The sequence below is a fragment of the Heterodontus francisci genome, chromosome 23 (genome assembly GCF_036365525.1).
Source record: "Heterodontus francisci isolate sHetFra1 chromosome 23, sHetFra1.hap1, whole genome shotgun sequence".
Taxonomy (NCBI): Eukaryota; Metazoa; Chordata; class Chondrichthyes; order Heterodontiformes; family Heterodontidae; genus Heterodontus; species Heterodontus francisci.
Window position 1 is genome coordinate 37,049,860 of NC_090393.1, and position 490,740 is coordinate 37,540,599.

The following is a 490,740-nucleotide window of genomic DNA, read 5'->3' on the forward strand; positions in this document are numbered from 1 at the left end:
AGAGCACCTTAATGCCACACTCAGTCAAATGCTGCATTGATGTCAAGTGCAGTCATTTTCATCTCTGGAATTCATCTCTTTTATCCAAGTTTGGACCAACGCTGTAAAGAAGTCTGGAGCTAAGTGGCCCTGACTGAACCTAAACTGAGCAATGGTAAGCTGGCTATTGCTGTGAGCAAATGCCACATGATAGCACTGTTGATAACACTTTCCATCGCTTGGTTGATAATCGAACGACAAAAGCAAAATCCAGTGTATTGTCTAACTTTACATATTTAAATTCAGTAAATATTGTAGCTAGAATTACAACTAAATGAATGGATCATTCATTGTTTGAAGAAATCTACTGTTATCATTTCACTGCAGTTGTATCAATAACTTATTGTCCTCTCTGCTATTCATCAGGCGAACAACCTGCACACATTTCCTAATTTTGCTCTCTTCAGGAAGTAGAATAGCTTTTTAACATATCAAGTGTGGCATTTACAATAAACTTCAAATTTGTGCAGGCCAGAAGGATGGAATGATTAAATGAGCCACGAAGAATTTCTTTGCCGTAAACTTCAGATGAAGTAACTGCGCTATCTTTATTTTAATGCTAGACAGGCTATATGGATAATCACCAACATCTGTTTTACACTTAAGGATTATCAGCTAAGGTTCAAGGCATTGGCATGTTCATTTTCCAGGTCAAAAGTTTTAGATCACAGGAATCATCATCACAGGTTCTTGAACTTACACCAGACTAGGTTTAAATTTAGGCTGCGTTTGCTGACAATGCAATCACTAGGTGGCGCAGTACTAACACATGCACAAACGCAGCCTGTTCCACTGAAACGTCACTGTCTGCCACATTCAGGCAGCTGCCAGGATTAAAGATGGCACTGCTCAACTTATCAGAAAAACAACTTCAACCCAAAAATCTCCTCAAAGGTTGCCATCGCCACCTCCATCCCACCCCCAACAGTCCCCCACTCCCTCCTGCCATTGTTTCATTTGTATCATTTCTTGGATGTCTCCTGCTCAACATTTTCGATATTGACAAAGACAGAACTATGGTATGATACTGCTCCTCACTTCCCCAACCAGCCCCACCACCAACCACCCCCCCCCCCCCCACCCCACCAATCCTGCTCTCCAGCCGCTCACTCCCCACTTCCTCCCCCCCTCCCTGCTGTCGGGACACTCACTCCCTGCGTCCCCTCTCCCCAATCCCTCCAAACGCTAGCTCTAGGCCGTGCCATTTCCCCATTTCCCTCCTCTCGGCCACTCACTCCCACGTTCCACACTGCACTACTGAAGAAGCATGGCTGGCCGTGAAGGGTGACGTAGAAGCGCATGGCCGAGAGGAGGGAAGCGGCGTAGCCAAGAGCTAGCATCTGGAGGGATGGGGGGGGGGGGGGGGAGGAGAGGGAGAAGCGAGGAGTGAGCGGCTGGAGAGCGGGATGGAGGGGGGGGGTGGAGAGGAGAGAGACTGGGGCAGGGGGAAGCAGGTAACGTTGAGACCTGGAGCAAGTGGCCAAGGGGCTAGAGCATTTTCTTGCGCAACCGCCAGTTAGTCCTGGCAAGACGTAGGCTGCCCTGCGCAGTATTTCACTGAGCGTAGGAGACCGTTTGCACATGTGCGCAGCTTGGAGCGCTCTGATGACTTCAGCAGGCCACTGCATTGTCAGGAGTCACGTCATTAAATTTATGCACATTGCTAAGCTTATGAGGCAGCTTGGACTTGTACACCTTTGCATAAATCACAAAATAAAGGTATACAGTTATCAAACCTCTTGCAGGCAAAAGAAAAAGATACTGCAAATTCTCCCTGTGTCTGCGTGGGTTTTCACCGGGTGCTCCGGTTTCCTCCCACATCCAAAGACTTGCAGGTGATAGGTAAATTGGCCGTTGTAAATTGCCCCTAGTGTAGGGAGGTGATAGGGAATATGGGATTACTGTAGGGTTAGTATAAATGGGTGGTTGTTGGTCGGCACAGACTCAGTGGGCCGAAGGGCCTGTTTCAGTGCTGTATCTCTAAACAAATAAATAAACTACTTACAACTGATTTTGTAACCAACCCTCAAGATACTCTATCTGCTTGTTTCTCCTTGACTTTGCACTTGCCAATAAATATTACTTGCATTGTGCAGCATGTTTCCAGAGTGTCAATAAGGTCTTAACTACTTGCGCAGACAGGCCCTGCGTAACTGACGTAGTTGCAAGTTGCAAATAGGGGAGGGAAGAAAAGGATGGGCGTGGGAAAAAAAGGAGGGCTGTAAGAGTACTGGTTAACAGCTCTTACCCAGCCAACACAGAATATCGGAAAATGTTGGAACTAACAGAGTTCTGGTCTCCATATTATAAAAAGATATAGAGAAGCTGGAGAAGGTGCACAAATTGACAATAATACCACCAGAACTAAGAGGTTATGCTTACGAAGAAAGATTGAACAGATTGGGGCTCTTTACTCTAGAGAAAGGACTGAGGGGTGACTTGATAGTTCCTAAAGAATATGAAGGGGGAGGGAGAGAGAGAGGGGGGCGGGGGAGAAGAGATAGACGGGGGGGGGAAGAGATAGACAGGGGGGGGGGGTTGGGGAAGAGATAGACGGGGGGGGGGTTGGGGAAGAGATAGACGGGGGGGGGGTTGGGGAAGAGATAGACGGGGGGGGGGGTTGGGGAAGAGATAGACGGGGGGGGGGGGGGGGGGGGAGAGATAGACGGGGGGGGGGGGGGGGGGGAAAGAGATAGACGGGGGGGGGGGGGAAAGAGATAGACGGGGGGGGGGGGGGGGGGGGGAAGAGATAGACGGGGGGGGGGGGAAGAGATAGACGGGGGGGGGGGGGGGGGGAAGAGATAGACGGGGGGGGGGGGGGGGGAAAGAGATAGACGGGGGGGGGGGGGGGGGGGGGGGGGAAAGAGATAGACGGGGGGGGGGGGGGGGGAAGAGATAGACCGGGGGGGGGGGGGGGGGGGGGGGGAAAGAGATAGACGGGGGGAGAGAGATAGACCGGGGGGGGGGGGGAAGAGATAGACGGGGGGGGGGGGAAGAGATAGACGGGGGGGGGGGGGGTTGGGGAAGAGATAGACGGGGGGGGGGGTTGGGGAAGAGATAGACGGGGGGGGTTGGGGAAGAGATAGACGGGGGGGGTTGGGGAAGAGATAGACGGGGGGGGGTTGGGGAAAGAGATAGACGGGGGGGGGTTGGGGAAAGAGATAGACGGGGGGGGGGGGGAAAGAGATAGACGGGGGGGGGGGGGAAAGAGATAGACGGGGGGGGGGGGGGGGAAAGAGATAGACAGGGGGGGGGGGGGGGAAGAGATAGACGGGGGGGGGGGAAGAGATAGACGGGGGGAGAGAGATAGACCGGGGGGGGGGGGGGGGGAAGAGATAGACGGGGGGGGGGGGAAGAGATAGACGGGGGGGGGGGGGGAAAGAGATAGACGGGGGGGGGGAAGAGATAGACGGGGGGGGGGAAGAGATAGACGGGGGGGGGGGAAGAGATAGACGGGGGGGGGGGAAGAGATAGACGGGGGGGGGGGGGAAGAGATAGACGGGGGGGGGGGGGGAAGAGATAGACGGGGGGGGGTTGGGGAAGAGATAGACGGGGGGGGGTTGGGGAAGAGATAGACGGGGGGGGTTGGGGAAGAGATAGACGGGGGGGGAAGAGATAGACGGGGGGGGGGAAGAGATAGACGGGGGGGGGGGGGGGAAGAGATAGACGGGGGGGGGGGAAGAGATAGACGGGGGGGGGGGAAGAGATAGACGGGGGGGGGGGGGAAGAGATAGACGGGGGGGGGGGGGGAAGAGATAGACGGGGGGGGGGGGAGATAGACGGGGGGGGGGGGGGGGGGAGATAGACGGGGGGGGGTTGGGGAAGAGATAGACGGGGGGGGGTTGGGGAAGAGATAGACGGGGGGGGTTGGGGAAGAGATAGACGGGGGGGGGGGGGGGAAGAGATAGACGGGGGGGGGGGGGGGGGGAGAGATAGACGGGGGGGGGGGGGGAAGAGATAGACAGGGGGGGGGGGGGAAGAGATAGACGGGGGGGGGGAAAGAGATAGACGGGGGGGGGGGAAAGAGATAGACGGGGGGGGGGGAAAGAGATAGACGGGGGGGGGGGAAAGAGATAGACGGGGGGGGGAAAGAGATAGACGGGGGGGGGGAAAGAGATAGACGGGGGGGGGAAAGAGATAGACGGGGGGGGGAAAGAGATAGACGGGGGGGGGGGGAAAAGAGATAGACGGGGGGGGGAAAGAGATAGACGGGGGGGGGGGAAAGAGATAGACGGGGGGGGGGGGAAAGAGATAGACGGGGGGGGGGGGAAAGAGATAGACGGGGGGGGAAAGAGATAGACGGGGGGGGAAAGAGATAGACGGGGGGGGAAAGAGATAGACGGGGGGGGAAAGAGATAGACGGGGGGGGAAAGAGATAGACGGGGGGGGAAAGAGATAGACGGGGGGGGAAAGAGATAGACGGGGGGGGAAAGAGATAGACGGGGGGGGGGAAAGAGATAGACGGGGGGGGGAAAGAGATAGACGGGGGGGGGGGAAAGAGATAGACGGGGGGGGGGGAAAGAGATAGACGGGGGGGGGGAAAAGAGATAGACGGGGGGGGGAAAAGAGATAGACGGGGGGGGGGGGAAAGAGATAGACGGGGGGGGGGAAAGAGATAGACGGGGGGGGGGAAAGAGATAGACGGGGGGGGGGGAAGGGAAGAGATAGACGGGGGGGGAAGGGAAGAGATAGACGGGGGGGGAAGGGAAGAGATAGACGGGGGGGGGGGGGGGGGGGGGGGGGGGGGAGGAGGAGAGAGAAAGAATTTGACAAGCTCCATATGGGAGGGGAAAAAAAAAGAACCAAAAACCTATCTCTCGATCTGTCTGTGCCTGGAGGACCAGCCAGCAAATATTTATCCCTATGCCTTTGAGTGGAACAGGTTTCTAAACACGAGCATATTGACTCCACAAACTGCTGTCTGAATTGGATATTGAGAAATGCTCTATACAAATACAATTCACAAATTAAATTTTTAAATAACTAAAGGAACACCTGGGAGCACAGGTTTATTAAAGATAGTACTTATTACCATTCCCCCCCCACCCCGCCCCCCACCACCACTATCTCCATCCACATCAAATTCATTCCCCGCTCCTCATAACAGGAGCGTTAATGCTAACCCAATTTGCCCACTACATGGTGGAATCCTATAGCCACACGAAAAGCTGGGAAATGGAAATGCTGAAAAAAATTCAGTTGGGAAGCTTAACAGAGAAGCTGATTCACAGTGAATTACTCCTAGGTTTTCTATCTGTAGTTTGAAATTCTTTTTTGATTTTTCAACCATTTCCATAAAACAATACTTAAAATTACAACTTTCATTACATTACATTTGTCACTTACAAATACCATGGCATCTGAATGATATTAAAAGTTTATTCAAACTATCAAATTCTTAACATGTCCAATACATTTATTCTAAAAATAGTTGGTCAAAATTCACTCACCAAAATATAGTCACAGACTGAATTTTTGCTGACAGAAAATCTTATTTCTTGGAACAGAACACATTGAAACCTAAAAAAAAAATCATTTTATCTTTAATATTTTAAAAAATATCAGGGAATTCTTATTGCACCAATGTCAAGAGTATAACCAAAATGGTTCTTGCACAACACATTCAAAATGGCAAACAGGTACATATGTTGCTGTGCAAAACTTGTCACTGAAGCATTTTAAGACATAAAATCTGCTGTCATCAAATTTTCATATCGCTCCCTCAACTGCCAAGTCAAGATCATTAAGAGAACAACATGGACCCAATGGAAAACCAAGCACCTGACCTTTCCATTTGGAGAAATTTCCTTCCACATTTTGCTTTGTTCTCCCAACCATCCTTTATACATCTGGTATACATTGCTCGTAATTTCATGTGTCTTATGTGATATCATATTAGATGCTTTTGAAATTCAACGTAAATCACATCCATTGAATTTTCTTTATTAATTTTCTCCATTATTTCTTCAAAAAAGTTCTATAAAGTTGGACAAGTCCTTGCTGACTGGCCCTGATTAGCTTATATTTCTCCATGTGCTTACTAATTTCAGGCCATTAAAATAAAAGTTTCTAGATTACCAACTGAAGATTCATTTGTTTATAATATCCTTGCTTAGCTCAATTTAACTTTTTCCAGAGGGAAAGTGACACTTGCCACTCCCTAGTCCTCAGGTAGAATTTTCATTCTTAACAGAAACTAGGAAAATTATAAGCAAAAGCTCTTTTTTTCTCCAACTTCCTTCAACACCCTCAGATTTAAGAACCATTTATAAAGTGTATTTTATGTGTAAGTGTTTTGAAATGCTTGACAGAGACAAAACAAAACTGGATACCAAGACAAACAAAATGGTTAGAAGGGGCGACCAAAGCTGGTTGAAGAGCGGGATTTTTTAATGAGATGGTGACACAGTTGTGGCGAGGCAGAGGGTTCTCTGAAGGGAATTCCAGAAACTGAGACCTAGGAAACGAGGCATAATGGTGAGGCAGATGCACCGATGGTGTAACAGATTTGAGCAATGATAGAACACACTGCCACCAGGAAAAAACATATCTGTTCCAGCGTAGTAACTCCCTCAGCTTGATAAGCAATTTACACACATACAGCCCCTCCCCCCAATTCAAGGACATATAGCAAATGTTTTAGGTAAGATAAATTGTTTCTGGGTCTAGGAGCCATTATGCTGTATCTTAAATAATGAAAGCAAAACACCTTAATGTTATTAGAGAAACTGTATACTTGTTCATAAGTCAAGACAAAAGTAAATTCTACATTGAGTTTTCACACCTGAACTTTTGATTTCTGACCTATTCAAATTAGTTAGATGAAATAGCTCCATTTCTGTTCGCCAGAAGTTGCAGTTAAGCGAAAACGTAGGTATTGCAATTCTTTGGCTACAGACACTGAAGTGTTAAGTTAGCTAATGTTCAAAACAATGCGCATTCTGTCGACAAAAACTACAGCAGTAGAATTGCAGTTCTGCATTAAATTAATGGGTTGCAGTACAGGTTTCAATGCTAAATTCCATTACAGGCAGGTTTGTACAAAAGTAATATGCAACATTTTGAAGTGGTGAACCATTTTTAACCAAAATAGAGAAAGTTGTAACCCCACTTCCATTTTGTCACACAAGAGTCACCGCAAGACTACTGGCAGCTATACTTGTCTAGTACCAATACATGAGACAATGGATTTGAGTTTTTTTTTAAAAAAACTTCAGTACACAATATTTGTTTCATTATTTAATACAATTGTTTAATTTACTCTTTAATCAATTTGATAATACTTTATTTGAAAATATCATACCAGCCAATACTGCTGGACATAAAACTCCTTAATTTTCTTTCCTGCAGCTATTATATTCAATATTTCAAATTCAATACTGCAATAAACCTTGTGGCATTTGGTCATCTGATTAGGTTCTTATAAATGTTCTCTATGTAACCTTGCCATTACAAGAGAAAGGGTAGGAAATCTAATGTTCAGTCCGGTTTAAAACAATTTGGATACAAGGCTGTTTCCAGAGTGGCCAGTAAAAATTCTAGACTCTGCACTCCAGACCTGGTGTCTAACCCAAGAATTCAATCGCTAATCACTGTTTTTAGAATTTTTGACCCAAAGTCATTGCTCAGGAATTCAGTTCAGATCAACAGAATTTAAATCATTCCATCTTTAACATACAAAGACAAATTTATTGAACTGCTTGACCTTTGTTCAAAGTTAATGGCTGGATTTCAATATAGAGGAGTGTGGGGGTTTGGGAATGGGTTTGAAAACCAGTGGAACTGACAGTTCGTCGGGAAGCCGGCTCCAACCTGCCAACTTCCGGGTTTCACTGCAGCGTGTTAGGCTACATGTGAGCAACTCCTCAGGAGAGGCAGGTTGCCACTTAATACATGTTAATCACTCAATTAGAGCAATATTGAGGGGTTTTTAAACTTAACTGTGGGTCCATGGATTCCCTGGAACATGTCAGTGAAAGCAGGGCAAGCACACAGTGGCAACAGCAAGGGCTGAAGCCATGTGAGGAAAATATGGCAATAAGTTCTCAGTACTGATCGCTGCTTTCTTACTTGCTTGTGAGAAAGGGTTTGTTCACAGTAATTGTGCAGAGAGGATACTTTACACGCTTTTTGGGGCTTCTTAAAGACTTTTGGAGGTCTGACCTAAAAGATCAGCACAACTGCCACTTATGCTGGCTTGGACTAGATGTCAGATGAGGACCAAAATGGCCAGTACCAGCATGCTCGTCACAGACATGTAGCTCCACAGGAGAGAGGGAGCAACAAAGATGCAGCTTGCAGGAGGTTATATCCAGAGACGTATTCAAGCTCGACCACAACAGCTATGGAATTTAAAATCAATTAATTAAATAAAAATCTGGAATAAAAAGCTAGCATCCGTACTAGTGACCACAAAACTACTGGATTGTTGTAAAAACCCATCTGGTTCACTAATGCCCTTTAGGGAAGGAAATCGGCTGTCCTTACCCAGTGTGGCCTATATGCAACTCCAAACTGTCAGCAATGAGATTAACTTTTTTCATTCATTCGTGGGACGTGGGCATTGCTGGCTAGATGAGCATTTATTGCCCATCCCTAATTGCCCTCAAGAAGGTGGTGGTCAACTGATTAAAATGTGGCTGATACTTTTCAGAAACACGAGGAATGAGGCCCAAGACCGCTGCAGTGTGCGCCATATAACTACCAATATCCCCTCGAGCAAGCCACTGACATGCTAAAGGAGCACCTCAGGTGCCTGGACACAAGTTGCGACATGGCTAGAAGATCACCTCCAGTTCTCTGCCTCTCCTTTGTGTTCTGTGCTCTCTTCTCCTGCAGGAAGGGAGAAAATAAAAAGACCTATAAATGAGAGTAATGTGTGCACCTGATGGATAGAGAGCTTTTGTTGAGGGAGAGGCATGACATTGCATGGCTTGAGGGAGACTGTCAGTGATGGATGGGTAGATGGGGATATGAGGAAGTGCAGAGACAGAGAGGGATAGGTGCACTTGCAAGCTAAGTTGGTGTGAGGAGTGATGTGCTTGAGGAGAGTGTGTGAAGGGATTGGGGTGATACGCACATCAGAACGTAGATGTATGTGCCTTTGCTCCCATCTTTCGTGCCACACTTCGATCACTGAATCATTTCCTGCACTGGATCTAGGTGCATGGCACTATGCTCCTGCTGCTGGCCTCTTGCATCACCTGCAACCTCACCTTCTTGGTTCCCCCTACCACCGGCATCTTTCGCCTGTCACTAGGGAACACTTATCTCTATCCCAGTCCTCATAGCCCCGAGAAGCACATTCAGGGAGGCCTTAGTGAAATGGGGCACAGCCATTGACCGTCTACCTTCCATGGCAACGCTTTGTTCTTTCTTCTTCCCAACTCCAACTGCTTCAACTTGCATATTTGGAGTGTCCCTTTAAATGCTGGAGCTGAGACTGCATTATGCACATCATCACCAAGCCCACCGACGCTAACTGGCTGCATCTAACAGAAGAGAATAGGTTGTTTCTTTATACCAAATTCATTTCAATACTGAATGAACTTTTGGTGCTCTATTCTGGAATTTCATCAAGTTGCAGATTCAATTCAGAGCAACAAAAAAGCCTGCTCCGTTAAAGGCTGACCCATTTCTGAACACCTTTTTAAAACTGTTTAGCCTACTGCATTAGTGAAAGAAATATCTATTGCTGGGTACATTGCCTAATGGGAACTCCAATAATCATATGACTGCTCAAAGCCTATAGGAAAATTATCAATATGAACTGACTCCAAAGAGGAATTTTAACTCCTGGGCAGGAAATTGGTCTTGAGTATTTGGCCTGTCCAGGAGCTGGAGCATGAGGCCCAGCCATTTGTAATGGCCAGGTTTCATCAAGGAAATGGCCAAGCAGGCAAGAAGTGACTGTCCAGCCATTAAAAGCAGGTGCGCTGGAGACCACTGAATGGAGCACGGACATCAATGGCATCAATATGCATTTACACAGTACCTATAAAGTAGCAAAATAGCCCAAGGCACTTACATTCACAGTTTGCTTTTTTTTTAAATAAAAAAAGAGCTGTTTACTTGGCATACTTTCACAGTTCAGTTTGAGGTGGTGTTCCAGACAATCTTTTCTATACTATTATGTTCTTATTTACTATCTCATATTCCTCTGCAAGGTTATCTCAGCTAGCTTATTTCAAGGCAGAAAAGTCAAAGTTTCTCCAGACAAACTCGTACTCGACCAGAGTTAGAACAGCAGTGCGCGTAGGGATTTAGGGCTGGAGGGGGTTTCAGAGGTGTGAAAGAGCAATATTTAAAGGTAAGGAGTTTGATACTCTAGCTGAGAGATATAGCTAATGAAATTCAGAAAGGACAATAAAGAAACTCAGCAGCCAATTTCTACACAGCACAGACCAACAAACAGTAGTGACCAGATAAGGCATAAATTTTGGTCATGACAACTGGGGAAGTCCTCTGCTCTTCTTCGAAGAGTGCCAGAGAAGAGACACAATAACAGCTTCCATTTATACAGCACATTTAAAAGTAGCAAAATGTACAAAGCACTTCAAAGCAACGTAATTAGACATAAACTGATTTCCAGCCAAAGGAGGAGGCATTAGGACAGATGACTAAAAGCTTGGTTAAAGAGATAGGGTTTAAACAGCAACTTAAAGGAGGAGAGATAGGTAGAGACGCAATAAGGCTTGCATGAAAGCAGGGATTGCTGAAGAGGCAAGAGTTGGAGGAATGCAAAATTATTGAAGGGCTGTAGGGCTAGGAGGTTAAGGGGCGAGCGGAGGGACTTGAGCACAAGGATGAGAACTGAGGTGTTGTTTGTTATTGTATAGTTTCCTGTACTTGCTTTGACTAAATGCTCCAAAATGTTTCATATTTCAAATCACTGTTGTAAATGCATTGGAAAAATGAACTGCATTATAGAATATTCAAAGAATGGAAGGTAAACAAGTTTTCTTTTCAACTTCGTCACTGTTTCATTCACCATCATACTGTGCCCAAACCTAACAGTAAATTTGCAAAACTGCAAAGAGGTCTGCAAGCTGTTGTGTCTATAATACTTCAAACAATGGGTTAAGCAACTTTGGAATACCATTATGAATGAACAGCAGCGTCACAAAATGCAGCTCAAGGACATTTCGTTTTGTGCAAGCACTGAAACTGATTATAGGTACGATAACGATATAGTTGTGCCAATCTTTGGTTACTTGTCAACTACATTTTTTCCACTTTAATGCACATAACTGTGTCCTTGGTACCTCTCAGTTGTTCCATTCTGCACCCACCCCCCCAACCCTTTGTCTAATTCTCCTTGTTGAATTAATACACATCATGCACCTTCACAGTACCTCCTTCATGTGCATACTTGCTTCCCAAATGTCAAATCGATTTTAAAAGCACCCAGTCTAAAAACAGATCAAGCTTACATCAACATCAGTGAACACACTCAAAGATCCCTTTTAATTAAATGTTTGATGGGCAGCTTTTGAACCTGCCTGTCAGGACATCAAAGTACTTATTATCCTACACACACGCTACACTTGTGCAGCACCTATAATTTAATAAAACTTCCTACAGCATTTCATGTAGGAAAGAGATGGACTGAGCACTTGAGGATTTAGAAGAATTGGCTAAAGCCTGTCAAAAAGGTTAGTTTTGAGGGGACTGTGGATATGCAATCAAGGGAGATGGGAGAAGACAACTGGGTGTTGGCAAACATAAGCAAGTTCATCTTCTTTGCAAATAATATTTCCAAGTCACAGCATGTAGCAGAAGAATGGGCCAAGGATGGAACCTTAAGACCAAACAGAAGTGCAACCAGTTGAAGATGATTCACCAAAGTGGGCCACAAAAGAAATACATGCAGGAGGACACAGTGGTGATCATCTAATACTGGGGAAGAACAGTACATCACAGCTGCGGTGACAGAGGATGCCATTAATGACCAAGACTGCTGTGGGCAGGTCAGTGGTGAGCAGTTATTCAAATACACAATTTTGGAATAGGTGGGCACAGAGGAGAGTGGCAGCAATATGCTTAGGGTCTTAGAGAGAAAAGGCAGGTTGGTACAAGATGGTATTTGGAAAGGAGAGGAGAGAGCTTTTTTGAGGTCCAGTGATGTTGGTTTTGAAGGGGGTGGGCAACTATGCCTGAGTAAAGGTAATTATTTAGGATGTCCACACAATGGGATGAGGAACAGTAACTGAGTAGAGGGGAGCTGGGTGCCCAGAGTGCAGGAAATGGGTCTCATGGAGAAAATAAGCCAGTAAAGTGGCTGGGGGTGGTGGAAAGTACAGAAATAGGGGGAAAAAATGTTGAGTGATTATAGGATCAGGACTAAATTAAGAAAGACACTGCAAGGGATCAGGTATGGAAAGATAGTGGCTACAGACAGTCTCAATCACAGGAGACAAAGAAATTCCCAAGCTCTTTGCATCTCGTGCTGGAGGAGGAGGTTGGTCACCGAGAAGAGGAGTCCTACATCGTCATGCTCCAGAATGAGCCTCGAATATATAGGAGGATTTGGTAGTTGGGGAGATGCAGTATTCTTTTAGTTATTAAGGCAAATCTGTGACCAGACTTGTTTTCTGTTATTTGGTAAATATTGATCCAGTTTAAAATCTACAACTGAAAATGAAAATTACAGCAGTTTATATTAATGACAGATTCTATATTCGAAGCCTCAATGTAATTCTCAAGTATGTGAGCAGACATATTTAAACTACAAAAGATGCTGAGTATATTTGGGTATGTGCGGTTTTTTTTAGATTCTTATCCCCTTTGCTTCATGGCTAAATGCCTTGATTGAAATGCACCTATTTCCAGGCCACCACTAATGGTCCAGTAACTGACCATCAGGAGGCACCAGAGACTGATCAGGGATGACTGTGCCCTCCAATTTTAAATCCTCCTGTCATGGCTAAAAATCCAGCTAAGTTGGACTTAAATCTATGTCTATTCCTACTTTGAACACAACATGCCAATTATATTTTTAAAAAATACAACCTTAACAAACAGAAATAGTGGGGCAGCGCAGTGGTTAGCACTGCAGCCTCACAGCTCCAGGGACCCGGGTTCGATTCTGGGTACTGCCTGTGCGGAGTTTGCAAGTTCTCCCTGTGACCCCGTGGGTTTTCGCGGGGTGCTCCGGTTTCCTCCCACAGCTAAAAACCTGCAGGTGATAGGTAAATTGGCCATTGTAAATTGGCCATTTTAAATTGCCCCTAGTGTAGGTAGGTGGTAGGGAATATGGGATTACTGTAGGGTTAGTATAAATGGGTGGTTGTTGTTCGGCACAGACTCGGTGGGCCTAAGGGCCTGTTTCAGTGCTGTATCTCTAAATAAATAAATAGATAGATAGATAAAATATATCGTACATCTCAGCTAAAGACAAAAAAAGCTCCAACTTCAGAAATGCAATCTTTCAATCCTTATGCCTGGTAATTAACCAGTGAATCCATATTGCACCTTTATCAAAGTGTTTATATTCTTTAAAATGATGCCCAAAACTGTACACAATACTACAAGTGTGTATTTTATATTCTTTTGTATCCTCCGCCTTTCAGCACCAAACCGAAGATTTTGCTCGCCTCTATATCCCTATGACCAAAGCATGCGAACATTAAAGTGCATTTCCTCTTCCCCATTTAAAATTTAATTTTACATGTAGTTTTTGAATTTAATTTCTTTCAATGTTCAAAATCCATTGGATCTCCTGGACATTTAACAAACCTATGCAGATTTTGACCCCAACTGGCACAAAGTTTAAGACTGGGATTCTTAAAATATTCAAAATTTGTTGGAATGCTCAAGAGTTTTCTCCTGACACGTTAGGGTGCAGTTTCATAACTATCAGCATGACTTAGCTGCATTCTGAATTCACCAGGTTGAAAATGTTAAATGTTTTCAACCCTGATCAAGTTTTTCTGCACCAGAATAACTTATCTATTAATAGCACATCTGCTTCTGAGAGATATTTTCCACACCCAAAAATATTTGCATAAAATTGTTCAAAGACTCCAGAACAGTTATTTATATTACTATTAGGACCACTTGTTTCTGGGAACTGAGTAAGTCAAATTCTGTTTTTGTTTCATGGGATAACAGGATTTATAGCAGCATTTTGAGGTATTCCACAATTCCATCTGTTTATACTGATGCCCCGATCGGGCGGCACAGTGGCGCAGTGGTTAGCACTGCAGCCTCACAGCTCCAGTGACCCGGGTTCAATTCTGGGTACTGCCTGTGTGAAGTTTGCAAGTTCTCCCTGTGTCTGCGTGGGTTTTCTCCGGGTGCTCCGGTTTCCTCCCACAAGCCAAAAGACTTGCAGGTTGGTAGGTAAATTGGCCATTATAAATTGCCCCTAGTATAGGTAGGTGGTAGGGAAATATAGGGACTGGTGGGGATGTGGTAGGAATATGGGATTAGTGTAGGATTAGTATAAATGGGTGATTGATGGTCGGCACAGACTCGGTGGGCCGAAGGGCCTGTTTCAGTGCTGTATCTCTAAACTAAACTAAACATTGGATTTTGGTGACCAAGACAAATACTTCTTTCATTACATGAAATTCCAGAATTTTCTCAATTTGACTGTCAGCTTGATTCAGTTGACGATGCCCTTACCGTAAAGGCAGAGGTTGTGGCTCGAGTCCCAAACCGATGTCAACATAGATTATATGCCACATAAGCGATGAATTGTTGGATGAGATGTTGAGCCCAGGTCATTTGCCTATTCAGATCGTGCCATGGTTCATCTCAACTAACTTAAGGAAAAGTGGATCTTCTAATTGACATTCCTTACTCAAGGAACATCACCATCAACTGTTTAACTGGTCACTCATTACTATGTGCAAAATGACTGCAGCATGCAAAAATGAGTTAATTCTGAAGCATGCAGACATTTTCTGTGATAAGATGCTTTGTAAATTAAATTCTTTGTTTTGTTCTTGCTCTTACTTTTCTCACAGTAAACCACTCCTAGTATATTTAAAGCAACTTGCAATACTTCAAAGATCTGATGCATCACATGCATCTTACCACATATAATGTAGTTATGAAGCTGTTTTACCAGATTACTGAAACCAGCATTTAAATCCATTATTACTCAGACAACAATGTGTTGTACCTTTCAAATATACAGTACACAGATCAAATTTTAAGTTTAGTAGTACAGGGAGGGGAGAAGAAATTTCAACTAATGGTTGGCAGCCAGGAATTTGGGAAGTTTATTACATAATACAGTTGATAGACCCAAATTTTAAGAAAGTATTAGATTCAGAGCTAGGAATGCTACTGTTATCATGCAGTAAGGTGCACGCTTTTGGAAGGCAGGACTGTCTATTTTTCTTCCTTTTCACTCCCTATCACTGCTGCTCCCCCCCCCCCCTCCCAAAAAGGGGAATTCTTTTGATTGCCATAAGGCCACAAAGCATTATTAAAGTATATTGAAGGAATGTGAAAAAAAAACATAATTTGCAATTAAATAATCAGTCTGTATGACTATAATTATTTATCCCTTGTAGTTAAATCATGACCTTAACAGTAACAATTACCTATCAGGATTTATTTTAAAAAACTAAAAGGTCAACATTGGCACATTAAAGAGGGAAACCCACCCCAATATTTTCTGGCTTAAAAACAGGCCTTAAGCACAAAGAAATGAAATGTATTCTGCACTTTAGGATTCCAGATTTATGCAAGCACTGCAAAATACATCAAGTAAAAATAGGCTCTATATCAGGATAGTCCAACCTTTTCGCGTGGCGGGGGGCACATTCCAATTTTTGTCTTACATAGGGGGCAGGTGAGACAATTTCAGAAAGATAAAGGCATTAAAAATGATCTTACTATTAACCAAAATAACAAATGCTAACTTTTGTGAAGAAGCTTTAAATGAGATTAATTTGTTTACTTAATCATCACGATGTCGGACACTGATTTAGTGAGATACCTGGCAATTTTTGCTTGCACAAGTAGTCAATGTTTGCCCACACACTTCTTGTCGCAATGCAGAGTATTTCAGGTAGATGTTCATCTGTCAGGAATGATCTTAATCACACTTGCTCCAGCATCGTCCCCCTTTCTTGCTCCCTTGCTCCCCTGCCGTCTCCCTCGCTGCCCCCTCTAAAACACTCCTTTAATCCTACCTCCTCAACCAGGTTTTGGTCACCGAAAATAATAACTCCCTCTTTGACTTGCTATCAATTTCTGTCTCATTATGCTCCTGTGAAACACCTTGGGGCACTTACTACAGTAAAGGTGTTACATAAATGCAAGCTATACTGTCTTTTTAACCTTGGAACCAGAGTTCAAATCCATATGATATTGACTAGATGAAAGTTGAACGTAAAAATGTGTCATGGTACCTTTAGTTAATTTCTACATTCTGCAGCTCAAATAAAAACAAATCAGGTGATCTAGTTACATCTTTTGCCAATGTCCATTCATAATATCAATTCCCTATCAAGTGCATCCAATTTTTTTTTAAGTTGGAAAAAAAGTCTTCTACTATCCCTTCAAGGGCTAGCAAACTTGCCTTACAATTTCCACTGGAACTCAGGAGTAGGAAAAAAAATTTAAATTTGAAAATATTCCCCCTAAACAACTGTCCTCCCAATGAGAGGTGTCAAATTTTTTTTATAACTTTTCCAAGGCTGAAGTGCTGCTTGTTGCTTCCACTGGATCAGGAAGAGATGGAAGGAGTCAACAATTTGTATTTATATAGCACCTTTAACATAATAAAACACCCCAAGGTGCTTCACAGAGGCATTGTAAAATAAAATGACAGTCACATAAGGAGATACTAGGGCAGATGACCAAAAGCTCAGTCAAAAAGGTAGGTTTTAAGGAGTGTCAAAGCTGAACAATAAGACACCATATTTCAACATTTAGCCTTGGAAACATGAACATCGTAGTTCTAACTGGGTCGCAGAGAAAGGGTTTATTCCAAACAAATTCTTGAAAATGAGGCCACAGTCCATAGAAGCCTACAGCACAGAAGGTAATTTAATCCACTGTATTGTCTCTTTGCTAGAGCAATCCAAAATTGATCCCACTGCTCCACACTCCTTGTAGTCTTCTTCGCTTCAAATGTTTATCCAATGTTTCTTTAGACATTGCAATGGTCTCTGCTTCATCTGATCACTGTGCCAAAAGATTTCAATTCTCTGCATAAAGAAATTTGTTCTAACCCTTTATATTTTTGACCCCTTGTTAATGACTCTCCAACCGGACGAAATAGCCTTTTCTATCCAACTAAATAAACCTCATCATTTTTTAAATCTCATAACAATTTCTCCTGGGCTTCCCTGCTCCAGTAAAACAGTTTCAAAAGTTTTTCATCGGTTTAATCTGGGTGAATCTTTCAATATACGCACCCTATGGTTTTAATGTGCTTTATAGAATGCTGTACACCAAAGTGCAGTGTTCAAACTGTGACTTAACCACTGCCTTGCACCAATCTTTCCTTTTCACTTATGCTCCAAGTCTCAGTTTATAAAATCAGAAAGCTACTAGCCATTTTCATGGCTTCAATTACATGCTTTTGCACTTACAAGAAATTATTTTTGAACTCCTACATCCCTCTGTTCATCCACACCTTCAACGTCTTTCCAGGTTTTCTTCGCAAAATGCTTCACTGCACACTTCTCCACATCAAGTGGCATCATAAGAAGTGATAGCTCTGCTTACTCCACAAAAAGGATAAATGTAACCCAGATAATTATTGCCCTATCAGTTTCCTTACATCATCAGTAAGTGATGAAAGGAGTCAATAGTGTCCTTAAGTGATATCCACACACCAATAATCTCAGTACTGATGCTTAGTTTGAGTCCAGACCCCCACAGTTCCCAATTTCATCACAGCCTTGATTGAGATATGGACGCAAGAGAAGGGAGAGTGGTCACCCTCAACATTAAGGCAACTTGGACTAAGGAAGACACCAAGGAGCCTGGCGAACCCGAAGTCAATGGGGACCTAAATTAAAAATCAGTGGCTAGTCATCCCAGACACTAAGATGGCTGTGATTGTCAGCAATCAATCATCGCAGCCCCAGGCTATCACTACAGGACTTCCTCAGGAAAGTGTCTTTGGCCCAACCACCTGAGCTCCTTTATCAATAACTTTCCCTCTGTCACAAGGTCACAAGCCAGACCTTTTGTTAATGATTCCACAGTGCTCAACTTGATTCACAAATCCTCTGATAATGAAACAGCCCATTCAAGGCTACAGGAGGACCTGAATAACATCCAGCTTGGGATGAATGACTGCAGATAACATTCACAACATGGATGCCAGATAATAAGAATTCCCAGCCATCTTCCCTGACCTTCAAGAACACCAAAATTATCCATAAGAATTCCCACCATCATCTTAGGAGCGACCAGAAGGTTAACTGCACCAGCCATACCAATATGGTGGCTGCAAAAGTATTACATAAGCTTGGTATTCTATGATAAATGGCTCACTTACTGATCCTGCAAAGCCTCTTCACCACTTACAAGGGTCAGGTCAAGCATGTGATAGAATTCACTGCTCACTTGGATGGGTACAACAAAACTCCAGAAGCTCAACTCCATCAAAGACAGAACTGCTTGCTTGATCAGTGTCCTGGTCATTGAATTTAATATCCAACATCTCCAATCACAGTCCATACTGCAACCATCGTAGACCTATTACAGGATGCACTGCAAAAACTCAAAGGTTACTTCTACAGCATCTCCCAACCTTGGAACTTCTACAATGAGAAGGGCAAGAACAACAACGCCATGGGAACACCACCACCTCCAAGTCATACATCATCCTGACATGGGCATATATCTCTGTTCCTTCATGGACACTATTGTGGGAGCACCTTCAGCATTAAGGACAATAGCAGTTCAAAATAAAAGGACTGTCATTGCCTTCCCAGGGTAATCAGAGATTTGCAATAAACATTGCCTTACTAGCCTATCACACATCCTAAGGAAAAATATAAGACTAGGTGGGCTGTTCAGGAATTTCCAGAACAAAAAATGACCTTTAGTGTCTAGTTTAAGAAACAGAAAACTATTTGTTTTCACTTCCTTCTGTTTTACAGTTCCAAAGGAGTGGGTATTAAGGAAACCAAATGCATTATTAGCAAAAGGAAAAAAAATCAGAGGTAAACCCCTAATCCCACCTCCTACCCTGTCACTTTGGTTTCGGCCATCACGGTAACCCTACAGCGGAGATAAACTGAAAGGCTTACACTGATAAAAGTAGGAAAACCTCAAGTACAGTTGGCACCAACGCTCATTGTCAGGACCAAGTACTCTGTCCTGTGATGTATCCAATCTGGAAATAAATACTGATCAATGAATACCTGCTTTGCATGAGCGCTCATGTATGAAAAGAATGCTGATTTGCTATTTGATTCAATGGAATCACTTACAGACATCCTCTGTGTGACTCTTTAGTGATTTCCCATTTCTTCACAAGGCCACAAGGGAAAGAATGAGTTTTTTCTGTATTACATGCACCATGTACTATGAATAAAATGTATATTAACATGGTATAACCAAAAGAACTATAAAATATAAATATATTTCTCCTACTACAAACCTTCTTAGCACCCCGACAAATGCCAGTGCTAGACCTTTTCAATTTTGGTACACAGTCAAAATTAAACTAACGCAATATGTAAAGCAAGTTTTCTAAACTTTGGTACCAAAATGCACTTGAAAGCCAACCGCAAAGGAACACCCTCTATTGATATAGTAAAAATTTTCCAGCTATCTCAAAAACACATTACTTGACCTGACAAAGGCTTCTCATTAGTGTAAAATGATGGGATGGTTTCGTGGACTTGCATCCAATAAAACTGGATTGAGTCTGCCAAATTCATTTCATATAATCCCTAACTGACAGAAGAAAATTTCATTGCACCAATTGAGGCTGAGTTCAAAACTAAAGGTGAATGGTAATCTGTTAATCCCTTATTAACTACACAATAGTCTCTATTCTAGTGCCTGTTGACATTACCCTGAACACCACTGTTGATGTGACTTCATCATTCTCCATTAATTGACAACTATTTTCTCACACAGCTCTTTAGCCATTCAGGATTACAATTCATTCCAAATATATAACCACACATAATACTCAATGACAACATTGTTCTTTTTCAGCTTGATAAAAGAGTTCTTTTTATTTTCACAACTGAACTGGAGTAGCCATATAAATACCGTGGCTACAAGAGCAGGTCAGAGGCTAGGAATCCTGAGGCGACTAACTCACCTCCTGACTCCCCAAAGCCTGTCCACCATCTACAAGGCAGAAGTCAGGAGTGTGATGGAATACTCTCCACTTGCCTGGATGGGTGCAGCTCCAACAACACTCAAGAAGCTCGACACCATCCAGGACAAAGCAGCCCGCTTGATTGGCACCCCATCTACAAACATTCACTCCCTCCACCACCGACGCACAGTGGCAGCAGTGTGTACCATCTACAAGATGTACTGCAGCAATGCACCAAGGCTCCTTAGACAGCACCTTCCAAACCCACAAACTCTACCAACTAGAAGGACAAGGGATTAGAAGCAAATACATGGGAACACCACCACCTGCATGATCCCCTCCAAGTCACACACCATCCTGACTTGGAACTATATCGCTGTTCCTTCACTGTCACTGGGTCAAAATCCTTGCACTCCCTTCCTAACAGCACTGTGGGTGCACCTACCCCAAATGGACTGCAGCGGTTCAAGAAGGCAGCTCACCACCACCTTCTCAAGGGCAATTACGGATGTGCAATAAATGCTGGCCTGGCCAGCGTCACCCACATCCCATGAATGAATAAAAAAAAACTTACTTCACCGCTTCTGAAGCTAAGGCTCCAGCCACTTTATGCTTTAGTGATGATTTTTTTAATGTGATCCCTAACAATGAGTCTCAGCAATCTAATTAACCAAGGGAACTACAGCCACGAAGCTTGATTATGCTCTCAGCCAAAGGCCACACAAAAGCATTTTGAGCAACCTTCAATAACTGGAAGCAGGAACTTTGGTTCATTTTTTCAGCCTCCCTAGCCCAAACTACTGAGGCTATATGCGGTGTTCTCACCACCACAGCAACTGTGATCAATTAGCTAACGCGGGTCAACAATTTGCATTTAATAGCACCTTGAGATAGAAAACATCCCGAGGTACTTCATACTGGGAAGAGGAAAAAATACATAAAAGTAGACAATTACACAGTTGACTAAAATCGCATCTAAAAGATAGATCTTGAGGTTTCAAAAAACTTAAAAAAGAAATGGAAAGGCAGAGGGATATAAAGGAGGGAATTTCAGAGAGTCAGGCCTAGCCAGTTGATGGTTTTGGATGGTGAGGTAAAAAGGGTGAACACAGAAAAGGCAGAGTTAGAGGACCAAAGGATGTAGGAGGGGGCTTATGATTGGAAGAAGTTGCAAAGAATAGACTGGGATGAGGCTATAAAGCGACATTGATGAGGATTTTAACTTAAATTCTGGTAACCAGGGGTCCAATTGGATCAGCAAGGATGGGAGTGATGGCCAAGTCGGACTTAATGTTGTGCAAGATATGGCAAAATGAGATTGAACAAGCTGGGAGTTCATACGTGGCAGAAGGCCAGCACGAGTCTTGAGGTGACAAAAGCATGGATAAGTATCTGTGGCAGTGGAATGAGGTAATGGTGCAAAGGTAAGAGCAAACATTTTGGGGTTGGAAGGCAAGTTGTGTTTGAATTTCAGTTGTGAGTGGAACACAAGACAAATGATTTGCATAGCCTAGCTAAGCATGACTGGGGAGAGAATGGAGTAAGCAGCAAGGCTGCAGAGTTTAAGGTGGGATCCAAAAAAAGCGGCTTTGGTCTTCCGGATATTCAGTTTCAGGAAACATTGAATCATCGTGAGTTCAGACAGTACACAAGTGATTTTAGGGTTGAAAGAAGTAACAGAGAATTTGAAATAGATGCAACAACATGCATATGAGAAACTGACCCCCATGCCTGTGAATGATGTCACCAAGGGCAGGATGCAGGCAGATAATTGAGAAATGGAGCCAAGAAGAAACTCTTGGAGGGGTCTCTGGAGATGATCATGGAGGGTGGGACGAGAAACCATTGCTCGGATGTGCTGACTATGTTCTGACAATGAGGAATCGAAACACGCATGAGAAATTACATGCATCTGGGCAACAGGCAATAGAAGATGACATCCGAGCAATGGTTTCTCGTCCCACCCTCTATGATCATCTCCAGAGACCCCTCCAAGAGTTTCTTCTTGGCTCCATTTCTCAATTATCTGCCTGCATCCTGCCCTTGGTGACATCATAGTAGTTGACCATATCAAACGCTGCTGAGAGTTTAAAGTAGGGATAACGACACACTGTAGTCAATCACATTTTGCGACATTTATGATTTTCACCAGGGTGGTCTTGGTTCAGTGAGCAGGGCAGAAGCTAGCCTGAAAGTATTCAAACCAGAAAATTGTGTTTGCATTAGTTTATCAGACATGTAAAAAGGAAAACATGTAAATATACAAGAGTTATTGCTGGCATTTTAGCTGTGATTACTACAACGTGTTTATATAGTGCACTTAATGTAGTAAAATGTCCAAAGGTGCTTCACAAGAATAGAATAAAACAAATAGTGAAACCGAAGCAAAGTAAGTATTAGGACAGGTGACTGAAAACTTGGTCAAAGAGGTAGGTTTTAAGGAGGGTTTTAAAGGAGGAAAGGTGGAGAGATGGAAAGGTTTAGGGAGGGAACTCCAGAGCTTAGGGCCTAGACGGCTGAAGGAGCAGTTGCCAATAGTGGGGTGAAGAGAGTGGGGTATGCACTAGAGACCTGAATTTTTACAGGGTTGTAGGCTGGGAGGTTACAGAGACAGGGAGATCCCATTGAGGGATCGGAAGTGAATTTAAAAAAAAATTAGTTTCTGGACCAGGAGCCAATGTAGGTAAAGAACATTTACAAGGTTTGCCCTGATGGTTCAGGTGATCAATATAGTCAGCAGCTTAGCCATACAGATCAGAATGTTCCAGATTTAATCTTTGATCTATGCCAAGTTTGCTGATTTCTGTAGTCAGCGACAGGGGCACAACAGTTGGTCTCAGCAGTCCTGGTCAGGAGTTTAGAAAGTCAGACACAATTCCTGCCTCCAGACACTCTCAAGTGACTCACGATGAAATTACACATCTATTAAGGATAGAATCGTGCTCACCACTAATATGCTGCTGACACTTACTGTCTCAGCTCACATGTGAAGAATGGCTACTTCTGAAAGGTACAAAAGACCAACCACTGTTCTTCAAACTGAAGCCAAGCAATGAGCTAATACTTTTGGGAAGAGGGTTGAGAACTGGCAAAAGAATAAAAAGGCCAATTTACAAATCCCCACAAAAGTACTCATTTTATCTTTATGTAATAAAGCAAATAAGGCGCTTTTTCAGGAAAAAATACTATTTATACAGCCATTTGCCAAGGCCCCCATATGCTCACTATCACTGTATTCAGATGCACACTAAATTTCACCCTACCTGTTAGGGAGTTTGGCACAGAACTATTATATCTTTTTACCAAATCAGAAAGCAGTCAAAATCTAGTTAAAAAAGCTTCTTGGATTTAAAATTTTAAAATAGAGACACATTATCTAATGTGTCTAAAATAACTTTGGGAGAAGAAGCTCACATGACAAACAATTTAGTTCCTGCCTCCAATGGACTATGGATGCAACAGACTATGGGCAGGTTCATAAGTTATGTTGGATATAATTCACTACATGCTGATCATGATACACATCCATATAAGATGCCAAAAATCTGAATAGAACTCAAAGAAACCAAAGATCTGCAATAAATGTCTCCGGAAGTAGCAGTTTAATTGTTATATCATTATATTCATTACTTTTGAGCATATTTTATTGTAAAACTTCTGTTTATGATTCAATTAGTCAGAATGTAACTGTACTAATTATCAGAACCCTGAAATTGCAATCCAGAGACTCTCAGCTACAATAGTAGTGATGCATTAGCTAAATGGGTGTTCTTGTGCATGAAACACAAAAGGTTAGCATGCAGGTGCAGCAAGTAATTAGGAAGGCAAATGGAATTTTGGCCTTTATTGCCAAGGGGTTAGAGTTAGAAATAGGGAAGTCTTGCTACAACTGTACAGGATGTTGGTGAGGCCATGAATACTGCGTACAGTTTTGGTCCCTGTATTTAAAGAAGGATATACTAGCATTGGAGGCAGTTCAGAAAAGGTTCACTAGGCTGATTCCTGGGACTAAGGGGATGTCTTATCAAGAAGGGCTAAACAGGTTAGGCCTTTAGTCATTGGAGTTTAGAAGAATGAGAGGTGAGCTTATAGAAACATATAAGATTTTAAGGGGGCTTGACAGGGTACATGTTGAGAAGATGTTTCCACTAGTGGGGGAATCTCAAACTAGGGGACATAGTTACAGAATAAAGGGGCACACATTTAAAACTGAGATGCAAAGGAATTTCTTCTCTCAGAGGGTGGTTAATCTCTGGAATTCTCTGCCTCAGAGAGTTGTGGAGGCTAGGTCACTAAATGTATTTGAGGAGATAGATAGATTTTTGAAATCTCGGGGAGTTGAGGGTTAGGCGGAGCAGGCCCGAAAGAGGAGTTGAGGCCTGGGACAGATCAGCCACGATCTTATTGAATGGTGGGTCAGACTGGAGGGGCTGAATGGCCTACTCCTGCTCCTATTTCTTATGTTCTTATAATTCCATCAAATGAGAAAGTCAAGGGACTATCATTGCAAGAAAGAAAGAATTGCCTAAATATTACTTTAGAGAGAGTAAGATGGTTGAGAGTAATTTACAGGGATGCAATACATTTTAGTTAGCATTTCAATCATAAACCAGAAAAGCAAAGCTCTCTTGTTTACATCTTCAATTGCCCTTTAGTGTGTCACTATGCCCTCTAGACATTTAATTTAATACGCAAAAATACACACAAGTTTATTGAGGTTTCTTTAAATATTGCTATTGTGTTCACATACACTGTACATGGCTACCAGCAATTCATTCACGGGATGGGAGTTTATTCCATAATTGCCCTTGAGAAGGTGGTGCTGAGCCACCTTCTTACATACAACTGAGTAGCATGCCAGGCCATTTCAGAGGGCAGCTAAGAGTCAACCAATTGCTGTGGGTATTGAGTCACATATAGGCTAGACCTGGTAAGCATGACAGACTTCCTTCCCTAAAGGACATTAGTGAACCAGACAGAACATGGTAGTTTCATGGTCATCATTAATGATATGAGCTTTTTTTTTCTAAATTCCAGGTTTAATTAACTGAATTTAAATTTCCCAGCTGCTGTACTGCAAACAACTCATGTCTCTGGATCATTAGTCTACACCTCTGGATTACTAAAATAAAAATAGAAAGTGCTAGAAATACTCAGCGGGTCTGTCAGCATGTGTGGAGAGAGAAGCAGAGTTAACACTTCAGATCTGTGAACTTTCATCAGAACTGGCAAAGGTTAGAAATGCAATAGGTTTTAAGCAAGTAAAGTGGGGGTGAGGGGGAGTGAAAGAACAAAAGTGTGTGTAATAGGACAGGGGGCCAGAGAGATTAACTGACAAGGGTCATGGGGAAAAGGCAAAGAAAGTGTGTTCATGGTGTGGTGAAAGACAAAGCATTTGTGCAGAGTAAGTGTTAATGGCAGAATAATGAACAGCCCTAGCACAAACATGAAAAACTCAGTTTAAAAGGTAGGCACATGGTAAAAAAAGATAAAACAAAATAATAAGGGGCTAGTCATAGTCTGAAATTATTGAACTCAATGTTCAGTCCGCAAGATTGCAGAGTGCCTAATCGAAAGATTGTGCGCTGCTCTTTAAGCTTGCGTTGATGTTCACTGGAACACTGCAGCAGGCCAAGGACAGACATTTGGGCATGAGACCAGGAAGGTGTGTAGAAATGGCAAGCAACTGGAAGCTCGGGATCATGCTTGCAGACTGAGCTGAGGTGTTCCGCAAAATGGTTACCCAATCTGCGTTTGGTCTTCCCAATGTAGAGGAGACCACATTATGAGCAGCAAATACAGCATACTAAATTGAAAGTACAAGAAGTAAATCGCTGCTTCAACTGAAAGGAGTTTTGGGGCCTTGTGATGAGGAGAGAGAAGGTAAATGGGCAGGTATTACACCTCCTGCAATTGCAGGGGAAGGTGCCGAGGTGTTGGGGATAATGGAGGAGCGGACCATGGTGTCTCAGAGGGAACAATCCCTTCGGAATGCTGACGGGAGGGGAGGGGTAGATGCGTTCGGTGGTGGCACCATGCTGGAGGTGGCGGAAATGGCGGAGGATCATCCTTTGGATGTGTGGGCTGGTGGGTGGAAAGTGAGGACATGGGGAACCCTATCGCGGTTCTGGCAAGGAGGGGAAGGGGTGAGGGAAGAAGTGCGGGTAATGGGTCGTACACGGTTGAGGGCCCTGATAACCACACTGGAGGGGAGCAAGGGGGGGAATCCTCAGATGAGGGAAAAGGGAGACATGTCAGATGCACTGTTGTGGAATGTTGCGTCATCAGAACAAATGAGACGGAGAAATTGGGAGAATGGAATGGAGTCCTTACAGGAAGCAGGGTGTGAGGAAATGTACTAGAGGTAGCTGTGGGAGTCAGTGGGCTTATAATGAATAATAGTGGACAGTCTATCCCCAAAGATGGAGACAGAGAAGTCGAGGAAGGAAAGGGAAGTGTCAGAGATAGACCCCGTAAAGGTGAGAGAAGGGTGGAAATTGGAAGCAAAGTTGATGAAGTTTCCCAGTTCTGAGCGAGATCAGGAAGTGGCACCGATACAGTCATTAATGTACCGGAAAAAGAGTTTAGGGGAGTGGATGGAGGGCTGAGTAGGACTGGAACAACGAATGTTCGACATACCCCACAAAAAGAGAGACATAACTAGGACCCATGCGGGTACCCATAGCAAGACCATTTATTTGAAGGAAGTGAGTGGAGTTGAAGGAGAAGTTGTTCAATGTGAGAACAAGTGCAGGCAGAGGAGGGTGGTGGTGGATGGGGACTGGTTGAGCCTCTGTTCAAAGAAGAAGCAGAGAGCCCTCAGACCGTCCTGGTGGGGGATGGAGGTGTCGAGAGATTGGACGTCCACAGTGAAGAGAAGGCCATTGGGGCCAGGAAACTGGAAATTGTCAAAATGACGTAGGGCGTCAGAAGAGTCACAGATGCAGGCGGGAAGAGATTAGACCAGGGCAGAAAAGATAGAGTGAAGATAGGAAGAAATAAGTTCAATGGGGCAGGAACAGGCTGAAATGATAGTTCTCCCAGGACAGTCCTGTTTGTGGATTTTGGGAAGGAGATAGAAGTGGGCTGTTTGGGGTTGCGGGTCTGAGGTTGGAAGCTGTAGAGGGAAGATCTCCGGAGACAAGGTCAGTGACAGACCTCTGGATTACTAGTCTGGTAATATAACCACTGTGCTATCATATCTCCTTAACAAATATAAAATAGTGGCTGTAGCTTCCTATGAGGAAAAGGAAGGTTTACAATATACAATGTAGACCCAGGGTTGTAATAGCATTTTCTATAAAATTTTGCTGAAAAACAATTTATTACGCTTTAACATTGTCTGTAACAGGAAATTTATATCTTCCCAGTTGATTCAAAACATTTGTTTTAACTCCTTCCTATTCTGTACTTGTTACCTAGCAAAATTGTTATTCAAAAATCCCTACTCTGCAATTTAAAGTATACAAATTATAAGGTTGACATTTAACTTACAGTGGCTGATCAAAATGCATTGGAGTCATTTATAACTGAATATTCGAACTTCTGGAAAATACTCGTTTCATTAAGTACTTTCCTTATTGAATTTCTGAAATTCCATTTTATAAAGTTGTATCTTAATTAAAATTCTTTACTTATAAAATGCTCAAACATGAACTGTCATTACTATTCTTTGGCCTCCTTGTCTCGAGACAATGGGTATGCGCCTGGAGGTGGTCAGTGATTTGTGAAGCAGTGCCTGGAGTGGCTATAAAGGCCAATTCTAGAGTGACAGACTCTTCCACAGGTGCTACAGATAAAAATTGGTTGTCGGGGCTGCTACACAGTTGGCTCTCCCCTTACGCTTCTGTCTTCTTTCCTGCCAACTGCTAAGTCTCTTCGACTCGCCACACTTTGGCCCCACCTAGATGGCTGCCTGCCAGCTCTGGCGAACGCTGGCAACTGACTCCCACGACTTGTGATCAATGTCACAGGACTTCATGTCGCGTTTGCAGACGTCTTTAAAGCAGAGACATGGACGGCTGGTGGGTCTGATACCAGTGACGAGCTCGCTGTACAATGCGTCCTTGGGGATCCTGCCCCATCTTCCATGCGGCTCACATGGCCAAGCCATCTCAAGCGCCGCTGGCTCAGTAGGGTGTATATGCTGGGGATGTTGGCTGCCTCGAGGACTTCTGCGTTGGAGATACGGTCCTGCCACCTGATGCCAAGGATTCTCAGGAGGTAGCAAAGATGGAATGAATTGAGACTTCGCTCTTGGCTGACATACGTTGTCCAGGCCTCGCTGCCGTAGAGCAAGGTACTGAGGACACAGGCTTGAAACACTCGGGCTTTTGTGTTCCGTGTCAGTGTGCCATTTTCCCACATTCCCTTGGCCAGTCTGGACATAGCAGCGGACGCCTTTCCCATGCGCTTGTTGATTTCTGCATTGAGAGACAGGTTACTGGTGATAGTTGAGCCTAGGTAGGTGAACTCTTGAACCACTTCCAGAGTGTAGTCGCCGATATTTATGGATGGGGCATTTCTGACGTCCTGTCCCATGATGTTGGTTTTCTTGAGGCTGATGGTTAGGCCAAATTCGTTGCAGGCAGCCGCAATCCTGTCGATGAGTCTCTGCAGACACTCTTCTGTGTGAGATATTAATGCAGCATCGTCAGCAAAGAGGAGTTCCCTGATAAGGACTTTCCGTACTTTGGTCTTCGCTCTTAGACGGGCAAGGTTGAACAACCTGCCCCATGATCTTGTCTGGAGGAAAATTCCTTCTTCTGAAGACTTGAACGTATGTGAGAGCAGCAGGGAGAAGAAAATCCCAAACAGTGTAGGTGCAAGAACACAGCCCTGTTTCACACCACTCAGGATAGGAAAGGGGTCTGATGAGGCGCCGCTATGCTGAATTGTGCCTTTCATATTGTCATGGAATGAGGCGATGATACTTAGTAGCTTTGGTGGACATCAGATCTTTTCTAGTAGTCTGAAGAGACCACGTCTGCTGACGAGGTCAGAGGCTTTGGTGAGATCAATGAAAGCAATGTAGAGGGGCATCTGTTGGTCACGGCATTTCTCCTGTAGCTGGCAAAGGGAGAAGAGCATGTCAATGGTCGATCTCTCTGCTCGAAAGCCACACTGTGCCTCAGGGTAGACACGCTCAGCCAGCTTCTGGAGCCTGTTTAAAGCGACTTGAGCGAAGACTTTCCCCACTATGCTGAGCAGGGAGATTCCACGGTAGTTGCTGTAGTCACCGCGGTCACCCTTGTTCTTATAGAGGGTGATGATATTGGCATTGCACATGTCCTGTGGTACTGCTCCCTCGTCCCAGCACAGGCAAAGCAGTTCGTACAGTGCTGAAAGTATAGCAGGCTTGGCACTCTTAATTATTTCAGGGGTAATGCCAGCTTTTCCGCTGGCTAGAGAATCAATGGCATCATTGAGTTCCGATTTTGATGGCTGTACGTCCAGCTCATCCATGACTGGCAGAGACTGGGCTGCATTGAGGGCGGTCTCAGTGATGCCAGGGTTGGGGCCGACCATGACTCATGGCCCTCCTGCCTTGGGTGCTATGGCACTGGTAGGATGGATGAGAATGGTCAGAGACTGCTTGAGTTATGTACCTATCATAACCTCTGCATCACCAACTCATTCTTTCACACTAAACCCTGTCACCAGGTTTCTTGGAGGCACCCAAGATCACGTCGTTGGCACCAGCTGGACCTCATCGTCACAAGGTGAGCCTCTTTAAACAGCGTTCAAATAACACGCAGCTTCCACAGTGCGGACTGCGACACTGACCATTCCCTGGTGTATAGCAAGGTTCGACTCAACCCAAAGAAGCTGCATCATTCCAAGCAGAAGGGCCGCCCGCGCATCAAAACTAACAGAATTTCTTATCCACAGCTGTTACATAAATTCCTAAATTCACTTGAAAAAGCCCTTCAAAACACTCCTACAGGGGATGCAGAGACCAAGTGGGCCCACATCAGAGACGCCATCTATGACTCAGCAATGACCACCTATGGCAAACGTGTGAAGCGGAATGCAGACTGGTTTCAATCTCAGTTTGAAGAGCTGGAACCTGTCATAGCCGCTAAGCGCATTGCACTGCTGAATGACAAGCCCCCAGCGAGTTAACATCCGTCGCACTTAAAGCAGCCAGAAGCGCTGCACAAAGAACAGCCAGGCACTGCGCAAATGACTACTGGCAACACCTATGCAGTCATATTCAGCTGGCCTCTGACACTGGAAACATCAGAGGAATGTATGATGGCATTAAGAGAGCTTTTGGGCCAACTATCAAGAAGATCGCCCCCCTCAAATCTAAATCAGGGGACACAACCACTGACCAACGCAAGCAAATGGACCGCTGGGTTGAGCACTACCTGGAACTGTACTCCAGGGAAAATGTTGTCATTACTATATAACAAATAAAAAGGCAATATGCACAATAAACAAAAGCCAATTTGTTGCGAGGCCACAGTACTCTCCAGGAAATTCACATGATTTTAACCACAAAAGCAACATTCAAGGACCTTCCAAAAGTCATGAGCATAATACCGCACGCAAAACCTTTTCAGCAATTTGTAAACTTTGCCATTTGAATTCATATTGCCCACTGGTTTACCAGTGGCGCCCAAATCCCAAGAAAGAATAAAAAATTCAAGGTCATCAGGCACAGTCAATGTGGTTTTGTGAAAGGGAAATCATGTTTAACCAATTTATTGGAGTTCTTTGAAGAAATACGTGCTATGGATAAAGGGGAACTGGTGGATGTATTGTACTTAGATTTCCAAAAAGCATTTGATAAGGTGCCACATCAAAGATTATTGTGGAAAATAAAAGCTCATGGTGTAGGCGGTAACATTTTGGCATGGACAGAAGATTGGCTAGCTAACAGAAAACAGAGCAGACATAAATGGGTCATTTTCTGGTTGGCGAGATGTAACGAGTGGTGTGCCACAGGGATCTGTGCTGGGGCCTCAACTTTTCACAATTTATATAAATGACTTAAGATGAAGAGACCAAATGTATGGTTGCTAAATTTGCTGATGACACAAAGATAGGTAGGAAAGTAACTTGTGAAGAGGGCATAAGGAAGCTACAAAGAAATATAGATAGGTTGAGTGGACAAAGATCTGGCAAATGGAGTATAATGTAGGAAAATGTGAAATTGTCCATTTTGGCAGAAAGAATAAAAAAAGCATATTATTTAAATGGTGGGAGATTGCAGAGGGTTCTGGGTGTCCGAGTGCATGAACCACAAAAGATTAGTATGCAGGTACAGAATGTAATTAGGAAAGCCAATAGAATATTATTTATTGCAAGGGGAATTTAATACCAAAGTAGGGAGGTTATGCTTTACAGGGCATTGGTGAGACCACATCTGGAGTACTGGGTACAGTATTGGTCTCCTTATTTAAGTAAGGATGTAAATGCATTGGATGCAGTTCAGAGAAGGTTTACTAGACTAATATCTGGAATGGGAGGGTTGTCTTATGAGGAAAGGTTGGACAGGTTAGGCTTGTATCCGCTGGAGTTTTGAAGAGCAAGAGGCAACTTGATTGAAACATATAAGATTCCGTGGGGTCTTGACAGGGTGGATGTGGAAAGGATGTTTCCTTGAGGGAGAATCTCGAACTAGAGGTCGCTGTTCAAAAATAAGGGGTTGTCCATTTAAAGACAGAGATGATGAGAAATCTTTTCCGAAGGCCGAGAGTCGTTGGAACTCTCTTCCTCAAAAAGCTGTGGAAGTAGAGTCCTAGAATATTTTAAAGCCAGAGGTAGACAAATTCTTGATGAGCAAGGGGGTGAAAGGTTATTGCGGGTAGGCAGGAATGTGGATTTGAGGTTACATGATCTTGTTGAATGGCAGAGCAGGCTCAAGGGGCAGAGTGGCTTACTCCTGCTCCTAATTCGTATGTTCGTACAAAAACTCTCAGCACGATTTTCTTACTACTGCCTTTATGGCCGTCAGGTTTTGTTAAGATATTAAATTAGTGACTTTCACATGTTATAAAACACAAGAGGACAGTTGGTGAGGTTCGTAAAATATCAGCTGACATAAAGTGTTTTGCTTGAAAATAATACACTGGCTTTTACTGGATTTGTAAATGCTATACATACTGCGTTATAAATCTCAGTAACGACAACAGCTAGCTGAGAAGCATGTGATTTCTTAATAATATAGTGCGAATTACACATGGCTTTCTTTCAGTAAATATTAAACGATAATTATAAATTGGACATCAAAATAAAATGCTATTTATCTAACAATCCCGTGTACAACTTTACAAAAATAAAAATCGACCCTTAAATATCTACTTAAAGCATCACGGTTTTATTCGCCTGTTTACAATGTTTACCCGGTTGAATTACATACAAAGTCAACTGCAGAATGAACCGGAATAAAATGTACCAATCCTCCCGCTTGCATAAAAAAGTGAATTGGATGTTTAAACATTCGAACACGGAAAATATTAAAGCGAAGCGCAGAGATATTTCATTATCAATATACCGATGAGTTTTAAAAAAAAAATCCAGCCACGTTGGACAGCAGCGAATAGGAACTACATCAGCTGAGCTGCACTAAACCCCCACTCAACTCATCATCATTTAAGTGAGTGCAAGACATCCCATTCAATAAGCAGCGGCTGTTCCACTGAATTGACAAGCGGTCTCCAATCTATCGTGCATTGCTAGATAATGTCGCGTGGGGATTTTCCACTAAGGCATGAACAAGTCACCACAGAAATAAATGGGCAGACATTTTTTTAAATAAAGAAAAGGGAGGGGGACGGAGGGAAAGGAGCCCCTGTAATCGGCGCATATCCCTGTACGCTGTCAAGATGGAGGGCGGACACCCTGAAAGCAAACAACTTGTAAACTAACCTGAGTGCGAGAGCAGCCAGCGGCCTCTTCCCCCTCTCCACCCCCAAAACAAACAAAACAAAAAGGGAGATTCTCCCTCCGGGAACGCAGACGTTCCGATGATCGAACCTGCCCCTCTTTTTTTTCACCGAAGAATGAGCATGATGGTTTGTTATTATTTTTCTTGCCACAAGAGATGAGCTGCCTCCTCAGAACATGGCGGCGGGAGGGGAGGGTAACGTCAACTCAACACACGACGTCAGGCGCCGGCCGTCAGCGAGCACGCGCGCCTTCTGGCGGGAGCTAGCGCCCCCTCTGGTGAGTCGCGGCAGCGAGAGCCTAAGCGCAGCCATTTGTTTTCAAACTCATCCACCGCCACGTCAACGCCCTCCGAACCGGAAGCACTTGCTGGGTAGCCGGTCAGAAGGAGTCGAGTGACGGCGTTTGGAGATTCTCATGTTTTACTTAAAGTGAGGTTATTCAGAAATTTTACTTTTAAAAGAATCATTTTGTGACGTAACTTATTACATAGGACCCACTTCTTTGTCAAAAGGAAGGGTTTATAAATTGATTTTTTTTCTGAACTCGCATATTATTGTTCATGCGTAATATAGGAAAGAAATGTGTCTTGGATTTTGTACCTTAAAGGAGCAATTCTAGCTGGGGTCTTGAAGCAAAGCAGGTCGCGTAAAACACTATTATAAATACGGTCTCTAGGTAAATGAAAGCAAAACACTGCGGATGTTGGAAATCTGAAATAAAAACAGAAAGTGCTGGAAATATTCAGCCGGTCTGGCCATATCCGTGGAGAGAGAAATAGAATTGACGTTTCGAGTCGGCTATGACTTCTTCAGTTCAACTCTGTTCTGGCTGTTCAAGAAAGACATTAATGACAATTGTGATAAATCTGTGTCCCAGACCATCTTTCCTTTCCAGTTCTAAGAGTGATGTAGGACCATGTGTATGAGATGAAAATAGGAGGGAAACTGTTAATTTAAAAGCAAAATACTGCAGATGCTGGAAATCTGAAATAAAAACAAAGTGCTGGAAATACTCAGCAGATCAGTCAGCATCTGTGGAGCGAGAAGCAGCGTTAACATTTCAGGTCTGTGACCTTTAATCAGAACTGGCAAAGGTTAGAAAATAATTAGATTTTATGCAGGTGGTGGTGGGGAAGAGAACAAAAGCTTGATGGGGCAGAGGACAGGAGAGGTTAAATAACAAAGCTGTCCTGGGACAAAGGCAAAGAGTGTTTTAATGCTTGTGGTGAAAGACAAAGCATTCGTCCAGAGAGAGTGTTAATAGTGGAATAATGAGTAGTTCTGTCTACATGAAAAACAGGCACATAGTTAGAAAATAAAATAAAGTTTAAAAAAATATATATTTAAGAAAAGGCTAGTCATGCTCTCAAGTTATTGAACTCAATGTTCAGTCCGCAAGACTGTAGAGTGCCTAATCGAAAGATCAGGTGCTGCTCCTTGAGCTTGCATTGATGTTCACTGGAGCAGGCCAAAGACAGAAATGTTGACATGAGAACAGGGGGCTGGGTGTTGAAATGGCAAGCAACTGGATACTTGCGGTCATGTTTTTGGACTGAGCGGAGATGTTCTGCAAAACGGTCACCTAATCTGCGTTTGGTATCCCCAATAAAATGTTGGAAAAGGTTATGAGACAGGATTTATAATCATCTTGAAAAGAATAAGTTCATTAGCGATAGTCAGCACGGTTTTGTGATGGGTAGGTCGTGCCTCACAAACCTTATTGAGTTTTTCGAGAAGGTGACCAAACAGGTGGATGAGGGTAAAGCAGTGGATGTGGTGTATATGGATTTCAGTAAGGCGTTTGATAAGGTTCCCCACGGTAGGCTATTGCAGAAAATACGGAAGTATGGGGTTGAAGGTGATTTAGAGCTTTGGATCAGAAATTGGCTAGCTGAAAGAAGACAGAGGGTGGTGGTTGATGGCAAATGTTCATCCTGGAGTTTAGTTACTAGTGGTGTACCGCAAGGATCTGTTTTGGAGCCACTGCTGTTTGTCATTTTTATAAATGACCTGGAAGAGGGTGTAGAAGGGTGGGTTAGTAAATTTGCGGATGACACGAAGGTCGGTGGAGTTGTGGATAGTGCCGAAGGATGTTGTAGGGTACAGAGGGACATAGATAGGCTGCAGAGCTGGGCTGAGAGATGGCAAATGGAGTTTAATGCGGAAAAGTGCGAGGTGATTCACTTTGGAAGGAGTAACAGGAATGCAGAGTACTGGGCTAATGGGAAGATTCTTGGTAGTGTAGATGAACAGAGAGATCTTGGTGTCCAGGTGCATAAATCCCTGAAGGTTGCTACCCAGGTCGATAGGGCTGTTAAGAAGGCATATGGTGTGTTAGCTTTTATTAGTAAGGGGATCGAGTTTCGGAGCCACGAGGTCATGCTGCAGCTGTACAAAACTCTGGTGAGACTGCACCTGGAGTATTGCGTGCAATTCTGGTCACCGCATTATAGGAAGGATGTGGAAGCTATGGAAAGGGTGCAGAGGAGATTTACTAGGATGTTGCCTGGTATGGAGGGAAGGTCTTACAAGGAAAAGCTGAGGGACTTGAGGTTGTTTTTGTTAGAGAGAAGGAGGAGGAGAGGTGACTTAATAGAGACATATAAGATAATCAGAGGGTTAGATAGGGTGGATAGTGAGAGTCTTTTTCCTCGGATGGTGATGGCAAACACGAGGGGACATAGCTTTAAGTTGAGGGGTGATAGATATAGGACACATGTCAGAGGTAGTTTCTTTACTCAGAGAGTAGTAGGGGCATGGAACGCCCTGCCTGCAGCAGTAGTAGACTCGCCAACTTTAAGGGCATTTAAGTGGTCATTGGGTAGACATATGGATGAAAATGGAATAGTGTAGGTCAGATGGTTTCACAGGTCGGTGCAACATCGAGGGCCGAAGGGCCTGTACTGCGCTGTAATGTTCTAATTCTAATATAGAGGCAACCCCATTGTGAGCAGCGAATACAGTATACTAGATTGAAGGAAGTACAACTTAATCGCTGCTTCACCTGGAAGGAGTGTTTGGTGTCTTGGATTGTGAGGAGAGAGGAAGTGAAAGGGCAGGTATTACACCTCCTGCGATTGCATGGGAAGGGGCCGAGGTATTGGGGATGATGGAGGAGTGGACCAGGGTGTCGCGGAGGGAACGATTGCTTTGGAATGCTGACTGTAGGGAAAGGGAAGATGTGTTTGGTGGTGGCATCACGCTGGAGGTGGAGGAAATGGAGGGCAACTGTTAAATTATGTATAATGAACACAAGATAGATTTTATGATTCACTTAAGCATGTGGAGATGTGCATAACCCTTTTAACGTTATTTTCTCTCGACCTTTACAATTGTAATTTTCATTGCTCGAAAGAGCCAGCAGATAATTTATAAAAAAAACAGCAGCTACTTTGTGTCTAAAATGTCAATTTTAAGTTTACAAATATGTAACGTATAACTATTATCAGTAAATTCTGAAGGCCACGTTATAATCATTCATGTGAAATTTCCACTTAATGTGTTAAAAACAATAAGCAAATGTGTTTTTATAAAAACACGATGGAAATCAGAACATCCAATGTAACTATTATGTGCTAAATTTAATATTCTCTCAGTAACATTTGACTGAATTTATTCTCTCAAAAAATGGTGAAATCATCACTGAAAGATGAGTCAATTGTTAGTTATTGTGTTATATTAGCTGTTATATTCTTGGGCACACTCCAAACCTATTGGTGAGATCTGCTAAAGCAAATTGAAAAGAACCTTGCATTGCACAATATTAATGATGCTGAGGAGCTTGTTAACAGCATCTAGAGACTTCTTGAGTGATGTTTTATGCTGCTTTTATGGTTAGTTGAGTTGGAGGTGTTGTATATTCGCCAGCTGGTTTTGTGTATTGGTACCAACAGACAATAGAAAAAAATACAGTAAAGTCACAATGTTGCTCTGATGCTTTTAGCTCATTGTCTTATTGCTCTGTCACTACACAAATGTATAAGAGTACTGTAACCACCATTATTTTCATCCAACTTGTATAGCTCGAAATACTCTGTCCAGATATGATCCAAGTTTGGGAGGAGCAAATCTATAATCATACTGCTGAGAGTTTATCATAGTTTTAGGGGACAGAGTACAAAAAAAATCAATGCTTGCCAATAAGCTTTTTCATAGTCCAATTGGGAAACAAATTGCTTTTAATGTGACAGTATCATGCCCAATATGCTTTACTGGAAATCTAATGATAATGCTATGTCAGTCTGTGCACAGTATATCTGAATTGTGTCTGAAATTTCCTGATGTCTTGTATAGGTGGTATTCATTGGTTGCTGCTATTGCACCATTTTTTAAATAAACAACTGATTTTTTTTTCACTATCCAAGAACTGTCACTTGAGCTAAGCCAGAGGAAATGAATCCTTGGGGTGAAATTCCTCCTTTCAATAGTTTTATCAAAAAGGCGCATGCAAGTTCTGAAGAGGATTCCACGAATATTAGCAATTGGAATAATTTCATCAATTTCTCTCATAGTTTTTTATTCAGTTAGAAAAAAAACTTGCATTTATATAGTGCCTTGTCAAATTTCCAGGATGTGAAGTGTTTCAAAACTAATGAATTATTGTTACGTGTACAAACATGCCAACCTTTTTGAGTACAACAAGAACCCACAAAAACATTTTGGATAAGTAAACAGTTAATCTGTTGTTTGGTGTCTGAGAAAAGATTGTTAACATTAGGCAAATGTCTTGCATTTTGAATTGTGCCATAGAATATTTTATGATCAATAGAGAGGGCAGATAGCACCTCGATTAAACACCTCATATATGAAACCGGGTACACTGGCGATGCATCCCTCCGTACTCCACTAAAACAACTGTCTAGATTTTGTGCTGAAGTCCTGGAGTGAGGCTTGAACTAAGTCCGATGAGAGCGCTACCAACTGAGCTAATTTTTATACAATTAGTTTATAAAGGGAAACACCCACTTTTTCTGACCAAACACACCCCATTGACCTGAGCCGCAGTGCTTGCTGCCAACATGAGAGAACAGACCTGGACCAATGTGAGGGCACACAGCAGATGTTAGTACCTGAATTCTGGTTTAACCTGGTGTGAAGTGTTTATTTATGAATATGCATTAGTGTATATGTGGTTGGCTATTTATTGATGCAATTGGAACTGCATTTTTTGCAACAGGTATTGCCAATTTATTTACATTCTGGAAAAAGTTGACCGTGCATTTGTAACGATCCAGCATTTGAACAAGTGGGCAGCACAGTGGTGCAGTGGTTAGCACCACAGCCTCACAGCTCCAGCGACCTGGGTTCAATTCTGGGTACTGCCTGTGTGGAGTTTGCAAGTTCTCCCTGTGTCTGCGTGGGTTTCCTCCCACATGCCAAAGACTTGCAGGTTGATAGGTAAATTGGCCATTAGAAATTGCCCCTAGTATAGGTAGGTGGTAGGGAAATATAGGGACAGGTGGGGATATGGTAAGAATATGGAATTAGTGTAGGATTAGTATAAATGGGTGGTTGATGATCGGCACAGACTCGGTGGGCCGAAGGGCCTGTTTCAGTGCTGTATCTATAAATAAAATTTAAAAAAAAATAAATTTAAAAAGTTTCAACTCGCAGGTATTGTAGGTTGGTTTTGTGTATTAATACCAATATGCAATAGTTGCTTTTCGTGGGTTTTAGCTTATTTTGCCAAAATTGCCATCCAGAATTCAAAAACAAATGCAGTAACGTAATTTAAATGATTTTATTTGATACACTTCAAATTGACGTAGTTTCTTTTTTTTAATGCTGACATTAGGAAAAATACATCATGCCACTGACTCTGCCTCTAGATCAAATACAACTGTCTGAACTGGACAAAAAGACTGGGAAAGCCCAACAGTTACCAGCATTGGTGAGTTGTGTGCTTAAGTCCTACCTCTAATAGTAAACTATTATTAGCTGTATGAGTTTTAAATTTTTCCTCCCGTAATCTATCCTTGGATGTCCTCCTCCTCTTCATCCAAATGCTGCACTTTGGTGACATCATCTGAAAACATGGGGTAAACCTCCAAATATACGCTGACATACAACAAGCTGAACCCTTCCACCACTCCTCCCTCTATCTCTGTGCCTGCACACACCATCCCCCACCCCACCTGCTTTTGTGCTGTTAGACAATTTATCTTAGATGAGTCACCATTTCCTCTAGTTACATGTTGGAAAGATCAAAGCTATCATCCATGGCTCCCGTCATGAAACCTTTTTCTGGGCCACCAGTCACCTTTTTCCACTGACTGTCTTGGGTTGCTCTCAGCATCTCATTCAGTCTCCAGCTGTGCTTCAAACTCCCATATCCTCTCCATCCCAAAGACAGCATACTTCCACTTCTATAACATTGTCAGCTCTACCATTGTCCACCTGCTGATGAAACACTCATCCGTGCCTTTCTCACCTCCAGATTAGACCGCTCAAATGATTTCTTGGTTGGCTTTGCGACCTCGCTGCTGTAAACTTTGGCTCATTCAAATTCTGTTGCTTGTATCCTATCCCACTTACCCATCATTCCTGTCCTTGCTGACCTACACTGGCTCCTTCTTGCAGCAGTACCCCAGCTCCAACTTTCAGTTACCTTTTCTCGAAGTGATTGAACACCTCTGCTGCACACTGTGGACAGGAATTCCTGATCTCGTGAGAATTCTGATCTATGGACTGCAACAGCATTCAGTTGAAGTAACAGTACTCAGGAGGCAGAAGAGAAAGATCCAGCACTGAAGTGATGGGAAATGATAGGAAGAGTTGGCAATGGTGTTGTGGAAGTGAGGGGAGTGCGTTTGTGAACTGGGCAGAAGGGAAAGGAGGATTGGAAATGAGAAATGACAGCATGGAATTGGAGTGTTGTGCAAGAGAAGAATGCCAGGAGAAAATTGGAGGGATGGGGAAAGGAAAATGCCGACTTGAACTTGAACTGGGAACTGAAAGAAGATGATTGCTAGCTTAAATTGGAGGTGGGGTCTGGGGTTAGGATAGTAAAGTGCCACCTTGAATTGGGTTGATAAGGGGGAGAATAGTGCCAACAAATTTGGAAAAAGAAAACAAACTGTTGGACATCCTAAGCACGTTTATGGTGATGGCAGCAACTTTTTATATGTGGTTCACGGACTCCGTGATAAGCAACTATGTGGCCCACCAAGATAAAGTATGGACAACCCTGCTATAGTTAATGATGCTGCACAGAAACCCAGATGATGTCACATTTTGCAACATTGGGAAGCAGATTTTTCATTATGTATAATATAATGGTAACATGATATTACAAAGCAACTTCAACCTTTTTTTGGCCTTTTACCAAAGTTTTTTTCCACATTTTCTTCATGTAGAATGTTACTGGGACATGTGTGTGAAATACTTGTAGAAATGTGAGTTGACAAAAGCAGTTGACAATTTTTCAACATTAGATATCCATCAAAAGTTCTAAATAAAATTTCTGTCTCAAAACCACCTTTCTCTTAAGTGCATAAGCTTTCAGTTTTCACTTGGGCCACTGATGGAAATCCACGTGAAAGAAAAACTCTTTGTAGTAGAAGGAAATAAAAAATACGTCATGATTGGCCACATAATTAAATTAATAGGCCAGATTTTGCTGTTGTAATGACAGCGAAACTGTTAGCCTTCACCATCATTCTGTGAAACTGAACACAACTTCTGGTTTCCACACATGCACAGTTAAAGGCAGAAATCCAGAAATTGCTGTCAATGATTTCCCACTCTTCTACAGGGTGTGCTGTTCTCGTCCTCACAAATGGAAATCAATTAGGAATCACTGAATTGACAGGAGCTTAAACTTTTTATGCTATTATCCTCACTGTTAAAACCTTTGAAAATTTACGCCTTGTTGATTGAAGTGTAACTGGGTTCTTAATGGCATACTAACTTCATAATTACTGCTAAATACCCTCAATGGCTCCAAAAAGCTAATTTTATATTTATGGAATGTCCAATTTTTCCATTCCATGATAATTCCATAGATTTTTTAAATATAAAAACTTGTTTATGATATTTCAGCTTCTACCTTAATCCCATGTCTGTGCCCCAATTGTTATTTTGCTCCCTGTAAAATTATAAAAGTGAACAATAGGTAAAATCTGTCTGTTTCTTCTGCTTTGCTGACAGTTCTTCGCTGTGATTGGCTGCTTAGTTTGCTTGATGACATCACTTGCTGGTTGCCAAAAATCCCCTCTAGATAGCGCTAGAATGAAATTAGTGTCAGGAAAGGTGAAATCCACACCATCAAGCTCGCATGATCTTTGTGGCAGCATTCTTTGAGTCAGTGGTGATAGGTGTTGCTTTGCTGCTGACTGCAAAATACGGTCATTTTTACCACTTTTGAGTCTAACTATAACCCACATGTGATTCAGTCACTTCTGTGAGTTATCCAGTCAGTGTCTTTTGTGATATGATAAATATCTTCACATGCTTGGCCATGGTATATATTCTATCTCCTTCCATTTAAATAGAAAGGGAATGCCTTTGAGAGTGTGCCAGTAGCCCAGCTGAGAACTGACAAAATGCATTTAACGGTAACAAGGTATTTTGTGAGATAGTTTGGCATGTAACGAGTTTGTAACAATTTGGTTGTTAATCTGTATTTACATATTAAAAGAGAACCTGTAGGTATTATAGATTTTGCATCCAAAATTGTGGTCAGTTTTGATGTCACCTATCAAAGAAACCCTTCATTTGCTATCCTAGGAGATTTAGCCAGACTGACCACAGATTGCTTCTCCAGTTTACATTGTGTTCTGGGCAAAAACGAATACTGTGAGATTATTTGAGAGTAACATTGTCTCAGACCCCCAGATTATCTCTCCCTTGACTTTTGCCTAGAATTTTTCTTTTGCCCACCAAAACAGACAGGCCTTTGTTTTTCAAATGAGGTATTAAACCAAAATCTCTAACGTTACAAAACAGCATCCTTACAATTTCATATTAGGTATGAAGAGGGCTTCTGAAAACTGTGGCTATGTTGTTATGCGATCCAGGAAATGCCACTGTCCACAAAATTAATTTGTCTTTTTTCTGATTTTTCCCTCATTGTTCTTGGTTTTCATCTGATGCTGCTGCTTTTCTGGGGTTTGAATTGTGCTGCATTTTGTGCACAGGATCAGGAAATCCTATCCAGAAGGTATAGCAGTATTTAATCCACTGAAGTAGCAGCATCAAATGGGTGTTGGGAGTGGTGGTTAGAGACAAATCAGAGAAGACTGGCTCTTGGAAATGGTGGGATGGTGGGGGTGAGGGTAGTGGCGAACAGTGACTGTCTAATTGGGGGGAGAGAGAAGCAAGATTTGTAGCTCCATAAAGTAGAATGGGAGGATGAAATTAACAGTTTAGCAACAGAATACCAATACATATCCATAGTAGTCCACAGTTTCTCCAAAACATGAGAAAATCCTGCAATTTTTGTACCATTTTCGCAATGGTCCAGAGTATGAGCTAAATTCCTTTAGAGAGGTATTGAGCTCATTCCCTATTGTCCCGAAGATGATCACTCTGGCCAATTGTCTTCAAATAACTTTTTATACATGGAAGCAAATAATAAGACTATGCATGAGGGCATTTCCAATTTAATCCAGCATAAATTGGCTGCTTGTTACTAATAGATCCGGACAGTTCACTTTCTGCATGAAGAGGCAAACATAAGGTCACATACTTGGAGTTTGTTTGTACTTGCTTCAAAATATAATTGCGTTCTTTGTAGTTTGTTCTAATCTGAATGTAGTACCCAGAATGTCTTGTCAGGTGATGCAGGAAAAAAATGTTTGTGACCAATATTTCGACTCATTCAAAGTAAAATATACTATATTGCAAAGGCAAGTTTTAAATGATTCTTCTAAAAATTGAGAGCACGTGAGCGGGACCAGCAGGCACTTCAAAAGAGTGGCAGCAAAGAGCGAGCGAGTGGGACCAGCAGGCACTTCAAAAGAACGGCGGCGGGAAGCAGAGTGAGAGAGAGCGGGATCAGTAGGCACTTCAAAAGAGCGTCAGTAGAGAGCGATGAAGTGGGACCAGCAGGCACTTCAAAAAAGTAGTGGCGGGAAGCAGAGAGAGAGTATGCGGGCGGGACCAGCAGGCACTTCAAAAGAGCAGCAGCGGGGAGCAGAGAGAGAGCGCAGGTAGGACCAGCAGGCAGTTCAAAAGAGCGGCGGCAGAGAGAGAGTGAGCGGGACCAGCAGGCATTTCAAAAGAGCGGCGGCAGAGAGCGAGAAAGAGTGGTACTAGCAAGCAGTGTAAAAGAGCTATCCTATCCAGTCTAGGCCACCAGAGCAGACTGACCTCATTCTGAGGGGAAAAAATTCAAAAGTGTGACATCACAGGATTGGTTCGTGAATTTTTATTGTTTATTTCTCAAAGCTCAGGTAATTTTACTAATTGTAAGGCTTTATTTACTAATACTAGCAAAGCTCAATTGATTGGTGAATATTTCCTTAGTTATTTAAAACACAATCAGGACGTCAGGGCAGGTGATGTGTTGCAACTGCAACACATGGGAGCTGGTGGACGCCAGTGCCAGATCCATGGCAACCACGTCTGCAGAAAGTGCCTACAGCTCGAGGACCTTCAGCTCAGAGTCAGTGAGCTAGAGTCCGAGCTACAAACACGGCGATGCATCAGGCAGGGGGAACGATACCTGGGCACTTTGTTCCAGGAGGCAGTCACATACCATTGGATAGGGTCCTCTGATTTGGTCAGGGACAGGAGGGTGTGACTGCTATTAAGGCAGGTAAAGGGATTGAGAAGGCAGAAATGAAGAAGTCTCAGACCTTGCAATTCTCCAGCAGGTTTGAGGTTCTTTCAGCTTGTATGGATGAGAGCGAGGGCTGCAGGGTGGATACACAAACTGACTATGGCATCGTGGTACAGGAAGCCATTCAAGCGGGGTGGGGGTATTAAATAGGAATGTACTGGTAGTAGGGGACAGTACAGTCAGGGGGATAGATACCGTTCCCTGCAGCCAGGAGACAGTCCAGAAGGCTGTGTTGCCTGCCCGGTTCCAGGGTTCGAGACATCTGCTAGAGGCTGGAGAGGAACTTGCAGTGGGAGGGGGGGGGGATCGAGTTGTTGTGGTCTACGTGGGTACCAATGACATAGATAGGAAAGAGGTTCTGCATAGGAAGTATGAACAGCCAGGGGCTAAATTAAAAAGAAAAACCTTAAAGATAATAATCCTCTGGGTTATTATCATGAGCAAATTGGCGTGGGGTAGATAAGATTAGAGAGTTAAATGTGTGGGGCAAAGATTGGTGTGGGAGAAATGGGTTTCGATTCATAGGGCATTGGTACCTGTATTGGGGAGAGTGGGAGCTGTACCACTGGAATGGTCAACACCTGAACCATGCTGGGACCAGTGTTCTGGCGAGTCATGTAACTAGGGCAGTAGAGAGTGCTTTAAACTAAATAGTGGGGGGGGTGGGTGACGTATCAAGTCAGGGAAGATGTGGTAATTTAAAGAGAGAGGAGAGGCAAGAGAGCAAGATAGCAATAAGGATGATAATCAGGGTGTGACAAGAAGGGATAGTGCATACAAACTCAAAAAGTGAGCCAGCAGATAAGATTAGAGGTTATGAACAAATAGAGTGAGGGGAGGGTTCAGGAGAGGTGAGATTTAGAAATCCAAAGAGAAAGGCCGAGGCATCGGAACAGTATAGCGTTGTGGGTAAAGCAGATTGGGACAGAGTGTTTAACAGAAATTGTATATCGGCAAATAAGGTGATTGATGGGAACAGAAGCAAAAACAGAAATTAAAGGTTCTATGTGTGAAGTATCTGCAATAAGATAGATGAACTAGTGGCACAAATAGAGGCACATGATTTAGATCCAATCGCCATTACAGAGACATGGTTGCATTGTGATCAAGGTTGGGAAATAAATATCCCAGGGTGCACAATATTTCAGAAAGACACAATAGCAAAGGGTAGCACTGATGGTAAAGGATGACATAAGGGCATTTGTGAGAACAGATCTGGCATCAGAAGATCATGAAATAGAATCAATATGGGTGGAAATAAGGAATATCAAGAATCAGAGAACTCTGGTGGGAGTAGTTTATAGGCTCCCTAACAGTAGTTATACAGTTGGACAGAGCATTACACAAGAATTTTTTTTTTTATTTGTTCCTGGGATGTGGGCATTGCTGGCTAGGCCAACATGTATTGCCCATCCCTAATTGCCCTTGAGAAGGCGTTGGTGAACTGCCTTCTTGAACCGCTGCAATCCATGTGGGGTAGGTACACCCACATTGCTGTTAGGAAGGGAGTTCCAGGATTTGACCCAGCGACAATGAAGGAATGGCGATATAGTTCCAAGTCAGGATGGTGTGTGGCTTGGAGGGGTACTTGCAGTTGGCGGTGTTCCCATGCATCTGCTGCCCTTGTCCTTCTAGGTGGTAGAGGTCGTGGGTTTGGAAGGTGCTGTTGAAGGAGCCTTGGTGCATTGGAGCTTGTAACAAAAGCAATGTAATAATTGTGGGGGACATTAATCTTCATATAGACTGGGACAATGAAATTGGCAGGAGTGGTCCAGAAGATGCATTTGTAGAATGTTTTTGGGACAGTTTCTTGGAGCAATACATTGTAGAGCTAACTAGGGATAAAGCTATCTTAGATCTAGTATTGTGTAATGAAGCAGGGTTAATAAGCAATGTCATAGTAAAAGATCCACTGGGAAACAGTGATCATAATACCACTGAATTCCATGTTAAGTTTGAAAGTGATATGCTCCAATCACAAACGTGAATCTTAAACTTAAAGCCAATTATGTAGGGATGAGGGGAGAATTGGATAAATGGACTAAAAGGTATGGCGGTAAATGAACAGTGGGAAACCTTTAAAGAAACAATTCAAAATGTTCAACAAAAATACATTCCTTTGAAAAACAAAAATTTGTCGAGGAAAGACCCATCCATGGCTCACTCAAGAAGTTAAGGATAGTATTCTTCTTCTTTGGCCTCCTTGTCTCGGGAGACAATGGGTAAGCGCCTGGAGGTGGTCAGTGGTTTGTGGAGCAGCGCCTGGAGTGGCTATAAAGGCCAATTCTAGAGTGACAGGCTCTTCCACAGGTGCTGCAGAAAAATACATTCCTTTGAAAAACAAAAATTTGTCGAGAAAGACCCATCCACGGTTCACTCAAGAAGTTAAGGATAGTATTAGATTAAAAGAAAAAGACTTGCAATGTTGCAAAAAAGAATAGCAAGTCTGAGGATTGGGAGTGTTTTAGAAACCAGCAAAGAGCCACCAAAAAGTTGATTAAAAAGGGAAAAAATAGAATATGAGAGTAAACTAGCCAGTAACACAAAAACAAATTGTAAGAGCTTATATAGTTATATGAAAAGGAAGAGAGTAGCTAAAGTAAATATTGGTCCCTTGGAAGCAGAGACAGGAGCAATTATCATGGGGAATGAGGAAATGGCAGAGGCATTGAACAAATATTTTGTGTCTCTCTTCACAGTAGAAAACACAAGTTTCATGCCAGAAATAAACCATAACCTCGGGGCTAAAAAGTGAGGAAATTAAGAAAATTCATATCTGCTGAGAAAAAGTATTGGAGAAACTCAAAGGACTTAAAGGGTGAGCCATACATCAGTGGTAGGGAAATTATTAGAGAGGATTCTTCGGGACAGGATTTACTCCCATTTGGAAGCAAACAAACTTATTCGCGAGAGGCAGCATGGTTTTGTGAAGGGGAGGTCGTGTCTCACTAATTTGATTGAGTTTTTTGAGGAAGTGACAAAGATGATTGATGAAGGAAGGGCAGTGGATGTTGTCTACATAGACTTCAGAAAAGCCTTTGACAAGGTCCCTCATGGCAGACTGGTACAAAAGGTGAAGTCACACGGGATCAGAGGTGAGCTGGCAAGATGGATACAGAACTGGCTCAGTCATAGAAGACAGGGTAGCAGTGGAAGGGTGCTTTTCTGAATGGAGGGATGTGACTAGTGGTGTTCCGCAGGGATCAGTGCTGGGACCTTTGCTCTTTGTAGTATATTATAAATGATTTGGAGGAAAATGTAGCTGGTCTGATTAGTAAGTTTGCGGACGACACAAAGGTTGGTGGAGTTGCGGATAGTGATGAGGATTGTCAGAGGATTAGGATATATCGGTTGGAGACTTGGGCGGAGAAATGGCAGATGGAGTTTAATCCGGACAAATGTGAGGTAATGCATTTTGGAAGGTCTAATGCAGGTGGGAAGTATACAGTAAATGGCAGAACCCTTAGGCATATTGACAGGCAGAGAGATCTTGGCGTATAGGTCCACAGGTCACTGAAAGTGGCAACGCAGGTGGATAAGGTAGTCAAGAAGGCATATGGCATGCTTGCCTTCATCGGTCGGGGCATAGAGTATAAAAATTGGCAAGTCATGCTGCAGCTGTACAGAACTTTAGTTAGGCCACACTTAGAATATTGCGTGCAATTCTGGTCGCCACACTACCAGAAGGACGTGGAGGCTTTGGAGAGGGTACAGAAGAGGTTTACCAGGATGTTGCCTGGTCTGGAGGGCATTAGCTATGAGGAGAGGTTGGATAAACTCGGATTGTTTTCACTGGAACGACGGAGGTGGAGGGGCGACATGATAGAGGTTTACAAAGTTATGAGCGGCATGGACAGAGTGGATAGTCTGAAGCTTTTTCCCAGGGTGGAAGAGTCAGTTACTAGGGGACATAGGTTTAAGGTGAGAGGGGCAAAGTTTAGAGGGAAAGTGCAAGGCAAGTTCTTTCCCCAAGGGTGGTGAGTGCCTGGAACTTGCTGCCGGGGGAGGTGGTGGAAGCAGGTATGATAGCGACTTTAAGAGGCATCTTGACAAATACATGAATAGGATGGGAATAGAGGGATATGGTCCCCGGAAGTGCAGAAGGTTTTAGTTTAGGCAGGCATCAAGATCGGCGCAGGCTTGGAGGGCTGAATGGCCCGTTCCTGTGCTGTACTGTTCTTTGTTCTTTGTTATTTACATATCTTGTATATTAACTTCTTGTAATGGGAAACATGCCACTTAAAATTCTATTCAGTGTCTGCATTGAGCACTCAAATCATTACAGGCACCGTTTACTCTTTCTTAATCATGTGCTTTGATCCTAACTTCAAACAAAGGCCAAACAACAATGTGGGATAGTATTCTTTATTCCCCCTCCCATTTCTATGATGTTGGCAGATCTATCTTAACTTCCATGTTAAGTTAAATGGCATGTTGGCCTTTATTGCAAGGGGTTGGAGTATAGGAATAAGGAAGTATTGCTACAATTATACAGGGTTTTAGTGAGACCACATCTGGAATACTGTGTGCAGTTTTGGTCTCCACATTTAAGAAAGGATATACTTGCACTGGAGGCAGTGCAGCAAAGGTTCACTAGATCGAGATACTATTTTGTGGCGTTGTTAATTTTGCATCCTATACAATTACAGTAATATGCAGAGTGCTCACTAGCTAGTTTTCTGTTTGCCAATTCACATTTCCAAAATACAACTGTTCAAAATTAAAAATAATTACATTTGATCTGGAGAATAGCATCAATATGTAGATTCTCATAAGCTGGCAGAAGTATGAATCTTTTGTGAAAAACTTTTTTTTTACAAAAAGCATTATTAAGTATTTGTATACACAATGTAATGAGACTTAACTGAAAATGTACTAGTTCTACTTTTACTCATTAATTCTTCATATAACTATTGTCCACACAGTAATTTAATGATGTCTTCAGTGATGCTTCAATTATATACACAAGAACATAAGAAATAGGAAGAGTAGACCATATGGCCCATCGAGCTTACTCCACCATTCAAAACAACCATGGCTGATTAGATTAGATTAGAGATACAGCACTGAAACAGGCCCTTCGGCCCACCGAGTCTGTGCCGAACATCAACCACCCATTTATACTAATCCTACACTAATCCCATAATCCTACCACATCCCCACCTGTCCCTATATTTCCCTACCACCTACCTATACTAGTGACAATTTATAATGGCCAATTTACCTATCAACCTGCAAGTCTTTTGGCTTGTGGGAGGAAACCGGAGCACCCGGAGAAAACCCACGCAGACACAGGGAGAACTTGCAAACTCCACACAGGCAGTACCCGGAATCGAACCCGGGTCGCTGGAGCTGTGAGGCTGCGGTGCTAACCATTGCGCCACTGTGCCGCCCTTGGGATTCAACTCCAATTGATCTTGGGATTCAACTCCACTTTCCCGTCCGCTCGCCAAATCCCTTGATTCCCTAAGACACCAAAATTCTGTCTATCCCAGCCTTAAATGTATTCAACAATGGAGCATCCACAACCCTCTGGGGTAGAGAATTCCAAAGATTCACAACCCTTCGAGTGAAGTAATTTCTCCTCATCTCAGTCCTAAATGATCGACCCCTAATCCAGAGAATGTGCCTCCATGTTTTAGATTCTCTGACCTGCGGAAATAATCTCTCAGCATCCCTATCCAGTCCCCTTAGAATCTTGTATGTTTCAATGAGATCACCTCTCATTCTTCTAAACTCCAGAGAATACAGGCCCAATTTACTTAGTTTTTTCCCAAAAATATACTTTAATCATAAAGATCTGTATAAAAAAAAAAATTACAAAACAGTTCCAGTTTAACATTCCAGAAAGTGCAAAAGAAATCAGTTTTCTTCAATACGAACTTGAGTTTCCTCACAACCCTTGCCATTACATTTTACTTAGTCTATCATAAGACAACCGCCTCATCCAAGGGAGCAATCCAGTGAACATTTGCTGCACTGCCTCCAATACAAGAACATCCTTCGTCAAATAAGGAGACCAAAACTGTACACACTACACCAAGACCCTGTATAATTGCAGCAAGACATCCCTGCTCCTGTACTTGAATCCTCTCGCTATGAAGGCCAGCATACCGTTTGCCTTTTTAACTGCCTGTTGGACCTGCACGCTTACTATCAGCAACTGGTGTATGAGAACACCCAGGTCTCGTTGCATATTCCCCTCTCTCAGTTTATAGCCATTCAGATAATAATCTGCCTTCCTGTTTTTGCTACCAAAGTGGATAGCCTCACATTTATCCACATTATACTGTATCTGTCATGCATTTGCCCACTCACTCAACTTGTCCAAATCACGCTGAAACCTCTCTGCCTCCTCCTCACAACTCACCCTCCCACCCAGTTTTGTGTCATCTGCAAATTTGGACATTTAGTTCCCTCATCCAAATCATATTGTGAATAACTGGGGTCCTAGAACCGATCCCTGCAGTACCCCACTATCACTGCCTGCCATTTGGAAAAAGACCCGTTTATCTCTACTATCTCTATCCATCGCAATACACTACCCCCAATCCCATGCGCTTTAATTTTACACGCTAATCTCTTATGTGAGACTTTGTCGAAAGCCTTCTGAAAGTCCAAATAAACCACATCCACTGGCTTCCCCATATCAACTCTACTAGTTACATCCTCGAAGAATTCTAGTAGATTTGTCAAGCATGATTTCCCTTTCGTAAATCCATGCTGACCCTGTCCGATTCTACCACTGTTCTCCAAGTGCTCTGCGATAAAATCTTTGATAATGGACTCTAGAATTTTCCCCACTACTGACGTCAGGCTGACTGGTCTGTAATTCCCTGCTTTCTCTCTACCTCCTTTTTTATTGCCCTCAGAACTAGGGATGCTGTCATTGTCAACCACATTCCAAAAAAAATGTAAAAATTATCCTTCAGAAAAGGAGTGAAATGTTTAGCATATGTTTCTCTTCTTTCTTTACAAACACAGTTATACTTCTAAACAACTGTTGCTTGTGTATAACGTCATTTATGAAATGGCACACTGCTTTCTGCCCAAAAGAGTTTGACAAAGATGCTATTTGTATCACCAGCTATTTCAGTAATCGGGAAACTTATTTCATTCTCAAATGGGTTAAAAGAAGCAGGATGCTACCATTTTGCAAAGTGCAGTGAAGGGCAAGCTGACTGAGGCAGCAATAAGAATATCTCAAAAAAAATTCTAGGTCCAAGCATCATAAGATCAGAGTGAGCCTGTCGCTGACTATTCTACACAGCTCCACTCGTCAGAACACCTCCAATGATGAAGCAACCCATGCCTGTCTATAGCAGGATTTGAACATTCAGGGGTGGACTGACAAAGGTCTGGTAATGTCCACGACATGTAAATGACTAATGACAACATAAAAAGTCAAGCCATTTCCTCTAGCCTTCAATGGTGCTATCATTGCTGAGTTCTCCAACATCAATAACCACATCCTATGGGTCATCATTAACCAGAAGCTTAACTGTACCAGCGATCTTTCTTCCGTTTTACACTGTGGCTGTAAGTACAGAGCAGGGGCTGGGTACTCTGCAAGAAGTAGTTTACTTCTTGACCCCTGAAAGACACTCCTCCATTTATATTGATCAAGTCAGGAGAGTAATGGAATGTGCACCAGAATGGGTGCAGTTATGTTAAACATGCAAGAAACTTATCACCGTCCAGGACAGCAATTTGTTTGGTGCCCTTACCACTAAACTTTGTATGCATTCCCTCCATTACCCATATTCTGTGGCTGCAATAAGTATTATCTATTGGCTGCTTTGTAGCAATTCGTCAAGCTTACTTTGACAGAAAACCCACCCCCACTGCCATCCCTACTACCAAAAAGAGCAAGAGTTGCAAGGTCATGGGAATGCCAACACCTCCTAATATTCCAAGTCATGTACCACCTTCACTTGGACAAATACTGCCATTCCTTCATTGTTGAAGAGTTAACATTCTGAAATTCCGCTCTTAACAGAGTAGTGGGAATGCCATCAGCACAAGGACAGCAGTTGCTCAAGGAGAAGGCCAACCACCACAACCTTAGGGCAACTAGGAATAGGCGACAAAGGAAACATTGTCTGTTGCCCAAATCCAGAGAATATATTTTAAAAAGGCAATTTACCCCAGCTTAGTTGCCATACCACTGCACAACATACTTAGCCACTGAGTTATTGGGGACTTGAACCCAGAACCTTGTGACTCAGAAGCAAAAGTACTACCATCTTCAGCTGCTTCATCAATGACCTTCCTTCAATCATAAGGTCAGAAGTGGGGATGTTCGCTGATTGCACAATGTTCAGCACCATTCATGACTCCTCAGATACTGAAGCAGTCTGTGTAGAAATGAGCAAGACATGGACAATATCCAGGCTTGGGCTGATAAGTGGCAAGTAATTCGCGCCACACAAGTACCAGGCAATGACCATCTCCAACAAGAGAGAATCTAACCTTCTCCCCTTAACATTCAACGGCTTTACCATCGCTGAATCCCCCACTATCAACATCCTAGGGGCTACCATTGACCAGAAACTGAACTGCAGTAACCATATAAATACCGTGGCTACAAGAGCAGGTCAGAGGCTAGGAATCCTGAGGTGGGTAACTCGCCTCCTGACTCCCCAAAGCCTGTCCAGCATCTACAAGGCACAAGTCAGGAGTGTGATGGAATACGCTCCACTTGCCTGGATGGGTGCAGCTCCAACAACACTCAAGACGCTCGACACCATCCAGGTCAAAGCAGCCTGCTTGATTGGCACCCCATCTACAAACATTCACTCCCTCCACCACCGACGCACAGTGGCAGCATTGTGTACCATCTACAAGATGCACTGCAGCAATGCACCAAGGCTCCTTAGACAGCACCTTCCAAACCCGCGACCTCTACCAACTAGAAGGACAAGGGCAGCAAATACATGGGAACACCACCACCTGCAAGTTCCCCTCCAAGTCACACACCATCCTGACTTGGAACTATATCACCGTTCCCTCACTGTCGCTGGGTCAAAATCCTGGAACTCCCTTCCTAACAGCACTGTGGGTATACCTACCACAAATGGACTGCATCGGTTCAAGAAGGCAGCTCACCACCTTCTCAAGGGCAATTAGGGATGGGCAATGAATGCTGGCCTGGCCAGTGAAGCCCACATGCCCATGAATGAATAAAAAAAAATTGAGCCACGTTTGGCACTCCAGTAACAAAAATATTCACATGTGAGTGTGTGACTGTACAATAAGTATTTTGTTTTTGCCATTTCTGTTCTATTAGAGTGGATTTTAAGTTTTTTCCCACAGCCGTGGTTTGGAGCGATAACGATCAAACAATTTTGTTAAAAATAATTTTTGTAAAGGTGTGTAACAAGACTTGCATGATCTAATTCAGTCCAAAAGTTGCATTTTGATGTTTGAACAAATTTAATTTATTGTTCATCAGTTACCAAAAGTTTTCATAAACATCAACACAATGTTTCAGTAATTTATCCCTATGTTTGTTCATGCAATAACAGCATTAACCCCCTTCAGTGGTGTTGTGTAACCGAATATTGCCGCTAATATGGTGCAACTTTACAAATTTTTAAAATTTTGTTTATTTGTTGTTATTCTTACTGTTTGGACTGCTTTTAATAAATGACACCCAATTTTTCATTAACCTTTTTCAGTGAATTTTGTTTTCTTCCCATCATAATCAGTTGGCTTGAACTTTTTGAATAATACACTTTTAAATTGGAGTACAATCAGGGTCCAGCAAAGTGATGGATTCTAAATGGGACTGTAGAAAAAAAAATTGAGCTGTCCAACTCTCACCTTTTAGGGCTTGTTAAAGAGCAGTAAGAGTGTGGCAGTTGTGGAGACTATTTAGAAAATGGTTTATTACTGGAGCATTATAAATTAAGCAAATCAGGTCTGCAGGGTAATACATTTAATAAAATCAGTGTTCATGATTTTGTATATCTATATGTGTATTCAATATAGAGACCTTACAAGGTTTATTTTATTTTCTTCAAAAAAAAGCATCCAAGCAGGAAAGAAGATTGTTGCTTTGTGTTGTACAAGCCTCCACCTCAAGATGGCACACCAGCTCTGGTGGAAGAATTTCTGGAGCGTGCAAATTTCATTGCTGGTGATCTGGATTGGTTGCTAGCCCTTTCACATGATAAATTTTGGTGTCAGGTATTAAAATCTGTATTCTATGTCAAGTCATGTAATTTTGCAAGTAAATGTTCTCATTTTTAAATGTTGCAGTAGGCTGTGAGTAGTTTGTTCTGTTGGGGGGCTAAGGCTAGTGATGATCAATATGTTGCCAAATAACCACTTTGATTTGTAGTTATGAGATGTAAATAGAATATATATTGAGCTCAACATGTGAGATTAATTAGATGATCTTGAATAACATGACCACTTTGAAAAGTCCAGTTTGGAAGAGAAGTTTGTGTTCAGAAATTGTCTTTTATGTTTGTGCATGTGTACAATAGTTAAGTCATTTGTACAATGACTTTATTTAGTTTAGTGTGGAAAGGTGGAATTGCTTCATTTACAGATTAAGGCGTTGTAAATGTGTACTTGTAGAAAGGTTCTATCGGAGTAGCATAACCTAAGATAGGTGTGATGAAATTGCACTTTATTAAGTTGAAGATTATGTGATCATTTTATTTTCACATGATTTCAATGAAAACATTATGGAGCATTCACTTTCTCCCCTTATTCCCTTTAAAAAGTTCAACACAAGTGTGCATAAAGTAACATTTTAAACTATGGAGTTTATTTATTTATTTAGAGATACAGCACTGAAACAGGCCCTTCGGCCCACCGGGTCTGTGCCGACCAACAACCACCCATTTATACTAACCCTACAGTAATCCCATATTCCCTACCACCTGCCTCAGGGTAGTATCCTAGGCCCAACCATCTTCAGCTGCTTCATCAATGACCTTCCTTCAATCATAAGATCAGAAGTGGGGATGTTCGCTGATGATTGTGCAATGTTCAGCACCATTCGCAACTCTTCAGATACTGAAGCAGTCCGTGTAGAAATGCAGCAAGACTTGGACAATATCTAGGCTTGGGCTGATAAGTGGCAAGTAACATACGTGCCACACAAGTGCCAGGCAATGACCATCTCCCCTTGACATTCAGTGGCATTACCATCGTTGAATCCGCCACTATCAACATCCTAGGGGCTACTATTGACCAGAAACTGAACTGGAGTAGCCATATAAATACCATGGCTACAAGAGCAGGTCAGAGGCTGGGAATCCTGCGACGATTAACTCACCTCCTGACGCCCCAAAGCCTGTCCACCACCTACAAGGCACAAGTCAGGAGTATGATGGAATATTCTCCACTTGCCTGGATGGGTGCAGCTCCAACAACACTCAAGAAGCTCGACACCATCCAGGACAAAGCAGCCAGCTTGATTGGCACCCCATCCACAAACATTCACTCCCTCCACCACCGACGCACAGTGGCAGCAGTGTGTACCATCTACAAGATGCACTGCAGCTACGCACTAAGGCTCCTTAGACAGCACCTTCCAAACCCGCGACCTCTACCAACTAGAAGGACAAGGGCAGCAAATGCATGGGAACACCACCACCTGCAAGTTCCCCTGCAAGCCACACACCATCCTGACTTGGAACTATATCGCCGTTCTTTCTCTGTCGCTGGGTCAAAATCCTGGAACTCCCTTCCTAACAGCACTGTGGGTGTACCTACCCCACATGGACTGCAGCGGTTCAAGAAGACAGCTCACCACCACCTTCTCTAGGGCAATTAGGGATGGGCAATAAATGCTGGCCTGGCCAGCGACGCCCACATCCCATGAATGAATAAAAAAAAATCATCCCTGTTTATAGTGTAGCTGTTTAGAAACCCCACATAGGCTTATTGTTTATTCCAAGCCTGCTACAATTGTAAACTCTTTGAATGAGACTTAATTATGTGTATTCAGAATGGCATTTTAAGAACTTTTCTGTAAAGCAGTAGGCTGTTAAAATCAATATTTATAAATAGAAACTGCTTATGTAAGCTTGTCACATTGACATTATGCCTCTATACTGGTGATGGTGCTTTTAACAGATCCACTCAGAAAGTGGTGTAATTATCATGGTGAGTTTATATAGCTAGTTTCCATTATAAATGTGGACATAGGAATTTGTAATGGAAAAGTTGACGGAAGTGTAAGGCATTTTATTACACCAAAATGCAAATTTTTCTTTCTTGTTCACTTTTAGGTTATTTTCGATGAAACTCTGCAAAAATGCTTGGACTCTTTCGTACGTTATACACCCCGTCAGTACGATGAATTAGTGAATCCAAATCCAGCAGTAGCAGAGATGCAAAAACGTCTCCATCGCAGTGTTTTTATGACCTTTCTCAGGATGTCCACCCACAAGGAGTCCAAAGTATTGCAGTTTAATTTCTCTCCAGGATTTTTTTTTATATAATTTTTTTTAATGGAATGTTATATTTGTCTCTATTACTGCTACTGAATGTAACTGAGATCATGGACTGTTTCACTGAAGTTTAGGGAAAGTCAGCTGAGTAGCATTCACTTTTGTTAAATGTAGCTTTTTTTTTTGCCAATTTTATTGATGCACAGTCTTGTACATCCTCCAGCTCTTCATTTGTGAACTTAAAAGTATTTGCAGGTCAGTAGATCATTGGCGGCATCACTGATGATTCTGTCATTGCCTGGTGTCCACATACCTGCACTTTCAAGTAAGGTTTCACTGAATAACAATACTAATCTGTGACTAATTGTAAAGCTTGTTCACCAGACTGATTCCTGGGATGAAGGGGTTGTCTTATGAGGAAAAGTTGAGTAGGTTGGGCCTGTACTCATTGGAGTTTAGAAGAATGAGAGGTGATCTTATTGAAACATATAAGATTCTGAGGGGGGTTGACTGTGTAGATGCTGAGGGGATGTTTCCCCTTGGGGAGTCTAGAACTAGGGAGTACAGTTTCAAAGGAAAGGGTCTCCCCTTTAAGACGGAGATTAGGAGGAATTTCTTCTCAGGGTCATTAATGTTTGGAATTTTCTTTCCCAGAGAGGAGTGGAGGCTGGATCATTGAATATATTCAAGGCTAAGTTAGATTTTTGATCTACAAGGGAGTCGAGGGTTATGGGGGACAGGCAGGAAAGTGGAGTTTAGGCCACAATCAGATCAGTCATAATTTTATTGAATGGTGGAGCAGGCTTGAGGGGCCGAATGGCCTACGCTTGATCCTTGTTCTTATGGTTCAATGAGGCTGCAATCTGAGCATTCACGGTATTGTCTTTTTACGCACCGTCTTTCCCAATTTTTCTGTCTGTTAAAATTACTGTTTTAAAGAAAAAGTTTCCAACTTGATTATCTTCCACAGCGGCCAGCAAATTTGTTATATATGCTGGCTTGGTGCTAAGCCCAACAAGGTTACCGTCTTTTAGTGGAATTGTGAACTTCTTTGTAGGCAGCAAAAGCAGGTTTTATGTTTAATTGAAGTTGAGTGAAATCATTCTAGGCAATTGTTATAGGGTCAGCATATTAGGCATACTCATCAATACCAATGATTCGTGCTCCACCACAACTAATGTAATTTCTTTGCTAACTGTTCTAGAGTTGGGAAATGAGTGGAAGGACTTAAAAATCTTGGAAGATTGCCCCTCTAATGAATTTATTTTGGTTCGTTACCTTCTCGTGTTCATGTAGCAAATATAGGTGTGCTGAACAGGATTATTGTTCCACCTGAAAGTGTGGAAAAATTGAGAAGAGTTGTCGTCGCTGCTTAAGGTGGAGCTGTGTTTACGACAGCCCATCACATTAAGGCGACAAAATTAACACAGCTTGAGGTAATCAGTTTAATTGCTGTTTGGCAAGGCAAGTTTGTAGACTGAAAGTTTGCAAGTTTCCGGCTCCAGATCAGGAAAAATACTATGAAATGATTGCTGATTTATAATTTTTTGACTTTGAGGTGTGGCATTTCAAATGATATTTGCTTTCAAAATTTTAATAAATGTAGAGCAAAATTAAATCTAAATAGCAAACAGCTATATTAGCACGTCAGGCAATTAAATAACAATGAGTTGTACAGGGCTTTCTTAAAATCAAATTGTCAAAGCAAGTAGAATCCTTAACAAATTCAATTCCCAACCTAAACATATTTTTTATCGCTTTAGCAGAATATTTGTGTCTGAAGCTCTTTATGTCCATTTCAGAATATAACAGCAGGTTGGAGATTAATAGACTTCTTTAGTAATAAATAAAAGGTTGTTTAAAACTAGTTTGCTAGAGCTCTTCGGGAGGGTTTAAACTAGTTTGGCAGGGGGATGGGAACCGGAGCCACGGATCAGTGGATGGGGTAGCTGTTGAACAGGCAGATACCGAGTGCAGAGAGTCTGTGAGGAAGGTTAGACAGTTGACAGGGCAAAATTGCAGCCAGTATGATGGGTTGAAGTGTGTCTATTTTAACGCAAGAACTGTCAGGAATAAGGGTGATGAACTTAGAGCATGGATCAGTACTTGGAGCTACGATGTTGTGGCCATTACGGAGACGTGGATATCACAGGGACAGGAATGGATGTTGGATGTTCCGTGGTTTAAATGTTTCAGAAGGAATAGGGAGGGAGGTAAAAGAGGTGGGGGAGTGGCATCATTAATCAGGGATAGTATCACAGCTGCAGAAAGGGAGGTCGCCGAGGAGGGTTTGTCTACTGAGTCATTATGGGTGGAAGTCAGAAACAGGAAAGGAGCAGTCACTTTGTTGGGAGTTTTCTATAGACCCCCCAATAGCAACAGAGACATGGAGGAACAGATTGGGAGGCAGATTTTGGAAAGGTGCAGAAGTAACAGGGTTGTTGTCATGGGTGACTTCAACTTCCCTAATATTGATTGGAACCTCCTTAGTGCAAATAGTTTGGATGGAGCAGTTTTTGTCAGGTGTGTCCAGGAAGGTTTCCTGACTCAATATGTAGATAGGCCGACTAGAGGGGAGACTATGTTGGACTTGGTGCTTGGCAACGAACCAGGCCAGGTGGGAGAGCATTTCAGTGATAGTGATCACAACTCCCTGGCCTTTACTATAATCATGGAGAGGGACAGGAGCAGACGGGATGGGAAAATATTTAATTGGGGGAGGGGGAATTACAATGCTATTAGGCAGGAACTGGGGAGCATAAATTGGGAACAGATGTTCTCGGGGAAATGCACGACAGAAATGTGGAGGTTGTTTAGGGAGCACTTGCTGCGACTGCTGGATAGGTTTGTCCCGATGAGCCTGGGAAGGGATGGTAGGGTGAAGGAACCTTGGATGACAAGAGATGTGGAACAGCTAGTCAAGAGGAAGAAGGAAGCTTACTTAAGGTTGAGGAAGCAAGGATCAGACAGGGCTCTAGAGGGTTACAAGGTAGCCAGGAAGGAACTGAAGAATGGACTTAGGAGAGCTAGAAGGGGACATGAAAAAGTCTTGGCGGGTAGGATTAAGGAAAATCCCAAGGCGTTCTACACTTATGTGAGGAACAAGAAGATGGCCAGAGTGAGGGTAGGGCCGATCAGGGATAGTGGAAGGAACTTGTGCCTGGAGTCGGGGGAGGTCCTAAATGAATACTTTGCTTCAGTATTCACTAGTGAGAGGGACCTGGTCGTTTGTGAGGACAGCCTGGAAGAGGCTGATATGCTCGAACAGGTTGAGGTTAAGAGGGAGGATGTGCTGGAAATTTTGAATGATATGAGGACAGATAAGTCCCCGGGGCCAGACGGGATATAACCAAGGATATTCCGGGAAGCGAGGGAAGAGATTGCTGCGCCTTTGGCGATGATCTTTGCGTCTTCACTGTCCACTGGAGTAGTACCGGATGATTGGAGGGTGGCAAATGTTGTTCCCTTGTTCAAGAAAGGGAATAGGGATAACCCTGGGAATTATAGACCAGTCAGTCTTACGTTGGTAGTGGGCAAATTATTGGAGAGGATTCTGAGAGACAGGATTTATGATTATTTGGAAAAGCATGGTTTGATTAGAGACAGTCAGCATGGCTTTGTGAGGGTCAGGTCATGCCTCACAAGCCTTATTGAATTCTTTGAAGATGTGACAAAACACATTGATGAAGGAAGAGCAGTGGATGTGGTGTATATGGATTTTAGCAAGGCATTTGATAAGGTTCCCCATGGTAGGCTCATTCAGAAAGTAAGGAGGCATGGGATTCAGGGAAAGTTGGCTGTCTGGATACAAAATTGGCTGGCCCATAGAAGTCAGAGGGTGGTAGTAGATGGAAAGTATTCAGCATGGAGCTTGGTGACCAGTGGTGTACCACAAGGATCTGTTCTGGGACCTCTGCTCTTTGTGATTTTTATAAATGACTTGGATGAGGAAGTGGAAGGCTGGGTTAGCAAGTTTGCCGATGACACTAAGGTTGCTGGAGTTGTGGATGGTGTGGAAGGCTGTTGTAGGTTGCAACGGGACATTGAGAGGATGCAGAGCTGGGCTGAGAGGTGGCAGATGGAGTTCAACCTGGAAAAGTGTGAAGTGATTCATTTTGGAAGGTCGAATTTGAATGCGGAATACATGCTTAAAGACAGGATTCTTGGTAGTGTGGAGGAACAGAGGGATCTTGGGGTCCATGTCCATAGATTGCTCAAAGTTGCCACCCAAGTTGATAGGGTTGTTAAGAAGGCGTATGGTGTGTTGGCTTTCATTAACAGGGGGATTGAGTTTAAGAGCCGCGAGGTTATGCTGCAGCTCTATAAGGCCCTGGTTCGACCACACTTGAAATATTGTGTTCAGTTCTGGTCACCTCATTATAGGAAGGATGTGGAAGCTTTAGAGAGGGTGCAGAGGAGATTTACCAGGATGCTGCCTGGACTGGAGGGCATGTCCTACGAAGAAAGATTGAGGGAGCTAGGGCTTTTCTCATTGGAGCGAAGAAGGATGAGAGGTGACTTGATAGAGGGGTACAAGATGATGAGAGGCATAGAGTGGATAGCCAGAGACTTTTTCCCAGGGTGGAAAGAGCTATCACCAGGGGGCATAATTTTAAGGTGATTGGAGGAAGGTTTCGGGGAGATGTCAGAGGTAGGTTCTTTACACAGAGAGTGGTGGGTGCGTGGAATGCGCTGCCAGCAGTGGTAGTAGAAGCAGATACATTAGGGACATTTAAGCGACTCTTGGATAGGTACATGGATGATAGTAGAATGAAGGGTAGGTAGTTAGTTTGATCTTAGAGTAGGTTAAAGGTTCGGCACAACATCGTGGGCCGAAGGGCCTGTGTTGTGCTGTACTGTTCTATGTTCTATTGGGAAATGTTGGTTTTAAACAGATTTTATCATTTCCATGTTCTCTTTTAAATTATTTCAACTAACTGTTTTGTGTGAAAAAATACAGAAGAAATTCTGGACATGAGTAATTACCAATAATCAGTTGCCTTGGGTAATGAAACAAAATATTTGCCTGAAACCTGAAGTTATCTGATTAGGCAAATAAAGCATAAGATGTGCATGATTTGAATATGCCACTCTAGAATGCATTAATATAACTGTAGTGCAAGTACAAATGTCCCCCTGCATTATATCTGTGACAATTACTTTGGAAACATATTGCACCTCAAAAAGCCTTTAGATTAGTGCCTTATCACATGACTGCATTGCGTAATCTTCTGATGTACATATAGTGTTTGTATATTCTCATGTTATTAACTTTCCATCCGCACCCCATTCACCTACAAATATAAGAATATGCTACAAAGAAGAAACTAGCTGGTTCATCAAGCATGGTGCAGCTTCTAAATGCCATCAGCTCTACCCCCACGACCATGTTATTTCCTGAGGGAGGCCTAAAAGTAAAAACCTTAAAAGCCTGTTTAAGTTAATAGACGGTCTGGGAAATTTCTCTCTGACCCTGGAAGGCAGTCAAACGTTCCAGGAGACCACAAAGACTTGAAGGTACATCTTGAATAATCCACACCTATATATAATAGATCTGTTAGCCACTCTCTGAAACTTGGCCAGCTCTCATTTGAATGCTTGCAGTGAATCCCTGCTCTACACATGCTGGCAACTTGTTCCAGAGGTTGACAACTATCTGACAAGTGATATTTGCAAAATAGTTTCTGCTCTTTCCATAATTTCAAAGTTTATTGGCTAACTTTAGGACAGGGAAGTCCAATTAAATTGTGATGGTCTGAAAGGCGAAATGTATCTCTTTAATCCAGATACACAGGAACAATGCAGTGGAGCGCGACCTCAGCACAATAGAATCCTCACTTTGCGCATTCATCAATCTCACTTGTGTTACTTTCTCAAGCAAGATACTCATCGGTTTTGACATAAACAGTCCCTTTTGATTGCCTTTGTATCCAGGAACTGATTGGTTCTGTTTGTCTGTGGTTCACTTTTCTTCAGGTGAATCAGAATTCATTAACTTAACGGGTGACAGAAATCCTAGCCAATCTAAGTGCTCTAGAAACAGTAAATCAGGGTTTCTTGTTAATTTTCCATATTGAACCAAGATCTACTTGGCTCTTTGTAAGCTGCTGAAGATCCAGAGATGCATGGAGTAGCAGCTGTTTTGAGAACCCCAGGTAGATCCAGAGCTGTATTAGAACTACAATTGCTGCTCTTGTTGTGGATACACAACATTATCTTATGTTAGAGATTCTCTTGTGTCAATAGAACTGTTTCATTTGTGAAATTAGTCACTTTGAAGTGAAAACAGTTGCAGCGAGGGGATGCAACTAAAAGATGTGAGCAAAGGTCTGGGCTGCACTGGAGTGCTGACTTGGGGCTGCATTAGAGTGGTAAAGTGGGAGTTTTGTGACTGAGGGAGTTCGGTGAGGAGGGAGCGAGGAGCTCCTTTCATTTCCTACCTGTCCTCAAAGAGCATGAGGGGAGCCGAGAGTTTCCAAAGAGCACAGCTGACTGGTGAGTAAGGCCTGGTGGGTATTTTTCAAACTGGATTGAATTATAAGTCATTGTTTTATCAAGACTTAGTTGATTTTTTTTTATTATAATAGTCTTCTAAAGTTTTAAATTTAAAGGGTTTAGTCATGGCAGGAGAGCTTGCTGCATGTGGGAATCCGGGAACATTTCCAGTCCCCGGGACCAGCATGTGTGCAGGAAGTGTGTCCAGCTGCAGCTCCTGGAAGCTTGGGTTTCAGAGCTGGAGCTGGAGTCTGAGAGCATCGTGGATAGCACATTTAGAGAGGTGGTCACACTGCAGCTGAAGGGACTTGAGGAAGGAAGGGAATGGGTGACCACCAGGCAGTCCAAGAGAAACAGGCTGGTAGTTCAGGAGTTTCCTGGGGTCCTGCTTGCAAATCGGTATTCCATTTTGGAGGCTGATGAGGCTGGTTCCTCCAGGGAGTGCGGACAGAGCCAAGCTTCTGGCACCACAAGCCGGCTGTCTGGACAGGAAGGGGGAAAGAGAGGAAGAGCAATAGTAATAGGGGATTCTATAGTCAGGGGAACAGATAGGCGCTATTTGGCTGTCAGCGTGACTCCAGGGTGGTGTGTTGCCTCCCTGATGCCACTGGGATGTCACTGAACGGCTGCAGGGCATCCTGAAGGGGGAGGGTGATAAGGCAGAGGTCATGGTATATGTTGGTACCAATGACATAGGTAGAAAGAGGGATGAGGTCTTGCATCAAGAATTCAGGGAGTTAGGCAGTAGACTTAAAAAGCAGGACCTCTTGGGTTGTCATCTCTGGATTACTCCCAGTGCCACATGCTAGCGAGTATAGAAATAGGAGAATAGCACAGATGAATGCATGGCTTAAGAGTTAGTGCAGGAGGGAGGGTTTTAGATTCCTGGACCATTGGGACTGTTTCTGGGGAAGGTGGGACCTGTACAAGCTGGATGGTCTACATCTGAACCAGAGAGGGTCTAACATCCTTGCTGGCGGTTTTGCTAGTGCTGTTGGGAGGAGTTTAAACTAATTTGGCAGGGGGAGGGGACGCAGACTCCTAGCAGAATAGGGACACAGCTAAACACAGGAAAGCAAACAAGGCAGAGGGAATACAGCGGAAGTAAGTTTCAAGGGAGTAAGACCAGGATGGATGGCCTCTATTTTAATGCCAGGAGTATTACAGGTAAAACGGATGAGTTAAGGGCAAGGATTGACACGTGGAATTGTGATATAGTAGCCATCATGGAGACATGGTTGAGGGAGGGGCAGGATTGGCAGCTCAATATCCCGGGATATAGAATCTTCAGGCGAGGCAGAGGAGGGGGCATTGCAATATTAGTTAAGGAGTCCGTTACTGCAGTAAGGAGAGATGATATCTTGGAGGGGGCATCAAATGAAGCTTTATGGGTAGAGTTTAGGAATAAAAAAGGGACAGCCACATTGCTATGTGTTTATTATAGACCCCCAGATAGTCAGCGGGAAATTGAGGAGCAAATACATGTGCAATTCGCAGAGGTGTGTAAAAATCTTCTTCTTCATTGGCCTCCTTGTCTCGAGAGACAATGGGTAAGTGCCTGGAGGTGGTCAGTGGTTTGTGCAGCAGCGCCTGGAGTGGCCATAAATGTCAATTCTAGAGTGACAGACTCTTCCACAGGTGCTGCAGATAAAATTGGTTGTTGGGGATGTTACACAGTTGGCTCTCTCCTTGCGCTTCTGTCTTTTTTCCTGCCAACTGCTAAGTCTCTTCGACTCGCCACGCTTTAGCCCCGCCTTTATGGTTGCCCGCCAGCTCTGGCGATCGCTGGCAACTGACTCCCACGACTTGTGATCAATGTCACAGGACTTCATGTTGCGTTTGCAGACGTCTTTAAAGCGGAGCCATGGACGGCCAGTGGGTCTGATACCAGTGATGAGCTCGCTGTACAATGTGTCCTTGGGGATCCTGCCATCTTCCATGCGGCTCACATGGCCAAGCCATCTCGGGCGCCGCTGGCTTAGTAGGGTGTAAATGCTGGGGATGTTGGCCGCCTCGAGGACTTCTGTGTTGGAGATACGGTCCTGCCACCTGATCCCAAGGATTTTCCGGGGGCAGCGAAGATAGAATGAATTGAGACATCGCTCTCGGCTGACGTATGTTGTCCAGGCCTCGCTGCTGTAGAGCAAGGTACTGAGGACACAGGCTTGATACACTTGGACTTTTGTGTTCTGTGTCAGTGCGCCATTTTCCCACACTCTCTTGGCCAGTCTGGACATAGCTGAGGAAGCCTTTCCCATGTTTAATTCTGCATCGAGAGACAGGTTACTGGTGATAGTTGAGCCTAGGTAGGTGAACTCTTGAACCTCTTCCAGAGTGTGGTCGCCGATATTGATAGATGGGGCATTTCTGACGTCCTGTCCCATGATGTTTGTTTTCTTGAGGCTGATGGTTAGGCCAAATTCATTGCAGGCAGCCGCAAACCTGTCGATGAGTCTCTGCAGATGCTCTTCTGTGTGAGATGTTAAAGCAGCATCGTCAGCAAAGAGGAGTTCCCTGATGAGGACTTTCCGTACTTTGGTCTTCGCTTTTAGACGGGCAAGGTTGAACAACCTGCCACCTGATCTTGTGTGGAGGAAAATTCCTCCTGTGTAGAAATAATAATATGGTAATTATATTAGGTGATTTCAACTTCCCCAACATTATTTGGGATAGTCATCATGTTAAGGGCTTAGATGGAGTGGAGTTCTTAACATGTATGCAGGAGAACTTTTTAGCTCAATATGTAGAGGATCCAACAAGGGAGGGTGCAGTGCTGGACCTAATTCTGGGGAATGAAGCCGGACAGGTGGTTGATGTGTTGGTGGGGGAGCATTTTGGTGATAGCGACCGCAACATGGTACAATTTAAGCTTGTTATGGAGAAAGAAATAGACATGTTGCAAAAAAAGGGTTTTGGATTGGGGGAGAGCGAATTTTAGTAAAATAAGGAAGGATCTGGCCAAGGTAGACTGGAAAGAGTTACTTGTCGGGAAATCTACAGAAGAGCAGTGGGGGGCATTCAAAAAGGAAATGGGGAGGGTACAGGCCCAACATGTTCCCTCTAGGGTAATAGGTAGGAGCAACAAGCCCAGAGAACCATGGATGACCAGAAACTTTCTGGGTACAATGAGAAGGAAAAGAGAGGCTTTTAGCAAATACAAGGAGAGCAAATCAACGGAAGCATTAGTGGAGTACAGAAAGTGTAGGACGGAGCTTAAGAAAGCAATAAGGAGAGAAAAGAAAGGATATGAGAAAGCTCTGGCTGGTAAAAGTAGGGAAAATCCCAAGATATTCTATATCAATGGGAAAAGGGTAGGACCCATTAGGGACCAAGTGGGAAATCTGTGGGTGGAGCCAGAGGACACTGGTAGGGTGTTGAACGAATACTTCACATCTGTCTTCACCCAAGAGAATGAGGATGTAGATATAGAACTCAGAGAGAGAGACTGTGAGCTTCTTGAGTAAATTGTCATAGGGAGTGACAAAGTATTGGAGGTTTTGACAGGCTTAAAAGTGGACAAATCTCCAGGTCTGGACGATTTGTGTCCCAGGACGCTGTGGGAGGCGAGGGTGGAGATTGCAGGGGCCCTAACCCAAATTTTTAATTCTTCTCTGGCAGCGGGGGAGGTGCCAGAGGACTGGAGAACAGCTCATGTGGTCCCACTATTTAAGAAAGGTTGTAGAGATAAGCTAGGGAACTACAGACCAGTGAGTGTCACGTCAGTGATAGGGAAACCATTGGAGAAAATTCTGAAGGAGAGAATCTATCTCCACTTGGAGAGGCAAAATTTGATTAGGAATAGTCAGCATGGCTTTGTCAGAGGGAGGTCATGCCCAACAAATTTGATTGAATTTTTTGAGCATGTGACCAGGTGTGTAGATGAGGGTAGTGTAGTTGATGTAGTTTACATGGATTTCGCAAAGCCTTTGACAAGGTCCCACATGGGAGACTTATCAAGAAAGCAAATGCACATGGGATACAGGGTAACTTGATAAGGTGGATTCAAAATTGGCTTAGCTGTAGGAGACAGAGCGTGATGATAGACAGCCGTTTTAGTGACTGGAAGCCAGTGTCCAGTGGCGTACCACAGGGATCTGTGCTGGGTCCCCTATTGTTTGTCATTTATATAAACGACGTAGATGACTATGTGGGGGGTAGGATCAGTAAGTTCGCGGATGACACAAAGATTGGCCGAGTGGTTAACAATGAGGTTGAGTCTCTTGGGTTACAGGAAGATATAGACGGGATGGTCAAATGGACAGAAAAGTGGCAGATGGAATTTAACCCTGAAAAGTGTGAGGTGATACACTTTGGAAGGAGTGATGTGACACAGAAGTATTCAATGAATGGCCTGACACTGGGAAGTTCCGAGGAACAAAGGGACTTTGGCGTGTTTGTCCATAGATCTCTGAAGGCAGAAGGGCAGGTTAATAGGGTGGTGCAAAAGGCATATGGGACACTTGCCTTTATCAATCGAGGCTTAGATTACAAAAGCAGGGAGATCATGTTGAAGTTGTATAGAACTTTGGTAAGGCCAAAGCTGGAGTACTGTGTGCAATTCTGGGAAGAATTATAGGAAGGATGTGATTGCACTGGAGGAGGTGCAGAGGCGATTCACCAGGATGTTGCCTGGGATGGAACATTTAAGCTATGAAGAGAGGTTGGATAGGCTTGGGTTGTTTTCGCTGGAGCAGAGAAGACTGAGGGGTGACCTGATCGAGGTGTACAAGATTATGAGGGGCATGGACAGGGTTCATAGGGAGCAGCTGTTCCCCTTAGTTGAAGGGTCAGTTATGAGAGGACACAAGTTTAAGGTGAGGGGCGGGAGGTTTAAGGGGAATTTGAGGAAGAACTTTTTTACCCAGAGGGTGGTGATGGTCTGGAATGCACTGCCTGGAAGGGTGGTAGAGGCGGGTTGCCTCACATCCTTTAAAAAGTACCTGGATGAGCACTTGGCACGTCATAGTATTCAAGGCTATGGGCCAAGTGCTGGCAAATGGGATTAGTTGACGGGTCAGGTGTCTTTAATGCATCGGTGCAGACTCGATGGGCCGAAGGGCCTCTTCTGCACTGTATTATTCTGTGATTCTGGAAATGGAATAACTTCTTGTCTGCCTTCGGCTCTCTCCAGTGAGGGTGCCCAATTAACTGCAACTCACAAATATGACCCCACTGCAATTTATTTACTTTTATTTTTAAAATACTTTTGATACCAAGTACATTTTGCCATTTGGACTTAACTTCACTAGTTTATTTGAAGATTTGGCTGTCATATCAATTGGTGGAGAGCTAATTTGATGAGATTTAAGGAGCTCTATTCTCTATTTTGTGAATAACCATGCATATGTACCTTAGTATTTCAACTTTATTCATGTTATTCTTTCAATAGGAGCACTTTATTACACCTGAAGTTTTTGGAGAAATAATCTATGATGGCTTTCACTTTGACATCCCAAAGATCTTTGACTTGTGTGTAATATTTGGAAAAGGAAATGCTGCTCTCCTTAAGAAGATGATTGGTTAGTCTGAAGGAACTGTATTGCTTCTTTTGTAAAGGAACAAATTAAAATGATTTTCTGCAAGTTTCCTTTGGGCTTTAATTGTGTTTTTCCTTATCTGTAGGAAACATTTTTAACCAACAACCAAATTACTTCAATGATCTGAATGAAACGGTGCCCACTATCCTCCAGGTAAGAAAACTGATTTGTATATACTGTATTTGGCTATTTCACTATAAATGTAGTATAGATCTCCTAGGAAGGTTTTTGGAAGTTTGTAATGAAAGCAACACAGATGGAAGAAAACTAGCTGCAAACATTTACAGCTGGAAGATCTTTAAGGGAAATGTGTTGTTTTTACGAAGATTTAGCATTCTGTACTTTCCCCTTTGGAACATGTTTGAATCCAATCCTGATGTGAAGGCGTTGAATATGTGCAAGGCTGATTCAGACAGATTTTTGATCCACAAGGGAGTTAAGGGTTATGGAGGGCAGGCAGGAAAGTGGATTTGAGGCCACGATCAGATCAGCCATGATTCTTATTGAATGGTGGAGTAGGCTCGAGGGACTGAATAGCCTACTCCTGCTCCTATTTCTTATGTTCTTGTGCATCACACCTCTCTGTTGACTGTAGAGATCATATGTGAAATGAAGTTGAATATTCCCACCTCAACCTCTACTGGGCACAGTCCACAGAACAAAACAATTCTTCACTTATCAACACTTAATTATATACCTTGCAAGTGTCATAGTTTATCCAGAAAGTGCTTCATTACTTAAGGCCTACTCTGACGAGTGATGTTTTGAGGAGGCCTGATAGTACTAGTCTGTCATGTGTAGAGCAATTTGGTTGGTCCTGGGAGATTTGTAAGGTACAATATGAGCAATCTCTTTCTTGAGGATGGAGAAATGGAAAGGGTTATGCTGATGCCACGAGCAGTTGTTCCGAGGTTGGGGTTTAGGTAGGTTGTTGAGCCAATGTAGCAAGAGCTTCACTTCAAAATGCCCCATGTTGTACTTTGCCTCAGAATGTTTGACTTCCACATTGAGTGCAAAAAGTGGAAAATAGCAGTCTGCTCCTCGGCACGGACATCCATCTCCTTGAAGAGCAGAAAATTCATCCAAGTTAATCATTAAATAAAAACTGAACTGTGTAAATACAATAACGTGCGGTTTTATATGTTTAAAATAGCTGAACGGTATTGATGAATTTAAAGTTCTAATCCATTTCTCATCTCATTATCTTCAAGGTATGTAGTAGTATCTGTGAGAAGTGTGGCTTAAGATTGGAAAATCATTCCAATTGGCCTCAGAAGATTGATGCGCAAACCAAAGTTTCACTCATGGATATGCCTGTACAGGTGCTGCTCAAATTAAGATTTTTTTAAAAATCATAACTAAAACATATATAGCTTTACCTCTGTAAATGAGAAAGTAAGTTTAAAATAACTCCAGTTCATTACTCGCATTTCAAGAATTATAGCATAGACCCTCTTGTATTGTGTATATTTTATATAAATAATTTAGCCATGATGAATAAAATAGTAACTCATGTACTACTTGTAGCAATAAGAAATATTTCACTGTAGTGAAATTAATGACCAGTGATGTGTGAACCAAGAGGCCCTGTAATAGGTAATTAACTCTATCTGGTTTATATTTGTAACAATCAAACACATTGCTCTTCTGTACTGTTGACACTACACGCAGTGGTTAGTTAGCTTTGCTTTAATTTATTAGCAATTGTCTCCTGTTGTGTACATTCTTGCTAACACAATGCTGATCCACATTGTTATTAATAATAGACTTACTACTGTATGTAAGGGAGGAGTGCTTCTATCATGTGTACAGTTTGTTTTGCATTGACATTGTAGATCTTCCACAAACATGAGGGGTCCATCTTAAATAATTTTTTAATATCTACATGAAAGAAATTCTTCAAACCTGCTATTTAGTCAGTAAATCTAATGAACAAATAAATATAACATTCTCCAAAATGAATATTGATACCAGTTCTTCCAGCATGTACCACCACCTCTAGATTAAATGTTTGCCTGACTGCCTGTGTGTGTGTAATTGATTGACTCAGTGTTGTGGTACATAGTTTAACAATTGGTGTTAACATTTTACTTTGAGGACTGTGTGTTTGCCTGATCTTTAGATTTATGGATTAAACAGCAAAGCTTGTTGCACTCACTATTTTGTGTGGATATTAAAAGCTGTGTGAACCAGAAATCTTCTAAATAAGCGTATTCTGAGTTAGAAAACCTATGTATTTGGAGACTTGCAGCTTATGTTAGAAGTTTCTAAAGTTTTATCAACTTTTCCTAGTATTTTATGCAGATTAGATTGTACTTGTGAATAATGCAATGGCAAAGTCTTTGTTCTTCCAGGAATTTAAGGATATTTTGCTGTATCTATGCGATACCTGTACTACGCTGTTTGCATTCTTGGATATTTTTCCTGAAGCTAGTAGGACAATACAAAAGCATGACTTTATTCATAGGTATGGAAGCATATTATAAAATGTGTCTTGACTGGGATTTTAATTATACAAAAATGTCATTTAATCTTGTATCTCTGTTCTGAATGATAAGACCATCTTTAATTGTAAACAACATACATGTTATTTTCATGATTGCATCCTCCTGAATTTTTCCCTATCTTTCAAATTGAGAGTGGCTTGATTCCTCTTGAAATAACAACTTATGACTGTGTGACAATGTGGGTCAGCTTGCTTTGGCTTTTTGTGGGTGTGTTGGTGGTTGCTACTTTCTCCCTTTTGGGGAGATTACCTAGTTGAGATTGAAAATGTATTTTACAAAAAACTGTCCGGGAAGGCCCATCTTTTAACCCTTGACTTGGCACATTACGTATTGTGATTCCAGGCTGCTGTCAATATTGTTATCTGTTTAGTTTTACTACAGGGACAGACTATTTTAACTAGAACATACAAGCCAAGATAGTTTAGGAAAAACAAGGTTTTAAGAATGAATAAGATATACTGGAGTAATTTTGTCTAATTCTTCTTCATGAAAACTATTTCCTTTGTTTATTGCAGATTGACCTCATTTTATGAAGTAATTGTGCCTGAACTAGAAAATACAATCAAAAAGAGACGATTTGATGAAACGAGGTAAGATTTATTCCATGAAGGCTTAAAAAAAAACTCTTGGGTTTGGATCTCCTCCCTTTTTACTGTTTAATTAATCTAAACTTCATTGAGACATTATTATTCTACGAAGAGAATCTGAAATTCTCATTGCTCTATTTGTGGAACTCAGTGACAAATTAACCTAGAGCTACAGAATTTTACAGCAGAGAGCTAGGCTATTCAAGTCATTCTGCTTGCACCATCTCTCTGAAAGAGCTATCCACTTACTCCTATTGCCATGTTCTTGCTTTGTACCATTTTATTTTTTCTCATGTACTTATCTATTTTTTTTAAGCTATTATGGATTCCATTTCCACTACAGTTTCTAGTAGGATTTTCAATGGGCTGAATTTTTCTGCGGGCGTCAGGGCCATATGTGGGTCCCAAGGCCGCGCTTGTTGTCATGGCGCCAATCGGTGCAACTTCACGTGAGGCGGGTTCCTAATTGGCAGCCTCCATGTTTACCGTCCATTTAAGGATGGCAGGTGGGTTCCTGAGGCAGGAGGCCAATGAGAGGGCCCGCAGCATAGGCTGACCGGCAGCCCCATCAAGACGGTGGGCGCTGCTGAGGCAGAAAGGTGAACGCAAGGGTGCCTCAAATTGGAGGTACTCTCATAAGTCTGCTGAAAATCTGTTTATCAGCGTAAATCTTTTCTAAAACCTTCTCCAAGGCCTTGACATCTTTCCTAAAGTCAGGTTCCTAAAACTTATCACAATATTCTAACTTCTCTCTAACCAGTGATTTGCTATTAGGTTAGCTTTAGCTGTTTGTTTTGGTACGCTAAGCTCTGATTTATATTGCCTAGAATCCCATATAACATTTTTTAAAAACAGCTTTATCAACTTATTGTTCTGCCTTTAATTAACTTATGCATCGGAATTGTTATTTTTCTGCTCCTCTTTATAGTTTTGCCATTTCGTGTATATTTTCTGTTCCTCCCCAAGTGTACAGCTTCACATTTCTTTACATTAATTTCATCTAATTCTTATCTGCTCAATCTACTAACCTGCTCGCCCCTTTGAGTTAATTTACAATATTCTTAATAGTTAATCATGTCACTGATCAAGGACATTGCTGTGTCAGACTGTTTAGTTTTTTTTCCTTTGGCAGTGAAACTCATATTGGTGACTGAGAGATGACAATATTATACATAATGCTGGAAGGTTAAACTGAAGCTTCTGGTCGAGTACAATTTACATCTGTGGAAACTTCAAAACCTTGTTGCACTTGATTATTTTTATTTTATTTAGTAATGTGCCCATGATAGATTTTTACTGTTAACATGTTTGGTAATGAACACAAATAGGTATCTTCATTTTTTTTGCCGCCTTTGGTGAATTTTGTATTCAAGATGGAAGGTGTCAGTCCTGGCTGGTGCAATATTTTGTTCCCCAGTATCAGAATCAAACACATGCAAATCAGGTGTATCATTGCTATCTGCATACTAAAACTGTACTATGCGCCAATAACCTACCTGAACCCAAACACTCAAAGCATCCCTGCTGCACAAGAATGATTTTTTTGCACATCCATCACCAGGTATCTAGATGATATATGAACAGCATTGCCAATTTGTGAAGTACCTTTTGTTTTGCTCTTTAGTGAGCCCAGATTGCACCAGAACTGGGTTGGTACTGTTTAATTTCACAGGACTGTTGCAACCATGGTGAAAAAGGGAGATTTTCATTCCAGTGGTCTGGTCTGGTTTCATACCTGGATCTTTAAGGTCAAAGGCTGGTACACTGACCCATTCTGCCACCCAGTTTCTGTCACGTAACTTTTGAAATATTTAGAATCTTAAGATTATTGAAATATACTATTTGTAGGTAATTTAGAGGCCTGAAAGGAAGAGTGGAGGAGTAGAGATATTATTATGTAAAGCAAGAACTGATGCAAGATCAGTAGGTCAGAAGGTGTTACAATCTGACTGGCTTTCTGTCCTTCCTCCCCTCTGCCCCCACTGCCCCAAATCTATTAATGTTGGAAATGCATCTTTTTCTTCAGTTTGCAGAGCGACTTATGGAGGAGGCTCTCGCACTCCAAGAAAAAAATGATTGAAACTTTTCATCTCATCATTAACTACTTGTGCCTTCAGCCTATACTAGAAAATGGGTAAGGAAGCAGCAAATCTAAATTTATTTATTTTTGTGGGAAACTGTGTTGGCTCATTCACTGTAGATATTATGAAAGGTGTGCTTTCCAAATTAGATTTTGGATAATGTACATTTATTTTTCTGAAGCTGTGACTTTGTGTAGAGTTAAATTTACTAAATGCCAGTGCATCTCCTCCAGCTCATCCATGAGTGTTAGCAGACTGTTCAACTATGAGGACATTACAGACAAGCCTAATTCTATTCTCACATGATTTTCACACAACCACATCTGCTAGCAAGGGTCACCAGACAGTGTTCATGACTGATTTTTTTTTTTTAACTTCCAATTAGCTTCTGTGCCCACTTCAGTTGATCTGGTAAAGATTAGCCAACTTGGCATAGCCTGAGATTTGCTGTACTTACTAGCCTAACTGGCAGTCTGTTGTCAGTCATGGTTAGAAATCACATCAGTTACAGTCAGAATAGATCTCCAACAAGCCCACAAGGATATGCCCAAAGTCTGGTCAATACACTGGAGAGTTGGTGCCTCCTAATTTGTATGTTCTGACTAACAGGCTGTAGGTTGGAAAGTGATATACAAATAGAAGCCTCAATGGGAGAAAGTTGAATGGGAAGAAGTAGGTTCCACAATGTACTTCCCAGCTAATAGTAAGGTGACAACAGTAGGAGGTGTGCACACCAAATACCTAAAAGCTATTGTTGGTGGGAGTAGAATGGAACAGGAGTGATCTTTGAGAACTGTGTAAGGAATTAATGACTGACTTTGGAGGCCCTTCTCAAGCAAGTAAATGGTATTCTGTTGATCCAACTACGTATGCCTTGCAGAGCCTTGTTGTGGTTTCTATCAAGAAAATGAATCCTGGTGAACACAAAAACTACAAATAAACCTTAATGACATCAATGGCTCTTCAGTTGGTGTTCTAGGTACACCTTTTGTATGCTTTGGAGGAGCACCAAGCAATAAGAAAAGAACAAGTTGAATTTTACTATTAAGTAATATGTAGAGCAGTTGGTAATTTTATGTGAGATTGCCAATCATTTTAAGTCTCCTTAAACAACTTGCATTGTTTTAGTTTATCTTCATAAAGCTTTTTGCCTTCATGAAGAAACTAGAAGCTATAAGAGTGCATTGCCAATTCTTGCAGTTGTATGGGATATGCACTCCAACGTCTGTAGGGATAGAAGACTCACTGAACCAATCTCTTTTGTAAGGAATGAGGCACAACTGCCCATTGTCCTATACCTATATGGAATCATAAGGGTTAGCCTCAAATGGTTGTGGTGCTCCTTTACACATGATGTTGTGTTGCTGGCAGACTTGCCTGTGGTTCTAATGTACATTAGTCATAATCTTCAACAATGGGTTGTAATGGCGGCTGCCAACAAATAAAGTATTGATTTCCATGGCAAGAGGGAATTGCGATGGTATTGACTGGAAATTCTAGGAGACATCTGCCCCAAATCTGGATTTTTATTGGTAACTGGGGGTTCTTGGTGACGGACTTCGGTCTGGACGCAGTTTTCTGGAACCATGCTGTGGAGAGTTAAAGGGAGCTTTTTCAACTTTCCTCAGTGTTGGCAAATTTCCAGTGTACGTTAACCTTGTAGTATGTATGATGTGTGCAAACAGTTTTCTGTCATAGTTCAGGACTCCTAAGCATCCAATGGAAGGGCTTTCTCTTAAGTGACTGGCTAACTTTTTAAAATAAAATAGCCTATTGGGTATCCTAATTTTCTGGTTCAAATGTAGTTGAACAACTATCCATTGTTTTCAAAATGCAACTAAGGGAATAAAATAAGCCATTATTGAATGCCTGAATTTTTATTTTCTACAGCTGGACACAAATTAAACCAAGGCTGTTGTGTAAATGTATTGGCATTGACTAAATATATCTGCTTTGAGCAGTTACATTTTTTAATTCTGAGTTCCTGGAGCATTCATGAAAATAGACAATTCATAAATAGACAATTTATGATTGAGTTTCTACTTTCCACCAACACTAAACTTGAAGTGTAAATCAGGAGTTGGGGCCTGGCCTCATACCAAAGAGAACCAAGACTCCATGAAGTGGGTAGTCTTGCTTTGTTTCACTTTAGCAATACATGGTGTGTAGCTCTTGGCGATGTCAAACTTAGATTACAAAGTGCTCCAGGGAATTCCAAGGCACTTTATAAACCTAATACAAAAGCAAAATACTGCAGATGCTGGAAATCTGAAATAAAAAGAGAGTGCTGGAGATGTTCAGTATCTGTGGATAGAGAAGCAGAGTTAATGTTTCAGATGGATGATCTTTCATCAGAACCATTCTGATGAGAGGTCGTTGACCTGAAACATTAACTCTGCTGCTCTCTAAACAGATGCTGTCTGACCTGCTGAGTAGTTCCAGCATTCTCTGCTTTTACTTTATAAACCTACCTTTTCTCAATGTACTTTAATAAAAAAGCTTCTTTCATCATCCATTCAGGGAACAACTTGATCTATATTTGGATACCAGTCAACCATTGATTCCTCTTACACTTCACCTTCTTCTGACCCTATCTCTCTCAACTTCATTCCTTGCCAGATTTTCACTCTAACCATCTCCTAATCCTGAATGATCTGTCCATAGCAAAGATCTTTAATTCATCTCTCTACATGCACATACACTTCTGCACCTTAACTTAAAACTGCCCATTCTCTCTCTCTTTAACCCCAAAATAATCATGAAACAAATTTGATGCTATGACCATATATTGGAAGGAACTCTGCCTAGCTGATGCTGAATTTCAACAAGCAGCAATTCCTCCTTCTGGACACAACCCCATTACCAAACACCAGATCATAATTTCCCAGACTGTTGTCGATCTTATTTGTTCCCCCTTCCCACAACACACAACTGGAGGACTGTCCCAATACACTACTTTCAACCTGCTCATATCTCACTGAATAGTTTTCTTTTTAGCATAACTCTATTCTGTCCTCTGTTTTCAGAACTCCGCCTGTATTCATGACTCTCTGATGCCTTCTGCCACTTTGGGGCAAGGCAACCTGAAATCAGTCATCTCCTTTTGAGAATTTCAATATGCTTTCAATTTCCACCCATCCCTTCCCTTTTATGCAGTCACTCTCCAGTCCCGTGCTGGACTTCTCTCTACATTTTTTTCATTGGTCTTTCCGCAGTTACCGATTACAAGTCAACTATCTGAATTGTGCTGCTTCCTATAAAGAATATCCCTCTCTCATTGTGTCTCTCATTTGCTCTGATCACTCGTGTTCATACTAGAGCTTCGGCGGGGGGAGTGGGAAAAACAATTCTTATTGGCTGTGGGAATGGTGGGAAGGGGTAGAAGGGCAAATTTGATGAGGTTGGGGGGGAAAGTTCGTGTTGGGACTGAAATTCACTTTATTCCTATCAGACAATAAAAAATCCATTGTGGGGGTTGGGAAAGGGCCTCCAGGTTTTAGTATTCTTTTTCAATAAAATGTGTAGTGACAACCCTTTTAAAACTTCAAATTTATCCTAAGGGCTTGAATCCCTTTAAAAATGGCGCAGCGACGCCAGATGCCATTGCCGGGGATGGAGCAGCCGCCTCTTTTACATCATCGGAGTGGCCGCTGTACCCCTTCCATTATGAGCCCCTCCGCAAAATATCGCGGGAGCTCAGTGGCAGCGCTTCCATGTCGGAAGGCTGCTGAGTTCAAAGCGTACCACCACTATGTGTGGTGTGCTAATAAAATTCAGCCCCAGGGCTCCGATATTTGCAGATAGGGAATGCAGTGGAGAATTCCAAGCAGGGAATCCTGGAAGTACAGGTTTGCAGGATGCCTGGCTGAAATTACCAGCAGGATGCATTTAAAATTTTTCATCAGACTTCCCACCCTGCCTGCCTGCTAGGTGGGAAAATCTGCAGCAAAAGGCCACAGTCGGGGAGGGAGGAGATATCGCGGGGGACAGAGATCATGGTTGGCATGGAGAGATCAGGGTCCAGGTTGTGGCCGATGGAGGTGCAAGATGGGGAGCTGTTGGAGATTGACGGGAGAGACCAGTGAGATAGCGGGAGGTCAGGGTGGGGAGTGAATGGGACGATTTGGAGGTGAGAGATAGGCCAATCGTGGGAAGGGAAGCAGCTGAGCTCGTTGGTCCTGGAGGAAATAATCCTGCTCCTCATGCCCACAAGCAGTGCTGTAAATGCACTTATGGATCAACCCTTATCGCTTCCATTTACCTGCGGAGTTTCCCAGGTAGCACTGTAGCAGTTACATTGGAATCTGCAGCAAACCCCTACCTATGAAGTGGCACCTGCGCAAAACACAAACTGCAGCAGAGGAGACAATGTACCATATCTTGCATATTTGAGTTCAAGCCCATGGCAGATACCATGCACGCTGTTATCTTTCAGGGCTATTAAGATCTTAAAGCAACCAGTAGGACGGTAATCACGCAGATCAGTGCCTAATGGAATACCTGGAATTGATCTCCTGGATAATGCTGTCTTATCAGGTCAACAGCACATGCCAATCCTCCAGCTATCCACCTTAGAACACCATGCCAGTGGAACACAGGAGGAAATACCAGACTGCTGAGGAACAAGCTTTTGAGATGCAGACGGCAGAAGCTTTCTTCCAGGAGCCAGCTGCCGTGAGAGGAGAGCCATTCTCTAGGGAAGAGGGACTTCAGTTATGTGGAGAAGCTGGGGCTGTTATCATTAGAGAAGAGTAGATTGAGAGGAGATTTAATAGAGTTGTTCAAAATCATGAGGGTCTTGACAGTAGATTGGAAGAAACTGTTCCCATTGGTGGATGGTCGCAGACAAGAGGAAGCCAAATTAGATAATTGGCAAAAGAAGCAATGGCAACATGAAGAAAAGCTTTTTTTATGTATTGAGTGGTTAGGATCCAGCATGCACTGCCTGAGAGTGGTGGAGGCATATTCAATTGTGGCTTCCAAAAGAGAATTGGATAATTCTCTGAAAAGTGGGAGGGGGACTAGATGAGTTGCTTCTACAGAGAACTGGCACACACATGGCTTCCGTAAGTGCTGTAACCATTCTATGATTCTATTAACACCTGAAAGGCCTGGCTCTAATTGTTAGGCTATGTCCACTTGTCCTAGATTCCCCAACCAGCAGGAATAGTTTCTCTCTACTCTCAGTTGTGCCTTAATATCTTGAAAACTTTGATCAAATCACTTTTAACCTCCTAAATTTCAGGGAATACAACTCTAATTTGTGTAACCTCGCCTCATAATTTAACCCTCCGAGAGGATTGTTGAGTTGTATATTGTATTTGAATGTTGCACATCAAACTGTTCTTTTCCATATAAGAAAATTCCACTAAAGGAAATTGATTTGGTGAAATTGCTGTCATGAAGCACTTTTAATCGATTTTCTCCAGTAATAAGACCTTTTAACAGCTTTATTTTTCTTTTATGTAGATCTGAGCATATTCTAACTTTTATAGAAGATTTCCTTCAGATCTTTACAGCTCTGCTCCACCAAAAGAGGTAAGGACACAGTAAGCTTTGGAAAGGTTACAGAGAATGCCATCAACAATGTTTTTATGCGCTGCTTCTCATATGTATCTTGTATTTAGAACAATAACCACAACCTGCATTTATATACTGCCTTAAATGTAGTAAAACATCAAACAGGTAGGTTTTGGAGAGCATCTTAATGTGGGATAGAGAGGCTGAGAGGTTTAGGGAGAGAATTCCAGAGCTTGGGACCTAGGTGGCCGAAAGTACAGCCACCAATGGTGGGGCAAAGAGATCAGAGTTGGAGGAATGCAGAGTTGGGCTATAGGGCTGGAGAAGATTACAGGGATAGGAATGAGTGAGACCATGGAGGGATTTGAACACTGGGATGAGTATTTTTAAATTGAGGAATTTGTAAATTGGGAGCCAGTGAAGATCAGTGAACACAGCGATGAACAGGACTTAGTGTAGGTTAGGATACAGACAGTAGAGTTTTAGATGAGCAGAACTTGAGGGGGGGTGGAAGATGCAGCCAGCAAATAGAGCATTAGAATAGTCGATCCTGAAGGTAACAAAAGCATGAATGAGGGTTATGGCAGCAGATAAGCTGAGGCAAGGGCAAAGATGGGCAATGTTACATTGATGGAAGGAGGTAATCTTTGTGATGGGGAAGGACATATAGTCGTAAGCTCAGTTTAGAAGTTGAAATGCAAAGTTAAACAATTAGAGTTGCAGGCAAAAAATAAAATGCTCGAAATGTGAAACAAAAATGGAAAATGTTGGAAACGCAGCAAGTCAGGCATCATATGTAGAGAGAGGACGATGTTAAAGATGAACAGCTCAAAGAGGAACAGAGCCAGAGGAATGGGTGGGGAGAAAAAGAATGGCCTGCGATCGGGTCTTTCATTAGGTAGAAAACAGCTGAATAAATGATAGAAGTGATAATGGTGCAAAAACAACAGGAGACAATATTAGAGAAATTAGAGGAAAAAAATTATGTATCCGAGACCCAGAAGATGCGTGAATGCTTACAGCAGAATAGCAGTCCCAGAAAAAATGGGGGCAGTGGTTAAAGTCTGAAGATATTATAGTCAATGTTAAAGCGGTGCTGGCACAATGTAGGAGGCCTAGGGCAGAGACGTTTGTATAGGTTTGCTGCAAGGTTTGGATAAATCAACAAAATGTTTCTTTTTATTTTAGTATTGTTGACGTTGGTTTATTGGAAAGCCATGACTTGATTTTCTACAAGTCTTCCTGTGTTGCTGACAACTGCTTATCACCCTTGCCTGTAGCTGTACCCTTCTGTCACCTAATGTATGAGAAAAATATAAACATGCATTACTGAAATAAACAGACAACACAAAATAAATTCTGAATGTTTGTCTCGATCTGAATGCGTTTATAAAATCTCCTTTTGCAATATTAATACATATACTAAGTGCAAGGAAATTTCAGTACTCAGAGCAATTCTGAAGTACTAATAATTCATTTTTTTGTTTGTTTATCCAAACCTTGGAGCAATCCCATACAGAGGACGTAGAATTTCTAGTACTCAACTGCAATTTAATCCTTGATAAATCTTCAGTCTTGTCACAAGCATTCTTTTTTTTGTGAATCCCCTAGTTGATCAAGGACATGAGTACATTTATAGTTAACATCCAGAATGTTAGCTACTTCAAGCACAAAAACTGAATTTAAGCACAAAAACTGAATTTAAGCTCCTCGAGATTTTTTAAATAGTAAGTTTTATAAAATTTGTAGCATCGAACTATAAATTTTTTGGGGCAGTATTGGAATTGTAATAGACAAGGAATTGGTCGTCTTAAGGGATTGACTGCTTTAAAGTTTTTAAGAAATCTCTATGGAAAAAAACAGTCTACCTTGGTGAACCTCTTAGATGTAGTGTCAAATTCCCAAATGGAAGGTTAAGAGTTTAAGTACTGGCTCCAGGTGGTGATGGTGGTTATGCTTGCATGTTAACTTTGGGGGAGGGAGTTACTCCATTGCGCCACATAACTCCTACATTCACAATGTACAGTGGTAGCTGAGTCTCTAATTTAGTGGATGAGGGAAGGGCGATATTGTAGGACTAGTTATATGCTGTAGACCTGTACCTTCTGTACAACTATCACAGTCATTAATGAAGAAGCACATGGCTGATCTTTTTGTTCACTGGGTTGAATCTGCAGCTGCAGGAGGTAGGAGTGGAAATCTATAAGGGAGAAACAGCAAAGCAAAAAAGAAATCTTTGCAGTTTTATGAACCGTAATATAAATTTGCATGCCATGACAGATGATCCAGCTTACTACTTCAAAATTGGGAAGGACACATTTATTAAAATCAGTTATTTTTCTTTCCATCACCCAAAAAAAGCAAATATATTTGCAAAAATGTTCTCATAAGTCGTCATCTTTGCTTACTACTGATATCTATCTGTTCCAAAATTATATTTTAGCTAGAATTATACCAAATTATTCAGGTGTGTTATTAAAATTGTAAATGCTGTGGTTGTACACAAGAAATGTATGTCCTCAAAAAAAGTATGTTGTTACATAGAATTTCATTACTCTTTACACAGATTTCTGACAGACTATGATGAGCAGTTTCCAGTGGCTGATGATATCAGCCTTCTACAACAGGCATTTCCTGCACTGTATCCTTTCATCTTTGGATTGAAAATTTGTGACAGCAAAAATTGGAATTGCAGGTCTCGGTTAAGACTGGAGGAAGAAAAAAAAAGTTATTTTATCATTAAATAATGTGGCAAGATAATTCATTCCCTTATGGTCCTTATTATTTAGCTAACTTAATCTACATCTGTAGGTTTACAAATAATTTCTGTGGTATTATAATTTTCTTGTGAATAATTGGAGGAAACATATTTTTCCACTCCTGATACCGCAATGGAAATTACTTGGTAATAAGTGACTAAATGCAGATGGAAAGAATTGCAAGTTTCATGTGCAGTTTGACGGCGAATTGTCATTTTCCCTGCTTTATAAGATATATTACTACTTTAAGAAAACGCTATTGAATATATATTACAGGTATTGGAAAAGTATGACTCAGAACAATTGTGCAGACATGCTCAAAACAAGCACACTAATATGATGCACATAAGTCTTTGACCTCCAACCGTTTTTAGGTGACATACACAAACTAATGTTTAAGGGGAAGAGAAACATAATGGACACTGAGAGCAACAACTTATATATTGGAGCTACATTAAACAGCTGCCCTATGTTCTACAGGATGTTGATCCTAAATAAACTCAACCTATTTATGCACTTGTATTTTGTAGGATTTTTTTGCTTTTTTTTTCTATTTCTTGAATTCCCATATCAGTAGTGCAGACTCCAGGGCCCCACTGTGCATTTCTGTTTTCATGCCTGCCGAACGATCTGACATTAACTGACTGAAAAATGCATTTTCACAGTAGAAAATCTTGTCAATTTCTGTGGCTTTTGTTAACACTATATGTAATGGCAGTCAGGGGAAAAATGGCATCACTATTATAATGAACTTGTGGCACTCACATCCCCCAAAAATATATTTTTTTTGTTGGAGAGTGTTATGAGTATGGAATAGAAATTATTTAGAACTAATGTTGAAGTGGCATAGGAGGATGTTTTAACACAGGAAAACATATTAATCCTGTAAAGCAATTGAAATTAATTTATAGATATGCATTGGACTAGCAACAAATTGGGAAAAATATTTTGTGCAGTTTTTAAAAGTCAATATTGTAAAGAGAAGATTAATTATTTTTGTGTATGTTCTCAGCGTATGAAAGTCATTTTTTAACCTCTACTCATTTCAATCTTGATGAGTGTAGGGTGTGCATCAATATACACTTTGATTTGTATTCATCTTAACTTAAACCGCAGTGATGAAACCAGGACATCTTACATCATCAAAGCTGTTGACAGTGCCTGGGAAGTTAGTGGCAGGAAGAAGCCTACCTTTGCTGTGGGAAATGCTCACATTTCACATGCCTCTGATACCAGTCAAGTTTCAGCTGTAAATGGTGAAATAGAACAAGACCTTAAACAGCTAGAGTCCGAAAATGATGATTATGTAAGTTCAAATAGAGTAGGTTTAGTCTCTACTTCTAATGGCTCTGCGAGTTTATCCATTGAACAACTGAGCTTTCACAGACCAGGAAGGTAACTGGTTCAACCCAGTCTTCGCTGCCAGTAGGGGTATAATTGACATCCGTGGCTTTGGGTTAGGGAAGGGATAATTAACAAGAGTTCCTGTTCCTATCTAGTGACTGTTGCTGAAAGTCTGCATGTAAATATTTGATGAGGTCAAGACTGGAGTCTTATTGCCACTGTTGTTAAATCGGCTGCACTCACTGTCATCTCTCAAAATCTGAGATGATTCCACAGATGCTGGAACCCCTCTGGTACCTGAAAACTTCATATCACACTGAATAATCAATTTCTTCAGAAGAAAAAAATCTAGAGTTTTGTTCAAAGTAACACCATTGAAGCTGCAGAAAGGATGGGCGGCGCAGTGGTTAGCACCGCAGCCTCACAGCTCCAGGGACCCGGGTTCGATTCTGGGTACTGCCTGTGCAGAGTTTGCAAGTTCTCCCTGTGTCTGCGTGGGTTTTCGCCGGGTGCTCCTGTTTCCTCCCACATCCAAAGACTTGCAGGTGATAGGTAAATTGGCCGTTGTAAATTGCCCCTAGTGTAGAGAGGTATTGGGGAATATGGGGTTACTGTAGAGTTAGTATAAATGGGTGGTTGTTGGTCGGCACAGACTCGGTGGGCCAAAGGGCCTGTTTCAGTGCTGTATCTCTAAATAAAAACTAAATAAAATAAAACAGTGATTATATTGTGTGAACATGTTATTTCTGTGTAGTTCTAATAGATCACAAAGTCAGCTCAGTATTGAGTTATTCAAACTGGTATACCCTCAGTCTTCTGTGGCAGGCATGGTGGAGGGTTGGAATGGTGTATGGAGCAATTTGCTGAGGAAAGTAAAAATAATGGAGAGACTCGTTCATTCCCACCTCTGTTTACACTACATGTGTGATAATGGGGTGCTGAGACCCAGAATCTCAGCTGAAGCAACAAGTGCAATGAGAAGAAGCAAAAGTAATGTTCCTAAAAAGCCTGAGGCCAGCAATTCAAATCTACACTTTTGTTATCAAGGAGTTGAGTTTAATGGGGAAAGATGTTCATAGCGGACAAATGTCCTTCTGAAATTAAATGAATGGAGAAGGGGATTGAGAAAAAACTAAGAACAATGCTAAAGTTAGGGTTCAAATTGGTATTTGACAAATTGTAAGCTTTAGTTGACGGATTATTCTTTCTCTGTTCGTGATTTCCTTCTTCAATTTATTTATGAATTGTTGCTGTAATTCCACCCTTCCACCAGTGATGATACTGCAGTGCTTCCATTGAAAGGAGAGTGTAATTACACTGTGACAAGTTTACATAGCTAGTTTCCATTCTAAAAGTGGGTGTAGGAATTTATAATGGGAAAAATTGACATGAAGAGCATGCAGACTTAAAATGTCAAATTATTTTTGTTACTTTAAAGAATATATTGTGAGAATTTTAGTTCTGATAGGGTTTAGCAAAATTAAATTTAGTTAGATTAATAAATGAGTCAGATCAGATACTCATATGAAAAATGTAGCTTTTAGCCATTTACTGAAATTGTGTATTCCTGTTTTTGTAAATAGTGTGCAGGTGCAACAGCTGCCAAAATAACGGGAGTAGAGCTGGAATCTTTAATTTCTCAGGTGAAGGACATTTTACCACACCTTGGGGAAGGCTTCATCCTTGAATGTCTGGAAGAATATAATTACGATGCAGAAAAAGTAATTAATAACATCCTCGAAGATAAAATACTGCCTTCCCTTGGCAAACTGGACAGAACTCTTCAGAGGTAAGAAATCGAAATGCTGTTCTTTGGATTGAAGCTTTGTGTGCAAAATACCACCTTTTGTTTCCCCTTAAAGGCAGTCTTACATTGTTTTGAATGTTCTGTGATATTAAGAATTAGTAAATAAGTTTAGTTTGTCTTTGTGGTGGGCAAGCTCTTTGGGGTTTCTATTTCACTGAATATTTAGCTTATGATGATGACTTACCATTCTGAGAATGCAACTTTTTGAGAGCAAAGCTAATATTGGCACCTTTTGTTTTTTTTTGATTGCTTTATAAAGTTCTATCCGTAAAAGTGTAAGAAATAAAACACTTAATTTTACCTTATTTTCTTACGTAAATTAGGAGATAAAGCACTACACAAATGTAAGTTTTTCTTTTAGCATATACGACATTTTTTCAGCTTGCTCCTCACCATGGCTTCTCAATTTAATAAAAAGGTTAATTAGGTAATTGACTTATTCAAAAACTTAAAGGTCAAGTTCTTATGAAAGTTGTAAAAAACATAGAATGAATTAGGCTTATTAGCTTTTGATTCATTTTCTCCCCATTAACAGCATTAGTCAATTTCTCACTGCTGTTTTAATTAACAAATATCTTTCTTTAAACCATATTGTGTTCATTTTTAGCTTATGTGATGTAATAATTTTGAATAATACAAGCTAGATGTATATCACAAATTTTAGAGTTTATGGCAAAATATGTTTCACATTCCTTTAGACACTGGTCATATTTGGTAGCATCCCATTGATCAAGACTTTGTATTGCTTTAAGTTCTACCAAAAATTCTAAGATCCAGTATGTGGAGGGTCTAAGTTCAAGCTTTCCAAGAATTCTTAATTCCAGTGAAAGGAGATATCAGGTTGGAACTGTGTTTGTCTTATTGGCCCTGATTCATTTCCCAGCAATAATTGGTATGATGTTCACACCGATGCCTGAGTAGCATTAGGCAAAGTGTTCAATTGCCTTTGTGTAGTTAAGATGCTTTTAACTATATCTGGTATCTGGATTCTGTTTTAGGAACCTGGGATCCGTCAAATCCAAAACAACAAAGTTTATGTTGTTTTGTGTTTGATTATTTTACATCCTATGAGTGGACACAGCTAATACAGTTGATCTGAGTGTGAACCTGTGCTGTATGTAGCTAGCTTAGCTGTGTTTAAATACCACCTTGGATAGTTAATTATCCATAGGATTCTTTTATATTAAAAGTCTTGCATACAATGTGCAATTTCTGTAATTGTTACATTTACTTCCAATTATACTGCAGCCCTCAAGCTTTGTTGATTGGATCAATTTAAGATAACAGAAAATCACAATTGAAGAGTTAGGAGATGCATAAATCATAAGCAAGGGGCTTGATATACTTGTTGAAGGCAGTATGTACAATTTCCCAGAATGTATTCTTGGTATTTTCCCAGTCCCACTCTTCATTATTCAGTATCTTTTTTTAATATTTCAAGAAAAGCTACAGCACAAATTTTCATAAGTATTTAGGTAAAGTTTATATTGAGCGTTTTTAAATGGGCAATGCTTGCATTTGTGTGAGAAATACTTAATTGACCCAGTTCAAACATGGCTCACAGTACAGATTTGGGGAAGCATTTATTTTTGAATTTCAAACAATCTAAACTGGAAAAGACACAATTTATCTGTATAATAATATTTTAGTTTGTTTTTGAAAATTCTTTCAATACAAACTGAACAGTGAGTTTGCGTAGGATTTAATTAAACATTTTAGCAGTTATTTTATGTAGTTAATGTGACAAACTGAGACAGAGACAAACTGACTGTCCTGTTTACATTTACAATTGAGAAATGGTGAGGGATAAAAATTACATGCATACAGATAATTGAATACATATATTGATAAAGATCTTTCATTTACTGGTTTCATGCACCTTTGTCTATTATTCCAGGACCATGTACTAAAAACAGAATTTGACTTAGTCACCATAAATCGATGCCTTTTTGGTGATACATTGTGTATATGTGGCATGGTACCACTATTGTTTTAAAACAACATATTCTTTGTTTCACCATAAGCAGCACAAGACATATGATGCTTCTTAATAGTAAATAATTTAATGAAATTTTGCGATGACACTTGAACTAGGGCATCAGCTTCAGCATGTCTGCTGAAAGGAATAGCAATTTCTTTACAGGTCCTGATGTAAATTTTGTATTTCCTTTTTTCCCCACCCTCCAGCCTCCCAGGGCTTTAAATTGGTTCAAGGTCTTTGGAATGGCTCAAAAGTAAATTTCTACCGGGGCTGTTTCTAAAAGATCTGTGGAGTGCATGTACTCGAGATACTTCTGAAGTGAAGGGTTGTATGTTTTGAATAAAAATGTCTCCCAAGCTAATGTCTTTTTAATTAATGTGGAAGAGCTCCATAAACATGTTTATAATGGTACTTACCCTTACTGTTAGCTATTGCTTTAAAATTAAAAAGTAATGGATTGAATTAAAGGTTACTGCATGTACCCAACAACATAAAGACCACAGGAATTAAGCTCTAGGGTTTCTCACACTTAAAAGCAATCTATTTTAGACATTTAATATCCTTTGATTCCAACTCAATTGTATGACCTACTATAATTTGTAAATTCCTAAAACTTAGTTTTCTAATTTTCATCTTTCATTCTCCAGTGTCAAACATTAAAATCTCAATTTTAATTTCATAATTTTCTTAATGTCTTTATTGTCATAAATTGATAACCATACAATCTAATACCAGTCTCCAACAAGAGAGAATCGAACTATCTCCGCTTGACATTCAACAGCATGACCATCGCTGATGATCCCCCACAATCAACATCCTGCAGATTGTCATTGACCAGAAACTGAACTGGGGCAGCCACATAGAAACAGTGGCTACAAGAACAGGTCAGAGGCTGGGAATTCTGCAGCAAGTAACCCACCTCCTGAGTCCCCAAAGCCTGTCCACCATCTACAAAACCCAATTCAGGAGTGTTATGGAATACTGTCCACTTGCCTGGATGAGTGCAGCTCCAACAACACTCGGGAAGCTCAACACCATCCAGGACAAAGCAGCCCACTTGATTGGCACCCCATCCACCACCTTAAACATTAACTCCCTCCACCACAGATGCACAGTGGCAGCATTGTGTACCACATGCAAGATGCACTGCAGCAACTCACCACACCTCCTTCAACAACACCTTCCAAACAGGCAACCTCTTCCACCTAGAAGGACAAGGGCAGCAGACGTGTGGGAACACCACCTGCAAGTTCCTCACGCGCCATCCTGACTTGGAACTATATCGCCGTTTCTTCACTGTCGCTGGATCAAAATTCTGGAATGCCCTCCCTAACAGCACTGTAGGTGTACCCACACCAGATGGACTGCAGCGGTTCAGGAAGGCAGCTCACCATCACCTTAAGGGCAATTTGAGATGGGCAACAAATGCTGGCATTGCCAGTGACACCCACATCCCATGAAGCAAATTTTAAAAAGCTGACTGATAGCAAAACATTTTTAAAGGATGTCTTGTAGAATGTAATAATCTCCTAAATACAAATTATAAGTGCGGTGTTCTACGTAGCAGTGCTGAATAATTTTATGTTTTTTGTTTTCATAAGGCAGGTGAAAAAGGACCAGGAATCAATTCTGTCAACAAGAAGAAATGTTTATGACCATGATGAGTTTGATGTTTACAGCAAAAATTCTGTGGACATGTCCAAAATTTGGAAAGGCAAAAAGTGAGTTTGACACCCGAAATCACAACCTGTCATTTAATAGTTATTACAGGAGTGTTGGATTGAATCTTATTCAATGTTCCCTCTAAGCTGCATGGCTGTACAGCAACCCTAAAGTTTCCACATAGGCTGCACACAAGTTGGCTCCTTTAAGTTCCCGCGTAAGTTCAGGGCTACGCAAAAAAATTTAAAGAGCCGTGCAATCCAAAACAAAAGGGTGTGTTAATCCTAATGTATTATTGGTTGATTCAGAATTCTATGCACTTACCTAGCAAAACATGTTGCAAATCTTTTACAGTGCAGCTCTGTTTAAAAATTTAAAATGAGGCGAAAAGGGTACATTTGACACACAAATGATTAAATACCATTTCCCCTAGTAGCTCAGTGGTTGAATGCACAGCATGTAGTTCTCCGGTTTGATTACACGCGCGTATTTTTAAACTTTTCTCTTGTGTGCTTTTGTGCTTACTTCCTGATGGGACAATGGGGTCTGGTCTGCAGTGGTCTGAATAACCACTGACCATATCCCTGTATGACTGGGCATTGGTGTGGGGGGCAGTGGGGAGTTAATAGTGGTGGTGGATGGTAGTTGTTGTGATTCAACAAAAAGAAATCAAAACATTTTTTGTTTTTACCCCCAAAATTATATTCCTCTTCTCTGCACTACACAGTTGGGTAGCTCAACTACAAACTGATAAAATTCTACTGAGGCATGCACATCTCAGTGACCAACCCTAAGAATTAAACATGGTAGCTCCCCTTTCAATGTCTAACTTCAAGCTTCCAGAGCTTCTGCCAGAACGTGCATTTTAGTAGATTTGTGAGCAAGAACAAAACTACATAAGTGGGGTTGAGCCATTTGTGTTGTCTTTAGGAATATCGGTTGTGAATTAGCCTGATCTCTCACTTCGATTATAGCAACATCCATTCTGCTTCTCAGTGAGAAAGCACATTATATCTGTAGTTCTCTACTTGATGAATGCCTACATGGCCCATCAGGTTGAGGCAGCGAGCAGGTGGAAACTTTTCTACTGCCTTCAATTCTGAAATATTTGGGATTACAAATTCACATTTTATTTTGATATTTTCATTTCCATATTTAATCTTGCATGTATTTTATAATCTTCTGCTATGAATCCTAGATAATCTTTAAATTTGTAACTGTCTTTTTAAGCTGCCAATTATACTTTTAGAGGTTTACAGCTTATGTGTAAATATCAGCATGTTACCTGAGTAAGTTAAACCTTTGATAATCTAATGGATAAAGACATCACCTGGACTAGTAATAAGCTATACAGACCATTCGGTCCCAGCTTTCAATTCCTGGCTCATGCCAAGTTAATTGATCTCAATTAGGGCAGTAGTTGAGGTGGTACAGTTGGCTTTATTGCCCTTGGAGAAATGGCAGCCAGGTTTTCAGTTCCTGACAGTTTTCTACTGACCTCTGCTGGAAAATGTCTGTATGGATGTTGCATGAAGACAGGATCAAGTTTAACAAATGGCTAGCATGGGAACTAAGTAATCATGTACCATGTCAAATAGCCTGCCAGTGCTCTCTCTCTTAAAATTACACTGGCGAATTACCATAAAACAAAGTATCAGAGGGTTGTTGGCACTAGTAGAATAACACACCAAGAGTCAGCCCTGTGAGGAGGGAAAAGAGAAAAAGAAAGTTGGCAGCAGAAAATAGTGCTGCATCAAATTTATGTTTTTCTCTTCTTTAGACACTGGACCATGTGCAGACATGTTAAGTTGTGTCCTGTGAACTGTGATAATCTTTGTATATTTTGAATATCTTTATTATCTTTTGTTATCTTTGCGGGAGGACACCTCAGAGGGGTCGTGCAGCGAGGCAATATGGGTGGAGCTCAGGAATAGGAAGGGTGCAGTCACGATGTCGGAGGTTTTCTACAGGCCTCCCAACAGCCAGCGGGAGGTAGAGGAGCAGATATGTAGACAGATTTTGGAAAAATGTAAAGGTAACAGGGTTGTAGTGGTGGGTGATTTTAACATCCCCTATATTGACTGGGACTCACTTAGTGCTAGGGGCTTGGATGGGGCAGAATTTGTAAGGAGCATCCAGGAGGGCTTCTTGAAACAATATATAGATAGTCCAACTAGGGATGGGGCCGTACTGGACCTGGTATTGGGGAATGAGCCCGGCCAGGTGGTCAAAGTTTCAGTAGGGGAGCATTTCGGGAACAGTGACCATAATTCCATAAGTTTTAAGGTACTTGTGGATAAGGATGAGAGTAGTCCTCGGGTGAAGGTGCTAAATTGGGGGAAGGCTAATTATAACAATATTAGGCAGGAACTGAAGAATTTAGATTGGGGGCGGCTGTTTGAGGGTAAATCAACATCTGACATGTGGGAGTCTTTCAAATGTCAGTTGATTAGAATCCAGGACTGGCATGTTCTTGTGAGGAAGAAGGATAGGTTGGGCAAGTTTCGGGAACCTTGGATAACGAGGGATATTGTGAGCCTAGTCAAAAAGAAAAAGGAAGCATTCGTAAAGGCTGGAAGGCTAGGAACAGACGAATCCCTTGAGGAATATAAAGACAGTAGGAAGGAACTTAAGCAAGGAGTCAGGAGGGCTAAAAGGGGTCATGAAAAGTCATTGGCAAACAGGATTAAGGATAATCCCAAGGCTTTTTATACGTATATAAAGAGCAAGAGGGTAACTAGGGAAAGGGTTGGCCCACTCAAGGACAGAGAAGGGAATCTAAGGTGTGGAGCCAGAGGAAATGGGCGAGGTACTAAATGAGCACTTTGCATCAGTATTCACCAAAGAGAAGCACTTGGTGGATGATGAGCCTTGGGAAGGGAGTGTAGATAGTCTCAGTCATCTCATTATCAAAAAGGAGGAGGTGTTGGGTCTCTTGCAAAGCATTAAGGTAGTTAAGTCCCCAGGGCCTGATGGGATCTACCCCAGAATACTGAGGGAGGCAAGGGAAGAAATTGCTGGGGCCTTGACAGAAATCTCTGCATCCTCATTGGCTACAGGTGAGGTCCCAGAGGACTGGAGAATAGCCAATGTTGTTCCTTTGTTTAAGAAGGGTAGCAAGGATAATCCAGGAAATTATAGGCCGGTGAGCCTTACACCAGTGGTAGGGAAATTATTAGAGAGGATTCTTCGGGACAGGATCTACTCCCATTTGGAAACAAACAAACTTATTAGCGAGAGGCAGCATGGTTTTGTGAAGGGGAGGTCGTGTCTCACTAATTTGATTGAGTTTTTTGAGGAAGTGACTTCAGTAAAGCCTTTGACCAGGTCCCTCATGGCAGACTGGTACAAAAGGTGAAGTCACACGGGATCAGAGGTGAGCTGGCAAGATGGATACAGAACTGGCTCAGTCATAGAAGACAGAGGGTAGCAGTGGAAGGGTGCTTTTCTGAATGGAGGATATGACTAGTGGTGTTCCACAGGGATCAGTGCTGGGACCTTTGCTCTTTGTAGTATATATAAATGATTTGGAGGAAAATGTAGCTGGTCTGATTAGTAAGTTTGCGGACGACACAAAGGTTGGTGGAGTTGCGGATAGTGATGAGGATTGTCAGAGGATACAGCAGGATATAGATCGGTTGGAGACTTGGGCGGAGAAATGGCAGATGGAGTTTAATCCGGACAAATGTGAGGTAATGCATTTTGGAAGGTCTAATGCAGGTGGGAAGTATACAGTAAATGGCAGAACCCTTAGGAATATTGACAGGCAGAGAGATCTTGGCATACAGGTCCACAGGTCACTGAAAGTGGCAACGCAGGTGGATAAGGTAGTCAAGAAGGCAAATGGCATGCTTGCCTTCATCGGTCGGGGCATAGAGTATAAAAATTGGCAAGTCATGCTGCAGCTGCACAGAACTTTAGTTAGGCCACACTTAGAATATTGCGTGCAATTCTGGTCGCCACACTACCAGAAGGACGTTGAGGCTTTGGAGAGGGTACAGAAGAGGTTTACCAGGATGTTGCCTGGTCTGGAGGGCATTAGCTATGAGGAGAGGTTGGATAAACTCGGATTGTTTTCACTGGAACAACGGAGGTGGAGGGGCGACATGATAGAGGTTTACAAAGTTATGAGCGGCATGGACAGAGTGGATAGTCTGAAGCTTTTTCCCAGGGTGGAAGAGTCAGTTACTAGGGGACATAGGTTTAAGGTGAGAGGGGCAAAGTTTAGAGGGAAAGTGCGAGGCAAGTTCTTTCCCCAAGGGTGGTGAGTGCCTGGAACTTGCTGCCAGGTGAGGTGGTGGAAGCAGGTATGATAGCGACGTTTAAGAGGCATCTTGACAAATACATGAATAGGATGGGAATAGAGGGATATGGTCCCCGGAAGTGCAGAAGGTTTGAGTTTAGGCAGGCATCAAGATCGGCGCAGGCTTGGAGGGCTGAATGGCCCGTTCCTGTGCTGTACTTTTCTTTGTTCTTTACATATCTTGTATATTAACTTCTTGTAATAGGAAACATGCCACTTAAAATTCTATTCAGTGTCTGCATTGAGCACTCAAATCATTACAGGCACCGTTTACTCTTTCTTAATCATGTGCTTTGATCCTAACTTCAAAAAATAATTTATTACTACACAAACATGGCATTATCTGCTTCCTAGAGTAGACATCCTTTCTTTGGCAAGATTATCCATTCGAGCCAGCTTTATGGTGTTAACTCATACTCATTAGTAGCTGGATTGAAGCTGCACAAACTAATTTAGGATCTTTACTGTTGTCAAGGGAGCTTGTATCCAATTCATCAGTTTGGCCTGCATTAAAATTCAGATCCCAAATATGAAGACCAGTTCCAATTCTTCATTATTGTCATTTATGGTTTACTTATTATAGAACATTCACCCAGTCTGGGATGGGATACTTCATAGGTTGCTGAAAGTAGAGAGAGCAAAGGCTCAGGTCACAACCTTCCAATCCTCTTAAGATATGTGAGCGATGTTAGAGGACTGGATGATTGCAAATTTTACATCCCTGTTCAGAAAAGGGGAGAGGGATAAAACTGGCAACTGAAGACTCGTTCTAACATTGGTGTTGGGGAAACTTTGAGACAATAATTGTCGCATGAAAACTAGGAGTTCATAAATGACAGGATGGATTTTTTAAAGACAAATTATGTTTTACTAACTTTTTTGAGTTTTTTGGCGTAACAAAGTGTTGATGAAAAGTAGTACAGTTGATGTGTGTATGGGCATTTTTCAAAAGGCATTTGATAAAGTACCACATAATAGACTTGCTAGCAAAATTGAAGCATATGGGATTAAAGGGGCAATGACATTGAGGATACAAAACTGGCTAACAGGCAGAAAGCAAAGTGAACTGTTGTTTTCAATCTGGAGGGAAGTTGTCCCCCAGGGATCAGCATTGGGACCACTCCTCTTTTTGATGCATATTAATGTTCTGAACTTGGGCGTACAGGGCATAATTTCAAAGTTTGCAGATGACATGAAACTTGTAACTAAAGTAAACAGTGAGGTAGATAGTAACAGACTTCAGGAGGATGTAGACCGGCTGGTGAATTGGGAAGACATGACAGGTACAATTTAGTACAGAGAAGTGGTAAGTGATCATTTTGGTAGGAAGAATGAGTAATATCGACTAAATGGTAAAATTTTCAAGTGGGCACAGGAACATAGAAACTAGGGGTGTACTTGCACAAATCTTTGAAGGTGGAAGAACAAGTTGAGAAGGCTGTTCGGAAAGCATATGGGATCCTTAGCTTTATAATCAGAGACATGAGTACAAAAGCAAGGAAGTTACAGTATTCCTTTATAAATCACTGGTTAGGCCCCAGCTGGAATATGGAGTCCAATTTTGGGCACCACACTTTAGGAAGGATGTCAAGGCCTTAAAGAAGTTGCAGAAGAGATTTACTACAATGGTACCAGGGATGCAAAACTTCAGATATGTGGAGAGGCTCAGAAGCTATGGTTGTTCTCCTTAGAATAGAGAAGGTTAAGGGATGATTTAATAGAGGTGTTCAAAATCATGAATGGTTTTGATAGAGTAAATAAGGAGAAACTGTTTCTAGTGGCAGAAGAGTTGGTAACTATAGGACACAGATTTGAGATAATTGGCAAAAGAACCAGAAGTGAGATGAGTTTTTTTTTTAACACCATGGCTTGTTATGACATTGAATGCATTGCCTGAAAGGATGGTGGAAGCAGATTCAATAATAATTTTCAATAAAATTGGCCTACTACTTGAAGGGGAATAATTTTCAAGGCTGTGGGGGAAAAGGCAAGGGAATGGAACTAATTGAATAGCTCTTTTTCAAAGAGCTGACGCAGACATGATTGAATGAATGGCTGCTTTCTGTTGTATCCTTGTGTCATTCTATTGCAGTAACTTGGGAACAGTGTAACTTCCAAATCACCCTTTGTACTGTTACGAACGCTGGATTTCGTAACATGATAATGTTTTAAAAACTGATTTTTGAACGTTTAAGATGGAATCCAAGAAGTCAGGTGAAATTGTTGACACTGTTCCCTGCAGCAAAGAGCGAGGGTCCAGAAGGCTATGTTGCTTGCCCAGTGCCAGGGTTCAGGACATCTGCTCAAATCTGGAGAGAAATTTACAGTGGGAGGGGGAGGATCCAGTCGTCATGGTCCATGTAGGTACCAACAACATAGGCAGGACAAGGAAAGAGGTTTCTGCATAGTTACTAGGAGGAGCTAGGCAGCAAATTGAGCAGAACCTCAAAGGTAATAATCTCTGGATTATTACCTGAGTCACATGCAAATTGGCACAGGCCAAATAAGATTAGAGAAATGAATGCGTGGCTCAAAGACTGGTGTGGTAGAAGTGGGTTCGGGTTCGTGGGGCACTGGCAGCAGTACAGGGAAAATTGGGGGCTGGACCCTTGGGATGGTCTTCAGCTGAACCGTGCTGGGACCAGTGTTCTAGCGAGCCGCATAACTAGGGAAGTAGAGAGGGTTTTAAACTAAATAGTGGGGGCCAGGGATTAAATTTGGGAATATGTGGTAAATTTAAAGAGTAGAGACAAGGCAAGAGAGAAAGGTATTAATATGGAAAATGATAAACAGACCATGACAGGAAGGGACAGAGAGTATAAGCCTTCGGATAAATCAGCAAAAAATGGCTAGAGGTTACAAAGATAATTAAAGGACAAAACTAAAGGCTCTGTATCTGAATGCACGTAGCATTCGAAACAAAACAGATGAACTGATAGTGCAAATAGAAATAAATAACTACGATCTGATAGCCATTACACAGACATGGCTGCAGGACGACATAGATTGGGACCTGAATATTGAAGGGTACATGGCATTTAGGAAGGACAGGAAGCTAGGTAAAGGTGGAGGGATGGCTAAGTTAATTAATGATGGTGTTAGCGCAATAGAGAGGGATGACCTAAGTTCAGGAAACCAGGATGTAGAAGCGGTTTTGGTAGAGATGAGAAATGATAATGGCAAGAAGTCACTTGTGGGAGTGGTTTACAGGCCCCCTAACTAACCACACGGTAGGAGGGGGTATAAGGGAAGAAATAATGGGAGCTTGTCAGAAAGGTACAGCAATAATCATGGGGGATTTTAATCTACATACAGACTGGAAAAATCAGATGGGCAAAGGTAGCCTAGATGGGGAGTTCATAGAATGTTTTCGGGATAATTTCTTGGAACAGCACGTTCTGGAGCCAACCAGAGAGCAGGCTATACTAGACCTAGTATTGTGCAACAAGATAGGATTAATTAATGACCTCATAGTGAAAGTGCTCCTAGGCAGCAGTGATCATAATATGATTGAATTTTACATTCAGTTTGAGGGAGAGAAGAGTGGGTCTAAGACTAGTATTTTAAACTTAAATAAGGGCAATTATGAGGGCATGAAAGCAGAGCTAGCTAAAGTGAACTGAGAAAGTAGGTTAAAGGATAGGTCAATAGAGACGCAGTGGCAGACATTTAAGGGGATATTTCAGAATATACAGAATAGAAACATTCCAACGAGAAAGAAAAATTCCAAGGGAGGACCCACCATCCATGGTTAACTAAAGAAGTTAAAGATAGTATAAAAATTAAAGAAAAAGCATATAATTACGCAAATATGTGTGGCAGGTCAGAAGATTGGACAGAATATAAAAAACAGCAAAGAATGACAAAAAGATTAATAAAGAAGGAAAAATTAGAGTACAAGAGAAGGCTAGCTAGAAATGTAAAAACAGGTAGTGAGAATTTCTATAGATATTTAAAGAAGAAAATAGTTAACAAAGGGAGCGTTTGTCCGATAGAAAGCGAGTCTTGGGAATTAATAATGGAAAATAAGGAGATGACAGATGAATTGAACAGGTATCGGTCTTCACTATTGAGGATACAAGTAACATCACAGAAATAGCTGTAAATCAGGAAATGGAAGGGAGGGAGGAACTCGAGAAAATTACGGTCACCAGGGAAGTGGTACTGAACAAATTGTTGGAGCCGTAGTCTGAGAAGTCCCCGGGTCCTGATGGAGTTCATCTTAGGGTATTAAAAGAAATGGCTAGTGAAATAGTTGATGCGTTGGTTTTAATTTTCCAAAATTCCCTAGATTCAGGGAAGGTTCCATGAGATTGGAAAGTAGAGAATGTACTCCTTTATTCAAAAAGGGAGAGAGACAGAAAGCGGGAAACTACAGGCCAGTTAGCTTAACATTGTCTTAAGGAAAATATTAGAAGCTATTATTAAAGACATTATAGCAGGTCATTTAGAATAATTCAAGGTAATCAGGCAAAGTCAACATGGTTTTGTGAAAGGGAAATCATGTTTAATCAATTTACTGGAGTTCTTTGAAGAGGTAACATGTGCTGTGGAAAAAGGGGAACCGATGGATGTACTGTACTTAGATTTTCAGAAGGTATTTGATAATGTGCCATCAAAGGTTATTGCAGAATATAAAAGCTCATGGTGTTGGGGGTAACATATTGGTATGGATAGAAGATTGGCTAGCTAACAGGAAACAGAGAGTAGGCATAAATGGGTCATCTTCTGTTTGGCAAGATGTAACGAGTGGTGTGCCACAGGGATCAGTGCTGGAGCCTCAACTTTTTACAATTTATATAAATGACTTGGATGAAGGGACCGAAGGTATTGTTAAATTTGCTGATGGCACAAAGATCAGTTGGAAAATAAGTGTGACGAGGACATAAGGAGGGTACAAAGGGATTATAGATAGGTTAAGTGAGTGGGCAAAGATCTGGCAAATGGAGTATAATGTGAGGAAATGTGAAATTGTCCAATTTGGCAGGAAGAATAAAAAAAACATTATTTAAATGGTGAGAGATTGCAGAGCTTTGAGATGCAGAGGGATCGAAGTGTCCTGGTGCAAAAGATTAGTATGCAGGTACAGCACGTAATTAGGAAAGATAATAGAATGTTATCGTTTATTGTGAGGGGAATTGAATACAAAAATAAGGAGGTTATGCTTCAGTTTTACAGGGCATTGGTGAGATCACATCTGGAGTACTGGGTACAGTATTGGTCTCCTTATTTAAGGAAGGATGTATATGCATTGGAAGCAGCTCAGAAAAGGTTTACTGGACTAATAGCTGGAACGGGCAAGTTGTCTTATGAGGAAAAGTTGGACAGGCTAGGCTTGTATCTGCTGGAGTTTAGAAGAGTAAGAGGCAACTTGTTTGAAACATACAAGATCCTGAGGGATCGTGACAGGGTGGATGTGGAAAGGATGTTTCCCCTTGTGGGAGAATCTAGGACTAGGGGTCACTGTTTAAAAATAAGGGGTCGCCCATTTAAGACAGAGATGAGGAGAAATCTTTTCTCTGAGTCGTGAGTCTTTGGAACTCTCTTCCTCAAAAGACGGTGAAAGCAGAGTCTTTGAATATTTTTAAGGCAGCGGTAGATCGATTCTTGATGAGCAAGGGGGTGGAAGCTTATCGGGGGTAAGCGGGAATGTGGAGTTGAGGTTACCATTAGATCAGCCATGATCTTGTTCAATGGCCGAGCAGGCATGAGGGGCCGAATGGCCTACTCCTGCTCCTAATTTGTATGTTCACATCCACTCTGCTTAAGGACAAGACAGAATTCTTGGTTACCAGGACAACAGAGAACACCGATCAAAGACTTATTTTTTGAAAAACAGAGACTGCAGGGGTAACACCTGAAGCACAATGGCTTTCACCATCCCACACTTTCAAATTGTAAACAAGGAGTCAGTGATTCTGAGGATGCAAATATACCAGGCAGCTGCGAACACCTAGAAACAATGGAAGGCCTAGGTGGCTCTGCTGAAACCAGACTTCTGGACTTTACATATTGGAAAGGAAAATGAGCTATTGACTTTTGATTCCAGATAAATTTAACAGATTTTTTATTAGAATTAGAACATTACAGCACAGTACAGGCCCTTTGGCCCTCGATGTTGCGCCGACCTGTGAAACCATCTGACCTACACTATTCCATTTTCATCCATATGTCTATCCAATGACCACTTAAATGCCCTTAAAGTTGGCGAATCTACTACTGTTGCAGGCAGGGCGTTCCACGCCCTTACTACTCTCCGAGTAAAGAAACTACCTCTAACATCTGTCCTATATCTATCACCCCTCAACTTAAAGCTATGTCCCCTCATGTTTGCCATCACCATCCGAGGAAAAAGACTCTATCCACCCTAACTAACCCACTGAAGGCAGACAGGCTGTAAGAAAGGAAACCAATGATGGCAGCCTCAGAGCAGGCTGTAAGAAAGGAAGACAACCAGCGGTGGCAGCCTCAAGGGAGAGAGAGGAAACACCTGTTTAGGGAAGACTGATGCAGCGGAAGGCTGTGAAGGCCTGAACCTGTTTTGAAAGTTGAGGTTTGCGGAGAAGTAAAATACTCGGAGAAGGGGCGGCACAGTGGCGCAGTGGTTAGCACCGCAGCCTCACAGCTCCAGTGACCTGGGTTCGGTTCTGGTTACTGCTTGTGCGGAGTTTGCAAGTTCTCCCTGTGACCGCGTGAGTTTCCGCTGGGTGCTCCGGTTTCCTCCCACAGCCAATGACTTGCAGGTTAATGGGTAAATTGGCCATTGTAAATTGCCCTTAGCTAGTGTAGGTAGGTGGTAGGAGAATTGTGGGGATGTGGTAGGGAATATGGAATTAATGTAGGATTAGTATAAATGGGTGGTTGATGGTCAGCACAGACCCGGTGGGCTGAAGGGCCTGTTTCAGTGCTGTATCTCTCTATGACTCTAAGTGAGCGAAGAGGACATTGACTTTCAGAAATGTCTGGGAAATCCAACCCATTGTAACTGGGAAGAGTTTGGGACTTTTAACCGCAAAGATTTCGCTATCAAAGAAGACAGTAGCATATATGTGTGGCGTGAGGTTTTCAAGTATATTAATTAGTAAAGAAAATACCTTTATAATTTGTGTAGCAGCTACTACAAAGTACTATTTAGTTAAAGGGGGTTTCTTTTAGTTTAGTTGTTATAAAAGTCTTAAAACATGAAATCTTGTCACATAATTCTCAAATTGGTCTGGGGTTCATATTTTGTATTTTTAACGTTAATGTTCTCTCTGAGGTCATAACAGTACACACTGATCACTGGTTAATCTGAATGTATGAAGTAATCCCAAAGTACCCCAGTTAATTGTTGGAAAAGTGAGTGCTAGATGATTGTGTTATATTTTGCAGGAAAGGAAAAGAAGGAGTAACGCTGCTTGATGATAAGACACACATTGCACAGCAGAAGGAAAGATATAATGCCTACAGTATAGTAGTAGAGAAAGTGCCAGTAGAGGATGGAGTTCAGTTTTATGCAGGTGACTATGATGATGAATATGATGACACATATGATGGTAACCAAGTCGGAGCAAATGACGTTGATTCGGATGATGAGCTCATCAGTAGAAGGTAGGATGAATGGATGTACAATAAACATTATTGTAAAATGCAGAGATCTGGAAGAAACCATTTAACTTTACTGTATATTTTTAAATTGTTTTTCTATAAATTTTGATATTTCTGTTTAACTGTTAGAATATACTATTGTGATTAAGATTATACTTGGAAATGTTTACAGGTACTTTTTTAATTTTGGGTAGCAAGCAGCCTTACAAATGTAAAAATCCATCACTATGCTTAAATGTCTCTAAGTCAAACTACTGAAAAATCCACAGAAGTAGGGTTTTCCTTTGCTTCATATGGAGTTCACGTTCTCTCGGTCTGGAGAATTTAAGGTACAAGTTGGCAAGGAACCAGCTTAGGATCCAAAAAGTATGTTGCGTCTCAGCTAAAACTGCACAGTTTCAAAGAACTGGTAAATGTTCTGCAACTTGTTGAGCTAAAGCGTCTGTCCTTGAAGGAATTGGTTTTCAGGGTGGAACCAAGTGGGAAGAATCTCATCAGCCTCCAGACAAGTCTAATCACCGTTCCCATGAAGCTAGTACATAACCTCAGTTGAAGGACATTTAGGGAGAAAAGGGACCAAGAATATCTAAGCAATTTGTTATGTTGAACTTGGAAGATAGTTTAATGTATTGATAAAAATTAAAATAAAGTGTTGTCATCAAATTTAAAAGAAGAATTTAAACTATTATGGGGAAAGGACAGGGGAATGGCACTAAGTGGAAAGTTCTTTGAGAGCCATCATGGGCATGATGGGCCAAATGGCCACCTGTTCTGTAAAATTATATAATTTGATTTATTCTCTGTATAATTTCACTTCTTACAATATATCTGTAGTAATAGTCCAGCCAGAGTTACGTGGTCTGCCAATTTTCTGCCAACTAAAATAGAGTACGCTATGATATCCCGTACTATTACCTGTGCATTACTAGATGGTATAAGGGTTCATTGTTTGCCTTGTTGGTATGCCACCCCACTTGAGATCAAGTATAGGTTTGCCTTTGAAAGCAGATTCTTGGAGAGAACATGAATTACGAGTATTGGAAAGTAGGCTAAATAGTAACAGTAGATTTTAGTGAGCTAATTATTTTGATTTTAAAGGCAGCATGAGAGGATGTGAGTACAAACTTAATCAGCATCAAACAGGGCGGCACAGTGGCGCAGTGGTTAGCACCGCAGCCTCACAGCTCCAGGGACCCGGGTTCAATTCTGGGTACTGCCTGTGCGGAGTTTGCAAGTTCTCCCTGTGTTTGCGTGGGTTTCCTCTGGGTGCTCCGGTTTCCTCCCACATGCCAAAGACTTGCAGGTTGATAGGTAAATTGGCCATTAGCAATTGCCCCTAGTGTAGGTAGGTGGTCGGGAAATATAGGGACAGGTGGGGATGTGGTAGGAATATGGGATTAGTGTAGGATTAGTATAAATGGGTGGTTGATGGTCGGCACAGACTCGGTGGGCCGAAGGGCCTGTTTCAGTGCTGTATCTCTAAACTAAACTAAAATTGGAGATTAAAAGAATTTTATTAGCTTTGTAAAACAGGTTTCCAGCAAGAGCTGACCATGTGGATTAACTCATTTTGGGGGAAATGTTAACTATCAGATTAGGAATGGATGGAAGGTCATGGCTCATCTGGAGTACAGGATGAGGAGTTTTGAGCTCCTACAATGGACACTTTCCATTATAAACATGGACATAGGAATTTGTAACAGGTAGAAGTTTGATGGTGTGAGACCAAATGATTTTGTAGACTGGACATGCATACAAACAAGATTTTAATATGTCGGTTATGTAGAAGCTTAAACAACTAAAAGCGATTTGCTAGTGAAGTTGTATGACATGGTGTGGTATTATGCTGCATCATTTTTTTTCCTCAGGCTGTGTTGTTTGAAAATCAACTTCTTTTAAATGGATATATTTGCCTGTGTCATAGAGTTATACAGCACATAAACAGGCCCTTTGGCCCACCATGTCTGTGCCAGTCATCAAGCACCTAACTATTCTAATCCCATTTTCCAGCACTTGGTCCGTAGCCTTGTATGCTATGGCGTTTCAAGTGTTCATCTAAATACTTCTTAAATGTTGTGAGGGTTCCTGCCTCGACCACCTCTTCAGGCAGTGAGTTCCAGATTCCACCCACCCTCTGGGTGAAAATTTTTTTCCTCAATTCCCCTCTAAATCTCCTGCCCCTTACCTTAAATCTAAGTGTTTCTTTCACTTTACAATTTTCCTAGTTGCACCTCTTAGAATAAGGAAACCAGTGCAGAATTAAAAATAGGCTGTCGGAGTCAAGGAACCATCCTTTTTATGATACATTAGTCCAGCAGGCTGTTCTTTTAAAAATGGATTAGTGCATTAAAGATCAGTGTCATTCACTGATAAAATGGACTTTTATCAGCTGTAGATAAACTGCATTTCACTCTGTTATGGTTTCCCTAGACCCTTTACAGTCCCTCGTATACTGAGACAAAAAGAAGAGGACGAGGAAGATGATGATGATGAATCTGAAGAGGAAACACCAAAGGTAGCCCAAATGATATGCAACAGTGACATCTAATTAGTTGGGATTTAATACGTTTATAGAAGCCAGTGCGCACAAGTATTGCCATAAGCTTTTGCGGATACATGTTTTATATTATGATAAAAGCAGGACGCTTCTGGGTGGGGAAATTCAAATACTCCTTGTGACATTCTACTTCACATTGGTTCAAAATATGGACCTATAGCAATTTGAGATGGTTATTTCTAAGCCTGATACCATCTCCCATGTTCATTCCCATATGCTATTCAGTGGGTTATTTGGGAAGCCTATCATATTGAGTGTTAAACTATGCATTCACTATTCTAATAATATGCATTCCAATACTGCCAATTTCTTGCTTGAAGTACTTCAATTTAAGCTTTGATGGTCCCAGTATTCATTTAAAATATGTTTCCAAATTTTATTGCTTGAAATCCAGTTTATTCCTGCTTGTTTCACCTTTGTGCAACAGTTAAGAAAATTAATTACCTTGTATACAAATGATGAGATCACTTTGTTCAAAAATAGATTCACTTTATTTACAATCACTTTATAATGTAGATTAATCTTTGCTTCTATTTTGCCCATTTAACTAAATGAGATGTACTTTAAATTTCTCGCATTCTGTTTGTGTGTGGAAAAATTCCCTTTCATCTTAAAGACCAAAGTGTTTTGAACTTCCATTAGAACATAAAAATTTGTAACTGTAATCTACCCATAATATTTGTTGAATTCAGTAGTCATTCACATTGATTTTTGTTAAATTAGTAATTCAATTGAGAGGTACTATACTCTGAGGGGAGTCTGTGGAGAGAAGGAAAAAATAACTGTCTTCTGTCAGAGCCTTGCTGTTATCTTTTATAAGCAAAAGAACTCAAATGAGATTTTACTGTTTTCCACTAATTTTCTCCCAGCACCTTCAGTACCTTTGCGAGGACTTGTTACCTACTATTGCCAACCCATACATATTAAATGGGGGTAGGGGTGAGAGGCTTCTGTAGTGGGCCTGATTAATTATTGCCATGTCTCCATACCAGATAAAGGACTGAATCCACAAATATTTATAAACTGATGATTCTTAATTTCTGGCCTAAATTGTGATCATATTTGATTATATAAATACAAATGTGTACTGTGCTGATCACAAAGATAATAGAGATCCAGACAGCCATTTTGTTCATTCTTCCATAGAATTCTAATCCAAATAAAGCCATTGTGCAGAATGTCTGAAAATTAATGATGCTTTTGAAAGTTGACTGGCATGCAACCAAAAATCTATTTCTGTGAAATAAAAGCTTCTGTCGCCATCTGAAAATATAGAAAAATGTAACAAGATTGTTCTAATTTCTAGGAGGAAGGTCCAAAGAGGGATCTTTTTGTACAGGACCCAGCATTGCTAAGGGAAAGGGCAGAGGCAAGACGTGCTACCTTCAGTGCCAGAAGAGGGTAAGACTCTAGGCCACACACATGATTTTCTAAATGTTTTGAAATGACCGCTTATTATTCCTTTATTTTTTTGATTTTTCTCAGTCACATTCAACAGTCTCCAAACAAATGTTTAGGAGATGTTATTAATTTCAGCTGTTCCAAAGAATTTGTCTGTCATTGCTCTTGATTACTCTTTCTTTAACCATCCTTATTTTCATGCAAAACATCATACACAATTACAAGATTCTGGTGAACTTTAAAGAATTTTAGATAACCAAACCTAACGGAGTACAGCTTGAGATTGCTGAATGGCTGCCAGACCCTCAAAGCAAGCTGCAGCTTTGAACATGCTCCCAGTTCTCTCTCTCTCTGCTTTTTTTCATATATTATAGCCACACTGGTTCTTTAAATTTAGAAGGAAAGAACAACTGCAATCATATTTATGTTTGTTTCTTATTTATATTCTGTTTTTACTTACAAATCTGTATTTACTTCCAATTCATTTCTCAGGGAGGAAACAAAATTGTGAATCTTTACAAATTAAAATGAGTTCATAGTGTATCGTCTGGTGACAATGACTAATTCTAATGTTTGTTTCACTTGCCAAACAAAGTCCCAGCTGCTTTGACTTTTAACCCCTGATGCAGATAGTCATTTATTTTGGTGATACTCAAATCCCAGTTGTGTTGACAAATAATTTGTTGAACAGTTAGATCACTTAATAATTCTGAAAAACGACTTCAGGTTCCTGTCGAAGTTAGCCCTGGTCACTAAATGGCATGATTAATCAAATTTAAATCTTCAGTCTCCAAAAATGTTGGTCCTTTGTTCACTTATGTAAATCCCAAGTCAAAAGGAATGTGACAATGGTGAAGATTATTCTGAATTAGGAAAAGGTCTTGTATGGATAATCAGTAATGTCTTTTTATGGTTTCTGTAAGAGTTACTAGTTTGACATCCCACTTTTCTCCTTGTCTGAAGTTGGATGCCAATGCAACTGGCAACTGCCCTCCCAAGATTGGATTGATACCAGACGACCCAATGCTGTTAACTTAAGAACCCAGTTTCTTCCAACATCTCATGTGTGAATATCTACTGGAAGTGTCAAAGATAACTAACTATTGTCCCAGCTAATTATGAATAACTGCTTCCATAGTTGGCTCTAAACTCTTGCATGAGCTAATTAACGTATCAGTTCTCTCTTTGCCTTTGACACCCATCTGTGTCTCTGTCAAGATGACGTAAAGTATGCTAGACTGTTGAAAATTAACGCTTAAAAATCCTGCAGCTGAGTTCACAACAGGAATATGCAGCTTAAACCAAAAATCCCTGCTCTGTACAAAAGCCAAAAATCCCTAGGTGTGACATTCCCTTTTAATTCTTGTAATTCCTTAAATGCTTTATGATATTTATCTACATTAAAGGTGTGATATAAATGCAAATTGTTGTATTGCCCTCCCTACAGGGAGTATTAAATCTCCACTTTGCATTCACACTGTGTTGGCAAAAAGTGGATTTAGGAACTAGTATTTTATTAAATTCATACAGAAATCCATATTGTAGCATTCTGACTAACTGCAGTGGAAATCTAGCTCATTCCCACACTGCCTTTCCCAGATTTTCTTCCCTCCTTCACATAATTATCCAATTGTGATATTTTTAAGTATAGTTGATAGCTCTAAAAGAGGCAAGCAGGAATTAACTTTATCTATTCACTGCTACTTAAATAATATATTTATACATATTGCTTTGCAGGTTCAAACATGACAACTCTGCTGCTTTAGGGAATGCTAAAGGCCAGGGACAATCAAAAGAAACGCTAATGGAGAGAAGAAGGAAAGAGGCTAATAAATCCCTTCGAGCCAATCATAATCGGCGATCATTTGCAGATAGGAAGCGGAACAAAGGAATGATTCCATCTTGATTTATTTTAATTGTTGCCCCTAACATTTCCCCCATCTCCATCATGGAATTATTATTCCACCACACTTGCTCGCCTCCAACGGCCACTTTCTGCCAGTAAATTGGGCTCTCATTTTCCAAGACTTTTCCAAGCAGTGATAGCCAAACATGTTACACAGCAAGGCATGTATCCATTTTTCTGCTCAGGATAGTGTTCGGTCCCTGAAGTATTTTGCCTCATAATCTGTCCTGTCAACTGACAAATTTATCTTGGATGAGGTGGCAGGTTTGAGTGACAGTGAAAATTAGACTCAAATGAACACAGTGGTACTATAAGAATCTCAGCAATTGCATTACTGGAGTAATCTTCTTTGCCTGTTTACTGATACATAAAAGAAGTTACTCAATGTTACAATGTCTCTACTTATTTGGCCGTATTTGTTTGAGTCTGTCTGTAATTGAGAATGATGAAACCTATAATATCTTTTAATCTTTTAACAAAATAAAAGCAAAATAGTGCAGATGCTGGAAATCTGAAATAATAACAGAAAGTGTTGGAAGTACTCAGCAGGTCTGGCAACATCTGTGAAAAGAGAAACAGTTAATTTTTCAGGTCTGTGACCTTTCCAGCACTTTCTGTTTTTATATCTTTTAACACCCCTGACCATTATTGCTAGACCAGTGTAAAATCTACTAGCTGAGTTGATAGAAACTTTATGAACATTTCAAAAAAATTTAATTTTTTTGAACGTTTCCCTTTGGGTGTATTAATATCACAGCATTTCACAGCCCAAGAAAGTTTCTACACATCCTGCTTTCAGATCTTTCACTGGTGTTGGGTCTTGAATTGCTACCATTAGACATGGGTCAGCAGTCTGGGGTGTCCGGACTAATTTTTTTTTTACCCCTTGCTTAATGACTCAGCTTGGGAGAGAGATAAATAGGTGCAGATTTGCATCATACAGATGCATGACAGACATTTGCACATCAATGACTACACTGACCACATGATGGGGATTTAAAGCAAAAATTAAATGGGGATTGAAATAGATTTGACCCTATATTGTGGGGGTGGCTTTAGCACACAGACTGTAGATAATATACACAGTTCTTAACATTGATGCCACATCAGCATCAGATACACTCACTATTCCTCTGCACTATTGCTTGTTTTGCACAATCTGATGCCTTTGCTGTGGTTTGGAATAACCGTGGATATTTATATAATCCACCCTCTTAATTAAAATCAGTTTATTTGAGTACAATAGTTGAAAATATCTAATATAAATGCTCACAACAATCATTTTCAAATAAAGACTGATCCATCTGTTTGTGTGTGATGGTCTTATTTTTTTTTCCAGTTCGTTCTGGGGATGTGAGCATCGGTGGCAAGGCTGACAATTACTGCCCATCTGTAAGTGTCCTGATAAAACTGCATGTCTTACTAGGCTTCTTCAGAGGCCAGTTAAGACTCAATCACATTGTTAACCTAATTAAAGCTATTATTCAAGTTGCATTTCTTTAGAACCACTTCTATATGAAATGACAACAAACAATTGTGCATACAGTTTAAAATTTGCACATTTTAATTTTCATATCTAGCTGGATTTTCCCCAATTGGGGAATCACCTCTGGCAGCACTAAAGAAAATCATATCCTCTATTTGGTGTAAATAAAGATTGCCATGTAAAACAATAAATGAGCAATAGGAGGCCTGCAAGAAGGGGATGGTTCGGGTATGGACTAAACACATCTCCATGAGGAAAAGGAGGGGCATCCAAAGCTGGAGCTACCTGACTAAAATTAAGATTAAAATAAAACATAAAGGAGGCTTATGATGAGCTTCAGGTTCATAGTACAATAGAGAATCAAACAGAATACAGACGTACAGCAGAGAACTGAAAAATAGAGGGGCAAAGGGAATGAGAAAAGATAACTATGGACTGCTGAAGTCTTTCATGAACTATATAAAGTATAAAATGTCAAAGGAAGGGGGAGACTGAAAAGGAAATCATGAGGGCATAGCTGAGGTACTAAGTAAATACTTAAATCTGTTTTCACAAAAGAGGGCGCAGTGGTTAGCACCGCAGCCTCACAGCTCCAGCGACCCAGGTTCAATTTTGGGTACTGCCTGTGTGAAGTTTGCAAGTTCTCCCTGTGTCTGCGTGGGTTTCCTCCCACATGCCAAAGACTTGCAGGTTGATAGGTAAATTGGCCATTAGCAATTGCCCCTAGTATGGGTAGGTGGGAGGGAAATATAGGGACAGGTGGGGATGTGGTAGGAATATGGAATTAGTGTAGGATTAGTATAAATGGGTGGTTGATGGTCGGCACAGACTCGGTGGGCCGAAGGGCCTGTTTCAGTGCTGTATCTTCTTCTTTTGGGCCTCCTTATCTCGAGAGACAATGGATACGCGCCTGGAGGTGGTCAGTGGTTTGTGAAGCAGCGCCTGGAGTGGCTATAAAGGCCAATTCTGGAGTAACAGGCTCTTCCACAGGTGCTGCAGAGAAATTTGTTTGTTGGGGCTGTTGCACAGTTGGCTCTCCCCTTGCGCCTCTGTCTTTTTTCCTGCCAACTACTAAGTCTCTTCGACTCGCCACAATTTAGCCCTGTCTTTATGGCTGCCCGCCAGCTCTGGCGAATGCTGGCAACTGACTCCCACGACTTGTGATCAATGTCACACGATTTCATGTCGCGTTTGCAGACGTCTTTATAACGGAGACATGGACGGCCGGTGGGTCTGATACCAGTGGCGAGCTCGCTGTACAATGTGTCTTTGGGGATCCTGCCATCTTCCATGCGGCTCACATGGCCAAGCCATCTCAAGCGCCGCTGACTCAGTAGTGTGTATAAGCTGGGGATGTTGGCCGCTTCAAGGACTTCTGTGTTGGAGATATAGTCCTGCCACCTGATGCCAAGTATTCTCCGAAGGCAGCGAAGATGGAATGAATTGAGACGTCGCTCTTGGCTGGCATACGTTGTCCAGGCCTCGCTGCCGTAGAGCAAGGTGCTGAGGACACAGGCCTGATACACTCGGACTTTTGTGTTCCGTGTCAGTGCGCCATTTTCCCACACTCTCTTGGCCAGTCTGAACATAGCAGTGGAAGCCTTGCCCATGCGCTTGTTGATTTCTGCATCTAGAGACAGGTTACTTGTGATAGTTGAGCCTAGGTAGGTGAACTCTTGAACCACTTCCAGAGCGTGGTCGCCAATATTGATGGATGGAGCATTTCTGACATCCTGCCCCATGATGTTCGTTTTCTTGAGGCTGATGGTTAGGCCAAATTCATTGCAGGCAGACGCAAACCTGTCGATGAGACTCTGCAGGCATTCTTCAGTGTGAGATGTTAAAGCAGCATCGTCAGCAAAGAGGAGTTCTCTGATGAGGACTTTCCGTACTTTGGACTTCGCTCTTAGACGGGCAAGGTTGAACAACCTGCCCCCTGATCTTGTGTGGAGGAAAATTCCTTCTTCAGAGGATTTGAACGCATGTGAAAGCAGCAGGGAGAAGACAATCCCAAAAAGTGTGGGTGCGAGAACACAGCCCTGTTTCACACCACTCAGGATAGGAAAGGGCTCTGATGAGGAGCCACCATGTTGAATTGTGCCTTTCATATTGTCATGGAATGAGGTGATGATACTTAGTAGCTTTGGTGGACATCCGATCTTTTCTAGTAGTCTGAAGAGACCACGTCTGCTGACGAGGTCAAAGGCTTTGGTGAGATCAATGAAAGCAATGTAGAGGGGCATCTGTTGTTCACGGCATTTCTCCTGTATCTGACGAAGGGAGAACAGCATGTCAATAGTCGATCTCTCTGCACGAAAGCCACACTGTGCCTCAGGGTAGACGCGCTCGGCCAGCTTCTGGAGCCTGTTCAGAGCGACTCGAGCAAAGACTTTCCCCACTATGCTGAGCAGGGAGATTCCACGGTAGTTGTTGCAGTCACCGCGGTCACCTTTGTTTTTATAGAGGGTGATGATGTTGGCATCGCGCATGTCCTGGGGTACTGCTCCCTCGTCCCAGCACAGGCATAGCAGTTCATGTAGTGCTGAGAGTATAGCAGGCTTGGCACTCTTGATTATTTCAGGGGTAATGCTGTCCTTCCCAGGGGCTTTTCCGCTGGCTAGGGAATCAATGGCATCACTGAGTTCCGATTTGGTTGGCTGTATGTCCAGCTCATCCATGACTGGTAGAGGCTGGGCTGCATTGAGGGCAGTCTCAGTGACAGCATTCTCCCTGGAGTACAGTTCTAGGTAGTGCTCAACCCAGCGGTCCATCTGTTTGCGTTGGTCAGTGATTATGTCCCCCGATTTAGATTTGAGGGGGGTGATCTTCTTGATGGTTGGCCCAAGAGCTCTCTTCATGCCATCATACATTCCTCTGATGTTTCCGGTGTCTGAGGCCAGCTGAATATGACTGCATAGGTGTTGCCAGTAGTCGTTTGCGCAACGCCTAGTATGGGTGCCCCTAGTATGGGTAGGTGGGAGGGAAATATAGGGACAGGTGGGGATGTGGTAGGAATATGGAATTAGTGTAGGATTAGTATAAATGGGTGGTTGATGGTCGGCACAGACTCGGTGGGCCGAAGGGCCTGTTTCAGTGCTGTATCACTAAAACTAAAAAACTAAATTTCTCAGTTTAATATGGGACATAAAAATAGAACAGAATAAAGATAAGGATTGTTGTCAAAGTGGGTAATGTTGTCTAAAATGTTCAGCATAATTGAGAAAAACAACAATGGTGATACTATTACAGGAATTGATTGTTGAAAGTGAGCTGTACTTTGTTCACAGTATCAGTAGCAGATGTTCAACTTGTATTTATATACCACCATGTAGTAAAACAGCCTAAAGTGTTTCACAGAAGCATTACCAAAAAAAAATTGGCACTGAGCCACATAAGGAAATACTAGGGCAGATGACCAGAAGCTTGGTCAAAGAGGTCAGTTTTAAGGAGTGTTGTAAAGAAGGATAGAGGGGTTTAGGGAGATATTTACAGAGCTATGGCCTCGGCAGCTGAAAGTATGGCCACCAAGGGTAGAGCGATTAAAAGTGGGGATGCGCAAGGGGCTAGAATTGGTGCAGCACAGACATCTCAAATGGTTGAGGCCAGGGTGGTACTTGAAAACCGATGAGAATTTTAAAATTGAGGTGTTGCTCAACTGGGAGCTAATGCAAGTCGGAGAGCACAATGATGAATGGGATTTGCTGCCTATTAGAATAAGGTGGTGAAGTACCAACAGAAGTCCCACTGGGCTGAACACTACTGTGAGCTGTTAAATGAAGGACCCTCATCACTGGAGCTCGAGAAAGCCATAGACCGCCTAGCGAACAGAAGGGCACCCTTGAAGGATGGAATCCCAGCTGAACTGCTCAAACAAGGAAAATCCCATCTGTTGCCATATCTTTATGACCTTCTCTGCTAGAAAGTAGGCTCTGTTCCACAGGAGATATGTGATGCCAAAATCATCACTATACAAAAACAAAGGAGACTAACAACTACAGGAGCATCTCATTCCTGAGTGTCACGGGTAAGGCCTTTGCTAGGGTCATACTTAAAAGACTCCATTTTCTTGCAGACCGAGTGTACCTGGAAGTAGTGCGGTTTGCATGCTGGCAGATCTACTTTGGATATGATCTTCTGCATACGCCAGCTACAAGAGAAATGTAGAGAACACAGTACACCTCTTTCGTAGATCTCACTAAGGCGTTCAATACCATCAGTAGAGCAGGGCTGTACAAGATTTTGGGAAAAATTGGCTATCCATCGAAGCTCCTCCGTCTCATCTGCATCTTCCACGACACCATGCACTACATTGTACAGTTTGATGGCTCCACGTCCAACAGTTTCAGAGTAAAGAATGGAGTGAAACAGGGTTGCGTCCTAGCCCCCACTGTTTGGTATCATTCTTCTCCATGCTCCTGACCTTTGCTTTCCCTGCAGGCATGGAAGAAGTCTACTTGCACACTAGGTCAGACAGCAAGCTCTACAATCTATCAAGGCTAAAAGTGAAGACATAAACACATAGTGTCTTGATCAGAGAATTCCTCTACACTGATGACGCTGCGCTAGCTGCTCACACAGAAACTCAGCTACAAAGATTCATGGACTGTTTCTCCTATGCCTGTAACTTGTTCTCCTTGACTATAAGCATCAAGAAAACTGTGGTCATGAGACAAGATATTGCATCTCCACCCCTAATCACACTAAATAACACCCACTGGAAGTAGTTAGCAAATTCTGCTCCCTTGGGTCAACAAGACAATCTGTCCCTTGGTGCAGAGCTCGATACACATATAGGGAAAACAGCTACCACCTTTGGCCAACTTGCGAAAAGCACATGGAATAACATCAGGCTGACCCTTAGGACTAAGCTGATGGTTTATAAGGCCTGTGTTCTCAGCACCTTGCTCTATGGCTGTGCAACATGGGTGACTTACAGCTACCAGGAAAAGCAGCTCAATAATTTCCATCTTCACTGTCTGTGGCACATTGTGGGTGTATCCTGACACAAAATCACAAATGCAGCAGAGCTCTTAAGTCAGTTGGCACTAATCAGACACGTCCGCAGGATGGAAGACAGTTGCATACCCAAGGACCTTCTGTATGGTGAGTTTGCCGATGCCAGACAAGCAGTGGGGCACCCAAAGCTTTGCTTCAAGTATACTTGCAAATGTGACATGAAGGCCCTAAATGTAGACTATCGCACCTGGGAATCACCAGCTGGCAAAAGAGAGAAATGGCCACACATCCTGTGGACTGGTCTGCACTACCATGATGACCAGTTGCTACAGCCGCTTGGCAACAAACGCCAACATCAAAAACAACATGCAGCACTTGTGGTAGAATCTGCCTCTCAAAGATTGGCCTTCACAGCCATCAGCAAAGATGCACCAAGAGAAGACATCCCACATAAATATATTGTTTGCTGCATGTCCATTATCTTTTGTAGATGGAAGGATGCCGACCAGTTTTGGATCAGCTTAAGTTTATGTAAGATGGAAGGCTAGCCAGGAGAGTGTGGAACAGTCAAGTCTAAAGATAACAAAAGCATGGGTTAGGGTTGCAGCAGATGAGCTGAGGCAGAGGCTGGGTTGGGCGATGTTAGAGTTGAAAGTACATACGAATTAGGAGCAGGAGTAGGCCACTCGACCCCTCGAGCCTGCTCCGCCATTCAATAAGTTCACGGCTGAACTGATAACTCCACATTTCCACCTACCCCCTTTAACTTTTCACCCCCTTCCTTATCAAGAATCTATCTACCTCTGCCATAAAAATATTCAAAGATCTGCTTCTACCACCTTTTGAGGAAGAGAATTCCAAGGACTCACGACCCACAGAGAGAAAATATTTCTCCTCATCTCTGTCTTAACTGGGCAACCCCTTATTTTTAAACAGTGACCCCGAGTCCTAGTTTCTCCCACAAGGGGTAACATCCTTTCCATATCCACCCTGTCAAGACCCCTCAGGATCTTATATGTTTCAATCAAGTCGCCTCTTACTCCTCTAAATTCAAGCGGATACAAGCCTATCCTGTCCAATCTTTCCTCATAAACCAGCCCACCCATTCCAGGTTTTAGTCTAGTAAACCTCTGTACTGCCTCCAAAGCATTTACATCCTTCCTTAAATAAGGAAACCAGTACTGTACACAGTACTCCAGATGTCGTCTCACCAATGCCCTGTATAGCTGAAGCATAACCTCCCTACTTTTGTATTTAATTCCCCTCGCGATAAACGATAACATTCTATTATCTTTGCTAATTACGTGCTGTACCTGCATACTAACCTTTTGCAATTTATGCACTAGGACACCCAGATCCCTCTGCATCTCAGATCTCTGCAATCTCTCACCATTTAGATAATATGCTTATTTTTTATTCTTCCTGCCAAAGTGGACAATTTTCATACTTTCCCGCATTATACTCCTTTTGCCACTCACTTAACCTATCTATATCCCTTTGTCGCCCCCTTACGTCCTCTTCACAAGTTTACCTTCCTACCCATCTTTGTGTCATCAGCAAATTTAGCAACTATACCTTCAGTCCCTTCATTTAACTCATTTATATAAATTGTAAAAAGTTGAGGCCCTAACACAGATCCCTGTGGCACACCACTCATTACATCTTGCCAACCAGAAAATGACCCATTTATGCCTACTCGGTTTCCTGTTATCCAATCTTCTATCTATGCCAATATGTTACCCCCTACACCATGAGCTTTTATTTTCTGCAATAACCTTTGATGTGGCACCTTATCAAATGCCTTCTGGAAATCAAAGTACAATACATCCATCAGTTCCCGATTATCCACAGCACATGTAACTCCCTCAAAGAACTCCAGTAAATTGGTTAAACATGTTTATGTTTAGAGATACAGCACTGAAACATGCCCTTCGGCCCACCGAGTCTGTGCCGACCATCAACCACCCATTTATACTAATCCTACACTAATTCCATATTCCTACCACATCCCCACCTGTCCCTATATTTCCCTACCACCTACCTATACTAGGGGCAATTTATAATGGCCAATTAACCTATCAACCTGCAAGTCTTTGGCATGTGGGAGGAAACCGGAGCACCCGGAGGAAACCCACGCAGACACAGGGAGAACTTGCAAACTCCACACAGGCAGTACCCAGAATTGAACCCGGGTCGCTGGAGCTGTGAGGCTGCGGTGCTAACCACTGCGCCACCCTTTCACAAAACCATGTTGACTCTGCCTGATTACCTTTGATTTTTCTAAATGCCCTGCTATAACGTCTTTAATAATAGCTTCTAACATTTCCCCCAAGATAGATGTTAAGCTAACTGGCCTGTAGTTTCCTTTCTGTCTCCCTCCCTTTTTGAATAAAGGAGTTACATTTCCTATTTTACAGTCTAACGGAACCTTCCTTGAATCTAGGGAATTTTGGAAAATTAAAACTAACGCATCAACTATCTCACTAGCCACTTCTTTTAACACTCTAGAATGAAGTCCATCAGCACCCAAGGACTTGTCAGCCCACAGCTCCAACAATTTGTTCAGTACCACTTCCCTGGTGATTGCAATTTTCTTGAGTTCCTCCCTCCCTTCCATTTTCTGATTTACAGCTAATACTGGGATGTTACTTGTATCCTCAATAGTGAAGACCAATGCAAAATACCTGTTCAATTCATCTGCCATCTCATTATCCATTATTAATTCCCCAGACTCACTTTCTATAGGACAACGCTCACTTTAACTTTTTTAAAATATCTATAGAAATTCTTACATTTATCTTTATATTAGTAGTTAGCTTTCTCTTTTACTCTAATTTTACCTTCCTTATCAGTCTTTTTGTCATTCTTTGCTGTTTTTTATATTCTGTCCAATCTTCTGACCTGCCTCCCATCTTTGTGCAATTATATGCTTTTTAAAAAAAGTTTGATACTATCTTTAACTGTTTGTTAACCACGGATGGCAGGTTTCACCCTTGGAATTTTTCTTTCTCGTTGAAATGTATCTATTCTGTGTATTCTGAAATATCCCCTTAAATGTCTGCCATGCATCTCTATTGACCTATCCCTTAACCTAATTTGCCAGTTCACTTTAGTTATCTCTGCTTTCATGCCCTTATAAAAGTTTAAAATATTAGTCTTGGACCCACTCTTCTCCCTCAAATTGAAAGTAAAATTCAATCATATTATGATCACAGCTACCTAGAGGCACCTTAACTATCATGTGCTTGTGGAAGAGCAGGCAGTTGGTATCACTCTTTTGTGACAAAGAAGTCTATGAGCTCCTCCCATTTGTTGTTGGAGGGGGGAGTGGAGGTGGTGTGGGAAAGGGACTTAAAGAGATGATTAGTAATGGAGGAAAGAAGCTGGAGGTTGTCTTTGATTTCAGGGGTGAGCTGCTTTGGCAGAGAGTGCAAGACCCAATACTCCTTGATGTAGTCCAGCTGACTACATGTATAACATATCCTCACACGATCTTGATTTTGGAAAACAATTTACTTTTATTGGTGATATGCTGCAATATGGATCAATTTAAAATAATTACTATTGGCTCCAATGTGTTTTTATGTAAAAACAAAGTTAGAAATCTTAAAGATTAAGGGAATAAACACAGCATTAATAAAGGCTTTCAAAAATCTATTTCATGGAGCTAGGTTTTCTGCCATTTCCAGCAGTTGCTCTTTGATGCCCAGATTCTGGTTCCTTAGTGATTCCTGATTCATGTGCATCAGCTTCCAAGAAAAGCTCCAGCTTCCCTGCACAGGGTAACCTAAACTAAGACCAATGACACAGTTCACTTGCTGTTCTGGTGCTACTGTAACTCAGCTGGATCCTCTTCCATTGAGTTTAAAGACAACACAAGCTGTCATCTCTGCCCCAAAGGCAAACTGTGAAATAAGGTAAGGAACTGGCTATTTAAGTCTTATTTTTAAAAAATAGTGACGCAAGTGAGACTTCTTCATTCCCTGTCTGTGTCAGTCAAGTGTAAGAATAAACAATTTGCCTTTATATAATGCTTTTAACATAAAAACATCCCGAAGCACTTTACAAGCATTGTCGAATAAAATTTCACAATGAGCCACGAGATATTAGGCCGGATGACCAAAAGATTGGTCAAAGAGATAGGTTTTAGAGAGCATTTTGGAGGAGGAAAGAGAGGTAGAGGGGTTTGGGAGGGAATTCTTGGGCAGCTAAGGCACAGCCGCCAATGGTGGAGTGATTAAAATTGGGAATACTCAAGAGACCAGAATTGCCGAAGTGGGGAGATTTGGGGTGTTGTAAGGCTGGAAGAGATTACAGAGATAGGGAGGAACAAGGCCAGGGAGGGATTTGTAAACAAGGATGAGAATTTTAAAATTGAGACATTGCTTAATCGGGAGCCAATGTAGGTCAGTGAGCACAGGGAAGATGAGTGAACGGGACTTGGTTGTATTTAGAACTAGTTGTTGAAATGGAGAATTTTGATTCTTTTTTTTAAAAAAAGTGTCTATATTAATCTAACCCTAGAAAAATTATCCAATAATTTAAACAATACCAGTTTTTTTTTTAAAGCATTTTGGATCACCAGTTGCTTAAATCAATTCAGAAATGCATAATACACTCTGCGACAGTCAGACTTAAAGGAAAACCAATCCTTTGAATGAAAGAAAAAAATCTCTCATCTCAGTTGTCAGAAAGTACTTACCTTTTGGTTATTGATCAGTATGGCCAAAAATAATTAAAGGCAGAAAAATTGTTGAGAATTTATTAGATATTTAAATTTATTAGATATTTATATCTTTCAGTAATTATTTAACAAATGGACCCAGCATTGGTCCAATTACAGTAACAATCCATTTTTGCAGGGATTGATGAGAAACCATCGGTAAACAGTCTGATAAAGTTCATAGTCTCGGTGGTTGGTATAGCAATGCTGGGCTGTTCAACACTAGCAACATTCAAGGAGATGGAAAGCACCTTGCAGTATGGAATTCTATTTATTCTTCCTCATTTTTCTCATAATTGTGCTTGATGTGTTTCCAGAGTTTCTGCAAATAGAGAAAATATTTCACTAAATCTGCTTCTCACCATCACTAAAACTACATAAATATTCATTTGACAATCAGCTTTGAAACAAACACATGAACAGGGTGCAATGACAAGTAAATTTACAAGCTACATAACAGATTTAAAACTAATTTTCCTATTCAAATTCAGATTGAGAACTGAAACGGAATCTTCATAATTTCTTCTTCATTCTCCATGTGGCACCTTTGCCCAACAGATGGGCAGATAACTTGCCAAACCAAGAACCAATGATAGAGATACAAGTTGTATTGCATTGGCATAGTACACCAACATATCGATAGCAGCATATGCTCTTTGCTTTCACTTTTACAAGTGGAAGCCAATCACCTTCATATCATTTTTAAAGAGGGGCAAAGAATTGCATTATTACTGCATGCTGTCCACAAAATGCTGTTTAGAATAAGTGCCTCAAGCAATGATTTAAAAAAGCAGATGCAAGTATTAAAGGCCAAAACTTTGAAGCAATATTCAGTATGGTAAAAAGACACATATGTAGCAGATTACATCAACCTCAAACATCTCAAATGCACTTAATGTACAATGCATTACATTGAAGTGCAATGATTTCAATGGCAGGCAAAAATGAAAGCCACTGGGCGGCACAGTGGTTAGCACCGCAGCCTCACAGCTCCAGCGACCCGGGTTCAATTCTGGGTACTGCCTGTGTGGAGTTTGCAAGTTCTCCCTGTGTCTGCGTGGGTTTCCTCCGGGTGCTCCGGTTTCCTCCCACATGCCAAAAGACTTGCAGGTTGATAGGTAAGTTGGCCATTATAAATTGCCCCTAGTATAGGTAGGTGGTAGGGAAATATAGGGACAGGTGGGGATATGGTAGGAATATGGAATTAGTGTAGGATTAGTATAAATGGGTGGTTGATGGTCGGCACAGACTCGGTGGGCCGAAGGGCCTGTTTCAGTGCTGTATCTCTAACTAACTAACTAACTATGCATAAAGCAAGAAGCCCTAACAAAAATATGAATAACCAGCTAATCGGCTTTTCACAGCATTAGTTGAGGAAGGAGTGCTGGATAGGATACCAGGCAAACTCTGCTCTTGAGATATCCAAACCAAAACAGACCAATGGAGCCTTGGTTTAACCTATCTGAAGATCAGCACCTCTCTTTCATTGTGACGCTGCTTCAGTGTAGCAATGGAGTGTCAGCTTAGGTTTATGCACTGAAATCCTGAAGTGGGGATTAAATGCATAACATTCTGTTCGAGTACTGAACAGGGTAAGCATGAGAAAATAAATCAGTGATGAAAGCAGGAGCAGTTTGTAGGAATCAAGAGAAATGGACAATCTATAGGGAAGTTAGAGCAAATATTAAAACTGATAAGTAAAGGTATGAACCAAAAGAAAACAATCAGGAAATCGGAGGGAATGAAGGCTAAAACACAGAAATAAAACCATTCCCCACCCCCCCCAAAAGAAAGTCAGTCATTTATGACATAGGAAGAGGAGGCCATTCGTCCCATCGAGTCCATGCCAGCTCTTCGCGGAGCAATCCATTCAGTCCCACTCCCCCAATCCCTGTAGCCCTGCAAGCTTATTTCCTTCAAGTGTCCACACAATTTCTTCTTGAAATCACTGATTGTCTCCGCTTCCAACACGCTCGTGGGTAGCGTGTTCCAGGTCATTACCACTTGCTGCATTAAAAAAAAGTGCTTCCTCACATCCCCCTGCATCGCTTGCCCAAAACCTTCAGTCTCTGTCCCCTAGTCCTTGTACCAGTTAATGGGAAGAGTTCTTCCTTGTCTGACTTATCTAAGCCTATCATACTCTCGTACAGCTCTATCAAATCTCCCTCAATCTCCTTTGCTCGAAGGAGAATAACCCCAGCTTTTCCAACCTACCTTGTAACTAAAATCCCCCAACCCTGGAACCAGTCTGGTAAATCTCCTCTGCACCCTCTCAAGGACCCTCACATCCTTCCTAAAGTATGGTGACCAGAACTGGACGCAATACTCTAGCTGGGGCCTAACCAGAGCTTTATAAAGGTTCAGCATAACTTCCCTGCTTTTGTACTCTATGACTCTATTTATGAAGCCCAAGATCCCATATGCTTTGTTAACCACTCTCTGTATGTCTTGCCACCTTCAAAGATCAATGCACATGCACCCCGAGGACCCTCTGTTCCTGCACACATTTTAGAACTGCGCCATTAAGTCTATATTGTCTTGCCCTATTCCTTTTGCCACAATGCGTTACCTCACACTTGTCTATTAAATTCCATCTGCCACTTATCTGCCCATTCTGCTAGCCTATGTCCTGTTGCAGGCAGTTCATATCATCCTCACTGTTTGCAACTCCTCCAAGTTTGATGTTGTCAGAAAATTTTGAAATTCTACTCTGCATTCCAAGATCCAAGACATGTATATATAGTAAGAAAAGCCATGATCCGAGCACTGAACCCTGAGGAACACCAGTGTCTACCATCCTCCAATCGGAAATACAACCATTTACCACAACTGACTGTTTTCTGTCCTTGAGCCAAGTCAGCATAGGAAGAGATAAACACATTGCCTAAACCAGGTTTAATCAAAGAAGCTGATAAGTTACAATAACTGGATCCTGAAATTCCCTAAACCATTGTGCGAGCACTATAATCATAAGAACCACAGCAGTTCAAAAACCCACTACTTCCATCTCAGATCAATTGGCGAGGGGCAATAAATTTATCCTTGCCTGTGCTACCCACATCCTAAGAATATACAAAACAAACATATCCATATCGGGGAAAAAATTATACAAGAAAGGAGATTAAGAAGCACTGAAGATCTGTACAGGACAAGAGAAAGAACACCTGTGTTGGCATCCAACTTAAGGAATACACAATGATGTTAAGGTCAGAGTACAACCACTAGCTTTTCTAGACAGAACTGAACCTAGTAGAACGTATCTTCTAGGAAACAATCCAAAGGCCAAATATAAAATTCACAGAACTGTTATAGCACAGGACGAGGCTTATCGTGTCTGCACTGGCTCTCTGAAGGATCACTTTATTTAGTGCCACTCCCACACCTTCTCCCTGTAGCCCTGCACATTCTTCCTTTTCAAATAACAATCCAATTCTTCTTTGAATGCCTCAATTCAACCTGCCTCTACCACACTCACAGGCAGTGCATTCCAAATCCCAACCACTCACTGCGTGAAAATGTTTTCTCATGTCTCCATTGCTTGTTCTGCCAATTACCTTAAATCTGTGCCCTTTTGTTCTCGATCCTTCCACGACTTGCAACAGTTTTTCCCTATCTACTCTGTCCAGGCCCCTCAGGATTTTGAATACCTTTATCAAATTTCCTTTTAACCTACTCTTGTCCAAAGAAAACAGTCCCAACTTCTCCAATCTATCTACATAACTGAACTTCCTCATCCCGGAACCATTTTCGGGAATCTTTTCTGTACTCTCTCCAATGCCTTCACATCTTTCCTAAAGTGCGGAGCCCACAACTGGACACAATACTCCAATGGAGGCTAAACCACTGTTCAATACAAGTTTAACATAATTTCCTTGCTTTTGTTCTCTATGCCCCTATTAATAAAGCCTAGGATGCCATATGCTTTATTAACTGCTCTTTTAATCTGTTCTGCCACCTTCAATGTTTTATGCACATATACACCCAGGTCCTTTGCTCCTGCATCCCTTTAGAATTGTACCTTTTATTTTATGTTGTCTCTCTGCATTCTTCCTACCAAAATGAATCACTTCACAGTTCTCAATTATATTTCATCTGCCGCTTGTCCACCCATTCCACTAACCTATGCCCTTTTGAAGTTTAACACGATCCTCCTCACAGTTCGCAATGTTTCCATGTCACGTACCATCCGCAAATTGAGATTGTGCCCTGTACACGAAGGTCTAGGTCATTAATATGTATCAGAAAGAGCAAGGATCACATCACCAATCCCTGGGGAACTCCACTACAAACTCTCCTCCAGTCCAAAAAACAACCATTAACCACTACTCTGTTTCCTATCCCTCAGCCAATTTCATATCCATATTGCTATTATCCAGTGTATTCCATGAGCTATAATTTTGCTCACGTCTGTTGTGCAGCACTTTATCAAATGCCTTTTGGAAGTCCAGGTACACGACATCAACAGCATTACCCTCACCAAAAACTTCAGCAAGTTAGCTGAACACTGTGATCCCTGTGTGTGCGTGGGTTTCCTCCCACATGCCAAAGACTTGCAGGTTGGTAGGTTAATTGGCCATTATAAATTGCCCCTAGTATAGGTAGGTGGTAGGGAAATATAGGGACAGGTGGGGATGTGGTAGGAATATGGAATTAGTGTAGGATTAATATAAATGGGTGGTTGATGGTCGGCACAGACTCGGTGGGCCGAAGGGCCTGTTTCAGTGCTGTATTTCTAAACTAAACTAAACACCATTTACCCTTATGAAATTCTTGCTGGTTTTCCTTAATAACCCACATTTGCCCAAGTGAGAATTGATTTTGTCCCGAATTATTGCTTCGAGAAGTTTCCCCACCACAGAGGTTAAACTGAATAGCTGTTGTTGTTGCTGGGTTTATCTTTACACCCTTTTTTTGCATAAGGGTGTAATATTTGTAATTCTCCAGTCCTCTGGCACCACCCCTGAATCGAAGGAAGATTGGAAAATTATGCCCAGTGCCTCTGCAATTTCCACTCTCACTTCCCTCAGTATCCTTGGATGCAACTCAGCCGGTCCGGGTGCCTTAACAACTTTAAGTCCAGACAGCCTATCCACTACCTCCTCCTTATCAATTTTAAACCTTTCAAGCATCTGAATTACCTCCTCTTTCACCATGACTGGCACATCTTCTTCCTTGGTAAAGACAGATGCAAAGTATTCATTTAATACCTCAGCCATGCCCCTGCCTCCATGCATCAATCCCCTTTTTGGTCCCCAATCGGCCCCTCTCCTCTTACCACCGTTTTACTATTTATGTGCCTATAGAAGACTTTTGGCTTCCCTTTTATGTTAGTTACCAGTCTCTTCAGACTCTCTTTGCTTCTCTTATTTGCATTTTCAATTCCCCTCTGAACCTTCTATATTCAGCCTGGTTCTCAATTGTATTATCCATCTGACATCTGTCATAAGCAAACTTTATCTGCTTCATCTTAATCTCTGTACTTTTTGTCATCCAGGGAGAATTTGTTTTCCCTACCTTTCCCCTTTGTGGGAATATATCTTGACTTTTTAAAATGCAGTCCATTGTTCAGTTATTGTCTTGCCTGCCAACCTTTGATTCGACTTTATCTGGGTCAGATCCATTCTTACCCCCTTCAAATTAGCTTTTCCCCAGTTAATTATTTTTACTCTGGATTGTTCCTTGTCCTTTTCTATAGCCAACCTAAACCTTTTGATACACTGATCAGTGTCCTTGATCCTCTTGGCCCACTTCATTCAAAAGAACCAGGCCTGGCAGTGCCTCCTTTCTCGTGGGAATGGAAACATGCTGTAGAAAATTTTCCTGAACACAATCTAGGCACTCTTACCCCTGTCTGCCTTTTGCACTACTACTATCCCAGTCAAAATTCAGATAAAGTCCCCCATTATAACTACACCATAATTCTTGCCCCTCTCTCTAATTCCATTGCACATTTGTTTCTCTACATCTTTCCCACTTGTTGGCAGCCGATAGACTACACCATGCAATGTAATTGCACTTTTTTTTGTTTCTTAACCCTGACCAAAGATTCTGTCCTTGACCTCTCTGGGACATCCTCTCCAGCACTACAATGTTCGCCATAATCAATACTGTCACTCCTCCCCCTTTCCTATCTTTCCTGAACATTTTGTATCCAGGAATATTTAATACCCCTTCTTTGAACCAGGTCACTGTTAGAGCCATAGTATCATATTTCCACGTGGAAATCAATCAATCCCAAACCTCTTACCAACTACCCAGTACTATAACTATCCAGTCACGCCACTACCAATTATAACAACCGAAGGCGGTTCTGGGTTCATATGTAAGAATTTAAAATCTCAATTTCTTCTGACATTGGATTTCGAAGCAGTAACAGCTGAGGATTGTGAGGGGCCATTTCCTCCACTCTGAACAACAAAGTTATTCAGTGCAGTTCAGCTAAAGGGAAAGAGCCGGTGCCAGGGCGACTGAAGGTGAAGCTGCTCTCAAGGCCTCCTGCGGGTCACCTTCCCTCAAAGCCACCACTCCCAAGTTTCAGACTCACTCCGTCGTTGATGTGCTCAAACAGCGCATCTCCGGCTTGGTCGAACACCCTCTCGAAGAAGACAGCACCTAATACAATGCTGAGAGCAAAAGTAGAACTCCTCTTGAACACCATGGTGTACAGCTTCCTCAAGAACGCCATCTTTCCACTGCCTGCCGCCACATGCACCGCCTCCTGTAACCTTCCACCACCCCTAAAACCTTACGCGACAATTACAGCAGTAAAACATCCCTCCGCGGTCAATCCAAACACATCAACTCATAATACATCACAAACATTCGTTGAAGGGACTACAAAGGCAGCGCGGAATTATTTAGGGTTTATGTTTTGCGTATAAATACAGGAGTGTTATAGATCACCGTTTGGGTAAAGCTGTCCCTCTGTTCAGCAGATTCGCTAGCCGCAGTTGCCAGGGTGACTGGGAGCCGCAGATTTGCTAGTTTTTATTCGGGCCGCAATGGGCAAGACTTATTTCTGCGATTATTGCGGCAGATCATTTCAAGACAACCTCCATAATAGAAAGAAACATTTGCAGGGAGTTCAACATCAGAGGGCGAAGAAATTCTGGTTCGACTCTTTCCGAGGTAAATGGAGGGAGTTAGTTTGGTTTCGGGGCCTGGAAGATCCAGTATGATTAATGCCGGTGATAATTCAGGACCGCACTTGCATCCAGTTTATTAATAACCTTATTCATTGTTGGGTAGCTCAGTAAATTTATCCACAGTTTAGTGAGAGTACAGCTTGGTGAACTCTCGAACCGCAGTATGTACAGTACTGGAGAGGTTTGGTAGTTGTAGTTATATCGATTCGGAAGTTACTACAAAGGACAAGAAAAAGAAAGACTTGTATTTATATACTGCCTTTCTCAGCCACCGGACGTCCCAAAAGGCTATCCAGCCAATTAAGTATTTTTGAAGTGTAGTTACTGTTGTAATGTGGGCAACGTGGCAGCCAAGTTGTGTACAGCAAACTCCCACAAGCAGTGATGCGATAATGACCAGATAATCTGTTCTTGTGATATTGATTGAGGGATAAATATTGGCTAAGACGCCCGGGATAAGTCCCTTGAGTTCCGATGAAGGGTCACTGACCCGAAACGTTAACTCTGCTTCTCTTTCCACAGATGCTGCCAGACCTGCTGAGGGGTTCCAGCATTTCTTGTTTTTATTTCGGATTTCCAGCATCTGCAGTATTTTGCTTTTATTATTATGGGATAAGTCCCTTGTTCATCTTTGAGATATTGACATGAGATCTTTTACGCGCACCTGAGAGGACAGATGGGGCTTCAGTTTAATGTCTTATCCGAAAGGCAACATCTCTGACAGTGCAGCAGTCCCATAGTACTGCACTGGAGTGGGACTTGAACCCACAACTTTCTGCTACCAACTAAGTCACAGCTGATGCCCAGAGAGGGAAATTAAACGTTCTGCACCATTACTGCCAGGATAGACCACCAAATCCCAACTCAAAATGTGACAAATTATAAATTGGAGATTTCTGTCCCAATTTCTTGTGCCCAATAGTAACTGCTGTCAATTGTACCCCAGTGCATCCATGCTGGTGAGAATGCCATACTAAGTGGTATAAGTATTGTGTGATTTCCCACTTAATATAAGAAATAGGAGCTGGAGTAGGCCATAGATGATTGACCTCAACTCTACCTTCCTGCACTATTCCCCCATATCCCTTAATTCCCTTAGTACCCAAAAATCTATCAGTCTCTGTCTTGAATAGACTCAATGACAGAGCATGCACAACCCTCGGGTAAAGAATTCCAAAGATCTAAATCCCTTTTGAGTGAAGAAATTTCTCCTCGTCTCGTCCTAAATGGCTGATCCCTCATTCTGAGACTGTGACCCTAAGTTCTAGACTCTCCAGCCCTGGGAAATGTCCTTCCAGCATCTATCCTGTCAAGCCCCTTCATGTTTTAATGAGACCACCTCTCATTCTTCTCAACTCTAGGGAATTTTGGCTCATTCTACTAAATTTCTCCTCATTGGTCAATCCCTTCATCCCAGGAATCTGTCTAGTGAACCTTTGTTGCACACCCTCCAAAGCTAGTATATCTTCCTTGGGTAAGGAGACCAAAACTATATACAGTACTTCGGGTCTGGTATCACCAAGGCCCTATATAATTGCTCTAAAACTTCTTCACTTTTATACTCCAATCTCTCTCTTTGTAATAAAGGCTAATGCCATTTTCTTTAATAATTGCTTACTGTATATGTTAACATTCTGTGATTCATGTACAAGGTCACCCAGGTCCCTCTGAACACCAACCAACATTACCACCACTTAAAAATTCAGCTTTTCTATTTTTCCTTCCAAAGTCGATAACTTCACCTTTCCCCATATTATATTCCATCTGCCACCTTCTTTCCCACTCACTTAACCTGTCTATGTTCCTTTGCAGCCCTTTTGCATGCTTACAGCTTACTTTCCCACTTAACTTTGTACCATCAGCAAACTTGGATGCATTACACTTGGTCCCCTTAACTAAAGCATTCATCTAGATTGTAACTAGCTGAGGGACAAGCACTGATCCTTGGGTACCCACTAGTTACAGACTGCCAATCTGAAAATGACCCGTCTGTTCCTTCTGTCTGTTTTTTGTCTGCTAACCAACTCTTAATTCATGCTAATATATTTCCCCAATCCCTTGAGGCCTAATTTTGTGCAATAACCTCTTGTGTGGCAGCTTATCGAATGGTTTTTGACAATTCAAATACACTAGACTTCCTGGTTCCAACTTATCTGCCCTGCTAGTTACAACCTCAGGAAAAACTCTTGCAGATCTGTCAAATACGATTTTCCTTTCATAAATCTGTGTTGACTCTGCTGAATCATATTATGATTCTCTAAGTGCTCTGTTACCACATCCCTAATATTTGATTCTGGCATTGATGTCAGGCTAACTGGCCTATAGTTTCCTCTTTTCTTGAATAGTGGGGCTAACTTTGCTACCTTTCAATCCATCAGAACTGTTCTAGAATCTAGGGAATTCTGGAACGTCAACATCAATGCATCCACTATCTCTAAGTGTCACTTTTTAAAAATCCAAGGATGTAGGCCATTATGTCCAGGGGATTTGTCAACTTTTAAGTCTCATTAATTTCTCCAGTACTATTTATTTTACTAATAATATCCCGAAGTTCCTTCTTTTGACTCGACCCTTGATTCCACGCTTTCTGGAATTTTTTTTTGCATCTTCTACCATTGACTAGAAACTTAACTGGACCAGCCATATAAATACTGTGGCTACAAGAGTGGGCCAGAGGCTGGGAATTCTGTTGCGAGTAACTCACCTCCTGACTCCCCAAATCCTGTCCACCATCTACAAGGCACAAATCAGGTGTATGATGGAATACTCTCCACTTGCCTGGATGAGTTCAGCTCCAACAACACTCTAGAAGCTTGACACTATCCAGGCCAAAGCAGCCTGCTTGATTGCCACCCCAGACATTTACTCCCTCTGCCACCAGTGCACAGTGACAGCAGTGACATATGCAAGATGCACTGCAGCAACTTACCAAGACTCCTTCAACAGCCCCTTCCAAACCCCTGTCCTCTACCACCTAGAAGGTCAGGGCAGGCTACAGATGGGAACACCATCACCAACAAGTTCCCCTCCACGTCACACAACATCCTGACTTGGATCTATATTGCTGTTTCTTCACTGTGGCTGGGTTAAAAACCTGACACTCCCTTTCTAGTTTAGTTTAGTTTAGAGATACAGCACTGAAACAGGCCCTTCGGCCCACCGAGTCTGTGCCGACCATCCACCGTCCATTTATACTAATCCTACACTAATTCCATATTCCTACCACATCCCCACCTGTCCCTATATTTCCCTACCACCTACCTATACTAGGGGCAATTTATAATGGCCAATTAACCTATCAACCTGCAAGTCTTTGGCATGTGGGAGGAAACCGGAGCACCCGGAGGAAACCCACACAGACACAAGGAGAACTTGCAAACTCCACACAGGCAGTACCCAGAATTGAACCCGGGTCACTGGAGCTGTGAGGCTGCAGTGCTAACCACTGCGCCACTGTGCCGCCCTCAACAGCACTGTGGGTGTACCTCCACCAGGTGGACTGCATCGGTTCAAGAAGCCGGCTCACTACCACCTTCTCAAGGGCAATTAGGGATGGGCAACAAATGCTGGTCTTGCCAGTGATGCTCACATCCCATAAAAGAATTAAAAAAAAAAATTTTTACCTTAGCTAACTCTCCCCTCATATCTACTTAGTTTGCTTTATTCAGATTTATGGCTCTAGTTTTGGACTTCACTAAATCACTCTCAAACTCAATATAAAATTCCACGATGTGGTCATTATTTCCTAGAAGCTCCTTTACTGCAAGGTTATTAATTATCCCTTTCTCATTGCACAATGCTAGATCTAAAGTAGACTGTTCCCTAGTTGATTCCTGAATAATGGCTATTAGATCAAACCCATTGTTTTCTATCTCTGCTATTAATTCATCTTTTTTTGTAATACTAATTATATTAATAAAAGCTTACCATGATTCTTCTAACTGATACACCTATACTTAAGATCTTTGACAGCATTGACTTCTTTCACGAGGGACCTGCTTTTCTCACCTGACTCTGCCACCATCTGCTGGAAAGGGACTGGCAGCATAAAGCAAACTTACTCAACTGCACTCCAATTGTGTGGAGTTGGCATTCAAAACTATATTTCTTAAAGTTAACTTTCTAGCTTGTTGTGAATGTTGAAAACTAAACAAGGAGGCAAGGGAAATAATTGCAGAACACTTCAAAATGCTGGAAAATACACTAAAAAGGTATCAATCAAAATTTCCTGAGGGGAGAGGGCAGAATAGAGGAGTCAAGTCCTCAGACCCCACTAAAAATGTCTAAATTCATCACTACAGAAATTGCATTTTCTGTGTACTTTAGTTCTTTGTCTCTCTATAGTACAACTGATGGATAACTACAGCTTAAGTCATGACATGCATGTCCCATTGCACTCCTATTGTAACATACTCATTTCATATGTCAAATGTGGTTGTTGATTTTCAGTTTTCATAGAAATACAAACTGAATTGCAGAATGAGATACAAAAACATGAGTGAAAGTCCTGAAATCTGTTGTAATAAAAGGAATTTAACTTATTCAGTTACCTTGAATTAGTGGCCTTGGCAAAAGGGTGTTTTTCAGGGCTATTTTTCAGTTATTGATTTTTGAGTTTTGAGGGTTGGTATGTATGTTCTCGAGTGGGGCAGTGTTTGGGATCCTACAATTGACTGCAAAGCCTTGAGTTAGGCAGGAGAATATCAAGTTCCTGCACCTATTGCTACTCAGTAACTATTCAAAGTGCATGTAAAATTATAGAAATTGCAGCAGAGGAGGAGGTCATTTGGCCCTACATGCTGGTATGTCAACTGAAACTGTCTAATCCTTTTTCCTTTTTGTATTCATTTTCAAATACTTTACCAGTTCCCTTCTAGTTACTTCCTTTGTTCTTCTGGTGATGATCTTTAGAGACTCAATAAAATAGCAGCTTACAACTTCAGTTGGTTATCTGTCTGCAATCAATTTGTGTCTTAAATCTTTTTTTATTATTTTGAAAATCTCTATTGGATTCCCCTTTAACCTCTATTCCAGTGTAAAAGCCCCAACTCTTCAAGTTTTTCATCATTATAAACCTCTCATTCTTGGATTAATTGTAATGAATATTTACTTTCCTTTCTATGGTTCTAATATTCTTATAATGGGGAGCCCACAGCTTCATGCAAATCTCCAACCGTGGCTATGGTTTCTCTTAACAAAAAAATCAATTAAATTACCATTCATACGAACTCTCCGATTCACCTATATCTTTCCAAGTATACCATAATTTTATCCTTATTATGATCAGTTTTCCTACAACTGAAGCAAGACTAATTACAATCCCTTGGGTTATCCTTATTTTCTCTTTTTGAAAGGGGTGTAACATTTTCCACACTCTTGGCCTTAGCACATTTCCTGTTTTCAATTTGTGTGGAAATCAAGCAAGAATAGCATTGGGCCCTGCTGCATATCCTTTGCAGTTTAGGAAGGACATGTTTTTGATGTTTGATGCTAATGGGCGATCACTGCTGGTGGAATTGTACCTCCATGATGCTTTTGGGAAGGAAAGGAAGTCCAATTTAAATTGGAAGAAGCAGTACCTAAAAGACTTGCAGTTGATGTGAAATCTATTTTATTAACTTACAATTTTCTTCTCATTTATCAACCTTCTGCCTCCTTTTTCCCTCCTGCAAGTATTGATTCTTCACCACAGTACAATTACAGAGATGCTAATTGCCCTCTGGCACCTTTACCTAAACAACAGTTTTTTCTGTATGAGTCTTGATGGTGTCAGTAGCCTAAATGACCATGGTAGTAGGGAGGCATCACTGCCAAGCTTAAACCTACCTTGACTGATGCACGTTCAATAGAGGTTGCTGGATAATATTGAGTGGGACAACTGGTGGATTTTTCGCTCCTCTACCTAGCATGCTGGGGACAGTTGCAGCACCCCAATTATCACGCAGGCTGAGCTTCGTAAGTTGAAATGTGCTAATTATTTTGGAAAAGCAGTGATACATGTTGGCATGCTTACTTTTTAAAGTATTATGTATTCTGATTTTGGATTTCAGATAGTGCCACAATCTTGGCAGAAGAACTTGCCAAAAAGCCTTGCAGAAAGTTTCTACAATCGGGTAAGTGCAGAAATGTCAAAAAGGTAAAACATGAGGACTGAATAGTGCAGTGTGTTAAACACATTCACTATCACCTCTGGGACTTGTGTCTGAATCTAACTCAGGTTAATAACATAATTTTCTCTCCCTCTCTTCCCAGTGGCTGTAGGTCCGAAAGCACAAAAGTGCCACTAGGTTGGCAGTCAGTAGCATAATGCTCTCTTATTCCCAAGGCCACTGTTCTCATTAGAAGTGAGAATTTGAACGTTATGTGCTATAATATGTACATCTGAATTGTGGGGGGAAAAAAAGTAGTAGTTTTTTTTCTCTTTAGTTGCTGGAGTTACCAGTTCCCCTTTGGTACTGTACTTAAGTGACCATTATTCACATGAGCTTCAAAGTCACTGTCACCAGGTTATTTGACCACAGGAGGCTTCATACCTTTAGCTGATTCTGTCCTCATCTGCCATTGACTCAGTATACTTCCAACAGGGGTTCCTGGAAAGCAGTCAAAAGCAGGAGCCTTTGCTGATTTTTTTTTTTTCCCTTCCCTAATCCAGTGGCATTGAAACCAATGATACCTCCTGCACTGCTGTACTGGCTGAGTTCTGCTAACTCTGCATAGTCTGGGAATTGAACCCAGTTCGTATGGCTCAGTAACTCCCATGGATAAATTTTCTAGGTCATCAGGAGATCCTCTAGCAGGATAATCATAGATTTAATGCTTTCAAAACTTTAGGGTGGTCTCTGGGGAGGACAGTTAAAGGTGCATAATGTTAACTGTATATTAATTGGGTGTTTAGTTGTATTCAGGTGGTAGGCATTAATTGGGGATTCACTGAAACAGTGTGTTGGATATGGAGGTGCATGTTTGTAATGTGTGTCTCTGTAAATAAAAGTATATTAGTGTATAAAGACTAGGCTCCAGTTCTGACCTTCACCTGGCTGTCTAGAGTGCATCACGTAATGCTGGGGGGATGTCCTGGTGGCCATAAGTTAGTAGAGGGAATAATCTGATGTGGTGAATTAAAACTGTCATTCCACAACCCATTGTTCGAATGCAATTTCCCTCCCCTTCCCTGTAAGCTATATTGGGTCAGAGACATTGAAATTTGTTCTGTGCATCCAACAATAGTCTACTTTCACCAGAAAAGTAATGTTTATGATTACTAGAGGTTTTTTGGTTAATTACATTTAGAAGAAACCTCTAAGCAGAATGAGGTAGCGTTTCAACATGCCACCTGGATATAAAACTGGTGTTGTAGATCGGCTACTTGTTACTTTAATTTCTATTGACAGTTTCTGTAAGGTGGTCAGTCAGTTTTTCATGTGGATGGCATGTTGAAAATGTACCCAAATACCTAAATACTTTAGTGCGCGGTTATGTAGTGTAAAAAGAAAAGTACTGTTATATGGTGATCTGTGATTCCTTTTTTGTATGTGCTAACAGGAAGGCAGAACGAGGTACCTTATGACCTTATCCATTGTCGGGATACTGCCAACTCAACAATGCCTTGTTAAATTTTTAAACAGACTTTAAAAGTGGTCTGCACTCATTGGATGCTGGGTTCTTAAGTTTTGGATTTAACTTTAGGAAATGAAGCTGGGCAGGTGGAAGTGATGTCAGTGGGAGAGCATTTTAGTGGTAGTGATCATAATTCAGTTAGATTTAGCATAGTTATTGAAAAAGGACAAAGATAGACCAAGAGTAAAAGTTTTAAATTGGGCAAAGGCTAATTTTACTAAGCTGAGATGTAATTTGATGAAAATGGACTGGAAACAGCTACTTAAAGATCATGAGATCATAAGAAATAGGAGCAGGCCATTTGGCTCCTCGAGCCTGCTCTGCCATTCAATAAGATCATGGCTGATCTGATTGTGGCCTTAACTCCATTTTCCTGCCTGCCCCCCATAACCTTTGACTCTCTAGTGGATCAAAAGTCTGTCTAACCCAGTCTTGAAGATATTCAATGACCCAGCTTCCACTGGTCTCTGGGGAAGAGAATTCCAAAGATTAACGGCCTTCTGAGAGAAGTAATTCCTCCTCATTGCTGTTTTAAATGGGAGACCCCATGCTCTCAAGCTCTTCCCCCTAGTTCTAGATTCCCCCACGTGGGGAAATATCCTCTTAGCATCTACCCTGTCAAGCCTCCTCAGAATCTTCTATGTTTCAATAAGATTATCTCTCATTCTCATAAACTCCAATGAGTATAGGCCCAACCTGATCAACCTTTCCTCATTAGACAACACCTTCAGCCCAGGAATCAACCTAGTGAACCTTCTTTGAATTGCTTCCAATGCAAGTATATCCCTCTTTAAGTAAGGAGGCCAAAACTGTTCGCCGTACTCAAGGTGCGATTTCGCCAATGCCCTGTACAATTGTAGCATGACTTCCCTACTTTTATACTCCATGCCCCTTGCAATAAATGCCAACATTCCATTTGCCTTCCTAATTACTTGCTGTACCTGCATGCTAACTTTTTGTGATTCATGTACAAGGACACCCAGATCCCTCTGTACTGCAGTGTACTGCAGTATTCTGCATTCTCTCTCCATGTAAATAATATTCTGCTTTTCTACTTGCCAAAGTGGACACCTTCACATTTTCCCACTTTATATTGCATCTGCCAAATTTTTCCCCACTCACATAAGCTATCCATATCTCTTCACAGACACTTTGTGTCTTCCTCACAACTTGCTTTCCTACCTATCTTTGTATCACCCGCAAGTTTGGCTGCAATACACTTGTTCCCTTCATCTAAGTCATTAATATAGATAAATTATTAATATAATATGATAAATATTCATGTAGGTAAGTTAGAACAGTGGGAGGCATTCAAAGAGGAGGTAGAGGGTTCAGAACAAATATATTCCCAGAAAGAAAAAGGGTGGGGCTCCCAAATCTGAACCCCTCTGAATGTCAGAGTATACTGGGTAGGATAAAGCAAAAAAGGGAAGCTTATATCAGATATCGAGAGCTTAACACTGCAAAAAGCCTAGAGGAGTATAGAAAGTGCAGGGGTGAAATTAAAAAGGAAATTAGGAAAGCAAAGAGAGGGCATGAAAAAAATATTGGCAAGTAAAATAAAGGAAAGTGTAAAGATATTTTATACATCAGGTGGGCAAATGGAATTCGATCTAGAGAAGTGTAAGGTAACACATTTTGGGAGGGCAAACAAGGCAAGGGAATACACAATAAATGGTAGGATACTGAAGTGTAGGGGAACAGAAGGACCTTGGAGTGCATGTCTACGGATCCCTAAAGTTAGCAGGACAGCTACATAAGGTGGTTAAGAAGGAAAACAGAATACTTTCCTTTATTAGCCAAGGCATAGAATATAAAAGCAGGGAGGGTAAGCTACAACTATATAAACACTATTTAGGCCACAGCTATAGTACTATGTACAGCTCTGGTCACTGCAATACAGGAAAGGTGTGAACGCACTAGAGAGGGTACAGAGGAGATTTACAAGGATGTTGCCAGGAATGGAGAATTTTAACTGAGGATGGAATTGTTTTCTTTGGAACAGAGGAGGCTGAGGGAAGACTTAATTGAGGTGTACCAAATTCAGGGGCCTAGATAGAGTGGATAGGAAGGACCCAGTTCCCTGGGTCAATAACTAGAGGGCATAGATTTTAAAGTAATTGGTAGAAGGATTAGAGGAGAGCTGGGGAGAAATCTTTTCACCCAGAGGGCGGTTGGGATCTGGAATTCACTATCTGAAAGAGAGTAGAGGCAGAAACCTTCATAACATTTGAAAAAAACTTGCACCTGAAATGCCGTAACCCACAGGGCTATGGACCGAGAGCTAGAAAGTGGGATTAGGCTGGATTGCTCTTTTTCAGCTGGCACAAACACGATGGCTCGACTGACCACCTTCTGTGCTGTAAGTTGCATTCTGGTTTATAAAAAGATGGCTGGAATAGGCCAAGTGCAAGGAGAGGGGAAATATTAGAGCCTCCCTAGGATTCTTGTTGCTGGTCATATGCTGGCAATAGCAGAGATGTAGGAAGGGCTCAGTTATCCACCCTCTTGGCCTAGGAATGTTGTGCAAAGTAACCCCAAAACCCTATAATATCGCCTTTCAGTATTGCACCACATTCTAGTAATGTGATCTTTGCCCGTAAGTTTGGATCTTAACGATGGATTGTCGAGAATAGAATAATCAATGTAAGCACAAATGGGTCTGTGTTTTATCCACATGTCTTTGAATTTTGTCACCTGAAATTATGCTTTTGTTGAGAGGGAAGCAGACTGCTACCAGATCTGCACCCATGTATCTTTGGGCAGCCAACAGGAGATATGAGGTACTGCCTGAATAGGATACCCCATCTGATTTATCTACCTGCGGTCTCCCTTTCCTGTGTGACTCCAATTCAGAACTGTGACTATGCTTCTGTGTATTGGTGTCCTACTATAGCATATTGTCATTCTGATATTTGACCTTTTTTATTTTATCAGTTTATCTTCCATCCTTTTATTTTACTGGAATTATGTTAATTTTTTTTCCCTATAGGTCAGTGTGATTTTGGTGCTAACTGCAAATTTTCCCATATGACTGATGAAGATGTTCAGAAGTTGAGACAAAAAGTAGAAGGTACGAGCAAGTGAAACTATTGTGTAATAGATGTGAATTAAAGGAGTTTATGAAAACCAAGCATCCTGGCGATGTTTATCTTCAGATCATTGGATATAAACCAGTCACAAAACTATACTCAACAGCGGAACCTCTTTAATAAAGATTATTGTCCCACACCTCAATTTTCCTTGTTCCTGGTCCTAAATGATAGCACTTATAAGACTGTCTGCTCATAATATTCCGTTGATGCTATTGGCAGCCCCTTTCCCATTATATTGGTCCTCAGGACCCTTGCTGCTCTCTGTGCCTCTGGGTATTCATTTACAGCTTGCCAAACTTTGGGATGTCCAAAAAGCTGAGATTCAGTGCTGTTCTTTTTCTCTTGCTCACCTGCAAAAGAAAACAAGGAAATAATATTTAGTGGACGGGGCTGCCTCACCTTCCATACAGCACGTGAAAGAAGCATATTGAAATAAAACTATTTAATTAAATCTCTGGCTCCCCTACGGCTCAGTAGGCAGCTTAGTCCCCTGATTCCAGGTTAAATCCTTAGTTTCTGCTGATAGCATAGATCAGCCAGAGGTCAATACTGGTGCCTCAGTTGGCCTCTGTCCTTGTGTTGGGGAGGGAAACTGATTCTGAGGATTCTTGATCAGTTTCATGTTAAAAGTGCATGCATACGGATGTTGGATGTAGACAGGATTAAGCTTAAGTGTGATCCCCACCATGGTTATATAAGCAGCCATCTTACCATCAGGACTCATATATGCAAAAAATGCCCATATGCCACTGTATAGTTAGCTGTCGATGAACAGTCTACCTGAGTATCTCTGTATCAGTTTCATCCTTGTCAATTCCACAGCCAATTGATCTGATTTCAGCTACATTGACTTGAATATTATATCTTTCTCATCTGACTGGGAAACTCCATGGTGCTGTGAAGCCTAAGGAAATGTAGGTGACACAGCAGCCTATGAAATTTCTTCTTCATTCTCCTAGAAGCAAGATTAGTTTCTGCTGCAACAACTGATACATCAGTTGATTTACCAGCCCACAATTGCCCCACGCTGTACCTGAAAACTTGTCTGGCTTTTTTGTCTGGCGTGCAGTTATAATTAGCACTGAAAAGTCATTCTGTGTGTCTGGGTGACGCAACTATTGTAGAACAAATCCTATTTCTCTGAACTCCTGTTCAAGAGATTTATTTTTATGATTCCCAAACATTTCAACTTAAATGAGGTTTTACTGTGTTACTAACCTAAAATACTTCTAAGTTTTATAATTTGTAAAACTTGTGTTTCTGACAATGATTTCCCCCTCAGTTGTAGATATTTAATAAGTAAGTTGGCAACTGTATATGGTTGGGTATCACTGGTGAAAGTATCATCTGAATCACTTGTAGCTCCTCTGCTCTGAATTGTGGGTTTTTTCACTTAGATGTGAGTAATAGCAAGCATCCCAAGTCTCAGGTGACTGTGAAGGTTTATGGTTTAGCCCATTTTTCTTTAATATTTTCAGTGAAGGTTTGTTGCTCAGGGTTATCATCTTCTATGCTTCCTAGCCCACAATTTCCTACCAATTCACTTTAATGGACTTAAAATTGTAGGCTGGAAAGCCCAGAAGCCAGCAACTCCACAGGGTGTTGATAAAACCGACATGAAATTTGATCTATGCAGTTGTGTAAACAGATCTATATTGAGTTGCCTATTTCAGATGTTCACAAAATTAATGTTGCACAATACAAGTGTGGTTTTACAATTTTTTAAAATTCCAAGTGATATGACTTATTCAATGTGATGCAGTTCTATTTGGTTCACTTTGTTAGCTTATTAATTCACTGTGCCAGAGGCTAGTAAGGTTTGGGCTGTCAGCTGCAGTTTCTGCACAAAGTGAGCTCCTGTGCTAGCTAATCCACCGTAAGAATGTAGCAAGTGAAGAGAGCTTTCCTATCATAGAAACAATTATATTAATGAAATGTGCTTGGAGATTGCAATGAATCAAAATAAATCTCTAAGCCTTTCAGTAGATGGTGCTGTTGTGTTTTCCACAACATTTTACTTTCATCTCACGGTAGTAATGTGCAGGACTGGAAAAGGCCATTTAGATCCATCTGGCTGGCTCCAGAATTTTTTTTTAAAAAGTGTTCATTTATCTCATACTCAAGATGTCTTAAGATGCTTTACAACCGGTGGATCACTTTCTAAGTGCAGTTGTTTAGGCACATCCGGCAACCAGTTTGTGCATAGCAAGATCCCACAATAGTAAATCGATGAATCTCCAGATAATCTATGTTTGTATTCTTTGAGGGAGGAATGTTGAACAGTCTATTGGGAAAAGTCTCTGCTCTTTGAAAACTGCCATGGAATCCTGCAGCTACTTGAAAGTAGACGAGGAATCAGTTTAACATCTTATCCAATAGGTAGCAACTCTAACGTTTTTAGTACCATCTTTTTGCTCAATGTTAAACCAAGATCCAATTTGCCTGTTCAGTTGGACTTTAAAGCTTGCAGAACATTTTGGCAGTTCTCCCATCATCTTGCCCAACAACTCTCCCTCAAATGTTTGCTTAAAATTACTGATGCTATCGCGCCTGAGCAGAGCATTCTGAACATTCATCATCCTCTGTAAAACAGTTATAATTGGTCTAGTTATAATTGGTCTGTCCATTCTCCTTTGCTCTTCAGAGCTTCATCCCATGTCCCTCATTATCATTTTCAAGGCCATGGTAAGCTGTTATTTGTTCTTCAAGTTATTGATGCACTTGAGGATCTTGAATCCTTGTTCAACTTTCTTGAGGATAAACCAGTCCAGCTTCTGTAATCTCTCCTTGCAGCTTAGGTGTTTGATGCTAACTGAGACCTGTAACCAATAGCCCTTTCTTCAGGATCGCCTCTAACATTTACCTAGAGAGCTTCCCATTTTCATGGGCTCTCTGGCAGATGACAAGATCAATACAGATGAGAAAAGTTATTCAGCCCTTCCATTCAGAAAGAATCTGCAGTTGTTTTCCCCACACCCACCTCCCAATCAGAGTATCAAGCTGTTTCTTAACTGGTTGTTGCTTTCACTACTGTGTCCAGAAAATCATTCCATATACTGTGTAGAACATCCTAATATCAGTCTTAAATTTACTTTTAGCTAGTTTGAACCTATGTTCCTTGTCTGACTCTGTTGGTTTAATTTGGAATATTGTTCTGTATTCATCTTTTTTATACTCCTATGTAAGGTCTTTTGGTCTCTATCAAAGGCTGAAAAAATCTAGTTCTCCACATTTTTCTCTTGGTTCTATCCTCTAATGATCAGTCTTCTGCTATGCTCTTCACTACCCACTGAGATTGAAGTCTCACTTGTATCTTGAAGACCAATTGGGGTATAGTGCTCAATGTGTGGAGCTTGCACAGTTTACTTAAACATTACTTCCTCCAGTTTGTGCTATGTGTTTCCGTATTTGGTTTGCTCTATTGATTGCTGTTCTGCAGTTATTGCACATGGCAAGTACATAGTCTACTAGAAAGGTTGACACGGCCAAAGAATTCCTCAAATTGTCTTAGAAATTTTGCAAATGACAGCAGCATCTGCAACCTAGCCTAACTTGGAGATGGGTAGTGAGGATTCAGTAAGGCAGTAGGAAACTGTAAAAGAGTTAGCAATCACAAGAAGGAAATCAACAGCAGAAAAGTCAGATAAACAGGAAAAGCATTTTGTAAATTTGAGAATCTATTGTGGAATTCCCTTGAACTGCAAATAATCTTGAATCAAAGAAAAACACTGCATGAAAAACTGAGTGAAAGCACAAGATGGGAATGGTTTTACTGTTTTCGAACCTCCCCTGCCACCCCAATAGCTGTCCTTTGCACACACATCATTATATACTTTTTATTTTAGAAAAATTAAGCATGGGGTGAGGAAAATTGTTCGTTTTCTTGCAACAACTATGTGTAAGCAATTGTTAGTATGTACTTTGAAAGTTTTGCATCTGTTTCCATTAACATTGTTTGGACTGAATTTGTTTCAGAAGAAAATAAATTAGAACATGATGACAGACCAGCCCCTGATATTGATGAATGGTTGGCAAAGAGAACTAAAAGGAAAGAGAGCAATTCACACATCAGGTAATTCATATATATTACCAGCGAACTGCAATATTCTGCAAAATCTATGTCACAGTTGCACCAGAATGACTCAATTATCATGTTCACAAGTCAACAATAATTTGCAACTGAACAGATGGGCAATCTACCAGTGAACAAGTAACAGTTTCTTTTTAAAAGAAAAAATAGGGGCAAAAAAACCTCCAGATATCTCCTGCTGGTTTGTTTTGACCTGAAATAGGGGATTTGCAGCAGCTGCTTTTATACAAATACCTATCAACAACAATTATCTTCTGATTAATTTTTGCAGTAATTTGACTATGGCCTTAAAAAGACAGACCAACTAAACACAATGAAGACTTTGCAAGCAGAATCACGGATTGGCAGTTACACTTTTTTTTTGTAATTATTAAAAGATATATCCTCCAGATTAACCATGAGCCCCTCCATGGGTTATCCACATTTTATTATGTTATGTTCTGTTAAGATTGTTTTCCTTTTATAAAGTGAACAGGGGAATTTACATTTACAAATATATAAAAATTATGTGCTATCCAGAGAATTTGTTACAAGCGCAATAGTAATATATAAGCACAATAAAGGAATGGAATAACAAGTACTAGTGCTTTTATATTGGTCCTCTAACATCGAAGAACATGGAATTTTGCATGCTTTAAAAAAAAAACTATGCAGTTTTGTAGTTGTAACCATTTATATTTATAGAATCGATGTGCTTAGTAATGAGAACCTATAGTCCTGAAGAATGAGATGCTTTTCTATTCTTGCATCTGCAACCATAGGTCAGATATGATTTTTGTTGTTTTGTACACTCAGTCCTGTGATGACCACATGCAGTGTAGGATTGTCTAGGTGAGGGCAGTGATGAAAATGATGCATGTCATTATTTTTGTGGAGTCATGTTGAGTCAGTTTTTTTTTTTGTTTGGTTATTTTTAGCTAAAAAGAATGCAGTGTTTCCAGTTTGTTGAAGAACCCATTGATCACATTTATATTGACTTTTGACTGCACAAAAAAAACATGAATTCCCTTGGTGTCTTGTGTGCTTAGTTTTTTGTGTACATTTCAAATGTGGTAAAAAGACTACAAACCAGGGTTACTTTCACACTTTTTATGTGCAAATATACAAATTAAAGTGTCATAGTCATATGCTCTATACACATTACAGTAGGTTATTGATTTGCATTATATAAGGATGAGTTTATAATTTTATATTGTGCTTCACATAATAAATTTATTTGAAATGCAGTGACTTAAGTAGACAAACAAGGCAACCATTCAGCATCAGCAACGTTGCAACAAACGTAAGTGAAAATGAATTGGTAATGAACATTTTTTTATTGGCTGATGGAGTAATATTTGCTAGAAAACTGGGAAAACCCATTGCTTCTTGAATAGTGCAATGATGGAGTCATAGAGTTATACAGCACAGAAACAGGCCCTTCGGCCTATTGTGTCTGTGCCAGCCATCAAGCACCTAACTATTCTAATCCCATTTTCCAGCACCTGGCCCGTAGCCTTGTATGCTATGGCGTTTCAAGTGCTCATCTAAATACTTCTTAAATGTTGAGTTCCTGCCTCTACCACCTCTTCAGGCAGTGTGTTCCAGATTCCAACCCACCCTCTGGGTGAAAAGATTTTTCCTCAAATCGCTCTAAACCTCCTGCACCTTACCTTTTAAATCTATGCCCCTGGTTATTGACCCCTCTGCTAAGGGAAAAAGTTTCTTCCTATCTAACCTATCAATGCTCCAACCTATCAAAACAAGCAGATAGCGCTTCAGTTTTATTCCATATGCAATTAACATGTTTTCTGATACAGTAGCATGGTGGCCACTGAAATGGAACTCAAACCCTGGCTTGGGACTTGTACCCAATACCTTCTGGCACAAATGTCAAGAATAGTACCAGCTGAGCCATAACTTGTTTTTGTGTTTGACTTTTAATTGACCTTGTGCAACATATACCGTGATTAACTGAGGAAAACCACGTTTTACGATACATTTTGGAACATAGAAATGGGCCATTCAGCTCCTCGAGCCTGTTCCACCATTCATAGAGATTATGGTTGCTCTGCGACCTAACTCTACCCCACCTTTGCCCCACATCCCTTAATACTTTTGGATAACAAAAATATATTTAATGTAGATTTAAAATTGGCAAATTGATCTAGCATCAGTGTGCCTGTTTGTGGAAGAGAGTTTCAACTTTGACCACCCTTTGTGTGTAGAAGTGTTTCCTAATATCACTCCTGAAAGGTCTGTCTCTAATGTTTAGACTATGCCATGAGTCCTAGATTCCCCAACTGACATAAATAGTTTCTCTCCATCTATCCTGTCTTATCCCCTTAATGTCTTAAAAACTTTGATCAAGTCATCCCTTACCTTCTAAGTTCCAGGGAATATAACCCTTGTTTGTGTAATTTCTCCTCGTGATTCAACCCTGGAGTCCAGGTATCATTCTGGTATACCGACACTGCACTCCCTCCCAGGCCATTATATCATTCCTAAGGTGTGGTGCCCAGAGCTGCTCACAGTACTCCAGGTGAGGTCTAACCCAATGCTTTGTATAGCTGAAGCATGACTTCTACCCCTTTATTTTAATCCTCTAGATGTAAAGGCCAGCAACCCATGAGCCTTTCTAATTATTTTCTGGACCTCTTCAAGACATTTCAACGATCTATGTACCTGGACCTCAACTGTTCCTAGCTTTTCACAATTTAGAAAGTACTCTATTCTATCTTTTTCAAGTCTGAAGTGGATGACCCCACATTTGCCTACATTGAAATCCATTTACCACAGTTTTGCCCACTCACTTAATCTATCAATGTCTCTTGTAATTTTATGCTTCCATTTACACAGCTTATAATATCGCCTATCTTTGTGTCATGAGCAAATTTGGATTTTTTTTAAAATCCCATCATCTAAATCATTAATAAATACGGTGAATAGTTGAGGCCCCGACACAGATTCTTGCAGGATATGACTAGTCACAACCTGCCAATTAGAGTACCTGGCCATTAACCCTAATCTCTTGCCACTCAGCCAATTTCCTAACCAGGTTAATAATTTGCCTTCAATTCCATGGGCTTCAACTTTAGCTAACAGTCTCTTAAGAGGGACTTTATCAAATGCCTACTGGAAGTCCATATAAATAACATCTATAGACATTCCCCTGTCAAATACTTCAGTCACCTCTTCAAAAAATTCAGTCAGAGTCATCAGGCATGACCTACCCTTTACAATTCCAAGCTGGCTCTCTCTGATCAGCTGAAAATTCTTAAGTGTTAGTCTCCCTGTCCTTAGTTACAGACCCAACCACAGATGTTAGGCTGACTGGTCTGTAATTCCCTGATTTTTCCCCTCTCACCTTTCTTAAATAGCAAAGTAACATTCACAATTTTCTAATCTAAAGGAATGATTTCCGAGTTGAGAACTTTCGAAGATTACAGTTGGGGTATCTGCAATGTTCTCACAAACTTCCTTTAAAACCTTGGGATGGAAACCATCTGGTCCTGGGGATTTGTCATTCTTTAATGCCATTATTTTCCTCATTTGCTCTTTTATTTCGCGTTAACTTTGGTGAGTCCCTTTCCGTTTTAATATTTGTTTCCTTAGGATTTCCGGCATTCTGACTTCTTCCTCTATTGTAAATACTGATGCTAAGTAAATATCTAGCATGTCTGCAATTTCATTAGTTTCAATAACAATATCACCTTTATCAGTTTTCAAGGGTTCCACATTACTCCTGACCATCCTCTTTTTGCTAATCTAATTGTAAAAAAAAAATAGTGTTGATTTTGCTATCACTTGCAAGTTTCTTTTCATACTCCCATTTTATAGTTCTTATTATCTGCTTTGCCACCCTTTGCTGTTTTGTAATTTTCCCATTTGCTAGGATCTATGCTTTTTTGCTTTTTTTTTTGTATGCTCTTTTAGTTTTATGTTGTCTCTTGCCTCTTTAGTTGTCCATGGCTATCTATTTTTTGGCAAGTAGAGCTCTTGCCCCTTAGGGGTATAAACTGGAGTGTTTCACATTCTTTTTTGAACAGTCCCACTGATCATCTGTTTTATGCATTAACAGATTTGCTCAGTTTACTATGGACAGTCTCTCTCATCCCTTTGATGTCAGCTTTGCCTAAATATAGAATCTTAGTAGCTGTTTCATGTTTCTCCCTTTCAAACATTTCGTTGAACTCATTATGATTGCAATTAAATAAATGTTTATGCACCATTAGGCTGTTAACGAAATCTGGCTCATTACTCAATGCTATACCTAATATGGTATTATTTAAGGCATACCCCTTGTTGCTGTTAGGACATATTGCTGCAGAAAACTATCCCACACACACTCAAGAAATTCGCTATCTTTCTGATATGCTAGTCTACTTATCTCAATCTATATGAAAGTTAAAATCCCCAAATAAAACCTCTCTGACTTTGCTACATGCTTGTCTAATCTCTGCATTTATACAAACCAACACTTGGCAGCTACTACCGGGGCCCTATACACAACTCACAGTCGAGTCTTAAACCATTTTTAATTCATAATCCTACCCATGATGTCTCCACTGTCTGCTTACTTCTTGTTATATTCTCTCTTACCACTGAAGTGATTTCATCCTCAATCACAAAGGCTACTCCACCCCCCCCCCCCCCCACCCCACCATTTTTGTCTCCTTGATTTTTTTTTTTAACATCTTTTAGTTTTCTCTTTACATGTGGAGCCTAAAGCACAATTTCTAACTCTTGCTCTACTCTCTTCCTATTTGTTTGTTTTCAAACTGTTATCAATATTACCTGAGCCTTCATCATCTCACTTACTTGTTGAATGTCCTTGTTATCACCTTATTTATCTTTTCTGCAAAAATCCTGATTCCAGCCCATTTCAGGTGAAGCCCATCCCAGTGGTACTGGTGCCTGTGTCCCATGAAATGGAACTCCTCTTTCTCATACCACCCCTTCAGCCATCTGTTAATCTCCCTAATCTTCTTATCCCTATGCTAATTTGTACATGGCTCAGGTAATCCAGAGATTAGAACCCTTGAAGTCCTGTTCTTTCATTTGGCTCACAGTCCTGACCTGTGCCTTGTAAATGGTGGACAGGCTTTGGGGAGTCAGAAGGTGAGTTACTCGCTGCAGAATTCCCAGCCTCTGACCGGCTCTTGTAGCCACAGTATTTATATGGCTTGTTCAGTTCAGTTTCCGATTAATGGTGACCCCCCAGAATGCTAGTGGGGGATTCAGTGATGGTAATGCCATTGAATAACACGGGATGATATTTGGATTCTCTCTCGTTGGAGATGGTCATTGCCTGGCACTTGTGTGGCGTGAATGTGACTTGGCACTAATCAGCCCAAGCCTGAATGTTGTCTAGGTCTTGCTGTAAATGGATACGGGCTGCTTCATTATCTGAGAAGTCGCGAATTGTGCTAATCATTGCGCCATCATCCGCGACCATCCCGTCTTCTGACCTTTATGATGGAAAGTTCATTATGAAGTGGCTGAAGATGGTTGGGCCTAGGAAATCACCCTAAGGAACTCTTGCAGTGATGTCCTGGGACTGAGATGATTGACCTCCAACAACCACAACCATCTTCCTTGGTGCTAGGTATGACTCCAAACAGTGGAGAGTTTTCCCCCTGATTCACATTGACCCCAGTTTTGCTAGGGCTGCTTGATTGTCAAGGGCAATCACTCTCGCCTCCCCTTTTGAGTTCAGCTCTTTTGGCTGTAATGAGGTCAGGAGGTGGTTGACCCTGGTGGAATCCAAACTGAGCATCAGTGAGCAGGTTATTGCGGAGTACGTGCTGCTTGATAGAGCTATTGATGACCCCCTTCCATCACTTTGCTGATGATCAAGGGTGGACTAATGGGGCGGTAATTGGTTGGGTTGGATTTGTCCTTTTTGTGTACAGGACATACCTGTGCAATTTTCCAAATTGTCGGGTAGAGGCCAGTGTTGTAACTGTACTGGATCAGCTTGGCCAGGCCCGCGGCTAGTTCTGGAGCACAAGTCTTCAGTACTATTACCGGAATGTTGTCAGGGCTCATATCCTTTGCAACATCCTGTGCCTTCAGTCATTTCTTTATCACGTGGAGTGAATCGAATTGACTGAAGACTGGCATCTGTGATTTTTGGGGACCTCCGGAGGAGGCCGAGATGGATCATCCACTCAGCACTTATGACTGAAGATGGTTGCAAATGCTTCAGCCTTGTGTCACGAAAACATGCTAGGTTGAAGGATTTTTTTTTAATCCACCAGCTGGAAACCTGAACATGAACCACCCAAGCCATGCAAGCTTTGAACTCTGTCTGCTGACTGGTGCTTGCTTACTTAAGCCTGACAGGGGAGCTATTGTAGGTAGAGAACTTTCTGGAAAGAACAGACAGAAACATCTTTCAGCTACACAGTTTAGAGAAATTTCCGGAAAAAACAGACAGAGATCTCTCCATGGAATTTAGTCACGTTGCTGTCTCCCAGAGAACCACTGAATCAGTGGCCACCTTTTTAAACTGGAAGCTGGAGAACCACTGAATCGGCATCCACCTCTTCAAACCAGAAGCCTCAGGACTACCACATTCAGCCTGAAGCTAGCCAAGTCACCAACCTCCACAGACTGTATACCCCTTTTATTTCTCTGGACTTTAAATCAACCAATCCATCCGTCTCCACTCTAACATATGCACATGTATGTGAATGTTGGTGTATTTTATTATTTTACTTAGATCAGTTTACGTACAATAAAGTTAACCTCTCTTTGTTAAACTTGAAAATGATCATAGCGCATAAACAAGTAAACACTCACTGAATTGCCAAATATATCCATGCTTAAAAAAAAAGAGGGGAGCCCTTCGATCCCTCCTCACCTGGTCGTAACCCTTGTCTTTTGCACTGATGTGCTGGGCTCCTCATCATTAAGAATGGAGATATTTGTGGAGCCGCCTCCTCCTGTTAGTTGTTTAATGTCCACCGCCATTCACAACTGGATGTGGCAGGACTTCAGAGCTTAGGTCTGATCCGTTGGTTGTGGGATCACTTAGCTCTGTCTATCACATGCTACTTCTGCTGTTTGTTATGCATGTTTTCCTGTGTTGTCGCTTCACCAGGCTGACAACTCATTTTGAGGTATGCCTGGTGCTGCTCCTGGCATGCCCTCCTGCACTCTTCTTTGAACTAGGGTTGATCCCCCGGCTTGATGGTAATGGTAGACTGAGGGATATGCCGGGCCATCAAGTTACAGATTGTGGTCGAGTACAGTTGTGTTGCTGCTGATGGCCCACAGTGCCTCATGGATGCCCAGTTTTGAGTTGTTAGATCTGTTGGAAATCTATCCCATTTAGCACAGTGGTAGTGCCACACAACACGATGGAGGGTATCCACACTGTGAAGGTGAGACGTCGTCTCCAAGAACTGTGCAGTGGTCACTCCTACCAATACTGTCATGGACAGATGCACCTGCGACAGGTAGATTGGTGAAGACGAGGTCAAGTATGTTTTTCCCTCTTGATGGTTCCCTCGCCATCTATTGCAAACCCAGTCTTGCAGCTATGTCCTTTAGGACTCTGCCTGCTCAGTCAGTAGTGGTGCTACCGAGCCACTCTTGGTGATGGAGATTGAAGTCCCCAACCAGAATACATTCTGTGGCCTTGTCACCCTCAGTGCTGCTTCCAAGTTCAACATGGAGGAGTGCTGATTCATCAGCTGAGGATGGGGGGGGGTGGGGGGGTGGGTGGTAGGTGATAACCAGCAGGAGGTTTCCTTGCCCATGTTTGACCTGATTCCATGAGACTTTATGGAGTCTGGAGTCAATGTTGCAGACTCCCAGGGCAACCCCCTCCTAACTGTATACCACTGTGCTGCCACCTCTGGGTCTGTCCTGTCGGTGGGACAGGACATACCCAGGGATGGTCGTGGTGGTGTCTGGGATATTGTCTGTAAGGTGTGATTCAGTGAGTATGACCATGTCAGGCTGTTGCTTGACTAGTCTGTGGGTCAGCTGTCCCAGATGTTAGTAAGGAGGACTTTGCAGGGTCTACAGGGCTGGGTGTGTTGTTGTCGTTTCCGGTGCCTAGGTCGATGCTGGGTGGTCTGTCTGGTTTCTTTGGATAATGGCAAAGGCTAAAACTCCTTCAGCACTGTACTTGTGGTCCCTTTACCTGTCTGACTGACTTGCAGTCACACCTTCCTATCCCTGACCACAAACAAGACAAGCACAACCTCCTGGATCGAAGCGTCCAGGCAACTCACCCCCTCTGATACCCCGCAATGTCTGCACCTTGGACTCCAGCTCAACAACTGAGTTTTTAAGTTCCTCGTGATGCACACGCTCACTGTCAATCTGGTTGTCTGGAATCGCAGTGTTCTTCACAAACTCTCAAGTGCTGCAGTTGGGGCACAACATTTGCACTTCCATTCCTGTGTAACCTTGTTTATTCAATTAAAATTATTGGCTCTTTTAAACTTCTCCAGTTTGCGCTTTTTTGCTCTGCTCTGCTCCTTCGATTTTGTTTCTCGGCCCCTTTATTATGTACTTAACTCATTATTATATGTCAGTAATCTAATGAAAATTCAGAATACTTTAATGTTAGTATCCCCTATTAAATGAATTTTAATTCTATCTCACTAGATTTGATTACAGATATTTGTAACTTTTCTTTAAATGAAAGCTATGCTTTTGTCCTTGTTTTGCATTATTTATTTCCAACTTTAGGTTTTCCTGCAACCTATCCAGTGTCCTGCCAAGACTGCAGAGAAGCAAACTGCTACAAGGCTTCTCCCTTTGTTATTTTTGTGATCTGGTCCATAGGAATGACCTGGTTTGACTTGTCAAATTTTGAGTTCTGAAATGTTATTTTGTTCTTCCCATTGCTTTCACTTGCTGCTTTTTTCTGACAGCTAAAATCCAGTATGTTGCTCTGTGGGGAATTACAGAAACAAACCTAGTTTAACATTCAATGACATAGTGAATTAGTTTGCCACCATACAGCATGGTTAAGTTAGTCCATTTTTTAAAAAAAAATCACATGACATGTCAGTTATATAACAAAGCATACTGAATATAGAACGAAATATTTTCATTTAAAATTCTTAAACCTAAGGGACTAGATTTTGATCAACTTTGTGCTGCTAGAAGTATTCATTCTGAAGTGAGACATAGAGGTTGTAATTGGCTTTTCTACCACAGTTTGGGAAAGTGTCTGGGAGTATTGGCTCAATGCAGTCCAATCCTTCATTAAAGTTAATGATGCATTATGATCATGTCACTGCACAACATTCAATATAATAGTGTGTAAATACTCTTGAAGCTTTTCATTGAATACTTTTAGCTTTCAGGAGTTGTACATCTATGTGTTACAGGGATAACACACAAGAAATTTAGAAGAACTGCTGTCTTCTAGTGATGTGTCACCATGCATTTGTGCTTGTTGGCATGCTGTTTTGGTAGAAAAGGGAGTTTTTGTCTAACAGACTATGTGCATTTAAAGCATAATGAAAGATTTTTAATCCAGTGGGTATTCATTTGACCTTTTGTAGAAAAAAAGTGATGCCAATGTGTTGCGTTAACCCCAGCCAGAGTTACACTCATTATATATTGGTAATAGCTTAATTGACTTATAGCAAACGCCCAGCACAGACTTAGAAGAGGAATTAACAATGCTTCAGATCAGTTTACAACTGACTTATTATGTTACCACCAGTGCTAGGAAGTGGAAGTGCTCTTGAATGTCCTTGGGTGCTGTTGGCAGAAAGCATCTGCTTGACTGTTGAAAAGCACCATGTGAGTACCCTTCGGGGCTCTGTGGAGGAGTACCATTATCAAAAATGTTTGAGTCTTGTGTTTTTATATTGGTGATCTGTTTATGTAAGGCATGCAGTACTTACATCGCTTACAGCTCCTGACATTGTAAATGAGGTGAACTCCAATACCTACAGGAATGAGGAAGGATCTTGGCTCAGAAGAGCAGGAAGTAGAATCAGTATAGATGGAAGTAAGAAATAACAAGGAACAGAAAACACTGGTGAGAGTAGTTTATAGACCCCCTGACAGCTATACTGTTGGACATGGTATTGGCAAGCAATAAAATGAACTTGTAACAAAGATAATGCAATAATCATGGGGGACTTTAAACTTCATTTGGAATGGGCAAATCAAATCAGCAAAAATAGTTTAGAGAATGAGTTCTTGGAAAGCGTTCAAGACAGTTCCGTGGAACTAATTAGGAAAGGAAATTTTAGATCTTGTTGCCTTGTGTAATGAGACAAGGTTAATTAGTAATCTCTGGGGAAGGGTGATTTATAATATAGAGTTTCACATTCATTATTGACGTGCTTAAGTCTGAAACTAGAGTATTAAACTTTAAAAGGAAGAAAGTAGTGAAAGCAAAATACTACAGATGTTGGAAATCTGCAATAAAAACATAAAATGCTGGAAATACTCAGCAGATCAGGCAGCATCTGTTGAGAGAGAAGCAGGTAACATAGAAACATAGAAAATAGGAGCAGGAGTAGGCCATTCAGCCCTTTGAGCCTGCACCACCATTCAATACAACCATGGCTGATCGTCCAAACTCAGTACCCTGTTCCCGCTTTCTCCCCGTATCCCTGGATTCCTTTAGCCCCAAGAACTGTATCTAGCTCTTTCTTGAATATATTTAATGATTTGGCCTCAACTGCTTTCTGTGGTAGAGAATTCCACAGGTTCACCACTCTCTGGGTGAAGAAATCCCTCCTCATCTCAGTCCTAAATGGCTTACCCCTTATCCTTCTAAGGGACCAACACTTACTTTAGCTACTCTCTTCCTTTTTTATATACCTATAAAAACTCTTATTATCTGTTTTTGTATTACTGGCTAGTTTACACTTTTTTTTTAACCCCTTTTTGTCAACTTTTTAGTGGCCCCTTGCTGGTTTCTGAAATACTCCCAATCCTCAGGCTTGCTACTCTTCTTTGCAACATTGTAAGCCTCTTTGAATATAATACTATCCTTAACTTCCTGAGTGAGCAACAGATGGGTCTTCCTTGCTGAATTTTTGTTTTTCAATGTAATGTATTTTTGTTGAACATTTTGAATTGTTTCTTTAAAGGTTTCTCACTGTTCATATACTGCCATACCTTTTAGGCTATTTAACCAATTTACCTTGGCCAGTTCTCCCCTCGTATCTAATTAATTGTCTTTGTCTAAGTTTAAAATTCTTGTTTGTGATTGGAGTATGTCACTTTCGAGCTTAACATGGAATTCAGTGGTATTATGATCACTATTTCCAAGTGGATCTTTTACTATGGCAATCCTAATTAACCCTGCTTCATTACAGAATACTAGATCAAAGATGGCTTTATCCGTAGTTGGTTCCACAAAGCATTGCTCCAAGAAACTGTCCCGAAAACGTTCTACAAACTTCTCATCTCGACCACTCTTGCCCATTTTATTGTCCCAGTCTATATGACGATTAAAGTCCACCACAATTATTACAGTGCCTTTGTAACAAGCTCCAATAATTTCTTTTTTAATGCTCTGTCCAGTGGTATAACTACTGTTAAGGGGCCTATAAACTACTCCTACCAGTGTTTTCTGATTCTTGCTATTCCTTTATTTCCATCCATACTGATTCTACTTCATGATCTTCTGAGGCCAGATCCTTTCTCACTAATGTCCTTATGTTATCCTTTACTATCAAGGCTACTCCTCCTCCTCCTTTTCCATTCTGTCTGTCTTTCTCAAATATTGTGTACCCTGGAATATTTACTTACCAACCTTGGTCACCATGTAACTATGTCTCTATAATAGCGATTAAATTTAAATCATTTACCTCTATTTGTGCCCCTAGTTCATCTGTCTTATTGCAGATGCTCTGCACAGTCAGATAAAGAACCTTTTAATTTCAATTTTTACTTCTATTCCCTGCAACGACCTTATTGGCTGATTTTATGATTTGTTAAACTTTCTGTCCCATTCTGCTTGTCTTTACCCACAACACTATACTGTTCTGGTTCCTTCACTTTTCTCTTTGGATTTTTAAATCTCCCTTCACCTGACCCCCCCACAGCCTGTTAGTTCACGATCTCTAGCCTTAACTGCTGGAGCATTCTTAAGTTTGCACCCTCTGTCCCTTCCTGCTACACTCTGATTATTATTACCCTTATTGCTATCTTTCTCTCTGGCTTTCTCCTCTCTCTTTAAATTATCACCTCTTCTCTCACTTGATCCCTCGCCCCCACTATTTAGTTTAAAGCCCTCTTTACTGTCCTAGTTATATGACACGCCAGAACACTCGTCCTAGCACGGTTCAAGTGAACCACATCCCAATGGTACAGCTTCCACTTACCCCAGTACTGGCACCAGTGCTCCATGAATCAAAACCCATTTTTCCCACACCAATCTTTTGTATCCTCGTTCAATTCCTCCGATGTATTCAAGGTCTTTCTGTCTCAGTAGTTTAATGATGGTGCTGGCAGGGCTTCTTGCTTAGCTGGATCAATCTCACAGCTTCTCTGGCTGGAATGGCTTTTCTTCTCTCAGAAGTTACGACTTTTAATGTAAAAACTTAGCGGGTTTTGCTTTCATTCAGGTGACTCTATGCTCTCCCCTGGGGTGTCCATTCAGTGTCCCAGGATGTAAGGACCATTGTTACATAATGGCATCTGGACATAGTCCATTTTGATTTTTACACCTATTATCTTAGCCTTGGCTTTGGAGTCAGTCTGTCTGTAAAAGCCTTTGCTAGCCCAGTCTTTGATGATAGGAGTCATTAGCATGGGATGGGCTGTTTTTACATGTCAATGTGCCTCCTCAAGGTGATTCCAGACATTAATAATGGTCCCATCTTCAACAGACAAACCTGTTGATTGGCAGTACAGGAGGGGATCACCTAACATCACCCCCCCTCCCCCCATCCCCCCAAACCAGTAAAGTGTCCATTTTGTTGTAGCTTAGTTCAACAGTTTACTTTTATTTCATAATTCCTGCAGTTCATTTTGTATTTCATCACTATTCCCTCTGAGTGTGACACTTTGAATTTCTCCAATCAGGTTTTATCAAACATGGAGTTGTAGGAAAGGTGGTCACAAATTTGGGAGGCAAATGCACATTCAAGAATTTTTGAAGTGGAAAGGGAGATTGGACATGTAAGGGAGAGTTTTAGCTTTTTGACCTACTTTTGGGGGGTTGTGGAAGATGTGTCAGGAGCCTGTGGGAAGTCCAGGTTTCCCTGCACATTGTGGGGTTTGGATTCCCTGTTCAGAAGTCTTACTGATTTGACAGGCTTGGCTTCCATCAGGCAGGGCACACTGGAGAAGAGGCCGCAAGACCAGGTTGATCCTAGTCCTGACACTGGGTTGGTGGAGAAGGGGTGTCTGATCCCAGGCTGATTGGGGGCGAGAGGGGAGGGGGGGGGGGGGGGTGTTTAATGTTGGAGTGCTGGGAGGAAGCACTCCTGCTCCTCCTGGCCCAAAAGGAGTGCTCCCCCAAGGCTGGGAACACTTGGGTAACTTGGCCAGTCACAGTTAAACCTGCAAAGCAGGTTAAATCAGAGGCATCTAGCCTCATTTAAGCTATTTAAAATCCCTGCCCACCGCCTAAGTAAAAAGTAGAAATGGGTGGTTGGAGCTGTCTTCCCAACACTCTTTCATTTTTTGGCTGTTTAACCCCATGTCCTGTACTCTGCAGCCAATCCTACCTGCTCCTCAGTGTTAAAATTCCTTCCCACCCCCGCCTCCCCTATAATGAAGATTCTCAGCAGAAGGGAAGAAGACTGAGCCTACAGGAGGATAGGTACTGGTGTGGAGGCAGTGTAGCAGAGAATTAGTTTTACACAATAACACTCAGAAGCCAGCATAGAAGTGGAATTTGGCCTTCCAATGACTGGAAATGTCTGCTATCTACTAACAATTAAAAATGTTTCATTCAATGTTTCAAAAGTTTCTTGCCAAGCAGGTTACTCTGAATAGTCAGCCTTTTGAAAAGATGAAGTCTATAATGCTGGTAGTTAGTTAGCAGTGTTTCCAGAACTTATACATGTTCCTGTGGCTGAACTTGTTGCCCTACTTTCAGTTTGGTTCTCCATAATGTCTACATTCTGGAAAAGCTCAATGTATGTCCAAATAAATATGGTTTCTCAATGGAGTTTTGACACCAATTTTGTTAAATCTGAATAGCATAAAATGAACAGGGCAGAAGTAGATTGCAATAAACAATAATTGGATAGTCAAGCAAATTTAAAAGAGCCGAGACAGTAATTAAATGGATTTTGATTTAAAGTTACAAATCTATACCTTTTGAAATGAATAGTTTTAAATTTTAACATGGAGTAGTGACCTTTCTGGATTATTCTTAATTAATTTACTTTAACTTTCAGCCAATGCCACTGAGAATCAAAGTTTTGTGTTTTTTCAATATATTATCAATTGGAAATGTATACTGATTGATCAGTGGTGTATAAATTGAGTGCCATTAATGTTTTTCATTAGATTTTGTTACTAGAAACACTGTTGCTGTTGCATTACTGGTATCTTCAAAAGACTGAAGTCTTGCAGGAAGTGGCCTAACTTGAAATGGAATAAAAGGTTACAAGATCTTAAGTTTCTTGAAAACCTATTTAGCTAATTCTCCACTCCTGCCAATAATCATTTGTTTCCCTTTCCTCCTCCTTCCAAAGACTTGTTGGGGTGTAGCTCCATGGTCTTGGGAGTACCCTGCTGTACCTTGCCACAGTGATGTCTCCGTGTCTGAGCCCTAAACTCTGATTTTTGGCATATTACTTAACTGCAGAGGACGTTACAAACTTGTATCCATAACTGACCTCCAAACTTGCACTTGCAACAAGGAGTCAGTGGATAGCAATTGGAGTGGAAACCATGAGTGATTTTTGAACCTGGAATTTTCTTGGTTTGTATATGGATCAGCCATTGGGAAAGAATAATTCAGGTAATTTTTGCATAGCCTCTGTCGTCACGGATTTAATGTCTGTACTTAAATCATTAAAATGAATGCAGGTATTTATCCCAAAATATCAAATGGCCAGGTGTGAAATTAAAACTCTGGAAGTAAGCATACTTTCATGAAAACTTTACCCTACCACCACCTCTACTACCCACCCCCCTCCCTCCCCAATAATTATTTTGATCGCAGTAATCACAGTATTTAGTGAATTACTTAGTCTTTGCATCAAAAAATCTGAAAATTAGTGCAATAATTTTGAAAACTGTCAACCAATTTGTGCTAGGGAAAAGTCTGATCCTAAATGGGGGGATTTTAATTTCCATCTGGTAGGTTAATGTGGAAATTAATCTATGCTGTTGGTTTGAAGTTTTGCCTTCTCTTTTCCAGTAGGGTTGACAGTACTGTGAATTGTAATGTTGGTTTGAAGTTCTAAAGTTAGAACTATTCAAATTGGATGCACAGTATTTCAAGAAAAATGCAAAGGACCCAAAGCCAACCAGTGATTTGTTCAGTTACTTATCTAGTGTTTATGTTGCATTATGATAGCATGTCAACCATATTCTTTGCTCGATTATTGTAATTGATGTAATGCAATGATGAATTTAATTTTTTTTTTTACACAGTGGTTTGGAAGTGGAAAAAGAGGTTGACGAACCTGTTGTTTACTGGCTACCTCCAGGATATCATGCAGTCCATGAGCTACCTCCTTCTCTACATCCTCCACCTCCTGGAGGTTGGAAGACTGCACTGAATGTTGAATGGGGTTAATATCTAAAGAGATTTCTTTGTCAAATTTTTAAAAAAAGCATAATTGGTGATATATATACTTGGACTTGGTACTTTATTAACTGAGGAATGTTACCTTAATTGAACGATACACTTTGAAATTCAAAAGGGTTCCTAAGCAGCTCTATTTCTACATGTAAGCGATACATTGAGCACAATTACCAACCAATCAACCTGGTGTCGTCTTCAGCCATTGCAATGCAATTTAAGATTGCCTCTTCTATAATTTGCAGTGTTTGTCAATCATCAACAAAATATAAAACATTAATAGTAAATGTAATTTGGAGTAGATCTGATGGAAAATGTGAAACCAAGCAGTTATTTGTTTTACAACATGCCGGTTTTATCATGTGACAAAATTGGCTGACGTTTGTATTAATAAGTCACATCTTTTGCAAAGTGTTATAGCTAGTACTTACGGTAAAGATATTTTTAAGCAGTAAAAGCATTGTCACAGTTCTTGATTTTCTTCAGAATTCTCCATTTAGACATGCTGTGGAAAGCATCTTGAGTGTATGCCTAAAGCCACAGGTAAGAAATGCATTAGTGATATAAATGGTTATGAATTTTATGATACAGGAAAAAGGCTACAGTACGAGTTATTTGAAAAATTAATATTTCCAAATGATCTGTTTTCTTCCTGTTTGCATATGTAATACTTTTGGTGAAATATTTTGATATTGAAAGTTTACATATTGAATATTTTTGTTCCACTCTGTCAGAACCTGCTGTTTTTGGCTATAAGATTTAATGACATCAAGCTCATGTTCATAACTGCGATTTAAAAAGGTACCGATTTTTGCCTTCTCACTTCCTGCAGGTGTAGGAAAGTTGGTCATTACAAGTTGGATGTTATACATTTTTCTGAAGAGCATAGTAAGCTGACTCATATAACACATCACTTTTTCTGGGAAAGGGACCAAGAAAAGAGAGAAGCCAAAGCACAAAATAACAGCTCCATTGCAGCTGAGAACAATATGGTGTGCTTTGGCACACTTCACAGCTAGCATATCTATTTCTAATTTATTAAATGTACAGTTCATACTTTGTATACACATTGCCCATATTTTCTATGTCGCAATTTGCAGGTCAGCATTAATAATGGGGAAATCTTGAGTTAGGAGAACCTACCAATGTTTTAAAAATTAAAAAGATAAATCAAAATGGAATCACTTGTGATTTCTGGACATTTTTCCTCAATAACTAAAATTTTATTGAGCCTTAACCTGTATCAAAAGCCTGGGCTTTGACTGTATAAATATTTGTCAAAACATTGGAAGACTTTTCTGTGTTCCGAACATGTACAGTTTGCAGAATTTACCATCAAGCATCCTGTGAGAATCATGTTTCTATGATTTTTCCAAAAGACTTTGAAATGAACTAACAATTTAATTTTCAATTTTATTTTAGGCAAGTTTTGTCTAAAACTATTATGCATAGCTAGTGGACAGAAACCAGTGATGAATAGAACTGCTGGTTTCTTTGTTGATTCATGTTTGGTGCTCACAACCTCCAAAGCTTCATTTCCAGTTCTCTGATCCTAGGACCTGCTTAAGTGTTGCTAGAACCCTTCATCTTTTTATAGAATCTTAGAATCTTACAGCATAGAAGGAGGCCATTTGATCCGTCGTGCCTGTGTAGGCTCCTTGAAAAAGTTTTTTCCGATTTAGTCCCATTCTGCTCTCTCCCCATACCCCTGCAAATTTTCTCCCTTTTCCAAGTATATATCCAATTCCTTTTTGAAAGTTATTATTGAATCTGCTTCCACACCCTTTCAGGCAGTGCATTCCCAATCATAGTAACTTGCTGTGTTAATAATAGTAAAAAAAATTCTCTTCATCTTGGCTTATCTCGTAAATGGACTTGGCTTTATAAAAGTTGAGTTATCAAGGGTGAGAGAAATATTTGGTACAATATTCCTAAGACCCCACTCTTCCTGTTGCTTCTGCATCCCAAAACCGTGGCCAGAATTTTCCCAGCCCGTTGGAGGTGGGTTCAGGGGCAAGCGGGCTACTAAAGTCGCAGAAAAGAACATCTGGTCAGGATCCAGACATAATTCCATCCTTTTCTACTTTTCCACGGGTGCGGGGAACCCCTGTGGGTCTGGCAGGCACCCATTGAGGTAGCTTAAAAGGCAATTTAAGAACTTTTTAAAAGTCTGTGATGCCTCTTTGTCACCAGTGCATGGGTCATACATTGTGCATGCAACTTGCCAAGCTGGAGGAGGCGAGTGCGCAGTGAGAAGTCATTGCAGAGTGATGCTAATCTGATATGAGCAGTCTAAAGGGTGAAACTGGCAAGGCTGTGGTCTGCTCCTGTCATCACAAGCCTATCTTCAGCCTAAACTCAGTGATTTTGTTGGGGACAGCAACTTTGTGCAACTTATTGTAAGTGCCTTGGAGACCTCTGAGGGTTGTTTCAGCATGTTGCAAGTGGAACTTCCTTGTGACATGGGGTCTGCATATTCTCAAGTTCGTTGCATCTCACGGGAGGATGTGCAGCGTGCTCCAGCTCAGTAGTACCAGTGACAGGGGCAGCAACTCCAGCAGCAGCTGCTGGCTTCTCCACAGCCACATGCAGCTGGTCAGAACAGAGGGGATGGACACAAGGCTGCACCTCAAAGGAGGCAATACGCTCAGCACAGGGTCTATAGGTCAAGGGTAAGCTTCCTCAACCTCTCTGAACAGCAGTGCCTACAAAGTCTCCAGCTCTCGCAGCAGTTGGATACAGATCTCTGCAGCCTCTTGGAAGAAGTCCTCATCCAAGTGGAGCTGGTGTCCATCCATTGCCTGTGGCTGTCAAGGTGACCACAGTCCTCAACTTCTTTTCATCTGGTCCTTCCATTGCTCAGTTGCTGACATATGTAGCGTTATGGTCCCCATGGAGATCAATAAGAGAAAAAAACTGAATTTACTAAATGACCCCAATTTTAAAAAAAAGGACAAGGTTTCACTTTTATCACTTATATTGATTTTGGTTTGATTATTTAAGTTAAATGTGAATTAACAGTAAATCACTGTCAGTATATATTAAAAATTATACAGTAACTATCGATACAGTAAAGACAGATCTCATGGATTTACTGGGCAGGCCACTCAGCATATATGACACCAATTGCAGCCACAAAGTTGTTAAAAGCTCTGAACTTGGGTAGATCTCCATTTCCTTTCATCCAAGATGCAGTCACCGATTCTCAATCGACAGCAGTTCCCCTTCAAGCAGAACTCCACCGGTACTGTCTTCACCAAACTCCAGAACTTGAGTATTGCAGAAAATAGAGACATGTTGTTTAAGCTTTTTACCTTGCACTCATCAGGACAATACACAAGAATAACCAATGTAAGGGAAAACAACAACTTGTATTGAATGAGAAGAGAGTGCTGATTGGTTGGCAAGTGAAATCTGGTAGAGTTGTTGCCATGAAGAAAACACCAGTTTACAGTGACTGACAGTTATCTTCCAAACTTTGTTTAAAATTTAAACCATGCAGCTTGACTCTGGTTAAGGCATTGCCCTGAGGGGTGAACCAGCAAATGGCTATCACTTATTTTGTTCAGTTGAAACAGGCACAATGTGTGTACATGTTCTTTCTGTCTGCAAAGAACAGGGCCCTGTGTATTAATATATGTAGCTTCCAGTACACTGTGATCCTGGGACCTAGTCACAACACAATCCAGCAATATTGCAAAAAATTCTTCCTGCAAAACCTCAGCTGGCTTCCCCAGAACCACTGGAGATGCCAAAACCTTATCCTCAGCCAAGTCATTTCCTAGAAAAAATCCATACCTTCAGTAGGCAAACTCGGAATGACACCAACAGTAACAGGACCAGTGACTAGGTCACATTTTATATCTTCCCCTATATAAGGGAACGGGAAAATAATTTAAATCAATACCCTGAATTAACATCTTTTGCATACAGTGAATTACTGGGGCAAAAATTCACCTGCCAACATCAGTGACTATGCTGCCCCTTGTACCTCTAAGGATAACAATTGACTTGCCTGTTTCACCATACAAATGTGGAGATACTTCCCCTTCAAACAGAAAACTTGATTCTGATACGACCAGGTGAGAAAGGGATCTAGGGTTTCCCTCTCATGGTTTAACCATAACAGGGTTTAATTTTTTAAAACACTGTGTTTCAGCTACTCTCTCAGTGAATCCTTGTTCACTGCTTTCCACTTGTAAGGCAAATAAATCAATCAGACATGTTTTCTTAGATTTAAACAAGAAAGGTGGAAGTTTATTAACCTTAAACTCTAATCCAGTTAATGACTACAAATAAGTGACGTGACCACGCTAGCATGCATACGTGATAAACACTGCGCACAGATAGAGACAGAAAAAGTAGAAAGAATAAAGGGGAAAAGTTTGAGGCAATAGCTGGGTGTATTTACAGTCCTTTGAGTTCACTGAAGTCTTTGGTTGCCGGTAAGTCTTGCTGCTCGTTGGGGCCCATTGCACGCTTTAACTTGTTTTGATGTAGGAGTCTTTTCCCTCTTGAGGTTTAAGTGACTTCAGTGGGTCTAAAGGTTTGTGAAAAAGTGAGAGCGCACCAGCCAGGTGAGAGGCTGTCTTGTTCCAGCTTCAGTTGTAATCTGCAGTCTGTCTTCAAACTGTCCTGTGAGCACAATTCAAAACTCCAAGTTGGCCAGTATGTTAGTTACGTGACTAACCCCTTATTTGGGAATAACTTCTCCTGCGGTTTGTGGATTTCAAAGCTTGTGGTGGTGGGGGGGGGGGGGGTGGGGTGGGGTGGATCACCATCGCCCAGACCAATCTGTTAATTGAATCAACGAGAAGTTCTTTTGTCTCTCCAAGCACTGGCTCTTAGAATGCAAATATTCTCCAGCCAAATGTCTGGTGATCTCTTTAAATAAGTCATCCCTTCACTCCAGCAACAGTTTAAAATCGATGTTCATGTGACAAAATTAATATGCCTCATACTTGGCAGGTGGGGGTCTTCATGACAATTCACTCTATCAGTGAACGTTGGAGAACTACCTGCTTGTCATAAATGTTGCTCACTAGGACATTATTTCCTGGGGAAGCACCATTTGACTGTACAAATGCGATGGGCTTGTTTTTCCACTCCCAACACTCAGCCTTCACATGTCCTTTTTTATGACAAAAATAGCAAGTCGGTCCCCTAGTACCAAACTTGTCCTCCAGACTTTCTCTTTTACTAGCCTGAGGAGTGTCTGCGTCTTTACATTTTCCATCTATCTCAATAGAACCAGATCTCTCTTCCTTATCAAACTCCTTTCTCTAATAATAAAAGCAAAATACTGCGGATGCTGGAAATCTGAAATAAAATCAAGAAATGCTGGAAATACTCAGCAGGTCTGGCAGCATCTGTGGAGAGAGAAGCAGAGTTAACGTTTCGGGTCAGTGACCCTTCTTATCTAATATCTCTGAAAGGTTCCAAATTGGGGCCAGTGACTACTGTTCTTGTGAATCAATTCAAAAATCATCTGCTACTGAAGCTTCATTAATTTTACAAACTATGTTCTTCTGGGAGGGACTTTATTCCCAAAGGTACACTATTTTTGAATTCTTCCATCAGAATCACTTCCCTAAGGCTGCCAAAGACTTGTGTAACCTTCATTGATCTATACCACCTAGCAAATGCCATTTGCTTCTCTCTAGCAAATTCCACATGTGTCTGGTCCTGTTTCCTTTTTTAAATTACTGAATTTCTGGCTGTAGACCTCTGGTACCAACTCATAGACATTGGGAACAGCAGTCTTGGCTTTGTCATGATCCTGTGAATACTCTTCTGAAGAGATGAGTATACCTCCAAAGCATTCCCCATGAAAACAATCTGTAAGAACATTGTCCAAGATGATTTAGGCCAATTCAGATTCGTGGCAATTTTCTCAAATGACACTAAATATATTTCTACTCCCTCCTTGCTAAATTTGGGTACCAAGAGAATATTCTTTGCCAAATCAAAACTGAGGCGTTTACTCTGGGTCATCCTCACCTTTCAGCTCTCCTGCATGTTCACAGACTTTAAGCTTTTCCATTTCCAATTCTAATTTCTTCCATTCTAAATTCTCCCTTTCCCTTTCTAATTCTAATTCAAGTTTTCACATTTTGCTTTTTTTTTCTTTCCAATTTCATCCTGTCATTTTGCAAATTCAATTTTGGCTAGTTCTACTTGAAAACTAGTAGAAATGTCCTTTTTCTTTCTCAAGTTTCAATTGAGGATCCAATTCTTCAATGATCTCTGCCTTCTTGGCCCGTACTTTCAAGCTGACCCTTGCGTTCCATGCTACTGCTTTCAAATTATCTTTTGTCAACTATTCCAAGGCACTAAGACAAATCCTCTTTCTCCATAGAGGCCTGAGCATCAAAGGTACTCATGTTGATTTCCCACTGCATACAGCAAAAGTAAATGTGAAATCCTGTTTGTTTTAAATTCTGGAAAATTCCAGTGAAACCATTTCACAGCCTAATTTGGATCGATCCCAGAGAAACCTCCAATTTTGTTGTAATGCCTGTGGAGATTAACAAACCCAAAGAGCCAAATTTACTGATTGACCCCAATTTAAAAAAAACAAATGGCCAAGATTTCACTTCTATAACTTTAACAATCAAATCAAAATCAAGATAAATTAAACATGAATTAACAGCCAAATCACAGTCAATATATATTTTACACCTTGCACATTAACTACAGATTCAAGGTGATTGGTAGAAGGATTAGAGTGGACATGAGGAAAATCTTTTTCAGCCAGAGGGTGATGGGTGTCTGGAATTCACTGCCTGGATTGGTGGCGGAGGCAGAAACCCTCAACCCATGCACCTGAAGTTTTGTTTTATTCGTTCATGGGCTGTGGGTGCCACTGGCTAGGCCAGCATTTATTGCCCATTCTTCATTGCCCTTCAGAAGTTGGTGATGAGCTGCCTTCTTGAACCGCTGCAGTCCATGTGAGGTAGGTACACCCACAGTGCTGTTGGGAAGGGAGTTCCAGGATTTTGCCCCAGCGACAGTGATGGAATGGCGATATAGTTCCAAGTCAGGATGGTGTGTGACTTGGAGGGGAACTTGCAGGTGGTGGTATTCCCATGCATTTGCTGCCCTTGTCCTACTAGTTGGTAGAGGTCGCGGGTTTGGAAGGTGCTCTCTAAGGAGCCTTGGTGCTGTAACCAGCAAGGCTGTGGACCAGGTGCTGGAAAGTAGGATTAGATTGGGCGGCTAATTTTTATTTTTTTTAGCCAGCACAGACACGATGGGCTGTTTGGCCCTCTTCTCTGTCGTAACTTTTCTATAGTTCTATCAGACACAACAAAGCTAGATCTCATGGGCAGTCCACTCAGCATATATGGCACCAAGCCACAAAATTGTTCAAAGCTCTGAACTTACTCTGGTAGATCTCCATTTCCTTTCTTCCAAGATGCGGCCACAGATTCTCATCCAACAGCAGTTCACCTTCAACCTGAACGCCACGGGTATTGTCTTCTAAACGATGTACTTTTCTAGAACCTCCTCAGCTCGGCTCACAACAGTCTTGATGGCAAGGATCCACCAGTATTACCGTAAGTAATGGAAACAGCTGCAGCAACTTGTATTTGCCTATATCCAGTTCCTGGATCCAGCCTTCACTTTCTTCAGCAGGCCTGCAATTCACCCCTGCGTAATATGATCTCGGATGACTGTGTCCTTTTTAATCTGGTTCCAACCAGTTTCTGTTTCCCTGTAGTCTGAAGTTTTAGTTTCAGTTTCTGTTTTCCCAGAAACCTGAAATTTTAGTTTCCCTTTCAGTTAGCGTCTGTCTTTTTTTAAAAAAAAAGAACAAGCTTTGAAACCAAAAGCAGTGGACATAACAGAACATTCGACAAGTCACCTGCAGACAACAGCTTGCAGATGCTCCACCATTGGTCCCACAAACTGCAGATTCCAAATCTCTCAATCTGCAGCATACACCTGCATTAGCCACTTCACTGATGCATTGTTTACAAGGGCTTCCAACTGCATTAAATTTGAGACCGATGAGGCCAGTCAAATCCAGAAGGCTGTCGTCTTTGCTTGGGAATTCCACAGGTCCGGGGGTTGTAGATTCCATTGGCAGTCAATTTAGTTTAGAGATACAGCACTGAAACAGGCCCTTTGGCCCACCGAGTCTCTGCCGACCATCAACCACCCATTTATACTAATCCTACACTAATTCCATATTCCTACCACATCCCAATCTGTCCCGATATTTCCCTACCACCTATCTATACTAGGGGCAATTTATAATGGCCAATTTACCTATCAACCTGCAAGTCTTTGGCATGTGGGAGGAAACCGGAGCACCCGGAGAAAACCCATGCAGACACAGGGAGAACTTGCAAACTCCACACAGGCAGTACCCAGAATTGAACCCGGGTCGCTGGAGCTGTGAGACTGCGGTGCTAACCACTGCGCCACTGTGTCGCCCCAATGTGTCAATGTGCCATCAGAACAACCAGGCATATTTATCAATTGGAAGGGATTCCACTCATTTAACGTGCCCCTGGTATGTGACCACCCCAAGAGAATAATGCACTATGTTCCCAGCATCCAGGGAGCTGCCATGACTAATTCTTCCTTCAGGTTCTGCAACTGATCTCTCTACCAGATAGCCTCAGCAGTTGGCTCCTGAGAGACCAGGGGTACCCACTCAAGACCTGGCTGATGACCCCAGTGAGGAACCCCACTGCACAGTACAGGAGGGGTACAACCAGAGCCATATGACCACCAGGGCCAAGATGGACAAAGCCATTGACTTGCTCAAAATAAGGTTCTGTTGCCTAGCCCCATCTGGAGATGCCTTTCAAACACCCAAGCAAGGGTCTTCTGGATTGTAGTAGTGTGCTGTGCCCTACACAACATGGCACTGCAGAGAGGACTGGCACTGGCACAAGAGGAAGGTGGAGAGCGCCTGGCATCCTCAGAGGAGGCGGAGCATCCTGATCTGCCATTGATGCCTGCAGCCAGAGACCTGCCCGCCTGAGAAGCCCACAATGCCCTCAACCAGGCACACTTCACCTGAGATCTGTGCTTGCAGCATTGCATTGCTCCCATGAGGACCCATGTACAACACCCCACCCCCCACCAGCAGCATTCCTCCCTATTGCCACACATCCACCCACCCCTTTCACAGCTTTACCTCCTCATCAAGGTGGCTTGTACCATTCACCGCTATTTAACTGATCAGGGTCAATGGTGAATCAAACAAAATAGATGCCATGACAATAAGTAGTTCTTGAAAACTCATTCCTTCATTCAAATAAACAGCATCAGTATCACACCAGCAATATAATAAGCACGCATGTGATTCCCTTTGAGCAACCATGACCTTTTCCTTTTATGCTTTCCATTACCCTCTCTGTGGTGCTATTCCTGTGGCTTCAGCAGAGCTAGAAGCAACCTGCTCTGACACAAGATGCCCATGGCAGACATCCTCTGTTTTGGAGCCCGTGAGGACCCTACCAAAGACTGCCCCACCTGCATCTGTGCAGGGGCAGGCTCGGTTATCCAAGCAGGGCACAACAATGTGGGGCTCTGTCACAAGGGCAAGGGCTGTGAAGTGGGGGTGCTTTGAGGAGAGCCCCCACTGTCTTCAGCCCTTTCTCCATCTTCCCTCTCAGAACCGACCTGTACATCTCTGCTAACCATGAGTGGGAGAGCACTTAGCTGCTTTGAGTATAGTGTTCAGCCACCAAAGCGACTCTTTAATCAGTGCTATGCAAAGATGCCGCCAGAGTGTGCAGGCCATTGGTGTAGGCCAGCATGCACTCAATGGCCTACTGCATTTGACTCTCCATGAGGTTGGCCACTCTTTCAGTGCAGGTGGTCACCAGCCTGAGACATCACTGCACTCATGCTAGAGATGGATTCCTCCATTTTCTGTGCAAGGATGTGCAGTGTCTCAGGAAATTCTGACAGACACACATTTCTCGCTGCTTCACAAGTACCCATTTAGTGTTTGACTCTCAAGGTTCAGCATCTATGTCCAGTTGAGCAGTCCTGTGACCTCCGACGGGGACTCTCCACTGCTGTCCTCATCTTCAACACCTGCTCCTGCTCACATGTGATGTGCTGTTCATGATTTGCCATCCTACCTAACTGCTGGTGGAGAGTGCGCAAGAGTCATGTGACATTACATCCTCCGAGTGATGATCCTCTTCTGATGACTTCACAGGCTCCTCCCTTATCTCCTGTGCTGGCTCCGGTAATGCACCTGTGGGAGATGAAAGACATGAGTTCGTGGTGAACCTAAGAACAATATGCTTACAAGTTAGCATTGGCCAGATCATGGGAGGGTGGACTGATGGAATCGCATCCTGTCAGGCAAGCCCCCCCCATCTGCCAGGAATGAGGAAAATTAATTTTGCCACATGAACATTGATTTTGGACTGGTAAAGAAAGAACTTGCTTTAAAAAACAATTGGAGACCTCGGCTGGAGAGAGAGATTAGCATATCAACAGACAGTACTCAAAAGGACAAAGGGGCGATTCCCTGCTCTAATTTAATCCACAATCGACTTTTGATTACCAGACGTTGAAGGTGGAAAGGCTAGCATTCCAGGTGAACTGCTAAGATGGCCAAATACACAAACAGACGTGGTACACCCTTTCAAGGACGCTCACATCCTTCCGACAGTATGGTGGCCAGAACTAGACACATACTCTAGTTGTGGCCTAACCAGAACTTTACAAAGGTTCAGCATAACTTCCTTGCTTTTGTACTCAATACCTCTATTTATGAAGCCCAAGATCCCATATGCTTTGCTATCCGCTCTCTCACTATGTCCTGCCACCTTCAAAGATCTATGCGCATGAATCCCCAGGTCCCTCTGTCCCTGCACACTCTTTAGAACTGTGCTATTTAGTATATATTGTCTCTCCCCATCCCTTCTGACAAAATGCATCACCTTACATTTCTTTTAAATTCCATCGGCCACTTGTCCGTCCATTCTGCCAGCCTATCTCTGTTCTGTTGCAGTCGACTGGTATCAGTTATGGCTGGAGCATAATCTTTTAAGACCAAAAAATAACTAGAAACTCTGTAGATATCCTCTTGTTGGCAATGTAACAAAAATACACATTTTGAAAATGGTACAGGAAATTAAAAGAAGAATTAGCTGCATTTTGCCAAAAGAAGTTCATACTTCACTAATACTCGGGTTGCAAAACATTATAGCCCCAATTTTGTGAGAACAGCAAAATCAATAAAGTGCTGGTCCATGATTAGAGCCAAACTTGCTAAATTTTTCAAGGCAAACCCCTTACCTTCAATTCAATATGCTTCTAACACATGTGCACAAGAAGCAAGGCCTGAGGCTATCAAAATGGAACCAGCAGCAGTTCATGAAGTGCTGTTGCTCATCATTGAAAGTAAGTGCTGTTAGCAAAATCTGTGCAGTAGTAGCAGTGTTTCATTTTAGCAACAAGTCCTTTGAGATCTTGCTGCAGGAAATTAAGGAGGGTAGCCCTATTTGAAGCTGAACATAACCCATCTGTCAAAATAGAAGTCCAAGTGGCACAGATGGTAGAAACAAACTTCAGATGAAATAGATATGACCTTCAGCTTCATTAGATGAAGCACCAAGACAATTGTACCCACTTTAGATGCTTACTCTTCCATAGAACATAGGACCAAGAATAAAAAATGAAGCTTCTCCATCATTCAAATAGATGGCTGATCTGTACCTCAACTCCAGCGTTCCCTGTACCTTTTTCTTTTTCGAGTGCGCGGGCAATTTCTTTAAGTACGTGGCCCATGCAGTAATTTAAAGAGACCAACTTGTGTGCGGCCTGCGCAGGGACCTTCGGGTTGCAGCCATGCAGCTTAGAGGGAACACTGCTCAGCTCTATTTACCCACCTTTGTTTCATATTCCTTAAAACCTTTGCCTGGTTGAAATCCTTCCATCTACGAAAGATGATGGACGCATAGCAAGCAATCCATTTAGGTGGGGTGTCTTCTCTTGGTGCACCTTTGCTGATGGCTGTGAAGGCCAATCCTTGAGAGGCAGGTTCTGTCACAAGTACTGCACATGAAGCTGCCAAGTGATGCTGTGAGTTGTTGTTTTTGATGTTAGCGCCTGTTGCCAAGCTGCTGCAGCAACTGGTGGTTGTGGTAGTGCACACCAGTCCACAGGATGTGCCACCATTTCCCTCTTTCGGGAGCTAGGGACTCCCAGGGGCGACGGTCAGCATTTAGGGCCTTAACATTACGCTTGAAAGCATAATTGAAGCAGAGTTTTGGGCACCCCACTGGTCATCTGACCCACCGCCCCCACTGAGAGGGTCCTTGGGTATGCGACCGTCTTCCATCCTGCGTATGTATCTCATCCACTGAAACCACTTCTGTTTGATTAGTGCGAACGCACTTGCAAGCTCTGCCTTTGAGAGGACTGTCGCATTTGTGATTTTGTCCTGCCAGGATATACCCATAATGCATCACAGACAGCGATGATGGAAATTATTAAGCTTCTTTTCCTGATAGCTTAATATCCTTGCCAAACAAAACTCAGTCTATCTCAGTTTTGAATTTTCAATGGACTTAGTCCCAGCAGCTTGTGGGGGGAGAAAGTTCCAGATCTCTGCTATCCTTTGTGCTTCCTGACAACATCTTTGAAAAGCCTAACTCTAATCTTAGAATTATGTCCGCTTGTTTTGGATTACCCCACCAGAGGAAATTGTTTCTATCAACCATATCAAATCCTTCAATCATCTTAAACACTTCAATTAGTACACTCATTAATATTCTATATGCAAGTGGATACAAGCCTAGTCTATGCAATTTAACCCTTTTAGCCCTGGTATCGTTTTGGTGAATCTGCGTTGCACCCTCCTCCAAATCTAATATATCCTTCCCAAGTTGCAGTATGCCCAGAACTGAGCACCATACATCAGATGCAGTCCAAGTGGAGCTTTACATAACTGTAGCATAACTTCCACCACCTTGTATTCCAGCCCCTTGAGATAAGAGATAATATTCCATTAGCTGTTTAAATTATTTTTGCACCTATCCACTAGCTTTTAATGCGTTCTGTACATGGCCATCCAAATCTTGTTACTCCTCCACAGTTCCTAGCTTTTTCTTCTTCTTTGGCCCCCTTGTCTCGAGAGACAATGGGTAAGCGCCTAGAGATGGTCAATGGTTTGTGGAGCATCACTTGGAGTGGCTATAAAGGCCAATTCTAGAGTGACAGACTCTTCCACAGATAAAATTGGTTGTCGGGGCTATTATACAGTTGGCTCTCTCCTTGCGCTTCTGTCTTCTTTCCTGCCAACTGCTAAGTCTCTTCGACTTGCCACTCTTTAGCCCTGCCTTTATTGCTGTCCACCAGTTCTGGCGATCACTGGCAACTGACTCCCACGACTTGTGGTCAGTGTCACAGGACTTCATGTTGTGTTTGCAGACGTCTTTAAAGTGGAGACATGGACGGCCGCTGGGTCTGATACCACTGATGAGCTCGCTGTACAATGCGTCCTTGGGGATCCTGCCATCATCCATGCAGCTCACATGGCCAAGCCATCTCAAGCGCCGCTGGCTCAGTAGGGTGTATATGCTGGAGATGTTGGCCGCCTCGAGGACGTCTGCGTTGGAGATACGGTCCTGCCATCTGATGCCAAGGATTCTCCGGAGGCAGTGAAGATGGAATGAGTTGAGACGTCGCTCTTGGCTGACATACGTTGTCCAGGCCTAGCTGCCGTAGAGCAAAGGTACTGAGGACACAGGCTTGAAACACTCGGACTTTTGTGTTCTGTGTCAGTGCGCCATTTTCCCACACCCTCTTGGCCAGTCTGGACATAGCAGTAGACACCGTTCCCATACGCTTGTTGATTTCTGCATTGAGAGACAGGTTTCTGGTGATAGTTGAGCCTAGGTAGGTGAACTCTTGAACCACTCCCAGAGCGTGGTCGCCGATATTGATGGATGCAGCATTTCTGACGTCCTGTCCCATGATGTTCGTTTTCTTGAGGCTGATGGTTAGGCCAAATTCGTTGCAGGCAGCCGCAATCCTGTTGAGTCTCTGCAGACACTCTTCTGTGTGGGATGTTAATGTAGCATTGTCAGCAAAGAGAAGTTCCCTGATGAGGTCTTTCCGTACTTTGGTCTTCGCTCTAAGACGGGCAATGTTGAACAACCTGCCATCTGATCTTGTGTGGAGGAAAATTAGTTCTTCTGAAGACTTGAACGCATGTGAAAGAAGCAGGGAGAAGAAGATCCCAAACAGTGTAGTTGCGAGACCACAGCCCTGTTTCACGCCACTCAGGATAAGAAACGGGTCTGCGAGGCACTGCTAGGCTGAATTGCGCCTTTCATATTGTCATGGAGTGAGGTGATGATACTTAGTGGCTTTGATGGACATCCGATCTTTGCTAGTAGTCTGAAGAGACCACGTCTGCTGATGAGGCCAAAGGCTTTGGTGAGATCTATGAAAGCAACGTAGAGGGGCATCTGTTGTTCGCGGCATTTCTCCTGTAGCTGGTGAAGGGAGAACAGCATGTTATTGGTGGATCTTTCTGCTTGAAAGCCACACTGTGCTTCAGGGTAGACACGCTCAGCCGGCTTCTGGAGTCTGTTTAAAACGACTCGAGCGAAGACTTTCCCCACTATGCTGAGCAGGGAGATTCAACGGTAGTTGTTGCAATCACCGCGGTCACCCTTGTTCTTATAGAGGGTGATAATATTGGCATCGCGCATGTCCTGTGGTACTGCTCCCTCGTCTCAGCACAGGCAAAGCAGTTCATGGGGTGCTGAGAGTATAGCAGGCTTGGCACTCTTGATTATTTCAGGGGTAATGTCGTCCTTTCCAGGGGCTTTTCCACTGGCTCGAGAATCATTGGCATCAGCGAGTTCCGATTTTGTTGGCTGTTCGTCCAGCTCATCCATGACTGGCAGAGACTGGGCTGCATTAAGGCCGGTATCAGTGACAACATTTTCCCTGGAGTACAGTTCTAGGTAGTGCTCCACTCGTGGTCTATTTGCTTGCGTTGGTCAGTGATCGTTTCCCCTGATTTAGACTTGAGGGTAGGAGGGGGCGATCTTCTTAATGGTTGGCCCAAAAGTTCTCTTAATACCATCATACGTTCCTCTGATGTTTCCAGTGTTGGAGACCAGCTGAATACGGCTGCATAGGTGTTGCCAGTCATCATTTGCACAGTGCCTGACTGTTCTTTGTGCAGCGCTACTGGCTACTTTAAGTGCTATGGATGTTAACTTGCTGGGGGCTTTCTTGTAGTTCAATAGTGCAGTGCGCTTAGCGGCTATGACAGGTTCCAGCTCTTCAAAGTGATATTGAAACCAGTCTGCATTCTGCTTCTTACGTTTGCCAAAGTTTGTCATTGCTGAGTCACAGATGGCGTCTCTGATGTGGGCCCACTTGGTCTCTGCATCCCTTGCAGGAGTGTTTTGAAGGGCTTTACCAAGTGAATTTAGAAACTTATGTAACAGCTATGGATAAGAAATTCTGTTAGTGTTGATGCGCGGGCAGCCCTTCTGCTGGGAGTGATGTAGCTTCTTTGGTTTGAGTCTAACTTTACTGCACACCAGGGAATGATCGGTGTCACAGTCCTCACTGTGGAAGCTGTGATTTGGACACTGTTATATAGAGGCTCGCCTTGTGACGATGAAGTCCAGCTGGTGTCAACGACGTGATCTTGTGTGTCTCCATGAAACCTGGTGACAGGGTTTAGTATGAAAGAACGAGTTGGTGATGCAGAGGTTATGATAGGTACACAACTCAAGCAGTCTCTGTCCATTCTCATTCATCCTTCCAATGCCATAGCGCCCAAGGCAGGCGGGTCATGGTTGGCCCCAACCCTGGCATTAAAGTCCCCCAGCAGGAACAAATGTTCGGTATTAGGAATGGTACTAATGATATTATGGAGTTCCTCGTAGAACTGGTCTTTAACTTCAGGTGGGGAGCAGAGTGTTGGAGCATAGATGCTGAGTTGGTGTACTGGGCCAGAGGCGGTGAGCAGTCGGATGGACAGTATGCATTCAGAGCCATTTCAAGGTGCCTTTATCATGCTGAGCAAAGAGTTTCTGATGGCGAAGCCCACTCCATGCTGTCTTGGTTCTTCAGGATCCCTACCCTGCTGGTAGAAGGTGTAGCCTTGCTCTCTTAGAGATCCGCTCGCAGGGAGGCCTGTCTCCTGAAGTGCTGCAATCTCCACATTGAGTTGTTAATGATGGCAGTCTTCCGAGAGTCTTTGATTTGCGTAAGGTCTTCCAACAGGCCAGGACACACAGTTCTGATGTTCCAGCTTGCAAAACGAAGGGCTGGTACCTTCTTTCCTTTTTTTGTCGTGCGCTGTTACAACCCACTTGTCGGGCAATGACCCTGAGCTCCAAGCACCCATTGAAGAAGGTGGACTGTGGTGGGACAGAACCTTTCTGACTGGGGACTGCCTGGTTTGAGGCGGGCAGTAACTGTCCAGTGAGATGCAATGACATCTCCCACTGACAAAAGCAACCCGTGGCGCCCAGTCTCTATGCCAATTGAGCTGGCCTTATAACCCGTAACTGCTGCCTTCCGTGTTTTGGTCGCTGTGACGCGAGTATGGAGTGACCTCTCCATGGCACGTGCCTGGGCAGAATGTATGGAGGTTGTGCGTTGCCCAAGCATCAAAACCACCCTCTCGGCCTTCCTAATGGGGCCCAAAGGAGTGCAGAACACGACGTTTGGCACCGGTATGGCTGCAGGAACTGCCGGAAACATGCCAAAGGTGACACATGACCGCCTTAGGAGTTCCGCTCCAGATTTTCTTTTAGGGTTTGCTCCCTTAGCCTTGGTCTCTCCCGAGGCGCCCACAAGGCAGTGGGGTTGTTGGCTGCTATTCCTGAGCAGGGGCCCTAACTAGTAAACTGTGCGATTTCATGGAGGGAGCGGGAAGGGGTTGCGGAAGCATGCGAGGGAGGGGGGAAGGTGGTGCGAGGATGGCCTCCTCGATGTCTGCGTCCTCCAGGCTGACGCAGCGCTCGTGGTCGCCATCCAAAGGTTTAGGGCCTAGGAAACGCGCTCCGGCCGGTGTTGGGATCCTGGCGAGGAAAGCCGGTCCCTTGCCGCTCTGCGGATCCATTCGAAACCTGGGGAGAGGGCGTGCAAGCGGACCCCGCACTCAGCTACCCGGGAAATGTGTGCTCAAGAACCAGAAGGTAGAGGCCGGGCTAAGGAGAAAAGTTGAGCAAGCAAATCCAGAGCTCCCTGTTTTGGTGATATTGATTGAGTGGTGGATGTTGGACAGACACTGGGTAAATCCCTGCTCCCTAGCTTTTTACCATTTAGAAATTAATCTATTCTCCTACAGTCCAAAGTGGATGACCTGATGGAAGACATGAACCAAATCTCCATGTTCATTTCTTATACTCTTTTTGGAGAATCGTATTTACAGAAAACTTACCCTATATCATAACACCCTTTCATGTAACATATGTTGCATAGCAGTTTAAAGTTCGACTCAGAGAATACTGCCAGCAAAACAACAAACCAGTTACTTTTCAAAGGCCTGGCCAAGGACGGAGGTGGACTGGACATAAGGCAGCTACTTGGGTGCTCAGGCAGTTCCTAACATCTTAATCAATTCATTCTGCTTTCCAGCCAAGGCAGTACACTGATAGAGGGCCAGGACATTCAAAGAACCTGCTACACCAAAGTAACTGTTGCAATATCAGATATCCCCAGCCAAGAATCCATGGAGGCAGTTGGTGAATGCAAGACTGGAGCTTGATGTGATCAACCAACAATCATGGGCCACTTATTATTACAGCAAGAAAAGAATACAAAGAGCTAGCTAGGCAAGAGTTGTATCTTTTGTATGAGCAAGAAATTGGTATTTACTGGGCCTTTAGAACAGGTTTCTGACATCTTTTTAATCAACCATGAGCAGCCTGCAGCAGCTGGCAGAGAATGTGCACCTTTTGATATCATTGTAGTCAAACATACTATGAAGCACCTACAGGGGAATCACAAAGCACAGCACTACTTTCTCTCACAAGTGTCATTGGGCACCCACTTAGAAGTGTCTGCCGTTCCTGGATTTGATACACTAGGTGTTCAGCTGGAAACAGCGATGAGGTGGACTTAATCCACATTGGAGTGCTTACTCTCAATTCAAATCGCTGGTTATCCAGATGCTGGACTGCCCAGCACTTGGGATAAAGCAAAAGATTAGATTAGATTAGATGAAAAACCGTCCTCTAAATGTGTGTGTATTTCCTCCCGCTCTATCTCGGCTCCTCAAAGGATTGCCTGTGTGGCAGGGGGGGACTTCAGCCATTTCAAGACTCTGCACACAGAGACGTAAAGCCATTCTGCTAACCAGCAATACCCCATAACAACCTGCCACCAAATTTGCTTTTCATACAGAGAGCAGTCAGACAGTAGTGCTGTGCAATAACCTTAAGTTGCGATAGTTGCACACCTTACTCGGTCAGCAGAGATGGCACTTACTGACCTACTGCGGGTTTCCAGCATTTCCTGTTTTTGACAGATTTCCAACAGTTGCAGTACTTTGCTTCACATTACACCCCAATAATGCTCATTTCATGCCTCTAAACCTTCTTAACAATATTCAGTTAGTCAAGTAATGGCCAAAGCTGTTAATTTAGCTGTGAGTGCGAGAAACTAGGAAGCTGAGCAGAGCTGTAAATTTTTTAAACAGCATTTGGCACATTTACATTTTTGCATTTGAACAATCAGTTCATGGGGTAGCATAGTTCATTCTTCTCATCTTATCATCTCTACAAGTTTTCATATATTATCATCATCTAAGCCTTCATTCCAAAGTTTCAAGATGCATTTGTTAATGAGAATGAAATATTGTCTAATGAAATTCTGTATGCAGTTAAATATATTTCAGTTAGACAAGAATCAAAAGTCTGAAGGGAAAATTACTATTGAAGTATCATGGTGCTGGAGCAGAGCGCATTCCCTTCACTGACTGCTGTGCTAGGCCAGTAAATAATATATTTTCATTTGAAATAAATCATAAATAAAATAAACTGGGATTCATATGCTCATATCAGTTGATTTCACTCTTGACTTGCCCCATTGATTTTTGAGATGGAGCTCCACTGTACAGCTTAATCGCAACCAGAACCAAACATTTTTGTTATTTACATGGCCTGTGCCCAGCATGCCCCCAAGTCTCTGGCGGCTGCACCTCTGCTCCTGAAAGAGCCATTGTTCAGTTTCACATAATGGAGCCAGTTCATGAATGCACATTCCTATTACATGCAGAGCAGAAGTGATCTGGAAGCATAAGGATTACTGTAGTAAACTACTTTTTTTTTTAGAAAGTATAAAGCAGTACGTAAACAGTTTTTAATAGTTGTAAACAGTGGATAAGAGGATTGAGTTGCCAAATGTAGTTGCAGCACTGGATGACTGATTTGGAGAATGATACCCAGACCACTCTTGCCTTCCTCCAAGTGACTGGTCATGGAGGGCAATGGCAGTGAAATATGTATCACACTTCCTTATGAAAATATCTTTGAGTCCTGTATTATCCAGAATAATTTGCTTTTCCTCTTCCCACCCTCCATTTTCACCCCCGCCCATTTCTTATTAATCCTACCTCATGCAAAGTATAACATCTATACGTTGCACTGAGGGCTCTGTTCCAGCACTGTTGACAGTGAGCAAGTTATTTGTCACTTGTCAGTATTGATTCCTTAGGTATACCTATTATCAGGGAACATCTGTTGTGGTGGTTGGTGAATGCAATTACTTTGCAGCAATAGAAATGGTCTGTAAGTGGTGTGCAGGAAGAAAAAATGCGAATTAGTATGCTTTCTGTTGAGATCAGTTCTCAAGTTAAGTCTTTGCATACACCTGCCATTACAAACTGTGCTCATAATTCATTCATTTTCTACTGCGAAAATAATAAGATGTAGGTAGAAACTTGGAATTAAAATTGCCAAATAATATGACTGCTCAAATCTTTGTTAATAAAACTTCTTGTTATTAATACATTGTGCAGGCATCTGACAATAAATGACACGTGTTGATTAAAACAAAATGAAATTGTAGGGCTTGACGAACAAACTTGTTTTGCCATAGCTTTGTCTTGCTTTTCATTCAAGCCTGACCACTTATGTTGAGATTTGGAACCGCCACATATTGGCTCTTCTGCTTCCTCCAAGAATTGAATCACTTTATTTTTGGCTGAGTATAATTTGAATTATATGCATCAAAAAAGACCATAAATATGCCATTTATAGGTCTAATTTTGCATTAATGCAAAGTGATTTTGGATGCATAATGATGTAAAAGCATTGTTACAACCTGGTGAGAAAAGTGTCGAGGGGTCCCCTCTCAGCCTTCACCTAGTCTTACTGTAACAGGGTTTCATTTTAAACACACTGTTTTTAGTTCTCCCTTGGTGAATCCTTGTTCACCACTTTCCAATTACAAGGCAAAGAAATCAGCACAAACAGGCTTTCTTAGGTTTAAAGAAAAAGTTAAAATTTATTAAAACTTGATCTTAGACTCTAATTCGGTTAAAGCCTACGGATATACAATGCGCCCACTCTAGCATGCATACACAATACACGGTTCTTTGAGCTCACGGTAGAGTTCTTGATTGTAGGTAGATCTTGCTTTTCATTGGGGCCCAGTATTATTCTTAAACCTTGTTCGCTGAAGGAGACTTTTCTCATTAGGGGTTCAGATGTCTTCAGTGGATTTAGAGGCTTGTGAGAAAGAGACGGGAGCAGGCAGACAGGAGAGGCTTTGGCGAGCCAGCCAGGAGAGATTGTCTCAATCCAGGAGCATTCTGCTTTCTGCCCAAACTATTTGTACAAATTCAAAAAACGCAGGTTGCCCAGCAGGTTAGTCATGTGACTAGCTGGTTTGACCATGTCCATTTGTGTATTTGGCCATCTTAGTAGTCAACCTGGAATGCGAGCTCCCCCCACCTTCAACATCTGTTGATCAAAAGTCCATTGTGGGTTGAATGTGGCAGGGAATGGTCCTGTGTCCTTTCCAAGCACTGTCTGTTAATATGGAAATGTCTTTCCACCCAAGGGTCCACTGTGGGTTGAATGTGTCAGGGAATGGCTGCTTTGCCCTTCCAAATACTGTTTATTAATATGCAAATGTTTTTCAAGCCAAGATCTGGCAACTTTTTTTTTTCAAGCAAGTCCTTGTTTCATTCCAGTAATTGTTTAAAATCAATGTGCCTCATTCTTGTCAGGTGGGGGCCTAGCACGACAGCATTAATATAACTTCCCTTACAGAAAGTGACTGGTTCAAGACCATCTCGAAGAAATAGTCCTCAGTAATTGAGCGTTACATTGGGAGAATTTGAAAACTTTGCTGCACTCCATTGGTCTTGGGCTTTAGATACTGTAATTATGAATTTTAATATTAACAAAATGCTTCTAACATTAGTAATGGAATTATCATTCAGAAACTGGTGAACAAGCAACACCTAAGTTTAAAATTCCTTGTGTTCAAACACCTCCATGGCTTTAATCCTGGCTCCTCCAGCACTAAAACCCCTCTCCCTCTGAGCTGTCAGTTCCTCTGAGTCCAGCCTCCTGCGCATTCCCACCTCCCACTCCTACACCCTGCCATTGTCAGTTATGACTTCAGCCACGTATGTTCCACACTCTGAATTCTCTCCCTAAACCCCTCTGTGCCTCCATTCCTTCTCCTTAAAGACCCTGTTTTAAAAAGCCACCACTTTGGGGAAGGCTAGTCATTCTCTTAAACTGTTCTTCTTTGACTTGGCATTTTTTCCCCCTCACATCTCTAGGAAGGTCCTTGGGAATTTTATTTCTATATTTATAGGCACTATATAAATTGTTGCTGTTTGTGGTTGTTCTGGTAGTATTTGTACAATTGTTGTTGCTGCTGAGCAAGGGAGCTAGCAATGCTGCCTCCACAACACATTCTACAGATATCAATATGAGACCTATGATATAGTGAAATTGAACCCTTATTTACAGAAAATATATGCAAAAAGGCTAACATTACTAAAGCTTATGCAAAACTTTTGGGAGGATGTTTTCCACTGCTGTTTAATGGCAGTGGAGATGGATATTGAAATGAAGAGGGTTTTGTCAGTTCCCGATGTTGGTTTTCTGCCCTTTTGAAAAAAGTAAGTGAAATATTTAAGAGAATTTCTTCCCCATTGCTAGTGCTAATTAAGGCCTTACAAATTATCTAGCAGTAGAAACTGTTCATATGAATATAGCTTGAATGCATTGTGCTCCCCAACTGACCTGGAGTTTTTTCAAGAAGGGGTTGCCAAGATATGAAAGCAGCATTAGCACCCAGGGAATAAATGTTCAGGAGCAGAGGTGCAGCCCCCAGAGACTTGGGGGCATGCTGGGCACAGGCCATGTAAATAACAAAAATGTTTGGTTCTGGTTCTGGTTGCGATTAAGCTGTACAGTGGAGCTCCATCTCAAAAATCAATGGGGCAAGTCAAGAGTGAAATCAACTAATATGAGCATATGAATCCCAGTTTATTTTATTTATGATTTATTTCAAATGAAAAAATGTTATTTTCTGGCCAAGCACAGCAGTCAGTGAAGGGAATGCGCTCTGCACCAGCACCATGATACTTCAATAGCAATTTTCCCTTCAGACTTTTGATTCTTGTCTAACTGAAATATATTTAACTGCATACAGAATTTCATTAGACAATATTTCATTCTCATTAACAAATGCATCTTGAAACTTTGGAATGAAGGCTTAGATGATGATAATATATGAAAACTTGTAGAGATGATAAGATGAGAAGAATGAACTATGCTACCCCATGAACTGATTGTTCAAATGCAGAAACGTAAATGTGCCAAATGCTATTTAAAAAATTTACAGCTCTGCTCAGCTTCCTAGTTTCTCGCACTCACAGCTAAATTAACAGCTTTGGCCATTACTTGACTAACTGAATATTGTTAAGCAGGTTTAGAGGCATGAAATGAGCTTATTGGGGTGTAATGTGAAGCAAAGTACTGCAACTGTTGGAAATCTGTGAAAAACAGGAAATGCTGGAAACCCGCAGTAGGTCAGTAAGTGCGATCTCTGCTGACCGAGTAAGGTGTGCAACTATCGCAACTTAAGGTTATTGCACAGCACTACTGTCTAACTGCTCCCTGCAAATTTGGTGGCAGGTTGTTATGGGGTATTGCTGGCCAGCAGAATGGCTTTAAGTCTCTGTGTGCAGAGTCTTGAAATAGCTGAAGTCCCTCCCTGGCACACAGGCAATCCTTTGAGGGGCCTAGGTGGAGAGGGAGGAAATGCACACACGTTTAGAGGACGGTTTTTCATCTAATCTAATCTTTTGCTTTATCCCAAGCACTGGGCAGTCCAGCATCTGGATAACCAGCGATTTGAATTGAGAGTAAGCACTCCAATGTGGATTAAGTCCACCTCATCGCTGTTTCCAGCTGAACACCTAGTGTATCAAATCCAGGAATGGCAGACACTTCTAAGTGGGTGCCCAATGACACTTGTGAAAGAAAATAGTTTTTTTTTAATTCATTCATGGGATGGGGGTGTCACTGGCTAGGCCAGCATTTATTGCCCATCCCGAATTGCCCATGGGAAGGTGGTGGTGAGCTGCCTTCTTGAACTGCTGCAGTCCATGTGGGGTCGGTACACCCACAGTGCTGTTAGGAAGGGAGTTCCAGGATTTTGATCCAGTGACAGTGAAGGAACGGCTATATAGTTCCAAGTCAGGATGGTGTGTGACTTGGAGGGGAACTTGCAGCTGGTGGTGTTCCCATGCATTTGCTGCCCTTGTCCTTCTAGTTGGTAGAAATCACAGGTTTGGAAGGTGCTGTCTAAGGAGCCTTGGTGCGTTGCTGCAGTGCATCTTGTAGATGGTACACAATGCTGTCACTGTGCGTCAGTGGTGGAAGGGGTGAATGTTTGTGGATGGGGTGCCAATCAAGCAGGCTGCTTTGTCTTGGATGGTTTCAAGCTTCTTGACTCTTGTTGGAGCTGCACCCGTCCAGGCAAGTGGAGAGTATTCCATCACGCTCTTGACTTGTGCCTTGTAGATAGTGGACAGGCTTTGGGGAGTCAGGAGGTGAGTTACTCGCCGCAGGATTCCTAGCCTCTGACCTGCTCTTGTAGTCACGGTATTTATATGGCTACTCCAGTTCAGTTTCTAGTCAATGGTAGCCCCCAGATGTTGATATTGGGGGATTCAGTGATGGTAATGCCATTGAATGTCATGGGGAGATGGTTAGATTCTCTCTTGTTGGAGATGGTCATTGCCTGGCACCTGTGTGGCATGAATGTTACTTGCCACTTATCAGCCCAAGCCTGATTATTGTCCAAGTCTTGCTGCATTTCTATATGGACTGCTTCAGTATCTGAGGAGTCACGAATGATGCTGAACATTGTGCAATCGTCAGCAAACATTCCCACTTCTGACCTTATGATTGAAGGAAGGTCATTGATGAAGCAGCTGAAGATGGTTGGGCCCGGGACACTACCCTGAGGAACTCCTGCAGTGATGTCCTGGAGCTCAGATGATTGACCTCCAACAACCACAAACACCTTCCTTTGCGCTAGGTATGACTCCAACCAGCGGAGACTGTTCCCCCTTATTCCCATTGACTTCAGTTTTGCTAGGGCTCCTTGATGCCATACTCGGTCAAATGCTGCCTTGATGTCAAGGGCAGTCACTCTCACCTCGCCTCTTGAGTTCAGCTCTTTTGTCCATGTTTGAACCAAGGCCTTAATGAGGGCAGGAGCTGAGCGGCCCTGGCGGAACCCAAACTGAGCATCACTGAGCAGGTTATTGCTAAGCAAGTGCTGCTTGATGCCACTGTTGATGACACTTTCCATCACTTTACTGATGATTGAGAGTAGACTGATGGGGTGGTAATTGGCCGGGTTGGACTTGTCCTGCTTTTGTGTACAGGACATACTTGGGCAATTTTCCACATTGCAGGGTAGATGCCAGTGTTGTAGCTATACTGCAACAGCTTGGCTAGAAGCACGGCAAGTTCTGGAGCACAGGTCTTCAGTACTATTCCCGGAATATTGTCAGGGCCCATAGCCTTTGCAGTATCCAATGCCTTCAGTCGTTTCTTGATATCATGCTGAGTGAATTGAATTGGCTGCAGTCTGGCATCTGTGATGCTGGGGACTTCAGGAGGAGGCCGGGATGGATCATCAACTCGGCACTTCTGGCTGAAGATTGTTGCAATTGCTTCAGCCTTATCTTTGCACTGATGTGCTGGGCTCCCCCATCATTGAGGATGGGGATATTTGTGGAGCCACCTTCTCCAGTTAATTGTTTAATTGTCCACCACCATTACGGCTGGATGTGGCGGGTCTGCAGAGCTTAGATCTGATCCGTTGGTGATGGGACCGCTTAGCTCTGTCTATCGCATGCTGCTTACGAAGTTTGGCGTGCAGATAGTCCTGTGTTGTCGCTTCACCAGGCTTACACCTCATTTTGAGATATGCCTTGTGCTGATCCTGGCATCCCCTCCTGCACTCTTCATTGAACTAGGGTTGGTCTTCTGACTTGATGGTAATGGTAGAGTGGGGTATATGCCAGGCCATGAGTTTACAGATTGTGGTTGAGTACAATTCTGCTGCTGCTGATAACCCACAGCACCTCATGGATGCCCAGTTTTGCATTGCTAGATCTGTTTGAAATCTATCCCATTTAGCACGGTGGTAGTGCCACACAACACGATGGAGGGTATCTTCAATGTGAATGTGGGACTTAGTTTCCACAAGGACTGTGCTGTGGTCACTCCTACCAATACTGTCATGGACAGATGCATCTGTGGCAGGCACATTAGTGAGGACGAGGTAAAGTATGTTTTTCCCTCTTGTTGGTTCCTTCACCACCTGCCGCATACCCAGTCTAGCAGCTATGTCCTTCAGGGCTCGGTCAGTAGTGGTGCTACCGAGCTACTCTTGGTGATGGACATTGAAGTCCCCCACCCCGAATACATTCTATGCCCTTGCCACCCTCAGTGCTTCCTCCAAGTGGTGTTCAACATGGAGGAATACTGAGTCATCAGCTGAGGGAGGGCCATAGGTGGTAATCAGCAGGAGGTTTCCTTGTCCATGTTTGACCTGATGCCATGAGACTTGATGGGGTCCGGAGTCAATGTTGAGGACTCCCAGGGCAACTCCCTCCCGATTGTATACCACTGTGCCGCCACCTCCGCTGGGTCTGTCCTGCCGCTGGGACAGGACATACCCGGGGATGGTGATGGCAGTGTCTGGGACATTGTCAGGTCTGATTCGTTGAGTATGACTATGTCAGGCTGTTGCTTGACTAGTCTGTGGGACAGCTCTCCCAACTTTGGCACAAGCCCCCAGATGGTAGTAAGGAGGACTTTGCAGGGTTGACAGGGCTGGGTTTGCTGTCGTCGTTTCTGGTGCCTAGGTTGATGCCAGCTGGTCTTTACGGTTTCATTCTTGTTTATTGACTTGGTAGTGGTTAGATACAACTGAGTGGCTTGCTAGGCCATTTCAGAGGGCATGTAAGAGTCGACCACATTGCTGTGGGTCTGGAGTCAATGTAGGCCCGACCAGGTAAGGACAGCAGATTTACTTCCCTAAAGGACATTAGTGAACCAGATTGTTTTTTTAAAAAAATCGACAATGGTTTCATGGCCATCACTAGACTAGCTTTTTAATTCCAGATTTATTAATGAAATTCAAACTCCACCTTCTGCTGTGGAGGGATTTGAATCCATGTCCCCAGAGCAATACCCTGGGTCTCTGGGTTACTAGTCCAGTGACAATACCACTACGCCCCCACCTCCCCTACTAGTGCTGTACTTTGTGGTTCACCTGTAGGTGCTTCATGATATGTCTGACTACAATGATATAAAAAGTGCACATTCTCTGCCAGCTGCTGCAGGCTGCTCATTGTTGAATCAAAAGATGTCAGAAAGGACTTCTGATCTTACATCAACTTGTTCTAAAGGCCCAGTAAATACCTATTCCTTGCTCATACAAAAGATATATGACACAACTCTTGCCTTGCTTGCTCTTTGGTATTCCTTTCTTGCTGCAATGAGTTGCTACTCCTCACTTCTGAGTTGTACTCTCCTCAAACTCACAACCTACATTCCCTGGGGTGCTCAGATCTGTGCTGGTCCTTGTGACGGGCCGTATGCTTGACACAATCTACTGAGATGTGCCAAGCTCCATGGTGCTGCTTGGCTTCCCTATTGGCGGAGGAAAAGAAAGATGAATTACATTTCCTGAAACAATGCTTTGAAAGAGAAGCAAGATCATAAGGCAGGTACCTACTTCGCAAAGTTAGCCCCTACCGTGAGGATTAAGAAAATGAATTATTGCAGGAAGGATAATAATAAGTGGCCCATGATTGTTGGTTGATCACATCAAGCTTTAGTCTTGCATTCACCAACTGCCTCCATGGATTCTTGGCTGGGGATATCTGATATTGCAACAGTTACTTTGGTGTAGCAGGTTCTTTGAATGTCCTGGCCCTCTATCAGTGTACTGCCTTGGCTGGAAAGCAGAATGAATTGATTAAGATGTTAGGAACTGCCTGAGCACCCAAGTAGCAGCCTTATGTCCAGTCCACCTCTGTCCTTGGCCAGGCCTTTGAAAAGTAACTTGTTTGTTGTTTTGCTGGCAATATTCTCTGAGTTGAACTTTAAACTGCTATGCAACATATGTTACATGAAAGGGTGTTGTGATATAGGGTAAGTTTTCTCTAAATGCTATTCCCCAGAGAGAATAAGAAATGAACATGGAGATTTGGTTCATGTCTTCCATCAGGTCATCCACTTTGGACTGTAGGAGGATAGATTAATTTCTAAATGGTAAAAAGCTAGGAACTGTGGAGGAGCAACAAGAGTTGGATGGCCACAGAACTCATTAAAAGCTAGTGGATAGGGTGCAAAAATAATTTAAACAGCTCATGGCATATTTTCTCTTGTCTCAAGGGTCAGGGATACAAAGTGGTGGAAGTTATGGTACAGTTATGTAAAGCTCCACTTGGACTGCATCTGATGTATGGTGCTCAGTTCTGGGCATACTGCAACTTGGGAAGGATATATTAGATTTGGAGGAGGGTGCAACGCAGATTCACCAAAACGATACCAGGGCTAAAAGGGTTAAATTGCATAGACTAGGCTTGTATCCACTTGCATATAGAATATTAATGAGTGTACTAATTGAAGTGTTTAAGATGATTAAAGGATTTGATATGGTTGATAGAAACAATTTCCTCTGGTGGGGTAATCCAGAAGAAGTGGACATAATTCTAAAATTAGAGTTAGGCTTCTCAAAGATGTTGTCAGGAAGCACAAAGGATAGCAGAGATCTGGAACTTTCTCCCCCCACAATCTGTGGGGTTAAATCAATTGAAAATTCAAAACTGAGCTAGATAGATTTTTGTTTGGCAAGGATATTAAGCTACCAGGAAAAGAAGCTCAATAATTTCCATCATCACTGTCTGCGGCGTATTATGGGTATATCCTGGCAGGACAAAATCACAAATGTGACATTCCTCTCAAAGGCAGAGCTTGCAACTGCGTTAGCACTATTCAAACAGAAGTGGTTTCGGTGGATGAGATAGGTCTGCAGGATGGAAGACGGTCGCATACCCAAGGACCCTCTGTGTGGTGAGGTAGTGCGGGGGAGGACAGGGGACCAGTGGGGAGCGCAAAGCTCACTTCAATTCTGCTTGCAAGTGTGACATTAAGGCCCTAAATGCCGACTGTCGCAACTGGGAGTCAGTAGCTCCCGAAAGAGGGAAATAGCGACACATCCTGTGGACTGCTGTGCACTACCACAATGACGGTTTAAAATAACTTTCCTTTCAGTGCAGCAGCTTTTTCGGGAGCAGCGTGTGAGCGAGTGAGCAGCTGGGAAAGTCAGTTTGAAAGTAAATTTAATTTCCTTTTGTTTTTCGGCGGAGGCCAGGGGGCTGCTGGGTAAGTAAAACACTATATATTTGGGCGGTTTCTGAACCCGAGACACCACACTTGTAGTGTCTCCCACCCGCCCTCCTCCTCTAACCAAAAAAAAAAGGACTCGGTGGGGTGTTTATAAGGTAAGGCTTTTTCGATTTCTCTGGTTTTATTGTGATTGGTAAAAACTTTTCGTTCCTTTTTCATTTAACTAAGTTTAAACTTAAGATTAAAAATGGCAGGAGATCTCAGACCCATATCATGCTCCTCTTGCTCAATGTGGGAGCTCAGGGACATGGCTGATGACCCTGTCTCCTTCACGTGCAGGAAGTGTGTCCAGCTGCAGCTCTTGTTAGACCGCATGACGGCTCTCGAGCTGCGGATGGACTCACTTTGGAGCATGCGCGATGCTGAGGAGGTCGTGGATAGCACATTTAGTGAATTGGTCACACCGCAGATTAGGATTGCTGAGGGAGAAAGGGAATGGGTGACCAAAAGGCAGAGAAAGAGCAGGAAGGCAGCGCAGGAGTCCCCTGCGGTCATCTCCCTCCAAAACAAGTATACCGTTTTGGATACTGTTGAGGGAGATGGCTCACCAGGGGAAGGCAGCAGTAGCCAGGTCCATGGCACCGTGGCTGGCTCTGCTGTTCAGAAGGGCGGGAAAAAGAGTGGAAGGGCTATAGTCGTAGGGGATTCGATTGTAAGGGGAGTAGACAGGCGGTTCTGTGGTCGAAAACGAGGCTCCCGAATGGTATGTTGCCTCCCAGGTGCACGGGTCAGGGATGTCTCAGATCGGCTGCAGAACATTCTAAAGGGGGAGGGTGAACAGCCAGTTGTCATTGTGCACATAGGCACTAATGATGGAGGTAAAAAACGGGATGAGGTCCTACAAGCAGAGTTTAGGGAGTTAGGAGCCAAGTTAAAAAGTAGGACCTCAGAGGTAGTAATCTCAGGATTACTACCAGTGCCACGTGATAGTCAGAGTAAAAATGAAAGAATAGTCAGGATGAATGTGTGGCTTGAGAGATGGTGCAGGAAGGAGGGGTTCAGATTTTTGGGACATTGGGACCGGTTCTGGGGGAGGTGGGACTATTACAAATTGGACGGTCTACACCTGGGCCGGACTGGAACCAATGTCCTTGGAGGTGCTTTTGCTAACGCTGTTGGGGAGGGTTTAAACTAATGTGGCAGGGGGATGGGAACCAATTGAGGTCAGTTGACAGTGAGGAGGTAGTAACAAAAGCCTGTAAGAAACTAGATAATGAAGTCAGTGTGACTAAGGGGAAGAGCAGGCAGGGAGCAGATGATGAATATAAAGGGACTGGTGGTCTGAGGTGCATTTGCTTTAATGCAAGAAGTGTAGTTGGTAAGGCAGATGAACTTAGGGCTTGGATTAGTACCTGGGAGTATGATGTTATTGCTATTACTGAGACTTGGTTGAGGGAAGGGCATGATTGGCAACTAAATATCCCAGGATATCGATGCTTCAGGCGGGATAGAGAGGGAGGTAAAAGGGGTGGAGGAGTTGCATTACTGGTCAAAGAGGATATCACAGCTGTGCTGAAGGAGGGCACTATGGAGGACTCGAGCAGTGAGGCAATATGGACAGAACTCAGAAATAGGAAGGGTGCGGTAACAATGTTGGGGCTGTACTACAGGCCTCCCAACAGCGAGCGTGAGATAGAGGTACAAATATGTAAACAGATTATGGAAAGATGTAGGAGCAACAGGGTGGTGGTGATAGGAGATTTTAATTTTCCCAACATTGACTGGGATTCGCTTAATGTTAGAGGTCCAGATGGAGCAGAATTTGTAAGGAGCATCCAGGAGGGTTTTCTAGAGCAGTATGTAAATAGTCCAACTCGGGAAGGGGCCATACTGGACCTGGTGTTGGGGAATGAGCCCGGCCAGGTTGTTGAAGTATCAGTAGGGGACTACTTTGGGAATAGTGATCACAATTCCGTAAGCTTTAAAATACTCATGGACAAAGACGAGAGTGGTCCTAAAGGAAGAGTGCTAAATTGGGGGAAGGCCAACTATACCAAAATTCGGCAGGAGCTGGGAAATGTAGATTGGGAGCAGCTGTTTGAAGGTAAATCCACATGTGATATGTGGGAGGCTTTTAAAGAGAGGTTGATTAGCGTGCAGGAGAGACATGTTCCTGTGAAAATGAGGGATAGAAATGGCAAGATTAGGGAACCATGGATGACAGGTGAAATTGTGAAACTAGCTAAGAGGAAAAAGGAAGCATACATAAGGTCTAGGCGGCTGATGAAAGACGAAGCTTTGAAAGAATATCGGGAATGTAGGACCAATCTGAAACGAGGAATTAAGAGGGCTAAAAGGGGTCATGAAATATCTTTAGCAAACAGGGTTAAGGAAAATCCCAAAGCCTTTTATTCATATATAAGGAGAAAGAGGGTAACTAGAGAAAGGATTGGCCCACTAAAGGACAAAGGAGGAATGTTATGCTTGGACTCAGAGAAAACGGGTGAGATTCTAAACGAGTACTTTGCATCGGTATTCACCGAGGAGAGGGACATGACGGATGTTGAGGTTAGGAACAGATGTTTGATTACTCTAGGTCAAGTCGGCATAAGGAGGGAGGAAGTGTTGGGTATTCTAAAGGGCATTAAGGTGGACAAGTCCCCAGGTCCGGATGGGATCTATCCCAGGTTACTGAGGGAAGCGAGAGAGGAAATAGCTGGGGCCTTAACAGATATCTTTGCAGCATCCTTAACCACGGGTGAGGTCCCGGAGGACTGGAGAATTGCTAATGTTGTCCCCTTGTTTAAGAAGGGTAGCAGGGATAATCCAGGTAATTTTAGACCGGTGAGCCTGACGTCAGTGGTAGGGAAGCTGCTGGAGAAGATACTGAGGGATAGGATCTATTCCCATTTGGAAGAAAATGGGCTCATCAGTGATAGGCAACATGGTTTTGTGCAGGGAAGGTCATGTCTAACCAACTTAATAGAATTCTTTGAGGAAGTGACAAAGTTGATTGATGACAGAAGGGCTGTCGATGTCATATACATGGACTTCAGTAAGGCGTTTGATAAGGTTCCCCATGGCAGGCTGATGGAGAAAGTGAAGGCGCTTGGGGTCCAAGGTGTACTAGCTAGATGGATAAAGAACTGGCTGGGCAACAGGAGACAGAGAGTAGCAGTAGAAGGGAGTTTCTCAAAATGGAGACGTGTGACCAGTGGTGTTACACAGGGATCCGTGCTGGGACCACTGTTGTTTGTGATATACATTAATGATTTGGAGGAAAGTATAGGTGGACTGATTAGCAAATTTGCAGACGACACTAAGATTGGTGGAGTAGCAGATAGTGAAGGGGACTGTCAGAGAATACAGCAGAATATAGATAGATTGGAGAGTTGGGCAGAGAAATGGCAGATGGAGTTCAATCAGGGCAAATGCGAGGTGATGCATTTTGGAAGATCCAATTCAAGAGTGAACTATACAGTAAATGGAAAAGTCCTGGGGAAAATTGATGTCCAGAGAGATTTGGGTGTTCAGGTCCACTGTTCCCTGAAGGTGGCAACGCAGGTAAATAGAGTGGTCAAGAAGGCATACGGCATGCTTTCCTTCATCGGACGGGGCATTGAGTACAAGAGTTGGCAGGTCATGTTACAGTTGTATAGGACTTTGGTTCGGCCACATTTGGAATACTGCGTACAGTTCTGGTCGCCACATTATCAAAAGGATGTGGATGCTTTGGAAAGGGTGCAGAGGAGGTTCACCAGGATGTTGCCTGGTATGGAGGGCGCTAGCTATGAAGAGAGGTTGAGTCAATTAGGATTATTTTCATTAGAAAGACGGAGGTTGAGGGGGGACCTGATTGAGGTGTACAAAATCATGAGAGGTATAGACAGGGTGGATAGCAAGAAGCTTTTTCCCAGAGTGGGGGTTTCAATTACTAGAGGACACGAGTTCAAAGTGAAAGGGGAAAAGTTTAGGGGGGATATGCGTGGAAAGTTCTTTACGCAGAGGGTGGTGGGCACCTGGAACGCATTGCCAGCGGAGGTGGTAGATGCGGGCACGATGGAGTCTTTTAAGATGTATCTAGACAGATACATGAATGGGCAGGAAGAAAAGAGATACAGAAGCTTAGAAAATAGGCGACATGTTTAGAGAGAGGATCTGGATCGGCGCAGGCTTGGAGGGCCGAAGGGCCTGTTCCTGTGCTGTAATTATCTTTGTTCTTTGTTCTTTGACCAGTTGCTACAGCAGCTTGGCAACAGGCACTAACGTCAAAAACAACAACTCATAGCGTCACTTGGCAGCTTCATGTGCAGTACTTGTGGCAGAACCTGCCTCTCAAGGATTGGCCTTCACAGCCATCAGCAAAGGTGCACCAAGAGAAGACACCCCACCTAAATGGATTTTTTGCTGTGTGTCCATCATCTTTCGTAGATGGAAGGATTTCAACCAGGCAAAGGTTTTAAGGAATATGGAGCACGTGGGTAAATGGAGCTGAGCAGTGTTCCCTCTAAGCTGCATGCCTGCAACCTGAAAGTCCATGCGCAGGCCGCACACAACTCAGTCTCTTTAAATTACTGCATGGGCCACGCACTTATAGAAGAATCAGATGATTGACCTCCAACAACCACAACCATCTTCCTTTGCGCTAGGTATGAATCCAGCCAGCGGAGAGTGTTCCCCCTGATTCCCATTGACCTCAGTTCTGCTAGGTCTCCTTGATGCCATAATCGGTCAAATGCTGCCTTGATGTCAAGGGCAGTCACTCTCACCTCACCTCTTGAGTTCAGCTCTTTTGTCCATGTTTGAACCAAGGCTGTAATGAGGTCAGGAGCTGAGTGGCCCTGGCGGAACCCAAACTGAGCATCACTGAGCAGGTTAATGCTAAGCAAGTGCCGCTTGATGGCACTGTTGATGACACCTTCCATCACTTTACTGATGATTGAGAGTAGGCTGATGGGGCGGTAATAGGCCGGGTTGGACTTGTCCTGCGTTTGTATACAGGAGATACCTAGGCAATTTTCCACATTGCTGGGTAGCTGCCAGTGTTGTAGCTGTACTGGAACAGCTTGGCTAGGGGCGCAGCAAGTTCTGGAGCACAGGTCTTCAGTACTATTGCCGGAATATTGTCGGGGCCCATAACCTTTGCAGTATCCAGTGCCTTCAGTCATTTCTTGATATCACGCGGAGTGAATCGAATTGGCTGAAGTCTGGCATCTGTGATGCCGGGGACCTCAGGAGGAGGCCGAGATAGATCATTGTTGCAAATGCTTCAGCCTTATCTTTTGGGGATATTTGTGGAGCCACCTCTACCAGTTAATTGTTTAATTGTCCACCACCATTCACGAGCAAGAGCAACTTCATCTAGTCCCACTCCCCCACCTTTTACTAATAGCCCTGCAAAGTTTTTTTTCTCTGAAGTTAATTATCTAATTTCCTTTTAAAAGCCACGATTGAATCTGCCTCCACCACACTCTCAGGCACTGCATTACAAATCCTAACCACTCGCTGAGTAAAATCCTTTTCCTCATGTTGCCTCTGGCTCTTTTGTCAATCACCTTAATTCGGTGTCCTCTGGTTCTCAACTATTCCACCAATGTGAACAGTTTCTCCCTTTCTACTCAGCCCAGACTCTTCATGATTTTGAACACTTCTCCTCTCAACCTTCTGTTCTCTAAGGAGAACAGTATCCTTTCTATTGTACACAGTACTCCAGACATGGTCTACCCAGAGCTTTGATTAACTGTGTAGCTAAATATTGGAAATATTGGTCCCCGCCACAAATTCTGTTCCTTAGCCACTAACTTCCATTCCTCTCCTTGGAAATTCTGAGGCTGAATCAGACTGTTTGTAACCTTGGTGTCGTATTTGTCCCCAAGATGAACTTTTTACCAGATATCCGCACCATCGTTAAGACCGCCTACTTCCAGCTCTGTAATGTTGCCTGACTTTGCCCACGCCTCAGCTCATTTGCAGCTGGAACCCTCACCCATGCCTTTGTTACCTCTAGACTATTTCAATGGTCTCCTGGCCGGTCTCCCATCTTCTATGGCCACAAAGTTTAGCTCATTCCAAAACTCTGCTGCCTGCATCTTAATTCACACTAAGTCCTGTTCACCCACCACCTTGCTTGCTGACTTACATTGGCTCCTGGTTGAACAATGCCTCAATTTAAAACTTTTTATGCTTGATTTCAAATCCCTCCTTCCCCTCCCAACTCTGTAACCTCCTCCAGCCCTACAACCTTCCAAGATATCTGTGCTCCTCCAATTTTGTGCTATTGCACATCCCTGATTTTAATTGCTTCACCATTGGTGGCCATGCTTTCAATTGCCAAGGCCTTAAGTTCTGGAGTTCCCTCCCTAAATCTCTCCACCTCTCTACCTCTCTTTCCTCCTTTAAGATGCTCCTTAAAACCTCTTTGACCAATCTTTTGGTCATCTGACCTAATATCTCCTTAGTGTTAAATTTTGATTGATAACACTGCTGTGAAGTGCCTTGCGACGTTTTATTATGTTAAAAGCACTAGATAAATACAATTTGTTGTAGCAAAACTTCCTCCCCTTTTGTATTCTAGCTCTCTAGTGGTAAAAGCTAACATTTCATTAGCCTTATTGATGTTTTTTTGTACTTGACTACTACATTTTAGCCACTTGTGTACATGCAATTCTAAATCTCTTTTGACTTCCATTGTTCCAGCTTTTCACCTTTTAAAAAGTACTTGGATCCAAAATGGATGATCTCACACTTACCTGAGTTTAAATGCCACGCTTTGTCCCAATCACTTAAGTCATCAATGTTTCTTTGTAATTTTCTGACTGCAGCTCCAACAACACTTAAGAAGCTCATTGCCATCCAAGACAAAGCAGTCTGCTTGATTGGCACCCATCCACACATTCATTCCCTCCAGCACCAGCGCACAGTGGCAGCAGTGCGTACTATCTACAAGATGAACAGCAGTAACTCGCCAACGCTCCTTCAACGGATTTTACACCATCCCAGCGGGTCGGACGGTGGCGTGGGGGCGGTGTAAAATTGAGCGGGAGGTTCTGGGAGTCCTACCCGCCCCGCTCCCGCCTCCAGTCGTCTTTATGGCGGTCGGGCGAGTGGGAGTGGTGGGGGTGGGGAAACGGCCCACCTGCCCGAGACCAATCAAGGCCCTTAAATGGCCACTTAAGGGCCCTCGCCCGCCCCCACGGGTATTTTACCCTTGGCAAGCGGGCATGCTGGGGACGTGAAAGTCCGCCCAGCAATAGCTGCCGGCCTTTCCGCGCCCCGGGGGGGGAGTGGCATGGCAGTCGGGCACAGGGTGCCCGGTTGAGGTCCGCCCCCACTTCCCAAACCACCCCCAGGACCTGATGCCCCAAACGACCATTCCAGCCTCACCAGGGAAGGGCCGATTCCCCTGGTGAGGCATGCCCAACTTACCTTCGTTCCTGGATCCATCTGGTTGGCTGGGCTCCAGTCCCAGCAGTGGCCATCGCTCCCAGTAACGTTGCTGGGACTAAGAGCTGAGCTGAGACCTCCTCCCTCAAGTGGGTGGAAGTCCTGCCTCAGGACAGTTAAAGCCCGGGGACCTGTAAAATGCGGGACGGATCCCCGGGCCTAAGGTACAATCTAGCCCTATGTGTATTAATGGCTTAAGTAATAAAATAGACAGCCATATATCCAAGTTTTCCAATGACACAAAGATTGGTGGCATAGTAAGTAGTATAGATGGGAATTATTTTTAATTCGTTCTTGGAATGGGAGTGTCCTTGGAAAGGCCAGGATTTATTGCCCATTGCTAATTGCCCTCAAGAAGGTGAGCCGCCCTTTTGAATTGCTGCAGTCCAGGTGGTGTTGGTACACCCACAGTGTCGTTAGGGAGGGATTTTGAGGATGTTGACCCAACTCGCCAACGCTCTTTCAACAGCACCTTCCCACAATATCTACCACCTAGAAGAACAAGGGCAGAAAATGCATGAGAGCCCCACCACCTGCAAGTCCCCCTCCAAGTCACACACCATCATGACTTGGAACAGTATCACCATTCCTTCACTGTCTATGGAAGTAAATATCCTTGTAAAGATCATCTATAAATATATTAAGCACAGGGCAAGGAACAAGACTTTGAATTAATTAATCACATTTACATTATACAGCAAAGACCAGAAAATCACATTCTCTGCAGTGAAACAAGTTGACTACCTCTGTATCTCTAATTAAGTCATTCAAGAGATGAAGTAACACAAAGATTACAGCAGTGATCTTATTAATTTAAGATTTACTGAAGTGTACCTGAGAAATGAAAAACTGTTAAATAAGAAGTTCCCTGAGTTTGTGACCAAATTTAATCTTAATAGCCAATAGGCCCAGACTAATATCCTGAAGCAATGACATGTCAACAACCATGGTGATAAGGCATTTGGTGTAATAGATAAACAACATATTAGAATGGAATTTTAAAAATGGTAATTTGGCCCATTGGCCTAGCTTTGTCACTATTGGTATAGTTTAGACCCAAATAGCTAGTGATAGGTTTTAGATAGAGTCAAATGGGTGTCCACTGTTTGCTCTGAATTAGCTGACTGGTGGGATTGTAAAATGAGTGTAAATTAAAGGGATATGGACAATTAAACTAGAGCCCACGGCAAAAAATATGCAAGTCCTTGGAGAACCTCAATCCATTGTCAGCCTTTGCCAAGGCTGAAGGGGCAAAGGACAAAAAAGAAACAATAAAACAAAGAAATAAGGAATCCAAGGTGTATGCATGAGTCTGCAGGCAAATGATGATCTCAGTTATCAACCCTTGTTTGATACTGCAGGAGGTGGTTGCGAGGAGGGTAGCTGCCTGTGGCAGCCCAAGGCGTCATCCCTGTAGGTCAGCATTGCAGAATGTCTGCAAGGAATTGGAGCCAAGTTTCAGGTCACAGCTGACCATTACTGTCACTGGATGTATCAACCTCATGCTGCATCATAGTAGACAGCATCCCTGCAGCAGATGGTACATCTGTGTATCTGGCTCTCAGCCGAACAAGATTTTTGAAGAATGTGCCCCCTGGTCATTGACAGATAAGTTTCCAGGTTCTGCAGATATAGTTGATAGCATCTTCATGGATAGCAAATCAATTATTATAGCTTTGATGGCTAGGTTCTTTGAATTTTCATAATTTTGGATAAACTGGTTCAAGTTTTTTATTCAATGTAACAAGTGATTGAATTTGCAGATTTTGTATAGTGTTGATAATCGAATTTTAGCTGCTTGGGAACTGGAATTAATTACTTTCTGACAGCGTGAATTCAGTGTTATTTAAAAAAAATTCTATTAGTCAAAAAACATTGGGGGAATCTATACAGGAAATGTATGGAACTGGTTGGTTCAGTGCCAGTTCATAATTGGAAATATATCTACTGTTCTCCTTACATGCTAGCTTTGTTTCTGTCTCTTGCTCTCTAATCTGATTTTCTTCCTCTGTCCTGTAATTTTGTAATATTGCTGTTCTCCATCTCAGCTTGCTGCACATACTTACCTACCAACCTTTTTCATGCCATCTTTCGTACAATAAAGTTTCAGCCTTTAACTGAGTCTCTCCCAGTTGTACCCTCTGCCATATCACCTGCATCTGCTCTTACCTAATCCACATCATCACTGAAATCCTTATCCATATTTTTGTTACCTCCAGCTTTGACTTCTTTAACACCCTCCTAGCAGAGCTCCTGAGACTCACGAACTCCAATTCATTCCTGTACCATGCTACGCCCTTACCCCAATCTTTGATGATGTCCATTAACTCCCTAACTGCCCATGAATCGAACTTGGAATTTTCTAGTCCCTCCAAAGTGTTACCTCATTCCACTTATGAAACCTCCTCAACCCTACGTTCCATCTCATCACATGTCATTGAGTCCTCTTACTCTGGCCTGCTGTACACAACGCCCACCTTCCATTAACACCATTGGTGGCAGAGTCTTCAGCCATTTTGGTCCTTTTCTCTGGAACTCCTTCATAAACTTTCCACCTTGCTGATACTTTTCCAATCCTGAAAAGCCTTCTCAAGCTCCTTTTGACCGTGCTGTCTCTTAACTCTTCCACTGTTGCTTGACCTCCATTTCTCTTCTGTGAGACAACTCAGAATGTTTTCTACATTAAAGGTGCTATATAAGTGAAAATCGTTGTTGATATTGCTGCCACTGCAACATATTACAACTTACTCACCCCAAGTTAAAGACAGGGAGGGTTGATCTTCCTAGCCATGGGGCAAGCTGCTGCTATTAATTGTGATGTCATCAGTGCCAGGAAATTAGGTCTGGGAACTAAGGCCAGCAATACAGTAAGAAAGGTTGATAAAGAAACTAAGGGAATATGCAAAATGGCAGTTGTCCTTTCAAAATAACTTAATATAGGAAGCAAAATATGACTCAGTATGTGCTTACACCAAATTCCAACGTACTGAATGGAGTAGTTTTAAGACTCCAACTACAGTAGGCTAACTAATTCGCCCATTTTACATGGGTGCAAGAAATGAAGTTTGGCTGAACATTGTTAATTTTTACAGTTGGACCTCATTAACATAATTGCTTTTTGACAAGGAGGCTGATGATGGTCAGCAACGTAACTTCACTTTGTCCCAGTGTTTTTTTCTACTCTGCATTCTGGTGTGCAGTGACTTGGGCATGAGCCTAAAATCCCCCAGACTGCATTTGCCCATGATATGGTCCCACACTGCTCATGGAGCCTCACAATTTCAGGGCTAGTATGTTATTAATAACTGAAAGTCGAGGCGAATAGCCTAACTGTATTAAAGGGAGGCTGGGTAAGTACATGAAGGAGAAAGGAATAGAAGATTATGCTGATACTGTTAGATAAAGTAAGGTGGGAGAGTCTCATGTGGAGCATAAACACCGACTTGGACCAGTTGGGTTGAATGACCTGTTTCTGTACTGTAAAATTCTACATTAAAAAATACAATAACTTTAATTTGGGTTACTTACGTTTGAGGAATATTTTCAAAATCTTTCAGTTGTGACAATAATGTACTTTTTGTTAGGGTTGATTTTTAACTAATATTTTGTATCGCTAGAAACTGCATGTAAGGATTTAAGATCTAAGGTCACATCAAGCATTTTTCAATGGAAGGTCACTTAGCACTCAGACCGGATAGGTTTGGTGGATAGGGCTCTATAAGGTGTGAGTTCCTGGGACAAACACAATAGATTATCTGATATGTTACTTGTTTAATCAACCCAGTACCATAACGTTCATCACAAACATCCCTGCTGTTGGCTATCTATTCAATATTGGTGAATGGTTGTTTGATCTAATATAATTATGAGAGATTCAATCATCAGCTACCTATGTTTCAGTATTGTTGCAGAGGTGATCTCAAGCTATCTTTATAGAGAACAAAAATGAGACTGGAGCCTGGGGTGGTGCTTTTGATTGACAGGTTATCTGTCACCTTTTTCTGACAGACAGGGGAAGAAGGCTCTTGTTAAAGACCTTTCATATTGTACACCTTCTGATTGTTCATTATGCTAGAATCCTAGATTAGAACTAATTCTAATTGAAGATGTTTTAGGATTATTTGACTGTAAGTAAATTTTGGGAGATTCAAATGTTCGACCAAAGATCCTTTTTGATTTATATCTTTTGGTAATTATGAACTTTTGTTGTAATCATAAAGGTAAATGTATTGAGGGAAGGCATTCAGCCATCAAGCTCTTCCTTCCACAGAAACCTTAAATCTCTCCCTTCACAGTTTTTAACTGCCTCTTTAAAGATTCCAGAACATTTCCACCACTACCCTAACCGGAAGACTATTCCTTGTATTAACTACTCTTTGAGTGAAGCACTTCCTGACATGAATTCTGAACTTATGTTTTACAAGTTTGTACCTATCTTCCATATTCCCAGTGTGTGGTTTAACTTGAAGAGGTTATTGCTCAGGATTCACTTTTTACTCCATCTCTTATTCTATATACCTCTAATTTACCTCGTTTCAAGGCTGAAAAGCCCATTACCTCCCCATTCCCCCCACCCCCAACGCTTAACTTTTTAACATAATTTATTTGTGATTAGCCTTAAAATTTGCAGCATTTGCAGCTTTTTCTTTTTTTCTTCCAGATAAGATGTTAAATAACCATCTCAGGTGGGCACAAAAGATCCCCTGGCTCTATTTGAAGAAAAGCAGAAAAGTTCTTCAGTGTCCTGGCCAATATTTATTTTTCAATTAACATCAGTTTTTAAAAAAAACAGATAATCTGGTCATTATCACATTGTTGTTTGTGGGCCTTGCTGTGCATAAATTGTCTGCTGGTTTCCTACATTACAACAGTGACAACACACTTCAAAAGTACTTTATTGGCTGTGAAGCATTTTAGCATTCCTGAGTAAAGGCCTGCTACCCGGCGGGACCCGATGACATGTGTCGGGTTCGGGTCGGGCCGGGCCGCTCTTCCAGTTCCGACCTTCGGGCTCGGCTCGGGCCGGGTCCGGGTCGGACACACACAGTAAGAATTGCAGGTAAGTGTTTAAAGGAAAAAAACTTACCTGAGCTGCGAGTCCTGGACATCAAGCAGGGAAACTCTGAGTCTGCGCAGTGATCGTCTCTATGACGTCATCACGCTCATGTTGCATGCAGCTTCCTGAAGATTGGGAGTCGGAAGGTAAGTAAAGGCAGCATTGCAGGGGTCGGGTTGGCTCGGGGGAGAAAATGGAGGGACTCGGGCCGGGTCGGGCTGGGGTCTGATATGGTTCCGTCGGGATCGGGTTGGGGTTTTCTTTGGGTGACTTGAGCAGGCCTTTATTCCTGAGGTCCTTAAAGGTGCTCTCTAATTGCATGTTCTTACTTTCTTCTGATGATGTATCTTTACTTGTCAGTAATACATGAATTGAAGTTGTTCAATTCATTTATACAATAAGTTATCTATTAAATTTTGAACACCATGAGCAGTAATTGTGAATAATTCGGGGACCATGGACTAAACCTTCAAACAAAACAGAAAATCCACCATTATAGTCACTTAATTTAAAAAACAGAGGGAGAAAAGCTCCTCCCTTGCTTCAGAGTAATGTTCATTGTGATGTTTTATGGCCTCAAGGTAAAATGTGTCATGAAATGACATCTCATTTTGTGAGTTACCTGCTTGGGATTGAAATCACAATGCACTTTCTTCATGTCAAACAAGCTCAAGTAAACAGTAGAACAGAGAGTATCGGAGACTGTTTATTCTGTGGGGGAATGACTGACATGACTTGTGCCAAAAGGTAATACATCAGCAAACAAACAACACATTTCTTTTAAGTTCAACCTTGTGATTCAACAAGAAAATCACAAGCTTTTATAGTGGCAGGAAAATGTATGGCACAGATTTTTTTTCATTTCATTCATGGGATGTGCACCTCGTTGGCAAGGCCAGCATTTATTGCCCATCTCATGCCCGTCATGTATAAAGAGAAGCAATGACAAGATGACTTGAGAATCGACTGGGAGTAAAAAGAGTTTTTTTTTCATCGAAATCAATGTCATCAAATGTTCTAATGATGAATCAGTTCTCTATTTTGGGAATTTAGTTTTGTTAACTTTGCTACATGATTTTTGACTGAAGGAACTTGGCAAGTCCTCTGGATTTACAGAGAAACAAGAGAGAAAACAAAAATGTCAAGACTGAACTCTTTCTTTATTGAATTGAATCTGATCTGATGCTAACTTCACAACAACTCCCAAACTCAGGTATAATGTAATCTGCTAAACAGTCATTAAAGTGCCCCCTGTAAAAAACACCGAAAATATGCCATAATCAGAGAAGCACTAAAATTCTCTACTTTTTAGGGCTCAAGAATGACCATCTGAGGTTGTAGGGTTGGCTGCTGACAAATAGAAAATTGAAATATTAATGATTCTATTATCAAGTAATAAAGAAATCAATCCAACCAAGAACTGCTGTTCATCTTAAAACTTTGGCTTTTGAATTCAACCAGGTGCATTGAGCCATAGAGTCACCGAGACAGTATGGCACAGAAGGAAGCCATTTGGCCTATCGAGTCCATGCGGCTCACCACGGAGCAATCCAGTCAATTCCACTCCCCCGCTTGATCCCTGTAGTCCTGAAAGTTTATTTTCCTGAAGAGACCATCCAATTTCCTTTTGAAATCATTGATCATCTCTGCTTCCACCACCCTCGTAGGCAGCGAGTTCCAGGTCATTAGCATTCGCTGCATTGAAAAAGATCTTCCTCACATTCCCACTTTATTTCTTGCCCAGAACTTTAAATCTGTGTCCCCTAGACCTTGTACCACACAGCTTTTCTTTGTCAACATTATGTAAATCTGTCATAATATTATACACCCATATCAAATTTCTACTCAATCTCCTTTGCTCCAAGGAGAACATTCCTAGCTTCTCCAACCTAACCTTGTAGCTAAAATCCTTCATCCATGGAACTATTCTAGTAAATCTTCTCTCCATCCTCTCAAGGACCTTCACATCCTTCCTAAAGTGTGGTGACCAGAACTGGATGCAACACTCTAGTTGTGGCCTAACTAGAGTTTTCTAAAGGTTCAGCATAACTTCCCTGTTTTTGATATCAATACTTGTATTTATGAAGCTCGAGATCCCATATGCTTTGCTAACTACTCTCTCAATATGTCCTGCCACCTTCAATGATCTATGCACATGAACCCCCCCCCAGGACCCTCTGTCCCTGCACACTCTTTAGAACCGTGCCATTAAGTGTGTATTGCCTCTCCCTATCCCTTCTGCCAAAATGCATCATCTCACACTACTCTGTATTAAATTTCATCTGCCACTTGTCTGCCCATTCTGCTAGCCTGTTTATGTCCTGTTGCATTCAATGGATGTCCTTACTATTTGCCATACCTCCAAGTTTGGTATCACCGGCTAATTTTGAATTCCAATATCCAAGTCATTTATGTATATCAAAAAAGGCAGTGGTCCTAGCACTGACCCTTGGGGAACGCCACTGATTACCAGCTTCCACTCTGAAAAATGACCAATTACCATGACTCGCTGTTTTCTGTCCTTAAGCCAATTTATTTGTCCAAGCTGATAGTGACCCTCCTATGCCAGGATCCTCAATTTTGTTAACCAGCCTTTTATGTGGTAATTTATCAAATGCTTTTTAAAATCCATATAGACAACATCCATCGCGTTCCCCCTCATCAACCCTCGATGTTACTTCATCAAAAAATGTACTTGGTCGAATACAATCTGCCTTTTACAAATCTGTGCTGGCTCTCCTTAATTAACTCAAACCTTTCTAAGTGCCTGTTAATTTTTTCTCTGATTATTGTTTCTAACACCTTGCTCACCACTGATGTTAAAATGACTAGCCTAGAGTTACTAGGAATGTCCTTAAACCCTTTCTTGAACAAGGATGTCACATTTGCCACTTTCCACTCCACTGGCACCTCTCCCATATCTAGGTAAGATTGAAAATTATGGAAAGCCTCTGCGCTATCTCCACCCCCACTTCCTTTAGCAACCTGGGAGGCAAGCCATCCAGACTGGACGACTTACCCACTCTAAGCATAGCCAGCCTTTCCAGTACATCCTGCCAATCAATTTTCACCTCATCCATTACCTCTACCATCTCCGCTTGTACCAATATTTTGTCAGCATCCTCTTAGTAAACACCGATACAAAGTACTTATTAAGTATTCCAACCTTTCCTGTGTCTCTAAACAAATATCACCCTCTTAGGCCTCACCCAACTTCTTATTACCCACTTTTTACATGCTGGTAGAAGAATTTTGGAATTAAAACAAAAAAATGCTGGGAATACTCAGCAGGTCTAGCAGCATCGGTAGAGAGAGAAACAGTTAACATTTCAGATCAATGACCCTTCATCAGAACTGGGAAAAGTTAGAAATGTAATAGGTTTTAAGTAGGTCAAATGGGTAGGGGAAAAAAAGGAAGAGTATTTGTGAAATGGTAAGAGATTAGAAAGTGTAGATGGATGTAGGGTGTACAATCTGGCTTTCCTCGTCAATAAGTCACTGAAGGCTAACATGCAGGTGCAGCAAGCAATCAGGACGGCTAATGTTATGTTAGCCTTTAACGCAAGAGGGTTTGAGTGCAGGAGCAGTGAAGTCTTGTTTCAATTGTCTAAAACCTTGGTTAGACCGCACCTGGAGTACAGTGTGCAGTTTTGATCCCTTTACCTTAGGAAGGATATTATTGCCATAGAGGGAGCGCAACGAAGGTTCACCAGACTTGTTCCAGGATGGCAGGACTGTCCTGTGAAGAGAGATTGGGGAAACTGGGCCTGTATTCTTTGTGGGTGCGAGAGGTCATCGCATCTCTCTGGACAGCTACCGCATGCCTCAAACCGGGCAGCCCCTGGTCAGTAAGGTTCTGTCCCGCCACAGTCCACCTTCTTCAATGGGTGCTTGGAGCTCAGGGTCATTGCCTGACAAGTGGATTGTAACACTGCACCAAACAGCACGACAAAAAAAGGAAAGAAGGTACCAGCCCTTCGTTTTGCAGGCTGGAACGTCAGAACTCTATGTCCTGGCATGTCGGAAGACTTTACACAAATCAACGATTCTTGGATTCATTAACAACTCAATGTGGACATTGCAGCACTTCAGGAGACAGGCCTCCCTGCGAGCTGATCTCTAAGAGAGCAAGACTACACCTCCTACCAGCAGGGTAGGGATCCTGAAGAGCCAAGACAGCATGGAGTGGGCTTTGCCATCAGAAACTCTTTGCTCAGCATGATAAAGCCACCTTGAAATGGCTCTGAATGCATACTGTCCATCCGACTGCTCACCGCCTCTGGCCCAGTACACCAACTCAGCATCTATGCTCCAACACTCTGCTCCCCACCTGAAGCTAGGAACTCCATAATATCATTAGTAGCATCCCCAATAGCGAACACCTGTTCCTGCTGGGGGACTTTAATGCCAGGGTTGGGGCCGACCATGACTCATTGCCCTCCTGCCTTGGGCGCTATGGCATTGGAAGGATGAATGAGAATGGACAGAGACTGCTTGAGTTGTGTACCTATCATAACCTCTGCATCACCAACTCGTTCTTTTATACTAAACCCCGTCACCAGGTTTCATGGAGGCACCCAAGAGCACGTCGTTGGCACCAGCTGGACCTCATCGTTAGAAGGCCAGCCTCTTTAAACAGTGTTCAAATCACACGCAGCTTCCACAGTACGGACTGCGACACTGACCACTCCCTGGTGTGCAGCAAGGTTAGTCTCAAACCAAAGAAGCTGCATCACTCCAAGCAGAAGGGCTGCCCGCGCATCAACACGAGCAGGATTTCTCATCCACAGCTGTTACGTAAGTTTCTAAATTCACTTGAAAAAGCCCTTCAAAACACTCCCACAGGGGATGCTGAGACCACGTCAGAGACGCCATCTATGACTCAGCAATGACCACCTATGGCAAACGTGTGAAGCGGAATGCAGGCTGGTTTCAATCTCACTTTGAAGAGCTGGAGCCTGTCATTGCCGCTAAGCGCATTGCACTGCTGAACTACAAGAAAGCCCCCAGCGAGTTAACATCCGTAGTACTTAAAGCAGCCAGAAGCACTGCACAAAGAACAGCCAGGCACTGCGCAAATGACTACTGGCAACACCTATGCAGTCATATTCAGCTGGCCTCTGACACCAGAAACATCAAAGGAATGTATGATGGCATCAAGAGAGCTTTTGGGCCAACCATCAAGAAGATCACCCCCTCAAATCTAAATCGGGGACAAAATCACTGACCAATGCAAGCAAATGGACCGCTGGGTTGAGCACTACCTGGAACTGTACTCCAGGTAAAATGTTGTCACTGAGACCATCCTCAATGCAGCCCAGTCTCTGCCAGTCATGGATGAGCTGGACGTACAGCCATCAAAATCGCAACTCCGTGATGCCATTGATTCTCTAGCCAGCGGAAGAGCCCCTGGGAAGGACGGCATTACCCCTGAAATCATCGAGTGCCAAGCCTGCTATACTTTCAGCACTCTACGAACTGCTTTGCCTGTGCTAGGACGAGGGAGCAGTACCACAGGACATGCATGATGCCAATATCATCACCCTCTAAGAACAAGGGTGACTGCAACAACTACCGTGGAATCTCTCTGCTCAGCATAGTGGGGAAAGTCTTTTCTCGAGTCGCTTTAAACAGGCTCCTCTACGTTGCTTTCATTGATCTCACCAAAGCCTTTGACCTCGTCAGCAGATGTGGTCTCTTCAGACTACTAGAAAAGATCGGAATTTCACCAAAGCTACTAAGTATCATCACCTCATTCCATGACAATATGAAAGGTACAATTCAGCATAGCAGTGCCTCATCAGACCTCTTTCCTATCCTGCGTGGCATGAAACAGGGCTGTGTTCTCGCACCTACACTGTTTGGGATCTTCTCCCTGCTGCTCTCACATGCGTTCAAGTCTTCAGAAGAAGGAATTTTCCTCCACACAAGATCATATGGCAGGTAGTTCAACCTTGCCCGTCTCAGAGCGAAGACCAAAGTACGGAAAGTCCTCATCAGGGGACTTCTCTTTGCTGACAATGCTGCATTAACATCCCACACAGAAGAGTGTCTGCAGAGACTCATCAACAGGATTGCGGCTGCCTGCAACGAATTTGGCCTAACCATCAGCCTCAAGAAAACGAACATCATGGGACAGGACATCAGAAATGCTCCATTCATCAATATCGGCGACCAGGCTCTGGAAGTGGTTCAAGAGTTCACCTACCTAGGCTCAACTATCACCAGAAACCTGTCTCTCGATGCAGAAATCAACAAGCACATGGGAAAGGCTTCCACTGCTATGTCCAAACTGGCCAAGAGAATGTGGGAAAATGGTGCACTGACACGGAACACAAAAGTCCGAGTGTATCAAGCCTGTGTCCTCAGTACCTTGCTCTATGGCAGTGAGGCCTGGACAACGTATGTCAGCCAAGAAAGACGTCTCAATTCATTCCATCTTCACTGCCTCCGGAGAATCCTTGGCATCAGATGGCAGGACCGTATCTCCAACACCGAAGTCCTCGAGGCGTCAAACATCCCCAACATATTCACCCTACTGAGCCAGCGGCGCTTGAGATGGCTTGGCCATGTGAGCTGCATGGAAGATGGGGCAGGATCCCCAAGGACGCATTGTACAGCGAGCTCGTCTCTGGTATCAGACCCACCAGACGTCCATGTCTCCGCTTTAAAGACATCTGCAAGCGCGACATGAAGTCCTGTGGCATTGATCACAAGTCGTGGGAGTCAGTTGCCAGCGATCGCCAGAGCTGGCGGGCAGCCATAAAGGCGGGAAGAGACTTAGCAGTTGGCAGGAAAAAAGACAGAAGCGCAAGGGGAGAGCCAACTGTGTAACAGCCCCGACAACCAATTTTATCTGTAGCACCTGTGGAAGAGTCTGTCACTCTAGAATTGGCCTTTATAGCCACTCCTGGCGCTGCTTCACAATCCACTGACAACCTCCAGGCGCATACCCATTGTCTCTTGAGACGAGGAGGCCAAGAAGGTTCTCGAGTTTCGTAGAATGAGAGGTGATTTCATTGAAACCTACAAAATACTTAAAGGGATAGACAGGGTTGATGCAGGTAAGATGTTTCCCCTAGTTGGGGAGTCTAGAACCAGGGTACACAATTTCAAAATAAGGGGAAAGCCATTTAGGACTGAGATGAGGAGAACTTTCTTTACTCAGTGGGTTGTGAATCTTTAGAATTCTCTACCCCAGAGGGCTGTGGAAGCTCAGTCATCATAGAGTCATACAGCACAGAAACAGGCCCTTTGGCCCATCGTGTCTCTGCTGGCCATACAGCACCCAACTATTCTGATCCCATATTCCTTCAGTTGGCCCGTAGCCCTGTATGCTATGGTATTTCAAGTGGTCATCTAAATACTTCTTAAATGTTGTGAGGGTTCCTGCCTCCACCACTTCTTCAGGCAGTGCGTTCCAGATTCCAACCACCCTCTGGGTGAAAAAATGTTTCCTCAAATCTCCCCTAAACCTCCTGCCCCTTACCCTAAATCTATGCTTAATCATTGATTATGTTTGAAGCAGAGATTGACAGATTTCAAAATACCAATGACATAAAGGGATATGGGGATAGTGTGGGAAAAAGGCATTGAAGTGGATGATCAGCCATGATCATATTGAATGGCAAAGGAGGCTCGATGGCCTGAATGGCCTACTCCTGCTCCTATGTTCCTATGTCTGTGATAGGGCAGAAAACGGAAGACATTAAAAATGACAAAGGAGGTAGTGCAGCAAAGCCAAAGGGAGTAATAATGGGACAAGAGACAAAAGTTGTGTCCAAAAGAAGTGTGAATGGCAGAATAATGAACAGCTGCCATCTGAGAGCAAAACAAGAGAAAACAAGATTAAGACTGAAACATGCAAAGAATAGGCAACATTGGGAGCAGAGGTTACAGTCAGAAATTGTTGCCCTCAATGTTGAAACCAGAGGGCTGTAAAGTGCCTCATCGAATCCTGAGGTGCTGTTCCTCAAGCTTTTTGAGTTCCCTTTAATGTTAACTGCCATTCTGTTATCATATTCTTTCTTTGCCAGTCTTATTTTCCTCTTCACTTCTCTTCTCAACTTGTTATATTTGGCCTGATTCCTGTTTGAAGAATTCAATGAAGTTTGAACTACTAAAGTGTGTTTTTTTAAATTAGTGTAATTTATGAAGGACTTTAGATTGTAATGGGTAGTGTTTGGAGTAGAACGAGGCCCCTAGCGTAATTAGTATTTTTTAATTAAAGTATCTAAGCAATTGAAAGGTAAGTCATGGCAGGAAAGCTCGCACCCATGATATGCTTTTCCTGCGCAGTGTGGGAAATCAGGGACGCTTCCAGTGTCCCTGACGACTATGTGTGCAGGAGGTGTATCCATCTGCAGCTACTGACTACCCGAATTACGGAGCTGGAGCTGCGGGTGGATGCACTGTGGAGCATCCGCGTTGCTGAGGACATCGTGGCTAGCACTTTAGCGAGGTGGTCACACCATAGTTAATGGCTGCAAAGGCAGAAAAGGGCTGGGTGACCACCAAGTGGGGTAGTAGGCGCAGGCAGATAGTGCAGGAGTCCCCTGTTGCCATCCCCCTCTCTAACAGATATATCGCTTTGGGTGCTGTTGGGGGGATGCCCTCCCAGGGGAAAGCAGCAGCAGCCAAGTTTGTGGTACCAAGGATGGCTCTGTTGCACAGCAGTGGGGAAAACAGACTGGGAGAGCCATAGTGATAGGAGCTTCAAATGTAAGGGGAACAGACAGGCGTTTCTGTGGCCGCAAACGAGACTCCAGGATGGTATGTTGCCTCCCTGGAGCTAGGGTCAAGGATGTCTCGAAGCGGTTGCAGGACATTCTCCGGGGGGAGGGTAAACAGCCAGTGGTCATGGTACCTGTCGGTACCAACGACATAGGTAGAAAAAGGGATGAGGTCCTGCAAGAAGAATTTAAGGAGTTAGGAGCTAAATTAGAAAGCAGGACCTCAAAGGTAGTAATCTCAGGATTACTTCCTGTGCCACGTGTTAGTGAGTATAGGAACAGGAAAATAGACCAGTTGAATGCGTGGCTGGAGAAATGGTGCAGGAGGGAGGGATTTAGATTCTTGGGACATCGGGATTGGTTCTGGGGAAGGTGGGACCTGTACAAGTGGGACGGGTTACATCCAGGCAGGACCGGAACCCATGTCCTCGCGGGGACGTTTGCTAGTGCTGTTGGGGAGGATTTAAACTAGAATGGCAGGGGGATGGGAACCTGAGCAGGGAGACTGAGGAGGAGGAAACCAGGAGAGAAACAAAAGACAGGAATCAAAAAGGCATAAGTGGAAGGCATAAAAATCAAGGGCAAGAAACAAATAGGGCCATAGTGCGAAATAATGCTAAGATGACTAAGAATGTTAAAAAGACAAGCCTAAAGGCATTGTGTCTCAATGCACAGAGTATTCGCAATAAGGTAGGCGAATTAACCGTGCAAATCAATGTGAATGGATATGATATAGTTGCAATTACAGGGACATGGCTGCAGGGTGACCAAGGATGGGAACTGAACATCCAAGGATATTCAATATTTAGGAAGGACAGGCAAAAAGGGAAAGGAGGTGGAGTAGCGTTAGTAAAAGAGGAAATCAATACAATAGTGAAGAAGGATATTAGCTCAGAGAATCCTGATGTGGAATCTATAAGGGTGGAGCTAAGAAACGCCAAGGGGCAGAAAATGTTGGTGGGGGTTGTATATAGAGTCATAGAGAGATACAGCACTGAGTCTGTGCCTACCATTAACCACCCATTTATACTAACCCGCCATTAATTCCATTTCCATCTCACATCCCCACCTTCCCTCAATTCTCCTACCACCTACCTACACTAGGGGCAATTTACAATGGCCAATTTACCTGTCAACCTTGAAGTCTTTGGCATGTGAGACGAAACTGGAGCACCCAGAGGAAACCCATGCAGTCACAGGGAGAACTTGCAAACTCCACACAGGCAGTACCCAGAACCGAACCCGGGTCGCTGGAGCTGTGAGGCTGCGGTGCTAACCACTGTGCCGCCCATATAGACCCCCAAACAGCAGTGGTGATGTAGAGGATGGCATTAAAGAGGAAGTTAGAGACGCATGCAATAAGGGTGTAACTGTAAGTATGGGTGGCGTTAATCTACATATAGATTGGGCAAACCAAATTAGCAATAATACTGTAGAGGAGGAATTCCTGGAGTGCATATGTGATGGTTTTTTGGACCAATACGTTGAGGAACCGACTAGAGAACAGGCCATCCTAGACTGGGTATTGTGTAATGAGAAAGGATGAGTTAACAATCTTGTGCAGCGTCCCTTGGGGAAGAGTGACCATAACATGATAGAATTCTTCGTTAAGATGGAGAGTGAGAGAGTTGATTCCAAGACTAGGGTCCTGAATCTCAATAAAGAAAACTGAAGGTATGAGGCGCGAGTTGGCTGTGATGGATTGGGGAACATTACTTAAAGAGTTGGCAGTGGATAGGCAATGGCTAGCATTTAAAGAGCGCATGGATGAATTACAACAATTGTTCATTCCTGTCTCGTGCAAAAATAAAACAGGAAGGGTGGCTCAACCGTGGCTTACAAAAGAAATTAGGGATAGTTTTAGATCCAAGGAGAAGAAATATAAAATGGCCAGAACAAGCAGCAAACCTGAGGATTGGGAGCAGTTTAGAATTCAGCAAAGGAGGACAAAGGGATTGATTAAGAAGGGGAAAATAAAGTATGAGAGTAAGCTTGCGGAGAACGTAAAAACTGACTGTAAAAGCTTCTATAGATATGTGAAGAAAAAAAGATTAGTGAAGATAAATGTGGGTCCCTTACAGTCAGAAACGGGGGAATTTATAATGCGGAAGAAACAAATGGCAGACCAATTCAATACATACTTTGGTTCTGTCTTCACAAAGGAGGACACAAATTACCTCCCAGAAATGTTGGGGAACATAGGGTCTAGTGAGAAGGACGAACTGTATGAAATCAATATTAGTAGGGAAATGGTGTTAGTGAAATTGATGGGATTAAAGGCCGATAAATCCCCAGGGCCTGATAATCTACATCCCAGAGTACTTAAGGAAGTGGCCCTAGAAATAGTAGATGCATTGCTGGTCATTTTTCAGAATTCTACAGACTCTGGAACAGTTCCAACGGATTGGAGGGTAGCTAATGTAACCACACTATTTAAAAAAGGAGGTAGAGAGAAAACAGGGAATTATAGACCGGTCAGCCTGACATCAGTAGTGGGGAAAATGCTAGAGTCCATTATAAAAGTTGCACTAGCAGAGCACGTGGAAAACAATGACAGGATTGGACAAAGTCAACATGGATTTACGAAAGGGAAATCATGCTTGTTAAATCTACTGGAATTTTGTGAGGATGTAACTAGTAGAATAGATAAGGGAGAACCAGTGGATGTGGTATATTTGGACTTTCAGAAGGCTTTCGATAAGGCCCCACATAAGAGATTAGCGTGCTAAATTAAAGCACATGGGATTGGAGGTAAGGTACTGACATGGATAGAGAACTGGTCGGCAGGCAGGAAACAAAGAGTAGGAATAAACGGGTCTTTTTGCGAGTGGCAGGCAGTGCATATTGGGGTACCGCAGGGATCAGTGCTAGGACCCCAGCTATTCACAATATATATTAATGATATAGATGAGGGAATTAAATGTAATATATCGAAGTTTGCAGAGAACACAAAACTGGGTGGGAAGTGTGAGCTGTGAGGAGGGTGCAGAGAAGCTTCAGAATGATTTGGACAGGTTGAGTGAGTGGGCAAATACATGGCAGATGCAGTATAATGTGGATAAATGTGAGGTTATCCACTTTGGTGGCAAAACAGAAAGGCAGATTATTATCTGAACTGTGATAGATTGGGAAAGGGGGAGCTGCAGTGAGACCTGGGTGTCCTTGTGCACCAGTTGCTGAAAGCATTGAGGTGCAGCAGGCAGTTAAGAAGGCAAATGGTATTTTGGCCTTCATAGCGAGAGGATTCAAGTACAGGAGCAAGGATGTCTTGCTGCAATTATTCAAAGCCTTGGTGAGAGCACATCTGGAGTATTGTGTACAGTTTTGGTCTCCTTATCAGAGGAAGGATGTTCTTGCTATGGAGGGAGTGTAGCGAAGGTTCACCAGACTGATTCCTGGAATGGCAGGACTGATGTATGAAGAGAGTTTGGGTCGATTAGGCTTGTATTTGCTAGTGTTTGGAAGAATGAGAGGAGCTCTCATAGAAACCTACAAATTTCTAACTGGACTGGACAGACTAGATGCAGGAAGGATGTTCCCGATGGCGGGGGAGTCCAGGCCCAGGGCTTACAGTCTAAGGATAAGGGGTAAGCCATTTAGGACTGAGATGAGGAGAGATTTCTTCACCCATAGAGTGGTGAACCTGTGGAATTCTCTACCACGGAAAGCAGTTGAGACCAAATCATTAAATATATTCAAGAAAGAGTTAGGTATAGTTCTTATGGCGAATGGGATACGGGCAGAAAGTGGGAACAGGTTACTGAGTTTGGATGATCAGCCATGATCGTATTGAATGGCGGAGCAGGGCCAAATGGCCTACTCCTGCTCTTATTTTTCTATGTTTCATCTGACATGCATCATACACCTCTTTTTTTTGTGTTTCATCATATTCTCTATCTCCCTTGTCATCCAAAGAGCTCTGGCTTTGATTCCCCTACCTTTACCCCTTGTTGGAATGTAACTAGCCTATATCTGAAACATCTCCTCCTTCTATACTGCAGCCACTTGAGAATCATCTCACGGAAGAACTGGGAAAGGCAAAGGCACACTGAAGACAGGTACTAAGTGAATGCACAAAAGTGATTAATTTATTTTTGCATGCATTATTTAATGGATGAATTTATAAAATTGGATTTAGAATATGCATTTTCTTGTAGCTTTTATTTTTGCGTTATCAGAAAGACAATATGATGATGGCTGACAGAGAAAAGGTAAGGAATGTGGGACTGCTGGTGAATGGGGGTAGTGTGGCTGAGGCTGAGGTTACTCACATTGCTCATGAATAATCTGATCATGTAGAGCCTGAGCAGAAAGGCGTTGTCTGCGTTGTAGTCTCCCTTATTCTTCCTCTTCTTCCTCCACTTCCTTCTCCTATTTCCAGTGTTTCTGATCTTCAGCTTCTCACCAGATGGGTGGTGGTAAGGGCTGCTCCCTCATAACGACCAGGTTATGCAGCATACTACCAGAAATCATCATATCCATTTAGCTGAGTACTGCAGGGCTCCTCCAAAGCAGCCCAGGCAGCAGAAGCATTGTTTGAGGATGCTGATGGTGTTCTCTACAATGTTCCTGTGTCAGTATGGTTTCACTGTATGCCTGCTGTACGTGTGTGCACAGGTTCCTGATGAGTCATGAGGGGATACCCCTGTTGCCCAATAGCTAGCGTTATGCAGGCCCCTACCTGCCAAGAATAGGGCACATTGGTTTTGTCATATGAACATTGATTTTGAACTGTTACTGGAGCGAGGAAATGACTTGTTGAACAGAACAGCCGTGGCTGGAAAAAACATTTGCACGCTAACAGACGGTGCTTGTGTAGACAAAGGACCATTCCCCGACACATTTAACCCACAATGGATGTTGATCACTGGACAGTGAGGAGGTGGGAAAGTGCATTCCAGGGCCTGCTGGGATGATGCAATCCACAGGGGCCAGGACTGATTGGACCAGCTGGTCACATGACTAACTGGCCGTTCCAGGGTTTTTGAACTAGCCACAGAGAGTTTGAACTGACAAAAACTGTTCGTTCCTGGACTGAGAAGATCTCTCCTGTCTGTTCCCATCTCTTTCTCACAAGCCTCTGAATCCACTGATGACACATGAACTCCAAGAGAGAAAAGTCTCCTACAGCGAACAAGATTTAAGAAGAATACTGGGCCCCAACGAAAAGCAAGGTCTACCTACAATCAGGGACTCTACAGTGAGCTCGAAGAACCCATAACAAAAACTCCAGATTTTGCCTCAAACTTTACCACTTTATTTTTCTTCTCTTTTCTGTCTCCATTTGCATGTGTATATCGCGTATGCATGCTAGTGTGGGTGCGTCGTGTATCCGTAGGTGTCAACCGAATTAGAGTTTAAGTTTAATAAATATCAACTTTTCTTCTTTAAACCTAAGAAAACCTAAGACCAGATGAAGGCTGAGAAGAACCGCTAGACACCTTTCACACCAGGTCATAACACTAGCCTTAATTTGCTGCACTGGTTCAAGTACAGGTGGAACAGAGTACTGCTGCAGAATGGAAGTTTTGTGATTGCTGCCAGGCTAACAGGCATTCACTTGCATGATGCGCTGCCTGTGGTCGCACACCAACTGCACATTGTGGGAGTGGAATCCCTGCTGGTTGATGAATATGGCTGTGTTCAGATGAGGCACACACAGCAATCTATGTGCAGTCAATTGCACCCTGCACTTTGGGAAGCCTGCAATCTGTACAAAACCTTGTGCTTGCTCCTCCTGCTTGTCTCTGGAAAGAGGAAGTGACGTTTCTCATTGTATAGAGAGCCTCAGAGACCTCCCTTATGTAACAGTGCACTGCAAACTGCACGATGTTGCTTATATCTTCAGCAGCAGCGTGGAAGGAGCCAGAGGCATAAAAAGTAAGAGCCATGGTTACCTTAACAGGCCACAGGCAATACTATCCTTGCCCTGCTTTGAACCTGTGGTTGTGGCAGCAGCAAATGACAAATTTCACTCACACCCCCTTTGCAAAACAAAAAAGTCTCATGCACTGGTTGTCGCTGAAGTTGAGGTCAGAGAATTGCTCCCTTAAGACCCTGGGTGGATATGGTATCCTGTTGAGTGTCCTCCTCCTATTCTTCCTCCTCCTAACAGTTTGTCCTACTCAGTGCAACCTCTATTCATGCTCAACTCACAGGGGAAGCCTTGCCACGCCATTCTTGTTGGAAGAAACTTCTTTCAGCACAATGTTTGATATGACAAGAGAAGTACTGCAGACCACTCTCTGTAGAATATTCAAACTTTAGCCAAGTGTAGGAAAGCTGCAAAAACATATACAATTGCACCAACAGCCAGAAGAAATAATTCAGCAACTAACCTGTAAGTAGTTCACAACCCCTTTAAATAGTGCTGGTGGTGGGGTCCTTCATTCTATTTAACATTATGTTCAACTGTGCAAGGTTAAGATAAGGCGTAGGCTGGAGTGTAAAATTGCAAACTGGTAGTGGTGGCTTCAAGTCAGAGTTGCCTGCACAATCATGCCATCATCTCGCTGCTCTGCCTATTGCCGGTGGTTGTTAGGCAAACACACATATAAACCTCTTTACCAAGATGGCAGCCTGCAGATTTCCCATCAGATGTGTCTGCACATTTTTGAGTCTTAGTTGGCAACATAGCACCTAAAAAATAAAAGGGATGCTACACGGCTCTACTTAGCCCCCATTCATCCTTCTTCCACAAATGTGTCAGCTATGGCTCAGTGATAACAATCTAACCTCTGAGGAAAAAGGTTGTAGGTTCATGTTCCACTCCAGAGACTTGAGCACACAATCTAGATTGATACTCTGGTGCAGTATTGAGAGAGTGTTACACTGGGATGAGATGTTAAACTGAGGCCTTATCTGCCCTCTCTAATGGACGTAAATGATCACAGAACACTATTTTGGAGAAACGCAAGGGAATTCTTCCCTATGCCCTGGCCAACGTTTATCCCTCAACCAACACCACTAAAACAAATTATCTGGTCATTAACATGTTGTTGTTTATGGGACCCTGCTGTATGCAAATTGCCTGCCCCATGACTTGCATTACAACAGTGACTTCACTTCTTTCTTTCAAATGTAACTAGGTTGGTGATTTATTTTTGCAAGTGAGTTTTAATTGCCATATAACTTTAACATTCTTTGAGAAAAAAGACTTGAATTTATGTAACTCTGGACGCCGCAAAGTGTTTTACACCCAATGAAATATTTTGAAGCTTAGTCACAATAGAAATGCCCTAAAGGTTTGAATTAGCTTTTGTCACCTTTCGTCTTGCTATTTTTGAATGATTTCTATCTCCTAGTGATGCAGTGGAGAAATAATCATTCCAACGAAATGCCTTATTGCTGCTGTTTAAATCTCAATTGTCTACTAAACTAACATGCGCAAACTATTAGAGAACCAGATAAAGTGAGAGAGAAAAAGAAAAGTTTCATGCTTTCCTCTTGTCAAAACAAAGTCAAAGAATCAGGATTTCCCAAAACAATCCTGTCCAGACCCTGTCAAAAGCTCTAGATCCTAGTGCTTTAATTCCAAGTCCCTCTCCAGGTGCTCACTCAGACTGAATCTGACACTTCAACCTTTGTGTGCTGTCTGTTCTTCAGCCAACTTTTTTAAATTCATTCACAGGCTGGGGGTGTCACTAGCAAGGCCAGCATTTATTGCCAATCCCTATACAACTGAGTGGATTGCTAGGCCATTTCAGAAGGCAGTTAAGAGTCAATCACATTGCTGTGGATCTGAGTCACATATAGCCCAGACCACGTAAGGGTGGCAGATTTCCTTCCCTAAAGGACATTTGTGAACCAGATGGATTTTTATTACAATCCGGCAGTTTTGTGGCTGCCATTACTGATACTAGCTTTTTATTCCCAATTTATTTAATTAACTGAATTTAAATTACCTAGCTGCTTTGGTGAGATATGAATGCATATTTCCAGAACATTAGTCCACACCTACTGGATTACCAGTCCAGTAGCATAACCTATATGCTACCATACCCCATTACTAGGCCTGGCTATTTCACCTCTGCAATATTGGCTGCCCATGTCTCTGCTTCACTCTTCTATCAGCTGAAACTCTCACCCACATATTTTGTCACCTACCAGCTCAACTGTGTCGTCAAGTAATGAGCCCTAGTGAAGGCAGAGGCTTTCCTACAAGGAGGAAACAGATGTGATGTCCTGTTTACATGGTTACGCCTCTTAATCGGTAGTGAGAGAGCTGGAATTGCAGGGACTGCGGTCACCCAGATGTTATCGCAGCCAAAGTTTGTTATCTGGAAGATTTAGGAAGGGAAGAGCAGGAAAATGCAAAACAAAGAGATCTTGTGTGTCAGTATAGAACAGCAGCATCAGAAGTTGATGTCCTGAATTGTTTCAATTTTCCAGTTAAAGGAGGACAAAGCACAGTGATGAATGAGGGAAGAAAGATAAGGGAAGCGGCAGGTAAAATTGGGTTGAATTCTCATTCCTTTCAAATACTTAAAAATGTTTGTAACTTCAACATTAAATTTTCATTATAGTCTGAAAATTACTGTGTAATACTTTAGTATGAATGCTTAACCCATTTAAATGACAGCATTGCTCACTGTAACTTCTGAGCCTATATTTCCTCTTAGAAGCTAATGAGGAGATGATGACACCATCACTAATATTGAACCTTGTAGGAGAGGAGAGAAAGAATGAAAATTGCAGTGAAGAAAAAAAACTTCAATTATTGATGAGGTAACATCCTCATCCATCATCATTTTTTCATCTGTTCCAATTATTCTTAAAAACCAAATCTTCTGTGGAGAGTTTGCACAAAATATGCAGTGAAATGATAATATTTTTGTTTTTTTATCTCTTAAATGTACCACAGTAATTAGATTTGAAAAAGTAAATGGCAGTGCAACTTATCTTTAAGACCAGCTGTCCATAGAAACTGACTAATGTCTGTTCCAACAATAACCAAATTCATGTCTGCTCACTCACAATAATAATTTCTCTATTTAGACAGAGGCCAAAACATTTTCAAACCCTCGAGCATTTTTTGTTGAAATTCACATGACAACAAGGACTCTCTCCTCCGGTCCATACTTGAAAGGAAATCGATTTGACACAGCTGCCATGTTCACACTTTGCAGTTCCTCTAAACAAGTAAGGAACTGTTAAGGAATTTGACAGTACCACAGTGTGGAGGATAAGTATTTGTTTACCAACACTGTTAAGCATCTATTAACCCAAGATAGTATACTACAAATGTTGCATTTTATTTAAACTTTTAAAATATTTGTGCTCATTTAAATGAAATGTTATAACAAATTTTTGGTGTAACGTTTTTGGATCCATTCCCCAGGCACTTCCCAAATTGGCATAAGATGGATACCTAACAGGCAAACCTTCCATTACTCCTCCCAGTAGTTTGCCTTAATATAAATATGCAAACATACATATAAGTGTTGGACAGGAAAAGGCCAGCTGGTTCATTTATCCTGTCCTATTCAGTTAATGCCTTATGCATCACAACTGAGATAGTCCCTATGCACTAGGTTCACAGGGAAAAGGAGGTTTAAAAACTTTTAGTTGGCCAATTTATTCCTACACATTACATAAGAACATAAGAAATAGGAGCAGGAGTAGACCATACGGCCTGTTTTAGCCTGCTCCGCCATTCAACATGATCACTCTGATATTGGACTTCAACTCCACTTTTCTGCCCACTCTTCATATCCCTGGATTCCCCGAGAGACCAAAAATCTGTCCATCTTAGCCGTAAATCTATTCAATAATGGTGCATTTACAACCCTCTGGGCTAGAGAATTCCCAAAATTCACAACCCTTTGAGTGACAAAATTTCTCCTCATCTCAGTCCTAAATGATTGGCCCCTTATCCTGAAACTGTGCCCCCATGTTCTAGATTCCCCAGCTAGGGGAAACAATGTCTCAGTATTTACAATGTCTCAGTATTTACCCTGTCAAGCCCGTTCATAATCGTGAATGTTTCAATGAGATCATCTCTCATTCTTCTAAAATTCCAGAGAATATAGATGTAATTTACTCAGCCTCTCGTAATAGGGCGACCCTCCCATCCCAGGGACTAATCTAGTGAACCTTCGCTGTACTACCTCCAATGCAAGTATACCCTTTCTTAAATATGGAGACCAAAAACTGCACACAGTATTCCAGGTGTGGTCTCACCAAAGCGCGGTACAACTGTAGCAAGCTGTCTTTATTCTTGTGCTCCAATCCCCTTGCAATAAACGCCAGAATGCCATTTGCTTTCCTAATTGCATGCTAACTTCTTGAGTTCCTTGTGCAAACCTCACTGAACATCAACATTTACAAATTTCATGCCTTTTAAAAAATATTTTGCTTTTCTATTCTTATGACCAAAGTGAATAACCTCACACTTCCCACCTTGTTACCAACTCAGTTAACCTGTCAATATCTCTTTTCAGCCTCTTTGTATCCTCCCCACAGCTTGCATTCCCACCTAGCTTTGTATCATCAGGAAACTTAGATATATTACTCTCTGTCTCTGTGTAAGTCATTAATATGGATTGTAAATAGCTGAGGCCCCAGCACTGATCCTTGTGGCATTCCACTAGTCACAGCCTGCCAATTTGAAAATGCCCCATTTAGCTCTACTCTCTGATTCCTGTCCATTAACCAATCTTCCATTCATGCTAATATATCACCCCCCAACTTCATGTGCCCTTATCTTGCCAATTAACCTTTTGTGTCACACCTTATCGAATGCCTTTTGGAAATCCAAGTATACTACATTTATTGGTTCCCCTTTACCTACCCTACAAGTTACATCCTCAAAATTTCTACTATTTGTCAAGCAGGATTTCCTTTTTGTAAAACCATGTTGACTTGTTCTTATCATACTATGCTTTTCTAAGTGAATTGTTAAGACTTCCTTAATAATATATTCCAGCACTTTCCCTATGACTGATGTCAGGCCATCTGGCCCGTAGTTCCCTGTTTTCTCTCTCCCTCCTTTCTTGAATAAGTGGTGGCACATTTGCTGGGACTGTTCCAGAATCTAGGAAATTTTGGAAAATCATAGCCAGCCATCCACTATCTCTACAGCTATCTTTTAGAACCCTAGGATGTAGGCCATCAGGTCTTGGGGATTTGTTGGATTTTAGTCCTTTGAGTTTCATCACTACTTTTTCTCTGCTGATATTAATTTCTTTAATTTCCTCACTCTTATTAGCTGCTTGGTTACTTTCTATTTCGGGTATGTAACTTGTGTCTTCCACTGTGAAGACAGACACAAAATATCTGTTTAATGCCATTTCCTCATTCCCCATTATAATTTCTCCTGTCTATATGTCTAAGGGACCAACTCTTCCTTTTTATATACTTGTAAAAGCTCTTACAATCTGTTTTTATATTCCTGGATAGTTTACTCTCATATTCTATTTTGTTCCCTTTTTATCAACTTTGTGGTAACCCTTTGCTGGTTTCTAAAACACTCCCAAACCTCAGACTTACTATTATTCTTTGTCACATTATAAAATCTAATACTATCCTTAACCTCCTTAGTAAGCCACAGATGGAGCTTCCATACATTCAGATAAAATGACTTCAATTTTATTTTTTTACCACTGTTCCCTGCATGGACTGTACTCTAATGCACTATTACTGTTAAACTCTCTGTCCCTTCCTGTCGGATTCAGCTTGTCTTTACCCACATCAATATACTTTTCTATTGCCTCAACTTTTATCTTTGAATTTCAAAAGCTCCCTTCACCCAAGCCCTCCTCCACCTCTGTTAGTTTACAGTCATTTTTCCCTACTCTGACCATATTTGCTGGTGCATTCTTATGTTTGTACATTCTGTCCCTTCCTGTGACACTCTGGTTACCATTTCCTGTATCACTATCCTGCACTATTGTCTTGTCCTTTCTCTTTAACTTTCCAAAGCTCGCCTCACTTGAACCCTCTCCCCCACTCCCATTCCATTATTTAGATTAAAGCCCTCACTATGGCCCGCATTATACAACTCACCAGGACACTGGTCCCAGAGTGGTTCCGGTGATGACCATCCCACTGGTACAGCTCCCTCTTTCCCCAGTACTGGTGCCAGTGCCCCATGAATCAAACCCATTTCTCCCACACCAGTCTTTGAGCCACGCATTCAACTCTCTGATCTTATTTACTCTACGCCAATTTGTTCGTGGCTCAGGTAGTAATCCAGAGATTATTACCTTTGTGGTTCTGCTTTTTAATTTTAGCCCCTAGCTGCTCATACTCCCTCAACAGAACCTCTTTCTTAGTCCTACCTATGACGTTGGTACCCACATGCACCACAACAACTGAGAAGTGTAGAGGAAGTGAGGGACCTGGGAGTGATTGCTGAAGGTAGCAGGACAGGTCGATAAGGTGGTTAAAAAGGCATATGGAATCCTTTCCTTTATTAGCTGAGGTATAGTTGAGGTATAATATAGCTGAGGTATAATGCTATGTCCAGACTGACCAAGAGAGTGTGGGAAAATGGCGCACTGACACGGAACACAAAAGTCCGAGTGTATCAAGCCTGTGTCCTCAGTACCTTGCTCTATGGCAGCGAGGCCCGGACAACGTATGTCAGCCAAGAGCGACGTCTCAATTCATTCCATCTTCGCTGCCTCCAGAGAATACTTGGCATCAGGTGGCAGGACCGAATCTCCAACACAGAAGTCCTCGAGGCGGCCAACATCCCCAGCTTATACACACTACTGAGTCAGCGGCGCTTGAGATGGCTTGGCCATGTGAGCCGCATGGAAGATGGGGCAGGATCCCCAAAGACACATTGTACAGCGAGCTCGCCACTGGTATCAGACCCACCGGCCGTCCATGTCTCCACTTTAAAGACGTCTGCAAACGCGACATGAAATCCTGTGACATTGATCACAAGTCGTGGGAGTCAGTTGCCAGCGTTCGCCAGAGCTGGCGGGAAGCCATAAAGACGGGGCTAAAGTGTGGCGAGTCGAAGAGACTTAGTAGTTGGCAGGAAAAAAGACAGAGGCGCAAGGGGAGAGCCAACTGTGTAACAGCCCCGACAAACAAATTTCTCTGCAGCACCTGTGGAAGAGCCTATCACTCTAGAATTGGCCTTTATAGCCACTCCAGGCGCTGCTTCACAAACCACTGACCACCTCCAGGCGCTTACCCATTGTCTCTCGAGATAAGGAGGCCAAAGAGAGATAGAATATAAGAGCAGGGAGGTTATGCTGGAACTGTACAACTCATTGGTTAGACCACAACTTGAGTACTGTCTGAAGTTCTAGTCACCTCATTACAGAAAGGATGTAATTGCACTAGAGAGGGTACAGAGGAGATTTACGAGGAAGTTGCTAGGACTGGAAAAATGCAGCAATGAGGAAAGATCGGATAAGCTGGCGTTATTCTCCTTGAAAAAGAGAAGGCTGAGGGGGAGATCTGATTAAAATGTAAAAAATTTTGAGGGGCCTGGATAAAGTGGAGGTGAAGGGCCTATTCACCTTAGCAGAGAGGTCAGTTACTAGGGGCATAGATTTAAAGTGATTGGTAGAAAAATTAGAGGGTGGTGAGGGTCTGGAACTCCCTGCAGAAACTCTGAACTCATTCAAAAGGAGTCTGGATATGCACCTCAAGTGCTGTAATCTGCAGGGCTACGGACCAAATGCTGGAAGGTGGGATTAGAATAGGTGGATTGTTTTTCGGCCGGCACAGACACAGTGGGCCAAGTGGCCTCTTTCTGTGCCTTAAACTTTCTTTGATTTCTATGATCCTTCCACTCTCGCGCGAAGTTCCTGTCCAGTCCTAATGAGATGTCCTTAACCCTGGTACCGGGCAGGCAGCACAGCCTTCAGGAGTCATGCTGTCAGCTGCAGAGAACAGTGTCTATCTCCCTAACTATCCTGTCCCCTACTACAATTACATTCCTTTTTAACTCCCCCCATTTGAATGGCCCCCTGCACCACGGTGCTGTGGTCAGTTTGCTCATCCACCCTGCAGTCCCTGCTTTCATTCATACAAGCTGCAAGAACCTTGAACCTGTTAGATAATTGCAGGGGCAGAGGCTCCTCCATTGCTACCTTCTGCATCTCTATACCTGCCTCACTCGTAGTCACACCCTCCTGTCCCTGACCATGGAACAAATCAGAAGTCCTAGCCTAAGGGGCGTAACTGCCTCCTGGAACAGTGTCCAGGTAACTTTCTCCCTCCCTGATGCGTTGCATTGTCTGAAGCTCAGACTCCAGCTCATCAACTCTGAGCCAAAGTTCTTTGAGCTACAGACACTTATTGCAAATGTGGTTGCTGTGGATCACACTGGTGTCCACCAGCTCCTACATGCTACAGCTGCAGCACCTGCCATCTTTATTGTGTTTTATTTAACTAATTAGGTTTCAAGTTTAGAAATATCACTCAACTGTTTTCTGTAGGTATATTAAGTAGTTTAACTAGTTAAGCTATAAATTTAATGTAATACTTGTATTGCAGTACCGGTTTAAACTACTGCCCCTGTTTAAAGGGGAAAAAAATCTTAAACTCTCCAACCAATCACCTATCTGTTCATCTAATTAATGCCTTTGAACACTCATCAGCTACTGGGGCAGAAAACAGGTATAAAAAGCAGCACCTCCTTCCCCTTCTGCACTGAATTGCCAAGTTAGCACTTGTTCCTCTTCGCACTCAGCCCTCATTGTCTTCAGTCTGTGCTTCCTGATAGATTAGTGACATGTTCCATGATGTCAACATAATTCTTTTTGTGACATTTTATTAGCATGTTGAAATAAATATAAAGAAATACAACTTTTCAGGAAATAATTTCCCTTTTATTAAATAATTTTCTTATACCAAATTTTGAAACGTGTAACATTTTAATAAAAATAAATTAAACATAGATATATTTATTCAGTATTGCAAATAATTTATTAAAAATAAGTTCATGCACTAAAAGCAACTCACAAATCAGTTTTGCATATATTTAAATAAAATGTAAAATCCAGACTTTTAAAATACATGCATAACAAGTTAAGGAATAATTATTTTTGGTCTTCATGTTTTATTTAACGTTGTTAGACGTCAAATCTACCCAACATTTTCTTTTTACATATGTTTCAGTATTTAAAATTCATCCACTTTGAATGTTAAAAGTAATTTACAAGCCCATGATGTTCACTTCACTTGCTATGACTCACTTCAATGGAAATATAGTGACCTTGACATTACACTGTGCTGTATTTGCTTATTAGCACCTAAAGTGTTGGTCTGAAATTCCTCACCAAACTAGCAAAAGTATTAACCCATTTTTGTAAACACCCTAACGCCTCCATTAAAATAACAGAGAGTGGAATTTGAGATGAATACATTAAACGTTCATCTGAAATTATCGGACAAAATAATTTCAAGGACAATACCTTAGGCTCCCAGTACACTGTACTATTAACACAGGTCACACTGAGATTTTCACACTGGTGCTAAAAACACAGTATAACATAACCAATGGCAGCAAAATGCTTTAATGTATTGGTGCCAGTGACACCGACTCCAAGAAGTTGCCTTCCGTTGGTTTTGCTTTACAGACCTTCCAACTTAAGGAAAATATTGAGAAGGTAAGGTTTCAGCCAAATGTTGACGTTACAACAGATTTGCTGGGTGGGGTGGGTGGTCCTCAGAAGCTTTGGGTTGTTACTCTGTTCAATAAAAACACAGATGATTCTTCTGAAATGAGGCTGTTACCTTCAAAATGATTTACTTTGGTCATGACATGCATGGAAACCCACATTTAAGAATATCCAAATCAAGTCACTGAGAAATCTACCCCAGCCTGAAGAGTTTTTGATTGTCCATTATGGATTTTTTTTTCAGGTTTGCACTTGCTGCTGTTCAATATTCAGTGTATTAACACCTAATCTGTACTAATGCTTTGTCTTTCAACAAACCATTAACATATTGTTTGCCTTTGCTCCGTGACCTTTTGGTCAGCTATGTGGCCTGGTCCAATCTAGACCTCCTTTGTTATCTCTTGCCCCACCCCCACCTCACTTGCTTATAATCTGTGACTTTTCTAATATTTGTCAGTTCCGATGAAGGGTCACTGACCCGAAACGTTAACTCTGCTTCTCTTTTCACAGATGCTGCCAGACCTGCTGAGTGGTTCCAGCATTTCTTGTTTTTATTTCCAGAACTACTTCCTGCTGTCTGCCCAGCAAGTACCACCCTACTTGGGCATTGCTTGCAGAGCTATCCAAAATTGAGCGAAAAAAACCTCAGGCCCTAGTAGCAGATTTCATCGAAAGTTTATGGCACAGAAAGAGGCCACTTGGCCCATTGTGTCTGCGCCGGCCAAAAAGCGAGCCACCCAGCCTAATCCCACCTTGCAGCATTGGTCTGTAGCCTTTCAGGTTACGGCACTTGAGGTGCATATCCAAGCACCTTTTAAATGAGTTGAGGGTTTCTCCCTCTACTACCCTGTCAAGTAGTGAGTTCCAGACCAGCACCACTCTCTGGGTGAAAACATATTTCCTCACCTCCTCTCTAATCTTTCTACCAATCACTTTAAATCTATGCCCCTTGGTCACTGACCTCTCTGCTAAGGTAAATAGGCCCTTCACATTCACTCTATCCAGGCCCCTAACAATTTTGTACATTTCAATCAGATCTCCCCTCAGCCTTCTCTGTTCCAAGAAGAACAACCCTAGCCTATCAATCTTTCCTCATTGTTGCATTTTTCCAGTCCCAGCAACATCCTTGTAAATCTCCTCTATACCCTTTCTAGTGCAGTTACATCCTTTCTATAATGAGGTGACCAGAACTTCACACAGTACTCAAGTTGTTAACCCTCCATTGACCATTAGTAAGGCAGACTGGCTACTCAGTCCTCAACATTCCCCTGGAAGACCGCGGACCTGCCAAGTGCTGGTTTTGAATTACTGATACAAAAGTAAAATACTACGGATGCTTGAAATCTGAACTAGAAACAGGAAATGCTGGAAATACTCAACAGGTGTGTAGACAGAAACAGACATAAGAAATCAGAACTTGACAAAAGGTCACTAATCTGAAAAATTGGACAGGATTTTCATCCCATGTGGGGTGAGTACGGAGGAGGATGGGCAAGCGGGAAAATGCATGCTGCTGGCTGGTGTGCTGGCTTTCCAACAGCGTCCGCGTGCAGCAGGTAGCCAATTAAAGTAAGTAAATGGCCACTCGGGGCCAATTAACAGAGGCCTACTGGAGGCATTGGGGACTTGGCCATTGGCCTGGAGGAGGACTCCCGGCAGCAGACCCAGGGGTCAGCACTCCAGGCAAGCTTTGAAGCCCATTTGGGGGAAATCATTGCCAGGTGATTTTTCTCACACAGTGCGTGGTTATGACCCCCATTTGTCCCCAACATCAGGGTCCAAACCCAAATGGCAAAATCCTGCCCATTAACTCTGTTTCTGTCTCCACATATGCCGCCTGGCCTACTGAGTATTTTCAGCATTTTCTCTTTTAATATTGGATTACTGTGTTGACCACAGAGGTTTGGCTTGCTTCCCAGCTTCTTTTGCCAAGTATCTCATCTTACCCTATTACAATGAGGATAAGTTGGAAGGTCTGACTTCACAGTGTTTGAAGCCTGACTTTTAATTAAAAATTTAGTGGTATAGGAGGACAGCAACCTATTATCCGTTAATTAAAAGAGCTGGTTTTCCCGTAGAATCAGTAGAAAACTGACTCGCAGCACAGAAAGCTGTTAAATCGCACTTACGTACTTGTGAGTGTGCAAATGCAGAACCCTCCCTCAAAGAAAGTACAAGCGAACAATTTCCACTACTTTGACCAAAAATTGCATGGGACTAGTTTGAGACTTGTAAGAAGAAAAGTTGTGTTGCTGATGTTTAATTCTACAATCGAGCCCACCTCATAAAGACCAACATAAAGGTTACTGTTTCTTTAAAAATATAACTTTACATATTTGAAAATTGCATTTTTTTTTACACATTATATTACCCATTAGTTAGCAACATTAAAAAAACTTCTAATACACCTGCCCCTTTATTCAGGAAAGTAATAATGAAGAGCCCTTTCAACATATTATGATATACCATCCATAGCAACTTGCATAGTAAAAGCCCATACCATTTTGAAACACTCTTTGCAGACAACTTGGAATTCATTACTTGTTGACATTTGGCTACTTTCACTAGAATGATGAATCACAGTTATTGAAGTTCTAGTTAACCTCTGCCTGAAGCTTTTATCTGTTTAATGTGCAGCCAACACTGACAAGATCATCAAAGTCTTTGTTGGTGTCTCTGGTGGAATTCAGGCAGTGCAGTGGGAATGGAAAGCTCAGAAGTTGCCTCTTCTTACAGACTTCAAAATCATAACGATAATTGAAGAAATCTCAGTGGACAAAAATGCATGAGTAAGGGCTGCTCTCAATGAAGGCAGTTCCTTTTTCTATTCAATGTGTTTATCAGTTGTTTGGTTTTGATGAACTAAAGAGCAAAACAATCTGCTAAATTGAAGGAAAAATGGGTTTTTAGAAAATCCTAGAATCAGCCGCATAGTGATATGAGATAAATGTCCGTGACACTGTTTCTCACATATGAAATGCATAATCTTCTGAGGTTTGGTTTGATATTCAGGTTTTGCCAAGTCTTGTAAACATAAGGTGGCTTGGGAACAGATTTAAACTAGTTTACAGGGTTATATCTGATATATTTTCCTGTACATAAATATTTACTTCCAGTTCATATGCCAAGCATGTGATCTTGTCTGCACCTCTTCGTGCCCTTTAGAGTATTTCTATTCTCACCGCTCGATGGGATTTTGCTGGATTGAGAAATGGTCTGAACTCCAAATTCAGCACTAATTCAACCAGACACAGTTCACTACACACACAACAGGAAACAATGTAGATTATATGTACTATTACAACATAACAATCAACACTTCCATTAAATTGAACTTTGGATGTGCATAAGCAACATAGATATAAGTAGATTATTATTTTAGATAGGAATTACAAAAAGGGGATAATAGCATTTGCTTTACATTTTCAACAACTCTATCAATATAAATTTAAATTCGCACTTAATGAATTTATAGGGCAGTGAAATGGATCACTTACAGATGGCAATAACTTCTATATGGGGTGACTCGTTACCTGAACTTGTGTTGGGGGGGTTCAACTAACTACTGACATTGTAAATCATACATCACACTTATGCACAACTTCAACATAATTTGTTGTGTTACAGTTCTATTCATTACGTATGGAGGAGAACATGCAAGTTGCAAAATTAGAGGCATTCATAACTGATGTTCATAGCAACACTGGGATAAAGTAACATTGGTGCTACTGTTAAAGTAACCTTTTGCACACTAATGTAAACTTAAAACATCAAATAAAACATACACTTGCCTAACATGTATTTTATATATATTCATGCAGAGAAATAAATATATTGCACAGAAAACACTTTGGTGGGTCATGGTTCATACATTATACTTTCTCTGTTGTGTTACCTGTATTGTGATATCCCTACTCAATATTTAGAGTGGCTTAGCAGAGTAAGCCTACTGTAGGTGCCATTGGAGTTACGGAACACATCCTTAGTGATGGATGTCACTGAATCTTCCAGCTAATGCACAGGAAGAATGAAGAAATTTTAGGCCATTATACCTAAATCTGAAATTTCTTTCTATATTTTCTTACAAAATATGTATACATGCTTTTTTTTTCATTATCTAAAGCTTCTAACAAATTAGTAACAAAAACAAATGATAAATAGTTTAAAGTATTATAGTTATAAATGCCTTTAGTAGATGAGTTTGCATTTTTTCAGTTTGCTGTGACAGTATTGCACACAGTGCAGATGCTATTGCTGCAATAAATAAAACATCTTTAAGGTAAGTTACCAATCTAACAGTTCACTTTTGATTTCTGACTACTAATGTGTCCTTTAGTAACCATATCTGTGATGGCAGTGCATTGGGCTGAATTTTTAGATCTACTTCCCAACATGTTGGTGGTATAGTGGTGCAGTGGTTAGCACTGCAGCCTCACAGCTCCAGTGACCCAGGTTCACTTCTGGGTACTGCCTGTGTGGAGTTTGCAAGTTCTCCCTGTGACCGCGTGTGTTTTTGCCGGGTGCTCTGGTTTCCTCCCACAGCCAAAGACTTGCAGGTTGATAGGTAAATTGGCTATTGTAAACTGCCCCTAGTGTAGGTAGCTGGTAGGAGAATTGAGGAAAAGGTGGTAGGGAATATGGGATTAATGTAGGATTAGTATAAATGGGTGGTTGATGGTTGGCACAGACTGGTGGGGTTAGGGGCCTGTTTCAATGCTGTATCTCTCTATGACTGTATATTAACCTTACAATGGCATGGAAGAACTTACTGTCCCTTTCCACCATCACAGTGCTTATCTCCATTTTGCCAGGGTCCTCTGAATAAGTAACCTGGGTGACTACCTGTAGAAGGCAGTTGGTCCAGATACTGTATGTAAATTGGGGCCCTATAATGCCAACAATGCTTGGTGCTGTTTTTGGGCGAATGCATGCACCATGCATGCTTTTCACCCAATATTAGTTGGCAGCTGGGCTGAAGAGGAGCCAGTGAGTAATTTTACCTTTTATATTTCTGGGACCAGGAGGAACAAGAGTGCTCCAGAGGGCTGCCTAAAACCAGCCTAGGCCACTGCCACTTTGGAATCTCTCCCACCACCCCCCCCCCCCTCCCCACCCACCACCCCCAACCCCTGAAGATTGCCTGCCCCTGCCTTATCCCATCACAAGGTCAAAGCCCACCTTCTATGGACGTACCTCCTAGCAGCCTGGAGGCTGTTCAGCACTGCCTGATATTGTGGGGTACCTTGGGGCATTTCATTTTTCCATCTGCAGCCTGCTAGCCTGATGCTAATCAGGCTCTGCCTTCAAAATAGAACTGGCCTCCTACAGAAATGATCGGGCAGTTGGCCTGTGTAAACTGCCCGTCAGCCACCTGTAGTCCACTCTTGGAGGGAAATCAACCCCATTCAGCAGCATGTAATTTGATTAGCTGGGCTGCTGATGAGATAGCTTGTCAAGTAAAGACTTCCCTATCTGATTCTATCAAAGAATACTTGTGGTATAAACACATAAAATCTTTGGAACAGTTTCTTCCAGCTGGGTAATATTAGTGTTTCAACATTGCAGGGAGTTTTGAGTTTCACAGTACTTGAATTTACACCTTGGGAAACTAATGCTTAGTGTGTCTTTCAGAACGTTCTCTCTGCTATTTTAGCAGAGGCTTTAATCTGTTCAAAATAAAATAGCAGAGGGAGGGATCACTTATGAATGTGTAACACCTGGGAAATTTTCAGGGCCTAAGAATTAAACCACAGTGTTCAAAAGCATAACATTCTGAACATTTATGTCAGGTTGAAATTTACTTCCTTTAATACAAGCTATTCCATTGAATGATACCAAACATTGAGCAGATGATTTAATGGTCATGACTGCAACTCCACTCACAACACCACGGAACAGCTGATTGAGAATAGGATGTATCATAAATATTGCAGTAAACTAAAGGGAAATATTTGGAATTTAAGACATTTTAAACATTATCTTGAATTTTGCTTTAAGTAAAATATCAAATAGGCTTTTTAATTTTAACAAGAAATCATTTACATGTCAGTATTATTTAAAGTATTAAAGTAAATTGGGACTTTGAAGAAAGATTTAAATCTACTCTGTCTTTTGACATATACTGGGATATCTTGTTTCCTTTTTAAGTGCACTTCTTGCCCCTTGATTGGTTTTCGTAGATGTGATCACTGATACATCCCTAAGCAATAATGTTTTAATGCTTTTTATACATAATTACAACTATAGTTTATAGAAGTGATTAAGGGCAGTTCTACGACACTAAATCATTGACAATGCTAGATTCTCATACTTAAACCTAAACCACAGCGTTAACTGTGATGGTAACCTGAGTTGTTTGCTACAGCTCATTGTGCTATTTCATTAGCCTCTGTGTACCTCCAGATTCTCTATGAAATATGAAGATTGTCAACACTACAGAAAATAGCTTGAAATAGTAATAAAATTAAAGTGTTTATGTTTTGCTTTCAGATTTATCAAATAAATATTTGGTGTCTTGTTGAGATATGAAATAAAAAAAGCATTTTGTAAATAGCCTGTCTGTTCTGTCCTCAAATCCTTTCCTACCCAGTCATCTCTGTAATTTCCACCTTTTGAGTGACAATTGATTGTCATTGTTTTGGTGGAAGGAGAGGTTTAATATCTCACATGTGATATCATTGTAAGAAGCTTATAATAATACCACAGAAAATGATTGTGTACTTCCTACAAAGCTGACATTGGCTGACTGTCAACCATCTTCCAATGCAGACTGTATTTCCCTATCCAGTGTATTAAATTTAATAAGAAAAAGAATCCTTTCTCTTCTTAGAAGTCGTTAGGACCCTGAAACCTCCAACAATTTGGTTTGGTTTCCTCTAACGTTTTCTCATGTTCACATAGCAAACACCATCAACAGTGGCAATAAGATCCAATGCTGGAAATATCATTACCCTGTACCTCATAAACATGTTTTTCTTTCTTCCATAAATGAATAAAAGTTACTATAGTAAATTATGCAAAAATATATCTGTGCAATTTTAATTAACCAGGCTAGGTTTCTTCATAACATATTTTGCTAAAAAAGTAAAAGTGCTTTAAAACCGTTGACTTGAGGGTAGGGGCACGGAAACAGCATTCCGACAAATCGAGAATGAATCCAAACCTCTAACATTGCCATTAATTTCCTCCTTAAACGTGATGACAGAGTGAAAACCTGGCTTCAGGTAAAACAAGTTTTCATACTTGTCATTGGAACACTAAGCACAAGGTTTTAACAGGAAAAGATCAATATTTTTTTCTCTATCAAACCAGGTAAGTTTAGATAAACCTATATTTGTGCTCCTTCCCATTCTAGGATGTTTTATCTGTAATATTGCTGTAAAAACCATTGTATTTAATCCAGTAGTTGGTGCAAGTGTTTTTTTTACACTTTCTGAAATATAGTTTTGTGGATGAAAAAGGATAATTACAACGGGTTACACTGAAACCGTATTTAAAACCCAATCTGTACAGGTTTCATTGTTTTCTGATGGTTTTTACCTGGAACTGGCTATATTACCCTTCATTAGGAATTACATTTTAAAATGACATTTGTGCAATGCTAAAATATCAATGATGCACTTTAATGGTTCGTAAATAGCATCAAATTGTAGTATGTTAAGTTGTGTAATGCAAATTAAAGTGTACAACTTCACTTTCAACTAACAAAATAATGACTGTTGACACTTTGTGGAAAAACAGCCAAGTTACAGAATGGGGAGGCATTTGGTTGATGTCCATGAAAAGTTCAGATTCTGACACAAAAAAACAGCTGGCACCATGACTGTTTTTCTATGGAGGAAATGAGAATACAATATTCAGAACCCTTCCACTCACCAATCTGTTTTTTCTTCCCTTTACATGAACATGTTTGGATTCACTCAGCCACAATAAGAACTCCTCCAGTCTTCACTATAGGTCAATGCCTATTCAATAGTGTCTTGCATGCTTAGATTTCATCTGCCACTTAGTGATATCCTAATGGGTACTGTTCATCAAAATTGTAAAAGTTTCACAATAAAAGTTGTCACATCACTGTGCATTTGAAAATCCATGCATCATCATGCATCTAATTTCCTGTATTCCTGTATAGGCTGGATGTTCCTTCAGGGACTCCAAAATCAATAGGACTACCATGCAATCGGGCTGCTGTTTGTCAGTTTCTCAGAGTTGTCCAGGGGCAGGCTGATTTGAGGCTGTCCTCTTATTTCATCCCACTTCTCAGCACCTGATTTGCTGCTATGAGCATTACACTGATGATGAAAGCTATAGCGAATGCACAGATGAGACTCTTTCTTACACACGTCTGTTTGATCTGCTGTGTTGAGCATGCTGCAGATAGAAACAAAAGTAGTTTATTCTCTGAATTCACTTGAAAACTGCACTACTTCTTTCTGCTTAGAGCTATAGTGGCCTAGCTGAGAACTGATGAAATCTGCCCAGTGGAAGCAAATAAATTCAAATGCCAATTGAAAATGGTGACTTTCTGCTGGGGGCTCAAGCATGTTGTAAATGTCTATTGCATACAAGACACAACTATGCACATTTGCTCACTAATATATAATAGTACATTTATATTAGCAATACATATGTTTAAAAAGTCAAATATACTCAATGTTTTAAGTCTCAAGGGAAGGGAAAATTCAAAAGGTAAAGCACCTAATTCTACAGTTAATGCTACTCCATCACCAGAAGAACTATCGGTTGCCCTGGAAACAATAAATATACATTCCATACCTTAAAGTTCACAAGAAAAAAAGGTATGTAATTTAAAAATGTCATTATACCCATTTAAATATGTACTACAAGTAAAGTCTGACATGGTATGATTTCACTGAAATTGAGGATTTATATCATTAAAGACTGTTTAGAGGTCATTTTTGACTTTGCTTTTGGTATTCTAGAGACTCTGTTTCCACATTTCTCACCAATATTAATGAACCATTTCATTTTGATGGAAGGAGAAAGTTACTTTTAATGATGATTCTTAATAAGTTTGGAATCGTTTCGGAAGTTATTAATGAACCAAATCTCCAAAGATCACAAGCTTTTATGTACAATTGAATTCAATATATATTTAAGTGAGAGCATAATGGTAACTCAATTCTTCCATCAAGTCCTCTAATTTTCCTTGATGTTCTGTAGGAGATGTCAAGTATTCTATTAATTGCATTAACTTTGCTCTTGGGGATTCAAAAATGTTATACTGTCTACTTCGCATCAGTGGAAATGTGGAAAGAATTTCTACCAATTCCAACCTGCAAGTAAGAAAAGAACTTATGCAGTGATGTCTCCTTCTGTTGGGACAAATATGTAGTAACAGCAGACTTGAAATTATATTTAATCTTAAAGCCTACTTTTTCAGACTGGTGTGGTGGTGCAACATCTCAATGCTGTCAACCCTGTGCTACAGGCTGGTAAGGTGTGGGCATACCCTTGTAGCTCCTCATGTGGTGACTTCATGACCTCAAATCATGCCATGCGGATGAAGTGACGGAGTGAGTTCGTCCATATTGAAGGATGGTAAATCAGAGTGGGAGTCATTACGGTTTTCTCTGTGTAGTTCCAAGCTCAGATAAGGCAAGAGCAGAGGCCTAAAAGCCAGTTAGTCCCCTCATGCCACATAGTGTGGAAGAAGCCTAAAAGAACTAAGGAAACACAAGGCGGTATTTTATGCACTCCCCCATGGTGAGTTTGGAGGCAGGGAGGGCATTTAATCGTGCGGGATGGTGGCGGGTGGGGACCCCGCAACATTCCGTATTCCACCCCGATTATGTCCGTGGTGGGAAGGCCCACAAACGGCCTTCCCACTCTGCTGCCAATTGAGGCACTTAAGGGGAAATCAATGCCTAATTAAGGGCCTCTTCCCACTGCTGCTGTTATTAACCCAGTGGCGGGCGGACCTGTGGGGGTCACAACATGTAAACTTGTGCGGGATTGTTTGTGGTCTCCCAGTGGGTGGGGGATGGTCCCTCGTTCAAAGGCACTCAGTGCCTGATCAAAAGACCCAGCATCGGGAAGTGGGGTGCCCACTGAGAGCCACTCCCGTGTCCTGCTGCCAACCCCCCTACACCCCCCTTCCCTGCAACCCCCAGCCCACAACACCCGTCCCACTATCACACCTTTTGCTTAGGTCACTCCGTGATCCTGGGCCTCCAGTGGGTGCTGTCCCAGTGGCGCTGCCGAGCAAAGGATCTGCCAGCCTTTGATTGGCCGGCAGCTCTCGAAAGGCAGGACTTCCCATCCTCGGGGTCCTGTTCCCGGGAAAGCCCAGCTGGTAGCCTCTTAAGTGCCTGATTGGCTCGTCATTCAGCGGGCCTTCCCCAAAGGAGGCAATGCAGGTCATTCATCGGCTCTCCAGCCAGCAGCTGCGACCCCCATCGCCTCCATAAAATTCCCTCCACAATTTAAAAATGGAGCTACGGAAGATTTTTTTGTTACTATTTTCTATTGTTTAAAGAGCAAGTATTCAATCTAGTGGATTAAGTGGGGCATGAGATCACATTGGATAATATTCATTAGCAAAATACTGCTGGATATCTGAAGTAAAAAGAGAAAATGCTCAATATTCAGCAGGTCTGGCAGAATCTGTGGAGAGAGAGAAACAGTGTTAACGTTTCAGGTTGCTGACCTTTCGCCAGATCTAAAAAAACTATCACTCAGGCTCGCTTCCTGGCAGAGAACTTTTTCGTGATGTCACATGTCGCTGTGAAGTTAAAATTCTACACCCCTTACTGACCTCCATTCCTGGCGGGTCAGGTAAATTAAAATCCAGCCTGTTAACTCTGTTTTCTCCACAGATGCTGCCAGATCTGAGCATTTCCAGCATTTTCTGCTTTTATTGGAAAATAGTCATACATTTATCACATCTTATCAGAAAGTGTGACATTCATTCAGTCACACTTGGTGAATTTATGACAGTTGTAGAGATTTACTGGAAGACAGAAAAGATTGTGTGGTGTTATAGTGAACTTACTGTCAATGTCAACAGGACATTCATCTGGGTTTACAACATGGCCTGCCTCTTCTGTCATGATTATATTTTCTATGTCTTTCATTGACAAATGTTCACAGAACGCCTCATAAAGGAGTCTCTTCAGCTCTTCCACCGTCATTCTCTGCATATCGCACTGCAGGACAAACCAAATACATAAAGTTGGTAACCCCAGAGTAGTGACATCACAATATAATTATATCCATTAGACTGATAATGACAAAATTACAATTTGTCTCTTCCAATGGCACTCTGTGGTTTGCTGATAACAGTTACTTAATTGTAACTTGAGTTGCAGCCTTTGTTGAGTCTCTTGCCTTTTTCTGCTCATCTGGACATTTTGACTACTGCCCTGTTTCTGTAATAATGAATATTTTCTGGTAGTTAAACTGAATTCATATTTTCAATACAGAAAGAGCTTTATTGTACCAAAGATTATTATGACAGAATTCATTATAACCCTAAACCAAGGCAAGGTTTATATTTTTCATCCAGCCAACACCAGCAGGAATGACTGGATTAATGTCATTCTTGAGCATCATATTATTGTGTTACTTATTTAAAAGTGCTATTGTAGCATCACAAACAAAATCAGCAACGCACCAAGGCTCCTTAGACAGCACCTTCCAAACCCGCGACCTCTACCACTTCGAAGGACAAGAGCAGCAGATGCATGGGAACATCACCACCTGCAAGTTCCCCTCCAAGTCACACATCATCCTGACTTGGAACTATATCGCCTGTTCCTTCACTGTCGCTGGGTCAAAATCCTGGAACTCCCTTCCTAACAGCACTGCGGGTGTACCTACCTCACATGGACTGCAGCAGTTCAAGAAGGCAGCTCACCACCACCTTCTCAAGGGCAATTAGGGATGGGCAATAAATGCTGGCATAGCCAGTGACGCCCACATCCCATGAATGAATAAAAAAATAAATAAATATTGTGTCTAATTATGGTGCCGTGGAATAATAGGATGTGATTGTGTTCCGTGACTCCTTATACGATGGTGGCCTGAACTCAGTTGAGTTAGTGACTGACAGAGAGTGAAGACAGAGACCAGATAAGTTTTTTCCTCACAAGAAACAAATTAAGGTTACAGAGTGCTGTTGCTATGTGCCTCCTAGATGCTCATTATGTAGCAGCAATGGCAGAGGACTGGGTACAGTGTGGGAAAAAGAGTACTCCAAGGCAGAATTTTCCCAGGTCATTGGAGGCGGGTTCAGGAGTGAGAGGGGTGGTACATACGAACATACGAGTTAGGAGCAAGAGTAGGCCACTCAGCCCTTCAAGCCTGCTCCGTCATTCAATAAGTTCATGGCTGAACTGATTCCTCCACATTTCCACCTACCCCCGATAACCTTCCACCCCTTGCTTAACAAGAATCTATCTATCTCTGCCTTAAAAATATTCAAAGACTCAGCTTCCACTGACTTTTTGAGGAAAAAAGTTCCAAAGAATCACAACTATCTGAGAGAAAAAATTTCTCCTCATCTCTGTCTTAAATATCCTTTCCACATCCACCCTATCAAGATCCCTCAGGATCTTATATGTTTCAATCAAGTCACCTCTTACTCTTCTAAATTCCAGCAGATACAAGCCTAGCCTGTCCAATCTTTCCTTGTAAGACAGCCCACCCATTCCAGGTATTTGTCCAGTAAACCTTCTCTGTACTGCCTCCATTGCATTTACATCCTTCCTTAAATATGGAGACCAGTACTGTACACAGTATTCCAGATGTGGTCTCACCAATGCCCTGTATAGCTGAAGCATAACCTCCCTACTTTTGTATTAAATTCCCCTCGCGATAAACCATAACATTCTATTAGCTTTCCTAATTATGTGATGTACCTGCATACTAACCTTTTGCGATTCATGCACTAGGACACCCAGATCCCTCTGCATCTCAGAGCTCTGCAGTCTCTCACCATTTAGATAATATGTTTCTTTTTTTATTCTTCCTGCCAAAGTGGACAATTTCCCACATTATACTCCATTTGCCAGGTCTTTGCCCACTCACTTAACCTATCTATATCCCTTTGTAGCCTCCTTATGTCCTCTTCACAAGTTACTTTCCTCCCTATCTTTGTGTCATCGAAAAATGTAGCAACCACACCTTTGGTCCCTTCAGCTAAGTCATTTATATAAATTGTAAAAACTTGAGGCCCCAGCACATATCCCTGTGGCACACCACTCATTACATCTTGCCAACCAGAAAACGACCCATTTATGCCTACTCTCTGTTTCCTGTTAGCTAGCCAATATTCTATCCATGCCAATATGTTACCCACTACACCATGAGCTTTTATTTTTCACAATAAACTTTGATGTGGCACCTGATCAAATGCCTTATGAAAATCTAAGTACAATACATCCATCGGTTCCCCTTTATCCACAGCACATGTAACTCCCTCAAAGAACTCCAATAAATTGGTCAAACATGATTTCCCTTTCCCAAAACCATGTTGATTCTGCCTGATTACCTTCAATTTTTCTAAATGCCCTGCTATAACGTCTTTAATAATAGTTTCTAACATTTTCCTTAAGACAGATGTTAAGTTAACTGGCCTGCAGTTTCCTGCTTTCTGTCTCCCTTTTTGAATAAAAGAGTTACATTCGCTATTTTCCAATCTAACGGAACCTTTCCCGAATCTAGGGAATTTTGGAAAATTAAAACTAACACATCAATGATCTCACTAGCCACTTCTTTCAACACCCTAGGATGAAGTCCATCAGGACCTGGGAACTTGTCAGCCCGCAGCTCCAATAATTTGTTCAGTACCACTTCCCTGGTGATTGTAATTTTCTTGAGTTCCTCCCTCCCTTCCATTTCCTGACTTACAGCTAATACTGGGATGTTACTTGTATCCTCAATAGTGAAGACCGATGCAAAATATCTGTTCAATTCAGCTGCCATCTCCTTATTATCCATTATTAATTCCCCAGACTCACTTTCTATAGGACCAATGCTCACTTTATTATCTCTTTTTTCAAAATATCTATAGAAACTCTTACATCTGTTTTTATATTTCTAGGTGGCTTTCTCTCGTACTCTAATTTTACCTTCCTTATCAATCTTTTTGTCATTCTTTGCTTATTTTTATATTCTGTCCAATCTTCTGACCTGCCTCCCATCTTTGTGCAAATACATGATTTTTCAAATGGGACAGGACATACCCAGGGATGGTGATGGCAGTGTCTGGGACATTGTTCCGTGAGTATGACTATCCAAGCTGTTGCTTGACTAGTCTGTGGTACAGTTCTCCCAACTTTGGCACGAGCCCCCAGATGTTAGTAAGAAGGACTTTGCAGAGTCGACGGGGCTGGGTTTGCCATTGTCGTTTCCGGTGCCAAGATCGATGCCAGTTGGTCCGTCTGGTTTCTTTTTTATTGACTTCATAGCAATTAGATACAACTGAGTGGCTTGCTAGGTCATTTCAGAGGGCATGCAAGAGTCAACCGCATTGTTGTGGGTCTGGAGTCACATGTAGGCCAGGCCAGGTAAGGACAGCAGATTTCCTTCCTAAAGGACATTAGTGAACCTGATGGGTTTTTAGAACAATCGACAATGGTTTCATGGCCATCAGACTAGCTTTTAATTCCAGGCTGGAGGGAACATATTTCTGCTGCTGACGTCCTTGGTCACTTCCATCCATGCCTGCTTTATTGGAGAAGTTGTCCTCTTCCTCCTGTCCTTGGGAGAGCTCACCTCACTGCAGCCCCTCAGATCCTGCAGCAGAACCTCCAGGAAAGAACAAGAGACCCGGGGAGCAGCCTTCCCAAGTCTCCAGCCTGAAAAATCCAAGTGCTGCTGAGCTTTTCTGAAACATGGTGTTGTCCCTTTAATTAGAAATCCTTCCTTTGACAGAATGGATGTGTCAGCCACCCTCCCTCCCTAATTGGTTGGGGTGCTTGGAGACGGGCTGTAAGTTGGTTTGCTCTGTAAAAGAGAACCTGTTGGGCGCATAGTCCAGTGAGTTGAGTTCCAAGCCCGAAAATGGTCCTGAGATTGCGCCTGGGACTAAGTTGGTAAGTTTCCCCAAGTGATTGGGGAACCACAGTTAACAGTTTCCATTGCTGAATAACTCAAAGAGGAATCTGTAAAAATCATTATTGATATAACAAGAAGCAGTTTGTGGGGGGTGGGGTGACTGGCTGTGTATGTAAGGCAAGTAATAAAACAAAAACTTGTTCTTCAGCATGCTCTGTCCAGTTTTTGCTGAAATTGGCATTGGGGTCTGAAAACAGGCATTAAGCCCCTGATCAGCATCAATGGAAATGTGGAAAAGATTTCTACCAATATCAGCCCAAAAGTAGGAAAATTATTTCTGCAGTGGTGTCTCCAACTGAGTTTTGGGAAGTAATTTTAGTGACTTGGATGTCACTGCCCATCAGTTTAATGCATCTCTGTGGGGTGGGTGATGGGGAGATCATGGAAATTCATCCCCAAAACTTTTATGTTTTGCCTGAAATCGGGACAGCAGTGACCAATTTCTCTCCCACTGTTGTAGAATTCTTTTTCAGGTATACCAATCTGTCTGTTTATTTCCTTGTAATGAGATGCATTACTCAGATTGGTCATGATGGGAGAAGATGGTTTACTTTGAGATTCGAATCTATATAAATTGCACTTGTTAAGTTATAGTTCAAATTTCTGAGAAAATACATTTGCATAATCATAAGTGTAAAATCTTTATTTCCCATTAAAAAGTATTCATTGATGTATTTAAGAGAGGTAACCTGGTGCAGTTTTATTAAGATAGCTGAAAATGGGTACATCACCAATAATAACCATTTTTAGTAAGAGTATCCAGCTCTCCACCAGTGACTAACCTGATTTTAAAATCACAGAAATGTCTTAAAAAATATATTGAACCATTTAATAGTTTCATTGCTGTACACAAGTCAGTTTCTTCGTAAATTCAATATTTCTTGATGCGAGAACCTTTTAAAACTCACCTACTAGTGCCCACATGCCTAAGAAAATGAACACAATTTGAAGAGCCTTCCCTAATCAGAGCAATAGATGACATCTCAAAATTTCCCTATCCAGGTATTTCTACAGCAATACAATTTCAGACAGATAAAAGGCTTTGAAGACAGAAAGAGACAAATACAGAGCCTTGGATAAATCTGGAGAAGATTCCAAAAATTTGGAGCAGCATAGTTTGTGAAACCGGAATTCCAAGCTGAGAAGTTTAAGAAACTCTACTTGCCAAATAGATCACTGTATCACTTGTATGTCACAGTTAAGTTTCTGAGAACAGAAGTAAGATTCGTTACACGAGGCAAGAACAACATTGGAAGAAGGAAGAAACACTATTATGACAGACAAGAGATTCATCACATTGACGTCCTGGAGGCAGATACAAGCATTCTAGAGGGAGATGAGACCATCAACTCTACTGATTCAAAAGGATAAGGTTGGATAAGACTCAGGAATCATTGCTAGAGCTGCAATTGTATGAGCAATAAACTGAATAGACTTTTAATGTATATGAATTGTTATTCAAGCTGTTGACTTGCCAGCTATAAATTAAAATATAACCAAAACTTACATGCTGGCTTTATGTCAATGTTGGACATTGAGCATATTACAAACTTATTAGTATGTAGAGCCCAGCTGATGCTGAGTTATTGTGATATACTTGGTTGTAGAACTTGTTCATTTTTGTGCCCATTTCCTGGCAGAAAGCAGGAGCAAAAATTACCTATTTTGCAGGGCTATACCTGTGCCCCAAGAATGCATGGAAAACAGCATGATATTGGCATAATAATAAAAGCATAATACTGCAGATGCTGGAAATCTGAAATAAAAACAAAAAGTGCTGGAAACACTCAGCAGGTCTGGCAGCGTCTGTGGAGAGAGAGAAGCAGAGTTAGCGGTTCAGGTCAGTGACCCTTCGTCAGAGTTCTGATGAAAGGTCACTGACCTGAAACGCTAACTCCGCTTCTCGCTCCACAGATGCTGCCAGACCTGCTGAGTATTTCCAGCGTTTCTTGTTTTTATAACGTGATATTGGCCTTGGATGATCTTCAGGTGTCTGGGGCGGCCACCTAAACCAGACATTGGATCCTTGCCTAGGCTCATAAGAAATTTAGCATCTGTTTCAGGACCCATCAGGGAAATTAGGCTGTCCCTCTGGGCATTACCTGAGGCTGCTGCCAGTGAAGCAAACAGCCCAAAATTCTACCCTCTGAAAGGGTGAGCTGCCTGTGGAGGGACGACAGGTGTCAGCAACTCACCCAGTATATTTAGGTCAGCCTCAGGCCTCTCGCTTTGGGGGTGCATTGCTTAGGCAGCGCCAAGTCTGAGACCTGAAAGCTGGCCTAGTTTAATTTCTACCTCTTGGGCTGCCTTCGTAACATCAGATACTAATTCTGGCAGTTAATAACATCTACCTAATGTATTTGTAATGTTTAATATTGGAATTCTACTAATTGTATTATCATAAATGTGTTAGTCAAGAAATGTTAGTTCATGATTTTGTTGCTGAATTTCTCCTTGATGACTCTGTCAAAAGAGGTTAATTCCTTCATTCACTGGTGCCCTGACCATCTGGAGGGTGGTTGGCTATGTAAAGGTTAATATAATTTAGACTGGTTAATGGAAGATAGTTCAAGTGAGTCAAAATCAGGTATTCAATAATCTGCTAGATGTGAATGGCAAATCCCCAGATGGATTTTGACAAGAAGTCAAGATGAAGGGGTTCTATTTTAGGAAATATCCCTTGTCAGGTTTATGGGTTTACTGGCTGCAATATTCTTCCTCTTACATTTGTCACTACCTTTTTTTGTGAGTTCTGATGAACCATCCATCATCATAATGTTCTTATGATTTACTGTCAAAAGTAGAATAACTCTGGTGTCCAAAACAGACCTACTTCCATGTGCCACTATTTAAAACCAAATGCTGCACTTCTTGTTCTTGGGGTTTTTAACACAGACTCTCTTTTCCCCAGTGGTTTCATTGATGTTATGTGTAACTTGTGTAAATTGTAAAGAATCCTGAAGTCCTTTACCACTTGGATCATCAAGAGTATTCTTTCTCAAGTGGCACAATGACAATAGCATTGCAATGTATCAGAAACCAACTTGCTTGTTTATCCTTTGTCCTGGCTAAGTATTGCAATTATCCCTGGGTGCTTATTTCTTTCAGTTGCTTTGCTGGCAATTACTCAAGCTTTCAGTTTCACTTTAGATTCTTGTAAAAGCGTCTTTCCAGTTCCATGGGCCCATTTACTTGGGCTGTGAGAGAACAGGGGTGGGGGCTTGGATTTCCAGTTGGGAAACCTGGAAGTATGGATTTCCCGGATGACCTGCTGAAATTAACTGCAGGATGGCTTCCGAAGGTTGTTGGGCGGTAAAGCAGCTGGGCGGCAAATAAATCTGATATTGGAGTAAGGGAGGGGTGGCTCCAGTCAGAGATGGGGGTGGCATCGGGGGGCATCTAAGATCATCAATGGGGGAGTCTGAGATTGTGGGGGATGTCGGGGTGTGGGGGGCGGGTGTTTGGTGTTGGTCGATTGCATGGTCTGTAAAGAGGTTAGCTTATTGGACTGGGGGAGTGGACCGGTAACTCTCCTGATCATCCTGGTCCACAGGCAGTGCTGTAAATACCTCATGGATCTGGCCCTTCTCCGCTCCTTTTACCTGCCTAGATTCCCAAGCCCTGGGAAACCTGGCTAACAATAGTTAAAAATGGACATCTTGGTAAAATGGAAGCACGCAGCCACCTTAAAACCTTTCACTGACCAATCTGGCTCCTGAGAGTGGATTGGTTGCCTGCCTCCATTATTACCGGAAATGGGCGGGTTGGGCTCGGGTTTAAAATAAACTTATTCCCCACCTGCTCCCAATCCATTCATCCTGGGAGGTTAAAAATGTGCTGAAAGCCAATAATTATTTTGTCTCTGATCAGACTTTCTTTTAGAGCCCTGTGTAGCTGCATTTTCTAGACAATATGTAGAAGTATGCCATGTACTATAGAGACACCAGACCCTTGGTCCAGATTATTGAGAATACAGCGTTCATAAGTTTTATTCATTTCACCAACACAGAATTATTCCATCCTGCTATGAACAAACTCCATATAAGTCCTATCTTCATATGTCTCAAATAGATGACTATCAAGTACCTCCAGTGTCTCTCTGCCTACAATGGGAATTAATGTAGCAGTTCAGACATGTTTTGACTACTTGTTCAGATATGATCCCTTATCCGCCCAAAGCTTTTCCATACTACTTATTGCATTACATACCATCTCTAATTTAATTGCGGGAACAGATTTGAAAAATTCAACAGTGCTGAATATCATTTTGAAATTTTAGTTTGAAATTACATTAGCTAAAACAGTCACACAGAGCAGATTGCAGTCAAATAAAAACAATACAGGGTTAATATTTGGTTAGTTTAGATAAATAAACTACTTAGAGGGTTGGTAGAAGTAATGGAGAGGTTTGATGAGGGTATTGCAGTTGATGTGTATATGGACAACTACAACAACTTGCATTTACTTAGTGCCTTTAACATAGTAAGATGTTCCAAAGCGCTTCAGAGGAGTGTAATCAAACAAAATTTGATTCTGAGCCACATAAGGAGATATTAGGACAGCTTAAGACAAAACACTTTGTTATAGAGGTAGGTTTTAGGGAGCATCTTAAAGAGCTTAAAAATGTGCTGTTAATGTTCAGCAGTTTTCAATTAACCACATGCAGCAAACAATCATGAAAGTACTTTCAGAATAGAGGAACCGACAAAGAATCTCCTGTTCTTTATAATGGATGAAAAGATATAATCAATATTGATACAGTGGCCATGACACGTGTCATTGACTATGAAGAGGGTAATTGACCACAGGGGAATGATTGTCACCCACATACATGTACTATCAGCATGGCCTGGTGAAAATGAATAAAGACATGGTTTCCTGGTTGATCTTCTATCCTCTAACTGTAGCACCCCCATCACTACCCCTGAGGAAATTCACTAACTCAGCTCACATTAGCCTGCTGCATGTGACTGAGTTGCTCACTGAGTAAACATGCTGAGCAGCAGAACAGCTGGGAACTGTGTAGAATTTTAATCATCATTAGCAGGTGAACACTTTGGGGGCAATTTTAACCTAATCTGTCTGTCGGTAACTGACAGAATTAGGTGCAATGCTGGTTTTACGCCCAGTTTTACTCCCATTGTAGTTAATATTGAGTGGAGTGAAAAACTAGCATTCCACCCGACTCCATGGTCTTCCTGTCTCGTGGGTTAGGTTAAAATTATCCCATTGAGTTGCCTCATCTCCTTTGCTCCATTTGAGCATCATTGGGAAGAGGGGAACTGCAGCCCTCAGTCTGCTTCCTGAATGTTGTAAATACTTTGTTTCCTTGGGAGGAACAGATAGGCCTTTGACACAACTTGAGAATGTATTGCTTGGATTCTTATAAGCCCCTGAAACTCAGTGAAATTCTGTTATATTGAAGATCTTTCTCAATATATCCCTGATGTGTACGTAGCAAGAAAACTTGAGTTAAGCAACCCATGAAGAACCATTTTCTCTCAAAGGATGTCTATTCTCCCTCAGGTGTGTGCTTTGTTATTGAACAGAAAAGGAAATAGTATTTTTGGTCAGTGCAGACCTGAGGCTGGATTTTAATTGGTGCCTGGCTGACTGAAATCACCATATCCCATGGAAACTGAATGACAGACTAACTTGCAGGAGAATTCAATTCATTTGAAGAGACACAAAGAGATATATCTGTCCTGCTAGTTCCTTTCTTGTACCCATACTTTATACTTTCAAACTGCTGGTTAGAGGCATATTTATCCATTAAAGGCATGATGTAGCTGGTGTCTTATGGCTAACTATGAACTGCTTTCCACATATTATGAAGCCGTGTTCCCCCTCTCATTGCTACCTACATTCTTCTTCTTCTTCTTAGGCCGTCCCTTGGAAAGGAGAATGGCTTTCTTCCACTCCAGGATTGTGGGTCCTTAGTGACTGAATAGTCCAATTCTGGAACCACACAGTCTGCCACAGGTGGGGTAGGTGGTGTTTGGTGAGGCGAGTGAATGGGTGCTCGAATTTCCAAATGCTCCTTCCGCTGTTTGCACATGGTCGTTGCCTGGGTATGTCGATGTTATTAGAACTGGCTGGCACCTTCGCAGATGCTTCTTCTCCATTTTGGGTGGTCTCGGGCAAAGATTCCCACGAATCAGTGGAGATGCCACATTTTTTCAGGAAGGTTTTAAGAACAACCTTGTAGCGTTTCCTGTGCCCTCCTGGTAGCCTCTTGCCTTGACGGAGTTTGGAGTAGAAAGCTTGTTTTGGGAGTCTTGTGTTAGGCATGAGGACGATGTGGCCCACCCAACGTAACTGACTAGCCATGACCAGTGTCTCAATACTGGGGATGTTGGCCCAAGAGAGGACACTGATATTGGAGTGCCTGTCCTTCCACTGAATTTGCAGGATCTTGCGGAGGCACCGCTGGTGATATCTCTCCAGGGCTTTGAGATGTCTGGGGTACACTGCCCATGTTTCCGACATATGCAGGAGGGCAGGTAACACTTGGCCCTTGCTATCTACACTGAGTAGTGCCTAACACAATGGACTCATTCATAACGTTACTGGTTTCATTTGTGGGTCAATGTTGGCCTGTGATTGGACAAACTTTCTGTTCTCCTTCCTTCTACAAGTTATTTAAGTGAGGCCCAAGGACCAAGTTAAGGCAAGCCTTGTGCCTTCTGGTTGGCGCTATACAAATGCAAATTGTTGTTGTAATTACCTGCCATATTTTCAGCATTAAGATGTTGCCAATCATGCTATCATTAAGTGTTAACAAAGAAATAGAGTCATAGAGTTAAACAGCACAGAAACAGGCCCATTGGCCCATCGTGTCTGTGCCGGCCATCAAGCACCTAACTATTCTAATCCCATTTTCCAGCACAGTTGTCAATGGTTTGGCAAGAAGAGGTTAAATCATTCACTCAGTGATGTACTGGCCCTTTGGAGGGTGGTTGGTTTTGTGAAAGGTAATATAATTTGGACCAGTCAATGTAACACCATTCAAGAGAGCCAAATTTAGGCACCCAGTCTCATTGATGCTTGTGGGACCTTGCTGTGCTCAAATCAGCTGTTGCGTTTCTACAAAATTATCTTCCTCGCTTCCATTCAATGACCAGTGATTAGAACCTTGAGGATGCCTCCCACCATTATTTTGCATGACTGAAAGAAATTGTTTGGATATTAATACCCTACCAGGCTATTTACTCAAATAGATAACCAGAGATTGAAGACGTACTCTGTTGGAAATTGGATGCAGCTTTCTCACCCCTAGACAGACACTTGGCAAATACTTTTCCACCATTTTCTTTGCATTTTAGAAAAAGAAATCACTTTGTGGTTTGTTGTGATGCAGCTGCTCATCTGAATCCTACCAGATGGTGTGGTAATCAAGATTACAGCATAAACTCACAGGGGCATTTTTTTGTACCTCTGTGTAGAAAGCAAACATTATTTAAAAGCAGAGGATGTCATGAGCCTTCAGTGGCTAAACTGGGTCAAATCTGTGCATTCAGCAACATTAAGCTGAACGGGACCATTTTGATACTTGTTGAGTGGTTTAATTCTCTGTGTCGGTGCAAGTGCTAACTGTGTGTTATGCTCTAATGATTTTGTGCATTGACTTTAATGGAAGGGGTGCTAACATTTTCCCATGCATCTGAGATTACTCCTGGGAATACATATTTATAATGTATGGTAAAGCATAGCCACTCCAGGCGCTGCTCCACACACCACTGACCACCTCTAGGCGCTTACCCATTGTCTCTCGAAATAAGGAGGCCAAAGAAAGAGAAAAAAAATAAAGCATTATCCCAGCGTTAATGCTTTTTCTGGTTGCTTACTGTTTGTTAAGTGGCAATAAATGTGGAATGTATAAAGTTACTCATGATTTATGTAATTCTCACAGTACATTAATTTCATTTCTCCCATTTAAAGCTGGAATTGGAGCAACAGAGGCAATAGTCTGAGTTTGAGTGGCGGGCAGAACAGGACGTAAAAGGAGTATTTTCAGGTAACTACAGCTGGCTAAAACTGCAAATCTCTCTGTGCTGATGGGGATGTGATGGAGGAGGAAGGGGAACAGAAACAGCACAAGGACCTTTGAGACTATAGGTGATTTTGCAGGATTTGCTACTACCCTATGCACAGCAAGACCCAATGAAGAACAGCATGTAAAGTGGCTGCAACTTGACAGAGATGTGATCTCAGACCTATCTCAGCATGGAGCTACTGCATGCTTCCACACCACTGAGACTCCTGAGCACTCAGAGAAGCCAGTATATAATTAGCTGCTGCTTTATTGAGATAACAGATATCTTCTTCACTGTGTGTTATCATACATTGCGTTCAACAGGGACATGCAGCCCAAATTTTACGAGACGCAAGACATTCCCTCAGTACAATGTGGCATTGATTGCGCCAATGTCGCTATTCATTCCATCAGGAGAAAGGGTTATAGCTTACTCAATGTTCAGATGATAGGCTCATTTTCTGAGGAGTTCTCATGACCCACACATCTTGAAGGAATCAAGGTGGGGTGGTGAGGGGAGGGCAGAAAAGTGGGAAAAGGCAGAATACAAGCATGGTCCTTAGGAGACATAGCTCACCTGGTCCAAACATGGTGCTTTCTGAGATGCAGAGATGTGTAAATATTTTTAATTTGAAGTTGTTTCATTGCCATGAGTACCTGTGTTAAAGTATCAGAAGAATGAATTTTGTACCAGTATCTCATAGGGTAATTTCAGGGCCAGTGTGGAAAAAAAATACCCAACTCATAGCTATAAGAACGAATTAAACAGTTGGGCATTTTTCTCAGTTGCAGAATGTTGCTTGGACTTACGTTGATATTTTTTCCACTGATGCCTTACCTTCCAAAAAACATTATCAAATTCGGTCCCATGAAATTTTTCAGGAATTGCAGCTGATGACAGTTTGGGTCCAAGCAATGTCACAAATTCTTCAAAGTCCACCTGTCCATCACCTAAAGTCATAATGCATATAGTTAGTTCTGAAAATTCTAAATTAGTCATAACAGTAGCTAATGATAACATAACCTGAATCACATCACATTAATGTTAGTTAATGTTAGTACATTAGTATCAAGTAGTGGCCTGGAACTGCAATGAGTACCATGCTTGTCTCCCAATAACAATGACATGGGTTTGAGTCCCAGGGTGGTCTGTCACTTGTGTTCACCGGCCTCTGTTAAACAATGTGATATGTTGGCTTAGAGATTTGTTCATGCCTGGAAAGGGGTGCACAGAGTGTTGGCGGGAGGTGGGGGGGGGGGGGGGGGGAAGGGGGTGGGGGTGGGGGGCGCGTTCTGCACATGCTGTTTATGAGGGTGTAGGGATCACATGCAGTTGTATCAGGTGTGCAGCCACCGTTATCCTTGCTGCTTATTGGCTGCACACTTTTTTTTGCAGGAGGGTTTGGGAAATCAGGCATCTATGTCACCACTTAAAGGTAGCCGACACATTTTAAACAGGACATGCATTCATGTGTGAATTGAGTTTGTCACCTCCCTGGTACGGTGGTGCACAACAAACTGGAAGCTTATTCAACACAAGAGGTCAAAACAGCAACTGACTATCGAGCGGCTGAACCCTTTGGTCGCGTTCTTGCAGGGTTCTTGCTGACTGTTAGCACCACTGGGGCAGACAATCTTCCTGATAGAGACCTAAACGAGCTGTGGACCCTTATTTTCATATTACATTTAAGTTTTTTTTAATATTTCTAGTGTACACCCTGGATGCCTATGGACTAGCCCAATCCAATATGGTGGGTGGTGCTCTTCCAGTGTGGGACAGCCAGACACGAACACCCTCCATATTGGTTCCTTAGGAACCTATTTTACGCCATTTTAAAAATGTTTATGCCAGTGTCTGTGGTTCAGTTTAACAAACCCACCTGGTTAGAAAAAGCTTTTGAAACAGGAGGAAGCAAGGAAGAAAATTAAATACAGTAACACAGGGAAAATAATTAATGCCTACAAACTTCCTAATTCCTGTGTGCAATATTCATTAAAAATATTTTCATCTTGACTCAGAATATGTAGAAATAAATGATATTTACTGACATATTGAGATTTTACCAGCAATTGCTGCATTATTATAGCTACAATGTTAATAACAGACTGAACCTTCACTCTTGTATAGTTTAGCAAGGGACTCCTCCCTGCAGCTTCTGAAAAATACATTCCTGTAAATTGCATGCAGTAAATAATAGATTTTGTGCAGATTGGGGAGTGTTTAAACTAATTTGGCAGGGGGAGAGGAAAGGGAACCAGAAAATAGCAGAAAGGAGCAGAAATGAAATTAGTCAATACAGAGATATAAGAAGCAGTAAAATTAGAAACATTCTAAAAATTGCAGGTAGCAGATTGAAGAAAGGAGGTTTTAAATTATATATATGTCAATGTCTGTCGTGTAACTAATAAGGTTGGGGAGCTGCAGGCACAAATTGCTGTGTGGGATTATGACATATTTAGATTAATAGAGACGTGATGGGCTGGATTTTACAAGCCCTCTGGGGATGGGCTGGGAGGCAGGGGAAGGGCCTGGAAAATGGTGTGGGAAGGCAGGAGTGGTGTGCCTGTCATCTTGTGACCACCATGCCAACTTACCAGCAGCGGGGAGGACGGTGCTCCTGCCCAGAGGCCAGTTAAGCTACTTAAGTGATCATAAGAGCATAAGAAATAGGAGCAGGAATAGGCCATTTGGCCCCTCGAGCCTGCGGCTCCATTCAATAAGATCATGGCTGATCTGTTTGTGGCCTTAACTCCACTTTCCAGCCAGCCACCGCACCCCCCCATAACCCTTGACTCCCTTGTAGATCAGAAATCTGTCTAATTCAGTCTTGAATGTATTCAATGACCCAGCCTCCACTGCTGTCTGTGAACAGAATTCCAAAGATTAGCGGCCCTCTGAGAGAAGTAATTCCTCCTTATCTCCGTCTTTATTTTGAAACTATGCCCCACCTATGCCTCACCACCACCACCTTCTCAAGGGCAATTAGGAATGGGCAATAAATGCTGGCCTGGCCAGCGATGCCCACATCCCATGCATGAATAAAAAAAAAGTTATAGATTCTCCCTTCATCCCAGGAATCAGCCGAGTGAACCTTCTCTGAACTGCTTCCAATGCAAGTATATCCCCTCCCTAAGTAAGGAGACCAAAACTGTACACAGTACTCTAGGTGCGGTCTCACCAATGCCCTGAACAGTTGTCGCATGACTTTGCTACTTTTATACTCCATCCCCTTTGCAATAAATGGCAGCATTCCATTTGCCTTCCTAATTACTTGCTGTACCCACATGCCTTTTGTGATTCATGTACAAGGACACCCAGATTCCTCTGTACCTCAGCATTCTGCTGTCTCTCTCCATGTAAATAATCTTCTGCTTTTCTATTCTTCCTTCCAAAGTGGACAACCTCACATTTTCCCACATTATACTCCATCTGCCAAATTTTTGCCCACTCTCTTAACCTATCTATGTCTCTTTGCAGACACTTTGGGCTGGATTTTACCATGCCCACGACGTTGGGTGACAGGATCTCAATTTTAATAATTAAATCAATGATATGAACAAATTAAAATGAACTTACCCGCAATCTTCTGGGACTGCCGCAATCCTCAGTGTGGCGGCCCGGCACTCCCGCATCTTCAATTCCCCAGGTTAGATTTAAAAGGGGAGTGTTTTAGGGGGAAAGGGCAAATACCTAATATAATTTTCATAGGGGCATTGGAAAGGGGTATTACAATTTTATTTTGTAAATTTTGGGGGGGGGGGGGGGGGGGGGGTGGGAGGTTCACTTTAAAAATTCAAATTTGCCAGCAGGGCTGGCTGCCCTTTAAAAATGGTGCCAGCGTCTGCACACAGGCAGCTGATGCCATTGCTAGGGATGGACAGCCCGCCCCCTTCACGTGACTTGGGTGGTGAGCGGCCGCCCAGGCTATTTAAATGAGCTGCCATGCGGGAGATATATGCGGCTATACGGCATGCGGCCCCTGCAGGCGGGCCGCCAAGTTTTGACGGGCTGTCAAAATCCAGCCCTCTGTGTCTTCCTCACAACCTGCTTTCCAACCTACCTTTTGTTATCCGCAAATTTGGCTACAATACACTGGTCCCTTCATCCAAGTCATTAATATAGATAGTAAATAGTTGAGGCCCCAGCACTGATCCCTGTGGTACTCCACTAGTTACAGTTTGCCAACCTAAAAATTCCCCATTTATCCCGACGCTCTGTTTCCTGTTAGTTAGCCAATCCTCTATCCATGCTAATGTATTAACCCAACACCATGAGCTCTTATCTTGTGCAGTAACCCTTTATGTGTCATTGAATGCCTTTTGGAAATCCAAATACACCACAGGCTGGATTTCGAACTCATCCCGACTGCAGGTTACGTGGTACGGGGGGGGGGGCGCCGGAGAATCGGGGCAGAATCGCCTGCCGTGGAACCCAACGCTGAACCAGCGGCAGGGGGACCGCTGCCGTGGGGGAGGATGTCTTGGAAAAAGAAGTGGGGGGGGGGGGGCCCTCATTCGTGGGCAATTCGTGGACCATGGAGGACCCCCACAGGGTACAAATTCACCCCCCATTAGGCCCCGCCTCCTAGACCAAATTCCCACCCCTCCAACCCCCATCAACGGGGCCTTCTGGAGTGGCCCCAGCGACCCTGCCTCATCTGCCTCTTCTCAATGGTTCCAGCGCTGAGCGTAGGTCTGAGGTCTCTGCAGAGTCCTCCTTACTAACATCTGGGGGCTTGTGCGAATGTTGGAAGAGCTGTCCAACATACTAGTCAAGCAACAGCCTGACATGGTCATACTCACGGAATCATACCTTACAAACAATGTCCCAGACACTGCCATCACCATCCCCGGGTATGTCCTGTCCCACTGGCAGGACAGACCCAGCAGAGGTAGCTGCACAGCGGTATACAATCGGGAGGGAGTTGCCCTGGGAGTCCTCAACATTGACTCCAGACCCCATGAAGTCTCATGGCATCAGGCCAAACATGGGCAAGGAAACCGTGCTGATTACCATCTACCGCCCTCCCTCAGCTAATGAATCAGTACTCCTCCATGTTGAAAAGCACTTGGAGGAAGCACTGAGGGTGGTAAGGATGCGGAATGTACTCTGGGTGGGGGACTTCAATGCCCATCACCAAGAATGGCTCGGTAGCACCAGTACTGACCGAGCCCTAAAGGACATAGCTACTAGACTGGGTCTGTGGCAGATGGTGAGGGAACCAACAAGAGGGAAAAATATACGACCTCATCCTCACCAATCTGCCTGCCGCAGATGCATCTGTCCATGACAGTATTTGTAGGAGTGACCATCGCACAGTCCTTGTGGAGACGTCCCATCTTCACATTGAGGATACTGTCCATCATGTTGTGTGGCACTACCACCATGCTAAATGGGTAGATTTTGAACAGATCTAGCAATGCAAAACTGGGCATCCATGAGGCACTGTGAGCCATCAGCGGCAGCAGAATTGTACTCAACCACAATCTGTAACATCAAGCCTCAGCATATCCCCCACTCTACCATTACCATCAAGCCAGGGGACCAACCCTGGTTCAATGAAGAGTGCAGGAGGGCATGCCAGGAGCAGCACCAGGCACACCTCAAAATGAGGTGTCAACTTGGTGAAGCTGCAACCCAGTACTACTTACATGCCAAAGTGCGTATGTAGCATGTGATAGACAGAGCTAAGCGATCCCATAACCAATGGATCAGATCTAAGCTCTGCAGTCCTTCCACATCCAGTCGTGAATGGTGGTGGACAATTAAACAACTAACTGGAAGAGGTGGCTCCACAAATATACCCATCCTCAATGATGGATACTACAAAGGCTATGGGCCCTGACAACATTCCAGCAATAGTACTGAAGACCTGTGCTCCAGAACTTGCTGCGCCCCTAGCCAAGCTGTTCCAGTACAGCTAAAGCACTAGCATCTACCCGGCAATGTGGAAAATTGCCCAGGTATTACCTGTACACCAAAAGCAGGACATGTCCAACCTGGCCAATTACCGCCCCATCAGTCCAATCTCAATCATCAGTAAAGTGATGGAAGGTGTCGTCCACAGTGCTACCAAGTGACACTTGCTAGGCAATGGCCTACTCAATGACACTCAGTTTGGGTTCCGCCAGGGCCACTCAGCTCCAGACCTCATTACAGCCTTAGTTCAAACATGGACAAAAGAGCTGAACTCAAGAGATGAAGTGAGAGTGACTGCCCTTGACATGAAGGCAGCATTTGACTGAGTATGGCATCAAGGAGCCCTAGCAAACTGAGGTCAATAGGAATCAGGGGGTAAACTCTCCGCTGGTTGGAGTCTTACCGGGCGCAAAGGAAGATGGCTGTGGTTGTTGGAGGTCAATCATCTCAGCTCCAAGACATCACTGCAGGAGTTCTTCAGGCTGGTGTCCTAGCCCAACCATCTTCAGCTGCTTTATCAATGACCTTCCTTCAATCATAAGGTCAGAAGTGGGGATGTTCGCTGACGATTGTACAATGTTCAGCACCATTCAGGACTCCTCAGATACTGAAGCAGTCAGTGTAGAAATGCAGCAAGACCTGGACAATATCCAGGCTTGGCTGATAAGTGGCAAGTAACATTCGCGCCACACAAGTGCCAGGCAACGGCCATCTCCAACAAGAGAGGATCTAACCATCTCCCCTTGACATTCAATGCATTACGATTGCTGAATCCCCCATTATCAACATCCTGGGGGTTACCATTGACAAGAAACTGAACTGGAGTAGCCATATAAATACCATGGCTACAAGAGCAGGTCAGAGGCTAGGAATCCTCAGGCGAGTAACTCACCTTCTGACTCCCCAAAGCCTGCCCACCACCTACAAGGCACAAGTCAGGAGTGTGATGGAATACTCTCCACTTGCCTGGATGGGTGCAGCTCCAACAACAGTCAAGAAGCTCGACACCATCCAGGACAAATTAGCTCGCTTGATTGGCACCCCATCCACAAACATTCACTCCCTCCACCACCGACGCACAGTGGCAGCAGTGTGTACCATCTACAAGATGCACCACAGCAACGCACCAAGGCTCCTTAGACAGCACCTTCCAAACCTGCGACCTCTACCATCTAGAAGGACAAGGGCAGCAGATGCACGTGCCCCTCCACACCACACACCATCCTGACTTGTAACAAGATCGCTAGGTCAAAATCCTGGAACTCCCTTCCCAACAGCACTGAGGTGTACCAACCCCACATGGACTGCAGCGGTTCAAGAAGGCAGCTCACTACCACCTTCCCATGGGCAATTCGGGATGGGCAATAAATGCTGGCCTAGCCAGCAATGCCCAAATCCCAGGACCGAATAAAAAAAGAACCAGCAGTGGCCACTGCTCCCGGTGGCACTACCAATATTGCTGAGCTGCCAGCCCTGTGTTTGGCCGGCAGCTCTTGGAGGCAGCATCCCCGTCCCATTAAAGTTTTTAGGGGGACCGGGATCCCGCCTCCTTAAACTTTGACCCCAGAAGACTGGTGGATCGCTCCGGGAAAAATGCAGAGGTGGGGTTCCTCCCCACTTTTCGGCCTGGCGTTGGGAGCCCCACCTCCTGCACAAAATCCCCGCCTATATCTACTGGTTCCTCTTTATCCTCCCTGCTTGTTACATCCTCAAGGAACTCTAATAATTTTGTCAAACACGATTTCCCTTTCATGAAACCATGGTGACTCTGCCTGGGTGCATTATGATTTTACAATAGTCCTGTTACTACTTCCTTAATAATGGATTGTGACATCTTCCCAATGACAGATGTTAGGCTAATTGGCCTATAGTTTCCTGCTTTCCGCCCCCCTCCTTTCTTGAATAGAGTTGTTACACTTGAGATTTTCCAAACCGCTGGGACCTTTCCAGAAACTTTGGAAGATTACAACCAATGCATCCACTATCTCTGCAGCCACTTTTTTTAAGACCCTAGAAGGCAGGCCATCAGGTCCAGGGGAGTTGTCAGCCTTTAGTCCCATTAGTTTTCCTAGTACTTTCTCTCTAGTGATAGTGATTATTTTAAGTTCCTCCCTCCTTTTTGCCTCTTGATTTTCTATTATTCTTGGGATGCTTTTTGTGACTTCTACTGTAAAGACAGATGCAAAATACTTGTTCAAAGCCTCTGCCATTTCCTTGTTTCTCATTATGAATTCCTTAGTCTCATCCTCTAAGGAACCAATACTTACTTTTGCTACTCTCCTTTTTATATATTTGTAGAAGCTTTTACTTCCTGTTTTTATATTTATTGCTAGTTTACTCTCATATTCTACTTTTTCCCTTTTTTTTAAGTCATCCTTTGCTGGCTTCTAAAACGTTCCCAATCTTCTGGGCTACCACTGATCCTTGCAGTATTGTACACCTTTTCTTTCAATTTGGTATCATTCTTAACTTTCTTAGTTATTCATGGATGGTGCATCCTTCTCATAGAATCTTTCCCAATGGAATATATCTTTAAGAGTTATGAAATATCTCCTTAAATGTCTGCCACAGCTTTTCTACTGTCTTATCTTTAAACTTGTTTTCGCAGTCCACTTTAGCCAACTCTGTCTTCATAACCTTGTAATTGCCTTTATTTACGTTTAAGATACTAGTTTCAGACACAAATTTCTCATCCTCAAACTGAATGTAAAATTCTATCATGTTATGATCGCTCTTGCCTACAGGATCCTTTACTATGAGGTCATTTATTAATCCTGACTCATTACACATTACCAGGTCTAAAATAGCCTGCTCCCGGGTTGGCGCCAGAACGTGTTCTTCTAAGAAACTGTCCTTAATACAGTCTGTGAACTCATTCTCCAGGCTACTTTTGCCAATTTCATTAGTCTAATCAATATGAAGATTAAAATCATCCATGATTATTGCAGTACCTTTCCTACAAACCTGCATTATTTCTTGATTTATATTCTGTCCTGCAGTGGAGCTACAGTTCGGGGGCCTATAAACAGCTTCCACCAGTGGCTTCTTTCCTTCGCTATTTCGTATCTCCACCCAAACAGATTCTACATCCTGAGCCAGCATCATTACTACTGTAGTGATCTCATCCTTTATTAAGAGAGCTCCTTTTTCTTTCTTCCTATCCTTCCAAAATGGCAAATACCCTTGAATATTCAGCTCCCAGCTTTGGTCACTTTGCAACCACATCTCTGTAATGGCTATATCAGATCATACCCATTTATTTCTATTTGTGCTATGAATTCATCCATCTTATGAATGCTGCATGCATTCAGATAAAGAGTAATTTTTCCCTACTCTGACCTTATTTGCTGATGCACTCTTATGTTTGTATGCTCTGTCCCTTCCTGTCACACTCTAGTTATCATTATCGCTATCCTGCACTATTGCCTTGTCCTTTCTCATTAACTTCCTAAATTTCCCCACACCTGAACCACCCCCCACCCGCCCCACTATTTAGTTTCAAACCCTCTCTACAGCCCTAGTTATACAAATCACCAGGCACTGGTCCTAGCGTGGTTAAGGTGAAGGCCATCCCTATGGTGCAACTCCGTCTTTCCCCAGTACTGGTGCCAGTGCCCCATGAATCAAACCCATTTCTCCCACACCAGTCTTTGAGCCACACATTCAATTCTCTGATCTTATTTATTCTATGCCAATTTGCTTGTGGCTCAGGTAGTAATCCAGAGATTATTACCTTCGTGGTTCTGCTTTTTAATTTAGCCCCAGCTGCTCATACTCCCTCAGCAGAATCTCTTTCTTAGTCCTACCTATGTTGTTGGTACCTACGTGGACCACAACAACTGGATCCTTTCCCTCCCACTCCAAGTTCCTCTCCAGCCAAAAAGGGCTTCTTCCTGCCTCCACTGGCATTTTGCTAGCTAGAACACTGGTATCTACCTGACAATGTGGAAAAGTGCCCAGGTATGTCCTGTCCACAGGTATGCCTGGATGAGTACGGTTCCAACAATACTCAGGAAGCTTGACACCAATCAGGACCAAGCAGCCCGTCTGATCGGCACCCCAACCACCACCTTAAACATTCACTCCCTCTACCACCAACGCACAGTTGCAGCAGTGTGTACCATATACAAGATGCATTGGAGCAACTCACCACGCTTCCTTCGATAGCACCTTCCAAACCCGTGATCTCTTCTACCTAGAAGGATGAGGGCAGTAAGCGCATGGGAGCACCACCACCTACAAGTTCCCCTCCAAGTCACATCCCATCCTGACTTGAAAATATATCGCCGTTCCTTCACTGTCGTTCGGTCAAAATTCTGAACTCCCTCCCCATAACAGCATTGTGGGTGTGCTCACACCAGATGGACTGCAGCAGTTCAAGAAAGCAGCCCACCAGCACCTTCTCAAATGCAATTAGGGATGGGCAACAAATGCTGGCCTTGCCAGCGCTGCCCATATCCCGTGGAAGAATAGAAAAAATCACGGAGAGCTAGCATGGATTTGTTAAAGGCAAATTGTGCCTGATGAATTTGAATGAATTCTTTGATGAAATAACAGAGAAGGTTGATCAAGGTAGTACAGTAGACATTGTATATATGGACTTTTGGAAGACATTGGGCAAAAGTGCCACACAGAAGACTTATTAAGGAGATGAAAGCCCATGAAATTAACGGGAAAGTGGTGGTACAAATACAAAGTTGGCTCAGTGACAGTTGTTATGACCATGGCGGGAGGAGTGCACTGTTTATTCTAGTTCCACTTCTCCACAGGTCACAACATATATTTAAATTTTCCCACCTACTGATAGTCAATCATATACCCAATTTTTCCCAGAATAAAACACACTAACCAGGTTAATGAACAACAAAATTATCAGTTTATTATAGAACAGGTCTTAACCAGTAATGAAGTAAAGTATAAACACACAGATTGAAATTTTAAAGTTCCCTTTCTACCTTTGCCTCTCACACTCACACGCACACATATACTGGTTAACCAGAAAAATAAAAGGCATTTTTATTTAGAGCTTTGTTTCAGACAAAAAACACTTGAGCTGAATACTTGCTCATTCTTGGAGAAAACAGATGAGATATGTTGTCTTCCAAAACTGGAATACAGTCTGGCCTTTGAGTACACGTAGATGGGTCACAGGGATCTTTTAGAACAGTTCTTTTCAGATGGCATTGAGAATTAATTTAGCAGGCTTCTCTTCTAAGACAGGAGATGAGATGAGTTGACACACTGGACTTCTCAGGGTCTTTTCTAGAGGTGCTGGAAAGCTGAGCTGGTTTGTGGTCTTCTCTCCTTCCCTGGGAATTCTCTTCTCTCCTTGGAAGTTCTCTTTCTTTTTCTGCAGGCTTTTTAAAGAGACAGAACAGGCTGGGCTGAGCTGGGGTTCTGTCCTTCAGTTTATTTTAAAAACTCCAAGCCCTTTTAAACAGTTCATTTCCAACTACAAACAATTCAAAAGTCAAACTGGAAACAGAAGTCCATCTTCTGACCTGTCACTTCTCTGCACACATCTTTCCCAGTGACCAGGGTTTCTGTTCTATTTTTAACTTGAGTCATGTGACAACCAAATGTTGTCAACAATTCCTTTCAGTGTTCTCTTGATGAGCTTCTTAAAAAAAAAACTGCACCAACATTTGTTCAGTTTGACTATGAATTCTCAATTTTATTTTTATTTTTAATAAAAACAGAAGCATTTTCGTAGCAAAGGCTTGTGACAGAAAGGGTGGTGGTGGATGGATATTTTTCGGACTGAGAGGTGGTTTGCAGTGGTATTCTCCAAGGGTCAATTTTATGTCCTTTACTCTATTCAATTTTTATAAACAACCTAGACTTGAGTGTGGGCAGCAGCGTTATAAAGTTTTCAGATAATACGAAACTTGACAAAGAAGTAGGTAGGGATGAAGATAGTTTAGGCTTCAGGATGACTGGGAGAATGTCAAAATGGGCAGAAGCATGGCAGATGGAATTCAATGTGGAGAAGTGTGAAGAGATGCATTTTGGAAATCTAATATGGAAAGACAGTATTCTATAAATGGCACGATTTTGAAAAGTGTAGATGAACAGAGACCTCAGCATCCACCTAGACAAATCCTTAAAGGTGGCATAGCAAGTTGATAAGGTGACTAAAAAAGCATATGGGTTATTTGAGTTTATAAATCAGGATTGTCCAACACCTGGTCTGCGGGCCAGAGTTCAATCTGCCAAAGTTTTCCATCTGGCCCGCGGATGAAAACTGTACTCGGCCCTTCCTCCTCCTTGCTGTGCGGTTTCTGCCCTCGGCCGTTTGCTTTCAGCTTCAGGGGTGTGAAATTTCATCCAGCACACCATAGATTTCTATTAAAGTCAGCCGCCCCTGCTGTTTTCCCCTTAATGGTTACTTAAGGACCCTCACCTGCCTCCATGCCGATTTTACGTGTGGCTGGTCAGGCGGCTGAGGACTGAAGAAGCTGCCTGGCAAAACCAGGCGGCTTCAGAACGTCCCAGGGTGGCCCTCATGATTGGGCACCCTTTGCCCGATGGAGGGCCACCCTCGCCAACACAACCACCCCAAGACCCAACACGCCCCCTTTCCCCCAATTGACCAGCCTTGCCTTTCTGGGGCCTGACCGATTACTCCCGGCAAGGCAACCAAAACCTACCTGTCTTCCTAGTTCCCAGGCATCGTCCCTTCATGCTGGGCTGCAGTCCCAGGAGTGGCCACCACTCCCAGTGGCGCTGCTGGGACTAAGAGCTGCCGGCTCACTGATTGTCCGGCAGCTCTATTAGGCGGGTCTTCCTACCTCAAACGGATGGAAGTCCCGCCTCACACCAATCAAAGCCCGGGGACCCGCAGAATACAGGTCAGATCCTCGGGCAAGGTGGACACAGGTTCGCCACCGACATTTCAGTCGGTGGCCGACTTCCATCTGCCTACCGTAAAATTCCAGCCATAGAGGGATAGAGAGAGAGAGGCAGACACAGAGAGGGAGAGAGACAGACAGACAGACAGACACAGAGGGGGGAGAGGCGGAGAGACAGACATGGGTGGGGGGGGAGAGAGTAATCACGATCACTCTTGACAGGTAGATATCTCTGTGGAATACTCTGCACTGCTACATCAAATGTACGGGCAGACATTGACTACTTGTGCAAGTAATAACAATGCCAGGCATGTCACTAAATCAGTGTTCAACATGGTAAATTAATAAATTAGCCTTCTCATTTAAAGCTTGTTCACAAAATTGCACATTTTTTGTTGTTTTGATGAATATTAAAATACATTTCTAATGACTTTATCCTTCCAAAATTTGGTTACTAGCCCCCTATGTAGCACAAAATTTGTGATGTGGTCCCTCACACACAAAGGGTGGACACCCCTGTTATAAATAGAGAAATAGAATATAAAACCAAAGAGATCATGCTAAAACTTTACAATACTCCAGCTGAGGCCTAACAGTGGTTTATAAACAATTTTGGGTACCACACTTCAGGAATGATATAAAGGCCTTAGATAAGGTATAGAGGAGGTTTAGCAGAATGTTCCCAGGGATGGGGAACTTTAGTTGAGGGGAGGTTGGAAAAACTAGGACTGTTCTCCTTGGAACAGAGAAGGTGAAGAGGTGATCTAAGAAAGATTTTGAAGGTGATGAGACAGAAGATAGAGTAAAACTATTGCCTCTGGCGAGTTGGTTAATAAGTAGAGGTCATAGATTCAAAATCACTGACAAAAGATCTAGAAGAGAGATGAGGAGAAATGTTTTCACTCAGAGTTGTTGGGATCTGGAACACTCTACCTGAAAAGTTTGTGGAAGCTTATTCCATAAATAATTTTAAAAGGGACTTGGACAGGTACTTGAGGATGAGGAACTTACAAGGTTATGGACAAAAAGTGAGCACTGAGCGCAAGTGCTCTTTGAAAGAGCCAGCGCAGGCACCATGGGCCGAATGGCCTCCCTTCTGAGCTGTAATTTTCAATGATTCTATGGGATTATGTTTCTGTGAATTTGATTCTGTGAAATCTTTATCAATCTCAAGATCATCAGCTTGTCTCTGTTGGTAGTGCTCTTGCCTCTGAGTCAGAAGGTTGTTAACTGAAGTCCAATTACATAGATTAAGCACATAACCTAAACTGACATTCCAGTACAATACTGAAGGAGTGTTGCATTGTTAGAAGTGCTATCTGACAGCCGACATGCTAAATTGAGGTCCCTTGTGGTAGTTAAGATAGATAGAAAATATACAACTGGCCAACAATCTTTCCTCAGTCAACACACTTTAAATGGTTCTGATGAAAGGTCATAGACCTGAAACGTTAACTCTGTTTCTCTCTCCACAGATGCTATCAGACCTGTTGAGTATTTCCAGTAAAGGCTTGCTCGGGTCTGCAAATAAAACCTCCCAAACCCGACAGAACCACATCCGACCCGGCCCGAGTTCTTTGACTTTTTCCTGTACCCGACCCGACCACTGGAATATAATCAACTTTATTGAAGAGGTTGTGCTCTACCTTGGATGGAATTGCTCGAATACCAGACCTGGAATAACGATCTGACCCGACCCAAACCCGACATATGTTGGGCCAGTTGGGTTCGGGTCGGGTAGCCAAGCTCTAATTACCAGCACTTTCTCTTTTTATTTCAGATTTCAAGCATCCGCAGTATTTTGCTTTCATTTTATATGGTTATTCATCTTATTTGCTGTTTCTTGGACCTTGCTGTGTACAAATTGGTTGTGTATTTACAAATTCAGTGCATCTGAAATGTATTAGGGTGTCTGGAGACATGCAATGACACAATAAATATGAGTCCTAATTCTGGTCAACTCCCATTGACGCAATACTGATATTTTAACCAATAAGGATATGCAACATTATAAAAATAATATACAGATAACAATTAAATCAAATATATAGATAAAGGATCAAAATGCCTGGGTTAGTGAGGGTGGAAAGAGAGACTTCTGCCCCCAAAAGGGACAGGTGGTGACAGAGATTTGGGATGTATCCTGGATTTCCGCCCTGTTTAAGTTTTGCCCTATACTCCAGGCAGTGGGGCAGTTTTTGGCTGGCTTGCTCCACGTCCCCAACATATTAAAAAGGGAAATCACCATGAGCTATTCCAAAAATTGCTCCTAAAAAGGCCCACATGTAATTCTGGTAGTGTATATATTTGGAAGTCGCAATGCTACTACAAGAAACCATGCTCAAGTATTAGGTTAAATTGATATTTTTAGTCCACCAGCAAATAAAACTTATCACCATGTTACATTTATATCATAATTTGAGAACAAATGTTAAAAGCTGCTCCCATAATGCCAATACCGTAGCATTTAGGCTGCTACTTACTGCATGCTGTTAAGACATCATTGAAAACCTGTCACCAGTATATAACAGCATCTTAAAACAACTGGCACATTTGCAGTTGAGAAGATTGTTATATGCAAACTTCACTATCATCTTTGGAACTGACCGTGAATAAGAGTCCAAATCTAAATTATTAATGTACATTGAACATATTATTAAATGTTCATTACACTGACTTTCTGTGCAGATAGTCTTTCCCACAGATTGACCATTATATAAGATTGCTTTGCATTTTATTTTCGATTTAATTTATAGAAAGTAATCATATAGCAGTGAGCATCAGTATAGAGCTACAGTAACTGACTAATGAGTAATTTACAGAAGTGAGTGACAACATAAGCAATTACTGGATATAATTATTAATGACCGTTAAAGTAACAGCAAGAGAGCAGATGACTTCACTCTTCAGAAGGTACAGGTTCAAGTCTAAAGGGTTATCCTACAGATAATCAAATCTACCAGGCTCATTTATGAATATTTTAATGAATTCTTGTTAAAGCTGTCCAGCAAATGTTGATTATTTTACGTCTTTAGGAGGGAGCACCTTTAACATCCTTGCATGTATTAAGAATGAACATGCAGTTAAAAATCATAATCCAAAATAGTCCAAATTGATTGTCCTCTTTGGATAATCTGAATTTTGCCTATTTTGTTTCAGGTACCTGGCTTATTTCTCCTTTTCAAAGATGGTGGCAGGAACACACTGAGGTCAAAATGACTCTTTATGTGTGTTCCACCTTCAAAATGGTAGGTGTTTGATTTTGGACATGAAGGACGTAGTATGGTTATCCGTCTAAGTCCTTGGCAATCTAGTGATGAGTATGTGTCAGAGTTGACAGCTGGAGTGCAATATTAAAACTTCAAATCACCATTGGGAAGGATTCGGAATGTACCTGAACCTGGATCCCTAGTGCATAATGCAATTAATGGGAAGCAGGAACAGATGTGAACAGCAAAAATGCTGTTTGCCGCAATTCACACTGACACTGCAGTCCTTTTTTTTTACTGGGAGAAGAAAATATTAATGAAAACCCTATCTTGTCTTGCAGACAGTAGATTATTTTATTTGGTACATGCATTACTTGTTTGGTGAATTTTTGTGCTCTGCAAGGTAAGGGATATCCGTGCTGAGAAATTGAATATTTATTTTACTTTCGTCAGTTGGTATCAGAATCAAGTAATTCCTGTTCAGGGATTGTAAAACAAGAAACAAAGCAAAGATCTTCTAATCTATGTCAATAATTGGGGAAGACTTGCTCTTGTTACTATGTTTAGTGCTCATGGAGATTTCCTCTGGTCCCTACTTCTAGTAAAATCATTTCTGCATTCTTAAAGAACAGGTTTATGATTTTGCTAGAAACCTTCCTCCCCCCTCAAATGTGCCTTAACATCAACGTGAGAGGTTACATCCTGCATTCCCATTGTTAATTTTTCCATTTTCAGCATCAACTATTCTTCCATTTCATCCCAGGGAGATTACCAATTCGGTGTTAATTTTTCTACCAAGCTGTAGGCACTTGGTACAAACCCACTAGGAGCTGGGTTCAAATGGCTGCACTCCACCTCATGTAGGATCTTTACATGTGGCAAACATGCCATAACTGTAAATAAAAGGTAGCATTCCTGTTCATTTCCCTGGACAAACATATTGTGTTCCACAAGTATTACTGGACTGCAGGCAAAGCCAAAGCTTTCACTTGGTCTCAAAACTCCACACCCAGAGTAATATATGATTATTAGCTGTCAAGCAACCAAGGAATAGTAGTTGTAAAGGTTGTGGTATTCAGTCTTGACCTCTGTGCAGAATCAGGCTAAATGATTCAGCTTAGAGGCTGATACTGATCACCATAACCTTTATAAATACTATTCCTTTGTTACCTGATAGCCAATAATAATAGATCACTTTTTTAAATGTAAAATAAATTGTATGGTGGAGTTTGAACATGGTTAAGTAATGTTTCACAGGAAACTACTAAGAATCTGTTCTATAAGCTGGAAATACATGATAGTAAATTTTTTAGGATTGTATTGCAATATAGAATAATAGAATCGTTTAACACCGAAGGAGGTCTTTCGGCCCATCAAGTCTGCTCTGGCTCTTTTAACGAGCAATCCGGTTCGTCCAACTCCTTGGCCCTTTCTCCATAGTCCTGTAATTTTACCTCCTTCAAGTATTTATCTGATTCCCTTTTAAAAGGTACGAGTGAATCCGCTTCCACCATCCTGTTGGCAGTGCATTCCAAATCTTAACCACACGTTGCGTAAAAAAAGCTTTCCCTCATGTCACCTCTTGTTCTTTTGCCAATCACCTTAAATCTGTGCCCTCTGATTATCAACTCTTCAGCCATTGGAAACATTTTCTCTTTATTTATTCTATCTAAACCCTTCATTATTTTAAAGACCTCTATCAAATCTCATCTTGTTCAAAGCCTCTGCCATTTCCTTGTTTCCTATTATGAATTCCCCAGTCTCATTCTCTAAGGAACCAATACTTACATTAGCTACTCTCTTCCTTTTGATATACCTATACCTCTTACAATCTGTTATTATTACTGGCTAGTTTACTCTCATTCTGTTTTTTCCTTTTTGGTGGCCCTTTGCTGTTATCCAAAACACTCCCAATCCTCTACTCTTTTTTGCAACATTGTAAGCCTTTTCCTTTAATCTAATACTATCCTTAACTTCCTGAGTGAGCCATGCATGGGTCTTTCTGGCTGAGTTTTTGTTTTTCAAAGAAATGTATTTTTGTTGAACATTTTGAATTGTTTCTTGAAAGGTTTCCCACTGTTCATTTACCGCCATACCTTTTACTCTATTTACCCAATTTACCTTAGCCAGTTCTCCCCTTATATCTACTTAATTGGCTTTATTTAAGATTAAGATTCTTGCTTGCGATTGGAGCATGTCACTTTCAAACTTAATATGGAATTCAATGGTATTATGATCACTGTTTCCCAGTGCATCTTTTACTATGATATTGCGAATTAACCCTGCTTCATTACACAATACTAGATCTAAGATAGCTTTATCCCTAGTTGCCTCCACAACGTATTGCTCCAACTGTCCCGAAAATATTCTACAAACTCATCTTCTAGACCACTCCTGCCAATTTCATTGTCCCAGTCTGTATGAAGATAATCCCCACCCCCCCACCCACAATTATTACTTTGCCTTTGTTACAAGCTTCAATAATTTTTTTTTATTCATTCATAGAATGTGGGAGAATTTCTTAGTGCTCTGTCCAATGGTATAACTACTGTTAGGGGCTTATAAACTACTCCCACCAGTGTTTTCTGATTCTTGCTATTCCTTATTTCCACCCATACTGATTTTACTTCATGATCTTCTGAGTCCAGATCCTTTCTCACAATCCTCATATGTCATCCTTTACTATCAGTGCTACCCCTCCTCCTTTGCTATTATGTCCGTCTTTCTGATATATTTTGTACCCTGGAATATTTATTTCCCAACTTTGATCACCAGCTAACCATGGCCTGAATTTTATCAACACACTGCGCTTCGCGGTGGCGTGCTGCAAAGTCCCCCTGATATTACGCGCGGGGGCTCATTTAAATGGAGGGGTCAGAGCAGCCACCCCTGATGACGTAGAGGGGGTGGAGTGACCACCCCGGTGACGTAGAGGGGACAGCATCCGCCCCCCGGCAACGGCGTCCGATGCCACTGTGTAGGCGGCAGAGCCATTTCTAAAGGGCTTCAAGCCCTTCCGGAGACATTTAAATATTTAAAGGTGCCGGTCGATAAAAATTGCAAACAAGATTTGTCCACATCTGTAATCCCCTCACCACCACCCGCCCCTGCCCACGCATAAATACTTAGTTTTATGCCCGATCCCCCCAAAAATGTGAGTTCCCACTCACGACCTTTCCCCCCCGCTGCACTTCATTCCCTTTGACCCTAAACCCCTTTCCACCATCCCCACAGCCAATAAGGATTGTTTTTCCTGCTCCCCCCCTCCTGCCCTCATAATTTTAGTGCTCCCCCCTCCCCACCGTATGGAGTTCCAAAGGCACGCGGGTTACGGCTGGCGGCCGTAAAATCGGCGTGGGACAGTCGCTGGGAGCAGGTAAATTGATTTGCATTTTATTAACCTCATTTCAATATTTTAATGAAGGCCCCGCTGCCAAGCGGTTCCGGGGCCGCACTGAGGCTTCACCACCACCACTAATATCCAGTGGGGCCTTCTTGGCATCGTGGGCCGTGGTGGGCCGCTCCCGCAAGCATTTTACAGGCCTCTCCGCCACAATCCATGACGCCGAAGGGCTGATAAAATCCAGCCCCATTGTCAGTAATGGTGATTAGAATTAAATCATGTACCTCTATTTGTGCCACTAGTTCATCTATCTTATTGCAGATACTTCACACATTCAGATATAGAACGTTTAATTTCATTTTTTTGCTTCTGTACCCTTCTATCACCTTATTTGCTGATGTACTATTTCTGTTAAACTCTCTGCCCCTTCCTGTCCCATTTTGCTCGTCTTTGCCCACAACGCTATACTGTGGTGATGCCTTGGCCTTTCTCTATGGATTTCTAAATCTCACCTCTCCCGAACCCTCCCCCCGTTCTGTTAGTTCACAACCTCTAGTCTTATTTGCTGGCTCACTCTTGTGTTTTTACGCACTGTCACACCCTGATTATCATTATCCTTATTGCTATCTTGTTCTCTTGCCTTCTCCTCTCTCTTTAAATTAATATCTTCCCTCACCTAATCCCTCACCCCCACTATTTAGTTTAAAGTCCTCTCTACTGCCCTAGTTATATGACTTGCCGGAACACTTTCAGAGATTTGTGCACAAACTTTCCCAGGTCTGTCTGATCTTGCATCCCCTTTATAATTGTACCATTCAGCTTGTATTGTCTCTCCTCATTCTTCCTATCAAGATGTATCGCCTCACACTTTTCTGTTTTGAATTTCATCTGCCATGTGTCTGCCCATTCCACCAGCCTGTCTATGTCTTCTTGAGCTCGATTACTACCTTCCTCAGTGCTTGCTACACTTCCAAGTTTCATGTCATCTGCAAATTTAGAAATTGTGCCCTGTACCCCCAAGTCCAAGTCATTAATGTATCTCAAAAACAGCAGTGGCAAATAGCAAACTCTGGGGAACACAACTGTATACTTCTCTCCAATTCAAAAACAGCCATGCAGCCCAACTTTCTATTTTCTATCCCTTAGACAACTTTGTATTCATGCTGCTACGATCTCTTTTATCCCATAGGCTTCAATTTTGCTAACAAGCCTATTATGTAGTACTTTATTATACACCTTTTGAAAGCCAATATACACATCAACTGCACTGTCCCCATCCATCCTCTCCATTACTTCATCAAAAAACTCAAGTTAATCAAACACCATTTGCCCCTAAAAAAAAATTGTGCTGGCTGTCCTTTAATTGTTTTTGCTTGTCCAAGTGGCTGTTAATTTTCTCCTGGATTATTGATTCTAAAAGCTTCCCCATCTTTGACATTAAACTGACTGGCCTGTAGTTGCTGGGTTTATTCTTCTCCCCTTTTTTGAAAAGAGGTGCAACATTAGCAATATTCCAGTCCACTGGCACCACCCCTCTGCTTAAGTATTGGAAGATTGTGGCCAGCATCTCCACAATTTCTACCCTTACTTCCCATAGCAACCAAAGATGCATCCCATCTGGACCAGATCATCTATCCACTTTAAGTGCTTCCAGCCTTTTTAAAAATCTATTTATCTATTAGCTCTTGGGTCTAAAGGGATCAAAGGGTATGGGGCGAAAGCGGGAACAGAGTTGGATGATCAGCCATGATCATAATGAATGGCAGAGCAGCTTCGAAGGGCTGAATGGGCTACTCCTGCTTCTATTTTCTATGTTTCTATGTTACTATTTTTATCACACCCAGTATTCCAAAGCCTCTTTGTTTACCATTGCGTTGGCAAAATTTTCTTCCTTGATACATAGGAAATATCATACTGCATATTAAATTATAGTGGACTATTTTCTGCCTTATTGACATCATCCAATTTTCCTAATGATAGTAATGCTAGGAACGGGTGTGAGTTTTAAGAGGAAGTCTACTTTCTTATTAAGCAAATATGAAATATAAATGAGCTCTAATTGGATTTCATTAACCCTTCCCCAATCCCAATGACAGCAGTTGCCAGTTAAATTAGTGAAACAACTATTGTCCATTTTATGACGTTTTCCTGTGATAATTTTCCTGCTGTGTTTCCTGTCTGTTAATAACAAATCAACTCAACTCAATATTACAACAAAATACTTCAAAGGGTTCTGGGGTACCATGTAAATGTAATCCAATTATCCGTTCAATTGCAAATAAACTCGAATTGCTTCTACAGTACATCTGATATACTTTTTTATCTTGGAAATACTCAGCAGGTCAGGCTCCATCTGTGGAGAGAGAAACAGAGTTAACGTTTCAGACCTGAAACGTTAACTCTATTTCTCTCTCCATAGATGCTGCCTGACCTGCTGAGTATTTCCAGCCTTTGCTGTTTTTGTTTGATTTCCAGCATCTGCAGTATTTTACTTTTGTACTACTTTTTAATCTTACTGTATTGAACCAGCACAGTTCATTTCCAGTTACCAGGAACTCTTACATGTTCTGATCATGAAACCAATAGAATGATATCATTAGGATATAGAATGAAAAAAAATGATTTCACAATCTATAGCCTTACCCAGTAGTGCATGAATGATTGGTAAGAGGAAAAATTAGTGGAACAGGAAGAATTAATATGTACTGAAAATGGCCCAGAATTTGCTGGAGCAGGGCATCTCACAGTATATTCCGTTTGTTGCACTTTTTCCCCTCACCCTTCAGCTTGTGCTGCAAATTGCTGGCAGTATGAGCTGATAATGGTGCAGTGTGACGGCAACAGGGCATCTGGAATTTCAGTGAATGATGGGCCCAACAGTCTATTTCCATAATCAATGAGATTTAAGGATTGAGAAAGAAACAGCAGAACAATAGAGAAGGAGGGTGAATTAGAGTGAAATCAAGTACTGAAACAGAAATAGAGAGAAAGACTGAATTAAAAGAGAGAGAAAAAGAGACAGAAAGAAAAAGTAAGAAAAAAATTAAAACATTATAAATTTTAAAAGTCTCCAAGAACAATTTGCTGTCTGCAGGAATGAGACTGTACAGTTAGTAGCATTGCATTGTCTTTACACTTGTTAAGTCACCAGACCTAATATTCAGTGATGCGTTTAATCGGCAGTGTATGTGCAATTGCAGCAATTTTTTGAAACTCACAGGGATGTTGAGGGTGAACTGCTGTTTTTGTGAATTTAAAGGTGGAGGGGTGCAAACTGTCTAGTAAATTGTGACAATTTGCAACTCACGGGCTATTTCTTCCTCATTAATAATGCCATGAACATTAAACTTGCCGCTATTTTGGCAGCAAATTCTGGCCCAATATATGAGGATTTCTTTGTAAAGTACTTCCTGAATTTATTTGTAGGATTTGTTTTGTCTCTCGCTCTATCTTTCATTCTTGATTATCTTCAGATTTTCTTTTTCTGTTTAAATCTAAACTATTACTTAAGTCCTCCAAAGTGTTGCCAAGTTGTGAGATAAAAAAATCTACTTGTTTGACTGCAGCACACATCAGCCAGGCGAGCTTTGTTCATTCTCAGCTGGGTTACAAGACGGAACTTAATGTGATAATGAGATTTCCCACCTTGAGGGGAATGAGGAAAAAATGTGCATTATTCAGCTGTCCTACTTAAACTGTTCCTCCTGACAGCTAATCGTGAAGCAGCATTGATTTGTGGAGAATTCCTTGCAGCTTAATGCAGATATATTGTAGTAAGTCCTGCAAAGCATCTAATAGCTGAAAGAAATGGAAGTTCAAAATGACCATGCATAGGATAAAATGAAATGTTATAAGTTAAACATGATTGCATTGATACTTGGGAACATGCAGATCCCCCACTTAATATAATAGATTTATTATCACACTTTAATGCCAGTAATGTGTAGCTTGAATTATTTGCTAATCTTTCATACACTACTGGGCAAGGTTATAGACTGTGAAATCATTTTATTTTAATTCTATGTCCTAATGGTATTACTCTAATGATTGCAACATTAGAATTTGTAAGTATCCCTGCTTACTGGGAAAAAGATATGATAGTTCAATACTGTAAGGTAAAGGCTAAAAGTTTGTGACTGGGCGATTGGGAAATCGGAGGAACGGGGGTCAGTTCGGTGGTTGGGAGAGAAGAGCGAGTGGTGGCTAGCAGCAGCCCACAACTTCAATGTGGAGTTGGGAGAAGCACTCTTACTCCTCCTGACTCCACATTCATGTATATATTTTTTACAAACTTACCCTTTGAAAGCGATGGCTGTGTTCAGGGCAACCCAATTTTACACAGGGGGCCTCAACGGAGTAATTTGAATATGGAAATAGCTGAATGCCTGTTTCAGGCACTTACCCCAGATGCATTTTTTTTAACCTATACCAATATGGCAGGCTGGATCCTTCCAGCTCATAAAGGGCATGAGATTCCTGCCTGTCAATATTGGAAGCTTGGGTGAGGTTGCAAACATTTTTGGGTATTGTTTAATGCATAGTTATCTTTCTTTTTAAACCTACATGAAAACCTGCTGTCTGTTTATTTGACCCTTAAAACACTCAGGGCCTAAAACACTTAAAAAGCTATCTACGATAAGTTGAGAGGTGAAAAGTGCAACTCACCCCATACCATTTCCCACCTGTCAGTAACAGTAAGGAGACATGCCTGCCTTGAGACTAACTCCCCTTTCAGTGGCGGCTGGAGCTCCCTCTCCTGGCTGCCACTTTCCCTTTTTGCCACGAATCTGCCTCGCAACTTGTCCCTGGATTTGGCCCATGGGATGGAGGAAGCCTTTTGATTTTATGCCTAGATGCTCTGTGGCATGAAGGAGAACTGCTTGCACACATGTCAGGTGCAAGGAGATGTAGTAAGCAGTTGTTCCAAAGTGAGAATGAATTAAGCATGATGCCAGCTGATAGAAACATTTACTTCCTAAAGTCAAGCAACACACTTTGGATTTTATCTTTAGCTGCTTTTTAGAATACAATATATGAATATGAAATTGAATTATAATAATTTTACTGAAAATGTCAGTTTGAGTACAATATTACTTTTTGGATAAAAGCTCATTTGACAATATGCCAGATACATAATATATTTTTAAAGAAATCCAATGCTGTGAGATGAGACTCAGTATTCAATAACTGAAGCAGAAGGGTTATGGCTCATTAGTTCAAAGTTGGAGAAAATAATGTAAAACATTGATTGTTTCTCACAACAAGAAATGGAGTTAGGAAAAGATCAATTAAAACAGAAAGAAATCTAATACTTGCTCCATTAATATTCCATTCCCATTTTTTTAAAAACAAAAAGCTATCTGATCATTTCAATAGGCTAACCTTAACTGATTTACATAGAAGGTCCTTGCAAACAAATTTACCATGAACAGGCAATAAAGTGCAAACTATATAATCAATGAAATATTTGAATTCATTTAAATCATAGTTATTTATGTTTAAAAAATATTTCAGGATGACAAAAGGTCTTGACCTGACATTTCTTGATTCATAAAAAACAGCTGTAAAGCTTTAATAGTCCTTAACAAGTCAATGCTTCCACCAATAATTTCCTGAACACATCTTCACATGGGGGCAAGGTTCAGGGTATTGGTAAAAATAGAAGAAACGTGTATTATTGCTTTCCATCGATCCTGGTCACCCTGTTTGTTCAATCTATTTTTTAAATTTTAAAATAACTAATACACCCAATGAAAATATGGCCATTTGACCTAAATGAATTGAATTAATTGAGCTTAGTTAAATTGGGATAAAACTGTACATTCTTACCAAACCACAGATGATTCATCATTAATCTTTGAAGCATTTTTTTCATAATGCTATCAGTGTCAAATATTTTGTCATCCACTCTTTAATTGACAGATTGCATTAAGTGCTGGCAACCATAGCATTAAACTATGTTAACGTTTGAACAGATATTTTTAAAGTAAAATGAACAGATGGACCAATAGAGTACGTTTATCATTTTGTAATTTGTTTTCAAATTAAATAAGTTAAAATTAATGTAAAGGATTAATTTGGCTTCCAATAATAATGGCTCATCCTAACAAAGTACACATTGAAAACACAGCACAAGACAGTGTTAGAATTAAACTGTTTGAGATATAAGGCCCGACTTCTAATTCTAAGTATACCCCAAACTATTTAAAGCACTTGAACAGGGACTGGTAAAGGAAATCTGTCAGGTCACAGTCTGCAGAACTACTCCAGCATTGAGACTTACTTTGTCAGTACTTAAGATCCTTAAGTGTAATCATTTGTAGACTTAATATTCTGGAAAGACGAGATCAAATGGATTGAACAGATTTTTCATCCAAATCTATCTTGCAAACTGGAACAGATTAGGTTGACCTTTAAAACTACTAACATTTTCAAACTATTTCATTTGCCTGAGCAGTAAATTTTGGGTAAGGAATTTGGGTATCTTGACTTAGTTTTCCAAAAATAGATTATTGTATTAACTGAACTTCATCTTTATATAAAGATATCTCTAATACTAAGATATTGGTATTGAGCATCCTAGTATTCAATTTCCATGCTGAGGACCACTTGCATCCTGATCTTAATGAACATTTTCTGGGATTTTTGGCTCCATTATGTCCCATAGAAAATGTACTCGAGGTGCAATGTAGCACAATTATGGAGTCACAGGGTCATAATGGCACAAAAGGAGGCCATTCAGCTTATCGAATCCATGCCAGCTCATTGGGAAGTAATCCAGTCAGTGCTATTGCCCCACTATATCCTCATAGCCCTGCAAGTTTATTTCCTTCAAGTGCCCATCCAATTTCCTATTGAAATCATTAATTGTCTCTGCTTCCACCACCATGTATGCAGCGAGTTCCAGGCGATTACCACTCACTGCGTAAAAAAGTTCTTCCTCACATCACCCCTGCATCTCTTACCCAAAACCTTTATCTGTGTCTCCGAGTCCTTGTACCATCAGCTAACGGGAACAGCTTTTCTTTGTCTATCTTATTTAAACCTGTCATAATCTCATTCACCTCTATCAAATCACCCCTCAATCTCCTTTCCTCCAAGAAGAACAGTCTCAGCTTCTCCTACCTAACCTTGTAGCTAAAATCCCTCACCCCTGGAATCATTCTGGTAAATCTCCTCTGCACCCTCTCCTTCTTCTTTGGCCTCCTTATCTCGAGAGACAATGGATAAGCGCCTGGAGGTGGTCAGTGGTTTGTGAAGCAGCGCCTGGAGTGGCTATAAAGGCCAATTCTAGAGTGACAGGCTCTTCCACAGTTGCTGCAGAGAAATTTGTTTGTCAGGGCTGTTACACAGTTGGCTCTCCCCTTGCCCCTCTGTCTTTTTTCCTGCCAACTACTAAATCTCTTCGACTCGCCACACTTTAGCCCCGCCTTTATGGCTGCCCGCCAGCTCTGGCGGACGCTGGCAACTGACTCCCACGGCTTGTGATCAATGTCACAGGATTTCATGTCGCGTTTGCAGACGTCTTTAAAGCGGAGACATGGACGGCCGGTGGGTCTGATACCAGTGGCGAGCTCGCTGTACAATGTGTCTTTGGGGATCCTGCCCCATCTTCCATGCGGCTCACATGGCCAAGCCATCTCAAGCGCCGCTGGCTCAGTAGTGCGAAAAAGCTGGGGATGTTGGCCGCCTCGAGGACTTCTGTGTTGGAGATACGGTCCTGCCACCTGATGCCAAGTATTCTCCGGAGGCAGCGAAGATGGAATGAATTGAGACGTCGCTCTTGGCTGACATACGTTGTCCAGGCCTCGCTGCCATAGAGCAAGGTACAGAGGACACAGGCCTGATACGCTCGGACTTTTGTGTTCCGTGTCAGTGCGCCATTTTCCCACACTCTCTTGGCCAGTCTGGACATAGCAGTGGAAGCCTTTCCCATGCGCTTGTTGATTTCTGCATCTAGAGACAGGTTACTGGGGATAGTTGAGCCTAGGTAGGTGAACTCTTGAACCACTTCCAGAGTGTCGTCGCCAGTATTGATGGATGGAGCATTTCTGACGTCCTGCCCCATGATGTTCGTTTTCTTGAGGCTGATGGTTAGGCCAAATTCATTGCAGGCAGCCGCAAACCTGTTGAGACTCTGCAGGCACTCTTCAGTGTGAGATGTTAAAGCAGCATCGTCAGCAAAGAGGAGTTCCCTGATGAGGACTTTCCGTACTTTGGACTTCGCTCTTAGACGGGCAAGGTTGAACAACCTGCCCCCTGATCTTGTGTGGAGGAAAATTCCTTCTTCAGAGGACTTGAACGCATGTGAAAGCAGCAGGGAGAAGAAAATCCCAAAAAGTGTGGGTGCGAGAACACAGCCCTGTTTCACGGCACTCAGGATAGGAAAGGGCTCTGATGAGGAGCCACCATGTTGAATTGTGCCTTTCATATTGTCATGGAATGAGGTGATGATACTTAGTAGCTTTGGTGGACATCCGATCTTTTCTAGTAGTCTGAAGAGACCACGTCTGCTGACGAGGTCAAAGGCTTTGGTGAGATCAATGAAAGCAGTGTAGAGGGGCATCTGTTGTTCACGGCATTTCTCCTGTATCTGACGAAGGGAGAACAGCATGTCAACGGTCGATCTCTCTGCATGAAAGCCACATTGTGCCTCAGGGTAGATGCGCTCGGCCAGCTTCTGGAGCCTGTTTAAAGCGACTCAAGCAAAGACTTTCCCCACTATGCTGAGCAGGGAGATTCCACAGTAGTTGTTGCAGTCACCGCGGTCACCTTTGTTTTTATAGAGGGTGATGATATTGGCATCGCGCATGTCCTGGGGTACTGCTCCCTCGTTGCAGCACAGGCATAGCAGTTCATGTAGTGCTGAGAGTATAGCAGGCTCGGCACTCTTGATTATTTCAGGGGTAATGCTGTCCTTCCCAGGGGCTTTTCCGCTGGCTAGAGAATCAATGGCATCACTGAGTTCCGATTTGGTTGGCTGTATGTCCAGCTCATCCATGACTGGTAGAGGCTGGGCTGCATTGAGGGCAGTCTCAGTGACAACATTCTCCCTGGAGTATAGTTCCAGGTAGTGCTCAACCCAGCGGTCCATTTGTTTGCGTTGGTCAGTGATCATGTCCCCTGATTTAGATTTGAGGGGGGCGATCTTGTTGATGGTTGGCCCAAAAGCTCTCTTGATGCCATCATACATTCCTTTGATGTTTCCGGTGTCAGAGGCCAGCTGAATATGACTGCATAGGTGTTGCCAGTAGTCGTTTGCGCAGCGCCTGGCTGTTCTTTGTGCAGTGCTTCTGGCTGCTTTAAGTGCTGCGGATGTTAAATCGCTGGGGGCTTTCTTGTAGTTCAACAGTGCAATGCGCTTAGCGGCTATGACAGGTTCCAGCTCTTCATTATGACATTGAAACCAGTCTGCATTTCTCTTCGCACTTTTGCCGTAGGTGGTCAAAGCTGACTCATAGATGGCACCCTCTCAAGGACACTCAAATCCTTCCTAATGTATGGCAACCAGAAAAGGACGCTATTCTCTATTTGTGGCCTGACTAGAGCTTTATAAATATTCAGCATAACTTCCCCGCTTCTTGTACCCTAAGCCTCTATTTTAGAAGCCCAAGATTCCATATGCTTTGCAAAATAGTCTCTCAATATGTCCTGTCACATGCAAGGAAGTGTGCACATGCTCCCCAATGTTGCTCTGTCCCTGGACACTCTTTAGGATTGTGCCATTAAGTCTATATTGCCTCTCCCTATCCCTTCTGCCAAAATGCATCATGTCACACTTTTCTGAATTCAATTCCATCAGCCATTTGTCTGCCCATTCTGCTGGGCTATCTATGTCCTGTTGCAGTCGATTGGTATCATCCTCACTGTTTGCCACACCTCCAAGTTTGGCATCATTGGCAAATTTTGAAATTTTACTCTGTATTCTAATATCTAAGTTATTTATACATATTCCAAAAAAGCAGTGCTTCTAACACAGAACCCTGGAGAAAACCACTGTCTACCATCCTCCAGTCTGAAAAACAACTATTTATCATGACTTGCTGTTTTCTGTCCTTAAACCAATTTTGTATCCAAGTCAACGCTGACCCTCCTATTACATGAGCTTCAATTTTATTAACCAGCCTTTTATGTGGTACTTTATCAAATGCTTTCTTAAAACCCATATAGATAACATCCACAGCATTCCCTTCATCAACTTTCTCTGCTACTTCATCAAAAAATTCAATTAATCAAGCACGATCTGCTGTTTACAAATCCATGCTGGCTGTCTTTAACTGAAACCTTTCAAATTTCTTGTTGATTTTTTTCTCTGATTTTTGCTTCTAAAACCTTACCCACCACTGATGTTAAACTGACCGGCCTGTAGTGACTAGGAATATCCTTTCACCCTTCCTTAAATAAAGGTGTCACAGTTGCCAGTTTCCAATCCTTTGGCACCTCCTCCATATCTAGGGAGGTTTGGAAGATTATGGAAAACCCTTCCACTATCTCCACTCCCACCGTTTCGCAACCTGGGAAGCAAGCCATCTGAACTGTCAACGTATCCACTCTGAGCATAGCCAACCTTTTCAGTGCATCCTGCCTATCAATTTTTACTCCATCCATTAGCTCTGCCATCTCTACTTCTACTGCAATTTTATCAGCATCCTCTTCCTTAGTAAACACCGATGCAAAGTACTCATTAAGTATTCTAGTCTTCCCCTGCACCTATAAGCAGATAACACCTCCTTTGTCACTAATAGGCCCCACTTGCCTCTTACTACCTGCTTACTATTTACATGCTGATGGAAGATTTTTGGGTTCCCTTTCTATTAACTGCCATTCTATTCTCATATTCTCTCTTTTCCAGTTTAATTTTCCTCTTCACTTCCCCTCTTAACTTATTGTATTTGGCCTGGTTCTTGCTTGAAGAATTCACCTGACATGCGTCATACACCCTCTTTTTTTTTTGTTTCAACATATTTTCTATTGCCCTCATCATCCAAAGAACCCTGTTTTTGGTTCCCCTACCTTTCTCCCTTGTTGGAATATACCTAGCCTGTACCTGAAACAGCTCCTCCTTAAAGAACTTGGTGATATTTCAAAATGTTCCTATCTGTTAAGCTTATTAATGTCTGATTAAAATGTCTTATTTTTGATTTAACTAAGTAACTGAATGCTTTATGGTTTCCTCATAAATGACCTTTGGCAAGTCTTTACCAAGCAAAATTTAAAGAACATGTTTGCTAATGTTTGTTAATTCAATTTTGGAGAAGTAGGAATCCTCAAAGCAACACTAAACACAGACAAATGTCTTCTTTGCGCTTTCTATCTACATCCATGTCTATAATTTTCCTAAAAGTAGAAAAGACAAGAATACCATCCCTAAATGTCTTGTCTACACCGTGAATTTCCATAAGCAAACAACACAAGAGAAATGAGGCATTGTAAAGAAAAGAAAAAGACTGGCATTTATATAGTATGTCAACATGTTCATTCACAGTGTCTGTATGCGAGTGGGGCAAAAAGAACAATGCACGTATACTTGTAGGGATGCACAACACCGCTCAAATATTGACTTTCTTCATCAATTGAAATTGAAACAACACTGTTCAATGTATACCTGGATTTTTAAAAGGAAAATCAGTTGATAGATTTCTGGCATTATGTTAAAATCATGCTTAAAGTAAATAGTGGTATAGAGGGACCTAATTACTTTCTGTATTTTTCACTATAGACCTAGAAACAACCTAAAAATAAGACACAATGGGTAAAAATTGATCATTTGTACACTGACCGACCAACATATGGTCAATAGCAGTCCAGATGTTAAGACTACTTTGAGCAGTATTAATGTCATTTAACAAATTTCAGTATAGGTTCAACACAGCAGTAAGTCTTTCAACCAATAATTAGGGACAGGTGTTACACATGCAATTAACTTAAAAAACTTAATAAATCATGCAATATCACTGCTGGAGCTGGTTGTGTTGAAACCTTTGCTGCTGCCTCAACCTTACTGTGGCCCTGACCCATCATTGAACAGCTTAGAAATCCAGTACTGTATTGGGCATTTGCTGCAACACCTGAAAGTGTAGGTGCTCATAATAAAGGAGGCACAAGGGCCTGAAGATGTAAAATCCATTCTGATGTTTCCGTGCCTTTACAAAGTTGAGAGAGGCTGGGAATATGGAGGAGTTATTTCTTAGCATCTGGCTAAATGTTCCTAATATCGCTGGTTGCTCATTACATGAAGTAGATTATTGTTCAGTTATTCAGAGACATGAACCTCTGAAAGCATTCTAAAACTGAAGCTACTTTCAATTAATTGAAATTTTTAGTATGAGGTTAAAATATTTTGGAAATGTGCAATTCATTGAATTATGATGATACATGAAAGAGCTTCTACACGAGAAAATAGAGTCAATGCATTACCGCTGAGTGACAGTATCAGCTTTGCACTATAAAAACTTTTGCCATTTAATCTCTCCTGCCTTCCACTCTATCACAGACCCTTTTGTTCTTCCCACCCTCCCCTGTTTCACTTGCTCAAAACCCATTACATTTCTAACTTTAGTCTGTTCTAATGAAAGGTCACAGACCTGAAATGTTAACTCTGTTTCTCTCTCCACAGATGTTGCAAGACCTGCTGAGTATTTCCAGCATTTTCTGTTCTTATTTCAGACTTCCAGCATCTGCAGAATTTTGCTTTTGTATCATGTTGGCTTGATGCCAGCACCCTTGTTTCTGAGTCATGAATGTTCACACTTATGCCAGAATCCGAGCATGCATTAGTGCAGCAGTGAGGGAGTGCCGCACTGTCAGATGTGGTGTATTTTGGTTGAATTGTTAAGCCAAGGCCTTGTCTGCCTATTTGGGTGGAAGTAAAAGAACTGGTGGCATTACTGAAAGAAGAAAAAGAAAAGAGTTAACAAAGTGAGCATTGGTCCTATAGAAAGTGAGACTGGGGAATTAATAATGGATAATAAGGAGATGGTAGATGAATTGAACAGATATTTTGCATCGGTCTTCACTATTGAGGATACAAGTAACATCCCAGAATTAGCTGTATGTCAGGAAATGGAAGGGAGGGAGGAACTCAGGAAAATTACAATCACCAGGGAAGTGGTACTGAACAAATTGTTAGAGCTGCAGGCTGACAAGTCCCCGAGTCCTGAATGACTTCATCCTAGGGTGTTAAAAGAAGTGGCTAATGAGATAGTTGATGCGTTAGTTTTAATTTTCCAAAATTCCCTAGATTTGGGGAAGGTTCCATTAGAATGGAAAATAGCGAATGTAACTCCTTTATTCAAAACTACCGGCCAGTTAGCTTAACATCTGTCTTAGGCAAAATGTTAGAAGCTATTATTAAAGACATTATAGCAGGGCATTTAGAAAAATTCAAGGTAATCGGGCAGAGTCAACATGGTTTTGTGAAAGGGAAATCATGTTTGACCAATTTATTGGAGTTCTTTGAGGGAGTTACATGTGCTGTGGTTAAAAGGGAACTGATGGATGTATTGTACTTAGATTTCCAGAAGGCATTTGATAAGGTGCCATATCAAAGGTTATTGCAGAAAATAAAAGCTCATGGTGTAGGGGGGAACATATTGGCATGGATAGAATATTGGCTAGCTAACAGGAAACAGAGAGTCGGCATAAATGGGTCATTTTCTGTTTGGCAAGCTGTAATGAGTGGTGTGTCGCAGGGATCTGTGTTGGGGCCTCAACTTTTTACAATTTATATAAATGACTTAGATGAAGGGACCAAAGGTATGGTTGCTAAATTTGCTGATGACACAAAGATAGGTAGGAAAGTAACTTATGAAGGGGACATAAGGGGGCTTCAAAGGGATATCGATAGGTTAATTGACTGGGCAAAGACCTGGCAAATGGGGTATAATGTGGGAAAATGTGAAATTGTCCACTCTGGCAGGAAGAATAAAAAAGAAGCATATTATCTAAATTGTGAGAGATTGCAGAGCGCTGAGATGCAGAGGGATCTGGGTGTCCTAGTGCATAAATCGCCAAAGGTTAGTATGCAGGTACAGCACATAATTAGGAATTGAATACAAAAGTATGGAGGTTATGTTTCAGCTATGTAGGGCATTGGTGAGACCAAATCTGGAGTATTGTGTACAGTACTGGTCTCCTTATTTAAGGAAGGATGTAATGCATTGGAGGCAGTACAGACTAATACCTGGAATGGGTGACCTGTCTTATGAGGAAAGATTGGATAGGTTAGGCTTGTATCTGCTGGAAATTAGAAGAGTAAGAGGTGACTTGATTGAAACATATAAGATCCTGAGGGGTCTTGACAGGGTGGATGTGAAAAGGATGTTTCCGCAGGTGGGAGAATCTCGAACTAGGGATCACTGTTTAAAAATAAGGGATCACCCATTTAAGACAGAGATGAGGAGAATTTTTTTCTCTGGGAGGGTAGTGAGTCTTTGGAATTCTCTTCCTCAAAAGGCGGTGGAAGCAGAGTCTTTGAATATTTTTAAGGCAGAGATAGTTAGATTCTTGATAAACAAGGGAGTGGAAGGTTATTGTGGTGTGTTTGTGTGTGTGTGTGTGTGTGTGTGGGGGAGGGGGGGGGTAGGTGGAAATGTGGCCATGAACTTATTGAATGGCGGAGCAGGCTTGAGGGGCTGAGTGGCCTACTCCTGCTCCTAATTCATATGTTCGTATGTAAGAGGGGAGTTCTCCCAGTATATAGGCCAGTACTCGACCCTGAATCAACAGCACCAAAAGTGGTCTAAATGGTCATTTATCTCTTTTGCCATTTGTAAGACTTTTCAGTGTACAAATTCGAGGTTGGATTTGCCTATATAACAGTAACTATACTTCAGAAGTAATTAATTGCCTGTGAATCACTTTGGGACATCCTGAGGATGTGAAAGGTATTAGATGCTACATAAATGCAAACTCTTTCTTGCATACTTCTCTGTTCGCCCTTGAATTTCCTCATTAACAATTCAAATCTTCTGAAGAAACCATCTGTGTCCTCAGGATTATTCAAATTTGGAAGAAGGTTAGATTTAGTAAATATATTATGTACAAGGTTATGGACCGACTGTACCAGGCCACACTTACCTGCTTTGCAAATATGACCATCTGTTCCAATGTGAGATCAGCCTGTGGCTTTTTCTCCTCATCGTGCCAATGAGGTTCATTTGCGTTAGATTTTTGTCGCTTCGTCTTCTGTTGGCGCAATTCGTACTGGCATTGACATTGTGGCTTATTCATCACCAATTCTGACTCCAGTTTGAGTACTTCAAGTTGTTTCCCCTTTTTGGGCATTACCTTAACCTATTCTGGTCGAATTTCAATGTTAAAGAACCTGCCTGACCTGAGAGCGACATTTTCCTATCTCGCTGCCACCAGTTGTCCTGATATCAAGTTTTGCTTAGAACAGTAACGGGGTTTCCCTCAACAAATCTCATCTCTTATTGTCTCCAGAAGCGGTCATTAAGCCCGCAGACTAACAATGGTCCGCATTTGCAGCAATCTGCCTCACAGTCTTTTGTTATCCTATCATTCAGTTTGATGTAGCAAATTATCCGCAGCGAGTGTGCAGGCTATAATAATATCTTTATTTGCAATTTTGAAACACTATGAAGCATCTGAAAAAGACAACACAACAGTACAACAATTGACTGGACAAGTATTTAGCGACGCACATAAGAGATGAATTGCCTTTTGGCATCTTCGAATAAAGGAGAACATCAAATTTGCTGCTCAGAGCTTCTGAAAAAAGCGCGGCAAATTAAGGCTCTTTCCCCTCGATCATTAGGACACAGTTGTGCTCTGAGATTGACTTACTTTTCAATAGCCAAAGACCAATCTTCCTATCCAATGTTATCCTCTTGACATTAGAATTCCGGCCAAGCAGATCCACATTAATAAACGCAATTTGCAGCGAGGTTGGATAATCAGCCCAAACATGACGAGATTACATCCGGACAATTCAAAATGCTTGAGGCTGATGCACCTCAAACATATAAGCACTTTGCCGTTCAGAACCTCTTAGATACACTTATCCTGCAGTAAACAATGGTCGGGGAACTGGAGACCATTTCCTTGATACCAGCTAAACACAGTGGGCTCAGGAAAGCGGTCATTGGCATTTTAAATTGCAGATAGCCACTAACTCCCATTAAAAAATACCCAATCTTATTGGAGCTAAGCATCATTGCCTGGGACCCGCCATTGCCAGATAACATCATGGATTTAAAGTGAGAATGCAGTAAACCTTCCACCTTTTTTATTTTCCACCTTCTTTGCAGTGTGGTTTATTTGCTTTGCTAAACACTCGCATCTACAGCAGCACTTCAACATGAACACCCTGTTCAAATTTTATTTAGTTTTGTTTGTTTGATTGAGTTGGATCATATTTGATGTGAAATCTGTGGCTTTCCCAGGCCCTTATTTATATGAATTGGCAGCTGTGGACGTTAACCTTTCCAGAACCCACTTAGCTCCCTGTTTTCGATTCTCTGGTTAGATGGGATCGGGTTCTAGTGCAGTAGAAAGCCAACGTTTCAGAGCAAATCAACGAATGACCAATTCAGCAAACATTTCCCAATAACTGAACTCGACAGGCACCAGGTCATCGACAAATTATTTCTGCTGCAGCTAATGGAAGTTGATTAACAGCCAATGCGAACTCTTGAATTTAAATCATTGTGTTGATTGAAATATGTCTAACTGAATCACAGCGCATATTGTTTTTAATCACTCTGACACTTGATGAGAGAGTGATGGAATGCAAGAAGTTGTACTCTGCCTCCTACCGTCCATATCCAGTCTCTGTATGATCACCTCCAGTTCCACCTCGTTCGGCATGTAACCCAGTGATCGCATCGCCATCCCCAGTTCCTGCTTCGAGATAAAGCCGTTTCCATCGCGGTCAAAGACTTTAAAAGCCTCGCGAATCTCTGTTGGGAGAAGCGAGGTTTAATGAAATTCATACTGAGGTTAATGTATAATCTGTAAGACGCGCTAGCTCATTTATAACATTCTGGTTCTATCAAGTTACACCAACGACTGGAACATGTAGACAGGAGTCCAAAAGCTCGCGTCATTTTGGATGTAATTTTTCAGTGGTCTTAGGTTGTTGATGACTTGGAACAGTTTTACAAGATTCATTCTCCAATCTGTTGCTCTCTCGAACATTTACCTGTGCAACTAATTCATGAAGACGATCGTGACAAAATTCTCAAAGGAGCAACTGATTTCATGGATATATGCAGATATTCGTGTATATATTTAGCAGCAGGCTATTAAGAGAGATAGATAAATGTGAGATCGCTCCATTTAAACTGCTTTAATTCTATGATAAAATTCCAACCACTGTTTAAAGTTATCCACAGAGCGGAAACAGATGAATAAGAAATCCAACAACACGTTCGCACGTTGGCACAAGACCTGTTCATGCGCCCAGGGAATGTTTTTTGATTTGCCTCTAATATCTATGGATTATTTGAGTGATTGATATTTAAGGCTGGAGACATCGAGCCTTTGGTGTAAACTGTCCAGCTTAGCCCTAAGATGCATTCTGAATAGATTGTCCCCAACAATAAAAGCAATTAAATCGATATGGACAAGGCAAATTGGTCCCCCCACTAATGGCAAATGAAAACTGTACCAGCAGACGCGCAGTGAATGCCAATGCTCGGTATTCCAACCAAACACTCGGCCCCTTTACCCATTATCTTAATTTTCCCTGCATTTATTCCAGCTGTGATTGTGGCAATGTTTATCACGGGGGTTCTGCCTCTGTTTATCTTTCGCTATCTAATGCACTCGCTCTGTCACTCACCTGTTTATAAACGCTTCTATCTCATACAATGAAACATTTCCACAGAATCCTCTATTTTACTGGGAAGAGATATCGGCTCCCTCTCAGCAACAGTTTTTAGGATGTGATAGTGCCGTTAAACGCAGGTTGCTGGTATGGCATAAAACAAACATGTCACATAGGTAACACGGCCAAGATGTGTAATGAGAGAGATGGATAGCACTAACCTTCCAGTTCATCCTCAGGTATGTCTATAGGGTCTTGGTTGGTGAGGATATCAGGGATCGTATAGATACCCCTGTACATTAAAGTCGCAGTCACTGGGTGCATAGGCATTTTTAATCTCTAGATCACAAAGACTCTTCACCCTGATCTTCATGCGGCGAGTTTGAAGGAACCTTCCCTCTCTGTCACTTCCAGTGAATCAGCACTCGGGAGCCAAACGAAAGACATGATGGTGTGGCATTAATTTCTGCGAAGGAATCCGCTGCAAGGCTCCATTCATTTCCTTGCGGTTAAAGGAGCTCCGAGCCCGGAACCCCCCTCTCTGGTTTGTCCCCGCTCCCCCACACTCTCTGACACGTGGCTTCACTCAGGCAAATTCCATCTGACACTGACTGGGAACCGGGAAAGCAGCTTGGAAATCAATCAGATCACACAGTCTGCAGATCTGCTCCAGCGCCCAGACTTACTTGATCTGTAGTTGGGTTCCCGAATTGTGATCCTTACTGTGAGGTTTCATATCCGAACAGAGCAGAGCAGAGCAGCTCTCCCTCCTCCCAACTCTTCAAATCAATACACCAGGCTTTGCAAAACATGAATGATTAATTTTGAAACTCAGTTTATTTTACTATCACATTTATACCAATCGGATCTAACAGAAACGCCAATCGACCGTATGCAAACAAATGGCAACGGCTGATAAATATAAACACCTCTCAATGTTTGTTTTCGGTACGAATCTTCAATCTGGTTCACGGGAGGCTGGTAATAAAGCCCGGTCTCTGGAGCGGGAAAGGGTCAACACCACAAGAACTACCAGAAGACCATCTGAAATGTTCTTTCAGCTGAACTGGGGGCAGGATGGGATCAAAAAGGAAAGGTACAGATGTTTAACACTGATCTCATGAAATCCAACCAGTTAAATCTGAAGGGGACGATAGAGTCTCCCCAGTTCAAATGGGCACAGATGGATTGTAAATGTGAGAAGCCAGCAACACAATGAAACCGAGGAAAACTGTACTTTCCGGCGATTTTACTTCTAAATTCATACACGAAATTAACTGTTATGTAACACACCGTTCTGCACTCAATAAAGGAGGATCTGCGAAGCTTTCGCTGCTGTAATCCTTAAACGCCCCCGTCCTGGGAATATCCTCAGTTTCCAATGATCCGCTCCAAAGTCCCATCATCACTATGCTGTCTGGTACATTCTTAGAGATGGTCTGTCTTCACATTTTCAGGTAGTGATCACTGTTCATCCAACGAAAAGTCTCCTAATCCCTTCACTGGTATAATACTCAATTTCCAAGTAGGCACAGTATTTGGAAGTAACATACTGTACTAAGCATGCCTTTAACAGTCTATTGGCTTTGCAAAGTGGAATTAGAATAAGCAAGCTGACTAAGAAACAGCTCATACCTAACCCCAAACTTATGACGACTCCCAAAGTATCCCAGCTTTTTCCGACCAAGTTTTAAACTTTATCTGAACCCCCTAGTATTATTCTTGGCCAGATTAGAAACAGATTACAACCAGAATCAATTAAATTTTTCTTTTAAAAAAACCTATTATTTTCAAGATGTTAAGTTTTGCAGTCTTAGTGCATTTTATAATTAGGGACGTGATGATCCACTTGCTCTTAAAATGAAGGTGATTATTATGAAAAAGCAAGAAATAAACCGAGCCCAGGAATTGATATTGGTTCGAAAAATAGTTGCGGTGAGGACTGAGATTTATAAAGCTGATTGACGCGGACCAGTCAAAAGAGCCCATTTAGACGGTTCTCTCTAAAATATGAACCAGTTATTTAATAGGCAAAGTCATGCTTGATTCACATGATTCAATTGGACTGGGATACTTTCACAAGTAAACCATGTTATCTTAAGTATTGTAAAGAACACTTTAGAGGATGATCTGTATGTGTGCACTGGTAATTTTTTTTTAACACTGGCATGTTTTGGAAGGACCATAGTTACCAGTGTGATTTCATTTTAAACATTTCTATTAGAAAGGAAAAAAATCACAAGAAGAACAAATATAAGTTGCAAGATAGATAAATTGTCATTGTTCAAATTAAAGAACACAATTGCTCTCTATTAACAGGGTGGTGTTAACATAGGCTTAATTCAGAGAGGTTAGACTGAGATAGAATGGAAACAATGGTAGAAGCTTAATATTAAATAACATGCTATTGAGCCATGATTATGAGAAGTAAATTAGTTACCAACTCAACAATTATCTCAGAAGAAAATTAAAATTTTCTTTATAGTTGTAATGATTTATTTCAATTACTTGATCTGCGCCTTTCTAAGTCATAGCTCGGTTATATTGCAAACCTATTCTAATTTATAGGTGGGTTGCATCACACCTCATTCTTCAGATTGTACCAACTGTGGGTAGATTTTGAATTAGGTGAAACATGTGTTCTCAACAAAACTATGAGATATTTTAAGATGACTTTTAGTTCTTAACCATTAAAATGTTCTGCAAATTTATTATCAAGCATTTTAAATAGAAAACTTTGCTTCTTATTATCTGATTGAATTATTCTTAAGGGATAACTGTCAAAGCTGTCACAAATGCCACAATGTTAGTTTGTTTAAGAATTAGGATGGCAAAACTATAGAAGGAGTAGTGAAGAAAAGAGACGTTAAGATACAAAGCCTTTCAAAATGAGAGAATAAATCAGTGAAGCTGTTTGCAAAAATCATATGGGTTTGCTAGGTTTAATAAAATGGGCATCAAGTACAAAAGAAAAGTGGTAATGCTTAACCTATATACACCATTGGTTAAGCCACAGTTAGAATATTATGTCCAGTTTTGGGTACTTTACGTTAGAAAGGATGTCAGGGTAAAGGAGATGGAGCAGTATCATAAAATCATAGAATCATAGAATGATACGGCACAAAAGGAGACCATTTGGCCCATTGCGTCTGTGCTGGCTCTTTGAAAGATCTTTCCAATTGCTCCCACTCCCCTATTCTTTCCTCATAGCCTTGCAAATTTTTTTCCCTGTTTAAGTATTTATCCAATTCTCTTTTGATGATTACTACTGAATCTGCTTTCACCACTATTTCAAGCAATGCATTCCAGATCAGAATAGCACTCTGCATAAAACAAAATTCCCAAGATACCTCTAGTTCTTTTGACAATCACCTTAAATCTATATCCTCCATGAAACCTGGTGACGGGGTTTAGTATAAAAGAACGAGTTGGTGATGCAGAGGTTATGATAGGTACACAACTCAAGCAGTCTCTGTCCATTCTCATTCATCCTTCCAATGCCATAGCGCCCAAGGCAGGAGGGCCATGAGTCATGGTCGGCCCCAACCCTGGCATTAAAGTCCCCCAGCAGGAACAGGTGTTCGCTATTGGGGATGCTACTAATGATATTATGGAGTTCCTAGCTTCAGGTGGGGAGCAGAGTGTTGGAGCATAGATGCTGAGTTGGTGTACTGGGCCAGAGGCGGTGAGCAGTCGGATGGACAGTATGCATTCAGAGCCATTTCAAGGTGGCTTTATCATGCTGAGCAAAGAGTTTCTGATGGCGAAGCCCACTCCATGCTGTCTTGGTTCTTCAGGATCCCTACCCTGCTGGTAGGAGGTGTAGTCTTGCTCTCTTAGAGATCAGCTCGCAGGGAGGCCTGTCTCCTGAAGTGCTGCAATGTCCACATTGAGTTGTTAATGATGGCGGTCTTCCAAGAATCATTGATTTGTGTAAGGTCTTCCGACATGCCAGGACATAGAGTTCTGACGTTCCAGCCTGCAAAACGAAGGGCTGGTACCTTCTTTCCTTTTTTTGTCGTGCTGTTTGGTGCAATGTTCATTCATGATTTTGAAAACCTCTATCAAATCTCCTATTCTCTCCACATAACTGAAATCCCTCACCCCAAGTACAATTCTAATAAATCTGTTTTGCACACTTTCTAGGGCCCTGACATCTTTCCTCAAGTGTGGTGCCCAAAAATGAACACAATACTACAGCATGGCTACCTGACCCAAACCCAACGGGACCAGACGACATGTGTCGGGTTCGGGTTGGGTTGGGTCGCACTTTCGGGTCCGGCATTCGGGTTCGACTTGGGTCGGGCTGGGTCGGACACACTCTATCACCACCTCAGGTAAGTGGCTCCAATGTTAATGTACTTTTTGGATGTGAAAGGTTGTTTAGTTGTAGTTTTTTAAGCTTGTGCAGATAAGAAACAAAGTGAAAAACGGAAGCTAGGTTAATAGATGGTCGGGTCGTGCGCAAGAAAAAATGAAAGGGCTCAGGCCGGGCCGAGCTTGGGGTCAGATGTGGTTCAGTTGGGCTTCAAAGCCAAGCTTTACACAATACTCCAGATGAGACCTAATTGGTATTTTATAAAGGTTTGTCATAACTTTCTTGTTTTTGTACTCTATGCCGCTATTAATGAAACAAAGGATTCTATATGCTGTGTTAACAGCCTTCTCAAATTGTTGTGCCACATTCAAAGATTTGCATATATACGCCCCCAGGTCTCTCTGTTCCTGCATATACTTTAAAATTGTACCATTTAGTTTATATTGCCTCTCCTCTCTTCCTACAAAAATGTACCACTTCATACTTCACTGCAATAAATTTAATCTACCATGTGTCTGCCCATTTCATGAAGTCTGCATATGTGCTCCTGAAGTTTGTTACTATCTTTCTTATTGTTTATTACATTTCTGAGTTTTGTGTCATCTGCAAATATTTGAAATTATGCCCTGTAAACTCAAGTCCAGATCTTTAATATCACAAACAGCCCTACCCACCAACTTCATCCCTCTACTGGCAACTGTCTGAGACTGAAACAGACTGGTTGTGACCTTGGTGTCGCATTTGACTGTGACCTGAGCTTCCAGCCACATATCCGCAGCATCACCAAGACCACCCACTTCTGCCTCTGTAATTCGCCCAACTCTGCCATGCCTCAGCTCAACTGCTTCTGAAACCCTCATCTATGCATTTTTACCATTAGACTTGACTATTGCAATGCTCTCCTGGCTGTCCTTCCATCTCTCACCCCTCCATTAACTTCATCCAAAACTCTGTTGCTCAGATCCCAACTTGCACTAAGTCCTGTTTGCCCATTAATCTTGTGCTCACTGACCTACTTTGGTTCCCAGCCTGGCAAGATCACAATTTTAACATTCTCATCCTTGTTTTCCAGTTTGTTTATGGCCTTGCCCTTTCCTATCTCTGTAATCTCCTCCAGCCCTACAACCCTCTTAGATCTCTGCGCTCCTCCAATTCTGGGCTCTTGCTTATTTTAATTGCCTCACCTTTGGCAGCCGTGCTTTCAATTGCCAAGGCCCTAAACTCTGGAATTCTCTCCCTAAACCTCTCTGCCTGTCGACCACATTCTCCTCTTTAAGACACTCCATAAAACCTACCTCTTTTACTAAGCTTTTGGTCATCTGTCCTATATTTTCGAAGTCCTATGATGTCAAATTTAGTTTGAAATGCTTCTGTGAAGTACTTTGGGATGCTTTACTACATTATAAAGTTTAAATTTAAGTTATTATTGTTATTCCAATACTGGCCCCTGTGGAGCAGCACTGTAAACTTCCTTCCCGTCTGAAAAACAATCATTCACCACGGCTTTCTGATTTATGTCCCTTAGCCAATTTCATATCCACACTGCCAGTGTCCCTTCAACATGATGAGCTTTAACAATGCTTACAAGTCTGTTATGTGGTACCTCGTCAAATACCTTTTTAAAAGCCATATACATAATAGCAACCGCATTACCCCCATCAACCCTTTCTTTTACTTCATCGAAGAACTCAATCAAATTAGTTATAACCAATTTGCCTTTAAGAAATCTATGCTGACTTTCATTTATTAGCCATAATTTTCCAGGTGCCAATTAATTTTTTCCCAGATTATTGTCCCTGTTAATCCCAATTTTGAACGGGGTGTAATGTTTTCTTTCCGTCAGTCCTCTGGCACCACCCCCATATCTAAGGAGGATTGGAAGATTGTGGCCGGAGCCTCCATAATTTCCACCTTTACTTCCCTCATTAACCTAGGATGCATCCTATTCAGATCAGGTGACTTTTCTACTTTAAATACTGACAACCTTTTAAGTACCTCCTTCTTATTTTTATCTTATCCAATTTCTCTTCTACCTCCTCTTTTATTGCTACATTGGCAGCATCCTCTTCTGTATTGAAGACAGATGCAAAATACTCATTTAGTACCTTAGGCATGCTATCTCCCTCCACAAGCTATGAGGAGGGATGATATGATTAGATTAGATTTTAGATTAGATTAGAGATACAGCACTGAAACAGGCCCTTCGGCCCACCGAGTCTGTGCCGACCATCAACCACCCATTTATACTAATCCTACACTAATCCCATATTCCTACCAAACATCCCCACCTGTCCCTATCACCTACCTATACTAGTGACAATTTATAATGGCCAATTTACCTATCAACCTGCAAGTCTTTTGGCTTGTGGGAGGAAACCGGAGCACCCGGAGAAAACCCACGCAGACACAGGGAGAACTTGCAAACTCCACACAGGCAGTACCCAGAATCGAACCCGGGTCCCTGGAGCTGTGAGGCTGCAGTGCTAACCACTGCGCCACTGTGCCGCCCTGTTGTTGGAAGGTTCATCAAATGAGGCCATATGGATTGAGCTAAGGAACAAAAAAAGGCAATTACACTACTGGGAGTTTACTATAGACCCCCAAACAGTCAGAGGGAGTTGGAAGAGCAGATATGTAGGCAAATCTCTGAGAAGTGCAAGAACAATAGGGCAGTAATATTAGGGGATTTTAACTACCCCAATATTAACTGGGATAGTTTTAGTGTGAAAGGAATTGAGGGAGCAGAATTCTTGAGGTGCATTCATGAAAACTTTTTTGTCCAGTATGTAGCAAGTCCAACAAGAGCGGATGTAGTTTTAGACTTAGTGGGAGAGCATTTTGGTGGTAGTGATCAAAATTTAGTCAGTTTTAACATAATTATGGAAAAGGACAGAGATAGAACAGGAGTTAGAGTTCTCAATTGGGGCAAGGCCAACTTTACTAAACTGAGGAGTGACTTAGTGAAAGTGGACTGGAAACAGCTACTTGAAGGTAAATCAGTGTCAGAACAGTGGGAGGCATTCAAAGTGGAGATTCAAGGGGTTCAGAGTAAACATGTTCCCACAAAGAAAAAGGGTGGGACAGCCAAATCTAGAGCCCCATGGATGTCAAGGAGCCTACAGGGCAAGATAAGGCAGAAAAGGAAAGCTTATATCCGACACCGAGAACTCAATACTACAGAAAGCCGAGAGGAGTATAGAAAGTGGAGGGTGAAATCAAAAAGGAAATTAGGAAAGCAAAGAGAGGGCATGAAAGAATATTGGCAAGCAAAATCCAGGTGAACCCAAAGATGTTTTATAAATACATTAAGAGTAAGAGGATAACTTAGGAGAGAGTAGGGCCCATAAAAGACCAAAAAGGTAACCTATGTGTAGGGGCGGAAGATGTTGGCATGGTTCTTAATGAATACTTTGCGTCTGTCTTCACAAAAGAGGGGGATGATGCAGATATTGTAGTTAAGGAGGAGGAGTGTGAAGTATTGGATGTGATAAACAGGGAGAGAGGAAGTATTAATGGGATTGACATCCTTGAAAGTTGATAAATCACCAGGGCCAGATGAAATGTACCCCAGGCTGTTAAAAGAAGCAAGAGAGGAAATAGCAGAGGATTTGATCATCATTTTCCAGTCCTCACTGGATACAGGTGTGGTGCCGGAGGATTGGTAAACTGCTAATGTTGTACCTCTGTTTAAAAAGGGAGTGAAGGATAAACTGAATAATTACAGGTCAGTCTAACCTCAGTAGTGGGAGAATTATTGGAATCTATTCTGAGAGACAGGATAAACTGTCACTTAGAAAGGCACAGGTTAATCAAGGATAGTCAGCATGGATTTGTTAAGGGAAGATCATGTTTGACCAACTTGATTGAATTTTTTGTAGAAGTCGAGGGGCTGGTAAAATTCAGCCCTATGATTCTATGATACTAAGCTTTCCTTTTTTATTACAAATCAGCCCCACCCTTCATTTGGCTACCCTTTTACTATTTATATGTTTATAAAAGACTTTTGGCTTATATTTTATCTTAGCCACTGATCTCTTTGTCCCTATCGTACCTTTTTTAGATCTCCTCTGTACTTTCTCTATTCAGATTGGTTCTCTACTGTATATCAATCTTACATTTGTCATCAGCCTCATTTTTCTTTTCGTCTTTGTATCTTTAGCTATCCATGGAGCTCTACCTTTGGATGGCCTTCCTTTCCCCCTTATGGGAGTGTGTCTACCCTGTCTCCAAACCATTTCTTCTTTAAATGTCTACTATAGTCCAATTACTATTTTGCCTTCCACTTTTAAATTCTAATCCACTTGGGCCAAATCCCTTTTTGACATGCTGAAATTAGCCCTCCTCCAGTTAAATATTTTTATGCTTGGCCTTTTCCATAACTATTCTAAACCTGATGATATATGATCACTGTTCCTCAAATTCTCCCCGAGTGAAACATGCTCCCGTTGCCCCACTTCATTCCTAAGAACTAGATCCAGCCCTGCCTCCTTTTTCACTGAGGTAGAAACACATTGATCAGGAATGTTCTGTTGTGCATATTCAAAGAATTCTACCCCCTCTTTACCCTTTATACTCTTACTATCCTAGTCTATATCAGGATAATTGAAATCCATGTAGTTGTTGCATCTTTCTGTATTTTGTGCGCAGATTTACTCCTCTATTTTCTTCCTGCTATTTGGCGGCCTATCATGTAGACCCAGGAGCATAAAAGCTCCTCTATTTTTCCTAATTCTAACCAAATAGATTCTGTCATTGACCCCTCAATTACATCATCTATTTCAGTGCTAGAATAATTTCTTTGATCAATACTGCCCACCCATCCTTTCCTCTTCCCCTGTATTTCCTGAGTAACTATTTTTTGCAAGTGGAAGCCTGTGACTAGTAGTGTACCGCAGGGATCGGTGCTAGGACCCTTGCTGTTTGTAGTGTACATTAATGATTTAGTTGTGAATATAGGAGGTATGATCAGTAAGTTTGCAGATGCTACGAAAATTGGTGGTGTCGTAAATAGTGAGGAGGAAAGCCTTAGATTACAGGACGATATAGATGGGCTGGTAAGATTTGCAGAGCAGTGGCAAATGGAATTTAATCCTGAGAAGTGTGAGGTGATGCATTTTGGGAGGACTAACAAGGCAAGGGAAAATACAATGGATAGTAGGACCCTAGGAAGTACAGAAAGTCAGAGGGACCTTGGCGTACTTGGCCATAGATCACTGAAGGCAGCAGCACAGGTAGATAAGGTGGTTAGGCAGGCATATGCCTTTATTAGACGAGGCATAGAATATAAGAACAGGGAGGTTATGATAGAACTGTATAAGGCCACAGCTGGAGTACTGCATACAGTTCTGGTCACTGCACTATAGGAAGGATGTGATTGCACTGGAGACGGTGCAGAGGAGATTCATGAGGATGTTGCCTGGGCTGGAGCATTTCAGCTATGAAGGGAGACTGGATAGGCTAGGGTTGTTTTCCTTAGAGCAGAGAAGGCTGAGGGGAGACTTGATTGAGGTATACAAAATGATGAGGGGCATTGATACGATAGATAGGAAGAAACTTCTTCCCTTAACGGAGGGATCAATAACCAGGGGCATAGATTTAAGGTAAGGGTCAGGAGGTTCAGAGGAGATTTGAAGAAAATTTCTTTCACCCAGAGAGGGTGGTTGGAATCTGGAACACACTGCCTGAAGGGGTGGTAGAGGCAGGAACCCTCACAACATTTAAGAAGTATTTAGATGAGCACTTGAAAAATCATAGCATACAAGGCTACGGGCCAAATGCTGGAAAATGGGATTAGAATAGATAGGTGCTTGATGGCCGGCACAGACACAATGGGCCGAAGGGCCTGTTTCTGTGCTGTTTAACGCTATGACGCCATTAATTTCACTATTCTTCCCTTCTTTAAACGAGGTTTCTGTGTATTTCACTATATTATAATCCCGCGTGGTGATTTGTGCCTACAGCCAACAAACTTTATTTACCATGCTATGTGCATTTATGCACATGCACTCCAAAACCAACTTAGATTGCTTTGCACTTGCCCGCTGTCTGATCTCTGCTATTTCTGAATATTCTTTACTCTAGTGCTATTCATGTCTCCCAGTCCTCCTTGCCCTTGTTTTTGCTCTCAAATGCTTCATCCTGGTGCCCATTCCCATCTGTCATGCTGGGCTTCCACCTGCCAAGAATGAGGTATATTAATTTCGCCACATGGACATTAAATTTCAAATTCTTGCCAGGAAGAAGAGACGGTCTGTTACAAGGGCTGCCAGACACTTGGCTGGAAAACATGTACATACCAATAGGGACAAGAAAGGTTACATCCCTTATCCATTTAACCCACAATGGACTTTGAGTACCGGACACTGAAGGCAGGGAAGCACATTCCAGACCCTGGTAAGATGATACAATCCGCAGAGCCAAGACATGGTCAAACCGGTGAGTCACATGACTCCATGGCAACCTGGGGTTTTCTAAAGGGTACAAACAGTTTGAACTCAGAATGTCTGTTTGCTCCTGGACTGAAAAGACCTCTTCTGCTCGCCACAGCCTCTCCTGTCTGCTCCCATCTCTGTCTCACAAGCCTCTGAATCTGCTGAAGATGCACGAACCCCAAGAGAGAAAAGTCTCCTACAGCAAACAAGGTTTAAGAAGAATACAGGACCCCAATAAAAAGCAAGATCTACCTACAATCAAGGACTCTACAGTGAGCTCGAAGAACCATAACAAAAACCCTTCAGCTATTGCCTCAAACTTTCACTTTACTTTCTCTTCTGCTCTTTTCTGTCTCTATTTGCATGTGTGTATCGCATATGCATGCTAGCATGGGCGCGTCATGTATCCATAGGCGTCAAATTGGAGTTTAAGTTTAATAAATTTCAATCTTCTTTAAACCTAAGAAAACCTGTTTGTGCTGGTTTCTTTGTCTTATAATTGGAAAGCGGTGAACAAGGATTCACCAAGGGGGAGCTAAAAACACAGTGTGTTTAAAATTAAACCTTGTTATGGTAAGACCAGGTGAAGGCTGAAAGTGAACCCTAGACCCCTTTCTCGCCTGGTCATAACATAAATTTGGGGGCCACCGTCTGGGATTTTACCCACAGACAAACAAGAGAAATTGGAAGTGGGAAGCCAAATTGTTCCCAAACAAAAAGAGCAAGATTTCAATACAGGTTTTCTTGTGGTTGTGTGTGCTTGAATATTAATATGTCTGCAACTGAAGCTATTAGCTCCCTAAGCCAGGGTGAAGTAACTTGGGACAAGTTAAAAGCACTGTCTATGGAGGAGTTGAGGAAAATGGCTGATCAGTGTGGGATCACTGTACGTGGCAAGGCTAGGAAGTCTGAACTCATAAGGCTAGTGGCCAACCATTTTTCTCTTGAATCTGAAGAAGCAGAAACAGGGTTAGAAATGGACTCTGACAGGGTATTGCTAGCAAAGATACAATTAGAACAGAGGAAACTTGAATTTGAGGAAGAGAGAGAAAGAAAGAGCCTTTCAGAAGGAACATGAAGACAACGAGAGAGAGGACAGAGAGAGGGAGAGAGAAAGAACCCTCCAGAAAGAATGTGGAGAAAGAGAGCTGAAGCTGTAACTTGAGAAAACTAGGGGGCCACAGAGTAACCCCAGTGAAAGCATGGCCAATATGGAGCAGTGTAATTCAGAGGTGGGTACAAAATTGTTAAAACTAGCTCAACTGATCCCAAAATTCAATGAGGAAGATGTAGAAGAGTTTTTTGTGTCCTTTGAGAAACTGGCAAGGCAGCTACAATGGCCAGTTGAGTCTTTGCCTCTTTCATTACAAAGCAAGCTAACCGGAAAAGCCCATGAGATTTATTCCCTGTTGCCAGATGAGAGTTCATCAAATCATGAACTGACAAAACAACGCTATCCTCGGGGCATATGAATTAGTACCCGAAGCCTATCGCCAAAAGTTTAGAACCCTCAAGAAGCAAGTTGATCAACCTTACTTGGAGTTTGAGAGAAATAAGCAGCTGGCTTTTGACCAGTGGCTGAGGGCTCTTAAAGTACAGCTCAGCTGTGAAAATCTCAGAGAAGTAATTTTGCTAGAGGAATTTACAAACTCTCTCCTACTCTCCATAAAGACACAGGTAGAGGAACAGAAGGCTCGTGGAGCTCGACAAGCTGCAGTTCTGGTCGATGAGCTTGCTCTCATTTATAAGTCAGTTTCCCAGGGAAAAATCTTTCCTAACCATCCCCACAAACTTAAAAAAAACAAAGGGTGGGAAGGTGATAGAAGCCCAAGCAGTTCTTGGGGGGAAGGAAAAGCCGTATACACCATTATTTTATTTCTACCTTTTCAATAACATACTAAGTATTAGTGTTATGTAAATAGTATGAAATACATTGCTGTAGGTCTTTTCACATCTTCACGTCAAGGTTTCTTTGATGTTAGCAGTCATATCACTTTTGTACTCTGCACTATGTTTCTAGATAGAAATTCTAGCCTTGCAGCAATACCTATGTACATTTTTGCTAAGAGTTGTAACTTCTTTTAGAGATGCTTTTCTCATTGTAAAATAACCTGATGGAATTTGTAATTATGGATCTGGCAATCTAATTTTAATTTTTTTCCTTTAGTTTGAAGAATAAAACTAGAAAAAGGTAAGCATATATCTTTATCTTTACAGTTTTTACTTTGATGAAAGGATGAGTAAGGAAAGTTTGTGGTCAATTCTTCCAAAGTTCTTTACATGTATAAGAATGAAGCGATTTTATTTATATGTTTATGACTATAAGTCAAGTAATATAAATGAATGTAAAGCATTCGGAGCCTTCAGATTATTTTGTGCTATATGTTAGGTCACAAAACAGCTGAGGCACCTGTAGTGAGGTCAGATATCTCATGAAATTGACCCTGGGGATTGTTGAGATTGCAGAATAAATTGTCAGGGTTTCTGTGGGATTGCCACTGGATAAGTCCATGGACCCATGTATGCTCCTGTGAATGATGGATAAATTTATATTTTGGATTCATACAACAAGCAGAATTTCAGATGATACAGAGTTTTCTAAATATGAATGAAGTTTTTACCCTCTGAAATTCTGGGAATATGTTTTGAATTGATGTAATGTTGAAGTGGAGTTATAGCAACTTTTCTGTTCTTGCTGTAAACAAGGGCAGAGGTTAAATGCAAGCAGCTTTTGTGATGCAGCTGTTGTGGTAAAATGATAGATATTCCGTCCAAAATTGTAGGAGATGGACTCTGGCATGGTGTACGCCATTCTCTCTACTTCATTTGCCTTAATGTCTTTAGTCTACTAAATCAGAAAATCAGCTTTCTCTGCATTCAACAACCAAGTCATACCATTCCACTATTTCATTATTAATTACAAGATGAATCAGCCATTTATGAATAATAGAAGTCGCTTTTGGGTACAATGCAAATATATCCAACATGGATATATCTATGGAATCAGAACCTCCCATCCCCAGAACAAATTGTTAAAATCATGAATAAACTAACACTTATTGCAACTATTATGCATGTAATCACACAAAGCTAATCCAGTGTATGAACTATAGAGTAGTGATAATGGGAGACTTTTATGACCCCAATATTGTGTTAAGGGCAGAGATGGGGAGGAATTTCTGAAGTGTGTTCAGGAGAAATTTCTTAATCAGTATATTTCCTGCCCAATGAGGAAGGACGCATTGCTGGATCTAGTCCTGGAAAATGAAATGGATCAAGTGGAGAATGTTACAGTGGGGTAGCATCTTGGGAATAGTGATCATAGTATCATAAGGTTTAGATTAGAAGAACAAGGAGCAGTGTAGAATAACCATACTAAGGGCTAATTTCAGTGAATTGAGGAGGGATCAGGCCTGGATAAATTGGAGTCAAACACTGACAGGCAGAAATGTAAAGGAACAATGGTAGCCCTTCAAAGAGGAGATGGTTCAGGTACAGTCTTGGTGCATTTCCACAAGGGGAGGGCAACCACATCCGCAGCTTCCTAGATGACGAAGGGTTAGAGAGTCAGATGAAGCATATGACAAATGCCAACTTGATAATACAATGGAGTATCAGCTTGAATATAATATGTACAGAGTGTCATGGAAGTGTAGTTTTTTTTCCTCTTAAAAAAACTAAAGGGGGGGGGCAGTGAAAATTTAAGACTGAGAGTTGTTCTCTCTCTCTGAGCACAGTGTGCCAGCAGCAAGCCTGTTTCCTAGGCAACAGCAGAAGAGAGAGGGGGGCCATCTGCTGTATTGTATCAGTTGACTGTATAAAGACTGGCTAGAACCAGTTTGATCTGGAGACCAGTGAAGCATGCTCACTGAAGGAAGGATCTATCTCTCTTAGCAGAAAATCTACATTGATCTTCAGGCTGTGTATTGCCTAAGGAGAGAAAAACACCCTGGAAAAGGACATTGGCATCGCTGGAGGTAGAAAATTCCTTTTTATTTCCAATCTCTAAGACGTCTTTGCCTCAGGAGTAACTTTCCATTGCCTTTTTGTGTTTCTGGGAGTTCTGGAATTCTCAGTCAAGTTTCTACTGATAGACTGCCAAGTTAAAAATCCAAATAGACCTGTTGCTATACTCCTTGTTGAAAGAACTGTGTGACGCCTGCTGCAACCGAAGTGCTTTGAACGCCTATCCATTAAAGACAGTTGGTCGAATTCACCCGGCAACTTCGAGTGGCATCTGACTGTTCGGCTCTGGTACACCTCACCGAACCAGGAATGTAGCCCACAAAGACTTACAACCCAGTTATTTATTTATTCCTAAGGAACAGCTCTAATTTTATTGAAACTGGTTAACCGTTGCTTTTTGAATGTATGTGTGTGCATGACGGTTGGGGCAGCACAGTGGCGCAGTGGTTAGCACCACAGCCTCACAGCTCCAGCAACCCGGGTTCAATTCTGGGTACTGCCTGTGTGGAGTTTGCAAGTTCTCCCTGTGTCTGCGTGGGTTTCCTCCGGGTGCTCCAGTTTCCTCCCACATGCCAAAGACTTGCTGGTTGATAGGTTAATTGGCCATTATAAATTGCCCCTAGTATAGGTAGGTGGTAGGGAAATATAGGGAAGGTGGGGATGTGGAAGGAATATGGGATTAGTGTAGGATTAGTATATATGGGTGGTTGATGGTCGGCACAGACTCGGTGGGTCGAAGGGCCTGTTTCAGTGCTGTATCTCTAAACTAAACTAAACTAAATAAGAAATTATAAGGTCTTTAGACATAGGTTTATCTCAATATTGTTTAAGATTTAGTTTATTACTAAATAGTTAATTTGTTGTTGTTCAAAGATACCTGGTTTGGTCTGTTTTATTCTGAGGAGGGCGGCGGGTTAATAAAATGTTTAATTTGGCTAATTTCCAGTAGGTGAGAAAACTTTAGTAATATGTTGTGACCTGTGGAGTAATGGGACTGAATTGACAGTACATTACTCTTGCCTCAGTCGTAACAAGAGGAAAAGTGAAAAAGGAAATAAGAGGGGCAAAGAGACAATACAAGAATAGATTGATGGCTAACATAAAAGAAAATCCAAAGGTCTTCTATAGGCATATTAACAGTAAAAGGGTTGTCAGAGGAGCAGTGCGGCTGAATAGGGACCACAATGGTGATCCTTTTTGGAGGAAGAAGACATGGTTGAGGTACTAACCAGGTACTTTGCATCAGTGTTTACTAAGGAAGAGGACTTTCCCAAAACAAAGATAAACAAGGAGGTTGTCGGGATACTGGATCATATAAAATAGATAAAGAGGGAGGTCCTAGAAAGACTGGTAGTACTTAAGGTGGGTAAGTCACCCAGTTCAGATGGGATGCATCAAGGTTACTGAGGGAAGTAAAGGTAGAAATTGCGGAGGTGCTGGCTGCACTTTTCCAATTCCCCTTAGATACAAGGGCTGTGCCAGAGGACTGGAGGATTGGGAATGTTACACCATTGTTCAAAAAGGGAGAAGGATAAACTTGGTAATTACAGGTTTGTAAATTTAACCTTAGAGATGAGGAAGCTTTACAAAACAATATTTGGGGAGAAAATTAACAGCCATTTGGACAAGCATGGACTAATAAAGGAGAGCCAGCTTGGATTTGTTAAGGGCAAATCATGCTTGACGAGCTTGATTGAGTTTTTTGATGAGTTAACAGAGAAGATGGATGGGGCAGTGCAGTTGATTTAATGTACATGGAGTTCAAAAGGCATTTGATTAAGTACAACATGATAGGCTTGTTGACAAAATTGAGGCCCATGCGATAAAGTGGCCTTAGCAGTGTGGATATAAAATTGGCCAAGGGATGGCAAACAGAGAGTTGGGCTGAATGGCTGTTTTTGCGGACTGGAGGGAGGTATAGAGTGGTGTTCCCCAGGGTTTAGTACTATGATCACTGCTGTTTTTTATATGCATTAATAACTTGGACTTGGGGGTAAAGGGCACAAGTTTGAAATTTGCAGATGACGTTAAACTTGGACATATAGTGCACAGTAAGGAAGACCGTAATAGAATTCAAGAGGACATAGGCTGGCTGATGGAATGGGCATGGCAGATGAAATTCAAAGCAGAAAAGTGTGAGGTGATGCATTTAGTTTGGAAGAATGAGGAGAGACAATACAAGCTAAATGGTACAATTTTAAACGGGATGCAAGAACCTGGGGGTGTTTGTGCACAAAGCCTTGAAGATGGCCGGACAGGTTCACAAAGCAGTTAATAAAGCATGCAGGATCCTGGGCTTTATAAATAAGGGCATAGAGTACAAAAGACAAGACATTATGCTAATCCCATATAAAGCACTAGTTCAGCTGCAGCTGGACTGTTGTATCCAGTTCTGAGTAGCTTAGCCAATTATGGATCCATACTGCTACTTTAGGCAGGAGGTGAAGGCTTTGGATAGTGCTTGAGACGATTCATCCAATCTCTCTGTAAGTGTGCACTGTTCTGGTTGCCATATTATAAAAAGGATACTGAGGCACTGGAAAGCATGCAAAACAGATTTGCAAGCATAATGGAAACGTGAGATTACACTTATCCAGAAAGGCTGGGTCTCTTTTCTCTTGAAAAGAGAAGGCTGAGGACACTGTAAAGATGACAATTGATAGCGGTTTTAATATTATAAAAGGTTTTGATAAGTAGACAGAGAGAGGCTGTTTCTACATGTAGGGAAGAGCAAAAATAGAGGCCATCAATATACGATAGTCACCAAGAAATCAAACAAGGAATTCAGAAAGATCTCCTTTACCCAGGTGAGTGGTGAGAATATGAAATTCACTGTCACAAGGATTGGTTGAGGCAAATAGTACTGAGAGCCAGGGAATGACACTAACTGGATTACTCTTTGAGAAAGCAGCACAGACTTGATGGACTGAATGGCCTCCTTCTGCACTGTATGATTAGAATCATAGAATAGTTGTCATTGACTGCACGCATGTGGCAATCAAGTCACCCCCAGATCACTCAGGAGTGTTTGTGAACTGCAAGCGTTCATCAATGTACAGCTGGTAATCAATCATGAAAAGATGTTTATGCAGGTGTGTGCAAGATTCCTATGTAGCTGCCATGATGCTTTCTTGCCAGGTATGAGCAGTGATGTGCTGCAGTAGGCTTGAGAAAGCAGAATGATGGGGTCGGATGATGTACACACAAACACAGGATGTAATTGAATGTGAAAGTGTACTCGCCTTTCCTATCCTGATTAGGTCATTAAAACTCTTTTGGCACTGTATACAGGAGAGTGACAGACTTCTTCCTTCCACCAGTGGGGAAGAGTATCTCCCTGCAGGCCCTTACAGACCTCACCATTAAATTCTCAGAGACATCGGCAAAGTGAGGGGCTGACATTAGGACTCTATTACTACACTTACTTCTTTTGTTCCCCCTCCTCCATGATCCATCGACTGTCATCTTTGCAGTGTCCCTTGAAGTTGAAATCAACTCACGTAGGTTGTCATCACACCCGCTCATGCGAATTGGTAGGGAAACTCAGAAGTCATATGCAAATGCAGTGGCTGGATTAAAAAGGCACTGACAGACTTACTTCCAGATTCCTGCGTGCTACTGAAATGACCCCCCCCCCATCCCCCCAACCCCACCGTGGTTCAGTATATCATTACGTTAAAACTACCCCCAGAAACCCATATTGGTGTGAAAGTCATCATCTTTCACATTATTGCTGGAAACATTTGTGTGAAATTGCGTATTTGAGAAATAAAAGTTAAAAAGAACAATTACCATTACAGTTGAAATCAATTAATGGGAATGTGCTTAATGTCTGCATATATTTATAGAGGACATTATTCTCTGGCACCAATTTATTCCCAGTGTATTTGAAACACGGTTAATATATTTCACTTAGTAAGTTTCAGCAGAACCCCACAGATAAAAGATGAGAATGCAAGATCTTTAAAGTAGAAGATAGATTAAACCTGAACACTTTAGACTGCAGATTAAAAATTACATTTGAAATGAATGACCTTCAAATAAATTCATATATTGGATGTACGTACTTTTTTTCATTGAGTTTACTAGATTAATAGATTTTACTTAGAGATTCCATATTATAGTACCATTTTCCAAGAATATTAATTCCAGTTCCAGTGTTTAGGGATATGTAAAAAAATGTGCAAAAAGTGAATGTGTGAATTTTTCTGGGTCTAAGGTATTTTATATAATCATATCAACCTTTTAATATTTGGATTCTGTGTAGATGCATTGGAGGTCTGGATTTCATACCCAGCCTATCATTGGTCTGAATTACTTTGAGACTAATGGATATACGAGACTATTATAAAGCAGCAGTTTAATTGAGGAGATGTAAGAGTATGTACAATTTATAATTATATTCTTAACTCTGATTGCACCCTTCTTTTAAGCAATTGTATATCAAACATTATATTTCCCACTAGAATTTGCTGGAGTGTGACAGTTATAGTCTTCCCAGAAAGATGAACAGTGGAGGAATTTAATCCTCAAAGCAGAGATAAAAATGTCAGAATACCATGTAATAAAACAGAATTTCATCATTTGGTCACCGCAAAGCAGTGGCCCTGATAACCTTGTGCATTGCATCCATATCAGCCCATGTTTATAAAAAGAAAGACAATAAGCAGGAAGGAAGGAAAGAAAGAAAGTAACAGACAAACTTGCATTTATATAGAGCCTTTCATGACCTCAGGACATCCCAAAGTGCTTTCCAACCAATTAAGTGCTTTTGAAGTGCAGTCGCTGTTGTAATGTAGGAAACTCAGAAACGTATACATATAGTAAATGTGATATCTTACCTCTTAAAGTTGACTCAATTTAGTGGGGAAAAATAAATACATTCCCATCTCAGAATGTTACATATTTCTGTCACAAAATTTGTTATTATTTATAGATTTTATGCATTATTTTACCATTTTAGAATCCAAAGCATCAATACTTTGGAAGGATATATTTAAGATATATTTATTTTTGCATGGACAATAGGGAGAAAATTGGATAGCCCCTAAAAATGAACGTGAGGGGTTGTGATTTACAATTAATCCACGCCTGTTTATCGATGCAGGCATCATGCAAACCTCTGGCTGCAGCAGGCGCTGGAAGTGGCTGGGGAAGAGTGTCCGAGTAGAAACGACGCAGGATAATGGCTCAATATTGGAGGCCTTTGTGCAGGAGGTGGATAGAAGGAAAGAGGTCCTCTATCCATGTCATGCTGCCGGCATAGGGGGATAGAAACTACAGCACCCATGACTTGGAGCAAGTGGTCCTAAAGTGAGAAACAATGCCTTCGCCATGTGTCATCTCACTTCCTGAAGATTTAATCAACTTCAGCTAGCATTACAAACCTCAACACTTCTACTAACTCAGTTACATCCAGTAGAAATCAGTTGGCAATTAATCTGAAAGTGGCTATGATCCCTTTAAATAGTACTGGTATGGGGTACTTCCTGCTGCTGAATGCATGTTCAGATGTGTGAGGTTAGGAGAGGGCATTAGCTGGAGAGTTGAAGTCGAAAATAGCAACGATAGAGTAAAATCAGCATTACACCTTGACTGACATCATGATCTGCCTATTCTGCATACTTCTGGCACACCCTCCCAGTGCCTGTGCTAATGACCCACCCAAAATGGCAACCAGCGCAACTCACACTAGAAGTATGCAATCATGGCATGGATGCCAATTTGGACCCGAAGTGGCACCCATACCACTCAAAATATGGGCACTATGCAACTAAATTTTGCGGCCAATGAATGGAAACTAGACTTTGTTGAAACATTTCTGTTTTCACTTGACAGCATGGGGGCAGTGTGGGGGGATGGGGGGGGGGGGGTGGAATTTTATGAGCATAAAATCGACTGGGATGGTTGGGGAGGGAGGGTGTGGGGGGGAGGGGTGTTCCCTCCACCATCCCTCATCTGCCAAAATTTAGTCCAGGGTGGGAAGGCCAATTGAGGCCCTTAATTGGGCAATTAGCCTCAATTGAGAGCCTCATCCTGCCGCCACCGCCGCAATTAGCCATGCAGTGGGTGACCCTGTCGCTGCACAGGAAGCATGCGGGGTGCTTTCCGGCTTTGGGGATGAGAGGTGTGCTGGGGGATTTGTCCCATGTTAAAAGGCACAGTGCCTGAACAAAGAACCTGGCACTGGGAAGTAGATAGGCCCCACTGAGAGTCACCCCCCTGCCGTTGCTAGCGACCCCCCTAGACGCTCCTTCCCCCTGACCCCCAACCGGCGAGACCCCTCCCAACCTGACCTACCTGTGGCTTAGGTCCAGCACCACTCCTGGGTCTCTGGTAGGTGCTCCTCCGGCAGGAGCCACTGCCGCTGTGATGGCACTGCTTAGTGGAAGCGCTGCCAGCCTCTGATTGACTGGCAGCTCTCCAAGGTCGGGACTTCCAGCAATGGGGTCCTTGATCCTGTGGAAGGCCCGCCCCTATCCACTTAAGTGTCTGATTTGGGGGGCTTTCCCGAGAAGAGGCAATGTGGGAACTCAGCGTCCCTTTTTCCAGAAGTCGAGACCCCCGTCGCCAGCATAAAATCTCGGCCGACAAGTTACTTTCCCTTTGCTGTTATACTGCATATCATCTTTATCCAGCTCCTGGCATTAGGGGTTATTGTGTTCTGTAATGGAGGGTGATATATTTTTAAAGTATAAAAAGCAATAACTCTGTCTTCATGAGTAAATCCATTATCAAGGGGAACAGAAACACAAACACTATAGATAGGTTCCACACTAATGTCATGCCTATAATGTTCTTAAAGGACTCCAAAATGCCATCTCTAAACAATCTGAGCTCTGGGGCACTTTCAAAAGCAATACATTAAGGCAACACGCTCTCCACACTCTCTAAAATGTAATGATGATGTCTGACTGTTTTGTTTGCGATAATTGAAGTGTTACAGAACCTGGGGGTGATTTATATCTGCTTTCCTTTCATTCTACTACAGACAAAGATGGAATGAGTTGCAGCACCTCCCATTGTTCCTCTGATGGAAATCATTCTTCAGTAGAAATAGTTATTTTTCTTGCAGTTTGAATAATAGATGCAACAAAACTCAAGACTTCCACATCCATGTTTTGGTCGTTAACTAGAAATATCTCAGTTGGAATGGTTCAGCATTTTATAACCATTTATTTTCTGTTCATGCGATCAAAAGAGAAGTCACAAAAGCTGAAAAGCATGCATTAAAATAGAATTGCTAATGGTTTTGAATTGGACTTTCTTCAGAACCAATGAGGGTTCCATCTGAAACAATAATCTTTCATACTGTTGTCCATTTTAGATAGAATTGTATAAAATGTAGAGCACCGAAACAAGCCACTCGGTGCAACTGGCCTATTCTGATGTTTTTGCTCCACATGAGCCTCCTTTGAGCCCTGAGCCTTCACCTAACCCTATCAGCATATCCTTCTATTCCTTTTTCTCTTGCATACTTATCTAACTTCCCCTTAATTGCATCAATGTTATTCATCTCAACTACTCCATGTGGTTGCAGGTTCTACATTCTAACCACTCTCAGGGTAAAGAGGTTTCCCCTGAATTTCTTATTTGATTTATTGGTGATGATCTTCTACTTATGACCTTTAGTTTTGGACACCCACACAAGTGAAAACATCTTCTCCATATCTGCCCTATGAAGCCCTCTCATAACTTTAAAGACCTCTATTAGATCACCTCTCAGCCTTATCTTTTAAAGAAAAAAAGAGCCCCAGCCTACACAGCCTTTTCTAATAGTTATAACCTCTTAGTTCTGGTATCATCCTTGTAAATCATTTTTGCACCTTCTCCAGTGCCTGCATATCCTGTTTGTAATATGGAGACCAGAACTGCGCACAGTACTCCAAATGTAGTCTAACCCAAGTTCTATACAACTTTAACATAAATTCTCTGCTTTTCAATTCAATTCCTTTAGAAATGAACCCCAGTGTTTTGTTTGCACCTTGTATTGCCTTGTTAACCTGTGTTGCTACTTTTAGTAATTGTGAATCTATATCCCTGGATCCCTTTTCTCCGATACCTAATTTAGATTCTTATTTTCCAAGGAGCATGTGGCCTGCTTATTCCTCCTAGCAAAATGTAGGATTCAGCATTTTTTAACTATCTCTTCATGATAGATAAACCTTCAATACTTTACTAACAAATTTGTACTCCCAGATTATCATAGAACTGAAAAATCATCACTCTGTGGCAATATAGTAAAATCATTATTCTATATGAAAGAAATACTGAACAAAATACTATCCTGGGATGACACAAAGCTAAATCACTTTATTTCCTGTTATCTGTATACTGGATTACATAAATGCTGAAATTGAGAGGTTGCCATGCTGGCATGGAACTTTGCTAGATATGAGTCTGCTTCGGGTTACATTGCTATAATCAGCAGTACAGCCTCACAGTTTTAGTCCCATGGTCTCATATTGTACTGGTCCCTCCCACACATAGAGCAATGCGTTACAAATCAAAGGAAGAAAAACATTTATAATTAAATGGAAAATTAAACACCAATGAGTTTGACAAATATTGATTTAATACATATATGGACAGAATATATCTTCCTCTTTTAGGAAAAAAATGTTCAATAATGTTTTTTTGTTGTAAATTTTAATCATCGGCTGTGACAAAGATGAAGCATTTTTGTCTAAGATTTATCTTGGTATCAGCTTCTTTAATCCTGTCATGATACATAAAGGGTTAAAAAAAAAGCTTCAATCGGACCAAATTTAACCCTGCTTAGCTCAGTGCAACTATTCATGATAATTGGTCAATTTGTTTGACTTGTCTGAAGACAAGCCCAAGCCATTCAATTCAAATTCAAACAATTTTTGCAATTTGTTCAGAGATCTGTTTGATTGGCAGCTTTTTTAAATAAACAGACAATTACTTAAATGTGCTTGAAATCTGTCATTTTTGGAAAGTTTATTTCACCCTGTGTTTCCCAAATTGGAGAGGCGTTTGAAAGCTTTGAAGAGAGATAGTCAGACCAGATTGTTTATTTCGTGAGAAAAGGAAAAGAACCACTGCATCAGAATATAATTTACCATCATTTAGCATAATAAATATTAAGCTTAACAACAACTGTAAAAGTATGTTGTTTATTGCTATTATTTATTTGATACATTCAACCTTGTTTTCAGATCCTTGCATTTTTTTTTGCTCCTCTTTATCTCTGTAATCCCCTCCAGCCCTACACCCACCGAGATCTCTGCATCCTTCCAATTCTGGCCTCTTGCACATTCTCGATTTTCATCACTTTGCTATTGGCAGCTGTACGTACAGCTGCCTGGGCCTTAAGCTCTGGAATTCCCTTCCTAAACCTCTCCGCCTCCCTTCCTAAACCTCTCTCCCTCTTTAAGATGCTCCTTAAAACCTACCTCTTTGACCAAATTTTGTGGTCACCTGTTCGAATATCTACTTAGGACATTTTAATACATAAGAGGCTCGATATAAATACAAATTGTTATTGATCGTCTCCTTGCGCATTGCTGCCAAACCACATGATAAACTAATAGCTGAAATGAGCTAAGATGATTCTTTGTTTGTTCCAAGGGCACACTACAAATTGATCTAGATATCTGTGAGAGTGCAAATATTTTCTTGTGATCTAGAGAGCTAAATCTCAGAGGGTAGAGCGGGACTTAAACCAACAAGATTCCGCCAGAATCCCCAACCTGTACCATCCTTCTAACATCCAAAATCGGGGTGCTAGAAAGGTCATAAAAAATCCTAAAGTCTGAAGTACAGGGGGTGGACAATCTTTGCATAATCATACTGTGTTAGAGCAATTGTATGAAGTTTTTTTTTTGTATATTTTGAAAAATGAGAGAAGTCATTTCTCCAACTGGGAATCACTACAGTAATCTGCAGTCAATGATAATTGCAGATGAAAGCAAAGCTTGCAGTAGAACAACTGCATCCAATTTTCCCATTGGTTTTTGCTCAAAAAGTGAAAAACAGCTGCGCTGAAGCTACTAGATATGTCGTTAGAACAGCTGAATTAGTTAAACTTGTTAGTTTGCACATTAGAATTTTTAGTCATTGAGAAAAAAGATTGCAGATCAAAAATTTTCATGAAGCATTTTGAGTGACTTATGGAAAAAAGGTAACAGTGCCAAGTGAGTAAATTGCACAATCACAGGGTGAAGTGTTTACATAGGTTGTTTCCATTATAATTGTGGACATAGGAATTTAACTCGGAAAAAATTAACACTAAAGTGTGGCAAAGAGTGACAACAGAAGTAAAGTTTTGTAGCTGGGAAGTGCATGCCGATGCAATGTTTTTATTAAGATGTAGATTGAACTTATCATTACTAACTAGGGAGTAAAAATAACAAAAGTAAAATGTAAAGCAGAAAAGTAGTTTACTTGTAAGTGAAAATACAGCAAAAAAGCAGATTTACTGTAACAGCAATGTGATATGAAAAGTATCTATGTGTTTTAAGTCCCTCATTCTGAGTGATAACTTCTAGTACTGAATTCCTGATGTAAGTTATTGTTGCTCCATGTTTCAATTTATCATTTTCGGAAAAAAGTGCTTGAAAGATTTGAAATTATGATGATTTTGAGTTAAATTTTTGCCACTTAATAACCCAGCAAATTTTATTTTGCGAAACTCATTAGACTCATTCATCAAATGTAATCGTTAAAAATATTGCTTTAACTTCCTTTAGTATTGGTTTTCAGTGCAATACAATACATGACAGCAGATAACATTCAAATATCGGTGAAGCCAATAATCTCTATGACAGCTCCCTACTTCATGCAATTTTGATACACAAGGAATGAATTCACAGTATTCATGAGTTCAATTTCACAAGAAAGGGCTGAAATATGAGACAGTCTGTTAAAAAGATTTAAATTTAGTGATGTTCTGTCAGCTCTCTGGGTCCGTGGTATGAACTGGCATGCTGGTAGTGGAGGCTATTGCTTGTCTATATAAATGAGTCTCCAAATCTTCTCAAATGAATCATCTCTTGTGGCATTATTGAAGGGCTGCTTGATATAATGGTAACAATTTTTAGCTAAGGATATTTGTAAGATGTCTTTGTTTGTTGAAAAGGTAACATGTTTTTCCAGTGCTCTCATCTTTTACCCTGAAGTTTCTCAAGTGCCTGTTTGATAGTTTCCAGCAATCCTGTGGTATCTCACTGCAGCAGTCACTTTTCATCTGTGAACTTTGACAATGAGTTATGGCAAACTATTTGACTTTGGAGTGCAACGCAGCCAGGCTCTTGTCTATTTTTGTCCCATTTCATCCATGCACACTTCCTAGCAGATGCCACTGGATGACTTTTCCTCTCTCTAACCCGGTGCACTGATTGTAGGACAATTGAGGCCAATTGTAGGACCTCAACTGCTATACCCGTTAAGAACAACTTATTCAGCATGAACCAGGATTTGAATCTGTAAGTGTGAAATCCTGATCAGTAGTGCTCGTGCTACGGTTGATGTTTGATGTCCAAAATGGCATCCGTACAGCATACACACACTTTCAGGATGAATCACACCGGATGCCATATAGGTGAGGGCTTTAGCCCATGTGCAGTGAACACCTGCCAGAAGTATGCAGAGCTGGCAGATCATGATGCACGTTCAGCAGCAGGAAAGACCAGGGGTACTAAAGGATCATCAATTATTTTAAGGTTAGTGCTGGTTGATTTCTTCTGGCTGTTGCTTTGATTGTACAAGTGTCTGATGCTTTCCGTTCTTGTCTTGTTGTCAATGTATACAGGAAGTGGTGTGGCAGGTGCTCAAGCAGAGGTTGGTGACTTCAAGGTTTCTGCACAAACCAGTTGCTCCCAAACATGGGTGCACTAATAGCCATTCTCTTTGGTATACAGCGCATTTATGGAGAATAAACAGAGGCCAAACAGCACAGGACAAGCTGCTAGAAGAGGGAGGAGGAGGGGGAGAAAGGCTCTCAGCAAAGACTATATCCACCCAGGGTGTCCAGGAAGAAATTCTCCTACCTGAACCTTAGTGAGGAGCAATATGCATTGTCTATGCTTCAGTAAAGACATCTTCACTAAAATCTTCCACCTGCTGCAGCCACATCTGCAACGACAGAGCAGGGCGAGGACAGCTTTGCCAGTGGATGTAACCATGGTGATAAACATTTCTGTAGTTGAGATCAATAGCATTGATGCAATTAAGGGGAAGTTAGATAAGTACACAAGAGAGAAGAAGATGGAATAAGAACATGGTTTTGCTAGGATTGAAGGCTTCCCCAAGCTGTAGGATGCTATTGACGGCACACACATTGCTTTGCGGGTGCTGCATGCCAACTCTGCCCCATATTGCAATCGAGAGGGATTGACTCCTTCAACATCCAGCTGATGTGTGACCATATGCAGCGCATCATGCAAGCCAATGCTCAGTATCCTGGCAGCTACCATGAGGCTTTCATTCTGTGGCAGTTCACTGTGCCAGCTGCATTTGAAGCAGCAGGGCAAATCAAAGGGTGGTTACTGGGCAACAAGAACTATCCACTGACCACATGGCTGATGACTCTGGTGCACAACCTACACACAAGTGGGCAGTATGCATACAATGAGAGCCATGCTGCTACAAGAAAAGTGATAGAGCAGACCATTGGCATGCTGAAACAACACTTCCACTGTCTGAACTGCTCTGCAGGAGCCCTGCAGTACTTGGCAGAGTGGGCATCAAGATTCGTCATGATCTGTTGAAGCTCTTGCCACCAGCTATGTGGCGAGCAGTTGAGGAGCAGAAGTATAATGGAGAGAAGGAGGAGGAGGAAGATGAAGAGGAGAAAAAGGAAGAAGAGAGGAGACAACCTGGACAGCTCCTTTCTCGTTGGAATGCCTGTGAAGAACTCATCCAGGTACAATACAAAGAACAAAGAAAATTACAGCACAGGAACAGGCCCTTCGGCCCTCCAAGCCTGCGCCGATCCAGATCCTCTATCTAAACATGTCGCCTATTTTCTAAGGGTCTGTATCTCTTTGCTTCCTGCCCATTCATGTATCTGTCTAGATACATCTTAAAAGACGCTATCATGCCCGCGTCTACCACCTCCGCTGGCAACGCATTCCAGGCACCCACCACCCTCTGCGTAAAGAACTTTCCACGCATATCCCCCCTAAACTTTTCCCCTCTCACTTTGAACTTGTGACCCCTAGTAATTGAATCCCCCACTCTGGGAAAAAGCTTCTTGCTATCCACCCTGTCTATACCTCTCATGATTTTGTACACCTCAATCAGGTCCCCCCTCAACCTCCATCTTTCTAATGAAAATAATCCTAATCTACTCAACCTCTCTTCATAGCTAGCGCCCTCCATACCAGGCAACATCCTGGTGAACCTCCTCTGCACCCTCTCCAAAGCATCTACATCCTTTTGGTAATGTGGCGACCAGAACTGCACGCAGTATTCCAAATGTGGCCGAACCAAAGTCTTATACAACTGTAACATGACCTGCCAACCCTTGTACTCAATACCCCGTCCGATGAAGGAAAGCATGCCGTATGCCTTCTTGACCACTCTATTGATCTGCGTTGCCACCTTCAGGGAATAATGGACCTGAACACCCAAATCTCTCTGTACATCAATTTTCCCCAGGGCTTTTCCATTTACTGTATAGTTCACTCTTGAATTGGATCTTCCAAAATGCATCACCTCGCATTTGCCCTGATTGAACTCCATCTGCCATTTCTCTGCCCAACTCTCCAATCTATCTATATTCTGCTGTATTCTCTGACAGTCCCCTTCACTATCTGCTACTCCACCAATCTTAGTGTCGTCTGCAAACTTGCTAATCAGACCACCTATACTTTCATCCAAATCATTTATGCATATCACAAACAACAGTGGTCCCAGCACGGATCCCTGTGGAACACCAGTGTTCACACGTTTCCATTTTGAGAAACTCCCTTCCACTGCTACTCTCTGTCTCCTGTTGCCCAGCCAGTTCTTTATCCATCTAGCTAGTACACCCTGGACCCCATGCGACTTCACTTTCTCCATCAGCCTACCATGGGGAACCTTATCAAACGCCTTACTGAAGTCCATGTATATGACATCTACAGCCCTTCCCTCATCAATCAACTTTGTCACTTCCTCAAAGAATTCTATTAAGTTGGTAAGACATGACCTTCCCTGCATAAAACCATGTTGCCTATCACTGATAAGCCCATTTTCTTCCAAATGGGAATAGATCCTATCCCTCAGTATCTTCTCCAGCAGCTTCCCTACCACTGACGTCAGGCTCACTGGTCTATAATTACCTGGATTTTCCCTGCTACCCTTCTTAAACAAGGGGATAACATTAGCAATTCTCCAGTCCTCCGGGACCTCACCCGTGTTTAAGGATGCTGCAAAGATATCTGTTAAGGCCCCAGCTATTTCCTCTCTCACTTCCCTCAGTAACCTGGGATAGATCCCATCCGGACCTGGGGACTTGTCCACCTTAATGCCTTTTAGAATACCCAACACTTCCTCCCTCCTTATGCCGACTTGACCTAGAGTAATCAAACATCTGTCCCTAACCTCAACATCCGTCATGTCCCTCTCCTTGGTGAATACCGATGCAAAGTACTCGTTTAGAATCTCACCCATTTTCTCTGACTCCACGCATAACTTTCCTCCTTTGTCTTTGAGTGGGCCAATCCTTTCTCTAGTTAACCTCTTGCTCCTTATATATGAAATAATACTACAAATAATAATAATACTAATAACCACACCCCAATTTCCCATTCACCAACAGTTCCACACCTTACCTCCCCTCTGCTGACTATCACAGTGTCCTCTTGACCAAATTGCAAAAATAAAAGCCACCACATCCCAACCAATTTTATAAATGAAAACATCCAATATTCCATACTAAAATGAACTAATCACCCTTGTTCATTCCCTTAGTGCTTGTCTTCTGTTGCCTTTGCCTGTCCTAGTGCTCCTACATAGTGCTACCCCATTGGCTATAGTATGGCTGGCAGTAGGCTGATGATTTTCCATACAGGAGACTGCAGCTAGCCTTGGAGGACAACCTCAAGCAGCTCTGGGCCTTGGAGCTTCTCAGTGCTCCAAGCATTTCTGTGTGCATACCCATCAGCTTTATTCTGTAGACTGCCTCATTGAAGTGCTCATTTGAGACCTCTGTAGCAGAATTTGTGTGCGACCTCACTGGAGAGATGGACCTTCATTATCCTTGCCCCCTTTCCCAGCTTCTGACTGCACCATCTCGGTATGGACAGCAGCAGTCTGGGATAAAAGCAAAATACTGCGGATGCTGGAAATCTGAAATAAAAACAAGAAATGCTGGAACCACTCAGCAGGTCTGGCAGCATCTGTGGAAAGAGAAGCAGAGTTAACGTTTCGGGTCAGTGACCCTTCTTCGGAATTGACAAATATTAAAAATGTCACAGGTTATAAGCAAGTGAGGTGGGGGTGGGGCAAGAGATAACAAAGGAGAAGGTGTAGATTGGACAAGGCCACATAGCTGACCAAAAGGTCATGGAGCAAAGGCAAACAATATGTTAATGGTGTGTTGAAAGACAAAGCATTAGTACAGAAAAGTTGCTAACGGACTGAAGATTGAACAGCAGCAAGTGCAAACATGAAAAAAAACAGTGGGTGAGCAAACTGAACAAACTAAGATGAAATGAAATAAATGCAAAAAAAAGGTTGTAAAAAGTGTAAAAAAGAAAAAAGAAAAAACAACTGAAAATGAAAGTAAAATGGGGGGCCCGTCATGCTCTGAAATTATTGAACTCAATGTTCAGTCCGGCAGGCTGTAGTGTGCCTAATCGGTAGATGTGATGCTGTTCCTCGAGCTTGCGTTGATATTCACTTGCTGCTGTTCAATATTCATATCCCTTTATGTCATTTATATTTAGAAATCTGTCAATCTCTACTTCAAACATACTCAATGACTGAGCTTCCACAGCCCTCTGGGGTAGAGAATTCCAAAGATTCACAACCCTCTGAGTAAAGAAATTTCTTCTCATCTCTGTCCTAAGTGGCTTCCCCTTATTTTGAAATTGTGTCCCTTGGTTCTAGACTCCTCAAGCAGGGGACACATTTTAGCTGCATCTACCCTGTCTATCCCTTTAAGTATTTTGTAAGTTTCAATGAGATCACCTCTCATTCTTCGAAACTCGAGAGAATACAGTTTCCCCAGCAGGCTAGGTTCAAGCAGTGCAGCTAACTTTAACTGGTGCTGGCTCACTATACTGACCCCCTATAATGGCATCCAGCCAAGCAAGAGTGCAGCTAACACTGGCTGGAAGCTGCAGCCATTTAAAGCAGCAGGCAGCCCAAGTTGGTGTGCTGCGTGCTTTGTAATCAATGGCTGCAAGTTAGTTGTATTACAATCCCCATCCCAGTTTGGGAGAGGTGGGTGGGGTGCAGGAGGCTATTGAATTTAGTTCTCGAGATATTTTGATTTGTATGACTTGGTGCCACACCAGGAGCTGTTTTTATCCACCTAGGCAGTGGGTTGCTTGTTATTTCATTGCAAATACGACTTGAATAATTGCCTCCTGTAATAAATTTAAAAATGCCCAAAAAACCTCATGGAATGAATTTCTATTTATTTTACCTTAAATGTACTCATTTGTACTTTCCATCCACTTCTGTGCTTCCTCCTTTATCTGAACCGAAAAGGTAGCCTGGTTTCCAGAACTGGCATTTGTTATCAATGTTCCCATGTGACTGGCTGAAGTAACTACCTTTAACGAATTAGGACTCATCCGACTAGCCTTTGCTCCTCTCCAGAGGCTGATACCTCTATGATTGTCAAATGCTTTACCTGGTAGCTTAATTGGGAATTGTTGAAATCCAGATAATGAGGGAAGTTCATTTTGAAAATCAATTGAGTCTGTGTCTCAAATCTGGGCTGTCTGAATTATGAGACACAAAGAGGAATTGAGCTTAATGCAGGTTCAGTATATACCCCCAATGGGAAATTGCTTTACTTAACAAATAAAACAGCTCTGGTTGACAAAGGAGATGAACGATAACATAAAACTAAAGGAAGAGCATATAAAAGTGTAAAGAATAGTGTAGATACAGAGGACTTGGAGAGATATAAAGAACAGTAAAGGAAGCCGAAAATGATAGTAAGAGCTGCAAAAAGGAATATGAAAAGAAACATGCAAGTGATATCATGATTAACACTAAAACTTTTCAGAATTATATTAGAAGAGAAAGGGCAGACAAGGATAATATGGGCCATTTAAGAACAGATGAGGGTAATGCTGCAAAAGAAAATATGCTGGAATTTAATGCCACCTCCCTCCCCCACCCCTCCCCAGCAGGAGCTCGCTAAGAGGTGGAGGGGGAGGTAAAATCATGTGGGACACATGGGCGCCGTGCCCATTGCCTACCCCACCATTGCTATTTACCAGCAGCAGGGGAGGTGGCAAATGGCCCGCATGCCCGTCAATTGAGGCCTTGAGGCTAATAGAGGTCCTTAGGTGGCCACTTATTGGCCACTTAATGGCCATTTCCCAGCACCATTGGTGTTTGACCAGTGGTGGACGGGCACTTCAGCACCTGGGGAGGCAGCCCAATAATACCAGGCAGCATGGCCACCTCCCACTAAAACAATCCCCCTGCCCAACAATCTGACCCCCCTGCTCTTCGCTGGGGCCTAGCCGTTGTCCCTATTAAATATTTGGTTCTTTATGCTGCCACCGTATAGAGTCTAGCCAGAGAGGTTCTTAGACTGTAGTGTTTAAACATTAATGTTTATCGTATAGTAACAATAAACACTCCACACTAGCCTGTGTCTCCTTCAAAAGCCACGCTGTAACTATTCTCGACTCTCTCCCACATGTTCTCTTACCTCACCATGGTGGGCAGTAATCTTTACATTCTCTCAGGATTAACCCTTTGATACCCTTATATTACAATCCCTCAGCGAGGCCCCACTCCTCTTACCTTTTCCCAGGCCGGCGCCCATCTTGGCTTCTCTTGTCGGTTGCAGTCCCAGCATTAGTCACCATTCCCGGTGGCACTGCTGGGACTGAAGAGGTGCTGGCCCTCTGATTGTCTGGCAGCTCTTGGAGGCTGGACTTCCTGCCTCAGAGGGGCAGATGCCCTGACTGAAGCCAATTAAGGGCCTGAGCCACGCAAAATAGCAACATGTTTTTCAGGCCTGGTGGAGGTGGGTTTGCCCCTGGCTTTCCAGTCAGTAGGTGGGGCCACTGCCTCGCCGTTAAATTCCAGCCTAAGGAAATGGCAGACGTTTTGAACAATTACTTTGTGCCAGCCTTCACAGTGGAGGAAGAGGATAATATACCTGACATTCCAGGGAAGCTAATAACAAATCAAGGACTGAAACTCTCTAAAGTTAATGTAAACAAGAAAATAGTATGAGAAAAAATAATGACACTAAAAGAGGACCTGATGGTTTCCACCTCAGAATGTTATGGAAGTAGGTGGGGAAATTGCAGATGCTTTACACATAATCCTCCAAAGCTCTCTCAATTCAGGAATTGTGCCTTTAGATTGTAAAATTGCAAATGTATCTCCATTATTTAAGAAAAGTCTGAGAGAGAAGCTAGGAAATTACAGACCTTTTAGTCTAACATCTGTCATGGGGAAGTTATTGGAATCTATAATTAAGGGCAGACTAAATGATTAGAGAGACCTAAAGGATTGGCCATGACTAACAAACCTATTTGAAATTTTTCAGTAAGTAACTAAAATAGTAGACAGTGGAATATATGTGGATATAGTTTATATGGACTTCCAGAGGACATTCAATAGGGTTCCACGTAAGAGACTGTTAGCTAAAATTAAAGTTCATAGAATTGAAGGCAACTATTGACCTAGTTAGGCAACTGGTTAGGTGGAAGAAGACAGAGAGTAGGAACAATTGGGTACTTACTTAAATTGGAAGAAAGCGACTAGTGGTGTCCCCTGAGGATCTGTGCTGGAGCCTCAACTAATCACTATATTTCTTAATGACTTAGATAACTTAATAGAGAGCCATATATCCAAGTTTGCCGATGAAACAAAGATTGGTGGGATAGCAAGTTGTGTGGACAGGAGTATGATGTGGCAGAGACAGTGATAGATTAAGTGAATGGGAAAAACTGTAGCAGATAGATTTCAAGAAAGTAATTTGCAGGTAAGTGTGAGGTTATCTATTTTGGACCAAAAAAGTGTAACTCTAAGTATATTTTAAATGGTGAAAAGCTAGGACCAATGGAAGCCTAAGGAGATTCAGGGGTCCGTGCATACAGATCACTGAAGTGTAGTGGTCACGTATAAAAAAAATAATCATAAAGGTTAGTGGAATGTTAACCTTTATATCTAACAGGTTAGAATGTAAAGGGAAAGAAGTTCTGCAGCAGCTATACAAAGCCATTGTTAAATGACATCTGGATTACTGTGTACAGTTCTGAACACTGTACCTTAGAAAGAATATATTGGTTTTGGAAGGAATGCAGCGCAGATTTACCAGAATGTTACAGAGCTCCAAGGGTTAGATTATGAGGAGAGATGACATTCCCTGGAATATAGAAGGTTAAGGGATGATTTGATTGAAGATTTTAGGATTTTGAAAGGATAGATAAAAATAAACTTTTTCCAGTGGTGGGGGAGTCTAGGTCAAGGGGACAAACCTTAAAATCAGAGCAAGGCCATTCAAGAGAGAAATTAGGAAACACTTCTTTATGCAAAGGGTGGTAGTAGTGTGAACATAAGAACATAAGAAATAGGAGCAGCAGCAGGTCATTGGGACCCTAGAGCCTGCTCCACCATTCAGTAAGATCATGGCAGGTCTGATTGTGGTTTTAACTCCACTTTCCTGTCTGTCCCCCATAACCCCTGACTCCCTTGTAGATCAAAAAATCTGTCTAATTCAGCCCTTGAATATATTCAATGATCCAGCCTTCACTGCTCTCTGGTGAAGAAAATTCAAAGATTAGTGACCCTCTGAGAGAAGAAATTCCTCCTCATCTCCATTTTAAATGGGAGATCCCTTATTTTGAAACTGTGCCCTCTAGTTCTAGATTCTCCATGAGCAGAAACATCCTCTCAGCATCTGCCCTGTCAAGCCCCTTCAGAATCTTTTATGTTTAAATAAGATCACCTCTCATTCTTCTAAAATCCAATGACCCAACCTGCTCAACCCTTCCTCACAAGACAACTCCTTCATCCCAGGAATTAGCTTAGTGAAGCTTCTGTGAACTGCTTCCAATGCAAGTATATCCTTCCTTAAGTAAGGAGACCAAAACTGTACACAATAATCTAGGTGTGATCTCCCCAGTGCCCTGAAGAGTTGTAGCAAGACCTCCCTACTTTTATACTCCATCCCCCTTGCAATAAATGGGAACATTCCATTTGCCTTCCTAATTACTTGCTGTACCTGCATGCTAACCTTTTGTGATCCATGTACAAGGACACCCAGATTCCTCTGTACTGCAGCATTCTGCAGTCTCTCTCCATGTAAATAACATTCTGCTTTTCTATTATTACTTCCAAAGTGGGCAACCTCATATTTTCCCACATTATATTCCATCTGACAAATTTTTGCCCACTCACTTAGCTTATCTATATCTACTTGGGAGGCCCCACCCACCGGCCGAAAAGTCAATGGTGAGCCCGCCTCCACCGGACCTGGGGAGCCACGACAGGATCTTGCGCTCCTCAGGCCCTTAATTGGCCTTGGGCTGGACTTTCACCTACTTGAAGCAGGAAGTCCCGCTGAATGAAGCTGCCGAGCAATCAATGGGCCGGCAGCTCTTAATCCCAGTAGTGCCACCGGGAGCTGTGGCCACTGCTGGGACTACACCCAGCCATCAGAAGCAGGGTGAAGGACAGCCCCGAAACGAAGGTAGATTTTAGGGGCCTCGCTGGGGACAATCAGCCAGTTCCCGGCGAGGCAAGGGGGTCCGGTTGGGGGGTGGCGGCGGAGTGTTATGCTGTGGGGGCAGTAGGGGCTTTGGGGGCGGCCGTCCGTGGGGCACAAGGTGCCCGATCAGGAGGGCCCCCCTCAGCCCACAAGAAGGCCACCAGGTTTTACCCGGTGGTGCTCTTGGGGTAAAAACAGAAACTGCTGGAAATACTCAGCAGGTCAGGCAGCATCTGTGGAGAGAGAAGCAGAGTTAATGTTTCAGGTCTGTGACCTTTCATCAGAACTGGCAAAGGTTAGAAAAGAATTAGGTTTTAAGCAAGTAAAGTGGGGGGGGGGGGTGGAGGGGAATTGTGGTTGATGTGGAAGAGAACAAAAGGGAAGGTGTGTGATAGGGCAGAGCGCAGGTTAGATTAAATAACAAAGCTGTCCTGGGACAAAGGAAAAGAGCGTATTAATGCTTGTGGTGAAAGACAATGCATTATTCCAGAGAGAGTGTTGATGGCAGTGTAATGAGCAACTCTATCCACATGAAAAAACAGGCACATGGTTAAAACATAAAATAAAATAAACTAATAAAAAAAGAGAAATATTAAAAAAAAGGCCAGTCACCTTTTGAAATTGTTGAAGTCAAGGTTGAATCCGTGAGGCTGTATGGAGCCTAATATAAAGATCAGGTGCTGCTCCTCGAACTTGCATTGTTGTTCACTGGAACACTGCAGCAGGCCAAGGACAGAAATTTGGGCATGAGAGCAGGGGGTTGGGTTTTGAAACGGCAAGCAACCAAAAGCTTGGGGTCATTCTTGTGGACTGAGCAGATGTGTTCAGCAAAGCGGTGATCCAATCTGCATTTGGTCTCCCCAGTATAGAGGCGACTGCATTGTGAACAGCGAATACAGTATACTAAATTGAAGGAAATTCAAGTAAATTGCTGCTTTATCTGGAAGAAGAGTTTGGGGTCTTGGATGGGGAAAGGGGAGGTTAAAGGGCAGGCATTACGCCTCCTGCGATTTCATGGGAAGGTGCCATGGGAAGGCAACGGGGTGTTGGGGGTGATGGAGAAGTGGACCAGGGTGTCGCGGAGGGAATGATCCCTTCGGAATGCTGAAAGGGGAGGGTAAGGGAAGATGTGTTTGGTGGTGGCATCACACTGGAGGTGGTGGAAATGGCAGAAGATGATCCTTTGGCTGTGGAGGCTGGTGGGGTGGAAAGTGAGGACAAGGGGAATGCTGTTACGGTTCTGGGAGAGAGGGGAAGGGTGAGGGTGAGGGTAGAAGTGCAGCAAATAGGACCAATGTGGTTGAGGACCCTGTCAACCACGTTGGAGGGAATTCTCAGTTGAGGATAAAGGAAGACATGTTAGAAGCGCTGTTGCATTATCAGAACAGATGCGTCAGAGAGGGAGAAACTGGAAGAATGGAATGGTGTCCTTACAAGAAACAGGCTGTGAGGAAGTGTAGTCAAGGTCGCCGTGCGAGTCCGTGGGCTTATAATGAATATTAGTAGACAGCCTATCCCCAGAGATGGAGACAGAGAAGACAAGGAAGGGAAGGAAGTGTCGAAGATAGACCATGCAAAGGTGAGAGAAGGGTGGAAATTGGATGCAAAGTTCAGGCGAGAGCAGGAAGTGGCCCCGATACAGTCATCAATGTACTGGAAAAAGAGGTGAGGGAGGGGGCCTGAGTAAGACTGTAACAAGGGATGTTCGACATACCCCACAAAGAGACAGGCATAACTAGGATCCGTGCGGGTTCTCATAGCAACAACTTTTACTTGAAGGAAGTGAGTGGAGTTGAAGGAGAAGTTGTTCAATGTGAGAACAAGTTCAGACAGGCCCCACAAAACTGCACACCCGCCCACTCACTTGCTTAAAACCTAACTCTTTTCTAACCTTTGCCAGTTCTGGTGAAAGGTCACAGACCTGAAAAGTTAACTCTGTTTCTCTCTCCATAGATGCTGCCTCTCATGCTGAGTATTTCCAGCACTTTCTGTTTTTATCTCAGATTTCCAGCATCTGCAACATTTTGCTTTTATTTTGGTGTTCTTGGGGACTTTGTTGTCCGTCTGTTGTGGATAAAGTACCAGCGGCGGTGGGAGGAGGCCCTTAAGTGGCAGTTAATTGGCCACTTAAAGGCCTTGATTGTCCTGGGGCAGGCGGGTGATTTCTCGCCACCGCCCCATGTAAAATTGCAGCGGGGGCAGGAAGGCGTTGGGAACTGGCCCCCCCCCCCACCACCCACCACCACCTCCAACTTAATTTTACGCTCCCCCCCCCCCCCCGGTCACCAGCATGCTCGTTGGGGGGGCCATAAAATTCTGGCCTTGGTGTCCTCACAACTTGCTTTCCTACCTCTCTTTGTATCATCCTCAAATTAGACCACAATATACTTGGTCCCTTCATCCAAGTCATTAATATAGATTGTAAGTAGTTGAAGCCCCAGCAGTGATCCCTGTGGCATTCCACTGGTTACAGTTTGCCAACCTGAAAATGCCCCATTTATCCCGACCCTCTGTTCCCTGTTAGTTAGCCACTCTTCTATCCATGCCAATATATTACCCCCAACACCATGATACCATGATCTCTTATCCTGTGTAGTAACTTTTTATGTGGCACCTTATCAAATGCCTTTTGGAAGTCAAAATACACTACATCTACTGGTTCCCCTTTATCCACCCTGCTTGTTACATCCCGAAAGAAGTCTAATAAATTTGTCAAAAACAATTTCCCTTTCATAAAACCATGTTGACTCTGCCTGATTGCATTATGATTTTATAAATGTTCTGCTACTACTTCCTTGATAATGGATTCTAGCATTTTCCTAATGACAGATGTTAGGCTAACTGGCCTATAGTTTCCTGCTTTCTGTTGCCCTCCTTTCTTGAATAGAGGTGTCATGGCTGATCTTTTCGTGGACTCAGATCCACTTACCCGCTCTCTCACTGTATCCCTTAATTCCTTTATTGTTCAAAAAGATATCTACCTTAGCTTTAAAAACGTTTACTGAAGTAGCTTCAACTACTTCACTGGGCAAGGAATTCCATAGATTAACAACCCTCTGGATGAAGAAGTTCCTTCTCAATTCAGTCCTAAATCTGCTCCCTCTAATCTTGAGGCTATGCCCTCTTGTCCTAGCTTTACCTGCCAGTGGAAACATCCTCTCTACTTGTATCTTATCTATTCCCTTCATAATTTTATATGTTTCTATAAGATCCCCCCTCATTCTTCTGAATTCCAATGAATATAATCCCAATCTACTCAGTCTCTCCTCATAAACCAACCCCCTCAACTCCGGAATCAACCTAGTGAACCTCCTCTGCACCCCCTCCAGTGCCAGTACATCCTTTCTCAAGTAAGGAGACCAAAACTGCACACAGTACTCCAGGTGCGGCCTCACCAGTACCTTATACAGCTGCAACATAACCTCTTTGCTTTTAAACTCAATCCCTTTAGCAATGAAGGACAAAATTCCATTTGCCTTCCTAATTACTTGCTGTACCTGCAGACCAACCTTCTGCGATTCATGCACAAGGACACCCAGGTCCCTCTGCATTGCAGCATGCTGCAACTTTTTAACCATTCAAGTAATAATCCTTTTTACTGTTACTCCTACCGAAATGAATGACTTCACATTTATTAACATTGTATTCCATCTGCCAGACCTTTGCCCACTCACTCAATGTATCTATGTTCCTCTGCAAAGTTTCACAGTCATCTGCAGACTTTGCTCTGCCACTCATCTTAGTGTCATCTGCAAACTTTGACACCCTACACGTGGTCCCCAACTCCAAATCATCTATATAAATTGTAAATAATTGCGGTCCCAACACCGATCCCTGAGGCACACCACTAGTGACTGATTGCCAGCCAGAATAGCACTCATTTATCCCCACTCTCTGCTTCCTGTTAGTCAACCAATCCTCTATCCATGCTAATACTTTACCCCTAACGCCATGCATCCTTATCTTATGCAGCAGCCTCTTGTGCGGCACCTTGTCGAAGGCCTTTTGGAAATCTAGGTACACCACATCCACTGGGTCCCCATTGTCCACCTTGCTCGTAATGTCTTCATAGAATTCCAAAGGATTTGTCAAGCATGACCTGCCCTTCATGAACCCATGCTGCGTCTGCCCAACGGGACAATTTCTATCGCGATGCCCTGCTATTTCTTCCTTGATAAATAGACTCAAGCATCTTCCCCACTACAGAGGTTAAGCTAATCGGTCTATAATTCCCCATCTTTTGTCTACCTCCCTTTTTAAACAGTGGCGTCACATCTGCTGTTTTCCAATCTGCTGGGACTACCCCAGAGTCCAGCGAATTTTGGAAAATTACCGCCAGTGCACCTGCTATTTCTCCCGCCATTTCTTTTAGTACCCTGGGATGCATTCCATCAGGGCCAGGAGACTCATCAATCCTTAGCTCCATTAGCTTGCCCAACACTACCTCTTCCGTAATAATGATTGTTTCCAGGTCTCACCTACGTTCGTCTCTTTGTCAATTACTGGCATGTTATTAGTGTCCTCCACTGTGAAGACCGATACAAAATACCTGTTCAATGCCTCGGCCATTTCATCATATCCCATAACTAAATTCCCCTTCTCATCCTCTAAAGGACCAACGTTTACTTTAGCCACTCTTTTTCATTTTATATATTTATAGAAACTTTTGCTATCTGTCTTTATATTCTGTGCTAGTTTTTTCTCATGTTCTATCTTACTTTTCTTTATAGCTATTTTTGTGGCTTTCTGTTGACCTTTAAAGTTTTCCCAATCTTCTAGTTTCCTGCTGTTTTTGGCCACTTTGTATGCCTTCTCTTTCAATTTGATAGCCTCCCTTATTTTCTTAGACACCCATGGCAGATTACCCCTTTTCTTCCAGTCCTTCCTTTTCACTGGAATATACTTTTGCTGAGCACTTTGAAAAATTGCTTTGAAAGTCCTCCACTGCTCGTCAACTGTCCCACCATAAAATTTTTGTTTCCAGTCTACTTTAGCCAAGTCCTCCCTCATTCTATTGTAGTCCCCCTTGTTCAAGCGTAGGACCCTGGTATTGGATTTTATCTTCACACTCTCCATCTGTATTCTAAATTCAACCATACTGTGATCACTCCTTCCAAGAGGATCCCTAACTATGAGGTCATTAATTATTCCTGCCTCATTACACAGGACTAGATCTAGGATAGCTTGCTCCCTCGTCGGTTCCATTACATACTGTTCAAGAAAACTATCACGGATACACTCAACGAACTCCTCCTCAAGGCTACCCTGACTGAGCTGGTTCGACCAATCTACATGTAGATTAAAATCCCCCATGATAATTGCCCCGTACCATTTTTACAGGCATTAGTTATTTCTTTGTTTATTGCCCGCCCCAATGTGATGTTATTATTTGGTGGCCTATAGACTACGCCTATCAGTGACTTTTTCTTCTTAGAGTTTCTAATTTCCACCCAAATGGATTCAACCTCATTCTCCATAGAACCTATATCATCTCTCAGCACCGCCCTGATGTCGTCCTTGAATATCAGAGCTACACCACCTCCCTTACCTTCCTGTCTGTCCTTCCGAATAGTCTGGTACCCCTGGGTAGTTAACTCCCAGTCGTGACCAACCTGTAACCATGTCTCCGTAATGGCTACCAAATCATATTCATTCGCGATGATTTGTGCCGTTAACTCATCAACCTTGTTACGAATGCTACGAGCATTCAGGTAAAGTGCCTTTATGCTAGCTTTCTTACCCTCATGATTTCCAACATCTCTAATAATATCTCCTGAGTTATCCTTCCTTTCTGCTTCTTTCATAGTCTGCCTTGAACTTCAACCCTCCTGCACACGTTAACCTGCTGCTTACCTTTTTATTTATCATCATACTCCCTGTCGTTTTCCCTTTCCCTTCCCCCGACTCACTAGTTTAAAGTCCTAGAGACCACCCTATTTATCCTTTTCGCTAGAACACTGGTTCCAGATCGGTTCAGGTGGAGACCGTCCCATCGGTACAGATCCCCCTGGTTCCAAAACTGATGCCAATGCCCCATGAAATGGAACCCCTCTTTCCCACACCACTCCCTTAGCCACATGTTTACTTCCCTAATTTTCTTATCCTTAAGCCAATTTGCACGTGGCTCGGGCAGTAATCCGGAGATTATGACCCTCGAGGACCTGTTCCTTAATTTCGTTCCTAGTGCTTTATAATCCCTAGACAGGTCCTCCATCCTAGCCTTGCCTATGTTGTTAGTCCCAACGTGGACCACAACAACTGGATCCTCCCCCTCCCACTCCAATATCCTTTCAAGCCGGTCAGAGATGTCCTGCACCCTGGCACCGGGCAGGCAACACACCATGCGGGACTCCCGATCCGGCTTGCAAAGGATACTATCTATCCCCCTAATTATAGAATCCCCTATAACTACCACTTCTTTTTGCTCCCCCCTCTTGAATGGCCTTCTGCACCATGGTGGCGTGGTCAGTTGGCTCATCCTCCCCGCAGCCCTTTTCCTCATCCACACAGGGAGCAAGTATCTCGTACCTGTTGGATAAGGTCAAAGGCTGAGGCTCCTCCACTCCTGAACTCAGGATCCCCCTACCTGCCTCACTTGCAATCACACCCTGTTGTCCCTGATCACTAACTGAATTTGAATTACTTAATCTACCAGGTGTGACTGCCTCCTGAAACAAAACGTCCAGGTAACTCTCCCCCTCCCGGATGTGCCGCAGTGTTTGAAGCTCAGATTCCAGATCATCAGCTCTGAGCCGGAGTTCTTCCAGCAACCAACACTTGCTGCAGATGTGGTCACTGCCGTTCACAATGGGGTCAGCCAGCTCCACATCATACAGCTACAGCACATCACCTGCCCAGCCATCTCTACTTAGTTAATTACTTTATTACTTTATATAAATGTATGAGTTAAATACTCTGATACTTCTCTGCTATGGTCTTTTTCAAATAACCAATTAATAGATAAATCAAAAAAGAAAGTAAAATTTTAACCAATCACACGATACAGAAGAAATAGAAAAGCTTACCTTATCAACACACCAGAATCCTTTTTTTTTGGTAAGTTTAAGACACTAGTTTCAGACCCAAACTTCTCACCCTCAAACTGAATGTGAAATTCTATCATGTTATGATCACTCTTGCCTAGAGGATCATTTACTATGAGGTCATTTATTAATCCTATCTCCTTACACATTACCAGGTCGACCAGGTCTACAAAAAGCCTGCTCATGGGTTGGTTCCAGAGCGTCTTTTTCTAAGAAACTGTTCCTAATGCACTCTATGAACTCATTCTCCAGGCTACCTTTGCCAATTTGATTAGTCCAATCTCTATGAAGATCAAAATCACCCATGATTATTGCAGGACCTTTCAACAAGCCCCTATTATTTCTTGATTTATATTCTGTCCTACAGTGTAGCTACTGTTTGGGGGCCAATAAACTATTCCCACCAGTGACTTCTTTCCTTTGCTATTTCTTATCTCCACCCAAACTGATTCTACATCTTGATCCTCCGAGCCAAGATCATTTCTCACTACTGTACTGATCTCATCCTTTATTAACAGAGCTACCCCACCTCCTTTTCCTTTCTTCCTACCCTTCTGAAATATCAAATACCCTTGAATATTTAGTTCCCAGCCTTGGTCACCTTAAAACCATGTCTCTGTAATGGCTGTAGCATATCCATTTATTTCTATTTATGCCATCAATTCATCCATCTTGTTATGAATGCTGCGAGCGTTCAGATAAAGAGCCATTCATTCTGTATTTTTACCATTTTTCCGCACTCTGACCTTATTTGCTAGTGCACTCTTATGTTAGTATTGTCATGCTGGACCCCATCTGCCAAGAATGAGGCACACTAATTTTGTCATGAACATTGAATTTAAACAGTTACTGGAGTGAAGAAAAGCCTTGTTAGACAGATCAGCTGTGGCTAGAGAAGACATTTTCATATTAACAGATACTGTTTGGAAGGACAAAGCAGCCATTCCCAGACACATTCAACCCACAATGGACTGTTGATCACCAGATTAATAAGGTAGGGGAGCTCGCATTCCAGTTTGACTGCTCAGATGGCCGAAAAACAAACAGACAAGGTCAAACCAGCTAGTCACATGACTAACCTGCTGGACAACCTGAGTTTTTAAAATTTGTACAAACAGTTTGGTCAGAAAGCCGTTTGCTCCTGGACTGAGAAGATCTCTCTCCTGTCTGCTCCCATCTCTGTCTCACAAGCTTCTGAATCCACTGAAGAGACATGAACCCCAAGAGAGAAAAGTCTCCTACAGCGAACAAGGTTTCAGAAGAATACTGGGCCCCAGTGAAAAGCAAGATCTACCTATAATCAAGGACTCTACAGTGAGCTCAAAGAACCGTAACAAGAACACTTCAGATATTGCCTCAAACTTTTCCACTTTATTTTTCTTCTGCTCATTTTAGACTCTATTTGCATGTGTGTATTGCGTATGCATGCTAGTGTGGGGTGTTTTGTGTATCCGTAGGTGTTAACCGAATTAGAGTTTAAGTTTAAGTTTAATAGATTTCAACTTTTCTTCTTTAAACCTAAGAAAGCCTGTTTGTGCTCATTTCTTTGCCTTATAATTGGAAAGAGGTGAACATGGATTCACCAAGGGAGAACTAAAAACATGGTGTGTTTAAACTTAAACCCTGTTACCATAAGACCAAGTGAAGGCTGAAAGGGAACCCTAGACCTCTTTCTCACCTGGTCGTAACAGTATCCTCTGCCCCTTCCTGTTACACTCTGGTTTTCATTACCCATACCGCTACCCTGCACTATTGCCTTGTCCTTTCTCATTAACTTTCTAAATTTTCCACCACCTGAACCCTCCCCCCACTATTTAGTTTAAAGCCCTCTCTACAGCCTTAGTTATACGATTTGCCAGGACACTGGTCCCAGTGCAGTTCAAGTGAAGACCATCCCAATGGAACAGCTCCCTCTTTTCTCAATATTGGTGCCAGTGCCCCATGAATTGAAACCCACTTCTCCCACACCAATCTTTAAGCCACATATTCAACTCTTTGATCTTATTCACCCTATGCCAATTTGCTCATGGCTCAGGTAGTAATTCAGAGATTATTACCTTTGTGGTTCTTCTTTCTAATTTATCCCCTAGCTGCTCATACTCCATCAGCAGAACCTCTTTCTTAGTCCTCCCTATGTCATTGGTACCCCATGGACCATGACAACTGGATCCTTCCCCTCCCACTCCAAGTTCGTTTCCAGCCTCGAGGAGGTGTCCTTAACCCTGGCACTGTGCAGGCAACACAGCCTTCAGACGTCACACACTCTCGGCTGTAGAGAACAGTATCAATCCCCCTAACTATACTGTCCCCTACAACTACTACATTCCTTTTCACTCCCCCCACTTGAATGACCCCTGTACCACGGTGCTGTGGTCAGTTTCCTCATCATCCCTGCTGTCCCTGCTCTTGCGCATGCAAGTTGTAGGAGCCTCAAACCTATAATAAAAGCAAAATACTGCAGATACTGCAGATATCTGAAATAAAAACAAGAAATGCTGGAAATACTCAGCAGGTCTGGCAGCATCTGTGGAGAGAGAAGCAGAGTTAACGTTTCAGGTCAGTGACCTTTCAAAGACTAAAAAACCTCAGAGTCTCAAACCTGTTGGACAAGTGCAAGGGCTGAGGCTCCTCCATTGCTACCTTCTGAATCCCCATACCTACCTCACTTGTAATCATACCATCCTGTCCTTGAGAACAGACCAAATCTGAATGGAACACTCTCCTACAAAAAGTAGTCGATGCTAACTCAATTAATAATTTAAAATCTGAGATCGATTTTTGTTAGCCTAGGGCATTAAGGGATATGAAGCCATGGCAGGTGATAGAGTTAAATTACAGATCAGCCTGATTGCATTGAATGTAGAACAGACAGGTGGAGCTGAATGCTTTACTCCTTTTCCTATGTGCCATTCCGACAACTTGTCAGTTAGTAGTAATATTGCAGTCATTGCAACAGTTTCTACAATGTTAACCTCTTTGATGTTGCTCAGTTGATGCCTTAGACTAACAAAAGAAGAATAGTCAGCATTTGGGCAGACATTCTAAGCCTCGATATTTGGGACGCTAACTACTAGAAGCTTTATTTACAAGGTGTTGGTAAAAAGATCGTTGTTATCTTTTTACTTGAGTTGTGCCAGAAATGGTCCACAGTGAGCACAGTGAGATGTTCGTATTATTCATACTTTTATTTTTCTTCAGAAAAGATAGCAATTTACAAGCGAAGCAGGTTCAACAAATAGAATACAACACATTTAAGCATCCGTGTCCTCACTGTACTACACTACACTACTTTTACTACAATTCTTCGTTACACTAATTCACTAATTTTAAAATGCAAAATGTCTCCCTTTATATGTTTCTTGTTCCCTCATAAACTTGAATCTGCCTCTTTCATTTTGTTGGTTTCGTTCTGCCATCTGACCTAACGTTGCTCCTCCCTTTCATCAGGCTTGAAGACCTGCACATATCAGTTTGTTTTCATTTGCTATCTGTCTGGTTTTTGTGTGGAAATTGTAAAGGAGCAGCTGTGTCTTTAATAACTTTTGTCTTTCAAATTTCCACAGCCAAATGCTTTCTTTCTAGCAGACTTGTCAGGGTCCAGTCACAATTACAACTTAACTGAACAAGCACCTTATTTTGCAGCAATATATTTTCATTCTACATGCTAGGCTAGCTTTTAAATTTCCCAGCTATCTTTCTGTTAGGCTAATTTTCTAACTTCCCAGGTACTTCTCTTTTTCTTTAACCCCATGACAGCACCTTCCAAACCTGCGACCTCTACCACCTAGAAGGACAAGGGCAGCAGTTGCATGGGAACACCACCACCTGCAAGTGATGGTGTGTGAATTGGAGGGGAACCTGCAGGTGGTGGTGCTCCCACGCACCTCAAAAGGTCGTGGGTTTGGAAGGTGCTGTTTAATGAACCTTGGTGCGTTGCTACAGTGCATCTTGTAGATGGTACACACTGCAGCCACTGTGCATTGGTGGTGGAGGGAGTGAATGTTTATGGATGGGGTGCTAATCAAGCGGGCTGCTTTGTCTTGAATGGTCATAGAGCACTGAAACAGGCCCTTCAGCCCACCGAGTCTGTGCCAACCAACAACCACCCATTTATATTAATCCTACATTAATCCCATATTCCTTATCACATCCCCACCATTCTCCTACCACCAACCTACACTAGGGGCAATTTACAATGGCCAATTTGCCTATCAATCTGCAAGTCTTTGGCTGTGGGAGGAAACCGGAGCACCTGGTGGAAACCCACACGGTCACAGGGAGAACTTGCAAACTCCACACAGGCAGCACCCAGAACCGAACCTGGGTCACTAGAGCTGTGAGGCTGCAGTGCTAACCACTGCGGCCACTGTGCCGAGATGATGTTGAGCTTCTTGAGTGTTGTTGGAGCTGCACCCGTCCAGGCAAGTGGAGAGTATTCCATCACACTCCTGACTTGTGCCTTCTAGATGGTGGACAGGCTTTGGGGAGTCAGGAGGTGAGTTACTCACTGCAGGATTCCTAGTCTCTGACCTGCTCTTGTAGCCACAGTATTTATATGGCTACTCCAGTTCAGTTTCTGGGTAGATGCCAGTGTTGTAGCTGTACTGGAACAGATTGGCTAGGGGTGTGGCTAGTTTTGGAGCACAGGTTTTTAGTGCTACAGCTGGAATGTTGTCAGGGTCCATAGCCTTTGCAGTATCCAGTGCCTTCAGCTGTTTCTTGATATTACATAGAGTGAATCAAATTGGCTGAAAACTGGCATTTGTGATCTTTTGGACCTCAGCTGGCTGAAGATGGTTGCAAATGTTTCAGCTTTGTCTTTTGCACTGACGTGCTGGTCTCCACCATCATTGTGGATGAGGATGTTTGTGGAGCCTTCTCCTCCAGTTAATTGTCCACCACCCCCATTCATAACTGGATGTGGCAGGATTGCAGAGCTTTGATGTAATATGCTGGTTGTTGGATTGCTTTGCTTTGTCTATCGCATGCTGCATCCACTGTTTAGCATGCATGTAGTCCTGTGTTGTAGCTTCACCAGAATGTCACCACTTGGAAGATGCACTTAGGGTAGCAAAGATTCTAGGTGGGGAATTTCAATGTCCATCACCAAGAATAGCACAGTACCACCACTAGTGACCAAGCTGGCCCAGTTCTGAAGGACATATCTGCCAGACTGGGCCTGGTGAGACAACTAACAAGAGGGAAAAACCTACTCGACCAATCTACCTTTTGCAGATGCGTCTGTCCATGACAGTATTGGTAGGCGTGACCACCGCACAGTCCTTGTGGAGACCAAGACCCATTTTCACACTGAGGACACCCTCCATTGTGTTGTGTGGCATTTTTAGGTATGCCTGGCACTACTCCTGGCATGCTGTCCTGCACTGTTTATTGAACCAATGTTGATCGCTTGGCTTAATGGTAATGGTAGCGTGAGGAATATGCCGGGCCATGAGGTTCCAGATTGTGGTTGAATACAATTCTGCTGCTGCTGATGGCCCACAGCACCTCATGGATTCCCAGTTTTGAGTTGCTAGATCTGTTTTGAATCTATCCCATTTAGCATGGCAGAGTTCGTTGTCTCACCATCTGCCACAGGCCCAGTCTGGCAGATATGTCCTTCAGAACTGGGCCAGCTTGGTCACTAGTGGTGCTACCGAGCCATTCTTGGTGATGAATGTTGAAATTCTCCACCTAGAACCCTTGCTATCCTCAGTGCATCTTCCAAGTGGTGTTCAACATGGAGGAGTACTGATTCATCAACTGAGGGAGGGCAATAGGTGGTAATCAGTAGGAGGTTTCCTTGCCCATGTTTGATCTGATGCCATGAGGCTTCATGGGGTCCAGAGTAAATTTTGAGGACTCCTTCGGCCACTCCCTCCAGTTTGTGCTGCCACCTCTGGGACATTGGCTGCAAGGTATGATTTGATGAGTATGACTATGTCAGGCTCTTGCTTGACTGGTGCGTGAGCCAGCTCTCTCAACTTTGGTACAAATCCCCAGATGCTGGTGAGGAGGACTTTGCAGGGTCAACTGGGCAGGGTGTGCCTTTGTCATCTCCAGCCCCTAGGTTGATGCTGGGTGCTCTGCCTGGTTTTATTCTTATCCAATGTTTCTGCAGTGGTTTGATACAATTGCGTGGCTTGCTAGGCAATTTCAGAGGGCAGTTAAGAGTCAATCACACTACTGTGGGTCTGGAGTTGCATATAGGCCAGACTGGGTAACTACAGCAGATTAGTGATCCAGATGTGTTTTTACAACAATCTGGTAGTTTCATGGTTACCATTATTGAGACTAGCTTTTTAAATTCTAGATTTATTAAATAATTGAATTTAAATCCCATCAGCTACCACAGTGGGATTTAAACTCATGTCTCCGAAGCATTAGCCCAGCCTCTGTCTTACTAGTCCAGTAACATTACCACTATGCTGCCATTCCTGTTACGTAATTCCATATTCTCTCTGATTGTTGTTTCGGGCTGGTGGACATCAGCAATTATATAATGACTATTCATAGCTTGTCCCTGTTGGATAACATCAAATACAGCACTTATTCTCCATCCAGCTTCAACTTTTAGTACAATTTACACTGATCTCCATGGTACCACATATATTGTGGTTATTTCCTTTGTTTCAGGATAGCCAATTTAAGATCTGTTTCTTCTAAATTATCCATAACCTCAATTAGACCTTCCCAATTGGCCTCCCAGTGTCCTCTTTAAAGGAATAATTTTAGCGTTTGCTTGATCTCCTATTTAGTGATTAATGTAACATGGGGGGTGGCCATCCCTGGTGGTGTTGAGATGGCAGCATCAATCTTCTCCGCTGCATGTAGCAGAGAGGATGCTAAGGTTTGTTGGAGGTTCTGGAGGAACTGGTCGTGAGTCTGTCATGTAGCAGTGGGGAGTGCGACCCAACGGAGTGCGCAATCTGCATTTGCCAACCTGTCATGAGCTCAAATGGACTGTGGCCGGTAGAGTGAACAGGCGATGTGCGAATGGCCATTAAAACACTAGGCAAGGCTGTGACCCATTGTTATGACCTCAGTGAAACCATTAACATTAAAATACAAGATATGAACCACCCCCACCCTCCCCAGATCAATTTAAAGGATTACACAACAAGATTTCATGTTTTAAGACTTTTATCATAACAACTGAACTAAAAGAAATCTCCATTAATTAATTGGTACTTTGTAAGTAGTTGATACCCCAAATTAGAAAGCAAGGTATTTTCTTTACTTGTTAAAATACTTGAAAACCTGACACCACACTTATACATTACACAGTCCTCTTTGGTGGCAAAATCTTTGCGGTTAAAAGTCCCAATCTCCTTCCAGTTGCAATGGGTTGGATCTCCCAGACCTTTTCAAAATTAATGTCCTCTTTGCTCACTTCTCTGAGCACTTTCGACCTGGACGTCCGTGAATAAGGTGAATGCTGATGATCCTGCTGGTCTTCTACTTCTCCGCAAGCTTCAACTTTCAAAACAGGTTCAAGTCTTCACAGCCTTTCGCTGTATCAGGATTCTGAGAGCGGGTGTTCCTCTCTCCCTCTCAAGGTTGCCACTGCTTTTTGTCTTCCTTACCACCTGCTCTGAGGCTGCAACCGCTGGGTTTCCTTTTTACGGCCTTCTACCGTCCGAAAATCTGTTAAATTTAGCTGGACTCAAAAGCCAATAACATTGTCCTGTTCCAATATGCAAAGTCCAGAAGTCTGGTTTCACAGAGCTATCTGGGTCTTCCATTGTTCCCAGGTGTTAACAGCTGCCTGGTATATTTGTATTCTCAGAATCACTGACTCCTTGTTTACGACCTGAAAGTCTAGGAAGGTGAAACCCATTGTTCTTCAGGTGTTACCCCTGCAGTCTCTGTTTTTTTCCAAATAATGTCTTTGATCTGTGTTCTCTTTTGACCTGGTAACCAAAATTTCTGCCTTGTCCTTTAGCAGAGAGGTCACCTGACCTCTGGCCTCCATCTTAAATTTTTAAAAATCACCATTTTAAAAACATTATCATGTTACAATGTCCAGTGTTCATAACAGTGATTCATTGGTTTTAGGATTGATTTCATCAGCTCCCTTCATGACAGCTTTTTTTAGTGTTGTTTCTATGGAGTGATTAAAGCTCTTTACCATATCACTAGACTTTGGGTTGTAGGCGATTGTGGAAATATTATTCTACACCGACAAGATGACAAAGCTTTGCATTACTTCTGCCAGAGAACCATTATCACTCTCTATCCCTTTTGGAAAGCCCCATCTGGCAAAGATCTGTTCCCACAAAAGTTTAGCTGTGGTTACTGCATCATTTTACAGGCTGCAAAAGCTTCAATCCACTGTGTAAACATATCTATGACTAATAAGGTACATCGAACCACAGCCTTTTGCTTTGGGTAATGGGCCTGTATAATCAATCTGCAATGTTTCGTATGGGCCATCTTTCAGATAGTATGTGCCCACCAGGATCTTTCATTTGGCAGGGGCCATATTCATTTGTGCATAGATGAGGCACAGGTCCACATGGTGCTGGACATCTTGGAACATTATCAACCACCAATAATAAATATGTAACATATCGAAGACTCAAGAAATGGAAGCATGCCCCCAATTTGATGCATATACAAAATTAATTCTTTTATGAGGGATAGAGGTGTGACCCAAGTCAAATTAGAGTCATACTTGTGGTACAAAACCTCATCCTGTTGGAGGATTGAGTCCTCACTTGATGCAAAGGACAAGGAAAAGTCTTTCCCATGGTGTATGGCCTCTTTTGCAATAGCCACATCAGGGTTAGTCCTGACAAGTTTTTAAATCAGATATAACTGGAGTCTGTCGAATCTTTGGGTGGATCCCATGGAATCTCCTCTACAGTAGATTTCCAGGTGGGTAAATCTGGCTGGTTTCACCTGACACCCGCAACAGCTCTTGCTGCTGATATGCCTTCTGTAATGACCGTGGCGGGAGGATTGCACTGTTTATTCTAGTTTCACTTCTCCACGGGTCACAACATATATTAAAATTTTCTCACTTACCCATACGGTCAATCATAGACTCTATTTTTATCCCAGAACAAAATACACTGACCAGGTTTCTTTAATAAACAACAAAATTATCAGTTTATTATAAAACATGTCTTAACCAGTAATGAAGTAAAGCATAAGTACACAGATTAAAATATTAAAGTTCCCTTTTTACCTTAGCCCCTCACACATACACACACACACAGGCACACACAAACCGTTTAACTGGAAAAATAAAGGAATTTTTGTTTTTAGAACTCTATTACAGGCAAAAGAAACATTTGGGCTGAATACTTGCTCATCTTTGAAGAAACAACGGATCTGTTGGATTCCAAAACTGGCATATAGTCTAGGCACCAAGTACATGTGGAAGGATCACTGGGATCTTTTAGAACAGTTCTTTTCAGGTAGCATTGAGAATTAATTTAGCAGGCTTTTATTCAAAGACAGGAGACAAGATGAGTTGACACAGTGGACTTCTCAGGTCTTTTGGAGAGGTGCTGGAAAGCTGAGCTGGATTGTGGTCTTCTCTCCTTCCTTGGGAATTCTCTTCTCTCCTTGGAAGTTTTTATCCTTTTTATAAAGTTCAACCCCAACTCAAAACAATTCAAAAGCGAAACTGACAACAGGAGGTCAACCTTTTGACCTCCCTCAATCTTGACCTGTCACTTCTTTGTAAACAACTTTTGGTGTCCAAAGTTATCTGTTCTTTATTGAGCTGGAAGTCAGGTGGTTTCCCGGAAAGGGTTGTTGTTGTTGCTGGAAGTCAAGTGGTTTCCCGGAAAGGATTGTTTTCCTCACAAGACCTCTCAGTACCCCTTTTAAAAAACATTTCCAGGAACTGTTTTTCAAAGTCAAACAGCCTTCACATGACCTCCTTTGAAAACCCCAAAGTTTAACATTTCTTCAATCTTTCAAAAACAAATCCTCAAAAAATATATATTTAACCAAACACAGAGGCACTTTCGTAACACTTCACCTTACAAATAATAATTTGTCCTGAATGTTTGCCAGCAATATCCCAAATCATTTGTAGTTAAGAATGATGGGTGAGCAGTTTCCCTTCTGCTGGGCAGAAGCTGTGATTTTGCCAGATAGGTAGGCATTCTGTGAGGGAATTACAAACAAAGAGCTGCTGAATAGATGGTGATTTTATCAGTAACGGTTTGAGGGGTGTGAGCACAGCAATAACCTTAGTTTTCTGGGCTGAATATTGTGGTGGACATTTAATAATACTATGGCTGTCATGTGGAATCCAACATGCAGCACCAGTCTGATACTGTCTGTATTCATGAAACTGGCACCCATCCATATAAAACCTAGTGGAATCTATCAGTGGTGTGGCTTTAATAGGTTTGCTGGCCACGGCCTCTATCACCTTACAAATATGTGGGACTCCTTCATAGCACACCAAACCAGCCAATCTGTAGTTGTGAGATTGCAAGACAATAATGTCTTTGCTTTGTAACTCCAGAATCCATTTATTCCATCTTACTGGGGACACTCCCTTAACTTGGCCCTTTATCAATAATGCTACACGTGTATGTGGGGTGTGTAGAATTATTTGATTAAACTCTACTAGATACTCTGTATGCTTAACTAACTAGTGGACCCTTGATATCTGCTTAGTACACCGATGGAACGACCTTTCGACAGGGGTGAGTGTGCACAAGGAATATCTGACTGGAATACCTTTTCCATACACCTCTTGCATTACTACAGCAGATATACATCATTCTGACACTGCCACTTCCATAATGAAAGGCTTTGAGGGATCTGGGCCCTGCACAGTGAAGCCTGCATGAGCGCTTTTTTAAGACTTTCAAATGCTTGATGGGATTCCGAGTCCCAACTCTCAAGAGTGTCTTCTTTAGCAGGGTTACCCTGTAAATAATGATAAAAGGGGCTGCTATCTCATTGAAACCCTCAGTAAATTCTCTGCAAAATCCTACAACACAGAGGAAAGACCAGAAAGCCATAAATGAATGTAGTCTTGGCAGTTCTATCATAAATCGTACCTTGGCTGATCAGGGGGTTTCCTTACTGCTTAATTTTAACACCCAAAATTGTTAGTTTTCGCACAAGCACAGCCTTCTTTGAATTGATCTTAAACCCAGCCTCTTCTAAGTGGCTCAAAACTTCCTCTAGCAGGAGGGAATATTCTGCCATTGACTCCAACTGCAATATGTCATTAACATACTGAATTACATGATCAAGTCATGAACATGACTGCAATGCACCTGCCATACATTGATGAAGCAAAGAGGATGAATTATGACATTTCTGGGGTAGCCCTACTTAACTATACATTTGTTCTCTAAAGCTAAGCACACTGGAATGCTGCAGAATCCATTCGAGATGTCCAAGGTTAAATAGTCGGTAGCTATGACCTGTAACCTGGAGACCATATAAGGATAATTAGTTACTAATAGACTGGCACATGGGGTATACTGGTGGTAATCAATAGTAATTCTGCAAGAGCCATCAGTTTCCTTGCAGGCCATCTGCGAGCATTATTCTGGGAAACACATTCCTGTAGTAAACCCTGATCTAATAGGGACTTAATAACTTCCCCAGTTGCTTGTTCCCCTTCCTTTGGACACAGAAACTGCTTATGAGGTGTTGGATTCTCACTGTTTACTGCTATCACCATATTTGTCACCCTCGCACAATCATGCTTACATTGTGCTCAAACTTTCTGATGTTTCCAAATTATATCTGCGAGACATTGATTGGACCTCTGTTATAATCTGGAAACACCATAGACCCCTAGGCCTTTTATAGTAAATACTGAATGTACACCATGTACATTGGCCGGCACATGAATTCTCCAATTGGGTCAACAGTTTATTTCATCTTTAGAGGGTCCTTCTTTACATGTTTTGCTGCATAGTCTCCTGTCCACACCCTCCATGGGGGTGGGGGATGGGGGTGGCTCAGGTCCCTGCCAAATCATATGATTTGCAACATCATTGATCAATCTCCCTTTTCTGATTCCATCAGACCCTAAAATTGACGCCTCATATGTGGCTGCCATATACAATGGTAATTCAAATTTAATGTTGCCCATTTCCTATTGGAGGGAAACATTCATCTCCTCTGAGATATCTGCCCCCACCCAACTCCCAATAATGGCAACCAATGCCGGCTAGAAGGGAAATCCTTATGGTGAGCAATGGAATAGGAAACTTGGTCCATATGGTTTGTCTCATGAAGGAAAACCTCAGCTGGCAGTGCACCTTGTATTAACCTACAAACATCTTTTGTCTGTCAGACTGTAGGTCACCTGCAATGCCCATGTCTAACAGTGGGGTGGGGTTGCCTACACCCTCATACCTTGGCAGCTGTGTACCAATCTGACACAATTCAATAAGAGTTAAATCCCTATTGATTTGCTGGTCCTCATATTTGTAAGTTGTCATTCCAGTACTTGTGTCAACTTTGCCCTTGGTCTTTACCCTCTTAGCTACTACGGGGGCCATTTGCACTTGTGAGATGCAGACCTTGAGACCAGAGACATGGCTTTCATCATTGGAGTGACAAGGGGCTTGTGGCATGACTTGATGTTCTCACTCTGTCGTTCCCCTCACTCTTTCACTCTTATATTCTTGCAAGCACTGTCAGAGTGCCTACACAACCCTTAAAGTGTTCACTGAAAAGGACCTCATCATCATCATCACTATTATACTCCTCTTCATCCTCTTAATTGCCTAAAGAAAGGGCTGCCACCCACACCTTTAACTCCTTAATCTTTTTCTTATTCTGCTTTCTTCTCTGACACTGCTCTTTCCATTTCCACACTACCTCCCTGTCCTTGTTCTCATGTGACAAGTTTCATGATGCTTGATAGGCTATATGGGTGCATAAGTGAGTCATTTCCTGGCACTTATCCAATTGTTGACAAGCTGTCATTTCCATTCTGCCAACATAGTTTCCAATTTGGTTTTCAAACTTTTTATCTTTGTCTGAAGGGTCTGGTACTGGTAGTTTGTTCCGAGTTCGGATTTTTAGCGTCAGTGTACCTTTTATTCAGATTAGTTACTATTTGCACCATGGCCATCACACAGTTACCCTTTCTCACCTCTTTTTTTTCATTCTCATTACAGTTAGCACACTTAATGGGAAATTCTCCAATTGGGTCAACAGTTTATTTCATCTTTAAAGGGTCCTTCTTTACATGTTTTGCTGCATAGTCTCCTGTCCACACCCTCCGTGAAGGTGGCCCCGTTATTATTTTTACCCATTTTATTACAGCTGTACTATGTTTGGCCCTTTTTGGAGGTGAGCAGTCTCCCCTATATTTTTTCCCTACAACAACCCCACTTGTGCTTGACATATATAAAGGTTAAAGTTTATATAGTATCTGTTCTACTTCCCAAATAAATTAGGTACTACTCACATGTTCATTATCCTGTGCTCTGCAGCGTAATTGTCATGGTAAGTTGACAACTGTGGAAGTAGTCTACTTCCTATCCTGGAGCTTGCTCAAGATTGAGTTCTTGGTGGATGAAGGTTCACTTCAGTCCGATGCCGATGACTCCCCAGTTTTCAAAACAAAAAGCTGCAAGTTCAGACCAGGGCTGGCTTGCCAAGAATGTCGGTGAAAGGATGGGTACTCTCTTTTTACTTGAGTAGTGCCAAAATGGTCCATGCTGAGATGTTTGTCTCAGTCCAACACTTCTATTTTTCTTTGGCAACGATAGCAACTTACAAGTAAGTGATGCAGGTTCAATAAATAGATATGGCACATTTAAGCATCCATGTCCTCACTGTAGTGCACTACACTACTGAGATTACACTACTTCACTACACTAATTCACTACTTGTAAAACACAAAATCTCTCCTTTTGTAATGTTTCTTGTTCCCTTGTAAGCTTGAATCTGCCTCTGTTCATTTCATTGGTTTCATTCTGCCATTTGACCTAACATGGCTACTCCTTTTCATCGGGCCTGAAGACTTGCACATAGTCTTTTCCCCTATCAGTTTGTTCTCACCCACTATCTGTCTTGTTTTTATGTGAAAATATAAAAATTCATACTTTCGCAGCCAAATAAGGGCAATTATGAGAACAAAGAACAAAGAACAGTACAGCACAGGAACAGGCCATTCAGCCCTCCAAGCCTGCGCCGATCTTGATGCCTGCCTAAACTAACACCTTCTGCACTTCCGAGGCCCATATCCCTCTATTCCCTTCCTATTCATATATTTGTCAAGATGTCTCTTAAACGTCGCTATTGTATCTGCTTCCACCACCTTCCCTGGCAGCAAGTTTCAGGCACTCACCACCCTCTGTGTAAAAAACTTGCCTCGCACATCCCCTCTAAACTTTGCCCCTCGCACCTTAAACCTATGTCCCCTAGTAACTGATTCTTCCACCCTGGGAAAAAGCTTCCGACTATCCACTCTGTCCATGCCGCTCATAACTTTGTAAACCTCTATCATGTCGCCCCTCCACCTCCGTCGTTCCAGTGAAAACAATCCGAGTTTTTCCAACCTCTCCTCATAGCTAATGCCCTCCAGACCAGGCAACATCCGGGTAAACCTCCTCTGTACCCTCTCCAAAGCCTCCACGTCTTTCTGGTAGTGTGGCGACCAGAATTGCACGCAATATTCTAAGTGCAGCCTAACTAAGGTTCTGAGGGCATGAAAGCAGAGCTCGCAAAAGTGAACTGGCAAAGTAGGTTAAGGGATAGGTCAATAGAGATGCAGTGGAGTTACATTTAAGGGGATATTTCAGGATACACAAAATAGATACATTCCAACGAGAAAGAAAAATTCTAAGGGGAGGACCCACCATCTGTGGTTAACTAAATAAATTAAAGATAGTATCAAACTTAAAGAAAAAGCATATAATTGTGCAAAGATGGGTGGCAGGTCAGAAGATTGGACAGAATATAAAAGACAGCAAAGAAAGACTAAAAGATTAATAAAGGAGGAAAAATTAGAGTACTAGAGAAAGTTGTCGAGAAATATTAAAACAGATAGTAAAGGTTCCTATAGATATCTAAAAAGAAGAATTAACAAAATGAGCATTGGTCCAATAGAAAGTGAGTCTGGGGAATTAATAATGGATAATAAGGAGATGGCAGTTGAATTGAACAGGTATTTTGCATCGGTCTTCACCATAGAGGATACAAGTAACATTCCAGAAATAGCTGTAAATCAGGAAATGAAAGGGAGGGAGGAACTCAAGAAAATTACAATTACCAGGGAAGTGGTACTGAACAAATTGTTGGAGCTGCGGGCTGACAAGTTCCCGTATCCTAATGGACTTCATCCTAGGGTCTTAAAAGAAGTGGCTAGTGAGATAATTGATTCCCTAGATTCGGGGAAGGTTCCATTAGATTGGAAAATAGTGAATGTAACTCCTTTATTCAAAAAGGGAGGGAGACAGAAAGCAAGAAACTACAGGCCCGTTAGCTTAACATCTGTCATAGGGTAAATTTTAGAAGCTATTATTAAAGACGTCATAGCAGGGCACTGAGAAAAATTCAAGGCAATCAGACAAAGTCAATATGGTTTTGTGAAAGGGTTAACCAAATTATCGGAGTTCTTTGAAGAAGTAACATGTGCTGTGGATAAAGGGGAACTGGTGGATATATTGTACTTAGATTTCCAGAAGGCATTTGATAAGGTGCCACATCAAAGGTTATTGTGGAAAATAGAAGCTCATGGTGTAGTGGGTAACATATTGGCATGGATAGAAGATCGGCTAGCTAACAGGAAACAGAGAGGAAGCACAAATGGGTAATTTTCTGGTTGGCAAGATGTAACGACTGGTGTGCTACTGGGATCAGTGCTGGAGCGTCAACTTTTTACAATTTATATAAATGACTTGGATGAAGGGACCGAAGGTATGGTTGCTAAATTTTCTGATGACACAAAGATAGGTAGGAAAATAAGTGAGAAGAGGACATAAGGAAGCTACAAAGGGATATAGATAGGTCAAGTGAGTGGGTAAAAATTTGGCAAATGTAGTATAATGTGGGAAAATGTGAAATTGTCCATTTTGGCAGGAAGAATAGAAAAGAAGCATGTTATCGAAATAGTGAGACATTGCATAGTTCTGAGATGAATGAATAATAGAATGTTATCATTTATTGCGAGGGAAATTGAATACAAAAGTATTCAGTTATACAGGGCATTGGTAAGACCACATCTGGAGTACCGTGTACATTATTGGTCTCCTTATTTAAGGAAGGATGTAAATGCATTGGAAGCAATTCAGAGAAGGTTTACTAGACCACTACCTGGAATGGGTGGGTTGTCTTATGAGGAAAGGTTGAACAGGCTAGGTTTGTATCTGCTGGAGTTTAGAAGAGTAAGAGGTGACTTGATTGAAACATATAAAATTCTGAGGGGTCTTGACAGGGTGGATGTGGAAAGGATGTTTCCTCTTGTGGGAGAATCTAGAACTAGGGGTCACTGTTTAAAAATAAGGAGTCGCCCATTTAAGACAGAGATGAGGAGAAATTCTTTCTCTCAGAGGTTTGTGAGTCTTTGGAATTCTCTTCCTCAAAAGGCGGTGGAATCAGAGTCTTTGAATATTTTTAAGGCAGAGGTAGATAGATTCATGATAAGCAAGGGGGTGAAAGGTTATTGGGGGTAGGTGGGAATGTGGAGTTGAGGTTACAATCAGATCAGCCATGATCTTGCTGAATGGCGGAGCAGGCTCGAGGGGACGAGTGGCCTACTCCTGCTCCTAATTTGTATGTTTGTATGTTTGTAAATGCCTTCTTTCTGCAGACTTGTCAAGATCCTGTCACAATTACAACTTAATTGAACAAGCACCTTATCTTGCAGCAATTCTTTTTCATTCCACATGCTAGGCTAGCTTTTAAACTTCCCAGTCACCTTTCTGTTTGGCTAATTTTCTAACTTCCCTTTTACCCCAAGTTCCAACATTAGGACAATTGAGAAATAATTGACAACTAACAGTTGGTAGGAATCTCACCTCCGAGTCAGAAGGTTCAAGTCCCATTCCAGGACTTAAGGACAAAAATCATCCTCCTGTGCAGTACTGAGTGAGTGCTGCACCATTGGAGGTGCTGTCTTTCAGATGAGATGTTAAACTGAGGCCCCATCTGCCCTCTCAGGTGAACATAAGAAATAGGAGCAGAAGTAGAGCCTGCTCCGCCATTCAATATGATCGTGGCTGATCTTGGCCTTCAACTCCACTTTCCTGCCCTCTCCCCATTTCCCTTGATTCCTTGAGAGACCAAAAATCAGTTTATCTCAGCCTTAAATATATTCAAAAATGGAGCATCCACAACCCTCTGGGGTAGAGAATTCCAAAGATTCACAACTCTTTAAGTTTAGAAATTTCTCCTCATCTCAGTCCTAAACGATTGTCCCCTTATCCTGAGACTGTGCCCCCATGTTTTAGATTCCCCAACCAGAGGAAATAACCACTCTGTGTCTAACCTGTCAAGCCCCTTCGGAATCTTATATGTTTCAATGAGATCACCTCTGGTTCTTCTTAACTCCAGAGAATATAGACCCAATTTACATAGCCTCTCATCATAGGACAACCCCCTCATTCCAGGGATCAATCTAGTGAACCTTCACTGTACTGCCTCCAAGGCGAATATATCCTTCTTTAAATATGGAGACCAAAACCGCACACAGTATTACAGGTGTGGTCTCATCAAAGCCCTGTACAATTGTAGCAAGACTTTTTTATTCTTGCACTCCAACTTAGCTTTGTATTGTCAGCAAAGTTACTTCTCCCCAAAGTCCTGGCCAATACTTATTCCCCAATCAACATCTTTAAAACAGGTTATCTGGTCATTATCACATTGCTGTTTGTAGGAGCTCGCTGTGAGCAAATTGGCTGCGGCATTTCATACATTTACAACAATGATTACACCTCAAAAGTACTTCATTGACTGTAAAGCACTTTAGGACATCCTGAGGTTGTGAAAGACTTTATACAAATGCAAGTCTTTCTTTTCTTCTTTTAATTTCTTTTTATGTATCTGAATAAAACAAGGTACAGTTGGACAAGAAATTTAAAAAGAATGAAAATATTTGCCTGTTTTTATCAGTTTATGCTGCAGGAACAGTTCATGTAATTGCGCTTCTGTTTTGACTAACATTCATGGAAAAACAGTGAAAGCTCTCAGCAATGTTTGCATCTCACATAATGCTCAGAACTAAATTCAGATGGAAGCTAGAAAGCCACAAATTGAGTATTACCCTGAGACTGCTGGCAGGTCCAGAGAAATGACAATCTTCCAGGCCAGCCAGTTCAAAGTGTGACTGAAATAAGAGGAACGTTAAATTGTCCAAGTCCAAGTAAGGTTTTTGTACCAGCTATGCTATGACACCATTCATACGCGAGGGAATGAAACATCCAGAAATCATGCCAGGCTTTATAAAGAACAAACTTTTAAAGGAAACAATGAAGAAACAGAGGATAATCAATAGAAAAGAAGTAGAATAGGGATAGATATTTCAGGTGAACATCAAATTTACGTTACTTAATGTTTGATAAAAATCTCATGCTATGTATCAACACGCATGCAAACAAATAGCTCAGTTGGCTATACCACTTGTGTGTGATACAGAACGATACCAACAGTGCAGGTTCAATCACTGTACTGACTCTGGTAGTTTATGGAGACTTGCCTAGCCTTGTGGAGTGGTGGCCCTCAAGCTGTATATTACCAACTGTGTCTCTCTCTAATGGGGAGGCCCTTTGGGAATACAACTATATATATAATACACATTTATATCAACTTATGTGGAACTCTAATGACATCCCAAATTACTTTAAATCCACAAACTATTTTTGCAATTTAATCACTGTTGTAATGTTGGGAAACACAGCAGCCAATTTGCTTACACCAATGTCCCACAAATAGCAATAAGACAAAGGACCAGATAATCTGTTTTAGTGATGTTTGTTTGGGGATATAGGGAAAACTCTTTGTATTTCTTTGAATAGTATCATGGGATCTTTTATGCCCACCTGAGAGGGCAGTTGGTTCCTCAATTTAGTGTGTCATCCAAAAATGGCACCTCCAACAGGGCAGCATTGCCTCAGAACTGCAATGAGGTGCCAGCACAGGTAATGATTCAGATCCGAATGGTTGAAAGCTTCTTAAAAATTTAAAAATATATGTTTATTAGAATTATTTAATGAGATGTGCCGTCACTCATTGATTGGTCAGAATGTTACACAAATAAAGGGCTCAACCTCAAACAAAAGAAGTCCAATTGATAGCATAGTGAACACTGGGGTGGGGAATTTTATCTGGGTGACGGGGGTATTGGCCATTGGCTGAAGTGCCGGCGAGAGCCCCATATTGCCTCCTCTGGGGAAGATCTGCCACATTACATGCCAATTAGGCAAACAGCGATAGGCCTTCCCTGGGATAAAGGACCCTGGCAACGGAAGTCCTGCCTGCTGAGAGCTGCCAGCTAATCAGAGGTTGGCAGCTCTATCACTGAGTAACCCCACTGTGGAGACAGTGGCTGTTGCCGGTAATGGACCCACTGGAGGCGAGGGACCCAGGCCAAGGATGAATCAGAGTGGGAGGCGTTTCACAGGGTGGGGGTCGTGGCGAAAGGCAATCGGCTGCAAGAGCAGTGGGCTGGCTGTCAGTGAGCAGCCCCTTTCCGATGCTGGGTCCCTCGATCAGGCACTTAGTGCTTTTTAACGAGTGAACACCCCCCCCGCCCCCCCACATCTGCCCCAACTCCCCCCAGCAGAACTGGCAAGCAACCTGCACGGATTTGCCAGATGTGCTCCGCATATGGCAGGCCCACTTGGCGCTATGCTAATACTGGCAGAGGTGGTATGAGGCTCTTAATTGGGCATTAATTGCCCACTTAAGGGCCTCAATTGGTGGTGGGGTGTGAAGGCCGTCCATGGGCCTTCCCACCACAGACTTAATAGATGCAGAGGTGGGAAGGTGGCAAGGAGCCCCCGCCACCATCCCGCCTGATTAAATGCTCTCCTCACTTCCAAACTCGCTGCGCAGGAGAGCATAAAATTCTCCCCTACATGTTTCATTTCATTGTCTTCTCCTCACTCGATTTTACTTATAGTTGCTGGTACAATTTGCAATACCAGAGGCCCATTGCAATTCCAGAATTCTGGAATTCAATTTCACAAATCTTAGGATCATTGGTAGGGTTCAGTATATCTGTTAGCACCATCTTCACCTTTCATATTCACCAACTTATATTATTACCAGACACGTTGCTCCAGTAAATTCCTTTTTGCTTCTGAAGCAGGTGGAGAGTTTAGCACTGCCATCGTCATCCTTCACATTCAGGGCAAGAGGATAACCAGGGAAAGAGTAGGGCCCATTAGGGACCAAAGTGGCAATCTGTGTTTGGAGCCGGAGGACGTAGGTGAGGTTTTAAATGATTGCTTTTCATCTGTATTCACTACGGAGAAGGACGATGTAGATGTAGAGATCAAAGAGGGGGATTTTGATAGACTGAACATATTAGCATTGAAAGGGAGGAGGTATGAGCAGTTTTAGCAGGCGTAAAAGTGGATAAATCCCCAGGCCCAGATGAGATGTATCCCAGACTGCTGTGAGGAGAATCACCAGGATGTTGCCTGGGCTGGAGCATTTCAGCTATGAAGAGAGACTGGATAGGGTTGTTTTGCTTAGAGCAGAGAAGGCTGAGGGGGGACCTGATTGAGATATACAAGATTATGAGGAGCATAGATAGGGTAGATAGGAAGAAACTTTTTCCCTTCGCGGTGGTGTCAATAACCGGGACATAGATTTAAGGTAAGGTGCAGGAGGTTTAGAGGGGATTTGAGGAAAGATTTTTTCACCCAGAGGGTGGTTGGAATCTGGAACACACTGCCTGAAGGGATGGTAGAGGCAGGAACCCTCACAACATTTAAGAGTATTTAGATGAGCACTTGAAACACCATATCACACAAGGCTATGGCCCAAGTGCTGGAAAATGAGATTAGAGTAGTTAGGTGCTTGATGGCTGGCACGGACACGATGGGCCGAAGGGCCTATTTCTGTGTTGACTCTATTCAGAAACTCATGAGGTGTTCACATGCCAGCTTCTCCTATCTCCTCACCCTTGCTCTCTGCAATTGTCTCTATGTTTCACCAGTCCCTCTCTCCCCTGTGCCTCACAACACTCCCTCTGACCCAAACTATCTCTTCCGTTCTGGCTTCTTTCCACGCTCACTTCTGCATCTCTCCCTCAGTACCTTTATCTGGTTCCTATGATTGGGTCTACTTCACCGTTACTGTCACAGTGAGTTGAACCTTAACTCTCAAAAACGGGTGGGTTGGACTTGAGCCAGAGGTTGAATTGCAGAAAATCTGAAACAGAAATCCAAGCCCTCTGATTGTGCCAGCAGCGGCCAATTATGAGGCTGCCTCTGGTAAAATCGCCAAGCCAGTCTTGCTGCCAGAAAGTGCGGGCCCGGAGCCCCCATTTGGTACCGATTTCGGGGTCTGAAGACCACAGCCCTTTTCGTCTTTAAATAATGGGTACTACAGAATAGTGGTTATGTTACTAGACTAATAATCTAGAGAATGAGTTCAAAGCACACCATAGTAGTTTGAGAACATAGGCTGGGATTTTAATGGCACGCTGTGTATCCCAACATCAGCACCAAATGCAGTTCCTGAGCCTGTGCAGGCAAGAGATGGGGCCATGGCAGCAATTTTACTGGCGGCACCCAGTTAAAAGTCTGCTTTCGTGACCGCATTCCAATTAAGGATGGTGGCCTGCCTCTCTGAGCGCTCTGCACCACCACCGATAGAGGTGGCTGCTACTGAGGCTGCAAGGAGAAGGAGAGGGTGCCTCCATGCTGAGGTACCCTCGAAAGGCCAGTAAGGCAATCATGGATGTGCCAGGGCCAGGCAGTCAGGCCGGCCCCAGCAATTGGAGAGGTGACCCCTACAGTGGTGCCGTCGGGACTACAGGTGTGGTCATTGCCGGTGGGACCCTCCTTGGGCCATGGAACCTCCGGAAAGGAAGGTCCCACCCCCTGGAAGCCACTGGGAAGCTGCCTCGATATAGCTTGCTAATTCACTATGTGGCGGGGGACCATTCTGCGACTTGTAAAATCCCAGTGGCCTAGTGAAATGGCCATCAAAAGGCCAATTAATTGGATTAAATAGCTGCCTGCCTCCAGTTGGCGGGTAGCTGAGCCACTGCCATTCCTGCCACTGGGAATATCTCCTGGCAGCGGAAACATGTCAGGCTTCCCTCCCCATGTGATTTTACCCCAGTTTCCCAGTCCATCTCCAATTCAAAAAGAACTCCAGAAATTAAAAAAACACTATTAGGAAAAGTGACCATGAAGCTGTCGGATTGTTACAAAAACCCAACTGCTTCACTATAACCTTGAGGGAAGGAAACCAGCCATCCCTACCCAGCCTAACCTTTATATGACTCCAGTCCCACACTAATGTGGTTGATTTTTAACGGCTCTCTGAAGTGGCTTCGTTCAGTTGAGGTCAAGCTGTTCAGTTGTATAAAGAAAAAGGCTCACCACTACATTTTTAGGCAACTAGCCATGGGCAACAAATGCCGTCCTTGCCAGTGACTCCCACATCCTGCGACTGAATTAAAAAAATGACCTGGGGCTACAAGATATTGTGTCCTGGGATTGCAAATCCTAATTGGTAGTAATTCTTTTGATCAGCTGAGTGCCATATTATAAGTGGAGAAGTTGCTGAAAATAAATTTTATGAATTCATGATAAATCTAAAACAACTTGAGATGTGTGAAAGAGGATAGAAAAGAAAGAAGAATGAGAAGATGGACTTCCATTGTGATTTGACAGACATTTTTTATCAATTACTATTGTTTAAAACAATAGCTTCTACCTTTGAACTGAAGGATTGTTCCCTATGCAGAATAGAGCAAAGCTGCCCTCTTTAAATGTTTAATAAGTTCACCCGATCAGTATATGCAGACTGTGAAGATGCCACAATCAGGCAACTATATTAACGTTTCTGAATAAGTTAAATTCCATTTTTAATGCATGGGATTTGGGGCTTTTGCTAGTACCTTGCAATTAAATGCCACAATCCTGTCCATTTCCATTTATTTGCTGTCACTAAATAATTCAAATTTGTTTGAACTTGCAGGGGACATTAAGGGTTTTACTGATGTTTTGATGATTCGTTTTTTTTCATGAAGTAACAGTGATTTTGTCATGATTGAACTCATCTATTTTATATTGTAAGTGGGGCACAGACAGATGAATGTACTTTAGTTATTCAGCTATCTTACATTTATATAATGTATTAATCTAAAGAAACTAAGGGCTGGATTTTACCAGCCCTCTGGGGACGGGCTGGAAGGCGGGAGGGCAGGGGTTGGGGGAGTGACCCATAAAAAGGTGAGGGAAGATGGGGGGGGGGGGGGCGGTGTTGGAGTGCCCTTTGTCTTCCTGCTGACAAGCCATCTTGCCAGCAGTGGGGAAGGCGGCGAACTTCCCACCCGCCCACAGGCCGATTGAGCAACTTAAATGGCCAATTAAGGGCCTCTTCCCGCCACTGCTGGCATTTTACCAGCAGCAGGTGGGCCCTCCACCACATGGGAAAACTGCCAGGTAAACCCTGGCAGCCTCTCAGCAGGCTCAGAGTGGGGCCCACCAAAGGCATCTTCCCCTTTCTTCCCCTGTCAGCATTCCGAAGGGATCGTTCCCTCCGCGACACCCTGGTCCACTCCTCCATTACCCCCACCACCTCGTCCCCTTCCCATGGCACCTTCCCCTGCAATTGCAGGAGATGTAATACCTGCCCACTTACCTCCTCTCTCCTCACTATCTCAGGCCCCATACACTCCTTTCAGGTGAATCAGCGATTTACTTGTATTGCTTTCCATGTAGTATACTGTATTTGCTGCTCACAATGTGGTTTCCTCTACATTGGGGAGACCAAACACAGACTGGGTGACTGCTTTGCGAAACACCTCTCTCAGTCCGAAAGCGTGACCCCGAGCTTCCGGTTGCTTGCCATTTCAAAACTGCCCCCTGCTCTCATGCTCACATCTCTGTCCTGGGATTGCTACAGTGTTCCAGTGAACATCAACGCAAGCTCGAGGAACAGCATCTCATTTACCAATTAGGCACACTACAGCCTGCCAGACTGAACACTGAGTTCAATAATTTCAGAGCATGACGGGCCCCCCCATTTTATTTTTATTTTTAGTTATTTTTTCTTATTTCTTTTTTTCTTTTTTTGTGTTTATTTTATTTTATTTTATCTTAGTTTGTTCAGTTTGCCTACCCACTGTTTTTTTCCATGTTTGTGCTGGTGGCTGTTCAGTTTTCAGTCCATTAACACCTTATCTGTACTAATGCTTTGTCTTTCAACACACCATTAACATATTGTTTGCCTTTGCTCCATGACCTTCTGGTAGGTTATTCTCTGTGACCTTGTCTTATCTACACCTTCTCCATTGTTATCTCTTGCCCCACCCCTGCTTTACTTGCTTAAAACCTTTCACATTTCTAATATATGCTTGTTCTGAAGAAGGGTCACTGACCTGAAACGTTAACTCTGCTTCTCTCTGCACAGATGCTGCCAGACCTGCTGAGTATTTCCAGCATTTCTTGTTTTTATTTCAGGGTGGGCCCTCCTATTTTGGAAGTCTTTGGCTCACGGAGTGGCCCCCTGGTGGCAATGGCCACTCCCAATGCAATGGCACCTCCTGCTCTCACCAACCCCCCACTCCACTCGCTGGGGCCTGTCTGACTGGCCCTGGTGCCCCAGACCCTACTTACCTGGTTGGGAGGGCACTGTCCTCCGATGGTGGCTTCTTCCAGGTGCAGTCCCAGCAGTGGCCACCCAACGGGCAGCTGTATTTCATAGGGATGGCTGCCCCGGTGGCAGCCAATTAGTTGATTGCCACCGACAACATGCAACCCTGGTTCCTGCAGATCGCCAAAGCGGGGTCACTCTCCTGCTTTCGTGCCCGTCAGTGGGATCCTCACCGCGAGAACAAAACTCAGCCCTAAAACATCCAGTACTATAATTCCCTATGTTTATCACAGCCCCAAAGAAAAGTATTTTCAATCACCTGTTTATTTTGAATTTGTGGCTCCATTATTTATTTGCACACTTTGCTGCTGTAGGAATTATAGCCTCAGCATTCATGCCATCATAGAAAACTAGCAACAGCAAACCCAACAACTTGGTAACAGTTGAACCAGTCCCAGAAAAGCTGACAGCTCAAACACAGCCTTGAATATAAGGCTTATGACACATGAAGATGAGCAATTACACTGTGAGTGCAGTGGGATGTGGACGTCATAATTTAACCTGTAGATAAGGTATACCCAACATTTGACCCCTTTTAATGTAGGACGAAATCGTAACGTGCATTGCAGCAGTGGTGAATTTAGAAATTGCTGACAGGCAATGTGAGTGCTGAAGGTGTAAAATTTAATTTCTGGGGACATCTTGGGTCAAACCATTCCAGAATTTTGATACTTTGTTTTCTACATATTTCAACATTTGGAGGGGATTTATAGTTTTGCCTTTCAAGCTAAAGATAGTTTTCCTGCTAGTATTAGAGACAATTTGAATATGAAAATAAAAATAGCTGTATATATTTCAATAAAACTTTAAAAGGTAAAGTTAGAATAAATGGGATAATACACTGTTTTAAAATAAGAACAGAGGAAGGTTTATATAAATGCATTCAACCTTCATCCAAGCTTATCACCAATAGTAATTTCTGACCTCTTTTGCTCTTTTGAACTTTTTGTTATTATTTACCTCTATCAACAAAAGCCATTATACATTGCAATCATTTTAACAGAAGTAAAATACATGAAAATATGGTTTTCAGGATTAGGCTTTGAAGCCTATACTTAGCTCCAATTGCTGACTTAACTTACAACAACAGATTTACAGCGTGGAAGGAAGTCATTCAGGCAGTCATGTCTGTATTGACTGTTTGTTAGAGCAAATCAAATCTAATTGTTCTATGGTTGCCTTAAGAGTAATGTCCCTGTAAGAGCTCAGTATGTTAATGAGCTAAGTACCAGGATGTAGTCATGTGACTACAAGCCACAGTCAGTTTGCAACTGTAACACCTGGATGAAGGTTCTGTAAGTAGCATGCTCTGTACTGTACATATTAGTTTAGCTGTTAATATACCTGTTTGAGATCTTCAGCAAACTGGATTCCATGCATCTCACTTATGTTGCATCAGACAACATAAAGAACTCATTACACTAATCACCCTCTCCATAGCCCTGTATCATCTTCTGCTGCAAATATCTATCAATTTTTCCTTAAAGACGCAAATGGTCTTTGACTCAGCCGCTCCCTGTGGCAAAGCATTTCATGCTCCAACATCCCTCTGTATAAAAGGATTTCTCCTAATCTCTCTTCTCTTACTTGGTGATAACTTTAAATTGATCAGCCCTTGCCACTGACTCCACAAACAAAGAGAATAGGGACAGGCAATTTTCTCTAACAGAATTCGACATAAATTTAAAAATCTCTATGAAATCTGCTCTTAGCCTTTTCTCTTCCAGTGTTCTGAAAAATAGATTCAAGTGATGATGAAATCATACATACCAATTGAATGTAACACTTTATATGACAATTGTCCTATAGATAACTTGTTAAATGTAGAATAGAATGCATGTGTGGTTGTGTGTAAGGGGGGGGGGGGTGGGGTGGGGTGGTGTGGTGTGGTGGTAGGTTATTTGCACAATACACTCATGCCTGTGACACTTTGTAGTTAATTGGTGCCTTTGATTTGTGTGATCATTTCTAGCAAAGGTCTCCATTACATATCTTTGAGTATCAGCTGTGGCTCAGGTGGTAGCACTCTCACCCGATTCACAATGTTCCAAGTTTAAGTCCCACACCAGGGCTTGAGCACAAAAATCAAGGCTGACACTCCAGTGCAGTACTGAGGGACCACTGCACTTTTGGAGGAGCTGTCTTTCGGATGAGACATTAAACTGAGGCCCCACCTGCCTACTCAGGTGGCTGTAAAAGGTCACATGACATTATTTCAAACAAGAGCCGGGGAGTTATTCCTGGTATCCTGGCCAATATTTATCCCTCAATCATCATAAAAACAGAAAATCTGGTCATTATCACATTGCTGTTTGTGGGAGTTTGCTGTGTGTAATACTGGCTGCCATGTTTCCTACATTACAACTGTGACCACACTTCAAAAAGTATGTAATTGGCTGCAAAGTGCTTTGAGAAGTCTGGTGGTCGTGAAAGGCAATATATAAATGCAATTTTTAAAAAACTTTTTTCTTTGAAGTTTTTTCAGTGACCTTCAGTAGTTTGCAGTGAGGTTGTGAGACCATTGCATTATCCAGCTCTTGCTGTACATTGATCCCTTTATATTTTTTTTCTTAACTGAAGATTTATCCATGAATACTGCCAAGGATCACTGCACACCTGAACAGATAGCTATGACTATAATGGATTGAGAAACATTTCAGCATCCTGACTACCTTTACCCAGGAGAAAACTGATGATCAAAGATATTAGCAGCTCAAAGAAAGGAAGGCCTGTGTTTATGTAGCATTGTATCACAGTTCACAGAAGCATCTTAAATTGCTTCATAAGCAATGGATTACTTTAAAGTGTAGTGACTCTTATGTAGGCAAATGTGGCAGGCATTTAGCACACAGGCAGATCCCACAATCAACAATGAGATTGATGACCAATTAAGTCTTGTTGGGGATTGTTGAGGGAGGAATGCTGATGAGGACATGGGGAGAAACCCCTAACTTACTGCAACTAGTGCCATGCAATCTTTATTGCCCAATTAAAAGAATGAGGCTTCAGTTTCACGGCTAATTCAAAAGTTTCCACATTGGACAATGCAGCTCTTCCTCAATACAGCACTGAATGCTAGCTTCGATTCTGTGCACATGTTCTGGAATGGATCTTGACTGAGATGAGGTGGTGAATCATTGAGTCAAGTTGATGCTTCAGCTAAGCATGAGTATTGCACTGCACAGGGATCATCTTGTTTGGAAATTTACCCCTATGGTGACAACCTTTCAGTTGTCTCATGAGGTGAGTTAATGTTTCAGGTCAGTTTCTCTCTCCACAGATGCTGCCAGACCTGCTGAGTATTTCCAGCACTTTCTGTTTTTATTTCAGATTTTCAGCATCTGCAGTATTTTCATTTTATCTTAGATTTTGTTCTTATTTGTCAGATAAGTGAGGCTGAATTTTATTTACCTGCTGCCGGGAGTGGCGGCGGGCAGAAAAGATGGCAGCCTGCATGGACGGGCCGCACGCCGCCATGCTTCTGTGATCTAGCGCGCGGCATCATTTCCATACGCAGAGCGATCGCCCCCTCCACAATCATGTGGCGGGAGCGGGTTCTGCGATGCCAGCAACGGAGTCAGCTGCCTCTGTGCAGGCACCAGTTTTAAAGGGCTGCCAGACCTGCACAGAGAATATAAAGTTCAACCCTGGAAGCCCCCCCACCACCACTACACTGTACATAAATGTGTGAATCATCCCCCCCCCCCCACCCAATACACAGAAAATAAATGGTAGCCCTGATCCCCCCCCACCCACCAAAACATTCAAATCAAATAGTTGACCTCTTCCCCCCACACAACTGCACAAAGTGCAGAGGTCACCCCTTCCCCCCCCCCCCACCCCTACACGAGAAATGCAGAATTAACCTTGTTGCACCCCCCCCCCCCCCACCACATTCAAAATCCTAAGTTCCCCTCCCCCTTCCCCAGCTCAGTGGCTCCAGCTTTCCCTGGATGGGAAAGTGAAAGTGCGTGAGTGCCGGCCATCGCACGGAAGGTAGCAGATAGCCAGTAAGATCGCGGTGAATGGTTTGTTAATTTATTCATGTCCTTTATTTCAATAATTAAAGTTGGGTCCCATCGCCAAGCGGCAGGAGGTCGCCATGGAGCCTCGCCGCTTTCAGGAAGATCAGGCCAGGCAATCCTGGTGTGGGGCTCTGTGGCAGGCCACTGCCTCAGCGATCCTTTGGCACCCCCCCAGCCCCGGCCATGGAGCTTGGCATCAGGAGCTCAACAAAATTCAGCCCATGTTCTTTCGGGAGACCTGAACTCAGCTGGTGAAGAATGAAAACCAGAAAAATGTATATGCTAATCGCAGAACAATATTTACTTCACTGAGTTATTCCATACAAACCTGCCAAGCAGATCTTATGTATGAGAATGAAATCTGAAAATCAGGATTTCTGCTTTGATATGGAGTGTAAAGAAAGTTTTGGCACTAAGTCTACTTTCTGCCATAATTTCAACCAAATTAGTATTTTTGACTATTTCTCTTTGTCCTACACTTGACTGGGATCATATTAATAGATCATTTGATGATGGCTTTGCACATATGCAAACATAATTTTTATTTTCATTTTTTTTGCTCTGTGTTCATCGTGTGAACTTTGCATCACTTGTTGTAGGACAGATAAGACAGCTTCCAGGTAAAGCATGTATTAATATTTAAGAATTAAATTTGGAATGTGTGTATGCCAGCAGCATAACAATATTGTTTACTGAGATTTGCTAAGAAGTCTACAAAGCAGGTCTCATGTATGGATCTACGTTAATGGAATGTATAAAGTATGTATGTCAATAATGTGAATATATTTACGTTTACAAGCTAAACCATATGAATATTCTTGTCAATCATTTGTGAGAATGATTTGATCTCTCTTCTAGCCATTCTCAGAAACATGACTAAATACTGAATTTTTATTTCATAAATTATAATTCCCTACCTACTTGGTATGATTTTGTTAATTAGATTTATTAAAATTGTATATTAGTTTAGATTTATACAGCTCTCACCTTGAGTAATAACAGCAATGAAAGATAATTTTACTCAAACTTCAACATGCATATATAGGGAATGAAATATGAAAACTACAGTTAAGTAGTATTTAAGTGATTCAGGTACGCTGCTGTCGTAAATCATCCCTGACACAAGGACTCCATGGTGATTTGAATGTGAATTAGGTATTCAGGTTGGAGCAGAAGGAATCTAGGTGGTTATACTATTGACACCCTCCAATCTTACTGCCAATATTTTGCATAAATCCCTTCTTTGCAGAAAGAGAAATGAAGGATGAGTATGTGTTTCTTGTTTAATGACAGGTGTTTTGAAAATAAATGCTTATATTATTTATTAAGGTCATCCTTTGGCGTGATATTTAATTAACATGATATATGATGCAGTAACAGTAGTCTTGGATAGCATGACTTGAATATATAAAAATTCCACAAATCTTAAACAGTAGTTATGATAAACCATTGGACCAGGTTTTGTGGTCAGTGGTGAAAGAACAGTGCTCGCCCTTCATTTTGCTGACAGCTGCCCACAAAGTTTTTGCAGGCTGTAGGGTGCAGGGTTTCTTTAATCCAGTGCCTTTTTCAGTGTGGCATCCTCTACAGGTGTCTGTGAGCAGGGCAAGAAACAACGAGTCCCTTCATCCAAGCAGATTGAAGTATCCTCAGTAAGACATGCTGGGCCGAAACTTGATAGGGACTGGCTGCATAGACGGTGGGAGGATGGGGGCATTTCTGTCAGGAAACCTGGAAGTCCAGGTTTCCCCGCATATTGTGGAGTTTTGCCTCCGCAGTGTGAGTAATTTTGCTTTGACAGAATTCCTGCCTGGAAGTCAGCCTGATTGACAGCTTTGGTTTCTAGTCCAGTGGGGAGCACTCCAGAAGAAGCCACAACTGCAAATAGGGAGCCTGCTTCTGCTAGTGGCACTGTCAGGGTGGTGATGGTTGGGCGTGCGATGTCTGATTCTCCAAATTGGGGCTGAACACGCCCTCAACATTTTGGTGATCCGTGGCAAGGGGGGCCTGAAGGTAGCTCTGGATGAGGCCTGTCACGGACCTCTCGCCGGCAGGGCCTGGCCCGATCCTCCCAGTGGTGGCGAGGCTCCCTGGCGGCCCCCTTGCCGCTGGGCGACGGGAGCACAATTTAAATATGCAAATCAATAAAGTTGATCAATTTAAATACACTTACCTGCAGTCTTGAGGGCCCGCCGCGATCTTTGGCACGGCGGCCGGCACTCCTGCGCCATCAGATCCCCGTCCAGGGACATGTGGTGCCGCACTGGTGGGGAGGGCAGAGGAGGTAGGTTTGTCAATGCGGGGGTGGGGGGGTGGGAGGGAGGTCAAATACACGTAATGTGTGCAGTGGGTGGTGGGAAGGGTTGAGCCTTAAACTTTGTACAGTTTGCGGGGGGAAATGTCAGATGTAAAAGGTGTTTTGGGGGAAGGGCAAATAGTTATTGTACTTGTTTTTGGGGGGAAGTGGGAAAGGGGCATAAGAAATTTATTTATTTAATTTTGGGGGATCTTTCTTTAAAAATTTAAATATGCCAGCAGGGCTGGCTGCCCTTTAAAGATGGCGCCAGCACCTGCACACAGGCAGCTGATGCCATTGCCGGGGACAGACAGCCCACCCTCTCCATGTGATTGTGGGCCACTCCGGCTATTTAATTAAGCCACTGCATGGGAGATCACAACAGCTCTTTGGCGTACAGCCCGTAAAGACAGGTTTGCACTTCTTGAGCTTGCTGCCGAAATCAGTGGCGGGCTCTTAAAATCCAGCCCTTTTATTGGGGATGTACGGGTGCAGGGTGAGGGTGGGGTCTGATGCGGGGTGGGGTGTGGAGGAGCTTAGGAGGGCGGAGGAAGCACTTAACTTCTCCCTGAAGCTGTCTTTGCCTTTGATCAGCTGTCAGGTATCCCGAGGGCTTGGAAACGTGGTTTACCAGGGTTAAACCTGCAAAGTAGTTTAATTCAGAGGCTGCCAGCCTCATGGGAGTGGATGGGTTGGAGGTGGGTTTGAGATTTCTAAAGTTTTAACATCTCACCCAACCCCAATCCATCCGTTTTTGGAGGTTAATATTTAGATTAGAGTCTAAATCAGGAAGTATAAAGCATGAAATATAAATTAGATTTAAATCATGTAAAGATTGGAAAATACTGATGAGACTAAGGGAGAGAGATAAAAGAGACAGACAGAAAAAATTTTAATTTCTAAAAAATTCTCTATCACTTGTGAAGGAATAAGACCCAACACTCGTAGAACCAAATGTTTAGGGCCAGAGAGGTTTTTCAGCAGTAATTATCACTTATCACAGCATTAAAAATTCATTTGCTCCTGAATGCACCAGCCTTAACTTTAATGGGGAGCTAGTGAGTAAGTGCCCAAATTTTATGCCATTGCATTGATTTCGGTGCTGAGTCTATTGCTGAGGATTGCCCTGTGGAGGAGCAGAGTATCTCTGACACAACTTCTGGATATGTCCACTTAATTGTGCATATGCGGAGGCCAGAAGTTTCTGTCTTATTTACCCCGTTATAATGGTGAGTGCTGTAGCTATTATTCTTTACTCAAAATCCAGCCAATTATAATGGGACTCCATAAGTTTATTCTTTCTTTACCAGAGAAGTGGTCTTTCTGAAGCCCCAATCTTAGTAGCTAATGGGTTCCATTAAAAACTTATGCATGAATATATAAAAATTAAACCTATAAAATGAATATGTCCAATAGCATAACAATATTTAATTCAGTGACCTATGTTACAAGATTGTCAGGCAGATCCCATGTTCGAATTTACAAGAATAAAAGGTGAAAACTGAGGTCTCTGCTTTGATAAGAACCTACCTTCTGCTATCATTGCAATAGCATCAGTTTTTAATGGAACCCAGTAGGGTTAGATAAGATATCACCCATTTTTATTTGGTAGTAACTCTTTGCATCCTTGACTTTAACAGTTTTGTTTAATTGTTGGGAAAGTTCACTTTGGACATGTTATGTTCTTTAGTCTCCATGTAAATGGGAAGGTTCTCCATTGTTGTCTTTGTCTACCCAGCCGGCCAATAAATTAGACAATCAAAAATCGGATATGTGGGGTTCTACAAGAGTACATATACTGTCTGCATATAGGAATTATGATGTTCTAAGTTCCAAAGTTCACCTAGGAAACTGGGAATTCTAAAGGATTGTGTTAATTATTCAAAAAAGATTAAATAAAAGGGGAATGGGGTCAGAAATAGAACCCCTTTGTTAGAACGAATATAGTACAGCTTTATAATTCTTACCCTATAAATGAATCCTGGACCCGTGTTTGGTAAGTGAGTGAAGACAGTACTATTTAGGTAATCTCTTTCACAGGTTTGCAGTTTGATGTAACTACTGAATGTCTGCAAGACTTTATTTTAAAGATACAGACCAACTTAAACTCAATCTAAACTTGAGCTTCAAACTAAAAGGCCCTAAAAAATACAAAGTGTGGATGTTCTTGAATTATCTCAAACAGGCCCAACTTTGAGTTTTGAATTCATTGCTTGCCTCAAACACACAAGAGCCTAGATTTTTACAATTGACATTATTTTAAATCTTGTGGTCCACTGGCACTAAATTAAAACCAATCTGAATATCTGGGTGTTAGCAGATGCTTCTGAAGTTTGGCAAGCCAGGTTCCTGGAGAGGTGAAAAGGGGTAGTAGTTGTTACTCCTATCTCTAGGTAGCTATTAATTTTTACTTCCCCTTCTTTATCTCCCCCCCCACCCCCCCTCCCTCCCCCTCCTCCTGCCTGAACATGCTTATTTTTTCCTGCAAACGGTTCAATAGTTTCTGCAGCTCCCTTGCATCATGTCCAAGAGCTCACTCTCCATGAGTGGGCCTAGGTATTTGATTATGGAGCCATCAAAGCCAAGCATGATCCAGTCCTCATCCTACAGCAAATTGTTGGATGTGGATCAGAAGTGGGAGCCAGGATTGATTTTTCTCCTGAACCGAGTCTGGGAGTCCTGACATTCGTGTCCCTATTAGCAAGCAGCTGAGATCAGCTCACTCAGTTGATAATGAATTTCAGACTTTCCCGACCTATACAGATTAGTACCAGACCTGGTGGTGCATTCACCAACTAAACCACCAGCAGAACTAGAAACTAGCATGTTTAAAGCTTTCACCAATTTTGGGCATAAACCCAAATGAGACACAATTGGTCTTGCATCACATGGATCATCTGCCACTACTTGAGGTGTACTGCAGATTAAAACCTATCTGACTTTCTATTTTTATAAGAACTCAAATTAGTATAATGTGGTAGGTTATGAACTGGACTTGTTCCTATTTGATTCTATAAATTCAGTTTGAAGGAAATGTTGACACAGAGCCACATCTCTTGTTAAATGCTGAAATACTTTCTTTTGAAGCTATTTTTTGAAACTGCATTTGTTGTGCATTTATACAAACACGTATGTGCATTATGTTTAAAACTTAGTCGAGTAAGAGAAAGATGTATTTGAAGTTTAGTTTGATTCACGTAAAGATTCCTCTTTCCCCCCAATTTATTTTTATCAGCTACATAATTCTGTTAATACAGGCTCTTATGATTATATAAATTCTTATCAAATACATTTTGTGCAGTCCCCTAAGATGTTTTTATGCTAGAAAAATATCTATACACAGAGGGTGGTTATAATGTGGACTTTTCTGCCACAAGCCATTGCTGAAGCAAAGTCCTCAAGTATTTTCAAAGGAAATTGGATAGTTGCTGGAAAAGAGGAATATCAAAAGCTTTGGGGAAGGAGCAGGAGAGTGGGATTAAACAAGATGGCTCCCGTGGAGAAACAAACCAATGCCGACTTAATTAACTGTGTGGTCTGCTCCTGTGTTGTAACATCCTGTCACTTTGTTACATTACCTATAAAATCAGTGACAGTCAGGCAAGTGACAAAAGCTTTGGCTTGTTATGTGTTAGTAGCCTTTTCAACTGGAGCATGTTTCCAAATAAATGTTACCAATCAATTTTTAAATTTGGTGTGGGGAAATACATATTCTGTGTTTTCCTATTTAATTAAAAAAAATCCCCCTAATTATCAATTTTGGTAATCAGCATTTAATAGTGGAAAGATGACAGTGGCGAAACTTCCTCTTGTGACTGTACATAAATCATCACCTGGGCAGATTGCGAAGAAGGAAACGAGGTGATGGGGAATCTGACGCCTGTAACAGAGCCAGTCGATCTTCCATCCATTTCAATTAATAACAGGAAATTAGTATAGGGCCTGATGGAGGTGTGCAATCCTCCCTGCCTGATTTGCCTCTGTATGCTTAGCACAGGTAATTAATTTTCCCTAAACACAAATGAGGCAACTATGCCCCAAATCCTTTACTGACCAATTTCACTTAAAAGCAAGTTTTTGGTTAGAATGCTGTTCTTTTCAGATTGGCTGTTTATTACCATGGCACTAGAACTTTTTTCATGTTTGTCACAACTAACATTTTGAAAAATTTGTTTTGGCCAGAGTATCAGTGACACCTTTACAACTGTAACAAATCCAGAAGTTTCCCCTGTTTAGTTCTTACTTTGTTTCCATGTTTATTGTAATCCAAATTGAATAACTACAAATAACCTGATTAAGATTTAAAAAGAAAATACTATAACAGCAGCATTTAGCAGCCCAGTCTTTCACAACCTGCAGCATGTCTGCAATCAAACTACTCATTTTCCAATGTTAGCTAATTGTTAATATACCTAAATTACACATTTAACCTGATATGTAATATTAAGCTTTACTGATATTATAACACCCCTTCCTATTCTGTACATTTTTTCGCCTTCCTTATTAACTTTCCTAGTGTTACACTGAATGGGTGACCCATGAGGTCTCTGTCAATTCCAGTCGTAGAACAGCCATTAGGCATACTACATAAACTGACACCTCTTTCAGGAGTATGTTCCACTGAGCATGATCTTATTCAACCAAATGATTCCAGTGCAAACACTTAGCAATAATATTTTGCACCTGGCGTCTGTGTTTGTCAGTCAGTGAACAGGGAAACAAAACCAAAGTAACAAGGAATTGCAAAGGATGTGCATAAAACACAGCCATATAACTATTATGACAATAAATCTCTTGGGATAAAGTTCTTTGTAAAAGATGAAAGTGAGATTAGAAAAGGAGCTGCCAGCAAAGAAAACAATTGACTGAGGTATTCCTTAGGAGCAGCAGAAAATAGACCAAATTGTATACCAAGATTGTTTTCTTACTGTTTTTAAGGCATTAATCCAAGTTGGGATATAGTTACTGAATGCTGGCTGCTTGCATTACTTTACCCAAGTGATCACTCTTCATGTGTAGGTCTAGACAGACAGTAAGAAATTTGAACCGAACTGACCAGGCGGGAAACCCATGTGTTCGGATGGAATGCTTTCTGTTGACTTCAGTGGAGAGTAAAGTCATGTTGTACAACCAGCGCTGTATCTGATCTCATCAGTTTTCTGATAGATAGCCTAAGGTTGAAATTGCCCCCAGCGGGACAATTTTAACCCTATCTATTGGGGAAACTGGCACATTGCAAAATAAAATTGACCGCCAATGTCTCAGCTGGGTCCTACTGTCCTTGATCTTAACCTGCTCTTCTGAGCTGATGGCAAAGGCAAGGACCTTCTTTAAATATGGAGATTGTGGTCTGATATCATTCGGTTCCGAATGCTATTTCATCTTTGACATGAGTGGGGAACCTGCTGGGGCTTCCCCACCAATTGAACATAAGTGAGAAGGGGATTGGAAGGAGACGAGATCTTACAAGTTAACATTTTATACATATGGGCCCCACAAAGAAAGTTTCGACTTGCATACTCCCGACTGCACCCCACACCTCCCTTCCCTCCTGCGAACCCCACCCCTAAAATTCCAGCTCGCTACACATGGCTACAACTGCTTCCTGCCCAGTTTGGGCCTGTAGCATATTACTGAAGGCCAGTGATTTAAATTGCTGTGGCATCATTCTGCTAAAAGCAATAGGTTCAGGCAGGGGAATTAAATTGCCTCCTAAGAGTATAATGTGGCCAAATGAAAAATGTTTTTTCCATTCAGTGATGTAGTTATCACATTGGCCCCTACATGGCATGTTCCCAGTTCCCACACTTCCTGCCTGTCGAAAGAGGAGTTCCATGGGACTTTTTCTGCTGTGCCACAAGCCTGTTAAGGGACATTTTAAGACATCCAAAATAAATCATAATGGAAAAGATGAAATATTCCTGGAAGATTCCTCAGGCCATTTCTGGACACATTTTTCCTTTTCTTGTTATATTAAACATCGTTTGTGGTGTATTGAGTGAGCTTAATTTAAGTGTTGCTTTCCAGTTTTACGTTGAATGTTTCAATTCAGCTATCTTAAAAGTTAACAACATGGTTTGATAGGAGGCCACCATCATCCCCATTTCTATGCTTCTATTTTATTTTCTACCTTTCAAATATCATGAAGCCAGATAGTTTGAGCCTAAATATCCATGTGAAATCCTATTGTTGTGATGGCTAGTACATGGGGTCACAGTCAAAACAATGCTGACCACATTTAATTAGAATTTTTTTTTCTCTAACTCTGATAAATACTTTGCCTCTACTCTGCACCTCACCCTGATGAAATCACTAAATCAGGTCATGTATTGATTTTACTTTGCTATAGCTCAGCACAGCAATTTAAGTTTTAAAGGAAAATATGTATTCACTTTGAAAGTATTGCTCATTAAGACATGCTCTGTCTTGAATTGTACATCTTATTTATTTAAAAACTCTGCTTATGGTTTCAACAGAGAGATGACAGAAAGTCACAATCAAAATAGAAGCTATTCCACTTACTGGTTGAGGAATAATGCAAGTGCCTCAACTACCCACCAAAATGGAAAATTGCCCAGGTATGTCCTGTCCACAAAAGCAGGACACATCCAATCTGGCCAATTACCACCCCATCAATCTATTCTCAATCATTAACAAACTGATGGAAGGTGCCACTAATAATGATATCAAGTGGCACTTACTAAGCGACAACCTGCTCACTGATGACTAATTTGGGTTCCACAAGGACCACTCAGCTCCAGACCTCATTACAGCCTTGGTCCAACCATGGACAAAAGAGCTGAATTCCAGAAGTTAGTTGAGAGTAACTGCCCTTGACATCATGGAGCATTTCACTGAGTGTGGCATCAAGGAGTCCAGTATAATTGAAGTCAATGGGAATTGGGGGAAACTCTCCACTGGCTGGAGTCATACCTAGCACACAGGATTAGTTGTTGGAGTCAATCATCTCAGCTCCAGGACATTGCTGCAGGGGTTGCTCAGGGCAGTATCTGAGGTCCAACCATCTTCAGCTACCTCATCAATGACCTTCCCTCCATCATATGGTCAGAAGTAAGAATATTTTTTGATGATTGCATAGTGTTCAGTTCCATTTGCAAATCCTCAGATAGTGAAGCAGTTTATGCCTGCAAGCTGCAAGAACTGGAGAACATTCAGGCTTGTGCTGATGAGTGGTAAGTAACATTTGTGTCAGGCAATGACCATCTCCAACAAGAGAAAGTCTAACCATCTCCCCTTGACATTCAATGGAATTACTATCATCAAATTCCACCATCATCAAATTCCCCCACCATCAACATCTTGGGTTCACCATTGACTGAAAACTTAACTGAACCAGCTACATAAATACTGAGCCTACAAGAGTCAAAGGCTAGGTATGATGCATCGAGTAACTCAGCCCCTGATTCCCCACAGCCTTTCCACCATCTACTCTGTAATCTCCTGCTGCCCCACAACCTTGCAAGAAATCTGAGCTCCTCTAGTTCTGGCCACCTGAGCATCCCTGATTTTAATTATTTCCCATTGGTGGCCGCACCTTCAGTTACCTAGGCTCTAAGCTCTGGAATACCCTTCCTACACCTCTCGCCTCGCTTTCCTCTTTTAAGACACTCATTAAAACCCAGCTCTTTCACTAAACCTTTGGTCATCTGACCTAATATTTCCTGATGTGGCTCGTTGTCATATTTTGTTTTATAATGCTCCTGTGAAGCGCCTTGGGATCTTTTATTACATTAAAGGTGCTATATAGATATAAGTAGTTGTTGATGATGTACAAGGGACAAGTCAGAAGTGTGCCAAAATACTCTCCACTTGCCTGTTTGAGTGCAGTTCCAATAACACGCAAGAAGTACGACACTATCCAGGACAAAGCAGCTCCCTTGATTGGCATCCTATCCACCCCCTTAAACATTCATTCCCTCCATCACTGGCACACCATGTCTGCACTGTGTACCATCTACAGCAACTCGCCAAGGCTTCTTCAACAGCACCTACCAAACCTGAAACCTCTACCATCTAGAAGGACAACAGCAGCAGGTGGCTGGGGATGTCACCACCTCCAAGTTCCTCTCCTAGTCACACCCATCCCTACATCGAAATATATTGCTGTTCTTTCATTGTCAAACTGGGTCAAAACCCTGGAACTCCCTACCTAATGGTACTGTGGGAGTACCTTCACCACAGAGACCGCAGTAGCTCAAGAAGATGGCTCACTACCACCGTCATGAGGGCAATTAAGGAAAGGCAATAAATTCTGGCCTCACTAGTGATGCCATGAATGAACAAAAAAGCATGAGTAAATTCTGATGGCTGTCAATATCAGTGGAAGTTTACTTTGTGCTCAACACCACTCTATTGGCACTTGGTTCCTGGTAGAACCAAATCCTTCAAATGCCAACTATATAAATCCAATAAAAATCTTCACAGGCTGTGAATGGATGTTCACATCTTGAAAACACTTCATTGTACAAAGCATTGGTGGCCTAGTGAGGTGATGCAGTGCAGAACTGCTGGTGCTCTGAGGGTTTGAATCAGCATTGCAATCTGACCACTGGTATGTTCAAATGAAATGTGTTGATTTTACACACATCATAAATAATCTTGTATGTCAACTAAAAATTGTAAGATCTCAGCAGATCACATGGAGTGTTTTACATCAGTGTTTAGCATAGCAAGAATACCTTGCATGTTTACCGTATGTAGATATGCTGGTTATTAGAGTGTCCTCTTCCCCTGAAATTAGGTAGCTAGATCTCTTTGTAAAGGAATACTTCACTCAGAAATGGATTGAGAATTGAGAAAGCTGCCTGCCAAAAGTGACAGGTAGTCCTGTCTTAATGTAATAACTACCTGCACGGAAGCCAGATCTCTAATTGTGTTATTGGAACTCCCCTTCTAAAGATACAACAAAATAATTTTTACAAAGGTTATATGGCTGAAATTTATTAATCATTTAAAAAATGTAAGGGAGAACTTGACTCCAATCTTGCTAGGCTTTGTTCTTAATTCAAACAGGTAAAATTCTCTTTTCTGCTTGACACAGAAATTTTAAGAATGTTTAATTTGGTTTGCTGCATTTGCTTGGTTGTCAGTTGGCTTTGGGTTCACCCAGTCTGGCCACATTATCACTGACATTTTCTCTCCAAAGCCCATTCCATCAGTTGATGTAATTTCTTATGATGTGCGCAAATGTGCATTGACTATTCAATAAACACAGATAAAAATGATTCAAAGTAACTGAGCTTAATGAAATAAATGCAACTGCTGCACTTCAGATTAATTATTTAACCCAGCTTTTGTTCTGCTATCTGGCACATGTGCCGATAAACCGTGTCAAAAATGGTATTTGCTGAAAAACTAATGGTTTTTTCCCAAATTAAAAGTGCCATTTGTTCCTTCTTATCACATTATTTTCCCCAATTTTCTCTCCTCCTTATTGAAGGTTAGGGTCAGTAGCACAGGTAGGTTTCTGACACATCACCCAATTCGTCAATCTTCATGTGTGAGCCTATGAGTGTTGGAAGAGTATTTGGCCGTGGAAGGCATCAAAGTGGAACCTAATCTCACTTAATAGCTACATACTGTCTAGTGGGTGTTACTAAATAATGATCAGAACAGCAGATAGTGTCATCCCAGGGGCACTAAGGCAGTCATCGCAAGATTGTGCAGTTAGCTTCATGGAGGAGGCTCCGAATGTCCGAGTGGACTATGTAACGGAGGAATACTGGACTTTTTTGATGCAGGAGGACTAACAAGACATGGAGGTAAGATGCATAATGGATTATGGGAAATAAGTATGTACCACTCATAGAACCTAAGGGGGATGTCTGAAAGATGTTATGTGACTTAAAATAATACAAAGACATTACTACAAACTGGTAGAACACATTTATGAATGTAAAGGATAATTATAGTTATTAAGAGGATATGCAAAACAATAGACACACACACACAGATGATCTGAAGGCTATAGCATAAAAGGTGGTACATACATATTAACCAAGAAAACTAGCAAACATTGACATACAGATACTAAAAAAAAAAAGAGTGGGGCTGGTTAAGGACCAAAAAGGAGATCTTCTTGTGGAGGCAGAGGGCATGACTGAGATACTAGATGAATACTTTGGATCTGTCTTCACAAAAGAAGAGGATTCTGCCACTGTCACATTAAAGGAGGAGGTAGTAAAGGAATTGGATAGGATAAAATTAGATAAAGAGGAGATACTTAAAAGGTTGGCAGTGCTCAAAGTAGAAACATCATCCAGTCTGAATGGGATGTATTCTAGGTTGTTGAGGAAAGTAAAGGTGGAAGTACTGGGGGCTCCGGCCACAATCTTTCAATCCTCCTTAGATATGGAAGTAGACCAGAGGACTGCAGAGTTGCAAATGTTATACCCCGATTGAACAAGGAGGAGGAACAAACCTTGTGACAGAAACCACACCTGCCAAAATGAGACATATTAATTTTGTTACATGGAACATTATTTTTGAACTGTTACTGGACGTTGAACAAACTTACTTAAAAAGACCATAGAACGGTGGCTAAAAACATGGCTGCACATTTGCATTTTAATGACAGTGGCATGGAGAGACAATGGGAGTACTCCCTGTTTCAATTAGCCAGATGGGTTTTGTCAATAGTGATGATCAGGAGACATTGTGAGTCTTTGAGCCAGCATTCCACCCACCCCACCCCCCCACCCACTGAGAGTATCTGGTAAGCTTGGAGGAATCCACAAATCCCGCAGGCGAGGCTGCTCCAAACAAAAATTTAGTCACATGACTAACCTGCTGGCCACCTGGAGCTTTTTGAATTGTACCTGACAGAAAGAAAGAGACTGCAATTGAACTTCAAGAAGAGAGCACTCCCTCTCTCTGTCTCGCTCTCTCTCTCTCACACACACACAAAGTTCCAGGGGCCCACAAAAGAAACTCGAGCCTCAAGACAGAGGATTCCTGCAGCCTTCTGGTACCAGCTAAACCAGTTTGAAAGTGTGTACTGGGCCCCAACGAGAAATGCAAGACTTAACTTCAATCAAAGACTTTACATCCAACCCAGAACCAGTTACTGAATTCCATCTATTACTTAAAAACCTTCCCCCCTTAATTCTTTTTCTTCCTCTGTCTCTATTTGTGTGTGTTTATTGTGTTTGCGCGGTTGTGTCACGTATTCTTAGTAGTTTTAACTGAGTTAGAGTTTTAAGGTTAATAAACTTGTACCTTTCGTGTTTAAAATCTGAGAAAACCTGTCTGGTTGATTTCTTTGCAATTACAATTAGAGAGCAGTGAGCAAGGATTCACTGAGGGGGAAGCTAAAAACATGGTGTTTTAAAAATTAAACCCTGTTATGGCCAAACCAGGAAAAGGCTGAGAGGGGATCCCTGGACCCCTGGCTCACCTGGTTGTAACAACCTGATAACTATAGGTTAGTCAACCTAACATGGGAAAACACTTAGAGACCATAATCTGGGACAAAATTAATTGTCACTTAGAAGATCATTGGTTAATAAACAACACCATAGATTTGTTAAAGGCAAATCTCGTTGGACTAACGTGATTGAGTTCTTCATTTAAATGATTGAGAGGATTGATGAAGGTAGTGCAGTTGATAAAAACAAAATACTGCAGATGCTGGAAATCTGAAATAAAAACAGAAAGTGCCAGAAATACTCAGCAGGTTAGGCTGCATCTGTGGAGAGAGAAGCAGAGTTAACGTTTCAGGTCTGTCACTTTTCTTACCTTTGCCAGTTCTGATGAAAGGTATTAGGTTTTAAGTAAGTGAAGGTGGGGGAGGGGTGGTGGAGGAAAAGAGAACAAAAGGGAAGGTGTGTGATAGGGGAGAAGGCGGGAGAGATTAAATAACAAGGATGTCATGGGACAAAGGCAAAGAGTGTGTTGATGGTTGTGATGAAAGACAAAGCATTAGTCCAGAGAGAGTGATAATGGCAGAATAATGAGCAGCTCTGTCTACATGACAGTCACATGGTTAAAAATAAGATAGAAAATAGAAAAATACGAAAAAGGCCAGTCATGCTCTGAAATTATTGAACTCAATGTTCAGTTCGCAAGGCTGTAGAGTGCCTAATCGAAAGATGAGGTGCTGCTCCTTGAGCTTGCATTGATGTTCACTGGAACACTGCAGCAGGCCAAGGACTGAAATGTGGGCATGAGAACAGGGGGGTGTGTTGAAATGGCAAGCAACCGGAAGCTCGGGGTCATGTTTTCGGACTGAGTAGAGGTGTTCCACAAAGCGGTCACACAATCTACGTTTGGTTTCCCCAATGTAGAGGCGACCGCATTATGAGTAGCGAATACAGTATACTAAATTGAAGGAAGTACAAGTAAATCGCTGCTTCACGTGAAAGGCGTGTTTAGGGCCTTGGATGTTGAGCAGAGAGGAGGTAAAAGGGCAGGTGGTACACCTCCTGTGATTGCATGGGAAGGTGCCATGGAAAGGGGGCGAGGTATTGGGGATGATGGAGGAATGGACCAGGGCGTCGTGGAGGGAACGATCCCTTCGGAATGTCGACAGGGGAGGGGAAGGGAAGATGTGTTTGCTGGTGGCATCACACTGGAGATGGCAGAAATGACGGAGGATGATTCTTTACATGTGGAGGCGGGTGTGGTGGAAAGTGAGGACAAGGGGATCGCTGTCATGGTTCTGGGAGGGAGGGGAAGGGGTGAGAGCAGAAGTGCAGGAAATGAGTCGGACACAGTTGAGGGCCCTGTCAACCACAGTGGGGGGGGGGGGGGAATTCCTCAGATGAGGATAAAGGACAAGTCAGAAGGGCTGTTGTGAAAGGTTGTGTCATCAGAACAGATGCGTTGGAGATGGAGAAACTGGGAGAATGGGATGGAGTTCTTACAGGAAACAGGGTGTGAGGAAGTAGAGTCAAGGTCGCCATGGGAGTTGGTGGGCTTATATTGAATATTAGTGGACAGTCTCCCAGAGATGGAGACAGAGAAGACGAGGAAGGGAAGGGAAGTGTCGGAGATAGACCATGTAAAGGTGAGAAAAGGGTGGAAATTGGAAGCCGTAATGGAGTTGACGTTGCGCCTACGGACTTTCAAAAGGCGTTTGATAAAGTATCACATAATAGACTTGTTAGCAAAATTGGAGCCCATGTGATTGAAGGGACAATGGCTGCATGGATACAAAATTAGTTAAGCGAGCGAAAGCAGAGAGTAATGTTGAGCGGTTGTTTATCAGACTGGAGGGATTATACTGTAGTGTCCCCCAGGAGTCAGTATCTGGAGCACAGCTCTTTTAAAAATTATTTAATCACCTGTGCTTGGGTACATGAGGCATAACTGTAAAGTTTGTAGATAACACAAAACTTGGAAATGTAGTTAACAGTGAGGAGGATAGTAGTAGATTTTAGGATGACACAGACAGGCTGGTGAATTGGGCAGACACATGGCAGCTGAAACTTAATGCAGAGAAGTGTGAAGTGATACATTTTGGTACAAAGGATGCGGAGAGACAATATAAACTAAATAGCGCAATTTTGAAGGGGGTCCACGAATAGAGAGTCTGGGGTGTAAAAGTAGGCAGCTTTTAAAGGTAACAGGACAAGTTGATTAGGCTGTTTAAAAAAAGCACGCGTGATCCTTGGCTTTCTAAATAGAGGTATGTGGGGGTTTTTTACTTACTTGACCCACAGTGGGACGGTCGGTCAGAAACTTGTGGGGAACCCACAATTCAGGAATCCCCCACATGCTGTGGAGTTTTAACTTTACTGATTGGTTCCCCGTTGGAGGCCAGCCTGATTGACAGGGACAAAGCCTCATTATCATATTTAAAGTACCAACCTACCTCCTTGGAGCAGGTTGGCTGCCTACCCAACTTCCGTCCTCAATTAAAGCCGGGAATGGGCAGGTTTGGGGCAGGAAACAGATTTTTCAGACTTTAACCACCCCCCACCTCCACCTGAAACAATGCACCTGTTTTTTCAAATTATAATTCACCCCTTGGGGGACGAAAACAAAGAGGTTATGCTAAACCCTTATGAATCACTGGTGAGGCCCCAGCTGGATACTGTGTCCAATTTTAGGAACCACACTTTAGGAAGGATGTCAAGGCCTTGGAGAGGGAGCAGAGGACATTTACTAGAATGGTAGCAGGGGTGAGGGACTTCAGTTATAAGGGGAGGCTAGAGAAGCTGGGACTGTTCTCCATAGAGCAGAGAATGTTAAGTGGAGATTGAATAGAAATATTCAAAATTATGAAGGGTTTTGATATAGTAGTATGGCAGGTAGGTGGATAACTAAAGGACACAGATTTGAGGTGCTTGGCAAAAGAACCAGAGGTGACATGAGGAAACAGGTTTTTACACAGCGAATTGTTGAGATTTGGAATACACTGCCTGGAAAGGTGGTGGAAGCAGATTCAATGGTAACATTCAAAGCAAAACTGGATAAATACTTAAAGGGAAAAAAATTACAGGGCTATGGGCAATGAGTGGGATTATTGGATATCTCTACTATGGAGCTGGCACAGACATGAAAGGCCGAATTGCCCTCCTTTTGTGCCTTATCAATCTATGATTTTATGATTCCTCCTTCTTCCACATCACCCATCCTCAATTGAATTAAAAATCTGAGAAATTCATAGACTTTTTGTAGCCAGAGTTGATACCATCCATGTAGCTGCTGTTGTCTTCTTCAACTGCTCCTTAACTTTCTATTCCTTCTCAAGTTTCAACTCTCCCTTCTGACCTCCCTGCAAACAGTTCTGAGGCCCCTCAGCCCTTAGCATATTTATATAACCCTTGAAGCTTACCATTTGCTCACTCGATTCCCTTCCACTTTCGCTTTGAATTCAAATTCACTTCAATATTATGTTTGATGACACCATCAACCTGTATCTTCTGGCATTGCCAATACCACCAATATAACCTATTTCCTCAAGAAATCCACTCAATCCTTCCATTCTGTGCTACTAATACTCTATCTCCAATTTCCCTTTCTTTCCAAATTCCTGAAATGCATCATTGTCTTAGAATTACACTTCAACTTCTTCCTCCACTCTCTAACTGCCTGCCTACCATCAAGACATGATTGAATCAAAATTTCCTCCAGCTTAATGTTGGCAAAACTGAAACTATCCTCTTCAGATCTCAGCAGCACATATGTGCTTCTGGCCTTGACTCCATCAACCTTTGTGGCTGCCATCTCAGAGTGTGCCAGGAAGAAAAGAACTTTGTGTGCTGCTCAAGCATAGCCTAGCTTCCACATCTGATCCTTTACCAAAAAAGCCTTAGAGAAGAATCATAGAATTTTATAAAACAGATGGAGACCTTAGTTCCATTGCCCTGCCTTTCCCCATTAATTCTATATTATGATGAGTGGTCGTGGAATTCCAAAGATTCTGAACCAATAGGTGGCACTGCCAATGTTACATTACATGACACATTGAAAGCAAAGGAGCATGACCTAATGTTAAGTGACATCCCAATGTGCCTTGAATAATTGTAGCTATTTGTCCCTTGTCACTGAAAGCATCAAATGAAGTAGGTAGTATTTTCAAGAGTATGATCAATTGGAGTTAGTTGAACTTCTATTAAAAAGAAGAGGAGTAAACACGTTTCTCATAAAACTATGCATGCAAATTACTGAAAGATTGTTGTCAACACAGGAAATAATTTAAATGGATAGATTTCCAGGACAAAAATATAAAACTGTTTTGGGTCCATAAGTTCACCATCTACAAGGCACAAGCCAGGAGTGTGATGGAATACTATCCACTTGCCTGGATTTTATTTTATTTTTTATTTAGAGATACAGCACTGAAACAGGCCCTTCGGCCCACCGAGTCTGTGCCGACCAACAACCACTCATTTATACTAACCCTACAGTAATCCCATATTCTCTACTACCTACCTACACTAGGGGTAATTTACAGGCCCCCTAACAGTAGTTATATTATTGGACAGAACATTAAATGCGAAATTATTGGAGCATGTAAAAAAGGAAATGTATTAATTGTGGGGGACTTTAATTTGCATAAATACTGGGACAATCAAATTGGCAGCAGTGGTCTAGAAGATGAATTTTTAGAATGCTTTCATGACAGTTTCTGTATTGGAGCAATACGTTTTAGAACTGACTAGGGATAAAGCTATCTTAGATCTTGTATTGTGTAATGAAGCAAGGTTAATAAGCAATGTCATGGTAAAAGATCCACTGGGAAATAGTGATCATAATACCATTGAATTTCATGTTAAGTTTGAAAGTGACACATTTCAATCACAAACAAGAATCTTAAACTTAAACTTAAACAAAGCCAATTACGAAGGTATGAGGGGAGGACTAGCTAAGGTTAATTGGGTGAATAGAACAGAAGGTATGGCAGTAAATGAACAGTGGGAAACATTTTAAGAAACAATTCAAAGGGTTCAACAAAAGTACATTCCGTTCAAAAACAAAATCTCGTCCAGAAAGACCATCCATGGATCACTCAGGAAGTTAAGGAGAGTATTAGACTAAAAGAAGAGGCTTACAATGTTGCAAAAAATAGTAGCAAGTCTGAGGACTGGGAGTGTTTTAGAAACCGGCAAAGGGCCACCAAAAAAGTTGATTAAAAGAGCAAAAATAGAATGAGAGTAAACTAGCCAGAAATATACAAACAGATTGTAAGAGCTTTTATAAGTACATAAAAAGGAAGAGAGTAGCTAAAGTAGACATTGGTCCCTTAGACGCAGAGACAGGAGAAATCATTCTGGGGAATGAGGAAATGGCAGAGGCATTGAACAAATATTTTGTGTCCGTCCTCACAGTAGAAGACACAAATTCTATACCAGAAATAGGCAGTAACCTAGGGGCTAAACAGAGTGAGGAAATTAAGAATATTGATATCAGGCAAGAAAAAGTATTGGAGAAACTTGAGGGACTAAAATCTGACAAGTCCCTGGGACCAGATGGCCTACATCCTAAGGTTCTGAAAGAGATAGCTGCAGAGATAGTGGATGTGCTGGCTATGGTTTTCCAGAATTCCTCAGATTCAGGAGTGGTCCTTTCAGATTGGAAGTTGGCAAATGTTACGCTGCTTTTCAAGAAAGGAGGTAGAGAGAAAATAGGGGACTACAGGCCAGTTAGCCTAACATCAGTTGTTGGGAAGATGCTGGAAACTATTATTAAAGAAGTCTTAACATTGCACCTGGAAAAGCATAGTATGATTAGAACAAGTCAGCATGGTTTTACTAAAGGGAGGTCCTGCTTGACAAATTTATTATAGCTTTTTGAGAATGCAACTAGTAGGGTAGATAAAGGGGAACCAGTAGATGTAGTATACCTGGATTTTCAAAAGACAATCGATAAGGTGCCACATAAAAGATTAATAGGCAAGATAAGGGCTCATGGAGTTAGGCGTATTATATTAGCATAGATAGAGGATTGGTTAACAGACAGGAAGCAGAGAATGGGCATAAATGGAGCATTTTCAAGTTGGCAGACAGTGAATAGTGGGAGTTCCCCAAGGATCAGTGCTGGGGCCTCAGCTATTTACACTGTATATTAATGACTTGGATGAAGAGACAGAGTAATGTATCTAAGTTTGCTGATGATACAAAGCTCGGTGGAAAGGTAAGCTGTGGGGAGGATGTAAAGAGGTTGCAAAGAGATATAGACAGGTTACGTGAGTGGGCAACAAGATGACAAATGGAGTATAATGCAGGGAAGTTTAGTTTAGTTTAGAGATACAGCACTGAAACAGGCCCTTCGGCCCACCGAGTCTGTGCTGACCGTCAACCACCCATATATACTAATCCTACACTAATCCCATATTCCTACCACATCCCCACCTGCCCCTATATTTCCCTACCACCTACCTATACTCGGGGCAATTTTTATAATGGCCAATTTACCTACCAACCTGCAAGTCTTTTTTGGCTTGTGGGAGGAAACCGGAGCACCTGGAGAAAACCCACGCAGACACAGGGAGAACTTGCAAACTCCACACAGGCAGTACCCAGAATTGAACCCGGGTCGCTGGAGCTGTGAGGCTGTGGTGCTAACCACTGCGCCACTGTGCCGCCCTAAGTGTGAAGTTGTTCACTTTGGTCGTAAAAATAGAAAAGCAGAAATTTTTTTGAAAGGTGTGGAACTTGTAAGTGTTGATGTTCAGAGAGATTTGGGGGTTCTCGTACAAGGAACGCACAAAGTTAACATGCAGGTGCAGCAGGCTATTAGGAAGGCAAATTGCATGCTGGCCTTTATTGCAAGGGGATTGGAGTACAGGAATAAAGAAGTCTTACAGGGCTTTGGTGAGACCCACCTGGAATACTGTGTGCAGTTTTCGTCTGCACATTTAAGAAAGGATATACTTGCACTGGAGGCAATGCAGCGAAGATTTATTGAATTAGTCCCTGGGAAGAGGGGGTGTCCTATGATGAGAGGCTGAGTAAATTGGAGTTTAGAAGAATGAGAGGCAATCTAATTGAGACATACAAGATTCTGAAAAGGCTTGATAGGGGAGAAGCTGAGAGATTGTTCCCACTGGTCAGGGAACTATTATTAAAGAAGTGTTAACATTGCACTTGGAAAAGCATAGTACGATTAGAACAAGTCAGCGTGGTTTTACTAAAGGGAGATCCTGCTTGACAAATTTATTTTGGTTTTTTGAGGATGTAACTAGTAGGGTAGATAAAGGGGAACCAGTATATGTAGTATACCTGGATTTTCAAAAGGCATTCGATAAGATGTCACATCCAAGATTAATAGGCAAGATAAGGGCTCATGTTGGGGACACAGTCTCAGGATAAGGGGTCAATCATTCAGGACTGAGATGAGGAGAAATTACTTCACTCAAAGGATTGTGAATCTTTGGAATTTTCTACCCCAGAGGGTTGTGGATGCTCCATCATTGAATACATTTAAGGCTGGGATAGATAGATTTTTGGTCTCACAGGGAATCAAGGGATTTGGGGAGCGGGCAGGAAAGTGGAATTGAAGCCCAAGATCAGCCATAATCGTAGTGAATGGCGGAGCAGGCTCAATGGGCCATATGGTCTACTTCTCCCATTTCTTGTGTTCTTGTGTCCAAAAACACTCAGGAAGCTCGACACCATCCAGGACAAAGCAGCCTGTTTGGCACCACATCCACCATCTTAAATGTTCACTCCCTCCACCACCAGTGTGTACCGTATACAAGATGCACTGCAGCAATTCACCACGCCTCCTTCGACAGCACCTTCCAAACCTGTGACCACTTGCACCTAGAAGGTCAAGGGCAGGAGACGTGTGGGAACACCACCATCTGCAAGTTCCCCTCCAAGCCATACACCATCCAGACCTTGAAATATATCACTATTCCTTCACTGTTGCTGGATCAAAATCCTGGAACTCCCTCCCCAATAGCACTGTGGGTGTAACTACACCACATGGACTGCAGCAGTTCAAGAAGGCAGCTCACCACCACCTTCTCTAGGGCACTTTGGGATGGGCAACAAATGCTGGCCTTGCCAGTGTTGCCCACATCCCATGAAATGAATAAAAAAAAAACTTTAATTAATGAATTCCAGTTACATCATAACTAGCTAATTAAGCATATATGCAAATATAATAATTTATTTGTTTGAAGCCATTGACTTTCATGGTAAATCAGAATAACTTTTCTCAGGCTTGCACAAACAGTTCCCCAATCTCTCCAAATCTGTTGCTAAACAAGAAGTTGACCTCAGGAATGACACAGTCTTCCGACCACATTACATTTTATAAGATGTTGTTACTAATAAAGAACCAAATATTTAATTGTCATTAGTTGTATGTTTCTTTTCCATTTACTTAGTGCCTTGTTGTGCTATCATTAATCATGCAGTCTATTACCACACAGAGATTTGGCCTTCAATGTTTCTTAGTAAATACCACAGCATTTATCTGGACCTTATGAAAGCTTTGGGTTATTACATTATTTTTGTGTAAAACATGCACGACTCACTGAGTTAATGACTCCTTTCATCATTCCCAAAAGGGGCTGCTTGATGGAACTGGAGCAGAATATTTTTACTTAAGACTCATTGAGCCGTTCTCTGGAATCTTTCCAATTTATATCAGTGCTGTCAGTTGTTATCTTCTTACCCTGGAGAGAAAGTTGGATTTAGGTTGTACGTGGCTCTGCAATATAACTTGTTAAGACACCAGAAACAAGATTTATTAAATGAATGGCAGAAGTAATCAAAGTATTTGATCTGAAATTGAATTTTTGATGCAAACCCACCTGAGGAAAATAATAAAGAACACAGGATTCCCAAGTGGAAAGATTAAGAATTTATTTTAAAATGTATTTATGTTCTAGATGCTACACAGTATTTATTGTGACCAAAGACTGAAGTAGTTGCATTCTTGAAAATCAAACTTTACCTGACATTCAGAGAGTCGACACTGATTTGCAATACTTCTCACCTATTCTTCATTAAGTCTGAAAAAGGTGCTTGTTTGTCGCATTTTTAAATCTAAGACGTGACTGGAATACAGAACACTTTGGGTTGGAATAATCTTAACAGGCTGTACTGTACAAAACATTCAAATTTAAACAACTGAGAAAACACTAAAGCTTTTGAGATATGTAACACAGTTTCTGTGCGGAACACACTTAGTTAACAATTTGCAGTTCTATTTGTTTGACATGTTAATTGCAACTTTAATATTTCAGAACCTGTCCTGTAGATTGAGACTGGTTGTTTGCTGTAGTATATAGGCCTGAAAGGGTTAATGTTTGGGACCGTGAGTAAACCCCTCCCACTGTAGTGGGACGATGATGTAATAGTCACATAGGTATTAGGCTGAGAGAAGAAGCCAGAAGCAGCACGAGGTATGCTGGCTAGACAGGCTTGCGGAGAGTGTAAATAGTTATATAATAAGAGTTATTCTTTAGCCCTGCAAAGAACCTGAGACTTCTTTAAACAACACTCGACCTACGCGACAACAATACATGGGTAAACAACCAAAGAATTTAAAGAAAAATACTTGCTGGTACAGTAGAGCCTGAAGACTGAAGAAAACTGCTTACCTGCAGAAGAGGCTGTGAAGTGCTCTGGAGCTGCTCTGACATGGACAGTCGGGGAGTCAGTGCATAGAAATACAGGCTGCACCACAGAAGTGTGGTGGCCTGCAAGATGAATTCAGTGATTGGGCAAGTCATGATCCTGACAGTCAGGGATCGGGTAAGAAGCCTTTTGAAAACGTTGAAGTAATTTCCTAACGGCATTGTGCACAGAAAGAAAAGAAAACGTGGAAAAAAACAAATCCTGTCCTCGGGCTGAACGCGAGGACGAAAAATGGGAAATGCCCGAAAAGTGTGGGAACTCCCGAGAAGAGCGGGGACACCTCCATTAAAGCAAACAAGCCTAAAAGAAAAAGACAAAATTTCTTAAAGAAAGGGGAACACCCTAAATAAAAAAATAAAAAAAGAGTTTAGCAATGAATGGATTCGAAACATATGATGCCTGAAACCTTCCAGAATTGGGAAGGACCCAATCAGATACAGAATTGGTCAATGTGGAGAAAAAGATTTCTAAGATTTAGGATAGCTTCTCAGCTACACACTAAATCAGAGGCTGAGCAAGTTAATACTCTTTTATACTTCATGCGTGCCACTGCTGATGACGTACGCAAGGTATAAATGAAGCTTCAGACAAATTTGAAGACGTATTACAAGCAGTCGACAAATATTTTAATTTGAAAAGTACTAGAATATGGAAAGAGCAAAGTTTAATGAGAGTCCAGAAGTTAGGTGAATCTGTGGATGCTTTCATTAATAATTTGTACAGATTGGCTGAGGGATGTGAGTACAATGAACTGAAGTCTGAGTTGATCAGGGACCGAATAGTAATGGGAATAGCTGAGGAGTCCTTGTCAGACCTCTTGCAGTCCAAAGACAACCTCACACTCGAGAAAGTGATTCAGATGGTGCAACAGACAGAAGTCCGAAGACATAACAGAGCTACTCTGAGACCTAAAGAAAGATCTTGGATCAGAAAAAATCCAATGACGGTTCAGTTCCTGAAGCCCTGGATGGAAAAGCTATCTCCGGATAAGAAGGTACACACAGGTGAGAGAGTGCCAGACACTGGGAAACCGTGCCAGTGCTGTAGAGCCAGAAAGACCCACAGATGTGATCACTGTCCTACTAATGAAGTAGAATGCTTTAATTGTAAAAAGCCAGGCCACTTCCGAAAGATGTGCCAGAGCAAGACCTCTTCTCTCAAATTTGCAAAACAAAAAGCCTTCACACACAGAACGGTGAATAAGGTGGAACAACTTCCAGTGAAAGATAAACCAGGAGACTTCCTAAGGGAAATGAACAACCCAAATCAAGGATTTTGGATGGCAGACATCTATGTCAATGGACATATTACTAATTTCAAATTGGACACAGGTGCACGTGTCACAGACCAAGTGCCATGGTTGATGAGACATTGCTTACAACCAGCGGACACACAGTTGCATGGTCCAGGAATGATCCAACTGAACGTAAAAGGTAAGCTTCAAGCAACTCTCCAATATAAAGGAAGACAGATTATGGAAGGCCTAAATGTTTTGAAAATCCAAGAATTTTCCCTGTTAAATAGAAAAGCGTGCTTAACCTACATTTACTCGAAAAGGTGGATGAAATCAAACAGCCAAGTCAAACAGTCAGCTTCAAGCAGACTATACGTACGAGACCATATATGTTCAGGGAAAGAGTGCATCAACAGAAGTTTGCATATCAAGAACAATGGTAAACCATCAGACTCAACAGGACATGAACTTTGTGAATGAGATAGAGTAGAAGTCGTATTCACAATATACTGCACAACAGTGGCCAGCAAGTATACAGAAACTGTAAGAAATTCATCATGCCCAAAAGCAGGATGAAGAATGTACTCATACACATCAATACTGCACACAGGGTTGGCCTCGAGAACGTCCTAGTGCTAAGATCATGAAAACTTTCTACGAATTCAGAAAACACTTCACAATTATCAATGATTTGCTGGTGTATAATGACAGACTAGTCATTCCGAGTTCACTCGGATTGGACAGTTTGGAGCATCTACATCAGGGCCATGTGGGCATAATAAAGGGCAGAGCATGGGCTCAGTCATCAGTGTGGTGGCCAGGAATATCCAAAGACATAGAACATATGCTCTTGAACTGCCAAGTAGTACAATACATGGACTGAAACAGAGAGAACTTCTGATTACAACAGAATTTCCAGCCAGACCCTGGAAATGGCTAGGGATGGGTTTACTTATGCACAATGGAAAAACCTATATAATTGTAATGGATTATTTCTCACGAGGGATTGAAGTGAAAAGATTATACTCAACAACAACGGAATCTGGTATCAGAACTTTGCAGGAGACCTTTGCGATGCGTGTTATCCCCGATGAAGTCGCGTCAGACAATGGACCACAGTTGGCAAATGAATACTTCACACAATTTGCAAGAAAATGGGGATTTGACCATCTCATGAGTTCAGCATGATATCCTCAGATGAATGGCAAGGCCAAAAGAGGAGTAAGAACCATAAAGGTATTGTTGAAGAAAAATGAAGATCTTCCAACCGCATTTATTAACAATTGATCTACTCCGTTGTTGTGTGGACTATCACCTTCGGAGCTGTTGATAGGGAGGAAGATAAAAACCCAACCTTCCATTTTGCCAAGAAAACTACTTCTGGGGCTAGACATCAAAGTCTACCCAAAAGTCCAAGATAGAGAGAAGTACTAAAGGAACCAACAAGCTCACAATTACAACAAAAGATTTCGTACCAGAAACTTACCTCAGCTGAAGGAAGGTGAGAAGGTATGGATACGAGACCTAAACTGGGAAGGTGTTGTCATCCAAAAAGATGAAAATTATTAGAGATCGTGTCTAGTATGCACGGCAGAAAGTACTATACGACAAAATAGGAGAAACATTATCCCTATTCTACAGAAGTAACAATCTATCGTTTATCTCGCCGAACCGATGATGAGCAAGAAACCCAGAGGATAGTACAAACATTGGTCAAGGCCATCCAAGTCATCCAAAAAGACTTTTAAACAAGACTATCGATCTTCTGAACCTGATGAGAACAAAATTAGGGAGAGTCGCAAAGCCTGCTGATAGGCTGAATTTGTGCTGGACAGATACTTGGGAGGAGATAGGGTAGTAGGTAAAGTCAAAATGAATGAATGTGTATATATATAAAAAATAGACAGGGATAAAGACTTGGGGACAACTTCATTAAAGCAAACAAGCCTAAAAGAAAAAGACAAAATTTCTTAAAGAAAGGGGAACACAATAAATAAAAAAAGAGTTTAGCAATGAATGGATTCTTTAGTCCGACAAAGAACCCAAGACTTCTTCAAACAACACTCGACCTATGCTACAACAATACACATTTTCAATTATCAGTAACCCAACGCTCATCAAAAGAGTTGCAGTTCCTCTCCCATATTAGCTACCGTTGTTTTAACACTAATAATATAGTTCAGCTGCATAACCTCTGCTGCATTGTGCCAGGCATTTTCTAATCAGCCCGGAAGAAACTCGAATATTAGAATCCGTGTACAAGATGAGGGTCTGAACATTTGCCAACCTGTCTGTATATCTGTAAAATACACCAGCAGTTAACAATCTATTGTATTGGATTCATTTTGTATGAGGTGTAGAAAACTGCAGCTTATAAATGCTTTAAAACATTACAAAGTTCAGCCTTAAGGCTGTAACATAACAAAATGTTGTTATGTACCTTTACATTTGACCCAGAGTTTGCATGAATTGGAGGCTTTCTGTGCACGTACAGTGAAGTGCAAGTTTTGTTGCCTAAAATAGTTTTTGTAGAATTTTTACATTATATTACATTCTTCTTCTTTGGCCTCCTTGTCTCGAGAGACAATGGGTAAGCGCCTGTAGGTGGTCAGTGGTTTGTGAAGCAGCGTCTGGAGTGGCTATAAAGGGCAATTCTAGAGTGACCGACTCTTCCACAGGTGCTGCAGATAAAATTGGTTGTCGGGGCTGTTGCACAGTTGGCTCTCCCCTTGCGCTTCTGTCTTTATTCCTGCCAACTGCTAAGTCTCTTCGACTCGCCACACTTTCGCCCAACCTTTATGGCTGTCCGCCAGCTTTGGCGATCACTGGCAACTGACTCCCACGACTTGTGATCAATGTCACAGGACTTCATGTTGCGTTTGCAGACGTCTTTAAAGTGGAGACATGGACGGCCGGTGGGTCTGATACCAGTGACGAGTCGTTGTACAATGTGTCCTTGGGAATCCTGCCATCTTCCATGCGGCTCACATGGCCAAGCCATCTCAAGCGCCGCTGGCTCAGTAGGGTGTAGAAGCTGGGGATGTTGGCCACCTCGAGGACTTCTGCATTGGAGATACGGTCCTGCCACCTGATGCCAAGGATTCTCCGGAGGCAGCGAAGATGGAATGAATTGAGACGTCGCTCTTGGCTGACGTACGTTGTCCAGGCTTCGCTGCCATAGAGCAAGGTACTGAGGACACAGGCTTGATACACTTGGACTTTTGTGTTCCATGTCAGTGCGCCATTTTCCCACACTCTCTTGGCCAATCTGGACATAGCAGCGGACGCCTTTCCCATGCGCTTGTTGATTTCTGTATCGAGAGACAAGTTACTGGTGATAGTTGAGCCTAGGTAGGTGAACTCTTGTACCACTTCCAGAGCGTGGTCGCTGATATTGATGGATGGAGCATTTCTGACGTCCTGTCCCATGATGTTCGTTTTCTTGAGGCTGATGGTTAGGCCAAATTCGTTGCAGGCAGCCGCAATCCTGTCGATGAGTCTCTGCAGACACTCTTCAGTGTGGGACGTTAATGCAGCATAATCAGCAAAGAGGAGTTCCCTGATGAGGACCTCCCGTACTTTGGTCTTCGCTCTTAGATGGGCAAGGTTGAACAACCTGCCATCTGATCTTGTGTGGAGGAAAATTCCTTCTGAAGACTTGAACGCATGCGAGAGCAGCAGGGAGAAGAAGATTCCAAACAGTGTAGGTGCGAGAACACAGCCCTGTTTCACGCCATTCAGGATAGGAAAGGGTTCTGTTGAGGCACCGCTATGCTGAATTGTGCCTTTCATATTGTCATGGATTGAGGTGATGATACTTAGTAGCTTTGATGGACATCCGATCTTTGCTGGTAGTCTGAAGAGACCACGCCTGTTGACGAGGTCAAAGGCTTTGGTGAGATCTATGAAAGCAACAAAGAGGGGCAATTGTTGTTTGCGGCATTTCTCCTGTAGCTGGTGAAGGGAGAACAGCATGTCAATGGTGGCTCTCCCTGCTCAAAAGCCGCACTGTGCCTCAGAGTAGACACACTCAGCCAGCTTCTGGAGCCTGTTTAAAGCAACTTGAGCGAAGACTTTCCCCACTATGCTGAGCAGGGAGATTCCACGGTAGTTGTTGCAGTCACTGCGGTCACCCTTGTTCTTCTAGAGGGTGATGATATAGGCATCGCGCATGTCCTGTGGTACTGCTCCCTCATCCCATCACAGGCAAAGATATTACATTGCATAGCGCTGAAGTGACACAAAATGGGCAATATTGGATTGGCCGCCCGTTCTACACAGCACCTGATATTCAATTCTATTGACTGCAATGGAACTGAATATTGGGCACTGTGTATAACAGATGGCCGATCTGATACTGCCCACTTTGTGCCACCATCTGAGATGAGTCTCTACCCTTAGTGTCACTTTTTAATTTTTTTTAGAAGTTTTCTGATACATCACTCAAAAAACGATCAGATTCAGAACCATATGTGGCTCCTCCTCTATCTAGCTGTGTGTATAATTGAAGGAATATAAATATGAGTATTATCTGTTTTCAGACTTTATACAATTGACAAAGTTGTTGAAGGATTTCTTTTCTTACTCTTTTTAATACTTCAGCAAAACGCGTGACAGCTAACAGTTCCCTTCTTGAAGTGGTATTCACAATTCTGATCCAACACCATCTATTTTGTTTACCAAGCCAATATTGCTCCTCTCTTTACACATGAACTATTGCATTGAGTGCTGTCATTAAAGCACAGTGACATTCATTTGATAGCAAAAATTAAGGTTTATATTCAGGATTGCACAAAATCACTTTATCACCAGGAGACGGAATAGCCACATGGCCATGGGTTGCAATGATGTCACAAGCAAGCGACACAGATATTTTCATTATTCAATTCCATTGTAATCATAAATGTTCACAAACAAACAAACATGAGAAGGTTTTCGGAATATACTTTCACAAAGATCGAATCCTTTCCAGAAAATGATCCACTATTTCTCAGGATTTGTCATTTGTAACATGATATCGCGGACTCATTTAAATCAAACTCTTGCATGATATGTTAAGCTATTCAATACATTTAAAGCAAAACAAGCAGAATTTAATGTACCTGCATATCATCCAGTAGCATGAAAAATTCAGAGAAACTGTACAAATGTCAATATTACAGCTACTTCTGAGAGAAGCATAGAGCAGCAGTCCAATCAGTGAAAGGACCATTCATTTGTGCCCCTTAATGAATAATTACACACTGGCTGTGGACTGCTGGCTCTTGACAGGAATATTATTTTCTCCTCTTATTCAGACAAAATTCTTATCCACATACCTTATATCATTGATTTACAACCAAAATTGTTGTATTGTTTGAAAAACATGAAATAAAACAAATGCTGCAATTAATTTTAACAAGACTGCATGCCAGATATACCTTTGTAGACTACTGAGAGTCTTTATTACTGGGCAAATCTCATTTGTTTCTATTCATTAAAATAATAATTATTGGATGTTTGTTCTAATCATTGGAGTTTCAGAGCATGAGCTTTCACTCATTAGTGTAGGGAGAGAAATTAAAGCTATTTTTAGTGCACTGGTTAACACGTTATTGTATAGTTACTATTTGCAATATATTTATAGAGAAGTCAATATGTCTATTATAAACAGGTCCACAACTGCAACAGAATATAAACAGGAACTTGATGGCAACAGAGGAAGTCAAACCCAAGAGATATATGTGGGAATTGATTCTTTAGTGCTGTGTGTATATTTCGACATTTTTAGTAATATTTTCCTGAGAAAACTTTGAGGCTATTTTACTTCATTCCTTAAGATAACTTTATTTATAAAGTGCCTGAAAATTTCACAGTCGAGGAACACAAGATGAAAGTACGCATTGCAGGGAGATGAGCAGGCACCAGACCATGTATACAGAGTTGTGAACAAAAAAATGAAAAGAACGACTTGCATTTATACAGCACTTTTCACAACCTCAGGCCATCCCAAAGTGCTTTACAGCCAATGAAGTACTTTTGAAACATAGGCTGGAATTTTATGAGCCCTGTAGGGATGGCAATGGAAGTGGGGGGACCATAACATTGCGGGGGAAGGCAGGAGGTGGAGTTCCTGTCACCTTCCCAATGCCATGGAATTTCGTCAGGGGCGGGGAAGGTCGAGGATGGCCTTCCCACCCAGAGGCCAATTAATGGCCACTTAAAGGCAGTTTCCTGCTTCCATTCCCATTTCATTAGCGTTGAATGGCTCACCGCTGCATGGAGACTCCACCAGGTGAGATCTGCGGGTTCCCAGTGGATTTGGGAGGAGGGGGTCCCTCGGGGGAAATCCGTGGCCCTCCCCCCGTCCTCCCCCATCATCAGGGCCTGTCTGACTGGCCCCAACAACCCCAACCCCAATTACCTGGATCCCGGGGTCTCCGCCATGTTCGCTACTGCAGTGGCCAGTGCTCCCGATGGTGCTACTGTTACTGCTATCAGCCCATAGTCTTTATTGCAATGTAGGAAACACAGCAGCCAATTTGCACACAGTGGTTTCGATTTAATGCGGCCCCCTGAGGCGGGCTAGGAGGCAAGGGGCCCATTGAACTGCGATGGGAGGCGAGGGGTGGAGGGCCTGTTGTCTTCCCGTTGCACCGTGATTAAGTAAGGGGCGGAAAAGGCTGACAACAGCCTTCCAGCCCAGAGTCCAATTGGGGCCCTTAAAAGGCCTATTATCAGCCAGTGAAGGGCCTCTTACCCCCACCGCTGGAATTAAGCCAATGATGGGGTGGGCCTCCACCACGTGGGGTGGTTGCCCAGTAAAATAAGGTGACCACCCTGCAGGCCTGTGGGGTGCCCTCCTCTCTGGGCAATCTGTGGCCCATGGAGGGCCCCCCGGCAGAAAACAACCTACCGCCTTGCGCAATACCACACCCGCACACATCGCCTATCCTCCCTCCCCACATCGCTGGGGCCTGCCGGAATCGCCCCAGCAACCCTACCTCACTTACCTGAAGTCTGGGTCTCCAGCGCTAGGCCTGGTTTCAAAGCCTCCTGTAGTACCGGCAGTGGCCACCGCTCACAGTGACACTGCCAATATACTAAGCTGCCTGCCCTCTGATTGGCCAGCAGCACTGGGAGGTGGGATCCTCGTCTTTAAAAGGACATTGACCCCAGCGCCGGGCAGTTAATTGCACCAAATGGCCGAGGCGGGGTTCCCACTGTCTTTGCGGCCCAGTGCCGGGAGCTCTGACGGCTTTGCTAAATCTGGCCCAGCAAACGTCCACAACAACAATGTGATAATGACCGGATAATCTCTTTTTGTGATGTTGATTTGAAACAGGGTGGACAGAGCCTCGGGTTAACATCTCATCCGAAAGACAGCATCTCCAACATTGCTGCACTCCCTCAGTAGGTTACTGGAATATCAGCTTACATTTTAGGGCTCAGGTCCTGGAGTGTGACATGAACCCATAACCTTCTGACTTTGAGACAAGAAAGCTACAGAACTAACTGTTGTAGACCTTTGACATTTGCAGCTAAGTTGCAACATTGTGACAGCACTGCCAATTGTTGTGTGTGCCTGTGGCTCTTTCCCAGCTAGCATTGCTAATGTGTTGCTCAGACATGTATCAGCCATGTGATTGATGTGTCAGGCAGCATGGACAGTATGTTCAGCTACTTTCCCACTAAATAGCATTTCCAGGGGGCACTGATGGGTGCCATATGCTCATTCTGGGCATTAGTAAATGATACGATTCTATTACAATGAAAGAAACAGCTCACATTTCAATAGCATCTTTAATGTCCTCCAGAGATGCCAAAATGTTTCTCACTTCTGAAGTGCAGTCACTGTCATTTTGTGGGCACACATAGTAACTAATTTGTTAAATTAAGGAAGCCCCCACAAACAGCAATTAAATTAATGCCCAGTTAATATTTTTAGTGGTATTGATTGAGGGGTAAATGTTGGCTAGGACACTCGGAAAGCTCCCTTACTCTTTGAATAGTACCATCTTTTATATCTAAACAGACTAAGGGTTTAACGTCACATCCAAAAGGCAGCACCTCTGATAATACAGCACTCCCTCAGAACTGCACAGAAGTGTCAGCCTAGATTATATGCTCAAGTTCCAGGAGTAGCGCCAATATCCATAACCTTCTGACTCAGAGGCAAGAGGGTTACCATTGCAACAGGTTGATACTTGGATGGTTTGAGGTATCTAGTTATTGGAAGATATGAGTGTGGAAAAGTTTTCCATTCTAAGTTGCAGCTTAAATATGTGCCCGGGTGAAGTATGTGCATGAGCAGTAATAAAAGAGCTGGAAGATTATGAAAATGTTTGTTTGGCATTGGCAAGTAGTAAATATGGAACAGGCTAGCAACCATTATTTTGTGGCATGCAATCATGGGTCATCTACCTAATACATGGTACAGTTGGGCAGTCCTAACTTGTCAGGCCCCTTAAAGTATGCTCTCCTCTCTGGTATTTGTTCTCAGGTCCTGCAGGTACTGTATACAGCTTTAAGGCATCTCCTGCCAATCATCGTGCAATGCAGTCTGTGGGGAGGTGAATGGAAATAAAAATCGGGAGAGTTGTAAAATGGGCTGTCGACTTGCTGTCACCTATTTTACACTGTTGCACAAAATCAAGATCTACCTGATAGAATTGGCTGGGAGTGTGCTACAAGATTTTGATGGCATCCATAAATTTTCAGAACCTGAGAATGCATTTCTGTCTAACACGCATTCTTAGGGCGCTGTTTGTTTATATAAAATCCACAATCTTTCATTTTCTTTTAACTTCATAAATTACAGGTTCACTGCTGTTTTTCCACATAGGTTCCATATTTTCATGCAGCAATGTTAACTGCTCCTATTGGGACATTTTTACTTCTCTTCCAATTTAGATTTTATCTCCCATTTTTGAATAAATTTTGTCTTCATGCTGAAAGCGAATGCACTTCCTGCACGCTCCCCCAACCTACCCCCACTCAAATTCTAACCACTAGTAAAATAAAGGATTCCTATAAGAAGTTTTTTTTATTAATTCATGGGATGTGGGCATCTCTGGCTAGGACAGCATTTATTGCCCATCCCTAATTGTCCTTAAGAAGGTGGTGGTAAGCTGCTTCTTGAGCGATGGCAGTCCATCTGGGGTAGGGACACCCACAGTGCTGTTAGGAAGGGAGTTCCAGGATTTTGACTGTGACCGTGAAGGAACAGCGATATAGTTCCAAGTCAGGATGGTGTGTGGCTTGGAGGGGAACTTGTAGGTGGTGATGTTCCCACGCATCTACTGCTCTTGTCCTTCCAGTTGGTAGAAGTTGCGGGTTTGGAAGGTGCTGTCGAAGGACCGTTGGTGCATTGCTGCAGTGCATCTTGTAGATGGTATGCACTGCTGCCACTGTGCGTCGGTGGTGGAGGGAGTGAATGTTTGTGGATGGGGTGCCAATCAAGCGGGCTGCTTTGTCCTGGATGGTGACGAGCTTCTTGAGTGTTGTTGGAGCTGCACCCATCCAGGCAAGTGGAGAGTATTCCATCACACTCCTGACTTGTGCCTCGTAGATGGTGGACAAGCTTTGGGGAGTCAGGAGTTACTTGCCACAGAATTCCTAGCCTCTGACCTGCTCTTCTAGCCACGGTATTTATATGGCTACTCCAATTCAATTTCTGGTCAATTGTAACCCCCAGGATGTTGATAGTGGGGGATTCAACAATCGTAATGCCATTGAATGTCAAGGGGAGATGGTTAGATTCTCTTTTGTTGGAGATGGTCATTGCCTGGCACTTGTGTGACATGAATGTTACTTGTCACTTATCAGCCCAAGCCTGGATATTGTCCAGGTCTTGTTGCATTTCTACACACACTGCTTCAGTATCTGAGGAGTTGTGAATGGTGCTGAACATTGTGCAATCATCAGTGAACATCCCCACTTCTGACATTATGATTGAAAGAAGGTCATTGATGAAGCAGCTGAAGATGGTTGGGCCCAGGACACTACCCTGAGGAACTCCTGCAGTGATGTCCTGGAGCTGAGATGATTGACCTCCAACAACCACAACCATCTTCTTTTGTGATAGGTACCACTCCAACCAGCAGAGAGTTTCCCCCCTGATTCCCATTGACACCAGTTTTGCTAGGGCTCCTTGATGCCATACTTGGTCAAATGCTGCCTTGCTGTCAGGGGAGTCACTCTCACCTCACCTCTGGAGTTCATCTCTTTTGTCCATGTTTGAACCAAGGCTGTAATGTGGTCAGGAGCTGAGTGGCCCTGACGGAACCCAAACTGAGTGTCACTGAGCAGGTTATTGCTAAACAAGTGCTGCTTGATAGCACTGTCGACGACACCTTCCATCACTTTACTGATGATAGAGAGTAGACTCATGGAGCGGTAATTGGCCAGGTTGGACTTGTCCTGCTTTTTGTGTACAGGACATACCTGGGCAATTTTCCACATTGCGGGTAGATGCCAGTGTTGTAGCTGTACTGGAACAGCTTGACTAGGGGTGCGGCAAGTTCTGGAGCACAGGTCTTCAGTACTATTACCGGAATGTTGTCAGGGCCCATAGCCTTTGCAGTATCCATTGCCTTCAGTTGTTTCTTGATATCACACGGAGTGAATTGAATTGACTGAAGTCTGGCATCTGTGATGCTGGGGAGTTCAGGAGGAGGCTGAGATGGATCTTCCACTCGGCACTTCTGGCTGAAGATTGTTGCAAATGCTTCAGCCTTATCTTTCACACTGATGTGGAGGGCTCCCCCATCATTGAGGATGGGGATATTTGTGGAACCACCTCCTCCTGTTAGATGTTTAATTGTCCACCACCGTTCACGACTGGATGAGGCAGGACTGCAGAGCTTAGATCTTAGATTAGCTGCAGGGTAACGTTTTCTGTACTCCCCACCAACAACGTGACTTGATTCCAAGCATTCCAACCTGAAGACACTACCTCTTTACTGTACTAATGTAATATTTTCATTTCAAGTCCTCTATTTTAGTGGTAAAATTACAACAGATCTAACCGCAAATCTGAACTACACTGTTGGTCTCCATTGTACCTTCTCACTGCAGCTACTGGTACCTAAATTGAAACAAATGTTGGGCCATACATGGAAGGTAATATTTAATATATAAGCATATACAAGAAAAGACATGTACATGCACAATTAAAATAACAGATTTCCTCATCAATACTAATGAGCATGCTCTGTGAATCTATGTATATACATTTGAAAACTGAGCCCAGAATGCGAGTTCACAAGGAAGATATCGAAGAAGGTGGCCATTTGGCCAATTCTTGCTCATCCATGCAGGAAGAACCTATTTAATAGAATTTTTGCCTCTACTACCCTTCCTGGAAGTCTATTCCATACATTGCTTTTTGTGCAAAGTACTCTCTCAAGTCATTCCTAAATTTGCTTTTCACCTCTTTGAACCCATATTATATGAATGAAACCCCCAATAAAGTGCCAATTAGATTTGAATGATGAATGGATTTCATCTGTCCATTCCAGCCCTGTGGAATCTGGTTTGAGACTATCCAAATGTGTTTCACTTACATGCCTTACGGCTACAAATGTCTTTATAAATGCTTCTTAGGAGCAAAGAAGAAATTTTTTATCTCTTCAGTCCAGCCTCGATTAATCCCTAGCGTAAAAAGTGTTTAACCCTTGTTTCACCCAGCCCTCGGTAATTGTAATTCATATCATGAATGATGATGCTTTTTCCATGATGCATTTTGGTTCTTTCCTGAAGCAAAGCTGAGTCTTGCTGTCAGGACGAAAGGTTGAGCCAAGGACTAAAACAATTAGAACAATTAAAATAATTAAATGGGAAAGTATCGCAGGTCAGGAAGTTGAATTGTCATTGTGTGTTGCCAGGATTTTGATCTCTAAGAAAAATTTAACATGCAAAATGAGGACATGTAAAATGTTTCACATAGAACATCATAATGCAAGCTTTACTTACACAGAATTAACTATTATTTTTCCTGCAAGTTCACAAAAATTGAGCACTCAAAGACTAAAAGAAAAATAAATTTATCTTGTTGAAGCAACCCAAAGAAATAAGATAAAAGATGTAAATATTGAGTGATGTATTGAAGTCGTATGCTACTGAGGAATAAAATACGATTAAATGCTTTAAGGAAGTAATTCAATAAAGAAATCAGTGCCTGGATTGTTAGGATTCCTTCAATTCATTTTTCCCTTTATCTTTTCCTCTTGGATGGGAGATCAGGATACTGGTCCAAGACTTCTCGATGACTGCTATTGATACAATTTTATACTGACTGAAAAGAACTCGTTTTATAAGATGACTTGTGCTTCATATTTATTTAGCCAAGATGCATACCCTGAACAGACTAAACATAGAAGGCAGAAGGGGATTGCATCTCAGTGTAGGCTGTGATCAAAGCCAGGCATTCTGAGTCGTATTTTTTATTGCTAGTTGAATGGGTTGCTAAAAGGTACAATGCTGCTAAACATTTCAGCAATTAATTAAACCTATAATACGATAGAGTTCCTTTTATTCTACCAAACAATTGTTGTCATCAAACATTACTTCGTAGTATAACATCTTGTTATTCACTCATTTCAACCTTGGGGTCTGCTATAGACTTTAGTTGTTCAACCAGATTTCTCAATTTAAGTCTTTTTGTTTCCTTGATTTTTGAGTCCGACGTGAGGGGGTGGGGCTGAGGTGGATGGGGAGCTGAGAAAGTTGGTTATCATGGCAAAATGTAATCAGGAGCTGTTTCTGGACAAAATCAGCATTCAACAAAGTACGCGTTTCTTTACCCTATTCCCATGTGTGCTACAATTTCATGGATGTATTTTTAAATTATCCGATTCACCTTTTTCCACCTCTGTAACATTGCCCACCTCCATATAATTTCTCCTGTTCTGTCACAGGAACCCTCATCCAACCTTTATCACCTTTTGGCCGGACTTCGCCAATATACTTTTGGCTTCAACTTATCCAAAATGGCATAACTGATGCCCTCTCCCTTTCCATCAACCCATTCCATTGAAGTTTCATTGCTCTCCTATGCTCCAGTGTGTTGATTTTAAAATTCACATCCTTGTTTTCCAATCTTTCCATGGCCTCGTCCCACCCTCCCTTAGCAATCTCCTCCTGTCCTCAATCCTACCATGCATGCTGTGCTCCTGGACTTCTTGCCCTGTGTTCCTTCCGCTCCAATGTCAGTTTCTTCAGCCTTTGAACTCTTGCCTTCTGGGATTCACTATCAAGTTCCCTTCACATGAGCAGTTCACTCCTTGCTTTCAAAAATCTCCTCAAAATCCTACTCTTCAACCATACCTTTGGATCATTATCCTATTCGGTCCTTTCCTCTCCCACTTCATCATGTCAGCATCCAAGGTATCCTTAACCTACTCATTGCAAAATGTTCTGAGATGTCTTCCTGCACATGAGGAACACCAAACCAATACAAAAGTGTTGGGGTAAATTTTCAAATTAATGTTTGATGTTTTGGATTGGCTGCCAATTTAAAAAAACTAACTGATTTTCATTTCCATTGAATTCAATGGATAAGTTGAAAATCAACCTCATTGTGTTGCTGCTCTTCTTAATTACTTACTCTTTGATAGTTGGTTTTTGGTTATATTGGTTATAGATAAATCATGAATATCCATGAATTTTCATGGATGTTCTTCATTGGTCAGGTAGTCATGATTGTTCCTGACCATCGGTGCTTATTAAATGGTACTTTTTAACTTCTGAGGAATGTGGACTAAATGTTGTAGTGACTAGTTCACCAAATTTACTGAAAATGCATCCAGATCAAACTAATTTTAATGGATTCTCAAGTGAAGAAAGATCCTGACTTGTCGGGTAGTAACTCAGCACTTTCATGAATGTTCTCACTAATGTTCCCAGACCCTGCTAAGAAAATCCAGAATGAAAGAAACATGCAATTATTTTTGTTTATTTTCATTTCAAATAATTTATTGGGTAACTAAAGGACAATTAGCCACTGAGATAGACACAGGAGCGTCATAGAGAGTCATTTACAGCACAGAAGGAGGCCATTCAACTCATCAAGTCCATATCAATAATCACATTCAAATATACTTTTATCTCTTTCCAAATATCTGAAGTATCTGCATGCATGTTCATAATATGAAATACAATAAATAAGTGTCTTTTATCTTCACTTAATTCTGACTGTTCTTAAAATGAATATTTGTATTGTTTAAGCTCATCAGGAGTGATCTCAGTAAAGCTAAAAGACATGTTACAGAAAGAAGCATTGGTTCTGTGGCTGCAGATGTAAGTTATATGCATTCTCTTATCATAGCAACCCTGGGGAACAGTCAGTGTCGCTTTGTCACTTAGCAGTAAAAGAAAATTTAGATAGAAGCAGAAATAAAATGGTCTGTATTATAGACATCTTAAACCACTTCAACAAAATCAATTACATTGTAAGAGCAACATTTAATAACAGCCCAGTAAGATCAATCAATACATTCAAATGCATTCCAACATATTCACCTTGCACCAGAATTTCCCTTTCATTTAAAGGAGAGGAGGTAAAACCCAGCCTGAGAGTGGACCTGCGGTAGAGCAAGGGGAGTGACCCAGGGTAAAACCAGACCCGAGAGTGGACCTGCGGGAGAGCAAGGTGTGTGACTGGAAACAAAACAAGGCCTGAGAGTGAACCTGACGGGGAGTGAGCCAGGATAAAACCCAGCCCAAGAGCAGACCTGCAGCAGAGAGAGGGGAGGGACCCAGGATAAATCCAGGCCTGAGAGCAAGGGGAGGGATCCAGGATAAATTGAGACTGTGGACCTGCAGGAGAGTGAGGGGAGGGGCAGGATAAATCTGGGCCTGAGCGGACCTATGGGAAAGCGAGAGGAGGGACCTAGGATAAATCCAGGATTGAGTGGACCTGCAGGAGAACAAGGGGAGCAACCCAGTATAAATCCAGGCCATAGCGGATCTGCAGGAGAACAAGGGTAGCGACCCAGGATAAATCCAGGTCCGAGCGGACTTGCGGGAGAGCGAGGAAAGCAGTGAGTCGGGAGCTGGAGCTTCAAAACCAACAAAAAAAAATCAAGGAGTGATGTCATAGGACAGCAGGTGATTGGTTGGTGAGTATTGCAGTTTTACTTTTGCTCTTTAAGCTAGGAAGGTGTACCATACTCAGTGCTAAGTATCTGTAACTTGCTATTTATTAAATTCATAAACATGTGAATCTATATAACTAAAATAATTGATTGAACAATAATTTTAGCTAATTATACAAAATAAACAGTTTAGATAGGCATGTCAGAGCAGATGGTGTGCTGTAGCTGCAGCATATGGGATTTTCTGGACAGCATTGCAGTCCCAGATAATCACATCTGTGGTAAGTGTCTGCAGCTTGAGGAACTTCAGCTCAGAGTTGTTGGGCTGGAGTCTGAGCTGCAGATATTGTGGGCATCGGGGAGGGGGTAATTACCTGGATACTTTGCTCTGGGAGGCAGACACACCCCTTAAGTTAAGTAGTAGTTTAGAGTTGGTCAATGGTCAGGGGCAGGAGGGTGAGACTGCGAGCCAAGTTGGCATGGGGATCCAGGATGTAGTGCTGGGGGAACCCCAGCTCTTGCCTTTCTCCAACAGGTACAAGGTACTTGCTGCCTGTGCAGATGAGAACAAGGACTGCAGGGTGGATGGGGAAACTAACCATAGCACGATGGTGCTGGAGCCCATTCAAGTGCAGGGAGTGAAAAGGAATGTTGTAATGATAGGGGACAGGAGTGTCGGGGGAAATAGATGCTATTCTCTGCAACTGAGACTTCCAAAGGTTGTGTTAGTTGCCTGGTGCCAGGGTTCAGGACATCTCCTCACAGCTCGAGAAGAACTTGTAGCGGGATGGGGAGGATCCCCTCATTATGGTCCGTGTGGGAACATAGGTAGACATAGGTAGAATGAAGTTCTGCGCAGGGGGATTTATGAGCTTGGTTCCAAATAAGCAGAACCTCAAGGATAATAATCTCTGGATTACTACCTGATTACGTACAAATTGGCATAGGGTCAAGCAGATTAGAGGATTAAACATGTGGCTCAAAGTGATGTGGGAAGAAGGGGTTCCAATTCACAGGGCACTGGCACCAGTGTTCAGGAAAGAGAGAGCTGCTCTGTTGGGATGGGCTCCACTTAAACTTAATCAGCATCCTGGTGAATTTTATAACTAGGGCAGTGAATAGGACTTTAAAATAAAAGAGGTGGGGGAGGGGCCAGGTGAAGCGAGATTTAGAAATCTAAAGAGAAGGAACGAGGCAACAGTGCAGTGTAGCTATTTGGTTAAAGACAAGCAGAGTGGGACAGTAAGAGATAGAAAGTTTAATAGTTATCGTGCATCAGCAAATAAGGTTCACACAAAGAATAGTGGTAAAATTAAAGGCACTTTATCCGAATGCACAAAACATTCGTGATGAACTAGCAGCACAACTAGAGATAAATGATTTAGATCTAAATATCATAACATAGACATGACAGCCTGAGCTTCTGGATGCACTGGTGGTCAGACATGCTGAGAGAGATGATTCTCTGTCTGTAGACCTATATTGGGGGTCTCACCTTCCAGATGAATCTCAGAGTCCATCCCATCTGCCTTGTGGAAGGGCATGTGGCTGAGAGAAGGCAACTGGTACTGCTGCTGGTGTTGCTCCTGCTCCTGCTGCTGCGTGTGGCCTCTGCTCCTGACCCTCAGCAGAGGTGGACAGTGGAGCTGCATAATCTTCTCCCATGCCGTTCTGAAAGCTGGCAGCAGGAAAGGGCAGCTGAATGAAGTGCTCGACAGGCGAATTGCCTTCCAACAAGTTGGCAAAAACCCGCCAATCAGTGAAAGCATTCTCTGAGAGAAGTGTTTTGAACAGCAGTCTTACACATGGCCAAGGTTAGGGTTCTTCAGTGTAATTGATCAAAGCCCTCCCAGCTTGTTAGTTTCACTGAAGAATTTCTTCCTTCTATGCACTCACCTTCTGCAACCTGTGGGGCTGCAGATGCAATGTGGAACTACTGCAGTGTTGGGCAAGGGGGAATCTCGGCACAAAATCGCTCCTAATTGTCTTCTTAAGTACTTCAATTGGCTTCCTGCCAGACCCCCAGGATTTCCTGTTGCAGTTGCAACCCACCCTGGGAAAGCTTGAAGAGAGTGGGAACACATGATCCCGACCATGCCCCCAACCTGCCTCCACCAGCCTGGTAACATTCAACCAAAGGTGACCAATGTTGGGAAATAAATAATCCACGGTCCACAACATTTAGAAAAGACAGGCAGAATGGAAAGGGTGGAGCAGTAGCCCTTAGAATAAACGATGTCATAAGGACAGTAGTAAGAAAGAAACTTGGCTCAAAAGATCAGGAAGTAGAATTAGTATGGGTAGAGGTTAGAAATTACAAGGATCAGAAAATGCGTGCGGGCGTAGTTTATAGGCCCCCTATTAGTGGTCATATTGGGCAGAGCATTAAGCAAGAAATAATTGGAGCTTGCATCAAAGTTAATGTTATAATCTTGGGGGACTTTAAACTTCATGTAGAGTGGAACACAACGAATTGTCAAAGGTAGTCTGGAAGATGAGCTTTTAGAATGCTTTTGTACAAGTTTCCTGGAACAATACATTGTGGAACCAACTAGGGGTAAAGATATCTTAGATCTAGTATTGTGTAATGAGGGAGGATTAATTAGTAATCACAAAGTAAAAGTTCCTCTGGGACAGTGATCATAATACAACTGAATTCCATATTAAGTTTGAGAGTGACATACTTGAGTCCAAGACAAGAATCTTAAACTAAAACAAAGCCAATTGTGTAGGTATGAGCTGACTAAGATTGATTGGATAAATAGACTAAAAGGTATGGCAATAAATAAACAGTGAGAAGCATTTGAAGAAGCGATTCAAAATGTTCAACAAAAATACATTACATTAAGAAACAAAAACTCAGCATGAAAGAACCATCCATGGCTTACTATAGAAGTTAAGGATAGAATTAGATTAAAAGAAGTGGATTATAATTTTGCAAAAGATAGTAGTAAACCTGAAGATTGGGAGTATTTTAGAAACCATTAAAGGACAACTTAAAAAGTTCATAAAAAGGGAAAAACTGGCCAGAAATATAAAAACAGATTATAAGAGCTTTTACAAGTATATAAGTAGGAGAGTAGCTAAAGTAAACATTGGCCCTTTCAAGGCAGAAACAGGAAAAATTTTCATGGGGAATAAGGAAATGACAGAGGTGTTGAACAAATATTTTGTGTCTGTCATTACAGCAGAAGATACAAATTACATACCAGAAATAGAGGGTAACCAAGGCGCTAACAAAAGTGAGGAACTTAAGGTAATTAATATCAGCAGAGAAAAAGTGTTAGAGAAAATTAAGGGACTAAAAGCTGACAAATCTCCAGAACCTGATGGCCTATATCCTAGGATTCTAAAAGTGGCAGCTGCAGAGATATTGGATGTGCTGGTTATGATTTTCCCAAAACTCCTTGGATTTTAGAATGGTTCCAGCAGATTGGAAGTTAGCAAATGTAACAGCACTATTCAATAAAGGAGGGAGAGAGAAATCAGAACAACATGCCAGTTAGTGCGACATCAGTTGTTGGGAAAATGCTGGAATCTGTTACTAAGGAAGTTTTAACAATGCACTTAAATCATAGTGTGATCAGAAGAGTCAATTTGGCTTTACAAAAGGGAAATCATATTTAACAAATTTATTAGAGCTTTTTGAGGATGTACGTTTTACGTTTATGTATGTACCTGCCTTGTGGGCGTCTCGGGAGAGACCAAGGCTAAGGGAGTAAACCCTAACAGAAAATCCGGAGCGGAACCCCGTAGGCGGTCATGTGTCACCTTTGGCATGTTTCCGGCAGTTCCTGCAGCCATACTGGTGCCAAACGTCGTGTCCTGCACTCCTTTGGACCCCACCAGAAAGGCCGAGAGGGGGGTTTTGACGACTGGGCAACTCTCAACCTCCATAAATTTGCCCAGGCATGCGCCATGGAGAGGTCACTCCATAACCACTGACCACCTCCAGGCGCGTATCCATTGTCTCTCGAGATAAGGAGGCCCCAAAGAAAGAAGAAAGAAAAGAAAGAACTAGTAGGGTAGGTAAAGGGCAGCCAGTTGATGTAGTAGACTTGGATTTCCAAAAGGCATTCGATAAGGTGCCACATAAAAGGTTAATTTTTAAAATTAGTTTCATGGGATGTGGGTGTCACTGACAAGGCCAGCATTTGTTTTCCATCCCTAATTGCCATTGAGAAGGTTGTATGAGCTTCCTTCTTGAACCACTGCAATCCATCTGGTGCGGGTACATCCACAATGCTGTTAGGGAGGGAGTTCCAGGATTTTGACCCAGTGACAGTGAAGGAATATATTTACAAGGCTGGATGGTTTGTGGCTTGAAGGGGAACTTGCAGGTGTTGGTGTTCCCATGCGTCTCCTGCTCTTGTCCTTTTAGGAGGCAGAGGTCATGGGTTTGGAAGGTGCTGACGAAGGAGCCTTGGTGAGTTGCTGCAGTGCATCTTGTAGATGGTACAACTGCTGCCACTGTGGGTTGGTGGTGGAGGGAGTGAATGTTTAAGGTGGTGGATGGGGTGCCAATCAAGCGGCTGCTTTGTCTTGGATGGCGTTGAGCTTCATGAGTGTTGTTGGAATTGCACTCATCCAGGCAAGTGGAGAGTATTTCATCACACTCCTGACTTGTGCCTTGTAGATGGTGGGCTGGCTTTGGAGAGTCAGGAGGTGGGTTACTCACTGCAGAATTCCCAGCCTCTAATCTGCTCTTGTAGCCACCATATTTATGTGGCTGCTCGAGTTCAGTTTCTGGTCAATAATAACAGCCAGGATGTTAATGGTGGGGGATTCAGTGATGGTAATACCATTGAATGTCAAGGGGAGATGGTTAGGTTCTCTCTTGTTGGAGATGGTCACTGCCTGGCACTTGGGGTGTGGTGTGAATGTTACTTGCCACTTATTAGCCCAAGCCTGAATGTTGTCTGGGTCTTGCTGAATATGGACAGAGACTGCTTCAGTATCTAAAGAGTCACAAATGGTACTGAGCATTGTACTATACTCAGCAAACATCCCCACTTCTGACCTTATGATGGAGGGTAGTTCATCAATGAAGCAGCTGAAGATGGTTGGGTCTAGGACACTATCCTGAGGAACTCTTGCAACAATGTCCTGGGGCTGAAATGATTTGCCTCCAACAACCACAACCATCTTCCTTTGTGCTAGGTATAACTCCCAACAGTGGAAAGTTTTCCCCCGATTCCCATTGACTTCAATTTGGCTAGGGCTCCTTGATGCCACATTCGGTCAAATGCTGCCTTGATATCAAGGGCAGTCACTCTTACCTCACCTCTTGAATTCAGTTCATTTGCCCATGTTTGGACCATGGGAATGAGGTCAGGAACCGAGTTGCCCAGGCGGAATCCAAACTGAGCGATAGTGAGCAGATTGTTGCTGTTTAAGTTGCGCTTCATAGCACTGTCGACAACACCTTCCATCACTTTGATGATGATCGAGAGTAGACTGATGGGGTGATTGGCTGGATTGGATTTGTCCTGCTTTTTGTGGACAGGACATACCTGGGCAATTTTGCACATTGCCGGGTAGTTGCCAGTGTTGTAGCTGTACTGAAACAGCTTAGCTAGGGGTGCGGCTAGTTCTGGAGCACAAGTCTTCAGTACTACTGCCAGGATGTTGTTAGGGCCAATATCCTTTGCTGTATCCAGTGATTTCAGTCATTTCTTGATGTCACGTGGAATGAATCGAATTGGCTGAAGACTGGCATCTGTAATGCTGGAGACCTCAGGAAGAAGCCGAGATAGATCATCCACCGGGCATTTCCGGCTACAGATGGTTGCAAATGCTTCAGCCTTCTCTTTTGCACTGATGTGCTGGGCTCTCCCATCATTGTGAATGGGGATGTTTGTGGAGCCTCCTCCACGGGTTAGTTGTTTAATTGTCCACCGCCATTCACCACTGGATGTGGCAGGACTGCAGGTTGTGGGATTGCTTAGCTCTGTCTATCGCATGCCGCTTCCTCTGTTTAGCATGCATTTAGTCCTGTGTTGTAGCTTCACCAGGTTGACACCTCATGCCTGGTGCTGCTCCTGCCATGTTCTCCTGCACTCCTCATTGAATAACATAATGGGCTGAATTTTATCAGCCCCTCGCTTCATGGGTTGTGGCGGGGAGGCCCGTAAAATGCTAGCGGGAGTGGCCTGCCTTGACCCATAACGCCGAGAAGGCCCTGCTGGATATTAGCGGGGGCGGCGAGGCCTGGGTGTGGCCCCACTGCTGCTTGGTGGCGGCGCCTTCATTATAATATTTAAATGAGCATTAATAAAATTCTAAATAACTTACCCGCCAATGGTAGGTAGGTAACTCCGTTGGAGTTTCGAGGCGAGACACTGGTGGGGAGGGGGAGGAATAAAATTATCAGGGCGGGAGTGGGGGAAGCGGGGAAAACTATTCCTATTGGTTGTGGGGATGGTGGGAAGGGGTTGAGGGTCAAAGATACTGAAGTTCGGGGGGAAAGTTCAGAATGTCCAAAAGTGTATTTTTGGGGGATAGGTCTATTTATGTGTTTAGGACTCAGTGGGGGAGTGGGATAGGGGATTCAATGTTACATTAAAGGTTTATTAATGTTTTTAAGCTCTCCGGCACCTTTAAATATTTAAATATATCCAGAAGGGTTTGAAGCCCTTTAGAAATGGTGCCCATGAAGGCGCCGGACGCCATTGCCAGGGATGCGGCGGCCACCCCCTCTACGTCATCGGGGGCGTGCGGCCACCCCCTCTATTTAAATCAGCCCCACATGTAATATCGTGGGGGCTGTGTGGCGGCACATGGCAGCGTGTTGATAAAATTCAGCCCAATGTATTAGCATAGATGGAGTATTGGTTAATCGACAGGAAGCAGAGAGTAGGGTGAAATGGGGCATTTTCAAGTTGGCAGACTGTAACTAATGGATTGCCGCAAGGATCAGTGCTGGGGCCTCAGCTATTTACAATCAATATTAATGACTTAAACGAAGAGAGTGAGAGTAATGTATCCAAGTTTGCTGATGATATAAAGCTAGGTGGGAATGTAAGCTGTGAGGAGGCGACAAAGAGATATAGACAAGGTAAGTGAGCGGGCAACAAGGTGACAGATGGAGTATCATGTGGAGAAGTGTGAGGTTATTCACTTAGGTCGTAAGTATATAAAAGGAGAATATTTTTAAACAGGTGTGAAACTTCTAAATGTGATGTTCAGAGAGACTTTTGTGTACTCATACAAGGAATGTTCTTATGTACTTCAAGGTCTTTCTTTCATAGATCTAATAACCTGCATCAGAATGGTTACTGCATATGATTTTGCTATGGGAGATTTTATATATAAAAAAAGAAAGACTTGCATTTATATAGCACCTTTCACAACCACCAGATGTCTCAAAGCACTTTACAGCCAATGAAGTACTTTTTGAAGTGTAGTCACTGCTGTAATGCAGGAAATGTGGCAGCCAGCATGCGCAGAGCAAACTTCCACAATCAGCAATGTGTTAATGACCAGATAATCTGTTTTTGTGATGTTGATTGATGGATAGATATTGGCCAGGACACTGGGGATAACTCCCCTATTCTTCTTCGAAATAGTGCCAGGGGATCCTTTACATCCACCCGAGCAGGCAGATGGTGCCTTGGTTTCAAGTCTCATCCAAAAGATGCACCTCTACATTGCAGCGCTCCCTCTGTACTGGAATAGCAGCCTTGATCTTTGTATTCATGTCCTGGAGTGGGACTTGAACCCAGAACCTTACAATATAGAAGTGAGAGTGCTACCAACTGATACACTAATATAATATTATGATTACATGAGTAGGACTGACAGAAAGCTGGCTAATTAAGCTGTAACCAACAAGCTACTTAACCTGTATAAATGAGTAAAAACTTTGTGAATTCAGATAAGTGAACACAATTTTGGAGAAATGGCTTAGCGATAGGTTGGTAAAACCATGTCACCAACTGGGCCATTAATGCCCTTGTTAATTATATAGTGAAGCACAAGGAGGATTTTTTCAGTCAAGCAGCAGTGCCCACAAGTAAGGTGCAGAGGTAAACTGCATAACCATGCGCTGTAAATCAGGTGGACTTGAGGTTGACAACTAATGCAGAGCTGGAAGGCAAGTGAGAAGAAATTCTTGACTTGCAAATGGGCACCAAGTTAAAGGAGAAATAAAAACAAGAAATGCTGGAACCACTCAGCAGGTCTGGCAGCATCTGTGCAAAGAGAAGTCACTGACCCGAAAAGTTAACTCTGCTTCTCTTTCCACAGATGCTGCCAGACCTGCTGAGGGGTTCCAGCATTTCTTGTTTTTATTTCAGATTTCCAGCATCCGCAGTATTTTGCTTTTAAGTTAAAGGAGAATATTGCTGTGAAGTAACTGTACAGATCAGAGATGGAGTCAAAGTGATTATTATAGATATGTGGGCAGAAATCTCTGTACATGGAGAAATGTTAAAAAGGTCGGAAAGATTGCAGTGCGATGAAAATATCAGGCTAATGTAAAATATATTATGCATGCGAGAAAGACAAAGGAAATGTGCTGCAGGGAGGGATTTTTCTCTGAAAAATTACCAAGCCATTTTTGCTCAATTCCCATGAGCGCCAGCTTGAGTCAAACAGGAGTCTCTTAATACATGCAAATCGTGGTCCTATGATGTCGATGCCTGCTCCCAGGTTTTGGGAGATTGTGTGAGGCACTTGTTACAGAAGACATCATTTAGACCCTGTACTGATTTTAACTTGAGATTGCACAATTCATGGTGTGGGCCAGCAATGCCAGTGAACCCTGGTGGCATTCAGGAACAGAGCCATTCTGCTGATTTCAGTATTTTAAATTAAATGATCCCCATTGCACCACCTCGCTGTCTCTTATGCTTTGTCTGCAGAGCTGAATGTATGCAATTACTTAAACAGCAAGGAGCAGTAATATTACTTTATTAAAAAAATCATGGTGCCTGAATGAGTACAGTCCATTAAAAGGTCTGATTTAACTGCAGCTGCAGTTTCAGGACACACTTAATACAATGTAATGGAGGTGTAGGCAACTCAGTGTATCAAATCATAGGTTTGGAAGTTAACAGAATAAGAAAAGCCACATAAAGAACATGTAATTTTTGATTAGCAATAGGTTACTGTGTGCAGTTTGAAATTGATTGAAATTTAAAGGGGTTGCCATGACAGTTTAAAGGTGGAACATTTGATGATAGAAATTCTACAGTTGTCTAAGGGTTGGGTGAACCTTTCAGAGGAAGAGAGAAATCTGAGAAGTGAATGAACAATTTCTTGTCTACCAGAAAACTAACGCCAGCTAGTGTTCATTCTGAGGAACATTAATTAGATTACATATTGGGTGCTTTACATTGCCATACACTATGTTCAGGCTGTTAGCGGGTGTTTATTCCGCAAGACATTCCTATCCCCCCACACCTCCCCCACATCCAATCTGAGTGTCAGCTGTGGCTCAGTTGGTAGTATTCTCTGAGTTAGGAAATTTGTTGGTTCAAGTCCCACTCCACTAAGGGCAACACACCAGCTCACTTCTGAGGGACTGTTGCATTGTCAGAGGTGCCGTCCTTTGAATAAGGTGTTAAACCGATGCCCTGTCTGCTCTCTCAGGTGGATGTAAGAGATCCCACCTGAGAGGGCAGATGGGGCATCTACACCTGAACAGCACATGTCTAATTAAAACCAGGAGACCACCAGGACGATTAGCGAGCACATCATAGGATGCTGTAATAGAGGTTCAGGCATCTGAGGGCTCCCATTAAGATGGCCCACTAAAAGTATCGCACTGTATCCTGCTGTACTGCATCCTGCACAATCTCGCAATGAAGAGAGATCTGCATTTGGAGGAGGTGCTGCTGCAGTCCTCATCAGCGGAGTAAGATCAGGAGCAAGGCAAGGCAGTAGAAGGAGAGCCAACTCAACGCATGCAGCAATAAGTGGGAGGGACGAATTAATTGCTTGATCCCAGTGACCATCCTGAGCTGCTTTGCAACCTTACACAAAGCCCCTCTGCATGAGCAGTCCACATTACATCCTTTCATCCTGCACTAAAGTAAATTCAAACCATTCCAACCAATTCGACATCAGTTACATACTGACAATGCAGACTCAGAAGCTGCTGATGAGTAAACTGTAGACCAAAGGTGATTAACGTATTGGCATACATAACAATTGCCTTCCATTCATTTTACACCTAAATGATCAGACCACCGTGTTTTTCTTAAAAAGTTTGCTAACTCTACTACTCATGAGATGCTCATTTAGCGGTCTCAGCAAAGCTGGTGGAAGGCCGCTGTTCCTCCTTTTGGCCGATGACTCCTGGGTGCTTGAGGCTTCACGGATCTGGCTGGCAACCGCTGCACCTCAGCTGGCATGCTGGTATCAAGGCTGGTGCTGGTGATGGACATTCTGAGAGAAGCCAACACATGCTGCTCCCATTGAGCCACTCCCACTGCCATGGGGATGGGACTCAGCACTTCCATTCATCTGTGGGAAAGCAGACTGCAGGAGATGAGTGACTCCTCCTAAGCCCCTATCCATTTGCTCCATCAATCTGTCCAAGGTGGATATCTGCCTTTCCAAAGCCCCCGTCTATTCTGTTAATCAATCTCCCCAGTGATCCCCTTTCTGAGGTCCTGGCTGCATGTCCCTGGAGATGACCAACCTCTTCTGGGTAAGATTGCAGAGTGTTGATGCCATGTGAGATGACACCACGGAGGTTGGGAGAGGATTCGTCCATACTTTCAGCCATGGTGCTGAAACTCCTTGGCCTTCCAATACAACTCTCACATGAGTCAAGCAGTTTTCTTTTCACGTGACATTCTCACCGGCAGAGGTCGGAGAAGATTCGCCCTCCAACAACTTCTCTGCTGGGCTGTACCCGTCATCAGTACCTGTTACTGCTCATTTGTTTTTGGTGTAGCTCTAGGTGCAGATCCCTCCTGCCTTGAGCACCATGTCAATGTCTGGCCTGTTGCTCAGGAGCAATACAGCACGTGATGGTACATCCTCAGGAGAATTCAACTCCTCTGTCTTCTCTGCTTTGGTGATCTCTGACTGCTGAGAAGGGCCTAAAGGGAAGGGGCAAAGAGTTAGGATGTCACAGAGGAACTGGAAATGAGGAGGTTACAGTCTTGAGAAAGCAGCTTGGGAGTTGAGAAGTTTACTGAGGTGAATGAAGGTTTACAAACTGAGGTAAGCTGCCTGCTCCGATGTGCTAGCTCTGTCTTGCCCAGTTATCTAAAGTGGTAATGAGTCTGTGGAGAGGGTGGGGTGTTAAAATAGTTCAGGTCTTGCACTGGCGATGTTACATGTGATTGTTTACCACTTCAACCACTCCCTACGCTGCAGTTACCCCACCGAAAGCCTGAATTAAAATCAAGGCTATAATTTGAAGGTGGTACATAAGGAGTGTTGAGCAAATTGTGCACTAAAGATAATATGCAGTTTATTGAACAGAGAGCTGAAAGGGTAACAGTGAAATTCAGCCCCAGGACTGCTTTAGGTTAACATTTAATCTTCCACTTTAAGTGTTTTATTTATTTTCTGTTATGAATACTGGGCTGTGAATGTCCATCAAAACTACACAGGCAAACTGACTGTAAATTTTAAATGGATTTTATTAATGACGGGCTTTTCCTGTATCTTTGTGAATGAGAAGCAAAATTCGTGAAACCTCAAGATGCAGGCTCATAAAGGGAGCTATTCTGAGATCTTGGTGCACCCGGGGAATTTTATTGCTTTCTCCTTTGTGGAAGAAAAGATCATAACCACAATGCAGGAAAGCACAGAAAAGTATTTGCTTGAAGGGGTTTCTAAAATGAAAAGAAAAAAACAACTAGGTCATATCTGAAATTATGTTCAGTGAAGCATTGGATGGAGCATTATAGGAAATTAATGGAATTCTAGAGGTTTGGCCTCTTTGATATAATAGTTAAGCGCAACCAACAAATCAGAACAATGCAATACAGTAGCTTCTTGCTGTAGCACTCTCTAATGAAAAGTGTTTTTTGATACAACACATGAGCTTAAGTCAGCCTGCCCGTAATAGACATAATGGTCTGCAACTAGTGCCAGCTCACATCTCGCTCTGTTTATGCTGGTGGAATGTCTGGGAAGGGGATTTTCGATGGGCCTCTGATTGGCTGCCTGTTTGTAGTAGTAAACCCTTTTTAAATTTGCAAATCGGAGTCCTATGACATACATAGAAGGCCAGTTGTAATGTTGAGTGGAAAATGGGCATGCCGTGGCTCTGCCCATTTGTCCACGGTGGTAATTTCAAAAAATGACCACGCATCCTTTTTGATTTCATTTTTGTGAGGTCGGCAGGAGCAGGAGAGCTTGTGTGGGCTCACAATCATACTGCGGGCTGCTGTTGCCTCATGCTTGCACACCCATTTCGGCCATGGACGATTCCCCCTCTGGTCCTATATGCCCACTGGTCGGCCAGCTGGGCATCAATACCGGCCAGAATTCCTACACTGACCAACTGTCAAGTGGCAGCGGGACATCCATTCAGGGCATGCCTGTCACCAGGGCTATTATTATGAGGCCCAATTCTTAAAGTGGCTCAAGCCTTACTGTTATCCAAAAGACAGCCATCTTATTGGCATTTCTGTGAAAGTTCTAATTCTTTTGATCGTTTCTTCCCATTACCACATTTTTCCTTTTTTTTTGTCTGCATTGTTGATCCATGGGTTTCCATTTTTTTAGGTTCCAGGTGCTGCCAACTTTGGCTTGATGTATTACATCGCAATACTGAATGGGGGGTTTTGAATGAATGATATCTGTGTATCAATCCCATTGTATAAAATGTAAAAGTGCTTCTTTAACACGATTTAAAAAAAAAACAGGAAACCTGTTACTCTACATTGGTAAGTAAATGGGATTGAACTGCCCGAAATAGTTTAGTACGTTTTAAGCAGCACCTACAACGATTGTTATAGTGCTGTCAAATGTTTAGCACTGTTTGCCTGATATAGGTGGCTGCCTGGTATAAGCTTGTACAGTGTAAGTGGCAGGGTCTGTGTTATTATACAATTAAATTAAGAAGATCACTTTTCACTGCACGAATCTGATGGGCACACATTCTAAACTCTATCCTTATTGCTTGTCAACCATGTTTGACAAACCAGTTCAAAATCTGCCTGTGAACTGAGAACTCTCATCCTTTTTTTACTTCATTCACTGGATGTGGGCAGTGCAGGCAAGGCCGGCATTTATTGCTCATCTGAGTGGCTTTCTAGGCCACCCACACTGCTGTAGGTCTGCAGTCACCAAAAGGCCGGGTAAGGATGGCAGATTTCTTTTCCAAAAGGATATTAATGAACCAGATTTTCTTTTAATGACGATCTGGTAGCTTCGTGGCCAGCATTACTGAGACAAGCTTTTTAATTCCAGATTTATTTAATTAATTGACAATTTAAATTCTCCACCTGCCGCGATTTGAACTCATAGGCAGGATTTTCAAAGGGCCATGGGGTTGGGAACTGGAGTGGACATGATTTGAAGATTGCAGTCCCAGAGGAACCCCACTCCTCCGGGACAATTTTTAATGTCGGTTTGGGTGGGGAAACGGGAACAGGAAACAGCTTCCCTCCAATTAAGGGCCCATTAAGCTCCTTTAGGCGCTTGTTAACGGGCTGGGAGGTCGGAACTGCAATTTTGGAAAGGGATTCCAGCGAACTTGAACAGTCTGGTATGCGTTAGTGCACAGCAAAGAGGTGTTTCTTAAAATGTTTAAAATTATTGGGGGTCCCGGTATCCCGCGCGGGGATGTGAGCAGTACCTTTGATTTGGCCGTTTTGCCTTCGTTCCATTTCATATTTTACGATGTTGCTCTGAGGAACTCCTGCTCTCCTTGGCAAGGCAACAGCAGGCCTGGTTTACTTTTGCCTCAATTGGGTGTCGACCTCACTTCCTGGCCAATCAGACATTTAAAATAGCATCGTGTGAGCGACGCAGTGGAGGTGCGGGGTAGGGACCAGGAAATTATCTGGGTGTTAGGTTCCCAACCCCGGATTGAAAATCAGGCATCATGTCTGCAGATCATTAGTCCAGACCTCTGGATTGCTAGTCCAGTATCATTTGCTACCGTATCCCAAATCTGATGGATTAAACTGCCCAAAATGATTGTAGAATTCTTAACATGAAACTAGGAGAGATTATCCAAAATTGTGTCCTCCTTTTATTGAAATGTTCAAAGTGGAAGTGTTCAAAGTCTTCACTTAAGAATTTTTAGGATTAGGAAAAGGCCATTAAATTTAGCAGCCCTATGTCTCTTTCAAACAACGCATCTACTACCCATCTTCTCATCATTTCCCTTGAACTCTACTTTCTCCAGGAAGACATTTAGGCATCACAACCCCATTTATATAGTCTGTTTCTAAAGACTTCCCCGGTAACTAATTCCATAGCTCCATTATACTTAGGGTGAATAAGATTTGCTTGGTTTCCCTTCTTACTCCTAACTTCCTAATTATTAACTCATGCTCCCTCAAACTAAGGAGGATTTATAGTCCATAGGTTCATCTGAGAAGATTCACATTGCATTTTCCATGATTATATATCTTATGTTTTCGTTTGTACTTTATTGTTGTAAACTACACACAATTTCCAGCTGATGAAATGTGAACAACCACGAGGTAGAATTATAAGTCTTTGATGGCACTTCCAAACTTCCTTTCTAAATTTGATATATACCAAGATGTCACTGGGAAAAATGTTCAGAAGCCATGGCAGTGAATACGTGATTAATAACTCTGCTGCCCAGAAACACAGCAGAGGTTGCTAAGAGCTGCTGTAACTGTAGAATTTGAAACCCAATACTGATAGACAAGCCCATATATGAGCTGTCATGGTTGGCATCCTTCCGTCTACGAAAGATGATGGACATGCAGCAAACAATCCATTTAGATAGGGTGTCTTCTCTTGGTCCACCTTTGCTGATGGCTGTGAAGGCCAATCCTTGAGAGGCAGGTTCTGCCACAAGTGCTGTACGTGAAGCTGCCAAGTGACGCTGTGAGTTGTTGTTTTTGATGTTGGCGCCTGTTGCCAAGCTGCTGTAGCAACTGCTCATTGTGGTAGTGTCCACCAGTCCAGAGGATGTGTCACCGTTTCCCTCTTTCGCCAGCTAGTGACTCCCAAGTGCAATAGTCAACATTTAGGGCCTTCATGTCACAGATGCAAGCATCCTTGAAGCGGAGCTTTGGGTGCACCACTAGTCGTCTGGCTCCAGCTACTTCACCATACAGAAGGTCCTTGGGTATGTGACTGTCTTCCATCCTGTGGATGTGTCCGATCCACCGAAGCCGCCTCTGTTTGATTAGTGCCAACACGCTTGGGAGCTCCGCCTTTGAGAGGACTGCCACATTTGTGATTTTTGTCCTGCCAGGATATACCTATAATGCGCCACAGACAGTGAAGATGGAAATTATTGAGCTTCTTTTCCCGGTAGCTGAAAGTCGCCCATGTTTTACAGTCATACAGCAAGGTGCTGAGAACACAGGCCTTATAAACCATGAGCTTGGTCCTAAGGGTCAGCTTGGTGTTATTCCGTGTGCATTTTGCAAGTTGGCCAAAGGTGGTAGCTGCTTTTCCTATGCATGTTTCAAGCTCTGCAACAAGGGACAGATTGTCACTGTGGACCCTAGGTAGCAGAATTTGCTAAGCACTCTCAGTGGGGTGTTATTTAGTGTAATCAGGGGTGGAGATGTAACACCTTATGCCATGGCCACGGTTTTCTTGATGCCTATAATCAATGAGAGCAAGTTACAGGCAATGGAGAAACAGTCCATGAGCCTTTGCAGTTGAGTTTCCATGTGAGCTACTAGCACAGCATCATCAGCGTAGAGCAGTTCAGGGCGTGTTGTGTTTTTGTCTTTGATTTCAGGCTTGTTAGATTGTAGAGCTTGCCATCTGACCCAGTGTGCAAGTAGACTCCTTCCATTTCTGCAGGGAAGGCGAAGGTCAGGAGCATGGAGAAGAAGATGTCAACAGAGTGGGGGCTAGGACACAACCCTGTTTCACTCCATTCTTCACTCTGAAACTGTCGGAGGTGGAGCCATCAAACTGTACAGTGCAGTGCATGTTGTCATGGAAAGGAGCAGGTGAGACTGAGGAGCTCCGTGGACAGCCAATTTTCCCCAAAATCTTGTAGAGCCCTGCTCTGCTGATGGTGTCGAATGCCTTAGTGAGATTTACAAAAGTAAGGTAAAGGGGTATACTCTGTTCCTTACACTTCTTTTGTAACTGGCGTTTGGAGAAGATCATATCCACAATAGATTTGCCAGCACTGCGCTTCCGGGTATACTCGGTCTGCAAGTAAATGAAATCTTTTACGAATGACCCTAGCAAATGCCCTCCTTGTGATGCTAAGGAGTGAAATGTTCCTGTAGTTGTTACAGTCTCCTCTGTCACCTGTAGTGTGATGCTTTTGGCATCACGCCTCCCCTGTGGAACAGAGCCTACTTTTCAGCAGAGAAGAAGAAGCTCATAAAGGTGTGGCGATGGATGGGACTTTCCGTGCTTGAGCAGTTTGGTTGGCCTTCTTGAGCTCCAGTGATGATGGTCCTTCATCTAACTCATCCATGACACAATGTTGCAGGAGAGCATCGAGCGCAGACTGGGAGATATCTGACTCACAGAGGTTGCTTAGAGCTGCTGTAACCGCAGAATTTGAAACCCAAAACTGATAGACAAACCCACATATCAGCTATCATACCGCAGTGTTTTCTGACAGATCTTTCCCTCCTGATAGTCCAAGGATGCATTTCCAATACCCTAATGTTATATTGCAATGCTGATTTAACTGCCAGATGGACAAATCTTTAAATGCTGTTTCAAATTCTTCACTCTTACTTGATATCAATGTCAATTACATTCTATTGCTCATAAATCACAATACCCATTTCTTTATTTTCCAATTTATCTCAACTGCAAAACTTGTTGCCTACAATTTTGGGAATATTAAGCATTTTGTGTGAAGTGTATTGCACTTAAGTAACTAATAAATAGAAATTGATTGGAAAGTGATATAAGCGATTAAGTTTCATAAAAGCACCACAGCAATTGATTTCAGTCAGAGGACTGTGGTATCCAATTCTACAGGGAAGGAAGGACAAAGGAAAACTAAAACAACATGACTGGGAAATTTTTGTTGGCTACAGGAAGGTTGGACAGGTCTCACGAATAAGCAGTGTCCCTTCAGGCTGGGCAATCTATTTTCTGGGCAAATGACTTGTTCAGAATATTTACCAAAACTGACTTAAGTTGAGTGATTAATGTGCAACAATAAATCAAATGAAAGGTGAAAAATGGACTGTACACAATGCAACTTGTATTCCCCACTGGTGGAAGGCCTTCTCTATACCGAAACTGTTTGTGACAACTTTGGTTTCTGATGGCCTTTCTCTCTGACTGGCACAAGCCTCAAACTGTTCACAGCAAATCAACTAGGGAAATGCTGGTAATGTCATTGCAGGGAAATATAGAGCCATTAAACAAACCCCGAAGGCAGCTGATAGAAATAAGCCAATTTGAAAATCCAGCATACAATGTAAATCATTTTCTAATTGTTCAGGTGATGCAAGTAAGATGAGTTGGCAAATAGGGAAATAACATTAAATTCTTATAGCTTAATACAGGTATTTGCAAGATTTCCAGGTCTGAGATTTACATGAGCTGTACAAACCTTTCCTTCAATTAATAACTGCATCAGAATTTCTCTAGAGGACTCTTGATTGTCTCATTGGGTAAGCAGTGCCCTGTGGTGTGTGAAAGAAGCTGAAAATATCTCTCCAGATCTGCACATTGGCCCCAAGCAGCAGGTGAGACTGTGGTTTGCTAGGGATGCTAGATGATTTGAGAAAGGAAATATTGCCCAAAGATACATATGAGCAGCTGACAACATTGTGATAGATTCCTATGTGGACTGGAGCTGTGCATTCCAGCAGCAGAACAAACATTTGTATAAGGATACCCCATCCAATTCCTACTTGAGGCTTAGATAACTTTGAGATCTACCATTGACTGCAGCTTTCCCAGAGAAATTATGAAATGTTGATTCAGTTAAATTATTGTAATTATGACGGAGCTTTTCTATCTTCGGAATGGTTGGGGATTGCCTGTGACTACCACATTGGCTTGAGCAACTTGCTTGACATTTCATTTAAGTACTTGCTTTGTAAATTTGGAAATAGCTTAGTTAAGGTTTCAGGTGTAGGAATGTACCCATCCATGTTATTGGTATTGTTGCCTTAAATTTCTTGGCTGTAAAATTTGATTCGGTAGCGCCTGTAGTTTTGGTGCTACAGATGCCATCTGTGCCACGTGTGCACACTACTGGCATGGGTGGTGCCAAATGCCATATTGTGGAGGTCAGAAGTGCAGGCATAGAAGCACACACTGCAATAAGGAGAGCAGGCAGCTTGCAACATCTGTCCGAGTGTAACACTGATTTGATGCCAGGGCTGTCATTTCTGACCTTGCCACTCCAGCTAACACCCTCTCTTAAACATACACAGCTGTGCACGCATTCATCACCAGGAAGGACCCCTTACCACCTCAATTTAAACAGTTCATCAACTACTTTCAGGCTAGTTGCTGATTAGTTTCTGGCTCTGTCTGAATTTGTAGAAGTGTTTGGTGGTTTGCAGAGTTGTTTAAAGTTGGTGAAGTCAGCAGGGAGTGGTACTGCACATGGAAAAAGCTTGGTTTTGACTTCAAGGATTCTAGTCAGACCACGTGCTTCCAGTCATGGGTGCTTTACTTATCATCCCCCTTGGGCTGCAGCACAAGAGAGAGATTGGGCAGAAGCAGCACAGCAGAGGACAAGTTGCTCATAGTGGGAGAAGGAGGAGGAATAGGAAGGCTCTCAGCAGGAGGCCTTATCTACTCGGTCTTTCAGGAGTATTTCTCTTACCGCAACCTAAACCAGGAGCAGTGTGCCAACCCCATTTTACAAATAAGGTGCTCACAGAACTCTGCCACTCTTGCATGCAGACCAGCAACCACAGAGTAAGGCAAGGACAGCACTGCAAGTGGCTGTGAATGTGACCCTGATCCTGAATTTCTTTGTGTCGGGATCCTTCCAAGCTGGAGCACGTGACAAGTGCAACATTTCCCTACAAAACCTACAACATACTTAAAGGGATAGACAGAGTAGATGCAGCTAAGATGTATCCTCTGGTTGGGGAGTCTAGAACCAGGGAACACAATTTCAAAATAAGGGGGAAGCCACTTAGGACTGAGATGAGGAGAAATTTCTTTACTCAGAGGGTTGTGAATCTTAGGAATTCTATACCCCAAGGGCTATGGAAGAGCAGTCATTGAGTATGTTTAAAGCAGAGATTGACAGATTTCTAAATACCAATGACACAAAGGGATATGGGGATAGTGTGGGAAAAGCATTGAAGTGGATGATCAGCCATGATTGTACTGCATGATGGGGCAGGCTCAATGGGCTGCGTGGCCTACTCCTGCTCCTATGTTCCTATGCTCCCAGTTCACCATCCACTGCTGCATCAGAGAGGTGATGGGTGCTTTCTGTGTCAGGAGACAGGAGGCCATTGTCTTCTCTCTAACCAGAGAGAAGCAGGCAGAGCAAGCACATTGCTTTGCCAGTATAGTGGGCTTCCCCATGTTGCAGGATATCATTGACTGCACGCATGTGGCTTTGCGGGCGCTACATCTAAATGCTAATATGTACTGAAACTGCAAAGGTTACCGCTCACTGAATGTCCTGTTGGTGTGTAACCATACTTTGCCACGATCCCAGCAGCAATCATGATGCATTTATTCTGTGCCAGTCCGCTGTTCCCTCAGTATTTGAGCCCTGACATCAAACCAGTAGGTGGCTGCTGGGCGACGAGGCTATCCACTTAGCACTTGGCAACTGTGTGCAACCCAACCACATGTGGCCAAGCTTGCATATAATGAGAGTCATGCTGCCACATGAAACATCATAGAGCAGACCATTGGGGTGCTCAAGCAACTGCCTGGACCGCTCAGGAGGAGATTTCCGTACTTGCTGGACCATGTCTCCCAATTCGTCATGGTTTGCTGTGTCCTGCACAACCTCACTAACATGAAAGTACAGACCCTGCCACCAGAGGTATGACGAGCACATGAGCAGGAGAAAGAGAGGGAGGAGGAATACAATGATGAAAAGAAGGAGCAGGAGGAAGGGAGGAGATAGCCAACATGCCCCCTTCTCGGCGGGCTGTCTGTGATTGCTTTACTCAACTATGGTTCCACTGGGCACAACCCGAAAGGCACCAGCAACGGCACTGGTGGAGTGGCAGTGAGGGGAGGACAAGTGCTATCATCCTGAAAGAGGGCAGCAGGTAAGATGCTCCATGGAGTCAGTGCACTTTCCAGGGCAGTGCCTCAGCAATCCCAGTAATTTATTTAAAGACAGATTGCTAGAACGCTGTGGGACTCTACAAACCCCTTTGAACATTGGTATCTGCAGCCAAGATGAGAACTGTCTGCGATTGCATGACCTGCATGGTCTCCAAGCTCTGCACAAAGCTGTGTCAAGTTGTTGCTGGACTCCTACATTCTGCTTGACAGTGGCCACAGGCTTACTGGCAGGCCTGCCAATGCACAAAGCACTTCATTGTGCATGCTCATCAGCTTTTTGCTGTAGGCCGCCCCATCAAAGTCCTCATCTGAGTCCTCTGCAGCAGAACTTATGTATGACCTCACCCTCAGGGGAGCTGACACCTGCTTTACCCATTCCCTTTGCCGAGGTTGCAGGCCGTTCGTGCCCAGTGACTCACTGGGCTGAATTTTATCCAGCTTGCAAGAGCAGGATTGGAGGTGTTGGTGATGGCGGGGTGGTGGGGGGGGTGCGGTGTAGTAGTGGGGGGGGGGCGGGGTGGGCTGGTGGTTGGGGGGAGGGTCCGAAAAATCGGGAGGAGAGGCGGTCACGCAGAAACCCAATGTATGATGTCCATTCCGGATTTTGTCAGCAGCAGGAAAAGTCCAAAGTGGCGTTGCCACTAAGATACAGAAGCATTGCAATTATAATTGCTGAACAGGTATTTACCATGTATTTGCATCAACCTGACTCAGATTTTATGGGGGATTTCCTACTTAGTGAACTGCATGCGGGGATCTTCAGATCCCCCGTCATTTAAATGTGGCGGCACCAAGACAAGGCTTCAGTGTTGCCATGGGAAGGCAGCCACGGGAAGTGTTGGATGAATCCAGGTAGGGGAAACAGGAGGGTGTTATATGATCGCCTTATGAGTGATGTCTTAAGATCTCGGTGTGCTAATGAGCTAAGTACCAGGATGTAGTCATGTGACTACCAGCCAGAGTCACTCTGCAACTGTAATGCCTAGAGGAAAGTTCTGTAAATAGTTTGTTCTGCACTGTACATACTAGTTTAGCTGTTGATAAATCTGTTTGAGACCCTCAGCAAACTGGACTCCATGCATCTCATTTATGCTGCATCAGACTACAGGTAAAACAGCTGTGAAAACTGCCCTTCCTATTGCCAAAAGGGAGAAAGTTTAAAAGAAATACTGGCCCAAACAGTGCAAAGAATAAAGAACTTACCTCCAGCTGTAGAAGACAGAGCACAGAATGACAGGCTGCAAATCAAATCCTGTGATCGGGTAAGTCACTGTGCCAATGGTCAAAGAATCCCCATTTGAAAAAACAAGCTTTGAAGTGCTTAAAAAATTGATTTATTTTCTCTCAGAACCTCCGTGGGAAAGAAAAAAATGGGGAAAACTCAATTCCTCTCCCAGGCTGTTTGAGGTTAGCGCCATTACAGGAAGTGACCAAAAAAAAAGTGCGGGAAACCGCCAAACGTTGCAGAGTCTCCATTCACGCAGCCACAGCTATAAAAATATCATTAAACCACTTGAATGTGAAGAACAAAAACAAACTCTAGCAAAAAGCAATTGAACTGCCGATTGAACAGATGTTTAAACAGAGAAGCGTAAGTGCTACAAGCAAGATAAACAGAGAACACTATCAAACACCTGCTACTCTCCATACAAGCAGTTAGTCTAAATAACAGTGAGTTTCTGAAAGGGGAAACAGCCCAGAGGCATAGAACAAGTCTTAAAACAAGTTTCAAGCAAAAGAACACCAGAAAGATGGCTGCCAAATTTCCCAGCATGAACTGGAAGGCCTTTGATATCCTATTCGAGTTCAAACTTTTCAAACAAAGAATGCAGTTATGCTTCACAGACCAAGCGACTGTAGAACCAGATTAACAATTGTAAATGAGGGGTTATACAGTATCACTACCTCTGGCTTAACTGAAGAGGACCAGAAAGATCCCACAAAGATATGGAAAGTGCTAGAAGATCAGCTCCGATTAAGAGTGAATTTTAGAATTGATGTCCTACAGGCAACAGCCACAGGAATCAACAGATTAGTTCGTCAGTATATGCAGTAGTAAGGGCAATGAATGCGAATTTTCAGAAACTGAGCTGTCAGAGTGACTAATGGTGTGATTATTTCCACAGCAATGAAGCATTTCAAAAAGACCTCTTGGAGGAAAAAGAAAGGTCACAGCATTTATGCGCTGCTAGAAGGTAGCAGGAAATACGAAGCCATTGTAGCTGAACAACAGCACCTGCAAGCACTAGATGCAGTCAACAGTATCGGCATGATAACCAGGTCAAAAAGAGCCAGTAAGCTGTGTGGTAAGTGTGGTTGGTCCCACTCACCGCGAAGTTGCCCTGCATTTCATGATCTGTGCAAAGCGTGCGGTGCCTATGCAAGAGGTCTGGCTCCAAAGAAGCAGCCAGAAGTCACAGTAGGACACAAGCAAACAGAAGGCAGGTGCAGCAGCATGGCAACAGCAGCAAGGAAAGCACCAGAGACCTGCGTAAATACAAGCCGATACACAAAGTCCACAGTGAAACAAACCTGAGGCAAGACTCGGGGCGGAGCAATTCTCAATCAGAAGATGAGCAAATGTTTCACATTGTGAACCTGACACATTGTGTTGATGAAGTCAAACAACTAGAAGCTTTTGCTACTATTAACATCATGTGCCCAAAGAAAGTTGGCAAAAACACACTCAGGGTTAAGATTGACACCGGATCTAGTGCAAATATCCTACCAGTCTGAATTCCGAAGGATATACACTGGAGTCATTGGAAATCAATGCTACAGCTGACAACTGCCAAGTTATCTGCATCCAATTGGTCACCTATCCCTTGCAGTGGCACACTAAGAATGCAATGCAGCTATGGCAAATTGGCATGGAAACCACAAATATTTTACCTGGTAGAAACAGGCGGACCAGCAGTGGCAGGACTACCAACGTGTAAGGACCTCAACATCGTGACCATCCACAAGATCACCAATGTACCCATTACAGCAGAAGAGACCAAGGGTACCTGCATTGAGTCAGTCCAGGGCTCACAACAAGTGTACCCAGACAAGTTTGACGCCATGGGAAACTTGGAGAATATCACCCCTTCTCAGAGATGCCACACCAAGAGAATGAAGATATAAACTCAGATGGTATAAGTTCTTTGTCAACAGGCAGTGTTTCTTCGTGTGCCAGTGACTCAGAAGAGATTAACTACAGAGAAGCAAAGGGTAGCAGTGGGGAGCATTGCCGAAACCAGCTCGCTGACTGTGGCCAGCATCAAACGGTGCAGTCTGAAAACCCAGCAACAGCACAACAATGCCACGCCTTCACTTCTGCTCTCTAGAGAACTGCCAGCACCACAATGAGTCAGAACAGAGAGGTACCTCCAACAAATCCTCAACCATGAGCCCAAAGCCTTCAGACGCAGAGGATAAGGAGAGGCAAAGGATACGCAATGTCCTGAACAGGCAGAGGAGGAATGAATTGAAGCATAGGTGCCGGAACTTTCCAAGAATGACAAGGCCTCAAAAGTTTGTCATCCTCAGAAAAGCAACAGAGTATGTTAGCAGGCTGAAGGCAGAGCAACAGCAACTGAATGCAGAGAGGGAGAAACTTCAGCAAGAACAGCAACAGATGAGATGCAAACTCCCCGAGCAAAAGTTGTCAAACTACCGAAACGATATATGGACTTTCAAGCCTCTGCACTTGTAAATTTCACAATTCCTATCATTATATCTGTAAATTTTATAATCTATATCCTGTATAAGTAATTTTGATATCTAATTTTATGTGTTTTTACTTATAGCGTACGAGACTTATCTTTGGAAAGAAAGGGGATGTTGTATGATCGCCTTAAGAGTGATGTCCCTTTAAGATCTCAGTATGCTAATGAACTAAGTACCAGGATGTAGTCATGTGACTGCAAGCCAGAATATCATTCTGCAACTGTAATACCTAGAGGAAGGTTCTGTTAATAGTTTGCTCTGTACTGCACATACTAGTCTAGCTGTTAAATAAACCAGTTTGAGATCTTCAAATTGTACTCCACATATTTCATTTATGTTGCATTAGGCAACATAAAGAACTCATTACAGAGGATATGGCAGCTATTGTCCAACAGCGGTGCAGCCCGTCAAGGCAAGGGTGGGCATTGAAGGGGTGAAGCCTCGAGGCAAGGGTGGGTGCAGAGGGGTATTAGCCTGTGTTCAGAGGGGTGTGGCAAGGGGAAGTCTCCAAAGGCAAGGTCCTTTGTCCAGGTGCAAGGTGTCATCGATTGCACACATGTGACCATCGAGGCTCCCGCGGAGCACCTAGCGGCCTTTATCAACAGGTAGGGCTTTCATTCAATCAACGTTCAACTGGTCTCTGACCACCGAAAGCATTTCTTGCAGGTGTGTGCCTGCTTCCCAGGAAGCAGCCACGATATCTTCATACTTCGACAGTCCCAGGTGCCACAGCTTTTCCGCCCCACCCCCGCCCCCACCACTCGCCTTCAGGGATGGATTCGCGGGAACGAGGGCTACCCATTGAAGACATGGCTACTGATGCCTGTGAGGAACACTCGCACTGCATCAGAGGAGAGGTACAATACCTGCCACGGCTCCACCTGAGCGACCATCGAGCAGGCCATTGGGCTGCTGCGATCATGAAGCAGTTGTACCGGAGGTGAGGGCAATTGAAAAATGTACAAGATAGGCTTGGGACAATCTCATACATACCTAGTTTCTGCTATCATGATGCTCGTTCCACGTGAACGCAACAAATACTCACCTCACTGTATTCCGTATGTCGCCTCTTTCCTATCGCACTCCCATGCCTTGTGCCCAGGCTCACCAGGTGCACACACAGAGCTATGAAGCTGACCATACATAGCCTGCCCCTGCACTGGCAGCCCATTGAGGGAGCAAGGGTGAAGGTGGCATCTGATAGGACAACAGGGAAAGAGTAAGAGATTCTCAACAATGAAAGTAACCTCCATTTATTTAAATGTTCACGATACCCAATAACAAGACCAAGTTGTGCACACCTGTGAAACTCCATGTGCGTTTCGGTGCTCTTCTTCACGCACTTCTCTGAGCTTCTACAAAGTGCTTCCTCCTGCACTAGCAGCTGAGGTGAAAGCAGGCTGCTGAACATGTGCCCCATGACCTGGGATGACATTGGCCGGTGTCTTCTGGTTGTCTGAGGCCAGGAAGGCCCCGTTTGGTTGAGGGGCTCCCACACAGGTAGTCACAGATACTGGAGCTGGGCTCACTGGCGGAGGGGCTGAGCAGCCACTGTCCTCACTTAAAGCGCCCTGAGGGGAGCCCCCAGATGCGGAGGTCAGCCTCTCCTCCTCCCTTACAAGCCTCACCTGAACCTCCCTGCTGACCATAGGTGGACAAGGACCTGGAGAAGACACCAGGCGCCACCTCCCCCTCTCACCTTGCCACTGCTGCATTGAGCTCATGGTCAAGGCGATGGTGTACAGGTCTGCATGCATCTCTGGGATTTGGCTCTCCAGAAGGGTCGCCAACCTCTCGATGGAGGAAGCCATATGCTCGTATGTCTGAGACATGGCAGCACTCATGACATGTCTGGACTCCTCCATTGTCCGTGCGTGACTGTGCATTGCCTCTGGCAGCTCTGCCAGATGTTCCCTTGCCTCTCTATACAACTCCAGCATGTTCTGTGTTGCTGACACCAGAGGCACATCATCAGTTAGGGGTTCAGCATGGGCCAAGCCTTTGACTGTCAGTGGCCCTGCCTGCCAAGGCCTCTGTCAGCTACTCGGACGCTTATGTGGTGCTCTCACCTGCTTGTGCCCCTGCATCATAGCCCAGGTGCATACCCACCGATGTGTGGGTATCTGCACTGGTGGAGGGTGCAGGAGAACAGTGTAACGATGCACCCCCTGAGGATTCTTGCTCCTCATCCTCAGAGGACAACAGGATTCCAGTGGCACCAGCCAAGGGTCTTCCCTCCAAGGTGCCACAACCTGCATGAGAAAACATAAACATTTATGGATTCTGCTGCGTGGATCTGCCCAGAACAACAATGTGTGATGCGGTTCTCTGGAAGGATGATTGTGGGCATATGAACACAATACCTCCTCATTCTTTGGGGTGGATACTCCAGTCACCCTGTTTGCTATAGAACAGCTGCACTGGGAACCCGCTAGTTCCAGGACCACCTCCTATGCCAGGGTCAGTTCTCGGATGACCGGGGTCCCACTTTGCCGTCTTTGCCCTTTCCCTAGTGTTATGGGCCATTTTCTCCTAAGAGTAGAAAGAGGGAAACTATTAGTCTTCCCATGGAGACCATCAGGACACTTGCTCTGGTGGCAGCCCTTTGGCCCCTAATGGGGGCAGCGAATACCTCCCCCTCACATCCGCTCTCTAGGGACAAATGGGGGGTAAGCTAAGACAGAAGTCTGGCTGCCTTGGAGATACACCCATGCATTTGGCATGATTTGCTGTTGCCTCAGCCCCTTGCCACCCATTTTTCAGCTGCTCCCTGACCATGTCACGCTCCCTCCCGTGTGGACACATGCAAGCCACAAAGATGAGATGGGTGTGGAGGCCTCACCTTGGCGGAGAAAAGGAGGTCATTGAGCCTCTTGCGGAACCAGACCCAGTTTCGGAGGGTGACCCCATGGCTGCTGACCACCTCTGCGATCTCTGTCCAGGCTCGCTTGGTCAGGTTGGAGGGGCTCTTCCTGCGGTCCCTTGGGAAGAGGAGCACCTGCCTTTCCCCTACAGCCTGAAGGAGAATCCGCAGGGAGTCATTGCTGAAACGTGGGGCCACCTGGTCTCTTCTGCCTGACATGGTCCCTCTTTGGATTCCGGTCAGCTTCTGGCCTTATGAGGCCTTGGTCAGCAGAACAGGGTCTCCAGCCAGTGGGGTCAGCAGAGCAGCAGAGGGACTCCAGGCAGGGGGGGTCAGCAGAGCAGCAGAGGGACTCCAGCCAGGGGGGTCAGCAGCACAGCAGCATCAAAAGCAAATCAGCAGGAAGGTCAGTCAGTGAAGCAACAGTTTAAGCAGGGCTGGCAGTGTTTTAAATATGGCGCCAGCTCCACTGACAACACCATTGACGTCTCGCCACCCACCCCTGTCCTCCAATGGGACGGGCCCCGCGCCTTCTGCATTCAAATGGGCTAGTTGCCACGTGATCACAGTTGGCGATGCTGGCAACCTCATCCGATCCTACCACCGAGACCCGCGATGGGCTGATAAAATTCAGCCCAGGGTGTGCAGATCCCGCCTCTATGCTAGCCTCTTAAGTTCACACAATGTTGGTATTTTTTTATTCGTTCCTGGGATGTGGGCGCCGCTGGCTTAGGCCAGTATTTATTGCCTATCCCTAGTTGCCCTTGAGAAGGTGGTGGTGAACTGCAGTATCTGAGCTGGTGGTTGAGAGTGTGAGAGCCAGCATTTTTCATCATCGGTCCTGTTCCTCTTGTACTTTACATCCCTGCACCAGTGCTTGACCAAGTGGCAGTTCTTGAGTATCTGAAAGGAGAAAGGCACACAGGTAGGGTTGCGGTAAGGGAAGTGGGGAAAGCCGTGCATGCTTACACTAGCAGCAGCTTGTATATCAGAAGTGATTATTGGATGATTGGGGAGTGGGATGTGAAAAGGTGCCACTGCTAGCTAAAGCCTCAGTTGTACATGCTCCCATGATGGCGAGCACCATCTCCTCCCTGGAGGTAAGGACATACAGCCATGCATGTCCCCTGCTGATTAGGTGTTGCTGCATGTGGTTGTGTGCTGTCTTGTCCTGCAACAGAGAGGGAAGTAAGTGAAGTGTGGTGTAATATGTTTGGATGATGTGGCTGTCACAATTGAATAGCTGAAAGTGTGTGCCAGCTGAGAGTTGTGGGTGTGAAGCTTGCAGCAGTGCTAAGTGTGTGAGGGTGACGTGAGGTTATGAATGGTAGGTATGAATCGAGCTTGATAGAGAATGTTGGTGGGTGAGTGGAGCACACTCTCTGGCCTGTTGTGACATTTTCACTCTTCCTCCTGTTTAGAGACCCTTGCGCAAACAGTTCCAGCAGCTGCCTGAGCCAGAATGCACCTTGCCTTTAAGAGGTGCAGGCTGTCTTTAAGTAATGCAGGTCTCGCATGAACTTGGGCTCCCTGCTGAGGTGTGCAGCCATTCAGCAGTATATCTAGCACTGGGCTGTATTCTACGAGAATTCAAATTAGCAGGCAGCACAAAGTGTGCGGACTGCCTGTGTTGAAATGGTACGAGCACTGGGTGATAACGGTGTGCTGCACACCATTAACACGCCCTTTGCCTTTGCTCCATGACCTTCTTGTCAGTTATTCTCTGTGACTCTCTGTCCTATCAACACCTTCCCTTTTGTTATCTCTTGCCCCACCCCTGCTTTATTTGCTTAAAACCTATTACATTTCTAACCTTTGCCAGTTCTGATGAAAGGTCACTGCCCTGAAATGTTAACTCTGCTTCTCTCTCCACTGATGCTGCCAGACCTGCTGAGTATTTCCAGCATTTTTTTGTTTTTATTTCATCTTTGAAAACTGATTTGGTAGCGATTTTAATGGAGAGATCCAGAATGTTGTTCATCATACATGTTTTTTTTTTCTGGCTTAATTCAGCCTTCTTTAGAAATTCAAGTTGCAATGGTTTTCACAAAAGGTTGCACTTTTGTACAGAGAGAATAATTATATAACTGACACATAGAGCAATAGTCTTCAAACATTTCTGTGTGAGTGACCCCACACAAGTTGACTTTGGACCATTACCCTAACTTCTCAAAGACAATTTTCAGCTATCCGATATTTTTTGCTATAGTTACAAAGAATTATTGTTTGTTTATTAGTATGCAGCGGCCAAAATAACATGTCAGTAAGTGTACAGGTATACAAAAATGACAGGACAAGCAGAAGCATCAGAAACTCCAGGACCCTCTTGGAATCATGTGGTAAACCCCTTGGGGTTCTGTTTGAACATCTGTGACTAACAGCATTGAGCTAAAGGCCGGCGTGGGCCTGCAAATGAAACCCGACCCGAGCACGGCAGAGCCACTTCCGACCCGACCCAACCTGACCATCAGTTAACCTAGTTTCTGTTTTTCACTTTGTTGCTTATCTGCACAGCTTAAAAAAACTGTAACTAAACAACCTTTCAAGTCCAAAAAGTACATTAACATTGGAGCCACGTTCCGGAGGTGGTGATAGAGTGTGTCTGACCCCGCCCGACCCGAACCCGAATGCCGGACTCGGAAGAGCAATCCAAACCCGACACCTGTCGTCAGGTCCTGTCTGGTTCGGGTCAGGTAACCATGCTCTACATCGAACCTTGCAGGTTCTTGTTTCTGTGCAGTTGAGATTCAAGCAAACACTTAGGTAAAATCTTCCGGGTCCCTGGGTCGGCAGGAGGGTGGGGTGGGGTGAGGGGGTTGTGGTGGTGGGGGGGAGAAGCTGGGAAAATAGCAGGGAGCAGCATCGGGATGGCTCCCCAATGTATTCCCACTGCCCGGCAAGTTTCCCCAAGGCAGGTTGGAATGCGGATCGGCTGCCTGCTGCAAGCTGGTGGGCAGCCAATCTGCCTATTTATGGCCCCCAATCCGGGCCATTTAGATCGCTTACCTGCCTTTTGCCAGGTGTGGAGGCCACCAGCTTAATGGAGGCAGCTTCCCTGTGGCAGTCCAGGGCCATTGGAGCCAGAGGCTCTGTGCCCTAAAGAGGGGGCAGCAGGCTCGGGACCCCTATTTGGAACCCAATGTTGGGGTCCCGGAAGCCTGCGGGAAAATCAGGCTTCGGGATAACTTTAGTCAACTTCAATTTTGAATGCAGCTTAAGAACTGAGAAAATTACTATTCTTTCCAGCCTTAGCAGTTTGTAGCACAGCAGGAGCTTTTTTTTTTAATTCTTGTGGGCGTCGCTGGCAAGTCTAACATTTGTTGCTTATCCATAATTGCCCTTCAGAAGGTGGTGGCGAGCTGCCTTCTTGAACCAATGCAGTCCATGTGGGGTAGATAGTTCCACAGTGCTGCTGGGAACAGAGTTCCAGGTTTTTGACCCAGCGACAGTGAAGGAACGGCTTGGAGGGGAATTTGAAGGTGGTGGTGTTCCCATGCATCTGCTGCCCTTGTCCTTCTAGCTGGCAGAAGTCTCAGATTTGAAAGGTGCGGTCGAAGGAACATTGGCGGGTTGCCGCAGTGCATCATGAACTGCTGCCACTGTGCACCACTGGTGAAGGGAGTGAATGTTGAAGGTGGGGGATGGGTTGTTTTGTCCTGGATGATGTTGAGCTTCTTGAATGTTGTTGGAGCTACACCATCCAAGCAAGTGGAGAGTATTCCATCAAGCTCCTTACCTATGCCCTATAAATGATGGACAGGCTTTGGCGAGTCAGGAAGTGAGTTATTCGCTGCAAAATTCCCAGCCCCTGACCTTCTCTTGTAGCCACAGTATTTATATGGCTGGTCCAGTTCAGTTTCTGGTCAATGGTAACCCCCAGGATGTTGATGTTGGGTGATTCAGCGATGGTAATTCCATTGAACATCAAGGGGAGATTGTAAGATTCTGTCTTATTGGAGAAGATCATTGCCTGGCACTTGTGTGGTGAGATTGTTACCTGCCACTTATCAGCCCAATCCTGAATGTTGTCCAGGTCTTACTGCATGCAGGCATGGACTGCTTCATTATCTGATGGGTTGCAAATGGAACTGAACACTGCAATCATGAAAATCCCCATTTCTGACCTTTTGATGGAAGGAAGGTCATTGTTAAAGCAGCTGAAGATGGTTGGGTCTACGTCACTGCCCTGAAGAACTCCTTGTTAGAAATTATAAATATGCTCAGAATAAACATATATTTAATAGTCAGCTTGAAATAGGTAAAGGAACAGGTAGGTGCTAGAAGTTTCATTTGACTGGAAACTGCTTATGATTTGTTTCCCTAGAAAGAAAGCTGGTGGATGATTGTTCTTAGATGATGACAGCTGTACCTAGTCCAGAAAGGGGCCCTGGTCAGATGAGGCCTAGTGGGAGAGCAACTGGGCAAATACTTAAAACTAACAACCACACTATGAAGTGGTGTTGGGCTTTTCATTTAACCTTGCCTAAAACTAAGATGCTTTCTGAAATACATAAGTATGTGGAAGTAGAAATTATTTCAGTGAAAAACACTATGGTTCAACACTCTGAAAAGAAACGAGGACATTGGACTGAATGGCCATTTATTAACAGCTTGTTAACAGGCCTTATGAACAACTTTGGGCATAAATAAATGGTGATAGAACAGATATGGATAATGAAACTTTTGGGAGTTAGTTTGGTAGCTGGAGATGGATTGATACTGGGGAGGATGGAATTGATCAGGGAGAACAGCTGAGATGAGATAAGGAAAGGATTATGTAAGGGCCTGATTGATCAAAGGCAGAAGGTACATGCAAAGGCTCAATAAGTTAATGGCAGATGAATAACATTAAAGGCAGGCTTTTATCCTATCATTTAGACAAAGAACTTGATGTTTTAAAGGGTATTTCGAAATAAAATAAATCTTTATGAGACCATAATACCTGTCAATAATCCATCCAGGTCCACCCCTGAGAAAGGGTACAGAATCATAGAAAGGTTAAGGCACAGAAAGAGACCACTTGGCCCATTGTGTCTGTGCCGGCTGAAAAATGATCCACCTCTTCTAATCCCATCTTCCAGCATTTGTTCCGTAGCCCTGCAGATTACGGCACTTGAGGTGCATATCCAGATTCCTTTTGGATGAGTTGAGGGTTTCTGTCTCAACTACCTGTTCAGGCAATGAGTTCCAGACCCCCACCACCCTCTTGGTGAAAATGTTTTTCCTCATCTCCCTTCTAATTTTTCTACCAATCACTTTAAATCTATTCCTCCTAGTCACTGACCTCTCTGCTAAGGTGAATAGGTCCTTCACTTTATCCAGGCCCCTCAAAATTTTGTATATTTTAATCAGATCTCCCCTCAGCCTTTTCCATTCCAAGGAGAACAATCCCAGCCTATCCAATCTTACCTCAGAGCTGCATTTTTGCAGTCCTGGCAACATACTTGTAAATCTCCTCTGTACCCTCTCTAGTGCAATTACATTCTTTCTGTAATGAGGTGACCAGAGCTGCACACAGTACTCAAGTTGTGGCCTAACCAATGAGTTATGCAGTTCCAGCATAACCTCCCTGCTCTTATATTCTATACCTCGGCTAATAAAGGAAAGGATTCCATATGCCTTTTTAACCACCTTATTGACCTGTCCTGCTACCTTCAGGGATCTGTGGATATTCACTCCTCTACACTTCTCAGTATTTTCCCATTAATACTCAGCAGGTCTGGCAGCATCCATGGAGAGAGAAGCAGAGTTAACATTTCATCTGTTCTGATGAAAGGTCACAGACCTGAAACGTTAACTCTGCTTCTCTCTCCATAGATGTTGACAGACCTGCTGAGTATTTCCAGCACTTTCTGTTTTTATTTCAGATTTCCAGCATCTGCAGTATTTTGCTTTTATTCAAGGCTTCTCCCATCCTGCTTGTGCCTGTTTGAAAGCCTCCAAGGTTCTCCAATATCTGCATGGTGACAAGAGCCGCAAAATTTGGCTCCATAGAGTCGGCTCCCACAGCCCTATGGAAGCCAGAGAAACTGAAAATGGCAGGTGCATTGCTTCCAGCCACTTCTAGGATGGCCCTTGTTGTGTGCCATGTTTGTGAGGGTGCCAGCACAGGCATGCCATACATGCGCCGGAAACATGTAGAGTGGGCAGATCATGATGTTAAACTGCCTTTAAGGTCCATTTAACACCCTCTCCTAATCTCTCCCAGCTGGACATGCATTCAGCTGCATGAGGGCCCCCGACTAGTGTTATTTAAAGGGAAAGCCATCCAACTTGCAGGAGAAGTGCAGTTGACTTACTTTGGCTTTTGCAAAGTTTGTGGAAGTACTAGGTGCATTCTTGGAGGGGTTTTGGTGACTGGTTTGATTTTGAAGGGCGTGTTGCTGAATCCTTACTGAGAAGCCAGAGAATTTTCTTGCCCTTTCAACAGAAAGCCTGCTAGAGTTATAAGGGCCTCCTTATAACTCTGGGAAATGCATGCTGGAAGTGTTAAATTCAAAGGACCATTTAATTCCTTTGAACAGATCCTCATTTGCATCCATTTATCACCTTAAACGATATTTAAACGGAAGCCCTGTCTGCTCTCTTTGGTGGATGTAAAAGATCCCATGGCACTACTTTGAAGAAAAGAAGAGGAGTTATCCCTGGAGTCCTACCCAAGATTTATACCTTAATCAACATAACAGAAAAGATTATCTGGTCATTATCACATTGCTGTTTATGGATATTTGCTGTGTGCAAATTGGCTGTTGTGTTTCCTACATTACAACAGTGATTACACTTCAAAAGTACTTCATTGACGGTAAAGTGCTTTGAGATGTCCAGAGGTCATGAAAGGTGCTATGTAAATATAAGTCTTTTTTCTTCATTGCCCACCTGCCTAAGCTAATGATCACGCTGACTCCAGTAGGTTACTCCCACGTAGCCAATTGTGCCTCAGTTAAACATGGAAATCAGCACGTTGGAGTCAAGTTGTGGTCACATTTCTTTTTGTTGAATTTAACTCATCACCCAACCCCAAACCACCCACTTCTGCCTGTTAAAATTCCCTCCTTTAAAATCTCAGTAAGGTGGATGTTGACACTGTGCCGGTGCTTCAAGTTAGATGTGACCTAATCCTCTTGGGACATGAATTTGATTTTGAAGGGCGTGTTGCTGAATCCTTACAGAGAGGTTGGAGAGTTATGATTAGGATTATGGATATTGCACTCGGGCAAGAAAACAAGGGTGTCTTCCCCAGGATTGCATTTATGTATTTGTCTCAGACACCTGGCTACCAAACACATTGCAATCCATTCCTCTTAATAGAAAGTTAAATCTCCAATTTAATTTATCGTTTTAACCAAAAGTGGTTTCATTCAGACTTCCTAGGGTTGTAATTTGTCTTTCTGTTGACGTCAATAGAAAAGGAAATTGGGTAGAGTGTAAAACGTGCTGCTGATTCACAATCACCTGCTTGATGGCTGCTGTCCAAGATGAGTTTCAGCCTCTTTAACTGTTAACTGATACAAAACCTTGTGCATACTAAGTCTAACTTGCTGTCTGGTAATGCCTAGGAGTATAGGAACAGGAGTAGGCCATTGAGCCCCTTGAGCCTGTTCTGTCATTCAATGTGATCATGGCTGATCTGCGACCTAACTCCACATGCACTTCAGAGTAACCACTAAAGCAGCACATTATTCAGATCAATTCCTTCGAGATCTTCAAAAGATCTGCCTGTTGTATCTACCAAGAAATAAGATATTACAATCTTCTCTAAAATGCCAGAACAGTTTGACTCAGCTTGCTGCTGAGAGCAACATGTGCCCAATTATAGATGTACAGATGTAAAGTGGGGAAGTTCTATTGTCAAATAAAAACAGAAAAAGCTGGAAATACTCAGCAGGTCAGGCAGCATCTGTGGAGAGAAAAACAGAGTTAACGTTTCAGGTCGATGACCTTTCATCAGAATTCAGACAGCTCTATTGTGATACGGTTCCTGGTACTGCCTGTGTGGAGTTTGCAAGTTCTCCCTGTGTCTGCGTGGGTTTTCTCCGGGTGCTCCGGTTTCCTCCCACAAGCCAAAAGACTTGCAGGTTGATAGGTAAATTGGCCATTATAAATTGTCACTAGTATAGGTAGGTGGTAGGGACAGATAGGAACAGGTGGGGATGTTTGGTAGGAATATGGGATTAGTGTAGGATTAGTATAAATGGGTGGCTGATGTTCGGCACAGACTCGGTGGGCCGAAGGGCCTGTTTCAGTGCTGTATCTCTAATCTAATCTAAACTGAACACACAGATCACATCTCTCTCTTCATGCTTGTTGATGCGGTAATCGAAGACTACTTTCCATTCAACTGAGAAAGCAATCGTACTCCAAAAACAGTGGTGATTCTGCAGCCAGTGTGTCACCGCACTTATGATCCTTTTCAAGTAATGTATTGGTGAAGCACTCCAGTGATACAAAACCTCATGCTTGATTGTGGTTCATCTGTTAACCCATTGAATACTGAAGAAAGATGTTTGTACCAAACAACAGTTTAAAAAAAACCTCATTGGTATAAAATCAAGGGCAAGCAAATCAGATTAAATGAGGACATCATCCTATTGAGGATTTAGCTCCCAATCCAGTTTAAACAGAATTCACTCTCATAAGGCCACTTGTATCAAGATTTAATTGCCCCCTGCCCAGTTGATGCCCCTCCTCAGGTTACTAATTCATGCTGGCCATGAGTTGATGGGATCAACAGTCCTCCAGTAAATCATTTATGTGGTCAGTATTCAAGTGTGAGTCTAGGTGGCAGGAATTTGACAATGGAGGAGCCTCACAGCCATTTCTGTGCTCACCTAGAGATCTATGGCACCTATTTACCTATATTCTGATGGGGATTGTTGTATAATGATCAGGAGCAAGAACCTTGTCTGTTTTAGTACACCAATTGGTACCCAAGGTGAGGTGAGTTGGCTCAGAATAGACCAGTGTTCATCCTGGGGCCCTCCTGGTCTAGATAGCTCAAAACCACAGAAGCTGGTGGCTTCTTCCACTGCGACACCAGTGGAGGTCTTGATGCTAAATTTTCCACCCAGAATATAGTGAATTAGAAATGCCTATTATGTAAATTGTGTAGGTACTTCCACAGATATGATGGCTGCAATATTTATGGGAGGAGGGGAAGGTGTAGGAAGACTAAAAATGGCCAGCAAGATCAGGGATGCAGCGTTCCTAAAGGCAGAATCTTGTTATCATTTTTTCATCCATTTCCTGCCTGGCACATGACCAAATTGACAGCTGATAGGAAGAACCGATGGGAGGAGGCTGTACCCTTGGGGATGGTCTCTGGCAATCAGGAAGGGGAATGGTTACCATTAGAGTAGGGCAGGGAGAGGGACTGAAATCATTAGGGGGAGAGAGAGGCCACGATCAGTGAGGGGAAAGAGAGCAGTTTTGTGATTGGTTAGTTTTAAAAAAAATATTCACAGCCGTCAGTTTCACAGCTGACACATGCTGGGAGTGGGAACAGCAGATTTCAAACTCAGGACAAGTTCGGGGTTGTCCGCGAGCTTTGTTTAAAAAAAAAACTGCAACTCATCGGAAAACCTCGAACTTATCCTGAGTTCGGAAGCTGCTGTTCCCGCTCCTGTCAGCTGTGAAACCGACAGCTGTGAATTTTTTTTTAAAAACTAACCAAAGTCGGACTTGTCTGGAGAGAAGATTCAATGGGAAGTTTCTCATTTCTGAAATTACCAGCTGCGGACCACAAAATTTTTATCATGTACTCTGGTGTCCATGTACGGATACGTTGCCAACTGCTGGTATTGAGGCGCCTCTAACAGAAGCAGGTCCAGTGCCTGACCTTGAAGCTCCAAGACACGAACAGCAGCAGCTGGCCAGGCCAAGATGGGCACAAGTATGCCAGACAGTCTACAGGACTCCCATTACCTACCTCCAGATGTCCGAGTGACACTGTCAGCAAAGCCTACAGCTCTCTAGGTAGATCGTCACAGACTTATGCGGCCTTCTGCAGGATGATTTGCGACCTATGTGATTTGGGGGTCAAGCTATGCCAGTGGCTATAAAGATTACCTTGGCACTAAACTTCAACACATCTGGATCATTCCAGGGATCCACCGGGGACATGTGTAGGGTCTCCCAGGCTGCAGCGCACCTCTGTATCAAGGAGGTGACTAATGCCCCGCTCAAGAGGGCCAGCGACTATGTGTGCTACCAGGCTGATCCTGACAGGCAGGCTGAGAGGGCCGTTGGTTTCGGGGCCACAGCTGGATTCCCATGGGTGCATGGTGTAATAGACTACATGCATGTGGCCATCAAGGCTCCTATGAACTAGCTAGCTGCCTTCATCAGGAAGGCCTTCCATTCAAACAACGTTGAACTGGTCTGTGACCACCGAAAGCATTTCCTGCAGGTGTGTTCTTGCTTCCTGGGAAGCAGCCATGATGCCTACATACTTTGACAGTAGCAGGTGCCACAGCTTTTCAGGCCCCTTGCTTGTCATCAGGGGTGACTTCTTGGGGCAAGGGCTACCCATTGAAGACATGGCTCCTGACACCTGTGAAGAACCCTCGCACTGCAGGGGAGAGGTACAACGCTTGCCACAGCTCCACATGAGCAACAATCAAGCAGGCTATTGGGCTGCTGAAGATGAGGTTCCGCTGCTTCGATCGTTCTGGCGGAGCCCTGCAGTATGCCCCGTCGAGGGTCTCGCGTATCGTGATGGTCTGCTGTGCTCTGCATAACCTAGCACTACAGAAGGGGGAAACATTACAAGAGGAAGATATGCCTGAGTGACAAACATCCTCTGATGAAGAGGACGCGGAGGAGAGACAGGGCCAAGCAGCTATGGAAGATGATAACATGGCAATGGAGGCCAGATATGGTGATCAACGCGCAAAGGAGGCAAGAGACAACCTCAGAATGACCTGATTGCAGCCACCCTGATGTCCACTCAGAGAATCCAATAAAGACTTACCTTCATGCACATAGTCTTCCTCCTCCTTTCCATCTATGTTCCCTGAATGCCAAGCAGCCCTAATGCACGTTAGTGCCCATGGGAGAGCATATGTTGATTAGATCTGCAATCACATTGCCATGATAATGAGGGCTGTGGTCACATTGACACTGCACTAAGAGGTAGGGTGGAATGCAGAGGCTCACAATTAAGGCATGTTGGAAAATGGGTTCCACACAATGATGGCTAATGATTGGCACAAAAGAACAGTTAATTACATTCCACATAACATATTGGCGACCCCCATGAATACCCAGATGTGGCTAGGTGCTTTTCTTAATATGTTTGTGGATGTTCCTACACTGTAACCCCTGTGCTAGCAGCTGTGCTGCAAGCAGGCTGCTGATCAGGCTGCCCCTTGGCCTTTCATGACTTCAGCAGTTGTCCTCTGGGTGCCTGAGGCCTGGAGGGCCCTGGCTGCCTAAGGGTTTCCTGCACTGGTGCAGGACTCTCTCCAGGCATTGCAGCTGCTGGACCTGGGCTCACGGGCAGAGGGGCTGAGGAATTGGTGTCCACAGAGAATCCTGACGGGAGCCCCCAGATTTGGAGGGCAGCTTCTCCTCCTCCCTTTCAAGGATCGATGGAACCTCCCTGCTCATCAGAGAAGGATTAGGAGTGGGGATAGTCTCCAGGCTCCTGATCCCTCTCTTGCCTTGCCACTGCTGATTTAAGCTCATGGCCAAGGCGAGGGTTTGCAGGTCCTCACACAACTGTGGAATCTGGCTTTCCATGAGGGTTGCCGACCTCTCGATGGAGGAAGCCATGCACTGGCATGCCTGGGACATGGCAGCAGTCATGGCATGGATGGACTCCTCCATTGTCCGCTCATGGCTGTGCATGACCTCTGGCATCTCCGCCAGATGTTGCCTTACAATTCCAGCATGCCCTTTGCTGTTGACAACAGATCATCAGCCTGGGGCTCAGCATTGACCTAGCCACCCACAGTCCTCTGATTGTCAGAGGCCTCAGCTGTCTCAGTTCCAGCCTGCTGCTTGGGTGCGACCCTGATTTTAAAGCCGAGCGGTTTCCCACAGAGTTGAAAGTATTGGCGCTGGTGGAATGTGCAGGAGAGTCATGGGATGGTGCATCCTCTAAGTGTTCCTCTTCCTCAGGGGTTGACAGGTGTCCCCCTGCAGCTGCAGTCGACCTGTGAATGCTGACCTGCAATATAGAACAAAAACATATGTGGGTTCGGCTGCACATATCCCATTATGGCAAACATGCCTGAGGTAGCTCTCCATCATTAATGGATTTTTTGATGAGCGGCAATAATCACTCTCTTGCGCAGGGACCCCAGTCTCCCTGTCTGATATAGTGCAGCTGCCTTGGCTCTCTGCTGATTCTAAGGCTTCATCTTCGGCCTGGCTGAGAGGACATATGTTTGGGATACTACCACCGCTCCTGGCCGCCTCCCTCCTATTCTGTGCCCTCTTCTCCTGCAAGAGGAAGGATGTTGAGATTATAAATTGACATACCATGTGCTCCTTGTCACCAACTGGGGGGTGTGATGCATCTCATAATGACTCACGGTGTCAAGGAATTTACTTGGGCTGAGCTATGAACGAGGGTAGCTTGTTTCACAGATGCAGCCATGTATCTGCCATGGTGATGTTATAACCTCGCTGTCTCTTGGATGGCAGTGGCACCCTCACCATGATGAGCACCCTGTAGTGACACTCAAACCCCAGAAAGAAACTTTGGAACATGGCACTCACCTTGGCTGAATGCAGGAGGTCATTGACCCTCTTCCTGCACTGCACCCAGTTGCGTTGGTGACCCCATGGTCGCTGATCTCCTCTGCGATCTCTGTCCAGGCTTGCTTGGTCAGGTAGGAGGACCTTTTGCCATCGCTGGGAAAGAGGATCCTCCTACCTTTCCTTTGCAGCCTGGAGGAGAATCAGCAGGGAGGCATCACTGAAGCATGGGGCCACCCTTGCTCTGACATCTGAGATCCTCTCTAGTCTTCCTAAGGGGGATAATTGTTGAAGTTGACAGCGATGTGAATTTCTAAGCGTCTGTGGACTGCAACGAAGAAGTGAACGCAGGGCTGACAGGCCTTTAAAAATGGTGCCAGCACCTGATCCGATGTCTGCTAGCGCTGTGATTGGCGTCTCGCCTGCCACTCCCACCACGTGATTGAGGGTGAACGCCGCCTCCATTATGTTAAATGGCCGCCTGCCGCATAATCACAGTGGCGCATTTGCACAGGTGACACTCAGGGCTGCCGCCATTTTGCACTCCCGTTGCCGAGACCGACATTGGACTCATTAAATTCAGCCCACTGAGTGTGAAATCAGACTCCAAATTGAACTGTGGGAACCCTCTTTAAACATCTTAATGTAATGTTCCACCTCTTCAGGCAGGACACTCGGATACCATGCTATCTGCCATTGTCTAAAAGATGCATTGGGGACACAGTCCCCATATTTAAGTGTTTAACCAACCTCACCCCTCCCCCAACCTGCTTGTGCCCAATGTGGTGGGAGGGAGGTAATATTGAGGCCAACGTGACTGATGAGTTGTGCAGTTTTGAAGGCATTCAGTTCTTAAAGTTAAGTAGTTAGCAATTGCCTTTGGCACTGGTAACAGGAGGTGGTGCTTATAAACTATTCAAATCTTGAATAAGTCTCAAATGAGTTCAGAGAACGTGCAGATGCAGACATCTCCTTCATGTAGAGAATACTGTACCAAGGGCAATCAGATGCAGATTCTGCTTCCCTTCTACATGACATTGTACTGTTATGGAGCTTCAATATGCTGTTTAAAAAATCCCATTAACTGTATATGACTCCAATGACTATAAAATGATCAGTCAGTTTATGATATGTTGTGCCCCACTCAGCCGTAAATGTGATACCACTGGGGTGAGAGAATTTTCGAAAAGAAATATCAAGTAGGTTGTTCTTCAGAATTTAAAGCCACACTCGCCTATTACAGAAACATAGAAAAATGCAGAAACTATAGCTCCAAGGTTACGGGTGTCACTGGTTATGTTTTTTTTATGAGTAGCTTCCTAAATACTGCTCAGAATTATAAAGGAAAACGATTGTCACAGCTGTTGGCTTTATTACATTAACCCCTTTTGTAACTAATAAGTAAATGTTGACAGTTTAGCCCTTGTGATACTCGTCTTATAGTTGAAGAACCACCATTCTCATCACGAACCTTGTTCACAACATGTGTGACAAAAGTAAGAGGTCTGATCAAAATCCATTTATTTTCTGTCACTAAATTTTGCTGTTCAGACGGGCAATTCATTTCAATTTTCTAGATTAGCTGTTTCCATCTACACTCAATTCACACATCACAGCCTTTGACCACCTGAAGCATTCAGTGTTGATGTGTGGGACACCCAATCAATAACACTAAAATGTGCTTCATTTAATTAATAAAAAATTCATGGAAGAGAAGTCACTAGGCTACATCACAGTGCTAAATGTAACAAACAGCTCGAAGCTGAATGTAGGGCAATTTATGTGCTTTGATGCATAACTCTACAAAGTTCCTTCAAATCCCTGCATTTGCACAAACAAGGAATGGTTCAGGAGGATGAGAAACTTTATTAATGACACTTTATGTATTGCTGCATTCATTTGACGTATCATAGTCTAATACACTCACACAACCATGTAACTTTGGTGTTAATATGATATGGGACAGTAGGCCAATGTTTAAAGCATTCAGAGTTTGAGGTATCCTTTGTGTTTTAAATACCACACTAAGGGCTGAATTTTATTATCCCAATGCGCAAAATGGTAGCGGTTCCGCCTGTGATGTTAGCATAATGATGGCAGCCGTCCTCCCCCCGCCCCCACCCCACCCCCCCCCCAATCACATGGCAGGGCAGCATTGGTGACGCCGTTCATGGCATCACCTGACGTTGGAGCAGATGCTGGTGCCAGCTTTAATAGGCTGCCAGCCCTGCATTTACTCTCTGTGTTCTTTCGGGTACAGATTCCTGAGGCTAAAAGTCTGTGCTCTTCAGAACGTTACTTTATCTTCAAGCAGCCCCCATCATTACAACAATGGCAGATGGACAATCGAGAGCGGTCCCATGCTTCAGTGATGCCTCCTTGCTGATTCTCCTCCAGGCTGCAAGGGAAAGGAGGAGGTCCTTTTCCCCAGTGATGGCAAGAAGAGGTCCTCCCACCTGACAAAACAAGTTTGGATGGAGATTGCAGAGCAGGTTAGTAGCCGTGACATCACCCATCATAACTGGGTGCAGTGCAGGAAGAGGGTCAATGACCTCCTACGCTCAGCCAAGGTAAGTTGCACGATTCCAGATAGCTTATTGTGATCTACTTGCCCACAAGCGTAATGCCGCATGGTTGCCACAGCCATACTAATGATAGGAAGGTCATAGCATAATGATGGCAGATGACTGACTGCAGAAGTGAGACCAGTCTCCCTCGTTTCTAACTCAGCCCAATTGAGACTCATGACAGTTAGAGTCAGTATGAGAGCAGAGACATCCCCGAGGTGCAGCTATTAGGCCGATGTTAGTATTTATGTGATGTAGATACGTTTGGAACGACAATAGCTGCGTCCTTGATCTTTCAGGAGAAGGGGGCTCACAACAGTGGGGAGGCGGCCAGGACCAGTGACAGGGTGCCCAACCTGCGGACTCCAGCTCAGGCCAAAGAGGAGGCGCTCGGGTTAACTGAGAGCCAAGGAGCATGTGCCATATCCGACGTCAAGCTCAGGGTCCCAGCTGAAGAGAGAGATTATTGACAAACACAGAATTAATCGAAATTACATTTTATACAGATACACAATGCTGTCATCATTGGGGCAAGTGTACCATTACACCAAAATGTCTGTTGTTTACACTATACTTTGCTGCTCGCAAATGATTCCAAACAATAATGTAATGATGACAACCTCTGAGGAAGTGCTACACTTAGAGGATGCACCGTTCCATGACTCTCCTGCACCCTCCACCAGTGCAGATACTCTCACCTTGTTGGGTATCTGATCGGCAGTAGATTCAGGGTCACAAACTGGTGAGAGATTCACCTGGGTGCCCAAGTAGCTGGCTGCGGCAGAAATAGCCAAGGTCTTACCTGGCAGGGGAAGAAACCATGATCAGTGGCCTTTGATCCTGTTCCAGGTAGGTTTTCCAGTAAAATGGCTGTAACCAATTCTAGAGCTTCAGGCCAGGGAGCGCATAACACTATTCGAGTGGTGGTGAAGGATAAGGAAGGAGATGCACTGGTTGATCGTACCTTCTTCATGAAAAATCCTTATTGATTGCCGTGGATTCCAAGCTGCGGACATCTTCTTCCTGCAGGACCTCCCCAGCAGTGGATATTTCAACGTGACGTTCAAGAATGTGGCGGGATGCATCAAGTTCCTGAAGGTGTTCAAGGAGAAGGGAAACCAGACTCCGCTGTCGATCCTCACAGTGGAGCCACTCTTCACGCTGCCGTCACAATGTGACCGGGTGGTGACAATCCACCTCTACAACCCCCATGTTCCTGTTGTGGATGTACTCAACTTCCTCACCAGGTACGTCGAGGTGGCTGGCAGCAGCACTGATGTCAAGGACCCATTTGGGATTTGAACCAGCAAGTGGCAGGTCAAGGTGACTTTGAAGGTCGATGCCAACGGAGCCATCATCCATCCTCCCTCCAGCTTCACTACCGGGGGAAGTCGAGGCTTCTTGGTCTATGCAGGGCAGCCCAGAGTTTGTCGGACCTGTGGCAAATCTGGTCACGTTACAGCTAACTGCAGCACGGTTGTCTGCAAGAACGGCAAGAAGGAAGGCCATCAGACAAGGACTGTAAACAGAGTAAGTGCTGCAACTTGTGCGGTGAGGCAGGCCACCTCTACAAAACGTGCCCCAAACGCTGCCTCAGTTATGCTCAGGCGGCAACATCCAAGGAAAGGCCAGGAGAAGGAATGGTGAACACGTCTGGTGCTGGGAAGGAGACAAGTAACCCTCTTTGCAGCGAGGAAAGGCTACCTGAGAAGGAGAAGAAAGGGGAGGCAGCTGAAAACAGCGACCCAACACCTACCCTGTGCCAGGAAACCCCTCCTCTACAGACAGAATCAATGGAGGAGGAGGCAGCAGATGGACAAACAGATCAGTGGCAGGTGGTACAAAGGAGAACCACAAAGAAAAAACTCCAAAAAAGGAACAGGCCACCACCCAAACCATTGACGAGGAGGATACCGTCTGAGACAGACTACGGCAGCTCCTCCTCATTGGATGAGGAAGGGCCGGAATGACGGCACCTGCAAAAGAAGCGACAGAACTCAAAGGAGCTGGAAGATAAAGCCCCCCAGCTCCGGGGCACTGGAAGCTGTGATGGGCCCAGCGCGCCCCAAACCCAAAGCACTGAACCTAGCGACATGCCCAGCACGTCCCAGCTCCAGGACACCGAGAACAAAGAAGCACCTGGCACACTCCAGCTCCGGGAAGCCGGGAGCAGTGATGCTTTTGAGGAGGAACAGAGGGGAAAGACACCAACAGCAGAGGACAGCCCCAGCCTTGCTGCCTACAAAACGCCCCCCCCGATGTCACCTCAGCGGAACAAACCCTGCATGAGAAACCAGGAGGGGTTTCTGAGCACAACGAACGTGAAACAGCTTACATACACTATGGGTATGCAGGAACATACAGAAGGACTGGGACTAGCAAGGACAAATGGTGTGGGAAGCAACAACTAACTTAAAAATGGGTATAAAGATTGCTTCAATTAACGTGCGTGGCATTAAATCCACTACGTGATGTGTTTCAACCTTGGACTACCTCGCCAAGGTCAAAGCCGACCTACTGTTTCTGCAGAAGTGTGGAATACCACACCTCAGCACCTATAGGCAATGGTTGCGATGGTGGTCCCATGGGCCATCGATCTGGTTAGGGGGTAATGATTCCCGTTCCTCCGGCCTGGGTATTCTACTGCAGGGAGGTAACTTCACCGTCTCCGAAGTTAAGGAGATGGTGGGTGGTCGCCTCCTTGTAGCAGATGTAATGTACAATAATGCTCCACTCCGGTTGATCAACATGTACGCCCCGGTCCCACTGCTGCTGGCAATGTCCAGGACCGTCATTCTAGGCAGTGACTTCAACTGTATCATCGATGCAGCTGGACGATCCAGCAATGACGACAGCAAACTGGACGCTACGTCCAGATTCAGAATAGAAACAGTAAAAGATGCCAAGCTGCACGATGTCTTCAGCAACCCTGCAGACGGAGCGCAGCGTAGATACACCTGGTCAAGATCGGACAGGTCTGCCCGTTCCAGGATTGACTTCCTGTTTGTGTTCCGTACTGTCACGGTCAGATCCACCGACGTCAAGCCAGTGTTCTTCTCCGATCATTGCCTCTTACTGGCCGACTGTCACTTACAGGGCGACCAACGGGTTGGCAGGGGGATATGGAAGCTCAATGCTACACTGCTAACCCCAGAGAATGTTGAGGAACTCAAAAGGGATTATAAAGGTTGGAGAACCGTGAAACCCCTCTTTGAGTCTCCAGTTCACTGGTGGGAGGCGATCAAGGAGAACATCAAGCAGTTCTTTATCTCCAAAGGTGTTCAGACAGCGAGAGACAGAGGGAAATGTCCCAATTCCAGAAAAGAATGCAAAATCTGCTCCGGCTGCAGTTGATGGGGGTCGAGGTCAAGGAGGATCTCCAAGAGGTGAAGAGCCAGCAGGCCTCGCTCTTTGCCACGGAGGCCTCCAAGATCATCTTCCGGTCCATAGTCCGCTCTGTTGAGCAGGATGAGACGTGCTCGCGTTCCTTCTTCTGTTATCAGCAGCCTGAAGGAAGAGGATGGCTCGGTAACGTCTTCGCAGTCCGACATACTAAGGATCAGCAAATCCTTTTATGCTGGGCTGTACGACGTGAAGCCCACAGTCAGCACGGCTTCCCAGTCCTTCCTGTCATCTTTCAAGGAGGTCTTAAATGACAGCATGGAGGGAGAGACTGGACAAACCGCTAACTCTGGATGAGCTGACAAATGGCGTCAGGTCCTTTGAGATGAGGAGAACTCCCGGAAGCGACGGCTTACCGGTCGAGTTGTACTCGGCCCTGTGGGACTGGGTTGGCCCAGACCTGCAAGATGTATACGAGAGTATGCTTCTGGCCGGCAGCATGTCAGAATCCATGAGGAAAGGCATCATCACCCTCATCTACAAGCAGAAGGGGGAGAGGGTGGAAATCAGAAATTGGCCCATCTCACTGCTTAATGTTGACTACAAGATTCTGTCCAAAGTCATAGCCAGTCGGGTCAAGTCTGCTCTGGAGTTGGTGATTCACCCTGATCAGACCTGTACTGTACCCGGCAGGAAGATCTCCGACAGTCTCGCGCTACTCAGGGATACGATCGCCTATGTACGGGACAGGAGGGTGGACACCTGCCTCATCAGCCTGGACCAGGAGAAGGCTTTTGACAGGATATCGCACACCTACATGATGGACGTGCGCTCCAAAATGGGGTTTGGGGACGGAATCTGCAATTGGATCAAACTGCTCTGCACAAACATCAGTAGCGCAGTCTCAATCAATGGGTGGGAATCAGAAAGTATCCTGATCCAATCTGGAGTTAGACAGGGCTGTCTGCTGTCCCCAGTCTTGTTTGTTTGCTGTATTGAACCTTTTGCTGAGTCCCTTAGGAAGGATGCGGTCATAAGAGGGATGACAATTCCAGGCAGTGGAGGCACTCGGGTAAAAACCTCCCTGTACATGGATGATGTCCCCGTCTTCTGCTCAGACCCGCTGTCTGTTCACAGACTGATGAGCATCTGCGACCAGTTTGAACTGGCCTTTGGAGCCAAAGTCAACCACGGCAAGAGTGAGGCCATGTTCTTTGGGAACTGGGCCGATCGATCCTTTGTCCCCTTCATCACCAGGTCAGACTACCTGAAGGTGCTGGGGATATGGTTTGGAAGGGCTGGGGCATGCGCCAAAACCTGGAAGGAGCGAGTAGCCAGGTTACACAATAAACTGAGCATGTGGGAGCAGCGATCTCTCTCCATTGTGGGTAAGAACCTGGTCATCAGGTGCGAGGCGCTCACCTTGTTGCTGTCTGTGATGCAGATCTGGCCCATACCCCACTCCTGTGCCATGGCGGTCACCCGAGCTATTTTCCGCTTTATCTGGAGAACTAAAATGGACCGTGACCGGTGGGACACGCTGTTCAAACCTCTGGATAAGGGCAGGAAAAATGTACCCAACGTCGCCCTCATCCTGATGCCCACTTTCGTGTGCGGCTGCATCAAGCTGTGCATTGAGCCCCAGTATGCAAACACCAAGTGTCACTACGTGCTGAGGTTTTATCTGTCCCCGGTGCTACAAAGGATGGGTCTGGTCACATTGCCGCGGAACGCTCCATCCATTTGGACCGTGCCGTAGCACCTATCCTTGGTGGGAAAGTTTCTGTGGGAAAACACCTTTTGACCACCAATCCATCAGGCAGTGGTCTGCACGGAATGTCCTCAAGGCCCTTCGGTAAAAGGAGATGGTGGATCCGGTGGGATGGTTCCCCGAGCAGACTGCCAAAGTCATTTGGCAGAATGCCCCAATCACCAAAACTTTTAAACAAGCACCAAGATGTAGCTTGGCTGGTGGTGAGAAGGGTCCTCCCCATCAGATCCTTCCTGCATGCCCGGAGTCTCACCCCCTCCGCACGCTGCCCTCGAGGTGGCTGCGGTGGGGAAGAGACAGTTGCCCACCTCCTTCTGGAATGTGTCTTTGCAAAGCAGGTGTGGAAAGAGATGCAGTGGTTTTTGTCAAGGTTCATCCCAAGCAGCTCTGTAACACAGAAGTCTGTGCTCTACGGGCTGTTCCCAGGGACGCACACCGAGATAAACATCAACTGCTGCTGGAGGACCATCAATTCGGTGAAAGACGCTCTTTGGTCTGCCCAAAACTTGCTGGTCTTCCAGCGCAAAGAGTTGTCCACGACTGAGTGTTGCAGAGCGGCACATTCCAAGGTCCAGGACTATGTGCTGAGGGACGCACTAAAGCTTGGGACAGCTGCTGGAAAGGCTCAATGGGGAAAGACCACTGTGTAAGGTCCTCCCGCCATAGTGAACTGAGGGGCTGGACCCATGGGGAAACCCCTCAGGCTGTATCCACCAGATATGGGTTTGCTGTAAAATGTACATGGCATGTAAAATGGAATGGAAGGGTTGTGAGGCAACGCACTCCTGTATCGAGGAAAACTGATTTCCTTTACACTTTTTGGAATGTCAACTTGGTTGTGTTTTGAACTGTTTTATAATGCATTTTTTTTACAGATTTTTATGAATAAAGTATATTTTTTGGGAAAAAAAAAAGAAATAGCAAGGTCTCTGACAGTTGGAGGACTGTGGGTGTCCAGGCCCACGCTGAGCCCCAGGCTGATGATGGACCTCTGTTGTCGACAGCACAGGGCATGCTGGAGTTGCAGGGAGAGGTAAGGCAACATCCGGCGGAGATGCCAGAGGCCATATGCAGCCATGAGTGGATGACTGAGGAGTCCATCCATGCCATGACTGCTGCCATGTCCCAGGCATATGAGCGCATGGCTTCATCCATCGAGAGGCTGGCGACCCTCATGGAGAGCCGCATTCTGCAGATGCGTGATGACTTGCAAACCCTCGCCTTGGCCATGACTTCAATTCAGCAGTGGCAGGGCGAGAGAAGGACCAGGAGCTGGAGAGTTTACTCGTACCTCGTTCTTCTCCAGAGAGCAGGGAGGTTCCAACGAGCCTTGAGAGGGAGGAAGAGAGGATGCGCTCCACATCTGGGGGCTCCCCCCAGGGCAATTCGAGTGTGGATACGGGCTTCTCAGCCCCTCCGCCAGTGAGTCCAGTTCCAGCAGCCGCGTCGCCTGAGGACAGACCCTCACCAATGCAGGAAGCCTTCAGGCAGCCGGGGCCCTTCAGGCCTCAGGCATCCAGAGGGTGACCGCCGATGTCATCACAGGCCAAGGGGCAGCCTGATGAGCAGCCTGCCTCCAGTCCAGCTGCTAGTGCTGAGGTTATACCACGAAGGAGCACCCGCAAACATATTAAAAAGATACCTTGACACACATGGGTATTCACGGGTGAGACAGATATGTCATGTTTACTTTAATTAAATGTGTTTTACTGCCAATCATCAGCCTTTATTGTTTGAAAACCACATTTCACCATGGAGTGATTGTGTCTCCTGCACTTCCATCATAAACCTTACAGCATTGCCAATGGCTCAATTTGTTGCTGCCATTCATGCTGGAGAGACAGATATTAAGGAGGCAGGTATAATGTATAATAGTATAATGTACATAAGCTGTTGCTGGGTAGATTATGTATATAGACCTTAAGCATCATCACAGGATGTGATATCATGAGTCTGAACCTCATGTTGCTCAGTGTTCATGGAGACAACTTAGAGATAAGACCCCTGTAAATAAAGTCCTGTTACTTTGACTCAAACTCTACTATCCTCAATTATTGCTAACAGCACACTAACAATATATTATATGGTGGCAGCGGTAAAAACGACTTTTGTAGCATAGAAAACAGAAGAGATTGAAAACGTTGAGAAAAAACATGGAAAGGTCGATAACCTTACCAGAAAGCTTCGAGCAGGTGGTGGGGCCCAACCCAGGTCAAAGCGTGGCTGAGATGGATTCGAAGATGCAACAGGTACATTTCCACATTGGGTTAATGGCACGACTAGACAGAGAACATACCAGCAGTTTGCTTTATTTCATGGGAGACAGTGCAGACGACATTCTGGGGATAGATGAGAAAGAAACCGAATATGGTGAAATAATTAAAACATTGGAGGATACTTTCAGATCAGGAAGAATGTAATCATGGAAAGGGCTAAGTTCAACAAACGCACCCAAAAAGTATGTGAAACTATCGATTCATGTACTAATGATCTGTATGAAGTAGCTGAGGATTGTGACTACAGGAGTCTGCGAGAGGAATTGATTGGGGACAGAATAATCATCGGGGTTATAGATGAGGTGCTGTTAGACCAGCTTCAGTTAAAAGAGGATTTGCCTTTGAAAAAAGCCATTATATTGAACAGGCAGGTAGAAGTCCGAAAGTTTAATTGATTACTAGTGCGGAGGGATCAGGGGAGTCCAGCCTCGAAAATTCTGGAATCAGTTGAGTTTTTCGAGAAGACAGAGAATTATGGTGCCAGAAATTCCAAGAGGCGGGAAAGACACCTACAGGCAGCAACACTGAATTGTAGTAGGTGTGGCTAGGAGTGGCACCGGCGGGAAAATTGCCCAGCCTGGGAAGCTGAACATTTCTGGTGCAAGGAAAGGGGGCACTTCCAGCAAGTCTGTCGCAACAGAAAGCATATGCTGCAGACCAGTAAAAAGATTGAGGAAATAATGTGGGGACAAACAAGTAACACTCCCTTCCTTGGAGAAGTACAAGAGAAAAATGAAGATTGTTGGGAAGCAGAAATCTTAGTGGGGGAAAATAAAACCAATTTCAAGTTAGATACAGGAGCAGTGGTTTCTATCCAGTCTGACCAAACACCTTGGTTGAGGAAGGAAAGGCTTAGAAAAACCAGCAAGAAATGATATGGGCCAGGAGGGATTTAGTTGAAGGTTGTAGGAGAAATACAGACAACCTGAACACACAGAAATAACACCATTCCAGAAACCCTATATGTTATTAGGAACGAAGCCTGTTCGCTACTCAGAAAGCTTCTCTAGCCTTACAGCTGTTAAGCAGGGTGGAAGAGATCAAGGGACAGGAGAAACAGCTCAGTGATTTTAGAGCTGAATGCCCTAAATTATTCAAAGGTTTTGGGAAATTAAAAAGAGAGTATCTTATTACTATCAACAAAGAGGCAGAACCGATATGTTTGTTCACACTGAGAAAGGTCCCACACCCGCTCCTAGAAAAGGTGAAGAAGGAAATTTGATGCCATGCTAAACCAAGGAGTTATCTCCACAGTGACTAAATCCATGAGGTGGCACTCTGAGATGGTTCCAGTAAGGAAACTGAACGGGTTGATAAGAAATTGTGTGGACCATACCCGACTCAATAAAGTGGTAGAGAGAGAAATTTACCGTATGGTGTCACTTGACAACAGCCTTGCCAAATTGAGAAAAAGCTCAATATTCACCAAGTTGGATGCAAATAATGGGTTTTGGCAGTTGCCTTTAGATGAGGAGTCTAAATTGTTAACTACTTTTATCATGCTCTTCGTCAGATTCTGCTTCAACAGATTGCCATTTGGAATTGCGTCGGCACCAGTGATATTCCAGCAGATGATGTCAACATTCCTGGAAGGCTTGGAGGGAATCATCTGCCACATGGATGATGTTCTCATTCATGGAGCAAACCAAGAAGAGCACGACACAAGGGTAAGAGTGGTATTACACAGATTACAAGAGGCAGGGCTTATATTAAATGACAAGTGCATATTCTCACAGTTGACAGTGAGGTTCCTTGGCAACATAATGGATGGATTGGGAAGCACGATAGATCCACAGAAGATGAAAGCAATAAAATATTTACCAGAGCCAAGGAATATAACAAATCTACAGCGATTCATGAGTATGGGTTAACCAGGTGGGGAAATTCCTACCAAATCTAGCAACTATTAACAAGTCTCTACGACAACTGCTGAAGAGCAGCAATGCCTGGTGCTGGGGAGACAGAGAAAAATTATTTTGAGAGGATCAGAGGAATGTTGACTTCACCAGAGGTTTTGGCACATTATGATCCGGAACTAATGACCACTATTGTAGCAGACGGATCATCAACAGGATTAGGTGCAATCCTGTTCCAGGTTCAAAAAGATGGACGACGTAGGTCTGTGTACTTTGCCTCTCGTTTGTTGCCAGAGACAGAATGAAGGTACGCAGTGATTGAAAAGGAAGCATTAGCAGCAACATTGGCGTGTGAAAAATTTTCAGACTGCATACCGGCCTCAAGGTTAAGATCGAAACTGACCACAAGCCACTAGTGACGTTGCTTAATTCCAAGGAGTTAGCAAAATTACCCCCAAGGGTGCAGAGGTTTCGACTACAACTAATGAGATATGACACAACAACTGAATATGTCCCAAGGAAGCATCAGGTGACCATTGACACATTATCGAGAGCATCAAGTAATCTACCTGAACTGGGAGATGTCTCATTTCTGGAGGAAGTGGCAGTCTTTGCTTTAGCTATAACCGAAGATTTGCCGACAACTGCTCAAAGATTACACCAAATTAGAAACCTACAGAAAGAGGACGGAGTCTGCGAAAAGTGACAGTTTTGCCAAGAAGGTTGGCCAGAATATATGCCGAATAATCTAATCCTAAGAAAACATCATGAGCAACGAAGCTGTCTTACTATTGTCAATGACTTACGTGTCTATGACGAAAGATTAGTTATTCCAAGGGCTTTAAGCTTAGACGTCCAAGAGAAACTACACCGAGGGCACTTAGGAATCACCAAGTGTAGAACAAGAGCGAGGAACTCGACAAGGTGAACGGGGGTTTCCGAGGAGATTGAAGACATGATTTCCAGATGTATTACATGCGCTACTACCAAACAGGACCCTGGAGAGTCACTAATGTTGTCTTTGTTTCTGTCCAGGCCGTGGGAGCAGCTGGGAATGGACCTGTTTGAATATAAGGGGAAGATTTTCCTTTTTGTCATTGATTATTACTCTAGAGGGTTGAAATCAAACCAATATAGGGCCAGACTTCTGAAGCCTTAATCAAATCACAAAAAGAGATTTTCACCACACATTGGCATTCCAGACCTAGTGATCTCTGATAATGGTCCACAATTCGTGAATGAAGCCTTCTTGCAGTTCCCAGAAACATATGGGTTTGCCCATGTTATGAGTTCACCGAGGTACCCCAGGGCAATGGAGAAGCAGAGAGAGGTGTTTGAAACATGAAAATGCTACTGAAAAAGAATGAGGATTTTCAGCTAACACTGTTAAATTACCGATCAACACCACTCCAAAGCAGGCTGGCTCCATGTGAATGGGCAGGAGGTTGAGGACAAAACTACCCATAATCCCAAGTGCCCTTCAGCCACATTTCACTGCTGAGGGTTGGGAAAGGGTGAGAGTGAGAGAAAAGAAAGAAAGGTCATCTCAAATGGAGAATCATGATAGACATTACAGAGCAAAAATAATTCAAACAGACCTCTACGACCTGGAGATTTGGTATGGATTAAAGATCAGGGTCGATATATTAGTCGGGTACTGCAAGGATCAATACTTGGGACCCATCTGTTCACAGTAGATATCAATGATTTGGATGTGGGGACCAAATATAATATTTCCAAATTCAGGATGTCACAAAACTAGGTGGGAATGTTTGTTGTGAGGAAGATGCAAAGTGAATTCAAGGGGATTTGGACAGACATATTGAGTGGGCAAGAACATGACAGAATATAATGTGGAAAAACATGAGGCTATCCACTTTGGTAGGAGGAATAGATGTGCAGAGTATTTCTGAAATGGTAAGAGATTAGAAAGTGTAGATGTACAAAGGGATCTGGGTGTCCTCATCAATAAGTCACTGAAAAGCTAACATGCCGGTGCAGCAACAATTAGGAAGGTTAATGGTATGTTAGCCTTTATCACAAGAGGATTTGAGTACAGGAGAACTCTTGCTTCAATTGTATAGAACCTTGGTAGACCGCACCTGGAGTACTGTGTACAGTTTTGGTCCCCTCACCTTAGGAAGGATATTATTGCCATAGAGGGAGTGCAACGAAGGTTCACCAGACTTGTTCCTGGGATAGCGGGACTGTCTTATGAAGAAAGATTGAGGAAACTGGGCCTGTATTCTCTTGAGTTTTGAAGAATGAGACGTGCTCTCATTAAAACCTACAAAATACTTAAAGGGATAGACAGGGTAGATGCAGTTAAGATATTTTCCTGGTTGGCGAGTCGCGAAACAGAGGACACAATTTCTAAATAAGGGGGAAGCCACTTAGGACAGAGATGAGGAGAAATTTCTTTACTCAGAGGTTTGTGAGTCTTTGGAATTCTCTACCCCAGAGGGCTGTGGAAGCTCAGTCATTGAGTATGTTTAAAGCAAAGATTGACAGATTTCTAAGTACAAATGACATGAAGGGATATGGGGATAGTGTGGGAATAAGGCATTGAGGGGGATGATCGGCCATGGTCATATTGAATGGCGGAGCAGGCTCGATGTGCTGAATGGCCTTATGCTGCTCCTATGTTCCTATATAGGGAAGCGATTGTAGGACTGAGAATATGGAGATTTCTCAAAGTCCAGACAGACTAGGATTTGGATAAGGAGAAATAAAAGATCTTTGGTACTGACATCTCCGAAAAAACAATTGTTTTGATCTTTCCCCAATCAGCTACCGGAGAGAGCTGGTGAACTGGTGATACAACCAACAACTGATCACCCAGACGACAGAGAAAACAGAGAACCTGAGTCATCCACTAGTTCCACCCACCTGCAGGAAGGTGAGTGAGAAGAACTGAAAGACTCAATACAGCAAACAGGTGAAAGAAGAACAGGCTATGGCAGAGTCGTGAGAACCCCACAGCATTACAGACCTGATGAATGAAGTCAGAGACTTGGAGAGAGATGTAGCATAACGTACATAAGCTGTTGCTGGGTAGGTTATGTATATATACCTTAAGCATCATCACAGGATGTGATGTCATAAGTCTGAACCTCGTGTTGCTTAATGTTCATGTAGATACCCTAGTAAGAAGACCGCTGTAACTAAACTCCTGTTGCTTTGACCCAAAGTCTACTATCCTCATTTAATCCTAACAGCACACTGACAATATAGCATAGAGACTACATGCATGATGTTGAGTTCTGGTAGCAAGCATATTTATTGAAATTCATGGATTATGAAAATTATTATTATTAGTCTCTGCCTTGCCTCCTCTTGTGCACTGCTCCCCATGACTGGCCTCCATCCTTTGATTTTCCATGCGTGCTTGGCCTTGTGCACCCTCTGTGTCCTCTTCATCGGAAGATGTCTCATAATCTCATATTTCTTCATCTTACAAGGCCTCCTTGCTCTGTAGTGCGATATTGTATAGAAAGCACAGACTACAATGATGTGCACAAGCCTATCAGCTGCATACTGAAGTGCTCCACCAGATCTATTGAGGCAGCGGAACTGCATCTTCAGCATGCCATTAGCCTGCTCGATGGTCGCTAGGGTGGATCCTTGGCAAGTGTAGTAAAGCTCTTTTGCATCATTGTTGGGGTTCGTTACTGGTGTCAGAAGCCATGTCTTCAAGCCAAATCTTATCCCCAAGATTCCACCCTTGAAAGCGAGCAGGGGAAGTGAAAAGCAGCAGCACCTGGGGAACCGGTGAAAAAGGGATAAGTCATGGCAGCTTCGGGCACATACTTGTAGGAAGCGCTTTGTGTGGTCGCCTACCGGTTGGATATTAATTGAATGAAACCCCTTTCTGTTTATGAAGGCAGCTGGTTGGTCCATGGGAGCCTTGATGGCCACATGCATGCAGTCGATCACACCTTGGACCTGTGGGAATCCCGCAATGGCCTCAATCTCAGCCTGACTCTCAGGGTCTGTCCTACAGCATACAAAGTCGCCGGCCCTCCCGAACAGAGCATTGGTCGCCTCCTTGATGCGGTGGTGCACTGCGGTTTGAGAGACCCCCACATCTGTCTCCAGTGGATCCCTGAAATGATCCAGCTGCATATAAGTTTAGGGCCATGGTAATGTTGAGGGCCACAGGCATAGGGTGACCAGCAAAACCATTGGTCGCAAATCATCATTCAATAGTGCGCAGAGGTCAGTGACGGCCTCTCTGGACATCCACAGTTGTCTCTGGCAGTTTCGCTGAGACATCTGCAGGTATGTCAGCTGTGTCCTATAGACTTACCGGCCTATGTGGGCTCTACTTTGCCTTGGCGGCTGTTGCTGCTGCTTGCGTCCAGGAGTTTCCTCTTGAGCCTCAGCTGCCTCTTGGGCCCCCTTCCAGTGGAGACACCTCGGCACAGCATGGGGATCCAGGAAAACAGGGTGAATCATACCTATCTCTATCCTTCTTGGACCTTCGGCTTCCTTCAAAAGGTAAAGTACACCTATCTGGGCAAGGATTTGTGTTAATTTTGGTTTTGCAGGTTTCCTGCATTGACTGTATGTTATGGATTGATGTTGCCCTCACAACTTTTTAACAAGTGCGAGCCATCATGACCATACCAATACCACTTAAGTATCCTGGACTGGACACCCGACAAAAAACACATACACAGTTGCTGAGCTCCCTGCTCCCAACAGTATCCACTTGCAGAGTTCCCCCTCCCAACAGTATACAATTGCCGAGTTCCCCCTTCTCTTCACACACACACAATGTATCTGCAGATTAAACTTTGCGGCATTGTCCGATTTAAAAACCACTTCCCCTAGGTAACAACTGTTAACTTATCAAACCTCTGGAGGTGCAGAGGATTCTCGCCTCCAGATGCCCGATTTTCAAAGACGGGGAAGTGAAGGCACATGAGTGTCACACGTCATGCAGACGATTGTGAACGCCTGGCAGGATTTGTGGCAAATTAGATGCAAATTCATGCAAAATAGTATGCAATAGATTTAAATTACGATCCCGTCGGGGCGCGGCGGAGTTGCTGCCACAGAACTTCGCCGCCTCCGAGAAAATTGGCATTATGACGTCGGGTTCCGTGGTGGATGACCTCGCGCCGATTCTCTGGCACCTCCCGGCCAAAAAACCCATCTTCTACAGGACCATAAAATCCAGCCCCACTGACTGAGATATCTTCACTGCTTTCCTCCCTTAGCCTCTGCAGAAAATAACATCTCATCTTGGTGACTTCAATCTCCATTTCAATTCATCATACCCTCTCTCCTCTGAATTTACTACCCTTCTGTCCTCCCTTAATCTCTCCCTCCATGTAAACTCCCCTACACATATTCATGGCCATCCCCTCAACCTTGCCATCTCATGTTGCCTCTCTACTCCCATTGTGTCAATCACAGATAAGACCATCTCTGATCACTTCCCTGTATCTCTCTCCACTCACATCCCCCTTCACCCTCCCAACCTAATTTCCTACTGTGCCCATCCCAGAAAAACTTTCTTCCAATTCACTTACTGCAGCACTTTCAAATTCCCAACTGTGTAGCCTTTGGTCGTCCAATTCTCCATGACATTCCTGCAGCTACTGATCTGCTCAATCACATCCTCATCTCCACCTTTCATGCCTTTGCCCCTATTAAGACAGTTACTCTTTCTCTCACACCCTGGTCATTCCCCCGGTAAAGCCCTCATCTCCAGTCATGTAAGTTCAAGGGGCACAAACCTGAAAGTTTATGACAGACAAGTAGCTTAGCGAGTCATTGCTAGGTCTGGATGGACCACATACAGCACTATAGGGTATTGCTTTCCCCTGCTAAAACTATTCACTCTTCCAGGATTATCTGGGATTCAAAGATAGCCCTCCGCTTCTGTTCTCCATGACAAATCATCTTCTTAAATCCCTCTCCCCACCCTTCCACCCTCACCTCCAACAACAAGTGTGAGGAGTTTGGAATTCTTTGTCATTAAGTTTGAGATCATCCATTCAGCTGCCTCTGCCACATCCATCACTTCCCTTAGCCCAAGTACAACATTCCCTAATGTTCCCTCTGCCCTAGCTCCAAACCCGCAGCTTTCTCTAATTTCTCTGCTATCTCTCTAATGCCCTCTCTGAGCTCATCTTGTCCATGAGATCCACCTCCTGCCCCCTCGACCCTATTCCCACCGAACTTCCCTTACTGATCCCATGTTATCTGATATTGTTAACTGTTCCTTCTCTTCAGGTATTGTCCAACTCTCCTACAAATCGACCATTATCACCCACTGCTCAAAACATCCACCTTTAACCCATTTGTCCTTGCAAACTACTACCTCATCTCCAACCTCCATTTTCCTCTCCAAAGTTCTTGAACGAGCTGTTGTCTTCTAAATCCATGCCCATCTTTCCCACAATACCATGCTTGAACCCCTCCAATCAGGTTCCACTCCTGCCACAGCACTGAAACAGTCCTTATCAAAGTCACAAATGACATCTTATGTGACTATGACCAGGATAAATTACACATCTTTATCCTTCTCAGCCAGGCTGCAGCCTTTGACATAGCTTACCACACCATTCTCCTTCAGTGCCTCACCTCTATTATCCGACTGAGTGGGACGGCACTCACCTGGTTCCATTCTTATCTATCTAATTATAGGCAGAGAATCACTTGCAATGGCTTCTCTTCCTGCTCCCGCACCGTTATCTGTGGCGTCGCCCAAGGATCGATCCTTGGCCCCCTCCTATTTCTCATCTACATGCTGCCCTTTGGTAACATCATATGAAAACACAGGGCAACATACAGTCAACTCCATCTGTGTGTGACCTTGTGAAGCCTTGCCAAGTTTGTCTTTATGCCAAAATGTCTTCCACTCATTTCTAAAGAGAAATGCTCTATAATGAGAGAATTTTCTGTTGCCTAGTTTCCCAGCTGATGTATACAATGTAAATTATGTAGCAGATGAATGGTCCAGAATTGTACCTTTGCAACCTGCTGAGCAGTTAGCTATTCTTGCAAATTTATAATTTTAAAGGAGCAGTTGAGTATAATATCTCCTTCCTCTTTCTGTTAAATCTGGAAAGGATCACCAGACCATCTCTTAGTCTAATTTACTGTATTCCAGGATCTCAACTCCCTCAGTTTTTCCTCCTTCTGTTTATCTATAAGCTCTTAAAACTCTAGCTTGGCATCACCTGCTTCCTGATTTACTTTATCCTTTACTCTTTCCAACCTTGGTGGTTCCCTGCATTTATCAAGACAAGTAGTAGAGAGTAAGCTGCTTGCTTTTGATCAGAACAACCTCTGCCAGCACAAGTACGTGGAACCAAGTGTGAATGGAAGGTGCTTTAACATCTACTTTAAGTTGAAATTGTGTCGAATTGGCAAAGCCAGAAGAGGTATAACTGTTCTCTTCGTTGATGTGGATGGTCATCCTCATGCATTGGTGTCTATCGAATGTAAAGGTTATTGCTATTGTTCAGGCAATCACCTTGCTTTGACACACTAGCCTTTGAGCAGGTGCCTAAATTTCACAGAAATTAAGGGTTTAAAAAATAGCACATTTCACGTATTAGCAGTTTGGTTTATATTGCTGTGGAGCACTGGGTGAATTAAGCTTGCAATTTGTACAAAGATTGCACTCTATTTTCATGGCAAAAGAAGATTGCTTCTTCCTGATAAGAATTTTATCTCAAGTTCTGTAGGAATGCAAAGAGTCTGGTCTGACTGGATTGTTTGATTAGCCACTTGCAAACTTATTCCAGACCGATAGTGCCATATTAGACTGCTCAACATCTCACCTATAATGGCTCCTTTAAATAATTCTATTTGAGAATAAACAGCTGTTTAATAGTTTAACTTATTTTAAAAAGTCCCTGTGGTGGTTAATGTTATCTCTCTGCTGAAGTGATGTGAGATAAAGTGGACCTTTTCTGTAGCAGTTTGGTACAACTGAATGTCTTGCTCGACCAATTCAGAGGGCAGTTAAGAGTCAACTACATTGCTGTGGGACTGGAGTCACATGTAGGCCAGACGAGTTAAGGACAGCAGATTTTCTTCCCTAAGGGAGCCAGATGGCGTTTTACAATAATCTGGTAGTTTCATGGTCACCATTACTGAGACTAGCTTTTAATTCCAGATTTATTAATTAATTGAATTTAAATTCCACCAGCTGTCATGGTGGGATTTGAACTCATGTCCCCAGATCATTAGCTGGGGCCTCTGGATTACTAGGCCTGTAGCATTACCACTATGTCACTGTCCCCAGTTCATCACCAATTTCTCAAGGGCAAGTAGGGATGGGCAACAAATGCTGGCCTTGCCAGCGATGCTCACGTACCATGAAAGAATTTTTAAAAAGTGGAGTAGTATAGATTATCCAGGAGCATAGTTACAAAAAAGGGATGTTTCCCTGTAGCATACTATACTTTGATATTATAAACATATAGTGTTAGTTTCAGATCATTGGACTGTGGGTTCACTTCTTGCCTTTTGCGATGAAGATCGGTAAAACATATTTAGAATGAACTCAATTTGTCTTACTACTCATATTCCTTTGGTGGAGTCTATTACTATGGGCCTATACTTTACCTTCGTTATAACCAGGTGAGAGGGGTCGAGGGGTTCCTTTTTAGCCTTTGCCTGGTTTCACCATAACAGGGTTTAATTTTAAAACACGGTGTTTTTATCTCCACCGCACCCCCCCCCCCACCACTCAGTGAATCCTTGTTCACGCTTTCCAATTGTAAGGCAAAGAAGTCAATTCAGATAGGTTTACTTAGATTTTAAACAAGAAATGTAGAAGTTTATTAATCTTAAACTCTAATCCGTTTGCCAACTACGAATATGCGATGCGACCACACCGGCATGCATACGCGATAAACACACACACAGATAGAGACAGAAAAGTAGAAAAGACAAAAGGGGAAAAGTTTGAGACAATAGATGGGTTTCTATTTTAATGTCCTTTGAGTTTGTTGTGAAGTCTTTGGTTGCCGGTCAGACTTGTAATTCTTTGGGACCCAGTGCACGCTTCAACTTGTTTTGAGGTCGGAGTCTTTTCTCTCTTGAGGTTTACGTGTCTTCCATGGGTCTGGTGGCTTGGGAGAAAGTGAGAGAGAGAAGCTTCCTTGCTCCAGCTTCAGTTTCAACTCTGCTTTTCTCTGTGGCACAATTCAAAAAAACTCCAGGTTGCCCAGCAGGGTAGTCGTGTGACTAGCTAATTTGGCCACTTCTGATTGTGGATTCTGCCATCTTAGCAGTCATCCTGGAATGCGAGCATCCTCACCTTCAATGTCTGGTTATCACAGCCCATTTTGGGTTAAGTGGACCAGGGAATAGTCCTTTTTCTCTTCAAGCACTGTCTGTTAGTATGCAAATGTTTTTCCAGCCAAGTGCCTGGTGATTTTTTTTAACAAGATCTTTCTTCACTCCAGCAACAGTTTAAAATCAATGTTCATATGACAAAATTAATATGGCAGGTAGGGGTCTGCATGACACCTTGTTTTCTCAATATATATAAAATGGATGCATAAGATCTTGAAAAGCGAGTGGAATCATATCAGTGTAATTGTTAAAGTTCTCGTTGCAGTCTTTGTAAATTAGTTTTCTTGCACTGTATCGTCAATCTATAATTAGTTAATGGGTATGTATGAAGGAAAACTCTTCAGATTCTCTGTAAACACGTTCCTTCATTTGTCATCAGAGCTGCTTATTATTTTGCATCAGAGCAGTTGCTGTGAGCTTGAGAGCTTCACAAAGAGCAATACGTTTAAATATTTTATGAAACATTCATCCACATAAAATCTAATGGCAAAAAGGCACCCTGCAAACTAATAGCCAATAATTACACTTTCAATTAGTGTTCTTTTAATTGTTTTTGTTTTAAATTTGTTTTTCTTAGAACACTAGAATTAGGAGCAGGAGTAGGCCATTTGGTCTGCCATTCAATATGATCATGGCTGATCTTCTACCTCAACTCTGTCTTCCCACACTATCCCCATATCCCTTAATTCCCTTCATACCCAAAAATCTATTGATATCTGGCTTGAATATACTCAACGACTGAGCATCCACACTCCTCTGTGGTAGAGAATTCCAAAGATCCACAACTCTTTGAGTGAAGAAGTGTCTCCTCATCTCAGTCCTAAATGGCCGACCCTTTATTCTGAGACTGTGATCCCTAGCCTAGACTCCTCAACTAGGGAAAACATCTTGCCAGCATCTACCCTTAGACTGGTCCTCTCCCACTGCACATCCACCTTGTATATTAGTCCAAAAGCAAAATACTGCGGATGCTGGAAATCTGAAATAAAGACAGGAAATGCTGGAAATACTCATCAGGCCTGGCAGCATTGTAGAGAGAGAAAAATAGTGTTAACGTTTCAGGTAGATGACCCTTCATTAGAACTGGGAAAAGTTAGAAATGTAATAGATTTTGAGCAAGGGGAGAGTGGGGGAAAAAAAACAAAAGGGTATGTGATAGTGTGGAGCACAGGAGAGATTAAATGATAGAAAAGTTAGTCATGCAGGGCCAAAGGGAGTGGTTTTTGGGGGCAAGAAAAGAAACAAAGAAACCAAAGGCCCTCTGATTGGGCTGGCAGCTTTGAGAGGCAGGCCACCGTCCTTAATGGGGCAGTGGTAGCGGCAGCGACCTTTTAATTGGCCACCACTGGTAAAAATCCCCTCCGCGGTTCTGCTGTTCACTTGCATTGTCTTGGGACCAGCATTGGGTCCTGGAGGCTGGAACCAGGATGTGCTGATAACATTCTGGCCAATGTTTCAGGTCCGTGACCTTTCATGCAGGAGACCAACAAGGTTAGAAACAGGAAAAGACAAGATAAAACAGGAAGCGGGGTGATACTAAGCTAGAGTTTGAAAAGCCTATCGATTATAAAAAAGAAGGAAATACTCAGCAAGTTGAGATCTGATGAAAAGTCACAGACCTGAAACGTTAACTCTGTTTCTTTCTCCACAGATGCTGCCAGATCTGATGAGTCATAGAGTCGTACAGCATAGAAACAGGCCCTTCGGCCCACCCCGTCCATGCCGCCCATAATGCCTATCGATACTAATCCCACCTGCCTGCATTAATTCCAAATCCCTCTATGCCTTGCTCATTCAAGCACCTGTCTAGATGCCTCTTAAATGTCGCTGCTGTTCCTACCTCCACCACCACCTCAGGCAGCTCATTCCAGATACCCACTATTCTTTGTGTGAAAAATTTACCCCTTTGATCCACTTTAAACCTCCTCCCTCTCACCATAAAATCTATTCCCTCTAGTTTTTGTCACCCCTACCATGGGAAACAGACTCTGGCTATCTACCCTATTTATGCCTCTCATAATTTTATATACCTCTATCATGTCCCCTTTCAGCCTCCTTCGCTCCAGGGAAAACAGACCCAGCCTATCCAATCTCTCTCTTTATAACTCAAGCCCTCCAAACCAGGCAACATCCTTGTGAATCATTTCTGCACCCTCTCTAGCTTAATCACATCTTTCTGTAGTGCGGCGACCAGAACTGCACACAGTACTCCAAATGCGGCCTAACCAACGTTATGTACAACTGTAACATGACGTCCCAACTCTTGTACTCAATGCCTCGGCCGATGAAGGCAAGCAAGCCATACGCCTTCTTCACCACCCTGTCTACCTGTGTTGCCAATTTCAGGGAACTATGTACTTGCACCCCAAGGTCTCTCTGCTCAAGGACACTCCTCAGGGCCCTGCCATTCACTGTATATGGCCTGCCCTGGTTTCACTTCCCAAAATGCATCACTTCACACTTGTCTGTGTTAAATTCCATTTGCCACTCCCTTGCCCACTTTCCCAATTGATCTATATCCTGTTGTAACCTTAGACAACCTTCTTCACTGTCCACTATACCACCAATTTTGGTGTCATCTGCAAACTTACTAATTATGCCCCTTACATTCACATCCAAGTCATTAATATATGTGACAAACAACAGAGGGCCCAGCACCAATCCCTGTGGCACACCACTGGTCACTGGCCTCCAATATGAAAAACAATCCTCCACTAGCACCCTCTGCCTCTTATCATCAAGCCAATTTTGTATCCAATTTGCTAGCTCACCCTGGATCCCATGTGTTCGAACCTTCTGGACCAGCCTACCATGCGGGACCTTGTCAAAGGCCTTGCTAAAGTCCATGTAGACAACGTCCATCGCCCTGCCCTCATCAATCCTCTTGGTCACCTCCCATGCACAAACTAACACACTGACTATCCCTAATCAGACCTTGCCTTTCCAGATGCATATAAATCCTGTCTCTCAGAATCCCTTTCAATAACTTTCCCACCACTAATGTAAGAACCTACAATCAACACCGGGACCGACCGGCCGTGTGGGTGATTGTAAGTGTTTTCAGCCAACTCGTAGTGATCTTGGTCTGAGGGTTTTGGAACAAAAGTGTAGTGTTTTTGCCTGAAATTTGTAAGTTTGAGCCAAGTCGTAGTGACTTTGTTTTGGGTAACTGGGAACAGTGGTCAAATTGCTGAAGGGTTCAGCTGGGAATTGGGTGTCAATTTTAAGTTACTGCAGGAGGCTTTGTACTGAGGACAGTTTAGTGTTATTTCTGTTTCAACTAACTATAGAAGTGTCTGTATTAGGGATATTATTGGATTCAATAAAATAACACTTCATGGTTAAGCCAAACCCTGTGTTGTGTGCAATTTTGTTCTTGTAATTCCTGAAGTCCAAGAACTGTAACAAGTGGGTATGGGAACGGAACCTCTTACAAAGGTCATTGCCAAAAGAACCAGAGGTGACATAAAGGGTGGTGGAAGCAGATTCAATAGCAACATTCAATAGGACTGAGGAAAGATCAAGGGAGTGGGATTAATTGGATAGCTCTACCATTGGGCTGACACAGTCACAATGGGCTGAATGTTTTCCTGTGCTGTATCATTCTACGATTCTTTAATGTTGCTCATAGATATATTAAAGGTTATTTTAGGGTGCATTATATTAAGGTAGATTAAAAGATGAGACCTAAACTCTATGGACTGCTTTCTTAATTATTTGGACTAGTAATGTTCTACGAGGAACTCCATAATATCATTAGTAGCATTCCGAATACCGAATATTTGTTCTTGCTGGGGGACTTTAACGCCAGGTTTGGGGCTGACCATGACTCATGGCCCACCTGCCTTGGGCGCCATGGCACTGGAAGGATGAATGAGAATGGACTGAGACTGCTGGAGTTGTGTACCTATCACAACCTCTGCATCACCAACTCGTTCTTTCATACTAAACCCTGTCACCAGGTTTCATGGAGGCACCCAAGATCATGTCGTTGGCACCAGCTGGACCTCATCGTCACAAGGTGAGCCTCGAGAAACAGTATCCAAATCACACGCAGCTTCCACAGTGCGGACTGTGACACCGACCATTCCCTGGTGTGCAGCAAAGTTAGACTCAAAATAAAGAAGCTACATCACTTCAAGCAGAAGGGCCGCCCGTGCATCAACACTAACAGAATTTCTTATCCACAGCTGTTAAACAAGTTGCTAAATTCACTTGAAAAAGCTCTTCAAAACACTCCTGCAGAGGATGCAGAGACCAAGTGGGCCCACATCAGAGACACCATCTATGACTCAGCAATGACCACCTTTGGCAAACATGAGAAGCAGAATGCAGACAGGTTTCAATCTCACTTTGAAGAGCTGGAACCTGTCATAGCTGCTAAGCGCATTGCACTGTTGAACGACAAGAAAGCCCCCAGCAAGTTAACATCCTTACCACTTAAAGTAGCCAGAAGCGCTGCACAAATAACAGCCAGGTGCTATGCAAATGACTACTGGCAACACCTATGCAGTCGTATTCAGCTGGCCTCCAACACCAGAAACATCAGAGGAATGTATGATGGCATTAAGAGAGCTTTTGGGCCAACCATCAAGAAGATCGCCCCCCTCAAGTCTAAATCAGGGGAAACAATCACTGACCAACGCAAGCAAATGGACCGCTGGGTGGAGTACTACCTAGAACTGTACTCCAGGGAAAATGTTGTCATTGATACCGCCCTCAATGCAGCCCAGTCTCTGACAGTCATGGATGAGCTGGACGAACAGCCAACAAAATCGGAACTCAGTGATGCCATTGATTCTCTAGCCAGTGGAAAAGCCTCTGGAAATGACTGCATTACCCCTGAAATAATCAAGAGTGCCAAGCCTGCTATACACTCGGCACTCCATGAACTGCTTTGCCTGTGCTGGGACGAGGGAGCAGTACCATAGGACATGCGCAATGCCAATATCATCACCCTCTATAAGAACAAGGGTGACCGGGGTGACTGCAACAACTACCGTGGAATCTCCCTGCTCAGCATACTGGGGAAAGTCTTCGCTCGTGTCGTTTTAAACAGACTCCAGAAGCAGGCTGAGCGTATCTACCCTGAGGCACAGTGCGGTTTTCGAGCAGAGATCCATCATTGACATGCTGTTCTCCCTTCGACAGCTACAGGAGAAATGCCACGAACAACAGATACCCCTCTACGTTGCTTTCATTGATCTCACCAAAGCCTTTGACCTCGTCAGCAGACGTGGTCTCTTCAGATTACTCGCAAAGATCGGATGTCTACCAAAGCTACTAAGCATCATCACCTCATTCCATGACAATATGAAAGGTACAATTCAGGATGGCGGTGCCTCATCAGACCCCTTTCCTATCCTGAGTGGCGTGAAACATGGCTGTGTCCTCACACCTACACTGTTTGGGATCTTCTTCTCACTGCTGCTCTCACATGCGTTCAAGTCTTCAGAAGAAGGAATTTTCCTCCACACAAGATCAGGTGGCAGGTAGTTCAACCTTGCCCGTCTCAGAGCGAAGACCAAAGTACGGAAAGTCCTCATCAGGGAACTCCTCTTTGCTGATGATGCTGCATTAACATCTCACATTGAAGAGTGTCTACAGAGACTCATCGACAGGACTGCGGCTGCCTGCAATGAATTTGGCCTAACCATCAGCCTCAAGAAAATGAACATCATGGGACAGGACGTCAGAAATGCTCCATCCATCAATATCGGCGATCACGCTCTGGAAGTGGTTCAAGAGTTCACCTTCCTAGGCTCAACTATCACCAGAAACCTGTCTCTCGATGCAGAAATCAACAAGCGCATGGGAAAGGCGTCCGCTGCTATGTCCAGACTGGCCAAGAGGGTGTGGGGAAATGGCGCACTGACACGGAACACAAAAGTCCGAGTGTTTCAAACCTGTGTGCTCAGTACCTTGCTGTATGGCAGCGAGGCCTGGACAACGTATGCCAGCCATGAGTGACGTCTCAATTCATTCCATCTTCGCTGCCTCCGGAGAATCCTTGGCATCAGGTGGCAGGACCGTATCTCCAACGCAGAAGTCCTCGAGGCGGCCAACATCCCCAGTATATACACCCTACTGAGCCAGCAGCACTTGAGATGGCTTGGCCATGTGAGCCGCATGGAAGATGGCAGGATCCCCAAGGACGCATTGTACAGCGAGCTGGTCACTGGTATCAGACCCACTGGCCATCCATGTCTCCGCTTTAAAGACATCTGCAAACGCGACACGAGGGCCTGTGACATTGACCGCAAGTTGTGGGAGTCAGTTGCCAGTGATCGCCAGAGCTGGTGGACAGCCATAAAGGCAGGGCTAAACAGTGGCGAGTCGAAGAAACTTAGCAGTTGGCAGGAAAAAAGACAGAAGTGCAAGGAGGGAGCCAACTGTGTAACAGCCCCGACAACCAATTTTATCTGCAGCACCTGTGGAAGAATCTGTCACTCTGGAATTGGCCTTTATAACCTCTCCAGGCGCTGCTTCACACACTACTGACCACCTCTAGGCACTTACCCATTGTTTCTCGAGATTAGGGCGGCACAGTGGCGCAGTGGTTAGCACCGCAGCCTCACAGCTCCAGGGATCTGGGTTCGATTCTGGGTACTGCCTGTGTGGAGTTTGTAAGTTCTCCCTGTGACCACGTGGGTTTCCACTGGGTGCTCTGGTTTCCTCCCACAGCCAAAGACTTGCAGGTGATAGGTAAATTGGCCATTGTAAATTGCCCCTAGTGTAGGTAGGTGGTAGGTAATATGGGAATAGGTGGTAGGGTTAGTATAAATGGGTGGTTGTTGGTCGGCACAGACTTGGTGGGCCGAAGAGCCTGTTTCAGTGCTGTATCTCTAAATAAAAAAATAAATCAATAGGCCAAAGAAGACTGTTCTATGCTCAGTGATGTTTTTGCTTTAGTATTGCTTGGTGGAAATTGCCGATATTAAATCTCATTTGGTTGAATTGTCATTAATTATCAAATAGCAACATGATTTTATCAGACACATTAAGCATTTTTATGTATCTATCAAATAAACAAAATATAAGCAGTAGTTGGAGAGAGTAGTAACCTAATTGGAATAGCATTCGAATGTGACATATTCAAATGTGTCTGCTCAGCGCTGTTTCTTCAGTTTAGGAAACCCCCCAATGAGGGAACAGCAGTAAGAAAAGATTTCCAAACTGTCAGGACCACAAAATTGAACAAAAATGGGAGAGTAGGGTTGGATGATGAAAGGAACAGGGAGAGTGTGGACTGATGTTGTGAGAAGCAGGGAAAATGTGGCTAAACATTGAGAGGAGCAGGAAGAGTGTAGCTGGACATTGGGAGAAGCAGGGAGAGTGTGGCTGGACATTGGTAGTGTGATAGAGTCTTTGTGTGTAGAATGAATTCTATACCCGCTTGTGTATTTATTTGGAGCCAGTCTCTGATTTGAAATTGAAACTAAAGACTTCCAGGTCTGGGGAGTCAATCTCAGGTTAGACAAACAGTCCTATGACTGAGAACAAACAAGCAGTTTTTTTTTACCAGTAGCATGTGATTTGAGCTTAGGTTTCAGTAGCACAAGGAGGGTCTGGAGGGGGTTGCAAAGCTGGGAGAGTTTAAAGAGACTGAAAAAGCAGCAGGCTGGAATGGCTGTTTTGGCTATGAGAGGGTGTCATGTTGAACAGTAGAATGCCTCTGCTAAGAGATGTAAATTAACAAGTGGATTAAGAAAAGATTGTCCAATGGTGGAAGGCCTTCTGAGTGGACAAGTCACTGAGTTTGGAACCTGTTTTCTGGTCTGCTATGAGGAGTTAAGCAGTTTATTTTTGGCGCTTCCAGAAAGGCTACTTGGACTAAACAGTTTACAAAGCGGCTGATTGAAGCAGTTGATTTGGCAATGGGCAAAGGAGCCTGGATTCTGAGGACTGACCCTTGGAAGATACAAGTGGCTACTATTGTTTTTGGTGTCTTAAAGAGTTATCTAAAGGGTGGACCAATGAAGCTACACCACCAGGACTATTGTGAACCAAAGCACAGAATTTCTAGAAGGGTGCACAGTTTTGGTGGAGATGGTATCGGTAGGGTTCGGATTGCAGAGAAACTGTCATCGAGTGGAAATCGGTGTTTGCAATTTGGGAGATGGGAATCTGGAGATCTGCTTGAAAAATTCAAAGAACAGAAGGACTTTGTGACAGTTTGCTGTCACTCTGCCAATAGGACTGCCAAAGGACTTGCGAGATACATCCTTGTAGCAACTGATAGTTAACATATAACCTTTAAGATATACATATATCAATTTTGGTTGAACTGTTAGTTCATGTTTAATTTATGTTAGTTTTGGTTTGGGTGTTATAGTAAAATTTACAAAAGTGAAATCTTGTCCATTTGGTTTTTGTTTCCTAAATTGGGGTCAGTTGGTGGATTTGATTTTTTTGGTTTGTTGGTGTGCTCAACAGGGATCAGAACAGTAGGAGCAGGGAGAGTGTGGTTAGAGATTTGGAGGAGCAGGGAGAGTGTGGTTAGATGTTGGGAGGAGCAGGGAGAGTGTGGTTGAACATTGGGAGGAGCAGGGAGAGTGTGGCTGGATGTTGGGAGGAGCAGGGAGAGTGTGGCTGGATGTTGGGAGGAGCAGGGAGAGTGTGGCTGGATGTTGACAGGAGCAGGGAAAGTGTGGCAGAATGTTGACAGGAGCAGGGAGAGTGTGGCTGGACGTTGCGAGGAGAAGCGAGAGTATGGTTGGACGTTGGTCAGTTAGGTGGAAAGGAGAACAACCTATATCTGCTAATATCTTGGAATGAACTTTAATCCACAACCATTTGACACAGAGACAAAAGTATTGCCACTGACACAAGGCTAAAATATCAAACAAAATAAAATTATAATGTCTTATCTCTTTCAGTTACATACAAAATTCTTGTTAAACTATATAGTGATTGGCTGTTTAAATAGTTGTTAATGATTCTATGGTATGTGGTACAGGAAATCAATCATCTGCCAAGTCAAAAATGAAGTTTAAGGTAAGGGGCAGGAGGTTTAGAGGGGATTTGAGGAAAAGATTTTTCACCCAGAGGGTGGTTGGAATCTGGAACGCACTGCTTGAAGAGGTGGTAGAGGCAGAAACCCTCACAACACTTAAGAAGTATTTAGATGAGCACGTGAAATGCCATAGCATACAAGGCTATGGGCCAAGTGCTGGAAAATGGGATTAGAATAGTTAGGTGCTTGATGGCCAGCATGGGCACGATGGGCCGAAGGGCCTGTTTCTGTGCTGTATAACTCTATGACTCTAGGAGTCAGGCTGTTCTTGAGAAGTAGAGGCTAATTTTCCATTTCTTCACTGTTGATGGAGATCCTTAAAGTGTAAACTCATAAAACTACTCTTGTCCTCTCTCTTTGCTGTTAAATTTTGTTTAGGGAGATAAGGAAAGGATCTTATTGTCCCTTAAAGTATGGGATCATTAACTGATGGTGGTGATGGGGAGGAAGTCCATTCTAGAATAACAATACATGGACTCGGTGGAATAGTTTTGATGGGCTGAATAGCTTTTTCCTCACTTTGGACTTTGAGACAGATTTTTCTGTTCATACACTTGAGGCGATTGGTTAACTTCGGTGCAGTGAATATAGCAAAGTTGGGCAGGAGGAACATCTGTCCAAAGTTTCTGTCTAGTAACTTGAATGGCTGTGTATGAGTGCACATTCCTCCTTGCCAATTTTTATTTACTGTGCTCAGGCAACTCAATAGCCCCAGGCACAGGAAAACCAGTCTCTATATACTTATTAGTTCCAGTTTCACAAGGATTGAGTGGGCAAGTCCTGATGAAATAACTCAATTTGCCAGAAAGGACTGCTCCTAGGTGATGTTATTGTTTTATTGACAGGAGCTCATTATCTCTCACTGTTTCTCGCGGAGCTGAACATAAACAAACTTCATGTGAAAAGAAAGAAAAATTGAAATTCACTTGTTTTAAATCTTCATCACTGTCCTTTTGCAGTGGAAGCGCAATGATGTGTCCTTATAGAATTGATTATTGAAGTATTTTATCAGCTTCATGATTCCTATCATTAGCTGCCTTGATGCTCTATTCAGATGCTTATTTGAGAGTGAAGGCTGAAGATTATAATTTTCTTTATTTCAGTTAGATTATCCTCCTCATAAATATTTTCTACCTTTTCTTGTCGTTGAATTCCTATTTTTATATCTAGTACATTAGCATTCATGCAATACTCAAAACCCATTCATTTGTCAATCGAAAGGAAATGTAATCAAATATGTACAAAGCATAGCATTTGGTTTGAGTAAATCTAATTACCATACAATTGGCAATCTTGTTTGAATGAGAGAAATTTCCCGATTATTATGATGTAAAACTTTCAAATTCAGTAAGATTTCTGAAGGGATTCATTATCAAATGAGAGTTGAAGTGTGAAGAATTCAAAAGTAACCTTGAAATTCAATTCTGCAAAATGTCACATCGCACGTGTGCTCACACATACACACTTGCCAATCTACTTACATTGCAGGCTGGCTAGTTGCTTTGTCTTTATTCTTGCCCAAGTTAGAAAATAAGTTAGCTATAATTAATTGGCAAGTGAAATTTTCTGCCTGTGAGTTGAGGACAAGTTAACCAGAAAATACCTGCTCAGTTTCTACATAGATCTTGATAGAATCCTGCATCTAATCCCATACCCAACCTTTCAGTTCCTTCCAACACCACAAGGGCGGGTCCCTATTTTCCCAAACAAATATGAGTACTGTCACTGACCCAAGGTTAAAAGCATCATTAGCTTCTCATAAGAACATAAGAAATAGGAGCAGAGGAGAGCATCCAGCCCCTCGAGCCTGTTCTGCCATTCGTATGAGCATGGATTATCTTCTATCTCAACTCCACTTTCCTGCCTGCTCCCCATATCCCTTGAATCCCTGAGAGATCAAAAATCCATCAATCTCAGTCTTGAACATTCTCAATGATGGAGCATCCACAACCCCCTGGGGTAGACAATTTCATAGATTCACAAACCTCTGAGTAACAAAATTTCTCCTCATTTCAGTCCTAAATGATAGACCCTTTATCCTGAGACTGTGACTGGTGTTCTAGATTCCCCAAGCAGGGAAACAACCTGTCAGCATCTACCCTATCAAGCCCTCTCAGAATCTTATATGTTTCAATGGGATCACCTCTCATTCTTCTAAACTCTAGAGAGTATAGACCCAATTTACTCAGCCTCTCATCATAGGATAACACTCTCATCCCAGGAACAAATGGAGTGAACCTTCACTGTTCCGCCTCCAAGGCAAGTTTATCCTTCCTTAGATATGGAAACCAAAAGTGCACACAGTACTCCAGATGTGGTCTCACCAAAGTCCTATCCAATTGTAGCAAGACTTCCATATTCTTGTACTTCAATCCCCTTGTAATAAAGGTCAACATGCCATTTGCCTTCCTAATTGCTTGCTGAACCTGCATGCTGACTTTCTGTGTTCCTTGTACGATTAGAAGTTTCATGCCTTTTAAAAAAATTCTGCTTTTATATTCTTACTACCAAAGTAAATAACCTCACACTTCCCCACATTATACTCCATTTGCCACCTTGTTGCCCACTCACTTAATGGGCTAGATTTTAAGTGCCCCCCGCAGCAGGGTCTGACAACGTCCATCCCGTCCAGAGGCCAATTGAGGCCCTTAAGTGGCCGTTAATTTAATCAGGGGTGGGGGAGGGCCTCCGCCACTTGGGGAGATCGCTCAATAATATGGAGGCGACCTCCTTGTGCGTTTGGGTGGGTGCCCTCCTCTGTGGGCAATCTGGGCCCACGGAGGACCCTGTTGGAAAAAAATTCCAACTCTCTGGGCTCCCTATCACCTGCAACACATGCCCACCCTCCTCCATGACCTCGCTGGGGCCTTCTGGACTGGCCCCGGTGATTCTGCTTCGCCTACCTAAGGCCCAGGTCTCCAGCGTTGGGCCTGGGTCCAAGACCTCTGCAGTACCAGCAGTGGCCACCATTCCTGGCAGTGCTGCTGATACAGCTCTTGGAGGCAGGATCCCTGTCTTTAAAGGGGCGGGTATCTTGGTGCTGGGCAATTAAGTGCAGGAACAACTCAAGATTGTGGCGGGGGTAGGGGGGGGGGGGGGGTGGGGTTGGGCTCAGAAAGGCTGAGGCGGAGCTCCCCTGCCTTTTCAGCCTGTCGCCAGGAGCTCTGCCGTGCCACAAAATCCAGCCAAACCCGTCTATACCTCTATGCAGCCCCCTTGTGTTGTCCTCACAGCTTAAGTTCCCACCTAGCTTTGTATCAGCAGCCAACATGGAAGCATTCCACTTAGTCCCCTCATCTAAGTCAGATATAGATTGCAAATAGCTGAGGCCCCAGCACTGATCCTTACGGCATTCCACTCGTTACAGCCTGCCAACTTGAAAATGCCCCATTTATCCTTCTTCTCTGCTTCCTGTTCATTAACCAATCCTCCATCCATTCTAATATATTACCCTCAACTCCATGAACCCTTATCTTGTGTGTTAACCTTTTGCGTGTCACTTTATCGAATGCTACATTGACTGGTTCACCTTTATCTACCCTACTATTTACATCCCCAAAAAACTCCAGTTTATAGCTTGCTGATGATCTCCTTTTCCTTTTCAGATGTCGGCATGTTCCACAATGATGATTCATGAAATGTTCACTTCTGACCGGAGAATCCATCGCAAAAAATTTAGTGTTGTGCCTGGACTTCAATCTTTTTCACTCACTGGACGCATGTCATGTTGTGGGTTGAAGTCGCACTCCAGAATGAGCAAAAATCTAGGCTGACACTCCAGAGCAGTACTGAAGCTGTGCTGCACAGTCAGAGGTGCCGTCTTTCAGATGAGACATTAAACTGAAGGCCTGTCTGCCCTCTCAGGGGGACATCAAAGATCCCATGGCACAATTTTGAAGAGCAGGGGAGTTATCCACAGAGTCCTGGTCAATATTTATCCCTCAATCAACATCACAGAAACAGATTACCTGGTCATTATCACATTGTTGATTGTGAGAGCTTGCTGTATGCAAATTGGTTGCTCCATTTCTTACATTACAGCAGTGACTGCACTTCAAAAAGCACTTAGGAACTTTTGAACATAGGAACAGGAGTAGGCCATTTATCCCCTTGAGCCTGTTCTGCCATTCAGTGAGATCATGGCTGATCCGCAATCTAACTCCATACACCCACCTTTGTTCCATATCTCTTAATACCCTTGGTTGACAAAAATCTATCTCAGGTTTAAAATTAACAGTTGATCTAGCATCAATTGCCGTTTGTAGAAGAGTGTTCCAAACCTCTACCAATCTTTGCGTGAAAAAGTGTTTCCTAATTTCACTCCTGAAAGGTCTGGCTCTAATTTTTAGACTACACCCTCCTAGTCCTAGATTTTCCGCTAGTGGAAATAGTTTCTCCCAATTTACCCTATCTGTTCCCTTTAATATTTTGAAAACTTCGATCAAATCACCCCATAACCTTCTAAATTACAGGAATACAAACCTAGTTTGTTTAATTTCTCCTTATAGCATAATCATTGGACTCCAGGTATCATTCTAGTAAATCCATGCTGCATTCCCTCGAAGGCCAACATATCCTATCTTTCCAGTGCAATCTAACTTTGTATAGCTGAAGCATGACTTCTCTATCCTTGAATTCTATTCCTCTAGATATAAAGGCAACATTCCATTAGCCTTTTTGATTATTTTCTGTGCGTGTTCATGGAAACACTGATCCTTGCAGGACACCAATGGTCACATCCTCCGAATTAGAGTATCTGATCATTACCCCTGCTCTGTCACCTTCTGCTCAGCCAATTTCCAAACCAGGTCAATAATTTGCCTTCAATTCCATGAGTTTCAACTTTAGTTAACAGTCTCTTATGAGGGACTTTATCAATGCCTTCTGGAAGTCCTAATAAATAACATCCATAGACATTCCCCTCAATGATCTATGTACCTGGACCCCCAAGTTTCTTTGGACCTCCACTGTTTCCAGCTTTTCACAATGTTATGAAAGTGTTTCCTTTTTTCATATTTTTTGAGGACTCGTGTTTTAGAATTGTGGAAATGGATTCATTTTGAGGACTGCAGAGATTCCACAGATGTTGGACTTTGTTTTTTTTTAAATGTCACTGGAAGGACTTTGGAACATGGTTAAAAACACACTTACTGGAAGTTACATATCTTCAGCTAAGTAAACAGCAAGAACCTTGATGACTACGGAGAGTTGTTTACAGAGAAATGACATGTCAAGATTTAGAAACATAGAAACATAGAAAATAGGAGCAGGTGTAGGCCATTCGGCCCTTTGAGCCTGCTGCATCACTTATTATGATCATGGCTGATCATCCAATTTAATAACCTGTTCCCGCTTTCTCCCCATACCCTTTGATCCCTTTAGATCCAAGAGCTATATCTAACTCCTTCTTGAAAACATACTGCTTTCTGTGGTGGCAAATTCCACAGGCTCACTCTCTGGGTGAAGAAATTTCTCCTCATCTCAGTCCTAAAAGGTTTACCCCGTATCCTTAGACTATGACCCCTGGTTCTGGACTCCCCCACCATCGGGAACATCCATTCTGCATCTACCCTGTCAAGTCCTGTTAGAATTTTATAGGTTTCTATGCGATCCCCCCTCATTCTTCTGAACTCCTGCGAATATAATCCTAACCGACTCAATCTGTCCTCATATGTCAGTCCTGCCATCCCAGGAATCAGTCTGGTAAACCTTTGCTACACTCCCTATATAGCAAGAGCATACTTCTCAGATAAGACCAAAACTGCACACAATATTCCAGGTGTGGCCTCACCAAGGCCCTGTATAATTGCAGCAAGACATCCCTGCTCCTGTACTCGAATCCTCTCACTATGAAGGCCAACATACCATTTTTCTTTTTTACCGCCTGTTGCACCTGTATGCTTACCTTCAGCGACTGGTGTACGAGAACACCCAGGTCTTGCTGCATATTCCCCTCTCTCAGTTTATAGCCGTTCAGATAATAATCTGCCTTCCTGTTTTTGCTACCATAAGTGGATAACCTCACATTTATCCACATTATACTGCATCTGCCTTGCATTAGCCCACTCACTCAACTTGTCCAAATCACCCTGAAGCCTCTCTGCAAATCCTCACAACTCACCCTCCCACCCAGTTTTGTGTCATCTGCAAATTTGGAGGTATTACATTTATTTCCCTCATCTAAATCATTAATATATATTGTGAATAGCTGGGATCCTAGCACCGATCCCTGTGGTACCCCACTAGTCACTGCCTGCCATTTGGAAAAAGATCAATTTATCCTTACTCTTTGTTTCCTGTCTGCCAACCAATTTTCTATCCATCACAATACACTACCCCCAATCCCATGTGCTTTAATTTTACACGCTAATCTCTTATGTGGTGGTCAAGAGTTGGTTTCGTTTTGGATATTGTTTTGAGTCAGTTGGGATTGCAGCCTGCTGAGAGAAGCACCCAGCTCACCTTTTCTCCACCTCTCTGAGAAACCCTGAGAAACCCCTGATGCCGTATTTCTCCTGGAAAGCCTGCCAGACTAATCCTCGACATCGCCTGAAGAGAACAGCTCCAAAAAGATTACAGTGCCAGCCATCTTCACTTATTTGGGGTGCCAGAATAAAGGGACAACTAATAGCATTCCATATCTTTTCCTTTTCCTTCAAGGATTAACAAGTATTTGGCCAAAGTATTTTTTTGTCCTTTTTGTAAAGCGATCTCTGCAGAGAAAACTTCTTTATTTTTTCTTTAACCTGTGTGTGTGTGTGTAGGTGTGTGTGTCTTGGGCTAAGTTAGAAGGGAACTTTCATATTTCAATCTGTATGTTAATGCTTTGCATCTTTCCTGAATAAGTCTTGTTTTATAATAAATTTATAATTTTGTTGTTTATTAAAGAAACCTGTTTGGTGGATTTTATTCTGAAATAAAAATAGAGTATATAATTGGCTGTATTGGTAACTGGGTAAACATTTAAATATATGTTGTGACTCGTGGAGAAGTGGAACTAGAGAAAGACAGTGCACTCCTCCAGCCTCGGTCATAACAACAATTAGAGAGTACCTTGTTCTATCCTTTTTAGGTCCAAAGTGGATAGCTCCACATTTGCCTACATAGAAATCCATTTGCCACAGTTTTGCCCATTCACAATCAATCAATATCTCTTTGCAATTTTATGCTTCATCTACACTGCTAACAATACCGACTATCTATGTGGCGTTGGCAAATTTGGATATGTGGTTTTCTATTCCATCATTGAAGTTGTTAATGAATGCAATGAATAGTTGAGGTCCCAATACAGATCTTTGCAGGACACCACTAGTCACATCCTCCAAATTAGAGTACCTGATCATTATCCCTGCTCTGTCACCTTCCGCTCAGCCAATTTCCGAACCAGGTTAATAATTTGCCTTCAATTCCATGAGCTTCAACTTTAGCTCCCGGTTTCTTATGAGGGACTTTATCAAAATGCCTTCTGGAAGTCCTAATAAATAACATCCATAGACATTCCCCTGTCTATTACTTTAGTCATCTCTTCAAAGATTGCAATCAGATTCAACAGGCATGACATATCCGTTATAAATCTATGTTGGCTCTCTACGATCAGCTGAAAAATTTCAAGTTGTATCCTTAATTATAGACTATCAATTTCCAGACAGTGCCTTCATTGGTTGTAAACTGCTTTGAGATGCCCTGAGCTTGTGAAAGGTTCTATATATATATATATATATATATATGCTAGGCGTTCTTTCATCCAATAATAATCTAGTCAGTATAAGGAATGTACCAAGTTTATGAATAATATCTCCAGTGTTATCAAATGAGTTTGGTATAAAAAGCACAGTATTTGAGTCAAAAGCAATAAAAGAATGCAACACCTGTTCAAAAAACATGTGCAGTTCCAGTGTCCATCCGCTTCAGCAGCAGTTACTGAGAAACCAGTAATCAGATGGTGATTATACTGTCCTCAATGCAATCTGAAAGACTATTTTAAGCCAAAGCTTTAAAGTAGAAATGCCTCTAAAGACTTAAGAGCTAACAAAGTATGTTAAGGAAAGCAAACAACTGTTGTCTGAAAATATCTCACATCTTTGATATTAAAAAACTATTCCCCTGGAGACATCATTTCACTACAGTGCTGTGGAATTGAACAGCTAGGACTGATGATTTTATTTTATGTCGCATGCTATTAATACCTTCCTTCACCAACTCACACTTGTGTGTTTACATTTGTATATCAATTACTGTCAGGATTTCTGAATGAATATATTACTTTTTGCATGCATTCTCTGCTAGAACAGAGGCTTCCCGATGGTTTTGATGTACAGCTTTTCGCCCATTGAACGGATCGCTTTTTGTAGAACATACCTAGCCAGAATCCAGTATTTTTTTTAATTAACATCATCTAGATTTGATAAGTGAGTTAAAAAGTGACATTGGCATTATGACAGATTGTTAAAATACATCTGGGGAGATTTTTTTGCATCCTTCTACTTTGGACAAGTGCAGCACATGTAAGCTGCACTGAGCACCCAGGCTTAGCCACATCTGATTTTGGTAAACCAGCACATTATTTTTGTCATGAACATTGATTTTAAACTATTGCTGAAGTGTTTGAAAGGACAAAGGGGCTATTCCCCACTCCAATTTAACCCACAATGGATCTTTGATCACCAGGTATTGTGTGTAGAGGAGACATTCCAGGGTCTGCTAGGACAAGACAATCCACAAAGCCAGAAGTGGTTATACCAGTTGATCACGTGACTAACTGGCTGTTCCAGCGTTTTGAACTCAGAGACTAGAGAGTGTCTGTTTGCTCCTGGACTGAGAAGACCTCTCTCCTGTCTGCTCCTCTCTCTTTCTCATAAGCCTCTCATTCCACTGAAGACACATGAACTCCAAGAGAGAAAAGTCTCCTACAGCGAACAAGGTTTAAGAACAATACTGGGCCCCAATGAAAAGCAAGATCTACCTACAATGAAGGACTTTACAGTGAGCTCGAAGAACCGTAACAACAACTCTTCAGATATTGCCTCAAACTTTTCCACTTTATTTTTCTTCTGCTCTTTTCTGTCTCTTTTTGTATGTGTGTATCGTGTATGCATGCTAGCGTGTATCCATAGACGTTAACCAAATTAGAGGTTAAGTTTAATAAATTTCAACTTTTCTTCTTTAAACCTAAGAAAGCCTGTGTGTGCTGGTTTCTTTGCCTTATAATTGGAAAGCGGCGAACAAGGATTCACCAAGGGGGAGCTAAAAACACGATGCGTTTAAAATAAAACCCTGTTACAGTAAGACCAGGTGAAGGCTGAAAGGGAACTCCAGACCTCTTTCTCACCTGGTCGTAACATTGTGCAGAGCAAAGGAAAGTTGCCTCCTGGTCTTTATTTGACTATAATTTCTATCCACTGTGACACTAAGGATTTTCAAGATTGAGGAACCATCAGGAAATGACAGGTTTTCTTTTTTTTCTGTGTTCTTTTTATATGTTTTTAAAAATGAATTGTTCAGTTGTGACTGTCAAACATGTCTGTGGAAAATTGAAGGCACCACATTACACAAGGTCATAGAAAGCATTAAACTAGCTTCTTTTCTTCCTGTTGCTTTTCTCTTTGAAGGCAGTGACTGCTGCTGGGGTATTTTCCACCAGTGATTGCAGTCCGTTGCTACCTCACTCTTGTAGACATCTTTGATTGCGAGTTTAGATAGTCAGCAGACAATTTCATAATGGTGGTGTCACAGCTGGAGAACTGTTTGCTCTTCTTCGAGTAGCAATAACCTGAAGCACTGGAACAGGCAGACAAGGTCTTGGTTAAACATCTCATCCAAAAGATAGCACTTCCAGAATACGGCACTCCTTCAACACTACAGTGACGAATGCATGACCTTCTGATTTACAAGTGAGAGCACAACCAATTGATCATAGCTGACAGGAATGGGAATCTGACACTTTTGCCTTCCCTAACCCAGAGATCCTGAGGCCAGTTTATGGCTATATGTTTGAGATAGCAATGAGCTGCCAGCATGAATACAAACATAACCCAGTATGATTTACTGCCATTATTATGTCAGTTATGCGTTAAGTAATTATAGACCAGAATTTGAACCCAGTCTGTATGGCTCATTACAATATCACATGGGTATTTACCCACAAGACAATAAAGAATACTTATGCCTTCTACATTTTTAATAATACCTCAGCTAATTCAAGATTGTGAACTCCTTCGCCTTGTTCCTCGATCCCAGATCCTTATTAAACTGCAGTAAGAATGCAATGTACTTGACATATCACTTCTGACAACCATATTGGCTCTGAACGAGGAATGCAGGTCAGGGACACGGGTAACAGTTTGGCTTTTAAGACTGACATCACAATAACCTAGATACCCTGTAGTAACATTTTGCCTGCCGGGTGCATCATGTATTTTGCATCATCAGCCACCTACTGCATCAAGTTAATAAATTAAACATTTATTTTAAGCAGTTTTAGTTCACTGTGTCTACATATTGCCAGTTTCAACAACAAAAAGCCTTCATATCTCTACTTAAATCCCTCTTCAAACAGAATTAATGGAAACAAAGATTCCTAAATGATTCAATGCCATTTACTACATCAGTATTTTGAGATACTGCTCGACTACATATTTGCCACAGCACTTGGAAGTCAAAAGTGGTAACGTTTAAAAAAAAATACCTGTGAGGTTACAGAAACTCTGGAACTGTGATGACAAAACCATTAAACTCGAGAAATCACTGCTAGAATTGCTACCTTTAATGGAGTTTTCATGTAGGTTTTCAACCCTAAAAAGCATTAAATTCTACATGGGCTTGCATATTTAAAAAAATCACTTTGCTGACTTACATTTGGCTAAATGTTAAAACTCTCAACAGCTGGATATTTACAACTTTTGTTTAATGAACAATCCTTCTAAAAATGTCTGTAAATGAAAATCAAAAATTTTCCTTTGAAATGCGTAAGGATGTGACATAGTGCACACAATAATGTTACATGGTACATCATTTGCTGTTCCCATTGCACAGTATATCTAAAAGATATCAGTTTTGGGACTTTTAACACAGAGTGATCGAAGCTTTTCTTTTTGTGAACCACATAGGTGCACATCATTCAGACTTGGGGGCTCATATGTACATTTTAAAGTCATATTTCTGTTAATTGGCATATATGAGAAGTTTCTGATGCTAACAGATCTTGGTGTTCTAATTTTAGATTTATCCATCAGTCGGGGTGAGGTGGAAACCATCAGGTCCTGGGGACTTGTCACTCTTTATGCAAGGTCCCACATACAGCAATGACAGACAATTATTTTAAGAATAATACTGCTGTATGAATTAAATAAAACACACTAGGAACAGAACTAATGAAACAAATACTAGAAGTGAGATGTTTTGATAGGGAGAGGCCAAATGAAGGCCCCAGGAAAAGAGGGGCTAAAAATTGGTTTCCTCCCATTTTTGGGCACGGGCATCCTGATTCGCGATCTGCCTGGTCCCATTGTGCTGCCTGCTTATGAGAATGATTGTAGCGTTCATCTGACCATGACCCATACTGCTGGCTGGCTGAATGCTCAGCAGGAAGCCTAGTAGTGTGCATGACTAACACGTGTTCAGCTAACCTGCAGTTCTTAAAGGCAGACTGCCCCACTTAAAGGGGAGCTGCACTCAATAGAAGGAAGCTGCTGCTGACTGTCTGTAGTGCAGTTGGCTGCAAGTAGAAGCTTAAACAAATGGAGCCACCAGGGAAGCGAGAGGGCTGCCAAGTTCACCAATGTAGCACTGGAGGCCTTAGTGATGGAGGTCGAAATGAGAAGAGAGGCCATGTTTCCATGGAGGGACAAGGAGGCCCTCAAAAAACATTCTGCGAAGGGAATTCTGGCATTCAGGCTCAGACTGCTGCCATCATGGCTGCTGTTCCCAGTACTCAAAGGGGCTTGCAGGCTCTCACAGCAGTCCAGAAATCTGTTCTCCAACAAATACTAGGATTGCTGAGGTGCCACTCCAGGAGAGTGGCAGTGGCACCATGAAGCATGAACCTGCTGTCCGTTCTCCGGATGACAGCATTCATGCTCCCACCACTGCTATTCCACCAGTGCTGTTGCATTGTTGAGTTTGTATTAGTAGCATTGTAGGGCATTCTAGAGAAAGTCTGAGACTCCAGTAAAGGTCAACTAACAACTCTTTATTATTTACAGTTACTATATACACTCTCTGCAGGCCACCTAAGCTAGCATCCTTTGTGCTGCTATATCTTCTTCTCAAGCCTATCACATGTGACTGTTACATCATTGCTTGTACAGTGAGAGTGGTCTTTCTCACTGTCTTCGGTATTAACCCTTTTCATCCTTACGTCTGTATGCTTTTTCTGTTCCTCGAAGTGTTTCCCTGGCATTGGCTCAACCAGATGGATGGGCATTGGACTCCTCATTAACACTTTGTTTTCAGCTCGTAGGATGTTCCTATTCTGTTTGCCAACTGCAACCTGTTTAACAATTTGAATGGCCTTTTCCAGTATAAGGTCTTCCTTGGATTGTAACAGGTCTGGCAAGGATTCATCCACTATGCCAATGACTATCTTGTCTCTGATTAGTTCTGCTTTAATTCACCATATTCACAACCTTTTGCCAATCTATACAGGTCATTAATAGAGGAGTCAACAGATTCACCAATCATCATCACCAACCTGCTTATTAAATTTGGCTCTTTCCAAGATTTTATTGGTTGGGAGGTTAAAATATTTATCAACGGCCTGGAGTACCTCTTCAAATTTATAGGTAGCCTCATTGAACCATTGTCGGACAATTACATCGTCTACAATCGCTCCTACTGAATACAGAAGGGTGTTCACTTGGTCTGCTTCAGATTTTGTATGGAGTTAAGAAGCAATTCTGAACCTTAAGGACGTTTTTCTCCAAACTAGCCAATTTTGGACCTGATTGGGACCTTCTTGATTCTGAAAACATTCAGGCATTCACAATTTTGGATCCATATTGCTTTCTTTTGTTTGCTAGTGTGTTCCCCTCTAATTTCATCGACATGATGGTTTGTGCACAGTCGTACACCAATCGCACATTAATAGAGTAGAACACCTTCCGGTTCCTGTTCCTCGCCCCATTGGCATGTGACGCCTACAGAGTCATATGCCTGCAGTCAATGGCTCCCTGCAGCATGGGGAATCTCACTATCCTGGCAAAGCCATGCACCTACTCATCCTGCTCCTCTCTGATTAGAGGTAAAACAATGAACTTGCCTCTCCTCGCATACAGGTCCTCTATCAATTCTGAGATGCAGCGATGGATGGTAAACTGGGATATGCTCGCAATGTCTTCTGCTCCCACCTGGAAGGATCCAGTCATGTAGAAGTCTAGAGCGACAGTGAGTTTGATGCTCACTGGCAGTGCCATCCTTGCCCTGGTGTGAGGCTGCAGGTCCTGTGGAAGGAGGTGGCACAGTTGCCTGACCACCTCCTTGCTGAATCTCAGGCCCCTCAGGCATTACTCATGGCTGAGGTGAGGTAGGAGAAGTGATCTCTGAAAACCCATGGTGAGCCTCCCCTCCTCCCTCTGCACAGAGCTTTGCCTCTAAGCTGCCTCTGCTCTATTTCGCTGTCATGTTGCAGACCCAGAGGCATTAGAACTACAGACCCCTGCAGCTTCCATACCTGTTGCGGCCTTTTTGTGGACTGGTCACCAAATCCTTTGCCCTCCCTGTGAGGATTCAGTAACACTCCCTGCCAAATCCAGCAACTCACCACAGCACCTCCAAAATCATTACACTGTACTTCCACAAATTTTTCAACAGAAGAAGTTAGTTTAAATCATCTCACCTGCAAGTTGGATGGTTGTCCATTTAAATAGCATTAGTGGGTGTGGAGAATCCTCTTGTAGCTGAACACATGTTCAGTTGTGAGTGATTAGCACAGGCATTCACTGGACCTGCACGGTCCAAGTTTCGAAAACGTTTGTTAAATCAGTCGGAACGGCTGTTTGATGTAACGATCTCCCCACGTTGAAAGCTTCTGGTGCACACATGGCACGTTCACGCCAGCATCATTTCCAGCATGGGGCGCCACACGGGTTGTGCAGGAAGTGGCCAAAGTACTCTGCACATGCCATGATCTGACTTTGGGTCATCCGTAGTGTCGGTACCAGTGATGCTATGGAGCCCAATTTCAGGGTCCACATTTCATCCCTTTCCCCCACATCCCTTGCTCACGATCACACCTACATCATACCCTGAAACCCTTGGTTCTATTTCCTCCCCTTCCAAATTTCCATCCTGTTTCCATGTGCTAAGAGGATTTGTTTTTTAAAGGGGGGGAGGAAAGAGGGAGTGGACCTGATGGCTGCAGGTTGCGAGGGGAGATTTTCCCTCTCTTCTATGTCTGTAACACTTCGTTATTGTTCCTTTTCTCATTACACTTTTGTTGTTACTTTGTTGATCGACCAAAAATAAGACAGCAACAAATGAGAATTAAAAGGTTTATGGTATGTGTGAATGAGGAAAGTGGCAGGAAGATTATCAAATGAGAACTACTAAGCATTTCTGAAGTCTGCTAACCAGTAAGGGGAATCTATGATTATAAGAGAAAAATAAGTTGCATTTATATAGCACCTTTCACATCCTCAGAACGTCCACAGAGTTTCACAGCCAATGAAGTACTCTTGAAATGTAACCACTGTTATAATGTAAGCAAATGTGGCAGCCAATTTGCATGGTCCCTCAATCAGAAATGTGATAATGACTGGATAATGTGTTTCAATGGTGCTAATTGAGAGATAAATGTTGATCAGAATATCAGGAGAAATCCCCTGCTTTTCAACTAGTAGCATGAGCTCTTTCACATCCGCTAAAGAGGGCACACAGAACCTTAGTTTAAAGTCTCCTTTGAAAGCCAGCACCTCTGAAGTGTCTGCCTAGATCTTGTGCTCAGGTCTCTGGTGAGGGACTTTGAACCCATGACACTCTAACTCGGAGGCAAGACTGTGCTACCATTAAACCGAGAAAACAAAACAATTAAATCACTTCAAAAACTAACAAGTTATTTTTTGTCTGTTAAATTTGTATTTTTGAAAATAAACAAAATAAAAGCCTCAAAGAATTACTTATTTAGCAAAAATGTGATTAAATTTACTTATCGAATTGTATTTTATGCTCTTTAATACTTTCTGGCAGAGGCAGGAAACACCAAATACTTCAGAGGCAGGAGCTGGGGAATGTTGAACTCAGATATAGCTCAGGGAGAAGCAACAGTGACCAATGTTTAAAAAATGAAAAGTGCACTTACTGCTTTAGTCATGGTGGAAGAAGCCTGGGAGTTAGGTATACTCGGGAGAGGTGGAATTCGCTGCTTCTATGAGGTTGAAATGCATTAAGCACTTCAACCCAGAAGGGGAAGCTAACCCAGAAGTGACGGAAATGCTATATTGGTTACTTAAAAAATAAATTCAGGCCATAAAGCACTTCAATCAGGGTCAGGAGGGAGCACGGAAGGTGAAAGCAGGAGCTAAGAGGTGGCAGTGGCTACTTTGGACTAACATAAATGCATTAACTGGTTTACTGTGAGGAAGCTCACAAGTGATAAAGCAGCCTTGCCTCCTTTCGAAAAACATAAAGCACTAAATGCTTTAACTTTGCTAAGACTGGGTGGAAATATCGGAGAGGCATCAGTAGCCACTTTGTAAATTTAAGGTGAGTTAACAACTGTAATGGCAAGAGAAACCCAGCAGTGAAAATATGGCAGTGATCTCTTTAGTCAAATGTAAGGTTGTCAAGTGCTTTAATGCGGGCAGAAATATCCCCACCCTCCCATCCTATCCCGAATATAGTTTCTTGAACATTTAAGCCCTCTTTTACATATATTGTATATTTATTAAAAAGCCATTGCGATGGATATTTGGTTGAGTGCATTCTCGGGCCCAAACTTCACACTGCGCAACTGCGCCTCATTAACATCTTATGTGCGAGCTACCAGCATCTGTCGCATCTGCACAGGCAGCTCATGCGATTGAAGAATGTGGCATCGGTTCCCAAAATTGGGGCACATTACACCCATTCCCCACCCCCACCCCCACCCCCATCCTCTGTAAAACACATGCACCAGTTCCAGTTTCTGTATTAGAAACCTAAAATGCAGAAAATGCACACCAGGTTGCTCATTATCTGGAAATGAGAAGTAGGTTAACATTTCAGATATAATAGATTTTAAAAAGTCACTAGTCTATTTTTGACTCACATGAGAGATATGGGGGGGGAAGGGGGGTGAAAATAGACGCAGGCAGGGATGCAAACATTGCATTTATACCACACAGCTGATATACTGTTCCCTTATAGTCAATGGATCTGAATATTGGGCGGAGCGTATAACTGGCGATCAATGCAATACTGCCCTTTTGTGTCTCTGTCCTTGTCTAATTTCACCCCATGAACATTCATGCACATGACAGTGAAGTGATACAACTTTTTGCACATAATTGTTCCCAGTGTCAAGCTATGTATACGGCAGGAAGAACATGTAGCTAGGATATTTGTAGAGTTAATTACCATGACATAAACTATCTTGTAGACATCCTTTTAAATATTGTGATGTTTCTATGCATTATTGACCATGCAAGTAAAACCCTTGAATGGTAAATCCCTATGATTTCTGATGGGATTTATCACTAACAAGGTTTTACATATGAATATAAACTGTATGATTGCTAATCTGCTCTCAAATGAACATCATCAAGCAAAAATGACTTTAGAGATTAGAAGTATCATTAGTGATAAAGAGCATGAAATGATTGGTTTATAGACAAACCCGTTTAATTGCAACTGCTCAGGAAGTCACAAAAATCAAGGCTGGTCTAGTGCTTAGCAACTTTGCCTAAATTTGTTACAGCATCTTACAAGGATAAATCCAGTATAACATCTTAAAAATTTAAGTTGAGTTTTTTTTTAATGCTACATCAGGAGCAGGTTTGTTACTGTCCACATTTTCACAGCACAGCTTTTGTAAACAAGATTGTGTCTTACTTTCCAGTGGCACAGGTATCCATTTGATGCTTTAAATATTTCCACACCGAGTGTTTTGGGAAGCTCATTAGCTTTAGCTTTCAAAAGGCATCTGGCTGCAAGGATTTTCTGGGCATTTTTTCGATTTAACCACCTAAACATTATTTCATCAACATCGGTCTTTTTACTTTAAAGCTTTCCTTTCCTATCCTGGTTCTCAATCCTTTCCCAGTCCTTTAAAATGCCCGCTTTTCTTTTCAGAGTTTTAGACATCTGAGATTCAGAAATGCCATGCTTCTGTGCGACCAGCTTTTGAATCTTCAATTCCTTTACACTGTTCAAAAACATCCATTTGCTTGCACAATGACTATTCCCAGCACTTCTGCTGTTGAGCCATCTTGAAATTCAACTTCCTCCCTCACCCACACAACACTAACAAACATTCCAGATGAATGGAAACTGGGTCAGAATGGATTTTAGGCACATTGGCCACCGAACCCAATCAGATGGAAGCTTTGGTTTCAAAGGTGACAAGTTTTGTTAAAGCGGGTTTTCTGTGTGCCATACTGCATATGAGCAGGAATTTAAATGAATTAGATTGCAATAAAACAAACTTATCACAATTGGAAATACAAAGAAAAAGTGGGAGTATAGAAACGGTTGCATTTAAACATGAACTGCAATTAAGCACGTTGGAAATAAACAGGTATGACTGTATTCTCCAAATTTAACAGTGTGGTTCTTTCAATTTTTCTTGTACCATGCTATAGTAAAACATTTGAGTATTTGTTTTGGTTTAAATAAACAGTGTAAAGATTAAGGAGTGAGGGGACAGTCAAAAGGTTATGCTATCTTTTCCTAGCATACTTAAAAATTTGAAGCATTTATAAATACTTCACTGCATAGTCCAAGATGTCTGCATTGCTGGGGTCAATGCACGTTATTTTAGTTTTAAAATGTCATCTGTGATTTTTTTTTCGTGTTGCCAGAATAAGCTGAACAGTAGACCAAGGATGAATGCTTAGTAACCTTTTAAAATCATATAACACGCTGGGTCTCTGAGTCATTGATTTAGGCAATTGTCTGAGACCAATTTCTAGCATTCTACATGCACTTTCGCTTCATCGCCAGATATCTTCCATTCAGCTTAACAAGCCCAATTAACACATACCCCCTCACACAAGCAAGGAGATCAATAAAGGAATAAAACTTAAGTTTATATTCTAAAGGTAAAACCAACATAAAATGCAGTTTCTTTGGCTGTATTATCACACGCCTAAAAGGATACTACAGAATCTCTGCAAATCTATCACATCTTAATGATAATGCTGTGCCTATGGGAATATATGTATGAATGAATGTGGCGTTTCTCCTGGCATTCTGATTGCTCTGAGCTAACCATCTGGTGTTATCTGACATGTGCTTAGAAGGGACCAATTAGATCCCACAAGCATCAGAGCGTAAAAGTGTTCTGATTCGGCTACAAAGCAATTCCCCTCACTATCTGTGAACACGGCTACAGAAGATCCACTAGTCACTGTAATAATTCAACACAAGGTTATCAGACCAGCAGGGTTAAAGAAGGGAATTATCCATTGGGTGATGTTATGCTTTGTGACTGGTAATGGAAAATGTAGTTAGGATGTAATGATTAATGGTTGTGGTGACGAAAAAGAATCATTGTCAGGTGACCATAAAAAATATAGTTTGGAATCCTTCACGAGCCTAGTTGAGATAGAGGAGGCACAGCCAAGCATTTCAGGCTTAGGAGGAGTAGGCACACTGTGGTATTTGGTGAGGGAAGTTATCATTTGGAATCTTGCCATTGGGAATCAGCTGTGTGAAGCTGCTAACCCAAGAGCTGTGCTTGTAAAATAGGAAGTATGCTTGGCCCGTGGTCTTCCTCATCTTCATTAATGACTCAGTGAAAAGTGAAGTTAAAGAATGCCCCTTCCACAGAGTGAGTAACTTCCCTTTTGAAAAATAGTGACCTGAATTTTTGTAGGTAGTTCGTAAAGTAGCTATTGTTATATTCAGTGCTGAGATGGTCAAGTCAATGACCATGTTGATTCAGACCATTGTACCTTTTGCTCATGTCGCATTTACAAAGGCACCAAAGTGCTGTTCAGTAGCAAGAACTTAGCTCAATGGTTTGGTAAATACTTGAAAAAATAGGTGAGTAAGATGACTAGAAAATTGGAAATTCTCAAAGGTTGACCCTACTTACCAAAGTCAGCAATCTTCATGCAGAGTCCAGATGTGACCATTCTGCAGAGTCTAAATGGAATATTGTTCCCTGTTTGACAGACTGCAGCGAAGACTCTTGCTTGACGCGGTATAGCCCAAAGCCATTGAAACCACAGCAGTGGATAAAATTATGCTGGAGGCAACCCATTTCAATGATGTAACCAGGTTGGCAGTCTGCTACAAGTTCCTAATGCATTATTCATACTCCATCAGGGCAACCTGTAACCGTGGAGTTAAGTTCCAAATTGGGAAAGATTTTTTTCGAGTGTAGTATGTGTGTATATATATATATATATATATATATACCTTTTCGTTGTGCAGCTTTTCCAGGAGCACAGGCATTGCGAGCGAGGAGTGAACAGCTGGGAAATCAGTTTCATCGGGAGTTTCGGTGGAGCAGGGACTGCTGGGTAAGTAGAAACCTATATATTTGGGCTGTTTCTGAACCCGAGACACTACTCTTGTAGTGTCTCCCACCCGCCCTCCTCCTCTTACCAAAAAAAGGACTCGGTTGGGTGTAGGTAAGGTAAGGCTTTTTCTATTTCTCTTCTTGTTTCATCGTGTGATTGGTTAAAAACTTGGGAATTTAGAATAGTGGGAATGGAGGTTAAGGCAGTTGAATGTTCCTCCTGCAGAATGTGGGAGGTAAGGGTCGCCAAGGGTGTCCCTGCTGACTGCATCTGCGGGAAGTGCACCCAGCTCCAGCTCCTCGAGGACCGCGTTAGGGAACTGGAGCTGGAGCTGGAGGAACTTCAGATCATTCGGGAGGCGGAGGGGATTATTGAGAGGAGTTATCGGGAGGCAGTCACACCTCAGGTAAAAGAAGAAGGTAGATGGGTTACCGTCAGGGGAAGGAGAGGGAACCAGCAGGCAGTGCAGGGATCCCCTGTGGCCGTTTCCCTCAACAACAGGTATACCGTTTTGGATACTGTTGGGGGAGACGACTTACCAGGGGTAGGCAATGGGATACAGGTCTCTGGCGCAGAGTCTGTCCCTGTTGCTCAGAAGGGAAGGGGTAAGAGGAGCACAGCATTAGTCATTGGGGACTCCATAGTTAGGGGAACAGATAGGAAGTTTTGTGGGAACGAGAGAGACTCACGGTTGGTGTGTTGCCTCCCAGGTGCCAGGGTACGTGATGTCTCGGATCGTGTTTTTGGGATCCTCAAGGGGGAGGGGGAGCAGCCCCAAGTCGTGGTACACATAGGCACCAACGACATAGGTAGGAAGACAGATGGGGATTTAAGGCAGAAATTCAGGGAGCTAGGGTGGAAGCTTAGAGCGAGAACAAACAGAGTTGTTATCTCTGGGTTATTGCCCGTGCCACGTGCTAGCGAAGTGAGGAATAGGGAGAGAGAGGAGTTGAACACGTGGCTGCAGGGATGGTGTAGGAGGGAGGGTTTTGGTTTCCTGGATAATTGGGGCTCTTTCTGGGGTAGGTGGGACCTCTACAAACAGGATGGTCTTCACCTGAACCAGAGGGGTACCAATATCCTGGGGGGGAGATTTGCTAGTGCTCTTCGGGGGGGTTTAAACTAATTCAGCAGGGGGATGGGAACCTAAATTGTAGTTCCAGTGTGCAGGATGTTGAGAGTAGTGAGGTCAGGGATAAGGTTATAAGGACACAAGAGGGCACTGGCAAGCAAGAGCTTGGTTTAAAATGTGTCTACTTCAATGCCAGGAGCATCCGGAATAAGGTGGGTGAGCTTGCAGCATGGGTTGGTACCTGGGATCTCGATGTTGTGGCCATTTCAGAAACATGGGTAGAGCAGGGACAGGAATGGATGTTGCGTGTTCCGGGATTTAGATGTTTCACTAAGAACAGAGAAGATGGTAAAAGAGGGGGGGGTGTGGCATTGTTAATCAAGGAAAGTATTACAGCGGCAGAAAGGACGTTTGAGGACTCGTCTACTGAGGTAGTCTGGGCCGAGGTTAGAAACAGGAGAGGAGAGATCACCCTGTTGGGAGTTTTCTATAGACCTCCGAATAGTTCCAGAGATGTAGAGGAAAGGATAGCAAAGATGATTCTTGACAGGAGCGAGAGTAACAGGGTAGTGGTTATGGGGGACTTTAACTTTCCAAATATTGACTGGAAATACTATAGTTCGAGTACTTTAGATGGGTCTGTTTTTGTCCAGTGTGTGCAGGAGGGTTTTCTGACACAGTATGTAGACAGGCCAACCAGGGGCGATGCCACATTGGATTTGGTACTGGGTAATGAACCCGGCCAGGTGTTAGATTTAGAAGTTGGTGAGCACTTTGGTGATAGTGATCACAATTCGGTTAGGTTTACCTTAGCGATGGGCAGGGACAGGCATATACAGCAGGGCAAGAATTATAGCTGGGGGCAAGGAAATTATGATGCGATTAGGCAAGATTTAGGATGCGTAGGATGGGGAAGGAAACTGCAGGGGATGGGCACAATCGAAATGTGGAGCTTATTCAAGGAGCAGCTACTGCGTGTCCTTGATAAGTATGTACCTGTCAGGCAGGGAGGAAGTTGTCGAGCGAGGGAGCCGTGGTTTACTAAAGAAGTTGAAGAGCTTGTCAAGAGGAAGAAGAAGGCTTATGTTAGGATGAGACGTGAAGGCTCAGTTAGGGCGCTTGAGAGTTACAAGCTAGCCAGGAAGGATCTAAAGGGAGAGATAAGAAGAGCAAGGAGAGGACACGAGAAGTCATTGGCGGATAGAATCAAAGAAAACCCTAAGGCTTTCTATAGGTATATCAGGAATAAAAGAATGACTAGAGATAGGTTAGGGCCAATCAAGGATAGTAGTGGGAAGTTGTGTGTGAAATCGGAGGAGATAGGGGAAGTGTTAAATGAATATTTTTCGTCAGTATTTACAGTGGAGAAAGAAAATGTTGTCGAGGAGAATACTGAGATACAGACTACTAGGCTAGATGGGATTGAGGTTCACAAGGAGGAGGTGTTATCAATTTTGGAAAGTGTGAAAATAGATAAGTCCCCTGGGCCAGATGGGATTTATCCTAGGATTCTCTGGGAAGCCAGGGAGGAGATTGCAGAGCCTTTGTCCTTGATTTTTATGTCGTCATTGTCGACAGGAATAGTGCCGGAAGACTGGAGGATAGCAAATGTTGTCCCCTTGTTCAAGAAGGGGAGTAGAGACAGCCCTGGTAATTATCGACCTGTGAGCCTTACTTCGGTTGTGGGTAAAATGTTGGAAAAGGTTATAAGAGATTTATAATCATCTTGAAAAGAATAAGTTCATTAGAGATAGTCAGCACGGTTTTGTGAAGGGTAGGTCGTGCCTCACAAACCTCATTGAGTTTTTTGACAAGGTGACCAAATAGGTGGATGAGGGTAAAGCCGTGGATGTGGTCTATATGGATTTCAGTAAGGCGTTTGATAAAGTTCCCCACGGTAGGCTATTGCAGAAAATACAGAAGTATGGGATTGAAGGTGAATTAGTGCTTTGGATCAGAAATTGGCTAGCTGAAAGAAGACAGAGGGTGGTGGTTGATGGTAAATGTTCATCCTGGAGTATAGTTTCTAGTGGTGTACCGCAAGGATCTGTTTTGGGGCCACTGCTGTTTGTCATTTTTATAAATGACCTGGATGAGGGTGTAGAAGGGTGGGTTAGTAAATTTGCGGATGACACGAAGGTTGGTGGAGTTGTGGATAGTGCCGAAGGATGTTGTAGGTTACAGAGGGACATAGATAGTCTGCAGAGCTGGGCTGAGAGATGGCAAATGGAGTTTAATGCGGAAAAGTGTGAGGTGATTCACGTCGGAAGGAGTAACAGGATTGCAGAATACTGGGCTAATGGGAAGATTCTTGGTAGTGTAGATGTGCAGAGAGATCTTGGTGTCCAGGTACATAAATCCCTGAAAGTTGCCACCCAGGTTAATAGAGCTGTTAAGAAGGCATATGGTGTGTTAGCTTTTATTAGTAGGGGGATCGAGTTTAGGAGCCACGAGGTCATGCTGCAGTTGTACAGAACTCTGGTGCGGCTGCACCTGGAGTATTGCGTGCAGTTCTGGTCACCGCATTATAGGAAGGATGTGGAAGCTTTGGAAAAGGTGCAGAGGAGATTTACTAGGATGTTGCCTGGTATGGAGGGAAGGTCTTACGAGGAAAGGCTGAGGGACTTGAGGTTGTTTTCGTTAGAGAGATGGAGGAGAAGAGGTGACTTAATAGAGACATATAAGATAATCAGAGGGTTGGACAGGGTGGATAGTGAGAGCCTTTTTCCTCGGATGGTGATGGCAAACACGAGGGGACATAGCTTTAAGTTGAGGGGTGATAGATATAGGACAGATGTCAGAGGTAGTTTCTTTACTCAGAGAGTAGTAGGTGCGTGGAACGCCCTGCCTGCAACAGTAGTAGACTCGCCAACTTTAAGGGCATTTAAGTGGTCATTGGATAGACATATGGATGAAAATGGAATAGCGTAGGTCAGATGGTTTCACAGGTCGGCGCAACATCGAGGGCTGAAGGGCCTGTACTGCGCTGTAATGTTCTATGTTCTATGTTCTATGTTCTATATATGTATATATATATATATATATATATATATAGAAAAGTTATTTGTTCTATGTTTCCAACCCCACACTGTATACTTAAAAGCGGCATGACTGTCTTATTCTATTAAAAAGTAATTACTTCATTCTCTTTGAAACTGACAAATTATCCTCAGCAATGAAATTCTGACTCCTGTAATAACTAAATTTGTGTGACTGAAGTTTTGTTCTTCTGGTTATTTTCTTTTACTAATGTCAGGCCAGTATGCATTAAATCAACCAGGTGATATGTCCTAATTCAATCTAAAGTGTCACTCATGCTGAAGGCCTATATTTATATGTTTAATATGTTCATGATGTTCAGTTTGTTGTATCATTGTGTTTGAAGTAATTCATCATTGGGTTTATGTGAGCTTCATTAGGTTAAAATAATGAGGCAAATGTGCCTTGAATATAACCATTACGTTAATGGGTTTATCTTCTCGTTAATATTCCACGGGGTTGTCATCTTAATATTGTCGTCTACTCTTACATGAATGCTGAGAATGTACAGTATTGTCACAATTCAAACATTGTTAGGCTAATGTGATCATGGTTTATTCACTGAGTATTTGCAATCAATTAAAAGCTCACAATAAATGGATTTTTGTCTGTTTTAGTTCTTGGTTTCGGAAGGCTACTTCAGACGAAAGAATTTTATGAGTATTCAGTAGGTATATTTCCTATGAATAAACCTTAATAAACATTAAGCATTTTTTGTCTCTTTATTATTTATTGGATTCTTCCTTGCTGGTCACATCACACACAGGGTTAAATTGGATACTGCTGGTTGTGTAAGCTGCAGCGAACAAACATCCCTGACCTGAGGACAAGGCAGAGATGTATCTCAGTACAGAAAACCCTTGATATGAGTGGATGAATTGCTGCCATTGTCCTTGATGGAACCTTTCTCTGAAATCATTCAAAGTGTTAAAAATTGATGAGTGGGTCAAGCCATTCAATTACGTTGATTTGTCCTTGTCTGGGCAGGTGCTATTTTGAATCCATTGCATGTCTGACCATTTTAATGTTGTTATGAAAAATACTGACTTAATGTCTTTAGGTCTAGGATATCTTCAAATGAATCTGGAGCTATACTTTGGGAGGTATAACACAATGACAGTAGTCAATCAATAGCCATCAGAAGTAGAAGGTCAGTCAGAGGATTAAGGGGAGCAGATAGACATGTAAGAAGTAAAGGACTCTTGCTTCATGGGTAACAGTGTCCTGGCAAATCATATAACTAGGGCTGTAGAGGGGGATTTAAACTCAATAGTGAGGGGCAAGGTTTCAGGTGAGGGGAAGTTTAGAAAGTTAATGAGAAAGGACAAGGCAATTGTGTGGGTTAGTGATATGGGTAATGACAACCAGAATGTGACATGTAGGGACAGGGCGTACAAACAAAAGAGTGCACCAGCAAATAAGGTCAGTGTAGGGAAAATGGTAAAAAGGCAGAATTAAAGGCTATTTATCTGAATGCACACAGCATTTGTATCAAGCTGGATGAACTGATAGCACCAGTAAAAATAAATGGGTATGATATGATAGCAATTACAGAGACATGGTGACCAAGGCTGGGAACTAAATATTCAAGAGTATTTGACATTTTGGTAGGATAGGAAGAAAGGAAAAGGAGATGGGTGGCTCTCTTAATAAATGATGAGATCAGTACAGTAGTGAGAAATTATCTTGGCTTGGAGGATCAAGATGTAGAATTAGTTTGGGTGGAGGTAAGAAATAGCAAAGGAAAGAAGTCACTGGTGGGAATAGTTTATGGGCCCCTAACAGTAACTACACTGTAGGACAGAATATAAATCAGGAAACAATGGGGGCTTGTAGGAAAAGTGCTGCAATAATTGTGGGTGATTTTAATCTTCATATAGATTAAACTAATCAAATTGGCAAAGGTAGCCTAGAAGATGAGTTCACAAATCGTATTAACAATAGTTTCTTAGAATAATATATTCTGGAACCAACCTGGGATGTGGTAATATGTAATGAGATAGGATTAATAAATGACCTCATTGTAAGCAATCCCTTAGGCAAGAGTTATCATAACATGATAGAATTTCACATTCAGTTTGAGGGTGAGAAGTTTGGGTCTGAGACTAGTGTCTTAAACTTAAATAAAGGCAATTACAAGGGTATGAAGACAGAGTTAGCTAAAGTGGACTGGGAAATTAAAGTTAAAAGGTAAGACAGTAGAGAAGCAATGGCCGACATTTAAGGAGATATTTCATAACTCTCAACAAAGATATATTCCACTGAGAAGGAAAGAGTCTATGAGAAGTATGTACCATCTGTGGCTAACTAGGGAAGTTAGGGATGATATCAAATTAAAAGAAAAGGCATACAATGCTGCAAAGATCAGTGGTAGACCAGAAGTTTGGGAAAGTTTTAGAAACCAGCAGAGGATGGTTGGAAAAAAAGAGGGAGAAATTACAATATCAGGGAAACTAGCAAGAAATATAAAAACAGGCAGTAAAAAGGTCTACAAATATATAAAAAGGAAGAGAGTAGCTAAAGTAAGTGTTGGTCTCTTACAGGATGAGACTTAATTAATAATGGGAAACAAGGAAATGAACAAATATTTTGTATCTGTCTTTACAGTAGCAGACACAAAAAGCATCCCAAGAAAAGCAGAAATTCAAGAGGCAAAAGGTAGGGAGGAACTTAAAACAATCACTATCACTGGAGAAAAAGTACTAGAAAAATTAATGGGACTAAAGGCTGACAAGTCCCCTGGACCTGATGGCCTGCATCCTAGTGTCTTAGAAGTAGTGGCTGCAGAGATAGTGGATGCATTTGTTGTAGTCTTTCAAAAATTCCCTAGATTCTGAAAAGGTCCCAGCGGATTGGAAAACCGCAAATGTAACACTTCTATTCAAGAAAGGGGGTAACTATAGGCCAGTTAGCCTAATGTCTGTTTTAGAGAAAATGCTAGAATCCATTATCAAGGAAGTAAAAGCAGGACATCTAGAAAATTATCATGCAATCAGGCAGAGTCAACATGGTTTTATGAAAGGGAAATCATGTTTGACAAATTTATTAGAGTCCTTTGAGGATATAACAAGCAGCATGGATAAAGGGGAACCAGTAGATGTAGTGTATTTGGATTGGATTTACAAAAGGTGTTCGATGAGGTGCCACATAAAAGGTTACTAACACAACTTGGTGACTCATGGTATTGGGGGTAATATATTGGCATGGATAGAGTATTGGCTTACTAACAGGGAACAAAAAGTTGGCATTTTTGGGTTGGCAAACTGTAACTAGTGGAGTGCAACAGGGATCAATGCTGGGGCCTCAACTATTTACCATCTATATTAATGAACTGGATGAAGAGACCGAATATATTATAGCCAAATTTGTGGATGATACAAAGACTAGTAGGAAAGTAAGTTTTGAGAAGGACACAAGGGCAGAATTTTATACCACCCCCCACCCCCCCCAGGAGAGGACTTGGAGATGTTGGGGGGGGGGGGGGTAAAATCAATTGGAAGGGGGGCACTATTTCCGTCATCTACCCACCCCCGCTGCAATTTTACCAGCGGCGGGGGAGCTGGAAAACAACCCGCCCACCCCAGGCCAATTAAATGGCCAGTTAATTGTCACAAGGGCCTCTTCCTGCTGCTGCTGGCATTTTACTAGCAGCGGACGGGCCGTTCACCACCTGAGGAGCCACCCAGTAATACTTGGCGGCCTCCTTGTGGGTTGGATGGGTCATTCTTGATTGGGGACTCTGTGCCCCACAGAGGGCCCCTCCAGCATCACGGGCTGCCCCTGCTAAAACTACATCCCCCCCCACCCCCCACCCGCCCTAGACCCCGATCCCCACTCCCCTTGCCAGGATGCAGCCAATTGTCCCCAGTGAAGCCCGAACCTCACTTACCTTCCTGAAGGACAATGTCCATTGTCCTCTTCTTGCTGGGTGCAGTCCCAACAGTGGCCACTGCTCCCTGTTGCGCTGCTGGAACTGAGGAGCTGCCAGCCCTCTGATTGGCTAGCAGCTCTTGGAGGCGGGACTTCCTTCTTCAGAGAGGCGGCAGTCCCAGCCGAGGCCAATTAAGGGCCTGGGCCACGCAACATTGCAGCGTGGCTTCCGGCGGAATCATGGAAAGTTTAAGGCACAGAAAGAGGCCACATAGTCCATCATGTCTGTACCGGAAGTGGGCTCACCCCCGACTTTTTAGCTGGTTGGTGGGGCCACGGCGTCAACATAAAATTCTAACCAAAGTGTCTGCAAAAACATATAGATAGCTTAAGTGAGTGGGCAAAAATTTGGCAGATGGATTATAATGGATTATAATGGGAAAATGTGAGCTTTTCCATTTGGCAGGAAGAATGGAAAAGCAGAATATTATTTACATGGAGAGAGAGCACAGAATGCTGCAGTACAGAGGATACATGAATCACAAAAAGTTAGCATGCAGGTACAGCAAGTAATTAGAAAGGCAAATGGAATATTGGCATTTATTGCAAGGGGGATGGAGTATAACAGTAGGGAAGTCTTGCTACAACTGTTCAGGGCACTGGGGAGACCACATCTAGAGTACTGTGTACAGTTTTGGTCTCCTTGTTTAAAGAGGGATATACTTGCATTGGAAGCAGTTCAGAGAAGGTTCATTCAACTGCTTCCTGGGATGAAGGGGTTCTCTTAAGAGGAAAGGTTGGCCAGGGTTGGGCCTATACCCATTGGAGTTTAGAAGAATGAAAGGTGATCTTATTGAAATATATAAGATTCTGAGAGGGCTTAACGGGGTAGTTACTGAGAGGATATTTCCCCTTGTGGGGGAATCTGGAACTAGGCGCCACAGATTCAAAATAAGGGGTCTCCCTTTTAAAATTGAAATGAGGAGGAATTTATTCTCTCAGAGGGTTGTTAATCGATAAAATTCTCTTCCCCAGAGAGCAGTCGA

General features: G+C 42.7%; 5 protein-coding genes across 32 annotated transcripts in view; 2 read left to right on the plus strand and 3 right to left on the minus strand.

The window, feature by feature from the left end:
* mtmr3 (myotubularin related protein 3) overlaps nucleotides 1–33,403 on the minus strand; it is a 158,476-nt gene extending 125,073 nt beyond the window's left edge. For all 10 annotated transcript variants that reach the window (XM_068055099.1, XM_068055098.1, XM_068055105.1 and 7 more), the window contains exons 1-2: nucleotides 33,179–33,403; nucleotides 5,490–5,559 (exon numbers count right to left, since the gene is read on the minus strand). The gene's annotated coding sequence lies outside the window, so the exon portion shown is untranslated. The remainder of the gene's footprint in view (nucleotides 1–5,489; nucleotides 5,560–33,178) is intronic.
* Nucleotides 33,150–107,727, plus strand: ascc2 (activating signal cointegrator 1 complex subunit 2). Of its 3 annotated transcripts, none has more exons than XM_068055107.1 (19): nucleotides 33,150–33,475; nucleotides 38,993–39,088; nucleotides 54,014–54,172; nucleotides 56,233–56,403; nucleotides 68,279–68,408; nucleotides 68,512–68,579; nucleotides 69,638–69,748; nucleotides 70,781–70,893; nucleotides 71,449–71,523; nucleotides 73,547–73,654; nucleotides 79,071–79,139; nucleotides 81,688–81,762; nucleotides 82,997–83,186; nucleotides 84,808–85,013; nucleotides 88,614–88,733; nucleotides 100,349–100,567; nucleotides 102,995–103,079; nucleotides 104,428–104,522; nucleotides 106,260–107,727. In XM_068055107.1, the coding sequence occupies exons 1-19, from the start codon at nucleotides 33,374–33,376 to the stop codon at nucleotides 106,426–106,428; spliced, it is 2,361 nt and encodes a 786-aa protein (XP_067911208.1). In that variant the 5' UTR covers nucleotides 33,150–33,373; the 3' UTR covers nucleotides 106,429–107,727. The 3 variants fall into 3 exon arrangements, with proteins under 3 accessions (XP_067911208.1, XP_067911210.1, XP_067911209.1); XM_068055108.1 differs by lacking the exon at nucleotides 33,150–33,475 and adding an exon at nucleotides 33,536–33,627; XM_068055109.1 differs by lacking the exon at nucleotides 54,014–54,172.
* A 9,893-nt stretch (nucleotides 107,728–117,620) lies between these two features.
* On the minus strand, nucleotides 117,621–124,324 carry uqcr10 (ubiquinol-cytochrome c reductase, complex III subunit X). The gene is made up of 2 exons (XM_068055095.1): nucleotides 124,138–124,324; nucleotides 117,621–117,915 (listed from the first exon to the last, which is right to left on the minus strand). The coding sequence occupies exons 1-2, from the start codon at nucleotides 124,276–124,278 to the stop codon at nucleotides 117,865–117,867; spliced, it is 192 nt and encodes a 63-aa protein (XP_067911196.1). The 5' UTR covers nucleotides 124,279–124,324; the 3' UTR covers nucleotides 117,621–117,864.
* Nucleotides 124,325–124,427: 103 nt separating this feature from the next.
* zmat5 (zinc finger, matrin-type 5) lies at nucleotides 124,428–456,390 on the plus strand. 17 transcript variants are annotated; one of them, XM_068055078.1, is made up of 11 exons: nucleotides 124,434–124,721; nucleotides 130,789–130,851; nucleotides 135,348–135,428; nucleotides 139,426–139,522; nucleotides 155,081–155,774; nucleotides 209,344–209,400; nucleotides 237,016–237,385; nucleotides 243,955–244,030; nucleotides 285,309–285,499; nucleotides 294,079–294,102; nucleotides 454,691–456,390. In XM_068055078.1, the coding sequence occupies exons 1-5, from the start codon at nucleotides 124,595–124,597 to the stop codon at nucleotides 155,223–155,225; spliced, it is 513 nt and encodes a 170-aa protein (XP_067911179.1). In that variant the 5' UTR covers nucleotides 124,434–124,594; the 3' UTR covers nucleotides 155,226–155,774; nucleotides 209,344–209,400; nucleotides 237,016–237,385; nucleotides 243,955–244,030; nucleotides 285,309–285,499; nucleotides 294,079–294,102; nucleotides 454,691–456,390. The 17 variants fall into 17 exon arrangements, with proteins under 17 accessions (XP_067911189.1, XP_067911179.1, XP_067911180.1 ...); XM_068055079.1 differs by lacking the exon at nucleotides 209,344–209,400 and adding an exon at nucleotides 213,734–213,790; XM_068055085.1 differs by lacking the exons at nucleotides 237,016–237,385; nucleotides 243,955–244,030 and adding an exon at nucleotides 213,734–213,790.
* On the minus strand, nucleotides 229,175–281,492 carry LOC137382740 (calcium-binding protein 7). Its single transcript, XM_068055075.1, has 5 exons — nucleotides 281,384–281,492; nucleotides 280,150–280,293; nucleotides 244,887–244,999; nucleotides 231,947–232,100; nucleotides 229,175–229,302 (listed from the first exon to the last, which is right to left on the minus strand). Exons 1-5 carry the CDS (start codon nucleotides 281,490–281,492, stop codon nucleotides 229,175–229,177), a joined length of 648 nt encoding a protein of 215 aa, XP_067911176.1.
* Nucleotides 456,391–490,740: the final 34,350 nt, after the last annotated feature.

Excerpts from the sequence above, each read along its gene's own strand:
- ascc2 (XM_068055107.1), top strand. The coding sequence starts at position 33,374 with ATGGCGGCGGGAGGGGAGGGTAACGTCAACTCAACACACGACGTCAGG. Across the intron at positions 39,089-54,013 it reads CCCAACAGTTACCAGCATTG|CATCCAAGCAGGAAAGAAGA; the intron begins GTGAGTTGTGTG and ends TTCAAAAAAAAG. Across the intron at positions 68,409-68,511 it reads TCTCCTTAAGAAGATGATTG|GAAACATTTTTAACCAACAA; the intron begins GTTAGTCTGAAG and ends CCTTATCTGTAG.
- uqcr10 (XM_068055095.1), bottom strand. The coding sequence starts at position 124,278 with ATGGCGTTCTTGAGGAAGCTGTACACCATGGTGTTCAAGAGGAGTTCT. Across the intron at positions 117,916-124,137 it reads TTGAGCACATCAACGACGGA|AAACTCTGGAAACACATCAA; the intron begins GTGAGTCTGAAA and ends CTCTATTTGCAG.
- LOC137382740 (XM_068055075.1), bottom strand. The coding sequence starts at position 281,492 with ATGCCTATGCACCCAGTGACTGCGACTTTAATGTACAGGGGTATCTAT. Across the intron at positions 280,294-281,383 it reads ACCTGAGGATGAACTGGAAG|AGATTCGCGAGGCTTTTAAA; the intron begins GTTAGTGCTATC and ends TTCTCCCAACAG. Across the intron at positions 245,000-280,149 it reads ACAGAGACTGGATATGGACG|GTGATGGACAGGTGGACTTT; the intron begins GTAGGAGGCAGA and ends TTATGACTTTAG.
- zmat5 (XM_068055085.1), top strand. The coding sequence starts at position 124,595 with ATGGGCAAGACTTATTTCTGCGATTATTGCGGCAGATCATTTCAAGAC. Across the intron at positions 130,852-135,347 it reads CAGAAAGTTTCTACAATCGG|GTCAGTGTGATTTTGGTGCT; the intron begins GTAAGTGCAGAA and ends TTTTCCCTATAG. Across the intron at positions 135,429-139,425 it reads GTTGAGACAAAAAGTAGAAG|AAGAAAATAAATTAGAACAT; the intron begins GTACGAGCAAGT and ends AATTTGTTTCAG.